General features: G+C 43.3%; 2 protein-coding genes, 1 long non-coding RNA gene and 1 other non-coding gene across 4 annotated transcripts; 3 read left to right on the top strand and 1 right to left on the bottom strand.

Moving 5' to 3' along the window:
* The first annotated feature begins 55,103 nt into the window (after positions 1 to 55,103).
* LOC126088481 (piggyBac transposable element-derived protein 2-like) lies at positions 55,104 to 58,500 on the top strand. Its single transcript, XM_049906623.1, has 2 exons — positions 55,104 to 56,819; positions 58,267 to 58,500. Exons 1-2 carry the CDS (start codon positions 55,104 to 55,106, stop codon positions 58,498 to 58,500), a joined length of 1,950 nt encoding a protein of 649 aa, XP_049762580.1.
* Positions 58,501 to 101,814: 43,314 nt separating this feature from the next.
* On the top strand, positions 101,815 to 101,889 carry Trnat-cgu (transfer RNA threonine (anticodon CGU)). The gene has a single exon. It is a non-coding gene; the product is annotated as a tRNA-Thr (tRNA).
* A 30,575-nt stretch (positions 101,890 to 132,464) lies between these two features.
* On the bottom strand, positions 132,465 to 386,118 carry LOC126191564 (neuronal acetylcholine receptor subunit alpha-10-like). The gene is made up of 9 exons (XM_049932480.1): positions 386,039 to 386,118; positions 302,347 to 302,516; positions 274,303 to 274,350; positions 254,400 to 254,509; positions 244,042 to 244,252; positions 209,539 to 209,719; positions 169,877 to 170,032; positions 154,350 to 154,516; positions 132,465 to 132,748 (listed from the first exon to the last, which is right to left on the bottom strand). Exons 1-9 carry the CDS (start codon positions 386,115 to 386,117, stop codon positions 132,614 to 132,616), a joined length of 1,257 nt encoding a protein of 418 aa, XP_049788437.1. The 5' UTR covers position 386,118; the 3' UTR covers positions 132,465 to 132,613.
* LOC126191565 (uncharacterized) lies at positions 289,968 to 290,352 on the top strand. The gene is made up of 2 exons (XR_007538370.1): positions 289,968 to 290,104; positions 290,312 to 290,352. It is a non-coding gene; the product is annotated as an uncharacterized LOC126191565 (long non-coding RNA).
* Positions 386,119 to 576,716: the final 190,598 nt, after the last annotated feature.

Raw genomic sequence — 576,716 nt, 5'->3', positions numbered from 1 at the left:
GGGTGGAAATATTTTAGTAGGATATTCCAGAATGAGATTTTCACTCTGCAGCGTTGTGTGCGCTGATATGAAACTTCCTGGCAGATTAAAACTGTGTGCCCGACCGAGACTCGAACTCGGAACCTTTGCCTTTCGCGGGCAAGTGCTCTACCATCTGAGCTACCGAAGCACGACTCACGCCCGGTACTCACAGCTTTACTTCTGCCAGTATCTCGTCTCCTACCTTCCAAACTTTACAGAAGCTCTCCTGCGAACCTTGCAGAACTAGCACTCCTGAAAGAAAGGATATTGCGGAGACGTGGCTTAGCCACAGCCTGGGGAATGTTTCCAGAATGAGATTTTCACTCTGCAGCGGAGTGTGCGCTGATATGAAACTTCCTAGCAGATTAAAACTGTGTGCCCGACCGAGACTCGAACTCGGGACCTTTGCCTTTCACGGGCAAGTGCTCTACCATCTGAGCTATCGAAGCACGACTCACGCCCGGTACTCACAGCTTTACTTCTGCCAGTATCTCGTCTCCTACCTTCCAAACTTTACAGAATCTCTCCTGCGAACCTTGCAGAACTAGCACTCCTGAAAGAAAGGATATTGCGGAGACGTGGCTTAGCCACAGCCTGGGGGATGTTTCCAGAATGAGATTTTCACTCTGCAGCGGAGTGTGCGCTGATATGAAAGTTTGTAAAGTTTGGAAGGTAGGAGACGAGATTCTGGCAGATCGGAGCCGCGCATATTGTTGGATAGAATCAGTAGAACCCTAAAGACAGCGAACTGTTATGCAGTACGCCAAGGAAAAAGCGAAACACAATGAATCAACTATCACTTGAAGTGTCTCAAAGAGTAATACGCTTTTAACAAAGCTTTGTCACAGTTAAACAGATTAAAGAGAGAATTCTTCCCTTAACTCGTCAATCTTTGCAGGGCAGACGCATCCGAGCAAGAAACAACAACGAAGTTCATTCGGAAATTACCTCTGTATTCCACGTAACACGAGAAGGAAAACGAGCGAAACAGAAGATAATTTAACGTCTAAATGATGAACGTAGTATACTTTATGGTAATATTCAGGCGACCGTAATGCAGCATGTAGCACGCCATTTTATGAAACTTGTAAGCTCCCCCTCACTTATCGACCTTAACGACAGTGAAAAATTAAACCGCGTGTACCTAATGGAAATTTGGGAAAAGCAATCGTCACCGAAGTTAATCTCTCGGTAAAGAGGGAGGAAAGGGTTACATCTAAATGAAAGGAAAAATGCAAATGAAACAGGTGGAAATTAATTTCGAAAAGGGGTAAAGTTAGTAAAGAAAGTAAATGTGCGGTCGTTACGTTAACAATTAACTGGCGTTAATTAGATATTTGAGATTTGGGGAAAATTACGGTAGCCAGTCCTATGGACAACTACTATAACAACTGATAAAGAAAGGTTATTGCACATATAATTAGCACTAAAAGCGTGGCAATTGATGGTTGACGCGTGTTGTGTGAAAACTGAATGTTTGTCAGAAGTAATGAATTTCGCTACACTCTGACTTAATTTAGCAAAAGAATTAATAAAACCGGAAAATTGAAAGTTAATTTAGTGACAAACTAATAGTGAACATTGCTTCTGAAGCACTACGAAATTAAATAAAATATGGTTAGCCTAGGGCTACCTCAACAGTCATCTCAAAAGCTACTTGAATCTACACAATTTAGAAATAAGAGATTTAAATTTGAACTTGAATTAAATAATTTTGAACAACTGACAATAGTAAAATTTAGTATGTACCAAGCTGAGCTGCAGTCACAGGTAATCAAAAATATGGTAACAAAACTCGCACTCTTAATTTGTGCTTGTAAAATCTAAATGTAACTCTATTTGGTTTAGGTACCGAGCTATGAATACTTTAACTGAATTTTGAAATTAAAGCAGTGAAAAGGAATGATATTACTTTAATGCTGGTGTTTGAATTTCAACGACACTCGGGTTCATTCCGGGAAAGGAATGCAAGTGGGACAATGAGCATCTACATCTACATCTACATCTACATCCATACTCCGCAAGCCACCTGACGGTGTGTGGCGGAGGGTAGCTTGAGTACCTTATCGGTTCTCCCTTCTATTCCAGTCTCGTATTGTTCGTGGAAAGAAGGATTGTCGGTATGCTTCTGTGTGGGCTCTAATCTCTCTGATTTTATCCTCATGGTCCCTTCGCGAGATATACGTAGGAGGGAGAAATATACTGCTGGACTCTTCGGTGAAGGTATGTTCTCGAAACGTCTCTCCTGTAGAGTCTTCCACTGGAGTTTATCTATCATCTCCGTAACGCTTTCGCGATTACTAAATGATCCTGTAACGAAGCGCGCTGCTCTCCGTTGGATCTTCTCTATCTCTTCTATCAACCCTATCTGGTACGGATCCCACAACGCTGAGCAGTATTCAAACAAAGGGCGAACGAGTGTACTGTAACCCACTTCCTTTGTTTTCGGATTGCATTTCCTTAGGATTCTTGCAATGAATTTCAGTCTGGCATCTGCTTTACCGACGATCAACTTTATATGATCATTCCATTTTAAATCACTCCTAATGCGTACTCCCAGATAATTTATGGAATTAACTGCTTCCAGTTGCTGATCTGCTATTTTGTAGATAAATGATAAGGGATCTATTTTTCTATGTATTCGCAGCACATTACACTTGTCTACATTGAGATTCAATTGCCATTCCCTGCAACATGCGTCAATTCGCTGCAGATCCTCCTGCATTTCAGTACAATTTTCCATTGTTACAACCTCTCGATACGCCACGGCATCATCTGCAAAAAGCCTCACTGAACTTCCGATGTTATCCACAAGGTCATTTATGTATATTGTGAATACCAACGGTCCTACAACACTCCCCTGCGGCACACCTGAAATCACTCTTACTTCGGAAGACTTCTCTCCATTGAGAATGGCATGCTGTGTTCTGTCATCTAGGAACTCCTCAGTCCAATCACACAATTTGTCTGATTGTCCATGTGCTCTTACTTTGTTCATTAAACGACTGTGGGGAACTGTATCGAACGCCTTGCGGAAGTCAAGAAACACGGCATCTACCTGGGAACCCGTGTCTATGGCCCTCTGAGTCTCGTGGACGAATAGCGCTAGCTGGGTTTCACACGACCGTCTTTTTCGAAACCCATGCTGATTCCTACAGAGTAGATTTCTAGTCTCCAGAAAAGTCATTATACTCGAACATAATACGTGTTCCAAAATTCTACAACTGATCGACGTTAGAGATATAGTTCTATAGTTCTGCACATCTGTTCGACGTCCCTTCTTGAAAACGGGAATGACCTCCGCCCTTTTCCAATCCTTTGGAACGCTACGCTCTTCTAGAGACCTACGGTACACTGCTGCAAGAAGGGGGGCAAGTTCCTTCGCGTACTCTGTGTAAAATAGAACTGGTATCCGATCAGGTCCAGCGGCCTTCCCTCTTTTGAGCGATTTTAATTGTTTCTCTATCCCTCTGTCGTCTATTTCGATATCTACCATTTTGTCATCTGTGCGACAATCTAGAGAAGGAACTACAGTGCAGTCTTCCTCTGTGAAACAGCTTTGGAAAAAGACATTTAGTATTTCGGCCTTTAGTCTGTCATCCTCTGTTTCTGTACCATTTTGGTCACAGAGTGTCTGGACATTTTGTTTTGATCCACCTACCGCTTTGACATAAGACCAGAATTTCTTATGATTTTCTGCCAAGTCAGTACATAGAACTTTACTTTCGAATTCATTGAACGCCTCTCGCATAGCCCTCCTCACACTACATTTCGCTTCGCGTAATTTTTGTTCGTCTGCAAGGCTTTGGCTATGTTTGTGTTTGCTGTGAAGTTCCCTTTGCTTCCGCAGCAGTTTTCTAACTCGGTTGTTGTACCACGGTGGCTCTTTTCCATCTCTTACGATCTTGCTTGGCACATACTCATCTAACGCATATTGTACGATGGTTTTGAACTTTGTCCACTGATCCTCAACACTATCTGTACTTGAGACAAAACTTTTGTGTTGAGTTGTCAGGTACTCTGTAATCTGCTTTTTGTCACTTTTGCTAAACAGAAAAATCTTCCTACCTTTTTTAATATTTCTATTTACGGCTGAAATCATCGATGCCGTAACCGCTTTATGATCGCTGATTCCCTGTTCTGCGTTAACTGTTTCAAATAGCTCGGGTCTGTTTGTCACCAGAAGGTCTAATATGTTATCGCCGCGAGTCGGTTCTCTGTTTAACTGCTCAAGGTAGTTTTCAGATAAAGCAATTAAAAAAATTTCACTTGATTCTTTGTCCCTATATCCGGCAAATTAAAATCTCCACCCAGAACTATAACATGGTGGGGAAATCTACTCGAAATATTTTCCAAATTATCCTTCAGGTGCTCAGCCACAACTTCTGCAGAGCCAGGGGGGCTATAAAGACATCCAATTACCATGTCTGAGCCTGCTTTAACCGTGACCTTCACCCAAATCATTTCACATTTCGGATTTCCGTCAATTTCCTTCGATACTATTGCACTTCTTATCGCTATAAACACGCCTCTCCCTTCACTGTACAGCCTGTTTCTGCGGTATACATTCCAATCTGAGTTTAGGATTTCATTACTGTTTACGTCTGGTTTCAGCCAACTTTCTGTCCCTAGTACTATATGGGCGTTATGACCGTTTATTAATGAAAGCAGTTCTGGGACCTTTCTATAGACGCTCCTGCAGTTTACTATGCATGCTAAGTTGCTGTATTTTTGTGAGGCGAATGGAACAGTTTGAAAAGCTGAGGTCTGCCATACAGTTCTAAAACTTTACGTGCTACCAGTCTTCCTTGTTGGTTGATTGAACTCGTCGATACAGAAGGTGGCGACAGTCACTCATGGTCGGCCGTCGCTGTTGCAGAAGCTGGATGTTGGCGCGCCTTCTTCTCGACACGGTCACCAGGCGAAACGGGCTCTTGATGTCCTCCGGCTAATGCTTCCCGTCCGCGACACCATGTCAGAAACTATGATAGCAAGTCTAGCGCAATTACATGCTGCCAAACCACGAAAGCGCGGCAACTCGCGGGAGCGTCACACAAACACACCTACTCCAGCCAGACCCTGCTCTGCCCGCGTTCCACGCGGCAGAGTTAACACTACCAAAGATCCTAAACACTTTGGTTCTCCACACGACCTATTGATGTAATCGTTCGATAGCATAGTTTTCCCTAGGCAAGACCCAGCGTAAAAATACAAATAGTATTTACAAAACAAACCAATTATACATCGACATAAATGCATATACACTCCTGGAAATTGAAATAAGAACACCGTGAATTCATTGTCCCAGGAAGGGGAAACTTTATTGACACATTCCTGGGGTCAGATACATCACATGATCACACTGACAGAACCACAGGCACATAGACACAGGCAACAGAGCATGCACAATGTCGGCACTAGTACAGTGTATATCCACCCTTCGCAGCAATGCAGGCTGCTATTCTCCCATGGAGACGATCGTAGAGATGCTGGATGTAGTCCTGTGGAACGGCTTGCCATGCCATTTCCACCTGGCGCCTCAGTTGGACCAGCGTTCGTGCTGGACGTGCAGACCGCGTGAGACGACGCTTCATCCAGTCCCAAACATGCTCAATGGGGGACAGATCCGGAGATCTTGCTGGCCAGGGTAGTTGACTTACACCTTCTAGAGCACGTTGGGTGGCACGGGATACATGCGGACGTGCATTGTCCTGTTGGAACAGCAAGTTCCCTTGCCGGTCTAGGAATGGTAGAACGATGGGTTCGATGACGGTTTGGATGTACCGTGCACTATTCAGTGTCCCCTCGACGATCACCAGTGGTGTACGGCCAGTGTAGGAGATCGCTCCCCACACCATGATGCTGGGTGTTGGCCCTGTGTGCCTCGGTCGTATGCAGTCCTGATTGTGGCGCTCACCTGCACGGCGCCAAACACGCATACGACCATCATTGGCACCAAGGCAGAAGCGACTGTCATCGCTGAAGACGACACGTCTCCATTCGTCCCTCCATTCACGCCTGTCGCGACACCACTGGAGGCGGGCTGCACGATGTTGGGGCGTGAGCGGAAGACGGCCTAACGGTGTGCGGGACCGTAGCCCAGCTTCATGGAGACGGTTGCGAATGGTCCTCGCCGATACCCCAGGAGCAACAGTGTCCCTAATTTGCTGGGAAGTGGCGGTGCGTTCCCCTACGGCACTGCGTAGGACCCTACGGTGTTGGCGTGCATCCTTGCGTCGCTGCGGTCCGGTCCCAGGTCGACGGGCACGTGCACCTTCCGCCGACCACTGGCGACAACATCGATGTACTGCGGAGACCTCACGCCCCACGTGTTGAGCGATTCGGCGGTACGTCCACCCGGTCTCCCACATGCCCACTATACGCCCTCGCTCAAAGTCCATCAACTGCACATACTGTTCATGTCCACGCTGTCGCGGCATGCTACCAGTGTTAAAGACTGCGATGGAGCTCCGTATGCCACGGCAAACTGGCTGACACTGACGGCGGCGGTGCACAAATGCTGCGCAGCTAGCGCCATTCGACGGCCAACACCGCGGTTCCTGGTGTGTCCGCTGTGCCGTGCGTGTGATCACTGCTTGTACAGCCCTCTCGCAGTGTCCGGAGCAAGTATGGTGGGTCTGACACACCGGTGTCAATGTGTTCTTTTTTCCATTTCCAGGAGTGTATATGAAACAATTACAATATATAAAGACACAGAAATGTCATATCTTCAGGTAACAAAATAAGGAAAAAAATTTATAGTTCAATAGATGGAAATAGGAGGATATGCATTTCCGGCGTTACAAACTTTGTGGAACCGACAACATGCTCTGATCAGAGCAACTTTAGTGTACAGTGAGGTCACCGCAGCTGGCAATAAAGGCCTGTTAGAGCATTTTACCTTCCAAGAAATTCTTTTAACGATCAACACAGCACCTAAAAACAAGATACCTAAAAACAAGGCCATTTCCCTTAAAATTTTATGCTCTGACGTGGGACATTGTTAGCGATGAAGTCACATAAATGTGCAGTGAAATGTTTACGGATGTTTGCTTCTCTGACAGCTTTACTGTAGGTCTTGTGGTCCTGAAACCCAAGGTGAGAGACACTAAACAAGTAAAAGATTACAGGCCGACAACTTTATTAACGCCGACTTTAATATTTTGACGCGTCGAAGAAACGACATACTGAAACCGGCATTTGCTAAAAAAACTCTTGGGTTCATATCAAGGCAGCGTTGCAACTGGTCGCTCTATGGTGGAATACAGTGTCCACCTCACTTCAGTACGCTAGACCAAATTAGCCCTGCTTTCATCGGTCTTGATGAGGGTTATGACATGATTAATCACTCATTTACACTAAATATTTTGAAGAAAATGAGATTTAATGAACAATTTACGAAAATTATTCATAAAATTTTAACGGATACCTTTTCAATGGTCAAAATCAACTGACAACTTACGGGACCAATTCCCATTAAAAGCTCAATCCGCCAGGGCTGTCCCCTGTTAACATTAAACGCAGTATGTGTAAAGCCGACACTGTGGCCGCTACATCTACGATTAAAAGGGCTCCAAATTTTTGACACCAAGACAGTATGTCAAGTATATACAGATAGTGTTAGTTTCATCGCCGAATATAATGAGGAAATGCAGACAGCCAAACGCCTTATCAACGACTGTTGTGATGCAAACTAATTTTCAGAAATCTCTACTGAGACATGGTCGAGGCGCTGACACATTCACGCAGAAATAGTTGGCTACAAAGGCAAACAGAACTGAGCTGGAACTGAAAATATCGGCCTAGCCCAAGGGCATGAACACCGATAACCGGTCGCATAAGCTGGACGTACCGGTACTTTGAGCTACAATTAACGAAGATAAAGCAGGGACGTTAGATTTCAAAGGATCAATTTTGTCGACCTATACGTCATTAGCAATATAGATTACTTAGCAGCTGTTTTACCCATACCACCTGCAATTGCTCAGAATTCCACAGTCTATTGTGTTTGTACGTTTGGCAAGGTAAGATTTTTAATGCTTCATCCAACACGACTAGCTTAAACCGGATTGCCGGAGGCAAAGGGATCAAGTGCCTTATGGCACAAGCAACAGATCTTTTTCTCGAGAAAATACATAAAACGCTTCATAACTACAATGCTGTAACAAAATGCATGTTTATGCAGTTAGAACCCGCTCCCAAACTATATACGTACAATCAATGTGAGCCAGGTAAATGAGGAATCTGTTCATGTGCGGCGATATTTCTGGGAACTGATTTATAAGAAGTGCCAAATCGACATACCATAAAACTCTTGTACGCCAAATTAACTGAACAACTACCACGGAACCCAACAGAACAAAAATACCATACCGTTAATGGCTGAAGATAAGGAAGAACATCAAAAATCCGGCACTGCAGTCCCACGTCAAGGCCGCTTGGTATGATGTCATTAACGACGCCATTTCTTTCTCTGCCTCGTGATGACTGGGTGTTGTGTGCTGTCCTTAGGTTAGTTAGGTTTAAGTAGTTCTAAGTTCTAGGGGACTGATGACCATAGATGTTACATCCCATAGTGCTCAGAGCCATTTGAACCATTTGACGCCATTTCTGCTAGGAAAAAATTACATAAAATCAGTTTAATGCCAAGTCCCTTACGCCCGCAATACTAACTCGTTTGCTCCCCTCCACTCATGTTTGTGTACACAGATCACAGCGAGATTTAGAAATGGATAACAAAGAAAGTGGCAACTATCGCTAGAAGCACCGAATCGAAGGTAGATCTAAATTATATTCTGGAACCTGACATATTGATGTCCCAACGCAAAAACTAACAGCGTCACATGGCTGTCGGGATAATGTGTTTACTACACGATATCAAATGAAGATGTTACTCTGATAGATTCCTGTTCTTCTCTGCCTAGCACTTTCGTTTGTCATCAAAACCTAATTAAAAAGAGAGGATGCAAAGCTATCTGACAGATTCATTACATATTTAGTAAATATCAAGCTCCACGAGAGTCATAATTCCATTTCAAGATCGGATTAATTATATGTGAGTCATACTTGTTTGTTATGTCCATGTAGTTATGTTAGCTTTACAAGATAAATTTTACTTATTTGAGAACTTTTATTATCTCTCTATGCAATTTGAATCTATGTAACTGTAACTTATTCAGGTGAAGTTACGCTTCGTTGAAATTGAAAGCAGGTCATTGCAAGAAAATTTGTGAATCGGCTGGCTTCATTAAAACTTGAGCACGGTTGCTGAACGTCAACCAGGTTGAAGATTGTAAAAAAAAGTATAAAATACAGACCCTTCTGTTTCATCCCGCAAGGGCAAAATTTGAGGACAGTATCATGGGTACCCGTGGTCTAGGGGTAGCGTCTTTGATTCATAATCAAAACGTCTTCGGTCCCGTCTTCGATCCCCGCCACTGCCTAAATTTTGATAAATAATCAGCATTGGCGGCCGAAGACTTCCGGCATAAGAAGTCAGCCTCATTCTGCTAACGGCCTTGTCAAAGAGGGCGGAGGAGCGGATAGAGGTTCAGGGCACTCTCTTGTCCTAGGGGTGGGAAATTGCCCCTAAAGGCGGAAGAATCAGCAATGATCAACGACATGAGGATGCAGAAGGCAATGGAAACCACTGCATTAAAGACACGTAACGTATATCCGCAGGATATGTGGCCTGTAACTGAAGAAGTGTCATGATGATCTCTCCATTGGCAAAAGATTCCAGAATAGTCCCCCATTCGGATCTCCGGTAGGGGACTGGCAAGGGGGAGGTTACCATGAGAAAAAGATTGAATAATCAACGAAAGGATAACGTTCTACGAGTCGGGGCATGGAATGTCAGAAGCTTGAACGTGGTAAGGAAACTAGAAAATCTGAAAACGGAAATGCAAAGGCTCAATCTAGATATAGTAGGGGTCAGTGAAGTGAAGTGGAAGGAAGACAAGGATTTCTGGCCAGATGAGTATCGGGTAATGCCAACAGCAGCAGAAAATGGTATAACAGGTGTAGGATTCGTTATGAATAGGAAGGTAGGGCAGAGGGTGTGTTACTGTGAACAGTTCAGTGACCAGGTTGTTCTAATCAGAATCGACAGCAGACCAACACCGACAGCGATAGTTCAGGTATACATGGCGACGTCGCAATCTGAAGATGAACACATAGAGAAAGTGTATGAGGATATTGAAAGGGTAATGCAGTATGTAAAGGGTGACGAAAATCTAATAGTCATGGGCGACTGGAATGCAGTTGTAGGGGAAGGAGTAGAAGAAAAGGTTACAGGAGAATATGGGCTTGGGACAAGGAATGAAAGAGGAGAAAGACTAATTGAGTTCTGTAACAAGTTTCAGCTAGTAATAGCGAATACCCTGTTCAAGAATCACAAGAGGAGGAGGTATACTTGGAAAAGGCCGGGAGATACGGGAAGATTTCAATTAGATTACATCATGGTCAGACAGAGATTCCGAAATCAGATACTGGATTGTAAGGCGTACCCAGGAGCAGATATAGACTCAGATCACAATATAGTAGTGATGAAGAGTAGGCTGAAGTTCAAGACATTAGTCAGGAAGAATCAATACGCAAAGAAGTGGGATACGGAAGTACTAAGGAATGACGAGATACGTTTGAAGTTCTCTAACGCTATAGATACAGCAATAAGGAATAGCGCAGTAGGCAGTACAGTTGAAGAGGAATGGACATCTCTAAAAAGGGCCATCACAGAAGTTGGGAAGGAAAACATAGGTACCAAGAAGGTAGCTGCGAAGAACCATGGGTAACAGAAGTAATACTTCAGTTGATTGATGAAAGGAGGAAGTACAAACATGTTCCGGGAAAATCAGGAATACAGAAATACAAGTCGCTGAGGAATGAAATAAATAGGAAGTGCAGGGAAGCTAAGACGAAATGGCTGCAGGAAAAATGTGAAGACATCGAAAAAGATATGATTGTCGGAAGGACAGACTCAGCATACAGGAAAGTCAAAACAACCTTTGGTGACATTAAAAGCAACGATGGTAACATTAAGAGTGCAACTGGAATTCCACTGTTAAATGCAGTGGACAGAGCAGATAGGTGGAAAGAATACATTGAAAGCATCTATGAGGGTGAAGATTTGTCTGATGTGATAGAAGAAGAAACAGGAGTCGATTTAGAAGAGAGAGGGGATCCAGTATTAGAATCGGAATTTAAAAGAGCTTTGGAGGACTTACGGTCAAATAAGGCAGAAGGGATAGATAACATTCCATCAGAATTTCTAAAATCATTGGGGGAAGTGGCAACAAAACGACTATTCACGTTGGTGTGTAGAATATATGAGTTTGGCGATATACCATCTGACTTTCGGAAAAGCATCATCCACACAATTCCGAAGACGGCAAGAGCTGATAAGGGCGAGAATTATCGCACAATTAGCTTAACAGCTCATGCATCGAAGCTGCTTACAAGAATAAAATACAGAAGAATGAAAAATAAAATTGAGAATGCGCTAGGTGACGATCAGTTTGGCTTTAGGAAAAGTAAAGGGACGAGAGAGGAAATTCTGACGTTACGGCTAACAATGGAAGCAAGGCTAAAGAAAAATCAAGACACTTTCATAGGATTTGTCAACCTGGAAAAAGCGTTCGACAATATAAAATGGTGCAAGCTGTTCGAGATGCTGAAAAAAGTAGGGGTAAGCTATAGGGAGAGACGGGTCACGTACAATATGTACAACAACCAAGAGGGAATAATAAGAGTGGACGATCAAGAACCAAGTGCTCGTATTAAGAAGGGTGTAAGACAAGGCTGTAGCCTTTCGCCCCTACTCTTCAATCTGTACATCGAGGAAGCAATGATGGAAATAAAAGAAAGGTTCAGGAGTGGAATTAAAATACAAGGTGAAAGGATATCAATGATACGATTCGCTGATGACATTGCTATCCTGAGTGAAAGTGAAGAAGAATTAAATGATCTGCTGAACGGAATGAACAGTCCAATGAGTACACAGTATGGTTTGAGAGTAAATCGGTGAAAGACGAAGGTAATGAGAAGTAGTAGAAATGAGAACAGCGAGAAACTTAACATCAGGATTGATGGTCACGAAGTCAGTGAAGTTAAGGAATTCTGCTACCTAGGCAGTAAAATAACCAATGACGGACGGAGCAAGGAGGACATCAAAAGCAGACTTGCTATGGCAAAAAAGGCATTTCTGGCCAAGAGAAGTCTACTAATATCAAACACCGGCCTTAATTTGAGGAAGAAATTTCTGAGGATGTACGTCTGGAGTACAGCATTGTATGGCAGTGAAACATGGACTGTGGGAAAACCGAAACAGAAGAGAATCGAAGCATTTGAGATGTGGTGCTATAGGCGAATGTTGAAAATTAGGTGGACTGATAAGGTAAGGAATGAGGAGGTTCTACGCAGAATCGGAGAGGAAAGGAATATGTGGAAAACACTGATAAGGAGGACAGGATGATAGGACATCTGCTAAGACATGAGGGAATGACTTCCATGGTACTAGAGGGAGCTGTAAAGGGGAAAAACTGTATAGGAAGACAGAGATTGGAATACGTCAAGCAAATAATTGAGGACGTAGGTTGCAATATCACCTTTCAGTTCCATATTCACTTTAGGAAAGTAGAATGATTTAGACTTTTATTTCTTCCGTTGATTTGGTTTTAGCTAAAGGTTTCACGTTGGCTCAGAACTTACAATAAAGTTGACACTTCCGTCTTTCAACATCCGAAATGCATTTACAAGGCATGTCCCATAATAAAATGAACGCTACCTTCAGAAAGGAAAAAAATTTCCTTTTCTATGGTGTGCAATATATGACCCTCTTTAATATCATTCCTACAAGGAAACTATGAACGAACGTTATCCAAGATGACTTATATTGTCACACCAGTTCTTGTCCCCTCTTTACCTCATTAACTACCAGCAGAAGATAAGGACAAGATCCTTAGAAAACAGTTTCTCTTTTGTTTCAAACTGCTAAATTGAAAGCTAAGAAACTCACCAAAATAGTTAAATTGGAGAGTACGAAAAAGAAATTGGTCTGTTGGAATGATTGAGATCTGGGTTCGATTCACACTTCAAGCAACCATGTTTAACAAGCAAGCCTGAAGACCTCTGGCAGCGCCAATGGAACCACGTAGATCTGCACCTTGGCTCCAAACCCAGATTAAACATGTCGTCCCTTCGCTACCGATTGGAGGAGTGTCGGTGTAGGTTGGATCAGATCTTCCCTTTCGCCGGTTTGACCCTGTTGGTACGGTATAGTTGCATCATTTAGCTGTTTCTAAATAGTCAAAAGGCTTCAAGGTCTCCACGAGAGGCGCATATCTGAGTTCGAATCCTACTGCAGCACAACAATTTTCATCACGTTATTTGAAGCTGTAACATGTGCGCATGAAATTGTAAAGGAAAAATAATTATGATTTTTTTGTCCCCGTGTGTTGTCAACATTAACGAATGTTGCTGGTATCGAGTACCATTCATACACAGAATTTTCCATCACACGATTCCAGGTTCAAACATGCCAGTCCTAGATAACGGGGAAGAAACGATAGTTGACCTCTCTTTGTGTGTAGTCAACAACGATGATATATGTGGGTCGGACTGCCAGTCAGCACGGAACTATTTGTCACTTTTTTTCCAATTCCAACATAAGCACATCTCGCTACTGATGAAACACACCGGTATTTAACTTCTGTTCGTGATTAGGAAACAACGGCGATAGATACTAAGCTTGAATCCCGGTAAGGCAAATCTTTTTCGTATTATCGTTACAGTTTCACTCATCTTGCTAAAGATGAAAAGTTTCCATTTTATGGTGCTTGGTTAAAAATCGATTAGATGTTGGGTTAGAATCAACGTCCAACACGAAGCTTTACACCACATCATTTCAACTGTAAAATGTGGACAATTCGTTATTTTTTTGACTGAAAATGTATTTCAGATCTTACGCGGTTAGTGATCAGGGAGAATGGTTGCTGGGTATGAGTGCTAATTACCGGTCCAGCAGAAAAATTTTCGTCACGTAATTTATAATCTAGCATTTGTAGACTTAGAGAAAGCTTTTGACAATGTTGACTGGAATACTCGCTTTCAAATTCTGAAGGTGGCAGGGGTAAAATACAGGTAGCGAAAGGCTATTTACAATTTGTACAGAAAGCAGATGGCAGTTATAAGAGTCGAGGGACATGAAAGGGAAGCAGTGGTTGGGAAGGGAGTAAGACAGGGTTGTAGCCTCTCCCCGATGTTATTCAATATGTATATTGAGCAAGCAGTGAAGGAAACAAAAGAAAAATTCGGGGTAGGTATTAAAATCCATTGAGAAGAAATAAAAACTTTGAGGTTTGCCGGTGACATTGTAATTCTGTCAGAGACAGCAAAGGACTTGGAAGAGCAGTTGAACGGAATGGATGGTGTCTTGAAGGGAGGATATAAGATGAACATCAACAAAAGCAAAACGAGCATAATGGAATGTAGTCGAATTAAGTCGGGTGATGTTGAGGGTATTAGATTAGGAAATGAGACACAAGTCGTAAAGGAGTTTTGCTATTTGGGGAGCAAAATAACTGATGATGGTCGAAGTAGAGAGGATCTAAAATCTAGACTGGCAATGGCAAGAAAAGCGTCTCTGAAGAAGAGAAATTTGTTAACATCGAGTATAGATTTAAGTGTCAGGAAGTCATTTCTGAAAGTATTCCTATGGAGTGTAGCCATGTATGGAAGTGAAACATGGACGGTAAATAGTTTGGACAAGAAGAGAATAGAAGCTTTCGAAATGTGGTGCTACAGAAGAATGCTGAATATTAGATGGGTAGATCACATAACTAATGAGTAAGTATTGAATAGGATTGGGGAGAAGAGGAGTTTGTGGCACAACTTGACCAGAAGAAGGGATCGGTTGGTAGGACATGTTCTGAGGCATCAAGGGATCACCAATTTAGTATTTGAGGGCAGCGTGGAGGATAAAAATCGTAGGGGGAGACCGAGAGATGAATACACTAAGCAGATTCAGAAGGATGTAGGTTGCAGTAGGTACTGGGAGATGAAGAAGCTTGCACAGGATAGAGTAACATGGAGAGCTGCATCAAACCAGTCTCAGGACTGAAGACCACAACAACAACCTTTTAAAATTTACACTTCCTTTTCTAAATATCATTTATTGTACTTAATTCGAGTCTACAAGCGTTAACGGCCGCTTTATCTCTAATAACGTGCTTACTGCTGTTTTCCATTTCGTGATATTACATGGTCCAGTCACAATAAAGAGACCACCATCTACGTTCCATGTCAACGTGTGATAACCAGTGACAGACGGTAAGTGACAGCACAGGCAGTGAAGGGTGTACAAAACGCGTCTAGGACGCGGGATCAGTGTAGTCGTGGTCATGATGGGAAAACGGAACGATTTATCTGACCATATCGGCATGATCATTGGCTTTCGGGCGAAGGGTGGAAGCATTTCCGAAACTCGTAAACTGTTCCTGTGCCGTCGTCGTTAAAGTATGGCAAAATCGAACTATCCAAAACCAGCGCCGAGGCAACTGTTGCGCACCAGAGTGTAACCTACCAACAGAAACATAGTTATAATATTCACATTTAGTATAACCCCCCAACAGAAAAATCTCGTTTAAGTTCCCAATAGAAAACTTCTTTCCGATAATAAAATTTCAAGTTTTAGTGTGACCTTCCATTAAAGACTGACTGCATATCGAGATTAATAAGTTTTGACGTCAGCTGCGCTGCGTCGTGGCCCTGTGAAATCATCCTGATTAAACTGAAAAATTCTTACCTCACAATGATGTCGCCGGATAACGCTATCTATATATCTGCTCCTATAAGAAATTTTTCGCACAGCCCAGTGCAATGCTGGGCACTAGATTTTCTTTTGCTTAATCAACATGAGTATGCACAGGACAAATTCGTAAAAATCTGTAGACTGAGATAAATGACTGGCAACAGTTTTCTTCAGAACAAAAGTTATTATTGAAACATTTCTGCAAGGAATTACATGGGACTTAAACATTACAATTGTGGTTAAATCAGTTGTGGAAATTAACGCATGCGCGCGGCAACAAAGAACACTAATTATTTTTTTCTTTTACCTTATACCAATGTCAGCACTGCCAATGAGGCACCAATGTTAGCACTGAATAGGGGATCATGGAGGAACTGTATAAGGGGGCTATGCTCCAGACTGAACGCTGAAAGGCATAATCAGTCTTAAATGATGATGATGATGATGACCTTATACCACATCGCTCAGGCACCGCCATCGTTCTGCACTACCGGCCCAACACAGGTCAACCGCTGCACTGCCCTGTCCGAACTCCATAACTCAAGTGTTCTGTGCAAGCTACTAAACTTGACTTACTGCCAACACTGCTCTGACCTGCGATTCTATTGTAGCACAGATATTCCATATCGCAGGCAGCGCGTGAGCAATCCATCGAAATTACATCTGCTCAAGTGCGCTAGCGAATAGTAATGAAACCCTTACAACATGTCATTGAAGACATCTACATTTATACTTCGCAAGCCACCCAACGGTGTGTGGCGGAGGGCACTTTACGTGCCACTGTCATTACCTCCCTTTTCTGTTCCACTCGCGTATGGTTCGCGGGAAGAACGACCGTCTGAAAGTCTCCGTGCGCGCTCGAATCTCTCTAATTTTACATTCGTGATCTCCTCGGCAGGTATAAGTAGGTGGAAGCAATATATTCGATACCTCATCCAGAAACGCACCCTCTCGAAACATGGCGAGCAAGCTACACCGCGATGCAGAGCGCCTCTCTTGCAGAGTCTACCACTTTGAGTTTGCTAAACATCTCCGTAACGCTATCACGCTTACCAAATAACCCTGTGACGAAACGCGCCGCTCTTCTTTGGAGCTTCTCTATCTCCTCCGTCAACACGATCTGGTACTGATCCCACACTGATGAGCAATACTCAAGTATAGGTCGAATGAGTGTTTTGTAAGCCACCTCCTTTGTTGATGGACTACATTTTCTAAGGACTCTCCCAATGAATCTCAACCTGGTACCCGCCTTACCAACAATTAATTTTATATGATCATTCCACTTCAAATCGTTCCGCACGCATACTCCCAGATATTTCACAGATGTAACTGCTACCAGTGTTTGTTCCGCTATCATATAATCATACAATAAAGGATCCTTCTTTCTATGTATTCGCAATACATTACATTTGTCTATGTTGAGGGTCGGTTGCCACTCCCTGCACCAAGTGCCTATCCGCTGCAGATCTTCCTGCATTTCGCTAAAATTTTCTAATGCTGCAACTTCTCTGTGTACTACAGTTTCATCCGCGAAAAGCCGCATGGCACTTCCGACACTATCTACCTGGTCATTTATATACATTGTGAAAAGCAATGGTCCCATAACACTCCTCTGTGGCACGTCAGAGGTTACTTTAACGTCTGTAGACGTCTCTCCATTCATAACAACATGCTGTGTTCTGTTTGCTAAAAACTCTTCAATCCAGCCACACAGCTGGTCTGATATTCCGTAGGCTCTTACTTTGTTTATCAGGCGGCAGTGCGGAACTGTATCAAACGTCTTCCGGAAGTCAAGGAAAATAGCATCTACCTGGGAGCCTGTATCTAATACACTCCTGGAAATTGAAATAAGAACACCGTGAATTCATTGTCCCAGGAAGGGGAAACTTTATTGACACATTCCTGGGGTCAGATACATCACATGATCACACTGACAGAACCACAGGCACATAGACACAGGCAACAGAGCATGCACAATGTCGGCACTAGTACAGTGTATATCCACCTTTCGCAGCAATGCAGGCTGCTATTCTCCCATGGAGACGATCGTAGAGATGCTGGATGTAGTCCTGTGGAACGGCTTGCCATGCCATTTCCACCTGGCGCCTCAGTTGGACCAGAGTTCGTGCTGGACGTGCAGACCGCGTGAGACGACGCTTCATCCAGTCCCAAACATGCTCAATGGGGGACAGATCCGGAGATCTTGCTGGCCAGGGTAGTTGACTTACACCTTCTAGAGCACGTTGGGTGGCACGGGAGACATGCGGACGTGCATTGTTCTGTTGGAACAGCAAGTTCCCTTGCCGGTCTAGGAATGGTAGAACGATGGGTTCGATGACGGTTTGGATGTACCGTGCACTATTCAGTGTCCCCTCGACGATCACCAGTGGTGTACGGCCAGTGTAGGAGATCGCTCCCCACACCATGATGCCAGGTGTTGGCCGTGTGTGCCTCGGTCGTATGCAGTCCTGATTGTGGCGCTCACCTGCACGGCGCCAAACACGCATACGACCATCATTGGCACCAAGGCAGAAGCGACTCTCATCGCTGAAGACGATACGTCTCCATTCGTCCCTCCATTCACGCCTGTCGCGACACCACTGGAGGCGGGCTGCACGATGTTGGGGCGTGAGCGGAAGACGGCCTACCGGTGTGCGGGACCGTAGCCCAGCTTCATGGAGACGGTTGCGAATGGTCCTCGCCGATACCCCAGGAGCAACAGTGTCCCTAATTTGCTGGGAAGTGGCGGTGCTGTCCCCTACGGCACTGCGTAGGATCCTACGGTCTTGGCGTGCATCCGTGCGTCGCTGCGGTCCGGTCCCAGGTCGACGGGCACGTGCACCTTCCGCCGACCACTGGCGACAACATCGATGTACTGTGGAGACCTCACGCCCCACGTGTTGAGCAATTCGGCGGTACGTCCACCCGGCCTCCCGCATGCCCACTATACGCCCTCGCTCAAAGTCCGTCAACTGCACATACGATTCACGTCCACGCTGTCGCGGCATGCTACCAGTGTTAAAGACTGCGATGGAGCTCCGTATGCCACGGCAAACTGGCTGACACTGACGGCGGCGGTGCACAAATGCTGCGCAGCTAGCGCCATTCGACGGCCAACACCGCGGTTCCTGGTGTGTCCGCTGTGCCGTGCGTGTGATCATTGCTTGTACAGCCCTCTCGCAGTGTCCGGAGCAAGTATGGTGGGTCTGACACACCGGTGTCAATGTGTTCTTTTTTCCATTTCCAGGAGTGTATTTTCTGGGTCTCATGAACAAATAAAGCGAGTTGGGTCTCACACGATCGCTGTTTCCGGAATCCATGCTGATTCCTACAGAGTAGATTCTGGGTTTCCAAAAACGACATGATACGTGAGCAAAAAACGTGTTCTAAAATTCTACAACAGATCGACGTCAGAGATATAGGTCTATAGTTTTGCGCATCTGCTTGACGACCCTTCTCGAAGACTGGGACTACCTGTGCTCTTTTCCAATCATTTGGAACCTTCCGTTCTTCTAGAGACTTGCGGTACACGGCTGTTAGAAAGGGGGCAAGTTCTTTCGCGTACTCTGTGTAGAATCGAATTGGTATCCCGTCAGGTCCAGTGGACTTTCCTCTGTTGAGTGATTCCAGTTGCTTTTCTATTCCTTGGATACTTATTTCGATGTCAGCCATTTTTTCGTTTGTGCGAGGATTTAGAGAAGGAACTGCAGTGCTGTCTTCCTCTGTGAAACAGCTTTGGAGAAAGGTGTTTAGTATTTCAGCTTTACGTGTGTCATCCTCTGTTTCAATGCCTTCATCATCCCGGAGTGTCTGGATATGCTGTTTCGAGCCACTTACTGATTTAACGTAAGACCAGAACTTCCTAAGATTTTCTGTCAAGTCGGTACAAGTCGGTACATAGAATTTTACTTTCGAATTCACTGAACGCTTCACGCATAGCCCTCCTTACGCTAACTTTGACATCGTTTAGCTTCTGTTTGTCTGAGAGGTTTTGGCTCCGTTTAAACTTTAAGTGAAGCTCTCTTTGCTTTCGCAGTAGTTTCCTAACTTTGTTGTTGTACCACGGTGGGTTTTTCCCGTCCCTCACAGTTTTACTCGGCACGTACATGTCTAAAACGCATTTTACGATTGCCCTGAACTTTTTCCATAAACACTCAACATTGTCAGTGTCGGAACAGAAATTTTCGTTTTGATCTGTTAGGTAGTCTGAAATCTGCCTTCTATTACTGTTGCTAAACAGATAAACCTTCCTCCCTTTTTTTATATTCCTATTAACTTCCATATTCAGGGATGCTGCAACGGCCTTATGATCACTGATTCCCTGTTCTGCACTTACAGAGTCGAAAAGTGCGGGTCTGTTTGTTATCAGTAGGTCCAAGATGTTATCTCCACGAGTCGGTTCTCTGTTTAATTGCTCGACGTAATTTTCGGACACTGGTGATCGACGACTGCGGAGACGTGTGGGGGCGAACTGATGTGCAACTGTTGAGCAACTGACCGCCCAGATGAACCGAGGGCAACCAACAGTGCCTCCTCAACGGCTGGCAACGAACGTTGCTGCGTATGGGCTTCCGTAACTGGAGCCTGGTTAATGGACCCTAGCTGAATGCTGTCCATCGGCGACGAACGCTGGAATTTGCACGCCAGTACGGCAACTCGACGTCCACTGAGCGGCGACAGATGGACTTTTGACATGAATCACGTTTTACGCTCCATCGGACAGACGGCCGTTGGCGTTTAAGGAGTGAAATGTCCGAAAGCAAACACCCTGGGACAGTGATCGCAATGGTCCAGGCCGGAGGTGGAAGCGATGTAGTCTGGAGAATGTTTCCCTAGCATTTCCTGGGTAATCATGTCATTCTGGAGGGCACAGTGGATCACCACAACTAGACATATCTCTTCGGGGACCATGTCCAACCCAAATGTAGTTTAAAACTTTGAACATGGCTGCTAAGGTTCGGTGACCATGTCAGAATTATATTGGAACAAATAAGCCCTCGGTCACAAATATTAAGTCAAAATACGCCTAACATAGTGGACGATACCCTAAAAAAGAAAACTGCAAGAACCACCACGCTCAACACCTCATGCACAGAAATTAACCCAAAAAAAAACGTTTTTCTATTCCTTTCATAGGACCCATTTCCTATCAGATTCAGCGCATGCTTCGCAAAAAATACAACTACAATGTTGCCTTCTCTACCAATAATAATCTGAAGAGAAAGTTAATTCATAATTTGAAATCCATTCGCTCCCCTACAGAAAGTACTGGCGTTTATACGATCACCTGTGATACCTGCTCCTCCTGTTATACAGGGTGAGTCACCTAACGTTACCGCTGGATATATTTCGTAAACCACATCAAATACTGACGATTCGATTCCACAGACCGAACGTGAGGAGAGGGGCTAGTGTAATTGGTTAATACAAACCATAAAAAAATGCACGGAAGTATGTTTTTTAACACAAACCTACTTTTTTTTAAATGGAACCCCGTTAGCTTTGTTAGCACACCTGAACATATAAACAAATACGTAAGCAGTGCCGTTTGTTGCATTGTAAAATGTTAATTACATCCGGAGATATTGTAACCTAAAGTTGACGCTTGAGTACCACTCCTCCGCTGTTCGATCGTGTGTATCGGAGAGCACCGAATTTCGTAGGGATCCAAAGGGAACGGTGATGGACCTTAGGTACAGAAGAGACTGGAACAGCACATTACATCCACATACTAACACCTTTTTATTGGTCTTTTTGAATGACGCACATGTACGTACATTACCATGAGGTGTGAGGTACACGTACACACGTGGTTTCCGTTTTCAATTACGGAGTGGAATAGAGTGTGTCCCGACATGTCAGGCCAATAGATGTTCAATGTGTGATAAAGGAGAATGTGTACCGTGATGTGCCTACAACCCAAGAGGATACGAAACAACGTATTGTGGCAGCCTGCGGCACATTACATCAGATGTACTGCGGCGTGTACGACATTCATTACGCCAAAGATTGCAATTGTGTGCAGCAAATGATGGCCACCACATTGAACATCTATTGGCCTGACATGTCGGGACACACTCTATTCCACTCCGTAATTGAAAACGGAAACCACGTGTGTACGTGTACCTCACCCCTCATGATAATGTACATGTGCGTCAGTGAAAAAGACCAATAAAAAGGTGTTAGCATGTGGACGTAATGTGCTATTCCAGTCTCTTCTGTACCTAAGGTCCACCACCGTTCCCTTTGGATACCTATGTAATTCGGTGCTCTCCGATACACACGATCGAACAGCGGAGGAGTGGTACTCAAGCGTCAACTTTAGGTTACAATATCTCCGGATGTAATTAACATTTTACAATGCAACAAACGGCACTGATTACGTATTTGTTTATATGTTCAGGGGTGCTAACAAAACTAACGGGGTTCCATTTAAAAAAACGTAGGTTTGTTTTAAAAAACATACTTCCATGCATTTTTTTATGGTTTGTATTAACCAATTACACTAGCCCCTCCCCTCACGTTCGGTCTGTGGAATCGATTCGCCAGTATTTGATGTGGTTTACGAAATGCATCCAGCGGTAACGTTAGGTGACTCACACAATGTAGGACAAACTGGACGTGCTTTCTCCATCACATATGAAGGACATCTTTAGAGAAAGAACGTCACCAGTCCCTTAAATTCATTCTTTGCTGATCATCTATTAATTACTGGACACGTATCTAAAGCCATAGGCGATAGCAATATTCTGCATACCGAAAAGAAGGGGCGTAGGTTAGATGTTTTAGAGGAATTCGATATTTTCAAACATCTCTCTTGTCATGATGGCCTCATTCTAAACGAACAGCTGCAGCTGCGAACTAAAAACTTTTTCGACTGTATGAAGCCATTGCTTGATCTTTGATTCAGATTTCCTCATGCAGTTTACCAAAATGTTGTTTTCCTGTTACATCTTTGCTGTTTTTCTGTATCTCATAACTGACGTTTTTTTACCTTAAAATGTATCTCTGTTTAAAGCAGATAAATATGTAACTTCATCCTATTATTATTAGTGCTTACGTTATGCCTGAATCACCTGCATCACAAATTCCATGTGTCTAATTTTGAACGTACAATAGCTTAATTGTTTCTGCGGCTACTAGATGGCGCTCGTAGCACCACCATGTTTACTTGCCCACACTTTCTAACGTGGCCCCCCAGTCTTGTTGCAACCCTTGTCCATTCAAGTACGAGCAGCCCTTAGCGGCTCGCCACCTTATTTACAACTATTTATGACGTCGCCTTTCCGGCTTAGATTTTTTTTTTTTTTTTTTTTTTTTGCAATGTGACTTGTGAGTACTGCTTCTCTTTCCAGTCAGTACAAACTTTAATTTTATTAATGTATTATATACCTAATATGTTTTAGAACAGTTAGTTTAATTCTGAAGACGACGCTCATATTAGCGTCGAAACCTGGTCAATTTCGACTTAATATTTGTGACCGAGGGCTTATTTGTTCTAATATAAATGTAGTTTGTTTTTCCCTGGCACGATGTCATCCACTGTCAACTTGCACACAGCTCGCAGTATAGATGGATGGTTCTAAGAGCACCAGCATGAGTTTTCTGTACTCCCCTGGCCACCAAACCTCTGGATTTAAACCCAATCAAGAATGTGTGGAGCCACTTCAATTCTCAACCGGGAAACCTATAGCAGCTGGCCACGGCAGTGGTCAGCATGGCCCCACATCCCTTTCCGTACCTTCCAGAACCTCACTGGCTCTCTTCTTGCAGGTAGCGCAGCTGTCCTCTCTGCAAAAGTTGGATATTCGGGATTTTGACAGATGGTCACATCAATATGGTTGGACACTGTAATTTGCATCTGGACTGATTGTCATACACAGCAAAGTTACACTACTGGCCATTAAAATTGCTACACCAAGAAGAAATGCAGATGATAAACGGGTATTCATTGGACAAATATATTATACTAGAACTGAAATATGATTACATTTTCACGCAATTTGGGTGCATAGGTCCTGAGAAATCTGTACCCAGAACAACCACATCTGGCCGCAATAACAGCTTTGATACGCCTGGGCATTGAGTCAAACAGAGCTTGGATGGCGTGTACAGGTACAGCTGGCCATGCAGCTTCAACACGATACCACAGTTCATCAAGAGTAGTGACTGGTGTATTGTTACGAACCAGTTGCTCGGCCACCGTTGACCAGACGTTTTCAATTGGTGAGAGATCTGGAGAATGTGCTAGCCAGGGCAGCAGTCGAACATTTTCTGTATCCAGAAGGCCCGTACAGGACCTGCAACATGCGGTCGTGCATTATGCTGCTGAAATCTAGGGTTTCGCTGGGATCGAATGAAGGGTAGAGCCACGGGTCGTAACACATCTGAAATGTAACGCCCGCTATTCAAAGTGCCGTCAATGCGAACAAGAGGTGACAGAGACGTGTAACCAATGGCCCCCCCGTACCATCACGCCGGGTGATACGCCAGTATGACAAATACGTGCTTCCAAGGTGCGTTCACCGCGATGTCGCCAAACACGGATGCGACCATCACGATGCTGTAAACAGAACCTGGATTCATCCGAAAAAATGAAGTTTTGCCATTCGCGCACCCAGGTTCGTCGTTGAGTACACCATCACAAGCGCTCCTGTCTGTGATGCAGCGTCAAGGGTAGCCGCAGCCACGGTCTCCGAGCTGATAGTCCATGCTGCTGCAAACGTCGTCGAACTGTTCGTGCAGATGGTTGTTGTCTTGCAAACGTCCCCATCTGTTGACTCAGGGATCGAGACGTGGCTGCACGATCCGTTACATCCATGGGATAAGACGCCTGTCATCTCGACTGCCAGTGATACGAGACCGTTGGGATCCAGCACGGCGTTCCGTATTACCCTCCTGAACCCACCGATTCCATATTCTGCCAACAGTCATTGGATCTCGAGCAACGCGAGCAGCAATGTCGCGATACGATAAACTGCAATCGCGATATGCTACAATACGACCTTTACCAAAGTCGGAAACGTGATGGTACGCATTTCTCCTCCTTACACGAGGGATTACAACAACGTTTCATCAGGCAACGCCGGTCAGCTGCTGTTTGTGTATGAGAAATCGGTTGGAAACTTTCCTCATGTCAGCACGTTGTAAGTGTCGCCACCGCCGCCAACCTTGTGTGAATGCTCTGAAAAGCTAATCGTTTGCATATCACAGCATCTTCTTCCTGTCGGTTAAATTTCGCGTCTGTAGCACGTCATCTTCGTGGTGTAGCAATTTTAATGGCCAGTAGTGTATTTAGTCTAGCGACTGCTCCGAAAAGAGATTAGAGGACATGCAAGGCAGTTACGTTATGTGGGTTGCATACAACTCAAGCGAAATGCAGTTTAGGTCGTTCGGATTGTAAGTAGGCTGTTTAGGTTTTTATGTTGGTAACGCCACGTAGTGCTCTGTATGAAAATCGCTGACTGCGCTGTGTGCAGTCTGTGGCTGGTTGGACTCGTTGTTGGAATATTCCCTTGTGTAGTGTTGGGCAGTTGGATGTGAACAGCGAGTAGCGTTGGCCAGTTGGAGGTTCTCTGCCAGCAGTGGTGGATGTGGGGACAGAGATGCCAGAGTTTTGAGCGGACGATCTCGACGTATGTCCATGAGAGAAAGGAAATTTGTTTAATTGTATGTCCCAAAATTATATATATATATATATATATATATATATATATTATGTCTTTTGTACGCTATTAAGGTAAATACATTGATTATTCTCTAGCAAAATCTTTCATTTGCTAACTATGCCTTTTAGCAGCTAGTGCCTTCAGTAGTTAGAATCTTTCATTTAGCTGGCAGTATTGGCGCTCGCTGTATTGCGGTACTTCGAGTAACGAAAATTTTGGTGTGGTAAGTGATTCATGAAAACGTTATTGTTAGTTAGGGCCATTCTTTTTTAGGGATTATTGAAAGTCAGATTGCGTTGCGCTAAAAAATATTGTGTGTCAGTTTAGTGATGATCAGAACAAGTAAAGAGAAAACTGAGTACGATGAGTTTTGCTCAGCTGTCTGAAAATCAAATAACGTAACAGTTTTTCCAGCACTGTCATTCATAATTTTTCAAAGGGGGTGTTTCATATTTCTTAATTTTTCAAATGGGACGTTTCAGGATACTTTGGGGCATAGTACATTTGAAGCACAGCATTGCCATGTAGTGAATCGTAAACTGTGGTAAAACCGGAAAAAGAAGAGAAATGAAACGTTCGAGACGTGGTGCTATAGAACGATGTTGAAAATTAGATGAACTACCAAGATGAGGAACGAGGAGGCTGCCGAAGAAAGGAACAAACGGAAAACAATGACAAGAAGAAGAGAGAGAATGATAGCTTACGTGTTAAGACATTAGGGAATTACCTCCATAGTACTAGAGGGAGCTGCAGACGGTAAAAACTGTAGGGGCAGACAGAGACTGGACACAATCCAAAAATAAATAAGATCGCAGGCCTGAAGTCCTACTCTGACTGATTAGAAGTTTTTCCGTAGATCACGAATACAAAACTTCGTACTGATGTGGAACGAGACAATTTAAATAAAGGTTGCTTTTCATGAGATAATATTGTTTTAATAACTGTAAAATTTCTAATGCATAACAAAAAATTCATCTGTTCAGTAGAAGGAGTTGTCATTGAGATATTCTTTTAATTTGCTTTTGATGCTATTTGGAAAGTGATCAAAGCATAATTCAAATTCCGAGCCAAAGTTAGATTTAAACCAGAATAGTGAATATCAGTTTTTCTCCTTTTCTTCTAGCTATATACATTGTTATTTCTTTTGAACTGGGATGGGTTATTAATAACAAGTTTCGTACGTGAATATATATATATATATATATATATATATATATATATATATATATATATATATATATATATATATATATATATATATATAGTGAACTCCTCACACACAAAGAAAGAAAATATGTTATGTGGACATGTGCACGGAAACGCTTACTTTCCATGTTAGAACTCATTTTATTACTTCTCTTCAAATCACATTAATCATGGAATGGAAACGCACAGCAACAGAACGTACCAGCGTGAATTCAAACACTTTGTTACAGGAAATGTTCAACACGTCCTCCGTTAGCGAGGATACATGCATCCACCCTCCGTCGCATGGAATCCCTGATGCGCTGATGCAGCCCTGGAGAATGGCGTATTGTATCACAGCCGTCCACAATACGAGCACGAAGAGTCTCTACATTTGGTACCGGGGTTGCGTAGACAAGAGCTTTCAAATCCCCCATAAATGAAAGTCAAGAGGGTTGAGGTCAGGTGAGCGTGGAGGCCATGGAATTGGTCCGCCTCTACCAATCCATCGGTCACCGAATCTGTTGTTGAGAAGCGTACGAACACTGTGATGTGCAGGAGCTCCATCGTGCACGAAACACATGTTGTGTCGTACTTGTAAAGGCACATGTTCTAGCAGCACAGGTAGAGTACCCCATATGAAATCATGATAACGTGCTCCATTGAGCGTAGGTGGAAGAACATGGGGCCCAATCAAGACATCACCAACAATGCCTGCCCAAACGTTCACAGAAAATCTGTGTTGATGACGTTATTGCACAATTGCGTGCGGATTCTCGTCAGCCCACACATGTTGATTGTGAAAATTTACAATTTGATCACGTTGGAGTGAAGCCTCATCCGTAAAGAGAACATTTGCACTGAAATTAGGATTGACACATTGTTGGATGAACCATTCGCAGAAGTGTACCCGTGGAGGACAATCAGCTGCTGATAGTGCCTGCACACGCTGTACATGGTACGGAAACAACTGGTTCTCCCGTAGCACTCTCCATACAGTGACGTGGTCAACGTTACCTTGTACAGCAGCAACTTCTCTGACGCTGACATTAGGGTTATCGTCAACTGCACGAAGAATTGCCTCGTCCATTGCAGGTGTCCTCGTCGTTCTAGGTCTTCCCCAGTCGCGAGTCATAGACTGGAATGTTCCGTGCTCCCTAAGACGCGATCAATTGCTTCGAACGTCTTGCTGTCGGGGCACCTTCGTTCTGGAAATCTGCCTCGATACAAACGTACCGCTCCACGGCTATTGCCCCGTGCTAATCCATACGTCAGATGGGCATCTGCCAACTCCGCATTTGTAAACATTGCACTGACTGCAGAACCACGTTCGTGATGAACACTAACCTGTTGATGCTACGTACTGATGTTCTTGATGCTAATACTGTAGAGCAATGAGTCGGATGTCAACACAAGCACCGAAGTCAACATATATATATATATAGTGAAGCTTGAAGCTACTGTGAATATCCGTAGTTCCTTAAATAAATGTCTGCTCAATGATCTAGAGGGAAGACGATCTTGAGTGAAGAGGTGCGCACAAGTCAGCAATTCGCTGCGTGTCGCAAAAGAGTATATAATAAATAAACTGGCGAACTAGAATGACATCAATACGATACGCTCAAGCCCGCTTTTTCCATACTCTCCCCCCTTCCGTTAATACACCCTAAACAAGTCGCCCACAACAAAATGGGCGCCTTTGTGGCTTAATACACATCAGAATTGTCTACCCACCAACGTTTGGGAGAAACTGTATGACGATGTCAGTGACAAAGTGGTGGCACGAGCGAAGCTGTTTCGGCGCGGAAAGGCACCGGACACACATTGCGTGAAGTGTACTCTAAATGACATCCTACAGCACCGTATCGTGTCCGCTGAAAAAAGTAAGCCAAGTTGATGGGTCCGTAAAAAGCAAGCCCACGTCACCTGCACGTCAGCTTCAGAAACACCACTAGAAAAAATATCACTGCCGGACTGGCACTTCTAACACACTCCAAAACAGAACAGCTGTGCGTTGTATGTGGCTCAGTTCGTCCCTTACACCCTGACGGCTTCAACATCAGACACAGAGGGCTATAAGACTATTTAGTTCAGTTTCATTGGTTACTAAAAATTAAGTTACAACAGGAATATGAAGCTTTTTTCACATGTTTCTAGAAAACTATCTCAAAAAATTCAATTTCTCGTGAAGATAATTTTGTCGATCCTTGAGAAGAGTAAAATGGTTGTTTCAACTTAAGATTTGTCTTTTTTCATGAGGAGTCGTTGATATTTTTTCCAGGTATTTTAAAGTTTTTCTGAGGAATGGTAGCATTTGCTTTGTTATCCTATAAGTGTTTTTAATTCGTTTCTTCTACAAGAGTACTGCACACATTCTTCCTCCACGAGAAGATATTCGTTAGTATTCCAAGAATAATTTTACTTATTGTTTCCAAGAAGTACTTATTTGAGTCGTTTCCGTTAAGATGTTCTTTTTTCTTCATACAGAAGTTCATTTTTTCCAAAGTAGATCTTCTAATTTTCAGAAGGCTTGTTTAAGCCGTATGGGAGAGGCTGCAGTACAATTTTGGTGTGAAAAAATCCATTGACTAAGACAAGCTTTTCACAGCAAGTGTAAGATTGGGCTGAAGGAGTGGAAAGAGGCCAAAAGAAGATATATTCATGCGCGTATCCCAGATACACTGTATATTATTAAAATCAGGTATAATCAGTACGAATTCACTGTGATACGTTTATGAATGTATCCATAAATAAATGTTCATTTCATATAGATTCCTCATTATACCTCTACACTTACATCTAAATCAACATAACAGCACTGCAGTTCACACTTTAGTGCCTGGCAGACTTCACTGAACAAATTTCACGCCATTTCTCTACCGTTCCACTATCTAACAGCCCGCGGGAAAAATGAACACTTAAGTCTTTCCGTGAGAGCTCCAACCTCTCTTATTTTATTACAATATTCATTTCTCTCTATGTAGGTGGGCGTCAACAAAATAACTTCGCATTCTGAGAAAAAGATGGTGTTCGAAATTTCGCGAAAAAATCTTGCACCAACGAATAACACCATCTTCCCCATTGCATCGGGTTCGGTACTGCCTTGCCCGATGCCGCTCAACCACCTTCCTGCTTTTGGCGCGGTTCTGCTACCCCCTTCATTTTAAAAATATTCTGTCACTTTTACCGCTCTATACGTTTACAATATGACGTGAATGATTGGAAGTGGCTCTAAGGCACTTACCTTTCGGCTATGACTTGTTAAAAATAATCTTTATCAGCTGAGGCTGCATCTACAATTGAGGCGAAACCGGTCGCGACCCTTAATAAAAAGTATTTTTCAACGAGTGCAGGTAATTTCTTTCAAAATAACGAATTTGTTTCAATGATTGCCGCCCCAACTCGCATATCATATCCATGACACTCTCTCCTCTATTTCGTGATAATGTGAAACGAGCTACCCTTCTTTGAATTTTTACGATGTCCTCCACCAGCACTATCTGGCAAAGATCCCATACTCTAAAGCAGTATTACAGAAGAGGACGAACAAGTGTAGCGTAGGCGGTCTCTGTGTAGACCTGTATTATGTATGAAGTATTTTGCCATCGCCACATTCTCTGTGTGATCGTTCTAATTTACATTGTTGGTAACTGTAATCCCTAGGTATTTAGCTCAATAGAAAGCCTTTAGAGTTACGTGATATTCGTATAACCGCAGTTTAACGCATTTCTTTTAGTACTAATGTGGATGACCTCACTCTTTTTATTATTTATGGCCAATTGCCACTTTTAGCGTCATGCCTATATATTGCCTAAATCATTTTGCAGTTGGCTTTGATCTCCTAATGACTTTACTACATGATAAATGACAGCAGCATCTACAAACAATTAAGAGGGCTGGTCAGATCATCTCCTAAATCGTTTATGTAGATTAGGAACAGCATAGGGCTTTTAACACTTCCTTGGGCAGCGCCAGATATCACTTCTGGTACACAATTTGTTTAGAAACTGCTTGAGAGGATATTAAAAGCCTTCTTTAAATGTAGAAATATGGAACCAGTTTGACATCCTCTGTCAATAGCAGTCATTACTTTATGAGAGTAGGGAGCTAGTTGTATTGCAGAAGAACAGTATTTTATGAATCTCCACCGGTTATGTGTCAATAAATCATTTTCTGCCAGGTAATCCATAACGTTTGAACACAATGTTGTTGTTGTTGTTGTTGTTGTGGTCTTCAGTCCTGAGACTGGTTTGATGCAGCTCTCCATGCTACTCTATCCTGTGCAAGTTTCTTCATCTCCCAGTACTTACTGCAGCCTACATCTTTCTGAATCTGCTTAGTGTATTCATCTCTTTGCCTCCCTCTACAATTTTTACCCTCCACGCTGCCCTCCAGTACTAAATTGGTGATCCCTTGATGCCTCAGAACATGTCCTACCAACCGATCCCTTCTTCTAGTCAAGTTGTGCCACAAGCTCCTCTTCTCCCCAGTTCTATTCAATACCTCCTCATTAGTTATGTGATCTACCCATCTAATCTTCAGCATTCTTCTATAGCACCACATTTCGAAAGCTTCTATTCTCTTCTTGTCTAAACTATTTATCGTCCATGCCTCACTTCCATACATGGCTACACTCCGTACAAATACTTTCAGAAACGACTTCCTGACACTTAAATCAATACTCGATGTTAACAAATTTCTCTTCTTCAGAAACGCTTTCCTTGCCATTTCCAGTCTACATTTTATATCCTCTCTACTTCGACCATCATCAGTTATTTTGCTCCTCAAATAGCAAAACTCCTTTACTACTTTAAGTGTCTCATTTCGTAATCTAATTCCCTCAGCATCACCCGATTTAATTCGACTACATTCCATTATCCTCGTTTTGCTTTTGTTGATGTTCATCTTATACCCACCTTTCAAGATACTGTCCATTCCTTTCAACTGCTCTTCCAAGTCCTTTGCTATCTCTGACAGAATTACAATGTCATCGGCGAACCTCAAAGTTTTTATTTCTTCTCCATGGATTTTAATACCTACTCCGAACTTTTCTTTTGTTTCCTTTACTGCTTCCTCAATTTACAGATTGTGTAGCATCGGGGAGAGGCTACAACCCTGTCTCACTCCCTTCCCTTGAACACAATATATGTTCCAAAACCCTCGTGCATATCAACAGTGATAAGATCTGTAATTCAGGTGATTATTTTTATATCCGTTACTGGGCACTGGTGTGACCTGTGCAAGTTTCTAATCTTTCGATGAACGAACGCTTGTATACTATTGCTAGCTATGAAGCCGTTCAGTTTGTTCGTTGATCCGTTCGCTCAGTTTTTTTTTTATTATAAAGGGTAACTAACGCTCTGACCGAACACGCTGAGCTACCGTGCCGGCACCACTCGGTTGCAGCCGCTTAATGGTTAAAATGGCCACGCACAGATATAATACAGGGTGATTAAAAAAGAATACCACAACTTTAGGAATTTAAAACTCTGCAACGACAAAAGGTAGAGCTAAGCACTATCTGTCGGCGAATTAAGGGAGCTATAAAGTTTCATTTAGTTGTACATTTGTTCGCTTGAGGCGCTGTTGACTAGGCGTCAGCGTCAGTTGATGCTAAGATGGCGACCGCTCAACAGAAAGCTTTTTGTGTTATTGAGTACGGCAGAAGTGAATCGACGACAGTTGTTCAGCGTGCATTTCGAACGAAGTATGGTGTTAAACCTCCTGATAGGTGGTGTATTAAACGTTGGTACAAACAGTTTACAGAGAATGGGTCTTTGTGCAAAGGGAAAAGTTCTGGACGGCCGAGAACGAGTGATCAAAATGTAGCACGCATCCAGCAAGCATTTGTTCGCAGCCCAGGAAAATCGACTCGCAGAGCTAGCAGAGAGCTGCAAATTCCACAATTAACTGTATGGAGAGTCCTACGAAAAAGGTTAGTTATGAAACCTTATCGTCTGAAATTGGTACAAGCACTGTCTGCAGCTGATAAGATTAAAAGAATCGATTTCTGTGATTTTATCCTTGCTCAAATGGAAACAGATGAATCTTTCGTTTCAAAGATTGTGTTTAGTGATGAAGCAACTTTCCACACTAACGGGAAAGTCAACCGTCACAATGTCTGTATATGGGGCACTGAGAATCCGCGGGAAACAACTCAGTATGAACGTGACTCGCCTAAGGTGAACGTTTTCTGTGCCATTTCAGCCAATAAAGTTTTTGGTCCCTTTTTCTTCGAAGGTGCTACTGTAACTGGACTACAGTATCTGGAGATGTTAGAGAATTGGCTGTTCCCTCAGCTCGAACAAGAAGCACAACAATTCATATTTCAGCAGGATGGAGCGCCACCACATTGGCACTTATCTGTCCATAACTACCTGAACGTCAACTACCCGAGGCGATGGATCGGCCGCCAGGCAGCCCGTGACAGAGCACTTCATCACTGGCCTCCAAGAAGCCCTGATCTTACCCCATGCGATTTTTTCTTATGGGGGTATGTTAAGGATATGGTGTTTCGGCCACCTCTCCCAGCCACCATTGATGATTTGAAACGAGAAATAACAGCAGCTATCCAAACTGTTACGCCTGATATGCTACAGAGAGTGTGGAACGAGTTGGAGTATCGGGTTGATATTGCTCGAGTGTCTGGAGGGGGCCATATTGAACATCTCTGAACTTGTTTTTGAGGAAAAAAAAACCTTTTTAAATACTCTTTGTAATGATGTATAACAGAAGGTTATATTATGTTTCTTTCATTAAATACACATTTTTAAAGTTGTGGTATTCTTTTTGAATCACCCTGTATATTCGACGACCGGAATTATCTTGCGATTTTCTCAGTAACGCTTGAGAAGTACGCGCTACTGCTTACACATTTTGTTGTCCTCGTGGAGTACTACGAGTGTACGAAGTTTACAGTAAATCCGCGTTCCAAACGTCGTGGCCTTCTCCCCTTGTTAGTTTGTCTCCAAATGTAATATCAGGTATATCCTCAGCCTCACTGACATCGTCGTTATTTATGTTGCAGTATAATTTTTCCCTCGTCTTACAGATATTCATTTCTTTTCTCGGTTCAAAATTGACGCAATTTCCAGTACATGTTGGCCCTTTTACGCTCTCTGCAGCAAGAAGTGTCCCGTTCACACTTTCCACAGTTAGCCGGTTTCTTATGTCTGTTTTTATCAAATTAACCTTACTGAAAACTCGCTTGAAGTCAGCATTGATAAGAGGTAGGGACAGTGCAGTTAGAGCAAACCAACTCGAAAGAATCTTCAGTTTTCGGTAAAAGATCCCAAAAGTTACTACCTCTCTACTTTCATTCAGTCCTTCAGGATATCGAGCTTGTGCGTTTGGCAGCCGTCTTCTTTGATCGTCCATTATTTGTTTCTTTGCGTGATCATCTGGTGCAATTATAAGCGGAAATACTTCAATAAGAGGCAATAGTGTCGGCAAACGGTACCTGAAATTACGAGTGAGCGCTGATTCTGGTTTGAAAACTTGCAACTTTGAAGAGACATGGTTCTCCATGCTGTATCGTATTTTTTATTTCTATGACAGCAACTTCGTAGAAATTTTTGCAACATGAGAAACATTGTTCAATATTTGCAGGATGTCTGACCCCATCTGGATGTTTTAAGAGCTCGTACACTTTGACGCCAAGATACAGTTCAGTGTTATGGAGTTGATGTCGTTGACCTTCAGGGTCTGTTTCACCTAGGTTTGGTCTCATGACATGTTTCCGTTTAAATAACGTAATAGGTTTTCTTGGTAGAGTTCACGTATTTTTTCAAGTAGATTGTGAATAACTACTTTTTCGCTTTGAAATTCCAGACTGAATTTATTAAATGAAGGGAGCGACCATTCAAGGAAACAAAAATAAAGTATGTAGAATGGGTTGCTGAGATTTTCAGAAATAAATACTGCCCGATTTCGCACATCGGCCTTGGCTGTATGTGCACTATTTGTAAGGAAATCGATAAAAAAATAGAGGTAGCTTCCCACTGCTCTGATATTCTTTCAGCCACTGCTGACAATAAAATTCATCTTGTCTGAGACGGCTTAAGAATTGCGTGGGGCTCCACTTCAACAAATGACCGGAAGTTACGAAAATCAAACTGGCGTTTATCACCGTGTTTAAGGAAATTAGCCTGCCGCTGTGGTCGAGCAGTTCTAGGCGCTTCAGTCCGGAACCGCGCTGCTGCTACGGTCGCAGGTTCGAATTCTGCCTCGGGCATGGTTGTGTGTGAAGTCCTTTGGTTAGTTAGGTTTAAGTAGTTCTAAGTTCTAGGGGACCGATGGCCTCAGGTGTTAAGTCCCATAGTGCCATTTGAACCATTTTTTAAAAAAACGTTATAAATATCACGAGATAGTTGCTCTACACTTTCAGGTAACTGTTCACATGCTTCGCTGGCATACAGATGGGCTGAGTGAAACACATTTCACTATTTGATTCCTTTAAAATCACGTTGTAATCTAGTTTTTACGGAGTTCGTTTTCACCCATCATGACGTTACATCTATTTGAGCCAAAGTCTGTAACATTTTTCAGTGGGGCATTATAGCTGATGAAGAGACCTGTATAAAATCACGGCTCTGGCTATGGGAATATCATCAGCATTGGTTTTTTCCTTAAAAACTTTGTGCAACCCCCAAAATGTGCTACATATTGTTTGAGCTTTTTGATCAAAATAGCGTACACAACGCAAGCAGTTTTGACCGTTGAAATGTATTTTGTCTCGTTCGTCATGACCGAAAAACGTTTTTGTAGTTATTGGGCTAATTCTGCTTTATGACCTCCTCCGAGAACGTTCCTTACCACTACTGTCACTTCATTTCGTTGAAGCTCTATTTCCTTAATTAAGAATCCGTCAGAACTTCTTTTAATAAAGGTATTAAATGGTCAGCAACTGAAAATGCAATTTCATGCTCTGCGATAAAAAAAGCAGAAAGTTTAATTTGTGCACATGCTTTTTCTTTATTTTGTGGAGTTACACTCTTTTGGAATCCAAGCGATGTTAATGTTTACGTTTTTACACTCGAAACGGGTTTGTTATTTATATATTCGTTGGTAGTGGTGTGAGTTTTCAAATTAGATATTTCAGCTACCGTCGATGTTCCCGGGCAAAATGTACACTTAGCTTTAGTTGAATCCTTGGTGGCTGGCAAAAGCCAGTCCTTAAAAGCCGGATCTTTTAACCACTGATTTTGTGAGCGATGCTGCGATACCTTCCTTTATTCTTGTGCAACCCGAGATTTTTGGGTAGTTTTCTTCGTGGAATTAGACGCTATACTACATCTATGGAACAGAGCAAAGTAGGGTAACAAGGCGGGCTGTAGTCAGTGCCGGAAACACACCTTCGCTGAACTATTGATGCACTGTAAGCTCAGAGCGCCGTAAAGATCGCCTGATTTCGTTAAAGAGCGTTGCATATGTGTTCATGTTCAAATGTGTGGCTACTTCATTATGAAACAGCTACTGAAATAATACCGCACCAAGCATTGTTAGATTGCACATGTTGGCAGCAGCGCTACGATTTCAGTTCGGTAATTGTCGGTAAGCATTGGAGGAAGGGACCATCTATTCTTGGCTGAGTGAGTAGTACTTCCGCGTTTTTGACAGAGACGACAAATACGAAGAACGGAATTCGTGCCTCGCGGATTCCCGGCTAACTAACCATAGAGTAGACTGCTTTGTTTTTTAAATTATGATATGTTTATTTAAGGATAGCTTAGACTAGACTCTCAGTATACGATTGCAAGTGTTACGTCAATTTTTGTGTGATTGAAGGCCACTGAAACGAGAATTAATATCAATGAGAAAAAAATTATTTTATTTTAATTGCACTTTCTCGTGCTCATTTTTCGAAACTTGGTTAAAATGATTTCCAGAGATAGGCTTTGTCAACTAATTACTTTTTTCTGAATTGCAAATAAATAAAGATTGATTAATGTCATTATTACACTAAAACATTTAATTTCTTTAGTAATAGGAAAGTCACAGGCATTTTGAGTTTAAGTAAAAATTTTGGATGTTTAAATTGTAACTACAAAAATCAACCAAGAGAAGCGCTAAATTTAGAGAACGTTGCGCCGTATTTAGGAAATGAAAGAGTGTAATTATTACCATGGAGAATAGATCTATTCCAGAATGAGATTTTCACTCTGCAGCGGAGTGTGCGCTGATATGAAACTTCCTGGCAGATGAAAACGGTGTGCCCGACCGAGACTCGAACTCGGGACCTTTGCCTTTCGCGGGCAAGTGCTCTTTCATCTGAGCTACCGAAGCACGAAGCACGACTCGAACTCGGGACCTTTGCCTTTCGCGGGCAAGTGCTCTACCATCTGAGCTACCGAAGCACGACTTGCTCGCGAAAGGCAAAGGTCCCGAGTTCGAGTCTCGGTCGGGCACACAGTTTTAATCTGCCAGGAAGTTTCATATCAGCACACACTCCGCTGCAGAGTGAAAATCTCATTCTGAAAACATCCTCAAGGCTGTGGCTAAGCCATGTCTCCGCAGTGTCCTTTCTTTCAGGAGTGCTAGTTCTGCAAGGTTCGCAGGAGAGCTTCTGTAAAGTTTGGAAGGTAGGAGACGAGATACTGGCAGAAGTAAAGCTGTGAGTACCGGGCGTGAGTCGTGCTTCGGTAGCTCAGATGGTAGAGCACTTGCCCGCGAAAGGCAAAGGTCCCGAGTTCGAGTCTCGGACGGGCACACAGTTTTAATCTGCCAGGAAGTTTCAATAGATCTGTTGTTCTTGCGTATTACATTTAACAATTTTTGAATTGCTGAGTAACAATCTGTTGCGCATGTGTTATTTCCATGCAGACTATAAGTATAAATTATGATACGCATGGGCGTGGGTCACTATTCCTTGTAACGATTTTCTAGGTGCCTGGGATGAGGGGGAAGCGCGGCAAGGACAGCGGAATGGCTTGTTTGCAGTATTGACAACGGGCACGCAGTCTTCGCTTTTTGTGGTGCAAACAGCACGAAAGTCAACATATTTGCTGAAAGAGCGTATTTGTGCAAATTTATACTAAGTTACGGTACTTTATATCAATGAATATGAAATATAGAAAAAAAGTAAATCATGATGTGGCACAGTTATTCAGTGAGACGTGAATTACATTAAAAACCAAGTAAAAATTTATTTTAATACCCAGAACGGATATAATCATTAACAAGTCAGTCGCAGTCACTGCATTCTTCTAGACTCTAGATTTCAGTGTCACCATCATCATCATCATCATTATCATCATCAATACTATCATCATATTAACACTATCGCGTCCACTGCACACTGAACATCTGTTCAGTGTAGTGCCGCACATTGCAAATCGCATTCGTTGGCAGCAGTGCGTAAAACTACAGAACGTTCCAGACTCTACCGATAAGTCAGGAAAACTGAGGGAGCTAAGGGAACTACGAAAACTTTAAAAGGTACATTAAAATGAAAAAAAAAAAATCCGTGAACATACCCAATGTGTCTACTTTTCATGTATCACACCCAATGTAGCGAAAGTATAAAGACCCATTTACGCTATAAATTGTTGTCCACAATAAAAAACCATGCTATAAACTTTCCTACTTCGGAATCTCGTACGAGCCTGACCATCTCCTCGTACCTCGTACAGCAAACCACAAATCTCGTATTTGTATGAGGAATCTCGTACGTTTGGCAACCCTGACGCTCCTGATGCTGGAATGGGGTACTGATGCATTACGTGAATCGAACTTGAAGTTGTTTGCTGCAAAAGACACATCCACCGATTCTGTAAGTTCTCAATCAATTTCTATACCATTACAAACTTTGTAACGCCGGAAATGCATATCCTCCTATTTCCATCTATTGCACTATAATTTCTTTTCCTTTATTTTGTTACCTGAAGATATGACGTTTCTGTGTCTTTATATATTGTAATTGTTTTACTATTTGTATATATATGCATTTATGTCAATATATAATTGGTTTGTTGTGTAAAGATTATTTGTATTTTTACGCTGGGTCTGGCCTAGGGAAACTATGCTATCAAACCATTACATCGATAGGTCGTGTGGAGAACCAAAGTGTTTAGGATCTTTGGTAGTGTTAACTCTGCCGCGTGGAGCGCGGGCAGAGGGGCAGTCCGGCTGGAGTAGCGAGTGGAGCAGGTGTGTTGTGTGACGCTCCCGCGAGTTGCCACGCTTTCGGGGTTGGGCAGCATGTAATTGCGCTCGACGTGCTCTGTCTGAAAGTTTCTGACACGGTGTCGCGGACGGGAAGCATTACCTGGCGCACATCAAGAGCCCGTTTCGCCTGGTTACCGTGTCAAGAAGAAGGCGCGCCAACATCCAGCTTCTGTAACAGCGACGGCCGACAATGAGTGACTGTCGCCACCTCCTCTATCGACGGCTTCAAACATTCAATCAACCAACAAGGAAGACTGGAAGCACGTAAAGTTTTAGAACTGTATGGGAGACCTCAGCTTTTCAAACTTTAAAAATTGTTGCATCACAAAATTACACCAACTTAGCATGAACATTTTTTGCTCATTGTCCCAATTACATTACCAAGCAGGGTCCCTTCCTTTTCCGGAATGAACCCGAGTCTCGTTGAAATTCAAACGCCAGCGTTAAAGTAATATAATTCGATTTCAATGCTTTAATTTCAAAGTTCAGTTACAGTATTCATAGCTGGCTACAATAGTTAGATTACACAAGCTCAAATTAAGAGTACAAGTTTTGTTACCGTATTTTAGCTTACCTGTGACTGCAGCTCAGCTTGGTATGTACTAAATTTTACTATTGTTCATTGTTCAGAATCATTTAATTCAAGATCAAAGTTAAATCTCTTATTTATAAATTGTGTAGATTCAAGTAGCTTTTGAAATGATTGTTGAGGCAGTCCAAGACTAACCGTGTTTTACTGAATTTCGATGTGCTTCAGAAAGAAAGCTCACTATTAACTTCAGTCACTAAATTAACTTTCGATTTTCCAGTTTTATTAATTCTTTTGCTAAATTAAGTCAGAGTGTAGCGAAATTTATTACTTCTGACAAACTTTCAATTTTCACACTACACATGTCAACCTTCAGTTGCCACGCTTCTAGTGCTAATTATATGTGTAATAACCTTTCTTTTTCAGTTACTATAGTAATTGTCCTTAGGACTGGCGACCGTAATTTCCCCAAATCTCAAATATCTAATTACCGCTAGTTAATTGTTAACGTAACGGCTGCACATTTACTTTCTTTATTAACTTTACCCCTTTTCAAAATTAATTTCCACCAGTTCCATTTGCATTTTTCCTTTCATTTAGATGTAACCCTTTCCTCCCTCTTTACCGACAAATTAACTTCGGTGACGATTGCTTTTCCCAAATTTCCATTAGGTGCATGCGGTTTCATTTTTCACTGTCATTGAGGTCGATAAGTGAGGGGGAGGTTACAACTTCTAAAGTCGTTTTTTACTCACCGTGTATTTAGCAATCACAAAGCATTGCCGGGTTCGCAAGTTCCTTTGTAACAGCTGTTGTTGTGGTGTTCAGTCCAAAGACTGGTTTGATGCAGCTCTTTATGCTGCTGTGTTCTGTGCAAGCATCTTCATCTCTGAATAGCTACTGCAACCCACATCCATTTGAGTCTGCCTACTGTTCTCGTCTCTTGGCCTTCCTCTATAATTTTTATCCCTTCACACTTCCCTCGAATACTAAACTGACGATTCCTTTATGTCTACTATCAACCAATCCTATTTTTAGTCATGTTATACCACAATTTCTTTTCTTCTCAATTCTGTCCAGTACCTCATCTTTAGTTATGCGACGTACTCACCTAATCTTCAGCACTCTTCTATATCACCACAGTCAAAAGATCCTGTGCTCTTCCTGTCTGAATCACTTATACGTTTCACTTTCATAGAAGCCTACTCTCCAGACAAATGTCTTCAGAAAAGAATTTCTAACACTAAATTTATACTCGATTTTAACAAATCTCTCTCTTTCAGAAATGCTTTTCGTGGCATTGCCATACTACATTTTATATCTTCTCTATTTAGGCCATCACCAGTTACTGTATTGCCCAATAAGCAAAACTCATTAAACTTTTGGTGTCTCAGAATCGTCTGTTTCAGTTGGATTACATTCGATTACTCTTGTTGTCTCGTGCTCATCTCATATCTCCATTTCATTCCGTTCAACTACACTCCGAAATCCTTTGATACTTTTCACACAATTACGTTTCATCAGCAAACCACAAGCTTTATTCTCCCCACTGAGCTCCACTTCCCTTTCCTTGCTTTTCTTTACAGCTTGCTGAATGTGCAAATTGAATAATCCTGTCTCATTACCTTCTCATCCTCTGCTTCCATTTTCATGCCCTTCAACTCCTTTAACTGTCTTTCAGTTCCTATACAAGGTCTTAACAACGTTTTGCTCACTGTATTTTACCCCTGTTACCTTCAGAAATTTAAAGAGTGTATTCTAGGCAACCTTTCTAAAGCTTCTCCAAAACTACAAATGCTGTAAACATAGGTATGTCTTTCTTGAGCTAGTGTCTAAGATAAGTAGTAAGAATCAGTATTGTCACTCCTGTTCCCGCGTTTCTCCGAAATCCAAACTGATCATTCCGAGGTCGGCTTCTACCAGTTTTTCTGTTCGCCTGTAAAGAGTTCGTGTTAATACTTTGCAACCATTACTTATGAAAGTGATAGTTGGTAATATTCAAGGCTATCAGCACTGCTTTCTTTGTAATTGGAATTATCACAGTCTTCTTCAAGTATTGCACTTGTCTCATACATCCAAAACACACAACTAAGTATTTGATACTCTGGAAGCAGTAGTGGCAGCAGTCGACTGTGGGAATCTTTGAATTAAAATTCAACTATACTCCGATTAAAAATTTTTTGTGATTGACAGATTGCAGTGGCACGGGGGAGGTGAGGTAGTTTTAATATTTCAAAGGGGTTTTAATTTATTTAAAATTGGTTATTAATGCTTTATTATTTTGAAGAGTTGCTCAATGTAATTGAAAATACGATCAGTAATGTTTCAGATTTCGATGTACAATGATGATGGAATTAGGATCACATTTGAGGAAGTGGAGAAAATGTTCAATAGACTGCAGTGCAATAAAGCGGCTGGGGTGGATGAAATTAAGGCGGAACTCATCAAATACAGTGGAATGTCAGGTCTTAAATGGCAACACAGGATAGTTGAAATGGCGTGGGAGACGGGGCAGGTTCCATCAGACTGGACGAAAGCAGTAATCACACGAATCTTTAAACATGGAAACAGAAAAGATTGTAACAACTACAGCGGTATCTCTTTTATCAGCGTTGTGGGTAAAATCTTCTCAGGTATTGTTGAAAGGAAAGTGCGAGTATTAGTTGAGGACAAATTGGATGAAAATCATTGTGGGTTTAGGCCTCTTAGAAGTTGTCACGACCAGATCTTTAGTTGATGGCAAATAATGGAGAAGTGTTACGAGTGGAACAGGGAATTGAATCTATGTTTTATCGATCTAGAAAAGGCATATGACCGAGTTCCTAGGAGGATGTTATTGTCTGTTCTACGTGATTATGGAATAGGAGGCAAACTTTTGCAAGCAATTAAAGGTCTTTACATAGATAGGAGGCAGCAATTAGAGTTGACAGTAAATTGAGTTCATGGTTCAGAGTAGTTTCAGGGGTAAGACAAGGCTGCAACCTGTCTCCACTGTTGTTCATATTATTTATGGATCATATGTTGAAAACAATAGCCTGGCTGGGTGAGATTAAGATAGGTGAACACAAAATAAGCAGTCTCGCATATGCGGATGACTTAGTTGTGATGGCAGATTCTATTGAAAGTTTGCAAAGTAATATTTCAGAGCTAGATCAGAAATGTAAGGACTACGGTATGAAGATTAGCATCTCCAAAACAAAAGTAATGTCAGTGGGAAAGAGATATAAACGGATTGAGTACCAAATAGGACGAACAAAGTTAGAACAGGTGGGCGGTTTCAAGTACTTAGGATGCATATTCTCACATGATGGCAACATAGTGAAAGAACCGGAAGCGAGGTGTAGCAAAGCTAATGCAGTGAGCACTCAGCTACGATCTACTCTCTTCTGCAAGAAGGAAGTCAGTACCAAGACTAAGTTATCTGTGCACCGTTCAATCTGAAACGTCCCCTTTGAACAATTATACATGACTGCCCTTACACTGACACACAATATTTTTTGCGCAAAGCAATCTGACTTTCAATAATCCCTACAAAAGAATGGCCCTGACTAACATTAACCTATACCTTTCACAAATCACTTACCTCACAAAAATCTTCGTTACTCGAACTACTGCAATACAGCGAGCGCCACTACTGCCAGCTAAATAAAAGATTCAAACTACGGAAGGAACTAACTACTGATAGGCATAGTTAGCAAATGAAAGATTTTAATAGGGAACAAACAATGTATTTACCTAAATAGTGTTGAAAAATCATAATATACATAGCAGTTCATGACATCCAGTCTTACAAATTTCAAAACTCCGCCATTTCTCTCCTCACATCTACCACTGCTGGCGGCTCACCTCCAACTGCGGAACGCTACGCGCTGTTCACATCCAGCTGCCCAACACTACAATGGCAGACAACAATGCAAACTAGCCACAGACTGCACACAGCACAGCCAGTGATTTTCATACAGAGTGCTATGTAACGTTTCCAATAAGAAAACACAAACAACCTACTTACATAGCCCCCATGCTCCCCACAAAAAATTTTACAAATTGTTTTGGGCAGTGGCCAATAATGATTTGATAAAATTTTTCATAATTACAATAACAAAGATTTCAAATGCACACACTTACTGATACAATGTTGGTCAAAAGCTAAAATTTTCTCACAGTCCATAAAGACAGTCCCGATTATTCATCACAGTAAAATTGCAGTGTTTTTCTCAAAGTCTGAGCAGTAAAAGAAAATGCACATGGAAGTAACAGATTTCCATGCAGTCTTGAAAAGTAGTGTTGTCCTTCCAACGGAAAGACAGTGCTGACTCTCGACATGCAGACAGGTAATGGGCCACAACAGAGGAAACCCACAGCAGAGTCATTCAACGTTTTGAAGAATATTGGTAGGTAGGTCATCACAGAGCAGACCCACTATAGTCTTGGTAGAGAGTATGGTATTGGTGGGCCACCAAAAGTGCAGACCCACTGCAGTCCTTGTAGAAATAATGGTATTGATGGATCATCAAAGGTGTAGACCCACTGTAGTCCTTGTAGAGATGGCCAACAGCCATCTTTTGCGACTGTGCAGGTGCACAATCACCATCGAAGAGTCTTGTGGAGAATATGGCAAGTCCATAAACCACTACTTGTGCACTCACAAAGTTTTTGAATTGTCCTGAGAACCAGCAATGCTGTTAACCAGTCCCTTGCTGAATTATCAACACACGTCCAGACACTAAAAGTCCTCTTTTTTCACACATTGTGCATATACTATGACCAACAGAAATGTGTGCAGTGAAATGAATGCTTACAAGTTACTTAATTTAATGAACTGGTGTCAATTACAATATTATAACATGAGAATACAATAACAAAGGTACAAAATACATCATTAAAGAACATAACAATACAGATAACATTTGTAGTATTACAGGCTTCACAGAAGAATATAAATATACATATACATCAATGTTACAGGAATTATGACATAATTATGTACATAAAAGATCAGAATAACTTTTGAAACATCAACTTCACATATGAGCATTAAAACAGAACAGAATAAATAATGTCTAAACATCTTTACAAAGAAAATAACATAGTATTTGAAAAATTCTACAACATAAATCTTATTAGCTAAACACATAAAGACAGGAAAAAGACAAATACACAAGGGTACATAAACACATAGCAGAATAACACAGGACAAAAGGACAGGGTTTGTTTTCAGTGTAACATTTGATACTGCAGTCCACCGCAAAACTTCTTTCCATATATCTTTTCTCTTATTTCATCATTTGTTTCCACCAAAAAAATTCTATCTAAACATGCTTTCTGTATTTATATGTTCACACAATTCTTACCTCATTATTTATTTTCCATTATCTTACCTCATCATTTATTTCCAAGAAAATCCTACCTAAACCTGTTGTCCCTAAACCCTACTTTTTTGGTTCATATCCTCTTTCAAAATACTTTTTTGGCCAAACCATTTTCTTATAGCTTCTCAATGCATTTCTTCCAATTCATCACAACTTGTTCTCTTATATGGCCTACCCCATCTTAAGCTAACTTGAATCTACTGAGCTCAGATGCTAAACTAAGGGATGAGGCAATGCAGCAGCACAAAACAATTAACACAAACAGCAATGACAAAAAAATGCTAATTGGAAAAGCAAGCAGCAATATTACAACTAATATAAGGCAATGAGCAGCAAACAAGAAAAGTAAATCAGTAGTAAAACTGGCTTAACAGAGTAATGTAAAGTGAAATTTAGTAGCACTATGCCTGGCAAACAGCAGCAGCAAATGCAATAACTTATATCTAAACATGACATAGCTCAAGCAGAAAAAATATTACAGTAAAAATGGCCATGTTTAATACCTATGTCACAGCTTAACACTAGAGTGATGCATCACAAAAACTTACTCTGCAAGGAAGTTACCAAGTCATTAAAAAATTATTTATGCAATTCCTGTGAAGGGAAATGTCTATTTGTGCTCTCTTTTCTAAGAAAGTATATCATAAACGTATTCTTTACTGGGTCTGTAGACAGAAAATACTGATATTAGTACATATATTAAATTTTATAATAACCAATGCAGCAGTGCAGCTAGAAACTAGATATTAAAGAAAGTGAGCAAATATGTACAAAGGAAGGCATGAAACATCATTCATTAGCCATATGGCATTTCATAAGGTAGTAAAAAAAAAATCTCTCAACTAGAAAGACAGTAGTCATAATCAGGTGTATAGACATAAAAATATTTCTCGTCATTTCATTAGGCATTTCAGTAAATATCATAAATTAAGAGCTCCATAGTGTTATCATATGTTTTCAAGTTTGAGCATGTCATATTTGCGATGCTTTCTACAATGGAATGTCAATACAAAGATAATGGCCCCCTTTTTTTTTCCGCCTGTGCCTCTGAAAGGGACACACTAATGGCTTTTTTCCAGGCGACTGTCGCGCAGCTGGGTGCCCACGACTCATTACGTGAAGGTGGTCACTTAACTTTCTTACTGAAATATTTACGACACCAGTTTGCATTACAGTGACAGTCTCATATAAAAAATTTCACAGGCCGAGAATTTGCGATGCAAATGTGTAGAAACAAAATCCTATGAATATAACAGTGTGCAAAAAATTTTCACCTGCATTGTAATACATTCACACATTTACACACATTTCATAACTCTTAAAGTACGATTCTTGGTTTCCAACATCCTTTTTCACAAGTCAGAGTCCCTAACCACTACTCATTATTCCTTACCTTATTACACATATACATATTCGTCGACACTTCTTCAATATTTCATCTTAATAAATACGTAGCATAATCAAATTCCTCATATAACATCGGCCTATTGATAATAAACATACCTCAACAACATAATACACATCATCGTCGTAAAAATAACATCATAACACCTCATCCAAATCTCAAAAACGTCGTAGCTTTCTGTAATAATGTCAAAACCTAAAAAAAATTCTCTGCTCATTTCAATAGTGTCATCTACCTCAAACGTACTTTAAAAACATGCTCCCTTACCAAATACATGATTCAAAGCTCTCATAGTATCACAATGGTTCCGAAAAAATCTGAACAGTTCACAAAGTACAGACAAAATACAATTTCATTAGTGTGAAGTTACCCAACTGTGTAATTGCGTAAACATATGTCACCTAATGTAGTAAAAAAAATGTTTGTCTCTCTCAGTTAAATGATCCGATAGCTGTGTAATTTGTGTGTTAGAGAAATATGGTACTGATGTGTGGTTCGAATCCTGGTGGGGTCGCCATATGAAATGTCCCCTTTGAACAATTATACATGACTGTCCTTAAACTGACACACAATATTTTTTGCGCAATGCAATCTGACTTTCAATAATCCCTACAAAAGAATGGCCCTGATTTACATTAACCTATACCTTTCACAAATCACTTACCTCACAAAAATCTTCGTTACTCGAACTACTGCAATACAGCAAGCGCCACTACTGCCAGCTAAATAAAAGATTCAAACTACAGAAGGCACTAACTACTGATAGGCATAGTTAGCAAATGAAAGATTTTAATAGAGAACAAACAATGTATTTACCTTAATAGTGTTGAAAAATCATAATATACATAGCAGTTCACAAATTTCAAAACTCCGCCATTTCTTTCCCCACATCCACCACTGGTGGCGGCTCACCTCCTACTCCGCAACGCTACACGCTGTTCACATCCAGCTGCCCAACACTACAATGGCAGACAACAATGCAAACTAGCCACAGACTGCACACAGCACAGCCAGTGATTTTCATACAGAGCGCTACGTAACGTTGCCAATAAGATAACATAAACAGCCTACTTACATAGAGACTAAGTTAACTGTGCACCGTTCAATCTTTCGACCAACTTTGTTGTATGGGAGCGAAAGCTGAGTGGATTCAGGTTACCTTATCATCAAGGTTGAGGTTACGGATATGAAAGTAGCCAGGATGATTGCAGGTACTAGTAGATGGGAACAATGGCAGGAGGGTGTCCACAATGAGGAAATCAAAGAAAAACTGGGAATGAACTCTATAGATGTAGCAGTCAGGGCGAGCAGGCTTAGATGGTGGGGTCATGTTACACGCATGGGAGAAGCAAGGTTACCCAAGAGACTCATGGGTTCAGCAGTAGAGGGTAGGAGTCGGGGCAGACCAAGGAGAAGGTACCTGGATTCGATTAAGAATGATTTTCAAGTAATAGGTTTAACATCAGAAGAGGCACCAATGTTAGCACTGAATAGGGGATCATGGAGGAATTTTATAAGGGGGACTATGCTCCAGTCTGAACGCTGAAAGGCATAATCAGCCTTAAATGATGATGGTGATGGTGATGGTGATTAATGCTTAGGTTGTAAACTGGTTGAGGGCTATTTAGTAGAAGGTAGGTTCGGGCTTCTCGTGCTGAGGTATTTTTTATGAAATCAACTACAGTTATCTGAGCTTCCGTATTTCACAAATAATCCAGCTAGCTCTTTCAAGATAATCTCACGGCCTGGAAAAACTCAGACTCAAACATTATTATTGTCGATAAACTTTCTTAATATGCCTCAAGCACTGTTGTAATTTAAGTTGTTTGCATGTTGCGTAAGCAAATGGGGTAGTCAGTCCAACTAAGAATAATTTTCTGTTATGCACCTACTTGAGATACACTGCTTTCTGCAAGCGGTGTACTTTTGCTGAAATGAAATAAATTAATGCAGCGGCGCTCCTCTATGACGTGACGTGTGAAAGAAAGCTGTAAATTGAAATGCGCGTATTGCCGCTGTTAGCCACGGAATAGCGTCGAGACAGTTTTTCTTCTCAGCCAAAGGCTGAAATCTTAAAGGATTTGACACAGGGAGCTCTAATCTTACAAATGATGACATGTAGTGTCATTTAACAATAATGATATTAACAATACTAATATATATTGTTAACAATGAACCTGAATACAGACCTGTTCATCGAATGGCGGTCACAAAGGAAGGGCGAGAGAATACTATGTCTCTTATCTTTATACCAAAAAGGACACGTTTTATAGTCTAGGTTAGGACATCATGTATATTCTTTGTTTATACATTATCCCTTTTTTAACACAAATTTTTTATTTATTAGTTTATTTTATGGCCTTCATTGGACCACTCTAGTCAAAAATACAAAGTTGTAAACAAGATGTTACACAGGGATACGATTTGGCTCAACAATAACTTAATATGATATTTAGGTAATATAATTATTAGAGTCTATTCTTATATGAAAGGTGTTTTGCTATTCTGTCTGCCCAGTATTTCTTCATTCTATCAGATATTTTCTTTCTTTCTTCGTCTGAGACCACTCTTCCTGTACTCCTTTTATTGATTTTCATTTGTAGTCTGGTTTGCGGGTCTTGCAGTATTCTGGTTTTCTCTGTCTTGTTTTTTCGTTCATCTACTGTAATTTGGAGTTTTTTTAATCTTCCTTAATTTCTATGATCCATTTAATGTCGCTCTTGCTATTCCACAATTTTTGTATTATTTTTTTACTAATTCTGTTTTCTGGAGTTCTCATCACATGTCCAAAGAATGAGATGCGTTTCTTCCTCATCGTGCTCATGACTGGTTCTATTTTCTTATATACTGTTTCATTTGATGCTATTCTCCACTGTCCATTTATTTTATACTGTTTATTTATACATGTCCTGATTATTCTTCTTACTATTTTTAGTATTCTGACAATTTCTGCTGTATTAGTTGTTTTGAAGATAGTTTCAGCTGCATACGCTATTTCTGGTTGTGTAACTGTTTTATAGTGTTTTAATTTTGCATCTATAGGTAGGCTTTTTTTGTTGTATGTAATTTTGGTAGTGTAATTTGCGTAGTTCAGTTTTTTTTCTGCTGTGATGGCTTCTCATTTAGATTTTATGTTATTATTTCGCCTAAATATTTAAATTTATCAACAATTTTGATTTCCTGTTTTCCTATTGTAATATTGTTTGCAAGTGGTGGATCAGTTAGCATAATCTCCGTTTTTTCAAATGATTTTCTAAGGCCTACTTTCTCTGCTATTTTGCGTAGCGATTTCACTTGTTGCCTGGCTTCTTGAACGGTGTTGGCTACGAGAGCAAGATCATCAGCGAATCCCAAGCAACTTCAGCTAATATCATCTTTTGCACTTCCAATTCTTCTCATCTTTGGATTGTCCTTGTACCATTCTCTTATTATGTATTCCAGTGCACAGTGGTGATAGGCACAAATAATCAATTAAATAAATAATTTTCTAATTGACTTATGGGAAAACATCACATAGTGATGTTTAAAGCTTTCCCGGCGTACTGATTGTTCCATAAAAACACGGGAGAAGTGCCGGATATCAGTAACGTGCTGCCACGATATGTCGGCGCAGAGTCTTCTGGCCATCTTCAGGTGAGTAGTACTGGGGAGTACGAGCTGAGCTCTGCTATTTAAAGCCGTACTGAGGTGAACATTGCGCATGCGCTGCTCAGCGTGCGCGTTCATAACAACTCCGTGCGCTGCGCCTCGCGCCCTCCACGGTGAAAGCTTGGTGTATCGATACCAGGTCGATTTTCATCTTTATGCAGATAGCTACGTCGACTACTGAGATTCTCTATAACAGGATTCCAAGCAGAGTTCAGCTGATAACCGCTATCTCGATTAATGAGAGTCTCGTTGTCAGACAATTTTATTTCCACAGATTCATTAATAATCGAGCTCCAAAAGTTTGATGTATGGGCCAAAATTTTTGTATCGTTGTGATTCATGGAATGGTCTGTGGAAATACAACGTTCGGCGATTGCGGACTTGGTGGGTTGGAGAGGGCGATTATGCCGTCGGTGTTCCACAATGCGTTCCTGCACACTTCGTGTTGTTCGCCCTATATATGATTGGCCGCATTCACACGGAATTTTGTAAACACTTGGTTTACGCAGGCGCAGTTCGTCTTTAACGGATCCCACCAGTGATGAAATTTTGGAAGGAGGGCGAAAGATGTCTCTCACTTGATACTTTCTCAATAATCTGCCTGTCTGTGAAGAAATATTCCCAATAAATGGTAGATAAACAGTCGACCTGAAGGCCTCTTCCTCTTTCTTGTTCCGTCGTTTGTAGGTCTTCATCACTCTGCTCACTTGCCCAGGTGAAAAGCCATTCTTCAGAAATACTTGTTGCAGGTGTTCCAGTTCCGCTTGAAGACTGTCGGCGTCAGAGATAGTATGGGCACCGTGGACCCAGGTTTTGAGGACACCCATTGTTTGTGCTGGATGGTGGCAACTAGTAGCTTGTAGATACAGGTCTGTATGAGTGGACTTTCTGTACACCGAGTGACCAAGTGTGCCATCACTCTTCCGTCGCACCAAGACGTCTAAAAATGGCAGACAACCATCTTTCTCTATCTCCATGTAAACTTTGTGTTTTCATGTATGGTGTTCATGTGACGTAAAAATTCTTGGAGTGGCCCAGGCAAGTGTGCACATCACATAAAGAATTCTGGTGATTTTATCAGTCGAGTTCAGTCACTACAACTGCAAAGTAATGAGTTATTGGTCAGTCTTGATGTGGTTTCACTGTTCACAAAGGTGCCTCTGGTGGACTCACTACACCTCATTGGCAATATGTTTGGTGCAGACATTACAGCGTTGTTTGAGCACACTCTCTCCTCTACATATTTTATATTTAACAACGAATTTTACGAGCAATCTGACGGTGTCGCCATAGGGAGTCTTTTGTCTCCCCTAGTGGCCAATCTTTCTATGGAGGATTTTGAGGAGAGAGGACTCGACTCTGCCACTTTTAAACCGACAGTATTTTGGCGGTACGTGGACGACACTTTTATAGTGTGGCCTCATGGTCTGGACCGGCTCCAAGAATTTTTAAGTCGCATGAACTCCATACATGAAGACATAAAGTTTACCATGGAGATAGAGAAAGATGGTTGTCTGCCATTTTTAGACGTCTTGGTGCGATGGAAGAGTGACGGCACACTTGGTCACTCGGTGTACAGAAAGCCCACTCATACAGACCTGTATCTACAAGCTACTAGTTGCCACCATCCAGCACAAACAATGGGCGTCCTCAAAACCTTGGTCCACCGTGCCCATACTATCTCTGACGCCGACAGTCTTCAAGCGGAACTGGACCACCTGCAAAAAGTATTTTTGAAGAATGGCTTTTCACCTGGGCAAGTGAACAGAGTGATGAAGACCTACAAACGACGGAACAAGGAAGAGGAAGAGGCCTTCAGGTCGACTGTTTGTCTACCATCTATTGGGAATATTTCTTCACAGATAGGCAGAATATTGAGAAAGTATCAAGTGAGAGTCATCTTCCACCCTCCTTCCAAAATTTCATCACTGGTGGGATCCGTTAAAGATGACCTGCGCCTGCGTAAACCAGGTGTTTACAAAATTCCGTGTGAATGCGGCAAATCATATACAGGACGAACAACACGAACTGTGCAGGAACGCATTGTGGAACACCAATGGCATACTCGCCCTCTCCAACCCACCAAGTCCGCAATCGCCGAACATTGTACTTCCACAGACCATTCCATGAATTACAACGACACAAAAATTTTGGCCCATACATCAAACTTTTGGAGCTCGATTATCAATGAATCTGTGGAAATAAGGTTGTCTGACAACGAGACTCTCATCAATCGAGATAGCGGTTATCAGCTAAACTCTGCTTGGAATCCTGTTATAGAGAAACTTCGTAGTCGACGTAGCTATCTGCATAAAGATGAAAATCGACCTGATATTGATACACCAAGCTTTCACCGTGGAGGGCGCGATGCGGAGCGCACGGAGTTGTTATGAACGCGCACGGTGAGCAGCGCATGCGCAATGTTCACCTCAGTATGGCTTTAAATAGCGGAGCTCGGCGCGTACTCGCCAGTACTACTACAGTGGCACTCACCTGAAGATAGCCAGAAGACTCTGCGCCGAAATATCGTGGGAGGACGTTACTGATATCCGGCAGTTCTCCCGTATTTTTATGGAACAATCAGTACGGCGGGAAAGCTTTAAACATCACTATGTGATGTTTTTCCATAAGTCAATTAGAAAATTATTTATTTAATTGATTATTTGTGCCTATCACCACTGTGCACTGGAATACATAATAAGAGAATGGTACAAGGACAATCCAAAGATGAGAAGAATTGGAAGTGCAAAAGATGATATTAGCTTAAACTGCTTGGGATTCGCTGATGATCTTGCTCTCCTAGCCAACACCGTTCAAGAAGCCAGGCAACAAGTGAAATCACTACACGAAATAGCAGAGAAAGTAGGCCTTAGAAAATCATTTGAAAAAACGGAGATTATGGTAAGTGATCCACCACTTGCAAACAAAATTACGATAGGACAGGCCGGCCGGTGTGGCCGTGCGGTTCTAGGCGCTTCAGTCTGGAATCGCGTAACCGCTACGGTCGCAGGTTCGAATCTTGCCTCGGGCATGGATGTGTGTGATGTCCTTAGGTTAGTTAGGTTTAAGTAGTTCTAAGTTCTAGCGGACTGATGACCTCAGATGTTAAGTTCCATAGTGCTCAGAGCCATTTGAACCATTTGCCATTTTGAACGACAGGACAACAGGAAATCAAAATTGTTGATAGATTTAAATATTTAGGCGAAATAATAACATAAAATCTAAATGAGAAGCCATCATGGCAGAATAGAATAAAAAACTGAACTACGCAAATGACACTACCAAAACTACATACAACAGTGGCATTCACCTGAAGATGGCCAGAAGACTCTGCGCCGAAATATCGTGGCAGGACGTTACTGATATGCGGCAGTTCTCCCGTGTTTTTATGGAACAACACCGCACAGTGTTGCCGGCTTGCGGGCAGCCGTGCTGCACAGGGAGGAACACGTGCCTACAGAGCAGGCAGCACAGCGAGTGCGAGGTGCTCCGGAGCAGTCTGTCTGCCTTCGGCCGTTGTCGCGTGCGGGACGGTTCCGTGCGCCGGACAGCGCACCGCAGTTGTTTACTTCTGCGTCGCGGTATTGGCGTGTTGTGTAGCGTCCTTTACTACTGCACCTCGTGGCGCACTGTTCCCGCCGAGCGACACTTAAAGTAACATTCCAAGCCGAACGTGCACGACCACGCGCTTATGAAACTGAACAGTTCATTCGCGAAGAGCTACTACGTCCTGACCCCCAGGAAGTTACAGTTATTCACTTCTCTATCACTGGCAGTATTGTCTATATTAAAATGACGACGGAAGAAGCATGTGCCGAGGTAGTTCGACAACACGCAACACAGACTCCTTTTTAAGCATTCTGAAAAGCATATTGGGAGGTAACGGTGGATCACGCTGGTTTCGGCCTTCGAACAATTCGGGTCTCTGAGCTCCCTTTCGAACTGCCACAAGCTTTCCGACCTTACGGCAATGTTGTGGGTCACATCGCGGAAAAATAGCAGACGGTTCACGACATACCACGTGTTGAAAGGTGGCCGCCACATCATGATCGAACTCTCCAAAGATGTACCGTCCTATCTGCTGATAGGTGGCGCGCGAGCCATCGATTGGTACGATGGCCAGCCGCGGACGTGTGCCCGTCGCGGACCAGAGGACCATGTTCAGTCAGACTAACTCCCTCGACGTTTGCTCGAGGTCGCAACCAGTGACACAACTCCCAAAGCTGACAGATCAGACAGCTACGCCACAGCCGTACGCAGCCCCGATGCGTCATGAAAAGGAACTAAAAAATGTTGTGATTTAACCTCAAAGATACAAGAAGAAAATTTGTTCGACTGTCATACCAGAGGAATACTCTAAAAAACTTTTTTATCATTGAGATACAAAGGACTAATTTCGAGATTCTTTTGTTACTTCTAGTATTAACTACCTTTTTGTTCTGATGTGCTGGCGTAAAGACGTACTGTATAGGCTCATGTCTATGTGTGTGTTAAATGAAGGTGTTAAATGATGAAAAATGTGTTTTATAATTCCTGTCAAGATCAAGCCTAAATCCCATACCAATGGAGTACAAATTATTCTGTTAATTCGAGAGGCGAATTTTAGATGGAGACGACGATCTTTACGACGATTGTGCTCACTACTTTCCTTTGGTGGCCGCTAAGATTAATTTCGATGTGTTTTTGCCGAGACATTCAGAACCTGCAATCTTCCTTTTCGTATAAAAATAGGAGTCCGATTCAAAAAGAAATATTCTTAAATTTAAATAATTGCAATTCTTTTACCCAGGCCACGGGGAATGATAGAAAGTACGTGCCTCTACCCTGACTGTACGTTCGCAATCTCCGAGTGTGTTACGAAGTAATTATTTTACACAAAAAAATTTAACCCTTTAATGCATACTGTAGCTGATAAGCTACAGACCTCATTTCTTCGATTTATTCCATATGGAGAAACATTTTCGATCAAATTCGTTATGTAGCTAAGTGTATACACTCCGCTGCAGTTTCTAGTAGTTCTTCATAGCGATCATAGATGGCAGGACGAGCTGAAGCAGTTCGACAGTGAGCTGTGTGGACATACTGCCAAATGTGTGTTTTGGCGGAAAGTTGAGGTGTGTTTTTGGTGTTTGTGCACTGATTTCTGGGTTTGAAAATTACTTTTCCATTTTGAAAACGTAAGTAGATATGGTGTAAACAGTTAATTCGAGTGTCTTTGCGATAGATTTGAAATGAGGCCTGTTTTTGTGTATGTAGCTTATCAGCTACATTTTTCATTTACTGCATTTCAGGCGCTGACGTAAAAATGTCTCGAAAGAGTCAAGAAGAAATGCTTATGGAATGGTTAGAGATTCCACTAAGCAGTGGTGACGATCTTGAGTGTTTCTCTGACGATTCCATTCAAGATGAGACATATGTTGCTCCAGAATCTGTTGATTGTGATAGTGACAGTAGTGACGAAGAAAGTCAAGTACCAGTAATTAGGACTGAAGATGTTTCTGGAACAAGACAATCTGATGTTATAATGAAGGAATCGACGTCACAGTTGTCTGGTAATGCTCTGAAACTGCCATGCAGCAGCAAAAATGTTACCAAAAACAGCAGGAGTGTGGTTTGGAAAGATAAACAGTTGATTATTCCCGAACTGCAGTCAAAATTTCATGGCAATACTTCGTTACCAGAAGAAGTAATAAACTTAAATACTCCATACCAATTCTTCAAACATATATTTCCATCTAAATTGTTTGATCTAATTGTCGAAGAGTCTCATAGATACAGTGTGCAGTGTAATCCTGATAGACCAATAGATTTATCCTGTGATGACATAAAAAAATTTATAGGCATCTGTCTCGTAATGTCAATAGTTCATGTACCTAATACGAGGGATTACTGGGGAGAAGTTACTGGTACTCATCTGATCAAGACAACAATGACAGTGAATCAGTATGAGCAAATACGTAAGTTTCTTCACTTCAATGACAACAGTGCAATGATACCCAGGGGTGAAAAAGGTCATGATAGACTCTTCAAGATAAGACCCATAATAGAATTGATGAGATCTCGGTTTCAAACAATACCTGTTGAGGAGTGTGTTTCTGTTGATGAACAGATATGTTCAACAAAGGCTAGAAGTTATTTGAAACAATACATGCCAAACAAGCCTCATAAATATGGATACAAATTATTTGTTATTAGTGGCATATCTGGTTATGCCTACGATTTTGAGATTTTCACTGGAGATGAAAATGAACCAGAAAAAAGAGTGACTGGGGAGGAAGACTTGGGAGCAAGTGCAAATGTTGTAGTTCGACTCGGTAGGATACTACCAAGAAATATGAACCACAAACTGTACTGTGACAATTATTACACAAGTCTGCCACTGCTTGTATGGTTACATAAACAAGGAATTTACTCACTTGGGACAGTCAGAAGAAACAGAGTGCCAGACTGCAAGCTCCCTTCAGAAGCTGAGCTGAAGAAAATGGCACGAGGTGCATCAGTAGAGCGCGTCGCAACAGTGGATGGTGTCGACATATCAAATGTAGTGTGGAAAGATAACAAGAGTGTGATGTTGCTTTCTACACTTGCTGGACAGCAGCCTATTCATGAAGCAGGGAGGTATGACAAAAAAACAAAGTCAAGAATAACAATACCTTGTCCACAAATAATTAAGCTCTACAATAAACATATGGGAGGTGTTGACCTTCTTGACAGCATAATGGGTCGACATAAAATTCTTGTGAAAAGTCGAAAATGGTATATAAGATTGTTTTACCATCTCCTGGACATGGGAGTAGTCAATTCCTGGCTGTTGTATAGGAGAGTAGCAGAAACCAAAGGGATTAGGAGAACTATGAAACTCTCCGAATTTCGAATGGAAATTGCTCACTGTTTGTGTCGCTCAGGTCAAACTTCAGCAAAATGTGGAAGGCCAAGTAATGAACTCGAAAACCAAATACAAGCTAAGAAGACAAAGGGGCCCACAGCACATGTACCTCCACAAGATATAAGGCTGGATCAAGTAGGTCACCTGCCTTCGTACTTGCAAGTGAGACAGAGGTGCAAAATGCCAGGATGCAAGGGATTTTCCTGGGTTCAGTGTAATAAATGTGCAGTTGCATTGTGTTTGCACAAACAAAAGAACTGTTTTCAAACTTTTCATGTAAAGTGATTATCACATGCTTGGGTACAAACCTGTTGGAACTAGATACCTTATTGTTCATATATAAAAGTGTATAAAATATACAATAAATGCTCAATATTTACAACATTAATGTCCTATTTATTATTTTAGGATTTTTCCCTTCCTATACAAAGTATTTAATCATAATCAACAATTAAATTACGAGAGATTTGGTCAAAATTGAGGGAGCAAAATAAGCACATTTATTGTGGCTCGTAAGGTGTTAACTCAAAATGTAGCTGATCAGCTACAAAGCGATTTTCAACAATAGTGCTTTGTTAATTTAATTTAAAAAATTTTTCAATATTTTTTTCGAAATGTAGGCACTATAAACTAAACATGGTAATTTTTACAGCTTGAAATAAAAAATCATGCATTTAAGGGTTAAGATAGATCTTTCTCATCAGATCGCAACCACTCGTACGTGAATGTACGTACCCTCTGAATGTGTCTAGTCAGTCGTGCGCTTTGTTCTAAAGCTTTTCTATTAACATTCTTTGGATTGCATCTCCGCAAATCGCACTTCACGCGAAGTATTTATTACGCAAGTTTCAGGCTCCATTTAATGCCAAAAAATTCCGAAGTACGGCTGACTAAGCAAACCGCTACAATAATTTCATATCTCTACAACTTCAATAACAAAGAACAATAACAAAAAAACAAAAACACGAGAGGGTACGTTACAGTCACTTCAGGAAGCGCCTGTCCCCCCCTCCCCCTGCCTCCCTCACCCTCCATCGAACCCTCTCCCCCCCCGGCACTCCCCGCCGGCACCATCTCCTCCGACGGCTACGGGACCACCGATTCTCCAGAGCTGCGATGGACATCTATGCTGGTGCGGTGCCTACCTCTGCTTTTCTTCAGAAGGGCGCGACCTCAGACATTGAACGTCCAGAATGAGATTTTCACTCTGCAGTGGAGTGTGCGCTGATATGAAACTTCCTGGCAGATTAAAACTGTGCACCCGACCGAGACTCGAACTCAGGACCTTTGCCTTTCGCGGGCAAGTGCTCTACCACTTACCCGCAAAAGGCAAAGGTCCCGAGTTCGAGTCTCGGTCGGGCGCACAGTTTTAATCTGCCAGGAAGTTTCATTGAACGTCCACATTCTGACACAGAACAGCACCTCCGAAAGCAGCGGTCGCCCCGTAAACGGAAGAAGTCGAACGCAATCCGACGACACACTTCTTCATGTGGCATCACAGTCAGTGGAGCGGATACAAGACGGTGATCTCCCTTCGAGCGCCCTGACGACATGAGTGACCACTCCTGATGTTCCATCTCAGGAACGATCTCACCTGACTACGATGGATCCAACGGACGGAGATTCCCTGGATCCCACTACAGCAACATCATCAAACCTCACCCTTGATGAGTGCGACAGTTGCTTGCCACCTGTTTCAGTCTCCTGGGCTGATGAGGCCGTCGATGGAGCAGATCGTGATGGTGACTCTCCCTTTAGGCAGTGTGCTTTGGAGGTGCCTGACCCACCTTCCACCCAGCGATTGCAGCTACAGTGACTGCGCCGGATGTTACATGCCATCCGGGCATCTGTTCCAATGGTGGGAGCACGCCCACAACACTACGGCATCGCGACGATGAATCTGGCCACCATTCCGGCTTCACACAAACTGGCAATGTTCCGAGAGACCATTTATGCTGCTGATGTTGACATTACCCTCTTCCAAGAAGTGATCGTCGCTGATTTCTATGCCCCCACTGGCTACACGGCACACATCTCCCATGCTTCTGACAATGGTAGTGGAGTCGCCATCCTCTTCTGCTCTGGACTCCCTGCTGAAGATGTGGTGCACCTTCCTAATGCTGGATGTCTGGCTCTCACGCTGTTTGGCGTGCGCATCCTCAGTGTATATGGGCCGTCCGGCTCCAGTCGACGTCGTGACCAAAACACCTTCTTTGCCGACAAGGTAACGCCGCTTTTTGAGGCTCCCCTGGATGAAATGATCCTCGGTGGCGATATCACTGCGCACAAAAAGGCCTGATGACCAATTACCACGGCATTCCCCATGTGCGGCCCTCTCCATCATCATCGACACACTTCAGCTTTTTGACACATGGGCAAAGGTTCATGGCACCTGCGTAGGTTTCACATACTATATAGCGCAGTCGTCTACATCTACAGGGTTATTACAAATGATTGAAGCGATTTCACAGCTCTACAATAACTTTATTATTTGAGATATTTTCAAAATGCTTTGCACACATGTACAAAAACTCAAAAAGTTTTTTTAGGAATTCACAAATGTTCGATATGTGCCCCTTTAGTGATTCGGCAGACATCAAGCCGATAATCAAGTTCCTCCCACACTCGGCGCAGCATGTCCCCATCAATGAGTTCGAAAGCATCGTTGATGCGAGCTCGCAGTTCTGGCACGTTTATTGGTAGAGGAGGTTTAAACACTGAATCTTTCACATAACCCGACAGAAAGAAATCGCATGGGGTTACGTCGGGAGAGCGTGGAGGCCATGACATGAATTGCTGATCGTGATCTCCACCACGACCGATCCATCGGTTTTCCAATCTCCTGTTTAAGAAATGCCGAATATCATGATGTAAGTGCGGTGGAGCACCATCCTGTTGAAAGAGGAAGTCGGCGCAGTCGGTCTCCAGTTGTGGCATGAGCCAATTTTCCGCGGGCTACGCGTGAAACTTGCCCGCACGCGTTCAACCGTTTCTTCGCTCACTGCAGGCCGACCCGTTGATTTCCCCTTACAGAGGCATCCAGAAGCCTTAAACTGCGCATACCATCGCCGAATGGAGTTAGCAGTTGGTGGATCTTTGTTGAACTTCGTCCTGAAGTGTCGTTGCACTGTTATGACTGACTGATGTGAGTGCATTTCAAGCACGACATACGCTTTCTCGGCTCCTGTCACCATTTTGTCTCACTGCGCTCTCGAGCGCTCTGACGGCAGAAACCTGAAGTGCGGCTTCAGCCGAACAAAACTTTATGAGTTTTTCTACGTATCTGTAGTGTGTCGGTACCATATGTCAATGAATGGAGCTACAGTGGATTTATGAAATCGCTTCAATCATTTGTAATAGCCCTGTACATGACCACTCTACAATTCACATTTAAGTGCTTGGCAGAGGGTTCATCGTACCACAATCACACTATCTCTCTACCATTCCACTCCCGAACAGCGCGCTGGAAAAACGAGCACCTAAACCTTTCTGTTCGAGCTCTGATTTCTCTTATTTTATTTTCATGATCATTCCTACCTATGTAGGTTGGGCTCAACAAAATATTTTCGCATTCGGAAGAGAAAGGTGGTGACTGAAATTTCGTAAATAGATCTCGCCGCGACCAAACGCGTCTTTGCTTTAATGACCTCCATCCCAATTCGCGTATCATATCTGCCACACTCTCTCCCGTATTACGCGATAATACAAAACGAGCTGCCCTTTTTTGCACCCTTTCGATGTCCTCCGTCATTCCCACCTGGTAAGGATCCCACACCGAGCAGCAATATTCTAACAGAGGGCGAACGAGTGTAGTGTAAGCCGTCTCTTTAGTGGACTTGTTGCATCTTCTAAGTGTCCTGCCAATGAAACGCAACCTTTGGCTCGCCTTCGCCACAATATTATCTATGTGGTCTTTCCAACTGAAGTTGTACGTAATTTTAACACCCTGGTACTTAGTTGAATTGACAGCCTTGAGAATTGTACTATTTATCGAGAAATCGAATTCCTACAGATTTCTTTTGGAACTCATGTGAATCACCTCACACTTTTCGTTATTTAACGTCAACTGCCACCTGCCACACCATACAGTAATCTTTTCTAAATCGCTTTACAACTGATACTGGTCTTCGGATGACCTTACTATACAGTAAATTACAGTATCATCTGCGAACAACCTAAGAGAACTGCTCAGATTGTCACCCAGGTCATTTACACAGATCAGGAACAGCAGAGGGCCCATGACGCTTCCCTGGGGAACACCTGATATCACTTCAGTTTTACTCAATGATTTGCCGTCTATTATTACGAACTGCGACCTTCCTGACAGGAAATCACGAATCCAGTCGCACAACTGAGACGATACCCCATAGGCCCGCAGCTTGATTAGAAGTCGCTTGTGAGGAACGGTGTCAAAAGCTTTCCGGAAATCTAGAAATACGGAATCAACTTGAGATCCCCTGTCGATAGCGGCCATTACTTCGTGCGGATAAAGAGCTAGCTGCGTTGCACAAGAACGATGTTTTCTGAAACTATGCTGATTATGTATCAATAGATCGTTCCCTTCGAGGTGATTCATAATGTTTGTCGCCTCGACCGTATATACCTCACATGTTCCCTTGCTGCCAACTCTCGACATCCCGAAGTATGGCCTCTGGCTTTCTCTGACCACGACACCTGCATCTGCAACGTTTTCCTCGCCTGTCAGCAGGTGTGGCACAGTCGCGGTCTGTGGAAATTAAACGTTTCCCACCTGACTGTTCCTAATTGCCGACGTATTGTTGAGGATGCGTGGCCCCTCTGTCGTCGACGTCGCCCCGCACAGGATAAGGTGGATACCTTATCCTGGTGGCTATCGCGCGCAGAACGAGCTCTACGCTGGATATGGCAAAGATTTCAAAGCTTGGAAAGCGAGCACCATGGACTTTTATTATGCGGTGCTTCATGACTTCACTTCAATGACATTCTCTCCTGTCCATTAGGCGATAGTGCATCATTCTAAAGTGTAGATCACCTCACTCATGTGAGGACACTTGGAAGGAACCCTTGTCAGATGCTGCACCCGTGACCATATGCCTCACGAAAAGCTATCGATGTACCACCTCCTCACAGAACGCCGACGTCGTCGTCGAGCTCTCATCCACGACCTCACCGATGCAGAAGGACTAGAAACACTACGCAATGCGCCATTGGTCACGCTTTCTATTCTCATTTCCGCCGGCTGTACGCTGCCATCCCACATCCCCCAACCTTAATTGAGGAGGTAGCAGCACTGACTGTCAGCACTGTGCCAGAGCATGTGGCTCAAGAACAGTGACATCCGATGAAGTCTTAGATGATATCAAGGTGGGCGCTGCGAACAAGTCCCCTGGACCTGACGGCCTCCCCCTCGAATTTTACAAGTGTTTTAGCCATCTTTTGGTACCTATATGGACGTCCATCTGTCGTGAACTGGTGTCACCCACAACGACGATCCCAGCCACCTTCATTGGTGGGGGTCATCATCCCTGTTCCTAAGCCACAAGGGCGATCATGGATCTGCACTTACCGTCCCATCACTCTCCTCAATAGTGACATGAAAATTTTCATCCGTTTGTTGGCCTCAAGACTCAAGAAGGCAGCCAGATACGTCACCTCCCTTGATCGGACTTCGGTGGGCAGTGACAACAACATCCATACGGCCCTTTGCCGTTACAGGGAGATGATCGTGCTCGCGCGGTCGCAACATTTACTTGGCGCATTAGCATCGCTTGTCTTCAGTCAAGCATTCGTCTGTATCGACCATACCTTTCTGAAACCTGTCCTCTAACACATGGGTTTTCCGGCTCGTATAGTAACAGTGGTAATACGGCTACTGAGCGGTTCGACTTCAAGAATACTTTGTAATGGTCGCCTCTAGCGATCGAGCGCTCTGTCCAACAGAGTTGCCCTCTTTCCATGGTACTGTATGCTTTGCCATTAGAGCCCCTATTCCTGGGGAAATCGCCAACGGTTGGTGGGCCTGACGTTGCATGGGCACCGCTTCTGTTGTACAACCTGTGCTGACGATATAGTCCTCTACCTCCACAATGAAGACGATGTTCGCACGGGTGGCGACATATGGGGAGGCATCGGGCAGTTCTCTTAACATTTCCAGATCGAAGGTTCTGCTCATTGGTGAGGGTCTGCCTGAGAGATGCGGCACTCCTCCAAGTGTGGCCACCAGCGTCCGCTGTTGGGCATTGATTTTATGAGTGACCTCCGTCGTTCAGCGGCAACCAACAGTAGACGTCTTCTCCAAACGATCAGGGAAGGGATGTTGTCCTCAGCTAGAGGTGGAGTTAAGTATGCAGTAGCACTGTATGATATCTTCTCAAACTATGTTAAACCACATACTACTAAAAATTCTACTGCAGCAAGTACAATTATTAAAAGTATAGTAAACGATTATATACTGCAGTAAGTACAATCATTAAAAGGATAGTAAACGATTATATACCAATAGTTGTCAAGCCTACTATCTTGGTGTCAGTCAACGCATCAAATTTCATTTGTCAAGCATGAAAAACATTTCTACCTTGAATATGAAATTAAACAGAAAGTAATGTCACGGTTTCGCCCAGACAGAATCCCACAGTGTGTATTTTTCATGAATTTAACTGGTTCATCTTAACATATATACACAATCGTCATGTCTCTGTTGTTATTCGAACAGATCATAAACAGTTTGAGACTGTACACCACACAATTCACTCCAAATGAACTAATTTCGAAACAAACGTGAAGAATGAATGGACAGATCTGTTTCAACATCTTCAGATACAAGAAAGTTCCTGAAAAGAGAAAGTAAGACAAGCCCTAGTCGCACTCACCGAGCAGGCAAATCTACTATGATAAAAGTTTACTACAGATGCAAAGATATCAGGTAGGAGAAAGTATTCTGTTGAAAACTCACCTGAAATCTTCTCTTCTTTGCAGATGAAGGTACGTTAACTCATGAACTGAGCAAGTAGTTTCACTTCTTTTGGTCGCGTCATGAAGGTGAAATGACTATATTCCAATGAAGATTAGCAAATCTGCATTTGGTGAAGAAAGGAAAATATGTATGTATCTGTACGAGTTGACTCTTTCCCGTGCGAACAGTCGGTTATGATGTTTCTAGTACTAATTATTTAGTTGTAAGGATGTTTACATTGCATCAAGAATCAAGATTGCAGCACGTATGGGGTTTATCTGAAGTCATTAAAAGAGAATGTTTTGCTCCAGAGACGAGTAGCTCCACTTAATACACTCCTGGAAATTGAAATAAGAACACCGTGAATTCATTGTCCCAGGAAGGGGACACTTTATTGACACATTCCTGGGGTCAGATACATCACATGATCACACTGACAGAACCACAGGCACATAGACACAGGCAACAGAGCATGCACAATGTCGGCACTAGTACAGTGTATATCCACCTTTCGCAGCAATGCAGGCTGCTATTCTCCCATGGAGACGATCGTAGAGATGCTGGATGTAGTCCTGTGGAACGGCTTGCCATGCCATTTCCACCTGGCGCCTCAGTTGGACCAGCGTTCGTGCTGGACGTGCAGACCGCGTGAGACGACGCTTCATCCAGTCCCAAACATGCTCAATGGGGGACAGATCCGGAGATCTTGCTGGCCAGGGTAGTTGACTTACACCTTCTAGAGCACGTTGGGTAGCACGGGATACATGCGGACGTGCATTGTCCTGTTGGAACAGCAAGTTCCCTTGCCGGTCTAGGAATGGTAGAACGATGGGTTCGATGACGGTTTGGATGTACCGTGCACTATTCAGTGTCCCCTCGACGATCACCAGTGGTGTACGGCCAGTGTAGGAGATCGCTCCCCACACCATGATGCCGGGTGTTGGCCCTGTGTGCCTCGGTCGTATGCAGTCCTGATTGTGGCGCTCACCTGCACGGCGCCAAACACGCATACGACCATCATTGGCACCAAGGCAGAAGCGACTCTCATCGCTGAAGACGACACGTCTCCATTCGTCCCTCCATTCACGCCTGTCGCGACACCACTGGAGGCGGGCTGCACGATGTTGGGGCGTGAGCGGAAGACGGCCTAACGGTGTGCGGGACCGTAGCCCAGCTTCATGGAGACGGTTGCGAATGGTCCTCGCCGATACCCCAGGAGCAACAGTGTCCCTAATTTGCTGGGAAGTGGCGGTGCGGTCCCCTACGGCACTGCGTAGGATCCTACGGTCTTGGCGTGCATCCGTGCGTCGCTGCGGTCCGGTCCCAGGTCGACGGGCACGTGCACCTTCCGCCGACCACTGGCGACAACATCGATGTACTGTGGAGACCTCACGCCCCACGTGTTGAGCAATTCGGCGGTACGTCCACCCGGCCTCCCGCATGCCCACTATACGCCCTCGCTCAAAGTCCGTCAACTGCACATACGGTTCACGTCCACGCTGTCGCGGCATGCTACCAGTGTTAAAGACTGCGATGGAGCTCCGTATGCCACGGCAAACTGGCTGACACTGACGGCGGCGGTGCACAAATGCTGCGCAGCTAGCGCCATTCGACGGCCAACACCGCGGTTCCTGGTGTGTCCGCTGTGCCGTGCGTGTGATCATTGCTTGTACAGCCCTCTCGCAGTGTCCGGAGCAAGTATGGTGGGTCTGACACACCGGTGTCAATGTGTTCTTTTTTCAATTTCCAGGAGTGTAGCTTGTTGTGAATGGATTTTGTACTTTATGCGTACGCAACAAACGAGGTGGCGCTATGGTTAGCACACGGGATTCATACTCTCGACGAAAACAGCTGTAACTTCCGTCCGGCGATCAAGAATTAGGACTCTTACGGTAGTTCTAAATCGGGATAGGGAAACGAGAGTTTAGTTACTTTGGAAAGTACGCGGTAGATTTCCTTTCCCATCCTTGCCCCGCCTTCGAGGTTGTACTACAAGCGTAATCTGCTTTCCATTTATAATTCCATAACATACGAAGGTTTCATGTCAGAAGTGATTAGGTCTATAAATGCTCAGCTTCAGCAGAACTGGTCGGTATCTGAGTATTTTTAAGAGAAAAAGGCTGATATACTAACAGCGAAGGCAAAACATTTCCTTGACCTTTCTTCGGATCAACTGACACCAGATATCTTTCTACGCAGTTCGTCCCTGTGATAGTAAACAACCCAGCTATAACTGGTAAATACCAGAACGCGTGTAGGCTTATCTCTCAAGTTCTGGCAACAGAAATGCAACAATTCGCCTATCTCCCTGCAGTAATCCGTGTTACTTTTCAGGCATATCTGTGAAAGAAACAAACCACTTGATGGCTACTATATTCGTACTGAAATTTAAGTTTAACTCTTGGACGATAAAGTAGCACCCTACCTTATAGTTCTGGCTTAGTAAGCACACTAAGGTTGTGTTTGCTGTTCTCCTCTGCCATAGATGCATCTTTTTCCCTATATGCTTCATCGTTACTTTTCTGTAACTGCTATGTTTCTTCGGAACAGGTTATTATAAATATAATTTGCGATAGTTTACAAGAAAAAGGCTTTTTCCGTGCTGCATATTAGCTTTTTTTTAATTTTATTTACGCACCAAGACGAACTTTGCCTTTTTAATAAGGCATCATCGGCGAGTGTCAGATCAGCGTCTAATTCAATATTTATAAACCAAACAACTTTCTGTCGGCCGGGGTGGCCGAGCGGTTCTAGGCGCTACAGTTTGGATCCGCGCGACCACTACGGTCGCAGGTTCGAATCAAGCCCCGGGGTTGAATGTGTGTGATGTCCTTAGGTTAGTTAGGTTTAAGTAGTTCTAAGTTCTAGGGGACTGATGACCTCAGAAGTAAAGTCCCATAGTGCTCAGAGCCATTTGAACCATTTGAAACAACTTTCTATCATTTGGAATACTGGTTGAAAGCCCTGAATGTTTCATGCAGTCACTTCGTTTCCGTATCATAGTACTTTAACTACCATTGTCTGTGTCTGATACACTGCATAATAGAATTAAAGGATCACTTTCTTGAAACCCAGTAATTATTTCCCATTACGACATACAAGATTGAAATTTGTCTCAAAAATGCATGGCGCCCTGCAACGCTTCGAATAGCAAGATGTAGACAAAAGGTGGGTTAGTGACGTCATATTGACCGCGTTACTGCCCCATGCCCCATGAACGTGTCACACCATGAGAACGTCGTCCAACCCCCTCTTATCCACAATAGACCCCTTCTTTGACGTATCCGCGATGGAGTTAGAATCTTAGGACCACGGCACCCGGCACTGAAATCACACAGTTTCCGTATATGTAGCCGAGGTGAACCTTTCAGACACACCGCCGCTCAGAGGTTGATACACTACTGGCCATTAAAATTGCTACACCACGAAAATGACTTGCTACAGACGCGAAATTTAACCGACAGGAAGAAGATGCTGTGATATGCAAATGATTAGCTTTTCAGAGCATTGACACAAGGTTGGCGCCGGTGGCGACACCTAAAACTTACTGGCATGAGGAAAGTTTCCAGTCCACCGCTCGTGGTCTCGCGGTAGCGTTCTCGCTTCCCGAGCACGGGGTCCCGGGTTCGATTCCCGGCGGGGTCAGGGATTTTCACCTGCCTCGAGATGACTGGGTGTTTGTGTTGTCCTCATCATTTCATCATCATCCAGGAAAGTGGCGAAATTGGACTGAGCAAAGATTGGGTAATTGTACGGGCGCTGATAACCACGCAGTTGAGCGCCCCACAAACCAAACATCATCATCATCATCATCGAAAGTTTCCATCCGATTTCTCATACACAAACAGCAGTTGACCGGCGTTGCCTGGTGAAACGTTGTTGTGATGTTGCGTGTAGGGAGGAGAAATGCGTACCATCACGTCTCCGACTTTGATAAAGGTCGGATTGTAGCCTATCGCGATTGCGGTTTATCGTATCGCGACATTGCTGCTCGCGTTGGCCTAGATCCAATTACTGCTAGCAGAATACTGCTAGCAGATATGGAATCGGTGGGTTCAGGAGGGTAAGACGGAACGCCGTGCTGGATCCCAACGGCCTCGTATCGCTAGCAGTCGAGATGACAGGCATCTTATCCGCATGGATGTAACGGATCGTGCAGCCACGTCTCGATCCCTGAGTCAACGGATGGGGACGTTTGCAAGACAACAACCATCTGCACGAACAGTTCGACGACGTTTGCAGCAGCATGGACTCGGCTCGGAGACCATGGCTGCGGTTACCCTTGACGCTCCATCACAGACAGGAGCGCCTGCGATGGTGTATTCAAAGACGAACGTGGGTGCACGAATGGCAAAACGTCATTTTTTCGGATGAATCCAGGTTCTGTTTACAGCATCATGATGGACGCATCCGTGTTTGGCGACATCGCGGTGAACGCACATTGGAAGCATGTATTAGTCATCGCCATACTGGCGTATCAGCCGGCGTGATGGTATGGGGTCCCATTGGTTACACGTCTCGGTCACCTCTTGATGGCATTCACGGCACTTTGAACAGTGGACGTTACATTTCATATGTGTTACGACCCGTGGCTCTACCCTTTATTAGATTCCTGCGAAACCCTACATTTCAGCAGGATAATGCACGACCGCATGTTGCAGGTCCTTTACGGGCCTTTCTGGATACACAAAATGTTCGACTGCTGCCCTGGCCAGCACATTCTCCAGATGTCTCACCAACCGAACACGTCTGGTCAGGGGTGGCCGAGTAACTGGCTCGTCACAATGCGCCAGTCACTACTCTTGATGAACTGTGGTATCGTGTTGAAGTTGCATGGGCAGCTGTACCTGTACACGCCATCCAAGCTCTGTTTGACGCAATGCCCAGGCGTATCAAAGTCTTTATTACGGCCAGAGGTGGTTGTTCTGGGTACTGATTTCTCAGGATCTATGCACCCAAATTGCCTGAAAATGTAATCACATGTCAGTTCTAGTGTAACATATTTGTCCAATGAATACCCGTTTATCATCTGAATTTCTTGTTGGTGTAGCAGTTTCAATGGCCAGTAGTGTATGAAGAGAGTCAATGCGGAACAGTCCGTACAGGTCCATTTTCAAAGAGCTCAACAAACTTGGATGGTAATACTGACAGTGTTACCGACCAGGGGTCTTAGAGGGGGCCTTTGTTGTTTTGGTCACGCATGTGTTAATGTCGCACCCCTTTGTGATCACGTTGCAGGAGGACGTAAAACCGGAGGCCAGAAGAAGCATACCACACTTCGCTGCTTCGGATCACGTTCAAATTTCGTAGAATGCTTTAACGGGTGCTAATGGTTTCAGCCAGTACACCAGAGCAATAATTGCGAAAGCACTGCCCTCGAAAGAGATATCAGCACTTTCTATGTGGCGGCTGGCCTACGATATCCTTAAGCTGTCGGCACACGGACCGTGCATCCGAAAGTTGAACGTTGAACGTGCCGAGTTTCTGACGTCATAGCGTGGAATAGCACGTTGTGAGGCGCCATATTGGCATCCATTTCAAGCCTATATGTGTATGTGCCGTTTCTGAGCACCAGAAAATCGAGAATCACTTGAAAACCCGTTGTTAGTTGTGTGATCCATTCCAATAAAAAAATGAGAAACATCATATTCGTGGCAAAAGAATTATTATAACTTGCGTATTGTGAGGGTAGGCTAATTGAAGGCAGCGACACATTGAAGATCCACCCAATACGCATTGTTCTTGGTACAATTAGTTATAATTAAATTTCAATTAGTAACATAATTATCTATGATTCACATTTTTAGTGATTAAGCACAAGGAACACGTTGTTGGTTTAGCCCTGCCGGCCGGTAGCTCAGCCTGTCAGAGGGATAGCTGACCTCTGTAATAAAAAAACTGAGTTAATGGATCAACAAGGAACTGAAACGGGTGTCTTTCGACGTCTGCACAGAACAGATACAACGAACGAAAACGAACAAAATGAGATTTAAAAAAAAAAAAGCTTAATGGGTAGTGTCCTTGACTGATAATGAGATTTTGTTGAGGCAGTGGTTCGCGTCTTAACACTTGCAATTTTTTTTCCTAATATTCGCGTTTTTATTAGGTTCTGATATTTTATTATTAGTTTAATACAAGTATATACTATAATATTTGATATTATGTAAATATAAGTTCACCTTTTTTGGAGGGGTGACTTTGTTCGATTGCCTTAATCTACAGGACAGCTTGCGCTACTTGTATAAAGATATTTTGCTCCGTTTTGTTTTACGCTTCGTAATTACACATGTTGCAAAGATTCTGTTACTGGGTAGGAACACTGATCAAGTAAGACTGACCTTAGGGTTATACTAAAATGTGGGAATGATGAAATAATGTTTATCTTATCTGGAGAAGTATTCCAAATTTGTACCGCACTGTTTGTAATGAAACTTTTATAAGCCTGTGTCATTACTGATTGGACATGGTACTTTCGTTTTCGTGGACCATGGAGGAAATGTGCGTTTTAATAGAGCTAACGTGGTAATTTTCGCGCGCCCATTGAGTAAACAGTGTTTGTAATGAAACTTTTATAAACCTGTGTCATTATTGATTGGACATGGTGCATGGGGGCTTAATTAAATATAATGCAAATAATTTTTAATTTTAGTAGCTGTCTGTCCGGTTGCGCTGTCTCGTAACCGGTTGGCCCTGACTAGTATTAGTACGCAATCTGACTGTATAGAATAACAACAAAGAATGAAAGAAAACTTCCGTTAACACAATTAATTAATTAAGTCCCCAGCAACTATAAAAGCTACGAAACAACAAAGCACAAGTGTAACTGTTCTGTGTGTGTAAGTGTGATTCAACGTACACATCTGGCATGGTTCTTCCTCAATAAGACAAGGTATTTTAAGCACCATTTACACTGAAGTATTTAAAAAAAAAACAGAAATACTATAATTGCATATAGAAACCAGAATTACACTCTAATACATGAACACAAGCCAGACTGAACCTGTGACCAAGAGGCATTGTTATTTAGGACATTTGACATGAAAAATAAAAAATTTCTTTACCTTCATATATATTGACGAAAAATACACTCTGATCATTACAACATCCGCAATCGAACAGCATCGGCTGTGTAGCCCATCAGAACAACTGCACACGACATGCTCACAACTAGTACGGCTACATCAGAACTCCTACTGCCCACAGCAACTTCTCAACAAGCACTCTACGGCAACTTCTCAACAAGCACTGCCAGTGGAGGCGGCTGAATAATACTCTTTGGCGCAATCTCTGGCGCTGTGACTCAGTGTAGCCACCATTCATATGCCCCTCCTCCACGGGCCAGAATTTGATGGTAGTTTTGCCAGCATTGGTGGTGAAAATACCACCAAATTCGTCCAAAAAATACAGACAATAATTAAAAAGTAATATTAATAAGTAAATATCACATAACTAAATAAATTTTGGCTTTGTACTGACCCTTCAATAACCTAATATATAAAATACAGTAAGGAATACAAATGCTTGCATACATATGATTTTACATAATAGTTTACACAAATATCATGTGGTTAAACAATTCAATCAATAGCGTCAGCAATGACGAATAGGTGCAGGTAAGAGTCTCATAACATTTCATAAACAGTAAACACACAAAAAATCAGTTTATACAAATATTCACATAAAATCCTTTCAATAAACAGGTAGCACTCCTCAGAGTAGTTGACAGTTCCAACAGTAGCACCCAGCAATGATCAACAGGTGCAAATAGCAGTCTCATAACATTTCATCAGCAGTATTTAAACGGCTTCAACAGTGGCACCCAAAAATGGCGAGCAGGCGCAGACACCAACAAGTGACATTATCTCAGTAGAAGCAGTCCATTAGTGGCACCCAGTAATGTTGAACAGGTGCAGACACAAACAAGTGACATCATTTCAGTAGAAGCAGTCCCTCAGTGGCACCCAGTAATGTTGAGCAGGTGCAGGTAACAGTCCATAATATTCACTATCACTAATCAGACAGTTCATCAGAGTTCATTAACAGAAATTAAACATTTCCAAGTGGCACCCACCAATGTTAATACGTGTAAGCACGAACAACAGTTTAAATGCACACACAATTGCTTTTACAAAATTATTATCAATGCTCTAACACTAAACATACAAACTACAATAAACACACAAATGATATCAGATAACTGTCATATTAACTATTAAAAATACACAAATGCCAGTAAACCTATAATATTTATAGGTGTCAGTGCAGGCCACACAAACAAGTAAAATAATATTTAGGAGATAGATCGGTACCAATTATTTGGGATTAGGAAAGGAAAACACACAAAACACACTCACTCATCTCTCATCCACATATTAAGTACTACTGCGTAATTGAATAGTGTTAACTGTGTAAATGCAATTCTGTCAAAATTTGATGTTCAATATGTGTATCAAGTAGTAATGGTACACTGCAATTACTTCCTCTCTCCAAAAAAAAAAAAAAAAAAAAAAAAAAAAAAAAAAAAAAAAAAAAAAAAAAAAAAAAAAATACTGCTTATTGATTGAACAAAGTGTGTGTGTAGACAATCTTCCATCCACTTGAGTGTTCTAGTCTGCCATCTTCATCCTCCTTGTTCCATATAAACCAACAAAAAATATGCTCCTCACTTGCTTTACCTCTTATCCACCAAAACTCCAATAATCATCAGCATCACATAATCTTAGTACTTCAATAATACCTCTTATGTCGATACATATAAACCTTATCATCAATACCACTTACCTTACCTCTTGTCCACCAAAACTCCAATAATCATCAATTTCACACAATCTCAATACGTCAATAATACCTCTTCAATACGTCGATACATATAAACCTTATCACCAATATCATTTTACTTCCATAACAACTCTTTCCTCTAGTCAGTCTCCTCGAACAAGTATAGATAAAATCCTAGTGCAAACTTCAATTCATCATCCTATACAATCCGAAGACACAATGTCCACACACAACCTCTGTGTAATCCATCTGACCCAAATCTTCTACTCATTATGAATCATAAAATACATTTTGGTTACCTTGTCCATCGTTAAATAAAAGAAATGCATACATGACCTCTAACAGCCTTTAGTTCGAATAACTTTCAGTAAGAAACTACGAGTACGGAGTGTGAATGATCGTAATACACTCCTGGAAATTGAAATAAGAACACCGTGAATTCATTGTCCCAGGAAGGGGACACTTCATTGACACATTCCTGGGGTCAGATACATCACATGATCACACTGACAGAACCACAGGCACATAGACACAGGCAACAGAGCATGCACAATGTCGGCACTAGTACAGTGTATATCCACCTTTCGCAGCAATGCAGGCTGCTATTCTCCCATGGAGACGATCGTAGAGATGCTAGATGTAGTCCTGTGGAACGGCTTGCCATGCCATTTCCACCTGGCGCCTCAGTTGGACCAGCGTTTGTGCTGAACGTGCAGACCGCGTGAGACGACGCTTCATCCAGTCCCAAACATGCTCAATGGGGGACAGATCCGGAGATCTTGCTGGCCAGGGTAGTTGACTTACACCTTCTAGAGCACGTTGGGTGGCACGGGATACATGCGGACGTGCATTGTCCTGTTGGAACAGCAAGTTCCCTTGCCGGTCTAGGAATGGTAGAACGATGGGTTCGATGACGGTTTGGATGTACCGTGCACTTTTCAGTGTCCCCTCGACGATCACCAGTGGTGTACGGCCAGTGTAGGAGATCGCTCCCCACACCATGATGCCGGGTGTTGGCCCTGTGTGCCTCGGTCGTATGCAGTCCTGATTGTGGCGCTCACCTGTACGGCGCCAAACACGCATACGACCATCATTGGCACCAAGGCAGAAGCGACTCTCATCACTGAAGACGACACGTCTCCATTCGTCCCTCCATTCACGCCTGTCGCGACACCACTGGAGACGGGCTGCACGATGTTGGGGCGTGAGCGGAAGACGGCCTAACGGTGTGCGGGACCGTAGCCCAGCTTCATGGAGACGGTTGCGAATGGTCCTCGTCGATACCCCAGGAGCAACAGTGTCCCTAATTTGCTGGGAAGTGGCGGTGCGGTCCCCTACGGCACTGCGTAGGAACCTACGGTCTTGGCGTGCATCCGTGCGTCGCTGCGGTCCGGTCCCAGGTCGACGGGCACGTGCACCTTCCGCCGACCACTGGCGACAACATCGATGTACTGTGGAGACCTCACGCCCCACGTGTTGAGCAATTCGGCGGTACGTCCACCCGGCCTCCCGCATGCCCACTATACGCCCTCGCTCAAAGTCCGTCAACTGCACATACGGTTCACGTCCACGCTGTCGCGGCATGCTACCAGTGTTAAAGACTGCGATGGAGCTCCGTATGCCACGGCAAACTGGCTGACACTGACGGCGGCGGTGCACAAATGCTGCGCAGCTAGCGCCATTCGACGGCCAACACCGCGGTTCCTGGTGTGTCCGCTGTGCCGTGCGTGTGATCATTGCTTGTACAGCCCTCTCGCAGTGTCCGGAGCAAGTATGGTGGGTCTGACACACCGGTGTTAATGTGTTCTTTTTTCCATTTCCAGGAGTGTATTTCACAGTGTGTACACCACTTCAAGAATCATGGCAAAACAGAAGCAAACATGTGGAGTATTTCTTGTGTCAAATGTCACTTGCTATTTCAATTGCTCACGAAGAATGCAGTGTAATAACTGTCAATAGTCTAAACCTAGTGTTGATATGTCATGTCGTTAGCTTCCTTCATATTAGCATAAATTTATACAGCTTCCATAAAACCTCCAGCTCATGTGACTTCAATGAAGTTTCTTGTACCAACGTCGTTCGTAGAATTACAGCAGTTCATTTTCTTATCTTAAAAATATAAGGCACTGAGCGTAATCAAAACATGCAATAGCGAGTAAATATACCAGTAGAGAACAGAATGTCAACAAGTGGATGCAGCACAATCCCTACAACGAGGCTCTGCCACGCGAACAATAATTAATACCATAGTGTAACCTAAAGTCTATGTTCGTACACTGCGTATCATCATTTATATATACCAAATTAAAGAGCAGTTATGACAACAAAACAGAAATGTGTAAATATGCAATCTACAAGCAAAGCAGCAAATATATATCTTACATAATAAACAGGTCATTAGCAATATCTCAGCATAAGCAAATAAATGTTCATATGTAATCTTAATAAGTAAACATGAAGACGCAAGCAGATAAATCACAAAGTATAATCTACACATAACCATATCAGCACAATTAATCATGTGACAATTATAATTTAAATAAATAAGCACAGCAGGCACATAATAAAAAAAGTGACATCAGTGAAAAAGCATAGCAGCCAAGCGATGCATAATATACACAAGTAATAACCCTGTTCATTAATAAAACATTGTCAAAATCAGCAAATGTATGCAAGCACATCGCTTCACAAGTAAATTCATAGAACATAAAATTTAGCACAAAGTATAAATCACGTAATTGCGAGCAGCAAATTACGTCTAAAGTACGTACCTAAGTGGAAATATGTTTCCTGAAAAATAAACTCAATTAATAGTTACCTTTTTAGTTTATTACTTTCTTCTTCGAAATTACATTCTTCCTGAAATTTGCTCGATAGCAAGTCCTCTTAACGTCGGACATACACAGAATTTACCTGAGGTTCTTAAATATTTTATACAACTGTATCCTGAAAAATACTGAACGTTAATAACATAATTTATCAAGTCACTATAGCTTTATACTGAATTTAATCAGAAAAATTAGACCGTGTATTTGTTTACGGCTGTTAGTGCATTCGCACTGAGCGCTCGATCAGCTGTAGGTACGCGTGACGTAGGAAGTAATTGTTGGCGGTCAACGACTGCCTTGTGCGGCGCGCAGACTTGACTGTTGCTTTGAGTATGTACCGCCGCCGGAACATGGCGCAGTATCCTTGTTTTCTCTGCATGTTTACATGTAACTGTTAGTCTCTCAAAAGTATGTCATTCCACAAAAATTTTAACGTTCGATATATGATGTATTCCCTTAGAGCGCCGAGATTTAAGAGTTTCTACTTCTACAGTGTTATCATGAATAATTTTGCGAACCCTATATGGACCGTTATAAAGCAGAAAAAATTTGCGACACAAGCCTTTTCCTTTGTGAGACAAACGGTGAGACTTAATTAACACCTTTTGACCAACTGACAAGGTTTTTAAACGACCAGGACGTTTAGCTGATGTCTCTCTTCTAGCAGCCGCAGATGCAATACTTCGTAGAGCCACGTTGACAACTTCAGAATGCCGCAGTTTTCGTGAAGGCGGTAAAGGAACGATTTCAGAAATGCGATTTGGCGGTGCTTTATTTTTTAATATCAATAGAGGCGGTAAAGAAGTTGAATCATTAGGGAGTTCATTCAGAATGTTTTGAAAAATATAAAGATACTGATCCCAAGTTCTGTGATTCTGATGACAATAAAGACGACAGTATTTATTGATTTCCTTGATCCATCTCTCTGAAGCGTTAGATTGAGGGTGAAAAAGTGAAAGAAAATTGGTTTAATCTTACACCGCCGTAGAGTATGAAGCCAAATTTTAGAGCGAAACTGTGATCCATTATCTGATACAACTTTATCAACATGACCCACTCCTTTAAGAAAATGTTTGATGAAAGCATTAGATACTGAACGAGCTGTTGCTTTGCGTAAAGGTGTAAAACACACATATTTTGATGTCAATTACACTGATACCAAAATGTACGCAAAACCATTAGTAGAACGAACCACTGGACCGAACAAATCGACTGCAGCCATCTCCTTTAATTTCGCTGGAATGATAGGAAACAACGGTGCTCTGTGAGAAATAGTTGGCGGCTTAGCCTTTAGACATAATTTTGCATTTGGCAAGAACAGATCGGCTATAGTTTTCTGTACTAAAACGCCGTTATCTTCTATCTCTTGAAATAAATGTGGACCTAGGCCTTTGTATGATGAGTCCGTCGCCAAACAAAAATCTTTAGATAAATCCGGATGTGAAAGAAGTGGAGCAGCAACTAAAGCATCAAGAAGTTGTTCAAATTGTGATTGAGCTTCCTCATCCCAACACCAATTAGAATTCTTTCCAGATAGTTCACACAAACGAGGTGTGGCCAAATTATCCAATCTAACAAAGCGTCTAAGAAAATTACAGACACCAAGGAGACTATGAACATTACGTTTTGTAGTAGGAACAGCGTAATTACGAATAGCGTCTAGTTTCTCTGGATCAGGAAGAATACCTTCTGTAGAAATAATATGACCAAGAAATTTCACCTGAGAACGACCAAATTCAGATTTTTCCAAGTTCACTGTAATGCCAACTCATGCAAAAATACGTAATAATGAATCCAAAATTTTGTTATGCTCACTCCAAGAACGTTTAGCAATAAGAATATCGTCAACATATGAAGTAATATTGTCACGAAGATAAACAGTTAAAATTTCGTTTAAACCACGAATGAATGCTGCTGAAGGTACAGTAAGTCCAAACGGTAATTTCCGAAATCACTTTTGGGTAAAATAGTCATATCCGGTTATTCTTTACCGACTCTCTAGATAGATTGATAGTTGAAGAGTTGTTTTTATAGATACAAAGAATAGCAAAAGAGTAGGCAGCAGTGCAGAAAACTAAAAGGGAAATAGCACTACTACAGCTCGGGGCCCTGTGCACGCTACGGCACATATTCACTTAGTGAAGTGAATCCCCTGACAACTTAAATAGCTGCACATAAATTCCAGTTTGTGACGTAGTAGCCAATTTGGTGGAAGTGCGTACATAAATTGATCTAACCATGAACATGGATGTATGTCATTCTTAGAATTGCGAAAGACCTTAAATTTCCGAACCGTTAAGAAGTGTTTATAGTCAAAGTTTTCTCCTCGTGGCGACAAAAACTTACCGCGTCTGTCCCACTCCGAATGTCGATTATTGTCAAGTTCGTGCGCCTGGCGCTCTCTTGTTGCATCTCGTAAATGAAACCAATTATTTTCTTCAAACCCCTCTGCTATCTGTAATTCTAAGTTTCTTCTACTGTCTTTTCCTACGATTTCGCCTTCAGTTTGTTTGACTTGCTTTCGTAACGCCTCAAATTCCCTTTTAACGCGTTCATTAAGTTTTCCCTGATTTTCAACATGCTTATTTATGTTCTGGTACTCTTCGGTTTTTGCAAATGGCAATGGAGCTGTATCATCCGAATCTCTGTCCCCATTTAAACTAAGACTTGTCAATTTATCTGAAATCTCCTCAACTCTTTCTGTTTATTTATGTCTTCCGTAAGTGTCGCGACTCGGGTTTCAGTATTGACACATTTAGTAGTTAACTGTTCATACTGTTGTGCTAGGTTCTTTATTCTGTCATTTGGTACGGATTCCTCGATTCTTTCAAATATTTCTTCCTTATCGTGTGCACGTTGTAAATTTAACTCTGAAAATTTTTGTACTATCACGCGATCTCTTTCTTCCTGTTCTCTATCCTGTTCCTTTTGTCTGATTTCTTTTGAAATTCCTCTATTATTCAAAATCGGTTGTACTTCTTCTCTAATTTCTTTCTTTAATTCATCTTTCATATTTTTGAAACATGTCCCTATTCGTGAGTCTAACCGTGTTTCCATTGTTTCCATCTCCGTTTTAATTGTTCTTATTTGTGAGTCTAACCGTGATCCCAAATTTAATATTGCACTCATCAACTGCTCCACATTAACTGGTTCGAAACTCTTTTCACCCCTAACATTTCCCGCAAAACCAACTTCTTTCGTCATAGCTGTCAAGCTATCTGTGTTCGATACTATTCCAGAATCTTCTGTCGTTAATCTCGTATTCTGAAAATTTTTTGATTGTGAAAAATTTTGAACTGGTTCCGGACTATTTTCCCGGCTTATTAAATTGTTGTCTACTTCATTATTCATCATACTGTTCTCCTGTGTTGGCGAGTTCGACATGTTAACAATTTCGTCATTCTAACTATCCATCATTTTTGCATTTTTCATTGATCGCGTAATCATTTACAAAACATACAAAACTCGTCACTATACGAAAATTACACACAATATAACACTTTATCACCATCAATACCATTCACACGAAATGCTTTCAGACAAACACGCCTAACGAACAATTAAAATCTTCATAATTGCACAAAATTGTCAAACCCGTATACGACTCATCAAAAATTAAATTCTTCAAAAATATCATTAGAAGAAAGACAATTACCAAATCTAGACATGCAATATAGACTACAATTACTAAACTACAAATTACTACAACAATACTACTGTCTGCTATTTTTACTATCAGAAGATTCCAAGGGACGATCCGCAGCAGCGGTCGCCACGTGCATGGGGGCTTAATTAAATAAAAATTCAAATATTTTTAATTTTAGTAGCTGTATGTGGGGGTACGAAGTCTCGTAACCGGTTGGCCCTGACTAGTATTAGTACGCAATCTGACTGCATAGAATAACAACAAAGAATGAAAGAAAACTTCCGTTAACACAATTAATTAATTAAGTCCCCAGCAACTGTAAATGCTACGAAACAACAAAGCACAAGTGTAACTGTTCTGTGTGTGGTAGTGTGATTCAACGTACACATCTAGCACGGTTCTTCCTCAATAAGACAAAGTATTTTAAGCACCATTTACACTGAAGTATTTAAAAAAAAACACAGAGTTTCGAAAAGTGATACTTTAATTGTGTTGTGCAGTGTAGATACTTTATCAACAAGTATTAATGAGTGATTTTGCGTGTACCAAAACGTGTGACACAAATGGCCGTATCTTTTGACTGCATTGTCTTATAAGCTTAAAGTTTGTACACCGCCGAGGAAGCATAGACCTTAGGACTTGACATACATTTCAGCTTGATATCTCTACCCGTTCCTGAGAAAAAGGAGTCTTAACAGACGGCCGTATCTTTTGATTGCATTGACTTAGAAGCTAAAATGTTTTACGGCGCCAAGGGACCGTTGACCTTAGTATTTGACGTAAATTTCATCTTCATATTTATTTTTAATTTGATGTAATTACAGATTAAAGATTTTCGGATTTTTCTTTATTTGTACTATTTTTCTTTGTTCGTACTGTGGAACCTTGATTCTTGCCGAATTTCATGATTCTAGGTCAAGAGGAAGTACCTTGGTGTTGTTGTGGTGGTCTTCAGTCCAAAGACTGGTTTGATGCAGCTCTCCATGCTACTCTGTCCTGGGCAAGTCTCTTCATCTCCTAGTAACTACTGCAGCCTACATCCTTCTGAATCTGCTTAGTGTATTCATCTCTTGGTCCCACTCCACGACTTTTACCGTCCACGCTTTCGTCCAGTGATCCCTTGATGCCTCAGAACGTGTCCTACCAACCGAACCCTTCTTCTAGTCAAGCTGTTCCGCAAGTTCCTCTTCTCCCCAGCTGTGTTCGGTACCTCTTCATTAGTTGCGTGACCTACCCATCTAATCTTCAACATTCTTCTGTAGCACCACATTTCAAAAGCTTCTATTCTCTTCTTGTCTAAACTGTTCATCGTCCATGTTTCACATCCATGCATGAGTCCTCTCCATAAATACTTTCAGAAAAGGCTTCCTGACACGTTAATGTATACTCGATGTTAACAAATTTCTCTTCTTCAGAAACGCTTTCCTTGCCAGAGCCAGTCTACATTTTATATCCTCTCTACTTCGAACGCCTCAGTTTTTTTGCTGCCCAAATAGCTCATCTCTTTTCCTAATCTAATTCCCTCAGCATCACCTGATTTAATTCGACTATATTCCATTAACCTCGGGTTTTTTTTTCTGGTGTTCATCTTATAGATCCTCCTTTCAAGACACTTGACACTGTCCATTCCGTTCAACTGTTCTTCCAAGTCCTTTGCTGTCTCTGACAGAGTTAAATGTCGTCGGCAAACCTCAAGGTTTTTATTTCTTCTCCTTCGATTTTAATTACTACTCCAAAACTTTCTTTGGTTTACTTTATTGCTTGTTCGATGTACATACTGAATAACGTCGTTTATAGGGTACAACCCTGTCTCACTCCTTTCTCAACCATTGCTTCCCTATTAACCGCTGTCTGTTTTTTGTACAAATTGTAAATAGCCTTCCGCTCCCTGTATTTCACCCCTGCCATCTTCAGAATTTGAATAGAGTATTCCAGTCAACATTGTCAAAAGCTTTCTCTAAGTCTCCAAATGCTAGAAATTTGTCTTTCCTTAACCTAGCTTCTAAGATGAGTCGTAGTGTCAGTACTGCCTCGCGTGTTCCTACATTTCTCCGGAATCCAAAGTGATATTCCCTAAGGTCGGCTTCTGCCAATTTTTCCATTCGTCTATAAAGAATTCGGGTTTGTATTTTGCAACCGTGACTTATTAAACTGATAGTTCGGTAATTTTCACATGTGTCAGCACCTGCTTCCTTTGGAATTGGTATTATTATATTATTAAATTCTTCTTGAAGTCTGAGGGTATTTTGCCTGTCTTTTACTTCTTGCACAACAGATGGAAGCGTTTTGACCTGGCTCCTTCTCCCAAGGCTATCAGTAGTTCTAACGGAATGTTGTCTACGCCCGGGGCCTTGTTTCTACTTAGATCGTTCAGTTCTCTGTCTAATTATTCACGCAGTATCGTATCTCGCACCTCATCTTCATCTACATACTCTCCCATTCCCATAATATTGCCCTCAAGTATCTCGGCCTAGTATAGATCCTCTATAAACTCCTTCCATCATTCGGCTTTCGCTACTTTGCTTAGGACTGGTTTACCATCTGAGGTTTTGATATTCATACAGGAAGTACCTTATAGCTTTCGATGAGTGAGTGTATGTATATAAATGGCGGTATCTTTTCATTCCAAAGACTTCGAGGGTTAAATCTTTTACAGCGTCAACGGTCTCTAGACCTCAGCATTTGACATAAATTTCTACTTGATGTCTCTGAACGTTCCTGAGAAAACGGAGTTTCAGCTGATGGACGGACAGACAGACAGACGGACGACAAAGTTATCCTATAATGGTTCCGTTTTTAATCGACTCTGGTACGGGAGCCTGTAAGCGAAACCTTGAAAGGGTCCTGTAGCCACCTTTCATTAGTCTGGTAGCCCAATTTCACTAGCATTTCTCTTTCCTTGTTTATCTTTTCTCATAACTCTCATAGTGGTGTGATTGAATGAATGTGGTTGTGTGTCACGCTGCTAGACGGTGGCGTAGTCTCCTGCAGAATGTCTGCGATAGTGATACAGATTCAGCAGCAGTTGTACAGAATAGCCGACTCTCGTAGTGGTCAAGTCGGCAAAGAGGTTTGCGCTACTTGTGAGAAATCCACCTGCGTTAGGTTGGTGGCGGAAATGGTATCCTTGGGTTTTCCGGGCCACGCGGAGCGTGGAGGAGGCTGGAGAGGAAAAAGGGAGGCAGTCTGCCGCCGGTACGGGAAGCGTCCACAGCTGTGCTCCAGTCGAAGAAGGGTGAGTTAGACTGACCGCGTGGCGCGCTGTCACTTGGCGAGGGGAGAGCTGTTAGCTTTTGGTCTCGTTTTTCACCTCTGAAAGATTGCTTTGCCTTGTCGCAGCAAGGAATGCAAAACTTTGGCACATTTTTCTTTTAGTAAATTTCTATAGCAGACTTGGAACCACCGGGAGACCGCCACACAAAGGTGTCGATAAGAAGTGAGCACTCGCTTCTGTATGAATGTCTGTTTGCCTTCAGCTGTGCCTGTGTAACCTTTCATTTTTCTAAATATTAATAGCTTTGCCTTCTCGTGAATTTCCTTGCTTTATGTGTCTTTCGTCCGTGGGGAGCCGACCACGTGGTTGAACATTAGAGTTGTTGCGCTACCGTCATCACTAACTGTCCGGTCTCTTGTTTGTTTTAAGGGGCTCCGGAAAGGCTCAAAATCATGAAAAGTTCAATTTTTACTTTCTTGCGTTTTCTGAATCTGCAGACTATTACCTTTTAATAGATATATAATTTATTCAATTCCTAAGACTACAATTATTTTTTTTTTTTTTTGAAATGTGTTCTACATGGGCGTGACCCACTGTGGCGCTGTTAAACTGCTGTCAAATGGTGTTATTATTAACGTCCGTGTTCATCAGGTACATTTTAGTGATGTGAGATAAAGTATGTGTTGTGTCTAAACCTATTTTCAGAGACTTAGCAGCACCTGAACTGTTGAAAAAGTGTATTCACGGAAAAACTCAAAACCCCAATGAAAGTGTAAATAGTGTTATATGGTCGAGAATCCCCAAGACTGTATTTGTTGGAATAGAAACACTTCACTTTGGTGTGTATGATGCTGTTGCGACTTTCAATGATGGCAACATTGTAAGGTGCAAGGTATTTAGAAATATGGGAATGAAGATAGGTTCTAACATGGTACGAGCGATGCTTGCTTTAGACAAGGAACGCCTTCGGGCTGCACACAGGGCTGTAAAGAGTCTAGAAATACAAGCAAGAGTAAACAGGAGGAGGAACAAGAGGAAGCTGGAGGACGAGTTTGCAGAGGATGGAGATAATCCATCCTATGGACCTGGAATGCACTAAAAAGTTAATCCAATCTTTGTCGCTCGATTCCCAAAACTTTTATTTTCTCATACTAATTACATATTTTCTAAGGATCTTCCAAACATATTTGTTTCTAACTTTCAGTAAATGTTACACAGTACCTCCTGCATAATTTAACACAGCCTTTTTCCAAAAAACTGTATATTTTTGAATATATAAATAAAAAATTGCAAAAAAATGTTGTGAATTTTCATTACAATTGAAAAAAAATCATCTTTAATAACTGAACTAAAATTTTGTAAAATCCCTGTGTTAAGTTGTAGCCCATATTCCAATAAATAATCTGTAAAAAGTTCAACTTCCTACCTCAAATACTTTGTGAGGAAAGATGTAATTTATAAGCGTTATTTTAACATTGCAAGTATAGGGCGTTCCGGAGCCCCTTAAAGAATGTTAACTGTTCATGATTGTGTGGTGTGATATTGTTGCAACTTGGCCACGATACCTAGAAATTGCGTCTCCACAAACCACGTGGGCACGCGGGTGTACTGCGAAACGTGTACCGTTTCACGAGTTATTGTGATCAGTTATCAGGCAACAGCAGTTGTATGAATGATTCACACCAATGATTTTAGGTGTAGATTATAACGGTGTATGTATCGATGCTTTTCTTTAATGTTTTAGGAATTTATGTTATTGTGTACAAGCCTCACATCCATATCTTAGGAATAAATGATTTTATTTACAATTTTCTCTTGTATTCCGAGGTTACGTTTTTGCACCTAAGCCACTCACCTCGTAGCTTTCCTGTTAGCACATCCAACGCGTTTCCTTACGCACAGGTCCAGTGATTAGTTTCCCTTTTATTTTAAAACAAATGCCTTAGATTTTCTTTTCAGTTGTGTTGCTAGGAGGTGATCTTCTGCACAGTGTTCATGCATGTGTTATTTTATTTTAAATGGTTGATTCTCGTGAACATTGCACGGGAAATACTATTAATTACGTCGCATCCCCTATGAGCGATATCACGATGTATGCATTTCCATGAGTTTTTGGTCTGTGATCAAATTAATTTATTTTTCTGACTCGACCAAACCTTTGATTAGTTGTATGGTTAGAGCCGGTGGCGACCCTAATCTTTTCACGTTAATTTCACAATCAATAAGCATTTTCATTCCCAATAATAACGTAATAACCCGTAGAAACAGGTTAGTTACAACCTATCCCGAGTCACATATTATTATCTGAGTTACGTCTGAGAAACTAGCTTTTTCAATAGTGTGCGAAAATTTTGGGCTATGAAATCCTCGCATTTTATTAAGACATCCAAGCGCTCAATGGACTTCGGTGAAGACGTCCGATTCTCATCACAACTGGATATCGACAAAGGGATACGGATTTCATGAATAACACGAAACAACCAATACTCTTAGAAAAATTTGTATCGATTTAACTTTTGTAATAAATGGTCAAACAATATGTACCTGAAACTGCACAGAGAATAAAATTTCATGCAGTGCACAATGGTGCTGTTTACAGTGCGGAACTGAGACAAGGACAAGATACCTGACCTCTGCTGCAGTTACTTGTTCGGTGAAATTGTCTTATTGTAATCGTCACGGTGTAAATACAAATTCAGTAAACGGCGGAGGCAAGTGGTCACTGGTAGCCGTGCACCTTGTGGATCGGCTGTCGCCTGTACAGGAGCAAGACGAACCCTGTGAGCCGGCCCCACCGCAGAGGACTTCCGGCAGCGCCGCACGAGCGGCGTCAATGGCTGCGTGTTCGGCGCCTTGCTGCTGACGCGTGACATCCTGCTGGCGAGGTGCCCTGAGAAAGGGGCACAGTTGCCGCCCTGATCGTGGACACAACACAACCCTCCGCCAAAGCAGTACTGCAACGTGTTAAGAGTGCCAAATTTCAGCACTCCTCACGCTTCTCTGCTTATCTGCATAGTTTCTCGTTATGAAACGTCCCCTTTGAACAATTATACAGGACTGAGCTTAAACTAACACACAATATTTTTAGCGCAACGCAATCTGACTTTCAAAAATCCCTACAAAAGAATGGCCCTGACTAACATTAACCTATACCTTTCACAAATCACTTACCTCACAAAAAATCTTCGTTTCTCGAACTACTGCAACACAGCGAGCGCCACTACTGCCAGCTAAATAAAAGATTCAAACTACTGAAGACACTAACTACTGATAGGCATAGTTAGCAAATGAAAGATTTTAATAGAGAACAAACAATGTATTTACCTTAATAATCATAATACATATAGCAGTTCATGCCATCCAGTATTACAAATTTCAAAACTCCGCCATCTCTCTCCCCACATCCACCACTGCTGGCGGCTCACCTCCAACTGCGCAACGCTACGCGCTGTTCACATCCAGCTGCCCAACACTACAATGGCAGACAACAATGCTAACTAGCCACAGACTGCACACAGCACAGCCAGTGATTTTCATACAGAGCGCTACGTAACGTTGCCAATAAGAAAATATAAACAGCCTACTTACAGTTAGTCGTTTAGTACATTTACTAATGAACCACATGTTTTATGATGCAGTGGTAATTTGCAGTCTTGTGGTGTCACAACTAATGCGCGATCGCCCATTTGTCTATTAAAAGCTTTACTTCAGAATGTATGTGGGCTGCAATGTAAGCCGGTAGAGTAATATACGGTCAGTAACGGACGAGTTGTGTCCTGCAGACTGACGTCACGACCATCTGTTGCAGCTGCGCGTGTGAAAGCAGTGGAGCAGCGCTGGCAGGCCACTTACATTACACGAAACTAAAAATATGAATAACTAATAAAGGAATACCCTGAGGAACCTCATATTTGGAAGTTAGTAAAATTCCATAAAAAGAAACGTAATTTTCCGACAATCAAGAATTCTAAGTAAATATGTGTATTGTGTGTTAGGGTGCGTGTGAATGAGAATGCGTGCGTGAGAGTATGTGGGACGTTCGGCATTATTAAAAATCGTTCATGTAATTCTCTACAGGAACTGGCAAGTGTTCCAACTCTGTAACGTGGGAACGAATCCACTAGTGGTTCCCCTACTAGTGAATGTCTGATGTCCAATATGTATGCTTATGTATAAGACAGACAGAACATTCGCGACTACATAATAAATTTCCAGATGTAGAGTAAAGCTTATAGTTCATTTTGTTTTGTTTATTTAGTTAGAGAGTTTTGTGTTACTTAATTTGATCACGTCAATGAGCCTAGAGAAGTGGTTGGTGCTTGCTAGATTTTGGCGCTAGCCGCGCCCTAGAAGTGAGTTCTCATTGGTCGTAAGTGCTGCCAGCCAATTAGAAGCGAGACGGTTGGCCGCGTAGCGAGGAGATATAGTTTTGAGTGTGGGAGAGTGAAAGGAGGGTCGCGAGCTAGCTTTGACTGGAGGCGGTTATGCTGGATGTGACTTTTCGCATTATGTGTAAGATGAAATCTTGGGATGACTTCCGCGTTATGGTTCAGTGTTAATGGTATCTGGTTTTGACCAGAAACTATTTATGAAAACTTTAGCGTGTTGTGATAATTCGTTCCGACGAAAATCGCGAGTGAACTTTGAATTATATAGCGTGGCAGTACTGAGCATATTCTTACTTAGTATTTTATGAAGAGCATAAACTTTTACTAAAGACAACCACTGAATATCGTGTGCAGAAGTAATTGGCCGATCATTGACTGTGTTACAAGTAATTGGTTTCAGAATTTGGAAAGGTAAAAGTTACGGCTATTTTACGTATGGTGATAACTGTGAGCAGAAACTTTAGTAATTTTCGTAAATGTGGGCTGATGATCTTGCTTAACGGCAATAAAGATCTATTGAAGGTTTCAATTAAAACTTCATGTTTAATGTACGAGTGACATCCCCTTTCCGAATCATTTCTTTAAAGTACACAGACAATTTTCTGCGAATTTTAATTATAGCGACCTCCGGCGTGTAGCTATGAGGTTACAGTTTCCTCAACACTGCTTTTCTGTGATCTCGTAAGTAGCTGCAGTCAGGAGTTTTTACATGCAAAGATCTACCGCTGTAAAGAGGTAGGTGAACAAAAAATTATAAAGAAATTGCATTGCAGCAGCAGCAACGTATAATCCGTCGCAATTGGTGCATCGCACGCACGCACGTAAAAAAAATAAAAATAAAAAAATTAAAAAAAATCCGTCGCAGTCTTGGACCAAAATTATGATAAAACAAGTGTACGGATACTGGGCTTTGAAGTTATGATTGAGTACCAACTCACAAATGTACCATGCGCACTGCACCGTTCGATATATAAATTATTTTTATACTACTTCTACGTCTACATCTACATCTACATGACTACTCTGCAATTCACATTTAAGTGCTTGGCAGAGGGTTCATCGAACCACAATCATACTATCTCTCTACCATTCCACTCCCGAACAGCGCGCGGGAAAAACCAACACCTAAACCTTACTGTTCGAGCTCTGATTTCTCTTATTTTATTTTGATGATCATTCCTACCTATGTAGGTTGGGCTCAACAAAATATTTTCGCATTCGGAAGAGAAAGTTGGTGACTGAAATTTCGTAAATAGATCTCGCCGCGACGAAAAATGTCTTTGCTTTAATGACTTCCATCCCAACTCGCGTATCATATCTGTCACACTCTCTGCCCTATTACGTGATAATACAAAACGAGCTGCCCTTTTTTGCACCTTTTGATGTCCTCCGTCAATACCACCTGGTAAGGATCCCACAGCGCGCAGCAATATTCTAACAGAGGACGTACGAGTGTAGTGTATGCTGTCTCTTTACTGGACTTGTCGCATCTTCCAAGTGTCCTGCCAATGAAACGCAACCTTTGTCTCACCTTCCCCACAATATTATCTATGTGGTCTTTCCAACTGAAGTTGTTCGTAATTTTTACACCCAGGTACTCAGTTGAATTGACAGCCTTGAGAATTGTACTATTTATCGAGAAATCGAATTCCAACGGATTTCTTTTGGAACTCGTGTGAATCACCTCACACTTTTCGTTATTTAGCGTCAACTGCAACCTGCCACTCCATACAGCAATCTTTTCTAAATCGCTTTGCAAATGATACTGGTCTTCGGATGACCTTACTAGACGGTACATTACAGCATCATCTGCGAACAACCTAAGAGAATTGCTCAGATTGTCACCCAGGTCATTTATATAGATCACGAACAGCAGAGGTCCCAGGACGCTTCCCTGGGGAACACCTGATATCACTTCAATTTTACTCGATGATTTGCCGTCTGTTACTACGAACTGCGACCTTCCTGACAGTAAATCACGAATCCAGTAACACAACTGAGACGATACCCCATAGGCCCGCAGCTTGATTAGAAGTCGCTTGTGAGGAACGGTGTCAAAAGCTTTCCGGAAATCTAGAAATGCGGAATCAACTTGACATCCCCTGTCGATAGCGGCCATTACTTCGTGCGAATAAAGAGCTAGCTGCGTTGCACAAGAACGATGTTTTCTGAAACCATGCTGATTACGTATCAATAGATGGTTCCCATCGAGGTGATTCATAATGTTTGAATACAATATATGCTCTAAAACCCTACTGCAAACCGATGTCAATGATATAGGTCTGTAGTTCGATGGATTACTCCTACTACCGTTCTTAAACACTGGTGCGACCTGCGCAATTTTCCAGTCTGTAGGTACAGATCTATCGGTGAGCGAGCGGTTGTACATGATTGCTAAGTAGGGAGCTATTGTATCAGCGTAATCTGAAAGGAACCTAATCCGTATACAATCTGGACCTGAAGACTTGCCCGTATCAAGCGATTTGAGTTGCTTCGCAACCCTTAAGGTATCTACTTCTAAGAAACTCACGCTAGCAGCTGTTCGTGTTTCAAATTTCGGAATATACCATTCGTCTTCACTGGTGAAGAATTTCGGAAAACTGCGTTCAATAACTCTGCTTTAGCGGCACAGTCGTCGATAACAGTACCATCGGCACTGCGCAGAGAAGGTATTGACTGCGTCTTGCCGCTTGTGTACTTTACATACGACCAGAATTTCTTCGGATTTTCTACCAAATATCTCAAATAGTCTGACGAAGCAGTTATGATGTTAAGAGTTTTATTTGATGACCTATTTGAGACTTCACGTCTCATCCTCAGAAGCACCTCTGCACGTAGTAAAATAATTTCTTAAGATTGTAATACCTGAGGGTACTTTTTCAATTAATATTTACTCATGGTCAGCGTATAGATTGATGCAATGCCATAAATGTTTTTATAATAGACTGGTTATACATTCCCAATACATCTAGTTTCATTTCACTTGAAAACAGAGTAGTAAGAATGCACAACGACATAATTATACTAAGACAGAAAATATTAACCTAGTGTTGGTATTTGCTATGACTAATGACAATTCTTGTTATCTATTCCACAATATCGTATGACATAAACACAGGTGAACATAAACATGATTTTACGTATAGAATTGCGGGGTTTCAGACAATATGATATGAGGTGGCCCTCAACTACGTACCTTCCGACACAGACTTGAAATATTAAAAGTTTCGGCTGGTTTCGTTGTCTCGGGGCTGGGATACGTACTTACCGCATTACAGGCCAAATACTGCTGAGTCTACAGTATACAATTACAATCCACCCACGAATCGAATGGTCGAAGGTTTCTATCACTCGGAAATTGCGAATTATGAATGTAACATATAAATTTATGAATGAAAAAGAATGCAAATTAAATAAAATCTGCAGGTACTATCTTGACGACTTTAAATGATGAGTACGATAGTAGAAGTACTTTTGAGAATGCAGTATATTTCCGCAAAGCACTTATCCATGTCGATGGTCCAGCAATTAAATAAAATATAAGCTGAATAACAGGGAAAGAATAGATTCCCACTTCACGTAATTAGTTATGAACAACAACATAGCTCGCGAGATATTCACTTCTGAACGCATACTCCGACTTCACTGCAGAAGCTGCGGAAATCACACAAGAGCACAGGTCGGCACTCCGAAATATTTCTATCCTCCGCGACCACACGCAAACTGCTCCACTGTCCAAGTCTTTCCGCCGATTCCGCGTCCAGCACTTCCCGTGTTCCCTGCCGTACTATCCAGAACTGCTGCACTGCCAGAACTACCCCCGTGTCCTCTCTCGAAACGATCCTCCTCCCCCACTTCCATGCACCATTAACGAGCGCTGTGATTGGCCAGAGCACTCCCTTCATGTGTCTAAGCCAACGTACAATCACAAACGTACTTAAGCACGTACGAAATACTGGATTTACATTTAAATACTTGAAATTAAATAAATATTTCTACGGCTGGACCATAAATACGCTCTAACCCACATTATTAAATACATTAACCAATTAAATAAACATATATCTAAGGAATAGCAACAAAAAGTAGACCAGTAGCCTAATGTCTCTGTGCTTTCTAAAACCCAGTGAATATTTAACCAATTTCTTCATGAACAGTATATATCGGATATAAACAAAGACATATATGAATAAATATATTTATAAGCATGCTGCTACCGTTTTTTCGTGTAACTGTGGAGTACCAGGTGATAAAAAAATTTGAAAACTTAATAAACCACGGAATAATGTAGATAGAGAGGTAAAAATTGACACACATGCTTGGAATGACATGGGGTTTTATTAGAACCAACCCATATTGCTAGACACTTGAAAGATCTCTTGCGCGCGTCGTTTGGTGATGATCGTGTGTTCAGCCGCCACTTTCGTCCTGCTTGGCATCCCAGGTCCCCAGACCTCAGTTGGTGCGATTATTGCCTTTGGGGTTATCTGAAGTCCCAAGTGTATCGTGATCCACCGACATCTTGCATGGGGGCTTTATTATAAATATTAATGAAAATATTTTTTTTTTGTAGCTGTATGTCCGATTACGCAAGTCTCGTAAACGGCTGGCCCTGACTAGTATTATTACGCAATCTGACTGCTTAGAATGACAACAAAGAATGTAAGAAAATTTTCGTTAACACAGTTAATTAATTAAGTCCCCAGCAACTATAAAACCTACGAAACCAACAAAGCACAAGTGTAGCTGTTCTGTATGTGGTAGTATGACTCAACGCACATCTGGCACGGTTCTTCTTCAACAAGACAAGAATTTTTAAATACCAATTATACTGACGTGATAAAAGAAAATTAGAAATACTATAATTGTGCAAGAAAACCAAAATTACACTCTAATACAAGAACACAAGCCAGATGCTTTGTTGACTGAACCTGTAATGATGCATTATTTAGGTCACTGAAATAATGAGAGAGAAAAATAAAAGTAGTTTGTTACCTTAATTTATATTGACGAAATGCACTCTGATCATTACAATGTCTCCATTAGAATAACATCTGCTATCTCTCCCATCAAATAGCTGCATAAAACATGGAACAAACACTCACTACTACCCCATCTCACTCCAACTTCAGCGACAAGCAGTATCCACCACAACTTCTCGGTAAGAACTGCCTGCCGCTACGTCTCAATAAGCACTGCCAGTAGAGGCGGCGGAACAATACTCTCTGGCGCGATCTTTGGCGCTGTGGCTCAGTGTAGCCACCTTTCATATGCCCTTCCTCCACGGGCTAGAATTTGATGGTATTTTTGCCAGCATTGGTGGTGAAAATACCACCAAATTCGTCAAAAAAATACAGACAAAAATAAAAGATAATATGAATACGTAAATATCATGTAACTAGATAAAATTTTGGCTTTGCACTGACCTTTCAATAGCCTAATATATAAAATACACTAAGCAATACAAATTCTTTCATACATATGAGTTTACATAATAGTTTACACAAATATCATGTGGTTAAACAATTCAATCGATAGCGTCAGCAATGACGAATATGTACAGGTAAGAGTCTCATAACTTTTCACAAACAGTAATACACAAAAAATCAGTTTATACAAATATTCACATAAATCCTTTCCACCGTTGAAGAAACAAGTAGTTGACAGTTCCAGCAGTAGCACCCAGCAATGTTGAATAGGTGCTACAGCAACAAGTGACATCATCTCAGTAGAAGCAGTCCATCAGTGGCACCCAGCATTGTTGAGTAGGTGCAGACTCCAACAGGTGACATCATTTCAGTAGAAGCAGTCCATCAGTCGCACCCAGCAATGTTGAGTAGGTGCAGACACCATCAGGTGACATCATTTCAGTAGAAGCAGTCCATCAGTGGCACCCAGCAATGTGGAATAGGTGCAGACTCCAACAGGTGACATCATTTCAGTAGAAGCAGTCCATCAGTGGCACTCAGCAATGTTGAGTAGGTGCAGACACCATCAGGTGACATCATTTCAGTAGAAGCAGTTCATCAGTGGCACCCAGCATTGTGGAACAGGTGCAGACTCCATCAGGTGACATCATTTCAGTAGAAGCAGTCCATCAGTGGCACCCAGCAATGTGGAATAGGTGCAGACTCCAACAGGTGACATCATTTCAGTAGAAGCAGTCCATCAGTGGCACCCAGCAATGTTGAGTAGGTGCAGGCACCATCAGGTGACATCATTTCAGTAGAAGCAGTTCATCAGTGGCACCCAGCATTGTGGAACAGGTGCAGACTCCATCAGGTGACATCATTTCAGTAGAAGCAGTCCATCAGTGGCACCCAGCAATGTTGAGTAGGTGCAGACTCCAACAGGTGACATCATTTCAGTAGAAGCAGTCCATCAGTGGCACCCAGCAATGTTGAGTAGGTGCAGACACCATCAGGTTACATCATTTCAGTAGAAGCAGTCCATCAGTGGCACCCAGCAATATTGAGTAGGTGCAAACAGCAACAGGTGACATCATCTCAGTAGAATCAGTTCCATCAGTTGCACCCAGCATTGTGGAATAGGTGCAGACACCATCAAGTGACATCATTTCAGTAGAAGCAGTCCATCAGTGGCACCCAGCAATGTTGAGTAGGTGCAGACAGCAGTCCATAATATGCACTATCACTAATCACACTGTTCATCAGTTTATAAGCAGAAAGTAAACATGTACTATTGGCACCAATCATGTAGAAAAAGTACAAGTAACAGTCTATAATATTTACAATCACTGCTCACACTGTTCTTCAGCAGAAATTAAACATGTCCTAGTGGCACAAATCATGTAGAAAAAGTACAAGTAACAGTCCATAATATTTACTATCACTAATCAGACAGTTCAAGCATGAACAATAGTTTGAATTCACATACAAATGCTTTTACAATGCTCTTACACTAAACATACAAATCATAACAAACACACAAATGATGTCAGATAATTGTCATATTAACTATTACAAGTACACAAACATCAGTAAACCTATAATATTTATGGGTGTCAGTGCAAGCCACTACAAACAATTAAAATAATATTTAGGAGATAGGTGGGTAGGATTAGGAAAGGAAAACACACAAAACACACTCACTCATCTTTCATCCACATTAAGTACTACTGTGTAATTGAATAGTGTTAACTGTGTGAATCCACTTCTGTCAAAATTTCATGTGTATCAAGTAGTAGTGACAGCAATGTATAACAGTCAGTAATAGTTAAGTCAACGTCATAGTCATCATGTCAAGACCAATGTTTGCCAAGCCAGATCAAAATGTACGGTTGCTGAACAACTGTCAGTGTGCCAAGATATGCAACTTCCTCTCTCCAAAAAAAAAAAAAGTACATACTGCTTAGTGATTTAACAAAGTGTGTGTAGACAATCTTCCTTCCATTTTAGTGTTCTAGTCTGCTATCTTCATCCTCCTTGTTCCATACAGACCAAAAAAAAAAATATGGACCTCACTTATTTTACCTCTTATACACCATAACTCCAATCAACTTCATATAATCTCAATACCTCCATAATACCTCTTCAATACGTCGATACATTAAAACCTTATTGCCAGTATCATTTCACTTCCATAACAACTCTTTCCTCTAGTCAGTCTCCTCGATCGAGTACAGATAAAATCCTAATGCAAACCTCCTCATCCCATATAATCCGAAGACACACTGTCAACACACAACCTCTGTGTAATCCATCTGACCAAAATCTTCTACTCATTATGAATTATAAACAAAGAATGCATACATGACCTCTAACAGACTTAGTTCGAATAACTCTCAGTAATTAAGTACGATTACGGAGTGTGAATGATCCTAATATTTCACAGTGTGTACACCACTTCAAGAATTATGGCAAACAGAAGCAAACATGTGGAGTATTTCTTGTGTCAAGTGTCACTTCCTATTTCAATTGCTCACGAAAAATGCAGTGTAATAACTGTGTTGGTATGTCGTGTCGTTAGCTTCCTTTCTATTAGCACAAATTTATACAGATTCCATAAAACCTCAGCTCATGTGACTTCTATGAAGTTTCTTGTACTAATGTCGTTCGTCGAATTATAGCAGTTCATTATCTCATCTTAAAAATATAAGGCACTGAGCGTAAGCAAAACAAGCAATAGCGAGTAAATATACAAGTAGTGAACAGAATGTCAACAAGTGGATGCAGCACAATTCTTACAACGAGGCTCTGCCAAGCGAACAATCTGTAACTAATACCATAGTGTAACCTAAACTCTATGTTCATACACAGTACAACAGCATTTCTATATACCAAATTAAAGAGTAGTTGTGACAACAAACAGAATCCATATGCATAGCAGCAAACATATCTTACGTAACGTAAGCAAATAAATGTTCATATGTAATTATAATAAGTAAACATGAAGGCGCAAGCAGATAAATCACAAAGTATAACTTACATACCTAACCACAGTCAGCACAATTAATCAGGTGACAATTATAATTTAAATAAATAGGCACAGCAGGCACATAATTAAAAAATATGACATCAGTGAAAAAGCAGTGCAGCCAAGTGATGCATAATATACACAAGTAACAATCCAGTTCATTAATAATCATTGTCAAAATCAGTTAACGTACGCAAGCACGTCGCTTCACAAGTAATTTCATAGAACATGTAATTAGCACAAAGTATGAATCACGTAATCGCGAGCAGCAAATTACGTCTAAAGTACGTACCTAAGTGGAAATATGTTACCTGAAAAATAAACTCAATTAATAATTACCTTTTTAGTTTATTACTTTCTTCTTCGAAATGACATTTTTCCTGAAATTTTCTCGATAGCAAGTCGTCTTAACGTCGGACACGCACAGAATTTACCTGAAGTTCTTAAATATTTTATAGAACCGTATCCTGAAAAAATACTGAATGTTAATAACAGAATTCATCAAGTCACTATAGCTTTATACTGAATTTAGTCGGAGAAATTAGACTGTGTATTTATTTACGGCTGTCAGTGCATTCGCACTGAGCGCTCGATCAGCTGTAGGCGCGTGACGTAGGAAGTGATTGTTTGCGGTCAACGACTGCCTTGTGCGGCGCGCAGACTTAACTGTTGCTTTGAGTATATGCCGCCGCCAAAACACAGCGCGGTATCCTTGTACTCTCCGTGTGTTTACATACAACTGTTAGTTTCTCAAAAGTATGTCATTCTACAAAAATTTTTCAAAAGTATATCATTCCACAAAAATTTTAACGTTAGATATATGATGTATTCCCTTAGAGCGTCGTGATTTAAGAGTTTCTACTTCGACAGTGTTATCATGAATAATTTTGCGAATTCTATATGGACCGTTATAAAGCAGAAAAAATTTCCGACACAAGCCTTTTCCTTTGTGAGACAAACGGTGAGACTTAATTAACACTTTTTGACCAACTGACAAGATTTTTAAACTACCAGGACGCTTAGCTGATTTCTCTCTTCTAGCAGCCGCAGATGCAATATTTTGTAGAGCCAGATTCACAACTTCAGAATGCCGCAGTTTCCGTGAAGGTGGGAAAGGAACGATTTCAGAAATGCGATTTGTCGGTGCTTTATTTTTTAATATCAGTATAGGCGGTAAAGAAGTTGAATCATTAGGGAGTTCATTCAGAATGTTTTGAAAAATATGAAGATACTGATCCCACGTTCTGTGATTCTGATGACAATAAAGACGACACAATTTATTGATTTCCTTCATCCATCTCTCTGAAGCGTTAGATTGAGGGTGAAAAAGTGAAATGAAGATTGGTTTAATTTTACGACGCCGTAGAGTACGAGCCCAAATTTTAGAACGAAACTGTGATCCATTGTCTGATATAACCTTATCAACATGACCAACTTCTTTAAGAAAATGGTTAATGAAAGCATTAGATACTGAACGAGCTGTTGCTTTGCGTAACGGTGTAAAACACACATATTTTGATGTCAAATCCACTGCTACGGAAATGTACGCAAAACCATTAGTAGATCGAACCACTGGACCGAACAAATCAACTGCAGCCATGTCCTTTAATTTTGCTGGAATGATAGGAAACAACGGTGCTCTGTGAGAAACTGTCGGCGGCTTAGCCTTTTGACATAATTTGCATTTGGCAAGAACAAATCGAATACGTTTTTCCATATTATTGAAGTAGCAGTTTTCTCGTAATTTATGAAAGCATTTTCTGGGACCAAAGTGTGCATAACTGAAATGCGTATACCAAATCAGCTTATTAACCCACTCATCAGGAATACAAACTAATCAAACAGAGTTGTCGACCGATTTTCGTTTAAAAAGAATTTTCCAGATAGATCACATAAACGAGGTGTGGCCAAATCGTCCAATTTAACAAAGCGTCTAAGAAAATTACAGACACCAAGGAAACTACAAACATCACGTTTTGTGGTAGGAACAGCATAATTACGAATAGCGTCTAATTTTTCTGGATCAGGAAGAATATCTTCTGTAGAAATAATGTGACCGAGAAATTTCACCTGAGAACGACAAAATTCAGATTTTTTTAAGTTCACCGTAATGCCAACTCGTGCAAAAATACGTAATAATGAATCCAAAATTTTGTTGTGCTCACTCCAAGAATTTTTAGCAATAAGAATGTCGTCAACATATGAAGTAATATTGTCACGAAGATAAACAGGTAAAATTTCATTTAAGCTACGAATGAATGCTGCTGAAGATACAGTAAGTCCAAACGGTAATTTCCGAAGTCACTTTTGGGTAAAATAGTCATATCAGGTTATCGTTTACTTACTCACTAGATAGATTGATAGTCGAAGAGTTGTTTTGATAGATGCAAAGAATAGTAAAAGAGTAGGCAGCGGTACAGAAAACTAAAAGAGAAATAGCACCACTACAGCTCGAGGCCCTGTGCTCGCTACGGCACATATTCATTAAAGCGTAATGAATCCCCTGAGGTCTTTAATATCTGCACATTAATTTTAGTTTGTGACTTTGTGGCACATTTGGCGGAAGTGCGTACAGAAATTGAGCTAACCATGAACATGGATGTATGTCATTCTTAGAATTGCGAAAGATCTTAAATTTCCGAACAGTTAAGAAGTGTTTATAGTCAAAGTTTTCGCCTCGTGGCGACAAAGACCTACCGCGTCTGTCCCAGTCCCAATGTCTATTATTGTCAAGTTCGCGCGCCTGGCGCTCTCTTGTTGCATCCCGTAAATGAAATAAATTACTTTCTTCAAAACCCGCTGCTATCGGTGATTCCAAATTTCTTCTACCGTCGTTTCCTACGATTTTGCTTTCAATTTGTTTGACTAGCTTTTCTAATGCCTCCACTTCCCTTTTAACGCGTTCATTAAATTTTCCCTGATTTTCAACATGCTTATTTATGTTCTGGTACTCTTCGGTTTCTGCAAATGGCAATGGTGCTGTATCATCTGAATCTCTGTCCCCATTTAAACTAAGATTTGTCAATTTATCTGAAATCTCCTCAACTCTTTCCGATAAATCACCTATTTGTTCTTTCTGTTTATTTGCGTCTTCCGTAAGTGTCGCGACTCGGGTTTCAGTATTGACACATTTGGTAGTTAACTGTTCATATTGTTATGTTAGATTATTTATTCTGTCATTTGGTACGGATTCCTCGATTCTCTCAAATATTTCTTCCTTATCTTTTGCACGTTGTAAATTTAACTCTGAAAATTTCTGTACTATCACACGATCTCTTTCTTCCTGTTCTCTATCCTATTCCCTTTGTCTAATCTCTACTGCAATTACTCTATTATTGTGAGAATTCAAAATCGGTTGTACTTCTTCTCTAATTTCTTTCCTTAATTCATCTTTCATGTTTTTGAAACATGTCCCTATTCGTGAGTCTAACCGTGTTTCCATTGTTCCCATCTCAGTTTTAATTGTTCCTATTTGTGATCCCAGTGAGTCTAGCCGTGTTTCCATTGTTCCCATATCAGTTTCTAATCGTGTTGCCAAAGTTCCCATCTCAGTTTTAATTGTTCCTATATCAGTTTTAATTTCAGATCGAAAATTTAATATTACACTCATCAACTGCTCCATATTAACTTGTTCGAAATTCTTTTCGCCCCTAACATTTCCCGTAAAACTAACTTCTTTCGTCATAGCTGTAAAGCTGTCTGTGTTCGATACTATTTCAGAATCTTCTATCGTTAATCTCGTATTCTGTGAATTTTCTGATTGAGAAAAATTTTGAAATGGTTCCGGACTATTTTCCCGACTTATTACATTGTTTTCCACTTCATTATTCATCACACTGTTTTCCTCTGTTGGCGAGTTCGCCATGTTAACGATTTCGTCATTCTCACTATTCATCATTTTTGCCTTTTTCATAGATCGCGTAATCATTTACAAAACATAAAAAAATTCGTCACTGTACGAAAATTACACACAATGACTCTTTATCTCCAACAATACCATTTACATGAAATGTTTCCCTCAAATACGATTAATCGAACAATTGAAATAATTGCACTAAATTGTCAAACGCGTATACAAGGCAATAAAAATTAAATTTTGAAAAATACCATTAGAAGAATGCCAATTACCAAATCTACACATGTAAAATAGACTACAAATACTAAACTACAAATTACTACAACAATACTACTGTCTACTATTTTTACAATCAGAAGATTCCAAGGGACGATCCGAAGCAGCGGTCGCCACGTGCATAGGGGCCTTATTATAAATATTAATGAAAATATTTTTTTTTGTAGCTGTATGTCCGATTACGCAAGTCTCGTAAACGGCTGGCCCTGACTAGTATTATTACGCAATCTGACTGCTTAGAATGACAACAAAGAATGTAAGAAAATTTTCGTTAACACAGTTAATTAATTATGTCCCCAGCAACTATAAAACCTACGAAACCAACAAAGCACAAGTGTAGCTGTTCTGTATGTGGTAGTATGACTCAACGCACATCTGGCACGGTTCTTCTTCAACAAGACAAGAATTTTTAAATAGCAATTATACTGACGTGATAAAAGAAAATTAGAAATACTATAATTGTGCAAGAAAACCAAAATTACACTCTAATACAAGAACACAAGCCAGATGCTTTGTTGACTGAACCTGTAATGATGCATTATTTAGGTCACTGAAATAATGAGAGAGAAAAATAAAAGTAGTTTGTTACCTTAATTTATATTGACGAAATGCACTCTGATCATTACAATGTCTCCATTAGAATAACATCTGCTATCTCTCCCATCAAATAGCTGCATAAATCATGGAACAAACACTCACTACTACCCCATCTCACTCCAACTTCAGCGACAAGCAGTATCCACCACAACTTCTCGGTAAGAACTGCCTGCCACTACGTCTCAATAAGCACTGCCAGTGGAGGCGGCGGAACAATACTCTCTGGCGCGATCTTTGGCGCTGTGGCTCAGTGTAGCCACCTTTCAATCTCTAGGGATGCTGAAAGACAACATCCGACGCCAATGCCTCACCATAACTCCGGACATGCTTTACGGTGCTGTTCACAACATTATTCCTCGACTACAGCTATTGTTGAGGAATGATGGTGGACATATTGAGCATTTCCTGTAAAGAACATCATCTTTGCTTTGTCTTACTTTGTTATGCTAATTATTGCTGTTCTGATCAGATGAAGCGCCATCTGTCGGACATTTTTTGAACTTTTGTATTTTTTTGCTTCTGATAAAACCTCATGTCATTTTAAGCATGTGTGTCAATTTGTATCTCTCTATCTACATTATTCCATGATTTATTCAGTTTTCAAATTTATACTGACTTTTTGATCACCCAGTACTTACGGCCTGATGCGATCGACAGTAATCGGCCACTTTGATCTCCAATAACTCATGTACTATTCAAGTTACATGCCTGTAATTTATACCAATTTAGCTTTCTAAAGACACGGCGATCGACAAAATCGGATGAAGCGTTTATACTTTGGAAATTCGTTGCTGGGTGTTACTTGTATAATTTACCATCAGATACTAAACTTTAAACTAATAAAGATACTGAAAGTCTGATTACACCATCAGAATCGTCGTGCAAATAATAGTAATATACATGCTTCTTTATGAGGTATCATGATTCATGTGGCTACTGTTAATTTCTACAGGAACTGTAAAATGTCTGTCATTAAGGTTTCGCAAAGTCCGCAATCGTTGGCCTCCCCAGCGCACAGCATCACCAAGGAATTCCCAGCCTCATGCTCGATGGACCACGTGCTCTAGCTGTTGTGCGGCACCACACAGATGCTAACGATCTCGGCCCTCGTGGTCCGAGCGGTGGCCGCCAACTGTGAACTTAGAATATTTCCAGGGCGCCGCAACTGGCCATTACGTCACAGAACCTATAAACCTATGGTACGTAAATAGTTACCACTATACATCAGTGTACCTGGTTAGTTTAAAGGCTCTTGCCGTCGCTGCAAAGTTATTTATACGAGATGCTGGGTACGTACTCCCAACACACTTGGTTCACTTCATTTGGAAATTGAGCAATATCAGTCTGTTATGACATAAACACTTGTTTCTGTTGTTGTCTTCAGTCCAGAGACTGGTTTGATGCAGCTCTCCATGCTACTCTATCCTATTCAAGCTTCTTCATCTCCCATTACAACTGCAACCTAAATCCTTCTGAATCTGCTTATTGTATTTATCTCTTGGTCTCCCTCTACGATTTTTACCCTGCACGATGCCTTCCGATACTAAATTGGTGATCCCTTGATGCCTCAGAATATGTCCTACCAAGCGATCCCTTCTTCTAGTCAAGCTGTGCCACTAATTTCTCTTCTCCCCAATTCTATTAAATCCCTCCTTATTACTTCATTAAATATTACCCTCCTCTTGTATAATAAGTATTACTTTAAATGGACACCCTAGCTGCAAACAGGCGTTGATATACTTCATTGGGGACGTGTTGAAAATGTGTGCTCCGACCAAGACTCGAACCTGGGACCTCTTGCTTACATGGCAGTCCCAGTCGGGGCACACATTTTCAACATGTCCCCAGTGAAGTATATCAACGTCTCCTTTGAAGCTAGGGTTTCCATTTAATTATCATTTCATTCTAGTAAAGCTTCGTGGTCATCAATGGTTACTGTTCTTTCGGGAACAGATACTACCATCATATATAGTTAAAATATGCCTTTCCGGCCATTGACCATCTTGTGCGAACGCACACGCTAGGCCCGAACTTGGTAGATTAATCTGCCACGAGTAATGAGTGTGATGGGCAAACATCTATTAGGCGCACTACAAATGCAGTGGTGTGGACATTTTGGGACTGTGGGTCTCACAGGGAGCGGGCAAGGGATAAGTCCCTGCAGGCGCACTATTCCCTGTGCCCTCGGTGGCTCAGATGGATAGAGCGTCTGCCACGTAAGCAGGAGGTCCTGGGTTCGAGTCCCAGTCAGGGCACACACTTCCAACATGTCCCCAATGAAGTATATCAACGCCCGTTTGCAGCTAGGGTGTCCATTTAAAGTAATATTTATTATAAAAGAGGAGGATAATATTTAATGGAGGTTTCCTCAACTTCAGTACATATCCATCATCATTTAACATAAATTAGCTAAACAAGATACATCAGTCTCCACAAAAAAGAAGGAATTTTTTAAGATGATACAAATTTACAAATATATACTAACATTGTTTGAATTACAACAAAATTTTAAAATGTGGTCAACTATATTTAAAAGAAAAAAATTTCTTAGATTATTTCAATAGAATGGTACAAAAGATCAGAAAATCGAGTGCAATGTAAAAAAAAGAGTCTGAACCGAACCACTGCTTGAATTATACAAAATATTAAAATAGGAAAATGGTCAGTAAATATGTCAATTGCTACAGTCAGCAGTTGCAAGCAATTTTGCACTGACTTTAATGAATTTCTCAACCACTGATTGACTCATTACAAAATTGAAGGTGGAAGGAGGAGGACATGTAAGGTGGCAGAATAAATGAAGGTCAGATTCACACCTTACATGAGAGCTAGATACATTGCAACGAGAAGATGAATATGAAACCTAATGTAATTCAGTGGTTATGAGAAAATTTGTCTACCAGTATGTAATGCAAAAGGGATGACAGTCACTCGACGGTAACTAACACACAGTTCCTATATAACGCATGTCTTTGAGTGGAAGGTGGAACAAGTAGCGCGAATCGTTTTAGTTTGAAAGCTAGAGGGACAAGGGCAGAAGAGAAGGCGCGCCGCGGGGGTTACCATGGAAACCACTTAAAGGGGTGGCAGGTGGAAAGTCAACGGCCCGACCAGGTGATTCAGGTGGGAGAAACGCGTGTAGCAGCACATCTGCAGAGGGACAGAGAAAAAGCTTTAGAAAGCTGCGTTTCGGAATTCCAAAGGGGTACGAACAAAACCAGTGACGCATTTCGATCACGTGTCCAGCGACTGCAACACATGTGAAGGTCAATGAACTTTAGACATCTAGACTGGGCACAAAACGTCCAATTGGCGGCACCGCACTAGGAAGGACAAAAATACTAAAGTTTCGATGCAGTTTAAAGAAGGGACATTGCGATTGGTAGAGAGAGTTTCCAGAAAATAAGAGGAATACTCCTATTGGTCGAAAAAGGCCGTGATGGGAAGAATGAATGAACCCTGGTGGGGGAGGCAGTTCGGCCATGAGTAAGACATCATCATCATCATCATCATCATCATCATTTAAGACTGATTATGCCTTTCAGCGTTCAGTCTGGAGCATAGCCCCCCTTATACAGTTCCTCCATGATCCCCTATTCAGTGCTAACTTTGGTGCCTCTTCTGATGTTAAGCCTATTACTTCAAAATCATTCTTAACCGAATCCAGGTACCTTCTCCTCGGTCTGCCCCGACTCCTCCTACCCTCTACTGCTGAATCCATGAGTCTCTTGGATAACCTTGCTTCTCCCATGCGTGTAACATGACCCCACCATCTAAGCCTGTTCGCCCGGACTGCTGCATCTATAGAGTTCATTCCCAGTTTTTCTTTGATTTCCTCATTGTGGACACCCTTCTGCCATTGTTCCCATCTACTAGTACCTACAATCATCCTAGCTACTTTCATATCCGTAACCTCAACGTTGTCGATAAGGTAACCTGAATCCACCCAGCTTTCGCTCCCATACAACAAAGTTGGTCAAAAGATTGAACGGTGCACAAATAACTTAGTCTTGGTACTGACTTCCTTCTTGCAGAAGACAGTAGATCGTAGCTGAGCGCTCACTGCATTAGCTTTGCTACACCTCGCTTCCAGTTCTTTCACTATGTTGCCATCCTGTGAGAATATGCATCCTAAGTACTTGAAACCGTCCACCTGTTCTAACTTAATGAGTAAGACAAGAGAAAAATTTTTGGGGTCTCTTCTCTGAACTGGCGTCAAGTGCAGAACGGAGCGCTTAATATTCTGTAAGATGCAGAGAAGAAATTTTTGTGAACACTGCGTTCACAGAGGCTGAAATCCAGCTAGACAATAGCTGTAGCAACGCTTAGCTCCAACTGTGGAGAAACGAAGCAATCAATTAGTTAATTGTTCTTGCGCGAACTGAGAGGGCACTATAACATGCACTCTGCTCCAACTATTCGCGTGTATATCTCCACCTACAAAGACTAGGGCTGAGTACATGTTTTCTCGCGTAACGACGAACATAGGGAAAGTTTCTGCTGGAAAGTTCAGCAAAGGTTTGATTAGTATTACAGGAATTTCAGTGGAAGAGAGCAGCCTAGAAGACAGCAGCTTGTCGGAGCTTAAGGTAAATACCGAGCACAGAGGCATAAACTTTGTTGGTTCACCAGCTTGCGTTCACTGTAAGCTCGAGCGGCCTTGGGTAATCTTTCGCTCAATTTGTCACAAAACTAACCATCCACCGTAGACTTGATTGCCATCCTGAATAGTACCGAACTTTGAACCGGAATCGGACGATTTTCGTAGTACTCACCAACATCATAATGTATGTGTCTATATCTACATCTACATGGATACTCTGCAAATCACATTTAAGCGCCTGGCAGAGGGTTCATTGAACCACCTTCACAATTTTCTATTACTCCAATCTCATATACAGGGCTATTACAAATGATTGAAGCAATTTCATAAATTCACTGTAGCTCCATTCATTGACATATGGTCACGACACACTACAGATACGTAAAAAAAACTCATAAAGCTTTGTTCCGCTGAAGCCACACTTCAGGTTTCTGCCGCCAGAGCGCTCGAGAGCGCAGTGAGACAAAATGGCGACAGGAGCCGAGAAACCATATGTCGTGCTTGAAATGCACTCACATCAGTCAGTCATAACAGTGCAACGACACTTCAGGACGAAGTGCAACAAAGATCCACCAACTGCTAACTCCATTCGGCGATGGTATGCGCAGTTTAAAGCTTCTGGATGCCTCTGTAAGGCGAAATCAACGGGTCGGCCTGCAATGAGCGAAGAAACGGTTGAACGCGTGCGGGCAAGTTTCACTCGTAGCCCGCGGAAGTCGACGAATAAAGCAAGCAGGGAGCTAAATGACCACAGCCGACGGTTTGGAAAATCTTACGGAAAAGGCTAAAGCAGAAGCCTTACCGTTTACAATTGCTACAAGCCCTAAAACCCGATGACAAAGTCAAACGCTTTGAATTTTCGGCGCGGTTGCAACAGCTCACGGAAGAGGATGCGTTCAGTGCGAAACTTGTTTTCAGTGATGAAGCAACATTTTTTCTTAATGGTGAAGTGAACAGACACGATGTGCGAATCTGGGCGGTAGAGAATCCTCACGCATTCGTGTAGCAAATTCGCAATTCACCAAAAGTTAACGTGTTTTGTGCAATCTCACGGTTTAAAGTTTACGGCCCCTTTTTCTTCTGCGAAAAAAACGTTACAGGACACGTGTATCTAGACATGTTGGAAAATTGGCTCATGTCACAACTGGAGACCGACAGCGCCAACTTCATCTTTCAACAGGATGGTGCTTCACCGCACTTCCATCATGATATTCGGCATTTCTTAAACAGGAGATTGGAAAACCAATAGATCGGTCGTGGTGGAGATCATGATCAGCAATTCATGTCATGGCCTCCACGCTCTCTCGACTTAACCCCATGCGATTTCTTTCTGTGGGGTTATGTGAAAGATTCAGTTTTTAAACCTCCTCTACCAAGAAACGTGCCAGAACTGCGAGCTCTCATCAACGATGCTTTCAACTCATTGATGGGGACATGCTGCGCCGAGTGTGGGAGGAACTTGATTCTCGGCTTGATGTCTGCCGAATCACTAAAGGGGCACATATCGAACATTTGTGAATGCCTAAAAAAACTTTTTGAGTTTTTGTATGTGTGTGCAAAGCATTGTGAAAATATCTCAAATAATAAAGTTATTGTAGAGCTGTGAAATCGCTTCAATCATTTGTAATACCCCTGTAGTGTGCGGAATTAATGAACACCCATATCTTTCCATACGAGCTCTTATTTCCCTTATTTTATCGTGGTGATCGTTCCTCCCTATGTAGGTCAGTGTCAACAAAATATTATCGCATTCGGAGGAGAAAGTTGGTGATTGGAATTTCGTGAGAAGATTCCGTCGCAACGAAAAACGCCTTTCTTTTAATGATGTCCAGCTCAAATCCTGTATCATTTCTGTGACAGTCTCTCCCATATTTTGCTATAATACAAAACGTGCTGCCTTTCTCGGAATTTTTTCGATGTACTCCGTCAATCCTATCTGGTAAGGATCTCACATCACGCAACAGTAATCTAAAAGAGGACAGACAAGCGTACTGTAGGCAATGTCCTTAGTAGGTCTGTTACGTTTTCTAACTGTTCTGCCAATAAAACGCAGTCTTTGGTTAGCTTTCCCCACAACATTTCCTATGTGTTCCTTCCAATTTAAGTTGTTCGTAATTGTAATACCTAGGTATTTAGTTGAATTTACAGCTTTTAGATTAGACTGATTTATCGTGTAACTGAAGTTTAACGAGTTCCTTTTAGCACTCATGTGGATGACCTCACACTTTTCGTTATTTAGGATCCACGACCACTTTTCGCACAATTCAGATATCTTTCCTAAATCGTTTTGCAATTTCTTTTGATCTTTTGATGACTCGATAAACGACAGCGTCATCTGCAAGCAACCGAAGATGGCTGCTCAGATTGTCTCCCAAATCGTTTATATAGATAAGGAACAGCAAAGGGCCTGTAATACTACCTTTGGGAACGCCAGAAATCACTTCTGTTTTACTCGATGACTTTCCGTCAATTACTATGAACTGTAGGAACAATTTTGTACAGAAACTTCAAATTAAACTTTAATATTGTTGTGTTTAGGATTAATATTCTTTCTGGGAGTTAATATTTAATATTGTCGCGTATAGGATTATTTCTCATTGTGATGTTGGCGAGATGCGTTATCCTGACAACTGTTATTAGGTTGTCAAATTGAAAACTGTTTAGAAGCGTGTATTTTTGTGCTTAAAATTGCGACATTAAAAATGTCATTTCACCTTACACAGTCAATTACTATGAACTGTAGGAACAATTTTGTACAGAAACTTCAAATTAAACTATAATATTGTTGTGTTTAGAATTAATATTGTTTCTGAGAGTTAATATTTAATATTGTTGTGTGTAGGATTATTTCACATTTTGATGTTGTTGCGATGCGTTATCCTGACAACTGTTATTAGGGTGTCAAATTGAAAACTGTTTAAAAGCGTGTAATTTTGTGCTTAAAATTGCGACATTAAACATGTCATTTCACCTTACACAGTTGTTCTCAATCCTAGAATAAGTAATGACGTTAAAACAGGATGGCATCAGGTAGTGTTTTCGGACGAATCCAGGTTCTGTTTGTTCGAAAATTATGGCCGCACTTTGTTTCTTTGCAGACAGAGAGAGCGACATCACAGTGACTGCATTGGCAGAAGACATACGAGGTGCATACAAGTTCAAAGGCCTCCGATTTTTTTTCTAATTAACTACTCACCCGAAATCGATGAAACTGGCGTTACTTCTCGACGTAATCGCCCTGCAGACGTACATATTTTTCACAACGCTGACGCGATGATTCCATGGCAGCGGCGAAGGCTTCTTTAGGAGTCTGTTTTGACCACTGGAAAATCGCTGAGGCAATAGCAGCACGGTTGATGAATGTGCGGCCACGGAGAGTGTCTTTCATTGTTGGAAAAAGCCAAAAGTCACTAGGAGCCAGGTCAGGTGAGTAGGGAGCATGAGGAATCACTTCAAAGTTGTTATCACGAAGAAACTGTTGCGTAACGTTAGCTCCATGTGCGGGTGCGTTGTCTTGGTGAAACAGCACACGCACAGCCCTTCCCGGACGTTTTTGTTGCAGTACAGGAAGGAATTTGTTCTTCAAAACATTTTCGTAGGATGCACCTTTTACCGTAGTGCCCTTTAGAACGCAATGGGGAAGGATTACGCCCTCGCTGTCCCAGAACATGGACACCATCTTTTTTTCAGCACTGGCGGTTACCCGAAATTTTTTTGGTGGCGGTGAATCTGTGTGCTTCCATTGAGCTGACTGGCGCTTTGTTTCTGGATTGAAAAATGGCATCCACGTCTCATCCATTGTCACAACCGACGAAAATAAAGTCCCATTCGTGCTGTCGTTGCGCGTCAACATTGCTTGGCAACATGCCACACGGGCAGCCATGTGGTCATCCGTCAGCATTCGTGGCACCCACCTGGATGACACTTTTCGCATTTTCAGGTCATCATGCAGGATTGTGTGCACAGAACCCACAGAAATGCCAACTCTGGAGGCGATCTGTTCAACAGTCATTCGGCGATCCCCCAAAACAATTCTCTCCACTTTCTCGATCATGTCGTCAGACCGGCTTGTGCGAGCCCGAGGTTGTTTCGGTTTGTTGTCACACAATGTTCTGCCTTCATTAAACTGTCGCACCCACGAACGCACTTTCGACGCATCCATAACTCCATCACCACATGTCTCCTTCAACTGTCGATGAATTTCAATTGGTTTCACACCACGCAAATTCAGAAAACGGATGATCGCACGCTGTTCAAGTAAGGAAAACGTCACCATTTTAAGTATTTAAAACAGTTCTCATTCTCGCCACTGGCGGTAAAATTCCATCTGCGGTACGGTGCTGCCATCTCTGGGACGTATTGACAATGAACGTAGCCTCATTTTAAAACAATGCGCATGTTTCTATCTGTTTGCAGTCTGGAGAAAATAAATCGGAGGCCTTAGAACTTAAATGCACCTCGTACAGCGCCAACTCAACGCCTTATGGCGTGGGGTGATGTTTGGTGCTTGTCCAGGGCACTGTGGCCAGTGTCTCTTACGTGAGTGACATCCTTTGACCAGTCGCCATGCCCGTTATGCGCAACACCCCAGACGCCAATTTTCAGCAAAACAATGCACGACCACATGTTACTGCATGAACGCGTGTCTTCTTGGTGTCGCAGGATGTCAGCCTTTTGCCCTGGCCAGCCAGATCACCAGACTTTTCGTCAGCCGAAAGTGTGTGGGATATGGTGAAGCGACGGGTGCAGCGCTGAACCAATGCCAACCACCACAGATGCACTTTGGAGCCAGGTGAGTGCAGCATGGATGGCTATATCACAGAACGCCATCCACCTCTTATACGCGTCGGTGTCAACACGCGTGGAACAAGTTACCGGGACCCATGGTGGAACCTCGTACAAACACAGAGAACTGTTGGATCATAATGATCACAATATTAATATTTTGCAATATTTACTTCTATATATGTGCAATATTAGACATACCGGTAATGTCTTTTAGGGTAAATACCTCAGGAGTTTGTATCTTCCTTTCATAATTTTTGTATGTGGGATTTCCACTGGAATTCATTTTACTGAATAAAGAATATGTTGTAGACCTGAATAGAAGTAAGACAGTCACAGTTTTATTTACGAATGTGGCTTTAGACTGTGTGTGATAGCACGTTTATGATCGGTATGAAAGAGTATGCACTCAAAACAGCAAGAAACATCACTGTAAAAGTGTTTTGAAATGGTGTGCGAAGAAATCAGCAAGTTTATAGATTCCACCGAATTTATTACTAAATTAGAGTGTGGTAGTATGTTTATGCTCAGTTTGCACAATGGATAACTGGAATACGGGCCAGTGCTCAAAGCATCTATTTCTTGTACTAATGGTTATGCGAATATTATGAAGTGAGTGATCGAAGTGTGTGAAAACTTGGATGAAATGGAAATATCTGCTCTTGACTTTAAAAAGTTTTTTGACCAGTGCTTCGACTGCCATGTCTTGTAATTGCAATTATGTCAAACTCGTATGAAGCACAGTTGTCTTCTTTATAAGCGCAATTTCTCACGACTATCTTTCCCTCAAATATGACATAAGTGAGAAGTAGTTTAGGTGTTTCACTAAATTCTTGTATAATTTTTCTTTCACACAGTCTAGTAGAATTGTTTCAGCTTTGCCACTGTATATTAACTAAAGATTCTAAATCAAAAGCTTCAGTTTCTTGATCATCTTCTGATCCACATTTGATTTAGATTAACATTGATAAGAATCACCACAGCTGTATTGAAGGTACAGGGGTTGGACAAAGAGATGGGGAAACACAGAGAGCTATGTAAGGTCGAACACAAATGCAGACGCTAGAAAAGGCTGCAGGTTCAGCTGTTGTATTTTAGCGTTATATTTCCTGTGACAGAAGTATATTCCTGTCCCAAATCTCTTCGTGTATTCCGTTTACTTGCTTTTCGCGGCTTAATACTTTTTTTGTGTGAAAATTTCTTTTCTGGTCTTATTGTAGGAGACATTTCTTAATTAGTACTGAAACATTTTAAATTGTCATACCCTGTGTTTCGTTATCAGCCGTCTTTGGCAGGAAATTGTGACTAGAAGAAATAGGCTATTTTCCTATTTTAAAACTATGGTTCGGATTGTTGTTATTCCGAGAGATTATAACACTCAAGTTGCATTTACGGTCAATAATCTTACAAAATATCTCTTGTTTTTGCTCTGTTATGTGCTGAAGCTCTGGTGACGTAACAGGCTAGGAATAGGACGAAGCTATACATATGTTACGGGGGTGTTTGCCGAAGCTACTAAATTTTTACACACTTTTTCTGCAAATAGTTTGGCTATTTCAAGATGCAGAACACAGTTAGAGCTTTCAAGTAACTACAGAAAGTAATTTCGTGAACGCTGATAGTGGAAACCTTACGAAAATGGATGCGTTTATGCTCCACCTATTTAGAACGGCGATATGTGCAAGAACGGAAAGTCTTTTCCCAGCTCCCTTCTGCATCATTAAACCCGCTCAAACCTAAGGAATTGTGTAATTTTTGCAAATGGATCCCTACCTTGTTTCTAGGTTGTCGACGATCAGCGATGAAATACGATCAAAACTCAATAAATTTAATTCTGCCAAATCTTAGTGCTGTTTTACGCTGTACAAGATAGACAGAAGAGAGCGCTCTGTTGTGAAACGGATAGCGCATGTGACTGCGGGTGAAATAACCACCGGCTTGAATCCTGGGAGCTTGGTAAATCTTTAAAGCTTTACACGAAATATGGAAATAGCGTGAGAAAGATTTTATTGTAGCGGTGAATATATAACCACACTCCCAAAGTACAATGAGGTATAGGACGGCGAGGTTTTCACTGGGGAGAGGTATAAGGCACGTGCAACATGCAGGTAACACAAACGTAAGGGCTGCGCTGTTTGTGAGTGTCAACTAACAACAGTGTCTGAAGCAGACTTTACTTCATCTTACGAACAGGGTGTTTCAAAAATGACCGGTATATTTGAAACGGCAATAAAACCTAAACGAGCAGCGATAGAAATACAGCGTTTTTGCAATATGCTTGGGACAACAGTACATTTTCAGGCGGACAAACTTTCGAAATTACAGTAGTTACAATTTTCAACAACAGATGGCGCTGCAAGTGATGTGAAAGATATAGAAGACAACGCAATCTGTGGGTGCGCCATTCTGTACGTCGTCTTTCTGCTGTAAGCGTGTGCTGTTCACAACGTGCAAGTGTGCTGTAGACAACATGGTTTATTCCTTAGAACAGAGGATTTTTCTGGTGTTGGAATTCCACCGCCTAGAACACAGTGTTGTTGCAACAAGACGAAGTTTTCAACGGAGGTTTAATGTAACCAATGGACCGAAAAGCGATACAATAAAGGATCTGTTTGAAAAATTTCAACGGACTGGGAACGTGACGGATGAACGTGCTGGAAAGGTAGGGCGACCGCATACGGCAACCACGGAGGGCAATGCGCAGCTAGTGCAGCAGGTGATCCGACAGCGGCCTCGGGTTTCCGTTCGCCGTGTTGCAGCTGTGGTCCAAATGACGCCAACGTCCACGTATCGTCTCATGCGCCAGAGTTTACACCTCTATCCATACAAAATTCAAACACGGCAACCCCTCAGCGCCGCTACCATTGCTGCACGAGAGACATTCGCTAACGATATAGTGCACAGGATTGATGACGGCGATATGCATGTGGGCAGCATTTGGTTTACTGACGAAGCTTATTTTTACCTGGACGGCTTCGTCAATAAACAGAACTGGCGCATATGGGGAACCGAAAAGCCCCATGTTGCAGTCCCATCGTCCCTGCATCCTCAAAAAGTACTGGTCTGGGCCGCCATTTCTTCCAAAGGAATCATTGGCCCATTTTTCAGATCCGAAACGATTACTGCATCACGCTATCTGGACATTCTTCGTGAATTTGTGGCGGTGCAAACTGCCTTAGACGACACTGCGAACACCTCGTGGTTTATGCAAGATAGTGCCCGGCTACATCGCACGGCCGACGTCTTTAATTTCCTGAATGAATATTCCGATGATCGTGTGATTGCTTTGGGCTATCCGAAACATACAGGAGGCGGCGTGGATTGGCCTCCCTAATCGCCAGACATGAACCCCTGTGACTTCTTTCTGTGGGGACACGTGAAAGACCAGGTGTACCGCCAGAATCCAGAAACAATTGAACAGCTGAAGCAGTACATCTCATCTGCATGTGAAGCCATTCCGCCAGACACGTTTTCAAAGGTTTCGGGTAATTTCATTCGGAGACTACGCCATATTATTGCTACGCATGGTGGATATGTGGAAAATATCGTACTATAGTGTTTCCCAGACCGCAGCGCCATCTGTTGTTGACAATTGTAACTACTGTAATTTCGAAAGTTTGTCTGCCTGAAAATGTACTGTTGTCCCAAGCATATTGCAACAAACGGTGTATTTCTATCGCTGCTCGTTTAGTTTGTATTGCCGTTTCAAATATACCGGTCATTTTTGAAACACCCTGTAAGATAATGAAATTTTAAAAGCTGAAACAATAAAGATCCTAGCTCGACAGTACGAAAATACAAAAAGGATTGGTCCTAATAAGGTAAAAAGTCTGTGGTCACATTAACTAAACAATAGCTGTTTGAATGTGACGTGTGTGAACAGCTGTTGCAAATGTAAGCGCATGTAAACGCTAAGGAAAACACGATAATACTCTGTTTTTATCTGTGCGGTGAAGTTTTGTAATTGTGATTTGATTTTAACATGAAAGGACTGTCGACTGGTTTTATAAATGAGTTAAAATACCGTTGCAGACTATATTCGAACCATCGACCTATGTATATTATCTTGTCATATTCGGCATTTCCCCGCTCCACCAATCGAGCTCCAATGGTGTGCAAGGGAGCGAGTGTAACGATAACTTGTGCTAAGACTTTAATTCCGACAACTGACGCCGTCCTGGGAAAGCGTATCACGGGGGTAAATTTACATTAACTTCCGAGTGCAAGACACTTTTAATTAAGTAAGGGAATTTGGGCATCGACTTGGTGGCATTTTGCCAGTACAATGTAACCAATTAATTGTGTATCTCTCTTAAGCTTTATTCAATTTTTCCTGCGTTCCTTTCGTATACTATTGCAACTCGGTTCTTATTCTGTGCATAGTTTTCTTTATGTTGAACATCCCCTGTTCCATATTTGTAATTTATGTTGTATGGCAACTAACTTTAGTTTCTGTGTTCGTCTCCATTTCTTGTACTATCCCTATCGTAGTATTTAAATTTAGGATGTCATCGTTATCTGCTGTCCCTAATACCGTTTTAATGACTTCCCAGTATCATCTAACCACCCTCTTTTCTTTCGTACTAGCATTTCTGGAATTATTCCTGTCATCTGCTGCAACTTTGACTGAAGTTTCCCGTAAGAAAACTGCAATTCTTGGTATTTGTTAGCATTTCCCCTTTTTCTGCTTCCAGCAGATACATTTATAAATGTACTCTGTAAACGTCGGATTTCATTTCTTACCTCCCAGTTGTCAAATGCGACCTTTAACGACTAGTTTTGGTTCGTGAGAAGCCTGTCTGGTTCTTGTGAGGACACGAGTCCATTCTTTTCTGTAGTAGACTAAATTTGCTCAGCCTTATTTAGCTGTCGAGACACATGAGCTACCAGATGTTCTTGTCCATCTGCAGTTAGACTTAATGTGACATACAAAGCTGAACTGCTTGCATCACAAGATAATATCAATTCCTTAGCAAAATCAGGAAAACGAAGGTGAAGTAGATGCTGCTATAGTAGAAGAGATGGAGCAGGAAGTAAACAGAGAAGAGGAATACCAGGAAACTGCCAAGGAACCTATATTTGAAGAAGTTAAAGCTAGTATGAAGACTCTTAAAAATAATAAAGCTGCAGGAGAAGATGACATTACAGCAAAAACGATAAAATATGGTGGAGAAAAGCAAATAAGGGTTTTGCATGAGATCATAGTGGAAATATGGCGGAAAGAAAATATGCCGGAACAGCGCAGTACAGCTATACTCTGTCCTATAAACAATAAACATGACAAAGCTGACTCTGCGAATTACAGAAGAATTGCACTGCTCTGTATAGTATTTAAAGTATTAGGAAAAATCATGGCGGGCCGACTCAGTATATATGCAGAAGAGTGTCAGTGTGGTTTCAGAACTAATAGATCCACTGCAGATCGGATTTTTACTATCAGACAGATCATTGAAAAATGTTATTACATCGATGTCCACTATCTGTTCATTGATTTCAAATAAGCTTATGATAGTATCAAAAGGGATCAATTCTGGAAAGTAATACAAGATGCGGGAGTAGCTAACAAACTAATAAGACTGGCTTAAAGAACTTTGAGAAGAACAGTAAGTAAAGTAAATGTTGAGGGCACTTTATCAAAGGCATTTGAAGTCAACCAAGGATTGCGACAGGGTGATGTGCTCCCCACTATTCTGTTTACTGTTGCCTTGGAGAGAGTAATGCGAAAGACACAAAGCGGCAACCCTAGGGGAATACTGTTTAATAGAGTGACGCAGGATCTTGCATATGCAGAGGATACTGATTTGTTATCCAGGAAGAAACAGGAACTGGAAAAAAAGCTTGGAAAATTTGAAAGATATGGAGCGGAGATTGGGCTGACAATCATCAGTCAAAGACCAAGTATATCTTAACATCTAGGGAAAGGTATAGTGAAGGAGAAAGAAGCATGTTCTCGAATGGGAAAGAATTTGAACTCTGTGAGAGCTTTAAATATCTTAGGTCACTAGTAACTGAGAATAATGATATGAAAGAAGAAATACATGGAAGGATTACAGATGGTCATAAGAATTTCTTTGCACTGATTAAAGTATTTAAAGCAAGAAGCCTTAGTAAGAATCTAAAACTGACAGTGTATCATACAGTAGTGAGACCTGTGATGATGTATGATTCAGAGACTTGGACAATGACAAAAACTGATAAGGACTTGTTGCAGAGCTGGGAAAGAAAGATACTTATAAAAATCTTTGAGCCAGTGAATGATATAGAGGGTGTCACAAAAAGGTACGGCCAAACTTTCAGGAAACATTCCTCACACACAAAGAAAGAAACTATGTTATGTGGACATGTGTCCGGAAACCCTTACTTTCCATGTTAGAGCTCATTTTATTACTTCTCTTCAAATCACACTAATCATGGAATGGAAACACACAGCAACAGAACGTACCAGCGTGACTTCAAACACTTAGTTACAGGAAATGTTCAAAATGTCCTCCGTTAGCGAGGATACATGCATCCACTCTCCATCGCATGGACTCCCTGATGCGCTGATGCAGCCCTGGAGAATGGCGTATTGTATCACAGCTGTCCACAATACGAGCACGAAGAGTCTCTACGTTTGGTACCGGGGTTGCGTAGACAAGAGCTTATAAATGCCCCCATAAATGAAAGTCAAGAGGGTTGAGGTCAGGAGAGCGTGGAGGCCATGAAATTGGTCCGCCTCTACCAATCCATCGGTCACCGAATCTGTTGTTGAGAAGCGTACGAACACTTCGACTGAAATGTGCAGGAGCTCCATCGTGCATGAACCACATGTTGTGTCGTACTTGTACAGGCACATGTTCTAGCAGCACAGGTAGAGTATCCCGTATGAAATCATGATAACGTGCTCCATTGAGCGTAGGTGGAAGAACATGGGCCCCAATCAAGACATCACCAACAATGCCTGCCGAAACGTTCACAGAAAATCTGTGTTGATGACGTGATTGCACAATTGCGTGCGGATTCTCGTCAGCCCTCACATGTTGATTGTGAAAATTTACAATTTGATCACGTTGGAATGAAGCCTCATCCGTAAAGAGAACATTTGCACAGAAATCAGGATTGACACATTGTTGGATGAACCATTCGCAGAAGTGTACCCGTGGAGGCCAATCAGCTGCTGATATTGCCTGCACACGCTGTACATGGTACGGAAACAACTGGTTCTCCCGCAGCACCCTCCATACAGTGACGTGGTCAACGTTACCTTGTACAGCAGCAACTTCTCTGACGCTGACATTAGGGTTATTGTCAACTGCACGAAGAATTGCCTCGTCCATTGCAGGTGTCCTCGTCGTTCTAGGTCTTCCCCAGTCGCGAGTCATAGACTGGACTGTTCCGTGCTCCCTAAGACGCCGATCAATTGCTTCGAACGTCTTCCTGTTGGGGCACCTTCTTTCTGGAAATCTGTCTCGATACAAACGTACCGCCCCACGGCTATTGCCCCGTGCTAATCCATACATCAAAAGGGGATCTACCAACTCCGCATTTGTAAACATTGCACTGACTGCAAAACCACGTTCGTGATGAGCACTAACCTGTTGATGCCACGTACTGATGTGCTTGATGCTAGTACTGTAGAGCAATGAGTCGCGTGTCAACACAAGCACCGAAGTCAACATTACCTTCCTTCAATTGAGCCAACTGGCGGTGAATCGAGGAAGTACAGTACATACTGACGAAACTAAAATGAGCTCTAACATGGAAATTAAGCGCTTCCGGACACATGTCCACATAACATCTTTTCTTTATTTGTGTGTGAGGAATGTTTCCTGAAAGTTTGGCCGTACCTTTTTGTAACACCCTGTAGCGGGTTTTGGCGAATCAGAAACAATGAGATCACATAACTGCACAACAAACCAGATACCGTCACAGAAATAAAGAGTAATAGACTACATTGGTTGGGACATGTAGAAAGAATGGTGGAGAGCAGCACAATCAGGAAAGTTTTCAAAGGAAAACCACCTAGACGGCGTAGGGGGGCAGACCAAGGACCAGATCTCTTGACAACGTAGAGGAGGACTTGAGAAGAAGAGGAGTTAGAAGATGGAGAGCCAAGGCAGCCAGCAGAGAAGAGTGGACGGAGACTGTCCAGAAGGACAAGGTCCCAAACGGGCTGCAGTGCCAAGGAGTAAGCAAGTAAGTAAGTAGTAAGATCAGGAAAAATTAATAGAGGATCTGAAGTCAATACTTTTTCAAATTTTGAAATGCTGCTTGACATTGTGATGTACACTGAAACATGGCCCATTTCTTCAATAATCTAATAAACTGTTGTGCAAATTCTGCAAAGCATATGATAAATTTTCGGTAATAATTTGCGAATCCAAGAAATGATTATTGTAATTATTTAAGTGTGTGTGGAACTGAAAAATCACATACAGTTGAAGTAAGGTTTGGATCTGTCCTGAATCCATCTCTGCTGATAATATTCTGAAGGTAAGAACTTGCGATTGGGCAAAATGACATTTGTCAGTGCTTAATGTGAGACTAGCGTCTAGCAAATGCTTCACTTAGGCACTATGAGCGTTCATCTAGGTCTTTTGAAAAAAATTATGATATCTTCGAAATAAATCATGCTGTTATTGGTTTTAACACTCGAAGGACTCATCCAGGAAGCGCTGAAATGTTTCAGATGAATTTTATAACCCAAAAGGCATTTTGCGATACTGTTAGTGACTAGATGATATTGTAAAAGCTGGGTTCGCCCTACTTCTGGACTCACTTAAATCTGGTGACACCCACTCCTGAAATCTATCGCAGAAAAAAGTTTTACACTCTCAGTTTATTCATAGTTTCAGTTTTATTTGCAATTGGATATGCAACACTTACTGCACATACCTTTAAAATTCTATAACAACAACAGAATCTATATTTTCATGTTCTGTCTTTGGCAAACTATCTTTGGCAAATTACTGTACTTGCTGACCAAAAATTGTCACTGTGCTGTATTACGCCTTATTTAACCTGTTGATGTATGAACTGTTCTATTATGGCTAGAAATCTTTTAGTAACCTATAGCGCTTAAATGCGCTAGTACTTGACTACCTGTTGGAATACAATGGTGTGTTATGGGAGTGACTGGTAAAGGACCTTCCGAATCAAACAAATTCTTGTACCATACTGACAGTGACTCCATGACCGATGAGTCATTACCCTTATAAGTGATTAATATTATTATGTAACGTAGATGAGCTGACGGTTTCCTTGACATTGTGCCGGCCAGTGTGGCCGTGCGGTTCTAGGCGCTTCGGTCTGGAACCGCGTGACCGCTACGGTCGCAGGTTCGAATCCTGCCTCGGGCATGGATGTGTGTGTGATGTCCTTAGGTTAATTAGGTTTAGTTAGTTCTAAGTTCTAGGCCACTGATGACCTTAGAAGTTTAGTCGCATAGTGCTCAGAGCCATTTGAACCATTTGAACCTTGACATTGTGCTCTATCTTTGACCACCGTTGTTTCTTCACCTTTAATGTAGCTATCAATCCCTTTCGAAGACTTACGTCCTTCATTTCGAAATTATCCAAGCTTACCAGGACCATCACCTGTCTCTTTGTTTCCCTAGCGTGTGCTATACTTCTTCATATAGAACAATGCTGTTCACTCAACGTCATTATTTGATAGAGTGTCTATTAAACATAAAGCTTTTTGTGGAACGTCAACTTCTGTCATAACCCAAATTAACTTTCCTGTACCTGCTGGTACTCTGTCATACAAAACAGCTTTTAATATACTTGTACACAGTTTAGTTCCTACTACATTAGCAATGTGTGTACCTTGTTACACAAAATCATTTGCACCTGTTGAAAGTGATTCTACATCTACATCTACATCTACATCCATACTCCGCAAGCCACCTGACGGTGTGTGGCGGAGGGTACCTTGAGTACCTCCTGTTGAAAATGATTCTACATCTACATCTACATCTACATCTACATTCATACTCCACACGCCACCTGACGGTGTGTGGCGGAGGGTACCATGAGTACCTCTATCGGTTCTCCCTTCTATTCCAGTCTCGTATTGTTCGTGGAAAGAAGGATTGTCGGTATGCTTCCGTGTGGGCTCTAATCTCTCTGATTTTATCCTCATGGTCTCTTCGCGAGATATACGTAGGAGGGAGCAATATACTGTTTGACTCTTCGGTGAAGATATGTTCTCGAAACTTTAACAAAAGCCCGTACCGAGCTACTGAGCGTCTCTCCTGCAGAGTCTTCCACTGGAGTTTATCTATCATCTCCGTAACGCTTTCGCGAGTACTAAATGATCCTGTAACGAAGCGCTCTTCTCTCCGTTGGATCTTCTCTATCTCTTCTATCAACCCTATCTGGTACGGATCCCACACTCCTGAGCAGTATTCAAGCAGTGGGCGAACAAGCGAACTGTAACCTACTTCCTTTGTTTTCGGATTTCCTTAGGATTCTTCCAATGAATCTCAGTCTGGCATCTGCTTTACCGACGATCAACTTTATATGATCATTCCATTTTAAATCACTCCTAATGCGTACTCCCAGATAATTTATGGAATTAACTGCATCCAGTTGCTGACCTCCTATATTGTAGCTAAATGATAAGGGATCTGTCTTTCTACGTATTCGCAGCACATTACACTTGTCTACATTGGGATTCAATTGCCATTCCCTGCAACATGCGTCAATTCGCTGCAGATCCTCCTGCATTTCAGTACAATTTTCCATCGTTACAACATATCCATACACTACAGCATCATCTGCAAAAAGCCTCAGTGAACTTCCTATGTCATCCAGAAGGTCATTTATGTATATTGTGAATAGCGACGGTCCTATGACACTCCCCTGCGGCACACCTGAAATCACTCTTACCTCGGAAGACTTCTCCCCATTGAGAATGACATGCTGCGTTCTGTTATCTAGGAACTCTTCAATCCAATCACACAATTGGTCTGATAGTCCATATGCTCTTACTTTGTTCATTAAACGACTGTGGGGAATTGTATCGAACGCCTTGCGGGCCAAGAAACACGGCATCTACCTGGGAACCCGTGTCTATGGCCCTCTGAGTCTCGTGGACGAATAGCTTCAAATGGTTCAAATGGCTCTGAGCACTATGCGACTTAACTTCTTAGGTCATCAGTCGCCTAGAACTTAGAACTAATTAAACCTAACTAACCTAAGGACATCACACACATCCATGCCCGAGGCAGGATTCGAACCTCCGACCGTAGCAGTCCCGCGGTTCCGGACTGAGCGCCTAGAACCGGTAGACCACCGCGGCCGGCGGACGAATAGCGCGAGCTGTGTTTCACACGACCGTCTTTCTCGGAACCCATGCTGATTCCTACAGAGTTCAACTGTTTTGTTTGCATAGATCGATTTTAGCATGATGCCTCACCAAAAAGTCTAACCCGAGTATAGCTAAATATTCCTAGCTGCCGGCCGGAGTGGCTGTGCGGTTCTAGGCGCTACAGTCTGGAGCCGAGCGACCGCTACGGTCGCAGGTTCGAATCCTGCCTCGGGCATGGATGTGTGTGATGTCCTTAGGTTAGTTAGGTTTAAATAGTTCTAAGTTCTAGGCGACTGATGACCTCAGAAGTTAAGTCCCATAGTGCTCAGAGCCATTTGATGCTCACAGTTGGTAACACATCCGTTTGCTCCTGAAACCATGTATTTCCTACCCTAAACTTGATCTGTGTTGTCCCCACTGAGTCTATTCCGTTATTCTCTGTTGTACGAAATCTGTATCACAGCATTTTCAGTCTCATCTTGTCCAAGAGGTCCAGACTTACAACCGATTAATGTGCCCCAGTATCTGCTAGAACTTATGGTTCCTTTCATTTATCCTAGCACTCAAGCAATTGTCCATCTCTCCTCACGTTTCTGCAGTACTGAAGTGTTCTGGGAATGCTTCTCGACTGAAGGAGCATTCCTGCTTGCGTTTAACTGTTTCGTTTGTACTTCGCCTGTTTCATAAATTCACAGTCCCAACTCTTACGCCTGAGCTGTTGGCATTTATAGTATTGCGGACGGCGATACTGCGGCTTTAAATGTCCATGTTGACTACTAAGGTAACGTTCTTTGCCAGATCTGAATATCTTCCATTCGGTACGCATCCTGGTTGCACTATCCACTTTTTGTGTAAATGCATACCAACGTGAAGTGCTGTGGCTACATTCTCAGCATTTTAAATACATACCTGTTGTCAAAACTCTCTGTGGCTCCCTCAATAGAACACGTCCAACGCTCTATTTTCCACTTCTCTGAGCCGGACTCTGTCCGCACCTGGCTTGTACATCAGTTCATAGGTCTGCGCATTTAATTTGCTTATTCTCTGGAAAATGATTACGCTGTTTTATTCGCCTTCTGTGTGAACCTATTGAGTTTCTCCCTAAAAAGCCTTGTTATGTTCTGTTTTATACATATCTGATGCAGATCTCTCCAAACTCACTGGATCTGGATACATTATTAAGCACTTCATGAGACGAGATATAGTCTCCCATGATACGTAACTTGTCCATCCGCAAATATGTGCAACTGACCAGCTAGGTGGCGAATGCATAGTCTACAAACATAGGAACGTCCTGTGTTGTTTCCCCGAAGAAGAGGGTTATCAGATCCGCCATAAACCTAATTGTGTCTGCTGTTCCGCCAGTAAAACTTTTAACTGCTGTCTTAGCTGTCCATTAAGAGCTTTCTGTTGCTCATTTTTCTCTGACAATTTGGACACTTGCTGCGTGAGAGCTTCCCTATCGCTGTGTTTATATCCACTAACCATGTCTGTACCATTTTTGAGCAATTTACCTTTTTCTATTTTACACGAATGAAACTAGTATACTTCTGACAACAACTCAATAGTCACAGTTGCAAAAATACAACAATTACATATAATTCCTAAGCCTAATAATGACCCAGCGACACCATGAACAATCATCTGCCATGTGACCATACTTTCTATACATAGTACATGTTGCCAGTACAAATTAACACATGGTGCACTAAGCCCCATTGAAATAGAAATTTTAAAAGGACAACTATTACCCTTGAAATGCGATACCCACTAAGTGACCAAAACTATCCGGAAACCCCCAAAACATACGTCTTTCATATTAGGTGCATTGTGCTGCCACCTACTGCCAGGTACTCCACATCAGCGACGTCGTTAGACATCGTGAGAGAGCAGAATGGGACGCTCCGCGGAACTCAGGACTTCGCAAATGGTCAGGTTATTGGGCGTCATACGTCTGTACGCGAGATTTCCAAACTCCAAAACATCCCTAAGTCCACTGTTTCCGATGTGGTACTGAAATGGAAACGTGAAGGGACACGTACTGCACAAAAGCACACAGGCCGACCTCGTCTGTTGTTGACGGACAGAGGCCGCCGACAGTTGAAGAGGGTCGTAATGTGTGATAGGCAGGCATCTATCCAAACCATCACACAGGAATTCTAGACTCCATCAGGATCCACTGCAAGTACTATGACAGACAGACGCGAGGTGATAAAACTTGGATTTTATGGTGGAGCGGTAAATGCCAATCGACGCCCCGTTTGGTATAAGGAGCCTAAACATTGGGTGATTGAACAGTGGAAAAACGTGTGGAGTGACGAACCACGGTACGCAATGTGGTGACGTGATGGCAGGGTGTGGGTACGGCGAATGCCCCGTGAACGTCATCTGCCAGCGTGTCCAGTAAAATTCGGAGGCGGTGGTATTATGCTGTGGCCGTGTTTTCTATTAAAGGGGTTTGCATCCCCTGTTGTTTTGCGTGGCACTATCACAGCACGGGCCTACACTGATGCTTGAAGCACCTTCCTGTTCCCCACTGTTGAAGAGCAATTCAGGGATGGCGACTGCATCTTTCAACACGATCGAGCACCTGTTCATAATGCACGGACTGTGGCGGAGTGGTTACATGACAGTAAAATCCCTGTAATGGACTGGCCTGCACAGAGTCCTGACTTGAATCCTATAGAATACCTCTGGGATGTTTTGGAACGGCGACTTCTTGCCAGGCCTCGTCGACCGACATCGATACCTCTCCTCAGTGCAGCACTCTGTGAAGAATGGGCTGCCATTGCACAAGAAACCTTCCAGCACCTGATTGAATGTATGCCTGCGAGAGTGGAAGCTTTGATCAAGGTTAAGGGTGGGCCAGCACCATATTGAATTCCAACATTACCGATGGAGGGCGCCACGAACTTGTAAGTCATTTTCAACCATGTGTCCGGATACTTTTGAACACATAGTGTATCTGCCAGTTCTCTCGGTGTATAGAAGGTAACTTAAAGGTCTTTAAGTCTTAATCTCGACATACAACGAATAAAATTTTTCTTTTGAGAACAAATAAGAATGTCTTCTGCTCGACTCACTCTCTGAGACCGTTGCTGATGGTGCTGTGGCGGATCATTGTCCTTCAACTATTATTGGCGTTGGGCTGAAACTTTTCTGACCATCAGTTTCTAGGGGTCGCCCACTGGCGAGCTGCAAACCCCTACTGTTTTGTCAGGCATGATGCAGACTAAGGACCTGTGTGATATTATTTTCAATAAAAAAGTAATCAATATTTTTTTCCATTTAGAGAAAGCTTTTGATAATGTTGACTGGAATACTCTCTTTCAAATTCTGAAGGTGTCAGGGGTAAAATACAGGGAGCGAAAACCTATTTACAATTTGTACAGAAACCAGATAGCAGTTATAAGAGTCGAAGAACACGAAAGGGAAGCAGTGGTTGGGAAGGGAGTGAGACAGGGTTGTAGCGTCTCCCGGATGTTATTCAATCTGTATATTGAGCAAACAGTGAAGGAAACAAAAGAAAAATTCAGAGTAGGTACTAAAATCCATGGAGAAGAAATAAAAACTTTGAGGTTCGCCGATGACATTGTAATTCTGTCAGAGACAGCAAAGGACTTGGAAGAGCAGTTGAATGGAATGGACAGTGTCTTGAAAGGAGGATATAAGGTGAACATCAACAAAAGCAAAACGAGGGTAATGGAATGTAGTAGAATTAAGTCGGATGATGCTGAGGGAATTAGATTAGTAAATGAGACACTTAAAGTAGTAAAGGAATTTTGCTATTTGGGGAGCAAAATAACTGATGATGGTCGAAGTAGAGAGGATATAAAACGTAGATTGGTAATGACAAGGAAAGCGTTTCTGAAGAAGAGAAATTTGTTAACATCAAGTATAGATTTAAGTGTCAGAAAGTCATTTCTGAAAGTATTTGTATGAAGTGTACCCAGGTATGGAACTGAAACATGGACGATAAATAGTTTAGACATGAAGAGAATAGAAGCTTTCGAAATGTGGTGCTACAGAAGAATGCTGAAGATTAGAAGTGTAGATCACATAACTAATGAGGCAGTATTGAATAGGATTGGGGAGAAGTTTGTGGCACAACTTGACTAGAGGAAGGGATCGGTTGGTAGGACATGTGTTGAGGCATCAAGGGATCACCAATTTAGTATTGGAGGGCAGCGTAGAGGGTAAAAATTGTTTAGGGAGACCAAGAGATGAATACACTCATCAGATTCAGAAGGATGTAGGTTGCAGTAGGTACTGGGAGATGAAGAAGCTTGCACAGGATAGAGTAGCATGGAGAGCTGCATCAAACCAGTCTCAGGACTGAAGACCACAACAACAACATTTTTCCATTTATTGCTCAGAATATATGTCGTTGCCACGTCTGCTGCGACTGGAGGTGGCCACGCATTCTGGATAGGAATTCGCTGAATCCAACAGCGGACTCAAGGCTGTCGAGGTCTCTGCATCAGCTCGGAGTGGAAGTCGGTGACAACCTGGTGCGGCTGTTTTGCCGGCCACTGACATGGTAGGCACAGTCCATCCTTAGACCTGTTTGGACCTTGGTGACCACAGTGTGTGTGTTTGGTTCACACACTGTTTCAGGGAGTACTCCGTCTGTTCCACATCATGCCCAAGTTGCCCCGTCAGGTGGACCACGATGTAGGATGCCCTGATGTCGAACTAAGTGCAGAACCTGACCCACCTGTACGGTAGACCGTCAGACTTGTGCGACGCTGGGGGTCTTAGGACAGCTTCTGCCGTGGACTGGAGCGTTATTGGTAGATCCCTGGGCTGTCTATCGGTGCTGGCTGCTGTGCTGATCTCGCTACTGGGTGTTGAACTTCATTACCTGTGTTTAAGGTTCGCTGATCTTTTCGTAAGGCAGCAAGTGTAAGACCAACACTAGAACAATGTCAGACACAAGATGTTACCATACCATAACCAGAGAATCGAGTGCGAGTGGCATGAACGCCGTCGATCCCACTGACAGAGTGCTCTAGGCTGGTGGAGATGGCCAGGCTGCGACACTTCTTCTTTCCGATACCGATACGTCTGCTGGTCTCGAGGTCGTATAGAATTGCATGCACATAAATGAATGGTCTTGAAAACCAGGACGCAAGCAGGTAATGAGAGACATGCATAGCCACGAAACAGTACAGACAATTGTGCAAGGTATTGCTGGAAAAGCTTGCTGGAGGCTAACCAGAGGATCACGGCCTATATTTTGGCGGGAATATCCTTAGCTATTGTCAAGAGATGAAGTGTGGCAATACCCATACGTAAACTTCATCACAAAATTATTTCCTTCTGAAAGTTTACTGTGATGACTGCTAACTAAGTAATATCACTTAAGTTATTAAAAGGGCAATCGTCCAGAAACACTTGACTGTTTAACATCCTGAGGAAGTCGGACAACCTTTTATAAAGCCGGCAAGAATGCCGTCCATTAAATTTTGTGTCTTCAGTGCGGCATCTGTCGTCAACATGACTGAACGCTATACTTCAAGCAAGGAGTGGTACACGATCTGCTGAATCAGTGGGTATTAGAAAGTGGAGGTGGCTGCCACTGAAACAAGTTGTGAGAACTTTAATACTGTTTTTGTTTTCTGAACACCATCGCCAAACCTTTGTATAAGAAGAACCTTAGAAGTCGTCGATTTAAGGCATTCACCGTCGAATGGTCCAGCACTGATGCCAACGTGACTATCATTCATGTCATCATCGTCATCATTCTGGATTAAACCACTGCTGTTTTGCTCTGCCCTCAAACGTCTTGTTCGCTCACGTGGAAACTTTTTTCTTGAGACTGTGAACCATCACATCTAATTTGGCATCACAGCAGAGTGAACTGTAAATAACCAAATTTGGGATCTGCGTGCTTCGACAAAAAGGAAAATTTGGGCAGTTTTGGTTACTGAAGGTGGCCATATTCCCCATATTCCATAGTACGAGGTGCATTCAAGTTCTAAGGCCTCCGATTTTTTTTTTCTAATTAACTACTCACCCGAAATCGATGAAACCTGCGTTACTTCTCGACGTAATCGCCCTGCAGACGCACACATTTTTCACAACACTGACGCCTTGATTCCATGGCAGCGGCGAAGGCTTCTTTAGGAGTCTGTTTTCACCACTGGAAAATCGATGAGGCAATAGCAGCACGGCTGGTGAATGCGCGGCCACGGAGAGTGTCTTTCATTGTTGGAAAAAGCACTTTCGACACATCCATAACTCCATCACCACATGTCTCCTTCAACTGTCGATGAATTTCAATTGGTTTCACACCACGCAAATTCAGAAAACGAATGATTGCACGCTGTTCAAGTAAGGAAAACGTCGCCATTTTAAGTATTTAAAACAGTTCTCATTCTCGCCGCTGGCGGTAAAATTCCATCTGCCGTACAGTGCTGCCACATCTGGGACGTCTTGACAATGAACGCGGCCTCATTTTAAAGCAATGCGCATGTTTCTATCTCTTTCCAGTCCGGAGAAAAAAAATCGGAGGCCTTAGAACTTGAATGCACCTCGTGTACTGTGAGTCACATCTGAAGCTGGTGGAGTTTTGAACAGTTCGTCTCCTCCGCCTCCAATAATTGCTGGTAACCAAAGAGATCTAATCGGGCTGTGATAACTGTTTTCCTCCAGTCTGGAGTGTGGCCGTCCTGCATTGGTGGCTGTAGTGCTTACAGTTTGTAAGTATTGTCAGCTTGGAAGGGGTCTCCTTCCTCTGCAACACTTCTCCCTGTCCGCCTCTCTCTCTCTCTCTCTCTCTCTCTCTCTCTCTCTCCTTGCTCATTTTTTGCGACGTGATCATATTACACTGCCTGATAAAAAATGAAGTGGCCAGAATGGGAGGTGGGAACTAAATAAAACTTTTTTGGTTGAGAGGGTATGTGATGTTACTATTGTGATTACAGATTCAAATCAATTTATCAGTTACTCAAGATCTTGGAATTATGAGCCCAGCACACTTATCAGTATAACATTGCACCTCCCCCCCCCCCCCCGCTCCCCCGTCCCCGACAGGTATGCAAGCGCTGATTCTGTTGGGGCGGGTGATATGAAGCCGTTGATCCTCTCCAGAGGTTAACTGGAACACAACGTTTGTAAATCGTTCTTGATATTCTGGATACTGGAAGATGGACGGAGTTGACATCCGAACTGGTGTCATACATGTTCTGTCGAAGACATTTCTGGGGATCTCGCTGGCCACGAGGGTACCACAAAATCGTGCTGAGAGTTCATAGAGACACGTTACATCTGAGGACGAGCTTTGTCCAGCTGAAAAATTGGTACCTTGATACTGTCACATGAGAGGTAACACATGAAAACGCAGGCGACGGTGACCTACCGTTCTCTCGTCAGAGTTCCCTCAATCGCTACCAGCCATAACATCAAGTCATGACTTCCAACACCATGATGCCATGAGTAACACGGCTCTGTCTCTCCAAAACATTGAAAATGTGACCTCTTCCAAGTGTAATATCTCTTTATATTCGATGAATTATTCTGATATAATTCTACCCTTGAATGACGTTTACTAATTTTCTATCTTCATATTCGCAGAATCCATGCGCAAAGTAGTTTCGTAGAATAGCTATGCCATGAGCGCATAATTATTCTTTGTAGCACTCTCTCTGGTGGGTGTTAGAAAAAAAGCTTCCGAGATTGTCTTCGTGCCGATTAGCCTGAGCATTGTTTGAAGGACTGTAATCTGATTATTGAGATTTATGACAAAAGATAACTGATACGAAATTGTACGATTAAAAGAGAAATATATACAGGGTGAGTCACCTAACGTTACCGCTGGATATATTTCGTAAACCACATCAAATACCGACGAACCGATTCCACAACCGAACGTGAGGAGAGGGGCTAGTGTAATTGTTTAATACAAACCATACAAAAATGCACGGAAGTATGTTTTTTAACACACACCTACGTTTTTTTTAAATGGAACCACGTTACTTTTCTTAGCACATCTGAACATATAAACAAATACGTGATCAGTGCCGTTTGTTGCATTGTAAAATGTTAATTACATCCGGAGATATTGTAACCTAAAGTTGACGCTTGAAACCTCCGACGTTCAGTTGCGTGTTGTAACAAACACGGGCAACGGTCGGCGAGCAGCATCTGCAGGGACATGTTTACGATGACGACCGTGTTTACGAGTGTGGCTGTAATGCACTGTTGTGGTTTGGTCTAGCTGTCGCAGTGTCCGCATGCTGCTATTGTTATTCTGCATTCGTCTCCGCACGCAGACCAACTGTAGTACACCGTGTTACCAGACGTCTGTGATAGTGTAGTGTTGTAGGAACTGTGACCATGGTGTATTCGAACTCTGAAAAGCCGGATATGATACTCATCTATGGCGAGTGTCGACGAAATGCAGCTGAAGCCTGCAGGGTGTATGCAGAACGGTACCCGGACAGAGAGCATCCAACGTGCCGCACATTGCAAAACATCTACCACCAACTGTATGCAACAGGTAAGGTCGTAGCACGCAAACGGGTCCGTAACAGGCCCGTCACAGGAGAAGCGGGTGCAGCTGGTGTGTTAGCTGTTGTTGCCATAAACCCACACATGAGTACACGGGACATTGCGAGAGCCGGTGGACTGAGTCAAAGTAGTGTCATGCGCATACTGCATCGTCACCGCTTTCACCCGTTTCATGTGTCGCTACATCAGCAATTACATGGTGATGACTTTAATCATCGAGTGCAATTCTGTCAATGGGCATTAACAGAGAATGCGTTGCAGTTCTACCTGTTTACCGATGAAGCGGGTTTCACAAACCACGGGGCAGTGAATGTACGGAACATGCATTACTGGTCCGTGAACAATCCTCGCTGGCTCAGACAGGTAGAGCGACAGCGACCGTGGACTGTAAATGTATGGTGCGGAATCATTGGCGACCACCTCACTGGTCCTCACTTCATTGCAGGGGCCCAAACAGCTGCAACATACATCGCGTTTCTACAGAATGATCTGCCAACGTTGCTCGAAAATGTCCCACTGGAAACGCGTCGACGTATGTGGTATCAGCATGATGGTGCACCTGCACATTCCGCAATGAACACTAGGCTGATCCTTGACAGGATGTTCGACGGACGTTTCATAGGACGTGGAGGACGCATAAATTGGCCAGCCCGTTCTCCTGATCTTACACCTCTGGACTTCTTTCTGTGGGGTACGTTAAAGGAGAATGTGTACCGTGATGTGCCTACAACCCCAGAGGATATGAAGCAACGTATTGCGGCAGCCTGCGGCGACATTACACCAGATGTACTGCGGCGTGTACGACATTCATTACGCCATAGATTGCAATTGTGGGCAGCAAATGATGGCCACCACATTGAGCATCTATTGGCCTGACATGTCGGGACACACTCTATTCCACTCCGTAATTGAAAACGGAAACCACGTGTGTACGTGTACCTCACCCCTCATGGTAATGTACATGTGCGTCAGTGAAAAAGACCAATAAAAAGGTGGTAGCATGTGGACGTAATGTGCTGTTCCAGTCTCTTCACCGAGCGAGGTGGCGCAGTGGTTAGACACTGGACTCGCACAACCAACCAACCAACCAGTCTCTTCTGTACCTAAGGTCCATCACCGTTCCCTTTGGATCCCTACGTAATTCGGTGCTCTCCGATACACACGATCGAGCAGCGGAGGAGTGGTACCCCGTCAAATTTAGGTTACAATATCTCCGGATGTAATTAACATTATACAATGCAACAAACGGCACTGATTACGTATTTATTTATATGTTCAGATGTGCTAACAAAACTAACGGGGTTCCATTTAAAAAAACGTAGGTTTGTGTTAAAAAACATACTTCCGTGCACTTTTTTATGGTTTGTATTAACCAATTACAGTAGCTCCTCTCCTCACGTTCGGTCTGTGGAATCGATTCGTCAGTATATCCAGCGGTAATGTCAGGTAACTCACCCTGTATATATTGTTCCTTCACACAAAAGGTGTGTAACAATTTACATTATTTGACATTTGAGAATTAATGATATTCATCGATATATTGCGTAGTCGTTAATTAGAAAGGAACTTCCGAAAGACTGGATACGAACCTGCATTTAATAATCCAAGAGCTCCATTACTTCTTCGGAAGGTTAAACTTCGTCAACGCCAAATATCCACTTGATCTGAGGTTTCCCGACTGCTTACACAACGCTCCCAAAAATACGAGGCATTTTATTTGTACAGATTAGCAGACTGCCGCAAAGCACGAGCCTGCAGAGAAGAAGAATCATCGCCTGATTTCATTCTAACAAGTAAAATTTCTGAATCATTTTGAGTGACTGAGTTATGACTGTGTTTCCTATTATGAATGATTGATTGCTCGAACGAACTGAGAACTACATAATTACATAGATAGGAGGAAAAATTTCACAACCTTCCATCGCAGGCGCAGATGTGAAGGGATTACGATGTTCTTCGACAGTGCGATGGGGTTCCGTTGTAGTGGTTAAACATAGTTGATGGGAACGGTGATGACGAGCATCCCTGCCATCAGGTTCCCATGCAGTGCAACATCTGGTCACTGTCGCATGAGGGTGCCCCACAAGTCTAGATACTACATAATTCGATGAGCCGACCAAACGGAGACCCACAGTGCAGCAGCTTTCAGATTCGGTTAGATGCTGATAACGCTGTCTCACACGTGTGTCTTTCACAGTGATGACTACATCTCTGTTCACACCCATCGTTTATCCTATCTGACCTGGTAACGACACTATTCGTCCACGAGACTCAGAGGGCCATAGACACGGGTTCCCATGTAGATGCAGTGTTTCTTGACTTCTGCAAGGCGTTCAATACAGTTCCCCACAGTCGATTAATGAACAAAGTAAGACCATATGGACTATAAGACCAATTGTGTGATTGGATTGAAGAGTTCCTAGATAACAGAACGCAACATGTCATTCTCAATGGAGAGAAGTCTTCCGAAGTAGGAGTGATTTCAGGTGTGCCGCAGGGGAGTGTCGTAGGACCGTTGCTATTCACAATATACATAAATGACCTTGTGGATGACACCGGAAGTTCACTGAGGCTTTTTGCGGATGATGCTGTGGTATATCGAGAGGTTGTAACGATGGAAAATTGTGCTGAAATGCAGGAGGATCTGCAGCGAATTGACGCATGGTGGAGGGAATGGCAATTCAATCTCAATGTAGACAAGTGTAACGTGCTGCTAATACATAGAAAGAAAGATCCCTTATCATTTAGCTACAATATAGCAGGTCAGCAACTGGAAGCAGTTAATTCCATAAATTACCTGGGAGTACGCACTAGGAGTGATTTAAAATGGAATGATGATATAATGTTGATCGTCGGTAAAGCAGATGCCAGACTAAGATTCATTGGAAGAATCCTAAGGAAATGCAATCCGAAAACGAAGGAAGTAGGTTACAGTACACTTGTTCGCCCACTGCTTGAATACTGCTCAGCAGTGTGGGATCCATACCAGATAGGGTTGATAGAAGATATACAGAAGATCCAACGGAGAGCAGCGCGCTTCGTTACAGGATCATTTAGTAATCGTGAAAGCGTTACGGAGTTGATAGATAAACTCCAGTGGAAGACTCTGCAGGAGAGACGCTCAGTAGCTCGGTACGGGCTTTTGTTGACGTTTCGAGAACATACCTTCACCGAAGAGTCAAGCAGTATATTGCTCCCTCCTACGTATATCTCGCGAAGAGACCATGAGGATAAGATCAGAGAGATTAGAGCCCACGATGAGGCATACCAACAATCTTTCTTTCCACGAACAATACGAGACTGGAATAGAAGGGAGAACCGATAGAGGTACTCAGGGTACCCTCCGCCACACACCGTCAGGTGGCTTGTGGAGTATGGATGTAGATGTAGATGTAGATGTAGACACTAAACAGGAACAACACCAACGCACTCTGGTGACCACTCTACCTGTCACAGAGGATTACGACTAATCATTTGCATATCCGTTGGTGATGTGTACATTTACGATGTAACATTGGCGCCCGACTGTGACTTCTGAATGCTTCACCTTTTTTTAAAAGGTAGTGTTTTCGTCCAGTTCTTGTTCCATGGTGGGCCAGATAAAATAAAACCCTTGTGTTTAGTTTTGTACTGAAATTTTACTTGAGGTAGAAGTATACAGTGAGGCAGTGTTAGGTCTTGCTGCTGAGCGGCCGGGCCGCGGGCTGAGGAACAGGTGGCCGCTGGCGCCGCGCTGAAGCCGTCCCGCCTCGGGGCGGCAGGGGAGGCGCCTGGCTGGCCGCTCGTCAGGGCAGGAACCTGGCCAGCACGATGACGTAGGCCACCGCCGAGACGGCGAGCACGCAGACGTCGACGGCACCCGTCCAGCGCAGCCAGAAGTCCGCCGCGGGTGTGCCGGGCGGCGACGGCGACTCCGAAACCTGCGGCGGCAGTGGCGGTCGTTACGTTCCGAACAATTCTAAAGGTAGCCACAATGAGATTTTCACTCTGCAGCGGAGTGTGCGCTGATATGAAACTTCCTGGCAGATTAAAACTGTGTGCCGGACCGAGACTCGAACACGGGACCTTTGCCTTTCGCGGGCAAGTGCTCTACCATCTGAGCTACCAAAGCACTACTCACGCCCGGTACTCACAGCTTTACTTCTGCCAGTAAAGTTTGGAAGGTAGGAGACGAGATACTGGCAGAAGTAAAGCTGTGACTACCGGGCGTGAGTCGTGCTTCGGTAGCTCAGATGGTAGAGCACTTGCCCGCGAAAGGCAAAGGTCCCGAGTTCGAGTCTCGGTCCGGCACACAGTTTTAATCTGCCAGGAAGTTTCATATCAGCGCACACTCCGCTGGAGAGTGAAAATCGCATTCTGGAATTCTAAAGGTAATCCAGCTGGACAGTCTCCCAGGTGTGGGAGTCACACTCACACTCGTGAGCAACCAGCACAGTGTCAACAATGTTTATTTTATTTATTTACACATCAAGTTCCGTAGCACCAAATTGAGGAGCAAACCTCCAAGGCCACGGAACGTGCCAGTACGTGATATTACGACATAAAAGTAATAACAGATAAAAATAAATATTTATGAACCCGTAAAAAGTCAGTCCATAAGTTTAAGCAATCAACAATACAACACGAATCAGCTTAATTTTTCAAGGAACTCCTCGACTGAATAGAAGGAGTGACCCACGAGGAAACTCTTCAGTTTGGATTGGAAAGCGCGTGGATTACTGCTAAGGTTTTTGAATTTCAGTGGTAGCTTATTGAAAATGGATGCAGCAGTATACTACACACTTTTCTGCACGAGAGTTAAGGAAGTCCGATCCAAATGCAGGTTTTTATTAACCGAGTGAAAGCCGCTAATTCTTCGGAATAAGCTAATATTGTTCACAAGAAACGACAGTATTGCTCAAACCGCCTGTTTCTGAGCCAAAAATATCCTTTTAGAATGGGAAGAGTTACCCCAAAATATAATACCATACGACATATAATGGTATGACAGAGATTTAGGAACCAGGTTTTAAATTGTAAGACATTTCCAGGAGCAGATGTGGACTCTGACCACAATCTAAAGGTTATGAACTGTAGATTAAAATTGAAGAAACTGCAAAAAGGTGGGAATTTAAGGAGATGGGATCTGGATAAACTGATACAACCAGAGGTTATACAGAGTTTGAAGGAGAGCATAAGGGAACATTTGACAGGAATGGAGGAAAGAAATACAGTAGAAGAAGAATGGGTAGCTTTGAGGGATGAAGTAGTAAAGGCAGCAGAGGATAAAGTAGATAAAAAGATGAGAGCTGCTAAAAATCCTTGGGTAACAAAAGAAATATTGAACTAAATTGATGAAAGGAGAAAATATAAAAATACAGTAAATGAAGCAGGCAAAAAGGAATACAAATGTCTCAAAAATGAGATCGATAGGAAGTGCAAAATGGCTAAGCAGGGATGGCTAGAGGACAAATGTAAGGATGTAAGAGGCTTGTCTCACCAGGGGTAAGATAAATACTGCATACTTAAAAATTAAAAAGACCTTTGGAGAAAAGAGAACCACTTGTATGAATATCAAGAGCTCAGGTGGAAACCCAGTTCTAAGCAAAGAAGGGAAAGCAGAAAGGTGGAAGGAGTATATAGAAGGTCTATTCAACGGCGACGTAGTTGAGGACAATATTATAGAAATGGAAGAGGATGTAGATGAAGATGAAATGGGAGATACGATACTGCGTGAAGAATTTGACAGAGCACTGAAAGACCTGAGTCCAAACAAGGCCCCGGGAGTAGACAACATTCCATTAGAACTACTGACAGCCTTGGTAGAGCCAGTCCTGACTAAACTCTACCGTCTGGTGAGCAAGATGTATGAGACAGGCGAAATACCCTCAGACTTCAAGAAGAATATAATAATTCCAATCCCAAAGAAAGCAGGTGTTGACAGATGCGAAAATTACCGAACTATCAGTTTAATAATTCACGGCTGCAAAATAATAACGCGAATTCTTTACAGACGAATGGGAAAACTAGTAGAAGCCGACCTCGGAGAAGATCAGTTTGGATTCCGTAGAAATATTGGAACATGTGAGGCAATACTGACCCTACGACTTATCTTAGAAGAAAGAAAGCGTTTGACAATGTTGACTGCAACACTCTCTTCCAAATTCTGAAGGTGGCAGGGGTAAAATACAGGGTGCAAAAGGCTATTTACAATTTGTACAGAAACCAGATGGCAGTTATAAGAGTCGAGGGCCACGAAAGGGAAGCAGTGGTTGGGAAGGGAGTGAGACAGGGTTGTAGCCTCTCCCCGATGTTGCTCAATCTGTATACTGAGCAAGCAGTAAAGGAAACAAAAGAAAAATTCGGAGTAGGTATTAAAATCCATGGAGAAGATATAAAAACTTTAAGGTTTGCCGATGACATTGTAATTCTGTCAGAGACAGCAAAGGACTTGGAAGAGCAGTTGAACGGAATAGACAGTGTCTTAAAAGAAGGATATAAGATGAACATCAACAAAAGCAAAACGAGGATAATGGAATGTAGTCGAATTAAGTCGGGTGATGCTGAGGGAATTAAATTAGGAAATGAGACACTTAAAGCAGTAAAGGAGTTTTGCTATTTGGGTAGCAAAATAACTATTGATGGTCGAAGTAGAGAGGATATAAAATGTAGACTGGCAATGGCAAGGAAAGCGTTTCTGAAGAAGAGAAATTTGTTAACATCTATTATAGATTTAAGTGTGAGGAAGTCGGTTCTGAAAGTATTTATATGGAGTGTAGCCATGTATGGAAGTGAAACATGGACGATAAATAGTTTGGACATGAAGAGAATAGAAGCTTTAGAAATGTGGTGCTACAGAAGGATGCTTAAGTTAGATGGGTTCATCACGTAAGTAATGAGGAGGTATTGAGTAGGATTGGGGAGAAGACAAATTTGTGGCACAACTTGACTAGAAGAAGGGATCGGTTGGTAGGACATGTTCTGAGGCATCAAGAGATCACCAATTTCGTACTGGAGGGCAGCTTGGACGGTTAAAATCGTAGAGGGAGACCAACAGATGAATACACTAAGCAGATTCAGAAGGATGTAGGCTGCAGTAGGTACTGGGAGATGAAGAAGCTTGCACAGGATAGAGTAGCATGGAGAGCTGCATCAAACCAGTCTCAGGACTGAAGACCACAACAACAACGACATAAGCGAATGAAAATAAGCAAATTAGACTAATTCACTCACTTCAGATACCGTTCGAATAGTAAAAACGGCAGTATTAATTATTTGAATAAGGTCCTGAACATTGACTTTTCACGACAGCTTACTATCTATCTGAACAACAAGAAATTTGAACTGTTCAGTTTCACTAATCATATGCCCGTTCGGTGAAATTAAAACGTTAGGTAGTAACAACGGTAGCGCTCTCGGTAGCTCCAGACTTAACACTGTGTTTTGACGCATTGTGATGTCAATAGCTTCCGTCACCTGCCTGCAGGCTATATGGTGAGGTGACAAAAGTCGTGGGATGGCGATACAGATGACGATAACATCGCATAGGCAAGATACAAAAGGGCAGTGCATTGGCGCAGCTATCATTTGTACTCATGTGGTCCATGTGGAAAGGTGTCCTACGTGATTATGGCTGGACGACCGAAATTAACAGTCTTTGAACGTGGAATGGTAGTTGGAGCTAGACGGCCTTCACGTAACGACTAGGAGCAACAGTGTTTGCATAGAGTGGTCGGTGCTAACAGACAAGCAACACTGCCTAAAATAGCTCCAGAAATTAGTGTGGGACGTACTGCGAACATATCCGTTAGTACAGTGGGGCGAAGTTTGGCGTTGACGGGGTATGGCAGCAGACGACAGCTGACCGAGTGCCTTTGGTAAACACACGACATCGCCTGCAGCGCCTCTCCTGGTCACGTGACCATATAGCTTTGACCCTAGACACTAGGGCCTTGTCGGATGAGTCCCAGTTCATTTGGTAAGATCTGATGGTAGGTTTCGAGCATCGCGCAGACCCCACGAAGCCACGGCGGAAGTTGTGAACAAGGCACTGTGCAAATTGGTGGGGATCCATAATGATGAGGGCTGTGTTTATATGGATCACTGATTTCGAAGTGGTTCTCTTTGGCTACCTGGAGACCATTTGCAGTCATTTATGGACAACAATAAAGATGGAATTTTTATGGATGGCAATGTGCCGTGTCACCAGGCCACAGTTGTTCGCGATGGAATTGAAGAATATTCTGGCAGACTGCTCGACATGAATCCCATTGAAAATTTATGGGACATAATCGAGACGTCAGTTCGCGCACAAACCCTTCACCGGCAACATTTTCGCATACAGGATGTTACGAAATGGTACGGCCAAACTTCCAGGAAACATTCCTCTCACACAAAGAAAGAAAATATGTTATGTGGACATGTGTCCGGAAACGCTTACTTTCCATGTTAGAGCTCATTTTATTACTTCTCTTCAACTCACATTAATCATGGCATGGAAACACACAGCAACAGAACGTACCAGCGTGACTTCAAACACTTTGTTACAGGAAATGTTCAAAAAGTCCTCCGTTAGCGAGGATACATGCATACACCCTCCGTCGCATGGAATCAAATGGTTCAAATGGCTCTGAGCACTATGGGACTCAACTGCTGTGGTCATCAGTCCCCTACAACTTAGAACTACTTAAACCTAGCTAACCTAAGGACATCACACACACCCATGCCCGAGGCAGGATTCGAACCTGCGACCGTAGCAGCAGCGCGGCTCCGGACTGGAGCGCCTAGAACCGCATGGCCACCGCGGCCGGCCGCATGGAATCCCTGATACGCTGATGCAGCCCTGGAGAATGACGTATTGTGCCTGCACACGCTGTACATGGTACGGAAACAACTGGTTCTCCCGTAGCACTCTCCATACAGTGACGTAGTCAACGTTACCTTGTACAGCAGCAACTTCTCTGACGCTGACATTAGGGTTATCGTCAACTGCACGAAGAATTGCCTTGTCCATTGCAGGTGTTCTCGTCGTTCTAGGTCTTCCCCAGTCGCTAGTCATAGGCTGGAATGTTCCGTGCTCCCTAAGACGCCGATCAATTGCTTCGAACGTCTTCGTGTCGGGACACCTTCGTTCTGGAAATCTGTCTCGATACAAACGTACCGCGCCACGGCTATTGCCCCGTGCTAATCCATACATCAAATGGGCATCTGCCAACTCCGCATTTGTAAACATTGCACTGACTGCAAAACCACGTTCGTGATGAACACTAACCTGTTGATGCTACGTACTGATGTGCCTGATGCTAGTACTGTAGAGCAATGAGTCGCATGTCAACACAAGCACCGAAGTCAACATTACCTTCCTTCAATTGGGCCAACTGGCGGTGAATCGAGGAAGTACAGTACATACTGACGAAACTAAAATGAGCTCTAACATGGAAATTAAGCGTTTCCGGACACATGTCCACATAACATCTTTTCTTTATTTGTGTGTGAGGAATGTTTGCTGAAAGTTTGGCCGTACCTTTTTGTAACAGCCTGTAGAGGCAGCATGCCTCAATATTTCCAATGACTTGTTGAGTACATGGCATGTCGAGCTGCCGGGCTATGTCGGACGGAAGGATGTCCGACTCAATACGATGAGGTATCACATGAATTTTGTTACCTCAGTGTATACACAACAAGGTGGCTCATGTTTCGGTTTGACAGTGTGCTGTCATTGAATTCATCGTTAAAGAGGACAACTGTGCTGCCAAAACAGTTTACAGACTTCATCGAGTATGTGTGTGTGATGGTATGTGTGTGGGTTCCAGAAATTGCAGCAGATGGGTGGAAACACTTTTGTGAGGACGAGTATCCTGGATGGCAGGTCACTCTGGAAGCAGCTCCATGGTACTCGCGCCGAGCAATGAACTGACGAGGTTCAAAAGTGGTTCAAATGGCTCTGAGCACTATGGGACTCAACTGCTGAGGTCATTAGTCCCCTAGAACTTAGAACTAGTTAAACCTAATTAAAGTAAGGACACCACAAACATCCATGCCCGAGGCAGGATTCGAACCTGCGACCGTAGCGGTCTTGCGGTTCCAGACTGCAGCGCCTTTAACCGCACGGCCACTTCGGATGGCAACTGACGAGGTGGAAGACGGACGTGTCACTGAGAATGAAGTTGGACGAATGTTGCATTAGGACACAGTGCGGCGCAGGGGACGGTCGAAGCACAGATAACGAAGAAATTGTACCTGTTAGGTCCGACATTAATAGCTCTAAAACCGTAAGTGTAGCTCTCCGCTGCCCGAGAAGAGGCCCCATGGGTGCCCACGCTACGTGTCTCTCCGGTTATTTTATTCACGACAGTTGTATACTTTGTAAGCCAATTTAGTGTTGGAGATAGGGTACTTTAATTATTCACCCTTATGGAGTTTTAAGGACATTATGTATTGAAAGGTCAACAGTCATTTATCTGAACGTTTGACTATAATATCACGAAACTAGTCTTGAAAAGTAAATAATTTTAACGCGGATGTTGAGGTTTCCATTAATCGAAATGTATGATCACGGCTGTTGTTGCCTCACATACCAAATGGTTTGGAATACCAAGAAGTTCAGGAAGAACCGTGATCGAAAGCCATCTCCAGAAATTTTGACATGAAGATCACGATATTTTCAGAAAATATACAATTTTTTCAGCCTTCAGTTGCAAGGTAATTTTTACTCGTTTACCAAGGTTTCGATTCCAGTAATGGAATCTTCTTCAGAACCTATAAATTAAAGCACATACGGACATATATTACTCACTGAAATGCATCATCAGTCTAATGATTGAATAATAAAGAAATCGTGATACTTACAAAAAATAAAAATTAAATTATTTTGAGAGCCAAACACCGGCCATATCACAGATTAAAAATTAAAACAATAAAGACGCATAATCATAAGATTATGTCTGTCAAGATTAAAACCATTAAGGCGAACGTAGACGGAGCTACGCCGGCCAGAAATAAGGACCACACGTGAGCGTCTCGGAAACTAGGCGTCGCGAGCAGTTTCGCGGCGAGGCTCGGCCGCGGCCATGCGCATGCGCGAGCGCAAGCGCAAGCGCAGGCGCAGGAGACAAACTGACTTAAAATTACTTAAAGCAAGTATACATATAAACAAAATGTGACTGAAAGCCGTCCAACAAATGGACAAACCTATCTATTGGTATAGCAACATTAAACAATTTACCTGAGAACAAACTACAAAGCCAAGGTATAAAAAATTTTTTACATTTACATATTACTAAAATTTAAATATTACATTTAAATATTACTAAAAAATTAGTGTCGAAACCATGCGTACTAAGCATAAAATGTCTTTAACATAAAAACGCCTTAGCAACTATGTGTCATTACCAAGCATATTACGAAATACAAAGACACACACGTACAATCGCACTATAATAAAGGGACAAAGCAGATAGGGAAACAGCATCGGCCATTCGAAGCGGACTGTGGGTCCACTCCACTGGAGTAAAGGTTGAAATCCTTCGAAATAACTTCTATTTTTTAGTTGCAGCTGATCATTAAGTAAGTTGTCTCTATCAATAATAAGATGTTTAAAAATTTCCAATTCTTCGAGGGTGTATAGCCTACATCCCTTGACTTCATTACGCAAAAGCTCTGCGTCTTTTAAAGGCTTGGGAGCATGCGCCTTTTGGACCAGATGCTCTTTAAACCTAACAGACAGGGTCCTTCCTGTCTGGCCAATGTAATAAGAAGGACATGCAGCACACGTAATCTTATACACATCTGACAGCGATAATTTATCAGTACCTTTATACAGAGAATGAACTAAATTCTTTTTGAGGCTGTTGGTGGTAGAGTATGTTAAAGATTTGTAAATCACGATATTTTCCTAACTATCTTAACAGGCGAAGAATGTCGATTTCGTAATTCTGAGCCTGAATCAAACGCCAGAGTACGGATCGCATCTGGCACAAAAAAAAGGAAACAAGAACAGTGAGATCTGCTGCGATAGTTACAGGCAGAATTTTCTGAGAAGTAGAACGCTGCATTCTGGCTGATTTCCTTGAACCTGCCTAGACTCCTTCGGAGCTCCAGATTATCCTGCAGCAGGATAACGTGAGACCTCAGGCTGAGAGCTGGGACATTTGGGTGGACAAGTCTTCGGCACGCTTCTTTCACTTCCTAGATGGCACTCTTTGGCTACCATTCTTCAGCTTCTGTGAAAGAAAAGTGGTGAGGCCAGGGTCATGCTGGTGCTGTCCTCTGTTTACGTTCAACACGAGAATGAAAAGTCATATCTCGAAATAGCGCAATACTGGCCTAATTTGGCTTCCAGATAAAACACTGGTATACGTACTTAAAAATTATAATAAAATTCTAAATAGAAATAGAACATGAGCACCCGTCTAATCTTACATAAAAAATATTGGCAGGAAAAGGCGTGTAGCTCTCACAATCCGGTTACAGCCATTGTTAGAATTAAACAGGGGTGCTGACATGGTCTTTATGAATTTAGAAAGTTATTTGACATCATTATCTGGCAGAAATTCTTTACGAGCCTGGAAAATAGACATACAGATTTGAAAGATAGAAAAACAATATCCAAAAATACAAAATTTGAAGGGTGAGAACAACGATTAACGGAGGACAACGTAAATCTAAAATGAGAAATGTAGCAGTACTACTTTGCTCATTGTCGTTATGTCTGCTTAAAAATTTCGTGAAAAAGATATGATGATCACAAAGTCAAAACACCTATAGTTAAGGTGAACTGAATTCTCACTCACCGCATTATGTTTGCAGACAATGTTGCTATAGTCGGTGAAGGTGAAAACTGCATGCAGAATATGGTTTCTATATTTGCAACTTCTGTATTTTGAAAATGTTTGAACTTCAGATAATAGTAAAAATCCAAAATTATGGCAGTCTGAATAGAACACATACTATTAAAATACAAAGCAACAGGAAAGATCATAAGCTGTATTATTTAGACACCTTAATAACAGAAACAGCAACTGTTATTTCAAAGTCAGAAAAGAAAATACAACACGAACTACACTATCAGAAACTGAAGAAATTATTAATGAAGAAATGATTTCGTGTAGAACAGAAAGAAACTCAGTTTGTTAAGAAATCCACCGGGTGTGTACTCCCGTGTGACTGAGAAGTCTGGAAACGTGGCTTTGGAGGAGGCTAAAAAAGGTGTGTCAGGACAGAAAGCAAATCCAATAAAAATGTTTTGAAAGTTACAAATGAGGAATAAACCTCGTAAAAATATTTAAAAAATGAAAGAGAAACATCTGTAAATTTATTTAGATACGACAAGTTGGGAAACAAAAACAAGATGTCAACAAAGAAAATAGTTGAAGATGTACTTGACGGAACGAAATGTAAAAAGTATAAAGAAATTAAGACAGCACAAAATAAAGAAGGATGGTATCATTCGCCCAGACACTATACATGATTGAATGATGTATCCTAGTCCATTGCGGAAATAGACATGTTAACTATGGTGATTTGGTATGTTAGTTTATGTGTCCTTTTTAAGTGAACATGGTACTCCGACATTTTTCGCTTTAATTTCATTTTCCGCAAAGTTGCGCTACTGAATAATTCTCCTGAGGTACCATTGTCCAATCATGGCCACGGAATTAAATTCCTGACTGGAAAGGAAATTGCTTTATTATCAGTATGCAGCTTAATTTCTACGCCTTGGTGTTTAGGAACGTCGTTCATTTATTTTATCTGTTGCCTTGGCATGTCGTAGAGGTGTACTTTTTACAATCTATCACTGTAATACGGAGAGTAGAGGATCCTACACCGAATATTTTGAGATCAGGAACCAATGGTATGATTTTCATCGGATATGATGTTTTGAACGAGCAGTGCGTCCGAGACATATGCTTGCAGACTACATGTGTATCACGACAAGCAACTGCCTGCCACATGAAAACAATAGTATGCGTGTCCATGGTAAGGACAACCACGATAATTCATAACTGGCGGTCCAAGCTGGAGCATTGTTCTTTGCAGAAATTTGCAGACGTGGATTTAATGCATGCTGCAGCAGGATGTAGTACCGAACGGATGCCCAGTAATTAGTTTTGCAAACGTGTCATCCTCTTGAGAACAAATTTATTGCCACTGGATTTTACAAGGTACGTCGAGGTTTTCACTGAATAATTGTTGGCGCAGTAGAATTTAAGGGTTTCATTTGGGTTGTGTAGGAGATGATTCTTTAATAGTTGTTCAAGAGTGGCAGTAGTAGTTAGAGTAGCAGCTACACTCCTATCATACGCGATATTGGCCAAATGATGTCACAGAGATCCCTTATACAAACAATTACGTTTTTAAGTACATTTCAAGACTGACAGTCGCCAGTTTGAAGAATTGCGATGAGTTTTTATATCAATAAACAAGTATATATTCATTTTTGAACATTAGTTCCTTATCGGAAAAAATCAGTTTGACATTCTCTACGATGTGCATGGTTCCGAGCCTAAAATTTAGGGGCACTCTGTACACTACCTGATCGAAAGCATCCGGACACCCTTACGTAATGCGGTGTTAACCACTAGATGTCGCGAGAAGCGGATATGTCAGTACAAAGGAACCGTTAGTTGCCATTACAGAAGCAGTAACAGCGGGGTGGGTCGAATAGATTCATAATCCTTTGGTGCTCTAAAATATTGTCATCGGCACCCTTTCTCAACGTCGCGGAGGTGGTGCATGAGTAGTTACTCTTGTCGAAATGAAAAGCATAAACTTACATAACTACGGCCACAGTAATAAAAAATTTCGTATAGTCTCCGCATCTACTCATACAGTTGACATACGTTCATGGTGTTAATAAAACAATGGAAGGAATTCGGATGGCTCGTTGATTGCGAAACTAATAAGATGAGCCATCCACCCCAAAACACATTAAAATCTCCACCCAATTACACTATTGGCCATTAAAATTGCTACACCACGAAGATGACGTGCTACAGACGTGAAAGTTAACCGACAGGAAGAAGATGCTGTGATATGCGAATGATTAGCTTTTCAGAGCATTCACACAAGGCTGGCGCCGGTGGCGACACCTACAACGTGCTGACATGAGGAAAGTTTCCAACCGATTTCTCATACACAAACACCAGTTGACCGGCGTTGCTTGGTGAAACTTTGTTGTGATGCCTCGTGTAAGGAGGAGAAACGCGTACCATCACGTTTCCGACTTTGATAAAGGTCGGATTGTAGCCTATCGTGATTGCGGTTCATCGTATAGCGACATTGCCGCTCGCGTTGGTCGAGATCCAATGACTGTTAGCAGAATGTGGAATCGGTGGGTTCAGGAGGGTAATACGGAACGCCGTGCTGGATCCCAACGGCCTCTTATCACTAGCAGTCGAGATGACAGGCATCTTATCCGCACGGCTGTGACGGATCGTACAACCACGTCTCGATCCCTGAGTCAACAGATGGGGTCGTTTGAGAGACAACAACCATCTGCACGAACAGTTCGACGACGTTTCCAGCAGCATGGACTATCAGCTCGGAGACCGTGGCTGCGGTTACCCTTGACGCTGCATCACAGACAGGAGCGCCTGCGATGGTGTACTCAACGACGAACCTGGGTGCACGAATGGCAAAACGTCTTTTTTTCGGATGAATCCAGGTTCTGTTTACAGCATCATGATGGTCGCATCCGTGTTTGGCGACATCGCAGTGAACGCACATTGGAAGCGTGTATTCGTCATCGCCATAGTGGCGTATCAACCCTCGTGATGGTATAGGGTGCCATTGGTTACACGCCCGGTCACCTCTTGTTCGCATTGACGGCACTTTGAACAGTGGGCGTTGCATTTCAGATGTGTTACGACCCGTGGCTCTAACTTCATTCGATCCCTGCGAAACCCTACATTTCAGCAGGATAACGCATGACCGCATGTTGCAGGTACTGTACGGGCCTTTCTGGATACAAAAATGTTCGGCTGTTGCCCTGCCCAGCACCTTCTCCAGATCTCTCACCAATTGAAAACGGCTGGTCAATGGTGGCCGAGCAACTGGCTCGCCACAATACGCCAGTCACTACTCTTGATGAACTGTGGTATCGTGTTGAAGCTGTACCTGTACACGTCATCCAAGCTCTGTTTGACTCAATGCCCAGGCGCATCAAGGCCGCTATTACGGCCAGAGGTGGTTGTTCTGGGTGCTGATTTCTTAGGATCTATGCACCCAAATTGCGTGAAAATGTAATCACATGTCAGTTCTAGTACAATATATTTGTCCAATGAATATCCGTTTATCATCTGTATTTCTTCTTGGTGTAGCAATTTTAATGGCCAGTAGTGTAAGTTAGGCAAGATTATTGACTACCATATAAAATGTCAGCAAATTACTTGCTATTGTTTCGCATAAGATTGAGGCCTCCCTCTAACCTGCATACAAAACAGACGGTGTTAAAACGTGATGCACCATGGCTGGTCCTTGTAAGCACTGCATGCCGGTGGAGTCCACGCTACATTAGCAAGCATCATTGGGCAGCGTCCAATACGAAGGCGACTGAGGACCTTTTCGTTCCTTCTCGCAGATCGAAAGGAAGTGCGCCTCAAAAGTTAATTTGATCGACTGCAGCCTGTTGTTGTCACTTTCAGCCATTATCTTTTCCACTCAGCCAATACTCTGTCACCCACACGCCTATATTGTCCCCTTGCTTCGAATCATCAGTAAAAATCATCACGTGCCCGCGATACTCCGATAAAACGCCTTTAAAAATCCTTTTTTAAAACTGTCGGTAGAGCCGTGATCTTGTTATACTTCAGCATGCACAGGTTAAGAGTGGTCCTGTGAATCATCCAGGGAGAATATTTGCTTTAAGCCTACTTAATTATTGGTGGGTTTACTACATCAAGTTGCTCGAGATAGTCTTTTGCACGGACAGAGAATGGCTTAGTTGCCCGGTGGCTGATGAAACTTCAGTGTACGGGTTGTTCAGCCCCAGTACCGACAAAAATATGTCCATATATGGTCCTCATTTTGCATACATGTCGCTACAAGAGGAGTTCCCTCCGGATGGTAAGAGGCAGCTCGCCAGCCTCTGTACAGTGGCTAGGAAAGGTTCGGTAAGCTCCTGTAGCCAGTCTAATGCCTGTGTGGTGGACAGCATCGAACATCTTTAAATAGGAAGGTCTAGATGAGGCATACACTATTCTCCAATACTCAAGACATGTGCAGACAAAGGTTCTGTAGAATGTGAAAAAACGACCTACAGCTAAGGCATTTTAATATATTTAGTGCCTTCGGACATCGACATTTTCCACCATGCAGGTGAGTCAGCCATGTTAACCACTTGTCAAAAGGATGAGGCCAAAGAATCACAGTGAGGTTTTAAAATCCAAGATGGTCCCTCTCACCCACATAAACTATTAAATACACACACAAACAGTTCATCCTGTACAGAAATTAAAGTAAGTTGCTTCAGCCCAATCTCCCAACCTCTTTAGGGTCGGCTCTAGTTCATGTCTTTTATTGATAAGATTGAAGGGAGAGCACTCTACAGCAAAATTTTCCAGAAATAATGAACGTCTGACGGGATACCTTACTGTTAAAGAGATACAGCTGACTCTCAGAAAGCTACCCTGAGGAACATAATTCTGTTGAGGGAATTGGTCGGAGTATACAGCATAGAACTGATACCAGAAATATCGTCCAGCAAGGAAGGACAGCAGCAAGACGGGAGATGCCCACAAAATCCCCATTCATGCAGTTGACGGACGTTGTGCCCCCATGTGGTATCCCATGCTTTCTCGAGATGCCAATACGAGTACATTGCTGCATAGGAATGAGTCGAGCCACACCCTCTGATTGGAGGAAATTGTCAAGTGTGGAGGTACTTCCGAAACTCATACTGGAAACAGCTGAGCAATCTCGAGGTTTCGAGAGACCACACCACGCGTCTGTTCACCATCAGCTAAAGAATCGCTTCTACCCAGCTAGGGAGCGCAGCGCTCCTGTTTGGAGACAACTTGTCCTTCCCTGTGGTATCAGAATACCCTTCCACCATGGATCCGGATACTAGCCTTCAGCTCATATTTTGTTGAAGAGCCGTAGGAGGAACTTCTTCTGTCTCCATGTGTACTTGCACGCCATATCGACTCCTATCATGTCCTGGCGTAGTGTCACGTGCAGTGGTTAGCGCAGACTGGAGTTTACACATGAAGAGTTGTTCGACGTAAAGTCTACGCTCTGTTTCTCCATGTGTCCCATATGCTAGTGGAATCGATGATTAACGTAATAGGCGGAGGTCAAACCACAAAAGTGTTTCACCATCGTCTGCACTAATTCTGTAGGTGCTACTTGGAGGAGAAGATTGTTAAACATCACCGGTTTCGAGCCTGGAGTTTTAGTCATGATATCTTCCGAATGGACTCCGACAGTTTCGTTACTGGTGTGAAATGGTTAAGCGATGTTAACACTTCTCTCCTAGCATTCCTTTTTCGTTCCCTGATAATACTTACCGTTTTAGTCCTCGCTTGCCGAAAGATTAGAGGTTGTCTTCACTTGGCGTACTCCTGAACCAATGTAAAGCAGTGTAAAGCAGTCGCCTGTCCTGAATTGCCGATCGACGTTCCTCGTTCACCAATTGACGGATTTTCGTCTGGGCTCGCTGGAAGATGTAGGAAAGGGGGAATCAGCAGCATGGTGCATCACATCTGCGATGTGATCCACCAACTCTGAGTACTGTCAAATTGTTGGAATACAGACAGTGCCCAATTCGATTTGCTCAACATCCACTTAGGATGCTCCCGTTCAGGCGTTGTAGCGGCGGCTAGGTGAAGGTGGATGGGAAAGTAGTCACTTGAGTGTCAGTCGATTACCGCTTTCCACACAATGGCATCGGCGATGACAGGAGAGGATAGGGACAGATGTAGGGCAGACAACAGTCCAGTGGCCATGTAGAATTGTGTCATTGCCCCGGTATTAAGGCTGCAGATATCTTCTGACAACTACCAGCCAATTACCCAACACCTGGGCAGACAGTAGAAGAGCACCAGAGCTCATGATATGTATTGATGTCTCCATGCAACAGGAATGGGCGGGGGAGTTGTCGCACGAGATCAGTAAGTGCTGTGCCAGCAAGGGCGATATGGCTACTGCTACCACTGCTACTGCAGCTGCTCATAGGTCAGTGGTGAGGGTAAATAAAAAGTAAATAAAAGTCACCAAAATGTCACTCAACTGAAAGACTTGCACCAGGCCATGCTGTCGCAAGACATTCATTTTATTTAATGTTGAGAATGATGGGCGGGTAGTGGTGTGCTTCGTTGATGAACATGGCTGCACTACATCTACATCTACATCTACATCTTGATCTACATCCATACTACGCAAGCCACCTGACGGTGTGTGGCGGAGGGTACCTTGAGTACCTCTATCGGTTCTCCCTTATATTCCAGTCTCGTATCGTTCGTGGAAAGAAGGATTGTCGGTATGCCTCTGTGTGGGCTCTAATCTCTCTGATTTTATCCTCATGGTCTCTTCGCGAGATATACGTAGGAGGGAGCAATATACTGCTTGACTCCTCGGTGACGGTATGTTCTCGAAACTTCAACAAAAGCCCGTACCGAGCTACTGAGCGTCTCTACTGCAGAGTCTTCCACTGGAGTTTATCAATCATCTCCGTAGCTCTTTCCCGATTACTAAATGATCCTGTAACGAAGCGCGCTGCTCTCCGTTGGATCTTCTCTATCTCTTCTATCAACCCTATCTGGTACGGGTCCCACACTGCTGAGCAGTATTCAAGCAGTGGGCGAACAAGCGTACTGTAACCTACTTCCTTTGTTTACGGATAGCATTTCTTTAGGATTCTTCCAATGCATCTCAGTCTGGCATCTGCTTTACCGACGATCAACTTTATATGATCATTCCATTTTAAATCACTCCTAATGCGTACTCCCAGATAATTTATGGCATTAACTGCACCCAGTTACTGACCTGCTATATTGTAGCTAAATGATAAGGGATCTTTCCTTCTATGTATTCGCAGCACATTACACTTGTCTACATTGAGATTCAATTGCCATTCCCTGCACCATGCGTCAATTCGCTGCAGATCCTCCTGCATTTCAGTACAGTTTTCCATTGCTACAACCTCTGGATACACCACAGCATCATCCGCAAAAAGTCTCAGTGAACTGCCGGTGTTATCCACAAGGTCATTTATGTATATTGTGAATAGCAACGGTCCTACGACACTCCCCTGCGGCACACCTGAAATCACTCTTACTTCGGAAGACTTCTCTCTATTGAGAATGACATGCTGCGTTCTGTTATCTAGGAACTCTTCAATCCAATCACACAATTGGTCTGATAGTCCATATGGTCTTACTTTGTTCATTAAACGACTGTGGGGAACTGTATCGAACGCCTTGCGGAAGTCAAGAAACACGGCATCTACCTGGGAAGCCATGTCTATGGCCCTCTGAGTCTCGTGGACGAATAGCGCGAGCTGGGTTTCACACGACCGTCTTTTTCGAAACCCGTGCTGATTCCTACAGAGTAGATTTCTAGTCTCCAGAAAAGTCATTATACTCGAGCATAATACGTGTTCCAAAATTCTACAACTGATCGACGTTAGAGATATAGGTCTATAGTTCTGCGCATCTGTTCGACGTTCCTTTTTGAAAACGGGGATGACCTGTGCCTTTTGCCAATCCTTTGAAACGCTACGCTCTTCTAGAGACCTACGGTACACCGCTGCAAGAAGGGAGGGGGGGGGGGGGGGGCAAGTTCCTTCGCGTTCTCTGTGTAAAATCGAACTGGTATCCCATCAGGTCCAGCGGCCTTTCCTCTTTTGAGCGATTTTAATTGTTTCTCTATCCCTTGGCTCACTCACCATTTAGGTCACTGTTTCTGTGAAGATTAAATCCTGGCATCACAGGAGAATCTGTGGCCTTTAAGTGTATCTCCTGAAGACATATTGAATAGGCTTCTCTTGTACAAGCAGTTTTGATGTGTTCTATAACCATTCACATTCTATTGAAGGATGGGAGGCATTTTAACCACTGATTTTAACTATTGGTTAGTCCTGTAGTCTAGGAAGGAATTTAAAAAGGTTTAGAGGAGGAGTAGATGGGCTTGATGATCGCCCAAACATAATTCTATTTCCACTTCACAGTCTTCCCCATTAATCGTTTCTGAAGCAGTACGGTTAGAGATTCTGACGTCGTGCTTCTTAGATCTGATTTTCTGCCTATTGGTTCACCTTTCTTTGGGACTGAGAGCAATACGCTGGATTAGGGACATATGGATAGGCTCTAAGATATAAGAAACCAAAGTTGACGTATTCAGATAACGTGGGTAAACTAAAGGTGAGTAGAAAGGTGGGTGTTTATTCTAACTGACCATCCACCTGGTTCAACAAGTTTTTCACCTCTTATACCTTCGTTTTGGCATTCCACTAAAAGTTCATTGGGGTCCAGATGCATGAGGGCACTACTTGATACGAGAACTCTGCTGTAATTGACAGCGGTGTGCATGGCAACAACTATAGAATATTCCCCAAGATGTTTGCTTTGCATTATCTTAGGCGCTTGACTGGACACCATTGTCTCTGTTAGCAGAATGCCATTTGCAACCTTTTTATTGACTTAGGAACTTCAACAACTCCTGCCGCTCCCTTCTGTACGTGGAATGGGGATGTTCTCTCGAATTTACGCCCTTCTTAACATGGAATATATGATTGCGCATTGGTATTGTTATGTTACTGTTATTCATCATTGAAATACATGTGTCAGGTGGGCTGTCCACCCGACTTCTGTTTGTGGAATGGGCAGCTAAATACTCCAGTGGTGCAAGCGTTTCATTGGGAGTTTGGATTTTGCGAGCCATTTTGGCCCGAAGACACAATAGGAAATCGATCGTCCAACCAGACAGAGCTCCGAATGCCTAGGTAAGACATTTACAACTTGAGGTGTAATTTCGCTAATTACTGTTCTTCCTCCACAGCCATGCATCTTATTGGATCGCAGTACACCTTAAGACTTTCTTTTATAGGGGTTTGTTCTGTGGTCGCGAACCAGGCATTTTAGCCAAGATCCCTGTTCCTTGGACGTACAACGTTCCACCACTAAGCCATGCAGTGATTGCTGACACATGCCAAGACCTCACAGCTACAGATGACAGGTGGCGCTTAACGACCCCCAGTTAAGGAAATCTGGGATCGCCAAGCCCATAACCAGTTACAAAGACTGAACTTCCTGAGGTGCGTGACATTTGAAACGAATTGCCATGCACGTGCGGCGTATCGAATGCCATGGAAACAGCGAGCGTTACCCGCCAGTAAGGAAACCTCGGTGACTTCGAACGTGGACTAGTCATTGTATGTGAACTGAGTACATCAGGGACATGTGAACCCTTCTAAAGCTCCACAAGTAGACTGTTGGTTATGTGACTGTGAAATGGAAACGTGAAGGAACAACTACAGCTAAAGCAAGACCAGACAGACCTCATGTAGTGACTGACAGAGAGTGGCTGTACAACATCGCATGAAATCAGCAGGAGCTCCAAAGAGCTACAAGAAATCCAGCTAGTACAATGACCGTGCATAGGGAGGTCAAAAGAATGGAGGTACCAGTTATTCGTAAGCCACACATTTCTGTACAAGGTACTGAGTGATGCTTGAGGTGGTGTAAAGAGCGATGCTACTGGCAGTGGATGACTGGAAACGAGTGATTCTGAGTGATGAATCACATTATAACCTGTGGCAATTGGATAGATGGATTCTGGTTTGGCGAACGCCTGGAGCACGATACATGCCATCAGATGTAATGCTAACAGTCAAGTACAGAGAAGGTGGTGTTGTGGTGTGGGGTGTTTTCCGAGCTTAGGATGTGATCCTCCTATTTCCCTTAAGAGAACGCTGAATATGGAAAGATATAAACACATTTCATAGCATTGCACACTGTGCATGGTAGAGGACAGTGCAACCTATTATAATGCAGCATTTGTGGGGCAGTGGTTTATGAACAACAACATCGCTGAAATGGGCTAGCGTGGACAGAGTCCCGACCTGAACACCGTGGAACACCTTCGAGATGGATTAGAATATCAACCTCACTGTGAAACCTAGCGTCCAACATCACTTTCTTCCCCAGTTTCGGCTTTTGAGAAAGAATGGGTCACCATGGCTCCACAGACGGTCAGACATCTCAGTTAAATTGTCTCCAGCAGCGTGCAATCGCTCATAAAGGAGAAGGGTAGATGCATCTCATATTAATGTTCACTAAGGTGGGAGGAGTAAAATAGAGGGAGCGAAAGGCTATTTACAATTTGTACAGAAACCAGATGGCAGTTATAAGAGTCGAGGGACATCAAAGGGAAGCAGTGGTTGGGAAGGGAGTGAGACACGGTTGTAGCCTCTCCCCGATGTTATTCAGTCTGTATATTGAACAAGCAGTAAAGGAAACAAAAGGAAAATTCGAAGGAGGTATTAAAATCCATGGAGAAGAAATAAAGACTTTCAGGTTCCCCGATGACATTGTAATTCTGTCAGAGACAGCAAAGGACTTGGAAGAGCAGTTGAACGGAATGGATAGTGTCTTAAAAGAAGGATACAAGATGTACATCAACAAAAGCAAAGCGAAGATAAAGGAATGTTGTCGATTTAAGTCTGGTGATGCTGAGGGAATTAGATTAGGAAATGAGACACTTAAAGTAGTAAAGGACTTTTGCTATCTGGGGAGCAAAATAACTGATGATGGTCGAAGTAGAGAGGTAATAAAATGTAGATTGGCAATGGCAAGGAAAGAGTTTCTGAAGAAGAGAAATTTGTTAACATCGAGTATAGATTTAAGTGTCAGGAAGTCGTTTCTGAAAGTATTTGTAAGGCGTGTATCCATGTATGGAAGTGAAACATGGACGATAACTAGTTTGGACAAGAAGAGAATAGAGGCTTTCGAAATGTGGTGCTACAGAAGAATGCTGAAGATTAGATGGGTAGATCACGCTGATACAATAGCTCCCTACTCAGCAATCATATACAACCGCTCGCTCACCGATAGATCCGTACCTACAGATTGGAAAATTGCGCAGGTCGCACCAGTGTTTAAGAAGGGTAGTAGGAGTAATCCATCGAACTACAGAGCTATATCATTGACATCGGTTTGCAGTAGGGTTTTAGAGCATATATTGTATTCAAATATTATGAATCACCTCGAAGGGAACCATCTATTGATACGTAATCAGCATGGTTTCAGAAAACATCGTTCTTGTGCAACGCAGCTAGCTCTTTATTCGCACGAAGTAATGGCCGCTATCGACAGGGGATCTCAAGTTGGTCCCGCATTTCTATATTTCCGGAAAGCTTTTGACACCGTTCCTCACAAGCGACTTCTAATCAAGCTGCGGGCCTATGGGGTATCGTCTCAGTTGTGCGACTGGATTCGTGATTTGCTGTCAGGAAGGTCGCAGTTCGTAGTAATAGACGGCAAATCATCGAGTAAAATTGAAGTGATATCGCGTGTTCCCCAGGGAAGCGTCCTGGGACCTCTGCTGTTCGTGATCTATATAAATGACCTGGGTGACAATCTGAGCAGTTCTCTTAGGTTGTTCGCAGATTATGCTGTAATTTACCGTCTAGTAAGGTCATCCGAAGACCAGTATCAGTTGCAAAGCGATTTAGAAAAGATTGCTGTATGGTGTGTCAGGTGGCAGATGGCGCTAAATAACGAAAAGTGTGAGGTGATCCACATGAGTTCCAAAAGAAATCCGTTGGAATTCGATTACCCGATAAATAGTAGAATTTTCAAGGCTGTCAATTCAACTAAGAACCTGGGTGTTAAAATTACGAACAACTTCAGTTGGAAAGACCACATAGATAATATTGGGGGGAAGGCGAGCCAAAGGTTGCGTTTCATTGGCAGGACACTTAGAAGAAGCAACAAGTCCACTAAAGAGACAGCTTACACTACACTCGCTCGTCCTCTGTTAGAATATTGCTGCACGGTGTGGAATCCTTACCAGGTGGGATTGACGGAGGACATCGAAAGGGTGCAAAAAAGGGCAGCTCGTTTTGTATTATCACGTAATAGGGGAGAGAGTGTGGCAGATATGATACGCGAGTTGGGATGGAAGTCATTAAACCAAAGACGTTTTTCGTCGCGGCGAGATCTATTTACGAAATTTCAGTCACCAACTTTCTCTTCCGAATGTGAAAATATTTTGTTGAGCCCAACCTACATAGGTAGGAATGATCATCAAAATAAAATAAGAGAAATCAGAGCTCGAACAGAAATGTTTAGGTGTTCGTTTTTCCCGCGCGCTGTTCGGCAGTTGAATGGTAGAGAGATAGTTTGATTGTGGTTCGATGAACCCTCTGCCAAGCACTTAAATGTGAATTGCAGAGTAATCATGTAGTTGTAGATGTACTGTTTATAAACCTGTTAGGGGATATATGCTCGAGTGGTTTTCCTTCTATATCAGCAATGCGGTCCCTAGCCATCCCCTTGCAAATTCAGCTGTAGCCCAGGATCGGGTAGCCAGTCTGACAGGTACCTGCAAGCGGACGAAGGAGAGGCTGGCGGCCCAGAGGTCGAGCAGCCTGGCGGAGGACGCCCTGAGGATGGCCGGCGGCTCCGGGCAGGCGGTGACCAGCCGGCGGTGCGCCACTGACGTCACCAGCGACAGCGTGCACAGGACCAGGGAGTCGCGGACCAGCAGCACTGCAAGAGACGTGGCGCCCACAGCGTGCAGTGCCCCTCTGGACAAGGAAACTGTGTCTACGAGTAGTTAGGGTCGCAGAAGCATCACGCCGATGCCTCTCTCCGTGAACAGCATCTAGCCCTTTAACTGCTCTGGACGTGTTAACCCGCGCGCCATTGTACCTGTCCCTGTGTGCTCTGAACGTCTTTATTAGATTAGATTAGATTAGATTTACTTTCATTCCAGTTGATCCGTAGTGAGGAGGTCCTCCAGGATGTGGAACATGTCAGAAAAACAACAATACATGACAAATATTTACAACTAAAACAAATAAGCTAATGTACCATTCCACAGGTCCCAAGTGGAATGATCGTCATTTTTTAATGAACACTAAGAGTCATTTTACAAATACTAATGCACTGAATTTAAAATAAAAAAGTTTTTTATTTATTTATAAGGTAATAAACATGTAATACAACTACTGTAATACTTATTTACAATGAACACATTACTGCACTGAAATGGTGCAGAAGTTAGATTATACTTACACACACACACACACACACACACACACACACACACACACAAATTTTCAGTGAACACATTACTGCACTGAAATTGTACAGACGTTATGTTGTACTTATATACAAATCAGTTGGTTTTACTAAGAAATTCATCAATGGAGTAGAAGGAGTTGGCCACCAATAAATCCTTTAGGCTTCTCTTAAACTGAATTTCATTGGTTGTTAAGCTTTTTATGGCTGCTGGCATGTTATTGAAAATGTGTGTTCCTGAATAATGCACACCTTTTTGTACAAGACTAAATGACTTTAAATCCTTGTGAAGATTATTCTCATTTCTAGTATTGATTCCATCAATTGAGCTGTTGGTTTGAAAAAGTGATATATTTTTAATGACAAATTTCATTAACGAATAAATATATTGGGAAGCTGTAGTTAGTATCCCTAGTTCCCTAAACAGGCTTCTGCAGGATGTTCTTGAATTCACACCACATATAATTCTTACTGCACGTTTTTGTGCCCGGAAAACTTTAGCTTGGCTTGATGAATTACCCCAAAAAATAATCCCATATGACATTATGGAATGAAAGTAAGCATAGTATGCCAGCTTTTTCATTTTTATATCCCCTATGTCTGACAAAATTCGCATTGCAAACAGAGATTTGTTAAGACCCTTAAGCAGTTCTGTGGTGTGCTCCTCCCAGTTGAATTTATTATCAAGCTGTAATCCCAAGAATTTAACACTGTCCACTTCTTCTATCTTCTTGTCATCGTATGTTAGACATATACTCTTGGGACACCCTTTACAAGTTCTGAACTGCAGTAGTGTGTTTTTTCAAAGTTTAGTGACAAAGAATTGGCTAGGGACCAGTGATTAATGTCCACAAATATTTTATTGGCTGATCTTTCTAAGACTACACTTGATTTGCTATTTATTGCAATGTTTGTATCATCGGCAAACAAAACAAACTTGGCATCTGGTAATGTTACTGATGAAAGGTCATTGATATACACAAGAAAAAGTAAGGGCCCCAAAATGGAACCTTGTGGGACCCCACATGTAATTAGTTCCCAGTTGGATGATGCCTGATAGCTTGATACATGTCTCTTTCCTAATAACACCCTTTGTTTCCTGCCAGAGATATAAGTTTTAAACCATTTTGCAGCATTTCCTGTTACACTATAATATTCTAGTTTACTTAAAAGGATATTGTGATTTACACAGTCAGATGCCTTTGACAGATCACAAAATATACCAGTTGCCTGCAATTTTTTGTCTAATGAATTAAGCACATTTTCTCTGTAAGTGAAGATAGCCTTCTCAATATCAGAACCTTTTAGAAATCCAAACTGTGACTTTGACAGTATGTTATTTGAGATATGCGCGCCACCAGCCCTTCTACCTGGTACTCTGAACGTCTCTACAGGGACAGGTACAAAGGCGCGCGGGTTAACACGTCCAGAGCAGTTGTTGTTGTAGTTTTCAGTCCTGAGACTGGTCTGATGCAGCTCTCCATGCTACTCTATTCTGGGCAAGCTTCTTCATCTCCCAGTACCTACTGCAACCTACATCCTTCTGAATCTGCTTAGTGTATTCATCTCTTGGTCTCCCTCTACGATTTTTATCCTCCACGCTGCCCTCCAATACTAAATTTGTGATCCCTTGATGCCTCAACACATGTCTTACCAACCGATCCCTTGTTCTAGTCAAGTTGTGCCACAAACTTCTCTTCTCCCCAATCCTATTCAATACTTCCTCATTAGTTATATGATCTACACATCTAATCTTCAGCATCCTTCTGTAGCACCACATTTCGAAAGCTTCTATTCTCTTCTTGTCCAAACTAGTTATCGTCCATGTTTCACTTCCATACATGTCTACACTCCATACAAATACTTCCAGAAACGACTTCCTGACACTTAGATCTATACTTGATGTTAACAAATTTCTCTTCTTCACAAACGCTTTCCTTGCCATTGCCAGTCTACATTTTATATCCTCCCTACTTCGACCATCATCAGTTATTTTGCTCCCCAAATAGCAAAACTCTTTTACTACTTTAAGTGTCTCATCTCCTAATCTAATTCCCTCAGCATCACCCGACTTAATTTGACTACATTCCATTATCCTCGTTTTGCTTTTGTTGATGATCATCTTATATCCTCCTTTCAAGACACTATCCATTCTGTTCAACTGCTCTTCCAACTCCTTTGCTGTCTCTGACAGAATTACAATGTCATCGGCGAACCTCAAAGTTTTTATTTCGTCTCCATGGATTTTAATACCTACTCCGAATATTTCTTTTGTTTCCTTCGTTATAGGGCTAGATATGGAATGGAATAAACAATACCACGAGGTTTTAAAAGTATAATCACTTTTTTTTTTTTTTTTTTGCATAATCTACAGTTCTGAAGACTGTTTTGAGTAATATCCCCACGATATATCATCCTGTGCCAGTATTTTTCTGTAGTCAATCCTTGGCTTCCCTTTACAATTTCGTAACCCTTATACCTCCTCCTCCCCAAACTGGCGTCCACTACCCGATCACCTTCTCCTTCCATACTTCCATGTCCCATCACCCTTCGCCTCGTCAAGTCCTCTAATGTAACTCTTTTCTTCCATTCTTCTGTAGCAACGTGGACTCGGTTCTCTTCTCGTCCATTCTGATTACCGTCCAATTTAACTCCTATGTAATGCTGCATTCTGACAAATCTTAATGTTACGGAACTTAAGGGAAAAACAGATAAAGAAACATACCATATTAAAAACCTGGAGGAAATGAAAGGAAGTGCAGGAGCATGTTGCCACCAAGTCGTCGACAGGAAGGTGGACGTCAAATGGCGTGAGTTCGCATTGACTACTATAGTGTCAAAAGGAACTGGCCAAGCAACACGAGGCAGTTCAACGAACAGGAAAAGACAGTGAGTGTCAGTGAGCAAGCTGTTACAGTGCGCTGTGGTTGTGTTCTTCATCACAGCATGGCCCAGGGACAAAATCTGTATGACTTTTCCTGCGGAATGATCATTGGGAAACTGGAAGAAGGACGAAGTGTCATGAGCGTAGCCCAGAATTTTAATATTGCTCGCGCGTTCTTTCGTGTGAATGGGGAGTGATGTGAACCACAGGCCCTGCTGTCCAAAGGAGAGCTGGTCGACGACAGTCAGCTACATTGTACAATAGGCAATAATGGACCCACATCAAATATTGGGTACAATTACAACCACATTTAACAGGACTGCAAGGCACCCAATCTCATGCCCCATACTGGCACGAGTTTGATCTCTTCGCCAGTAGCAGCAGCCATATCGCCCTATGGTATGCCCTGTATACATGAAACCCTTGCTGGCACAGCACTTACTGATCTCGTGTGACAACTCAGTAGTTCTAATGGAATGTTGTCAACTTCCAGTGGTAGGCTGTGACCTAAACCATACGCCTCAGCAGTCCAGCTTGCTGGTTTGGTGATGGCTGTTCGCCAGTGGTTCAACGACCAGTACGGTATACTCCAGTGAGACCTGTAGATTGGTGGGACCATTTCGGTTGGTGTCAAGACCATAGGAACAGAACCAATAAGGAGTAGGGTCGTACGCTCTTCTCAGGTGACAGCAGAGTCTGTGTGAGAAGACATTACGGACGTGTCCTCACATTGCGAGAGATGCGAACACGTAATACAGCCAGGAATATTGTCGGATATGACCGTATTGATGGTTCAGGTGTTATGGTGAGTGGAAGCATAATGCTGCATGGGCTTACTGACATCCTAAAGATCTTCAAACAGGGTACACTCACCAGCCAACATTATTGTGACGTCTTTTTTAATGTCCAGGGGACCATCACAGATCGCTGGGACTTCAGTGTAATTGTGGTTCTGACAGCCAGAGTCGGTCAAATACCACTTCCTTGAAACTGAGAAAAATTGACCTAAAGTTTAGTATGTCACATAATTTATTGATGCACAATATCTGAAACTTTCAACATTATTGTGCAAAGCAGACGCTGATGAAACTATACTTGCAACATGAAATAAAAAGAACAAATATGTTATCCTAAAAATAATGGTGCTAGTAGTACACATTTCAGAATCTTGAACATGTCCCACTATAGCTGTGAGTTTTTATATCCAACTCTTTCTTGCTACTTAGCTTTCCACATCTAAGTTCTAGAAAAATTGATGTGAGACTGGTGGAATATAAGGCAACAAAGATATTACGTCTTCATATTTAGTTTTATTTAATTTGACTGCTTCTTTATGAACTGGATACGTCTGAAAAATGAGAGAGACAGGAAGTGCAAAATGGCTAAGTAGGGATGGCTAGAGGACAAATGTAAGGATGTAGACGCATATATCACTAGGGGTAAGATAGATACTGCCTACAGAAAAATTAAAGAGACCTTTGTAGAAAAGAGAACCACTTGTATGACTATCAAGAGCTCAGATGGAAACCCAGTTCCAAGCAAGGAAGGGGAAGCAGAAAGGTGGAAGGAGTATACTGATAGTCTACACAGGGCGATGTACTTGAGGAAAATATTATGGAATGGAAGAGGATGTAGATGAAGATGAAATGGGAGATACGATACTGCGTGAAGAATTTGACAGAACACTGAAAGCCCTGAGCTGAAACAAGGCCCCGGGAGTAGACAACATTCCATTAGAACTACTGACAGCCTTGGCAGAGCCAGTCCTGACAAAACTCTACCATCTGGTGAGCAAGATGTACGAGAGAGGCGAAATACCCTCAGACTTCAAGAAGAATATAATAATTCCAATCCCAAAGAAAGCATGTGTTGACAGATGTGAAAATTACCAAACTATCAGTTTAATAAGTCACGGATGCAAAATACTAACGCGAATTCCTTACAGACGAATGGGGAATCTGGTAGAAGCCGATCTTGGGGAAGATCAGTTTGGATTCCGTAGAAATGTTGAAACACGTGAGGCAGTACTGACCCTACGACCTATCTTAGAAAATAGATTAAGGAAAGGCAAACCTACGTTTCTAGCATTTATAGACTTAGAGAAAGCTTTTGACAATGTTGACCGCATCACTCTCTTTCAAATTCTGAAGGTGGCAGGGGTAAAATACAGGGAGCGAAAGGCTATTTACAATTTGTACAGAAACTAGATGGCAGTTATAAGAGTCGAGGGGCATGAAAGGGAAGCAGTGGTTGGGAAGGGGTTAAGACAGGGTTGTAGCCTCTCCCCGATGTTATTCAATCTGTATATTGAGCAAGCAGCAAAGGCAACAAAAGAAAAATTCGGAGTAGGTAGTAAAATCCATGGAGAAGAAATAAAAACTTTGAGGTTCGCCGATGAATTGTAATTCTGTCAGAGACAGCAAAGGACCTGGAAGAGCAGTTGAACGGGATGGACGGTGTCTTGAAAGGAGGATAGAAGATGAACATCAACAAAAGCAAAACGAGGATAATGGAATATAGTCAAATTAACTCGAGTGATGCTGAGGGAATTAGATTAGGAAATGAGACACTTAAAGTAGTAAAGGAGTTTTGCTGTTTGGGGAGCAAAATAACTAATGATGGTCGAAGTAGGGAGAATATAAAATGTAGACTGGCAATTGCAAGGAAAGCGTTTCTGAAGAAGAGAAATTTCTTAATATCGAGTATACATTTGGGTGCCAGGAAATCATTTCTGAGAGTATTTGTGTGAAGTGTAGCCATGTATCCAAGTGAAACATGGACGATAAATAGTTTGGACAAGAAGAGAACAGAAGCTTTCGAAATGTGGTGCTGCAGAAGGATGGTGAAGATTAGATGGGTAGATCACATAACTAATGAGGAGGTATTGAACAGAATTGGGGAGAAGACAAATTTGTGGCACAACTTGACTAGAAGAACGGATCGGTTGGTAGGACATGTTCTGAGGAATCAAGGGATCACCAATTTAGTATTGGACGGCAGCGTGGAGGGTAAAAATCGTAGAGGAAAAACAAGAGATGAATACACTAAGCAGATTCAGAAGGATGCAGGTTGCAGTATGTACTGGGAGATGAAGAAGCTTGCACAGGATAGAGTAGCATGGAGAGCTGCATCAGACGAGTCTCAGGACTGAAGACCACAATAACAACTAAATGAACTGTTAGCAAAGACCATGGGGAAGGAACAGCAGACGTAATCCTCACATTGTTGCTGCCCCTTTTCACTGGTTAAATCTCAATAATTTTCCAGCTTTCTATTCCATTTAATGAATAACATCATTATTTTTCATGGGTTCAGTTGCTTCAGACCCCATCAATTTAATGTTCAACCATTGCACCTTTTCAACACCTACAGTTTCCTTGGCCATTGAAATATACATTTTGTACTATGTTTGATTTCAAAAAATTCTGACTGATCCGGTTTAAACTTCAAACGGGTTCTTTCTCCTTCAGTGTTTTATGAGATCCCATAATCATCTACTGGGAATAGAAATTCGGCTTTGCGTTTAGCAGATACATTGCTACTGCAGTCCCTTTCATTACGGAGGAAACAATGATCTGATTCTAGAAATTTTTGATTTGTTTTCTCAAACGTAGTGTGGTGGACAACACAGCCCCACAGCAAAGCTATATTCTTGTTTCTCTTTTGTCTCTCACACGTGTCAGAACGTGTCAGCTTTCGTATTTACTGATCTGAGGTAAGATAATGGACATGATCCCACTTCATTAGCATCATTCTGAGCAGTGTGTTCCCTCCGCAAATACTTGCATCCTGAATCATGTTCGCAACCACGCACGTCTACATTGCACACTCCCAACTTTCTTTTATAAAAAATAAACATTTGTAGTAAGAAGAGGCAGAGATAATGTTTGCTCCATGTCATGCACAGACTATTGTTTTTAGACTTTTTAATATCTGCTGTCAACTCCCTTCTTGCTTTCTCCGCACGCTGCTTATAAACTCCAACATTTTGGGAAGTTATCCCTCCTGTCTTACTGTGACTCTCATTCCATCACAAACAGAACCTGTATAACTTTTAGGTTTCTTTAAAAATAAACTGAACTTAGTACTAAATAAATTTCTGTAATACTATTCTATAACAGGATTAACTTTTTCCTTGCATAGCTTATTATGAAGTTCATCCATTTTCCTCATTGATAGGTCTTGTGATAAATGCTGGCTCTTATCATTATCTACAGTATTGTAATGACTTGTCTCGATCGGAAAACTTTAAATACGTTCCACATTAAATTCGATGGCGCTATCAGATACTCATGTTTCCCGCATTCATCCTGCAGAACAACTGGCGAAACAGAACTCAGTTGCTTCAATAGCATTCGTGATAACCTCTCATTACCAACGCCATGAAATTTGAGGAATTTGGTGTTGCATAGTTTAACGTTACTATTGTCCTATAAGGAAAAAATGCCACCACAACTAAATAATATACAGCTAATACCATTTAATATAATTACAAATGAATTATGACTGTAAACCAGTGCCCAGCTTGTTAAATTCAATGAGATGGTATACACCTTAAATCTGATGAAATAAATATGTAATTGTTTTTATGACTGTATTGTGAATTAGTATTTCCACGACGTTTCTTGATATTCATTACATGAACCATACCTGAAATATGTACATTTTGCTGGTCGAAATCACTAATGGTCCAAGACGTGTCATGATCATATGCTCCATCATTTGTATCGCCCAAACGTTCGAAACATCACATGCCACATTTACAATATTTGTATCATAAACCACATTTACAGTATTTGTATCACAAGCCACATTTACAATATTTTTATCTCTTCGCAGATACACATTTCCCACTTGAATTAACATACACTTGACACACATTTCTTTTCCTTTTTCCGGTGTTTTTCATTCACTGATCACAATTTTGCACACGTTTCATTGTTTTTTAATTATTTCACTATTTCCTTGCATTATGTCACCCATCTTGAATGTTTACATCACATGGTACGAGCTATTTGTTCCGACTGGCTCCTTGGATATGGCCCTCTATGGCTCTTAAGGGAACTGTGATTTCATAGAGAGCGTTTTTCTCTCTCTCTCTATTATTATATCGCAGTATGAGGGATTTGGACCAAACGATCCATTTACTGAAGCTCTTCAATCAGCATACAATCCACAGATGACATCAGCTACAAAAACATGAAAACTGGTTTGACCCACTATTGCCTCTGAAATAAGGTGTCATTTATGTTCGCCTCACTGCGTATTTGTTTCAGTTACCTTCTTTACTATACTGCAGCAGTTCTCTCTACGTACAGTTCACGTTTCGTTGAGCTATGACAGCCACATATGCGAAAGTCACTTTCGTCCTTAAGTTTTGTTCACCAATGTACTTTCAGAATATACTTTTATGAAAGGTGATAACTATTAGTGAACAGTAATCGTTAGTGAACAAACCATTTAATACAGGAAACAGACAGTATATACATGGTGAGTCAGGATCAAAGGTTGTTATTTATTTTCTGTACTATGAAACAGTGTCGTGTTTACAATGTACCATAGTAGTGTAGAACCAGTTGAGACGAACAGACTGATGCGATACCCTTGTGGTCTATCAAGTCGGGAAACTACCTCAATTTGGCCTACAAAAACTACGTGAACTACAGCGCACGCGCGTCCGAGTAAGTTTCTCAACATTCTCGCGCTCTCTTCGCACACATCATTAGTTCTAGAGAAAAGAATGAATAGGACCTTTTTGTAGGAAATTAAACATAGTTTAATTTTTTACTGCGACCTGTTTTAGCTGGAGGCTGTGGTTTTCAAGTTATTCAAGAAAAGTGATATTAAATGTGTTGTATCTCGGAAACCATTCGGAATATGGCATATGTCCATATGAAGTTTTTTGCTCAGAATCACTAAAACTATCACCCCTCAAAGCATGTACCTTTCCTCCTGACTCACCCTTTATATATATATACTCCTGGAAATGGAAAAAAGAACACATTGACACCGGTGTGTCAGACCCACCATACTTGCTCCGGACACTGCGAGAGGGCTGTACAAGCAATGATCACACACACGGCACAGCGGACACACCAGGAACCGCGGTGTTGGCCGTCGAATGGCGCTAGCTGCGCAGCATTTGTGCACCGCCGCCGTCAGTGTCAGCCAGTTTGCCGTGGCGTACGGAGCTCCATCGCAGTCTTTAATACTGGTAGCATGCCGCGACAGCGTGGACGTGAACCGTATGTGCAGTTGACGGACTTTGAGCGAGGGCGTATAGTGGGCATGCGGGAGGCCGGGTGGACGTACCGCCGAATTGCTCAACACGTGGGGCGTGAGGTCTCCACAGTACATCGATGTTGTCGCCAGTGGTCGGCGGAAGGTGCACGTGCCCGTCGACCTGGGACCGGACCGCAGCGACGCACGGATGCACGCCAAGACCGTAGGATCCTACGCAGTGCCGTAGGGGACCGCACCGCCACTTCCCAGCAAATTAGGGACACTGTTGCTCCTGGGGTATCGGCGAGGACCACTCGCAACCGTCTCCATGAAGCTGGGCTACGGTCCCGCACACCGTTAGGCCGTCTTCCGCTCACGCCCCAACATCGTGCAGCCCGCCTCCAGTGGTGTCGCGACAGGCGTGAATGGAGGGACGAATGGAGACGTATCGTCTTCAGCGATGAGAGTCGCTTCTGCCTTGGTGCCAATGATGGTCGTATGCGTGTTTGGCGCCGTGCAGGTGAGCGCCACAATCAGGACTGCATACGACCGAGGCACACAGGGCCAACACCCGGCATCATGGTGTGGGGAGCGATCTCCTACACTGGCCGTACACCACTGGTGATCGTCGAGGGGACACCGAATAGTGCACGGTACATCCAAACCGTCATCGAACCCATCGTTCTACCATTCCTAGACCGGCAAGAGAACTTGCTGTTCCAACAGGACAATGCACGTCCGCATGTATCCCGTGCCACCCAACGTGCTCTAGAAGGTGTAAGTCAACTACCCTGGCCAGCAAGATTTCCGGATCTGTCCCCCATTGAGCATGTTTGGGACTGGATGAAGCGTCGTCTCACGCGGTCTGCACGTCCAGCACGAACGCTGGTCCAACTGAGGCGCCAGGTGGAAATGGCATGGCAAGCCGTTCCACAGGACTACATCCAGCATCTCTACGATCGTCTCCATGGGAGAATAGCAGCCTGCATTGCTGCGAAAGGTGGATATACACTGTACTAGTGCCGACATTGTGCATGCTCTGTTGCCTGTGTCTATGTGCCTGTGGTTCTGTCAGTGTGTTCATGTGATGTATCTGACCCCAGGAATGTGTCAATAAAGTTTCCCCTTCCTGGGAAGGGGAAACTTTATATATATGCCGGGATGTTATAATTCAATATTCCCTGTTTAACACGTTGTAACACGGAAATTAATTACAGTATGAGGAGCAAACTTGGTAGCATTAATGTCAAGGACAGGGGGAAGAGAAATAATGCAGAATGTATTTAATTGGAACATTTTTAATGTCCTGCTACGGTAAATCATACCATTACATACCGGTACCATTACTGGTTCAGAAGGGGCTTAATATGGCGTCCATCAGTGTTCAGAAGAGTCTGAAAGCGCAGGATTGCATTCTGCACGGTAGGACGAAGCATGTCTGTGGGTATGCTGACAACCTCTCTTGATATGCTGCTCTTCAGATCAGCCGATCAACAAGTTCCCCTGGTAAACCCTGTCCTTTAGGTAGCCGCACAGCCACAAACCACAGGGAGCGATATCAGGTTATCGTGCCAACGAAACCATTGGAAACGACCGGCTGATAATTCGATCGTTTCCAAATGTGTTTCGGAGAAGCAGGTGAACTTCACGAACGATGTGCGGTGGGACCCCATCTTGCGTGAAAACTGTTTAATTCAATGCGACTCTCTCCTGTACGGTGGGTATGACATGCTAGAGAAGCGTATCGCAATAACGCTGGCCAGTCACGCTGCATGTCTTCAAAATGGTTCAAATGGCTCTGAGCGCTATGGGACTCAACTGCTGAGGTCATTAGTCCCCTAGAACTTAGAACTAGTGAAACCTAACTAACCTAAGGACATCCCACACATCCATGCCCGAGGCAGGATTCGAACCTGCGACCGTAGCGGTCTCGCGGTTCCAGACCGCAGCGCCCAGAACCGCACGGCCACTTCGGCCGGCTCACTGCATGTCCTTGGTCCCTAAGTGACAAACCTGCTCAAACCTCAAAAAAGAATGGGCCAATGACCTACATCTACATCTACATGATTACTCCGCAATTCACATTCAAGTGCTTGGCAGAAGGTTCACCGAACCACAATCATACCATCTCTCTACCATTCCACTCCCGAACAGCGCGCGGGAAAAACACCTACACCTCTCCGTTCGAGCTCTGATTTCTCTTATTTTTCTTTGATTATCATTCCTACCTATGTAAGTTGGGCTCAACAAAATATTTTCGCATTTGGAAGAGAACGTTGGTGACTGAAATTTTGTAAAGAGATCTCGTCGCGACGAAAAACGTCTTTGCTTTAATGACTTCCATCCCAACTCGCGTATCATATCTGCCACACTCTGTCCCCTATTACGTGATAATACAAAACGAGCTGCCCTTTTTTGCACCCTTTCGATGTCCTCCATCAATCTCACCTGGTAAGGATCCCACACCGAGCAGCAATATTCTAACAGAGGACGAACGAGTGTAGTGTAAGCTGCCTCTTTAGTGGACTTGTTGCATCTTCTAAGTGTCATGCCAATGAAACGCAACCTTTGGCTCGCCTTCCCCACAATATTATCTATGTGGTCTTTCCAACTGAAGTTGTTCGAAATTTTAAAACCCAGGTACTTAGTTGAATTGACAGCCTTGAGAATTGTACTATTTACCGACTAATCGAATTCGAACGGATTTCTTTTGGAACTCGTGTGGATCACCACACACTTTTCGTTATTTAGCGTCAACTGCCAACTGCCACACCATACAGCAATCTTTTCTAAATCGCTTTGCAACTGGTACTGGCCTTCGGATGACCTTACTAGACGGTAAATTACAGCATCATCTGCGAACAACCTAAGAGAACTGCTGAGATTGCCACCCTGGTCATTTATATAGATCAGGAACAGCAAAGGTCCCAGGACGCTTCCCTGGGGAACACCTGATATCATTCAGTTTTACACGATGATTTGCCGTCTATTACTACGAACTGCGACCCTCCTGACAGGATATCACGAATCCAGTCGCACAACTGAGATGATACCCCATAGGCCTGCAGCTTGATCAGAAGTCACCTGTGAGGAACGGTGTCAAATGCTTTCCGGAAATCTAGAAATACGGAATCAACTTGAGATCCCCTGTCGATAGCGGCCATTACTTCTTGCGAATAAAGAGCTAGCTGCGTTGCACAAGAACGATGTTTTCTGAAATCATGCTGATTGCGTATCAATAGATCGTTCCCTTCGAGGTGATTCATAATGTTTGAATATAGTATATGCGCCAAAACCCTACTGCAAACCGGCGTCAATGATATAGGTCTGTAGTTCGATGGATTACTCCTACTACCCTTCTTAAACACTGGTGCGACCTGCGCAATTTTCCAATCTGTAGGTACAGATCTATCTATGAGCGAGCGGTTGTATATGATTGTTAAGTAGGGAGCTATTGCATCAGCGTAATCAGAAAGGAACCTAATCGGTATACAATCTGGACCAGAAGACTTGGCCGTATCAAGCGATTTGAGTTGCTTCGCAACCCCTAAGGTATCTACTTCTAAGAAACTCATACTAGCAGCTGTGCGTGTTTCAAATTCTGGAATATTCCATTCGTCTTTCCTGGTGAAGGAATTTCGGAAAACTGCTTTAGCGGCACAGTCGTCGGTAACAGTACCATCGGCACTGCGCAGTGAAGGTATTGACTGCGTCTTGCCGCTTGTGTACTTTACATACGATGAACTTAACCGTCAAGCCACACCACACGGGAAACTACATGCACAGTGACTGAATTTGCAGATCCCCACACTCGTCAATTCTGAGTGTTCACCTCACGCATCAGAGAAAAATGAGCTTCGTCTGTCCATAGGACGGCTCAGGGCCAGGCCTCGTCAACTTCAGTCCTTGCGAGAAGTGGAGAGCGAAGTCAACACGCCGTTGGGCGTCCCGTGGTGCAAGCCTTTCAGCTGGCGATATTCGCGAAGTGCAGCTGCAGCATTACTGTTGATTTGATAATAGAGCTTCAACAGTAATGCCCTGCTCCTTTTGTCCAAGCTCATGTTGACAGGTCAACAAGTGCACTGTGAATGGTCAGGGTGTGAGACTATGAATCACTATGACTGATCACGGCACTTGGTGGCCATAGATGGAACTGGACGGTGGCGCTGTGATGCACGGAAATTATGCACCCCATAATCTAGACATTAATGCTACCAAGTTTGGTACTCGTTTGGTAATAAGTTTCCGTGTTATAACGTGTAAATAGGGAAGTTTAATTATAATCACCCCGTATATACGCTACTGGCCATTAAAATTGCTACACCACGAAGATGACGTGCTACAGGGGCGAAATTTAACCGACAGTAAGAAGATGCTATGATGTGCAAATGATTAGCTTTTCAGAGCATTCACACAAGGTCGGTGCCGGTGGCGACACCTACAACGTGCTGACATGAGGAAAGTTTCCAACCGATTTCCCATACACAAACAGAGTTGACCGGCGTTGTCTGGTGAAACGTTGTCGTAATGCCTCCTGTAAGGAGGAGAAATGCGTACCATCACGATTCCGACTTTGATAAAGGTCGGATTGTAGCCGACATTGCTGCTCGCGTTGGTCGAGATCCAATGACTATTAGCAGAATATGGAATCGGTGGGTTCACGAGGGTAATGCGGAACGCCGTGCTGGATCCCAACGGCCTCGTATCGCTAGCATCTTATCCGCATGGCTGTAACGGATCGTGCAGCCACGTCTCGATCCCTGAGTAAACAGATGGGGACGTTTGCAAGACGACAACCATCTGCACGAACAGTTCGACGACGTTTGCAGCCGCATGGACTATCAGCTCGGAGACCCTGGTTGCGGTTACCCTTGACGCTGCATCACAGACAGGAAGCCTGCGATGGTGTACTCAACGACGAACCTGGGTGCACGAATGGCAAAACGTCACTTTTTCCACGTTCTGTTTACAGCATCATGATGGTCGCATCCTTGTTTGGCGACATCGCGGTGAACGCTGATTGGAAGCGTGTATTCGTCATCGCCGTACTGGCGTATCACCTTGTGTGCTGGTATGGGGTGCCATTGGTTACACGTCTCGGTCACCTCTTGTTCGCATTCACGGCACTTTGAACAGTGAACGTTACATTTCACATGTGTTACGACCCGTGGCTCTGCCCTTCATTCGATCCCTGGGAAACCCTACATTTCAACAGGGTAACGCACGACCGCATGTTGCAGGTCCTGTGCAGGCTTTTCTGGATACGGAAAATGTTCGACTGCTGCCCTGGCCAGCACATTCTCCAAATCTCTCACCAACTGAAAACGTCTGGTCAATGGTGGACGAGCACCTAGCTCGTCACAATACGCCAGTCGCTACTCTTGATGAACTGTGGTATCGTGTTGAAGCTGAATGGGCAGCTGTACCTATACACGCCATCCAAGCTCTGTTTGACTCAATGCCCAGGCGTATCAAGGCTGTTATTACGGCCAGAAGTGGTTGTTCTGGGTACTGATTTCTCATGATCTTTGCACCCAAAATGCGTGAAAGGTAATCACATTTCAGTTCTAGTATAATATATTTCTCCAACGAATACCCATTTATCATCTGCATTTCTTCTTGGTGTAGCAATTTTAATGGCCAGTAGTGAATAAAGCGTGTGGATCTGTGGGTCGGGGGACGTTTTGATGTCAGCAATTGCGAAGCACTGAAACACTCACCGATAGGCGGCACAGAGATGCCGGCTGGACCGTAGATGGCGCTGGCGATGACTTGCAGGATGAACAGGTGTGCCAACACTCCGGCGGCCGCCAGCAAGGGACGCTGCGGCGTGGATGGCGGCAGCAAGTATGGCAGCAGTGTCAGCAGTGCCAGACCTACAGAACAGCACACTCACCACCTACTGCGCCAAGACTAAGGAAGCACAGCATAGTAAATGAAATGGTACGTAAGCCAGGTCTCCGCATGCACATGAAGCTGGTACTGTTCGCCTGATATCACACGTCTTACACGAGGAAGCTGTGACGGCAATCATACAACTCGATGATACCTCCACAGCAGAATTTGATGTACTGGTAACTGCAGTGATGAAGAGAGATAATGATAGTGCTTAAACAATTAGGCCAGGAAATGTGTAGCTTTGTTTTGAAAACTGAATCAATCTTAAGAATGCATTAGCAACAGGCTAACTGATATGTTTACACCTGAAAAAAATAGGACGATGGAGATAACAACAGCGTAGAAGGGTAACTCGTAGACAATCCGATATTTGATTTCAGTACCACGGTGTTTTCCTAGGCATTGTCCTACCTGAGGCAGCTTACTCTGAGCTCCTCCGATTTTTAAACTTACTTAACCAATTATTTTTAGGGGATTTACAGTTTAGCCTGGGTTCTGAGTAATGATGAAACTTGGCACTGCTGCTCAAAAAAAAACATTTTTAACCAGTTGTATATTTGAAAACGAGTCCGGAATTACATTCAAAGGGAGCAGGGAATGAAAGAATAAGCCTTATGAAACTTAAGTATTTACTGTGAAATAAAAACAAAAAAGAATGAAAATAAAGGAAGTCTGCTCGAAAGTGTACCTCTATACACGTCTGCAAAATCAAAATCTGCTTCTGGGTAATGTTCAGTACCATTTGTTCCACTCCATGTATTATGAAGCACTTCGATTCTCCTTGGCCATCCAGATGATGGTCGAAACATTGCTGCTGATGCCTGTTCGAAACTGGCCCTCCTGAAGTCATCTTGTGTGTGAGGTGGGTTCCTGCGATGGTACGACGACGTACTATAAGTCTTGACTGGTATTAGTCGTGCTAGATTGGGTTCATGTCATCATATACTGCAGATCACTGGATTTGGTTGAATATTGCCTTCTGGAGGAATATGTTCACCAGGTGGGCGCAATGTGTGCATACATTTTCGTCTTGAACGACTACTCATAGTTGGTGTATTGACTGTAGGGATGGACAATAGCAGTCTGGAAGCGCGCGACCGCTACGGCCGCAGGTTCGAATCCTGCCTCAGGCATGGATGTGTGTGATGTCCTTAGGATAGTTAGGTTTAAGTAGTTCTAAGTTCTAGGGGACTGTTGACCTCAGAAGTTAATTCCCATAGTGCTCAGAGCCATTTGAACCATTTGATGGACAATAGTTTGGAAGATCCTCTTACAGTATTGCACAGCCGTCTATAGTGAGAGGCGTCTGACATAAGTCCTTGGTAGTTGCCCAAAACATGATTGATATTTCTCCCTTCTGAACTCATAGGATTGTATGTCTGAGCTGTGCACTGGCATCTGACGTAAATACCTGATACTAGCCCAAACCATGGTTGAGATTCCTCCCTTCTGAAAGCATAGAACTACGTGTCTGAGTTGCTTGTTTCCACCCTAGATAAATATTTTATACTAGCCCAAAATATTGTTAGTTTCCCCCATTCTCAACCAAAAGGATTGCATGATTGTGCTGTGCCTTGACGTCCGACATAGATACCTGACACTAGCCCAAAAGATAGTTGAGATTCCTTACTTCTGAACCCATAGAATTGCGTGTCTGAGCTACGCATTTTCGTCTGACATAAGTACTTGATACTAGCCCAAAACATGATTGAGATTTCTCCCTTCTGAACCCAAAGGATTGTGTGTCTGGGCTGTGCATTGGTACCTCTTTGCCTGTTAATCGGACCTCAGATAAATCTCACATTGATTGGTGTTGTTGTGGCATCAGCTGCCGGCAGGCTAACATGAACAGCCATGGTGTATGTGGGCCAGCAATCCCGTAGTCCTGCAGCTGGGCATTGCGATAAGCTACCATAGTGCTCTGTAGTATGGCTTTCTAACACTACCAGTGGATCAGACTGCTACACGCTGCGCCAACAAGCAGCAGCTCCACTGCCGACGACACGAAAGGAACCAAGCTCCTCTTACAATACTATAACACCCTCGGCCACAGCGAATGTTTATGCTTCCAGCTCAGCTACACCAGTATTCCATGAAGTCTGTGCATACAAGTCTCCTCTCCAGTCGTTGGTTGGATGTGCAGCCGAGCAGCTACATCCTCATCGAGTAGCATCAACTATGCGAAACCGCTGCTCTACAAGCCGTCAGCGAGCTCTGATGGTTCCGAGTCTCGAATTGGATCCGCCGAGGCGACGCCGCCCAGTTGGTGCCATCGCCTGACACCCCAGCTACTCCCTGAGGCTCCTCAGTTGAACTCTAATACGTTCGATCCAGCCGCCGTTATGCTACCACAGTATTCCACTGTCTCAGATTTCTCATTTGCTGCTCGCCTGCTGCGATCGACTCCTAGGCTGCATCCATTGATGTCCTGTGTGGAAGCATCGAGTAGTAAAGAATGTTGGCGTTGCGCAGGAATTCTTGACTCTGCGGCCGCCGCTGGAAATCCCATCCCCCAGCTTCCAACGAATGCCACTTTGGAGTCTGAAGTCGCCATCCCGCAACTCTGTCGGTCTGTGCAGTGCGACAGTTTCGAGAACCCGACGCCATTGATCCAGTTTCTGTTCCAGGTACTCCCTTGCCCACTCTCTTTGCACACAATGGTACTGGATGATTTGGATTATTGTTCATTAGGGAAGACTGGAATGCAGATTGATCATGTGGAGACCATTCTGTACTGTGTGTGTCAACATAACACTCCCAATCGCCTCCAACAGTTCAGTTCTCAGTTGTGTTGGTCATTCTCGGATTACCTGTAGACCATAACTTGCAAAGATCAATCATCATCTTGTGCCGTTGACTGCAGCCAACCATTGCAGGGAAGACGTACAGTTTTCGGCTTGTGAAAATGAATTAGCGTCAAATGGCGCACATGTGATGTAAGCCACTGTTGGGCAGCTTACCACGATGACGAGTGTTCTTGGTATAAAGAGATAACGTGGGAACAGTTATCTGCGTCACATTGCGACCGTAAGCCAGATTGTCGTGTTCACGACTGGAGACACAGGGCGCTCTCCTGAAGTGCAGTGGCAATGCAGATTTATTTTTACCTTTGTTACACAGGTGCCTTGAGCGGCTTTTGAGGTCACAAGAGTCTTGACGAAGGGAGCCGTAACCGGTAAATAAAGAAATATTATTGCGATCTCTACTGTTGCTTTTACCTTTTCATGAGTGAGTTTTTGAGTATCTGAATAGGTAACATAAATTGCCGTATCTTTTGATTGAAATGATTCAGAAGCTTCAAATGGTTCTACCTCGAACACACCATGGATCTTAATGTTGTTGTTGTGGTCTTCAGTCCTGAGACTGGTTTGATGCAGCTCTCCATGCTACTCTATCCTGTGCAAGCTTCTTCATATCCCAGTACCTACTGCAACCTACATACTCCTGAATCTGCTTAGTGTATTCATCTCTTGGTCTCCCTCTACGATTTTTACCCTCCACGCTGCCCTCCAATACTAAATTGGTGATCCCTTGATGCCTCAGAACATGTCCTACCAACCGATCCCTTCTTCTGGTCAAGTTGTGCCACAAACTTCTCTTCTCCCCAATCCTATTCTATACTTCCTCGTTAGTTATGTGATCTACCCATCTAATCTTCAGCATTCTTCTGTAGCACCACATTTCGAAAGCTTCTATTCTCTTCTTGTCCAAACTATTTACCGTCCATGTTTCACTTCCATACATGGCTACACTCCATACAAATACTTTCAGAAATGACTTCCTGACACTTAAATCTATACTCGATGTTAACAAATTTCTCTTCTTCAGAAACGCTTTCCTTGCCATTGCCAGTCTACATTTTATATCCTCTCTACTTCGACCATCATCAGTTATTTTGCTCCCCAAATAGCAAAACTCCTTTACTACTTTAAGTGTCTCATTTCCTAATCTAATACCCTCAACATCACCCGACTTAATTCGACTACATTCCATTATTCTCGTTTTGTTTTTGTTGATGTTCATCTTATATCCTCCCTTCAAGACACCATCCATTCCGTTCAACTGCTCTACCAAGTCCTTTGCTGTCTCTGACAGAATTACAATGTCATCGGTGAACCTCAAAGTTTTTATTTCTTCTCCATGGATTTTAATACCTACCCCGAATTTTTCTTTCGTTTCCTTTACTGCTTGCTCAATATACAGATTGAATAACATCGGGGAGAGGCTACAACCCTGTCTTACTCCCTTCCCAACCACTGCTTCCCTTTCATGTCCCTCGACTCTTACAACTGCCATCTGGTTTCTGTACAAATTGTAAATAGCCTTTCGCTCCCTGTATTTTACCCCTGCCACCTTTAGAATTTGAAAGAGAGTATTCCAGTCAACATTGTCAAAAGCCTTCTCTAAGTCTAATGGATCTTAATATGTGACAGAAATTGAGCTCGGTGCGTCTACCAGTTCCTGAGAAAAAGGGTTCTTAATAGTCGGACGGACATACAGACAACAAAGCGACGCCATAAGGGTTCCGTTTTTTGCAGATTGAGGCACAGTACCGTAAAAACATCACTTTTACCATTCATCATGGTGATGCTTTTGTGGTGAAATGCCTGTGACTCAGCGCATTTGAACGCGAAGAAGCTTATTAACGAATTAGTACCAGAGATGGAAGAAGCGTTTACTGAGAGAAAAAAAAAACGATTTAAGACCAGGAATTAAAATCCAGGCCACTGAATCAGGCACATACCTACTGGACCATGAAGCAGCAACACTGCACAGCTTCGTATAATAATAGCATGAGCCTATGCAAGAGGGCTCGACACCTGTTGGGTTTGGGGGTTGGGTTGTTTCTGGGAGGAGACCAAACAGCAAGGTCATCGGTCTCATCGGATTAGGGAAGGAACGATGCCTGCATTTGCCTGGAGCGATTTAGGGAAATCACGGAAAACCTAAATCAGGATGGCCAGACGCGGGACTGAACCGTCGTCCTCCCCAATGCGAGTTGCGAGTCCAGTGTTCTAACCACTGCGCCACCGCGCTCGGTCGACACCTGTAGAGAGGATCCAATGCAGCAGCGTGCTGGCACACCACTGTGCCATCCCACCAGCTGGGCGGCACTGCATCCTACTGGTCAGAGCCTGGCTAGTTACTGAAATCAGGGACACTTCTCTACACGGCTTTACTAACCCCTCCAGTAGACATCGAGATGGATGCGGCGGAGCTGGCAGACGTACTGCTGCAGAATAGTGCAGTGCCACTGGGCCAAATGTTTACCTACTGGTAGCGATGGGCGTGGTCGGGACGTTCCAGTTCTGATTTCAACAGCTGCTTACCAAGCCTTAGCCTCATGCAGCGTCGTCCTGATCGTGTCTTGTGTTTACCTTGCATGGGGGCTTAATTAAATATTTTTTGCAAATAATTTTTACTGTCTGTGCGGTTACGCAGTCTCGTAAACGGTTGGCCCTGACTGGTTTTAGTACGCAATCTGACTGCTTAGAATAACAACAAAGAATGAAAGAAAATTTCCGTTGACACAATTAATTAATTAAGTCCCCGGCAACTATAAAACCTACGAAACAACAAACACAAGTGTAGCTGTTCTGTGTGTGAAGTGTGACTCAACGTACATATCTGGCACGGTTCTTCTTCAATCAGACAAGAAATTTTAAGTACCACTTATATTGAAGTAATTAAAAAAATGGAAATACTATAATTACGCAAGAAAACCAGAATTAAACTCTAACACAAGAACACAAGCCAGATGCCTTGTTGACTGAACCTGTAATGACACATTATTTAAAACATTGAAATAATAAAAGGAAGAGTGAATTTTTTACCTCATTTATATTGACGAAAACCACTCTGATCGTTACAATGTCTCCATTTCGAACAACATCTGCTATCTAGCCCATAAAAACTGCATAAAACATGGAACAAGCACTCCTTACTACAACATCTCAACAACTACTCTCCACTCCACTTCACGACAAGCACTCTCCACTACATCTCAGCAAGCACTGCCCACCACGACTTCTCAATAATCACTGCCAGTGGAGGCGGCGGAACAAAACTCTCTGGCGCGATCTCTGGCGCTGTGCCTCAGTGTAGCCACCTTTCAACCTTCGTGCTCGTCCTCTACGCCACTGTAGATTAATTCACTGGTTGAGATTCGTTACCTGTTCTAGTGTTCAGCTCTCCATGTTGTACTCCAGACACTGTAAGCTAGCATGGTTACGCTCCTGCCGGCAGTGACGATTCTATGGTGTTGTCACACCCGGGGCGATACTAAAGCGGCATGTGTGACATTTTCATCAGCAGCAACACTGCACATGTAAATACTGACTGCCCAGAAAGGCAGGTCATCGAACTGGTAAGTCACCAGTCCGGCATGTTCCACAGAGAAGCATCCACCATGAAGCCTCTCCACTCCATCGTCATTTTGACACAGGGTCCAATAGCCGCCTGATGAGCCAGGGGTCGAACTGAGGCCCTCGTAGCCTCCGAGCCACTGGGGCGCCTGCCTGTGTCATCCAGCTGTCTCGTACTCGACGAGTCAAGTCAGACTGTCACATCAGCCCTAACGTAGCTAGGCCATTAGTGCAACACCACGACTAAACGAGCAACGAAATTTAATGTTTATTGATACGAGGACAAATCAGAAAATCTTTGACCCTACTCTTTCAGCCAAATTACTGCCGTAAACGCGAAGTCAACATATCCATTCCCAGCGTTGGACCTTTCTTGATTCGTGCAAATTCACGCCACACCTGGGAACTCTGATCATGGCAGTTGCCAGTGCCCTACTATAGCACTTTGATGCTGGGCCCTTGGGTCAAGGCCCACCTTCCAACCCCCCATACGCCGACCTGATTCTGTAACACGAAATATTGGCGTAACAATAGGATTGTACTGCCTTCAAACGGCCACTGACTCACCCCAACCCATCCTACAACAGAGCACACCCACAACCGCTACAAAACAGTAACAACTAGTTCAGCACCACGACTAAATGAGTAACAAAAGTTAATGTTTATTGATACGAGGGCAAATCAGAAAATCTTTCCCCCTACTCTTTTAGCCAAATTTCGGCTGTAAATGCGAAGTCAACTTATTTATTACCAGCGTTGGACATTTCTTGGTTCGTGCCGACCTTATCTCCCAGTCGCTCCGCCGCACAGCTCTGCTGTCAGTTGTTATACAGGGTGTTACAAAAAGGTACGGCCAAACTTTCAAGAAACATTCCTCACACACAAATAAAGAAAATATGTTATGTGGACATGTGTCCGGAAACGCTTACTTTCCATGTTAGAGCTCATTTTATTACTTCTCTTCAAATCACATTAATCATGGAATGGAACCACATAGCAACAGAACGTACCAGCGTGACTTCAAACACTTTGTTACAGGAAATGTTCAAAATGTCCTCCGTTAGCGAGGATACATTGCATCCACCCTCCGTCGCATGGAATCCCTGATGCGCTGATGCACCCCTGGAGAATGGCGTATTGTATCACAGCCGTCCACAATATGAGCACGAAGACACTCTACATTTGGTACCGGGGCTGCGTAGACAAGAGCTTTCAAATGCCCCCATAAATGAAAGTCAAGAGGGTTGAGGTCAGGAGAGCGTGGAGGCTATGGAATTGGTCCGCCTCTACCAATCCATCGGTCACCGAATCTGTTGCTGAGAAGGGTACGAACACTTCGACTGAAATGTGCAGGAGCTCCATCGTGCATGAACCACATGTTGTGTCATACTTGTAAAGGCACATGTTCTAGCAGCACTGGTAGAGTATCCCGTATGAATCATGATAACGTGCTCCATTGAGCGTAGGTGGAAGAACATGGGGCTCAATCAAGACATCACCAACAATGCTTGCCCAAACGTTCACAGAAAATCTGTGTTGATGACGTAATTGCACAATTGCGTGCGGATTCTCGTCAGCCCATACATGTTGATTGTGAAAATTTACAATTTGATCACGGTGGAATGAAGCCTCATCCGTAAAGAGAACATTTGCACTGAAATGAGGATTGACACATTGTTGGATGAACCATTCACAGAAGTGTACCCGTGGAGGCCAATCAGCTGCTGATAGTGCTTGCAAACGCTGTACATGGCACGGAAACAACTGGTTCTCCCGTAGCACTCTCCATACAGTGACGTGGTCAACGTTACCTTGTACAACAGCAACTTATCTCACGCTGACATTAGGGTTATCGTGAACTGCGCGAAGAATTGCCTCGTCCATTGCAGGTGTCCTCGTCGTTCTAGGTCTTCCCCAGTCGCGAGTCATAGGCTGGAATGTTCCGTGCTCCATAAGACGCCGATCAATTGCTTCGAACGTGTTCCTGTCGGGACACCTTCGTTCTGGAAATCTGTCTCGATACAAACGTACCGCGCCACGGCTATTGCCCCGTGCTAATCCATACATCAAATGGGCATCTGCCAACTCCGCATTTGTAAACATTGTACTGACTGCAAAACCACGTTCGTGATGAACACTAACCTGTTGATGCTACGTACTGATGTGCTTGATGCTAGTACTGTAGAGCAATGAGTCGCATGTCAACACAAGCACCGAAGTCAATATCACCTTCCTTCAATTGGGCCAACTGGCGGTGAATCGAGGAAGTACAGTACATACTGACGAAACTAAAATGAGCTCTAACATGGAAATTAAGCGTTTCCGGACACATGTCCACATAACATCTTTTCTTTATTTGTGTGTGAGGAATGTTTCCTGAAAGTTTGGCCGTACCTTTTTGTAACACCCTGTATGAAGTTGGTGATTTTGCTTCAAACCTTAGAACAACGAAGTTTGATTCGTTTTCTATGGAGCAAGGGACGAAAACCCATCGGGATCTATAGGGAAATGCAGCTCACATATAGGGAAAACTGTTTCGCTTTGAGAACAATGAGATGGTGGTAGTGGTGATTTGAGTTCGACAAAGGCCGTGAAGTCTTGCACGACAAAGAGCGGTCGGGGAGGCCGCCTTCGTCGTTGACTGACGACAACATTTCCTAAGTGGATGCAAAGGTGAAAACAGGTTGGTCTGTGCACATCACGGCCATTTCCCGGGAGCTCGACATATCGTGTGGGAGTGCAGCGATTCATAAATAACAATGAAGTCGAGACAGTAGTTCAACTATGGTTCCATAATCAGCTGGACGAATTCTACTGCAGGGCCATTTGAAATATAGTGCTGCCATGGGACAAATGTGTGAACTGGTGTGAGTACTAAGTGGAAAAATAGTGTAAGGTATGTAGAATAGAATGTATATTTGTCATTACCTGTATGTACCTTATTTTGCGCCGGCCGCGGTGGTCTAGCGGTTCTAGGCGCTCAGTCAGAAACCGCGCGACTGCTACGGTCGCAGGTTCGAATCCTGCCTCGGGCATGGATGTGTGTGATGTCCTTAGGTTAGTTAGGTTTAAGTAGTTCTAAGTTCTAGGGGACTTATGACCACAGATGTTGAGTCCCATAGTGCTCAGAGCCATTTGAACCATTTTGAACCTTATTTTGCGTAATAAAAATTAGAGGCAAATACTTTCTGATTGCCCTCGTGCATTATGCTCAACATAACTATTCACGGTTTTATTTGTGAAAAACTGTTTCATCGACGTAAACCAATGGCTGTTTGAAAAGTGATGCTTCAATTTTTCTTAAAAATCTCCTAGGGTGAGCAAATTCGAGTCGTCGTTCACGCAAGGCCGTTCGTTTAACATGACACTCTTTTTAATCAAAGACGTACATAGAAATATTTTCCTGCGATGTTCTGTGTTCACATTTAACTACAGTTTTGAACAACATAAGAAATCACTTTTAACATAGCATTTCTTTGTGTTCTCCTTACCGTCAGAAGGATTTTCGGCCTACAGTAAAATACATGTATATCAGTTTTCTTTGTGTTTTCCTTAGCGTCAGAAGGATTTTCGACCTACAGTAAAATACATGTATATTAGTCAATCTGGTGCTTGATTTAAGTAACTCATTGCTTCTTCTTTCAGTAGAATCCCTGTACTTGGAATCGTATTCCTTCCTCCTTTATGTACACACTATCAGCTCCTCACCTTTCCCTCGTGAAAGCAAGTTACGACGCTTTCTCCATTAAGTGTCTCTTCTTTCCTTTTTCACATGAAAATGTTAAATGAAGTAACCTCCTTACTATTTAATTGCTTGAAAAACAGCCGACATTTGCAGAGACGTTTAGTTCTCATTTCGGATGGATGTGCTGGTCAGATAAAAATCTAGTCTTGCTGTACTTTTATACATACGTATACTGGACCACAAACTGAAAATAACTTATGCCTTCCACATGAGAGGTCTTTATTTTTTGCACAGCGATCATAATTTTGCTTTTTTGTGAAAATGGCATCAAATCATTGAATTTTTTGGTGGCAGGGACATCATTACTTCTTCTCAACAGCTTCCTGCATCTTTCAGCGTCTGTAAGACGTACCAGACATTGGTATTCAACATGGAAGAAGATAGTGATCGCTACTTCAAATCAACTGCAAAGAAACTTGTTAAACTGAAAGCACCAGGAGTGTATAAACTAGAGCCATCCAAGAGCTAAGTTCTTGTGGGGGACAGTTATTCCAGGCCTTGACATATAATTGCACTTACCAATTCATCATCGTCCGGCCCAAACCACTATGTATACAAACTTGAAATTTGCAGAGGGTTTTTATCTTATACTGTAGGCGTCGTTGAAGAAGTGATTTTTTGAAATTACGTCTCTAAGAGGGCGAAATAGGGGATTAAAGGTTTTTTGAAAATATATCGCTATTGTAAAAATTTTGAAGCTATACCTACGAAAACTGGTATCTGGTTCCTCGGTCAGGAATAGTCCGCAGCTCGTGGTCGTGCGGTAGCATTCTCGCTTACCGCGCCCGGATTCCCGGGTTCGATTCCCGGCGGGGTCAAGGATTTTCTCTGCCTCGTGATGACTGGGTGTTGTGTGTTGTCTTTAGGTTAGTTAGGTTTAAGTAGTTCTAAGATCTAGGGGACTGATGACCATAGATGTTAAGTCCCATGGTGCTCAGAGCCATTATAAATATGTGTTTCATTATTTTTGGAAATGTGACCCGTGTGAGGCTGAATTAGTGGATGAAAATGTTTTTGAAAATACATTATTATTAAAGAACTGCTAAAGTATTTTTAAAGCTAAACCTTTGAAAATTGATATTTGAAAAATGAAAAACACTTGCTACAACTTTTTTTTAAATTAAACCCCTAAGGGGGTGAAATAAGGGATTAAATGTTTTACGATAATAGTTGATTATGAAAGCATTTTTGAAGCTAAATCTATTAATATTTGAATTTGGCTTCTCGATTAGAAGTAAAAATTACGTGTTTCACTGTTTTTGGAAATGCAACACCTATGGGGGGTGAAGTAGGGGATCACTGTTTTTATAGAAATATTTCATTATGCAAACATTTTTGAAGCTAAAGATATAAAAATTTATGTCTGGAAACTGTATTAGAAATAAAAGCATACATGATTCATTGTTTTTGGAAATTCAACCCCTAAGGGGGTGGAATAGGCGAGACTGATTCACTGACTCACCATTGCCTAGCCCAGACCGCTAAGGACAGAAGCTTGAAATTTGGAGAGGATGTTGATGTCATACTGCAGGCATCGTTTAAGATGGGTCAGTGCTAAAATCCACTCCCAAAGGGGTGAAAAAGGGGACGAAAGTATTTTTGAAAATATATTGCTAGTAAGGTGATAACGAAAATAATAACGAATATTGATCTTTGGATTCTCAGTCAGAAATTAAAATTTCTAGTTTCAACATTTTTAGTAATTCAACCACTAAGAGGGTGAAATAGTAGATGAAAGATTTTTGACAATAAATCCTCGTTAAAGAACTAGTAAGGAATTTTTGAAGCTTCCGGTATGGAAATTGGTATTTGAATTCTCAGTGAGAAATAAAAAGAAAGGTCTTTCAGTGTTTTCGGAAATTCTGCACCCTAAGGAAGTGAAACAGGGGATACAAATTTCATAAAATTTCATTGTGAAAGCCTTTTCAAATCTAAATCCATGAAAACTGATGTTTGGTATGTCTATTAGAAATTCGAAAATTCAGCCCCCAAGGAGGTGAAATAGGGGATGAAAACCTTTAAGAAAATATTTCGTTATATTTAAAAAAAAGTCTAAATCCACTAAAACTGGCATTTCACTTCTTGGTTGGATATAAGGAAATGTTTTAGGGGATGAAAGTTTCTGTGGAAATATCACCACAATAACGCAAAGAGCGTGCTTAACATAAACCTCCGACTCCAGCTACCAGAGTTGCTGCTTTTTGGTCAGAAGTGCACCCGAAAATACCATGGTTTAGAAGACTTGATTAGCGTGAAAAGTTTAAAAAGTGCTGCAGTTTTTGAACTAAATCAAATAAAACTTTTTAACAGTCACCACGACAAACTGACTTTGTCAGAATTGCGTAGAAATAAAAACTACTTTTTAATACATTAATTTTTCAGTAGGCCTAATATATGCTCATCAGATTATTTTTGATGTAATTACTACGCAAACGTGAGCGGAGGAGCGGGCGCTAAGTTAGTTCTAAATGATGTAAAGATAAGTTAAAAGCTCCAGACGTCAAGACTCTGTTTCAGTTTGACGAGTCAAAACTTTTTGAACACACTGATTGACGGAGGAAAAGAAGATGACAGACTGAACTTGATGAAATCTGACAACAGTAGCACTGAGGACCATGGATGGTTAGATTTGTTCAGTACCACACATTTTTAATGTAAATCACTCTTTTTACCTTTGATATATTAATATACCATGCGGTTAATAAATATAAGCAGTGCAGCTATTGTGTCATTCCTTCCCGCTCCGAGCAAAAAGTTTTGGCAAAACAGCTTATGTCAGTTATGTCAGTGAGAACCATAACCTGAAAAAAAAAATTCACTATAGCTAGGTTGATTAGTAAGTTAGCACATTGTCACAGGAATGTTTAACGTATCACTGGGAAACCATATAAAAAAGAAAATTGACCACAAGACTATATCCAACTTTTGCGATGTCTTATCGCTCTCCTGAAAAATTTAAGTTATTGATAACTGCCGATTTTGTTGCCGCCGCGCGGGGTAGCCGCGCTGTGTAGGGAGTTTTGCAACGGTCCGGGTGGCTGCCCAGTCTGAGGTTCGAGTCCTCCCTCGAGCGTGGGTGTGTGTGTGTGTGTTGTCCTTAGCATAAGTCAGTTATGTTAAGTAGTGTGTAGGCTTAGGTACCGATGACCTAAGCAGTTTGGTCCCTTAAGAATTCTCACACATTTGAACATTTTGTAGCCAGCTCTTCTTGTTAGTGATGGACGCTAATCAAGCCAAGCAGATGTGCTGCGTACTTGCTGTGTAACCTTGTTTCAGCAGAAGTACAAATACACACTGTCTGAAGAAAAAGTGAAGCACCAGAAGGGGGTGGAGGGAATGAAATGAAATTTCACAGGTTGAAAAAGTATTTAATTTTATTTAAGTGAATACAAAGCCGAGTAAAATTCACGTAGAACTTCATACGATGAAGGCTTTCACTACTGGATGTCAAAGCTGCTGATGAGTCTTCCGGGTTGTATGGCCGTGGCCGAAGAGTCGGCAATACTCAGCGTCGCCAGGAGAACTTCCGAAGACGTCCAGCGCAGCTCTGGCCGAAACGTCAGGAATCGAAAAGCTTCTTCGATCACAGGCATACGACCGGAAGACTCATGAGCAACTTAGAACTATGAGCATACCGTTGCTCTCCTCTGGCTTGGAGGCACGCACGAATTTGATTGAGAAGGGCGTCTTAAATCAGTTTTATCCTCTCCCGAGGCAATCGAGCGCACAATTTTTGCAGCTGGTCAGTGATAATGGCACTGGAATGGACTTTCGATCCTATCTGGTCCAAAACAAATGCTTTCAGCACAGACCTAGCTGACTGAGGGAGTACCTCAATAACAAGCAGAAGTTCATAGAGACATGTCCCAAGCGTGGATGAGCATTGTAGTGTTGAAAACTGTGGCACCAAGATAATGTAGCATGAAGGATAAAACATGAGAAAGCAGTATTTCTATGAAGTATCACTGTGCTATAAGAGTTCCCTCAACCACTACCAGCTGTGACCTGAAATCATACCCGATCATGTCCCACACCATAACGCCTGGCGTAACACAACTCTCCATATCACTGGAAGTATTGCCACGGCTATCAGATTTTAGTAATGCAAGAGGATGTACGAAACATGTAACATGCGGTTGCCGGAAAACAGTGCGGGCCGCAACAACGTCAACGCACAGAGGCGGAAGTTTTTTTTTTTATTTTTTTATTTGGCCTTTGAGTGTGTACTCAACTTAACCATCGGCAACACATAGTGACAATGTACACATAATTGAATAAACAAATACAGAAATGCATATTTACAAGAATAAAAAGCTTAACTGTTACAGGTTTGTACATAATGTTTTAAAAATTGAATTGAATTGGAAAATAATTAAAAGTGCCTTGGCTTACAATTCACACCAATTCTGAAATATCTTCATCAGCAAGACATATTTATAATTTACGTACACCATTAAAACCTACAGATTGTGACCAGTACTCTTGATGAAGTTAACTATCACTTTATATAGACGAATGTCTTTAGTACACAAAAGAGAAGAAGCTGATTGAGAAAGATGGTAGCCCATACTCAGCAATGTCTTCAGAAAGACCAACCGTTCACGGTCAAATTTGGGGCCCATAAATAAGATGTGGTTGACATCAGCTTCCGACTCAGGATCGCACTCACATACTGGTGAACTGTAAACGTTGATCCGATGTAGATGTTGTGGGAAAAAGGCATGATTGAAGCGGAGTATTATGATGGTAGAAATCGTGGATCGGTCCAGATGTGTCCTCATGAACCACGGCTGTGAAGGAATCCGAGGTAGTAGCACTGCGTAATAACCGCCTTTTGTCTGTTGAGAAACGTTCCACATTTCCTGCCATTGTCGTCTTGCGTGATCCTTGACTCCACGTAAGTAGTCTGTATTAGGAAGGTGCAGATCCAGGACGGTGCCTAAGGTTGCCGCTTGTTTGGCTAACGCATCAACTTCATCATTATAGAGGACACCAGAGTGGGAAGGTACCCACAACAAATGGATCGTCCGGCCCGTGCGTGTGCTGCGAATGTATTCAGACATCACATCCAAGATATAACTGTTGGTCGTTTTGTTCCATCGACTGTAGTGAATGTTTTTAAGAACGCATTGCGAGTCAGATACTATCAATATCTTGGGGAAGTAAGTGCTAGAGACAAACTTAAGTGCTTCCAAAACTGCCACTGTCTCCGCCGTAAAAATAGAAGTGCTCATACAGGATGTTTCAAAAATGACCGGTATATTTGAAACGGCAATAAAAACTAAACGAGCAGCGATAGAAATACACCGTTTGTTGCAATATGCTTGGGACAACAGTACATTTTCAGGCTGACAAACTTTCGAAATTACAGTAGTTACAATTTTCAACAACAGATGGCGCTGCGGTCTGGGAAACTCTATAGTACGATATTTTCCACATATCCACCATGCGTAGCAATAATATGGCGTAGTCTCTGAATGAAATTTCCCGAAACCTTTGACAACGTGTCTGGCGGAATGGCTTCACATGCAGATGAGATGTACTGCTTCAGCTGTTCAATTGTTTCTGGATTCTGGCGGTACACCTGGTCTTTCAAGTGTCCCCACAGAAAGAAGTCACAGGGGTTCATGTCTGACGAGTAAGGAGGCCAATCCACGCCGCCTCCTGTATGTTTCGGATAGCCCAAAGCAATCACACGATCATCGAAATATTCATTCAGGAAATTAAAGACGTCGGCCATGCGATGTGGCCGGGCACCATCTTGCATAAACCACAAGGTGTTCGCAGTGTCGTCTAAGGCAGTTTGTACCGCCACAAATTCACGAAGAATGTCCAGATAGCGTGATGCAGTAATCGTTTCGGATCTGAAAAATGGGCCAATGATTCCTTTGGAAGAAATGGCGGCCCAGACCAGTACTTTTTGAGGATGCAGGGACGATGGGACTGCAACATGGGGCTTTTCGGTTCCCCATATGCGCCAGTTCTGTTTATTGACGAAGCCGTCCAGGTAAAAATAAGCTTCGTCAGTAAACCAAATGCTGCCCACATGCATATCGCTTTATTGTATCGCTTTTCGGTCCTTTGGTTACATTAAACCTCCGTTGAAAACTTCGTCTTGTTGCAACAACACTGTGTTCTAGGCGGTGGAATTCCAACACCAGAAAAATCCTCTGTTCTAAGGAATAAACCATGTTGTCTACAGCACACTTGCACGTTGTGAACAGCACACGCTTACAGCAGAAAGACGACGTACAGAATGGCACACCCACAGACTGCGTTGTCTTCTATATCGTTCACATCATTTGCAGCGCCATCTGTTGTTGAAAATTGTAACTATTGTAATTTCGAAAGTTTGTCCGCCTGAAAATGTACTTTTGTCCCAAGCATATTGCAACAAACGGTGTATTTCTATCGCTGCTCGTTTAGTTTTTATTGCCGTTTCAAATATACCGGTCATTTTTGAAACACCCTGTAGGAAGTTTGAAGGTTTTGCGGATCTGGATCTGAGGGCAGAAAATGCGCATCCTGTACACTCTTCTTGCGGAATTTTGGAGCCATCGGTATATACACAGAAAAAACCCGGCCATTGTGCATGAACGAGACGACTGAATCCGTTGCGCGCTCACACAGCGGCGGTCACTACCAGACAATAGCAGTTTTAAATGAACACACCGCCATTCGGCTGCATTGTTGTTTATTTAATTGCGACTGAGGTTTCGGCCTTTTATGCCATTTTTTAGGTGACTGAGGTTACGCCATTGACATATACTGCAGGGCATCAAACTCAAAATTGGCACCGAGCGAGGTGGCGCAGTGGTTAGCACACTGGACTCGCATTCGGGAGGACGACGGTTCAATCCCGTCTCCGGCCATCCTGATTTAGGTTCTCCGTGATTTCCCTAAATCGCTTCAGGCAAATGCCAGGATGGTTCCTTTGAAAGGGCACGGCCAATTTCCTTCCCCATCCTTCCCTCACCCGAGCTTGCGCTCCGTCTCTAATGACCTCGTTGTCGACGGGACGTTAAACACTAATCTCCTCCTCAAAATTGGCCTTAAATTAAGAAACATATTCGCTCCACACGAAATCCCAGATGTAAAACCATCTTTTAAAAATATCAGTAAATAATAGTAGGGGCACGTCATATTTAATAAAAGTAGGTTTCCTATGCTATGTGAAAGGTGAACAACCAAAGTACACCTGCCGAATCTCTCCGCCATTGAGAATGTTTAAAGCATTACGGGCAGCTCGACGTTTTGGCGATATAACTCGCTGAGCGGTGCCGGCTCGTATCGATTGATCGATCGGGTCGGCTTGGTGTGATCTTTGGGCTCGGCCGTTTGACGTGGCTTTTGGTCGCGACGGGCGTGTGGCGCTGCAGAGGGACAGCCGGAGAGCCGCGCGTGAAGTGAGAAAAGGAAGCGAGCGTGGTTGAGCAGGCCGGGGCACGACGCAGAGGCTATGGTGTGTCTGACACGTCTGCAAGACCGAACCTGGCTTGTAGTGTGGCAACTGGACTCGGCCACATTACCCGAATCCAGTCGTGCGGCCCTGATTTGGATCTGTAAAGGATTTTATAAAAGATTTGGTGAGAATTACTTGTTATGTTTTTGGTGCGCATATTATACTGATCCTTGCTACCCAAGTATCGGCACCATGACCGGAAACTGTTGCCTTGCCAACCAAAAGGTCCCCTCTATTTAGTGCTGTTAAAGTAAACACGTGTTATTGTGTTTGGTTAAAGGTTGATGTGGATTTTGTGATGTGATACAGTCCGAACAAGCGAGGTGTATTAATTGGTACTATTGCTGTTCGGAGTGACGGACGGCATAAGCCAGTATGGTGAAACTGTAATTTTTTTCCTGGTACAGTCAGCTGTGTGGAAGTTGTTATACGAGGTGCATTCAAGTTCTAAGGCCTCCGATTTTTTTTCTCCGGACTGAAAAGAGATAGAAACATGCGCATTGTTTTAAAATGAGGCCGCGTTCATTGTCAATAGGTCCCAGAGATGGCAGCACCGTACGGCAGATGGAATTTTACCGCCAGCGGCGAGAATGAGAACTGCTTTAAATACTTAAAATGGCGACGTTTTCCTTACTTGAACAGCGTGCAATCATTCATTTTCTGAATTTACGTGGTGTGAAACCAATTGAAATGCATCGGCAGTTGAAGGAGACATGTGGTGATGAAGTTATGGATGTGTCGAAAGTGCGTTCGTGGCTGCGACAGTTTAATGAAGGCAGAACATCGTGTGACAACAAACCGAAACAACCTCGGGCTCGCACAAGCTGGTCTGACGACATGATCGAGCAAGTGGAGAGAATTGTTTTGGGGGATCGCCGAATGACTGTTGAACAGATCGCCTCCAGAGTTAGCATTTCTGTGGTTTATGTGCACACAATCCTCCATGACGACCTGAAAATGCGAAAAGTGCCATCCAGGTGGGTGCCACGAATGTTGACGGACGACCACATGGCTGCCCGTGTGGCACGTTGCCAAGCAATGACAGCATGAGTGGGACTTTCTTTTCGTCAGTTGTGACAATGGATGAGACGTGGATGCCATTTTTCAATCCAGAAACAAAGCGCCAGTCAGCTCAATGGAAGTACACAGATTCACCGCCACCAAAAAAATTTCGGGTAACCGCCAGTGCTGAAAAAATGATGGTGTCCATGTTCTGGGACAGCGAGGGCGTAATCCTTACCCATTGCGTTCCAAAGGGCACTACGGTAACAGGTGCATCGTACGAAAATGTTTTGAAGAACAAATTCCTTCCTGCACTGCAACAAAAGCGTCCGGGAAGGGCTGCGCGTGTGCTGTTTCACCAAGACAACGCACCCGCACATCGAGCTAACGTTACGCAACAGTTTCTTCGTGATAACTTTGAAGTGATTCCTCATGCTCCCTACTCACCTGACCTGGCCCCTAGTGACTTTTGGCTTTTTCCAACAATGAAAGACACTCTCCGTGGCCGCACATTCACCAGCCGTGCTGCTATTGCCTCAGCGATTTTCCAGTGGTCAAACAGACTCCTAAAGAAGCCTTCGCCGCTGCCATGGAATCATGGCGTCAGCGTTGTGAAAAATGTGTACGTCTGCAGGGCGATTACGTCGAGAAGTAACGCCAGTTTCATAAATTTCGGGTGAGTAGTTAATTAGAAAAAAAATCGGAGGCGTTAGAACTTGAATGCATCTCGTAGTTGGTTCAAAGCATAGGCTTAACACTGAATCTGTACGTTCTGTGTTATCTAATTGCTGCACTTGTTCACTCGTAAGCTGTGAACTGGTAGCCTTACTTGAATGTTTATCAGTATCCTGTTAAAGGGGTAATTTAAATGAGCTCCCCAGTTTCAGTGAGCATATGTTAACCTACTGTTGTTGTTGTGGTCTTCAGTCCTGAGACTGGTTTGATGCAGCTCTCCATGCTACTCTATCCTGTGCAAGCTTCTTCATCTCCCAGTATCTACTGCAACCTACATCCTTCTGAATCTGCTTAGTGTATTCATCTCTTGGTCTCCCTCTACGATTTTTACCCTCCACACTGCCTTCCAATGCTAAATTTGTGATCCCTTGATGCCTCAAAACATGTCCTACCAACCGATCCCTTCTTCTAGTCAAGTTGTGCCACAAACTTCTCTTCTCCCCAATCCTATTCAATACCTCCTCATTAGTTACGTGATCTACCCACCTTATCTTCAGCATTCTTCTGTAGCACCACATTTCGAAAGCTTCTATTCTCTTCTTGTCCAAACTAGTTATCGTCCATGTTTCACTTCCATACAGGGCTACACTCCACACAAATACTTTCAGAAACGACTTCCTGACACTTAAATCTATACTCGATGTTAACAAATTCCTCCTCTTGAGAAACGCTTTCCTTGCCATTGCCAGTCTACATTTTATATCCTCTCTACTTCGACCATCATCGGTTATTTTACTCCCTAAATAGCAAAACTCCTTTACTACTTTAAGTGTCTCATTTCCTAATCTAATTCCCTCAGCATCACCCGACTTAATTTGACTACATTCCATTATCCTCGTTTTGCTTTTGTTGATGTTCATCTTATATCCTCCTTTCAAGACACTGTCCATTCCGTTCAACTGCTCTTCCAAGTCCTTTGCTGTCTCTGACAGAATTACAATGTCATCGGCGAACCTCAAAGTTTTTACTTCTTCTCCATGAATTTTAATACCTACTCCGAAATTTTCTTTTGTTTCCTTTACTGCTTGCTCAATATACAGATTGAATAACATTGGGGAGAGGCTACAACCCTGTCTTACTCCTTTCCCAACCACTGCTTCCCTTTCATGCCCCTCGACTCTTACAACTGCCATCTGGTTTCTGTACAAACTGTAAATAGCCTTTCGCTCCCTGTATTTTACCCCTGCCACCTTTAGAATTTGAAAGAGAGTATTCCAGTCAACTTTGTCAAAAGCTTTCTCTAAGTCTACAAATGCTAGAAACGTAGGTTTGCCTTTTCTTAATCTTTCTTCTAAGATAAGTCGTAAGGTCAGTATTGCCTCACGTGTTCCAACATTTCTACGGAATCCAAACTGATCTTCCCCGAGGTCGGCTTCTACCAGTTTTTCCATTCGTCTGTAAAGAATTCGCGTTAGTATTTTGCAGCTGTGACTTATTAAACTGATAGTTCGGTAATTTTCACATCTGTCAACACCTGCTTTCTTTGGGATTGGAATTATTATATTCTTCTTGAAGTCTGAGGGTATTTCGCCTGTCTCATACATCGTGCTCACCAGATGGTAGAGTTTTGTCATGACTGGCTCTCCCGAGGCCATCAGTAGTTCAAATGGAATGTTGTCTACTCCCGGGGCCTTGTTTCGACTCAGGTCTTTCAGTGCTCTGTCAAACTCTTCCCGCAGTATCTTATCTCCCATTTCGTCTTCATCTACATCCTCTTCCATTTCCATAATATTGTCCTCAAGTACATCGCCCTTGTATAAACCCTCTATATACTCCTTCCACCTTTCTGCCTTCCCTTCTTTGCTTAGAACTGGGTTGCCATCTGAGCTCTTGATATTCATACAAGTGGTTCTCTTCTCTCCAAAGGTCTCTTTAATTTTCCTGTAGGCATTATCTATCTTACCCCTAGTGAGACAAGCCTCTACATCCTTACATTTGTCCTCTAGCCATCCCTGCTTAGCCATTTTGCACTTCCTGTCGATATCATTTTTGAGACGTTTGTATTCCTTTTTGCCTGCTTCATTTACTGCATTTTTGTATTTTCTCCTTTCATCAATTAAATTCAATATTTCTTCTGTTACCCAAGGATTTCTATTAGCCCTCGTCTTTTTACCTACTTGATCCTCTGCTGCCTTCACTACTTCATCCCTCAGAGCTACCCATTCTTCTTCTACTGTATTTCTTTCCCCCATTCCTGTCAATTGTTCCCTTATGCTCTCCCTGAAACTCTCTGCAACCTCTGGTTCTTTCAGTTTATCCAGGTCCCATCTCCTTAAATTCCCACCTTTTTGCAGTTTCTTCAGTTTCAATCTGCAGTTCATAACCAATAGATTGTGGTCAGAATCCACATCTGCCCCAGGGAATGTCTTACAATTTAAAACCTGGTTCCTAAATCTCTGTCTTACCATTATATAATCTATCTGATACCTACTAGTATCTCCAGGATTCTTCCAGGTATACAACCTTCTTTCATGATTCTTGAACCAAGTGTTGGCTATGATTAAGTTATGCTCTGTGCAAAATTCTACAAGGCGGCTTCCTCTTTCATTCCTTCCCCCCAATCCATATTCACCTACTATGTTTCCTTCTCTCCCTTTTCCTACTGACGAATTCCAGTCACCCATGACTATTAAATTTTCGTCTCCTTTCACTACCTGAATAATTTCTTTTATCTCGTCATACATTTCATCTATTTCTTCATCATCTGCAGAGGTAGTTGGCATATAAACTTGTACTACTGTAGTAGGCATGGGCTTTGTGTCTATCTTGGCCACAATAATGCGTTCACTATGCTGTTTGTAGTAGCTAACCCGCACTCCTATTTTTTTATTCATTACTAAACCTACTCCTGCATTACCCCTATTTGATTTTGTATTTATAACCCTGTAATCACCTGACCAAAAGTCTTGTTCCTCCTGCCACCGAACTTCACTAATTCCCACTATATCTAACTTTAACCTATCCATTTCCCTTTTTAAATTTTCTAACCTACCTGCCCGATTAAGGGATCTGACATTCCACGCTCCGATCCGTAGAACGCCAGTTTTCTTTCTCCTGATAACGACGTCCTCCTGAGTAGTCCCCGCCCGGAGATCCGAATGGGGGACTATTTTACCTCCGGAATATTTTACCCAAGAGGACGCCATCATCATTTAATCATACAGTAGAGCTGCATTTCCTCGGGAAAAATTACGGCTGTAGTTTCCCCTTGCTTTCAGCCGTTCGCAGTACCAGCACAGCAAGGCCGTTTTGGTTAATGTTACAAGGCCAGGTCAGTCAATCATCCAGACTGTTGCCCCTGTAACTACTGAAAAGGCTGCTGCCCCTCTTCAGGAACCACATGTTTGTCTGGCCTCTCAACAGATACCCCTCCATTGTGGTTGCACCTACGGTACGGCCATCTGTATCGCTGAGGCACGCAAGCCTCCCCACCAGCGGCAAGGTCCATGGTTCATGGAGGGGGTTAACCTACTAGTGTAGTTTAAATTTCTAAGCTGACTTGGTATTATGCTATTCTCCCTCGTCCTTTAAGGTTACGTCAAGGCCATTAGTTATTGGTTCACCCTTGACTATTATGTTTCTATGTTCGTGAAATAGGCTGTTATTTCATACATCGTAGTTATTTTACGTTTGAGGAATTAATGTTTGCCGTTTTCTCTCCCCCCCCCCCCTTTTCTCTGAAATTGTGTAGTAGCACGGCCTCCAAGACCTTTTATTCCAGTGTGTTATAGTGTACTGAGTGCGGCACCCTGTCCAGCTCGCCCGCTTGCTGTGGGTTCTGGGTCTAGACCCGCCTCTGGTCTGGCTACAGTGGGTCCCCCTTCTGCTACTTGAATTTGCCCGTGCCTATGTGACGTCACCAGTTTTGAAAATGTCACGAAGGGGTGTATCTGTTGGTATTTCCTTTTGTGTTAAAAAATATTTTTGTGATATCCATTATTGGTTAAACGTTATCTCATTATTGTAGTCTCCTTTTGGGATCTTTACTGTGTATAGAATTTAATTAACTTGCAAGTCACTTAATGCTTGGTTAAAGATCAATGTTGTTTGAATAGGGCGGTTGCCCGTGCTTGTAAGGATTTTGAATTTTAAAGATAAAATTTTATTTGGCCAAAGAACAGTTTAATAAAAGTGTTGTTTTTATAAATTGTGAATGTTGCGTTGTGGCCCGGACCTCCCGCTCAACAGCAATTGCCTGATTAGGGTGGACTGACCGCCACACTTGCCAACTGGGCAGAAAGTGGAACGCTATTCCTCAGGACTATCAGTCAATGCCAAGCCGAATAACCGCTTGTATAACGGCCAGACGTGGACCAACGCTTTATTAATTTGCTCAGTTTGTAAAGTCCTTTGTCTTGAATAATTTTTTTTTTAAATTGAAATAGTTTATTTGCTTGTACATGTACATCGCATCTACCCATTTCCATCCCATTGGGATAATTCTTCGTGGTATGTCGTTCTTTTTTCTCTAAGAGTGAACTCAACGCCTCTTTTAATACCCTTTATAAATGATTTGCATCGCATGTCCAAGAAGCCGAAATAGCTCTTTTATGTCGAATTAAGTATTATAATCAAACCTAATGGGAAAATATCAACACCTGAAAATATAAAAAAAAATCTTTCATATTATTGTATGGTACTATAGACACACACTGTGTCACTGAACTTGGACAGAATACAATAGATGCTTGCTATTCTCTACCGTAGAACACCTGACCGTAATGTTAATGATAATGTGTAGGAGAAATATGTACAAAGGAAACAGAATATTCTAAAATATTTGGCGTTTATATTGATAAGGGCCCGTACAGGCAATCACATTATATATTAATTTACGAAGTAATTAACTGTGGGTTGCACGAAAATCTGGAGATGAAAATTGCAAAAAGTTGATTTATTGTTCCTTTTATCGGTCATGTTACTCATCACATTCGGGTGCAAATTTAAGGAAGATAATCTTCGCTGTTTGGAAACGTGTGAATCAAGATGTGCTGAAAGAGGTAGGTTAATTTGAGAGCATCTGTCGTTAGAGTGTATCCTATTAATCAGTTATGGTATTTTATCATTTTTGTATGTCATCTTTATCATATTATACTCGGACCAGTGCGTATAGAAAGTGATCCGTGGAGTATGTGTTTTATTCAATCCGAAGTCTCCCTTTGTGATCAGTAGCCTCTGTTTCGTGAATACTTCCTCTCTTGCATGAAATCCACTCTGTTAGTTTGGCTGTGGGCTAAGGCGAATTTTCTGACCTCTTTGAGCTTAAGAACGGAGGGCTGAACCATTGGAATGCACACGACAATAACAGGTGGGATAGTCGGAGAAAATAGTGACAGAGATCCCAAGCATTCTCTACATCTACATCTACATCCATACTCCGCAAGCCACCTGACGGTGTGTGGCGGAGGGTACCTTGAGTACCTCTATCAGTTCTCCCTTCTATTCCAGTCTCGTATGGTTCGTGGAAAGAAGGATTGTCGGTATGCCTCTGTGTGGGCTCTAATGTCTCTGATTTTATCCTCTTGGTCTCTCCGCGAGATTTACGTAAGAGGGAGCAATATACGGCTTGACTCCTCGGTGAGGTATGTTCTCGGAACTTCAACAAAAGCCCGTACCGAGCAGCTGAGCGTCTCTCCTGCAAAGTCTTCCACTGGAGTTTATCTATCATCTCCGTAACGCTTTCGCGATTACTAAATGATCCTGTAACGAAGCGCGCTGCTCTCCGTTGGATCTTCTCTATTTCTTCTATCAACCCTATCTGGTACGGATCCCACACTGCTGAGCAGTATTCAAGCAGTGGGCGAACAAGTGTACTGTAACCTACTTCCTTTGTTTTCGGATTGCATTTCCTTAGGATTCTTCCAATGAATCTCAGTCTGGCATCTGCTTTACCAACGAACAACTTTATATTATCATTCCATTCTAAATCCCTCCTAAAGCGTACTCCCAGATAATTCATGGAATCAACTGCTTCCAGCTGCTGACCTGCTATTTTGTAGCCAAATGATAAGGGATCTATCTTTCTATGTATTCGCAGCACATTACACTTTTCTACATTGAGATTCAATTGCCATTCCCTGCACCATGTGTCAGTTCGCTGCAGATCGATATACCACAGCATCATCCGCAAAAAGCCTCAATGAACTTCCGATGTCATCCACAAGGTCATTTATGTATAACGTGAATAGCAACGGTCCTACGACACTCCCCTGCGGCACACCTGAAATCACTCTTACTTCGGAAGACTTCTCTCCATTGAGAATGACATGCTGCGTTCTGTTATCTAGGAACTCTTCAATCCAATCACACAATTGGTCTGATAGTCCATATGGTCTTACTTTGAGGTACGTGACTTTGAGCGCGCAGTAGAACGGTCTTTCCCACCGAACTCGTGGGTGAGTGTTTCCGTTGGTTGTTGGAAGTTCGCGGTAGAAGCTGCGAGATGTTTCGAGAAAATCTGTCAGTTGAAACGAGCGAACAGGGTATCCGCAGGACGCATTTTTGACGCGAGTATAGAGGGCCGTCGTGTTGCGCTAAGAGACGCAGGCAGTTGGGTGGCGGTTGAAGACGGAACGAGCTACAGTTTGGACGTGTTGGAGGTGCTGTCGGCCGGCTGGAGCACGCTGCGTTCATCAGAGACAGAGACAGGGACAAGGGTAACGTCAGGAGTGCCACAGGGAAGAGTGACAAGACCGCTGTTATTATTTGTATACATAAATCATTTGGCAGACAGGGTGGACAGCAAGTCTGTTTCCTGGTGAGGCCGTGGTGCACGATAAGGTATCGAAGTTGAGTGACTGTAGGAAGAAGTGGGCTGCTTCTGTGTTGGGAGCGCCGTCTAGCGCTTTGCATTGGATCTCTGACTGCGCATTCTTTGTAAGAGCCTCTGTGGCTGGTTGGACTCGTCGTTGGAAGTTAATCGCCAGTAGTGTTGGGCAGGTGGATGTTAGTCGCCATCAGTGATGGAAGTACTGTTGGGCAGTTGGAGGTGAATGGCCAGCAGTGATGGTTGTTAGGTGTGAGAAGTTAGCATTGATGGAGCGTAGAGGTCTGAAGTGTTAGTGTGGACTAACGATCTATACATGTTCGACTTGGAGACTGAATATTATTCATGGTTATATACCTTTGTACTAGATGTCAATGACGATTTATGTTTGTGTCTGAACTGGATGTCAGATTTTTAAGGTAAAAAAAGTACATTATTTGGTTTGGAACAAAATCTTTCCTTTGCTAACCACATGCCTATTAGTAGTTAGTGGCTTTAGTAGTTATAATCTTTTATTTAGCTGGCAGTATTGACACTCGCTGTATTGCAGTAGTTTGTGTAATGAAGATACTTGTGAAGTAAGTGATTAATGAAATGTATAGGTTATTGTTAAGATTTCTTTTTATTCAGGGTCATTCTTTTGAATAAATTATTTGAGGTCAGGTTGTAATTTTTTTGAACAGTCATATTGCGTTGCTCTAGAATACTGTGGGTCAATGTTGACATGATTAGAACAAGTAAAGAGAAAATAGGCTTAGTAAATTCAGTTTTACTCAGGTGTTTCAGAATCAAATAACGTAGAAGCTTCACCGTCTCAGTCATTCTGCAATTTAAGTACAGACTAACTCATTTTAAATAAAGAAGTTTCACAATATATCCAGATAGCCCTAAATGTGGAAAATGTAAGTTAATGTGGATGACTAGGAAGGACAAACCTGTAATGTTCGGATACAGTATTACTAGTCTCCTGCTTGACACAGTCAAGTCGTTTAAACATCTGGGCGTCACGTCGCAAAGCGATATTAGGTGGAATGAGCGTGTGAGAAGTGTGGTAGCGGAGGCGAATGGTCGACTTCGGTTTATTGGGAGAATTTTAGGAAAGCGTGATTCACCAGGTAATGGAGACCGCATATAGGACGCTGGTGCGACCTATACTGGAGTGCCGCTTCTAACAAGCCTACCACAACAAAGGTCAAAATTTAATAATGATTGTGGTGTTGCTCACGCTGCTAAATACTGCATTTTCGGGCCACAACATAGTTATAATGTGGCAGGTGTCATTAGAGCACAGTTAATAAAGTCATTTCAAATAAACTAGGCACTCATCTTTTCGTGTTTCCCACGCTGGTCTTGTTGTAAAATCATGGCTCAATCGTCGAAAATCTAGGTGGTGATGATTCCAAGCTCGGATGCAAAGAGGCCTAGGTTTTATTCTGCTATATTCAAAAGTTTTGTAGATCCGCTTCACAAACCATTCTTGAAGATTAAACCTTTCAAAGTTAGCACAATGGTGATGTAAAAAAAAGTAATCAGCACTCCGAATTTAAGTTACACTTCTTTTTTATTGCACCGACACACTGCCATCTGGAAGTGTGGGAATTTTTAAAGCAACGGATTACTGAACGATAGATCGGTCTCACTGGACCAAATGATTCAGCCTTACATTACTGGGCTTCAGGGTTACCGGACCTGACTGTATGTGATTATTTCTTGTGGGTGTTTATAAAAGACTATGTGTCTCCGTTACCAAGAACAATGAATGAACTAAGACATAGCATAACAGCAGCTGTGGAAACTGTAACTCAAGACATGCTCGCTGCAATGTGGGAACAATATGAATACCGCAATGACATATGCTGTACCTCTCAAGCGGCCATATTGAACATCTATGAAAAGGTAGGAAAAAAGAATTTTTGGTTTCCCGTTCATCGGAAAACAAAATTCGTTGTACATGTTTATTAGTTTCAGAAATATAGACTGCCAATTGGGATAATTCTTTTTGCTACATCTTGTATTATCACGAGTGTGTGTTTGTGGTAATTGTTACTGTTATTGTTTTTAGACCAACCACTGATTTGATACAGCTTTTCACGCTAATCCATCGTGCAATGGCCTTTTGATCTCTTTGTAACTACAATATTTACCAGCCCCCGCACATTCCCCCCCCCCCACCCCCGCAGGCTTCCCTCCATTGCCAACTTCGTGATTCCTTGATGCCTTAGGATATGCCCTATGAACCTCGCTCTTCTTTCGGTCAACTTGTGTCATAAATCTCTTTTCTCCGCAAGTCTACTCGGTACCTGTTCATTAGTTGTCAGATCTGTTCACCTAATCTTCAGCACTCCTCTGTAGTACAATATTTCAAAAGCTGCTACTTTCTTGTTACCTGAACTGATTATCGTCCATGTTTCTCTTCTGCGCAAGGCTATACAGTAAGCACCTGTAGGAAAGACAAACTAACCCTTTTTATTTGTATTCGATGCGAATAAATTTCTCTTTCTGGCAAGCACTTTTCTTGCTATTGCGAGTCTGAATTTTATATCATCTCTACTTTGAACATTGTCAGTTATTTTTCTGCTCAAATAGTAAAATTCATTTAACAATTTTAGTGTCTCATTTCCTAATCTTGTTCCCTCTGCGTAGCCTGACTTCATTCTACTACATTCCGTCATCCTTGTTTCACCTCCGTTGATATTCATCTAAAACGAGTATGTCACCATATAAGAATTAGTAAATTAAGCATAAACTGAGGGTAACTTATCATGAATGTAAAACATAATCATATGCACTCGAAGAAAGAAAGAAAAAAGACGCACTACGAAGAATTATCCGAATGGACGGATATTGTAAGTAGGCTGTTTAGGTTTTTATATTGGTAACGCCACGTAGCGGTCTGTATGAAAATCATTGGCTGTGCTGTGTGCAGTCTGTGGCTGGTTTGCATTGTTGTTTGCTATTGTAGTGTTGGGCAGTTGGCTGTTAACAGCGCGTAGCTTTGCGCAGTTGGAGGTGAGCCTCCAGCAGTGGTGGATGTAGGGAGAGAGACGGCGGAATTTTGAGAGCGGATGATCTGGACGTGTGTCCATCAGAGACACTAAATTTGTAACACTGGATGTCATGAACTGCTATATATATTATGACTTTTGAACACTATTAAGGTAAATACATTGTTTGTTCTCTATCAAAATCTTCCATTTGCTAACTATGCCTATCAGTAGTTAGTCCTTCAGTAGTTAGAATCTTTTATTTACTGGCAGTAGTGGCGCTCGCTGTATTGCAGTAGTTCGAGTAACGAAGATTTTTGTGAGGTAAGTGATTTGTGAAAGGTATAGGTTAATGTTAGTCATGGCCATTCTTTTGTAGGGATTTTTTAACGTCAGATTGCGTTGCGTTAAAAATATTGTGTGTCAGTTTAGTGTTGATCAGAATAGGCAAAGAGGAAATGTCTAAGTACGTTCAGTTCTGCTCAGCTGTTTGAAAATCAAATAATGTAAGAGGTTTATCAGCACAGTAATTCATTAGTTTTTCTATGGGGACGTTACTTAATATAGTTATGTGTGAAGTACATGAATAGACAAACAAAATAATTACAGTTTCAGATCAATTGGATGATTTACGCAAGAGAAAGAGCTTCACAAATTGAGCAAGTCAATAACGAATAGGTCCAACTTCGGTCCTTACTCAAGTAATTATTCAAATTAGCATTAAATGAAAGAGTTCTTCAGTGTCATCCTGAGGGATATCGTGCCAGATTATGTCCATGCATCATATCATCAAAATACCGAGCTGATTGGAGGGCCCTGCCCATACATAATGCTCCAAATTTTCTCAGCTGGGGAGAAATCGGGCGACCCTCTACATCTACATCTACATTTATACTCCGCAAGCCACCCAACGGTGTGTGGCGGAGGGCACTTTACGTGCCACTGTCATTACCACCCTTTCCGGTTCCAGTCGCGTATGGTTCGCGGGAAGAACGACTGCCTGAAAGCCTCCGTGCGCGCTCTAATCTCTATAATTTTACATTCGTGATCTCCTCGGGAGGTATAAGTAGGGGGAAGCAATATATTCGATACCTCATCCAGAAACGCACCCTCTCGAAACCTGGCGAGCAAGCTACACCGCGATGCAGAGCGCCTCTCTTGCAGAGCCTGCCACTTGAGTTTGCTAAACATCTCCGTAACGCTATCATGGTTACCAAATAACCCTGTGACGAAACGCGCCGCTCTTCTTTTGATCTTCTCTATCTCCTCCGTCAACCCGACCTGGTACGCATCTCACACTGATGAGCAATACTCAAGTATAAGTCGAACGAGTGTTTTGTAAGCCACCTCCTTTGTTGATGGACTACATTTTCTAAGGACTCTCCCAACGAATCTCAACCTGGTTCCCGCCTTACCAACAATTAATTTTATACGATCATTCCACTTCAAATCGTTCCGCACGCATACTCCCAGATATTTTACAGAAGTAACTGCTAGCAGTGTTTGTTCCGCTATCAGATAATCATACAATAAAGGATCCTTCTTTCTATGTATTCGCAATACATTACATTTGTCTATGTTAAGGGTCAGTTGCCACTCCCTGCACCAAGTGCCTATCCGCTGCAGATCTTCCTGCATTTCGCTACAATTTTCTAATGCTGCAACTTCTCTGTATACTACTGCATCATCCGCGAAAAGCCGCATGGAACTTCCGACACTATCTACTAGGTCATTTATATATATTGTGAAAAGCAATGGTCCTATAAAACTCCCCTGTGGCACGCCAGACGTTACTTCAACGTCTGTAGACGTCTCTCCATTGAGAACAACATGCTGTGTTCTGTTTGCTAAAAACTCTTCAATCCAGCCACACAGCTGGTCTGATATTACGTAGGCTCTTAATTTGTTTATCAGGCGACAGTGTGGAACTGTATCGAACGCCTTCAGGGAGTCAAGGAAAATAGAATCTACCTGGGAGCCTGTACCTAATATTTTCTGGGTCTCATGAACAAATAAAGCGAGTTGGGTTTCACACGATCGCTGTTTCCGGAATCCATGTTGATTCCTACAGATTAGATTCTGGGTTTCCAGAAACGACATGACACGTGAGCAAAAAACATGTTCTAAAATTCTACAACAGATCGACGTCAGAGATATAGGTCTATAGTTTTGCGCATCTGCTCGACGACCCTTCTTGAAGACTGGGACTACCTGTGCCCTTTTCCAATCATTTGGAACCTTCCGTTCCTCTACAGACTTGCGGTACACGGCTGTTAGAAGAGGGGGCAAGTTCTTTCGCGTACTCTGCTGGAAAAGGTGGAGTCTGGCAATCACGAAGACAAGTAGTAGAAACTCTCGCCGCGAAAAGGCGGCAATACTCTTGCTGAAATGTGAGCCCCGCATGGCTTGCCACGAAGGGCACAAAAGTGGGGGCAAAATATCGTCGTCGTACCATAGTGCTATAGGGGTTCTACGGATGACAACCAAAGGGGGTCCTGCTATGAAAAGAAACGGCACGCAAGATTATCGTTGCTTGTTGGTGGGCCATACAGCGGGCGAAAACGAGGTTCCTCTCCCATCGCTATCTGGGACGTCTGCTGACACGTATTCATCTACATCTACATCTACATCTACATGACTACTCTGCAATTCACATTTAAGTGCTTGGCAGAGGGTTCATCGAACCACAATCATACTATCTCTGTACCATTCCACTCCCGGACAGCGCGCGGGAAAAACGAACACTTTAACCTTTCTGTTCGAGCTCTGATTTCTCTTATTTTATTTTGATGACAATTCCTACCTACGTAGGTTGGGCTCAACAAAATATTTTCGCATTCGGAAGAGAAAGTTGGTGACTGAAATTTCGTTAATAGATCTCGCCGCGACGAAAAACGTCTTTGCTGTAATGACTTCCATCCCAACTCGCGTATCATATCTGCCACACTCTCTCCCCTATTACGTGATAATACAAAACGAGCTGCCCTTTTTTGCACCCTTTCGATGTCCTCCGTCAATCCCACCTGGTAAGGATCCCACACCGCGCAGCAATATTCTAACAGAGGACGAACGAGTGTAGCGTAAGCTGTCTCTTTAGTGGACTTGTTGCATCTTCTAAGTGTCCTGCCAATGAAACGCAACCTTTGGCTCGCCTTCCCCACAATATTAACTATGTGGTCTTTCCAATTGAAGTTGTTCATAATTTTTACACCCAGGTACTTAGTTGAATTGACAGCCTTGAGAATTGTGCTATTTATCGGGTAATCGAATTCCAACGGATTTCATTTGGAACTCATGTGAATCACCTCACACTTTTCGTTATTTATCGTCAATTGCCACCTGACACATCATACAGCAATCTTTTCTAAATCGCTTTGCAACTGATGCTGGTCTTCGGATCACCTTACTAGACGGTAAATTACAGCATCATCTGCGAACAACCTAAGAGAACTGCTCAGATTGTCACCCAGGTCACTTATATAGATCACGAACAGCAGAGGTCCCAGGACGCTTCCCTGTGGAACATCTGATATCACTTTAGTTTTAATCGATGATTTGCCATCTATTACTAGGAACTGCGACCTTCCTCACAGGAAATCACGAATCCAGTCGCACAACTGAGACGATACCCCATAGGCCCGCAGCTTGATTAGAAGTCGCTTGTGAGGAATGGTGTCAAAAGCTTTCCGGAAATCTAGAAATACGGAATCAACTTGAGATCCCCTGTCGATAGCGGCCATTACTTCGTGCGAATAAAGAGCTAGCTGCGTTGCACAAGAACGATGTTTTCTGAAACCATGCTGATTACGTATCAACAGATCGTTCCCTTCGAGGTGATTCATAATGTTTGAATACAGTATATGCTCCAAGACCCTACTGCAAACCGACGTCAATGATATAGGTCTGCAGTTCGATGGATTACTCCTACTACCCTTCTTAAACACTGGTACGATCTGCGCAATTTTCCAATCTGTAGGTACAGATCTATCGGTGAGCGAGCGGTTGTATATGATTGCTAAGTAGGGAGCTATTGTATAAGCGTTATCTGAAAGGAACCTAATCGGTATACAATCTGGACCTGAATACTTGCCCATATCAAGCGATTTGAGTTGCTTCGCAACCCCTAAGGTATCTACTTCTAAGAAACTCATGCTAGCAGCTGTTCGTATTTCACTGGTCATCGGGACAGAATCTCATTGTCCGCAGTGGAATTACCTTCAGTAATGAGTTCCGCTTTGGCAAAATGGCTCTGAGCACTATGGGAATTAATATATGAGGTCATCAGTCCCCTAGAACTTAGAACTACTTAAACCTAACTAAACTAAGGACGTCACACACATCCATGCCCGAGGCAGGATTCGAACCTGCGACCGTAACGGTCGCGCGGTTCCAGACTGAAGCGCCTAAAACCGCTCGGCTACACCGGCCGGCAGTTCCGCTTTGGACTGAGGCCCATTGACCAGCGTCGTCGTGTCTGGGGACGCTCCGACAGCAGAGGGATATCAACCTGACTGCAGCCCCCCCTCCTTACAGCCTGACAACCAGAAGTCATGGTTTATGTTGCCTCCTATTTCCATCTATTGTACTATAAATTTTTTTCCTTAATTTTTTACCTGAAGATATGACATTTCTGTGTCTTTATATATTGTAACTGTTCTACTATATATATATATTTCAAATACGTTCGGCCAAACTTTCAGGAAACATTCCTCACACACAAATAAAGAAAAGATGTTATGTGGACATGTCTCCGGAAACGCTTAATTTCCATGTTAGAGCTCATTTTAGTTTCGTCACTATGTACTGTACTTCCTCGATTCACCGCCAGTTGGCCCAATTGAAGGAAGGTAACGTTGACTTCGGTGCTTGTGTTGACATGCGACTCATTGCTCTACAGTTCTAGCATCAAGCACATCAGTACGTAGCATCAACAGGTTAGTGTTCATCACGAACGTGGTTTTGCAGTCAGTGCAATGTTTACAGATGCGGAGTTGGCAGATGCCCATTTGATGTATGGATTAGCACGGGGCAATAGCCGTGGCGCGGTACGTTTGTATCGAGACAGATTTCCAGAACGAAGATGTCCCGACAGGAAGACGTTCGAAGCAACTGATCGGCGTCTTAGCGAGCACGGAACATTCCAGACTATGACTCGCGACTGGGGAAGACCTAGAATGACGAGGACACCTGCAATGGACGAGGCAATTCTTCGTGCAGTTGACGATAACCCTAATGTCAGCGTCAGAGAAGTTGCTGGTGTACAAGGTAACGTTGTCCACGTCACTGTATGGAGAGTGCTACGGGAGAACCAGTTGTTTCCGTACCGTGTACAGCGTGTGCAAGCACTATCAGCAGCTGATTGGCCTCCGCGGGTACACTTCTGCGAATGGTTCATCCAACACTGTGTCAATCCTCATTTCAGTGCGAATGTTCTCTTCATTCCAACGTGATCAAATTGTAAATTTTCACAATCAACATGTGTGGGCTGACGAGAATCCGCACGCAACTGTGCAATCACGTCATCAACACAGATTTTCTGCGAACGTTTGGGCAGGCATTGTCTCGATTGGGCCCCATGTTCTTCCACCTACGCTCAATGGAGCACGTTATCACGATTTCATACGGGATACTCTACCTGTGCTGCTAGAACATGTGTCTTTACAAGTACGACACAACATGTGGTTCGTGCACGATGGAGCTCCTGCATATTTCAGTCGAAGTGTTCGTACGCTTCTCAGCAACAGATTCGGTGACCGATGGATTGGTAGAGGCGGACCAATTCCATGGCCTCCACGCTCTCCTGACCTCAATCCTCTTGACTTTCATTTATGGGGGCATTTGAAAGCTCTCGTCTACGCAACCCCGGTACCAAATGTAGAGACTCTTCGTGCTCGTATTGTGGACGGCTGTGACACAATATGCCATTCTCCAGGGGTGCATCAGCGCATCAGGGATTCCATGCGACGGAGGGTGGATGCATGTATCCTCCCTAACGGAGGACATTTTGAACATTTCCTGTACGAAAGTGTTTGAAGTCACGCTGGTACGTTCTGTTGCTGTGTGTTTCCACTCCATGATTAATGTGATTTCAAGAGAAGTAATAAAATGAGCTCTAACATGGAAAGTAGGCGTTTCCGAACACATGTCCACATAACATATTTTCTTTCTTTGTGTGTGAGGAAGGTTTCCTGAATGTTTGGCCGTACCTTTTTGTAACACCATATATATCGATCTATAATTGGTAGATTTGTAAATATTATTTGTATTTTTACGCTGAGTCTGGCCTATGGAAAACTATGCTATCGAACGATTACATCGATAGGTCGTGTGGAGAACCAAAGTGTTTAGGATCTTTGGTAGTGTTAACTCTGTCGCGTGGAGCGCGGGCAGAGCAGAGGCTGGCTGGAGTAGTGCGGTGGAGCAGGTGTGTTGTGTGACGCTCCCGCGAGTTGCCTCGCTTTCGGGGTTGGGCAGCATGTAATTGCGCTCGACTTGCTACGATAGTTTCTGACACGGTGTTGCGGACGGGAAGCATTAGCTGGCGCACATCAAGAGCCCGTTTTGCCTGGTGACCGCGTCGAGAAGAAGGCGCGCCAACATCCAGCTTCTGCAACAGCGACGGCCGACAATGAGTGACTGTTGCCACCTCCTCGATCGACGGCTTCAAACCTTCAATCAAACAACAAGGAAGACTAAAAGCACGTAAAGTTTTAGAACTGTATGGCAGACCTCAGCTTTTCAAACTGTTGCAGCACAAAAATACAGCAACTTAGCATGAACTTTTGTTGCTCATTGTCCGAATTGCATCACCAAGCAGGGTCCCTTCCTTTTCCAGAATGAACCCGAGTCTCGTTGAAATTCATACGCCAGCATTAAAGTAATATCATGCCATTTCACTCCTTTAATTTCAAAGTTCAGTTAAAGTATTCATAGTTGGCTACAATATTGATATTAGTTTTGTTACCATATTTTAGCGTACCTGTGACTGCAGCTCAGCTTGGTACGTACTAAATTTTACTATTGTTAATTGTTTAGAATCATTTCATTCAAGTTCAAAGTTAAATCTCTTATTTGTAAATTTCGTAGATTCAAGTAGGTTTTTAAATGATTGTTGAGGTAGCCCAAGACTAACCTTATTTTATTGAATTTCGTAGTGCTTCAGAAACAAAGTTCACTATTAATTTCAGTCACTAAATTAACTTTCAATTTTCTGGTTTTATGAATTCTTTTGCTAAATTAAGTCAGAGTGTAGCGAAATTTATTACTTCTGACAAACATTCAGTTTTCACACAACACGTGTCAACCTTCAGTTGCCACGCTTTTAGTGCTAATTATATGTGCATTAATCTTTCATTTTTCAGTTACTATAGTATTTATCCATAGGACTGGCGACCATAATTTTCCCCAAATCTCAAATACCTAATTAACGCCAATTACTTGTTAATGCAACGACCGCACATTTACTTTCTTTAGTAATTTTACCCTTTCCTCAAAATTAATTTTCACCAATTTAATTTGCATTTTTCCTTTCATTAAGATGTAACCCTTTCCTCCCTCTTTACCGGCAAATTAACTTCGGTGACGATTGCTTTTCCCAAATTTCCATTCGGTGCACGCGGTTTAATTTTTCACTGTCATTGAGGTCGACAAGTGAGGGGGAGGTTACAATACGTGGAACCCTCACAGCACAGCGGTACGTCTACGATATTCTCCTCCCCGTTTTGTTGGCTTCAAGGCAAGCCGTGGCGGGCTTTCATTTCAGCAAGATATCTCCCACCTCCATACATCGAGAGATTCTACTGCTTCTCTTCATGCTTGCCAAACGTTACCTTCGCCAGCAAGGTCGCCGGGTCTCTGCCCAGTTGAAAACGTTCGGAGAATTATGGGTAGGGCCCCTTGTTCATCTCTGGATTTTGACGAACTAACGCGCCAATTGTACAGAATTTGGCCTCGATGGTGAGTGTTCATCGGAGATGAGTGTATCATCTGGAGTGCCCCAGGGAAGTGTAGTAGGTCCGCTGTTGTTTTCTGTCTACATAAATGATCTTTTGGATAGGGTGGATAGCAATGTGCGGCTGTTTGCTGATGATGCTGTGGTGTACGGGAAGGTGTCGTCATTGAGTGACTGTAGGAGGATGCCAGATGACTTGGACAGGATTTGTGATCGGTGTAAGGAATGGCAGCTAACTCTAAATATAGATAAATGTAAATTAATTCAGATGAATAGGAAGAAGAATCCTGTAATGTTTGAAAACTCCGTTAGTAGTGTAGAGCTTGACATAGTCACGTCGATTAAATATTTGGGCGTAACATTGCAGAGCGATATGAAGTGGGACAAGCATGTAATGGCAGTTGTCGGGAAGGCGGATAGTCGTCTTCGGTTCATTGGTAGAATTTTGGGAAGATGTGGTTCATCTGTGAAGGAGACCGCTTATAAAACACTAATACGACCTATTATTGAGTACTGCTCGAGCGTTTGGGATCCCTTTCAGGTCGGATTGAGGGAGGACATACACTCCTGGAAATGGAAAAAAGAACACCTTGACACCGGTGTGTCAGACCCACCATACTTGCTCTGGACACTGCGAGAGGGCTGTACAAGCAATGATCACACGCACGGCACAGCGGACACACCAGGAACCGCGGTGTTGGCCGTCGAATGGCGCTAGCTGCGCAGCATTTGTGCACCGCCGCCGTCAGTGTCAGCCAGTTTGCCGTGGCATACGGAGCTCCATCGCAGTCTTTAACACTGGTAGCATGCCGCGACAGCGTGGACGTGAACCGTATGTGCAGTTGACGGACTTTGAGCGAGGGCGTATAGTGGGCATGCGGGAGGCCGGGTGGACGTACCGCCGAATTGCTCAACACGTGGGGCGTGAGGTCTCCACAGTACATCGATGTTGTCGCCAGTGGTCGGCGGAAGGTGCACGTGCCCGTCGACCTGGGACCAGACCGCAGCGACGCACGGATGCACGCCAAGACCGTAGGATCCTACGCAGTGCCGTAGGGGACCGCACCGCCACTTCCCAGCAAATTAGGGACACTGTTGCTCCTGGGGTATCGGCGAGGACCATTCGCAACCGTCTCCATGAAGCTGGGCTACGGTCCCGCACACCGTTAGGCCGTCTTCCGCTCACGCCCCAACATCGTGCAGCCCGCCTCCAGTGGTGTCGCGACAGGCGTGAATGGAGGGACGAATGGAGACGTGTCGTCTTCAGCGATGAGAGTCGCTTCTGCCTTGGTGTCAATGATGGTCTTATGCGTGTTTGGCGCCGTGCAGGTGAGCGCCACAATCAGGACTGCATACGACCGAGGCACACAGGGCCAACACCCAGCATCATGGTGTGGGGAGCGATCTCCTACACTGGCCGTACACCACTGGTGATCGTCAAGGGGACACTGAATAGTGCACGGTACATCCAAACCGTCATCGAACCCATCGTTCTACCATTCCTAGACCGGCAAGGGAACTTGCTGTTCCAACAGGACAATGCACGTCCGCATGTATCCCGTGCCACCCAACGTGCTCTAGGAGGTGTAAGTCAACTACCCTGGCCAGCAAGATCTCCGGATCTGTCCCCCATTGAGTATGTTTGGGACTGGATGAAGCGTCGTCTCACGCGGTCTGCACGTCCAGCACGAACGCTGGTCCAACTGAGGCGCCAGGTGGAAATGGCATGGCAAGCCGTTCCACAGGACTACATCCAGCATCTCTACGATCGTCTCCATGGGAGAATAGCAGCCTGCATTGCTGCGAAAGGTGGATATACACTGTACTGGTGCCGACATTGTGCATGCTCTGTTGCCTGTGTCTATGTGCCTGTGGTTCTGTCAGTGTGATCATATGATGTATCTGACCTCAGGAATGTGTCAATAAAGTTTCCCCTTCCTGGGACAATGAATTCACGGTGTTCTTACTTCAATTTCCAGGAGTGTAGAAGCAATTCTGAGGCGGGCTGCTAGATTTGTTACTGGTAGGTTTGATCATCACGCGAGTGTTACGGAAATGCTTCAGGAACTCGGGTGGGAGTCGCTAGAGGAAAGGAGGCGTTCTTTTCGTGAATCGCTAGTGAGGAAATTTAGAGAACCAGAATTTGAGGCTGAGTGCAGTACAGTTTTACTGCAGCCAACTTACATTCCGCGGAAAGACCACAAAGATAAGATGAGAGAGATTAGGGCTCGTACAGAGGCATATGGGCAGCCATTTTTCCCTCGTTGTGTTTGGTATTGGAACAGGGAGAGAAGATGCTAGTTGTGGTACGAGGTACCCTCCGCTACGCACCGAATGGTGGATTGCGGAGTATGTATTTAGATGCAGAGGTGAGGCCGCGCCTGCCAATTGTGAACTAACTGATACGCTGCGCCTCCGTGCGAGAGAGAACACAGCGGACGCAGACACTGGGATGAGCAGTGCGGGTGACTCACCGAAAGCTGGTACGGTGATGGCGGCCAGGTAGAGGGCGGCGCGCCTGCGCAGAGCCACCTGGAAGTGGATCACCGGCGTGGTCTGCCCCGGCCCGCACAGTGGACACGGTATACGCCGCGCCTCCACCCGGGACCACTCCACTGCCCACTCAGAGTTCTCCAGCATCCACATCGTCAGCGTCTGCGGCAGAACGGTACACCTCACTCTTACTGTGAAAGGCGGCTGGAATGGTTGGTGCCAGTGTTAGCTCTAATACAGTAAAGGTAGCCCAAGAAGAGGACCAGCTGACGAGTGGGTTATTGTTTTCGATCAAGTTTTGCAAGAACATTCTACAGGGTGGTCCACTGATCGTGACCGGGCCAAATACCTCACGAAATAAGCGTCAAACGAAAAAACTACAAAGAACGAAACTCTTCTAGCTTGAAAAGGGAAACCAGATGGCGCTATGTTTAGCCCGCTAGATGGCGCTATCATAGGTCAAAAGGATATCAACTGCGTTTTTTTTAAAATAGGAACCCCCATTTTTTATTACATGTTCATGTAGTACGTAAAGAAATATGAATGTTTTAGTTGGACCAGCCGGCCAGAGTGGCCGAGCGGTTCTAGGCGCTACAGTCTGGAACCGCGCGACTGCTACGGTTGCAGGTTCGACTCCTGCGTCGGGCATGGATGTGTGTGATGTGCTTAGGTTAGTTGGGTTTAAGTAGTTCTAAGTTCTAGGGGACTGATGACCAAAGAAGTTAAGTGCCATAGTGCTCAGAGCCAATTGAACCAATGTTAGTTGGACCACTTTTTTTCGCTTTGTGATAGATGGCGCTGTAATAGTCACAAACATATGGCTCACAATTTTAGACGACCAGTTTAACAGGTAGGTCTTTTAAATTAAAATACAGAACGTAGGTACGTTGTTCCAATATGATACATGTACCTTTGTGAACTTATCATTTCTGAGAACGGATGCTGTTACAGGGTGATTACCTGTAAATACCACATTAATGTAATAAATGCTCAAAATGATGTCCGTCAAGCTCAATGCATTTGTCAATACGTGTAACAGCATTCCTCTCAACAGCGAGTAGTTCGCCTTCCGTAATGTTCGCACATGCATTGACAATGCGCTGATGCATGTTGTCAGGCGTTGTCGGTGGATCACGATAGGAAATATCCTTCAACTTTCCTCCACAGAAAGAAATCCGGGGACGTCAGATCCGTTGAACGTGCGGGCCATGGTATGGACCAATGCACCTGTCACGAAATATGCTTTTCAATACCGCTTCAACCGCACGCGAGCTATGAGCCGGACATCCATCGTGTTGGAAGTACATGGCCATTCTGTCATGAAGTGAAACATCTTATAGTAACATCGGTAGAACATTACGTAGGAAATCAGCATACAGTGCACCATTTAGATAGCCATCGATTAAATGGAAGCCTATTATCCTTTCTCTCATAATGCCGCACCATACATTAACCCGCCAAGGTCCCTGATGTTCCACTTGTCGCAGCCATCGTGGATTTTCCGTTGCCAAATAGTGCATATTAGGCCGGTTTACATTGGTGAATGAAGCTTCGTCGCTAAATAGAACGCGTGCAAAAAATCTGTCATCGTCCCGTAATTTCTCTTGTGCCCAGTGGCAGAACTGTACGCGACGTTCAAAGTCGTCGCCATGCAATTCCTGGTGCATACAAATATGGTACGGGTGCAATCGATGTTGATGTAGCATTCTCAACACCGACGTTTTTGAGATTCCCGATTATCGCGCAGTTTGTCTGCTACTGATTTGCGGATTAGCCGCGACAGCAGCTGAAACACCTACTTGGGCATCATCATTTGTTGCAGGTCGTGGTTGACGTTTCACATGTGGCTGAACACTTCCTGTTTCCTCAAATAACGTAACTATCAGGCGAACGGTCCGGACACTTGGATGATATCGTCCTGGATATCGAGCAGCATACGTAGCACACGCCCGTTGGGCATTTTGATCACAATAGCCATACATCAACACGATATCGACCTTTTCCGCAATTGGTAAAGGGTCCATTTTAACACGGGTAATGTATCACGAAGCAAATACCGTCCGCACTGGCGGAATGTTATGTGATACCATGTACTTACACGTTTGTGACTGTTACAGCGCCATCTATCACAAAGCGAAAAAATGGCCCAACTAAAACATTCATATTTCTTTACGTACTACACAAATATGTAATAAAAAATGGCGGTTCCTATTTTAAAAAAACGCAGTTCATATCCGTTTGACCTGTGGCAGCGCCATCCAGAGGGCCAAGCATAGCGCCATCTGGTTTCCCCATTCAAGCTAGACCCGAGTTTCGTTCTTTGTAGTTTCTTCGTTTGATGCTTATTTCGTGAGATATTTGGCCCGGTGAGTATGGATGGACCACCCTGTATATTAAAAATAAATAGATACGTGTTTCGGCCATTTTGCTAGACACGCCCTAGTTTTGCAATCAGTAAAGGTCAAAGATGATCAACGGAAATTGTATTTTCAATGCTGTACGTAGAAAGATCGTCCAAAAAATACAGGGTTATTACAAATGATGGAAGCGATTTCACAGCTCTACAATAACTTTATTATTTGAGATATTTTCACAATGCTTTGCACACACATACAAAAACTCAAAGTTTTTTTTAGGCATTCACAAATGTTCGATATGTGCCCCTTTAGTGATTCGGCAGACATCAAGCTGATAATCAAGTTCCTCCCACATTCGGCGCAGCATGTCCCCATCAATGAGTTCGAAACCATCGTTGATGCGAGCTCGCAGTTCTGGCACGTTTCTTGGTAGAGGAGGTTTAAACACTGAATCTTTCACATAACCCCACAGAAAGAAATCGCATGGGGTTAAGTCGGGAGAGCGTGGAGGCCATGACATGAATTGTTGATCATGATCTCCACCACGACCGATCCATCGGTTTTCCAATCTCCTGTTTAAGAAATGCCAAACATCATGATGGAAGTGCGGTAGAGCACCATCCTGTTGAAAGATGAAGTCGGCGCTGTCGGTCTCCAGTTGTGGCATGAGCCAATTTTCCGCGGTCTACGCGTGAAACTTGCCCGCACGCGTTCAACCGTTTCTTCGCTCACTGCAGGCCGACCCGTTGATTTCCCCTTACAGAGGCATCCAGAAGCTTTAAACTGCGCATACCATCACCGAATGGAGTTAGCAGTTGGTGGATCTTTGTTGATCTTCGTCCTGAAGTGTCGTTGCACTGTTATGACTGACTGATGTGAGTGCATTTCAAGCACGACATACGCTTTCTCGGCTCCTGTCGCCATTTTGTCTCACTGCGCTCTCGAGCGCTCTGACGGCAGAAACCTGAAGTGCGGCTTCAGCCAAACAAAACTTTATGAGTTTTCCTACGTATCTGTAGTGTGTCGTGACCATATGTCAATGAATGGAGCTACAGTGAATTTATGAAATCGCTTCAATCATTTGTGATAGCCCTGTATTTTCATTAACATACATGGAGGTGACAAAGGTCTCGGGTTACCTCCTGACACAGTGCCGGTGCTTCTGTTGCCTGGTGTAATGCAGCAGCTCGGCTCGGCATCGACTCAACAAGTCGTCGGTAGTCCTGTGTAGAAATATTGAGCCGTGCTGTCTCTATAGCCGTCCGTAATTGAGAAAATATTCCCAGAGCAGGATGTTTTGCACGAACAGACCTCTCGATTACATCCCATAAATGTTCCATGGGATTCATGTCGGGCGATTTAGGTGGCCAAATCATTCTCTCGAATTGTCCAGAATGACATGGTGCATTGTCATCCAAAAAAAATCCCACCGTTGCTTCGGAACATAAAATCCACGAATGGTTAGAAATGGTGTCCAAACAGCCGAACATAACCATTTCCAGTCACTGATCGGATCAATTGGACCAGATGACCCATTCCATTCAATGTAAATACAGCCCACGCCATTATGGAACCACCACCAGCTTGCAGGATGCCTTGTTGACAGCTTGGGTTCATGGCTTCGTGGGGTCTGCTCCCAACTCGAACGCTACCACCAGCTCTTACCAATGCAAACGGGAGTCATCTGACCAACCCACAGTCTCCCAGTTGTCTTGGTTAGTTAGTTAGTTAGTTGCATTTTCCATGGAACATTTTGCACGACAGATCGTAACGATGTGGAACGAATCATTTTACATTAAAAACGCAAATTAATTTTTACATGCGGTTACATTCTGAATATACTTTTTTTTCTTTTTCTTTTTTTTTTTTTTTTTTTTTTAACAAAGAGATAAGAGATATACAGATCTGAGTCAGTATTTCTTACCCACAGCCTCTTACACATTGGAGTAGGACAAATTCTTCTACATCTACGTGGTTACTCTGCAATTCACACTTACGTACGTGGCAGAGGGAATAGAAGGGGTTGTCTTGGGGACACTATCTCAGTTCGTGATTATATGTTACTTTGCTGTCTGTCATAAATTTTGTGTAACTGGTTAAGTGATCAAAGATATTTGTTGCAGCATTATACGCCCCTTTTTTGTGCTAAAGGCAACCTTAATGTCCTTGTTCCTTCTGGTACCGTACGTCATTGTTCTTTTTGTAGTGTAATCGATTATTTACAACAAACTCCATGAGGGAATAAATATACTGTGAAGCAGTAGTCAGAATGCCCAGTTACTTAAACAGTTGATCGTGGGTGAGTGCCATATATTGTTCTCAAAGCACGTTTTTGCGCAATGAAGACTTTCTTTCCTAAAAATTAGTTATCCCATAACATTATTCCATATGACATTATTGAATGAAAATATGTAAAATATGTGTCAACTTACTGATTAGTCCCTCCATAAGATTTACAATGTTTCTAACCCCAAATGTAACTGAACTAAGTTGTTTTAGGAATTCCAAAATGTATTTCTCCCAATTTAAATTCTCGTAAATACGGACCCTTAAGAATTTTGAAGTTTCCACCCTATTTATAATTTCCTCGGCATGTGTCACACTTATCATTGGTGTAGCACATCTAGATATGCATAACTGACTATGTTGTGTCTTTTTAAAATCGAGAATGAGACCATTCGCAGGAAACCAATCAAAGATAGTTATAAGAACTCTGCTTACTGTTTCTTCTGTTTCTGTACGTATGCTTGGATTTATTACAATACTAAAAAGGAATAAATTCTGATTTTTGTATACAATTCGGAAAATCGTTTACATGTAGAAGGAACAGTACCGGTCCTAAGGTTGAACCCATACATGATTTCTCTCTAGTAAGAATTACTTCCAAGGTATAACGAAGTACAACGTTTTGCATTCCTTTGGTTAGGTACGACATTATCCATTGGTTGACCATATCATCAACCCCTTAAAACCTCAATTTATCTGGGAGAATACTGTGGTTCAGAATCAAAGCGGCCAATATTTTACTTAGATAAAACATGGATTCACTGTTTGCAAATGTGCAGCAGAGCGCGCACAATTTGACAGTTACCAGGTTGCTACTTGTCTTTCAAACTGTTTATTATTTCAGTTATTATTGGTTTCTCCCTGTTTATTATTTGGATGAAATGATTTTTTCTGGAGTGAAGGGAAAAAGGTATTGTGCTGACCATGACGTCTTTTTCCACGTATCTGAGGAGAATCACATTCTACCTTTCTTTGACAAAGGAAGATATACCAATGCTGAACTACTTGATGAATTAAAAAACTAAACTAATCGGTAAAAACCGTAGGAGACTAATTTGTGATTATTATATCCACTCTCGCTTACTGAAGAACGTTCTCGTCCATCATCTTGTGCGGGTGACAGATCATTCGAACAGTTAATAGGATGATTAAAATGGTGTTAAAAATGATTAGAAATAAAATAAATACAGTTAATAGCTTATAAATAATGGTCAAAGTCATTTTGATAAAGATTTAAAAATAATAACTTCTAAGGAGCGCTTTGCCGCCAGTGTCTACAATACTACTAATTTTAAGGGTCAAGGCATGAAACAAAATTCTTTTTCAGCTATTACTCACAGTGTCTTTATCCATTCGGAATATTTACAGCCATTTTTAAGTGTTCAAAATGTTTGATCACAATAATGTTCGACCAGTGACCAATTCGCAAAATTTTCAGTAATGTGTGTGTTCTGGTGGAAGTAATAAAGTCTCCCAGGCTTAGAATTTTAAAAATCTCTTCTTGAACAATCTCCTCCCTTTATTAAAAAAAAAAGGAAAAAAAACATTCGCCTCCGCAGATTGTGTCGCGTGTAAACGTGGTTACAGAAGGGCAGCATGTGACAGTGCTCCATTTGTAAGGTTACTGGTGTGTACGCCAGTATTGCGTCCCCCTCCCTGTTTTCCGGGCGTAAACATGCCAACGCTGCCCCCATGTTGAAGTTACTACTTCGCCGTGCCGAGTAATATGTAAATGTAGCGGCCTGGATAACACGCCTGCAGCAGCAGGTGAATTTTCCCGTCACTTCGAAAAAAACTCGTTCGTGAGTGGCCAAACGAGGAATCTGCCAGAGTACGTCCCAAGGCTGGTGTCATAAAAGGTTTGCAGAGAAGAGGGAGACGTACGCCAGTCCTAGAAACAGTTATTAACAGTTACGAGACAACCAGTCAGTTGTTCCACGCGCCACCTCATCCATACTTCACGGCTTGATACTGATACTTATACAGTAGAATAACTCAGAGAAGATGTCATAAAACCACGAAACGCTGATATGAAAATAATTACTATGATTTTAGACTAATTTCAGTTTTAAATCAAAATTCAAAGCCATTTATCCGCTGTACAGTAGGCACTCCTATCATGTTAACCAGAAATCAACAAACTGAACTATACTGATAAAGTCATGACGGTTGATACATTCACTTTGTAAGTAGGCTATTTATATTTTCTTATTGGCAACGTTACGTAGCGCTCTGTATGACAATCACTGGCTGTGCTGTGTGCAGTCTGTGGCTAGTTTGCATTGTTGTCTGCCATTGTAGTGTTGGGCAGAGGCAGCTGGATGTGAACAGCGCGTAGCGTTCAGTGTTGCCAATTTAGCGACTTTGTCGCTAGAAATGGCGACTTTTGCCTTGGTCTTAGCGACAACAAAAACTTTTTAGCGACAAAAATTATTTAGCGACTTATCTGGCGACTTTTGGAGTACTGACGACTTTTGAAGTACAAATCAGAACTATTTTGGGCGAGTATTTTCATTAAAAAAACTAAGATTTTAACTATAGAATGGGTACTACACTGACTTTTTTCTAGATTTACTAAGTTAAATTAAGTTCTTTAGCAGCATTTAGTAAACCTGAATGTGGGAATTTACTACAGAGTAAGAAAACCTTAACTATAGAACAATTCATTATTTATTACCCAATAGCGTATCGATCTATGATTCTTCAGCTTCTGAACTTCCTTTATTTTTCGAACTGACAAAAAACATAAGTAATATTAAGTATAATAAAATACATTTCCGTCCAGCAACCTCTAATCTTTCGAAATGTTAACTCGCAGTCAAATTATTACCACATGCACAGTGGTACCGCAAGAACAATTCGGTGGGGGTATCTCAGACATTATTACCTTTTATACAATGAACAATAGGACTGATATCGAGTTACCGAGTGAGTAGATTGTTTCATGACCTCTAGTTTGCCTGAGTTTTAATGTATTTTCAGTGATTATAAATTGGTGAAACTTATGTTGAGGTGGCTTACATAATGGATTTACCGCAGAAGAAAAAGCAGTACGCTCAAAAATATCGGGATGCGTGAGAAGCAGAACCTGAATTCAATGGGTGGCTGAAACCAGTCGTTGGAGACTTATCCAAGGCAAGATGTCAAGTATGTGCAACAGAGTTTTATGATAAATTATGTGATATTAGAAACCATTCGAAAACTATTAAGCATAAACAAAAAATTGATTTAAAAAAAAAAACCGCCTTACCTGTAGATCATTTAGGAATACTGTACAAGAAGGTGTTTTCCGGTAATGAGGGCCCTAAAAACATGCAATTGCATCGTACAAAGTGCACTAACATTATAACTGAAGTTTTGGCTCCATATTTTACACAATCATTGGTTGAAGATGCAGGTAATCAAAAATACAGTGTACTAATAGATGAATCCACAGGTGTATCAAAATCTAAAATGCTAGGTATCCTTATGCTGTGCTATAGTGTAAACAACCAAACCATTAGATCAGCATTTCTCAAACTCGCTGTAGTAGAAACTGCAGATGCAAGAAATCTGGCTGCTGTTCTTGTGAATTCTTTGAAAGAGCTCAAACTTCCAATCGCTAATATGGTAGGAATTGGCACAGATAATGCTTCTGCAATGGTTGGAATAAACAATGGACCTTTCGAACAACTCAAGAGAGAATATGGTTTGAAGCATTTGATATTGATCCGTTGCATTTGTCACTCTCTTCAGCTTGCAGTTTTGCACGCCTCAGTGAATACCATACCTAGAAACATAGAGTTTCTTGTACGGGAAACCTACAATTGGTTCTCCATTTCACCCAAAAGACAAGAGGAATATAAAAAGGTTTATGAGACAATAAATTGTGGAAAACAGCCACTAAGAATTTTGAAGGTCTGTGCAACACATTGGCTTTCAATTGAACCAGCAATACGAAGAATTCTGGAGCAGTGGGAAGAACTAAAGCTACATTTTTCACTTGCCATGGTTCAACACAATTGTTACACTGCCGATCTTTTGTACAAGATGTATTGTGACGACTCAGATCATCTTTACATGTTTTACCTTAAACATGCTTTAAAAGACGTACAAATAGCAATAAAAGCATTTGAAGGAGAAGATAATGACCCCACTAAATTACTAGATACACTTGTATTTCTCATGCAGTCACTCAGACAAAACATAGTTTTTCCAAGTGTTGATTTGTTGACAACACCAGTTCCAAGCGAATGAATGTACGCAAATCCGAACCTTGGCTTTATGTTTGAACAGAAATTGTCTGAGTCAAGTTTGTCTGAAGAAAATAAAGTTTATCTGGAGAAGAGATGCATTCAGTTTAGTCTGAAAGTCATAAAAGAAATCCAACAAAGACTGCCAAGTAACGTTACGATCCTGAAAAAAATGTCAGTGCTGAATGTTGAAGAAACACTAGAAGTGAATAAAAATAATGCTGTAGCGGATGTAGCCAAAGAATTGGGTTTTAGTGGCGATTTCATAGACAGTATGCTGCAAGAATGGCACAATATCAACTTCATTAGGTGGAATAACACTACTAACACCTCGATTTTGCAGTGAGGTTTTGCAGTATAAAAATGCGGCAATGGAAAATCCTTTTTCTTTGATTTCACAGCTAGCAATGACTGTTCTATGCCTACCGCATTCAAATGCAGAAGTGGAAAGAATATTCAGTTCTATGAACATTACAAAAACTAAACAACGTAACAGATTATCGTTAAAGACAATTAATGCTTTGATCATATTGAGAGGCCAGCTGAAGAAACAAAATAAAGATTGTGCATCTTTTGACATACCGTCAGACGTATTGGAGCTTATTGGAACGAGAAAAAGTAACTCTTTTGCAACAAAACCAGTCGAACAGCAACATCATCTTTTGAGCGACATTCAACCCTCTACATCAACTACAGTTCTGTCAGAGCATGAAACAGAAGAGTTATTCGATCTTCTGAGTGACGACGATGAATAGCTCACATACCGGTATGTATATATTTTGTAACCTAACTTGAGTTCTTGCTTTCTTTTGTTACAAATATAGTTGTATATTTCTAGTATATTTGACTACTGTGATTGAAACATCAATTTATGTGTTGCTTCAATTATGATGACCTGTTTAATTCAACGTTAGCGTATTTTATATGTATGTTGTTGCAAGCGATGCGTCATTTAATTAACACAATGTAGCAATTACTTATGAGACAATTTTATTTTATTTTATTAATATTAATATTAATTTATTTTATTTTATTAATATTTTATAACCCCCCCACCCACCCAACACTGGCTTATTGCACCATTCACAGCACGAAATTTTCAGTACACCCCTAGTAAAATCAGTTTTAGCGACTTTCTAGCGACTTTTGATATTGAATCTAGCAACTTGGGTTTTTTAGAGTTGGCAACACTGGTAGCGTTGCGCAGTAGGAGGTGAGCCGCCAGCAGTGGTGGATGTGGGGAGAGAGATGGCGGAGTTTTGAAATTTGTAAAACTGGATGTTATGAACTACTATATATATTATGATGTTATGGTAAATACATTGTTTGTTCTCTATTAACATCTTTCAATTGCTAACTATGCCTATCAGTAGTTAGTGCCTTCTGTAGTTTGAATCTTTTATTTAGCTGGCAGTAGTGGCGCTCGCTGTATTGGCGTAGCTTGAGTAACGAAGATTTTTGTGAGGTAAGTGATTTGTGAAAGGTACAGGTTAATGTTAGTCACGGCCATTCCTTTGTAGGGATATCTGAAAGTCAGATTGCATTGCGCTAAAAAAAAAAAAAAAAAAAAAAAAAAAATTGTGTGTCAGTTTAAGCACAGTCATGAATAATTGTTCTAAGGGGACGTTTCAACTTCTTGTATTCGACCTGTTCTTTTGATATCTGCGGACTTTACCCACTTGCTATGGTGGCAACGTTTGTCAGCCTGAAACTGGCAGATTAAAACTGTGTGCCCGACCGAGACTCGAACTCGGGACCTTTGCCTTTCGCGGGCAAGTGCTCTACCATCTGAGGTACCCAAGCACGACTCACGCCCGGTACTCACAGCTTTACTTCTGCCAGTATCTCGTCTCCTACCTTCCAAACTTTACAGAAGCTCTCCTGTAGATGTAGATATAAATTGGTCAATACAGAGACGGTTAATGGTGGTTGTAGACGACGCTGGAGTTGTCTTCCGACGATGTCCTGTATGTACTCGATTGGAGACAACTTTGATGATCGAGCAGGTCAAGGCAACATGTCGACACTCTGCAGAGCACTTCAGGTTACAACAGCGGCATGTGGGCGCACGTTATCCTGTCGGAAAACACCCCACGGGGTGCTGCTCATGAATGATAGCACGACAGGTCGATCACCAGACTTACGTACAAATGTGCACAAGAACGATATTTTCTGAATCCGTGTTGGCTATGTATCAATAAGTCATTTTCTTCAAGGTGATTCATAATGTCCCAGTACAGTATAAGCTCCAAAATCCTACTGCAAATTGAGTTCAGTGATATGGGTATGTAATTCAGTGGGTTACTCCTATTTCCCTTCTTGAATATTGGTGTGACCTGTGCTACTTTCCCCTCTTTAGGAACAGACTTTTCGTCAAAGGAGCGGTTGTATATGATTGCTAAGAAAGGCGCTATTATGTCTGCATAGTCTGAGAGGAACCTGATTGGTATACCATCTGGACCGGAAGACTTGCCTTTCTTAAGTGATTTTAGTTGTTTTCGCAACACCTAAGATATCTACTTTTATGTCACTAATGCTGACAGCTGTTCTGGTTTCGAATTTTGGAATATTTAATTCATCTTCTTTCGTGAAGGAATTACGGAAAGCTGTATTTAATAGTTCCGCTTTAGTGGCAGCATCATCAGTAACATTTTCATCGCTACCGCGCAGTGACGGTATTGGCTGTTTTTGCCACTGGTGTACTTTACATACGACCAGAATCTCTTTGGGTTTCCTCCTGCACCAGACATGGAATTCCATCTCACAAACAGACATCTGGTACCTGTACAAAACGATGCACGCACGCCTGCATGCTTGGATTCGACATTCCGGCAGTTGCACCGGTTATTAATGTATCGGCATTTCACATTTGCAATGGCTTATACTGCGCTTACATTAACCTCTGATCTTACAATATTAATCACTTAAATATGTTGCCTACACAAATGTATTCCCGAAATTTCATTACCGAGCGAGGTGGCGCAGTGGTAGCACACTGGACTCGCATTCGGGAGGACGACGGTTCAATCCCGTCTCCGGCCATCCTGATTTAGGTTTTCCGTGATTTCCCTAAATCGCTTCAGGCAAATGCCGGGATGGTTCCTTTGAAAGGGCACGGCCGATTTCCTTCCCCATCCTTTCCTCACCCGAGCTTGCGCTCCGTCTCTAATGACCTCGTTGTCGACGGGACGTTAAAAACTAATATCCTCCTCCTCCTCCGAAATTTCATTACTCTAATTATTTTTTGGTGTTGCGATTTGTTTTCGGTGGTGTATTTTGGTCTACATTCTTTACGATAAGTTATGTCTGACATGTCCGCCCCGATAACTGAGTGGTCAGCGCGGTGCTCTGTCACGACAAGAACCCTTGAAGTTCATCTAGAAGGAAAGAAGAGTCGAACCATTGTTTCAAACAACGGCTTACCGCAAGGTTCTGTATTGGCACCGTTACTTTTCAATGTGTACACAAGCGACATACTAGCAACAAATGCGCGGAAGTTCTGTTACGCAGATGACATGGTCCTGGCTGTGCAACATGAAAGTTTTGAACAGTGTGAAAACTCCCTTAACCAAGACCTCGGAGTAATGGGTAAATATTTCAGATCTTGGAGATTAATTCCTAACCCAATAAAGTCAGAAGTTACAGTGTTTCTTTTAAACAACCAACAGGCAACTCGATCCCTTGACGTTACCATTGCTGGTAGAAAGTTAAAGCATAACCCAAACCCAAAATATCTTGGTATTAAATTGGATAGATCGCTTACATTCAAACCACACCTAATAGATACTGCTGCTAAGACACGTACAAGAAATAATATTATTCAAAAGCTCGCCAATACTAGCTGGGGAACTGATGTACATACTCAAGAAGATTTCTTCTGTAGCGCTGGTATACTCTGTTGCGGAATATTGCAGCCCTGTTTGCCTTAACAGCAGTCACACGTCTAAAGTGGATACTCAACCAAACAATACCATGAGAACCATAACTGGGACCATTAAATCCACCCCACTACCTTGGATTCCTGTCCTCTGCAGTATAGCTCCACCACATCGTAGTCGGCAAACCGCCTTAGTTAATGAATGGCGTAAAATCTCCTCCAATACCAACCTTACAATCCATCAGGACATTGCCCCAAATCTTTCCCGACTAAGATCTAGAAGACCACCGTGGAGAACAGCTCAAAACCTTATGGCTACGTCTTACGATGCCATGGATTCATGGAAAAATGAATGGTCTCAGACTGGACTATCCAAGAGCTGCAATGAAATATCACCTGGTGGAAACCTACCTGGTACAGACCTGCCAAGAAGAACTTGTGTTATACTCAGTAGACTCAGAACTGGTCATGGCAGAAGTGGCGAGATGCTCTGTAGACGGGGCATACGAGATTCACCACAGTGCGATTGTGGACATCCAGAACAAACGATCCAGCACATCATTCAGGAATGCCCTAAACGTGCGTTTAAAGGATCCATTCGAGAACTGTATGCAGCCTCCCTTGCATCCTCGAGTGGATGGAAAACCTAGACATAGAACTTTAAAAACCTAAACAGCCTACTTACATAGCCCTATGTAAGTAGGCTGTTTGGGTTTTCTTATTGGTAACGCCACGTAGCGCTCTGTATGAAAAATGACTGGCTGTGCTGTGTGCAGTCTGTGTCTAGTTTGCATTGTTGTCTGCCATTGTAATGCTGGGCAGCTGGATGTGAACAGCGCGTAGCGTTGCGCAGTTGGAGGTGAGCCGCCAGCAGTGGTGGATGTGGGGAGAGAAATGGCGGAGATTTGAAATTTGTAAGACTGGATGGCATGAACTGCTATATATATTATGACTTTTGAACAATATTAAGGTAAATACATTGTTTTTTCTCTATCAAAATCTTTCATTTGCTAACTATGCCTATCAGTAGTGCCTTCAGTAGTTTGAATCTTTTATTTAGCTGGCAGTAGTGGCGCTCGCTGTATTTCAGTAGTTCGAGTAACGAAGACTTTTGGTGAGGTAAGTGATTTGTGAAAGGTATAGGTTAATGTTAGTCAGGGCCATTCTTTTGTAGGGATTTTTGAAAGTCAGATTGTGTTGCGCTAAAAATATTGTGTGTCAGTTTAAGCATAGTCTTGTATAATTTTTCTAAGGGGACGTTTCATAATGTATGTTGATTTTATCTTTATCTGTCTGTATGTATTTAAACATGAAACGATTTGTACTTGAAAACCATATAAGCTAAATAAATAAGGGGCCCAGGTTCGATTCCCGGGTGGGTCGGAGATTTTCTCCGCTCAGGGACTGGGTGTTGTGTTGTCCTTATTATCATTTCATCATCACCAATGGAAGGCAACGGGAAACCACCACTGGAATCACTTCCCTAGACGCTCATGCGGTGGACTTCTCTGACGAGGCTTCCTCCATGACAAGACCTGCCGTAAGGCAGAACACAAAGTTTATGTCTGACATGGAAAGAGAAATAACGCGGTCTACTTTCGTTCATGAGTACAAAAACAGAGACCATTTAGAGGGAAGTAGTTGTAGCAATGGACATAAAAGAAGAGAAAAAGAGGAACATGTTAAAACAGTTTATTAACATAGAAAAAACAAACAAACGGAAGGACTGATTGAGAAATAAAAAGAGCAAGAAACGTGAAAGGGAGGGTGAGAGCTAAGCCATCCATGGCTAGCTTCTAGCAAATCGTTTTTTGCGATGGTTTGACTACGCCTTGTGATATTAGCTATTTTTGACTTCATTAAAGCAGCAAATAGTTAATACTTTCAGCCAGAAGGCAAATACTTGTTTATAAAGAATGATTAATGTATAATAAGGCGTCGCATAGTGACGGTGGAATTTCCTAAATAATATAATTCGTCGTCTTTGGGCGGCAACATAAACAGAAGAATTAGGATAGATATGCGATCCTTCACTATTTTGTTCGCTGGAGAAAGAATGAAGCCTTGAGCGCTTAAGACTTGTACTGTTTTTCTTAAGTAAGACGGACGCAGATTTGTGGCAGTCTGATCTCACTTTTACTAAATGTATAAAAACGTGTTACGTCTAAGTGTGAGTGAAGTGTAAAGAAAGAATAACTGTTATAAATTACCGTGACTACCCACGGGTGACTCAAGAGGACAATGGCTATATAAAAGAGCGCTCAATGGAAATGAAACGGACATAAAAATCTACTGTAATTGTAGTACTAAGCTTGAGGTACGATATATGTTTTAGGTATAATAAATATTTGTTCTGGGAATACCGAATCATTTAGCAGTGCTCATTCCTCTCATTTCCTCAGTATTATTTTCATTTTCATTATGCATTTTGCTAAGATTACAGACACCAAGATCATCAGCCCAATGTGCGTGTTACATTGACAAAAAGAAAACTGTTTTATCGTCTTCTTGCATCAGCTTTAATATTGAATTTCCCTTTTGTGTGATGTTACAGTTGTTTTTGCGCCCTTGAGAACTTTCTGGTCCCTTAGGAAATTATTTTGTCATAACAATAACTTCAAAACCGGGTATTAGTAATTAGTAATTAGTAATTAGAAAGACGATAATGCAATTTCTTAATCAATAGCACGCTAGCTGTGACTGCTTCAAGCCACGCGAAACTGCAAGTATAAACTATTCACATTTCATAATGGAATATTTTATGACAATGGTCAATCCGTGATTCTTACGCCAATTGTGATTGATAAAACAGTAAGCGAAATCTCAAATTCCAACTTTTCAATGGAATAACAACATCACTTTTATTTTGTTACATCACAGATTCTACCTCCTTTGTTGATCCGATTGTTCTCTCGAAACTTCCCGCCAGAGGGTTTCTTGTGCAGAGAACGGGAGGTGTGCTTTTGCCGTTGGAGAGGCTTGGTTTGCAGCGCATGGTTTGTCTGGCGGCTCTGAACGGGGTGCGTCGAGTAACGCAGAGGGCGGCAACAGGGGCTGGATAGGAGCGTTCCATTGCTGCGTGCCCAACGTCAATTGGCTGTCACTTGGGTAATAGCGTCGGCAGCTTTCACGACTGCTAGATGCAGGTGCGTCTCGAAGGGCTGTGTCAGCATCCTGAAGAACAAGTTAAGGTGCTGCATGGTAATCCAGATTTCTGTGGCTTGGAGTCTTGTGGAACGCGCAGTCCGTTGGTAACAATGTGGCGTACCATTACGGGAGACTTGTCAGTTCGTCTTCGCTTGGTAGCCTGTGGCCATGCTATCTCTAGTTGGTCTTGAGAGCTAAGCTGTGGTGTGGGGGCTCTCTTTTCCCGGGTTTTCCAAAAGCTGGTGAGAATTATTGTGCTTATTGTACCGTTCCCGCGCTCTGGTTACGCCTGAAGTTAGAGTAACGTGTTTACTTTCTTGTTAAGTTTTTAACAGTATCGTGACCTCAAGTTGGTCGCGTTTTGTTACTTTTTAGATCGGTAGCCATTGTGTGCAACAGATACCACCAAATCGACCCTTGTTTAGCGTACAAGTGTCTTCCCTTAAATGGTTCAAATGGCTGTGAGCACTATGCGAATTAACTTCTGAGGTCACCAGTCACCTAGAACTTAGAACTAATTAAACCTAACTAACCTAAGGACATCACACACATCCATGCCCGAGGTAGCATTCGAACCAGCGAGCGTAGCGGTCGCCCGGCTCCAGATTGTAGCGCCTGGAACAGCACGGCCACTCCGGCCGGCCCTTCCCTTATGTTTTATGTGTATTGGTTACGTGTGGCAACAAATTTATCTTTCAGATACTTCTATGCAAATGTTCTGTTCTGCTTAATGCACTGTAAAAGCATTGATGACTTATGCTCTAAAAAAACGCACGGAGTAGCCATTTGACTGTGAGGCTTGTACATGTATGTTAAACTACTGGCGATTAAAACTGCTACACCACGCAGATGTACTACAGACGCGAAATTTAACCGACAGGGAGAAGATGCTGTGATATGCAAATGATTAGCTTTTCAGAGCATTTACACAAGGTTGGCGCCGTTGGCGACACCTACAACGTGCTGGCATGAGGAAAGTTTCCAACCGATTTCTCATACACAAGCAGCAGTTGACCGGCGTTGCCTGGTGAAACGTTGTTGTGAAGCCTCGTGTAAGGAGGAGAAATGCGTACCATCACGTTTGCGACTTTGATAAAGGTCGGATTGTAGCCTATCGCGATTGCGGTTTATCGTATCGCGACATTGCTGCTCGCGTTGGTCGAGATCCAATGACTGTTAGCACAATATGGAATCGGTGGGTTCAGGAGGGTAATACGGAACGCCGTGCTGGATCCCAAAGGCCTCGTATCACTAGCAGTCGAGATGACAGGCAACTTATCCGCATGGCTGTAACGGATCGTGCAGCCACGTCTCCATCCCTGAGTCAAGACAACAACCATCTGCACGAACAGTTCGACGACGTTTGCAGCAGCATGGACTATCATCTCGGAGACCATGGCTGCGGTTTACCTTGACGCTGCATCACAGACAGGAGCACCTGCGATGGTGTACTCAACGACGAACCTGGGTGCACGAATGCCAAAACGTCATTTTTTCGGATGAATGCAGGTTCTGTTTACAGCATCATGATGGTCGCATCTGTGTTTGGCGACATCGCGGTGAACACACATTGGAAGCGTGTATTTGTTATCGCCATACTGGCGTATCCTCCGGCGTAATGGTATGGGGTGCCATTGGTTACACGTCTCGGTCACCTCTTGTTCGCATTGACGGCACTTTGAACAGTGGACGTTACATTTCAGATGTGTAACGACCAGTGTCTCTACCTTCATTCGATCCCTGCGAAACCCTACATTTCAGCAGGATAATGCACGACCGCATCTTGCAGATCCTGTACGGACCTTTCTGGATACAGAAAACATTGGACTCCTGCCCTGGCCAGTACCAATGGTGGCCGAGCAACTGGCTGTCACAATAAGCCAGTCACTACTCTTGATAAACTGTGGTATCGTGTTGAAGCTGCATGGGCAGCTGTACCTGTACACGCCATCCAAGCTCTGTTTGACTCAATGCCCATGTGTATCAAGGCCATTATTACGGCCAGAGGTGGTTCTTCTGGGTTTTGATTTCTCATGATCTGTGAACCCAAAATGCGTGAAAAGGTAATCACATTTCAGTTCTAGTATAATATATTTGTCCAACGAATACCCGTTTATCATCTGCATTTCTTCTTGGTGTAGCAATTTTAATGGCCAGTGTTGTGTCTAGACAAGACAGCCTAGACACATTGCGAGGAAGCCGAAAGGCACGCGCTTAAACTCACGCAGGCTGGCGTGAGGTCTGAAACAGGATACGTAATGAATGCTATAAAGAAAAGTACGTAGCTTCTGGAATACTTAACTTTAATCCACATTTGTAGAACATCGCTCTTGATGATACATTAATAGAATCTCAATATTAATTGAATACGGCGCCTTGCTAGGTCGTAGCAAATGTAGCTGAAGGCTATGCTACTATCGTCTCGGCAAATGAGAGCGTAATTCTCAGTGAACCATGGCTAGCAACGTCGGCTGTACAACTGGGGCGAGTGCTAGTACGTCTCTCTAGACCTGCCGTGTGGCGGCGCTCTGTCTGCAATTACTGACAGTGGCGACACGCGGGTCCGACGTATACTACCGGACCGCGGCCGATTTAAAAGCTACCACCTAGCAAGTGTGGTGTCTGGCGGTGACACCACAGCCAGTAGTGTATTATTTAGAGCTAGGCTCTTAAGTAATCTGTTTCATTCTGCTTTTAAAAAAATTGTCATCCTACTGTGAGTTAGTGAATTGCAATTATTACTTCACTATTCACGTTCTGTGTACTGTGGGAACTGTTCGTTACAAAAATTTGCTATTTAGTTGCGAGCTACCGTTACTGGTTTTTGAACTGCCTGATCTAAGTGCCTTGTTGTCTCCTGGAGGTAGACACCATTTTGAAGAGGCTGTACGTCTGTTCTAGGCGCTTCAGTCTGGAACCGCGCGACCGCCACGGTCGGAGGTTCGAATCCTGCCTCGGGCATGGATATGTGTGATGTTCTTAGGTTAGTTAGGTTTAAGTAGTTCCAAGTTGTAGGGGACTGATGACCTCAGACGTTAAGTCCCATAGTGCTCAGAGCCATTTGAACCATTTTTTGTACGTCTATTATTAATGTTATTTCGTATTTGTGTACTGACGATTTCAATTTTAAGAGTTGTTCACTAACTGACGTTATGTAATTACTACTTTTCTATAGTATATGTACCCTGCACTGAACTTTGACGTAACACCATTCACAAAGTTCAACTATTTTATTAATTTTAATAATTTATATTATATTGTACAAATTATTATTAGCTTGATCGAGCAGATGTATTATAACTGGATTACTTCATAATTTCGCTAGCACAGCTACGTTGCTCAACTAAGTGTTTATCTAAAGTCTTTCAAACTCATTTGAGTTTTGACGCCTTCTCTTTTCGTGAGATATAGTCAGCGCTATTTATCAAGCAATAAAGGAAACAAAAGAAAAATTTGGAGTAGGAATTAAAATCCATGGAGAAGAAATAAAAACTTTGAGGTTTGCCGATGACATTGTAATTCTGTCAGAGACAGCAAAGGACCTGGAAGAGCAGTTGAACGGAATGGACAGTGTCTTGAAAGGAGGGTATAAGATGAACGCCCACAAAAGCAAAACGAGGATAATGGAATGTAGTCGAATTAAGTCGGGTGATGCTGAGGGAATTAGATTAGGAAATGAGACACTTAAAGTAGTAAAGGAGTTTTGCTATTTGGGGAGCAAAATAACTGATGATGGTCGAAGTAGAGAGGATATCAAATGTATACTGGCAATGGCAAGGAAAGCGTTACTGAAGAAGAGAAATTTGTTAACATCGAGTATAGATTTAAGTGTCAGGAAGTCGTTTCTGAAAGTACTTGTATGGAGTGTAGCCATATATGGAAGTGAAACATGGACGATAACTAGTTTGGACAAGAAGAGAATAGAAGCTTTCGAAATGTGGTGCTACAGAAGAATGCTGAAGATCAGATGGGTAGATCATATAACTAATGAGGAGGTACTGAGTAGAATCGAGGAGAAGAGGAATTTGTGGCACAACTTGACTAGAAGAAGTGATCGGTTAGTAGGACAAGTTCTGCGGCATGAAGGGATCACCAGTTTAGTGATGGAGGGAATCAAGGAGGGTAAAAATCGTAGGGGGAGACCAAGGGATGAATACGCTAAGCAGATTCAGAAGGATGTAGGTTGTAGTAGCTACGTGGAGATGAAGAAGCTTGCACAGAGTAGCATGGAGAGCTGCATCAAATCAGTCTCTGGACTGAAGACCACCACAACAACAGTCATTGTGTAAAACTTGATTTCACGTGTATCACCATCAGATTGTTAAACTGTTCTTCCTTGTAATACGACGTACAGAGCATGTATTATCCGTTTGGTGAAAGTTAAACAATGTTTTAAGGTTTTATTATTGAAGTTACAATTTCTGTGTAATGAAATATTTTAAGCTAAATGCGTAATGTACTTTCGGCCCGGCACCTCACCACCTCTTCTTTTCTTTCCTGCCTGACAGGAAGACAACTGGCCACACGTGTTAATTATTGAGGAAAGTTTATGAAGGGAACAGGAGTGTCTGAGTTTTTCCTAAAAGCGACAGAGCGTTTAATTTTGCGCGGTGTGCAGGGTAGCTTGTTCCACAGGTGGACGTCAGCAAAAAATGACATTTTGGGAATGTTTTTGTTGTACGAATGGGCACAGCTAGGTCACTAGATAAGTGAGACCTTGGGTTTCGAGTGTGGTGCGATGACAGGTACTGCGATGTGACGGACAGAGGAGCAAGGAAAACGACAACCTGTGCTCTCATGCACTGAGGTGAGAAAAGTGAGGGTACCCCCAAATATCGCGTCGGACCTCCTTTTTCCCGGGATAGTGCAGCAAATCGACGTGACATGAACTCAATAAGACATTCCAAGTTCCCTGCAGAAATATTGAGCCATGCATCGACTACAGCCGTCCATAATTGCGAAAGTGTTACCGCTGCAGGATGGAAAATTGTACTGAAATACAGGAGGATCTGCAACGAATTGACGCATGGTGCAGGGAATGGCTATTGAATCTCAATGTAGAAAAGTGTAATGTGCTGCGAATACATTGAAAGAAAGATCCTTTATCATTTAGGTACAATGTGGCAGGTCAGCAACTGGAAGCAGTTAATTCCATAAATTATCTGGGAGTAGGCATTAGGAGTGATTTAAAATGGAATGACCATATAAAATTAATTGTCGGTAAAGCAGATGTCAGACTGAGATTCATTGGAAGAATCCTAAGGAAATGCAATCCGAAAACAAAGGAAGTAGGTTACTGTTGTCGGTTGGCAGGAGAGCCAACACCGGGTACTAGAAGAAGCCGAAAGGCACGCGTTTTAGCTCACGCAGGCTGGCGTGAGGTCTGGAACAGGACAAGGAATTTAGACTTTAGAAAAACGGACGTAGCTGGTGGAATACTTAACTTTAATCCATAAATGATGAGCGTCGCTCTTGACGGTACATGTTTTACGGTATCAATAGTAACTGGTAATGGCGCCTTGCTAGGTCGTAGCAATTGACGTAGCTGAAGGCTATGCTAACTATCGTCTCGGCAAATGAGAGCGTATTTTGTCAGTGGACCATCGCTAGCAAAGTCGGTTGTACAGAAACTGGGGCGAGTGCTAGGAAGTCTCTCTAGACCTGCCGTGTGGCGGCGCTCGGTCTGCAATCACTGGTAGTGGCGACACGCGGGTCCGACGTATACTAACGGACCGCGGCCGATTTAAAGGCTACCACCTAGCAAGTGTGGTGTCTGGCGGTGACACCACAGTTACAGCACACTTGTTCGCCCACTGCTTGAATACTGCTCACCTGTGTGGGATCCGTACCAGATAGGGTTGATAGAAGAGATAGAGACGATCCAACGGAGAGCAGCGCGCTTCGTTACAGGGTCATTTAGTAATCGCGAAAGCGTTCCGGTGATTATAGATAAACTCCAGTGGAAGACTCTGCGAGAGAGACGCTCAGTAGCTCGGTACGGGCTTTTGTTGAAGTTCCGACAATATACCTTCACCGAAGAGTCAAGCAGCTCCCTCCTACGTATATCTCGCGAAGAGACCATAAGGATAAAATCAGAGAGATTAGAGCCCACACAGAGACATACCGACAATCTTTCCTTCCACGAACAATACGAGACTGGAATATAAGGGAGAACCGATAGAGGTACTCAAGGCACCCTCCGCCACACACCGTCAGGTGGCTTGCAGAGTATGGATGTAGATGTAGATGCTGTGTATCAGTTGACCTCTCGATTATGTCCCACAGTTGTTGACAGGATTCATGTCGGGTGATCCTGGTGGTCAAATAATTCGCTCGATTTATTACGAACGTTCTTCAAACCAGTGGTGAATAACTGTGGACCAGTGAAAAGCCGAATTTCCATCCACAAGAAATCCATAGTTCTTTGGGAACGTGTCCATAAATGGCTGTAAATGGTCTTCAAATAGCCGAACAGAACCATTTCCAGTCCACGGTCGGTTCAGTTGACTAGAAGACCCAATCGATTCATGTAAACACAGCCATCATGGAACCACCACCAGCTTGCACAGTGTCTTGTTGACAGTTTGGAACCATGTCTTCGAGCGGTCTGCGCCACACTTGAACCCTGCCCTCAGCTCTTACCAACTCAAATCGGGATTCATCTGACGAAGCCACGGATTTAACGTCGTCTAGAGCCCAACTCTTATGGTCACCAGCATGTGCTGTTGACAAAGGCACTCGCGTCGTTCGTCTGCTGCCATAGCCCATTAACGCCAAATTTCGCTGCAGTATTCTTACGGATGCGTTCGTCGTTCGTCCCACATTCATTAACGTTATTTCACGCATTGTTACTTGACTGTTAGCGCTGACAACTCTACTCAAATTCCGATGCTCTCGGTCGTTAAGTGAAGGCTGTTGGCCACGGTGTCCGTGGTGAGAGGTTGTTGTTGTTGTCTTCAGTCCTGAGACTGTTTTGATGCAGCTCTCCATGCTACTCTATCCTGTGCAAGGTTCTTCATCTCCCAGTACTTACTGCAACCTACATCCTTCTGAATCTGCTTAGCGTATTCATCTGTTGGTCTCTCTCTACGATTTTTACCCTTCACGCTGCCCTCCAATGCTAATTTTGTGATCCCTTGATGCCTCAACACATGTCCTACCAACCGATCCGTTCTTCTAGTCAAGTAGTGCCACAAACTCTTCTTCTCCCCAATCCTATTCAGTACCACCTCATTAGTTATGTGATCTACCCATCTAATCTTCAGCATTCTTCTGTAGCACCACATTTCGAAAGCTTCTATTCTCTTCTTGTCCAAACTATTTATCGTCCATGTTTCACTTCCATACATGGCTACACTCCATACAAATACTTTCAGAAACGACTTCCTGACACTTAAATCTATACTCGATGTTAACAAATTTCTCTTCTTCAGAAACGCTTTCCTTGCCATTGCCAGGCTACATTTCATATCCTCTCTACTTCGACCATCATCAGTTATTTTGCTCCCCAAATAGCAACACTCCTTTACTACTTTAAGTGTCTCATTTCCTAATCTGATTCCTTCAGCACCACCCGGCTTTATTCGACTACATTCCATTATCCTCGTTTTGCTTTTGTTGATGTTCATCTTATATCCTCCTTTCAAGACACTGTCCATTCCGTTCAACTGATCTTCCAAGTTCTTTGCTGTCTCTGACAGAATTACAATGTCATCTTCTCCATGGACTTCAATACCTACTCCGAATTTTTCTTTCGTTTCCTTTACTGCTTGCTCAATATACAGATTCAATAACATCGGGGAGAGCCTACAACCCTGTCTCACTCCCTTCCCAACCACTGCTTTCCTTTCATGCCCCTCGACTCTTATAACTGCCATCTGGTTTCTGTACAAATTGTACAATTGACTTTCGCTCCCTGTATTTTACCCCTGCCACCTTTAGAATTTGAAAGAGAGCATTCCAGTCAACATTGTCAAAAGCTTTCTCTAAGTCTACAAATGCTAGAAATGTTGGTTTGCCTTTCCGTAATCTATTTTCTAAGACAAGTCGTAAGGTCAGTATTGCCTCACGTGTTCCAACATTTATGTGGAATCCAAACTGATCTTCTCCAAGGTCGGCTTCTACCAGTTTTTCCATTAGTGTGTAAAGAATGCGCGTTAGTATTTTGCAGCTGTGACTTATTAAACTGATAGTTCGGTAATTTTCACATGTGTCAACACCTGCTTTCTTTGGGATTGGAATTACTGGAAGAGGTAACGCCTGAAATTTGGCATTCTTGGCGCACTGTTGACAGTGTGGCTCGGGCATGTTGAATTCCCTAAAGATTTCCGAAATGGAATGTCTCGTGGCTCTAGCCCTAACTACCATTCTGTGTGCAAATTCTGTGTGCACTGCCCTTTTATAACATGTCTACACGATGCTACCGCCATCTGTACATGTGCGTGCTGCTGTCCAGTGACTTTCGTCATCATAGTTGTGTTTTTTAATACTGGACACGCATTCCAGAGATGTCGACATTTTGTTAGAAATTGAAACATAAGAAGGAACAGGAAATAACTCGGATGATTCCACTAATTATGGCTCAAGCAATGGTTGTGGCGCTAATTAAAGTCCAGAACGAAAACGACGTACCTTCCAAACCCAAAGAAAACAGGCGTAATGATAGCTTTCACGTTTGGTTAAACGAAGAAAGGAGGAAACGGTTAAACTTAAGCACTCCTCAAAGCCGCTTTCGCTTCACAAAATCTGAACATGAAATGTTTAAATAGAAGAATAATTTACAACAAGTACGAAATGTACGCCAAAACGAAACCCACAAAAGTGTGAAAGGAAAACTATTCGAAAGATTTAGAGCTGCTCGTGAGAGTCAAAGCACTGTTATCGAGGGCGATCTCGAAGACTGGGCGCTCTGCATTGCAAGTGAGATGAACACTTGAAAGCAGTTCGATGAACCCTTCGCCAGGCACTTAATTGTGAATTGCAGAATAATCAAACAGATGTAGATGAACGTTCCAAATGATTTAATGTTTACACTTTGCTGACATACAATATGTGAAAAATGAAATGAAATGATCATGTAGCATTGTTGGCCGGGGAAGTTAGGCCGCCGTGTTGCGAGTCTTATTTCAGGTGATGCCACACTGGGAGACTTGCGCGCCGGTGATGATGAGATGAGGATGAGGACAACGCAACACCCAGTCCACTAGCGGAGCAAATCTCCAACCGGGCCGGGAATCGAATCCGGGTCCGCTGCATGGTAGCCAAATACGTTACCACTCAGCTAAACAGGCGGACACAATATGTGCAATAATACCAAATACTTGACAGCACGACGGTACTTCACATACATGTATTGAAACGGTACAGTAGTTTCCGCTCTATAAGCAGCAGGTTTCGCTGCTCGCTCGCACCGGGAAATAGAAAGAGAGGCGGCTTCGCAGCCAATTTTATTACACGACGCGGCCGGCCGCGGTAGCAACAGAACCCATGTGGACGGGTGGAAAGAAATGTGTCACGCTTCATAATACGCATTTATATGTGTCGTGTATTATGCATTTCTTGTACGTGAATGTGAATCTACACATGAACTTTCCTAATCCTCCTCACACCTTTCCGTAAAGCGTGGCCAAATCTTTGTTGGGAAGTAGTTCTGTGGTATAGTGGTGCCAACCTTACTCCTGGTTAGGGGATCAGAGAGACAGCACAGGCAGGTAAAAGTCAAAGACTTTCCAGTGTCACAAGATTTGGCGTGGAGAGGTTGGTCACGGCCAAGTGGTTCGACCACCCCCTCCACCGGGGCCCAGGAAGACCTCCGGGTGCCCGCCATATTCTAGGAGGTTACAGAAGACGGGTAAGTGAGCAGACGTGCCCTCAGTGCGTCTGTCTCAATGTTCACGCACGGAAGAGATGTATTTGAATATTTGTACTAATTCTTTTATTTCCAGCTTCGGATTGTGTAAGGAAATGAATGTGCTCGTTTAATTCCGGAAATTTGACCCCCTGCGTTAAAGTATCTGGTCCCCAGTTTGCCCGTTATCCTTCTCACATAATGAATGTCCTATGTAAAATATTGGGATACTTTGGTGGTATACATTTGGCCAACGCAATTTCGTCTTACTCGTAGAAATGTGCGTGCAGATTAGTATATAATATACCCGAGCTATAAGTTGTAAAATTGTAATATCTGTAAACTGAAACAATTGCTGCAATCGCTGTAAAGTCGAGTGATAATGTTTAAAATAAATAGGTAATCAACTGTCATCAATCTTTAACATACCTTAAAAATCACAAAGAAGTCAAGTTAAAGGAATTTATTTAAAACAAAAGATATAGAATGCAGGGACCCACACATCAGCGTGTGAGCCCTCCAGCCCCTTGCCTAGCATCGTACAGAAAGGGCACGCTCTCTAGGGAGCGCTCTCAAGCTCCCCGCCCCAGTTACCCGTTGCGCAATTTTGATTCAGGGGCTTGACGACATCAACTTTCATCTGGCGTCCCTAGGCAAGGAGGTATGACGGTAAAACTTTCAGTATTACCTCTTATATGACAGTATCGAGGTGCCATTTTTTAACATCACATTACATTACGCATTTAGCTTAAAATATTTCATTACACAGAAATTGAAACTTCAATAATAAAACCTAAAAACATTGTTTAACTTTCACCAGACGGATAATACATGCTCTGTACGTCGTATTACAAGGAAAAACAGTTAAAAATCTGATGGTGATACACGTGAAATCAAGTTTTACACAATGACTGTTGTTGTTGTGGTCTTCAGTCCAGAGACTGATTTGATGCAGCTCTCCATGCTACTCTGTGCAGGCTTCTTCATCTCCAAGTAGCTACTACGACCTACATCCTTCTGAATCTGCTTAGTGTATTCATCCCTTGGTCTCGCTCTACGATTTTTACCGTCCTTGCTTCCCTCCATCACTAAACTGGTGATCCCTTGATGCCCCAGAACATTTCCTACTAACCGATTCCTTCTTCTAGCCAAGTGTCAATGAAATGTCTGCTTGATGTTGAAGAACGCCCCTGGTCAACAAGATCGCCAGATCTGTCCCCAATAGAACGTGTGTGCGACCAGCTCGGACATAAGTTGTGTCCCAGTGCCAGAGTTTAGGATATCAAGGACGTGTTACAATAGCTGTGGTGTGGCTTGCTGGAGGAGATGAAACAACGGCTTTATGACACCCTCAGCAATCGGATGTCCGTATGCATCCAGGCTAGAGGGGGCATAACGTCGTACTGATGAAAGGGTTCATACAGCCAAGTTCTTTGTAACTTTGATTGGACTTTGGAATCACGAAAATTACATAACATACTCTTGATCCGTGAAGTTTCGTTTCGTTTTGTCCTCCCCTTCTGAGTGACTCACTTTTTTTTCTTTTTTTCTTTTTTTTGTCAAGACGTAAAGGAACACAGAGTCGTTTGTTCAAAGATCACCATGTCACGTCCCAGCGTGACGGCGCCTCGCAATGTGGAAGTAGTACTCACACGGCCACTTTTGAATGTTTTGATCACCTCAGTACATAACTACAACGAGAAGCTGTGTACCGCTGCAAGCTGAGCCGTGGTAAAAATTGCTGTTTTGAAGGGCGCGCCGCAATGTGTAGTGGGAAGCAGTCGCCCTCCGTTCCTGGCGGTGGCGCCGCTGTGGCAATCGCAGCTTTGGTGTCTCCCTCTCGTGGGAAACGGGAAAGGTTGCCTGTTCAGGTGCGTTTAAGGGGCGCTATGAGCTCGCCAGAGCGCCCCCCCCCCCTTTTCATTTTTTTCCTTCCTCCCTCCTTGTTCTTCCCTCTCCTCCAGGTCCCCCCCCCCCCCCAATCTGCCTTTGGCTCGGGAGTGTCATCTTTGTGCCGCCATTTTCGTGCAGTGTTTTACAGTGAGTGTTTTACAGTGAGTGTTCCGTGTTGTGTTTTTTTGGGAAGTGTTGCGAACCGCCATCACACTGTCGCTGGGTGTGCTTTTTATCTCTTGCAAACAGAAACCAGACTGTCGCCATGTTTTTTTAAATTGTGTGTGCACTATGTTACTTGTCTGATTCCTGTGTCTTTTATTAACATTGCCAACCCCTTTTGCTTTCTGTTTTAACTTTCCGCATTTTTCCACCATTTTACACTTTAAGTCGCCGTTTTTCTTGTTTCTTTTCTTCTTCCGTTTTTAAAAAACAAAGTCTGTAGGCTGTAGAGCAGCGTACTAAGCTGCTGCGAGCCCATCCCCTTCGGCGGGAATTGAAAATCAATAAAGAAAAAAAAAACTCGCCGGAGGGTCAGTCTGGGTCAGTCTCTCGTCCCCAGCTTGCTAGTCTGTCTCTCGTCCGCATTTGTCAGGCAGTTAGTGTCTGTCTGTCGTTCGGAGTGCTAGTATGTCTGTCGTTCGGATCAACCTTTAAAGCTGGCAAAATGAGAGTCCTTCCACTCCGCCAGTAAGAGAACTCAGCCAGTGGTCACCCAGTCGGGGCTTAGTCCCTGCATCTGAGTCTGCACGTTAGGTCGCCAGTCTGCTCGAGTTTGCTCAGGCAATGGTCATTGGCGGTTGGTTCGATCGGTTGGCTGGTCGCGCACTGAGAGACAAGATGACTTGTCTGTCTTGAGCGTCGGCTCATGTGAGATCGCCACATGAGTCCAGTGGTCCGCGGCATATAGCGAGGGGTAGTGACTTCGCGATCGACACGAGAGCAACAGGAGTAAACCCACGACATCAGTCTGGCCGGGGGGAGCTGCGACGCCGTGATATGGGAGATCGGCGCGCCTTCCTGCGTCCGTTGAAGCGGCTGGCAATGGACGGTTTGGGAGAGCGATTTGGGGGTGCTGCGCCAAGTCTTCTCGAGAAATTGCAGTTTATTAGAAAAGTGATGGGTGATATGTTGTTCGATTTACTCTTGTTAAATTCTACATTTTTTCTTGGTGACGTCACCAGCCGTCTTGCTTTGGGGTCGTCCCAGCATTCTTCTCCATTTGCGCACCCATGGGAAGGTGGTTGTTTATAAATTGGGTGGTACGTTTTTCCCTTGTGGAGTAGGGGCGGGTTAGAGCAACCTGCGGTTCGGGTTGTTCAGTAATCACCCTATCAATCTACCATATGTTATTAGTAGCTGTCTCTGTCATGTTAGTCGGATTTGGTGTGTTAACGAATTTATTGCTTGGAGTCTAACGGCCTAATACCTGAAATATGTTTTGGTCTTTTGAAATTTTGATATTATTGCCTATTATCTGGAGAGGCGGTATCTGTGTACTGTAGAGCATCTTAACTATTGTTTGGCCAACCTTCAAGAATTTTATATAAGATTGCATTTCATGGGCTTTTATTTAAGTGATCATTTTAGTATATAAAGTTGCCACCCTTTCACCGTAAGACTTTTCTTAGAATTTAAAAATAAGTTGCACCTTCGGTGGCAAGGTTAATATTTTAATTGTTAGTGTTTTGTACCATTTCCATCCCTCCTACGGGGGGTGCATAGTTTGTGTGCTTGTGTAAATTGTTAAAACTCTTAGTTTAAAGTAAACTGGTGCGTTGCAGATTTGCACAAGTTTAGTCTTTCAGAGGCTGTTGTGAGCAGTCATAACTATGGCCGTGTCAAAAGGGAGCAGCAAGGTTCTCTGCCCGAAAGCTCATACAGTCGAACTTGTTTCTTACTGCCTCTGAATAAGTTGTAACTTCGATATTTAGAGGGCGCTTTCTGATGATAATTTAAATCTGTTTCTTTTAAAAAATGCTTTTAGGCACTATTAAGGTGAATAAAATTCCAATTTGTTAAAAGGAATTTGGTTATGATTTCATCAGTTACTCCCTGGCAACTACTTCCATGCTTACATAGTATGATTAAATGTGTTAATATTCTTGATGAATCGCTAGTAAATAAAATAAATTATTAAGAATATGGAATGGACAGACGAATGGAAAAACTGGTAGAAGCCGACCTCGGGGAAGATCAGTTTGGATTCCGTAAAAATGTTGGAACACGTGAGGCAATACTGACCCTACGACTTATCTTACAAGCTAGATTAAGGAAAGGCAAACCTACGTTTCTAGCATTTGTAGACTTAGAGAAAGCTTTTGACAATGTTAACTGGAATACTCTCTTTCAAATTCTGAAGGTGGTAGGGGTAAAATACAGGGAGCAAAAGGCTATTTACAATTTGTACAGAAACCTGATGGCAGTTATAAGAGCCGAGGGACATGAATGGGAAGCAGTGGTTGGGAAGGGAGTGAGACAGGGTTATAGCCTCTCTCTGATGTTATTCAATCTGTATATTGAGCAAGCAGTAAAGGAAACAAAAGAAAATTCGGAGTAGGAATCAAAATCCATGGAGAAGAAATAAAAACGGTGAGGTTCGCCGATGACATTGTAATTCTGTCAGAGACAGCAAAGGACTTGGAAGAGCAGTTGAAGGGAATGTGTAACACCACAGCTCTTATGCTGTATGGATTTATTTTGCTTTATTTATTGTTACATTGTTGATCGTCTGTGAATGTGTTTGAATCGATAACATAAAATTGTGTACTCTTTTCTTTGTCAAACCTTTGGTGTCTTGATTTGATTCTATGCAAAGTAGTGTATCTGTAATTTAAAATCTATGTCCCATTTGGAGGGAACAAAACTTACTGTATATAATTGTAATTTTGTGTGAATAATTTTTTGTAGAAGTGTCAATATGTGAAAATGTTCTGTTTTATTTAATACATTTGTTTGCTGTTATGTAAATTGCTGATCCTCACTTAGGGCTTTTAGTTATTTTGTATGTAAATGGTGTAGTGGTTCCCCTCAGGAACGGAACTGTGTGGCGCGCGCAAATTGTGGTTGGCATAGGTGGAAAAGGTGGAACTGATAGTCAGTCGGAGACGAGCCACCAGTCGGAAAGGAGCTACGAGTCTGTGCACTGTCATTATAAAGGTGCATATTGTGATGATTCAGAGAGAGGCTTTTCCTGCTTCTTTCCAAGGCCTCGGATGGATGGATAAATAGCTGGACCTATTCTGGAATTTGTATGAACCATCGCCACGAAGAAATGACAGAGTCCAGCAATTCTGTCTGCGAATCCACCTACCAACATGCAGTTGCCACCACATTGCGCAATCACTGTAACGTAATACACTCCTGGAAATTGAAATAAGAACACCGTGAATTCATTGTCCCAGGAAGGGGAAACTTAATTGACACATTCCTGGGGTCAGATACATCACATGATCACACTGACAGAACCACAGGCACATAGACACAGGCAACAGAGCATGCATAATGTCGGCACTACTACAGTGTATATCCACCTTTCGCAGCAATGCAGGCTGCTATTCTCCCATGGAGACGATCGTAGAGATGCTGGATGTAGTCCTGTGGAACGGCTTGCCATGCCATTTCCACCTGGCGCCTCAGTTGGACCAGCGTTCGTGCTGGACGTGCAGACCGCGTGAGACGACGCTTCATCCAGTCCCAAACATGCTCAATGGGGGACAGATCCGGAGATCTTGCTGGCCAGGGTAGTTGACTTACACCTTCTAGAGCACGTTGGGTGGCACGGGATACATGCGGACGTGCATTGTCCTGTTGGAACAGCAAGTTCCCTTGCCGGTCTAGGAATGGTAGAACGATGGGTTCGAGGACGGTTTGGATGTACCGTGCACTATTCAGTGTCCCCTCGACGATCACCAGTGGTGTACGGCCAGTGTAGGAGATCGCTCCCCACACCATGATGCCGGGTGTTGGCCCTGTGTGCCTCGGTCGTCTGCAGTCCTGATTGTGGCGCTCACCTGCACGGCGCCAAACAAGCATACGACCATCATTGGCACCAAGGCAGAAGCGACCCTCATCGCTGAAGACGACACGTCTCCATTCGTCCCTCCATTCACGCCTGTCGCGACACCACTGGAGGCGGGCTGCACGATGTTGGTGCGTGAGCGAAAGACGGCCTAACGGTGTGCGGGACCGTAGCCCAGCTTCATGGAGACGGTTGCGAATGGTCCTCGCCGATACCCCAGGAGCAACAGTGTCCCTAATTTGCTGGGAAGTGGCGGTGCGGTCCCCTACGGCACTGCGTAGGATCCTACGGTCTTGGCAAGCATCCGTGCGTCGCTGCGGTCCGGTCCCAGGTCGACGGGCACGTGCACCTTCCGCCGACCACTGGCGACAACATCGATGTACTGTGGAGACCTCACGCCCCACGTGTTGAGCAATTCGGCGGTACGTCCACCCGGCCTCCCGCATGCCCACTATACGCCCTCGCTCAAAGTCCGTCAACTGCACATACGGTTCACGTCCACGCTGTCGCGGCATGCTACCAGTGTTAAAGACTGCGATGGAGCTCCGTATGCCACGGCAAACTGGCTGACACTGACGGCGGCGGTGCACAAATGCTGCGCAGCTAGCGCCATTCGACGGCCAACACCGCGGTTCCTGGTGTGTCCGCTGTGCCGTGCGTGTGATCATTGCTTGTACAGCCCTCTCGCAGTGTCCGGAGCAAGTATGGTGGGTCTGACACACCGGTGTCAATGTGTTCTTTTTTCCATTTCCAGGAGTGTACTATATTGATGTACAGTGAAGGATCAGCCTAATGGATGTGTCAGTGTGCTGAAATATAAGGTAATTCATATCGGAATTTATTTACCTACCTTGATTTTACTCCTCATCATAACACCTCTCAGGATCCTCTCCGTTTGAAGTAAAGTGATTACCGAGTGTCCTTACTGAAAGTACATTTTTGACCAGAGTTTTACCAATTAATGCCTCTTGAACTTAGTAAAGAGAAAGTTAAAATCAATGATGCTTGTTGAAATAATTGTCCTAGTAAAACTGCTTACTAAAGTGCTGTTACCAACTTCAAACTTTAGGCTGAGTCTTATAAAGTAAATGATCACGTTGTTGTCTGTGGTAAATTCTAAAAGGTGAGTCAGTTTCTTGCAATTTTGTCAACATTGTGTTTCGTTGTAGTAAAAGTGAGAAAGCTGCAGTTGTGAAACGTTACATTCTCATGTATGTCAAGTGTTTGTCTCTCTTGTGTGTATCTTAACAGTATAAAGACCACTCAGTTTGTGTAAACCCTGAAAGTGATAGTGTTTTTCTGTACCTGTTATAATTTTGAAAATAGTTCCTGCTGCTCTAACTGTTAGCTTCAATCTTAAAACATATGTGCGTCAGAGTTCATTGCACTCGCGTGTTACTAAGTCTAGGTTGTGTCTTTTGTGTTGTCCATTATAGTTACTTATACCTACTTTCATAAACGAGAATGTTAATCTTTCTCTTGCCTAATTAGGCTGGCGACCATTTCCCTTATTCTAGGAATAGTATAGCTAGGCAAAATTTTGTTTGTCACTATTCCAATATTTACGTAATTCTTACTTTCATTTCCGATAAGCCACCTCCGTTAGGAACAACACGGTCAATTTAACAAAATTCCTCTCAGAGGGTAACACTGTTCTGTTGCTTTGTGCCATAGTTGCTTTCACAAAATTGTTTTATGTCACAATCTGCTTCTAGCATTGAGGTTATGGTACAGTGGTAGCAGAAGGGAGTGTTATAAATGGACAGTGTCTTGAAAGGAGGATATAAGATGAACGTCCACAAAAGCAAAACGAGGATAATGGAATGTAGTCGAATTAAGTCGGGTGATGCTGAGGGAATTAGATTAGGAAATGAGACACTTAAAGTAGTAAAGGAGTTTTGCTATTTGGGGAGCAAAATAACTAATCCAGAATGAGATTTTCACTCTGCAGCGGAGTGTGCGCTGATATGAAACTTCCTGGCAGATTAAAACTGTGTGCCCGACCGAGACTCGAACTCGGGACCTTTGCCTTTCGCGGGCAAGTGCTCTACCAACTGAGCTACCGAAGCACGACTCACGCCCGGTACTCACAGCTTTACTTCTGCCAGTTGGTAGAGCACTTGCCCGCGAAAGGCAAAGGTCCCGAGTTCGAGTCTCGGTCGGGCACACAGTTTTAATCTGCCAGGAAGTTTCAAAATAACTAATGATGATCGAAGTAGAGAGGATATAAAATGTATACTGTCAATGGCAAAGAAAGCGTTTCTGAAGAAGAGAAATTTGTTAACATCCAGTATAGATTTAAGTGTCAGGGAGTCGTTTCTGGAAGTATTTGTATGGAGTGTACCCATGTATGGAAGCGAAACGTGGACAATAAATAGTTTACACAAGAAGAGAATAGAAGATTTCGAAATGTGGTGCTACAGAAGAATGCTGAAGATTAGATGGGTAGATCACGTAACTAAAGAGGAGGTATTGAATAGAGTTGGGGAGAAGAGGAGTTTGTGGCACAACTTGACGAGAAGAAGGGACCGGTTGGTAGGACATGTGTTGAGGCATCAAGGGATCACAAATTTAGTATTGGAGGGCAGCGTGGTGGTTAAAAATCGTAGAGGGAGACGAAGAGATGAGTATACTAAGCAGATTCGGAAGGATGTAGGTTGCAGTAGGTACTGGGAGATGAAGATGCTAGCACAGGATAGAGTAGCGTGGAGAGCTGCATCAAACCAGTCTCAGGACTGAAGACCACAACAACAACAATTAAGAATATTCTTTGAAAATAAATCACAGTTGACAAGCAAGAGGCAAATCGAGGTCAGAGACTCGCCTGATTGTTGACGTGCAGCGTCATCCTGCTGGAGTTGTCGCTGATGGAGATGAGCGAGAACTCGCAGACCTGCGAGTCGAAGGGCCAGAGGGCGTACTCGAGCTGGCAGGCGAGGCTGAACGAGGCCGGCCACATGCACTCCACCTCGCCCGCGTGGGTGGCGACGCACCCCTCCGTCGGCCGCTGCGCCTGCAGCGAGGGCCCCTGCCACCTGCGCACCACACAGCACAACTCTGCGGCCTCTCCGTCCGTCTGGCGTACACACAGGAATCTCGTTTCACTGACTCTGAAACATTATCTCACAACGTGACATTCTAGGGTAAGATTTTGGCCCGTTGCAGCCTATGGTACATTGTTACATGTAATCCGTCTTCTAATCGAGCTGCGGGCCTATGGGGTATCGACTCAGTTGTGCGACTGGATTCGTTATTTCCTGTCAGGAAGGTCGCAGGTTCGTAGTAATAGACGGCAAATCATCGAGTAAAACTGAAGTGATATCAAGTGTTCCTCAGGGAAGCGTCCTGGGACCTCTGCTGTTCCTGAACTATATAAATGACCTGGTGGACAATCTGAGCAGTTCTCTTAGGTTGTTCGCAGATGATGCTGTGATTTACCGTCTAGTAAGGTCATCCGAAGACCAGTATCAGTTGCAAAGCGATTTAGAAAATACAGGGTTATTACAAATGATTGAAGCGATTTCACAGCTCTACAATAACTTTATTATTTGAGATATTTTCACAATGCTTTGCACACACATACAAAAACTCAAAAAAATTTTTAGGCGTTCACAAACGTTCGATATGTGCCCCTTTACTGATTCGGCAGACATCAAGCCGATAATCAAGTTCCTCCCACACTCGGCGCAGCATGTCCCCATCAATGAGTTCGAAAGCATCGCTGATGCGAGCTCGCAGTTCTGGCACGTTTCTTGGTAGAGGAGGTTTAAACACTGAATCTTTCACATAACCCCACAGAAAGAAATCGCTTGGGGTTAAGTCGGGAGAGCGTGGAGGCCATGACATGAATTGCTGATCATGATCTCCACCACGACCGATCCATCGGTTTTCCAATCTCCTGTTTAAGAAATGCCGAACATCATGATGGAAGTGCGGTGGAGCACCATCCTGTTGAAAGATCAAGTCAGCGCTGTCGGTCTCCAGTTCTGGCATGAGCCAATTTTCCGCGTGAAACTTGCCCGCACGCGTTCAACCGTTTCTTCGCTCACTGCAGGCCGACCCGTTGATTTCCCCTTACAGAGGCATCCAGAAGCTTTAAACTGCGCATACCATCGCCGAATGGAGTTAGCAGTTGGTGGATCTTTGTTGAACTTCGTCCTGAAGTGTCGTTGCACTGTTATGACTGACTGATGTGAGTGCATTTCAAGCACGACATACGCTTTCTCGGCTCCTGTTGCCATTTTGTCTCACTGCGCTCTATAGCGCTCTAACAGCAGAAACCTGAAGTGCGGCTTCAGCCGAACAAAACTTTATGAGTTTTCCTACGTATCTGTAGTGTGTCGTGACCATATGTCAATGAATGGAGCTACAGTGAATTTATGAAATCGCTTCAATTATTTGTAATAGCCCTGTATTGCTGTATGGTGTGGCAGGTGATAGTTGACGCTAAATAACGAAAAGTGTGAGGTGATCCACATGAGTTCCAAAAGAAATCCGTTGGAATTCGATTACTCGATAAATAGTACAATTTTCAAGGCTGTCAATTCAACTAAGTACCTGGGTGTTAAAATTACGAACAACTTTAGTTGGAAAGACCACATAGATAATATTGTGGGGAAGGCGAGCCAAAGGTTGCGTTTCATTGGCAGGACACTTAGAAGATGCAACAAGTCCACTAAAGAGACAGCTTACACTACGCTCGTTCGTCCTCTGTTAGAATATTGGTGCGCGGTGTGGGATCCTTACCAGGTGGGATTGACGGGCAAAACAGGGCAGCTCGTTGTGTATTATCACGTAATAGGGGAGAGAGTGTGGCAGATATGATACGCGAGTTGGGATGGAAGTCATTAAAGCAAAGGCGTTTTTCGTCGCGGCGAGATCTATTTACGAAATTTCAGTCAGCAACTTTCTCTTCCGAATGCGAAAATATTTTGTTGAGCCCAACCTACATAGGTAGGAATGATCATCAAAATAAAATAAGAGAAATCAAAGCTCGAACAGAAAGGTTTAGGTGTTCGTTTTTCCCGCGCGCTGTTCGGGAGTGGAATGGTAGAGAGATAGTATGACTGTCGTTCGATGAACCCTCTGCCAAGCAGTTAAATGTGAATTGCAGAGTAATCATGTAGATGTAGATGCAGATGTATATTGCAAATTTTTTATTCATGTGACCGCTTTCGATTCACCTAGAACCATCTTCAGATCTGCAACGATAATGGTACTAATTTACTATTTCACGAATGCAAAGCTTTTTCATCCTATCTAATCAAAATCAAATGTACCAGAACGTACCTGATATTTCGGTTACGGGAGTAACCCGTCCAAATCAGCAACTTTCACATGCTGCGCCACATAAAATTGGTTGGCCAAATGCACGTCATTTATATTAATTATAATACTATTACCGACAGGTGGCGTCTGGTACATTTGTTACACTACACATGCACATACTGTATTCAGTAGATTTTTGTGATTAACTTTTATCTCCAAAAATACTTAATTAAAATCTGTAGACGGCAAGGCTAAAATCTGTACTTAACAAAATTAAAAAACACCGTAAAATTATAATTTTTATACGATCTAAAAATTTCTCTTAACAATAGAAATAACCAAAACTGGCAAATTCCCTTGGTATTTACGTGGTACAATATATATTTGTTAAATCAGTCAGCTATGTGGTTAAGGCTAGAGCATGAAAGTGTTGTGGTCAGGGCGCTTCGAATTGACAGGTAACCCTCCCCCCCCTCCCCCAATCTTCAATGAGGCTATGAATAAGACATAAGACTGGGTGAGTATAGAGTGAATAATTTGTAGTCAGTTTTAAGAAAAGACCTATCTCTTGAACTGTGTGTTGTACAACAATATAATTTTGATTGTATATTTGGTGACAAACACTGAAGAGCCAAAGAAACTGGTACAACTACATCTACATCTACATCTACATTTATACTCCGCAAGCCACCCAACGGTGTGTGGCGGAGGGCACTTAACGTGCCACTGTCATTACCTCCCTTTCCTGTTCCAGTCGCGTATGGTTCGCGGGAAGAACGACTGTCTGAAAGCCTCTGTGCGCGCTCTAATCTCTCTAATTTTACATTCGTGATCTCCTCGGGAGGTATAAGTAGGGGGAAGCAATATATTCGATACCTCATCCAGAAACGCACCCTCTCGAAACCTGGCGAGCAAGCTGCACCGCGATGCAAAGCGCCTCTCTTGCAGAGTCTGCCACTTGAGTTTGTTAAACATCTCCGTAACGCTATCACGGTTACCAAATAACCCTGTGACGAAACGCGCCGCTCTTCTTTGGATCTTCTCTATCTCCTCCGTCAACCCGATCTGGTACGGATCCCAACTGCCTAATGTCGTGTAGGGCGCCCGCGAGCACGCAGAAGTGCCGCAGCACGACGTGCCATGGACTCGACTAATGTCTGAAGTAGTGCTGGAGGGAACTGACACCATGAATCCTGCAGAACTACCATTAAATCCGTAAGAGTACGAGGGAGTGGAGATCTTTTCGGAACAGCACGTTCCAATGCAACCAAGATAGACTTGACAATGTTCATGTCTGGGGAGTTTGGTGGCCAGCGGAAGTGTTTAAACTCAGAAGAGTGTTCCTGGAACCACTCTGCAGCAATTCTGGACGGGTGGTATGTCGCATTGTCCTGCTGGATTTGCCCAAGTATGTCGGAAAGGACAGTGGACTTGATCGGATGCAGGTGATCAGACAGGATGCTTGAGTACGTGTCACATGTCAGAGGCTTATCTAGACGTATCATGGGTCCCATATCGCTCCAATTGCACACGCCCCACACCATTACAGAGCTTCCACCAGCTTGGACAGTCTCCTGCTGACATGCGGGTTCCGTGGACTCATGAGGTTGTCTCCACACCCGCACACGTCCATCCGCTCGATACAATTTGAAACGAGATTCGTCCGACCAGGCAACATGTTTCTAGTCATCAACAGGCCAATGTCGGTGTTGACGGGCGCAGGCGAGGCGTAAGGCTTCGTGTCGTACGGTCACCAAGGCCACACGAGCATGCCTTCGGTTCCGAGAGCCGATATCGATGACGTTTCGTTGAAAGGTTCGCACGCTGACACTTGTTGATGGCCCAGCATTGGAATCTGCGCCAATTTGCGTAAGGGTTGCACGTCTGTCACGTTGAACGATTCACTACAGTCGTCGCTGGTCTCGTTCTTGCAGGATCTTTTTCCGGCGGCAGCGATGTCGGATGTTCGATGTTTTACCGGACTCCTGATATACACGGTACACTCGTGGAATGGTCGTACGGGAAAATCCGAACTTCATCACTATATCGGAGACGATGTGTCCCATCGCTCGTTCGCCGACTATAATAGCGCGTTCAAACTCAATTAAGTCTTGATAACCTGCCATTGTAGCAGCAGTAATCGATCTAACAACTCCGCCAGACACTTGTTGCTTACATAGGCGTTGTCGACCCCGAATCGCAATTTTTTTTTGGCCATCAGTCTACTGACTGGTTTGATGCGGCCCGCCACGAATTACTTTCCTGTGCTAACCTCTTCATCTCAGAGTAGCACTTGCAACCTACGTCCTCAATTATTTGCTGGATGTATTCCAATCTCTCTCTTCCTCTACAGTTTTTTTTTCCTCTACGGCTCCCACTAGTACCGTGGAATTCGTTTCCTTATGTCTAAACAAATATCCTAACATCCTATCCCATCTCCTTATCAGTGCTTTACACATGTTCCTTTCCTCTCCGATTCTGCGCAGAACTTCCTCATTCCTTACCTTATTAGTCCACCTAATTTTCAACATTCGTCTATAGCACCACATCCCAAATGATTCGATTCTCTTCTGTTCCGGTTTTCCCACAGTCCATGTTTCACTACCGTACAAAGCTGTACTCCAGACGTACATTGTCAGAAATTTCTTCCTCAAATTAAAGCAGATATTTGATATTAGTAGACCTCTTGGTCAGGAATGCCTTTTTAGCCATTGCTACTCTGCTTTTGATGTTGCCTTGCTCCGTTCGTCATTGGTTATTTTACTGCCTATGTAGCATTATTCCTTAACTTCATCTGCTTCGCGACCATCAATCCCGATGTTAAGTTTCTCGCTGTTCCCGTTTCTACTTCTTCTCATTACCTTCGTCTTTCTTCAATTTACTCTCAGTCCATATTCTGTACTCATTAGATTGTTCATTCCGTTCAGCATATCATGTAATTCTTCTTCACTCTCACTCACGATAGCAATGTCATCAGCGAATCGTATCATTGATATCCTTTCACCTTGAATCTTACACTACTGGCCATTAAAATTGCTACATCACGAAGCTGACGTGCTATAGACGCTAAATTTAGCCAACAGGAAGAAGATGCTGTGATATGCAAATGATTAGCTTTTCAGCGCATTCACACAAAGTTGGCGCCAGTGGCGACACCTACAACGTGCTGACATGAGGAAAGTAGTCAACCGATTTCTCATAAACAAACAATAGTTGACCGGTGTTGTCTGGCGAAACGTTGTTGTGATGCCTCGTATAAGGAGGAGAAACGCGTACCATCACGTTTGCGACTTTGATAAAGGTCGGATTGTAGCCTATCGTGATTGCGGTTTATCGTATCGCAACATTGCTGCTCGCGTTGCTCGAGATCCAATGACTGTTAGCAGAATATGGAATCGGTGGGTTCAGGAGGGTAACACGGAACGCCGTGCTGGATCCAACAGCCTCGTATCACTAGCAGTCGATATGACAGGCAGGCATCTTATCCGCATGGCTGTAACGGATCGTCCGCCGCTCGTGGTCTCGCGGTAGCGTTCTCGCTTCCCGAGCACGGGGTCCCGGGTTCGATTCCCGGCGGGGTCAGGGATTTTCCCCTGCCTCGAGATGACTGGGTGTTTGTGTTGTCCTCATCATTTCATCATTATCCAGGAAAGTGGCGAAATTGGACTGAGCAAAGATTGGGTAATTGTACGGGCGCTGATAACCACGCAGTTGAGCGCCCCACAAACCAAACATCATCATCATCATCATCATGTAACGGATCGTGCAGCCACGTCTCGATCCCTGAGTCAACGGATGGGGACGTTTGCAAGACAACAACCATCTGCACGAACAGTTCGATGACGTTTGCAGCAGCATGGACTATCAGCTCGGATAAACATGGCTGCAGTTACCCTTGACGCTGAATCACAGATAGGAGCGCCTGCGATGGTGTACTCAACGACGAACCTGGGTGCACGAATGGCAAAACGTCATTTTTTCGGATGAATCCAGGTTCCGTTTACAGCATCATGATGGTCGCATCCGTGTTTGGCAACATCGCGGTGATCCCACATTGGAAGCGGGTATTCGTCATCGTCATACTGCCGTACACTCGGCGTGGTGGTATGGGGTGCCATTGGTTACACGTCTCGGTCACCTCTTCTTCGCATTGACGTCACTTTAAACAGTGGACGTTACATTTCAGATGTGTGACGACCCGTGGCTCTTCCCTTCATTCGATCCCTGCGAAACTCTACATTTCAGCAGGATAATGCACGACCGCATGTTGCAGGTCCTGTACGGGCCTTTCTGGATACAGAAAATGTTCGACTGCTGCCCTGGCCAGCACATTCTCCAGATGTCTCACCAACTGAAAACGTCTGGTCAATGGTGGCCGAGCAACTGGCTCTTCACAATGCGCCAGTCACTACTCTAGATGAATTGTGGTATCGTGCTGAAGCTGCATGGGCAGCTGTACCTGTACACGCCATCCAAGCTCTGTTTGACTCAATGCCCAGGCGTATCAAGGCCGTTATTACGGCCAGAGGTGGTTGCTCTGGGTACTGATTTCTCAGGATCTATGCACCCAAATGGCGTGAAAATGTAATCACATGTCAGTTCTAGTATAATATACACTCCTGGAAATTGAAATAAGAACACCGTGAATTCATTGTCCCAGGAAGGGGAAACTTTATTGACACATTCCTTGGGTCAGATACATCACATGATCACACTGACAGAACCACAGGCACATAGACACAGGCAACAGAGCATGCACAATGTCGGCACTAGTACAGTGTATATCCACCTTTCGCAGCAATGCAGGCTGCTATTCTCCCATGGAGACGATCGTAGAGATGCTGGATGTAGTCCTGTTGAACGGCTTGCCATGCCATTTCCACCTGGCGCCTCAGTTGGACCAGCGTTCGTGCTGGACGTGCAGACCGCGTGAGACGACGCTTTATCCAGTCCCAAACATGCTCAATGGGGGACAGATCCGGAGATCTTGCTGGCCAGGGTAGTTGACTTACACCTTCTAGAGCACGTTGGGTGGTACGGGATACATGCGGACGTGCATTGTCCTGTTGGAACAGCAAGTTCCCTTGCCGGTCTAGGAATGGTAGAACGATGGGTTCGATGACGGTTTGGATGTACCTTGCACTATTCAGTGTCCCCTCGACGATCACCAGTGCTGTACGGCCAGTGTAGGAGATCGCTCCCCACACCATGATGCCGGGTGTTGGCCCTGTGTTCCTCGGTCGTATGCAGTCCTGATTGTGGCGCTCACCTGCACGGCGCCAAACACGCATACGACCATCATTGGCACCAAGGCAGAAGCGACTCTCATCGCTGAAGACAACACGTCTCCATTCGTCCCTCCATTCACGCCAGTCGCGACACCACTGGAGGCGGGCTGCACGATGTTGGGGCGTGAGCGGAAGACGGCCTAACGGTGTGCGGGACCGTAGCCCAGCTTCATGGAGACGGTTGCGAATGGTCCTCGCCGATACCCCAGGAGCAACAGTGTCCCTAATTTGCTGGGAAGTGGCGGTGCGGTCCCCTACGGCACTACGTAGGATCCTACGGTCTTGGCGTGCATCCGTGCGTCGCTGCGGTCCGATCCCAGGTCGACGGGCACGTGCACCTTCCGCCGACCACTGGCGTCAACATCGATGTACTGTGGAGACCTCACGCCCCACGTGTTGAGCAATTCGGCGGTACGTCCATCTGGCCTCCCGCATGCCCACTATACGCCCTCGCTCAAAGTCCGTCAACTGCACATACGGTTCACGTCCACGCTGTCGCGGCATGCTACCAGTGTTAAAGACTGCGATGGAGCTCCGTATGCCACGGCAAACTGACTGACACTGACGGCGGCGGTGCACAAATGCTGCGCAGCTAGCGCCATTCGACGGCCAACACCGCGGTTCCTGGTGTGTCCGCTGTGCCGTGCATGTGATCATTGCTTGTACAGCCTCTCGCAGTGTCCGGAGCAAGTATGGTGGGTCTGACACACCGGTGTCAATGTGTTCTTTTTTCCATTTCCAGGAGTGTATTTGTCCAATGAATACCCGTTTATCATCTGCATTTCTTCTTGGTGTAGCAATTTTAAAGGCCAGTAGTGTAATTCCTCTACTAAACCTTTATTCCTCGACGTACAGATTGAACACTAGGGGCGAAAGGCTACATCCTTGTCTTACACCCTTTTTAATACGAGCGCTTTGTTCTTGATCGTCCACTCTTATTATGCCCTCTTGGCTGTTGTACGCCGCGCGGGATTAGAGGCGCTGCAGTCATGGACTGTGCGGCTGGTCCCGGCGGAGGTTCGAGTCCTCCCTCAGGCATGGGTGTGTGTGTTTGTCCTTAGGATAATTTAGGTTGAGTAGTGTGTAAGCTTAGGGACTGATGACCTTATCAGTTAAGTCGCATAAGATTTCACACACATTTGAACATTTTTTGGCTGTTGTAGATACTGTATATGACCCGTCTTTCCCTATAGCTTACCCCTACTTTTTTCAGAATTTCGAACATCTTGCACCATTTTACTTTGTCGAACGCTTTCTACAGGTCGACAAATCTTATGAACGTGTCTTGATTTTTCTTTAGTCTTGCTTTATCAACCGCAACGTTAGAATTACCTCCCTGGTGCCTTTACCTTTCCTAAAGGCTAACTGATCGTCTTCTAGCGCATCCTCAATTTTCTTTTCCATTCTTCTGTATATTATTCTTGTACGCAACTTGGATGCATGGGCTGTTAAGCTGATTGTGCGCGTAATTCTCGCACTTGTCAGCTCTTGAAGTCTTCGGAATTTTGTGGTGTGGATGATGCTTTTCCGAAACTCAGATGGTATGTCGCCAGACTCATACATTCTACACACCAACGTGAACAGCCGTTTTGTTGCCACTTCCACCAATGATAGTAGAAATTCTGATGGAATGTTATCTATCCCTTCTGCCTTATTTGATCATAAGTCCTCCAAAGCTCTTTCAAATTCTGATTCTAATACTGGTTCCCAATCTCCTCTAAATCGACTCCTGTTCTTCTTATATCCCCCTTATCGAGGCTTTCAGTGTGGACTCTTTAATGTTAGCACCCTTGCTTTTAAAGTAGTTAAATTAAAACATCATGCCTGATGCTAAAGTTTTACTGCATGAACGGTGAAAATGTAGCAATCGATGAATTTTTGTCCTGTCGTTATTTTGTAAGCTTTGTCAGCAATAAAGGGTTACCAGAATGTTTGAAATTATTTGTAGAGTCTGTTGGAAGTCGCTAAGTGCTCTCTTTTCAAATACTGGATGAATATATTCCGGATGATTTGCGCATCTTAAGCTTCACTGTCTGAAGACATATAAACAGCCTCTAACTTTAATACTGATTATTTTAAAAGTTTAACATAAGGATGTGGCTCTTAATGAATATATTACGACAACATTTTAAATATTTGAATTTGATGAATAAAATGTGCAACTGGGACTGGGTGAACGCGTAATCATATTAATCGTTGGCTAATAATGTATCAGTGGATACAGAAATGATCAGCCGCAGTGGCGGCGTATTTTTTACTTGCAGATCTCACAACTGGCAGAAGCGATAACGCGTTGATGTTGATGTTACTAGGTAGTCGAATGTCAGCAAAACTATTCTGAAAGTGTATTAGACGACAAATGTGTGAATAAATTAACGTGAAATTAAAACTGAATGAAACATTTTATTAACTCAACCAGCAACCTGAAGAGTATGCAGTTGCATAAGCTATGCTGCTGGGGTGTGTTCAACATAAATGACACTATCAATATCATTTCTGAAAACAGGAAGAAGAATCCTGTAATTCAGATCATCCATATTAAAACCAACAGAAGATAATTTTGTAGACGTTATTGTTTTAGTTACATTGATAGCAGTCAGTAGAACTGTGTAATGATGTAACTCACTGCTCAAGCAGAATGAAGGACGGTGTCCATATCTCGTCGGGCGTTGGCCTCACATCCTGGATGCCATCATACACGTTAGGATCCCACGGAAGGTAATCATCGTTCCAGTCCTGTAAAAGACGACGCATTGTCACAGATTCTGTTTCACTGTCGTAATATGTCAGTAAATCATAATGTATGCATATTATACCTTCTTTCCACGAAATAATTTTATATGGTGGACGCCAGCAACTTTAAAGGGAAAGACCTCAGATGTAGCCTACATATTCGACTTATATGTTGGGGGATCGCTTGCGTATAACCTAAAGTGAAAGAGTAAGATATTTTGGGTCAATCTCCCCATTTTTTTGGGAAAACCAACCCAAAAATTGCGGGGTTTCATTGGTAATTGAAAACTGAGCATTCTTCCTCGTGATATATGGGGTCCACAAACGCATATTGTCGTGGAAATTGAGGAAAGAAATTTTTACGATTTCTGCTTATATGTAAGCTTGTAGAGGCTTATCTCACTAGGGATAAGATAGATACTGCCTACAGGAAAAGTAAAGAGACATTTGGAGAAAAGAGAACCACTTGTATGAATATCAAGAGCTCAGATGGAAACCCAGTTCTAAGCAAAGAAGGGAAAGCAGATAGGTGGAAGGAGTATATAGAGGGTCTATAAAAGGGCGATGTACTTGAGGACAATATTATGGAAATGGAAGATGATGTAGATGAACATGAAATGGGAGATATGATACTGCGTGAAGAGTTTGACAGAGCACTGAAAGATCTGAGTCGAAACAAGGCCCCGGGAGTAGACAACATTCCATTAGAACTACTGACGGCCTTGGGAGAGCCAGTCCTGAAAAAACTCTACCATCTGGTGAGCAAGATGTATGAGACAGGCGAAATACCCTCAGACTTCAAGAAGAATATAATAATTCCAATCCCAAAGGAGGCAGGTGTTGACAGATGTGAAAAATACCGAACTATCAGTTTAATAAGCCACAGCTGCCAAATACTAACGCGAATTCTTTACAGACGAATGGAAAAATTGGTAGAAGCCGACCTCGGGGAAGATCAGTTTGGATTCCTTAGAAATATTGGAATACGTGAGGCAATACTGACCCTACGACTTATCTTAGAAGCTAAATTAAGAAAAGGCAAACCTACGTTTCTAGCATTTGTAGACTTAGATAAAGCTTTTGACAATGTTGACTGGAATACTCTCTTTCAAATTCTGAAGGTGGCAGGGGTAAAATACAGGGAGCGACAGGCGATTTACAATTTGTACAGAAACCAGATGCCAGTTATAACAGTTGAGGGGCACGAAAGGGAAGCAGTGGTTGGGAAGGGAGTGAGACAGGGTTGTAGGCTCTCCCCGATGTTATTCAATCTGTATATTGAGCAAGCAGTGAAGGAAACAAAAGAAAAATTCGGAGTAGGTATTAAAATCCATGGAGAAGTAATAAAAACTTTGAGGTTTGCCGATGACATTGTAATTCTGTCAGAGACTGCAAAGGACTTGGATGAGCATTTGAACGAAATGGACAGTATCCTGAAAGGAGGATATAAGATGAACATCAACAGAAGCAAAACGAGGATAATGAAATGTAGTCGAATTAAGTCGGGTGATGCTGAGGGAATTAGATTAGGATATGAGACACTTAAAGTAGTAAAGGAGTTTTGCTATTTGGGGAGCAAAATAACTGATGATGGTCGAAGTAGAGAGGATATAAAATGTAGACTGGCAATGGCAAGTAAAGCGTTTCTGAAGAAGAGAAATTTGTTAACATCGAATATAGATTTTAGTGTCAGGAAGTCATTTCTGAAAGTATTTGTATGGAGTGTGACCATGTATGGAAGTGAAACATGGACGATAAATAGTTTGGACAAGAAGAGAATAGAAGCTTTCGAAATGTGGTGCTACAGAAGAATGCTGAAGATTAGATGGGTAGATCACATAACTAATGAGGTGGTACTGAATATGATAGGGGAGAAGAGGAGCTTGTGGCACAACTTGACTAGAAGAAGGGATCGGTTGGTAGGGCGTATTCTGAGGCATCAAGGGATCACCAATTTCGTATTGGAGTGCAGCGTGGAAGGTAAAAATCGTATAGGGAGACCAAGAGATGAATACACTAAGCAGATTCAAAAGAATGTAGGCTGCAATAGGTACTGGGAGATGAAGAAGCTTGCACAGGATAGAGTAGCATGGACAACTGCATCAAACCAGTCTCAGGACTGAAGACCACAACAACAACTGCTTATATAACTGTAAAGCAGCCGCTGTTTGATGAAAGTGGTCGTGTGGCGGCTAAAGTATCTGGTTGTAGCGCAGAGAAACGTGTTCGATTCCAGAATACGTTCTGCAGATTTCTTCATTTGTATTTTTTCCGTTTCGGAATTGTGCGGAAATAGGAGGCTTGATAAGGTTAGGAGGCTTAATAAGGTAAGTAAATCAATGAAGGATAATAATAAAGTGTGCAAATAAATTTAATCCTCCAGAATGAAATTTTCACTCTGCTGCGGAGCGTGCACTGATATGAATCTTCGTGGCAGATTAAACCGGTGTGCTGAACAGAGACTCGAACTCGGGACCTTTGCCTTTGGTAGGCAAGTGTTCTATCGACTGAGCTACCCAAGCACATCTGACCAGGCGTCCTCACAGCTGTACTTCCAACAGTACCTCGTCTCCTACCTTCCAAACTTCACAGAATCTCTCCACGTAGTCATAAGGGCCAAGTGGGAAAAATAAAGGTGTTGTTGCTCTCCTTTCTATGGCCGTAGAAAATGACGGTGGCTCAAAACTATTAGTAGTGCATTGTATTATTCACCAACAGTCTTTGTGTGGAAATCATTTAGATATGTCAGAAGTTTAAAAGCCAGTTATTTCAATTGTTAATTATATCAGCTCCCATGCACTCGCCATGTCATCGCCAGTTCCGCGAGTTTCTTGAAGATATTGAGGAAAGCGACTTGCCATATTATACTGCAGTGCGCTGGCTTAGCTGCGGTAAAGTTCTGATCCGTTTTTTTTTACTCCGAACAGTAATTGAAATTTTTTTGAATGAAAGGAATCGCCTTCTGGCTGAGTTACGGAACGGTGAGTGGTTATGTTTTATACAGACTTAACCAAACATATGAATGACCTTAATTTAAAATTGCAAAGTGAAAACCAGCTTCTGCCTGATTTACACACGCATGTTAAGTCCTTTCGACAAAAGATTGATTTGTTTCAATCTCAGGTGAACAAAGTATGCTTCACGCATTTTAATACATGCCAACCATTCAGTCAGCAAACTGAGATTCTGTTTCCTGTAACTTTCCTAATTGAAGCTTTGGACGCTTTAAAAATTAATTTTGAATCACGTTTTTCAGATATAGATGCAAATTCAAACGATATCAAAATATTTCAAAATCCCTTTGACGTCGATATAGAAGTGTTACCCGCAGAACTTCAGTTTGAAATTATTGATTTGCAATGTAGCGATTGTTTTAAAGAAAAACATGCAAAATCAATATTACTGGAATTTTATAGGTGTCTTCCATCCACAGTTTCCAAATTTCCCCGTGGCTTTTTTTCCGCTTTTGGCACTACTTATTTGTGTGAAAAAACTTTCTCCAAAATGAAACATGCAAAAGGTATTTACAGATCAAAATTAAGTGATGAGCATTTTAAGTCGTTATTGATTATCTCTACCAGTGAACTTGAACTACAACTGGAGGTAATTATGAAAGGAAAGTTACAGCTACATAAAAGTCACTAATTATCACTAAGATATTAAATTTCTTTACATGAATACTCTAACACTGTGAGTTTTCAACATATAAATTAATTACAGTTACTTTTATACATCAATTACAACTAAAATATCCAATATCATTATGTACACCAGGTATTGTATTTTCTTTAAATTGCCTTTAAATAAAAATATTTTATACGATTTACTTGGTATATATATTTTACAACGTAATCAAAAGAAAGTGAAACCTCGCTTAAGAAGCTTCTTCCATAATGATTGATTACTAAGGCTAGTCGCCAAAGTGGCGTCAATTTGAAAAACATGCACCAGACTCGTAAGTACAATAGAATGCTAAGGATTCTTTTACTTAAAATGTTTTCACCAAACTAGTCTGTTAACCGTTCTTCTTTTTCCACTATCGCACGGAGAATCGTCTGTCTGTTTATTGTGGATAGCGGCACGTTTAACCATGACCTTCCGCTTTGTTAAAATAGGGCTCCGACAATGTCGCGGTGTATTGGTCGCGATAAGCCTCGAAACTCAATTGTTGGCAGTTTAGCTAGCACCTCAAATATTTGGCGGGCCGGATACCGGAGATGTCCGGCCAGCTAAAACTGGCAGGTTTGCCGGACCTCGCGGGCCGGTTTCGGCCCGCGGGCCGTAGTTTGGAGACCCCTGTTCTATTTGGCTGATCTGTTCAGAGAAGGCATATCGGCCCATCAGCTTTGTTACGCTTTATGCGGACTAATCTTACGGTGATTATGAAAATGGGTGAACGAAGCCTCCAATATAACCACAACAGAAGCCAGATGTATAATCCTAGATGTTTGCCCAGCTAATAATACCATAATTTGATAACAGAATCTTACTGGTTAACGGTAGACAATATCGAGAGAATATGTGGAGTTAACATCTACATCTACTCCATACCCCGCAAGCCACCTGACGGTGTGTGGCGGAGGGTACTTTGAGTCCCTCTATCGGTTCTCCCTTCTATTTCAGTCTCGTGTTGTTCCTGGAAAGAAAGATTGTCGGTATGCCTCTGTGTGGGCTCTAATCTCTCTGATTTTATCCTCATGGTCTCTTCGCGAGATATACGTGGGAGGGAGCAATATACTGCTTGACTCCTCGGTGAAGGTATGTTCTCGAAACTTCAACAAAAGCCCGTACCGAGCAGCTGAGCGTCTCTCCTGCAGAGTCTTCCACTGGAGTTTATCTGTCATCTCCGTAACGCTTTCGCAATTACTAAATGGTCCTGTAACGAAGCGCGCTGCTCTCCGTTGGATCTTCTCTATCTCTTCTATCAACCCTATCTGGTACAGATCCCACACTGGTGGGCAAAATTCAAGCAGTGGGCGAACAAGTGTACTGTAACTTACTTCCTTTGTTTTCGGATTGCATTTCCTTAGGATTCTTCCAATGAATCTCAGTCTGGCATCTGCTTTACCTACGATCAACTTATACGATCATTCCATTTTAAATCCCTCCTAATGCGTACTCCCAGATAATTTATGGAATTAACTGCTTCCAGTTGTTGACCTGTTATATTGTAGCTAAATTATAAAGGATCTTTCTTTCTATGTATTCGCAGCACATTAAATATGAGTTTCAATTGCCATTCCCTGCACCATGCGTCAATTCGTTGCAGATCCTCCTGCATTTCAGTACAATTTTCCGTTGTTACAACCTCTCGATATACCACAGCATCATCCGCAAAAAGCATCAGTGAACTTCCGATGTTATCGACAAGGTCATTTATGTATATTGTGAATAGCAACGGTCCTACAACACTCCCCTGCGGCACACCTGAAATCACTCTTACTTCGGAAGACTTCTCTCCATTGAGAATGACTTGCTGCGTTCTGATATCTAGGAACTCTTCAATTCAATCATACAATTGGTCTGATAGTCCATATTCTCTTACTTTGTTCATTAAACGACTGTGGGGAACTGTATCGAACGCCTTGCGGAAGTTAAGAAACACGGCATCTACCTGGGAACCCGTGTCTATGGGCCTCTGAGTCTCGTGGACGAATAGCGCGAGCTGGGTTTCACACGATCGTTTTTTTGAAACCCATGCTGATTCCTACAAAGTAGATTTCTAGTGCCCAAAAAAGTGATTATACCCGAACATAATACGTGTTCCAAAATTCTACAACTGATCGACGTTAGAGATATAGGTCTATAGTTCTGCACATCTGTTCGACGTCCCTCCTTGAAAACGGGGATGACCTGTGCCCTTTTCCAATCCTTTGGAACACTACGGTCTCCTACCGCTGCAAGAAGGGGGGCAAGTTCCTTCGCGTACTCTGTGTAAAATCGAACTCGTATCCCATCAGGTCCAGCGACCTTTCCTCTTTTGAGCCATTTTAATTATTTCTCTATCCCTCTGTCGTCTATTTCGGTATCTACCATTTTGCCATCTGTGCGACAATCTAGAGATGGAACTACAGTGCAGTCTTCCTCTGTGAAACAGCTTTGGAAGAAGACATGTAGTATTACGGCCTTTATTCTGTCATCCTCTGTTTCAGTACCATTTTGGTCACAGAGTGTGTGGACATTTTGTTTTGATCCACCTACTGCTTTGACATGATTACAAGAAACAATGATATTATAATACACTCCTGGAAATGGAAAAAAGAACACATTGACACCGGTGTGTCAGACCCACCATACTTGCTCCGGACACTGCGAGAGGGCTGTACAAGCAATGATCACACGCACGGCACAGCGGACACACCAGGAACCGCGGTGTTGGCCGTCGAATGGCGCTAGCTGCGCAGCATTTGTGCACCGCCGCCGTCAGTGTCAGCCAATTTGCCGTGGCATACGGAGCTCCATCGCAGTCTTTAACACTGGTAGCATGCCGTGACAGCGTGGACGTGAACCGTATGTGCAGTTGACGGACTTTGAGCGAGGGCGTATAGTGGGCATGCGGGAGGCCGGGTGGACGTACCGCCGAATTGCTCAACACGTGGGGCGTGAGGTCTCCACAGTACATCGATGTTGTCGCCAGTGGTCGGCGGAAGGTGCACGTGCCCGTCGACCTGGGACCGGACCGCAGCGACGAACGGATGCACGCCAAGACCGTAGGATCCTACGCAGTGCCGTAGGGGACCGCACCGCCACTTCCCAGCAAATTAGGGACACTGTTGCTCCTGGGGTATCGGCGAGGACCATTCGCAACCGTCTCCATGAAGCTGGGCTATGGTCCCGCACACCGTTAGGCCGTCTTCCGCTCACGCCCCAACATCGTGCAGCCCGCCTCCAGTGGTGTCGCGACAGGCGTGAATGGAGGGACGAATGGAGACGTGTCGTCTTCAGCGATGAGAGTCGCTTCTGCCTTGGTGCCAATGATGGTCGTATGCGTGTTTGGCGCCGTGCAGGTGAGCGCCACAATCAGGACTGCATACGACCGAGGCACACAGGGCCAACACCCGGCATCATGGTGTGGGGAGCGATCTCCTACACTGGCCGCACACCACTGGTTATCGTCGAGGGGACACTGAATAGTGCACGGTACATCCAAACCGTCATCGAACCCATCATTCTACCATTCCTAGACCGGCAAGGGAACTTGCTGTTCCAACAGGACAATGCACGTCCGCATGTATCCCGTGCCACCCAACGTGCTCTAGAAGGTGTAAGTCAACTACCCTTGCCAGCAAGATCTCCGGATCTGTCCCCCATTGAGCATGTTTGGGACTGGATGAAGCGTCGTCTCACGCAGTCTGCACGTCCAGCACGAACGCTGGTCCAACTGAGGCGCCAGGTGGAAATGGCATGGCAAGCCGTTCCACAGGACTACATCCAGCATCTCTACGATCGTCTCCATGGGAGAATAGCAGCCTGCATTGCTGCGAAAGGTGGATATACACTGTACTAGTGCCGACATTGTGCATGCTCTGTTGCCTGTGTCTATGTGCCTGTGGTTCTGTCAGTGTGATCATGTGATGTATCTGACCCCAGGAATGTGCCAATAATGTTTCCCCTTCCTGAGACAATGAATTCACGGTATTCTTATTTCAGTTTCCAGGAGTATATATATATATATATATATATATATATATATATATATATTTGCTGTCGAAACCAAAAAGCAGATATTTTTTAATTGTAGCCTTGTGGTTTCTTCAGTATACACTGGTTGACAAAACAGGTGAAGTAACCAGAAGTGAAAGAGGAAACAAAACGAAAATACACACTTTGAGAGGGTAAATAATACCACAGGGTGGCGCACGAAATGTGTTACCAATTGTTTCTTTCACAATTTACGAAACACATTACATATCTCGCTGGGATCTCTACAGCAGTACCAGCAGAGCTTGTAAAAACAAATGAGTTACGAAATGACGTGTAATTCGCGATACTGACGCTAGGAGACTAGTAAGCAGCAATGGCTGACAATGGAAGACTGACGACACAGCAACGATCGGCAATTGTGTTACTTTTTCATGAAACGAAAAACCTTGTGACTCAGAGGCGTTTCCGACAACAGTTTAACACACGATTGGTCCCTTGCAAGAAGACCATCCACAGGTTGTACGATAAATTTGTACACGAAGGAGCAGTATTGGAAGCGAAGCGACCTCGGTCTTAGCCTGTTTGTTCGCCGGAGAATATTGAAGCCGTACTAGGTGCTGTACAGAGAAGTCCCGGGAAATCGTGTAGAAAGGCAGCAGTGCAACTGGGAATATCTAGACGCTCCGTTCAACGCATTCTTAAAAGTGAACTCCATATGTACCCATACAAGATGACCTGTGCACAGAAGCTCACTGAAGAACACAAGCAGCAGAGACTACTGTTGCTCAGTGGGCGGAGGATAGGGAAGAAACTCCCAACAACGTTTGGTTTTCAGACGAGGCGCATTTTCATTTAGACGGTGTGGTTAACAAACAAAATGTACGCTATTGGGCCACTGAAAACCCACAAGTGCTTTATGAACGACAACATTATGCTTCGAGGATTACAGCGTGGGCAGCAATTCCCAGTCACGAACTTATTGGACCCTTTTTCTTTGAAGAAACTGTGAACAGCGAGCGTTATTTGAGCATGCTTCGCAATAGCTTCATTCCACAGCTTCTTGCTACTGCCTTATCCTTCAACACGCAGTGGTTCATGCAAGATGGAGCAACGCCACACACATACTGCAAACATTGTGTTGGAGTTTTTACACGAGCATTTCGACATGCGGATCATTTCACTCAGGTTTCCAGGTCGCTTCAATGACGGAAAAAATTGGCCCCCCAATAGTCCAGACCTCAATCCATGTGACTTTTTTCTTTGGGGGTACCTAAAGGAAAAAATTTTCCTGACATGTCCACGTGATTTAATGGAGCTCAGAAGACTTATTCTTCAAGCTTGCAGTTAAATTACGGAAGACATCTACCGTAGAGTAATCACTAACTTCAGTGTTCGTTTGAAGGAAGTTAGGAAATGGTGGACATATTGAGCATGTGCTGAGTTAGAACAAATCTCCATGGACGGCTCTTCATTGTAGTATATGTTCCTTTCAGATTGTATTGACAATAAAGTTTGTATTCAAAAACAAAATGGTAACACATTTCGTGCGCCACCCTGTATTTTAGTGATTAAAAACTCGAGTCCAATTTAGAAAGAAGTTGGCAGTAAGAGATCACTGAACAGTAGGACGCTGGAACTCCTCTGGCCATGTTTCCTCTCCAGAGGCAAGCTGGCTTTCAGCTGTCTTAACCATTCCTCAATGTCCTGGATACTGGTGCTGTGAGGGAGTTGTCGTCCGTCGCCGGCCGCTGTGGCCGAGCGGTTCTAGGCGCTTCAGTCTGGAACCGCGTGACCGCTACGGTCGCAGGTTCGAATCCTACCTCGGGCATGGGTGTGTGTGATGTCCTTAGCTTAGTTAGGTTTAAGTAGTTCTAAGTTCTAGGGGACTGATGACCACAGATGTTAAGTCCCATAGTGCTCAGAGCCATTTGACGTCCGTCTTCCGCCCCACACAGGTACGATCGGGAACAGATCTGGGGATCGCGCTAGCCACGGGAGTTGCTTAGCATCGGGCAGACGGTTCGTGGAGACACGTGCTATGTGTGAACGAGTATTGTCCTCATGAAAAAAGGCACCAAGACACTATCGCATGACAGGTAACACAAGGGGATGCAGGATGTCAGGATGTCCGTGACAGACGATTGCGCCGTCAGTTCCGTCAGTCGTTGTCAGCAGTGATCTGAAGACATACTCGATGGCTCCCCACATCATGATGTGCTGTGTCAAAACGCACGGGGTACGTTCGCCCTTAGTGCTACTGAGCGTCCTGCGTGATAAATCAATGACAACACCTGGTGGTCACGATAATATACGTGTATGATGTTGTAAAACCAAAATCAAATTGTGTTCTAGATGATATGAGAGCGTCTATCACATGCAAGCATGCGCGACTGCAGCGATATACCATACCGCCCTCGCTGCGTCCAGAGATGCTGCTTGAGCGACACGCAGCAGCCGGCCGCTATTGCGAAGAATCGACAGCATCGATAATTATTACATTAACTGTTAAAAGTTGGCGTGGCGTTGCGTGTTTGTTCGTTTTAAATGGTTCCTATTGTACAACGGAAAGGGTTAGTTAGTTCACGGATAGACCTCTCACCGACCATGTGGTGGTAGTGGTGTATGTCAGACCTGACCTTATAGCGTTTCACTGCGTGGTGTAGTGAGGCTACTCAGTTGACACCTAAGTCTTGGGAGAGTGCACGGAATTTTGTCGATTATAGTTGTGGGAACAGTTTCGTTCGTAAAATTTGCTGGGGCGAGTCCCGCGTGAGCCTGATTTAATTGAGAGATTGATTTGTTAGGTGCTGAGTTTTGTGGAATCGGTGTGACCGATATCCCGTCTGCATTGTATGTTGAGTGGTCGCGACGCGCCCAGAGGTAACTGGGTTGCTTGTCGTTTCTATGGAAGTGGTTTGGGTATTGTGCGTGTGTGTATCGAGGAGGGAAGCCTCGAACACGTGTTGGTAGTTGTATTTTCAAGACCACTAACTTGCAGCAGACAGCGAATTGGCTCATAGAACGACGAACTGTTTCACTATACGGTGATAGTGTGCACGTATCACTGAATAGACAAGCGATAGTAAATTGAAGAAACCATTTAACGGGCTACACGTAGTTAAACCAAAACTTGATTCATCAAGGTGACGAGTGGCCGATTTAAATGTTAGGGAACTTAGCGGGTCGCGTGTGGTCAACTACTGAAGAGGTCAAGATTTGCTTTTAAATTGTAACTTAAGGTTAGTTGAAAAGTGGCGGTGACATTTAGGATTTTTGTTTGATTTTTTTTATTACTTATTTCCGTATTGTGGGGACTGATAATATATTTGCTAGCACTCGTTCACTGGTGATAACCAACGTGTATTGAGATACGTAGAAGGAAAATAAATCCAGTTTTATTGGGGTTAAAGGAAACTTCCCAGTATATTCAATTGGTATCTAGTGTGAATATATCCATATCATTTTCGGAAGTATAAAAGAGTGTAATTTAGAGATATTGATACAGTGGAGTCGATATCACGTGTAATGCGATGTTTTTGAATGTGATTGGTAAAAGGTTCTTGAATGAATGAAATTATAAATAAGCTACTGAAAGTAGATCTTCTCAATATTAAAGAAACGATTTCAATTAAGGGAAAAAGTTTTCTAAATGATGAATAAGTTTAACTGAAGTAACTGAATTATTTACGGAAAGGCCAAAGGTTTTGCTACTAACAAAGATTCGTCATTCTGTGACGCATGCGAAGTCTCATCACTTACATATTATCGCTGCGTCGAGTTGGAAAAATATTTAAGGGAGAATTGAAAATGTTTTAATTCCTAAAGTAATGATGGAAGTGTCCATAAACAGAATAATCATTTCAAGACGGTAGACGGATTGGTATTTTAGTACAAGTAATAAAATAGTTCCGAGTTTATGTCAGAGAGTACTTACTGCGTTGTGAAAAGCTCGTTGCGAAAGATAACAATTACTAGTTCGATGTCGTATTTATCATCACGCAAGATAATCAGGTACTGAAATGAAAGTAATTTGTTGCTCTGACGAGATCGGTATCGTAGACAACGAGAGTGGTTCATTAAATAGGCCCATTTATTCACTACTGCTTAACTTCAGTAATTATTGGCGTGTGAATATTGTTAAGTGATTATTCGCAGTTCTGTCGTTGCTTGGCACGATTTCGGCGTCGTGTCTAGGCAGGGTGTTGTTCCCATCATTGGGCAGACAGGCTGTTTGCATGGTCAGCGGTTGAGGTGGCTGCAATATTAATTGTACTAAGGCTGATTTCGTGTCCGATTGGTTCATGGCCAGTGAGATTGCGGCGCGGGCTAGATTCTTGTCGTCATCAGAGGCTCCTCTCCAAATGGAATCTTATGGACTTAGATAACGTTCTGCAGTCTTAACGTCTAGTTAAAAATAAGAAACTGTACCTAATTAAAGGTGTGGTGGTCGACTGGTGGCTTAAGTCCTTTGCGCAACAGGATACTCTGCAGTAACGGCATAGAGGCGTTGGTACAGTACGATCCCTTGTCGTTGTCAATCGATCTTGGGTACTGCCAGTCACGGACCAGTACAATGACACCAAGTTTAGCACCGCTGTGCCTCTCCAAGTTACTGGAAGAATGCAACCTCTCCCCAAGTCGACGATGGTCATCCGGGGTTCATCCAGAACATAGTGTGATGCCATTCATCAGCAGCTTCCCCTCACCAGTCCGTCTGCTGCTAGTCTCCGAGTAATGTCATTTGGATGGCGCAGAATGTTGCAGGGTGTCCATGACTTGGTCTCGGATGGCAGGAGTATATGTGAGGGATTACGATGTGCTTGGTGCCGAATAGTCTGATCCTTCCTTGTTGTCTGACATGACAAGTACGCCTGCCCTCACACTCCCATGCTGTAGAATTCCGTAGAATGCCCCATAAATCTGCACGACTGGAACAACTGGCTAAATGGAGACCTATCATGAAGCCTCTTTCAAACTGCGTCTGATGCTCATAACACTCTCTCACACAAATACACGGCATCTCCGTGTCCATCACAGTGATATCTCAACATGTGACTCCCGTTATATCCCATATCAATCCTGGCAACATTTAAAAATACCAACAACTCTTACGCACTCATATAAGTGTTCTATCTGTCACAAAGTACTGTAACGTGCGTATGTGTACGAAGTTACATTGACCTCCGACAATGTCTTCTGGTAAGTTTCCTTTAATTTACGTCTATGGTCACAAATGTTTTGTTAACAGATTACCGGTTTCGGTCTATAATGACCATCATCAGATCTGCAGCAAGAAATGGGAAACACATAAATGCAGTCGCAGATTGTCTAAAGTTAAAAACAATAAATAGACCACAAATGCATATGTATGTCAGCAGTATTTTTCATTATGGTCTATGTATTGTTTTTAAGCTGTAGACAATCTGCGAATGCATTTATCTTTTTCCCATTTTTTGCTGCAGATCTGATGATGGTCATGATAGACCGAAACCGGTAATCTGTTAACAAAACGTTTGTGACCATAGACGTAAATTAAAGGAAACTTATTGTATGTACGGGTCACTGTTTTATTCGCGACGATGTCGCAGCTTGTGAATGTCGTATGAGTACTTCACTTGTTTTACGAGGCCGTGTAACTTACAGGTAAAATGTTGTTGCCGCTAATAATTTTATTACATAAAACTGTTGCCAAATTGTCATTGGCGACTATGTAATGTAGGGCTCAGTGGTATTTTAGCTTACCGGCAGAAAGAAACGGTTTTTCCTATGACAACAGGTTCCAAGAATGTATATCGCCTTTTCTTAAGTCTTGCTACCGTTATCAAGCGTAACGTCAAAAATCCCTCTTCGGTGTTTCCCAGGCACAGGCAAAGTGAATGGAAGCCTCGCTGAAGCATATACGCACAGCAGTATTTGGCGACGAATTACTACCTCCACCACAGTTAGATGACTTTTGTGTGTTATTAATCATTATAGCTGTCATACTGAAAGACAGAACGCTTTGCCCGCATCTCGTGGTCGTGCGGTAGCGTTCTCGCTTCCCACGCCCGGGTTCCCGGGTTCGATTCCCGGCGGGGTCAGGGATTTTCTCTGCCTCGTGATGGCTGGGTGTTGTGTGCTGTCCTTAGGTTAGTTAGGTTTAAGTAGTTCTAAGTTCTAGGGGACTTATGACCACAGCAGTTGAGTCCCATAGTGCTCAGAACCATTTGAACAGAACGCTTGAAAAGTTTAGTATTGGGTTCAATCGCTTTATCAAAATTTTCATCCGTCCACATCAATTCAGTTTATGAGATTATGATTGTAGACAAAAGGTGTCATAGACGTTCTTTCACTTGAGACGTCGCCTGCATCGACGTAAAGCGTTTTGGTAATTCGTAATAACGTACTTTAGCGTCAAGCTGTGCTGCTGAGTGTCTACTGCCTTACCTTAACCCACATAACACATTCACGATCTTCGGTACACTACTTTCTAGACGGCTGGTGTCGTCAAATACCAGAGAGACGCCTGTATTATGTTTGGGCAGCTCAGTGAAGTCTCGGGGCTAACTTAGTGGAAAAACAGAACTCCACTGTGAGACTGACCTCCTATTCTGTGATAGCGAACGACAGTATCAGAAGTAACCAGCGTTACCACAATGCAAAATGTCGCGTTCTGGTATGTAATTGCAAAGCATTACTTTCTTAATCGTCTGTAAATAATATAGAAAGTTTCATTAAATTTTCGTGAAGATGTACGAGGGGACTTCAAAATTAAGTTACACATTATTATAATAGACCAAGTAACTTTAACTGAATGCTGCACTACACTCCAAAGGGACACGGATACATGACCTGCAGAATGTAGATGCCAAATATAGACCCAGTAAATACACTCCTGGAAATGGAAAAAAGAACACATTGACACCGGTGTGTCAGACCCACCATACTTGCTCCGGACACTGCGAGAGGGCTGTACAAGCAATGATCACACGCACGGCACAGCGGACACACCAGGAACCGCGGTGTTGGCCGTCGAATGGCACTAGATGCGCAGCATTTGTGCACCGCCGCCGTCAGTGTCAGCCAGTTTGCCGTGGCATACGGAGCTCCATCGCAATCTTTAACACTGGTAGCATGCCGCGACAGCGTGGACGTGAACCGTATGTGCAGTTGACGGACTTTGAGCGAGGGCGTATAGTGGGCATGCGGGAGGCCGGGTGGACGTACCGCCGAATTGCTCAACACGTGGGGCGTGAGGTCTCCACAGTACATCGATGTTGTCGCCAGTGGTCGGCGGAAGGTGCACGTCCCCGTCGACCTGGGACCGGACCGCAGCGACGCACGGATGCACGCCAAGACCGTAGCATCCTACGCAGTGCCGTAGGGGACCGCACCGCCACTTCCCAGCAAATTAGGGACACTGTTGCTCCTGGGGTATCGGCGAGGACCATTCGCAACCGTCTCCATGAAGCTGGGCTACGGTCCCGCACACCGTTAGGCCGTCTTCCGCTCACGCCCCAACATCGTGCAGCCCGCCTCCAGTTGTGTCGCGACAGGCGTGAATGGAGGGACGAATGGAGACGTGTCGTCTTCAGCGATGAGAGTCGCTTCTGCCTTGGTGCCAATGATGGGCGTATGCGTGTTTGGCGCCGTGCAGGTGAGCGCCACAATCAGGACTGCATACGACCGAGGCACACAGGGCCAACACCCGGCATCATGGTGTGGGGAGCGATCTCCTACACTGGCCGTACACCACTGGTGATCGTCGAGGGGACACTGAATAGTGCACGGTACATCCAAACCGTCATCGAACCCATCGTTCTACCATTCCTAGACCGGCAAGGGAACTTGCTGTTCCAACAGGACAATGCACGTCCGCATGTATCCCGTGCCACCCAACGTGCTCTAGAAGGTGTAAGTCAACTACCCTGGCCAGCAAGATCTCCGGATCTGTCCCCCATTAAGCATGTTTGGGACTGGATGAAGCGTCGTCTCACGCGGTATGCACGTCCAGCACGAACGCTGGTCCAACTGAGGCGCCAGGTGGAAATGGCATGGCAAGCCGTTCCACAGGACTACATCCAGCATCTCTACGATCGTCTCCATGGGAGAATAGCAGCCTGCATTGCTGCGAAAGGTGGATATACACTGTACTAGTGCCGACATTGTGCATGCTCTGTTGCCTGTGTCTATGTGCCTGTGGTTCTGTCAGTGTGATCATGTGATGTATCTGACCCCAGGAATGTGTCAATAAAGTTTCCCCTTCCTGGGACAATGAATTCACGGTGTTCTTATTTCAATTTCCAGGAGTGTACATGTAATAAAGTTCATAAGACAGTCCTCTCGTAATACTTTCAACAAGAAAGCGAATTAAGACACAGAGCTTTATTGGCCAATTTTGACTATTCTGAATTTTTAAGTAGGGAGTCTCAACATAGTTGGATAGCTTATTACACATGTCTACTTTACAAGTTTTATTCTTGCAGAGAAGAGAACAGCAACCAGCCACCAGTGACTTCTCTGTATTTTACACACAGCCACTGGCTCAGAATGTCATTTTCGACAAAACAGCATTTTCATTTTATGTTAATATACAGGTTTATTCCAACTGCCGATCCGCACGTAGGTCATTCTGAGTCATTTAGTGTGTACTGTGTTCTAATGTTACAGAAATGTTTAGTATGATTTAAATTTTTTCACCTTAGTAACCTTATTATATTTTTTTCACCCACGTTCTGTTCTTAAGTGACACAGGGAGCAGAGTCTACAGTGCGCGTGCAACCGGAGTTCCTCATCTTCCGTGTTGCCTGCGTTCAATTTGCTTAGCCATCTTAGTGCCCGGACAGCAGTCACTGCACACGCCCCGGCAACATCATGTGAACCCCTCGTAGCTTATTTTGTCAGCCGTTACGACTGCTATTGTGCTGGTGACACACACACATAACCCTGTCGTCTTCAGGTAAATCTGACCCTCAGCATAATCTTCTTCCTTTGCTTCATTGATGGCCCCCAAAAGGTTTTAATAATAATACACTACTGGCCATCAAAATTGCTACACCAAGAAGAAATTCAGATGATAAACGGGTATTCATTGGACAAATATGTTATACTAGAACTGACATGTGATTACCTTTTCACGCAATTTGGGTGCATAGATCCTGAGAAATCAGTACCCTGAACAACCACCCCTGGCCGTAATAAAGGCCCTGATACGCCTGGGCATTGCGTCAAACAGAGCTTGGATGGCGTGTAGAGGTACAGCTGCCCATGCAGCTTCAACACGACACCACAGTTCATCAAGAGTAGTGACTGGCGTATTGTGACGAGCCAGGTGCTCGGCCACAAATGATCAGATGTTTTCAATTGGTGAGAGATCTGGAGAATGTGCTGGCCAGGACAGCAGTCGAACATTTCCTGTATCCAGGGAGGCCCGCACTAGACCTGCAACATGCAGTCGTGCATTATCCTGCTGAAATGTAGGGTTTCGCAGGGATCGAATAAAGGGTAGAGCCACGGGTCGTTACACATCTGAAATGTAACGTCCACTGTTCGAAGTGCCGTCAATGCGAACAAGAGGTGACCGAGACGTGTAACCAATGCCACCCCATACCATCAGCCGGCTAATACGGCAGTATGGCGATGACGAATACACGCTTCCAATGTGCGTTCACAGCGATGTCGCCAAACACAGATGCGACCATCATGATGCTGTAAACCGAACCTGGATTCATCCGAAAAAATGACGTTTTGCCATTCGTGCACCCAGGTTCGTCGTTGAGTACACCATCGCAGGAGCTCCTGTCTGTGATGCAACGTCAAGGGTAACCGCAGCCATGGTCTCCGAGCCGAGTCCATGCTGCTGCAAACGTCGTCGAAATTTTCGTGCAGATGGTTGTTGTCTTGCAAACGTCCCCATCTGTTGACTCAGGGATCGAGACGTGGCTGCACGATCCATTACAGCCATGCGGATAAGATGCCTGCCTGTCATATCGACTGCTAGTGATACGAGGCTGTTGGGGTCCAGCGCTGCGTTCCGTATTACCCCCCTGAACCCACCGATTCCATATTCTGCTAACAGTCATTGGGTCTCGACCAACGGCGAACAGCAATGTCGCGATACGATAAACCACAATCGCGATAGGCTACAATCCGACCTTTATCAAAGTCGGAAACGTGATGGTACGCATTTCTCCTCCTTACACGAGGCATCACAACAACGTTTCACCAGGCAACGCCGGTCAACTGCTGTTTGTATATGAGAAATCGGTTGGAAACTTTCGTCATGTCAGCACGTTGTAGGTGTCGCCACCGGCGCCAACCTTGTGCGAATGCTCTGAAAAGCTAATCATTTGCATATCACAGCATCTTCTTCCTGTCGGATAAATTTCGCGTCTGTAGCAAGTCATTTTCGTGGTGTAGCAATTTTAATGGCCAGTAGTGTAATTTGAAAAGTGTATTTTCATACATTAATTTGGTTAGTTTCCATCATGAACTTTACCTATTTTTTATTCTTCAACCACTCCAGACCCAACATTTTCCCGGATAACATTTACGAGACACACCATCCGTTGCCTGACATAAGCCCTCAGCATGGTGTTGTAATCGGTCAAGCGATGACAGTTCATCGTAATTTTAACACAGGTCAGTTCCGTTTTCGTCAGTTATTTGACGTTGCAGTGGAATGTCCCCATCTCCTTTTTGTTTTAGTTACTACACAGTTTTTAGCCACCATCAGCTTCTCTTTAGCAATTCCATTCCTGCGTTTTTATAGACTGTACATTTATCATTGATGACGAAGAAGGATGAGAACTTTTCCTAGCTACACCAACAGTTATTCCGTAATAGCCCGCTATAGCAAACGACATAGCATTGTAAGTAACCATCTGCCGGCATGAAATCACAGATCTTATTTTATACGAAGAGGCACCTTCCTTATTGGGGGCATGTGATCGACAGCTAGTTTCCTAACCAGATGCATAATACTTTCTTCCTTATTTAAATCTATTCACTCAGCAGTTTGAAAATATCTCAGGTAACTTCATTTCCCCATTGTCACAGCATTAATTTATAAAAACATTTGCACAGATGTACAGCAGAAGATGCAACCTAAAAGTTGCGAAACCGGTTATGTGTGTCTCTAATTGACTTCAGTAAATGCAGCTATTGCGACCTGTTGTGCTTTTAATTCAGTTTTGTGTTTTAAAAGTTATGACACCTGTCTGTAAAATTCTGTGTTATACTATATGAATGATCAGTCAGTTATGTATAATTACGGTAGTTGTGGCTGCCCTGGTTTTAAAATTATTTGATACCTGTTTAGTCAAATAAGTTGCAATCAAATACCTTGCCTTTTGATGATATCTGACTAACTGTAAGCTGCAAACTGCCTATTCTCGCGAACTCATCACATTATCACGACCCAGTTCTGTTCATAAGTGTGCTACAGTCCTAGGCTGCTTCAGTAGAGTCTAATTAACTGCCAATACTTCTCATAGTTGAGAGAAAAAAATGCTGCGGAAGATCTTCGGCCCAGTGTTCGACACAAAGAGTATGAATGGAGAATCAGACACAACTGTGAACTAGAGTAACTGTAGCGAGATGCCAGTATACAGAAGTCATAAGATGCAAGCGACTAGAGTGGCCTGGACATGTGGCTCGGATGGAAAGACACAAGTGGCCACGGAAGCTCCTGGATTTCATCCCCACACGCAGGAGAATCCCAGGAAGACCAAGGAAAAGGTCGCGGGATGGCCTCCATGAATACCTGCCACTGATGTGGACGGTTGACGGGTGGTAGCGATGTGTAGAAGACAATGCAGAAAGAAACTTATAGCAGCGACCAGTGTGTTGGGCTTGATCACGTAAAAATAAAACTAAACTAAATACTGCCAGAATTTTAAGGTTAATCCATGTGCAATTTAGACGTTTATCCCAAAAGAATCGTGCTACCCCACATACTTCAACTTTGACGTACGTTTCCAGTTGCTGCACCATTTCATTCCAAAACAGTGGTGTATCTGTTACTCGTATCACAGCAGAATTGTGACAGCGTGAAACACAGAACATGTACTCGTTTCTGACACTCTCGTCATGCAGTGGTCTTCTTGAAGTCCCTTCGGAATACTAAATTTCGTGAACTGAAACTTATAGGCATAACACTATGGTACACTTACCATCAGTATCCAAGTATTCACTTGCAACGATTCGTGGTAATACTCGTTCTGTAAAAAAAAAATAAAAGTATTGATTAAAATATGGCATTTAAGTACATACATGACAATATTTAATTTCACGTCTTAGGCATGCAGTCACAGGTGGATGAGTAATTTTTTAGGTTAGGTTGGCAACACATACAAATGTGTGGAGCGTGTCATCGCTGTCGAGGGTAATTTGAGGGCTGCGCAGAACAGTTACAGGGTCCACCAACCTACTGCCCAAACCTACAGTCGTCATTTCGGCGATGTGTTCGCCTTCCCAGACGATAACGCTCATACTCATCGTGCCCAGTTCGTGGAACCGGGAATAAACTAAGAGGAACTTCAATAAGTAACGCAACACATTTTTTTTTTCTCGGCCAGTTTCTGTGGAATTTATGGTGGGACATCGTGGGATATTCCCGCTTCAGCCTCTGTAGTTCCGGCAGGAGACGGTGCTACATGCCTCCGTGGAAATGGGCTCTGTGACGGAGGTGCGTTCGAAGCAGAGAGCTGTCACTGAGTTCCTGTTGGCGGAACACCAGAGCATCGCAGATATTCACAGGCGCTTGCAGAATGTCTACGGAGATCTGCCGGCGAACAAAAGCACGGTGAGTCGCTGGACGAGGCGTTTGTTCATCATCATCATAACGTCGCGCAAACGTGCCCGATCCCCCGCGAGTCGGCCGGCCGCACACAAAGTTGTGACTCCAGCAATGTTGGAACATGTGATAAGATTAGATTAGATTAGATTGGTTTTTCGTTCCATAGATCCGTGCTGAGGAGATCCTTGTGCATGTGAAACATGTCAATTTTTTTTAAACTGAAATAACAATACTAATAGTATGAATATATACAATACATCATTTGTTTCTATTAAAAAATTCGTCAGTGGAGTAGAAGGAGTTGGCCACTAGTAAGTCTTTCAGGCTCCTTTTAAACTGATCTTTATTTGTAACTAAATTTTTATGTGTGCTGGCAAATTATCGAAGATGAGTGTTCCTGAGTAGTGGATCCCTTTTTGAACTAAAGTAAGTGCTTTTAAGTCCTTGTGCAGATCATTTTTGTTCCTGGTATTGTATGTATGAACTCATCTGTTTGTTGGAAAAAGAGATGTATTATTTAGGACAAATTTCATTAAGGAGTAAATATACTGAGAGGCAGTAGTTAGTATACCCAGTTCTTTGAAGAGGTTTCTACAGGACGTCCGTGAATTTACTCCACAAATAATACGTATTACACGCTTTTGGACTCTGAAAACTTTTGTTCGACTTGAAGAGTTACCCCAAAATACACTCCTGGAAATGGAAAAAAGAACACATTGACACCGGTGTGTCAGACCCACCATACTTGCTCCGGACACTGCGAGAGGGCTGTACAAGCAATGATCACACGCACGGCACAGCGGACACACCAGGAACTGCGGTGTTGGCCGTCGAATGGCGCTAGCTGCGCAGCATTTGTGCACCGCCGCCGTCAGTGTCAGCCAGTTTGCCGTGGCATACGGAGCTCCATCGCAGTCTTTAACACTGGTAGCATGCCGCGACAGCGTGGACGTCAACCGTATGTGCACTTGACGGACTTTGAGCGAGGGCGTATAGTGGGCATGCGGGAGGCCGGGTGGACGTACTGCCGAATTGCTCAACACGTGGGGCGTGAGGTCTCCACAGTACATCGATGTTGTCGCCAGTGGTCGGCGGAAGGTGCACGTCCCCGTCGACCTGGGACCGGACCGCAGCGACGCACGGATGCACGCCAAGACCGTAGCATCCTACGCAGTGCCGTAGGGGACCGCACCGCCACTTCCCAGCAAATTAGGGACACTGTTGCTCCTGGGGTATCGGCGAGGACCATTCGCAACCGTCTCCATGAAGCTGGGCTACGGTCCCGCACACCGTTAGGCCGTCTTCCGCTCACGCCCCAACATCGTGCAGCCCGCCTCCAGTGGTGTCCGCGACAGGCGTGAATGGAGGGACGAATGGAGACGTGTCGTCTTCAGCGATGAGAGTCGCTTCTGCCTTGGTGCCAATGATGGTCGTATGCGTGTTTGGCGCCGTGCAGGTGAGCGCCACAATCAGGACTGCATACGACCGAGGCACACAGGGCCAACACCCGGCATCATGGTGTGGGGAGCGATCTCCTACACTGGCCGTACACCACTGGTGATCGTCGAGGGGACACTGAATAGTGCACGGTACATCCAAACCGTCATCGAACCCATCGCTCTACCATTCCTAGACCGACAAGGGAACTTGCTGTTCCAACAGGACAATGCACGTCCGCATGTATCCCGTGCCACCCAACGTGCTCTAGAAGGTGTAAGTCAACTACCCTGGCCAGCAAGATCTCCGGATCTGTTCCCCATTGAGCATGTTTGGGACCGGATGAAGCGTCGTCTCACGCGGTCTGCACGTCCAGCACGAATGCTGGTCCAACTGAGGCGCCAGGTGGAAATGGCATGGCAAGCCGTTCCACAGGACTACATCCAGCATTTCTACGATCGTCTCCATGGGAGAATAGCAGCCTGCATTGCTGCGAAAGGTGGATATACACTGTACTAGTGCCGACATTGTGCATGCTCTGTTGCCTGTGTCTATGTGCCTGTGGTTCTGTCAGTGTGATCATGTGATGTATCTGACCCCAGGAATGTGTCAATAAAGTTTCCCCTTCCTGAGACAATGAATTCACGGTGTTCTTATTTCAATTTCCAGGAGTGTATTATACCATATGACATTATGGAATGAAAGTAGGCAAAGTATGCAAGCTTTTTCACTTTTATGTCGCCTATGCTAACACTCGAATTGCAAATACAGATTTGTTAAGGCGTTTCTGCAGAACTGTGAACACACTCAGTCGAGGTGATCGACGGATCACAATCAACCATCTTGCTGCACAACTGGACGTCTCTGTTGGTAGTGCTGACACACTTTCGTCCACCAGCTGGGGGTACTCAATAGTGTGGACCTGCTGGGTTACACACCGCCTTACAGAAGACAACAATGAAGGGCCATCTGTGTGGAGTTGCTTGCGCGTTACGAGACTAATTGTGGCAATTTTTTGTCGAACACTGTCACGGGCCATAAAACATGGGTTCATCACTTCGAACCGGAAACAAAGCAGCAGTCCATGGAGTGTCGCCACACCACCTCTACTCCGAAGACAAAGTTCAGAGCCGCACCCTCAGTCTCTAAAGCCGTCGGCACACGGACCGTGCTGTCGAACGTTAACGTTGAGCGAGCCAAGTTCAACATGCTGCTGAATGACGCGACTTGTGCCTACGGTACGTAGGCCCAAACGTGGTATGTGCGATCGCAACGCACTCCTGCGGCAGTTGAGCGATGTTTCTACTTCGTAAATCACACTGTTTACTCAAGGGGCGCGCGTAAAATTCCCACGTTAGCTCTATTAAAACGCGTATTTCCTCCATCGTCCACGAAAGGGAAAGTACCACGTCCAATCAGTAATGACAGAGACATATAATAGTTCCATTACAAACAGTGCGGTACAAATTTGAATACTTCTCCGCATAAGATAAACATTACTTCATCATTCCCACATTTTAGTAAAACCCCAAGGTCAGTCTTACTTGATCACTGTTCCTACCCAGTAGCAGAATCTTTGCAACGCGTGAATTACGAAGCGTAAAAGAAAAAGGAGCAAAATAGCTTTACACAAGTAGCGCAATGTGTCCTGTAGATCAAGCCAATTGAACAAAGTCACCGCTCAAAAAATGGTGAACCTGTATTTACATAACATCAAATATTATAGTCTATATTTATATTAAACTAATAATAAAGTATCAGAACCTAATAAAAACGCGAATGTTAGGAAAAAAAATTTAATTATGACTGGACGCGAACCACCGCCCCAACAGAAAAACTCTATACCAGACAGTAACTCTACCTTTTTTTAAATCTCATTTTGTTCGTTATAGTTCGTTGCAATTGTTCGTGGCGGACGTCTCCTGACGCCCATTGAAGTTCGTTATTGATCCATTCACTCAATTTTTATTATTACAGAGGGCAGCTAACCCTCTGACCGAACACGCTATTTTTTCTTTTTTTCTTTTTCATTTTGTTCGTTGTTGATAGTTGTGTTTGTTCGTTGCGGACGTCACATGACATCCGGTTCGTTCGTTTGTTGATCCTTCCACTCAGTTTTTTTATTACAGAAGCCAACCAGCTCTCTGGCCGAACACGCTGAGCTACCGTGCCGGCAAACTCATTACGCTAAACCAACTTGACACACTTTCGTTGCAAATCATAGTATTTTACCACTTGCTAAAAACCGTAATCGTAGATATGTTACTAACTGCAATTTAGTTATAACAAATTGTACCAAGAACAATGCGTTTAGGGTGCATCTTCACTGTGTTGCTGCCTTCAAATAGCCTACTCTCATTATACGCAAGTTACAATAATTCTTTTGACACGAATAAGATGTTTCTCATTATTTTATTGTAACGAATCACACAGTTAACAACGGGTTTTGCAGTGATTCTCAATTTGCTGGTGCTCGGAACGGTATATATACACTCCTGGAAATGGAAAAAAGAACACATTGACACCGGTGTGTCAGACCCACCATACTTGCTCCAGACACTGCGAGAGGGCTGTACAAGCAATGATCACACGCACGGCACAGCGGACACACCAGGAACTGCGGTGTTGGCCGTCGAATGGCGCTAGCTGCGCAGCATTTGTGCACCGCCGCCGTCAGTGTCAGCCAGTTTGCCGTGGCATACGGAGCTCCATCGCAGTCTTTAACACTGGTAGCATGCCGCGACAGCGTGGACGTGAACCGTATGTGCAGTTGACGGACTTTGAGCGAGGGCGTATAGTGGGCATGCGGGAGGCCGGGTGGACGTACCGCCGAATTGCTCAACACGTGGGGCGTCAGGTCTCCACAGTACATCGATGTTGTCGCCAGTGGTCGGCGGAAGGTGCACGTGCCCGTCGACCTGGGACCGGACCGCAGCGACGCACGGATGCACGCCAAGACCGTAGGATCCTACGCAGTGCCGTAGGGGACCGCACCGCCACTTCCCAGCAAATTAGGGACACTGTTGCTCCTGGGGTATCGGCGAGGACCATTCGCAACCGTCTCCATGAAGCTGGGCTACGGTCCCGCACACCGTTAGGCCGTCTTCCGCTCACGCCCCAACATCGTGCAGCCCGCCTCCAGTGGTGTCACGACAGGCGTGAATGGAGGGACGAATGGAGATGTGTCGTCTTCAGCGATGAGAGTCGCTTCTGCCTTGGTGCCAATGATGGTCGTATGCGTGTTTGGCGTCGTGCAGGTGAGCGCCACAATCAGGACTGCATACGACTGAGGCACACAGGGCCAACACCCAGCATCATGGTGTGGGGAGCGATCTCCTACACTGGCCGTACAGCACTGGTGATCGTCGAGGGGACACTGAATAGTGCACGGTACATCCAAACCGTCATCGAACCCATCGTTCTACCATTCCTAGACCGGCAAGGGAACTTGCTGTTCCAACAGGACAATGCACGTCCGCATGTATCCCGTGCCACCCAACGTGCTCTAGAAGGTGTAAGTCAACTACCCTGGCCAGCAAGATCTCCGGATATGTCCCCCATTGAGCATGTTTGGGACTGGATGAAGCGTCATCTCACGCGGTCTGCACGTCCAGCACGAACGCTGGTCCAACTGAGGCGCCAGGTGGAAATGGTATGGCAAGCCGTTCCACAGGACTACATCCAGCATCTCTAAGATCGTCTCCATGGGAGAATAGCAGCCTGAATTGCTGCGAAAGGTGGATATACACTGTACTAGTGCCGACATTGTGCATGCTCTGTTGCCTGTGTCTATGTGCCTGTGGTTCTGTCAGTGTGATCATGTGATGTATCTGACCCCAGGAATGTGTCAATAAAGTTTCCCCTTCCTGGGACAATGAATTCACGGTGTTCTTATTTCAATTTCCAGGAGTGTACATCTAGGCTTGAAATGAATGCCAATATGGCGCCTCACAACTCTGTACTGAAGGGAGACGGCGTGGCGTTGCGCCATCTACTGGTCAACGCTCAGACGCACGCTCAGAATATCTGACATGCCAGATATTGCTCTGCACGTTCGGAAAGACTTCCGACCGTGCTATTCCACGCCATGACGTCAGAAACTCGGCACGCTCAACGCTCAACGTTCGGATGCACGGTTCGTGTACCGACGGCTTAAGGCCATGCGACAGTGTTTTGGACTCAATTTGATGTCCGCTCTCATGGTCCGACGATCAACTCTGAAGTGTGTTGTGCTACTACCCTTTGGAAATGCAAGAAGCGACTTCAGGCTGTTCGTCGCCAGAAGAATGCAAACGAACTTTTCTGTGACAAAGCAATACCTCACACAAGCCTGCGCATCCGATATCTCACAAAACTTCACTGGACTAATATAATTCATCCACCCTGCAGGCCGGATCTGGCACCTTCCTACAGCCAACTAGTGAAATATGCGCTCCGCTGAAGGCAGTACATGCATGATGGGAAGGTTATCGTTGTAGCAAGACGTTAGCTCTGACGTTGGCCAGTGGAGTGGTACCACGCGGGCATGCACGTTCGTCCAGTAAGGTGGCGTAAGAAGAGCGTTACATTGAACTTCAGTTATTGAATCGTCGTTCGAACCGCAATTCACGGAATCGACAGAGTTATTTCCCGTTTCTTATAACGTTTCCACAATTTCTAACGATGTATTGATATGATTGGAATGAATGTCCAAGAAAATAACTAATAAGATCGAGTCGTGTGGATCAGCGATATTCCCGCCGCTGGTATGGGTCACCTTTCCGCTGGTGTGAGCACAGCGCGCGTAGCGCCACCTACCGGGCCGATTGGGGAGCGAGGGGTAGGCTCTAGCAAGTAGCGCGGATTTTGGCTTTGGGACGCCTAAAGTGCGTGTCATTTACGACGGCGGCCGAGTTTAGGTTCGTTCTGCGCATCTGACGTCACAAAACACAGTCAGCCAATGGACACAGAACGACGTTGCCAGAGCTCGACTGCAGTGCAGAGCACGAATGCGTGTCTTCAGTTTTAGAAACGTTCAGTCATAAATAAAGTAATTGAACAAAAGCAATGTCTTGATAGCAGACTTTGTTTTATAGAACGTTTGAAAAAAGCATTCTTTATACCAATTGCTTCATATTCTATTAATTAATTAAACCAAACAAGCAATAAGCCTCCTAATTCAGGCGATAGCAAGGAAAGGTGTTTGTATCATTCTCGCTAACTGCTTTTTCGCAATAAAGAACAACGGAAATCGTTTATTTCCTATTGTACTTCGACGAAACGTGAGTAATTCATAGTCATACCAACAGTGTTTGTTGGTATTTTGCGTGACATCTTAAAGTCCTCTGGGAGTTCTACTGAATGAGGAGCTACGTTAGTGTAATGGTTAAAGTATATGGCTGCTAACAAGGGAACCTCCCCATCGCATCCCCCTCAGATTTAGTTATAAGTTGACACAGTGGATAGGCCTTGAAAAACTGTACACAGATCAATCAAGAAAACAGGAAGAAGTTGTGTGGAACTATGAAAAAAATAAGCAAAATATACAGACTGAGTAGTCCATGTGCAAGATATGCAACATCACAGATGTTCACTCATATCTCACTAACAGTCACTGCATACACTATACACACATTGTTTCACAACACTTCACTCACTACACACACACACACACACACACACAAACACACACACACACACACACACACACACACACACACACTGGTGATCTCTGGGCCATTTTATGTACCGCAGCTTCCCATTTGCTATCCTGAAAAACTGAGTCAGCATCCCTCTATAATGAGTGAGATGTTGATCTCAGAAAGAGGAAGAGGGGCAAAGTTTTTCTAGAAAAGGAAAAAATAAGGGAAAAACATAGTGTGAAGGTGTTATGTGGAATGCTGGATGTCTTATAATCATTATTATGATTTATTTGTATAACTTTTTTTAACCAGACCCCTACTCTGTTTTGTCTAAATAATCCTTCAATATATAAAATGTATTGTATAACAGGTACTTTTTAGCTGCCTTTTTAAATAAGTGTATTTTTGCAATTTCTTTAATGACTTTTGATAATTTATTGTACAGTTTTATTCCTCAATAGAAAATGCTGTTTTGAGTTTTATGTTTATTTTTTCTTGGTAAATGTAAGTTGAGTCTTGCTCTTGTTCCATTGTCATGGACAGAGCTGTTTGTGTAGTAATTACCGATGTTATTTTTGATGTGTACAAGTGACTGGTAAATCTATTCACATGAAGCAGTTAAAATCACCAGCGTTTTTAACAGATCTTTACAATGAACTCGGATACTATTTCTGGTTATTATTCTTATGGCTCTTTTCTGGAGTTTGAAAATTGTGTTCATATTCTGTGCATTTGTTTCCCAAAAAACAATGCTATAGCTAAGAATTGAGTGTACATATGAACAGTATGTAACTAAAAGACACTGCATGTTACACACTAATGATAGGATTCTAAGGGCATAACATGCTGATAACATTATGTTTGCAACTACCTTTGTGTGTTCACACCACTTCAACTGGGAATCAATATTCATTCCTAGAAATGTTGCATTTGTTACACAGATTACAGAGGTACCATCTACATTTAATTTAACATTGTCATTTTCCCTCTTCAAAGTGAAATTCATTGCATTAGTTTTCTTTATGTTCAGTGTCATTTTATTGCTTATTGACCAATCGTAAACTTCCTTGAGAGTTTCATTTGCTTTCTCTGCAAGGAGTTCTCTTGTTTTCTCAGTGACCATAATATTGCTGTCATCAGCGAAGAGAATTTTTTCACCATGAGTAACATTACTGGGAAAGTCAATGATGTGTAATAGGAATAGTATTGGGCCTAATGTGCTACCTTGTGGAACCCCTTATACTGATGTATTTTGGTTCTGATAAGTGTTTTACTAAATGATTAGATCTACTTGAAGTATGTGTTATCTCTACTTTTGTACGCTATCTGCTAAGTATGTTCGAAACCAGTCATTAGCTACATCTCTTTTTCCTAATGCTTCTAATTTATTTAAAGAATTTCTTGTCGACTGTATCAAAGGCCTTAGAAAGATCCATAAATATGCCTGTGACACACTCATCTTTATCAAGATCATCAAATACAACTTTTGTGAATTCTACTGTGGCTGACTCCGTATTTTTGCCACTTCAGAAACCAAACTGTGATTCGCTTAAGAGATTGTATTTATTCAGGTAATTCATTAATCTGTCTTTCATAATTGCTTCCATTTTTTTGAGAATGGTGACAGCAGAGAAACAGGCTGGAAACTTTCTATGTCTTCTGCATTACCTTTCTTAACCACAGGTACAACTCTTGCCTGTTTTAGCTGCTCTGGAAATGTCCCTGATGTGAAGGATTCGTTTATTATATTTGTTAAAGGGCTTTGTATAATGTCTATGCATTGTTTCAGTACACACATTGGGACTTCATTTAAGCCTACTGACTTTTCTCGTTTTAGTTTTTGAACAGTTTTACGGACTTCATTCTCTGTGGCTGGAAGTAGCATCATTGTATTTAGTGCAAGATTGTTTACAGGTGTTATATTTGCTTTGTGCAATTTTTGCTGTAACTTCTCTGCAGTACTTGAAAAATGCTCATTTACATAGTCTGCTAAGTGTTTGTGGGTCATTTATTGTTTTATCCCCTTCTCTTAGCAGTATGTTATGCTGTGTTTGTTTGCCTCGCCCCATTTCCTTTTTTATAACATCCTACACTGTTTTGCTTTTATTCTCTGCATTGTATATTATTTTGTCATTAAATGACTTTTTTGCAGCAGTCAGCACCTTCCTATAGATCTTTTTGTATCTGTGATAGAAATTTAAGGATGCTGGATCATAGCGACTCTTTTTCATGGAACTGAGGTATTTTAAGTGTTTGGGAGGACTTCTTAATGCCTGCTGTTATCCATCTGTTTTTGTGAGATGTTGATACAGACATGCATACTTTTGGAAATGCCTTTTCAAGGTTCAATTTAAGCAATGTGGAGAATTTAGAGAATTTCATATTCACATTGGTTTCCTTATACGCTTCATCCCAGCTTTGTTTTGCTAGTTCTTTTGAAAAATGTTTTATTTTCATTTCTGATAGATGTTGTTTGTAGGCTTGTAGTTTAGGGAATGATTCGATGCCTGATTTTACTGTTATTTGACAGAGATGGTCTGATAGTCCAAGATTTTTCAGCTACATCACATTTTTCCCTGTCAATATTTGTGGCCAAATGGTCAATTACTGATGCAGTGATTGTAGTAATCCTTGTTGCACTATTGACCAATAGGGACATTCCAAAGCTTTGAATGATATTTATGAGGGTGCTCCTGGATTCATTTATGATATTAGTCTTGATGTTAATGGCCCCATATAGAATGATGTTGACCTTTGTACTTGAGACTTTAGCTAGAACTTCTGTTAATTTATTGAAAAAAGTGTCCACAATACCACTGGGAAGTCTATACACACACAAAATGATTAATTTTTTGGTGATATTAAGCCCCATTAATAAAATAGCCGATATTTCAATGTATTTGTCTTCACTTAATGTACAGAGGTCATGTCTTGATTTGAACTGTGTTCCTTTTCTGATATAAATGCATGATTCTCCACCACTTGAAGCAGTCCTGCAGTAAGAGTTTGCCCTTTCATACAATGATAATTCTACATGTTGAATTTCTGTGTCTCTACACCAGTGCTCAGTAACTATTGTGCAGTTCAAAGATTTGGTCTCAAATTTCAATAGTTGTTTTATTTTTTATTCATTGCATGCTTTGATGGAGGACTGTTAAGTCTGGGAAATGCCCCATGTTACCCTTTCCAATTTGTTTTTCTTTGTGATGTCTGGTATGTGTGATATTTAGAGTGTTAAAATCTGTCTTGTGAATGATTGTTTTAGTATTTTTTAAACTACTGGAGACACTTTTTAAGCAGGGGAATTTGCTGTCTGGATTTATCCTAAAAAAGACCTACTTTTCCTACCAATGACAACAGGTATTTGAACATGTGTGGCCCAAGACCCACCCCCTATACTTTCATGAATCAGCTGTACCAATCTTCCCTTCTCAGTCCTGTTTAGGTGTAGGCCATGCCTAGTGAAACCCCAGGCACCAGAGAAATATGATCAAAGTTGGCTGTCCTCAGAGCCATCCCTAACCCCACATTAATTCACCTCACAGCTCCATCAAGGTGTGGTCTATCCTGGAACAGTTCAACAAAGTGTACGTTGGTGCCATGAGTCAGGGAAGCTATCTTGTCCAGGTCACCACCTATGTCATAAGCCCCATCCCTGTCCAAATTGTTTCCTGCCCCACTCACTATCACTATATGGTCCTCTTTTGTAAAGTCCTTACATAAAGACCCTAGATCCTCTATCACATGACTTAGTCCTGCATTTGGCTTGAAGATACTGGTCACCTGTTACGCTGCCCCTAAATTTCCTGTAACTGAGGGCCTACACCTCGCCTATGGCTACTACCTAGCAGCAGCACTTTCTTCTTCATAACACTTTGTACATTCCTAGGCTTCTTGGCCTCAGTTGAAGTGTGCTGCACATTTCCTCCTCGTTCCACCTGAGGCTCTTCTCCACTTAACTCTGGCAGTTGCAGATACCTGTTTTTGGTGTTGATGATAAAACTGTCAGATCGCGTTCTCTTTCTTCCTATCCTCCTACCAGCTGCCAGTTCCCAACCACCCTACCCCCCCCCCCCCCCTATTTTCCTTGTTCGTTATGAGTTCCTTCCTTGATTCCTCCAATTGAGTTTGAAGGGCATAGATTTTCCTTTCCTGTTCCCCAATCAAAATGTTCCTACTGCATATTCTGCAGTTCCAGGAGAGAGCCTCTTCTCCCAATATTCTCCCCGCTGCATCTTCCACAGTGAAAATATTTCCAAGACTGGCAACCAATCCCTCTACTCACTACCCTATAACAGCTCCCACATTTCTCACTCATGGTCAGTTTCTAAAGAATAATTAAGTTTAAATGATGTTTTAAATTTGTCAAGGACGCGATATTGGCTGTATGTAAACAAAAAAAACGACACAAGGGTCATATGTGTGGTTGTTGTTGGTTTTGTACTGATTCAGAGACACAATGACAGAAGAATGAAGTAGTAATTACTTTGCTTTTAGAAAATTTACGTTATGAAGCGTGTTTGTTCAGTTTTTAAACGTTTATAGCTCGAAAAATTTAGGCCTAGATCGCATCTATCTAACTAGTAAACAGTACGGAATGTGTTAGTTAAATACGATTTAGAAACGTTTAATTAGGCTTTTATTGCGACAATAGACACTGATGAAACTAGTAGCTGTCTTTTTTAACGAATTTCACGCTATCAAGAAAACTTTAATATAATTTTTTGTGTTTGTCACGCAAAATTTCGGGTTATGTCGCGATTATCGGAACTTCAGATAACACGAAGTTTATTCAAGAACAAGCTCTGCTGGGACGCTAATATTTAGTTGTATGACAAGAACAGACACTACAGCAAGTATACGAAACAAGGAAAATTTAAATTTGACACTATTTCCTCTTAAATAAGTTCTTTTGGCGGACAAAGAAAATACCTGCGATTTCACTCGGCGGCCATCTTGTATGCAAACACCAAGTATCAGATATTTCTATTTTCGGTCGAAGTTCCAACAAGCTATGTTACGTGGTAGTGTCACATCATGCGAAAGTTACTTTGTCCTTAAAGGGAAGTACCGGTGAAATTTCAAGCCGATCATAAAAAAATCACAGGGGGCTGAAAATTTGTTTAGTAATATATCTTGGCATTCTGAATTAAGTGAGTAAATCCAATTTGCTAAACAAATTTTTTTTCACACTTTTGGATGTTTGAGTTATGAAACAAAATTATTTTTTCACACTCTTATGTAGAGTTGTTGGTTATCACGGCATGTATTCCCAAGAAAGTTTGAGCCAAAAATGTTTAAAAGTGACGGAGGAGTAGTATTTTTTCGTTTCGGCCATTTTGATTTTTTCTAAGATATTGTATAAAAATTTGGTTTTTATAATACCTGAGAGAAATTTAGCTACAATAGAACTACTACGAAGTTATACAATGCCTGGCCCAGTATGAAGGAAAAATAAGTAAAAGACGATTTGATACGTTTGGTGGCAAGTGTCATGGGCAACTGAAGGACACTATGAAAAGAAAATGCCTGAGTATTTTTTAAAAGAAGTAATATATAGATATAAAGGTGATATAAAGGTACATACGAACATACTTTTCGATATGATTGGCATTCTACAGGTGCAATAGCGTCAGATAATTATAATTTATTATTTACAGAATACGAAAGATGCAATATATCATTGCGCTTCTGATGACAAAAATCCTCAGCATTCACACTGCACGAAAGGACAGTCAACATAGTGTTTTTATCAGTCAGTATTGGCAAAAGAAATTGAGTATGGATCTCTTGCTTCTAATATAAAAACACCAATAAATCAACTTTGCTTGAACAAAATACTACCGCTTTATACCTGTTTAACTGACGATTCACTATTAACACGAAATGCTGGATGTCTAACTCAAAATGTTAATGAGAGTTTACACGGTATTATATGGAATAGGCATCTCAAGGAGACCTATGTTTTTGCAGTGAGAGTAAAAGTAGCGGCTTCTATCAGTTTTGTGAATATAATGTTGGATCTCACAGAGTTCTTTCAGAAATAGTGACAAAATTTGGACTTAAATACGCTTATGAAGCAGCACAAGCATCAGAAAGAAGGCACAAAGTAGCATCGCAGCAAGATGAAGTGAAATATTCGAAAAAATACAAAAAAAATTCGTCGAAAAATTAATTTTGCCAAACATCAAAGAGAAGAAGCTGTATCCGAATGTGATGCTGTAACCTACGGGGCCGCATTGTTTTGATGTAATGGCGTATTATTCACTAATATACGGTGCAAATGCCATGTGATATATAAATTGAAAATAAAGAAAACAATTCTCAAACGTATCGAGTCGCCTTTTTTTAATTTTTCCTTCATACTGGGACAAACATTGTATAATGTCGTAGTAATTATATTTTACGCTAAATTCTAATCATGTATCATAAAAAGAAAGTTTTGTAATTTATCTACTCCTTTCGTATGTATATAGTGTTAAAAAGGTCACAATACTTCATTTTCTTAGAAAAAAATCAAAATGCCGAAACAAAACATTTTACTGCACCGTCACTTCTACACAATTTTGGTTCAAATCCTTTTTGTGAATACAGTCAGTGATAACCAACAGCTTCACGTACGGGACTGAAAAAAATAATGACTTTTTCAACACCCAAAAATCCAAAAATATGAAAAAAGTTTTGTTTAGCAAATTAGATTTATTCAGCATGCCAAGATATGTTTTGAAACAAATTTCCAGCCCCTTGTGATTTTTTTACTATCGGGTCGAAATTTCACCGGTACCTCCCACGTGCAGGTAGTTAACGTTACAGGATTAACTTTGCTTGGCTGTAGCAGCTGCAGGGGAACAAGCGTCGGGGGAAACAAAGTACGGGCGATTTAGGCTCACGGTCATAAAGTATCCGATCGGCGTGCCCCTGTGTTACGTGACATTGTGTGCAGCAGCAGTGAATTTTTATCTGTTTGAAGCCCCCCGGGCAGCTTACACGCTTTCCGACAGTCTGCCTATATTTCGATTATTGTTTTCTGTTTTATTTCACAGTAAAGCTAATTTTTCAGTAGGCTTATTGTTTCATTCCCTGAAACGCTGTGCCTATGCATGCATGTGTTCGCAGATGTGCCGGCGATACAAAACTCTTTTTTTTTAGCAGTTTGTTGGCCATGGAGAATATATTACCGGAATTAATTTAGCAATTAAGTATCATCCGTTTACCTTTCTCGATCCTTACTCAATCAGTACTGCGCTCAAATGCTACATCGGCGACTCAGAAACCATCTTCTTGGTATGATGAGGTATCAGGTGGCAGTAGAACTCAAATTTTGTTGAGGGTGCGCCGGGCAGATAGCAGGAGGTTCTACGACATTTGTGTAACGGAAAAGTGGGTCGAAAGTGGGTATGAGTTTGATCTGGAAGAAATGGATGATAGATACAGAAAACATAAATATGGAAGACAATTTTATTTTCAGTCACAATCGTTGGCAATTTGCTATTGCGATTGAAAACAAAATTGTTTTACAATAACTAACAAACACTAATTCGCTACCTTAAATAACTAATATAAACACAAAGGTGCACAGTTAGATAGAGCAGTGAATAACGTCAGCAGGAATCGATAACTGGAGCTACAAAAATCACTAGGAGGTGTCTATGATGTGGGTAACTGACTACGACATTTAGTGAAATGTGTGTCACGCTGGTAACGAAGGCAAGATTGAAAAAATGTTAAAAAATGAACAATTAATCTAACATCTCACACCGATTAGAAAAGTGTTGGAGAGGATGAAAGGAAATTTCAAGCGGTACTTAAGGAGAGCCAGATTGCGTTTTAAAATAAGGTGAAGCTCCCAGAGACACTGTTATACTATACCCATCCCTCGATGAATTTTTCGATATGTGTGTCTGAAGCTTTGCTACGCGGCCGAGCGCGGCCAGCGATGATACAGAAGTGACTGCAGTGCTTCGACCATAAATATAATAGACTGGCCCTGACGTCATTTTCGTGGCTCCAACATCTCTGGGCTGAAGTCACGTGAATGTTGGCAAAACATGGTTGTTTCGTGTTGCGCTTATGGCTGTACTCAGCGTTTTGTCGGGGAAATGGCATTACATTTCACGTGTAAGTGTGTCTAAGATAGTGCAGATGCGTTTATTGAAATCTGCTGAAGTGACTTTTATATGTTTTTTACACTTGAAACAGAGTATCACGTAAATTAAAGTGTTGAAAGTGATGCCTGTAAACTCAGACTCATATTACATTTTGGAAAGTATCTGTGATGATTCGGTTACAGAAGTAAGTATAACTGTTTCTCGTTCCTACTCATAGGTTCTGTAAGGATGAAAACCGAAGGCAGCTTTGGATACAGGCCTTGAAACGGAAAAACTTTAAGCCGTTTGCACATACGCGCCTTTGCTCGAAGCACTTCGAGGAGAAGTGTTTTGATAGGTTAGTTATTATTTACAATGTATATCTATAATTTGTATTTACAGTGTCTGTCATTTTTAAACCTAGGCTCCAAAATTATTTTCTGAAACTGCAAAGTCTCACCTTTCATATAAAATATCATTTTTTTTAAACTAATAGTTTAAACTTTTGTAAAAATAGTGGGAACTGAACCTTTGAAGTCCACCTAAAATTGATACTCTAAAATGGACCTGCTCCTGAAGTAAACAATTTTGACACCTATAATTGACATAATTCCCATAGCCCATTTTCTTTTATAAGTGACTAAAGCTCGAAACGTGGCGAATACAATGTTTAAAGTTTTGACACGAGCCCACTCTTACTGTTTAAAAGAATTTTAACGACATTTTACTATAATTGATAGTTTATAGTAATTTTGTCCCACTGCCCACCAGAGTGGTGTTCGATGTACTTGTTAGATTTTATAAATGGTACTTTGAACAAATCCAGGTCAAATGTAGTTCTGGCATAATTTTCCACAAATAAGAAAGTAGTTTTTGTTGGAAGCGTTTGGCAGTCGATTGAGAAATGTGGGGAAAATCCGATACAAACATAAGATGGCAGACCGCTGATTTGAAATCCCGCCACGTTTTGCCAACAGTCACGTGGTTTATGTTGGAGCCACACCAGCCGTATAGCTTCTGCACAGCAAGGCCAGTCTACTAGTATCTATGGTCGAAGCTGCAGTGTGTGTTAGCTATGTACTCTCTGGTAGTTAGGGACGCTTATTCCATGGAATATCAATAGGGGTAACGCTCGTTTCAGATTAATTCCCGCAAACGTGACGTCATTTTGATTCACACGCAATATGGACGACCGCATGATCGGATATCGACTTCGTGACAAAGAATATGAATGTTATTGCTCCGTGAATCACATGCAGCAGTTTAAGCTTTCCCCTTTGGTTCCTGCCTAACCTAGGGTGTCCATTCGTCCCGTTTTTCCCGGGACAGTCCCGTTTTTTACCAAAATGTCCCGCTGTCCCGAAAGTTTTTTTGGGGACGCTCAAATGTCCCGTTTTTTATGATTCCGCTTGGATAGACTATTTTACGCTACTGGTTGTTTGACTTGGTATTAACTGCACAATTATTTACGCTAGGAAGCGTGTGATGACTTTCAGCATACCCCAAAAATATACCGAACTGTCAAAAATTGCAGCTAATTTTAAACTCACTACAGGTTACGAATAACAACGAAGATTCATCTCTTCTTTAGAAGATCCACTGAATCCGTCCTTTCGGTCCAGAGATACTCTACACCACTGATACTTGCTCTCTGGCTTTCGTCACCACACTGTTAATGTTTTGCACTGTGCAATCACTGTTTCATTATGCCAAAACGAAAGTGTAATTTTAACAGCGATGTAAAAAACGAGTTTCCTTTTATCACTGGTAGTGGAGAAACTATAGAATGTATGTTTTGCAGATCAAAATTTGCTATTGGTCATGGTGGAACGTATGTTTTCGTTAGTGAACTCTCTGTGGTCAGACGAAAAAAAAAAAAACAGAATGAAAGCTGAAACAGTGAGGGCCTTGCTCAATGTCAAAACACACTTTAATGGTGTATCGTGTACTGACTTTTATGATACAATTTCAAACGAAAATGCACTTCTAGAGAAAGTACATAAAAGTGAAAAGTACGGTGATAGTGTGGCAGAATAATTGAAAAAAGTGATTTGGGATCATCTGAGCGCACGTTGTAAAAGTAAACTTGTATGTGTATTAAATTTAGTCAATACAATATTTATGTCCCGTTTTTTTTCTTCATTGTTCCAGGTTTTTCTCAAATTTATTTTAAATGTCCCCTTTTTCAATGAAAATGAAATGGACACCCTAGCCTAACCACACATTCGGAAATCACTAAATATTAATTTCAACCTTCATTCTCAAATCAGACGGATCGTAAATAACACTGAATATTCCAAAACAAACACAATGCGATCAAAAGTATCCGGACATCCCCGAAAAAATACGTTTTTATATTAGGTGCATTGTGCTGCCACCTACTGCCAGGTACTCCATATCGTTCCACTGATTTTGGATGAGCTTTTTACTCTTGGCTTTGTCTGCGTACTCACATATGTTTAACATGTTTCGCATGTCATGTTTAAAACCGCTGGTAACAGGCCGAGGTCGATATATAAAACTTTCTCGTAACGTTTCCTCTACGAGTGCAGGAGACATTTTCAGAGCTAAAGCGGCGAACAGCAACCACAATTCGCGAGATCGCAAATATATGGACAAAGTAGAGGGCCCTACTCTCCATCACGTGATGTCGGCTACGAATTTAGCTTCAGTAATGCCAACATTCTCGACTGAAAGTAATCGATCGTCACTCTTATGTTGCAACGCTAACTTCCAAATTTTATCTAACTTAACTCTTTCCTCTTTTCTTTTCAAATTGTTAGGTATTTATAAGTTTCAATAGCCTCTATATACATGCGCGCATGATAATGCGATGTTTGCGATATGACGCTCGTCTCACTGAATTGTATTTCATGATCACCCTCTTGGTAAACATGTTCCGCTACGACAGATTTATCTCTACGTCCCAGGCGGCAATTGTTCCTGTGTTCAACCAGACTGGTGTTCACACTCTTTTCCTGGTACCAATATAAACCAGTCCACAACTAAAAGGAATTTTATATACATCCGTGTAGCCAAAAGATGTAGTATTATTTCGCCAATCTTAAACATTCTTTTATCTTCCTTGTAAGTCTGGAGGTAGTTTCCACACTTACTTGTTCAACAATTTCCCAAAGCGATCTGTAGTCTTACTGATGAAAGGAAGGAAAGCTTTCCCCTTAGGCAGACTTTGTTACTCGTCGATCCTGATGCGCTTCCCAGAGAGAAGTGCTCCACCTATCTTCTTGTAGAACAACCATTCTTCTTGAACGTGCACCTTAGATGTTCAGCCTCATCTTTTAAATAAGCTCACAAATTTTGTACGCTCTGTCTACCAAGGTTTTAATGACACCCCTTTTTTGTTGGTAGTCGTGATTAGACTCTTTACGAAGGTAACGGTCAGTAAGAGTGACTTTTCTATATATGGCGCAAAGTTCCGACTCCTCGCTTGATAACAGACACATTCAAAAAAATTCAGTTGGCCGTTATTCTCCCTCTCCATCGTAAACTGTGCTTTCGGATTGATACTATTCATATGTCTCAGGAGGGTATTCAACTCCGCTGCATCATGTGTCCATACTACGAAGGTATCATAGACATAGCGGTTCCACCTGGCTGGGGGTCTGCAATGTCCGTGTCCTCAAAAATGTGTGTGAATTCCTAAGGGACCAAACTGCTGAGGTCATCGGTCCCTATCAAAGACCTCCATAAGCAAATTGGCCACAGTCGGAATGTGAGGACTGCCCCTATTCACCCTGTCAGTCTGTTCATAACAATCATTAATGTCCTGAAAATAGATTGTGGCGAGGTAGTGTCCGAATAACTCCACAATATCTGCTGGAAAAATATCCGCTATACATGAGCAGTTTCATTCATCGGAATCATGGTAAATAATAACACAACATCAAAACTAACAAGGATATCACCTGGACCCACGTGTATTTCTTTTAATTTTTCGACGAAATGATATGAAATGATAGTTCGATCAACATAAAAGGTTGCAGCAACGAGGCAACGTGCCTAGCTAACTCGTGAGTGAGAGATCGTATAGCACTCACAATAGATACAGGCTCCCAGGTAGATGCTATTTTTCTTGACTTCCGGAAGGCGTTCGATACAGTTCCGCACTGTCGCCTGATAAACAAGGTAAGAGCCTACGGAATATCAGACCAGCTGTGTGGCTGGATTGAAGAGTTTTTAGCAAACAGAACACAGCATGTTGTTATCAATGGAGAGACGTCTGCAGACGTTAAAGTAACCTCTGGCGTGCCACAGGGGAGTGTTATGGGACCATTGCTTTTCACAATATATATAAATGACCTAGTAGATAGTGTCGGAAGTTCCATGCGGCTTTTCGCGGATGATGCTGTAGTACACAGAGAAGTTGCAGCATTAGAAAATTGTAGCGAAATGCAGGAAGATCTGCAGCAGAAAGGCACTTGGTGCAGGGAGTGGCAACTGACCCTTAACATAGACAAATGTAATGTATTGCGAATACATAGAAAGAAGGATCCTTTATTGTATGATTATATGATAGCGGAACAAACACTGGTAGCAGTTACTTCTGTAAAATATCTGGGAGTATGCGTGCGGAACGATTTGAAGTGGAATGTTCATATAAAATTAATTGTTGGTAAGGCGGGTACCAGGTTGAGATTCGTTGGGAGAGTCGTCAGAAAATGTAGTCCATCAACAAAGGAGGTGGCTTACAAAACACTCGTTCGACCTGTACTTGAGAATTCTACATCTACATCTACATCTACATTTATACTCCGCAAGCCACCCAACGGTGTGTGGCGGAGGGCACTTTACGTGCCACTGTCATTATCTCCCTTTCCTGTTCCAGTCGCGTATGGTTCGCGGGAAGAACGACTGTCTGAAAGCCTCTGTGCGCGCTCTAATCTCTCTAATTTTACATTCGTGATCTCCTCGGGAGGTATAAGTAGGGGGAAGCAATATATTCGATACCTCATCCAGAAACGCACCCTCTCGAAACCTGGCGAGCAAGCTACACCGCGATGCAGAGCGCCTCTCTTGCAGAGTCTGCCACTTGAGTTTGTTAAACATCTCCGTAACGCTATCACGGTTACCAAATAACCCTGTGACGAAACGCGCCGCTCTTCTTTGGATCTTCTCTATCTTCTCCGTCAACCCGATCTGGTACGGATCCCACACTGATGAGCAATACTCAAGTATAGGTCGAACGAGTGTTTTGTAAGCCACCTCCTTTGTTGATGGACTACATTTTCTAAGGACTCTCCCAATGAATCTCAACCTGGTACCCGCCTTACCAACAATTAATTTTATATGATCATTCCACTTCAAATCGTTCCGCACGCATACTCCCAGATATTTTACAGAAGTAACTGCTACCAGTGTTTGTTCCGCTATCATATAATCATACAATAAAGGATCCTTCTTTCTATGTATTCGCAATACATTACATTTGTCTATGTTAAGGGTCAGTTGCCACTCCCTGCACCAAGTGCCTATCCGCTGCAGATCTTCCTGCATTTCGCTACAATCAGTGTGGGATCCGTACCAGATCGGGTTGACGGAGGAGATAGAGAAGATCTAAAGAAGAGCGGCGCGTTTCGTCACAGGGTTATTTGGTAACCGTGATAGCGTTGCGGAGATGTTTAACAAACTCAAGTGGCAGACTCTGCAAGAGAGGCGCTCTGCATCGCGGTGTAGCTTGCTCGCCAGGTTTCGAGAGGGTGCGTTTCTGGATGAGGTATCGAATATATTGCTTCCCCCTACTTATACCTCCCGAGGAGATCACGAATGTAAAATTAGAGAGATTAGAGCGCGCACGGAGGCTTTCAGACAGTCGTTCTTCCCGCGAACCATACGCGACTGGAACAGGAAAGGGAGGTAATGACAGTGGCACGTAAAGTGCCCTCCGCCACACACCGTTGGGTGGCTTGCGGAGTATAAATGTAGATGTAGATGTAGCCCGGAAGCTTTAAGTGGTGTCAATAGCGGCCGTGAAAACTTAGATTGTACGATTTTTCACAATTGTTTGTACTCATATTTCACCTGTATCTCAAGCGAATTTCGCCCTGCAGTTACATTTTCACACGGCTCAAAGCTTATGACGACGCTTCTCCTGAACTATGTGCTGTAAAATAATATAATTTTGCAGATACATCCAGTGATATACAAGGTTACTGTCAGCGAAATGTGTTATAAATAGAGGTGTTAGTAACGAAAAAATAAATTAAAACGTCTTGTTTCGTGCCGCAGTTTTACAGCATGAACACCGAAAATGTAGTAATTTCTCCTTTCATAATTATGTGAGGACCTTCAAAGGGGAACAGTTTCGTAAAGGCTTTGAAATTATGTGTAAAGTTTGTTGTAAGTTTCTAAGCGCTCTCATTCTTTAACAGTGGATGACTAAAGCATGGATATTCGCGCGTCTGCAATGCTTTTCACCCTCACCCATTTCTAGATAGGTGGTTCTTACCCCCACAGCGATGATTTCTAGACAGTAAGTGATATGTGTACCAAGCCTGAATCTATTCGACCCAGTGATTTAAGAGAAAATGTGGAATATATACACATACATACTTATACAGTGTGGTCCATTAAAACGTTTCAGCGCACACAATGAAATTTAATGAAAGGGTTCACTCGTTCGTGCTTTACTGATCTTTACTACAATACAAACTGGACACTACGGTAACGAAAAACCCGATACTACCGACCAGGTAAACATAATTCGTGACTGACCAAGCATCTAACAGAAGGTTAAATGGTAGTTGTATGCAGTTGAGTGACTGGATATCTCTATTGTTTCCAGTTCACGTAATAACAGTGTAAACAGCAATAAGTATAGCGTTCGTTGCACTATAGTACGTCAGTCACACCGCGACTACGGTCAACGTGCGGTTCATGCTTGTATCTCCGGAAGTGCAATAGCAGCGCGTTTCTCTTATTTCAAGCGTCAACTCGCTTTGCAATTTCTCGTGATATAACTGACGTACTGCGATGCAACCAACGCGATTCGTATTGTGATTTTATTGATTTTGTAACGAATAATACGGGCTGTTCATAAAAATACATAAGTTTGCATTGAAAATGCTTACGTTTTAGAATGTTTCACAGTATTTACTTTCATGATCCCCTGCCTTATTTTCATACCTGTGAAAGTCGGTTTTCGCTGTCTATTGTTGTTCCAGAGATAATGGCACTGAAACGTTTAAGTGGGCCATCCTGTATACGTACATCCATATTTAGAATACTTATGGATATCATTCTTACCTTCAGCGCCGGCCGGGGTGGCCAAGCGGTTCTAGGCGCTACAGTCTGGAACCGCGCGACCGCTATGGACGCAGGTTCGAATCCTGCCTCGGGCATGGGTGCGTGTGATGTCCTTAGGTTAGTTAGGTTTAAGTAGTTCTAAGTTCTAGGGGACTGATGACCTCAGAAGTTAAGCTCCATAGTGATCAGAGCCATTTGAACCATCTTACCTTCAGCGAACAGGGGCCCAGCGGTGATTGAAATGGCTGCTAGGTAAGAAGGTCACTACACAATCTGGGGCTCAGCGTCATCTTCACAAACTGTGTAAGTAGGCTGTTTAGGTTTTTATATTGGTAACGCCACGTAGCGCTCTGTATGAAAATCACTGGCTAGCGCTATGTGCAGTCTGTGGCTGGTGGGCATTGTTGAAATAGTCGCTATTGTAGTGTTGGGCAGCTGGACGTGAACAGCGCGTACCGTTGCGCAGTTGGAGGTGAGCCGCCAGCAGTGGAGGATGTGGGGAGAGAGATGGCGGAGTTTTGAGAGCGGATGATCTGGACGTGTGTCCATCAGAGACAGTAAATTTATAAGACTGGATGTCATGAACTAATATATATATTATGACTTTTGAACACTATTAAGGTAAATATATTGTTTGTCTTTTATCAAAATCTTTCATTTGCTAACTATGCCTATCAGTAGTTAGTGACTTCAGTAGTTAGAATCTTTCATTTAGCTGGCAGTATTGGCGCTCGCTGTATTGCAGTAGTTCGAGTAATGAAGGTTTTGTGTGTGGTAAGTGATTCATGAAAGGTATAGGTTATTATTAGTCAGGGCCATTCTTTTGTAGGGATTATTAAAAGTCAGACTGCGTTGCGCTAAAAATATTGTGTGTCAGTTTAAACACAGTCATTTATAATTTTTCTAAGGGGACGTTTCATATGTCGACCCTGCCACAAGACCCTTCGATGGTGATTGTGCATCTGCACAGTCGCCACTATGGCTGCTGGCCGTCTCTACAAGGACTGCAGTGGATCTGCGCCTCTGGTGGCCCACCAATATCATAATCTCTACCAGGACTACAGTGGGTCTGCTCTGTGATGACCTACCTACCAATATTCTTCAACTTTGACTGACTCTGCTGTGGGTTTGCTCTGTTGTGGCCCATTACCTGTCTGCATGTCAAGAGTCAGCACTGTCTTTCCATTGGAAGGACAACACTACTTCTTCAAAACTGCATGGAAATTCACTACTTCCGTGTGCATTTTCTTTTACTGCTCAGACTTTGTGCATAAAATTGTAATTAATACTGTGATGAATGATCAGGACTGTCTTTATGGACTGTGAGAAAATCTTTGCTTTTGACCAATAGTGTATCAATAAGTGTGTGCATTGGATATCTTTGTTATTGTAATTATGAAAAATTTTAACAAATATGTATTGTCCAGTGTTCAAAATATTTTTGTAAAATTTTTTGTGGGTAGCATGGTGGCTATGTAAGTAGGCTGTTTAGGTTTTTATATTGGTAACTCCACGTAGCGCTCTGTATGAAAATCACTGGCTGTGCTGTCTGCAGTCTGTGGCTGGTGGGCATTGTTGAAATAGTCGTTACTGTAGTGTTGGGCAGTTGGCTGTTAACAGCACGTAGCGTTGCGCAGTTGGAGGTGAGCTCCAGCAGTGGTGGATGTGGGGAGAGAGATGGCGGAGTTTTGAGAGCGGATGATGTGGACATGTGTCCATCAGAGACAGTAAATTTATAAGACTGGATGTCATGAATTGATATATATATATTATGACTTTGGAACACTATTAAGGTAAATACATTGTTTGTTCTTTATTAAAATTTTTCATTTGCTAACTATGCCTATCAGTAGTTAGTGACTTCAGTAGTTAGAATCTTTCATTTAGCTGGCAGTATTGGCGCTCGCTGTATTGCAGTAATTCGAGTAATGAAGATTTTTGTGAGGTAAGTGATTCATGAAAGGTATAGGTTACTGTTAGTCAGGGCCATTCTTTTGTAGGGATTATTAAAAGTCAGATTGCGTTGCGCTAAAAATATTGTGTGTCAGTTTAAGCACAGTCATTTATAATTTTTCTAAGGGGACGTTTCAACCGCTATACAGTTTTCTGTGAGGTGAAAAAGTCAAGGGACAGCAATATGCACACATAAAGATGGTGATAGTAACGCGTACACAAGGTATAAAAGGGCAGTGTACTAGCGGAGCTGCCATTTGTACTCAGATAACTAATGTAAAAGGGCGTCCAACATGAATATGATGGCCGCACGACGTCAATTAACAGAATTTGAATGTGGAATGGTAGTTGGAGCTAGATACATGAGGCATTCAGTTCCGGGAATCGTTGCGAAATTCGGTATTCCGAGAACGGTGTTAAGAGTGTGCCGAGCCTTGAGTCATTACCTCTCACCACAGACCAAGCAGTGGCCGACGGGCTTCACTTAACGGCCGAGATCAGCGTCGTTTACGTAGGGTTGTCAGTGATAACAGACAAGCAAGACCGCGTGAAATAAACGCGGACATCAATGTGGGTCTTACGATGAACGTATTCTTTAGGACAGTGCGCCAAAAGTAGGCGTTACTGGGCTACGGTAGCAGACGACTGACACGAGTGCCTTTGTCAACAGCATATCATCACCTACAGCGCCTCTTCTGGGCTCGTGACTATATCGGTTGGGCGCTAGGCGACTTGAAAATTGTGGGTCGGTCAAGGGAGTTCCGCTTACAATTGGTAAGAGCTGATGGTAGGGTTCGAGGGTGGCGCAGACCCCACGAAGCCATGGACACAAATTGTCAACAAGGCTGCTGGTGGATCGTTAACACTATGGGTTGTGTTTAGATCGTATGGATTGTGTCCTCTGGTCCAGCTGAGCAGGTCATTGACTGGAAATGGTTGTATCCGGCTACCTGGAGACCACTGACTTCGTGTTCCCAAACAACGTGTTCCCAAACATCTACGAAATTGTCACCAGGACACAATTGTTCACGACTGGGTTGATGGACATTCTCGACAGTTAGAGTGAATGATTTGGCTGATCAGATTGCCCGACATCGGGCATTTATGGGAGGTAATCTAGAGATCAGTTCGTGCACAAAATCCTGCACTGGTAACGCCTTCGCAATTATGGACACTTTTTTTTCACTAGCTAAATATTTTTTATGACCTACCGTCTAATATCTTATGGTGGGTCGTATGTTGCCACTTAGCCGCTGTGACTGGGTCCGAGGTCCAGTGTGACTGAAAGTAACACCACTCCGGCTCCCGTCCCCAGTCACACCGTTGCCCGTGTCCCGCCACGTGGAGACGGGCTCTATTTGTTTGGATCCATTTGATATCTTTTTTTTGTGCAACATTATAAAAACTTATAACTAATACAAAATCAAGTGAGATATTAATAAACAAAACGAAATTAAATATTTAGAATGAAGGAAGGAAGAGAATTGAATAGAAAAGGGATAGGTATAATATTGCACGTCACTTGGTTGTGGGCGGCGGCCCGGGTCTTGGAATGACCCTCAAGACGCTGGCCATCGCTCACCATGCTTTTAACATCTACCATCCTAAAAACTAACTTAACTAGAAGAGATTAGGGTACGTTAAAGCTAGAAACTAAGACTAAAACCTCCATGTCCAGCGTGCTAAACTATTTACGATGTACAATAGAGAGGTATCTGATTTCGTGCTTGCTAATGAAAGGGTTCTTGTGGTAATAGTAATAAAGGTAATGACGCTAACGGTTTGTGTTGAGCCTACAAGGCTCCTAGTAGCGTACATTAGGCGCAAGCACCTCTCGGTTCCGCCGACAACACGACCTGAACGGTGGTTTTCCCCGATCTACCATAGGTATCCGTCGGATTGGGCTCAAAAGAGAGGAACCACAATTAAGATACTTCCATCCAGGCCGTGGGCCGCCTCTTACCAGAAGGCGTAGGTCCCTTGAAGAGGTGCCTAACTTTAAGCTTCAGATCAGAAGTTATTAGTGTAGTGGAGGTAGAGGTATAGGCTGTGTAGGTTGGTTGTACAAACAATTCACGCTGAGCCAATGAGACTTATAGTGATACGTGGTGTGGCAGTTAGCACTTTCCGGTCCCGCCAGCAACACAGCCTGAACGGTGGTTTTCCCCTATCTACCATAGGTATCCGTCGGGTTGGGCTCAAAAGAGAGGAACCACAATTAAGGTCCTTCCATCCAGGCCGTGCGCTGCCTCTTACCAGGAGGCGTAGGTCCCTTGAAAAGGTGCCTAACTTTAAGCTTCAGATCAGAAGTTATTAGCGTAGTGGAGGTAGAGGTATAGACTGTGTAGGTTGGTTGTACAAACAGTTCACACTGAGCCAGTGAGACTTACAATGATACGTGGTGTGGCAGTTAGCACCTTCCGGTCCCGCCAGCAACACAGCCTAAACGGTGGTTTTCCCCGATCTACCGTAGGTATCCGTCGGGTTGGGCTCAAAAGAGAGGGACCACAATTAAGATACTTCCATCCAGACTGCGCGCTTCCTCTTAACGGAAAGCTTAGGTCCCTTGAAGAGGTACCTAGCTTTAAGCTCTTATTAGACATGGAGGTGCTGTTAACTATCTGTTTTTAGGATTGTGTGTGACTTGTGCACCTCTTGTCAGTTGTTACAGACTGTTCTTTGAAGTGGACGCATTATGGACAGGTGTAGAGGCGGTGTGGCTCAGTATTTCTGCAACGACTTGTCGGGTCCACGCCACATAGAGTTACTGCACTACGCCAGGAAAAAGGAAGTCCGACACGATATTAGGAGGTACCCATGACTTTTGCCACCTCAGTGCATACGCGACAGTCCGTGTTTACAATATGTTTGGATATGCCTGTTAGTTTACCTTCTGCGAACTGGAGCCCAGCAGTCACTGAAATGGCTGGTGAGGTAAAAGGGTCAATACATTATTCGGGCCTCAGCGTCATGTCCTCAAAGCGCTGTATAATCCCTTTCCCGACAAAGTACGAAATGCAAGAGTGGTGAGTTGTTATATGTGGGGAGTGTACGTACGATATCGATGCTGTGCAGCCAGACGTTGATGGAGACCTCTATGTTCTTGTTGACGTCGGCGATGGGCAGCACGGCCGTCTCGTAGCCGCAGAAGAGGTCATGGTGCAGGCGCTGCGCCGCGTTCCGCCCACCAGGTCCGGGAGCTGCCGGGCACGAGGGCTGTTGGCCGCCTGCAGAGGGAAGGAAGGTCAGGGGTCGTAGGTCAGCCACCAGGTGGGAGACAGTCGATGTAGGTGGAAGAAAGTCCCAGAGCCCAGGGCCTCCTTCCCGATACTTCTCTATAAACTCTGGAGTCAAAATAGAAAAGGATCAAACTCTTTTTCTTTTTTTATAGTTTTTCGACGCATTATTCGGCTACCTCATTTGCATATTTTTTTGCTTCCCGTAGATTATAAAAGGCCAGAATGAAGAAGCAATTTAGTTCAAATACAATGCTTGTCCAGAAAGTAAGTTCCGATCAGTAGCGAAATGGAAACTACACTACTGGCCATTAAAATTGCTACACCACGAAGATGACGTGCTACAGACGCGAAATTTAGCCGACAGGAAGAAGATGCTGCGATATGCAAATGATTAGCTTTCCAGAGCATTCGCACAAGGTTGGCGCCGGTGCCGACACCTACAACGTGCTGACATGAGGAAAGTTTCCGACCGATTTCTGATACACAAACAGCAGTTGACCGGCGTTGCCTGGTGAAAGTTTGTTGTGATGCCTCGTGTAAGGAGGAGAAATGCGTACCATCACGTTTCCGACTTTGATAAAGGTCGGATTCTAGCTTATCGCGATTGCGGTTTATCATATCGCGACATTGCTGCTCGCGTTGGTCGAGATCCAATGATTGTTAGCAGAATATGGAATCGGTGGGTTCAGGAGGGTAATACGGAACGCCGTGATGGATCCCAACGGCCTCGTATCACTAGCAGTCGAGATGACAGGCATCTTATCCGCATTGCTGTAACGGATCGTGCAGCCACGTCTCGATCCTTGATTCAACAGATGGCGACGTTTGCAAGACAACAACCATCTGCACGAACAGTTCGACGACGTTTGCAACAGCATGGACTATCAGCTCGGAGACCATGGCTGCGGTTACCCTTGATGCTGCATCATAGAAATGAGCGCCTGCGATGGTGTACTCAACGATGAACCTGGGTGCACGAATGGCAAAACGTCATGTCTTCGGATGAATCCAGGTTCTGTTTACAGCATGATGATGGTCACATCCGTGTTTGGCAACATCGCTGTGAACGCACATTGGAAGCGTGTATTCGTCATCGACATACTAGCGTTATCACCTGGCGTGATGATATGCGGTGCCATTGGTTACACGTCTCGGTCACCTCTTGTTCGCATTGACAGCACTTTGAACAGTGGACGTTACATTTCGAATGTCTTGCGACCCGTGGCTCTACCCTTCATTCGATCCCTGTGAAACCCTACATTTCAGCAGGATAATGCACGACCGCATGTTGCAGGTCCTGTACGGGCCTTTCTGGATACAGAAAATGTTCGACTGCTGCCCTGGCCAGCACATTCTCCAGATCTCTCACCAATTGAAAATGTGTGGTCAATGGTGGCCAAGCAACTGGCTCGTCACAATACGCCAGTTACTACTCTTGATGAACTGTGGTATCGTGTTGAAGCTGCATGAGCAGCTGTACCTGTACACGCCATCCAAGCTTTGTTTGACTCAATGCCCAGGCGTATCAAGGCCGTTATTACGGCCAGAGGTGGTTGTTCTGGGTACTGAATTCTCAGGATATATGCACCCAAATTGCGTGAAAATGTTATCACATGTCAGTTCTAGTATAATATATTTGTGCAATGAATACCCGGTTACCATCTGCATTTCTTCTTGGTGTAGCAATTTTAATAGCCAGTAGTGTACATCGAAAATCAGGAATGTTTTATTTGCGACAATTGGCTCCACCTTCCAGCTACTTCTCTACATAGTCGCCGCTCCAGCTAAGACATCTGTCGCACAGTTATACCAACTTTCCAATAAACTCGTCATAAAAGGTAGCCGCCTGTGCTTCCCGCCAATTCTTTACGGTCGTCTGTAGCTCGTTAACTGTGCGAAAATGTTGTCTTGACAGCCAGTAGTTAATGTGAGCAGAGATGAAACACAGAGGGAGCCAACTACCGGCTGTAGTGCAGGTGATCAAACACTGAGGCGTAGCGGCTTCGCATCTCTCTTGTCACTTGTTAGGACGATATCGTTATAGGCATGAGTCATCGACAGATGTCACCAGCTGACATGGACCTGAGTTACAGAGCTGCACGTAGTTCTACTAGTAGGCGGCAGAGGTCAGCAGTTGACGGACAGTGCTAGCAGTCGTAGTCAAAACAATGTTGTAAAGTTATCTTTGACTAATATTTAATGTATTTGCATAATTATTATTGTTTTATACGTGTAGTAATTGGCAGTGTGAGTGTTGTATGAGTAAAGAAGAAGTAAATGAAAATTGTTTTGTTTATTCACGAAGTACCAGTTAAACTATACAGGGGATTTACTATAATTAAATGAGCAGTCAGTTTATGGTACTAATAAATCGTGAGTAGAACACAAATTAATCGGTAATTTCAGAAGGAGTAACTTTATATTTGATACTTTTCTAAATTTATTTATTTAGCAATTGCCATAGAAAGGAATGTTTTACTATGATTGGTCATTGAAGTAAAGCTCGGGTTGGCGCGGGATTATACTGCAACCCGATTTGCTGTTTGTGATATCAGCCAATCAGAAAAATGCAGGCTCGCGCCAATCTATGCTGGGAAAAAAGCCTTTGGTGGTCGGGGCTGAGGGTTCGAACTAGTAACATCTCATTGAAAGCAGCTCCGACGAAAGTACTGTAAAATCGCGGAAAAATGCTAATTACGAGTTCGCGAAGTAGTACAAAGTGTATTTAGGTGAACGGTATAGTGGAAGTCGTGTGGGATTTCGGACGGAATATCAAAATTATTGCTTTTGACTGTTAGTTAAAACCGCGTGGCGTGTTGTGCGATCTAAGACTGGAACAGGTATTACGTGTAGAGCAGAGTGCACAACATTTGAGCGAGCATTAAACGATCCGGTGAACTCAATTAACTTCGGTAACGGGTGTAAATACCATAAACTGGCTACGTGTGTGATGGTGGTGTGCGTGTGAACTTTACATTGTGTTGCCACTTAGTACGGACTTGGCAGTATTAACTGTGATCTTTATCGTAAAAATACACCTGAAAATTTACATTGCCAAGTTAAAACTTTTATTTCAGTAGCTAGCCACATCCCGTTTACCAGACAATTCTATGTACGTTGCGACCCGCAATAGACAGTAGTGGTCTAGTATTTTCTGCTACAGCTTTTAGCTAGACAAGTGAACATTGCTGGACACTAACAGGACGGTAAAAAGTAACGTGCCGCGCCGCAACACTTCCCATCGAAAACTCTGCAGGAGCATTTTCATTGCCCCTGCAGATTGCGACCGAAAATTGTCACGAAGTAGGAACCGTATGACAGTTCAGTAATGTGAGCTGCATAACATCAGGCGAAATCTCTCACCAGGACCTCATACTTGGCGGCAGACACTATTTTCTCCGCATCTTTATGTGATCACCATGCACTCAGAACTGAAAAGAGGGAAATGATGCAACCGACAGGGATGCTAGAGAGACTGTCGAACACGTATGTGCGAAGTTTCATTACATTTCCACAGAAGCATGTCGTCATCCTTCTCATCCACGTTGGTAGACTGGTCTTCACGGTCACTGTACTTGCTCGAAGCCAACTGAGCATTCTTCACGTCTTTAATGGAAGTTTAAAAGGACAGGACCCTCACTCCTTCCAAATAGGTACCAGCTTGGAGGTTTTATGGTGAACTGTTGCATGAGAGCCCTCCTTAAATTTAGTTATGCCCTTCTTAGCTCCAAACGAGACACGCTTTTAATCAAAGGTCTGCTTGAATTTCTCATTGTTTTCTCGAACTCATCGTCGCCCGCTGTACAAGGTAGGACCTGCATGCAGCAATTATTATGCGACATGTTTTGTTAAAGACGACATCAAGTTTCCTTGCGAGCAAATCTGTTCACGTTTGCCAGACATATTTTGATACAGAGAAACACAAGCCAGTGAATGCTCGTTTGAGAAAAAGATTGCTTGGGTCCCATTTGCTAAACAACAGTACTCTATAGGCACTGTTGCTTGTTGCCACTTTCTTAATAGTATACTCACAAAGTTACTTTCGTGGTAGAGATCGTTTAAGATAACGCCATTATCTGGAAAAGTACGTTTTAGCAACTCTTTACGTCATCGTCGTGCCGATATCGAACGCTCACACACACTTCACTACTTAAAGGATTTAGTCTCACTGTCAGTGTATAATTTTTGGAATGTGTAAATATTCAACCTATTGAAATGTACAATGTCGTAAACAGAGTGAAAAATAATCTGCATGAAGAAAATGTCTGGCACTGTGGGCAATTTGCTGATTATTTGAATACATCTTGAACATTCTTTGCTGTTACTGGTATTTTATCTTGTCGCATACAGTTCTTCTGATTTCTGCATTGGCTTTTCTGTCATCAAATCAAATATTGTATCGTCTGTTAGCAAGCACCGTATGAAAAAGGTGAATCGAATGGTAAACTATGAAAGTTCTGTACAGCTTTCCAAGTATTGTTTTGTGGTTTATAGTGTAGCACTAACAATTACATTATTCTGGAAACCTATGTCGAGTGTTGCCTAAGCTCAAGACTTTGTCGTATAGAACTGGAACTCGGGAATAAATACTTTGTATTTAGTTTGTACACTCCTGGAAATGGAAAAAAGAACACATTGACACCGGTGTGTCAGACCCACCATACTTGCTCCGGACACTGCGAGAGGGCTGTACAAGCAATGATCACACGCACGGCACAGCGGACACACCAGGAACCGCGGTGTTGGCCGTCGAATGGCGCTAGCTGCGCAGCATTTGTGCACCGCCGCCGTCAGTGTCAGCCAGTTTGCCGTGGCATACGGAGCTCCATCGCAGTCTTTAACACTGGTAGCATGCCGCGACAGCGTGGACGTGAACCGTATGTGCAGTTGACGGACTTTGAGCGAGGGCGTATAGTGGGCATGCGGGAGGCCGGGTGGACGTATCGCCGAATTGCTCAACACGTGGGGCGTGAGGTCTCCACAGTACATCGATGTTGTCGCCAGTGGTCGGCGGAAGGTGCACGTGCCCGTCGACCTGGGACCGGACCGCAGCGACGCACGGATGCACGCCAAGACCGTAGGATCCTACGCAGTGCCGTAGGGGACCGCACCGCCACTTCCCAGCAAATTAGGGACACTGTTGCTCCTGGGGTATCGGCGAGGACCATTCGCAACCGTCTCCATGAAGCTGGGCTACGGTCCCGCACACCGTTAGGCCGTCTTCCGCTCACGCCCCAACATCGTGCAGCCCGCCTCCAGTGGTGTCGCGACAGGCGTGAATGGAGGGACGAATGGAGACGTGTCGTCTTCAGCGATGAGAGTCGCTTCTGCCTTGGTGCCAATGATGGTCGTATGCGTGTTTGGCGCCGTGCAGGTGAGCGCCACAATCAGGACTGCATACGACCGAGGCACACAGGGCCAACACCCGGCATCATGGTGTGGGGAGTGATCTCCTACACTGGCCGTACACCACTGGTGATCGTCGAGGGGACACTGAATAGTGCACGGTACATCCAAACCGTCATCGAACCCATCGTTCTACCATTCCTAGACCGGCAAGGGAACTTGCTGTTCCAACAGGACAATGCACGTCCGCATGTATCCCGTGCCACACAACGTGCTCTAGAAGGTGTAAGTCAACTACCCTGGCCAGCAAGATCTCCGGATCTGTCCCCCATTGAGCATGTTTGGGACTGGATGAAGCGTCGTCTCACGCGGTCTGCACGTCCAGCACGAACGCTGGTCCAACTGAGGCGCCAGGTGGAAATGGCATGGCAAGCCGTTCCACAGGACTACATCCAGCATCTCTACGATCGTCTCCATGGGAGAATAGCGGCCTGCATTGCTGCGAAAGGTGGATATACACTGTACTAGTGCCGACATTGTGCATGCTCTGTTGCCTGTGTCTATGTGCCTGTGGTTCTGTCAGTGTGATCATGTGATGTATCTGACCCCAGGAATGTGTCAATATAGTTTCCCCTTCCTGGGACAATGAATTCACGGCGTTCTTATTTCAATTTCCAGGAGTGTATAATCAACTCAAACCACATAGCAGCAACTTAAGTCCACGGCAGCTGTGCAAAATGACGACAGTCATTCCTGGTTTATTTATTTAATCTTATGGCTGGGGCCCCCCATCGGACAAGCCGTTCGCCAGGTGCCGGTCTTTCAATTTCACGCCACTTCGGCGACCTGCAGTCGATGAGGATGATATGATGATGATGATGATGATGATGATGATGATGATGACAGCACAACACCCAGTCCCTGGGCGGAGAAAATTCCCCGACTCCGCCGGGAATCAAACCCGGGCTCAGAGGATTGACAATCCGTCACACTGACCATTCAGCTACCAGAGGCTGACAGATGTTGCTGATGTACAGTGAGACAGACAGCTGCGATCCAGCCACTCAGCACCTCACCACTACGTGATATTTCTGGTCACGTCACACGTACTTCAGTTTCTTTACAGAAGGAAAAAATTAAGCCGGAAACTTTTTCTTGTGGGATAAGAGGCAGACGTGTTTCAGTAAAGGAGCACCCCACCAGAAATTTTTCTTGTAAACAGTTACAGAAAGACTATGATGATGAATTAAGAGGGCAAAAGGAAGGTTATCACTTGTCAGTACTTACAGGGTGTTTCAAAATTGACCGGTATATTTGAAACGGCAATAAAAACTAAACGAGCAGCGATAGAAATACACCGTTTGTTGCAATATGCTTGGGACAACAGTACATTTTCAGGCAGACAAACTTTCGAAATTGCAGTAGTTACAATTTTCAACAACAGATGGCGCTGCGGTCTGGGAAACTCTATAGTACGATATTTTCCACATATCCACCATGCGTAGCAATAATATGGCGTAGTCTCTGAATGAAATTACCCGAAACCTTTGACAACGTGTCTGGCGGAATGGCTTCACATGCAGATGAGATGTACTGCTTCAGCTGTTCAATTGTTTCTGGGTTCTGGCGGTACACCTGGTCTTTCAAGTGTCCCCACAGAAAGAAGTCACAGGGGTTCATGTCTGGCGAATAGGGAGGCCAATCCACGCCGCCTCCTGTATGTTTCGGATAGCCCAAAGCAATCACACGATCATCGAAATATTCATTCAGGAAATTAAAGACGTCGGCCGTGCGATGTGGCCAGGCACCGTCTTGCATACACCACGAGGTGTTCGCAGTGTCGTCTAAGGCAGTTTGTACCGCCACAAATTCACGAAGAATGTCCAGATAGCGTGATGCAGTAATCGTTTCGGATCTGAAAAATGGGCCAATGATTCCTTTGGAAGAAATGGCGGCCCAAACAGTACTTTTTGAGGATGCAGGGACGATGGGACTGCAACATGGGGCTTTTCGGTTCCCCATATGCGCCAGTTCTGTTTATTGACGAAGCCCTCCAGGTAAAAATAAGCTTCGTCAATAAACCAAATGCTGCCCACATGCATATCGCCGTCATCAATCCTGTGCACTATATCGTTAGCGAATGTCTCTCGTGCTGCAATGGTAGCGGCGCTGAGGGTTTGCCGCGTTTGAATTTTGTATGGATAGAGGTGTAAACTCTGGCGCATGAGACGACACGTGGACGTTGGCGTCATTTGGACCGCAGCTGCAACACGGCGAACGGAAACCCGAGGCCGCTGTCGGATCACCTGCTGCACTAGCTGCGCGTTGCCCTCTGTGGTTGCCGTACGCGGTCGCCCTACCTTTCCAGAACGTTCATCCGTCACGTTCCCAGTCCGTTGAAATTTTTCAAACAGATCCTTTACTGTATCGCTTTTCGGTCCTTTGGTTACATTAAACCTCCGTTGAAAACTTCGTCTTGTTGCAACAACACTGTGTTCTAGGCGGTGGAATTCTAACACCAGAAAAATCCTCTGTTCTAAGGAATAAACCATGTTGTCTACAGCACACTTGCACGTTGTGAACAGCACACGCTTACAGCGGAAAGATGACGTATAGAATGGCGCACCCACAGACTGCGTTGTCTTCTATATCTTTCACATCACTTGCAGCGCCATCTGTTGTTGAAAATTGTAACTACTGTAATTTCGAAAGTTTGTCCGCCTGAAAATATACTGTTGTCCCAAGCATATTGCAACAAACGGTGTATTTCTATCGCTGCTCGTTTAGTTTTTATTGCCGTTTCAAATATACCGGTCAGTTTTGAAACACCCTGTATGTACCCGCATTGGAATGGCACTGGGTTGCATATAATCTGTAGCAACGCTGTCAAATGAAAAGTTTTTGATGACTCATTATATGTAAAACAATGAGGTAAACATTTAAATTTTCGAAACGACTGGCATTGCTACCAGGAATCCGCCGAACATTTCCGATCATTTACGAGGGAGAAACCTTGCCCTTTTTGAAGCTAACCTGTGCACATTTCAGTCAGAGTTGAGTCGGCGCCCGGGTGTGTTATCGTCGCGCTAGGTTAGAATTGCGTCTCCAAGCTCCGGTTCATGTGCTTTCCCTATGAACTGATTCATCGATAATGCGTGTAGCGGCACGGACTGCACACAATGTGCACTGTTTGTAGTCGTATCCGCAAAGAGTCGCACGTTATTGAGGTTAGTGAGACCTGAAATGGCATCTCTGATCTTTAATTTCGTTAATAAGTTAGATCCGCTGTAGAGCTACTAGCCATACATTCCTGCGTCGTTTTCCAGTCGTGATTCCAGCTGTACGGACGAGAAGAAAGAATATCGTATATTTCTATTTGGATTTCTTACATTTGTAGAAATGAGATGCGGAGACAATGCTGATTATAGGACTGTACCTCCACTTCAAATGGAACGATAATTATATCTGATGTGCAGGTGCGCAATGACGTTAATGTCGAAGTGGCGTAGTGCACTCACTTGGTTTAAATGGCTCTGAGCACTATGGGACTTAACATCTGAGGTCATCAGTCCCCTAGAACTTAGAACTACTTAAAGCTAACTAACCTAAAGACATCACACACATACATGCCCGAGGCAGGATTCGAACCTGCGACCGTAGCGGTCGCGCGGTTCCAAACTGTAACGCCTAGAACCGCTCGCCCACTCCGGCCGGCGCACGGACGTGTTGGAACCACATACTCCCGCAGACGACAAGATGTACAGTCCCCAACCAATCGTGACTAAGACTTATTAACATGTGCTGTACGAACGGTTTTGCAGCAAGTTACATCATACTAGCTGATGTGGTACAATTTTAACTAACAGTTTGAAAATCGTTGCTGCTGATGGGAGAAGAGCGTGATATAAGAAATCTAAACACTCCATACGCGACTACTGCGGCAATTAAAAACACCTCTATTGTTGAGGGAGACACCATAAGTGAAAAATATAAACGGTAGGAAGTTCAGTACTGCGCCGGAACTGATTTATGGGTTAAAAACCATTTACCCCATTTCTTTCATTCGTCGATTAGTATAGGAGTGTCTTGGCTGTCCTCTACGTCGTCTCCATACCGTGTTCTTCGAAGTGTGCGATTCAAGGGCTCGTGAATGTGTACTTATTGATGAATATTCTCCAAGACAGTCCAACACCGCCTCCTCATATTACACTGCATGTACAGCTTTTTTTATTGAGAACCTTAACAACCTCAACGTTGGTTTCTTGTATGTTGTGTCCCCGGCAGTAAACTGCTTTCAATTACGATGAAGCCTGTCGTGAAACTTAGATCCGTTCAGCTCTGGGCACTACGGTACACCCTGTAACAGTGGAGGTTAGACTCCTGTCTGCAATTTCATGTAACGAAAACTGCTCCACCTGTGGCCGCTATCGGTAACTCCACCGTGGCCACACCCCAGTAGATTGCGTATTGGTTTTCAAAGCAGTGCCACCGATATGGCGTTATTTGTAATGAAATATAAGCCGTTTGGAAACAAGTGTGTGACACACTCAGTTCATTCAAGATAAAGTTCTTACATATACAACTCTGATCATTTTTCTCTCGTCTCAAAATACTCAGATTAGTACCCTGTAGTGGACAGTGGTGTACCATCGAACACATTTTAGGCTTTCCCTTCTAGCCAATTCTGTAGCAGAAGTTTAATCATTTTCTAATCCATTCTTAAATTGGAATATTCACTTTCTGTGTGTTTTAGTCTTTTTCTGGAGTTACAAAAGTTACTCTGGAAAGTTTTCCATATGTGAAAAAATGGTCATATACGGCAGAAAACGTTTTCTATTGTAACTGAAAAGTGTTGCAGTCGAGAAAATACTGTCAACACTGTATTTAGCAGACTATTTGTTGCATTATTACTCTACAATAGGATAATATTCAGTAAGTGAAGCCATATTAAGTAGAAACATTAGCTAAAAAACAGATTTAAAAACATTTTGAAACAGCAGCTACTGGGGACCAACAAAAATTTCCATTTTCAAGAAAGGTTAAATCGTGGAAACATTACAGAAACTCAGTTCATTTGCAAATATCACGTGTTCCATGTGAGAATACTTTTCTTCTGTTTCAAGATACAAGATGGCGCACAAGCGACGAAGTAGGGCTTAACCGTCAACAAGTTTTACAGCTAGTTTTAAAAATTAACAGTGTCTGCCAAATAGCTTCAGTGTATTGTATAACACTTGTATGGGCTGAATTCAAAATATTTCCAAATATTGCGCTAAACATATCATGAAGACACAAAAAAAGAAACGAAATTAAGGGTAGCGTCTTTTTAAGCAAGCCATTGCTTAAGTTTTGAGTAAAAGTCTTCAGCAAGTCGGCTATGGCGCCCGAACACTTCCGGCATAGAAAGTCACCTTTGTTCTGCCAGTGCCCTTGTTGGGCAGGAAAGAGGAAAGGACCGAGGTTCAGGACATTCGCTTGGCCTTGGTGTGGCAAACCACCTGTTAAAGGCCGAAGAATCAGCAGTGACCATCGGCATGAAGATGCAGAAGGCAATGGAAAACACTGCACTAAAGACACACAATGTGTGTCCGCAGCACATGTAATTGAAAAAGTATCATGATGATCTCCCCTTTGCCAACAGATTACAGACTAGTCACCCACTCGGATCTTCGGCACGAGACCGCCAAGAGGGAGGTGAGAAAAAGATCGAAAAATCAACGATGGTGTAACTCGGAGCTCTGAATGTCAGAAGTTTGAACGTAGGAGGATAGTATGAAAATCCTAAAAAGGAATGCAACGGCTCAATGTAGATATAGTGGTGGTCGGTGAAGTGAAATGGAAAGACGAGTAAATGGTGATATTAACAGCTACAGAAAACAATATAACGGATCTAACATTCGATATGAATATGAATTGGGATGGAGGTGATCTCCCGTGAACAGTTCAGTGATAGGGTTGTCTCATCACATTCGACAGCAATCCAAACGGTAGATCAAGAATATATGCCACCGTCATATGCAGAGGATGAGGCGACAGGGAAAATATATGATGATATTGATCTAGTGGTTCAGTATGTTAAGAGAGGTGACAACCTAATAATCATGGGGATTCGTACACAGTTGTAAGGGAAGGAATAGCAGAAAGGGTGACGGGCGAATATGGTCTTGGCAGTAGGAACAATGGAGAAGAAAGACTGATTGAGTTCTGCAATCAATTTCAGATGGTAATGAATAATCTGTTCAAGAAACAAAAGAGGAGGAAATTTACTTGGAAAAGACACGGAGACGCTGGAAGATTCCAGCTGGACTACGTCATGGTCAGACAGATTCGAAAATCAGATATTTGATTGTGAGGCATACCCAGGAGCACGTATAGACTCAGTTCATAATTTAATAGTGATAAAGAGTAGTCTGAAATTTAAGAGAACCGTCCAGTCAAATAGTGTCGAAGGAAGTGAAATACTGAGGAACGATGAGACACGCTTGAAGTTCGCTAAGTATGTGAATGTTGCGATAAGGAATACCAGACTAGGTAATTCAGTTAAAGTGGAGTGGACATCCCTAAAAGAGCAATCACAGATGTTGGATAGTCAAACGTAAGAGCAAGAAAGGTAACTGCAAACTTTCGGTAACAGAAGAAATACTTCAGTTGCTCGAGGAAAGAAGGAAATGTAAAAAATGTTCAGTGTAAGACAGGAATATAGCAATATAGTTCCCTTGTTGTTGTTGTGGTCTTCAGTCCTGAGACTGGTTTGATGCAGCTCTCCATGCTACTCTATCCTGTGAAAGCTTCTTCATCTCCCAGTACCTGCTGCAACCTACATCCTTCTGAATCTGCTTAGTGTATTCATCTCTTGGTCTCCCTCTACGATTTTTGCCCTCCACGCTGCCCTCCAATACTAAACTGGTGATCCCTTGATGCCTCAGAACATATCCTACCAACCGATCCCTTCTTCTGGTCAAGTTGTGCCACAAACTTCTCTTCTCCCCAATCCTATTCAATACTTCCTCATTAGTTTTGTGATCTACCCATCTAATCTTCAGCATTCTTCTGTAGCACCACATATCAAAAGCTTCTATTCTCTTCTTGACCAAACTATTTACCGTCCACGTTCCACTTCCATACAAGGCTGCACTCCATACAAATACTTTCAGAAATGGCTTCCTGACACTTAAATCTATACTCGATGTTAACAAATTTTTCTTCTTCAGAAACGCTTTCCTTGCCATTGCCGGTCTACATTCTATATCCTCTCTACTTCGACCATCATCAGTAATATTGCTCCCCAAATAGCGAAACTCCTTTACTACTTTAAGTGTCTCATTTCCTAATCGAATTCCCTCATCATCACCCGACTTAATTCGACTACATTCCATTATCCTCGTTTTGCTTTTGTTGATGTTCATATTATATCTTCCCTTCAAGACACCATCCATTCCATTCAACTGCTCTTCCAAGTCCTTTGCTGTCTCTGACAGAATTACAATGTCATCGGCGAACCTCAAAGTTTTTATTTCTTCTCCATGGATTTTAATACCTACTCCGAATTTTTCTTTTGTTTCCTTTACTGCTTGCTCAATACACAGATTGAATAACATCGGGGAGAGGCTACCACCCTGTCTTACTCCCTTCCCAACCACTGCTTCCCTTTCATGTCCCTCGACTCTTATAACTGCCACCTGGTTTCTGTACAAATTCTAAATAGTCTTTCGCTCCCTGTATTTTACCCCTGCCACCTTTAGAATTTGAAAGAGATTATTCCAGTCAACATTGTCAAAAGCTTTCTCTAAGTCTACAAATGCTAGAAACGTAGGTTTGCCTTTCCTTAATCTTTCTTCTAAGATAAGTCGTAAGGTCAGTATTGCCTCACGTGTTCCAGTATTTCTACGGAATCCAAACTGATCTTCCCCGAGGTCGGCTTCTACTAGTTTTATCATGCGTCTGTAAAGAATTCGTGTTAGTATTTTGCAGCTGTGGCTTATTAAACTGATAGTTCGGTAATTTTCACATCTGTCAACACCTGCTTTCTTTGGGATTGGAATTATTATATTCTTCTTGAAGTCTGAGGGTATTTCGCCTGTCTCATACATCTTGCTCACCAGATGGTAGAGTTTTGTCAGGACTGGCTCTCCCAAGGCCGTCAGTAGCTCCAATGGAATGTTGTCTACTCCGAGGGCCTTGTTTCGACTCAGGTCTTTCGGTGCTCTGTCAAACTCTTCACACAGTATCGTATCTCCTATTTCATCTTCATCTACATCCTCTTCCATTTCCATAATATTGTCCTCAAGTACATCGCCCTTGTATAGACCCTCTATATACTCCTTCAACCTTTCTGCTTTCCCTTCTTTGCTTAGAACTGGGTTTCCATCTGTGCTCTTGATGTTCATACAAGTGGTTCCCTTATCTCCAAAGGTCTCTTTAATTATCCTATAGGCAGTATCGATCTTACCCCTAGTGAGATAAGCCTCTACATCCTTACATTTGTCCTCTAGCCATCCCTGATTAGCCATTTTGCACTTCCTGTCGATCTCATTTTTGAGACGTTTGTATTCCTTTTTGCCTGCTTCACTTACTGCATTTTTGAATTTTCTCCTTTCATCAAGTAAATTCTGTATCTCTTCTGTTACCCGAGGATTTCTACTAGCCCTTGTCTTTCTACCCACTTGATCCTCTGCTGCCTTCACTACTTCATCCCTCAAAGCTACCCATTCTTCTTCTACTGTATTTCTTTCCGCCATTCCTGTCAATTGTTCCCTTATGCTCTCCCTGAAACTCTGTACAACCTCTGGTTCTTTCAGTTTATCCAGGTCCCATCTCCTTAAATTCCCACCTTTTTGCAGTTTCTTAAGTTTTAATCTACATGTCATAACCGATAGATTGTGGTCAGAGTCCACATCTGCCCCTGGAAATGTCTTACAATTTAAAACCTGGTTCCTAAATCTCTGTCTTACCATTATATAATCTATCTGATACCTTTTAGTATCTCCAGGGTTCTTCCATGTATACAACATTCTATCATGATTCTTAAACCAAGTGTTAGCTATGATTAAGTTGTGCTCTGTGCAAAATTCTATCAGGCGGCTTCCTCTTTCATTTCTTAGCCCCAATCCATATTCACCTCTACGTTTCCTTCTCTCCCTTTTCCTACACTCGAATTCCAGTCACCCATGACTATTAAATTTTCGTCACCCTTCACTATCTGAATAATTTCTTTTATCTCATCATACATTTCTTCAATTTCTTCGTCATCTGCAGAGCTAGTTGGCATATAAACTTGTACTACTGTAGTAGGTGTGGGCTTCGTATCTATCTTGGCCACAATAATGCGTTCACTATGCTGTTTGTAGTAGCTTACCCGCATTCCTATTTTCCTATTCATTATTAAACCTACTCCTGCATTACCCCTATTTGACTTTGTGTTTATGACCCTGTAGTCGCCTGACCAGAAGTCTTGTTCCTCCTGCCACCGAACTTCACTAATTCCCACTATATCTAACCTTAACCTATCCATTTCCCTTTTTAAATTTTCTAACCTACCTGCCCGATTAAGGGATCTGACATTCCAAGCTCCGATCCGTAGAACGCCAGTTTTCTTTCTGCTGATAATGACATCCTCTTGAGTAGTCCCCGCCCGGAGATCCGAATGGGGGACTATTTTACCTCCGGAATATTTTACCCAAGAGGACGCCATCATCATTTAATCATACAGTAAAGCTGCATGCCCTCGGGAAAAATTACGGCCGTAGTTTCCCCTTGCTTTCAGCCGTTCGCAGTACCAGCACAGCAGGGCCGTTTTAGTTATTGTTACAAGGCCAGATCAGTCAATCATCCAGACTGTTGCCCTTGCAACTACTGAAAAGGCTGCTACCCCTCTTCAGGAGTGAAATAAACAGGAAGTGCAGCTCAGTCAAGGCGAAAAAGCTGCAGGAAAAATGTGAAGGAATCGGAAAGAAATGACCGTCGGGAGGACTGATTCAGAATGTAATAAGTCAAGACAAACGTAAGAGTGATAACATTAAGAGCGCAATAAGAATTCCATTGTTAAGCGCAGAGTAGAGCGCGGATGGGCGGAAAGAGTCTACGATGGGGAGGACTTGTCCATTGACGTCATAGAGGAAGAAATTGGAGTCGATATACAGGGTGTTACAAAAAGGTACGGCCAAACTTTCAGGAAACATTCCTCACACACAAAGAAAGAAAATATGTTATGTGGACATGTGTCCGGAAACGCTTACTTACCATGATAAAGCTCATTTTATTACTTCTCTTCAAATCACATTAATCAGGGAATGCAAACACACAGCAACAGAACGTACCGGTGTGACTTCAAACACTTTGTTACAGGAAATGTTCAAAATGTCCTCCGTTAGCGAGGATAATTGCATCCACCCTCCGTCGCATGGAATCCCTGATGCGCTGATGCAGCCCTGGAGAATGGCGAATTGTATCACGGCCGTCCACGATACAAGTACGAAGAGTCTCTACATTTGGTACCGGGGTTGCGTAGACAAGAGGTTTCAAATGCCCCCATAAATTAAAGTCAAGAGGGTTGAGGTCAGGAGAGCGTGGAGGCCGTGGAATTGGTCCGCCTCTACCAATCCATCGGTCACCGAATATGTTGTTGAGAAGCGTACGAATACTTCGACTGAAATATGCAGGAGCTCCATCGTACATGAACCACATGTTGTGTCGCACTTGTTAAGGCACATGTTCTAGCAGCACAGGTAGCGTATCCCGTATGAAATCATGATAACGTGCTCCATTGAGCGTAGGTGGAAGAACATGGGGCCCAATGAAGACATCACCAACAATGCCTGCCCAAACGTTCACAGAAAATCTGTGTTGATGACGTGATTGCACAATTGCGTGCGGATTCTCGTCAGCCCACACATGTTGATTGTGAAAATTTATAATTTGATCACGCTGGAATGAAGCCTCATCCGTAAAGAGAACATTTGCACTGAAATGTAGATTGACACATTGTTGGATGAACCATTCGCAGAAGTGTACCCGTGGAGGACAATCAGCTGTTGATAGTGCCTGTACACGGTGTACATGGTGCGGAAACAACTGGTTCTCCCGTAGCACTCTCCATACAGTGACGTGGTCAACGTTACCTTGTACAGTAGCAACTTCTCCTGACGCTGACATTAGGGTTATCGTCAACTGCACTAAGAATTGCCTCGTCCATTGCAGGTGTCCTCGTCGTTCTAGGTCTTCCCCAGTCGCGAGTCATAGCCTGGAATGTTCCGTGCTCCCCAAGACGCCGATGAATTGATTCGAACGTCTTCCTGTCGGGACACCTTCGTTCTGGAAATCTGTCTCGATACAAACGTACCGCACCACGGCTATTGCTCCGTGCTAATCCATACATCAAATGGGCATCGGCCAACTCCGCATTTGTAAACATTGCACTGACTGAAAAACCACGTTCGTGATGAACACTAACCTGTTGATGCTACGTACTGATCTGCTTGATGCTAGTACTGTACAGCAATGAGTCGCATGTCAACACAAGCATCGAAGTCAACATTACCTTCCTTCAATTGGACCAACTGGCGGTGAATCGAGGAAGTACAGTACATACTGACGAAACTAAAATGAGCTCTAACATGGAAATTAAGCGTTTCCGGACATATGTCCACCTAACATCTTTTCTTTATTTGTGTGTGAGGAATGTTTCCTGAAAGTTTGGCCGTACCTTTTTGTAACACCCTGTATAATAAATAGGGGATCCAGTATTAGAGTCAGTATTTATAAGTGCTCTGGAAGATCTGGGACCGAATAATGCAGAAAGGATAGACAACCCTGCATTAGAATTTCCATAACCAAATGACTATTCAAGCTGGCGTGTAGAGTCTATGAGACTGGTGTCGTACCGTCAGACTTCCAGAAAAACTTCATCCACACAATTTTGAAGATAGCAAAGGCAGATAAGGACGAGGACTATCGTGCAATCAGCTCCACCTAAGTTTTTTTTTGTTTGTCAAAAAAAAAAAAAAAAAGATTCCAATGGCTCTAGCACTATGGGACTTAACATCTGAGGTCATCAGTCCCCTAGAACTTAGATCTACTTCAACATAACTAACCTAAAGACATCACACACATCCATGCCCGAGATAGGATTCGAACCTGCGACCGTAGCAGCAGGGCGGTTCCGGACTGAAGCGCCTAGAACCGCTCGGCCACAGGGGCCGCCTTTTGTTCGTCCTTTTTGTTGATGAATGTTTTCATTCACTGGTGACTTGTATTTCTTGCTGACAATCGTTCACTTACATCAAATTGGCGGCGCTGAAATCTAAAATAAAAGAGACAAAACAAAGCAAAGTAACTAAAAAGAAATTTGGTTGAAAATAAATTACCCTTTGTAGTGCTACAACGATGAAAATTAATATTACGACGATATCAAACCTTATTTTCATGATTTAAAGAAGTATTCATGATATTAAAAATGTAATTATAATTTTATTATTTTCATTTTTGTGCTCAGTGTATCAAAGACTTTCTAGTGCACGGAATAAATTAGCATTGTTTGTACTATGAAACGATGTATGATTGTTAAGGGTTAAGCATGTAATAATTCGATGTAAGACATTTTGTTAAGTCTGAATTTTGTTCTTCTACTGGTCGGTAGAGAAGGAAAAGTTCCTTAATCGATGTGAAGGTATAAAGGATGTAAAAAGGAGAGAGAGAGAGAAGGTAAATACAAGTTATTCAAAACAAATATCTCTAAAGTGTAACGTCTTGTGATTTCCTATAACTAAAAATTGCAAGGTCTAATCTGAGCCTGTCCTGGATAACAGCGAAGAACATTTATGTTATCATATATTTTCTTCGTTTGATCACGGTTGTGATTCGCATGTTTCTTTTTGTTACGCGACGTGTTATGAATATTTTCATTATGCGCGCAAATGTGCACACAGCTTTAATCGAACCTGCGTCTTTCGGAAACATAACTTTTAATCAGTTCGGAAACGATAACTTTTAATCAGTACAATTACACGAATACCGTCTAAATCGCAACCGTGATCGCAAAAGTGTTTCCTGGACCAAATAATTATAAAATGTGTATTCTCCAAAGCGAGCAGCATTGCACTATCGCTGACCCGCAACAATCGGAAGAGTAAAAACAGTGCTTAAATAAAATTGCCACCTTTTAATAATTATTATTATCCCATTAAATAAATAAATAGCAATTCAGTGGCTATCCAATCAATAAACAGAGAGGGCAATTCACCTTCAACGACCTATTTCATGAAACCAAGATAAAAAACTGCTTACAAATTATAACTTGAGTAAGTCCTAACAAATAAAACAAAGATATTCAATATTCTCTGGTTGGCCGAAATTGCGATAAAATTGACCGAAGAGTTTAATTATATTACGTCTAACTATTACTAAAGGAGATTAACTAAGAAGCACTGATTCATATATTCTTTTTAAATCATTAATACTACAAAATAACCGCCTACAGCAAAGACAGAAAAAGCAGAGCAAATCAGATTTACTTTCATAAAAACAAATATTTAAAAAAATCAAATGGCTCTGAGCACTATGGGACATAACATCAGAAGTCATCAGTCCCATAGACGTAGAACTACTTAAACCTAACTAACCTAAAGACATCACACACATCCATGCCCGAGGCAGGATTCGAACCTGCGACCGTAGCAGCAGCGCTGTTCCGGACTGAAGCGCCTAGAACCACTCGGCCACAAAGGGCCGGAAAATATTAAAAGAAAAACGGTATAGGTAGCAAGTTATATCGCTGACTTGGCCTGTAGCTTAATCTCTGAAAAGGTCAAAAGGTTACAGGAGTTCGTTTTTCGTACTACGGCATTTAATGGTGGCCATCAAAATTTTCATCGACTTCTGCTAAAATGTACTGTTTGTAGTACCTGTTAATATCGTATGGAAACATTTACCTGATTACTGACACATTTTTAGCATTTGCAAGGAAGAATGCACTAATCACCAAGAATACAAAGCATACTCATTTACGTCTACATTCATATTCAGTAAAACACCGAGAAATGCATGACACTCTGTGGCAAGAAGTAACACATTCAAAGCGCAGTTACATAGTCATTTCTTGCAAAATGTAATAAACTTGAATACCATTACTTTCAAAACCTGCTAACATGGAGTTCTCCATTAAATGCGAGAAAGTATGGAAAACAGATGCGAACAAAAAAAGCAGAATAAAAGCTATACACTTTGCATGCACTTAAATCGGGCAGTTGACACAGAGATTCGAAGGCAATAACAAATACACAAAAGGCCACAGAATATCATATGATGAAACCAGCTTCTGTTTTGTGTGAAACAAAACCGAAGATTAAATCAATTAACCTACCCAATATTAACAGATGCGAGTAGAATCAATCAGAATACGAGTAACATATTTACAACGCAATTCAAAGAGTGCAGTACACATAAGAAGTCGTAATCAGAAGCCCAATACGGTGAAACGAGCTTCCGTTAACTACGAATCGAAAACATACATGGGAGACTAATATTCAGCCAACAAGAAAGTGAGAAGGTGGACTGATAACTTGCAGCACTCCAAGTGGTCTGGCAGCTGCGGAAGTCGCTGTATGAGTTTCACCCCCGTGTTGCCTGGACTCCTGCCACACTGTGAGCTATTGTTGGTCTCACACCGCAGTTTGTAGCTGAGTTCGACTACCGACTTCCACGGCTCCCATTGATGCTCTTTTGTTTTGCAGAGCACGCACTGATTCCTACATAAACATGGAATTCAGTATATTTCTGTCCCTTCAGCTAAGATAAAAAGTTTTCTTTGTGTCCTAAAGACGGTCTAGATCTCCCAAAGCCAAGGCATATTTTACGTTGAGCAGATTATCAGAACAGGCGAGGGGAGATGCAAGAAACATCAGCAACATACCAGACTAAAACCACCAAGCAAATCAGCTGCCGCTGAGCTTATAATCACGAAATGAAATAAGATGAGACCAGCATTGCGGTGCAAACGCCAAGTTTCTGTGACAGTATAATGAAGGAGGCTATCGACATGAAAATGTCAACAAGCCTAATAAATAGGAATGGAAGTTTCAATTTCAATAACGCTTGGAGTCCAGCACTCAATTTATTAAAATCTCGCCGACCATGACATCCATCAGAGTTGGAAAATGCTGAGAGAATTTGCGTTTCACAGAGTACCACTGCGTGCTCTGTAAAACAGAAGAGCATCAAAGGACGCAGTGTACGTCGGAAATTGAACTCGGCTATAAGCAGTGGTGTGAGACCAACGATAGCTCACAGTCCATGCAGTGAGTACACATAATAGCAAAACTCACAACTGCTGAAGAAGTTGGCTGGGTTGTTGTCGAAATATTGTGCCGGAAATGGAAACAATTCGGCTGAACACTTGAGAACTCACTGTTAATTAACCACGCCGAGAAAACCTGGAAACAGTTTTGTTATACAGATAATTCAGTTTGAACGCCGTTTCTAAACCTAATAAATTGTGATAACTTTCGACTACTAGTACTCCTTTAAGAACTAGGTAATCTTTATGATAGCACAGAAAGTCAAATGCGTTAACAATAAACAATGCTTACAAGTATAACAACTCCTCTGTGCTGTAGAATCTATAATCATTTACATAGAACGTCCACCATGCAGTGACAATCAAACTGAACGTACTTAGCTGTGCAGGGTTATCAAATAAGTTATAAATCGTACTTTATTATTAAAGTGACACAGTACATAAGCATTCCTCGCGAAAAGATATCTATTCGCGTAAAATACAGTTAATTTGACAATAAAATTTGTGACGATGTACTTTTGGAAAAAAAAACATTGAATACAATTGAGCTATAGCCTAATGGAAAACAGTAAAAGGAAAGACTCAAAGCGTTTGAGTTGTGATGTTACAATAGGAGCTGAAAATTAAGTAACCTGATAACATATGAAATTAGGAGGTGCTCCACAAAATCACCAAGGAAGTGATTACGTGGAAACACTGAAAAGAAGAAGGTGTAAGTAGGCTGTTTAGGTTTTTATTTTGGTAACGCCACGTAGCGCTCTGACGAAAATGACTGGCTGTGCTGTGTGCAGTCTGTGGCTGGTTTCCATTGTTGTTTGGAGACCTAGAAAACTGCGGACTTGTTACGTATTTTTGCAGAAACTGGAATTACAGTTAACTTGGAAAAGTCTGAATTCGGTAGATCAAAGGTGAGGTTTTTGGGACATATTATTTCTTCTGAAGGCATTCAGCCGGATCCTGAAAAGTTAGAAGCACTCAGAGCCATTACAGTTCTATCCACAAAAAAACAAGTCCGCAGTTTTCTATGTCTAGTAAATTTTTACCATCTCTGATGGACACACGTCCAGATCATCCGCTCTCAAAACTCCGCCATCTCTTTCCCCACATCCACCATTGCTAGCGGCTCACCTGCAACTGCGCAACGCTACGCGCTGTTAACAGCCAACTGCCCAACACTACAATAGCAAACAACAATGAAAACCAGTCACAGACCGCACACAGAACAGCCCGTGATTTTCGTACAGAGCGCTACATGGCGTTACCAGCATAAAAGCCTAAACAGCCTACTTACAAAGGGATAGGATGAAAGGGACTGAGTTCGAAGAATAGCTTCCACGGTACTAGAGGGAACCGTCGAGGGAAAACGCTGTAAGGGGATACAGACATCTCGTATACATAAGAGGGCTATTGTAAAGTAGTCTCTATTAGGCTACAAAGAAATTACACACAAAATTATTTTCGTGGCCGTGAAGACGTGAAAATCACTTGAAGCCAATCCTGGGCTGTAGAAAAGATGTTCAAAAACGACTGATCTGAACTGCCGAAACAAGTTTAGTGTTCATCAGGCAGGGTATGGACGAGCATTGTCGTGCAAAAACACGACGCCCGCAATCAAGAAACTACGTCGCTTCTTTAGAATGGCTCTCCACAGTTTTATTTATGTCTCACAGTAGACTTCACAACTGATTCCACGTTCCATAAAACTTTCCGACTGACGGAGTTTAGCGGGCTTTTGCGTGTTTTTTTTTTCGCGAGACAGTTCCCTTTCATCCTATCCCTTGTTCTTGTCAGTGTTTCCACGTACTTACTCCACTGACTGCGCTTTTGTCTCCACGTTAAACCCACGTCTCGTCAGCAGTTATTATTCTGTCTACGTTTAGATCCACATTAACACTGAGATGACAGAAGTCATCGGATAGCGATGTGCACATATAAAGATGGCAGTAGTGTTGCACGCACGAAGTATAAAAGGGCTGTGCACTGGCGGAGCTGTCTGATAATCAAGAAAATTTGAATGCGGAATCGTAGTTGGAGCTACACGCATTGGACATTCCATGTCGGAAATCGTTAGAGAATTGCATATTCTGAGATCTACATTTGGCCGAGAATACAAAATTTCAGGTATTCCCTCTCACCAGGGATAAAGCAGTGGCCGACGGCCTCCAAGTAACTATCAAGAACAGTGGCGTTTGCGTAGCGTTGTCAGTGCTAACAGACAAGCAACACTGTGTGAAATAGCCGCAGAAATCAATATGGGACGTACAACCTGTAGCGTTGGAACTAGTGCGCGATCGCCCATTTGTCTATTAAAAGCTTTACTTCAGAATGTATGTGGGCTGCAATGTAAGCCGGTAGAGTATTATACGGTCAGTAACGGACGAGTTGTGTCCTGCAGACTGACGTCACGACCATCTGCTGCAGCTGCGCGTGTGAAAGTAGTGGAGTAGCGCTGGCAGGCCACTTACATTATACGAAACTAAAAATATTAATAACTAATAAAGGAATAACCTGAGGAATGTCATATTTGATGTACAACCTTCTGTTGTGAAAACAAACAATATGTCAAAGTCTGAGATCAAAAATAGTTGTATTTTGAAAGTTGGTAAAATTCCATAAAAAACGTAATTTTCCGACAGTCAAGAATTTAAATAAATACAGTGATGTACAGTGATGTACGATGATCTGATAACACTTTCAGTGTTCATATATAAATTTCGAAAGTCTTTAGTTTCAGAAAACCTCTGTGACTTTTCTATAATAATAATTTCAAGAATTCTAAGTAAATATGTGAATTGTGTGTTAGGGTGCGTGTGAATGAGAATGCGTGCGTGATAGTGTGTGGAACGTTCGGCATTATTAAAAATCATTTATGTAATTCTCTACAGGAACTGGCAAGTGTTCCAACTCCGTAACGTGGGAACGAATCCACTTGTGGTTCCCCTACTAGTGAATGTCGGATGTCCAAGTATGTATGCTTATGTATAAGACAGACAGAACATTCGCGACTACATAATAAATTTCCAGATGCAGAGTAAAGCTTATAGTTCATTTTGTTTTGTTTATTTAATTAGAGAGTTTTGTGTTACTTAATTTGATGGCGTCAATGAGCCTAGAGAAGTGGTTGGTGCTTGCTAGATTTTGGCGCGAGCCGCGCCCTAGAAGGGAGTTCTCATTGGTCGTAAGTGCTGACAGCCAATGAGAAGCGAGACGGTTGGCTGCCTAGCGAGGAGATATAGTTTTGAGTGTGGGAGAGTGAGAAGGGAGTCGCGAGCTAGCTTTGATGGGAGGCGGTTATGTTGGATGTGACTTTTCGCATTATGTGTAAGATGAAGTCTTGGGATGACTTCCGCGTTATGGTCCAGTGTTAATGGTATCTGGTAGTGACCAGAAACTGTTTATGAAAATTTTAGAGTGTTGTGATAATTCGTTTCGACGAAAATCGCGAGTGAACTTTGAATTATATAGCGTGGCGGTACTGAGTATATTCTTACTTAGTATTTTATGGCGAGCATAAACTTTTACTAAAGACAACCACTGAATATCGTGTACAGAAGTAATTGGCCGATCATTGACTGTGTTACAAGTAATTGGTTTCGGAATTTGGAAAGGTAAAAGTTATGGCTGTTTTAGGTATGGTGATAACTGTGTGCAGAAACTCTAGTAATTTTCGTAAATGTGGGCTGATGATCTCGCTTAACGGCAATAAGGATGTATTGAAGGTTTAAATTTGAACTTCATGTTTAAAGTACGAGTGACATCCCCTTTCCGAATCATTTCTTTAAAGTACACAGACAATTTTCAGCAAATTTTACTTATAGCGGCCTCCGTCGTGTAGCTATGAGGTTATAGTTTCCTCAACACTGCTTTTCTGTGATCTCGTAAGTAGCTGCAGTCAGGAGTTTACGTGCGAAGATCTACCGCTGTAAAGAGGTAGGTGAACGAAAATTATAAAAGAAATTGCATTGCAGCAGCAACGTACACTCCTGGAAATTGAAATAAGAACACCGTGAATTCATTGTCCCAGGAAGGGGAAACTTTATTGACACATTCCTGGGGTCAGATACATCACATGATCACACTGACAGAACCACAGGCACATAGACACAGGCAAAAGAGCATGCACAATGTCGGCACTAGTACAGTGTATATCCACCTTTCGCAGCAATGTAGGCTGCTATTCTCCCATGGAGACGATCGTAGAGATGCTGGATGTAGTCCTGTGGAACGGCTTGCCATGCCATTTCCACCTGGCGCCTCAGTTGGACCAGCGTTCGTGCTGGACGTGCAGACCGCATGAGACGACGCTTCATCCAGTCCCAAACATGCTCAATGGGGGACAGATCCGGAGATCTTGCTGGCCAGGGTAGTTGACTTACACCTTCTAGAGCACGTTGGGTGGCACGGGATACATGCGGACGTGCATTGTCCTGTTGGAACAGCAAGTTCCCTTGCCGGTCTAGGAATGGTAGAACGATGGGTTCGATGACGGTTTGGATGTACCGTGCACTATTCAGTGTCCCATCGACGATCACCAGTGGTGTACGGCCAGTGTAGGAGATCGCTCCCCACACCATGATGCCGGGTGTTGGCCCTGTGTGCCTCGGTCGTATGCAGTCCTGATTGTGGCGCTCACCTGCACGGCGCCAAACACGCATACGACCATCATTGGCACCAAGGCAGAAGCGACTCTCATCGCTGAAGACGACACGTCTCCATTCGTCCCTCCATTCACGCCTGTCGCGACACCACTGGAGGCGGGCTGCACGATGTTGGGGCGTGAGCGGAAGACGGCCTAACGGTGTGCGGGACCGTAGCCCAGCTTCATGGAGACGGTTGCGAATGGTCCTCGCCGATACCCCAGGAGCAACAGTGTCCCTAATTTGCTGGGAAGTGGCGGTGCGGTCCCCTACGGCACTGCGTAGGATCCTACGGTCTTGGCGTGCATCCGTGCGTCGCTGCGGTCCGGTCCCAGGTCGACGGGCACGTGCACCTTCCGCCGACCACTGGCGACAACATCGATGTACTGTGGAGACCTCACGCCCCACGTGTTGAGCAATTCGGCGGTACGTCCACCCGGCCTCCCGCATGCCCACTATACGCCCTCGCTCAAAGTCCGTCAACTGCACATACGGTTCACGTCCACACTGTCGCGGCATGCTACCAGTGTTAAAGACTGCGATGGAGCTCCGTATGCCACGGCAAACTGGCTGACACTGGCGGCGGCGGTGCACAAATGCTGCGCAGCTAGCGCCATTCGACGGCCAACACCGCGGTTCCTGGTGTGTCCGCTGTGCCGTGCGTGTGATCATTGCTTGTACAGCCCTCTCGCAGTGTCCGGAGCAAGTATGGTGGGTCTGACACACCGGTGTCAATGTGTTCTTTTTTCCATTTCCAGGAGTGTATAATACGTCACAATTGGTACATCGCAAGCACGCACGTAAAAAAGCGGAATCCGTCGCAAACCAACGTATCCGTGAGGTCAGTGCAGGGAAATTTGGCGCTAATGGGCTGTGTCAGCAGACGAAAGAAGCGAGTGCCTTTGCTAACAGCACGACATCGCCTGCAGCGCCTCTCCTGGACGGGTGACCATGTCGGTTGAACCCTAGACGATTGGAAAACAGTGGCTTGGTCAGATGAGCACCGATTTCAGTTGGTAAGAGCTGATCGCAGGGTTCGAGTGTTACCCAGACCCGCGAAGCCATGGATCCACGCTATCAACAAGGCACTGTGCTTGCTGGTGGTGGCTTCATAATGGTGTGGGCTGTGTTACCATGGAATGGACTGGGTTGTCTGGTCCAACTGAACCGATCAGCGACTGGAAATGGATATGCTCGCCTTCTGTATCTGTCGACCAAGAACAGCTCCAATGCTGATGATTTAGCTAAATACAAGGAATACTGTAAAATATTAGAAAAGTACTACTAGAAGAAGATAGCAACGTCAGGGAACAAAATAATAACAGTATGGGATATAGTGAAAGAGGAGACTGGTAGAACCAGAAAGGAACAAGAGCAAATAGCACTAAGGGTAGACTACACATTAGTAACCGATGGGCATAGTGTGGCAAATCTATTTAACAAGTACTTTATATCCGTTGCTGATAGAATGGGATTGTCAGGATCAGTAAATAAGCCTTCACAAATAGCTTCAGGTACATGAATATGTCACTCACTTCACCAAAAGAAACCTTTAAAAACAAAGCATTCTAGTGGTTACAATGAAATATCAACAAAGTTAATTAAGGCATGGTCTTGTGAGTTTAGTACAATTCTAAGTTACTTGGGTAACCAGTCAATTATAACTGGGACATTTCCTGACTGGCTAAAATATGCAGATGTTAAGCCTCTATTCAAGAAAGGGGATAAAGAGATACCATCAAAGTATAGACCGATTACACTTTTGCCGGCATTCTCAAAAATTTTAGAAAAAGTAATGTACAGGCAGCTTCTCAACCATCTGACCACAAATAACATATTATCAAGAACACAGTTTGGATTTCTGAAGGGTTCTGATATTGAGGCTATTTACACCTACAGTGAAAATGTACTTAATTCATTAAATAACAAATTACAAGCAGCAGGTATTTTCTGTGATTTGTCAAAGGCATTTAATCGTGTGAACCACAACATCCTTTTAAATAAATTAGAATTCTATGGTGTCACGGGCAGTGCTGCAAAATGGTTCAAGTCATACCTCACTAACAGGAAACAAAGGGTGTCAGTGCAAGGGAATAGTGAATTAAGTCATCAATCATCATCAGAATGGGAAGAAATTACATATGGTGTCCCACAAGGATCCATCTTAGGGCCACTGCCTTTTCTTGTGTACATGAATGATCTTTCATCAGTTACACTGCCAGAAGCAGAGTTCATTTTATTTGCAGATGACACAAGTATTGCAATAAATAGTATGTCGAGTGTAGTTCTAGAAAGATCTGCTAATGATATTTTCATGGATATTAATAAATGGTTTAAAGCCAACTCACTGACATTAAACTTCGAAAAGACTGACTATATGCAATTCAGAACCTGTAATAGGTTTCAACCCAGCATATGCATAAAGTATGAAGAAGGGCAGTTAGAAGACGCTGACAGTCTTAAATTCCTGGGATTACAACTTGATAATAAATTCAGTTGGGAGGAACACACCACAGAACTGCAGAAACACCTTAACAAATCTGTATTTGCAATTCTAGTGTTAGCTGACATAGGCGACATAAAAATGGAAAAGCTTGCATACTTTGCCTACTTTCATTCCATAATGTGATATGGTATAATATTTTGGGGTAACTCTTCAAGTCAAATAAAAGTTTTCAGAGTCCAAAAGCTTGTAATACGTATTATTTGTGGAGTAAATTCACGCACGTCCTGTAGAAACCTCTTCAAAGAACTGGGTATACTAACTACTGCCTCTCACTATATTTACTCCTTGTGGTGTCACCGCCAGACACCACACTTGCTAGGTGGTAGCTTAAATCGGCCGCGGTCCATTAGTACATGTCGGACCCGCGTGTCGCCGCCATCAGTACTTGCAGACCTAGCGCCACCACATGGCAGGTCTAGAAAGACGGACTAGCACTCGCCCCAGTTGTACGGACGACATTGCTAGCGACTAGACGTACGAGGCCTTCCTCTCATTTGCCGAGAGACAGTTAGAATAGCCTTCAGCTAAGCACATGACTACGACCTAGCAAGGCGCCATTAGCCTTACCTACTTTGAGAGTTATAGTATAAATGTCTCATGAAGATTGCTGTATTCATCAGAGAATTAAAGTTAAGTATATATTATAAGCTACGTACTTTTCTTGCTACCATTCAATAGTTATCCTGTTCCAGAATTCACGCCCGTCTGCATTACATCGCGTGCCTTTCGGCTACCTCCGAGTGGCGTGGCTCTTGCTACGCCACAACAGTTTGGCGACGAGTCAACGTGTTCTTCCTCCTTGTTTTGCTCTAATTTGATTTGCTTGTGTCATGGCTTCGCCACAATCTCCAGATGTACTGTCCGAATTTTATCGCTTGCAGAATCAGCAGACGCAGGCGTTATTGGACGCCCTGGGACAGCTCGTCCAGGGTCAACGTGCGCTGCAAAACGATGCGGCCGCCGCCGCTTCCTCACAGCTGACGCAGCCACACCATGCAGTTGCACCGCAATTCAGACCCTTCGATTCCACTCAAGAATCTTGGGCGGAGTATTCCCGACAGCTGGATTTTCATCTGGCAGCCTACAGAATTCAAGGTAACGAGCGGCAGCCTCACTTATTGTCTTGTGTCGGCGTGCAAACGTACCGTGTGATAGTGAAATTGTTTCCCCGACGCGACGTAGCTACACTGTCCTACGAAGAAATTGTGTCGGCTTTAGATGCCTATTTCAAAGAAACAGTTAATGTGGTTGCAAAAAGGTATACGTTCTTTCGTACAAAACGTACGGCCGGTCAAACTAATAGGGAGTGGGTTGCAACTTTGCAAGGCCTTACTAGGGATTGTGAATTTCAGTGTGACTGTGGCCTTCCTTATGCAGATACAATGGTGCGTGATGCAATAGCACAGAACGTTTCTGATGTTCGCATAAGAGAACAGATTTTGAAACTAGTTAATCCCTCCCTTCAACAAGTGATAGACATATTGGATAGGCAAGACACACTTGACTGTGCTCAGGAATCTTTTGAAGCTTCGCCAGCAGTGTGTAACATTAACCGGCCCGCTGGACGCGCTGCGCGGCCCGGTACCCGGCCCTCGCGCACTTCGACGCAGCTGACGCCGCGCTCTAAACCAGGTGTGCCTCGCCAGCCCGCAAATGCAGTGAAATCATGCCCGCGGTGTGCTACTAGACATTCGCGTGAAAATTGCCCGTCACGCCAAGCTATTTGCTTTTACTGTCACAAGAAAGGACATGTTCAAAGTGTTTGCCAGAAAAAGCTCAGATCAGACACTCACAACCGTTCCAGGCCCTTTGCTTCGCGCCAGAATCGAACCACGGACACTCAGGCTCGGGAACCTTCGCCCATGGACATTCACGTAGTTAATGCCACTCCGCCCAGTGTTACTCTTTCTAACAGTGACTGTGTTCGTCCCACAAAAAGTGTGCGTCGACGTCGACGGCAATCCCGTCACGTCGCAAGTGATTCTGTACCAGTGTCTGTTCACGTTGCACAAAACAGTCGCTCTTGTCGTCAGCAGGACAATAAACTTTTTGTAGATTTGGACTTTGCCGGACAAGTGATACCATTCCAGCTCGATACCGGAGCTGCAGTTTCATTGCTCAATCACGCCACGTACAAACAACTGGGCGCACCGCCGTTGCGTGCCGCAAAAGTTCAGCTCACTAGTTCTTCAGGACAGCATATCCCTGTGTTAGGACAGTGCAGCCTTCTTGCAACATATAAGGGACAAACAAAACTTGTGTCATTTTACGTTCTTCGTTCTTCTGCTGCAGTGAACTTGTTTGGTTTAGATTTATTTCAATTGTTTAACTTGTCTATTGTGAATCAGGTTCTCTCAGTGAACCAGACTGTGCCTTCAGCCAGTGTTTCTAGTCTATGTGAGGAATTTGCAGACATTTTTGCACCGGGCCTTGGTTGCGCTAAGAACTATGAAGCACATTTGGAACTAAAAGTCAACGCGCAACCGAAATTTTTCAGAGCGCGCAATGTTCCCCACGCATTGCGTGATGAGGTCGCAAGAACATTAAACGATTTAGAATCGCAAGGTGTCATTGAACGTGTGCAGGCTTCTCTCTGGGCCTCACCCTTAGTAATTTTGCAAACACCTTCCGGCAAATTGAGACTTTGCGTGGACTTCAAAGCAACAGTGAATCCACAACTAGTGACTGCTACTTTTCCTTTGCCCCGCCCGGAAGATCTTTTTGACAAACTGTGCCCGGGAAAATATTTTTCAAAGTTGGACCTAGCAGATGCGTACTTGCAAATACCGGTGGACGAAGAATCCCAGCGCGTATTGGTGGTTAACACGCATCTTGGACTATACAGATTCAAACGACTGCCATTCGGGTGTGCATCCGCCCCTGCATTGTTTCAGCAATATTTACAAACTATTTGTGCTTCGGTCCCTACTGCAGCTAACTATCTGGACGATATAGTGATCTCAGGAAAGACAGAAGCAGAACATTTACAACATCTCCGAACATTATTTCAGGTCTTGCGACGGAATGGTCTTCGCTTGAGGAAGGACAAATGTGTGTTTTTTGCTCGTGACTTGCCATATTTGGGACATGTCATAAATGCCCAAGGCATACATCCGAGTCCAGAGCACCTCCGTGCCATACAGGACTTGCCTTCGCCGCAGAATTTGAAGCAGCTACAGAGTGTGTTGGGTAAAATAAATTACTATCATCGCTTTCTGCGCAATGCCTCTTCCATTTCAGCTCCGCTTCATCGCTTACGCCGTAAAGGTGTTCCGTTCGTCTGGTCGACGGAATGCGAACGCGCCTTTCGCCAATTGAAATCGGCGTTGCTTTCAAATACTTGCCTTACGCCATTCGATCCCCAGAAACCCCTTTTGTTGATGGTAGATGCATCGGATTTCGGGATCGGTGCTGTGCTTGCGCACAAAGTTGGTTCGCATGATCGCCCTATTGCCTTTGCGTCCAAATTGCTCTCGTCAGCGCAAAGAAATTATTCCCAGATAGAGAAAGAAGCTTTGGCTCTCGTGTTTGGTGTTACGAAGTTTCACGATTTCTTGTATGGTCGTCACTTTACCATCATTACAGACCACAAACCTTTGACATCGCTTTTTCATCCGAACAAGCCTGTACCTCCACGTACAGCGCAGAAATTCATTCGCTGGTCTCTTTTCCTCTCGCAGTACCGCTACGATATCCTGTACCGGTCCACTGCTAAGCACGGAAACGCAGATGCGTTGTCCCGTTTGCCTGTTGCCGAGGATAAAGCATTCGATTCTTCCGAACTTGCTTGCATGTTCATTGATGCGGACACTGATGACGTGGTCGAATCGTTTCCGATTGATTTTCGTCGTGTAGCTACAGCCACAGCTGCGGACCCTGTCCTTGCTACCGTTTTGCGTTTTGTTACTACGCAATGGCCCTTGTCGAAGTCACGGATCGAGGATCCGATGGTTCGCCGATTTTTTGCTCACAAGGAGAGACTTTTTGTACGACGTGGTGTTTTGTTGTTGCGTTCTGATAATGATCAGTCTAGGGTCGTGGTCCCACGTTCGTTACAGTCCTCTGTCTTAAAGCTTCTCCACCAAGGACATTGGGGTATAGTGCGTACGAAACAGCTTGCTCGTCAGCACTGTACTTGGTTCGGAATCGATGCTGCGATTAAGAATATGTGCTCTTCTTGCATGGCGTGTGCCGAACAACAATCCGCACCGCCGCGGAAATTCTTTGCTTGGCCGAAAGCCACTTCCCCATGGCAACGCTTACACATAGATTTTGCTGGTCCATTCTGGAATGCTCGATGGCTGGTTGTTGTCGATTCCTTCAGTAATTTTCCTTTTGTTGTCCGGATGTCTTCCACGACGTCATCTGCCACCATCCAAGCGTTGTCTGCTATCTTTTGCATTGAAGGTCTTCCGCAGACTATTGTTTCTGACAATGGTCCACAATTCATGTCCGCAGAATTTCAGTCATTCTGCCAGGCCAATGGTATTCAACATCTGACATCCGCGCCGTTTTCGCCTCAGTCAAACGGTGCCGCTGAACGTTTGGTCCGGACTTTTAAGTCGCAGATGTTGAAATTGAAAGAGTCGCATTCTCGGGAGGACGCCTTGTTGCTCTTTTTGTCTTCCTATCGCTCTCAGCCCCGCGATGGTCGCTCGCCGGCTGAGTTGCTTCACGGTCGTCCTCATCGAACCTTGATGTCTTTGCTGCATCCGCCGCATCAGGTTCCTGTGCAGCGGCAGACTCCTGCTTTTGCTCCTGGCGACGTCGTATTCTATCGTAACTATCGCGGTTCACGGCGTTGGCTCGCAGGGCGCATTCTTCGCTGCCTCGGCCGCGCGATGTATTTGGTTATGGGGGCCTCTGGTGAGGTGCGTCGGCATCTCAATCAGCTGCGCCTCTGTCGTCGCCTGGGTTCTGCCGCTCCCCGTCTGCTTTCAGCGACGGAGCCGTCCGGTCAGCGCCCTGGGGACCCATCTACTGGCTCGCCTCATCCCCAGGTGTTACCGACGATGCCTTCCATTCTGCCCCATGGCGTCGCGCCGCCGCAGCCGCCGCTGCAGCCGCCGCCGCTGCCGCCCGCAGAGGACGCTTCGCTGCAGCCGCCAACCGCCTCCCTGGGTCACGCGCCGCCGATCGCTTCCCGTGACCAGCTGTCGTCCGCCCTGGACCTCTGGCCCGCTCCGGACCACATGGCGTCATCGCGTGTCGGATACCCCGACGCCATGGAGGTCGACCCTGTCTCATTACGGGCGCATACGCCGCATGTTGACGTGCACCCTGGAGTAGGTTTCCAGGCGTTTCCTAGCTCCCCTCGGACCGAATGGCCGGGTGCGGGTGGCACAGCCTCGCCTGTTGTTATGCTCCCCACCTCATCGCATACGTCAACATGGGGCCCTCCCCACGGCGGGCGGAAGCCTTATAACACGACCGTTCGCCGATTTGCGGGGGAGGAATGTGGTGTCACCGCCAGACACCACACTTGCTAGGTGGTAGCTTAAATCGGCCGCGGTCCATTAGTACATGTCGGACCCGCGTGTCGCCGCCATCAGTACTTGCAGACCTAGCGCCACCACATGGCAGGTCTAGAAAGACGGACTAGCACTCGCCCCAGTTGTACGGACGACATTGCTAGCGACTAGACGTACGAGGCCTTCCTCTCATTTGCCGAGAGACAGTTAGAATAGCCTTCAGCTAAGCACATGACTACGACCTAGCAAGGCGCCATTAGCCTTACCTACTTTGAGAGTTATAGTATAAATGTCTCATGAAGATTGCTGTATTCATCAGAGAATTAAAGTTAAGTATATATTATAAGCTACGTACTTTTCTTGCTACCATTCAATAGTTATCCTGTTCCAGAATTCACGCCCGTCTGCATTACATCGCGTGCCTTTCGGCTACCTCCGAGTGGCGTGGCTCTTGCTACGCCACAACACTCCTTAATGAAATTTGTCCTAAATAATACATCTCTTTTTCCAACAAACAGCTCAGTTCATACATACAATACCAGGAACGAAAATGATCTGCACAAGGACTTAAAAGCACTTACTTTAGTTCAAAAAGGGATCCACTACTCAGGAACACTCATCTTCTATAATTTGCCAGCAAACATAAAAAATTTAGTTACAAATAAAGATCAGTTTAAAAGGAGTCTGAAAGACTTACTAGTGGCCAACTCCTTCCACTCCATTGACGAATTTTTTAATAGAAACAAATGATGTATTGTATATATTCATACTATTAGTATTGTTATTTCAGCTTTAAAAAAAATGACATGTTCCACATCCACGAGGATCTCCTCAGCACGGATCTATGGAACGAGAAACTAATCTAATCTAATCTAATCTTGGAGACCATTTGCAGCCATTCATGGACTTCATGTTTCCAAACAACGATGGAATGTTTATAGATGACAACTGCACATTTTTCAACTTGTTTGGAAGACAACTCCAGCACCGTCAAGTTGCTGCACTACGCCTGGAAAAAGGAAGGCCTATGCGATATTAAGAAGTATCCTGTGGTTTTTGTCACCTCAGTGTATACTCTGCGAATCACTGCGAAATGTGTGACAGAGGGTCCGTCCCGCTGTACAGGTTATTAGAGCTTTCCCGCATTCCATTCAAGCATGGATCAAATGGTTCAAATGGCTCTGAGCACTATGGGACTCAACTGTTGTGGTCATAAGTCCCCTAGAACTTAGAACTACTTAAACCTAACTAACCTAAGGACATCACACACATCCATGCCCGAGGCAGGATTCGAACCTGCGACCGTAGCGGTCGTGCGGTTCCAGACTGTAGCGCCTTTAACCGCTCGGCCACTGCGGCCGGCAAGCATGGATCGCGGGAAGAGTGATTGTTTAAATGCCTCTGTGCGTTCTGCAATTAATCTAATCTTATCTTCGCGCTACCTGTGGTAGCGATACGTAGGGGTGTGTAGTACATTCCTAGATTCATTTAGGAATTTTCTGAGGCGGTATTCACAGGACAGTTTGCGTCTATCTCCAAACGTCTGCCATTTCAGTTCTTTCAGGATTTTCATGACACTCTTCCATAGGTCGAACGAACCTGTGACCATTCGTGTTTCCCTTCTTTGTATCCGGGTCCCACGAACTTGAGCAGTAGTCTAGGTTGGATCGAATGAGTGTTCTGTATGCAGCCTCCTTCGTAGACTGACCAATGAAACGCAATATGTCACCTCCTTTACCTACGGCGACCCTATGTGATCGTTCCAATATTATTGCTGTCAAATTGTTACACCCACGTATTAGCATGAGTTGACCGATTACAGCTGAGACTCATTGTGTTATGTTGGGCTGAAGAGCCAACACCGTGTTACTATTGGAGGCCGAAATGCAGGCGTTTAGCTCACGCAGGCTGGCAAGGGGAGGGAAGGACTATACTGACGTCTGGAATATGACAGGGAATTAGAATTCAGAAAGCGGACGTAATTAGTTTTATACTTAACTTTAATCCATTAATGATGAACGTCGCTCTTGACGGTACATGATTCACATTATTGTCTGTTCAGAATTCATTCTAATTACTGAATATGGCGCCTTGCTAGGTCGTAGCAAATGACGTAGCTGAAGGTTATGCTAAACTATCGTCTCTGCAAATGAGAGCGTATGTAGGCAGTGAACCATCGCTAGCAAAGTCGGCTGTACAACTGGGGCGAGTGCTAGGGAGTCTCTCGACTAGACCTGCCGTGTAGCGGCAATCACTGATAGTAGCGACACGCGGGTCCGACGTATACTAATGGACCGCAGCCGATTTAAAGGCTACCTTCTAGCAAGTGTGGTGTCTGGCGGTGACACCACACATTGATTTGTAGTCATAGGATACTATGCTTTTTCGTTTGGTGACGCGCATAACTTTTACATTTCTGCCCAGTAGCCCTTTTCCTTCCGTAAAAGGAAGACCAATGAAGCAGCCATCCGTCGACAATTATTGACCTCGGTACGAGCTATGGAATCGAATGAGTATAAAACTTATGGCGCCATTATTTTTCAGTCACCCCCACCAGTCCACCTTCTCCAGTATGCTGATAACACTGCCTTCCTGGCTCTCTATCCAACCCTTCAACGGTCTCAACGTATCCTCCAAACCCACCTTAACCAGTTCACCACTTGGTGTAACCAGTGGTTCCTCCTTCTCAACCCCTCGAAAACCCAGGCAATCATCATAGGCCACACCACTCGCTCCTTTCTGCTCCATGATTTCTACCTCACCCTTTATGGTCGTCCTATCCAGCTCACCCCCACCCTGAAATACCTTGGCCTCACCCTCGACCGACACCTCACCTGGACCCCTCATCTCCAGACCATCCAGCAGAAAGCCCATTCCCGCCTCCGCCTTCTGAAACTCCTGTCTGGCCGGACATGGGGATTGCATCCTTCTACCAGCCTCCACACCTACAAATCCCTCATCTGTCCTATCCTCTGTTATGCCAGCGTTGCCTGGATCTCCGCCCCCACCCGCTTTTACAAGACCCTCCAAATCCTTGAACGCCATGCGCTCCGCCTTGCCTTCCGTATCCGCCTTCCTTCGCCCACACGGCTCCTGTATGAACTGATCCCCTTCCCCCACCTCCTCCTGTTCCTCCAACATCTCCGCATCCTTTACATTGTCTGCAGGCTTGATCCCCCCCACCCTCTGGTTTCCTCCTTCCTCTCCACCCCACGCCCGTTGCCACGCCTCTATCGCTGTATCCCTCCCTCTCTCCACCGCCACACCCTCCATCTCCTTCATCAGGGCAATTTCCAACGCCTCCCCCTCCCAGATGACGAACTTCGCCGTGACATCTACCCTTCCATCCAACTATAACCTGGCCTTGTTCCCCCCCCTCTCCAGGGCTCCCTTTTTTCCTCTTCCCTCCTTCTCCCAGAGCGGATTTTCCTCCTCCCCCCCCCTCCCCCTGAGACCCATGAACCCCATACTTGCCTCTTTCCTTCCCACGTCTCTCCCTACCTGGTCGTCTTCAGAGCACCCCCCGCTCATCTCCCCCATCTCTTCCCCTCCCTCCCTTCTTCCAGTCTCCCTCATCTCCTTGCGCCTGGCAGATCCTCTGTCTTGATCATCGTCAGCGTGCCACATCAGTGTTGTGTTTAGTGCTGTTTCTCCTGTGCGTCAAGAGGTGTGATTTTAATTGTGTACTGCCTTGAGGTTCGCCATCTGTGTTTGTTAAGTGCTACACCATCCGTCGATACCTTTCATGCTCCAGTCATACTGTGCCTTGTGTTCTTTTAATTGTCGCAGTGTGTGGCTTTTTGTGTGTGCTACTTTTAAACAGTTTTAACAGTTTTTTATCCCCATTTTACGGTCACCCCGTTTTTTGTCTATTGCCTTCCATGATGATCCCCCTTTCTTATATCTATGTTCACCATATTCTCTCCTTTGTTCTTTTTAAATGTCTTCTATTGTTTGTTCTATGTCTTTCGGCTGAAGAGCAGCGCATATGCTGCTGTCAGCCCGCCCCGATGAGGAATTGAAATACCATAAAGAAAAAAAAAATATTTTTCAGTCATTGTCTTATGCGCAACGACCCTAGAAATATACGGAATTTTGTGCGACAGCTGAGATACTGTAAAAGTCTGTTTTCACAATCCGTTTTGTCAGTTTTAAATTTTGCTCTTAACGCTATTAGCTTTAAGATTTTTGTCATCAAAAATAGATTTAATACTTGGCGGTAGTTTTATTTGCAACGCGAATTTTGGTCGGTTACTGTAGGCGAACGAATAGCAAATTGCCTCTAGTTACACTGACTTAACCGCAAAAGTCAGCGTCGCGACTGTTTCCGTTCCCACCGAATTACTACAGCAAAGTACACCAACCCATCACTGTCCTAGCTGCGTGACTATGTAGTCACGCCCTCGAGATAAGCAGTCCAGACAGTGAAATAATACTCTAGAATCGGTTTCATTTGCGATCTGTACTCGATTTCCTTTACAGATGGACTGTACTGTACTGTACTGTACTGTACTGTACTTCCCCAGAAATCTAAGTCTTCCATTAGGCTGCCTTGATTCTGTCGTAATTTTGATATCGAGTTTCGGTATAAAACTGAAATGCACTCTAGGAAAATAAACAAATAAATTAATAATAACAAAATTACTCGCTTATCTAAGAAGAATACCAGGGCTTAAATTCTCTGTGAGCTTAACTCCGTGTACTCAGTCGGACAGTAACGATGCCTCGCAGACTGGCAAGTGATCAATAAACGCAGATGTCATATACTTTGAGAAAGGACGTGTATATGGGGCTCAAAGAAGCTGGTTGGAGGAATCGGCGAATCGCTCGACATTTGAACTGGTGGGATACCATTATTCGACGATGTTGGCAGGAATGGGACACAAATTCAAGAAGGAAGCGGTTGACCTAGGGAGAGACGAAGAACGAGAGGATCGAGAAATCACCAGAGAGGCACTCGGAGTCTCGGATTCTTCATTATGATATATCCGACGCCTTAACTGGTGATCACAAGGACCGTTAACAGGCGGCTCAAGGTAGCAAGGAGCTCACGGTTTTCATTGCGCCGAGCCGCGCGGCTCCCCCCCCCCCCCCCCCCACCGCCCCCACCACCGTCGGAGGAGGTCTCCGAGTCCTCCCTCGGGCATGGCTGTGTGTGTCGTCCTTAGCGTAAGTTAGATTAAGAGATTAAACAGTGCGTAAGCTTGGGGACCGATGACCCCTGACCTCAGCAGTTTGATCCCATAAGACCTTACCACAAATTTCATTTTTTTTTCATTGCCCCGATTGCCATTGACTTTGAAACGGTACAGTAGTTTCCGCTCTATAAGCAGCAGGTTTCGCTGCTCGCTCGCACCGGGAAATAGAAACAGAGGCGGCTCCGCAGCCAATTTTATTACACGACGCGGCCGGCCGCGGTAGCAACAGAACCCGTGTGGACGGGTGGAAAGAAATGTGTCAGGCTTCATAATACGTATTTATATATGTCGTGTATTATCCATTTCTTGTACGTGAATGTGAATCTGCACATGAACTTTCCTAATCCTCTTCACAACTTTCCGTAAAGCGTGGTCAAATCTTTGTTGGGAACCTTACTCCTGGCTAGGGGATCAGAGAGACAGTACAGGCAGGTAAAACTCAAAGACTTTCCAGTGTCACAAGATTTGGGGTGGAGAGGTTGGTCACGGCCAAGTGGTTCGACCACCACCTCCACCGGGGCCCAGGAAGACCTCCGGGTGTCCGACATATTCTTGGGGTGTTACAGAAGACGGGTAAGTGAGCAGACGTGCCCTCAGTGCGTCTGTCTCAATGTTCACTCGTGGAAGAGAGGTATTTGAATATTTGTACTAATTCTTTTATTTCCAGTTTCGGATTGTGTAAGGAAATGAATGTGCTCGTTTAATTCCGGAAATTTGACACCCTGCGTTAAAGTATCTGGTCCCCAGTTTGCCCGTTATCCTTCTCACATAATGAATGTCCTATGTAAAATATTGGGAGACTCTGGTGGTATACATTTGGCCAACGCAATTTCGTCTTACTCGTAGAAATGTGCGTGCAGATTAATATTATAATATACCCGAGCTATAAGTTGTAAAATTGTAATATCTGTAAACTGAAACAATTGCTGCAATCGCTGTAAAATCGAGTGATAATGTTTAAAATAAATAGGAAATCAACTGTCATCAATCTTTAACATACCTTAAAAATCACAAAGAAGTGAAGTTAAAGGAATTTATTTAAAATAAAAGACAGAATGGGCACATTATAAGCGAGACGGAACAGTTCAAGTTCGTAGGCATTCGGATAGATAGTAAGCTGTTGTGGAAAGCCCATGTCCAGGATCTTGTTCAGAAACTACATGCTGCTTTATTTACCATTAGAACAGTATCTGAAATAAGTGACACTTCAACACGAAAAGTAGTCTACTTCGCATATTTTCATACGCTTATGTAGTATGGCATTATTTTTTGGGGTAATTCTTCTTATTCAAAAAGGGTATGTTTGGCTCAAAAACGGGCTGTTCGAGCTATATGTGGTGTAAGTTCGAGAACCTCTTGTCGACCCCTATTCAATAGTCTGGGAATTCTGATATTGCCCTCACAGTATATATTTTCTTTAATGTCGTTTGTTGTTTGCAATATTAGCCTATTCCCAAGAGTTAGCAGCTTTCACTCAGTTAATACTAGGCAGAAATCAAATTTGCATGTGGAATGCACTTCCTTGACTCTTGTGCAGAAAGGAGTGCAGTATTCTGCTGCATCCATTTTCAATAAGCTACCACAAGAACTCAAAAATCTTAGCAGTAGCCCAAACTCTTTTAAGTCTAAACTGAAGAGTTTCCTCATGGCTCACTCCTTCTAATCTGTCGAGGAGCTCCTGGAAGATCTAAAAAATTAAGCAAATTCCAGTGTTACATTGTTGATTTTCTTTATTTAAACTTACTTGTCACCTGAATATGTTTTTTATATTTCATTTTATCTGTTTCTAATATCGTGTAATAATTTCATGTATTGTCTTGTTCCATGACCATTGATACTTCTCCTTAATTTGGTCCCACGGAACAATAAATAAATTTAGAATGCAGGGACCCACACATCAGCGTGTGAGCCCTCCAGCCCCTTGCCTGGTATCATACAGAAAGGGCACGCTCTCTAGGTAGCGCTCTCAAGCTCCCCGCCCCAGTTATCCGTTGCGCAATTTTCATTCAGGGCTTGACGACATCGACTTTCATCTGGCGTCCCTAGGCAAGGAGGTTGGACGGTAAACTTTCAACTTCTACACAAAAAGCCCTTTGCAGTGGTGTCGAGCACATTCGCCCTGGAATCTCATTGACTGGAGTACGTTTTGATGGTCTTCAGCGATGAACCCCGCTTGGAACTGAGCCCCGATTAACAGCAACGACTTGTCTAGAGATGACCCAGACATCTGGAAGGTACCAACCAGACAGTCGCACGCCATCCGGCCCGACAACGATGAGTAATGGTCTGGGATGTCATTTGATTTCATCTCAGGACCCCTTTGGTTGTCATCCACAGCAGCCTTACGGCAATACTCTACATTCCGTTTTGTTGCCCATCATGGCAAACCATGCTGGGCTTACATTGCAAGAAGATAATGCCCACTCACACACTGTGAGAGTTTCTACAGCTCGTCTCCGTGCTTGACAAACTCTACCTCGGACAGCAAGGTCGCCGGATCTCTCCCCTTAACTGAGAACTTTTGGAGCGTTATGGGCAAGACCCGTCTACCATCTACGGTTTTTTATGATCTGACGCGTCAATTGGACTCAATTTGGCACGTTATCCCTCAGGAAGACATCTTACAACTCTGTTAACCAACGATAAACAGAATAACTGCTTGCACTAGGACAGAGGTGGACCAACGTGATCTGGACAAGCTCTATTTAGTAAGGCTCGTTCTCTTTTCTGAAATTGTAATCATTTGTTTGTCTGTACGTGTACATCACTTCTACTGATTTCCGTCCCATTCGGATAATTCGTTCGCAGTGCATTGGTTTTTCTTTTGTTTGTGTGTGTGTGTATGCGTGTGCGTGTGTGTGTGTGTGTGTGTGTGTGTGTGTGTGTGTGTGTGTGCGCGCGTAAGTGTGTGTGCGTGTGTGCTCGCGCGTGTGTGTGTGTGTGTGTGTGTGTGTGTGTGTGTGTGTGTGTGTGTGTGTGTGTGTGTGTGTGTGTTGTAATCTTCTACAGTCAGGTTCTTTGTATTTATTGGAGACATTAACCAACTTTCATTATACATAGTGATAACGTTTTCGTCCTTGTCTGTCGTTCAACAACGACAGTTTCTTGTAGGCAACACTGTACATAGTGCTGCTTATCCTACCCCATCAATATTTTATTTATTTTGACAACATTAGGGGTTACATAACGATTCCATGGGGCAAATACTTTCGTTTCTACCGGTCATTTGTCATCCAGTATAACGAACTGGGCAGATATTCACCGAGCCAATACAGTAATTGTCAAGATGGATCTTCATTGGTAGCCTATGACGGGACACAATGGTGAACGTCTAACTGAAATCCAGGAAGACGCGATCTACCTATCCAACTGTATCTTGTAAGATGTTTTTGTTGTCATGGTCTTCAGTCCTGAGACTGGTTTGATGCAGCTCTCCATGCTACTCTATCCTGTGCAAGTTTCTTCATCTCCCAGTACCTACTGTAGCCTACATCCTTCTGAATCTGCTTAGTGTATTCATCTCTTGGTCTCCCTCTACGATTTTCACCCTCCACGCTGCCCTCCAATACTAAATTGGTGATCCCTTGTTGTCTCAGAACATGTCCTACCAACCGATCCCTTCTTCTGGTCAAGTTGTGCCACAAACTTCTCTTCTCCCCAATCCTATTCAATACCTGCTCATTAGTTATGTGATCTACCCATCTAATCTTCAGCATCCTTCTGTAGCACCACATTTCGAAAGCTTCTATTCTCTTATTGTCTGAACTATTTATCGTCCACGTTTCACTTCCATACATGGCTACACTCCATACAAATACTTTCAGAAATGACTTCCTGACATTTCATCTTCATTCGATGTTAACAATATTTTCTCCTTCAGAAACGCTATCCTTGCCATTGCCAGTCTACATTTTATATCCTCTCTACTTCGACGATCATCATTTATTTTGCTCCCCAAATAGCAAAACTCCTTTACTACTTTAAGTGTCTCATTTCCTAATCTAATTCCCTCAGAATCACCCGACTTAATTCGACTACATTCCATTATCCTCGTTTTGCTTTTGTTGATGTTCATCTTATATCCTCCTTTCAACACACTGTCCATTCCGTTCAACTGCTCTTCCAAGTCCTTTGCTGTCTATGACAGAATTACAATGTCATCGGCGAACCTCAAAGTTTTTATTTCTTCTCCATGGATTTTAATACCTGCTTCGAACTTTTCTTTTGTTTCCTATATTGCTTGCTCAATATACAGATTGAATAACATCGGGGAGAGGCTACAACCCTGTCTCACTCCCTTCCCAACCACTGCTTCCCTTTCAAACCCTTCGACTCTTATAACTGACATCTGCTTTCTATACAAATTGTAAATAGCCTTTCGCTCCCTGTATTTTATCCCTGCCACCTTCAAAATTTGAAAGAGAGTAATCCAATCTACATTGTCAAAAGCTTTCTCTAAGTCTACAAATGCTAGAAATGTAGGTTTGCCTTTCCTTAATCTTTCTTCTTAGATAAGTCGTAGTGGCAGTATTGCCTCACGTGTTCCAACATTTCTACGGAATCCAAACTGATCTTCCCCCAAGGTCGGCTTCTACCAGTTTTTCCATTCGTCTGTAAAGAATTCGCGTTAGTATTTTGCAGCTGTGACTTATTAAACTGATGGTTCGGTAATTTTCACATCTGATAACACCTGCTTTCTTTGCGATTGGAATTATTATATTCTTCTTGAAGTCTGAGGGTATTTCGCCTGTCTCATACATCTTGCTCACCAGATGGTAGAGTTTTTGTCAGGACTGGCTCTCCCAAGGCTGTCAGTAGTTCTAATGGAATGTTCAGGGGCCTTGTTTCGACTCAGGTCTTCCAGTGCTCTGTCAAACTCTTCACGCAGTATTATATCTCCCATTTCATCTACATCCTCTTCCATTTCCATAATATTGTCCTCAAGTACATCGCCCTTGTATAGACCCTCTATATACTCCTTCCACCTTTCTGCTTTCCCTTCTTTGCTTAGAACTGGGTTTCCATCAAAGCTCTTGATATTCAAACAAGTGGTTCTCCTTTCCCCAAAGGTCTCTTTAATTTTCCTGTAGGCAGTATCTATTTTACCCCTAGTGAGATAAGCCTCTACATCCTTACATTTGTCTTCTAGGCATCCCTGCTTAGCCATTTTGCACTTCCTGTCGATATCATTTTTGAGACATTTGTATTCCTTTTTGCCTCCTTCTTTTACTGCATTTTTATATTTTCTCCTTTCATCAATTAAATTCAATATTTCTTCTGTTACCCAAGGATTTCTACTAGCCCTCGTCTTTTTACCTACTTCATCCTCTGCTGCCTTCACTATTTCATCCCTCAAAGCTACCTATTCTTCTTATACTGTATTTCTTTCCCCCATTCCTGTCAATTGCTCCCTTATGCTCTCCCTGAAACTCTGTACAACCTCTGGTTTAGTCAGTTTATCCAGATCCCACCTCCTTAAATTCGCACCTTTTTGCAGTTTCTTAAGTTTCAATCTACAGTTTATAACCAATCTGCCCCTGGAAATGTCTTATAATTTAAAACCTGGTTCCTAAATCTCTGTCTTACCATTATATAATCTATCTGATACCCTTTAGTATCTCCAAGGTTCTTCCATGTATACAACCTTCTTTCATGATTCTTGAACCAATTGGTAGCTATGATTAAGTTATGCTCTGCGCAAAATTCTACCAGGCGGCTTCCTCTTTCATTTCTTAGCCCCGATCCATATTCACCTACTACGTTTCCTTCTCTCCCTTTTCCTGCTACCGAATTCCAGTCACCCATTTTCGTCTCCCTTCACTATGTGAATAATTTCTTTTATTTCATCATACATTTCTTAAATTACTTCGTGATGTGCAGAGCTAGTTGGCATATTAACTTGTACTACTGTAGTAGGCGTGGGCTTCGTGTCTATCTTGGTCACAATATTGCGTTCACTATGCTGTTTGTAGTAGCTTACCCACACTCCTACTTTTTTATTCATTATTAAAGCTACTCCTGCATTACCCCTGTTTGATTTTGTATTTATAACCCTGTATTCACCTGACCAGGAGTCTTGTTCCTCCTGCCACCGAACTTCACTAATTCCCACTATATCTAACTTTAACCTATCCATTTCCTTTTTTAAATTTTCTAACCTACCTGCCCGATTAAGGGATCTGACATTCCACGATTCGATCCGTAGAACGCCAGTTTTCTTTCTGCTGATAACGACATCCTCTTGAGTAGTTCCCGCCCGGAGATCCGAATGGGGGACTGTTTTACCTCCGGAATATTTTACCCAAGAGGACACCATCATTATTTATTCATACAGTAAAGCTGCATGCCCGCGGGAAAAATTACGGCTGTAGTTTCCCCTTGCTTTCAGCCGTTCGCAGTACCAGCACAGCAAGGCCATTTTGGTTAGTGTTACAAGGCCAGATCAGTCAATCATCCAGACTGTTGCCCCTGCAACTACTGAAGAGGCTGCTGCCCCTCTTTAGGAAACACACGTTTGTCTGGCTTCTCAACAGATACCCCTCCGTTGTGGTTGTACCTACGGTACGGCTATCTGCTGTATCGTTGAGGCACGCAAGCCTCCACACCAACGACACGGTCCATGGTTCATGGGTGGGGGGGGGGGGGGGCGGTCTTGTAAGATACCGTGACCGAATAAAGCAGGCTGTGTGTCTCACCCAGGCGGATTTGGAAATTTGTGGTTAGGAGTTATGGGACCAAACTGCTAACGTCATCGGTCCGTAACTTAAACTAACTTACGCTAAGGACAAGACACACACCCATGCCCGAGGGAGGACTCAAACCTCCCAAGGAGGGAGCCGCGCGGACCTTTACGTGACGCCTGAGACCGCGCGGCAAGGCGGATTTCCCTGAATCTATGCTGATTGTTTGAGAGTAGCTTGTTGACCTGCAAGAACGTGTGAATGTTTGATCATGCAACAGACGCACTTCAGCGATACTGTTACGTTATTCTGAGCATCCGATCTTTTATCGTTTTCGTAATAAGAATTAACTTGTGTTCTTTCCCAGTCACGTCGGAATATTCGCTGCGCAAGAGATTTTCGTTAAATATTTGCTGGGGGAGAAGCTAATCTGCAGCCTCTTCTTTCAGTAACGTCATATCTGTAATGTGTCACTAACTCAGAACAGCTAATAATGCAAGCCCAATCTCTGCAGAATGATAACTGGATAACCTAATAGAGTGGTGGCTCAAATCTCGCCATGGTCATATTTTTGTTTTATTATTTTTCGTTCAGTTCGAACACTTAAACATATCCAATCCTAATTTTTAATGAAATCTGGAGCTTCTTGATTGTAATTGCGTATCAGATGCAAAATTCTAGTTTTCATTGCAAACATAAATTCCTAACTCGGTACTCTACAGTAGATTGTTTGTAAATTGTAACCTTTTAAATTTAAACCGTCTTTGTTAACAATCTCTTAGAAAATATCAATGATTAAGAATTTATATTTACAATGCTTGGATATGTAATTATAAACGAGATGCACATTTTTCATAAAAATAATGATTATATTTGTGTTAATTAACATACATTTCACGAATTTTATATTTAAATGATGCAAGTACTCGAACTGAACGAAAAATACCAAAACAAGAAAGAAAGACGATAGTAAAATTCGAACGCGCGAGCCACTGATTACCAAATTACAACTCTCCGACACTACCGAGAAAGCTACGCAGTTTGTCGTGAAATACCACCTTAGCTTCAAGTTCCTCGAGAATCTTCAAAGTCGATTTTCTCGCGAAGTTTTGAGAGTTGTATAGAACTGCTGTGGGATAGTGTTTTTTGAGTTTTGAACGTCACGTACCCTAAATGAAAGAAATTACAAAAATCCGATGACTGAGTGGTCTACTTGTAAGTCTTTACAGTTAAAATGTTTTTAAAAACTCAATGACGTCATAGAAAGCTACGCTCATAACGAAAAAAATTGTCCTAATGGCGCTAAAGTATTTCATTACGTAGAATAATTAGAAACAACTTTAACAGAGACAAGTTTTTTACACACGTAGTACGGCATGGGCGCGGGATGTGGACATTGAGCGCCAGCACGGACGTAGTTTTCACGATTGTAGCGACGCGGTAATGGCATCTTCAAAGATGGCGGCGGCCCTCTCCCTATGAGACGTTACTCGGTCCCGAGGCGTAACAGAACTACTAGCAGCTGCCCAATTTCCCTTCCGCACATGCGTCATTCCTGCCCTCTCTGGAAGATTTCAGATACTGCCATTGCATCTATATAGGATGTTACAAAAAGGTACGGCCAAACTTTCAGGAAACATTCCTCACACACAAATAAAGAAAAGATGATATGTGCACATGTTTCCGGAAACGCTTAATTTCCATGTTAGAGCTCGGTTTAGTTTCCTCAGTATGTACTGTACTTCCTCGATTCACCGCCAGTTGGCCCAATTGAAGGAAGGTAATGTTGACTTCGGTGCTTGTGTTGACATGCGACTCATTGCTCTATTGTACTAGCATCAAGCACATCAGTACGTAGCATCAACAGGTTAGTGTTCATCACGAACGTGGTTTTGCAGTCAGTGCAATGCTTACAAATGCGGAGTTGGCAGATGCCCATTTGATGTATGGATTAGCACGGGGCAATAGCCGTGGCGCGGTACGTTTGTATCGAGGCAGATTTCCAGAACGAAGGTGTCCCGACAGGAAGACGTTCGAAGCAATTGATCGGCGTCTTAGGGAGCACGGAACATTCCAGCCTATGACTCGCGACTGGGGAAGACCTAGAACGACGAGGACACCTGCAATGGACGAGTCAATTCTTCGTGCAGTTGACGATAACCCTAATGTTAGCGTCAGAGAAGTTGCTACTGTACAAGGTAACGTTGACCACGTCACTGTATGGAGAGTGCTACGGGAGAACCAGTTGTTTCCGTACCACGTACAGCGTGTGCAGGCACTATCAGCAGCTGATTGGCCTCCACGGGTACACTTCTGCGAATGGTTCATCCAACAATGTGTCAATCCTCATTTCAGTGCAAATGTTCTCTTTACGGATGAGGCTTCATTCCAACGTGATCAAATTGTAAATTTTCACAATCAACATGTGTGGGCTGACGAGAATCCGCACGCAATTGTGCAATCACGCCATCAACACAGATTTTCTGTGAACGTTTGGGCAGGCATTGTTGGTGATGGCTCGATTGGGCCCCATGTTCTTCCACCCACGCTCAATGGAGCACGTTATCATGATTTGATACAGGATACTCAACCTGTGCTGCTAGAACATGTGCCTTTACAAGTACGACACAACATGTGGTTCATGCACGATGGAGCTCCTGCACATTTCAGTCGAAGTGTTCGTACGCTTCTCAGCAACAGATTCGGTGACCGATGGATTGGTAGAGGCGGGACCAATTCCATGGCCTCCACGCTCTCCTGACCTCAACCCTCTTGACTTTCATTGATGGGGGCATTTCAAAGCACTTGTCTACGCAACCCCGGTACCAAATGTAGAGACTATTCGTGCTCGTATTGTGGACGGCTGTGATACAATACGCCATTCTCCAGGGCTGCATCAGCGCATCAGGGATTCCATGCGACGGAGGGTGGATGCATGTATCCTCGCTAACGGAGGACATTTTGAACATTTCCTGTAACAAAGTGTTTGAAGTCACGCTGGTACGTTCTGTTGCTGTGTGTTTCCATTCCATGATTACTGTGATTTGAAGAGAAGTAATAAAATGAGCTCTAACACGGAAAGTAAGCGTTTCCGGATACATGTCCACATAACATATTTTCTTTCTTTGTGTGCGAGGAATGTTTCCTGAAAGTTTGGCCGTACCTTTTTGTAACACTCTGTATAAGCAGACACCCTGCCAGCCTCAGAAGTCAGTGATTTTAACTCCTGATGACGATGCTGGAGACAGCGAACGAAACTTCGAGTGTTTTACTCAAAGTGACTCTGCTGAGAAGATGTTGTTGAAACATGAGGACATAGCTCAATTGTAAATGCGAAAATACCAGTTAGCTGTTCATGATAAAGACCACCTTTCGTAGGAGAAGCTCCCAATATTTTTCAGGTTGTTATTGAAGTTCACTCAATAAATTTAAGACAATAGTAGTCAGATGTGTAATTTTCAGGCTGTGTGGATTTAGATACCTTTTTAATTTTGTTACGAGCAGAAAAGTAAGGTCAGAGTGGATGGCTGGGATAGAACTGCAGAAACAAGAGCACCGCGATTTAGAAGATTTTATCGTGAGCTCACTGTTATCAGCATCTACATCTACGTCCGTACTCCGCAAGCCACCTGACGGTGTGTGGCGGAGGGTACCTTGAGTACCTCTATCGGTTCTCCCTTCTATTCCAGTCTCGTATTGTTCGAGGAAAGAAGGATTGTCGGTATACCTCTGTGTGGGCTTTAATCTCTCTGATTTTATCCTCATGGTCTCTTCGCGAGATATACGTAGGAGGGAGCAATATACTGCTTGACTCCTCGGTGAAGGTATGTTCTCGAAACCTCAACAAAATCCCGTGCCGAGCTACTGAGCGTCTCTCCTGCAGAGTCTTCCACTGGAGTTTATCTATCATCACCGTAACGCTTTCGCGATTACTAAATGATCCTGTAACGAAGCGCGCTGCTCTCCGTTGGATCTTCTCTATCTCTTCTATCAACCCTATCTGGTTCGGATCCCACACTGCTGAGCAGTATTCAAGCAGTGGGCGAACAAGCGTACTGTAACCTACTTCCTTTGTTTTCGGATTGCATTTCCTTAGGATTCTTCCAATGAATCTCATTCTGGCATCTGCTTTACCGACAATCAACTTTATATGATCATTCCATTTTAAATCACTCCTAATGCGTACTCCCAGATAATTTATGGAATTAACTGCTTCCAGTTGCTGACCTGCTATATTGTAGCTGCTGTAATGTAGCAGACGCAATATTATCATTGGCGCATGTAATATAATTGCACTCTCAAATTAAACGTACACCGCCGAGCAAAGAAAGAATCAAACAATTAAAACTTGACCATTAATTAGCCCTCTTGAGATATTTCTCTGATGTATACGTGAAATAACACAGCGGCAATACTCGCTTGCTATATCAAGCAGGTATTTACCAACGGGATTCATGAAGCTTAGCCCGTGTGGTGTGTTGGGTTTACGTTGAGCTAAATTAAAATTTTAAGACAACTTATAAAAGAGTACTCGGTAGCAAAATGTACTAAATTAGAGACTGGTACATTTCACCGACCGCATCCCCCGCCCTCCCCTGTTCCCCCGCCACCGACGCAGATGGTGTATTTGCCGTGAGGTTCAATGAAAATTTGAGTCTTATTTTGAATAGGTTTGTTTTATAACAAATATATTGACTAGAGACGGAGTAGATCGCCAATGGTACACGAAACCAGCCCAGAACACAGTTTCAGAAGCAACGAAAAATGCAGGCCAGATTTTAACCCTTTCGTGAGCCGTGGGAAACATGCTTCCCACTACAATGAACTCGCTCCTACTTCTGTGGGATTCACAGTTCCCACCTCTGTACGGTGCTACCACCTAGTGAACAGTATAGGGTACTGCTTCCAATCGGAAATTCCCGCCGTTTTTGCTGTACCTTCGCGCAGAGGCACTGTATAGCTGAGTGTTGTGTTGCTCTGTAGAGGACCCTATCAGTGCTGTTTGCGTGACATTTTGTGGTTTTTTCCTCAAAGCTATGGTATAAGGTAAATACTTTTCATTTACACAAATTTATGAAGGAAAACGTAAAATTGGAACGAGGAGAATTCCAGTTTGAAACAAAAGGAGCCATTTCTGCAGTAAAATGGATGGATAACCGTCCAGTCACTTTCCTGTCCTCAATTCATGATCCATGAGAAACAGCAACAGTGAAAAGGAAAAACAAGGATGGTACTAGTATAGAGATATCTTGTCCTGAATTTGTGGCAGAATACAACAAAATAATGGGTGGTGTCGATAAGTTTGATCAATTACGAGAAAGGTATGCTATTGGCAGACGTTCTGTTAAATGGTGGCACAGAATATTTTATTTCCTGGTGGACGTTGTGTAAGTAGGCTGTTTATGTTTTCTTATTGGCAACATTACGTAGCGCTCTGTACGAAAATCACTGGCTGTGCTGTGTGCAGTCTGTGGCTAGTTTGCATTGTCTGCCATTGTAGTGTTTGGCAGCGCCCAATACTACAGTGGCAGACAACAATGCAAATTGGCCACAGACTGCACACAGCACAGCCAGTAATTTTCATACAGAGCGCTACGTAATGTTGCCAGTAAGAAAACCTAAACAGCCTACTTATAAGGACAGCAGTGGGTCTGCACCTCTGGTGGCCCACCAATACCATACTCTCTACCAGGACTACAGTGGGTCTGCTCTGTGATGACCTACCTACCAATATTCTTCAAAACGTCGAACGACTCTGCTGTGGGTTTGCTCTGTTGTGGCCCATTACCTGTCTGCATGCCAAGAGTCAGCACTGTCTTTCCGTTGGAAGGACAACACTACTTCTTCAAGACTGCATGGAAATCCATTACTTCTGTGTGCAATTTCATTTACTAATGAGACTTTGTCAAAAAAAACTGTAATTATTATTATGATGAATGATCAGGACTATCTTTATGGACTGTGAGAAAATTTTAGCTTTTGACCAACATTGTATCAATAAGTGTGTGCATTTGATATCTTTGTTATTGTATTATGAAAAATTTTTTCAAATCATTATTGGCCACTGCCCAAAACAATTTGTAAAATTTTTTGTGGGGAGCATGGGGGCTATGTAAGTAGGCTGTTTATGTTTTCTTATTGGCAACGTTACGTAGCGCTCTGTACGAAAATCACTGGCTGTGCTGTGTGCAGTCTGTGGCTAGTTTGCATTGTTGTCTGCCATTGTAGTGTTTGGCAGCGGCAGCTGGATGTGAACAGCGCGTAGCGTTGCGCAGTTGGAGGTGAGCCGCCAGCAGTGGTGGATGTGGGGAGAGAGATGGCGGAGTTTTGAAATTTGTTATACTGGATATTATGAACTGCTATATATATTATGACTATTAAGGTAAATACATTGTTTTCTGTTAAAATCTTTCATTTGCTAACTATCCCTATCAGTAGTTAGTGCCTTCCGTAGTTTGAATCTTTTATTTAGCTGGCAGTAGTGGCGCTCGCTGTATTGCAGTAGTTCGAGTAACGAAGATTTTTGGTGAGGTAAGTGATTTGTGAAAGGTACTGGTTAACCTTAGTCAGGGCCATTCCTTTGTAGGGATTTCTGAAAGTCAGATTGCGTTGCGCTAAAAAAAAAAAAAAATATTGTGTGTCAGGTTAAGCACAGTCATGTATAATTTTTCTAAGGGGACGTTTCAGCTGGTGCAGTGAACAGTTTTATCCTGTGGAAAATAAGTAAAACAGAAAGTGGACAGCATGATCAGCTCACATACCGGATCCATCTAGCCAGACAATTGATCGCTAGCTTCTCATCCCAAAAAGGGCGTGGACAAAAACCTGTCTTTCTGGCAAAAGGGGGTAAAGTACCTGAAAATTTTTGTCATGTGGCTGTAGGGGAGCATCAACACATTTTAGGAGAAACCTACTGGACGTGCCGCCATTGTAGTACCAATGCTGCGGAAAAGAGCACTCGCTGTGTTTGTACATATTGTCAAATACCACTTTGCATAGACCCGTGTTTCAGAAAATTTCATGGCAAGTAATTGTGAACAATCATTGTAACAAGAGAAGTAAATTTATCAAATAAATATGACATGTATTGAAAAAGTTGCTTTTGTCATTTAACTCCAAGGAAGGGCAGTGGGAAGAATACTTCCCACCTTGTTGTGTGACCTCACTTTCACAGTAGGAGCAAATCTGATATTCTGTATGATAAATATACCTATCTGTTAACTACTATCTGCTCTCCATTCATTAAAAAAAAAAAACTACTCAATAATTTTGCCCACGAAAGGGTTAAAGAACACAAAATATCTAGTATTGGCGATTTTTACAGAAGCTCGAACGTTAGCGCGGACTTCAGAGAGACACTTTTCATAGTTCACACAACAAAACTCTGTCTCGAAATCTGTCCGAAAATTCAGAGAGACTCTGGAAATGGAAAAAAGAACACATTGACACCGGTGTGTCAGACCCACCATACTTGCTCCGGACACTGCGAGAGGGCTGTACAAGCAATGATCACACGCACGGCACAACGGACACACCAGGAACCGTGGTGTTGGCCGTCGAATGGCGCTAGCTGCGCAGCATTTGTGCACCGCCGCCGTCAGTGTCAGCCAGTTTGCCGTGGCATACGGAGCTCCATCGCAGTCTTTAACACTGGTAGCATGCCGCGACAGCGTGGACGTGAACCGTATGTGCAGTTGACGGACTTTGAGCGAGGGCGTATAGTGGGCATGCGGGAGGCCGGGTGAACGTACCGCCGAATTGCTCAACACGTGGGGCGTGAGGTCTCCACAGTACATCGATGTTGTCGCCAGTGGTCGGCGGAAGGTGCATGTGCCCGTCGACCTGGGACCGGACTGCAGCGACGCACGGATGCACGCCAAGACCGTAGGATCCTACGCAGTGCCGTAAGGGGACCGCACCGCCACTTCCCAGCAAATTAGGGACACTGTTGCTCCTGGGGTATCGGCGAGGACCATTCGCTACCGTCTCCATGAAGCTGGGCTACGGTCCCGCACACCGTCAGGCCGTCTTCCGCTCACGCCCCAACATCGTGCAGCCCGCCTCCAGTGGTGTCGCGACAGGCGTGAATGGAGGGACGAATGGAGACGTGTCGTCTTCAGCGATGAGAGTCGCTTCTGCCTTGGTGCCAATGATGGTCGTATGCGTGTTTGGCGCCGTGCAGGTGAGCGCCACAATCAGGACTGCATACGACCGAGGCACACAAGGCCAACACCCGGCATCATGGTGTGGGGAGCGATCTCCTACACTGGCCGTACACCACTGGTGATCGTCGATGGGACACTGAATAGTGCACGGTACATCCAAACCGTCATCGAACCCATCGTTCTACCATTCCTAGACCGGCAAGGGAACTTGCTGTTCCAACAGGACAATGCACGTCCGCATGTATCCCGTGCCACCCAACGTGCTCTAGAAGGTGTAAGTCAACTACCCTGGCCAGCAAGATCTCCGGATCTGTCCCCCATTGAGCATGTTTGGGACTGGATGAAGCGTCGTCTCACGCGGTCTGCACGTCCAGCACGAACGCTGGTCCAACTGAGGCGCCAGGTGGAAATGGCATGGCAAGCCGTTCCACAGGACTACATCCAGCATCTCTACGATCGTCTCCATGGGAGAATAGCAGCCTGCATTGCTGCGAAAGGTGGATATACACTGTACTAGTGCCGACGTTGTGCATGCTCTGTTGCCGTGTCTATGAGCCTGTGGTTCTGTCAGTGTGATCATGTGATGTATCTGACCCCAGGAATGTGTCAATAAAGTTTCCCCTTCCTGGGACAATGAATTCACGGTGTTCTTATTTCAATTTCCAGGAGTGTATAAAGCATACCAGCAATAAGAACCAATCAGTACCTTAACTGTACGATAGCAGTGATAATGTTAACGATAACATCGCTGCTGCAGTGGCGTTACTAAACACAGTTATTTGTAACACATTCACCGAGGAGGATGTAGTACGTATTCCTGAATTCTAATGAAGAACAGTTGACAACACGAGTAATTTAGAGGCAGATACCCGCAGTGTAGCAAAGCAACGTAAGTCACATACAAAGGAAGATCTTTCAATCCAGGTTATAAACGATTTCGATTCCTTTCTGAGTATGCTGATGAAACGGCTCAACTTTTAACAAGCTCACGACAAGAGAAACCCATACCTAGAGAGTGGAAGGTTGTACAGATCACACTAATGCAGAGGAAACGAAATGGAAGTCATCCCACGAATTATAACTCGTATGATCGATATCAATTTGACGATTTTGTAACACACAGACACTCCTTTGGAGCATTATGAACTAGACCGAAGAAGACGATTTATTGACACAATTGTGAACAAAAGTATCCGGACACCTGGCTGAAAATGACTTACAAGTTCGTAGTGTCCTCCATCGGTAATGCTGGATTTCAATATGGTGTTGGCCCACCCTTAGAGTTGATGTCAACTTCCACTCTCACAGGCATACGTTCAATCAGGTTCTGGAAGGTTTCCTAGGGAATGGCAGCCCATTCTTGAAGGAGTGCTGCCCTGAGGAGAGGTATTGATGTCGGTCGGTGAGGCTTGGCACGAAGTCGGATTCCAAAACATCCCAAAGGTGTTCTATAGGGTTCAGGTCAGGACTCTGTGCAGGCATATGTCCAGTCAGGTTCTGGAAGGTTTCCTGGGGAATGGCAGCCCATTCTTCACGGAGTGCTGCCCTGAGGAGCATTATTGATGTCGGTCGGTGAGGCTTGGCACGAAGTCGGATTCCAATAATATCCGAAACTTGTTCTATAGGATTCAGGTCAGGACTCTGCAGGCCAGTCCATTACCGGCATATTATTGTCGTGTAACCAGTCCGCCACAGGCCGTGAATTATGAACAGGTGATCGATCGTGTTGAAAGATGCAATCGCCATCCCTGAATTGTTCTTCAACAGTGGGAAGCAAGAAGGTGCTTAAAACATCAGTGTAGGACTGTGATGTGATGGTGCCACGCAAAACACGCCCTCTCCATGAAAAACACGACCACACCATAACACCATCGCCTCGAAATTTTATTGTTGGCACTACGCACTCTGGCAGATGACGTTCACCGGGCATTCGCCATACTCACACCCTGCCATCGGACTGCCACATTGTGTACCGTGATTCGTCACTCCACACGTTTCTCCACTGTTCAATAGTCCAATGTTTACGCTCGTTACACGAAGCGAGGCGTCATTTGGCATTTACCATCATGATCTGTGGTTTATGAGCAGCCGCTCGACCGTGAAATCCAAGTTTTCTCAACTCCCGCCTAACTGTCATAGTACTTGCAGTGGATCCTGATGCAGTTTGGAATCCCTGTGTGATGGTCTGGATACATGTCGGCCTATTACACATTACGACCCTCTTCAACCGCCGGCGGTCTCTGTCAGTCAACAGACGAGGTCGGCCTGTATGCTTTTGTGCTGTACGTGGCCCTTCACGTTTCCACTTCACTATCACATCGGAAACAGTTGACCAAGGGATGTTTAGGAGAGTGGAAATCTCTCATAAATCTCTTATTTAGGGCTCACCACTCAGTTTCCTATCTGACATGTGACACCCAATCACCTGACCACGTTCGAAGTCCGGGAGTTCCGCGGAGCGCCCTATCCTGCTGTCTCACGATGTCTAATGACTACTGAGGTCGCTGATATGGAGTATCTGGCAGTAGGTGACAGCACACGGCACCTAATATAAAAAAACGTATGTTTTAGGGGTGTCCGGATACTTTTGATCACACAGTGGAGCACGGGCTCGGAAAATCTCGTGGTTGTGAAACACAACTGGATTTCTGGATTTATACATTGTAGGAAATACTGCAACCAGCTACAGGTTTTCTTGAAACGATTTTATTATGCTATTACTAGTTTCGGACTATGACTTCTTCTACATTTGTATCAAACTGCAAAGCCCTCCTTCACATATTATAGGTCAGATAGGAAACAGAGTGGTGAGCTCTAAACAAAAAATCTAAGTAATGAGGCAGAGGGAAAAATTTGTTTGACCATTATTAAAATATTAACTTGTGTAGTTTCTCTGCCGGCCGGAGTAGCCGAGCGATTATAGGCGCTACAGTGTGGAACCGCGCGACCGCTACGGTCGTAGGTTCGAATCCTGCCTCGGGCATGGCTGTGTGTGATATCCTTAGTTTAGCTAGGTTTAAGTTGTTCTAAGTTCTAGGGGACTGATGACCTCCGAAGTTAAGTCCCATAGTGCTCAGAGCCATTTGAACCATTTTTTGTAATTGCTCTTACGTATTTAGGGGTAATATGTATATCTATGCCGTTTTAGGGCATTTGAATGTGAAATCTATTTTGTTTCGTTGAATGTGAAATATGTTTTGTTATATTAATAAAGACGGTGCTGAAATTTTTTTAATTTCTTACTGATATATCACGTGACCAGAAGCTTGCACTGTTGGTTGATGTTTTGTAAGAGAAGAGGAGAGATGCAGAACAGCAACAGTGATGAACGTAAAATGAGTTTTGATTCAATTTTTACTACAAATTGAGTACTGATGATAGATATTATTTTATTAATAATTTCAAGTGCTTCTACAGGTAAAGAAGGTTTCAAGGCGTCCAATGAAGAAGAATAAGAGGGTTCTAGTTGATGCTGGAATTCGGAAGAAGTGGTCATTTTAGTATTTTTGTGGTACTGAAGTAACTGTGACTTTGTAGGGAGACATGAGTAGTTGCTTAAAGGGTAGATCATCAGATCATAGCTCCAGGAAATAAAATTTGTGATTTGAATCTTATTTACTGTTCAATGTGTCATTATACTGTGGTACGATACAGGAATCTTGTTTACTTCTGTTTTGTTTGTGTCATGGTTATCAAAAATGGTTCAAATGGCTCTGAGCACTATGGGACTCAACTGCTGAGGTCATTAGTCCCCTAGAACTTAGAACTAGTTAAACCTAACTAACCTAAGGACATCACAAACATCCATTCCCGAGGCAGGATTCGAACCTGCGACCGTAGCGGTCTTGCGGTTCCAGACTGCAGCGCCTTTAACCGCACGGCCACGTCGGCCGGCTGTGTCATGGTTATCTCATAATGTTGTTTACTTCCGTTAACTGTGACAGCCACATAGCGAACCTTGTGTATGTTATTGTGAATTGCAAAGAATTTATCTAGTTATAACCAATTTTGTATAACATAGAGAGTCCATCTTGAAAGATGATGGGTGTAAATAATGTATATATATGTTGATGTGCCATATGAGGCCGTAAGACTAACTTTCATGACTCGACCTACGTAGTCGATGGCAGAACACAGCCACAGACATTACCGCATACAGTTTGTCTGAGAGGTGTTGACTTAGGTCATAGGTGCCTCAACTTTTTGAGAAGTACAGGAAACAATCGATCTGCCAAGCAGTATAGAATTCGGCACGTAACAGGCGCCTGGGTTCCCTGATGAGTTGCTAGCTGCATTATTGACGTGAAACTATGGATGATGTTGTCCAGGGGCCCTTCACAAGAAAACCGCAGCAAATCTGCTAATCCTGGAGCACGTCAGGGACTGTTTCACATACAGGGGTTGGACAAAAATATGGAAACTCAGTGAGAAATGTATGTCATGAACATACAGGGTGTTTCAAAAATGACCGGTATATTTGAAACGGCAATAAAAACTAAACGAGCAGCGATAGAAATGCACCGTTTGTTGCAATATGCTTGGGACAACAGTACATTTTCAGGCGGACAAACTTTCGAAATTACAGTAGTTACAATTTTCAACAACAGATGGCGCTGCAAGTGATGTGATAGATATAGAAGACAACGCAGTCTGTGGGTGCGCCATTCTGTACGTCGTCTTTCTGCTGTAAGCGTGCGCTGTTCACAACCTGCAAGTGTGCTGTAGACAACATGGTTTATTCCTTAGAACAGAGGATTTTTCTGGTGTTGGAATTCCACCGCCTAGAACACAGTGTTGTTGCAACAAAACGAAGTTTTCAACGGAGGTTTAATGTAACCAAAGGACCGAAAAGCGATACAATAAAGGATCTGTTTGAAAAATTTCAACGGACTGGGAACGTGACGGATGAACGTGCCGGAAAGGTAGGGCGACCGCGTATGGCAACCACAGAGAGCAACGCGCAGCTAGTGCAGCAGCTGATCCGACAGCGGCCTCGGGTTTCCGTTCGCCGTGTTGCAGCTGCGGTCCAAATGACGCTAACGTCCACGTATCGTCTCATGCGCCAGAGTTTACACCTCTATCCATAGAAAATTCAAACGCAGCAACCCCTCAGCGCCGCTACCATTGCTGCACGAGAGACATTCGCTAACGATATAGTGCACAGGATTGATGACGGCGATATGCATGTGGGCAGCATTTGGTTTACTGACGAAGCTTATTTTTACCTGGACGGCTTCGTCAATAAACAGAACTGGCACATATGGGGAACCGAAAAGCCCCATGTTGCAGTCCCATCGTCCCTGCATCCTCAAAAAGTACTGGTCTGGGCCGCCATTTCTTCCAAAGGAATCATTGGCCCATTTTTCAGATCCGAAACGATTACTGCATCACGCTATCTGGACATTCTTCGTGAATTTGTAGCGGTACAAACTGCCTTAGACGACACTGCGAACACCTCGTGGTTTATGCAAGATGGTGGCCGGCCACATCGCACGGCCGACGTCTTTGATTTCCTGAATGAATATTTCGATGATCGTGTGATTGCTTTGGGCTATCCGAAACATACAGGAGGCGGCGTGGATTGGCCTCCCTATTCGCCAGACATGAACCCCTGTGACTTCTTTCTGTGGGGACACTTGAAAGACCAGGTGTACCGCCAGAATCCAGAAACAATTGAACAGCTGAAGCAGTACATCTGATCTGCATGTGAAGCCATTCCGCCAGACACGTTGTCAAAGGTTTCGGGCAATTTCATTCAGAGACTACGCCATATTATTGCTACGCATGGTGGATATGTGGAAAATATCGTACTATAGAGTTTCCCAGACCGCAGCGCCATCTGTTGTTGAAAATTGTAACTACTGTAATTTCGAAAGTTTGTCTGCCTGAAAATGTACTGTTGTCCCAAGCATATTGCAACAAACGGTGTATTTCTATCGCTGCTCGTTTAGTTTTTATTGCCGTTTCAAATATACCGGTCATTTTTGAAACACCCTGTAAATGCCAAGGCTAACGAAGCCTGCAGGTAGCGCTGTTGTATTTGACCACGAACGCCCCCTGTGCAGTGTCCCCAATATGTACCGGATGGTTTCCCTATTTAACACGTTATAACACCGAAACTAATTACCGTACGAGGAGCAAATTTGGTAGCATTAATGTCAGTGTCATGGGGAAGAGAAATAATGCAGAATCAATTCAGTTGTAACCCTTTTAATGTGCTGCTACGGTACATCATATCAGTACATACCGGTACCATTACTGATACAAAAGGGCTGAATATGGCGCCCATCAGTGTCCAGATGAGTCTGAAAGGACGCAGGACTGCATTCCGCACAGCAGAACGAAGCCTGTTCGTGGTATGCTGGCCACCTCTCGTAATACGTTACGCTTCAGATCAGCGCATGTGTGAATGTTCCCGGGGTTAACCCTTTCTTCGTGTAGCCCCACAACCAGAAATCTCAGGAAGTGAGATCAGATGATCGTGGCGACCAAGCATTTGGAAAACGATTGAGTGATAATTGGATCGTTTCCATATGTGTTTTGGAGAAGCAGGTAAGCTTCACGAGCGATGTGCGGTGTGGCCCCGTCTTGCTTGAAAACTGTTGGTTTCAGCGCGTCTCCCTCCTGTAGGGCGGGTATGACATGCTGGCGAAGCATATCGCAGCAACGCTGACCTCTTTGGTGCTTGAGCGCCAACATGTTGAAAAACAAATGGACGAATGTTGAACGTAGCCGTGAAGCCACACCATATGGTGACACGTTCACCATACAGTGGAACTTTGTAAGTAGGCTGTTTATGTTTTCTTTATGTAAGTAGGCTGTTTATGTTTTCTTATTGGCAACGTATACCTTTCACAAATCACTTACCTCACAAAAATCTTCGTTACTCGATCTACTGCAATACGGCGAGGGCCACTACTGCCAGCTAAATAAAAGATTTAAACTACTGAAGGCACTAACTACTGATAGGCATAGTTAGCAAATGAAAGATTTTAATAGAGAACAAACAATGTATTTACCTTAATAGTGTTGAAAAATCATAATATACATAGCAGTTCATAATATCCATTCTGTACTCAAAAATCCGCCGTCTCATTTCCCACATCCACCACTGCTGGCGGCTCACCTCCAACTGCGCAACGCTACGCGCTGTTCACATCCAGCTGCCACTGCCCAACACTACAATGGCAGACAACAATGCAAACTAGCCACAGACTGCACACAGCACAGCCAGTGAATTTTCATACAGAGCGCTACGTGGCGTTACCAATAAGAAAACATAAACAGCCTAATTACATAAAGAAAACATAAACAGCCAATATTCTTCATAACTTCGACTGACCCTGCTGTGGGTTTGCTCTGTTGTGGCCCATTACCTGTCTGCATGTCAAGAGTCAGCACTGTCTTTCCGTTGGAAGGACAACACTACTTTTTCAAGACTGCATGGAAATCCACTACTTCTGTGTGCAATTTCTTTTACTAATGAGACTTTGTGAAAAAAAACTGTAATTACTATTATGATGAATGATCAGGACTATCTTTATGGACTGTGAGAAAATTTTAGCTAACATTGTATTAATAAGTGTGTGCATTTGATTTGTTTGTTATTGTAATTATGAAAAATTTTTTCTAATCATTATTGGCCACTGCCCAAAACAATTTGTAAAATTTTTTGTGGGGAGCATGGGGGCTACGTAAGTAGGCTGTTTATGTTTTCTTTATGTAAGTAGGCTGTTTATGTTTTCTTATTGGCAACGTTACGTAGCGCTCTGTATGAAAATCACTGGCTGTGCTGTGTGCAGTCTGCGGCTAGTTTGCATTGTTGTCTGTCATTGTAGTGTTGGGCAGCTGGATGTGAACAGCGCATAGCGTTGCGCAGTTGGAGGTGAACCGCCAGCAGTGGTGGATGTGGGGAGAGAGATGGCGGAGTTTTGAAATTTGTTAGACTGGATGTCATGAACTGATATATATATTATGACTATTAAGGTAAATACATTGTTTGTTCTCTGTCAAAATCTTTCATTTGCTAACTATGCCTATCAGTAGTTAGTGCCTTCCGTAGTTTGAATCTTTCATTTAGCTGGCAGTAGTGGCCCTCGCCGTATTGCAGTAGTTCGAGTAACGGAGATTTTTGGTGAGGTAAGTGATTTGTGAAAGGTATAGATTAATGTTAGTCAGGGCCATTCTTTTGTAGGGATTTTTGAAAGTCAGATTGCGTTGCGCTAAAAATATTGTGTGTCAGTTTAAGCATAGTCTTGTACAATTTTTCTAAGGGGATGTTTCAACTTCATGCATAGTCACTGGAGGTGAAGGTCCCCACACTCGGCAATTAAGTGTGTTCACCTCACCCGTCACAGAAAAATGTGTTTTGGCCGTGCATATGATGACCCTGAGCCAGCCCTCGTCATCGTTCAGCATTACGAGAAAGTGGAGAGCGAAGTCAACAGCTCGTCGTGCATCCTGTGGTGCAAGCTGCCGCACGATGTGGACCTTGTACGGATACCATTTGACAATGGTTGGAAGCACGTTCCGTACAGTGGACCACGGGGTGTTCAACTGTCGTGACACAGCACGCGCACTGCCTGACGATCGGGAATTGCTCGCAGCGTTGTCTGCCATAGCAACAGCGATTTCGTCAACCACCTGCGGTGCAACCGGTCGTCGGCCTCTTCCCGGAGCGACGCCCAGTTCTCCAGTTGATTCGAACTTGCCCATCATGCTCCGCCCAGCAGGTGGAGGAACAGGACCTGTAACGCCGGAAATGCATATCCTCCTATTTCCATCTATTGTACTATAATTTTTTTCCTTCTTTTGTTACCTCAAGATATGACATTTCTGTCTATTTATATATTGTAATTGTTTTACTGTTTGTATATATATATATATATATATATATATATATTTATGCATTTATGTCGATGTATAATTGGTTGTTTTGTAAATATTATTTGTATTTTTACGCTGGGTCTTGCCTAGGGGAAACTATGCTATCGAACAAATACGTCGATAGGTCGTGTGGAGAACCAGAGTGTTTAGGATCTTTGGTAGTGTTAACTATGTCGCGTGGAGCGCGGGCAGAGGGGGAGTCTGGCTGGAGTAGCGAGTGGAGCAGGTGTGTTGTGTGACGCTCCCGCGAGTTGCCGCGCTTTCGGGGTTTGGCAGCATGTAATTGCGCTCGAATTGCTATGGTAGTTTCTGACACAGTATCGCGGAAGGGAAGCGTTAGCTGGCGCACATCAAGAGCCCGTTTCGCCTGGTGACCGTGTCGAGAAGAAGCCGCGCCAACATCCAGTTTCTGCAACAGCGACGGCCGACAGTGAGTGACTGTCGCCACCTCCTCGATCGACGGCTTCAAAACTTCAATCAACCAACAAGGAAGACTGGAAGCACGTAAAGATTTAGAACTGTATGGCAGACCTCAGCTTTTCAAACTGTTCAAATCACAAAATTACAGCAACTTAGCATGAACGTTTGTTCCTCATTGTCCCAATTGTATTACCAACCAGGATCCCTTCCTTTTCCGAAATGAACCCGAGTGTCGTTGAAATTCAAACGCCAGCATTAAAATAATATAATCCGATTTAACTGCTTTAATTTCAAAGTTCATTTAACATATTCATAGCTGCCTACAATATTCAGATTACACAAGCACAAATTAAGAGTGCGAGTTTTGTTGCCGTATTTTAGCTTACCTGTGACTGCAGCTCAGCTTGGTACGTACTAAATTTTACTATTGTTAATTGTTCAGAATCATTTAATTCAAGTTCAAAGTTAAATCTCTTATTTCTAAATTGTGTAGATTCAAGTAGCTTTTGAAATGATTGTTGAGGTAGTCCAAGACTAACCGTATTTTACTGAATTTCGATGTGCTTCAGAAAGAAAGCTCACTATTAACTTCAGTCACTAAATTAACTTTCGGTTTTCCGGTCTTATTAATTCTTTTGCTAAATTAAGTCAGAGTGTAGCGAAATTTATTACTTCTGACAAACTTTCAATTTTCACACTACACGTGTCAACCTTCAGTAGCCACGCTTCTGATGTGTAATAACCTTTCTTTCTCAGTTACTATAGTAATTGTCCTTAGGACCAGCGACCATAATTTCCCCCAAATCTCAAATATCTAATTACCGCTAGTTGATTGTTAACGTAACGGCCGCACATTTACTTTCTTTATTAACTTTACCCCTTTTCAAAATTAATTTCCACCTGTTTCATTAGCGTTTTTCCTTTCATTTAGATGTAACCATTTCCTTCCTCTTTACCGACAAATTAACTTCGGTGACGATTGCTTTTCCCAAATTTCCAGAGGTACACGCGGTTTAATTTTTCACTGTCATTAAGGTCGAAAAGTGGGGGGGGGGTTACAGATAGTATATTATATACTATTTTACCTATACAGTATATAGTATATTATATACTATTTTACCTATACAGTTCTAAATATTTTTAAAAAACCTTTATATATAATTTAGCAATAACAGTTAAAAAAATTAAAAAAAATTAAAAAAATTCAATCTCTCTGTACTAACGTAAAAGACATTACAGTTTAGTAAAGAATATATGATCCTTTCCAAACATAGGACATCATCGTCAAATGTTGCGGTATATCATAGCATCTGTGACACCCATATGTTTGTAAGCTCTTTGTATGTACCAAAACAAGTGGTGCGTGGTTGGAATGATCTCAACGACAAATCTAAAGTGTACAGTGAGAACTATTACATGTGCAACAACGAGGATGCAGTGGGAATGCATTTACATCGATTGGATGAACGTTATGGAAATAATCACTCGAAACCGACGTTTCACGTAAGTCACATTTAACGAAAATCTGCAACGCAACCATCTGTGTGTGGCGTGTTTGTAATTATGTTTTATTTATATTTTAGAACAATTAATCTATAAAAACACACCAAATGTCAGAAAGAAAGCATGTAAACCGTCTGATGATGAGTCGCAACGATTCGAAACCGGTAACGGTTTCCTTTGAATAAAGGAACTCAAAGTAAATTTGTGGCTGGTTGCTGTCCCAACACCATCAACAATTAGTTTCCATGTTATAATGCGTAATATAACCAAAGTTTAATCATGAGCGCCCTGTACAAGTGTTAGTCGAGGCCAGAGCAGAATTCTGCGTAGTTGTGAGAGCATTGTATCACAACTAAATCAATTGGTGCTTATATGGCCGGTGATTCCTCAATCAAGGGAACCGAAGTATTTGATGTTCCAAGAAACACCATATGGAAGATTTAAACGGCTTGTAGCGAAAGTGCGCGAACATCATTGTTTCAAAACCACTCCTCACAAGGGAACATCCCCATCGCACCCCCCTCAGATTTAGTTATAAGTTGGCACAGTGGATAGGCCTTGAAAAACTGAACACAGATCGATCGAGAAAACAGGAAGAAGTTGTGTGGAACTATGAAAAAAATAAGCAAAATATACAAACTGTGTCGTCCACGCGTAAGATAGGCAATATTAAGGGCAGTGTGAGGTGAGGAGTTTCGTGGTCCCGTGGTTAGCGTGAACAGCTGCGGAACGAGAGGACCTTCGTTCAAATCTTCCCTCGACCGAAATTTTTAACTTTTTATTTTCAGTTTATGTGAAAAACTCTTATGTTTTCATCACTTTTTTTGGGAGTGATTATCACATCTACAAGAAAACCTAAATCGGGCAAGGTAGAAGAATCTTTTTACCCATTCGCCAAGTGTACAAGTTAGGTGGGGCGACAACATATGCCTGTCATGTGACGCATATGCCGTCACCAGTGTCGTATACAAAATATCAGACGTGTTTTCCTGTGGAGGAATCGGTTGACCTATGACCTTGCGATCAAATGTTTTCGGTTCCCATTGGAGAGGCACGTCCTTTCGTCAACTAATCACACAGTTTTGCGGTGCGGTCACAAAACACAGACACTAAACTTATTACAGTGAACAGAGACGTCAATGAACGAACGGACAGATCATAACTTTGCGAAAATAAAGAAAGCGAAATTTTCAGTGGAGGGCAGATTTGAACCAAGGACCTCTCGTTCCGCAGCTGTTCACGCTAACCACGGGACCATGGCGCTCCTCGCCTCACATTGCCCTTAATATTGCCTATCTTACGCGTGGACGACCCAGTTTGTATATTTTGCTTATTTTTTCATAGTTCCACACATTTCTTCCTGTTTTCTCGATCGATCTGTGTTCAGTTTTTCAAGGCCTAACCATTGTGCCAACTTATAACTAAATCTGAGGGGGGTGCGATGGGGATGTTCCCTTGTCAGCCGAAGCCATAAAACCTGGTCTATGGAGCAATGGTGGGATATCATTTGGTTGGATGGGTCTTGTTTCACATTGTTTCCAACTTCTGGGCAAATTTACGTCTCAAGAGTGGAACATGGCGGGGGTTCACTAATGATTTGGACAGCCACATGGTGGGATTCCCTGGACCTCACGATTACTCTGCATGGTGCCATTACTACAAACGATAAAGTGACCATTTTGGCTGATCACCCATGGTACAGTGTTTGTTCTCCAGTGGTGGTGCTGTGTAGCAAGACGACAGGGCCCCTATTCATACAGCTCGCGCAGTCCAAGACTGGTTTTGTAAGCACAAGGAAGAAATTTCGAGTCTCACCTGGCCACAGCAGATCTCAATTTCATTAAGCATTTCTAGTCTAGATTGGAGAGAAGGGTTCTTGATCACTATCCAACTAGAGCATCGTTGCCTGAGCTTGCCGTTATTCTGCGAGAAGAATGGTATAAGATTTTCTTTAAACGGCACAGGGCCTCATTTATCCATTCCGAGACGACTGGGAGCTGTTTCAATGCCAATGCGTTTCCTACACCTTATTAGGAATGATTATGTATTGCACTTTTGGTGTTTCCATATTTTTGACAACGCCCTGTACAGTAACGCGTACAGCCAAAGGCTTTAATATTTACATTTACGTTGATCTTTATTGGTGGCACATCACGTAGTTAGCCACATGTATCTGGTGTGGTATACTCATTTCTAATCATAGTGAGTTATTGACTGCAGAGAAGTATCTCCGAATGAATGTAGAGTCGCTGTGTTAAGTCTGTCTTCTATGGTATTTTATGCTAATTAGTATTCTATTACAATTCAATCTAAGTCTTTGAATCGATCTGTGTGTATGGTTAGTGTACTTAATTTATATACGATAATGCAGATAATGCAGAAGAGACAGAACATTAATCATTTCAAGTCTGAGATGCATTATCAGTCAAGAACTTTATTGGTGAACACGATATTGCAACAGCTTTTTTTTACAATTGTTGTGTCATAATCGATTTAAAAGTTATTTGACTATCCTTGGCCAATGTTACCCTGTATGAGTAGAATTGATACTTGTAGCAGTTTAAAAGAAACTATTAAACTCATAAAATTATTTGGTCTTTGTGTTCTCTTTTCAATACCTTTGATGTATGCATACACTTACATAAATCATCTACACACCATAATGTCTAGTCTCATTGATATATGACTAGAATAATGACTTTTTTACTTAAAAATCTGTATTTATGATATTGTACATATGTACGTTTTACCACTTATCCTGTTCATAAACATGATTAATTTCTATATTTATTGTTATATTTTAAAATCAAATTTTCCTCAGCACATGTAGCTGACAGAGAACTTTGAGAGTTATTTCTTTTAATGTTAATCAATTTAATTTGAGCCATTTTATTTCTTAGTTGTTCAATTTAACCCATATTTACTTATTATTTTACTTAATGTCAGGTTACTCAATTTTAAATTCAAGTTTCAAATATGAGATGCAAACGGCCTAATTTTTGTATTAACAGACTTGAAAGTCTTGCCATAATGTATGAACGCCATTTAGCCTATATTTTAGGAAATACATGTCACAGCATTGGATAATATCAAGCCAGAAGGCACTGCCTTGAGGTTACCCTGGTTTATTTTTCATTTAATACTCATTTTAATTAATGTTGTTATTAAAGAACTTCCTTTTTTGAAAATTTGTTAGGATGTGATGTGCCAGTTTACAATGTCCTCTAGTGGTCTCCTCCACAGTACATTGCCAATCTGTTTAATTTACAAAGGAAGGTGTGATAATAGTTGCCTGTTCATTTGACACTTTAATTTCTACTCATTATATTTTGCTGTTAGTAGATCACGATATTTATCTACGCAATACTTTTTGCATAACTGCTGTAATCAGTTTCGGTTAATCGGTAGAACATTATGAGGAATATCTTTCCATGGGCACTTTGTGTAGTGTTGCATCTTTGAGGAGTAAGTTTTTTTCTACCATTGGGGAGCCTTCATGTACGGGAAGCCGCAGGCTGTTTCTGAATTTTTATTCGCCATTTTGTTAGTTTCTAGTGCCCTGTTTGGAGGAGACCTGTGTTCCATCTTGGGAGGAAGACTGCCTCTGTCTGGCGGCTATCTGGGCTGATGTGGAGATTCTATAATGACAAAACAATTGAGTGAGACCAGTTCAGTTATTTACCATAGTGAAATTCAGGCAGGCAGAAACGTACCTGTGGGTGGTAAAATGGATACTCATACGCTGATCATACTTGAATGAATTGAATCTAATTATAGCAATAAAAAAAAAATGTTGTGTGGCTAGGGCCTCCCATCGGGTCGACCGTTCGCCGGGTGCAGGTCTTTCAAGTTGACGCCACTTCGGCGACCTGCCCGTCGAATTATAGCAATTCATATTATCTTTTCAACTGATCATACTACAAATTCAAAGTTTTCACCATTTCCTAAATTATGAAATAGTTAAAGCTTTGTTCAAAATCGTGGAGTGGGAACGTGATGTTCCAGTCACTTGTCGTGAATTTTGAGTTTTGTATTTTTTGCTATAGGATCCATGTAGGCTCGGATGTCATTTACCTATTTTTAATAACAATATATACATTCATGAATCTATTTCTTCCGGAATTATTTCGATCTAAATCACATGATAGTGCACGTCTGCATGGCGGCCTTCTTGTTGTGTACTGTGGTTTTGCCTCATAGTCCATAAGTATTCTGGGGTACACAAAACCACATATTTAGTGACAGTCACAAACTATAGGTAATAAGTAAGTTTTCTCTGGTTTCAGTGCAGACAAGGTAGATCGACATGTGCTGTTTCGATTAATGTTGCTTGCTAAATACTGTGTGGAGTGAGCTCGCATACACTCCTGGAAATTGAAATAAGAACACCGTGAATTCATTGTCCCAGGAAGGGGAAACTTTATTGACACATTCCTGCGGTCAGATACATCACATGATCACACTGACAGAACCACAGGCACATAGACACAGGCAACAGAGCATGCACAATGTCGGCACTAGTACAGTGTATATCCACCTTTCGCAGCAATGCAGGCTGCTATTCTCCCATGGAGACGACCGTAGAGATGCTGGATGTAGTCCTGTGGAACGGCTTGCCATGCCATTTCCACCTGGCGCCTCAGTTGGACCAGCGTTCGTGCTGGACGTGCAGACCGCGTGAGACGACGCTTCATCCAGTCCCAAACATGCTCAATGGGGGACAGATCCGGAGATCTTGCTGGCCAGGGTAGTTGACTTACACCTTCTAGAGCACGTTGGGTGGCACGGGATACATGCGGACGTGCATTGTCCTGCTGGAACAGCAAGTTCCCTTGCCGGTCTAGGAATGGTAGAACGATGGGTTCGATGACGGTTTGGATGTACCGTGCACTATTCAGTGTCCCCTCGACGATCACCAGTGGTGTACGGCCAGTGTAGGAGATCGCTCCCCACACCATGATGCCGGGTGTTGACCCTGTGTGCCTCGGTCGTATGCAGTCCTGATTGTGGCGCTCACCTGCACGGCGCCAAACACGCATACGACCATCATTGGCACCAAGGCAGAAGCGACTCTCATCGCTGAAGACGACACGTCTCCATTCGTCCCTCCATTCACGCCTGTCGCGACACCACTGGAGGCGGGCTGCACGATGTTGGGGCGTGAGCGGAAGACGGCCTAACGGTGTGCGGGACCGTAGCCCAGCTTCATGGAGACGGTTGCGAATGGTCCTCGCCGATACCCCAGGAGCACCAGTGTCCCTAATTTGCTGGGAAGTGGCGGTGCGGTCCCCTACGGCACTGCGTAGGATCCTACGGTCTTGGCGTGCATCCGTGCGTCGCTGCGGTCCGGTCCCAGGTCGACGGGCACGTGCACCTTCCGCCGACCACTGGCGACAACATCGATGTACTGTGGAGACCTCACGCCCCACGTGTTGAGCAATTCGGCGGTACGTCCACCCGGCCTCCCTCATGCCCACTACACGCCCTCGCTCAAAGTCCGTCAACTGCACATACGGTTTACGTCCACGCTGTCGCGGCATGCTACCAGTGTTAAAGACTGCGATGGAGCTCCGTATGCCACGGCAAACTGGCTGTCACTGACAGCGGCGGTGCACAAATGCTGCGCAGCTAGCGCCATTCGACGGCCAACACCGCGGTTCCTGGTGTGTCCGGCTTGCCGTGCGTGTGATCATTGCTTGTACAGCCCTCTAGCAGTGTCCGGAGCAAGTATGGTGGGTCTGACACAACGGTGTCAATGTGTTCTTTTTTCCATTTCCAGGGGTGTATTTCAGTGAGGTTGATAGAAGAAGATATTCACGAACTGTCCTCTGAGGTTTTAATTATTCTTTGTATTGTGTCAGTGGTTACCATAGAGGGAAAACGTTCTCATTGTACAGATGAACGATATGCACAGAAAGCTAACACTTGCTCTCTTTTGGATCACCGTCTGCATCAATCGTTACTCACTGTGTAGTATTCAAATAGTTTCCAAGCTAGGCCATTATTTCGGTTTGCTGAATCATGAAAGTGTACATGTATGTAACAAACTTTACGAGTCAGACTGCATTTACAAATTGTTACTTGGGGCACAGAATTAGCATCATTATTTTTTTTCTTTTTGCATAGCCTGAAGCCACTCCGTAGAAATGTTGAACACGTGAGGCAATACTGACCTTATGACTTATCTTAGAAAATAGATTAAGGAAAGGCAAACCTACGTTTCTAGCATTTGTAGACTTAGAGAAAGCTTTTGACAATGTTGACTGTAATACTCTCTTTCAAATTCTGAAGGTGGCAGGGGTAAAATACAGGGAGCGGAAGGCTATTTACAATTTGTACAGAAACCAGATGGCAGTTATAAGAGTTGAGGGGCATGAAAGGGAAGCAGTGGTTGGGAAGGGAGTGAGACGGGGTTGTAGCCTCTCCCCGATGTTATTCAATCTGTATATTGAGAAAGCAATAAAACAAACAAAAGAAAAATTTGGAGTACGTATTAAAATCCAGGGAGAAGAAATAAAAACTTTGAGGTTCGCCGATGAAATTGTAATTCTGTCAGAGACAGCAAAGGACTTGGAAGAGCAGTTGAAGGAAATGGACAGTGTCTTGAAAGGAGGGTATAAGATGAACATCAACAAAAGCAAAACGAGGATAACGGAATGCAGTCGAATTAAGACGGGTGATGCTGAGAGAATTAGATTAGGAAAGAAGACACTTAAAGTAGTAAAGGAGTTTTGCTATTTGGGTAGCAAAATAACTGATGATGGTCGAAGTAGAGAGGATATAAAATGTAGACTTGCCATGGCAAGGAAAGCGTTTCTGAAGAAGAGAAATTTGTTAACATCGAGTATAGATTTAAGTGTCAGGAAGTCGTTTCTGAAAGTATTTGTATGGAGTGTAGCCATGTATGGAAGTGAAACATGGACGATAAATAGTTTGGACAAGAAGAGAATAGAAGCTTTCGAAATGTGGTGCTACAGAAGAATGCTGAAGATTAGATGGGTAGATCACATAACTAATGAGGAGGTATTGAATAGGATTGGGGAAAAGAGAAGTGTGTGGCATAACTTGACTAGAAGAAGGGATCGGTTGGTAGGACATGTCCTGAGGCATCAAGGGATCACAAATTTAGCATTGGAGGGCAGCGTGGAGGGTAAAAATCGTAGAGGAAGACCAAGAGATGAATACACTAAGCAGATTCAGAAGAATGTAGGTTGCAGTAGGTACTGGGAGATGAAGGAGCTTGCACAGGATAGATTAGCATGGAGAGCTGCATCAAACCAGCCTCAGGACTGAAGACAACAACAACAACAACAACAACAACAGCCTGAAAGTTTCAGGCTTAACTATGACGAGTTATAGGAGCAGTCATTGCTTCTTTAGCACAATACGTCTTTCACAGTTCAGACCACAAAACTCTCGTAACTCTTGCTGAAGCGTTCGCGGACGACTGTTAATGCGTTTCCGGCTTCATCTTCGAAGAAGTACGGATCAGTTGGGCTCTCAGACCAAATTCCACCCCATACTGTCACTGATTGTGGATGTAATAGCTTTCTCATACTTAATCGAGGGTATTATGTCTCAGAACCTGCCATTTTGTTTGTTCACGAAGCCATTCAACAGAAAGAGTGCTTCGCCAATGAACTTTATTTTCTTGATGAAATTTTTGTCTACACTTTTTTTTACAGGTGCTCAAAGGGCACGAGCTCGGCGCTTATCGTGATCGTTTGGTTTCAGTTTTTGTGTCATTTGAGTTTTACTGACCGAAATGTGCACATCTTCTTTTAAAATTCGATGTGTGATGGTTCTGGGAATATCACTTTTTTGTGAACGTCAGCGATTAGATTTCTTCGGACCTACAGCAGCATTAACACTAACTGTAGCGATGTTTTCCGCAGAACGAGTAACACGAGGAAGACTGAAGGGTTTAATGCCCACAACTGCAACTGGTATCTCCAATATAGCAATTACTCTCATCATAACCGACTTATTCGGTGCAGTACGTTGATGAACTAACATTTCACGGAGTTCGCCGACAGGCTCTGCGCGACGTCCAACGCATTTACAAATAGTTTTCACTAAGACAACAGGCTGTTTCTTCGTGAAGCGCTCCATTACTAACCACAATGAAAACAGACGAAATTCGTGAAACGTTCAGTGCTGCTAACTTACCAGAATAGAAATGTCGCGCATTTCAAAAGCTGCGTCCTTCTTGGACAGCCTTAATATTCAAAGTGTTAGTTATTGTTTCTCAAGGTTTTCAGAGTTCCAGAAGGTAATTTATCCCCAGTTCTTGTAGTTGATACTGGTTTGGTCAAAGTGCCACCAACTATTACTACCGTATGTTCAGGCTATATCCGTGTTATCGAGTTTAGGTTGCCTTTGGGTGACTACAATCGATGTGTCTGCATTCGGTCGCCGTTAGAAACAACGATTATTGTCCGCCGCTCGTGGTCTCGCGGTAGCGTTCTCGCTTCCCGAGCACGGGGTCCCGGGTTCGATTCCCGGCGGGGTCAGGGATTTTCACCTGCCTCGAGATGACTGGGTGTTTGTGTTGTCCTCATCATTTCATCATCATCCAGGAAAGTGGCGAAATTGGACTGAGCAAAGATTGGGTAATTGTACGGGCGCTGATAACCACGCAGTTGAGCGCCCCCCAAACCAAATATCATCATCATCATCTCACAACGATTATTAATCTAAGACCTAAGACTGGTGACGCTGTTGGTTCGTAGTCGGATTTATTGTGAACTTCGCCAGATCTAAAATTTCTCTGCTTTTAAATCCGTCTTTTTGATAAACTTTCCATGTATCGCCAAAAAAAGTCAAATTTTATCAGACAAAGACGAGCATTGCACCACGGTACCACACACAAATAAAATACTTAAGCACACGTTTCGAAACATTTACAAAGGTCCATTTTGTACCTCAGTGTAAAATTCGTATGTTAAGATGTGTCCACAGAGACGTTCCTTGACAAAGTATTCTAAGATTGTCTACTCCAGTGAGTGAAGCAGCACGACATAGAAAAACTAGCACAAATTCATATTTCAGAAATTTCTAAGAGTAGCCCTCTCAGCGGATGGGTGGACTGTTTATCAATATAAAGCACTCGAATTTTTCAAGCAAGGCAAATTTACACATATGCCTAAGTGGAACGGACCTATTAACACAATCATTTTGAGTTGTGTAATTACATGTATGCCGGCCACTAACACAGGGGTAGTACATAAAAACGTAAGGTAATTTAGGTAATATACGGCTAGGTTTCAAGAGAATTTTGGTTTTCATAGGGATTTTTATTTTCCAAGAAATTTTATATCTTCTAAGAAGATACTTTCTAAGAGATTCTTCGATTCTAAGATGATTTTTGCTTTCCAAGACAAATGTTAGTCTCCAAGATTTTTAATTTTCAACAGTATTTTAAATTACTAGGTGCATTTTTAGTTTCTGAGAGGAGTTCTGGTTTCTGAGAGGATTTTCGATTTACGAAGAGGATTTTTTGTAAATTTTCCAGAAGATTTTTATTTACTGAACAGGATCTTATAGTTTCTCAAAGGGATTTTTAATTTCTCAAGAAGATTTTTCAATATCACAGGAATATCATTTGCAGACCGATTCAAATGTACCATGTTATTATAATCCGCTAAAGTATCCTCAACTGAATGAGCTGTTAATTCTGACTTCTTTACATCTTCTTAACATTATATTCGGTACTGACTGTATTCCAGTGTTCATTGAGTGAGTTACCAATTTGAAGTCCACGCTAAATAGGAAGAGGTAGCTGAAACTCGCCGCCAACGTAATTCCAGTTTTTTTGCGGATCAGTACCGTGAGCGGTTTTGTAAACTACACCGCCCAATTAAAAAAAAACTGTAGCACCCAGAAAAGGATGAAAAGGCTGAATAAACGGTTGACAGAGAAGGTGATATCATTTGGGTGATTACAAAATCGGATCAAATTCACAAAGAACTGGACGGTATGAGCCCAGTTAATGTTGCACCCGATCTGGCCTGCATGCTTGCACTGATTCGCTTGTGAGAGATGCTACAAAGCCGCTGTACCCTCTTCGGAGGCTAGATGGCTAACAACTGTTGTAAGTGGGTCCTCAATCCTGGACAATGGCACTGGGACGCAATTTCCGTCGGGGCTGGTCCCAAATATGGGATCTTTCTGCACACACGGGGATCTTGTTGCACACAGAAATACCTCAATAGCACGCAGACAGTCCATAACGACAGGTACCAGGTACGGAAGACCATTGTTCTATTGCAAAATGCCACCATGATACTGTCGCAAGAGAGGTCATGTATGAGGACAGACAATGTCCAAGACGTACCGTTGTGGCCTCGCAGGTCCCTCAGTCACTACCGGCCGTGATCTGAAGTCATACCCGATGGTTCCCCGCACCAAGACACAAGGAGTATCACCTCTATGTCTCTGGAAGAATAGGCATTCTCTCCAGGTCATCACCAAGCTCGTCGACGATGGTCACTCGTGAAAGTGGACAGCCGTGGTTCGTGACTGAAGGCAATACGATGCTGTTGATCACCAGTGGATGTTTCTTGGTCACGGCACCACTCCGAACGCAGCCGTTTGCGTTGTGGTGCTACTGGAAGCCTGTGCCTAATGCAGGTGCTACTTGTCTCCGACCAATGGCGCGGGCTTACACAGACTGTCGGAGAGAGTCCATTACTTGCTCTCGGATGACAGGCGCATATACAGGGTGTTACAAAAAGGTACGGCCAAACTTTCAGGAAACATTCCTCACACACAAATAAAGAAAAGATGTTATGTGGACACGTGTCCGGAAACGCTAAATTTCCATGTTAGAGCTCATTTTAGTTTCGACAGTATGTACTGTACTTCCTCGATTCACCGCCAGTTGGCCCAATTGAAGGAAGGTAATGTTGACTTCGGTGCTTGTGTTGACATGCAACTCATTGCTCTACAGTACTAGCATCAAGCACATCAGTACGTAGTTGCCGGCCGCGGTGGACTAGCGGTTCTGACGCTGCAGTCCGGAACCGCGGGACTGCTACGGTCGCAGGTTCGAATCCTGCCTCGGGCATGGGTGTGTGTGATGTCCTTAGGTTAGTTAGGTTTAAGTAGTTCCAAGTTCTAGGGGACTTATGACCTAAGATGTTGAGTCCCATAGTGCTCAGAGTCATTTGAAGTACGTAGTATCAACAGGTTACTGTTCATCACGAACGTGGGTTTTCAGTCAGTGCAATGTTTACAAATGCGGAGTTGGCAGATGCCCATTTGATGTATGGATTAGCACGGGGCAATAGCCGTGGCGCGGTACGTTTGTATCGAGACAGATTTCCAGAACGAAGGTGTCCCGACAGGAAGACGTTCGAAGCAATTGATCGGCGTCTTAGGGAGCACGGAACATTCCAGCCTATGACTCGCGACTGGGGAAGACCTAGAACGACGAGGACGCCTGCAATGGACGAGTCAATTCTTGGTGCAGTTGACGATAACCTTAATGTCAGCGTCAGAGAAGTTGCTGCTGTACAAGGTAACGTTGACCACGTCACTGTATGGAGAGTGCTACGGGAGAACCAGTTGTTTCCGTACAATGTACAGCGTGTGCAGACACTATCAGCAGCTGATTGGCCTCCACGGGTACACTTCTGCGAATGGTTCATCCAACAATGTGTCAATCCTCATTTCAGTGCAAATGTTCTCTTTACGGATGAGGCTTCATTCCAACGTGATCAAATTGTAAATTGTCACAATCAACATGTGTGGGCTGACGAGAATTCGCACGCAATTGTGCAATCACGTCATCAACACAGATTTTCTGTGAACGTTTGGGCAGGCATTGTTGGTGATGTTTTGATTGCGCCCCATGTTCTTCCACCTACGCTCAATGGAGCACGTTATCATGATTGCATACGGGATACTCTACCTGTGCTGCTAGAACATGTGCCTTTACAAGTACGACACAACATGTGGTTCATGCACGATGGAGCTCCTGCACATTTCAGTCGAAGTGTTCGTACGCTTGTCAACAACAGATTAGGTGACCGATGGATTGGTAGAGGCGGACCAATTCCACGGCCCCCACGCTCTCCTGACCTCAACCCTCTTGACTTTCATTTATGGGAGCATTTGAAAGCTCTTATCTACGCAACCCCGGTAACAAATGTAGAGACTCTTCGTGCTCGTATTGTGGACGGCTGTGATACAATACGCCATTCTCCAGGGCTGCATCAGCGCATCAGGAATTCCGTGCGACGGAGGTTGGATGCATGTATCCTCGCTAACGGAAAACATTTTGAACATTTCTTGTAACAAAGTGTTTGAAGTCACGCTGGTACGTTCTGTTACTGTGTGTTTCCATTCCATGATTATTGTGATTTGAAGAGAAGTAATAAAATGAGCTCTAACATGGAAAGTAAGCGTTTCCGGACACATGTCCATATAACATATTTTCTTTCTTTGTGTATGAGGAATGTTTCCTGAAAGTTTGGCCGTACCTTTTTGTAACACCCTGTGTGAGGCACCTGAGATCGTTAAGAAGCGACATGAAATGGGAAGACACAGCAATGCATCTGTAAATAAAATCGTAACGACGTGCTAATGCAACAAATGCTAGAGCACTGTTCCAGGGTCCTTATTGAGTGGGCATACCAAGTACTGTACGAATTCATAGACACACCCCTAGGATAGTAAGAGATTGGCATAGTCCATACCTGAGGTATTCGAGGAACTTAAAGGGGAAGATGGGGGTGTTCTCGTGGAACTCCGCTGGGTAAATTTAGGAAACACGTATTCGAGAAACACTGTGCAGCTCCGGCTGCGGTGGCCGAGCGGTTCTAGCCGCTTCAGTCCGGAACCGCGCTACTGCTACGGTCACAGGTTCGAATCCTGCCTCGGGCATGGTTGTGTGTGATGTCGTTAGGTTAGTTAGGTTTAAGTAGTTCTAAGTTTTAGGGGACTGATGACCTCAGATGTTAAGTCCCATAGTGCTCAGAGCCATTTGAACCATTTGAACACTGTGCAGCAATGTAGCTACCACCACTGCATTGATCGCATACGGACCGTGAGCAGAAGATACATGAGACTAGCGCGTGGGCACAAACATATAGACGGCAACTTTTCCCTCACACAATACGAAAGGGATAGAAAATCGTTAACATTTGCAGTAAACTTCTGCCGCGGGGTGTGCAGTGCCTTGTGTAGTATAATGAGCGACATTGAAATCCGCCAGTAGTAGTCCGGAGGCTTTTCAGGGATGGTTTCTGAATGTCTTCGTATAAGAGGCACTTGGTCTCTATTTGCTAACTATAGAGTAATAAGGGAAAGAAAAGCGTTTCTGAAGAAGAGAAATTTGTTAACATCGAGTATACTCGTAGATCTAAGTTTCAGGAAGTCATTTCTGAAAGTATTTGTATGGAATGTAGCGATATGTGGAAATGAAACATGGACTATAACTGGTTTAGACAAGGAAAGAATAGAAGCTTTCGAAATGTGGTGCTACAGCAGAATGCTGAAGATTAGATGGGTAGATCACGTAACTAATGAGGAGGTCCTGAATAGAATTAGGGAGAAGAGGAATTTGTGGCGCAACTTGAGTAGAAGAAGGGATAGGTTGGTAGGACATGTTCTGAGGCATCAGTATATCACCAATTAAGTATTGGAGGGCAGCGTGGAGGGTAAAAACCATAGAGGGAGACCAAGAGATGAATACACTAAGCAGATTCAGAAGGATGTAGGTTGCAGTAGGTACTGGAAGATGAAGAACCTTGCACAGGACAGAGTAGCATGGAGGACTGCATACAACCAGTCTCTAGACTGAAGACCACAACAACAACAACAACAACAACAATGTACAGTCCCTGATCAAAAGTATCAGAACACTTATTAGTGGACATCGGTGTAGGTATGTCCAGCCTTCGCCTGTATGACTGATTGAACTCTGTTGGGGACACTTTCAGAGAGGTGTCTGAATGTCTATGGAGGAACGGCAAACCATTGTTCCTGAAGCACTGAGACCTCAGACGGTAGTGGTGCAGGACGCTGGGGTCTAGAGCGAAGTCGACGTTCTAATTCATCCCAAGGTGTTCCATTGGATTCATGTTAGGGCTCTGGAAAGGCCAGCTCATTTCAGGGAATGTTACTGGCCACAAACCATTGCCTCTCTCTGCTTCATTATAGAATGGACTGTCATGCTGATACAAACATCGTCTACGAACAAGTCCTCTACTGTACAGGGAAGACACAGTCCACAATGCTGTAAAATGTTTTCGTATCTTTCCACATTTAGCACTTCCTTAAGCGCAATAAGGGGACCACAATCTCACCACGGAAAAAACATCCACACCGTAACACTGCCTTCTCCCTACTTCACTGTTGGCACTACACACGATGTCAAGTTACGTCCTTCAGGCATTCGCCAAACCTAAACCCTTCCATCGGACTGACACAGGATAGAGCGAGATTCTTCAACCCAAACCACTTGATTCCAGTCATCCACTATCGAATGGTGTCACAGTTTACACCACCACAACGTCCTTTAACTTGTCAAGAGCTGCTCGAGCCTTGTATTCCATTATTTTTAAGTCCCTACCCACAGTCACTGTGCCAGATGGAATGGTAGTAACACTTTGGAAGTGAGTAGTGACACCTTGTACCTTCGCGTTTCCATTTCACGTCATCAACAGTCAATTTAGATAGCGTTAGAAGTGTTGAAGTGTCGTTAACGGATTTGTTACTCTGGTGACATCCAGTGACTAATCCACATTCGAAGCCACTGAGATTTCCTGATCGACCCATTGTGCTGCTCCTGTTTCTCTACTGACAATAGAATGGTACCCGACACCTTTAATGCTGGCGGGTCCGCCTTTTGTGTCATCTAGTGATCAATTCCGCACTGCGCAGGGGTGTCCGTATAGTTTTGATCATGTAGTGTATTTATGATTTACTATATTCTGTTTGGTATCCCATTTACGTTCTTCTCTGAAAATATGTTAGCAACAGAATAACTGACTGAATTGTCTTCCGCGATCCGACATTTTACTAAAGTAGCAGTGCAAGAAGAAGCGACATCGGTAAATGTCCCAGGTTTTATTTGCATCCTCAAAAAGAGATAAACGCTACAAGCCTGCAATATACAGCACACAACACTGAATAATGCAACAACAATCAGACGGGTACAGTTACTCTGTCAGGAATCCTATCAATACTGTGTAGATCACTGTTAAGGTACAACTAACACTGCTGGAAAAACTAACTCGAGATAGAACCGAGCAGTACCGAATGCGAGCTAGAGGGAGAAGAGCACGGTGGGATTACTGCTTTCATAAAGCATTGCGAAGGAGTGGAAGACGTCTCCTATCAATAAACGACACACGGTGCATACCGTTGATGCTTGAGTCGTTGTGCCGATATTTTCACCGGAGTACTGGCACAGATAATGATTCCAATTCCAAAGACCCTAAGAGCTGACAGGTGTGAATATTACCGAGCTATCATTTTAGTAACTCATGATTGCGAAATAATAATAATAAGAAGAAGAAGAAGAAGAGGAATTTCTTGCAGAAGAAACTTCCTTGGGGAAGACTGGTTTGTGTTCCGGAGAAATGTAGGAACAAGCAAGGCAATACTGACCCTACAACATCTTTAGAAAATGGGTTAAGGAAACGCAAACCTACGTTTATATCACTTGTAGACTCACAGAAAGCTTTTGGCAATCTTGATTGGAGTACTCTCTTTGGCATTCTGAAAGTAGCAGGGATAAAATACAAGGAGCGAAAGGCTATTTACAATTTGTGCAGAAACAAGAAGGCAGTTGTAAGAGTCGAGTACCATCAAAGGGAAGCAGTGGTTGAGAACGGAGTGAGACAGGGTTATAGCCCATCCGCGACATTATTCAAGCTGTACATACAGTGCGTTGTGAAGGAAAGTAAAGAAAAATTTGGAGTAGGAATTAAAATCCAAGGGGAAATAATTAAAACTTGTAGATTTGTCAATGAGATTCAGCAAAATAGTTCCAAGAGCAGTTGAATGGAATGGGGAGTGTCTTGAAAGGAGGATGTAAGATGATAAGATAAACATCAACAAAAGCAAAAGAGGATAATGGAATGTGGAATGGAATGTGAGTCATGCATAGGGAGGTTGATTAGGAAAAGAGATGATAAAAGTAGTAGATAAGTTTTTCTGTTTGGGCAGCAAAATAACTGATGATGGACCACGTAGAGAGGATATAAAATGAACAGTGGCAATGAAAAGAAAAGTGTTTCTGGTGAAGAGAAGTTTGTTAACATCGAATATACATTTACGTGTAAGAGAACTGTGGTGTGCGTACTGTAAGACCTTCAGTACACACACCATCAGATTATTTGACTTGTCGCTCTAACGAAGTAGGCAAGTGTCAGCAATATGTCTAGTGGGCTTATCGTGGCGTGTTTATCTTCTGCCATTAGGTCAGACGATAGAAATGCCACTTGCACGCTTAGAGTAGCAGCTTGACGGTGACCAACTTTAAACACAACTTGATTAATTTTCACACACATTTATTAAAATAATAACAATCATAAACCTTACTTAACTTGATTATGGATGCTATTTACAATTATCAATCTGAAGTTCCTTTGGTCTTGGTACGTTAATCTTATTCTCACATATCTCTGATACTTGACAAAGTGTCTATACATTTATCTTCATGGCTATGTACAGGATATGGTAATCTTATTAGGTGCAGACTGAAACTTGACTATAGACTGGTGCAGACAAATGCAGACTGGTACAGACTGGTGCAGACAATTGCAGACTGGTTCAGACTGGTGCAGACAAATGAAGACTGGTTCAGACTGGTGCAGACTAATGCAGACTAATGCAGACTAACTAATCGGAGGTCTGTACACTCGTTATAATACCTCGCGCGTTCATGTATCACTGCGCGAGTGTGATCTGCGAGGAGAAAACGTTCTACGTTAGCAGAAATCTCATTGGGTACGTTACACATTGATACGTGGATCGGTGGAAGCAGAATTTGGTCCGTCTCTAAGGCAGCGCCATCTCATAGTGCAGAGATGGACGAGTGCTGCGCCTGCGCTGTTGTGCTTAGCGGGGCGCGCTCTAGTGGGAAAATTGTGTACTCGCTGACTACGCGGAACTATGTACACAACAAGAACCTTTTCTATAGATATTGGTCTAGAGTGTAGCAATGTGTGGAAGTGAAACATGGACAACTAACAGGAGAGAATACATGCTTTTTAAACACGGTGCTGGAGATTAGATGGGTAGATCACATTATCAATGGGGATGTACTGAATAGAATTAGTGAGAATAATTTTGTGGCAGAACTTAACTAGGAGGGATCGGTTGATATGATACATTCTGAGACGTCCACCGCTCGTGGTCTCGCGGTAGCGTTCTCGCTTCCCGAGCACGGGGTCCCGGGTTCGCTTCCCAGTGGGGTCAGGGATTTTCACCTGCCTCGAGATGACTGGGTGTTTGTGTTGTCCTCATCATTTCATCATCATCCAGGAAAGTGGCGAAATTGGACTGGGCAAAGATTGGGTGATTGTACGGGCGCTGATAACCACGCAGTTGAGCGCCCCACAAACCAAACATCATCATCATCATTCTGAGACACCAAGGTATCATGAGGTTAGTATTAGTGGGAAGTGGTAGTGGGGCAGCGGGAGTGAAAACTGTAGTGGGGAAAAAAGGGATAAACCAGAAAGCAGTTTCAGAAGGATGTAGTTGCAGTAGTAATTGGAAGATGAAAATGCTTGCATTGGATAGATGTTGTGTACATAGTTCCGCGTAGTCAGCGCGTACACAACTTTCCCACTAGAGCGCGCCCCGCTAAGCACAACAGCGCAGGCGCAGCGCTCGTCCGTCTCCGCACTACGAGATGGCGCTGTCATAGAGACGGACCAAATTCTGCTTCCACCGATCCACGTATTAATATGTAATGCAGCCAATGAGATTGCTGCTAGCGTAGAATGTTTTCTCCTCGCGGATCACACTCGCGGAGTGATACATGAACGCCCGAGGTATTATAACGAGTGTACAGACCTCCGATTAATCAGTCTACATTAGTCTGCATTAGTCTATAGTCAAGTTTCAGTCTGCGCCTAATAAGATTATCATATTCCTGTACCTAGCCATGTGGATAAATGTATAGACACTTTGTCAAGTATCAGAGATGTGTGAGAATAAGATTAACGCACCAAGACCAAAGGAACTTCAGATTGTCCATTGTAAATAGCATCCAGAATCAAGTTAAAATGTGTGTGAAAATTAAACAAGTTCTGTTTAAAGTTGGTCACCGTCAATGTGCTACTCTAAGTGTGCAAGTGGCATTTCTATCGTCTGACCTAACGGCAGAAGATAAACACGCGACGATAAGACCACGAGACCTATTGCTGACACTCGCCTACTTTTTTAGAGCGACAAGTCAAATAATCTGATGGTGTGTGTACCGAAGGTCTTACAGTACGCATACCACAATAGAGTAGCATAGAGAGCTGCATCAAACCACTGAAGATCACAACAACACAACTGGTACAAACAGAAATGAAGATAAAAATCAGGCGATTTGCAATTCGTTTTTGATGTTACTAGAGACCACTGTCTCTCATACTAAAATGAATTTGAGATTTTGCGGGTGAAGCTTGGGTTAATGCTGTAGACCAGGGGTCTCCAAACTTTATAGTCCGCGGGCCACATTGACTCCTCCACGAAGTCATAAGGGCCAAGATGTACCTAGAGGAATTAAAGCACCCTAGCACTCCACGATCACCGTAATGTAAGGCTAAAGGAAAGATGAAATCGCAAAAATCTAAGGCTGTGGGAATAGCTAGCACTGAAACGAACTACGATTTTTATTTAATTACATAATTTTGATTGGTGGACGTACCAGACCGAAATTCTGGCGTATTTTGTTCTGGCGAATTTCAACGAAAAAAAAAGTATGTCACTGCACATTCTTCACGAAAGCGTCCTGCAAAGTTACCGAAATCTCAAAATCATTGTTAGCAACGCTATTACTGCAAGACGTAACAGAGGTAGAGTATGTCAACGCATTGTTATTTCAAGCGGCGCAACAATAAGTTTAGTTATGTAGTCTGGTAGCGAATAGCAGAGCCAATGTCGCGGTGTATTGGTCGCGATAGGCCTCGAAACTGAATTGTTGGCGGGCCGGATACCGGGGATGTCCGGACAGCCTTATGCGGGCCGGTTTGCCGGACCTCGCGGGCCGGTTTCTGCCCGCGGGCCGTAGTTTGGAGACCCCTGCTGTAGGCAGTCATTATTCCCTCGTTTAGTACACGAGTGGAGTGAACAGAATATCGATATTAATAGCACGAAGTACCCTACGCCACGCCCTGCACATAGGCGGTGTTGTGTACTGGTATACAAAGATGCAGATGCGGAGCAGGGCTACAGACCTGGCTTGATGTCCGCTCTAGCAGAAGTCAGCAGCAGCAACGGCAGCAGCAGCAGCAGGAGGGCGTCCGCCGAAGCCATGGCCGCCGTCAGACTGGCTGCGGGGGCGGAGGCGGAGGCGGGCCGCGTGATATGGCGCAGCGCGGCGCGGCGACGCCCCCAGAGATCGCGATGCCGATTACCGCCGACCGCGCGCTTCCAGCCAGGGCTACCGTGTCCGGCAGCACGGGAATTCTCAGCGTGCAGATACGTCGCACCTGCAGCCTCCACTATCTGACCAAAAACATCCGGTCACCCTAATGTAGTGCGGAATGGACCATTAGTCCAACTTTTGATTCCGTAAGGAACTGTCATGCACAGCGATCCTAGACTATAAGGAAGGAGAGGCACATAACAGTCTGTCGCAATCAGGTTAGCTTTTATTACATCTACATCTACATCCATACTCCGCAAGCCACCTGACGGTGTGTGGCGGAGGGTACCTTGACTACCTCTATCGGTTCTCCCTTCTATTCCAGTCTCGTATCGTTCGTGGAAAGAAGGATTGTCGGTATGCCCCTGTGTGGGCTCTAATCTCTCTGATTTTATCCTCCTCGACTCTTCGCGAGATATACGTAGGAGGGAGCAATATACTGCTTGACTCCTCGGTGAAGGTATGTTCTCGAAACTTCAACAAAAGCCCGTACCGAGCTACTGAGCGTCTCTCTTGCAGAGTCTTCCACTGGAGTTTATCTATCATATCCGTAACGCTTTCGCGATTACTAAATGATACTGTAACGAAGCACGCTGCTCTCCGTTGGATCTTCTCTATCTCTTCTATCAACCCTATCTGGTACGGTCCCACACTGCTGAGCAGTATTCAAGTAGTAGGAGAACAAGCGTACTGTATCCTACTTCCTTTGTTTTCGGATTCCATTTCCTTAGGATTCTTCCAATGAATCTCAGTCTGGCATCTGCTCCACCGACGATCAACCCTGTATGATCATTCTATTTTAAATCACTCCTAACGCGTACTCCCAAATAATTTATGGAATTAACTGCTTCTAGTTGCTGACCTGTTATATTTTAGCTAAATGATATGGGATCTTTCTTTCTATGTATTCGCAGCACATTACACTTGTCTACATTGAGATTCAATTGCCATTCGCTGCAGATCCTCCTGCATTTCAGTGCAATTTTCCATTGTTACAACCTCTCGATATACTACAGAATCATCCGCAAAAAGCCTCTGTGAACTTCCGATGTTATCCACAAGATCATTTATGTATATTGTGAATAGCAACGGTCCTACGACACTCCCCTGCGGCACACCTGAAATCACTTTCACTTCGGAAGATTTTTCTCCATTGAGAATGACGTGCTGCGTTCTGTTATGTAGGAACTCTTCAATCCAATCACACAATTGGCCTGATAGTCCATATGCTCTTACTTTGTTCATTAAACGACTGTGGGGAACTGTATCGAACGCCTTGCGGAAGTCAAGAAACACGGCATCTACCTGGGAACCCGTGTCTATAGCCCTCTGAGTCTCGTGGACGAATAGCGCGAGCTGGGTTTCACACGACCGTCTTTTTTGAAACCCATGCTGAATCCTACAGAGTAGATTTCTAGTCTCCAGAAAAGTCATTATACTCGAACATAATACGTGTTGCAGAATTCTACAACTAATTGACTTTAGAGATATAGGTCTATAGTTCTGCACATCTGTTCGACGTCCCTTCTTGAAAACGGGGATGACCTGTGCCCTTTCCCAATCCTTTGGAACCCTACGCTGTTCTAGAGACCTACGGTACACCGCTGCAAGAAGAGGGGCAAGTTCCTTCGCGTACTCTGTGTAAAATCGAACTCGTATCCCATCAGGTCCAGCGGCCTTTCCTCTTTTGAGCGATTTTAATTGTATCTCTATCCCTCTGTCGTCTATTTCGATATCTACCATTTTGTCATCTGTGCGACAATCTAGAGAAGGAACTACAGTGCAATCTTCCTCTGTGAAACAGCTTTGGAAAAAGACATTTAGTATTTCGGCCTTTAGTCTGTCATCCTCCGTTTCAGTACCATTTTGGTCGCAGAGTGTCTGGACATTTTGTTTTGATCCACCTACCGCTTTGACTTAAGACCAAAATTTCTTAGGATTTTCTGCCAAGTCAGTACATAGAACTTTCGAATTCATTGAACGCCTCTCGCATGGCCCTCCTCACATTACATTTCGCTTCGCGTAATTTTCGTTTGTCTGCAAGGTGTTGGCTATGTTTATCTTTGCTGTGAAGTTCCCTTTGCTTCGGCAGCAGTTTTCTAACTCGGTTGTTGTACCACGGTGGCTCTTTTCCATCTCTTACGATCTTGCTTGGCACATACTCATCTAACGCATATTGTACGATGGTTTTGAACTTTGTCCACTGATCCTCAACACTATCAGTACTTTAAACAAAACTTTTGTGTTGAACCGTCAAGTACTCTGAAATCTGCTTTTTGTAACTTTTGCTAAACAGAAAAATCTTCCTACCTTTTTTTAGTATTTCTATTTACTCTTGCGTATCTAGATTTCGGCTATAAATAGCCATCTTCACTGCTGATACACAAGGAAATTACAGAATCAGAATTAATTTATTTTATAGAACGATAAGTAAAACACGATATTAGCCAACAGCAACTACCCATTCTGGTCAACAAACCATGAGGCAGAGTATGCCTGTCCTGTTTGGTATAATTCAGCTCGTGTCAGACTGGTGGATGTAGCTCTCAACGAAGCCTGCAGAATTGCAACAGGTTGCCTGAAATCCACTTCAGTCGAATGGCTTTACCACCTCGCAGGAATAGTTTTGTATCCCGCCTGGAAGACGGCGCGTGGGTCTGCTCCTGAAAACTGAAAGGTTGGCCGAATGAAGGAAGCGAGAAGGAGCAGGTGAAGTAAAAGTGGTTCACTGGTGCATGAATATATACAGAGGCATACATAACTTTGTACAGACGAGCACGTAGGTGCGAAGCGGCAAGACGCAGTCAATACCTTCGCTGCGCAGTGCCGATGGTACTGTTACCGACGACTGTGTCGCTAAAGCGGAGTTATTGAACGCAGTTTTCCGAAATTCCCTCACCAGGGAAGACGAATGGAATATTCCAGATTTTGAAACACGAACAGCTGCTAGCATGAGTTCCTTAGAAGTAGATACCTTAGGGGTTGCGAAGCAACTCAGATCGCTTGATACGGGCAAGTCTTCAGGTACAGATTGTATACCGATTAGGTTCCTTTCAGATTACGCTGATACAATAGCTCCCTACTTAGCAATCATATACAACCGCTCGCTCACCGATAGATTTGTACCTACAGATTGGAAAATTGCGCAGGTCCCACCAGTGTTTAAGAAGGGTAGTAGGAGTAATCCATCGAACTACAGACCTATATCATTGACGTAGGTTTGCAGTAGGTTTTGGAGTATATACTGTATTCAAACATTATGAATCACCTCGAAGGGAACGATCTATTAATACGTAATCAGCATGGTTTCAGAAAACATCGTTCTTGTGCAACGCAGTTAGCTCTTTATTCGCACGAAATAATGGCCGCTATCGACAGGGGATCTCAAGTTGATTCCGTATTTCTAGATTTCTGGAAAGCTTTTGACACCGTTCCTCACAAGTGACTTCTAATCAAGCTGCGGGCCTATGGGGTATCGTCTCAGTTGTGCGACTGGATTCGTGATTTCCTCTCAGGAACGTCGCAGTTCGTAGTAATAGATGGCAAATCGTCGAGTAAAACTTAAGTGATATCAGGTGTTCCCCAGGGAAGCGTCCTGGGACCTCTGCTGTTACTGATCTATATAAATGACCTGGGTGACAATCTGAGCAGTTCTCTTAGGTTGTTCGCAGATGATGCTGTAATTTACCGTCTAGTAAGGTCATCCGAAGACCAGTATCAGTTGCAAAGCGATTTAGAAAAGATTGCTGTATGGTGTGGCAGGTGGCAGTTGACGCTAAATAACGAAAAGTCTGAAGTGATCCACATGAGTTCCAACAGAAATCCGTTGGAATTCGATTGCTCGATAAATAGTACAATTCTCAAGCCTGTCAATTCAAGTAAGTACCTGGGTGATAAAATTGGAAAGACCACATAGATAATGCTGTGGGGAAGGCGAGTCAAAGGTTGCGTTTCATTGGCAGGACACTTAGAAGTCTAAGAGACAGCTTACACTACGCTCGTTCGTCCTCTGTTAGAGTACTGCTGCGCGGTGTGGGATCCTTATCAGGTGGGACTGACGGAGGACATCGAAAGGGTGCAAAAAAGGGAAGCTCGTTTTGTATTATCACGTAATAGGGGAGAGAGTGTGGCAGATATTGTTGTGGATTGGCAAGACAGCCAACCCACTATGAGGAAGCCGAAAGGCACGCGTTTTAGCTCACGCAGGCTGGCGTGAGGTCTGGAACAGGACAAGGTAATTATACTAGCAAAAAACGTACGTAGCTGCTGGAATACTTAACTTTAATCCATAATTGGTGAACATCGCGCTTGAAGGTACATGTTTTGCAGCATCAATAGTAACTGGTAATGGCGCCTTGCTAGGTCGTAGCAAATGGCGTAGCTGAAGGCTACGCTAACTATCGTCTCGGCAAATGAGAGCGTATTTTGTCAGTGAACCATCTCTAGCAAAGTCGTCTGTACAACTGGGGCAAGTGATAGGAAGTCTCTCTAGACCTGCCGTGTGGCGGCGCTCGGTCTGCAATCACTGATAGTAGCGACACGCGGGTCCGACGTATACTAACGGACCGCGGCCGATTTAAAGGCTACCACCTAGCAAGTGTGGTGTCTGGTGGTGACACCACATTCCTCCCCCGCAAATCGGCGGACGGTTGTGGCATAAGGCTTCCGCCCGCCGTGGAGAGGACCCCATGCTGGCGTATGCGACGAGGTGGGGAGCCTAACAACAGGCGAGGCTGTGCCAATCGCACCCTGCCATTCGGACCGAGGGGAGCTAGGAAACGCCTGAAAACCTGCTTCAGGGTGCACGCCAACATGCGGTGTATGCGCTCGTAGAGAGACAGGAGGGGCCGAAGGGTCGACCTCCATCGGGCCGGGGCACCCGACGGGCGAAGACGACATATGGTCCAGAGCGGGCAAGACTTCCATGGCGGAGGACAACTGGTCACAGGAAGCGACCGGCGGCGCGTGACCCAGGGAGGCGCCCAGCGGATGCAGCGACGCGTCCACTGCGGGCGTCGCCGGCGGGAGAACAGGCGGCGGCGGCGCGTCGCCATGGGGCAAAATGGAAAGCAGCGTCGGTAACACCTGGGGCTGAGGCAAGCCAGTAGATGGGTCCCCAGGGCGCTGACCGGACGGCACCGTCGCTGAAAGCAGACGGGGAGCGGCAGATCCCGTGCGACGACAGAGGCGCAGCTGATTGAGATGCCGACGCAACTCACCAGTGACCCCCAAAACCAGATACATAGCGCGGCCGAGGCAGCGAAGAATGCGCCCTTCGAGCCAACGCCGTGAACCTCGATAGTTGCGATAATAGGCAACGTCGCCTGGAACAAAAGCAGGTGGCTGCCGCTGCACAGGAACCTGATGCGGCGGATGTAGCAAAGACATCAAGGTTCAATGAGGGCGACCGTGAAGCAACTCAGCCGGCGAGCGACCATCTCGGGGCTGAGAGCGATACGAGGACAAAAAGAGCAATAACGCATCCTCCCGAGAATGCGACTCTTTCAGCTTCAATCTCTGTGACTTGAAAGTCCTGACCAAACATTCAGCGGCACGGTTTGACTGTGGCGAAAACGGCGCGGACGTCAGATGTTGAATACCATTGGCCGTGCAGAATGACTGAAATTCTGCAGACACGAATTGTGGGCCATTGTCGGAAACAATTGTCTGTGGAAGACCTTCAATGCAAAAGATAGCAGATAACGCTTGGATGGTGGCAGATGACGTCGTGGAAGACATCCGGACAACAAAAGGAAAATTACTGAATGAATCTACCACAACCAACCATCGAGCATTCCAGAATGGACCAGCAAAATCGATGTGTACTCGTTGCCAAGGGGAAGTGGCTTTTGGTCATGCAAAGAACTTCCTCGGTGGTGCTGATTGTTGTTCGGCACACACCATGCAAGAAGAGCACATATTCGTAATCGCGGCATCGATTCCGAACCAAGTACAATGCTGACGAGCAAGTTGTTTCGTTCTCACTATACCCCAATGTCCTTGGTGGAGAAGCCGTAAGACAGAGGACTGTAACGAACGTGGCACCACGACCCTGGACTGATCATTATCAGAACGCAACAGCAAAACACCATGTCGTACAGAAAGTCTCTCCTTGTGAGCAAAAAATCGGCGAACCAACGGATCCCCGATCCGTGACATGGACAAGGGCCATTGTGTAGCAACAAAACGCAGAACGGTAGCAAGGACAGGGTCGGCAGCTGTGGCTGTAGCTACACGACGAAAATCAATCGGAAACGATTCGACCACGTCATCGGTTTCCGAATCAATGAACATTCAAGCAAGTTCGGAGGAATCGAATGCACTATCCTCAGCAACCGGCAAACGGGACAACGCATCGGCGTTTCTGCGCTTAGCAGTGGACCAATACAAGATATCGTAGCGGTACTGCGAAAGGAAAATAGACCAGCGAATGAATTTCTGCGCTGTACGTCGAGGTACAAGCGTGGTCGGATGAAAAGGCGATGTCAAAGCTTTGTGGTCGGTGATGATGGTAAAGTGACGACCATACAAGAAATCATGAAACTTTGTAACACCAAATACGAGAGCCAATGCTTCTTTCTCGATCTGTGAATAATTTCGTTGCGCAGGCGAGAGCAATTTGAACGCAAAGGCAATAGGGCGATCGTGCGAACCATCTTTGTGCGCAAGCACAGCACCGATCCCGAAATCCGCTGCATCCACCATCAACAAAAGGGGCTTCCGGGGATCGAATGGCGTAAGGCAAGTATTGGAAAGCAACGCCGATTTCAACTGGCGAAAGGCGCGTTCGCATTCCGTCGTCCAGACGAATGGAACACCTTTACAGCGTAAGCGATGAAGCGGAGCTGAAATGGAAGAGGCGTCGCGCACATATTTATGGTAATAGTTGATTTTTCCCAGCACACTCTGTAGCTGCTTCAAATTATGGGGCGAAGGCAAGTCTTGTATGGCACGGAGGTGCTCTGGACTGGGATGTATGCCTTGGGCATTGAGTACATGTCCCAGATAGGGTAAGTCACGAGCAAAAAACACACATTTGTCCTTCCGCAAGCGAAGACCATTTTGTCGCAAGACCTGAAATAATGTTCTGAGATTGGCTAAATGTTCTTCTTCCGTCTTTCCGGAGATCACAATATCGTCCAGATAGTTTGCTGCAGTAGGGACAGACGCACAAACAGTTTGTAGATATTGCTGAAACAATGCAGGGGCGGATGCACACCCGAATGGCAGTCGTTTGAATCGATACAAACCAAGATGCGTGTTAACCACCAAAACGCGCTGGGAGTCTTCGTCCACCGGTATTTGCAAGTACGCATCTGCTAGGTCCAACTTCGAAAAATATTTACCCGGGCACAGTTTGTCAAAAAGATATTCCGGGTGGGGTAAAGGAAAAGTTGCAGTCACTAGTTGTGGATTCACTGTTGCCTTGAAGTCCATGCAAAGTCTCAATTTTCCAGAAGGTTTGTGCAAAATTACTAAGGGTGATGCCCAGAGAGAAGCCTGCACACGTTCAATTACACCTTGTGATTCCAAATCGTGTAATGTTTTTGCGACCTCATCACGCAATGCGTGGGGAACATTGCGCGCTATGAAAAATTTCGGTTGCGCGTTTACTTTCAGTTCCAAATTTGCTTTATAGTTCTTAGCGCAACCGACGCCCAGTGCAAAAAAGTCTGCAAATTCTTCACATAGACGAGAAACACTGGCTGAAGGCACAGTCTGGTTCACTGATAGGACCTGATTTACAATAGACAAGTTAAACAACTGAAATAAATCGAAACCAAACAAGTTCACTGCAGCAGGAGAACGAAGGACGTAAAATGACACAAGTTTTCTGAGTCCCTTGTATGTTGCAAGAAGGCTGCACTGTCCTAACACAGGGATCACTTGTCCTGAATAACTACTTAACTTAACATTCGCGGCATGCAACGGAGGTGTGCCCAGCTGTTTGTACGTGTCTGGATTGATCAGAGAAACTGCAGCTCCGGTATCGAGCTGGAACGGTATCACTTTGCCGTTAATGTCCAAGTCTACAAAAAGTTTATTGTCCTGCTGACAACAAGAGCGGCTGTCTTGTGCAACGTGAACTGACACTGGTACAGAATCACTTGCGACTTGACGGCATTTCCGGCGATGTCGACGCACTCTCTTTGTGGGACGAACACAGTCACTGTTAGAGAGAGTGGCACTGGGCAGAGTGGCATGAACGATATGAATTTCCATGGGCGAAGTGTCGCGAGCCTGAGTATCCTTGGTTCGATTTCGATTCCAGCGTGAAGCAAAGGGCCTGGAATGGTTTTGAGCTTCCGATGAGAGCTTTTTCTAGCAAACACTTTGAACATGTCCTTTTTTATTACAGAAAAAGCAAATAGCCTGGTGGGATGGGCAATTCTCACGCGAATGTCTAGTAGCACACCGCGGGCATGATTTCACTGCATTGGCTTGCTGGCGCGGTACACGTGGCTGAGAGCCAGGCGGCTTTGGCGCAGCCGGGCGTGAGGACTGTTAACTGTTCCATGCAGCTCGCCCGGCGGGCCGGTTTACCTGACACACGGGTGGCGAAGTTTCAAATGATTCCTGAGCAAATTCAAGTGTGTCCTGCCGATCCAATATGTCCATCACTTGTTGAAGGAGGGATTGACTAGTTTTAAAATCTGTTCCATTATACGAACATCAGAAACGTTCTGTGCAATTGCATCACGCACCATAGTATCTGAATAAGGGAGTCCACATTGACACTCAAAAGCACAATCCCTAGTAAGGCCTTGCAAGGTTGCAACCCACTCTCGCTTAGTCTGACCTGCCGTACATTTTGTACGAAAGAACGTATACCGTTTGGCGACTACATTGACTGAGTCTTTGAAATACGCATCTAATGCAGACAAAATTTCATTGTAGGACAGAGTTGCTATGTCGCGTCGGGGAAATAATTTGACTATCACGCGGTACGTTTGGACGCTGACGGACGAAAGGAGATAAGGCTGCTGCTCATTACCTTGAGTTCTGTAGGCGGCGAGATGGAATCCAAATTGGTGTGACCACTCCATCCAGCTTTCCATTGCCGCATCAAAAGGACGAAAAGTTGGTGCAACTGCGTGTTGTGGCTGCGGTAGCGGTGGAGCGGCGGCTGCCGCATCATTTTGCGTTGCACGTTGACCCTGGAAGAGCTATCCAAGGGCATCCAGTAAGGCCTGCGGCTGCTGATTCTGTAAGCGATAAAATTCGGACAGTACATCTGGAGATTGTGGCGAATCCAAGTAAATCAGGGCAGTATAGTTACAAACGCGGTTACGCCTCGTCGCCAAATGTTGTGGATTGGCAAGACAGCCAACCCACTATGAGGAAGCCGAAAGGCACGCGTTTTAGCTCACGCAGGCTGGCGTGAGGTCTGGAACAGGACAAGGTAATTAGACTAGCAAAAAACGTACGTAGCTGCTGGAATACTTAACTTTAATCCATAATTGGTGAACATCGCTCTTCACGGTACATGTTTTACAGTATCAATAGTAACTGGTAATGGCGCCTTTCTAGGTCGTAGGAAATGACGGAGCTGAAGGCTATGCTAACTATCGTCTCGGCAAATGAGAGCGTATTTTGTCAGTGAACCATCGCTAGCAAAGTCGGCTGTACAACTGGGGCGAGTGATAGGAAGTCTCTCTAGACCTGCCGTGTGGCGGCGCTCGGTCTGCAATCACTGATAGTGGCGACACGCGGGTCCGACGTATACTAACGGACCGCGGCCGATTTAAAGGCTACCACCTAGAAAGTGTGGTGTCTGGCGGTGACACCACAGATATGATACGCGAGTTGGGATGGAAGTCATTAAAGCAAAGACGTTTTTCGTCGCAGGAAGTTCTATTTACGAAATTTCAGTCACCAAATTTCTCTTCCGAATGCGAAAATATTTTGTTGAGCCCAACCTACATAGGTAGGAATGATCATGAAAATAAAATAAGAGAAATCAGAGCTCGAACGGAAAGGTTTAGGTGTTCGTCCACGCGCTGTTCGGGAGTGGAATGGTAGAGAGATAGTATGATTGTGGTTCGATGAACCCTCTGCCAAGCACTTAAATGTGAATTGCAGAGTAATCACGTAGATGTAGATGTAGATAACAGTCCACCTAATTCTCGACATTCTTCTGTAACACGGCACCTCAAATGACGATAATAGAGTGACTGTGTTGTTGGAAAGAACAATGCAATGTTCCTTCCGACATGCATGCAACTCCGAAGGGGCTCTGCGGCGACTACAGCCGTTATGAAACACATGAAATGAATACGAACAACCATCAGCTGTGTAAGGTAATGACGTAAACGAAAATTTGTGCCGGAATGCGACACGAACCCGGATTTTCCCTTCATACCCGGATTTTCCCTTCATACCGCTTTCGAGTCCAGGTCCGGCACAAATTTGCAACACTATCATTTCCTTGTACATCTTACGGCCCTTTGTATTCGCAACTGCAAATGCGTTTCGTGTGTTTCATAACAGCTCTAGTCGCTGCAGTGCATGTCCCGCAGGAACAACACAGGCGTTGCAGTAACGTATTTATCCGCCGATACCAGGCAACCACTTTAAATTAAAATGTCCTTCCCTATACCTGAATTTCACAATGTGTGTACGAGTACAGGTTGTGACGTACGAACGACTACGTATAAAAATGAGTCTGGTCTTGAGCCGTACACGGATAGCCAAAGTGGTTAAAGCGACCGCTCGCATAATGCGGCAAATACAGGTTCGTGCCACGGTCCGGCACATCGTCATTCCCTTATACAGCTGATCGTGTTCGCAACTAAGAATGCATATCATTCACTATCGTGCCCAAAAGTATCCGGACGACCTGAATTGCGTTTGCCTAATTTGCATGCTGTCCACATATCGTAACTATCTTAGAGGTTATCTAATCTCTTTCTAGTACAGCCTTTGGACTATATAAAATGGATACCATGATGGATCACAAGAGAATACTGTTCTTTCGGGTAATCAGTCCAGATATAAATCAACACCACGAGCCGCAAGTGGTAGGAAACGCATCGTTAGAGATGAGACAGTCCGTAACACTTATATACACAATTTTATTGCAGCTAGTGACATTTCAAAATCACTACCGCACCCATTAGAATTTGAGTTAATTAACTCTGTCACGTAAGTCATTCCAGCGATCTTTATGCAAAATTAAATATTTTTATGAAGAAGAGATTTAGAGACAATATCTGTATTCCTAAAGTACTATGAAAATTGGAAGTAGTTTTGCTCTTTAAGGGCAGCCGGAGGTGCCTATGCCGCTCATGTTAAAATCACTAAGCTTGAGAAACTTTTATGAATAAACTACCAAATAGAAAAATTTGAATTTTTTTTACATATAGAGTGGTTTAGTATTGCAGTTATGACAGAGGGATTTTGGAGTATCTTTTCTAGTTTCCTTCCAATTATTTTTTTTTATTAATGACCCAAATTTTTTTACAAATAATTGCTTTATAATTAAACTGAAATGAAACTACTGAACATATTGCCAAATGGCTGTGTTACAATGTACGTTTGACCACTAGGAGTGCTGTATAAAATTTCGTCTCTCTAGCTTGAGTGGATTTTGAGAAAATGTTCCATACATTCGAAAAATTCTAATTTACGGGAAATGGCTATCAAAGTTTCTCAATACATTCCTGCACTATAGGATGGATTATCAGGGTCTTCTTCTTCATCCTCCAAAAGCTTCCTCTTCTGTCTTCTTTTCTGGACTGTTGTTCCATCATACTTCATATGCCTTTCTCTTCTTTCTGCTCCTCTTATCCTTTCTCTGTCAATATTTCTTAGTGCTCGTACAGTGTTCACCCCAGCTGTAAATCCTAATGCCTTCAGGACTTCACACTTCACACTGTTCCCTTGGTTGTAGGTTGCTATTGCAACATAAATGCCAAAGTGCAGTGTTTTTATGCTTACAAACACCCTTTTAGGAATCACTTTCCAAATCAAATTGTTTACACTCTCATTGGGATTCTGCGATTGTGTAGACATTTGTGTAACAATTCTGGCTGTGCTAAGTCATGAAAAATTGGTTTTATTGCATTTATCACAGCTGCTGGCAAACCATGTTTGTGATCATAGTCCTTTTTTGCATTATATTTGCACCAGGAATCTTTTGGGCACAGGCTGTGTTGAGGGTATTCATTGGAAGAGGCAGTATGAAGGAACAATGCCCACTCTGCTTTTCGCATGTCACTAACATTACTAGTATTTTGCCTTATAGCATACCCATAGTATCTCTGTCGACGTTCAATCACCTCATCAGTAAGCCTGCCTCTCCCTCCTATTGTCTTTCCATCACTGAGCTTACTTGAACCCAAAGTTTGTTTGATCTTCTTAGCGCTTCATTTGTCACAGAAAACAATGTAGCCAACCCTTGCACACTCGCTGTATGCGTAACACAAGGCGCTGTATGCGTAACAGGCCGAGAAAATCCCAAGCAGTTCGCCAGGAAGTCACGAGAGGGTGTTAGATGCATTCAGCGGCCACCCATTTCCTCTGCAGGCGTGGGGGAAAATGGTAATAACTCCACTTCAAGGGCGAGTAGAACAATAATTCAAAGTTTACATAAAAGAGGAATGTTCCAATTAATTTTCGGTAGCAAAAAAAAATCGTAATTTTTTGGATTTGACCACCTCCGGCTCCCCTTAAAACATTTCCCCACACCTGCGAAACTTCGTGCCTGATATGAGTGGTTTGTCATGCACTGGATGTTGAATTAATCAGTTAAAAGCAACTCGATTAACAACCGCAAGCGCTCTGTGGAAACCTCAAAATTAACATTGTATCACCAGTAATTTCTCCTGATTCATGACCGAACAGTTATTGTGCTCATGTTTCAACTTTCAACGAGATAATGAACTTTTTTTGTTTTGTAGCTTGATTGCAACCATCCAGCTATAACCATTGTAACTCAGCTTTCGTGTGTGACCGAGGCTCGATCACAGCAACTTTCGTCACTGGTGACTGGACATTAAGAATCGTGAAATACCGAGATTTTCACCAGTATCAGTTAGCAGACCTGAACTTCAAAATCGTAGTACTTTGCCTGAAATCCTGTCAAGTTCCTTATCTCCCTATTAACTAACCACGAAAAAGTTCAATATAATTTCAAGTAACAAAGTATGCACATGTTTATAACGAGGTGGCATGACGTTAAGTTTTGTGTCGGGGGCTGGAAACCAGCACGTAGTAAGACCGATAACAAAGTGAAATCAGATGGCACTTGTAGATAAATGCCTAGGCAATATACCGTTAAAATCTGAGCCATTTGCAGCAGTTATTTATTATTTAGATTTCGCATCATACTTGATTTTACGTGTAGAAGTACGGTAACTTTTAACCTCATTTCTTAGAAACGGATAAAGATGTCAAGAGAACAAATGCAGAAAGAGCCAACCGATATGCTTCATTTGACAAAGCAGGCGAAAGTGTGTATTGTAGGACAGTGTCGGGTATACAAATGGTCCTTAGCCAGAAGGCTATCCAAAACACGTGACAAAACCCTATCACCAATAATGGGTTCAAATGGCTCTGAGCACTATGGGACTCAACTTCTGAGGTCATTAGTCCCCTAGAACTTAGAACTAGTTAAACCTACCTAACCTAAGGACATCACACACATGCATGCCCGAGGGAGGATTCGAACCTGCTACCGTAGCGGTCTCGCGGTTCCAGACTGCAGCGCCTAGAACCGCACGGCCGCTTCGGCCGGCAAAATCAGCAGCGAGGTCTTAGAAACCAAAATCAGGATATAATTTTTTTGCTGACCGGGAAATTGTTTACATCACATGAAAATACATTAGAAATAAAAATTATTTACCACTACTAATTCAGGGTGCATATGCTAGGGCTTGAAATGAAACCACGAATATTTTTGTGCTGGACCAGGATTCGAAACCACTTACGTGACTTTCGTGGAGACCTAGAGGAGTATGCGGTGTTCGGGAAAACATCGACGTGATCGAACTACAGTAAAACTTCGTAAACACGAATCCGAAGGGACCGAAAAATCAGGAGTTCGTGTTAAAAAAATTTGTGTTAAGTCAAAAACACAGATTTTAATAAGTATACATGTACAGCAGTACACTAATGTGTAATACACTACACTATCAATCACGTTATTGTAGACTTATAACACTATAAAGTGATTCTAAAATCCAAGTACTCACAAATTATGTACGTTACGTTTTTGGAAAAAATTCGGTCATGGTTCGCTGACGTTCATGCGAACGATAATATTTTGTAATTTCACAACCAACTGTAATGACAGCGTCCGTAAACCCAGCAATGAATTCGGATGTTGAAGCGAACCGTTCTAAAGAGTCCAAGGCTGTAAACATCTCCTGGTGGGTAGGTGGAATGGTATCTGTATTCTCTTCCTCTTCACTTTCTTCTGATGACCCTTCTTGCACCTCGTTCACAGCTTTTAGCACATCCGTTTCCACAGAAGCACATACGGCAACATCGTCGTCCACACTAATGAATTGTTCGAAACTAATCCCAGGGTTCGCAACGTCCTGCAGAACTGTCCATTCATCAGGTGAAGTGGCATCTTCTAACTCGTGGACATCTTCAGTGTTGCTATGTCTACAAGCTCTGTTAAAGCACTTCCCTATATGATGTGGCGATACTGAGTTCCAGGCTGCTGCGATGGCTTTTATTGCGTTAAGCAGATGCCAATTTGGGGTTTCACTACTGTTTTCAGCAGCACGAATGGCAGCTCTTACAAGTCGCTTACGATAAGCTCTCTATATGAGAGAGATTATGGTTCATAAGGCTCTGAGCACTATGGGACTTAACTTCTGAGGTCATTAGTCCCCTAGAACTTAGAACTACTTAAAACTAACTAACATAAGGACATCGCACACATCCATGCCCGAGGCAGGATTCGAACCTGCGACCGTAGAGGTCGCGCGTTCCAGACTGTAGTGCCGAGAACCGCTCGACCACTCCGGCCGGCAGAGAGATTATGCCTTTGTCCAAAGGCTGAAGGCAGCGTGTGGCGTTGGGTGGAAAAAACTGAACATTTGTGTTGGATAGGTTAAGATCATGAGCGTTATGGGCAGTACATCTGTCCAATGTAAGAAGAACACGTCGACTGGTGGAACGCAGACGGCACTTGCGAAATGATATGCCATCGATCCAAGCTTTCTTGTGGTGAGAGTAGATACAAGGTAAAGTGTCCATATTTAAATCTATACTCGATGTTAACAAATTTCTCTTCTTCAGAAACGCTTTCCTTGCCATGGCAAGTCTACATTTTATATCCTCTCTACTTCGACCATCATCAGTTATTTTGCTCCCCAAATAGCACAACTCCTTTACTGCTTTAAGTGTCTCATTTCCTAATCTAATTCCCTCAGCATCACCCGACTTAATTCAACTACATTCCATTATCCTCGTTTTGCTTTTGTTGATGTTCATCTTATATCCTCCTTTCAACACACTGTCCATTCCGTTCAACTGCTCTTCCAAGTCCTTTGCTGTCTCTGACGGAATTACAATGTCATTGGCGAACCTCAACGTTTTTACTTCTTCTCCATGGACTTTAATACCTACTCCGAATTTTTCTTTTGTTTCCTTTCCTGCTTGCTCAATATGCAGATTGAATAACATCGGGGACAGGCTACAACCCTGTCTCACTCCCTTCCCAACCGCTGCTTCCCTTTCATGCCCCTCGACTCTTATAACTGCCATCTGGTTTCTGTACAAATTGTAAATAGCCTTTCGCTCCCTGTATTTTACCCCCGCCACCTTTAGAATTTGAAAGAGAGTATTCCAGTCAACATTGGCAAAAGCTTTCTCTAAGTCCACAAATCCTAGAAACGTAGGTTTGCCTTTCCTTAATCTTTTTTCTAAGATAAGTCGTAAGGTCAGTATTGCCTCACATGTTCCAACATTTCTACGGAATCCAAACTGATCTTCCCCGATGTCGGCTTCTATCAGTTTTTCCATTCGTCTGTAAAGAATTCGCGTTAGTATTTTGCAGCTGTGACTTATTAAACTGATAGTTCGGTAATTTTCACATCTGTCAACACCTGCTTTCTCTAGGATTGGAAATATTATATTCTTCTTGAAGTCAGATGGTATTTCGCCTGTCTCATACATCTTGCTCACCAGATGGTAGAGTTTTGTCAGGACTGGCTCTCCCAAGGCCATCAGTAGTTCCAATGGAATGTTGTCTACTCCTGGGGCCATGTTTCGACTCAGGCCTTCCAGTGCTCTGTCAAACTCTTCACGCAGTATCGTATCTCCCATTTCGTCTTCATCTACATCCTCTTCCATTTCCATAATATTGTCCTCAAGTACATTGCCCTTGTATAGACCCTCCATATACTCCTTCCACCTTTCTGCTTTCCCTTCTTTGCTTAGAACTGGATTTCCATCTGAGCTCTTGATATTCATACAAGTGGCTCTCTTTTCTCCAAAGGTCTCTTTAATTTTTCTGTAGGCAGTATCTACCTTACCCCTAGTGAGATAAGCCTCTACATCCTTACATTTGTCCTTTAGCCATCCCTGTTCAGCCATTTTGCACTTCCTGTCACTCTCATTTTTGAGACGTTTGTATTCCCTTTTGCCTGCTTCATTTACTGTGTTTTTATATTTTCTCCTTTCATCAATTAAATTCAATATTTCTTCTGTTACCCAAGGGTTTCTACTAGCCTTCGTCTTTTTACCTACTTCATCCTCTGCTGCCTTCAGTACTTCATCCCTCAGAGCTACCCATTTTTCTTCTACTGTATTTCTTTCCCCCATTCCTGTCAATTGCCCCCTTATGCTCTCCCTGAAACTCTCTACAACCTCTGGTTCTTTCAGTTTATCCAGGTCCCATCTCCTTAAATTCCCACCTTTTTGCAGTTTCTTCAGTTTTAATCTACAGTTCATAACCAATAGATTGTGGTCAGAGTCCACATCTGCCCCTGGAAATGTCTTACTATTTTAAACCTGGTTCCTAAATCTCTGTCTTACCATTATATAATCTATCTGATACCTTCTAGTATCTCCAGGATTCTTCCATGTATACATCCTTCTTTTATGATTCTTGAACCAAGTATTAGCTATGATTAAGTTATGCTCTGTGCAAAATTCTACCAGACGGCTTCCTCTTTCATTTCTCTCCCCCAATCCATATTCACCCACTGTGTTTTCTTCTCTCCCTTTTCCTACTCTCGAATTCCAGTCACCCATGTCTATTAAATTTTCGTCCCCCTTCACTACCTGAATAATTTCTTTTATTTCATCATACATTTCATCAATTTCTTCATCATCTGCAGAGCTAGTTGGCATATGAACGTGTACTACTGCAGCAGGCATGGTCTTCATGTCTATCTTGGCCACAATAATGCGTTCACTATGCTGTTGGTAGTAGCTTACCCGCACTCCTATTTTGTTATTCATTATTAAAGCTACTCCTGCATTACCCCTATTTGATTTTATATTTATAACCCTGTATTCACCTGACCAAAAGTTTGTTCCTCCTGCCACCGAACTTCACTAATTCCCACTATATCTAACTTCAACCTATCCATTTCCCTTTTCAAATTTTCTAACCTACCTGCCCGTTTAAGGGATCTGACATTCCACGCTCCGATCCATAGAACGCCAGTTTTCTTTCTCCTGATAACGACGTCATGTTGAGTAGTCCCCGCCCGGAGATCCAAATGGGGGACTATTTTACCTCCGGAATATTTTACCCAAGAGGACGCCATCATCATTTAACCATACAGTAAAGCTGCATGCCCTCGGGAGAAATTACGGCTGTAGTTTTCCCTTGCTTTCAGCCGTTCGCAGAACCAGCACAGCAAGGCCGTTTCGGTTAGTGTTGCAAGGCCAGATCAGTCAATCATTCAGACTGTTGCCCCTGCAACTACTGAAAAGGCTGCCGCCCCTCTTCAGGAACCACACGTTTGTGCAGCCTCTCAACAGATACCCCTCCGTTGTGGTTGCACCTATGGTACGGCCATCTGTACCGCTGAGGCACGCAAGCCTCCCCACCAACGGCAAGGTCCATGGCTCATGGGGGTAGGAATAATCGTAGATAAAGTAGATTTAGGTATTCCAAACTGCTCTGCAGTTGCTGTGTTCTTGGTACCACGGTCCACTTCATCTAGAATCTTAAGCTTTAACTGTACATGTAGAGCTGTCTGTTTCGTCTTTGCCACTTTCGCGTGCTACGGTACTGGTTGAACTGTAGTTTTTATTCACTATTCCAACTCGACACGGCTACGACTAACAGAACACCTGTCAAATGTCGCACTGAGTACATTCTTAAGGCTGGCCGGAGTGGCCGTGCGATTCTAGGCGCTACAGTCTGGAACCGAGCGACCGCTACGGTCGCAGGTTCGAATCCTGCCTCGGGCATGGATGTGTGTGATGTCCTTAGGTTAGTTAGGTGTAAGTAGTTCTAAGTTCTAGGCGACTGATGACCTCAGAAGTTAAGTCGCATAGTGCTCAGAGCCATTTGAAACATTTACATTCTTAAATGCTGCTGCACAAGAATGCCTTACAATGTACAGCATATGCTGATTGTTGAGGTGATAATCGCGGATACCGACCTACAATACGTTAAAAACGAGTTAACAATAAGTATAATTAGCTTTGTAGCTACATTTCCTACATTCATTTCGGAAAAAAAATACGCTTTAGAATACTCTGAGGTCGGAAGTTTGTGTTACAGTGAAATTTAATTACGCTAGGAACTGAAACAGAGTTCGTAATTCGCCTTAACGAAAATTCGTGTTAACCGATAAAACACACTATAAGAACTAACGTATTACTGGAGGGACCAATATTTTTTTTTTCGCCTTAACCGCGAGTTCGTCTTATGCGAGTTCGCGCTAACGAGGTTATACTGTACATCATTCCGCGTGGATCAGTTACCACGAAAGATGAGTTCCGAATTTGGATCCCAGTCCAGCATCAAATTTTTTAACGTCTCTATTTCAAATAAAATAAGGGCCCACTGACATTAAATGACCATTGGCTCATTAAATAAAATAAAGTTTCTACTGTAAGGAAGCTCACTTTCGATAGAATTTATACAGGGCTATTACAAATGATTGAAGCGATTTCATAAATTCACTGTAGCTCCATTCATTGACATATGGTCACGACACACTACAGATACGTAGAAAAACTCATAAAGTTTTGTTCGGCTGAAACCGCACTTCAGGCTTCTGCCGCCAGAGCGCTCGAGAGCACAGTGAGACAAAATGGCGACAGGAGCCGAGAAAGCGTATGTCGTGCTTGAAATGAACTCACATCAGTCAGTCATAACAGTGCAACGACACTTCAGGACGAAGTTCAACAAAGATCCACCAACTGCTAACTCCATTCGGCGATGGTATGCGCAGTTTAAAGCTTCTGGATGCCTCTGTAAGGGGAAATCAACGGGTCGGCCTGCAGTGAGCGAAGAAACGGTTGAACGCGTGCGGGCAAGTTTCACGCGTAGCCCGCGGAAGTCGACGAATAAAGCAAGCAGGGAGCTAAGCGTACCACAGCCGACGGTTTGGAAAATCTTACGGAAAAGGCTAAAGCAGAAGCCTTACCGTTTACAATTGCTACAAGCCCTGGCACGCAATGACAAAGTCAAACGCTTTGAATTTTCGGCGCGGTTGCAACAGCTCATGGAAGAGGATGCGTTCAGTGCGAAACTTGTTCTCAGTGATGAAGCAACATTTTTTCTTAATGGTGAAGTGAACAGACACAATGTGCGAATCTGGGCAGTAGAGAATCCTCACGCATTCGTGCAGCAAATTCGCAGTTCACCAAAAGTTAACGTGTTTTGTGCAATCTCACGGTTTAAAGTTTACGGCCCCTTTTTCTTCTGCGAAAAAAAAACGTTACAGGACACGTGTATCTGGACATGCTGGAAAATTGGCTCATGCCACAACTGGAGACCGACAGCGCCGACTTCATCTTTCAACAGGATGGTGCTCCACCACACTTCCATCATGATGTTCGGCATTTCTTAAACAGGAGATTGGAAAACCGATGGATCGGTCGTGATGGAGATCATGATCAGCAATTCATGTCACGGCCTCCACGCTCTCCCGACTTAACCCCATGCGATTTCTTTCTGTGGGGTTATGTGAAAGATTCAGTGTTTAAACCTCCTCTACAAAGAAACGTGCCAGAACTGCGAGCTCGCATTATCGATGCTTTCGAACTCATTGATGAGGACATGCTGCGCCGAGTGTGGGAGGAACTTGATTATCGGCTTGATGTCTGCCGAATCACTAAAGGGGCACATATCGAACATTTGTGAATGCCTAAAAAAACTTTTTGAGTTTTTGTGTGTGTGTGCAAAGCATTGTGAAAGTATCTCAATTAATAAAGTTATTGTAGAGCTGTGAAATCGCTTCAGTCATTTGTAATAACCCTGTATTTGCCGCGACTTCTGACTCTGCTATGGCCCTACCTAAACTGGCTTTGTCCCAGTTGGTAGCTAAGGGGTGTGATTTTTTTTAATGCCGATTCTGCACTACGGGGCTACCTGACGTTCTTCACTTTGCATTACTAAAAGTGAAGAAGACTGTGATGGTGTCGTAAGGCACGATGCGCTTAGCTTACAAATTAGACACGGCGTAAAATAATGCCAGCACGCTTCTGATGCGGAAATTACGCTAGTCTCATGTCAGCGGGATGTAAAGACCCCTTTAGCCACCATATCCTGAATTTGAAGCCATTTACAAATGTTCACTGCTTCAAAAAATTTCTTTGCTCGAGAAATACCATTGCAGAGTATAAAGTTAACAATTACGTCGATTATTACTGCCATTATTGCTATTAACTTCATTCTGCTGCTCCTGCATGCATGCCTCAAGGAAGCATTTAATTCCAGAATGAGATTTTCACTCTGCAGCGGAGTGTGCGCTGATATGAAACTTCCTGGCAGATTAAAACTGGGTGCCCGACCGAGACTCGTACTCGGGACCTTTGCCTTTCGCGGGCAAGTGCTCTACCATCTGAGCTACCGAAGCACGACTCACGCCCGGTATTCACAGCTTTACTTCTGCCAGTGTCTCGTCTCCTACCTTCCAAACGTTACAGAAGCTCTCCTGCGAACCTTGCAGAACTAGCACTCCTGAAAGAAAGGATATAGCAGAGACATGGCTTAGCCACAGCCTGGGGGATGTTTCCAGAATGAGATTTTCACTCTGCAGCGGAGTGTGCGCTGATATGAAACTTCCTGGCAGATTAAAACTGTGTGGCCGACCGAGACTCGAACTCGGGACCTTTGCCTTTCGCGGGCAAGTGCTCTACCATCTGAGCTACCGAAGCACGACTCACGCCCGGTATTCACAGCTTTACTTCTGCCAGTGTCTCGTCTCCTACCTTCCAAAACTTTACAGAAGCTCTCCTGCGAACCTTGCAGAACTAGCACTCCTGAAAGAAAGGATATAGCAGAGACATGGCTTAGCCACAGCCTGGGGGATGTTTCCAGAATGAGTTTTTCACTCTGCAGTGGAGTGTGCGCTGATATGAAACTTCCTAGCAGATTAAAACTGTGTGCTCGACCGAGACTCGAACTCGGGACCTTTGCCTTTCGCGGGCAAGTGCTCTACCATCTGAGCTACCGAAGCACGACTTTTGGAGTTTGGAAGGTAGGAGACGAGATACTGGCAGAAGTTAAGCTGTGAGTACCGTGCGTGAAACGTGCTTCGGTAGCTCAGATGGTAGAGCACTTGCCCGCGAAAGGCAAAAAGGTCCCGAGTTCGAGTCTCGGTCGGGCACACAGTTTTAATCTGCCAGGAAGTTTCAAGCATTTAATTCTTCTTGGTAAATTTTAGAAGCAATTGTCCAAAGTTCGCGGCAAATGGTTGCGGCGTTTTGCAGCAGTTGAAACGTAACAGTTGTTATTCCATGTCTGGGGAACACTTTTCAAGTTAATATCGGACATTTCCAATTATTCGTAGATTACATTGAAACTAAATAACTGATAAAGACGTTAGTTTATAACAGACATTATGTTGCACTACTTCATTTACTTGCGTTTAGCAAACGACGGTTGTAAAATGCTAGAACTGGTGGTGAATGCCACTTTGAAAACCAGAGGACGTCACGATCGTTCTCTCCAGATGACATGGTCGGCTTCACTATTTTAAGTGGTATGAGGAAGAAGATACCGCAGAAAATCAACTGTTTCCCGTCGCAATAAACTCATTCTACATGGCCCAAGTTCATATTTTCGGGAATTACTGTAACTGTAGTTTCCACTTCAGTAGTGTAGAAAAATATTTGTGTTGCTAAATTCACGTCCGCCTGAGTCCGACTTAGTCGCCTTGGTCGCCAACCAGGAATTCCAACTCTGTGGAAATCAGCTTCAGTAAACTGATGTAGTGCAGACTATTTGTCACTGCTCCTTCTCACCGGGAAATATGCAGTTCACTTATTGGGCTCTGTAGCTACACTGCGACACCAACTTCATGTACATGCAATGCATACGAATTGCAGAATTTTATAGTGCCTTGGCTTCCAGGTCTGTGTATTCTGACCTAAACTGGCTCTGCGTCATTTTAGGCCCCAGGTACTGCAACGTCATACTGACGCCAACAATGTGCTCGTAATGCAAACTTCGTTGTTCGTTCTACATGATTGTGTAATCACTAAGTAAAAGTCATGTGACCTCCGAAGATGAGAGGTTTCGTGTCGCCTTCCGGGAGATTCCTGGTAAGTAAAATTTTTCCCTTCTAACCATCGAAATGTGGCAAAATATGGCGAGTAGTAGATTCACAAACAGCTATTTAGTGCTGTTACTATTTCTTTTAACGTTGTGACGGGCGAAGGAATTTAGTTTAATCTGAAGACGTCTGAGGCAGCAGCGTTCACAAAATTGCCGAACAAGCAAAGCTTGTTGTCCATGTAGAAGAAGGTTTAAAAACAAACTCTCCACAGTTTGGGCCAGGTTGATCTTTTCGCCTGATAGCACTGAATTACAGTTTGCCTAGGAGGTATCACACGTTGTGTTCCTGCAGCTGTGAAAATCGTTAGTGGAAACATAGCTTAACATCTAAGGGTATGGTATTTCTAAAAATACAAAACGGTTAAAGGGGAGTAAAAACCAGCTGACAAACAAAAGCTGAGCGAAGCGAAAATGAGCGTAAGGACAGCAATGAGGGAAGCGTTCATTGACTTTGAAAGTAAAACTTTGTTAACCGATCTGAGTAAAAACCGTAAGAGGTTTTGGTCGTATGTAAAACCCGTAAATGGGTCAGCACCGAAACGGAAGTTAACAGAGAGAAGGCCGAAATACTGAATTCTGTCTGCCCTTCTTTCAGTTGTCGTACGAACTTCAAAATGGCAGATAGTGAGGTAACCGATCACGGAACAGAAAACCACTACAATCGCTTAGTAGTGGAAAGGCGTGAGAACGAGATGAGACGAGATACCTGAAACGCCCGCTAAATCACGCAGGGCTAACAGGTAATTAGGACTGTGGAAAGGGCCAAGGGGGTTGCGGTCGGATTCATTTCACAATTTTAATTTATTATCATTTAGTTTACAAATACAAGTTTGAAAAAAATTAAATTTGCTTTGCCGCTGAAGACCTCCAAACGGATGTTTTAGAATAAGTTCAATTTTGAAAAACATGACACACAGTTAAATTTACGAATAAGATAAATCGTATACATACATGAGATCAGCATGCGGAGCGGCTGAAGGCTGCCGGATTAAATCTTCAAAATTCCAAATATACAATGATGATTACTGAAGGCAGAAGTCCACAATGTTTGAAGATGCCAACAGGGCTGATGGCAACAAGGTGCACAAAAAGAGATAAACAAAAGCAATAAGATGGCTGAAATCCGCAAAGTTAAATTCTGCACATTAAGGAAATATACAGGGTGATTCAAAAAGAATACCACAACTTTAGGAATTTAAAACTCTGCAACGACAAAAGGCAGAGCTAAGCACCATCTGTCGGCGAATTAAGGGAGCTATAAAGTTTCATTTAGTTGTACATTTGTTCGCTTGAGGCGCTGTTGAGTAGGCGTCAGCGTCAGTTGATGCTAAGATGGCGACCGCTCAACAGAAAGCTTTTTGTGTTATTGAGTACGGCAGTATGGGGCACTGAGAATCCGCGGGAAACAACTCAGTATGAACGTGACTCGCCTAAGGTGAACGTTTTCTGTGCCATTTCAGCCAATAAAATTTTTGGTCCCTTTTTCTTCGAAGGTGCTACTGTAACTGGACTACAGTATCTGGAGATGTTAGAGAATTGGCTGTTCCCTGAGCTCGAACAAGAAGCACAACAATTCATATTTCAGCAGGATGGAGCGCCACCACATTGGCACTTATCTGTCTGTAACTACCTGAACGTCAACTACCCGAGGCGATGGATCGGCCGCCAGGCAGCCCGTGACAGAGCACTTCATCACTGGCCTCCAAGAAGCCCTGATCTTACCCCCTGCGATTTTTTCTTATGGGGGTATGTTAAGGATATGGTGTTTCGGCCACCTCTCCCAGCCACCGTTGATGATTTGAAACGAGAAATAACAGCAGCTATCCAAACTGTTACATCTGATATGCTACAGAGAGTGTGGAACGAGTTGGAGTATCGGGTTGATATTGCTCGAGTGTCTGGAGGGGGCCATATTGAACATTTCTGAACTTGTTTTTGAGTGAAAAAAAACCTTTTTCAATACTCTTTCTAATGATGTATAACAGAAGGTTATATTATGTTTCTTTCATTAAATACACATTTTTAAAGTTGTGGTATTCTTTTTGAATCACCCTGTATATTGCAACAATCGGTAAAACAATACATTAAGTTTAAAAATTTCCTTTTTGCAACACCAACGGCGGAAGGCCCACAATAATCTGTAAAATCTTTCAGAGGAAATTACAATAATCTGTCAAAAGCAGAAGGCGATAATGTTTGGACTTGAAGGAAAGTCTGAGAACATGTTTCCTGGGCTGAAGGCCCACAACTAACCTTGCCGAATTAAAAATATAAAATACAGTTAAATTATAACAACATTAACACTGCCAAAAGGATAATTAATCGAACGGCACTAAGGAGTCTCCAGTGGATCCATCTGCCTTCGTTCACTTAGGCGAGGCAGGTGGTGAGTCCAGCTACACTTAATTCGTGTGAACCCAACCAAGGGACAGTCACGGCCCGACCGACCAACCGCTTGCTTGCCACGACGGAGTACCCGAGAATTCAAGCGCCCCCCCCCCCCCCCAAAAAAACATTACAAGTATCACTATCCCCAAACAAACGCGTATGTGAACTGAGCTGCCAAAACTACACACCATGTTGGGCAGCAATAACAGGCGAGGAAAAGACACTGCCTAAAAACTACGTTAGCGGCCAGGGCAGGTAACCAGAACACTAACGGCCACAAGGCAGAAAATTCCGCTGGTGCACTTTGTAACCTCCCCCCTCACTTATCGACCTTAATGACAGTGAAAAATTAAACCGCGTGTACCTAACGGAAATTTGGGTAAAGCAATCGTCGCCGAGGTTAATTAGTCGGTAAAGAGGGAGGAAAGGGTTACATCTAAATGAAAGGAAAAATGCTAATGAAACTGGTGGAAATTAATTTTGAAATAGGGGTAAAGTTAATAAAGAAAGTAAATGTGCGGCCGTTACGTTAACAATCAACTAGCGGTAATTAGATATTTGAGATTTGGGGGAAATTACGGTCGCCAGTCCTAAGGACAATTACTATAATAACTGAAAAAGAAAGATTATTACACATATAATTAGCACTAGAAGTGTGGCAACTGAAGGTTGACAAGTGTAGTGTGAAAACTGAAAGTTTGTCAGAAGTAATAAATGTCGCTACACTCTGACTTAATTTAGCAAAAGAATTAATAAAACTGGAAAATCGAAAGTTAATTTAGTGACTGAAGTTAATAGTGAGCTTTCTTTCTGAAGCACATCGAAATTCAGTAAAATACGGTTAGTCTTGGACTTCATCAACAATCATTTCAAAAGCTACTTGAATCTACGCAATTTAGAAATAAGAGATTTAACTTTGAACTTGAATTAAATGATTCTGAACAATTAACAATAGTAAAATTTAGTACGTACCAAGCTGAGCTGCAGTCACAGGTAAGCTAAAATACGATAACAAAACTCGCACTCTTAATTTGTGCTTGTGTAATCTGAATATTGTAGCCAGCTATGAACACCTCAACTGGACTTTGAAATTAAAGCAGTGAAATCGAATTATTTTACTATAATGCTGGCGTTTGAATTTCAACGACACTCTGCTTCATTCCTGAAAAGGAAGGGACCCTGCTTGGTAATGCAATTGGGACAATAAGCAACAAAGGTTCATGCTACGTTGCTGTAATTTTGTGATTTGAACAGTTTGAAAAGCTGAGGTCTGCCATACAGTTCTACAACTTTACGTGCTTCCAGTCTTCCTTGTTGGTTGATTGAAGGTTTGATGCCGTCGATCGAGGAGGTGGCGACAGTCACTCATTGTCGGCCGTCGCTGTTGCAGAAGCTGGATGTTGGCGCGCCTTCTTCTCGACACGGTCACCAGACGAAACGGGCTCTTGATGTGCGCCAGCTCATGCTTCCCGTCCGCGACACCGTGTCGGAGACTGTTGTTGTGGTCTTCAGTCCTGAGACTGGTTTGATGCAGCTCTCCATGCTACTCTATCCTGTGCAAGCTTCTTCATCTCCCAGTACCTACTGCAACCTACATCCTTCTGAATCTGCTTAGTGTATTGATCTCTTGGTCTCCCTCTACGATTTTTACCCTCCACGCTGCCCTCCAATGCTAAATTTGTGATCCCTCGATGCCTCAGAACATGTCCTACCAACCGATCCCTTCTTCTAGTCAAGTTGTGCCACAAACTTCTCTTCTCCCCAATCCTATTCAATACCTCCTCATTAGTTACGTGATCTACCCACCTTATCTTCAGCATTCTTCTGTAGCACCACATTTCGAAAGCTTCTATTCTCTTCTTGTCCAAACTAGTTATCGTCCATGTCTCACTTCCATACATGGCTACACTCCATACAAATACTTTCAAAAACGACTTCCTGACACCTAAATCTATATTCGATGTTAACAAATTTCTCTTCTTGAGAAACGCTTTCCTTGCCATTGCCAGTCTACATTTTATATCCTCTCTACTTCGACCATCATCGGTTATTTTACTCCCTAAATAGCAAAACTCCTTTACTACTTGAAGTGTCTCATTTCCTAATCTAATTCCCTCAGCATCACCCGACTTAATTTGACTACATTCCATTATCCTCGTTTTGCTTTTGTTGATGTTCATCTTATATCCTCCTTTCAAGATACTGTCCATTCCGTTCAACTGCTCTTCCAAGTCCTTTGCTGTCTCTGACAGAATTACAATGTCATCGGCGAACCTCAAAGTTTTTACTTCTTCTCCATGAATTTTAATACCTACTCCGAATTTTTCTTTTGTTTCCTTTACTGCTTGCTCAATATACAGATTGAATAACATCGGGGAGAGGCTACAACCCTGTCTCACTCCTTTCCCAACCACTGCTTCCCTTTCATACCCCTCGACTCTTATAACTGCCATCTGGTTTCTGTACAAATTGTAAATAGCCTTTCGCTCCCTGTATTTTACCCCTGCCACCTTCAGAATTTGAAAGAGAGTATTCCAGTCAACATTGTCAAAAGCTTTCTCTAAGTCTACAAATGCTAGAAACGTAGGTTTGCCTTTTCTTAATCTTTCTTCCAAGATAAGTCGTAAGGTCAGTATTGCCTCACGTGTTCCAACATTTCTACGGAATCCAAACTGATCTTCCCCGAGGTCGGCTTCTACCAGTTTTTCCATTCGTCGGTAAAGAATTCGCGTTAGTATTTTGCAGCTGTGACTTATTAAACTGATAGTTCGGTAATTTTCACATCTGTCAACACCTGCTTTCTTTGGGATTGGAATTATTATATTCTTCTTAAAGTCTGAGGGTATTTCGCCTGTCTCATACATCGTGCTCACCAGATGGTAGAGTTTTGTCATGACTGGCTCTCCTGAGGCCATCAGTAGTTCTAATGGAATGTTGTCTACTCCCGGGGCCTTGTTTCGACTCAGGTCTTTCAGTGCTCTGTCAAACTCTTCACGCAGTATCGTATCTCCCATTTCATCTTCATCTACATCCTCTTCCATTTCCATAATATTGTCCTCAAGTACATCGCCCTTGTATAAACCCTCTATATACTCCTTCCACCTTTCCGCTTTCCCTTCTTTGCTTAGAATTGGATTGCCATCTGAGCTCATGATATTCATACAAGTGGTTCTCTTCTCTCCAAAGGTCTCTTTAATTTTCCTGTAGGCAGTATCTATCTTACCCCTAGTGAGACAAGCCTCTACATCCTTACATTTGTCCTCTGGCCATCCCTGCTTAGCCATTTTGCACTTTCTGTCGATTTCATTTTTGAGACGTTTGTATTCCTTTTTGCCTGCTTCATTTACTGCATTTTTATATTTTCTCCTTTCATCAATTAAATTCAATATTTCTTCTGTTACCCAAGGATTTCTATTAGCCCGCGTCTTTTTACCTACTTGATCGTCTGCTGCCTTCACCACTTCATCCCTCAGAGCTACCCATTCTTCTTCTACTGTATTTTTTTCCCCCATTCCTGTCAATTGTTCCCTAATGCTCTGCCTGAAACTCTCTACAACCTCTGGTTCTTTCAGTTTATCCAGGTCCCATCTCCTTAAATTCCCACCTTTTTGCAGTTTCTTCAGTTTCAGTCTGCAGTTCATAACCAATAGATTGTGGTCAGAATCTACATCTGCCCCAGGAAATGTCTTACAATTTAAAACCTGGTTCCTAAATCTCTGTCTTACCATTATATAATCTATCTGAAACCTGTCAGTATCTCCAGGCTTCTTCCATGTATACAGCCTCCTTTCATGATTCTTGAACCAAGTGTTAGCTATGAATAAGTTATGCTCTGTGCAAAATTCTACAAGGCGGCTTCCTCTTTCATTCCTTCCCCCCAATCCATATTCACCGACTATGTTTCCTTCTCTCCCTTTTCCTACTGACGAATTCCAGTCACCCATCACTATTAAATTTTCGTCTCCCTTCACTACCTGAATAATTTCTTTTATCTCGTCATACATTTCATCTATTTCTTCATCATCTGCAGAGCTAGTTGGCATATAAACTTGTACTACTGTAGTAGGCATGGGCTTTGTGTCTATCTTGGCCACAATAATGCGTTCACTATGCTGTTTGTAGTAGCTAACCCGCACTCCTATTTTTTTATTCATTATTAAACCTACTCCTGCATTACCCCTATTTGATTTTGTATTTATAACCCTGTAATCACCTGACCAAAAGTCTTGTTCCTCCTGCCACCGAACTTCACTAATTCCCACTATATCTAACTTTAACCTATCCATCTCCCTTTTTAAATTTTCTAACCTACCTGCCCGATTAAGGGATCTGACATTCCACGCTCCGATCCGTAGAACGCCAGTTTTCTTTCTCCTGATAACGACGTCATGTTGAGTAGTCCCCGCCCGGAGATCCGAATGGGGGACTATTTTACCTCCGGAATATTTTACCCAAGAGGACGCCATCATCATTTAATCATACAGTAGAGCTGCATGTCCTCGGGAAAAATTACGGCTGTAGTTTCCCCTTGCTTTCAGCCGTTCGCAGTACCAGCACAGCAAGGCCATTTTGGTTAATGTTACAAGGCCAGATCAGTCAATCATCCAGACTGTTGCCCCTGCAACTACTGAAAAGGCTGTTGCCCCTCTTCAGGAACCACATGTTTGTCTGGCCTCTCAACAGATACCCCTCCGTTGTGGTTGCACCTACGGTACGGCCATCTGTATCGCCGAGGCACGCAAGCCTCCCCACCAAATGCAAGGTCCATGGTTCATGGGGGGGTGTCGGAGACTATCATCGCAAATCGAGCGGCTATCATCGCAAATCGAGCGCAATTACATGCTGCCCAACCCCGAAAGCGCGGCAACTCGCGGGAGCATCACACAACACACCTGCTCCACTCGCTACTCCAGCCAGACTCTCTCTGCTCAGCCCACGCTCCACGCGGCAGAGTTAACACTACCAAAGATCCTACACACTTTGATTCTTCACACGACCTATCGATGCAATCGTTCGATAGCAGTTTTCCCTAGGCAAGACCCAGCGTAAAAATACAAATAATATTTACGAAACAAACCAATTATACATCGACATAAATGCATATATATATTACAATATACGAAGACACAGAAATGTTATATATTCAGGTAACAAAAATAAGGAAAACAAATTTATAGTACAATAGATGGAAATAGGAGGGTACGCATTTCCAGCATTACAACTTGACTATGGATAAATTAATTTGATCAATTCCACCTGACAGCGGATATCTCGAACACTTCACTCGTCGTTGTTCACAGGAAAACCTCCACAGCAGCAACGCCGGAACCAACAACGTAATGTTCAAAACCACTCAACCTTCACGTCCTGGGTCGGCGAGCGACGATGCTCGTACCGATCGGACAGCTCCAGACAGACTCCGACACTGCGCAGAGAGCGCCAGCGGCCCAGTCGACCACGCCGCACGGAGATGACCTCGGACCAACCGACCGACCAACAATCCACCAAAAGCCAGGCCCGGCTGAACCCTAGGACGCCCAAGCCTTTTTTTCTAACTTGGATGCCTAAGGGGGGGGGGGGGGGGGGGTCGGCGCGCCCACAGGTATTAATTAAGTTTACTGACGAAAAATTACAACTCTCTAAATTGTTTATGTATTTTAACTAAGGCATTGGTTTATAAATGTTGTTAATTGTTATAAACGTTGGACTGAGTGAATAAAAAAGTGACATATTACAATACAAAATACAGATGTGTTAATATTCAATAGACTACTCTGAGTCCTCAACTTCAAGGCAAGAGACACACTTCACAATTTTTTCTGAATGTGTGTTACACACATGTTTATGCCACTGTCCACAATACTGTTTTGGTTTACTTAGATTGTTGTACTTCTACTTCTTTGTTTTAGCTTTTCTTACACAAATATGGCACCGACCTTTCCCTGCAGGAGGCTGACGTGCTTCTGTTGTCACTTATTTGATTTTTTTTTTGTAGAATAGTCTCCATTAGAATCGGAATTTAAAAGAGCTTTGGAGGACTTACGGTCAAATAAGGCAGAAGGGATAGATAACATTCCATCAGAATTTCTAAAATCATTGGGGGAAGTAGCATCAAAACGATTATTCACGTTTGTGTGTAGAATATATCAGTCTGGCGATATACCATCTGACTTTCGGGAAAGCATCATCCACACAATTCTGAAGACGGCAAGAGCTGACAAGTGCGATAATTATCGCACAATCAGCTTAACAGCTCATGCATCGAAGCTGCTTACAAGAATAATATACAGAAGAATGGAAAAGAAAATTGAGAATGCGCTAGGTGACGATCAGTTTGGCTTTAGGAAAAGTAAAGGGACGAGAGAGGCAATTCTGACGTTACGGCTAATAATGGAAGCAAGGCTAAAGAGAAATCAAGACACTTTCATAGGATTTGTCGACCTGGAAAAAGCGTTCGACAATATAAAATGGTGCAAGCTGTTCGAGATTCTGAAAACAGTAGGGGTAAGCTATAGGGAGAGACGGGTCATATACAATATGTACAACAACCAAGAGGGAATAATAAGAGTGGACGATCAAGAACGAAGTGCTCGTATTAAAAGGGTGTAAGACAAGGCTGTAGCCTTTCGCCCCTACTCTTCAATCTGTACATCGAGGAAGCAATGATGGAAATAAAAGATAGGTTCAGGAGTGGAATTAAAATACAAGGTGAAAGGATATCAATGATACGATTCGCTGATGACATTGCTATCCTGAGTGAAAGTGAAGAAGAATTAAATGATCTGCTGAACGGAATGGACACACTAATGAGTACACAGTATGGTTTGAGAGTAAATGGGAGAAAGACGAAGGTAATGAGAAGTAGTAGAAATGAGAACAGCGAGAAACGTAACATCAGGATTGATGGTCAGCGAAGTCAAAGAAGATAAGGAATTCTGCTACCTAGGCAGCAAAATAACCAATGACGGACGGAGCAAGGAGGACATCAAAAGCAGACTCGCTATGGCAAAAAAGGCATTTCAGGCCAAGAGAAGTCTACTAATATCAAATACCGGCCTTAATTTGAGGAAGAAATTTCTGAGGATGTACGTCTGGAGCACAGCATTGTATGGTAGTGAAACATGGACTGTGGGAAAACCGGAACAGAAGAGAATCGAAGCATTTGAGATGTGGTGCTATAGACGAATGTTGAAAATTAGGTGGACTGATAAGGTAAGGAATGAGGAGGTTCTACACAGAATCGGAGAGGAAAGGAATATGTGGAAAACACTGATAAGGGGAAGGGACAGGATGATAGGACATCTGCTAAGACATGAGGGAATGACTTCCATGGTACTAGAGGGAGCTGTAGAGGGCAAAAACTGTAGAGGAAGACCGAGATTGGAATACGTCAAGCAAATAATTGAGGACGTAGGTTGCAAGTGCTACTCTGAGATGAAGAGGTTAGCACAGGAAAGGAATTCGTGGCGGGTCGCATCAAACCAGTCAGTAGACTGATGACCAAAAAAAAAGTCTCCATTGATTGAATAATTTGGTTAGATAACCCTCTTGCATTGGCACTTCTTTCTTCTACCTGAAATTTCACTGGTTCCATCCCAGGTTGCAGAAGGTAAAGTTTCCGTTTGTTGTGTTCCTTTTCATTCCATCTTGGATGTTCTTGGATGAATATGGTGTTTGCATTGATAGCACAAATGTCGATGAGGGAGTAAAATACAGATAGAGGCCATCTCTTTGTTCCCCTCTTGCAGGTGTACATATGCGCCATTTGATCGATGGTATCAATTCCACCTTTAGTGGACTTATAATATGCATTTATCTCGGTTTTATTCTTCTCTCCTCCAACAGTGCCTTTAGCTTGGAGCATTGTTGACAACACCAGTAAGTTTTTACTTGGTTTCGTTTTTGCTGTGTAGGACACCAAAGTTACTGGAGGCCTACGTGTTGGGAACTACACTAACTCACTGCAAGTTTACAAGATAAATAATAGCTGACTGCAGTGTTGCCAACTCTAAAAAACCCGAGTCGCTAGATTCAATATGAAAAGTCGCTAGAAAGTCGCTAAAACTGATTTTACTAGGGGTGTACTGAAAATTTCGTGCTGTGAATGGTGCAGCAAGCCGGGGGGGGGGGGGGGAATAAAATATTAATAAAATTGTCTCATACGTAATTGTAATATTGTCTCAATTAAATGACGCATTGCTTGTAGCAACATACATATAAAATACGCTAACGTTTAATTAAACATGTTATCATAATTGACGCAACACAAATTGTTGTTTCAATCACAGTAGTCAAATATACTAGAAATATACAACTATATTTGGAACAAAAGAAAGCAAGAAAACAAATTAGGTTACAAAATATATACATACCGTTATGTGAGCTATTCATCGCCGTCACTCAGAAGATCGAAAAACTTCTGTTTCATGCTCTGACAGAACTGTAGTTGATGCAGAGGGTTGAACGTCGTTCAAAAGATGATGTTGCAGTTCGACTGGTTTTTTCGCAAATGGGTAACTTTTGTTCGTTCCAACAAGCTCCAATACGTCTGACGGTATGTCAAAACACGCACAATCTTTATTTTGTTTCTTCAGCTGGTCTCAATATGATCAAAGCATTAATTGTCTTTAACGATAATCCGTTACGTTGTTTGGGTTTTATAATGTTCATGGAACTGAATATTCTTTCCATTTCTGCATTTTTAATGCGGTAGGCATAGAACAGTCATTGCTAGCTGTGAAATAAAAGAAAAGGGATTCTCCCCTGTGGCATTTTCATACTGCAAAACCCCACTCCAAAACAAAACAGTGTTAGTAGTGTTATTCCACCTAATGAAGTTGATATTATGCCATTCTTGCAACATACAGTCTATGAAATCGCCACTAAAACCCAGTTCTTTGGCTACATCCACTACAGCATTATTTTTATTCACTTCTAGTGTTTCTTCAACATTCAGCATTGAAATTTTTTTCAGGATCGTAGCTTTACTTGGCAGTCTTTGTTGAATTTCTTTTATGAGTTTCAGGCTAAACTGAATGCATCTCTTCTTCACATAAACTTTATTTGCTTCAGACAAAAATGACTCAGACAATGTCTATAGTTAAAAATCTTAGTTTCGTTAATGAAAATACTAGCCCAAAATAGTTTTGAGTCGTCAGTACTCCAAAAGTCGCCAGATAAGTCGCTAAATAATTTTTGTCGCTAAAAAGTTTTTTTTGTCGCTAAGACGAAGGCAAAAGTCGCCATTTCTAGCGACAAAGTCGCTAAATTGGCAACCCTGGCTGACTGATATCAACAATCACTTCCTCTGAAAGGAAACCGATTGTTGTGAATATAAGGAATACCAACCAACAAGAAACTAACTTGCATTGTTGTAGAGATGAGAAATACAAAATCCTACTAAGGGCAATTTTCTATAGCATGGAAGCCTAAGGTGGGGTTTGATGGACCCATAATAAGTTTAATTATTTTTTTCTTTCACGGCAGGAACTTTCTATAAAATATATTGACGCTAACGTTTCATAAAATAGCCAACAAACAATAACTCAAAGGGAATATGTAGTATGAAAGTTACTTGGACAAAAGCAGGGGACATTAAAAAAACTGTGGGTTCAACGAACCCCCTCCTTAGGCGTCCTAGGGTTAAGTGATGCGTGGCGGCAACTGTCGGGCGGGCGATGTCCACGCAGGGCCCACTGCTGCTGCAACTGGCCGGCCCGGGCTGCGCTCCAGACGCGTTGCAACTGACTGCCAGGGCACACACAACTCACGACCCGAACTGCCGCCGTGAACTGTCCTCCTCGCAAGTTCCGACTGACTGGCCGCCCCAAGTCGCGGCTCTAATTCGCCTACCGAACTCAACTACGACAGACAACGACCGGCAGGTATTAGCAGTCGATCAAAGATACTATGAGAGGGGATATATCGATACGCGCTGCTACCGCCGCTCACGGTCAGGCAAAGCAACAACTCAGTGACAGTAGTAATTTAAATTAATTTAAACCGTTAAAAACCGAGTGTAAAATACGTGTTGGGGGGAACAGGAGCCACGCACAGGTCAGTACCTGTAAGAACCCACTAAGGTTATTCGAAAGAACTTGCTCCCCTTCTAGCAGTAATTTATCATAGATCACTTGAATAACGAAGGGTGAAACGTCCCCTTAGAAAAATTAATGAATTACTGTGCTGGTAAATCCCTTACGTTATTTGATTTTCAAACAGCTGAGCAGAACTGAACGTACTCAGACATTTCGCTCTTTACCTATTCTGATCAACACTAAACCGAGACACACAATATTTTTAGCGCAACGCAATCTGACTTTCAAAAATCCCTACAAAAGAATGGCCCTGACTAACATTAGCCTATACGTTTCACAAATCACTTACCTCACAAAAATCTTCATTGCTCGAACTACTGCAATACAGTGAGCGCCACTACTGCCAGCTAAATAAAAGATTCAAACTACTGAAGGCACTAACTACTGATAGGCATAGTTAGCAAATGAAAGATTTTGATAGAGAACAAACAATGTATTTACCTTAATAGTGTTCAAAAGTCATAATATATATAGCAGTTCATGACATCCATTCTTAGAAATGTACTGTTTATGATGGACATACATCCAGAGCAACCGCTCTCAAAAATCCGCCATCTCACTTCCCCACATCCACCATTGCTGGCGGCTCACCTCCAACTGCGCAACGCTACGCCCTGTTAACAGCCCACAGCCCAACACTACAATATCGAATATTACAACAATGCCACCCAGCCACAGACTGCACACAGCACAGCCAGTGATTTTCATACAGAGTGCTACATGGCGTTACCAATATAAAAACCTAAACAGCCTACTTACATAGCCCCCATGCTCCCCACAAAAAATTTTACAAATTGTTTTGGGCAGTGGACAATACAGATTTGAAAAAAATTTTCACAATAACAATAACAAAGAAATCAGATGCACACATGTTGGTCAAAATCTAAAATTTTCTCACAGTCCATAAAGACAGTCCTGGTCGTTCATCACAGTAAAATTGCTGTGTTTTTCTCAAAGTCTGAGCAGTAAAAGAAAATGCACACGTAAGTAGTGGATTTCCATGCAGTCTTGAAGAAGTAGTGTTGTCCTTCATAGTTAGCAAATGAAAGATTTCGATAGAGAAGAAACAATGTATTTACCTTAATAGTGTTCAAAAGTCATAATATATATAGCAGTTCATGACATCCGTTCTTACAAATGGATGATGGACACACGTCCAGATCATCCGCTCTCAAAAATCCGCCATCTCACTTCCCCACATCCACCACTGCTGGCGGCTCACATCCAACTGCGCAACGCTACGCGCTGTTAACAGCCAAGAGTCCAACACTACAATAGCGAATATTACAACACTTCCACCCAGCCACAGACTGCACACAGCACAGCCAGTGATTTTCATACAGAGCGCTACGTGGCGTTACCAATATAAAAACCTAAACAGCCTACTTACAAGGGTACCAAGCGACTGGAAGAAAGTGAGGGTCATTCCCGTTTTTAAGAAGGGTCCTAGGACAGATGCACACAATTGTAGACCTGTATCGTTGATCAACCTGTTGTAGAATTATGGAGTATGTTTTATGCTCAAGAATCATGACGTTCTTGGAGAAGGAAAATCTCCTCTATAAAAATCAACAAGGATTCCACAAACAGAGATCCAGCGAAACTCAGCTCGCTTTGTTCCTCTGTGAGATCCACAGCGCAATAGAAAATGGCGCTCAAGTTGATTCTGTGTTCCTTGACTTCAGGAAGGCGTTTGACACGGAGCAGATTGGCGACTGGTTTCAAGACTTCCTTGCAGACAGAACTCAATGCGTCGATCTTAACCTGTCCAAATCGACAGATGTAAAGGCAGTTTCCGGAGTACCCCAAGGAAGTGTTTAAGTAGGCTGTTTAGGTTCTTATATTGGTAACGCCACCGCCACGTAGCGCTCTGTATGAAAATCACTGGCTGTGCTGTGTGCAGTCTGTGGCTGGGTGGAAGTGTTGTAATATTCGCTATTGTAGTGTTGGACTCTTGGCTGTTAACAGCGCTTAGCGTTGCGCAGTTGGAGGTAAGCCGCCAGCAGTGGTGGATGTAGGGAGAGAGACGGCGGAGTTTTGAGAGCGGATGATCTGGACGTGTGTCCATCAGAGACAGTAAATTTGTAAGACTGGATGTCATGAACTGCTATATATATGTTATGACTTTTGAACACTATTAAGGTAAATACATTGCTTGTTCTTTATCAAAATCTTTCATTTGCTTACTATGCCTATCAGTAGTTAGTGCCTTCAATAGTTTGAATCTTTTATTTAGCTGGCAGTATTGGCACTCGCTGTATGCAGTAGTTCGAGTAACGAAGATTTTTGTGAGGTAAGAATTCATGAAAGGTATAGGTTATTGTTAGTCAGGGCCATTCTTTTGTAGGGATTATTAAAAGTCAGATTGCGTTGCTCTAAAAATATTGTGTGTCACTTTAGTGAATGTCTGAGTACGTTCAGTTTTGCTCAGCTGTTTGAAAATCAAATAACGTAGGGGATTATCAGCACAGTAATTCATAAATTTTTTATAAGGGGACGTTTCATAATGTGATAGACCAATACTGTTTACGATGTATATAAATGCTCTTGTAGAAAGCTCTCTTACGCAGATCATGCTGTTGTCTATAACAAAGTAGCAACGCGAGATGATAGTAACGATTTGCAGATTGACCTCCAAAGAATTCATGAATGGTGCAGGCTCTGGCAGTTGACCCTGAAGGTAAATAAATGTAACATATTCCACATACATATAAAAAGAAATCCACTGCTGTATAACTACACTACTGGTGACAATTCGCTGGAAACAGTATCTGCTGTAAAATATCTAGGAGTAACTGTCCAGAGTGACCTTAAATGGAATGAGCACATATAACAAATAGTGGGAAAAGAAGATGCGAGACTCAGGTTCACAGGAAGAATCTTAAGGAAATGGAAGTCATCCACGAAGAAAGGCGCTTGTCCGACTGATTCTTGAGTACTGTTCATTCCTACCAGATAGGACTGATAGAAGATGTAGAAGCATCCAATGAAGAGCTGCACGTTTCGTCACGCAAGATGTGAATCATTTAGTCGGCACGAGAGCGTTACAGAGATGCTCAACAAACCCCATTGGCAGACGTTACAAGAGAGGCGTTGTGCATCACGGAGAGATTTACTGTTGAAATTTCGAGAGAGAGCCCTTTCCGGGAAGAGTCGGACATGACCATGACGAGAAAATTCAAGAAATTAGAGCCAATACAGAGCTTATGGACAATCATTCTTCCCACGCGCTCTTCGCGAGTGGAATAGGATCGGTGGGCTCAGGCAGTGGTGCAAAAAGTACCTCCTGCCACACACCATTAGGTGGCTTGCGGAGTATGATGTAGATACACCTCAAACTGAGGTGTATTTATAATAGGGAAACCAGGGGAGACTGTCATTGCCTTCCTCCAACGGGCATTGGAAGCCAAATACACGAATGTTTACAATACTACGAGCACTTTGCTAGCTATAATTGACGTTGTCCTCCTAACATAACAATTCTTTGTTTACACCGAAGCGGCAGGATTCGAACCCGATAACAAGGGTGTTGTGTACATAGTTCCGCGTAGTCAGCGCGTACACAACTTTCCCACTAGAGCGCGCCCCGCTAAGCACAACAGCGCAGGCGCAGCGCTCGTCCGTCACCGCACTACGAGATGGCGCTGTCTTGGACCAAATTCTGCTTTCGCCGATCCGTGTATTAATATGTAATTCAACCAACGAGATTGCTGCTAACGTAGAACCTTTTCTCCTCGTGGACCACACTCGCGCAGTGATACCTGAACGCGCGAGGTATTATAACGTGTGTACACACCTCCGATTAATCAGTCTACATTAGTCTGCATTAGTCTATAGTCAAGTTTCAGTCTGCGCCTAATAAGATTATCATATTCCTGTACCTAGCCATGTGGATAAATTTATAGACACTTTGTCAAGTATCAGAGATATGTGAGAATAAGATTAACGTACCAAGACCAAAGGACCTTCAGATTGTCAATTGTAAATAGCATCCTTAATCAAGTTAAGTATGGTTTATGATTGTTATTATTTTAATAAATGTGTGTGAAAATTAATCAAGTTCTGTTTAAAGTTGGTCACCATCAATCTGCTACTCTAAGCGTGCAAGTGGCATTTCTATCGTCTGACCTAACGGCAGAAGATAAACACGCCACGATAAGACCACGAGACATATTGCTGACACTCGCCTACTTTGTTAGAGCGACAAGTCAAATAATCTGATGGTGTGTGTACCGAAAGTCTTACAGTACGCACACCACAAAGTGATTACAAACTCAATGCTTTATCAACTGCAATATACTACCATTTCTATTATGCGATGTTGCAGACTAGTGTGGCGTAATACGTGAGATAACACAGTTGTGTAAAAAACGATAGCCGGAGCAACATGACGTGCATCACAAAGTGCCTCTAAAATTTACCTTTAATCTCTGAAAACGGTGCGATTATCATTATTGCATATGATGGTTACAGACAAATTACATTTACACGCTACTCTAACAAGGGAACCTCCCCATCGCACCCCACTCAGATTTAGTTATAAGTTAGCACAGTGGATAGGCCTTGAAAAACTGAACACAGATCAATTGAGAAAACAGGAAGAAGCTGTGTGGAACTATGAAAAAAAAAGCAAAATATACAAACTGAGTAGTCCATGCGAAAGATATGCAACATTAAGAAAAGAGTGAGTTCAGGAGCGTCGTGGTCCCGTGGTTAGCGTGAGCAGCTGCGGAAAGAGAGGTGCTTGGTTCAAGTCTTCCCTCGACTGAAGATTTTAATTTTTTTTATTTTCAGACAATTATCAAAGTAGAGGCACTCACACATAATCAACTTCGCTCTCCAAAATTCCAGGACATGTTCAGATTTGCTTGGACATATGCAGGATTTGACGATCTACACACGGAAAAATTTGAAAACGTTAAAAACATATGTTTTGACAGAGCACAGGGAAAACTGTGCGACTGTGAAACTGTTGCATTCATTTGTTGCAGTTTATGTGACAAACTCTTATGTTTTCATCACTTTTTTGGGAGTGATTATCACATCCACAAGAAAACCTAAATCGGGCAAGGTAGAAGAATCTTTTTACCCATTCGCCAAGTGTACAAGTTAGGTGGGTCGACAACATATTCCTGTCATGTGACGCACATGCCGTCACCAGTGTCGTATAGAATATATCAGACGTGTTTTCCTGTGGAGGAATCGGTTGACCTATGACCTTGCGATGAAATGTTTTCGGTTCCCATTGGAGTGGCACGTCCTTTCGTCTACTAATCGCACGGTTTTGCCGTGCAGTCGAAAAACGCAGACACTAAACTTATTAAGTGAACAGAGACGTCAATGAATGAACGGACAGATCATAACTTTGCGAAAACAAAGAAATCAAAACTTTTTAGGCCAGGGTAAACTCGAACCAAGGACCTCTCGTTCCGTAGCTGCTTACGCTAACCGCGGGACCACGACGTTCCTGAGTGCATGTTGTCCTGGATATTGCCTATGTTGCACATGGACTCCTCAGTTTGTATATTTTGCTTACTTTTTTCATAGTTCCACTTAACTTCTTCCATTTTTCTCGATTGATCTGTGTTCAGTTTTTCAAGGCCTATCCACTGTGCCAACTTATAACTAAATCTGAAGGGGGTGCGATTGGGAGGTTCCCTTGTAAGCAGAACTCACAAGAAACTAACTTATCCAATCTTTTTTCAAAACATGTAATCGGTAATGAATTTGACGGAAGTGCTCTCCACCTTGTATAACACTTCCTTTCCTCCTGCCTTGTCAGTGGTTCTTATTTGCGAAATGTCACAGCTCAAGGAACTTGATAAAGGTCGCATTATTGCGCTGTAGGAAGGTGGGTAGTATATCAGCGCCATTTCCCGTGCCCTAGGATATACAGCAAATTTAAAATACAGTTCTGGATGAAGAGGATGGCGGAGAATGGCCATGTCAAACGTCGTCATCGCCCTGGACGTTCACGGATTAACACAGAACATCAACACAACTGTATGATCCACTACAGAGATGATGACCCTTTCAGGACTAGCACAGAAATTACGAACATCCTCCAGCTAAGTGAAAGCAGGTCGACCATTCGTTGTCGTGTCAACGAGAAAGAAAGGTAAAGCGGAAACTAGGGGTTAAGAAAATGTAGAAGAAGCAACATAAGGTTACCAGATTAAACTTCGCAATGGCGTTCAGAAGGAAACCGCTTACTTGCTGGGAGAAAGTTATGTTTACGGACTAGAAGGAGTTTTATACTACACCAAATACTTCAGTCCTTGTATATCGAGCAACTGGAGCATGATTCGGCAGCAAATGCGTCCATCAGAGGCGAAAAACTGCTGTCACAGTTCGAACTGCTCTCACAGTTTGCAGATGGATGTGAGGAAGTGGTTGCTGCGTTCTATGGCAACTGGACCGTCATTACTACTGCGAAATACTGGAGAACGCATTGGTTCCTTCTGTTCGTCAGAGGTGTCCGGGAGGCAGAATAATCTTCCAGCATGACCTTCTCATGTGTAAAACACTGGTTTAAAATGAACGGAGAGCTGAGCTGGTGGACTGGCCTCTCAAAGATGCTGAACTAAGTCCCATAGAGCGTGTATGGGCAGAGGTGGAGAAAATTATTAGGTATAAAAGACCAGCACCGACAACCAACCCAGCACTGTCGAAGCAGTTCATGACGCTTGGGAAGAGTTGTCACAGAATAACAGATTCTTCCGGAAACTTTTTGCCTATATTCACCGGTGGCAAAATGCAGTTGTAGAGGAGGACGGAAACAGGACACGGTACTGAATTATTGCGTCATTAGGAAGAAAATTTTGTTTGTGATATTTGTTCGTGACAAATGAACGTTTTGTTTTCCCTCAAAGAAGAGGATAATTCATTTCTTTCTTCCCGCTCTTCTTTTTAAAAAAAGAAGAGAGGAGAAACAGATTACACATAAAAGCGGAGGCTGGATATCTGTTAAACCAGGGGGGTCTCCAAACGTTTTAGTCCGCGGGCCACATTGACTCCTCCACGGAATCATAAGGGCCAAGATCTACCTAGTGGGATTAAAGCACCCTAGCACTCCACGATCACCGTAATGTAAGGCTAAAGGAAAGATGAAATCGCAAAAATCTAAGGTTGTGGGAATAGCTAGCACTGAATCGAACTACGATTTTTATTTAATTACATAATTTTGATTGGTGGACTTACCTGACCGAAATTCTGGCGAATTTTGTTCTGGCGAATTTCACCGACAAAAAAGTATGTCACTGCACATTCTTCACGAAAGCGTCCTGCAAAGTTAACGAAATCTCAAAATCATTGTTAGCAACACTATTACTGCAAGACGTAAGAGAGGTAGAGTATGTCAACGCATTGTTATTTCAAGCGGCGCAACAGTAAGTTTAGTTGTGTAGTCTGTCAATCTGTATATGTGGGCCAAACATGCAGGACCTTCAGAACCAGATATAATGAACACCTCAGAGCACTGAAAAGCAATAGCACACACTCAACATTTGCATACCACCTGGTAGCACACAACCACCACCCAACAAATATTGAAACTGACCTTCACATCCTAAAAACTAGCAGCAGCCTATACCAAAAATCAACTATAGAAGAAAACTACCACATCCAAAAATCAATAGCCCAAGGAAAGAAAGTACTCAATGAATACACATCACTGTGCAACAAAACTCTCTTCGCCACAATAGAAGAACTATACAAGTAAAACAGACACACACACACACACACACATAAATCCTCTCTCTTTTCTTTCTTTCTTTCTTTCAGTCTCTCTCTCTCTCTCACACACACACACACACACACACACACACACACACACACACACTCCCTCTCTGCCCCAGTACTCATCACACACAGACAAACCCACATAAACCACACACAACACCAAATACAATTCAAACTCGCGCGCCTCAGCCAACAGAACACGCTACGAAACAAATGAACGCCACGCAACCACAACAACACGTAATGGCAGCGAAAACTCCGCCTATGTTTTGAATAATCGATAAACTGCATTGCCACACGAACACAGGCAAAGAAGTAAGCCCATTTACTTCGCCAACAAAACAGGAAAACGTACCACAACTTCAAAACTGTAAGTTACAGGAAGAAAACGTGATACAGTCTTATTTCCGTTCGTAAATACATAACAAATAGAAAATAAATTACGTTTTGCTGTTTGCAGATGACATGTTGTATATTGTGTAGCATAACAGCTACCAAAACAAGAGGACAATAATATAATGTAAGGTATGTTACTTTTCGCCAATTAAGTTATAAATGCAACTTTTACATAATGTTGTAAACGACGAAAATGTTAATATGTTAACAACAAATTTACAGTTAAAAATATAAATAGAACCCACTGATGATAGCACAAAAGTGCTGAAACACGTATGGGTGAAACAAAAGAAAAAAGGTGTCTTGCATAAGGCGGAACTTCTCATCCCATTTTCTTAGCAAGCACGGAGACAACAAGAAGAACTGCACCACAAGATGATTGTATAGTCTTGTAACGAGTAGCAGAGCCAATGTCGCGATGTATTGGTCGCCATAGGCCTCGAAACTCAGTTGTTTCCAGTATAGGTACCACCTCAGATATTTGGCGGGCCGGATACCGGGGATGTCCGGCCAGCGAACGCGGGCCGCGGGCCGTAGCTTGGAGACCCCTGTATTAAACGACCATTGATCAAAAAGATTGAGATTATTTGTCACATAGCGCATGACGTCAGTGGCGATGAAGGTGTCAAAGCGAAAGCATTTAGTTATTTTACATTGAGAAAAATCATCATATTAATTTGTGTTCTCTTTATTTACAGCTACAATCTAAGCTTATGTTTTCTCAATCTTGAGAACTTTATATTCTAGAGAAGTATACTAAACTTATGTTAACAACTCGCAAGCAGAACGCCGACGAAAGCAGGAAGGAGATACCATTTATTTAAATGCGAAACAGAAATAAAGACACGTAAAGAGAAAAAGTGTTGCATGATTAGCGGTGCAGACGTAAAGTCAGATCTTTGGGTCCACTACATCCTCAGTTATGTACTGCAGAATACTTTAAAATTAAAAATACTCTACTTAATAATTTTCGTTGTTCTCCTACGCAAATAATACTTAGTACGAATCAAAATTCATGAAAGTGCAGGCTTCAAACCCCTTACCTGCAGATTAGAAAGTGGCCGCTTAAACTATTATGCCATTCTACCAATCGCATACGCAACACATACAGAATGGTATTATATTCTGTGATGCTACAATTTTTCCATGAAAAAGAAATGATGCACCGAGTGAAAGCGATACAGTGCGGCTTCGACGGAAATGCAGACAGTCCTTCTGACTTTGAATTCCATGAACGGAGCTATGAAGAACGTAGGATAATTGAAAGTGACACATTAGGTATACCGCGAGTTTTTTCAGAGCTGCTTGTTTTGGAGATGCCGTGTGCGAGAGAGTGCGGGAACTTAATAGCTGCTAACGCAAGTGTCATAACATTTCGGTACAGTACGGCAAAGTTACTCATGTGGTAATTGCTCATGCAGAAAATGGCTTCAGAATCTTTGAAGCATATGTTCTATCACTATGATATAAATGTACGAGAAAATGCAGTTGAATTATACGCTTATCTTACGACGAAAATTTGATGTGATGAAAAAAACTTGTTTCAGTGACAGTTGTGAAATGATTCAAGTATATCACACAGTAATCAAAATTTGTATTTATATGGAAAATGTGTCTGTTCTGATGCAAACGCTGTTCAGATATCAAGAAGCGTACATTTCTGTTATTCCATGAGTTTTTCACCTCCAGATTTACTCCAGTATGATCACTGCTTCCCTAACGTTTGGCTCTAGTGATGATTCCCCAAATGTCTAACAACACACAAATTACTGCCATCAATGCCCCTTGGAAACTTTTCTGAGCCTTTCTTGTGAAGTAACTCACTATTTCCAAAACAGATACTTCCGCTCACTTCTACAATGTACTGAAAGGAATTTGCGAAGTGTCTTATGATGCACCGCATTGTGCTTCGTGCGGGTCTCATGGTTTCTCTCCAGCACAGGTGATTCGCGAACTTTATTCCGGAGTTTTCATTGTTTCCCCACATGCCTGCAGGTGCACAGTCTATATAACCCTTTTTTGGCCGTTTTGGTGTTCGAATGATCGCCTTTCTGTACGTGTATTCGTGTGTGGCACGCCTCCAAGCCTGGAGCGTTGTAAGTATTGTAATGGGGATTTGAGACGTCGGGCCGTTATTACTTTATATACACTCCTGGCAATTGAAATAAGAACACCGTGAATTCATTGTCCCAGGAAGGGGAAACTTTATTGACACATTCCTGGGGTCAGATACATCACATGATCACACTGACAGAACCACAGGCACATAGACACAGGCAACAGAGCATGCACAATGTCGGCACTATTACAGTGTATATCCACCTTTCGCAGCAATGCAGGCTGCTATTCTCCCATGGAGACGATCGTAGAGATGCTGGATGTAGTCCTGTGGAACGGCTTGCCATGCCATTTCCACCTGGCGCCTCAGTTGGACCAGCGTTCGTGCTGGACGTGCAGACCGCGTGAGACGACGCTTCATCCAGTCCCAAACATGCTCAATGGGGGACAGATCCGGAGATCTTGCTGGCCAGGGTAGTTGACTTACACCTTCTAGAGCACGTTGGGTGGCACGGGATACATGCGGACGTGCATTGTCCTGTTGGAACAGCAAGTTCCCTTGCCGGTCTAGGAATGGTAGAACGATGGGTTCGATGACGGTTTGGATGTACCGTGCACTATTCAGTGTCCCCTCGACGATCACCAGTGGTGTACGGCCAGTGTAGGAGATCGCTCCCCACACCGTGATGCCGGGTGTTGGCCCTGTGTGCCTCGGTCGTATGCAGTCCTGATTGTGGCGCTCACCTGCACGGCTCCAAACACGCATACGACCATCATTGGCACCGAGGCAGAAGCGACTCTCATCGCTGAAGACGACACGTCTCCATTCGTTCCTCCATTCACGCCTGTCGCGACACCACTGGCGGCGGGCTGCACGATGTTGGGGTGTGAGCGGAAGACGGCCTAACGGTGTGCGGGACCATAGCCCAGCTTCATGGAGACGGTTGCGAATGGTCCTCGCCGATACCCCAGGAGCAACAGTGTCCCTAATTTGCTGGGAAGTGGCGGTGCGGCCCTCGCTCAAAGTCCGTCAACTGCACATACGGTTCACGTCCACGCTGTCGCGGCATGCTACCAGTGTTAAAGACTGCGATGGAGCTCCGTATGCCACGGCAAACTGGCTGACACTGACGGCGGCGGTGCACAAATGCTGCGCAGCTAGCGCCATTCGACGGCCAACACCGCGGTTCCTGGTGTGTCCGCTGTGCCGTGCGTGTGATCATTGCTTGTACAGGCCTCTCGCAGTGTCCGGAGCAAGTATGGTGGGTCTGACACACCGGTGTCAATGTGTTCTTTTTTCCATTTCCAGGAGTGTAGTTCATTCCATTTAACGGTGGTTGCCGCTCTTTTAATTGGGTACCTTTGTTCTTTTATCAAGGTCCTTCTCTGCGAGGGTCTTTCTGGCAGGCAGAGGATGGAAGAGAATATTCCGTGCATGCCATGTACCAGCGATGCACTGTTTTAACATATTGTAATATAAATTTTAACCTTAGTTATGCATCCTTTGTGAACTCACATTTTAATGTACGTACAGGGTTCTTTTTTTCTAAGTATTTCTGTCGGTTCTGTTTAGATTTGATTATCTTAAATGTGTGAACAGATGTCATTATTGCTTTATAATTTTTCAGATGCACCTAGAGGTTGGATACACGTCTTGAAACCGGTTGTGCTCTCTTTTTAGATGTATGTGATTTTTACAACTATAGGCGATTCTTAGAAACAAATAATTTTTAAAACTGCATCCGACTTCATCATTGATGAGTAAATAAAGGGGCTGACGAAATATTGGAAAGAGATGGAAATTTAACAGTTGTAGAATGTTATTGTAGGAGAGAGAACGGAAAATAGCTGAGCTGGGATATGTGGGTTGTTGGATGGGGAGGGGGGAGGGAGTAGGAGGAATGGGAATGAAGAGAGGCTTCTAAGATTCTGCTGTAAGTTACAGCCTGCTGTAAGTTACAACCTGCTGTAAGTTACAACCTCTTCCAAAATCATAAGAGAAGAAGGCATTGCTGGAAAAAATACAGGTTACAACCGAACTATTCCATTTCACGTGTCCTCAACTAGCCGTTTCTTGATGTAACAAATCACGTGTTACGTTACGAGGACACACATCAACTGAACTACATCGTAGTTAGAGTGTGGCTTAGAAAACAAATTCTGGAGTGCAAATCATATAAAGCAGCCTACATAGATCTAGTAGTAATGAACTGTTTGTTGAAATTCCAGAAGATAAAGAAAAGGTGGTATACAATGACAAAGAATACTGAGAACTTTGAACTGAATGAGGCGATATGGAAAGCCTCTGCTCCAGTAAAAACCAAAAGATGCAAATAGTTAAGGTAACACAGGTCGATCTACATACAGCTAAAGCAGAGGTGAAGAAGCCATGTGTGAGACAAGAAGTACACGTGTTTGTGGCTGAAAGGAAAAAAATATAAGAAACTTAAGACTGAGGTAGAAAGGCAGCACCATAGACTGCTTTGGATTGAAATTAACAGAAAATATCAACGGGATAAATCATAATGTATGAAACAAACAAATAAGGATACTGAGAACATACGATTGTAAGAAAAATCGATATGGCACAGCGAAATATTAAACGATGTCTAATGACTAATAAGGTCGCTGATATGGAGTACCTGGCAGTAGGTGGCAGCACAAAGCACCTAATATGAAAAATGTGTTTTATCACGCTTGAACAATGATCATAAATTTCAGGCATACAAAATCCAAATAGTAGCTGCGAGATATATAGGAGGACTTCAAATGAGAAAATGGTTCAAATGGCTCTGAGCGCTATGGGACTTAACATCTGTGGTCATCAGTCCCCTAGAACTTAGAACTACTTAAACCTAACCAACCTAAGGACATCACACACATCCATGCCCAAGGCAGGATTCAAACCTGCGACTGTAGCAGTCGCGCGGTTCCGGACTGAGCGCCTAGAAATGTGAAAATGACTGTTGATAAAAACATTCACAGCTCCACATCATATGCACCTGGTTGAACGTGTCTGACAATGGTGCTGTGGGGAGAGAAAACTTCTCAAGGGTAAACAGTTCTAATGGCGCAGTCGCAAGCTGTTTGGCGGAAATATTTCTGGAACTTTTTGCTATTACAGGTGGATTAGAAAATGAAACTCATTATGCTTGAGCTTCCATCAGACTAATAACCTTGAGATGTATCCCAAGCGCTATTTAAAGAAACTGGGAAATACAGTGGACACTACACGTGACTTTATGTCTCCAGACATGAACTTGTTTACCTCTATTCCACGAGCAGATAACAGCTCAAGTAGAATGACAGTATTCCTCCATACACTTCCGCATTCTACAATGTTACAGATCAAGTATGTGGCTGGACGTAAAATTCTGGCGGCAGCCAGGAATATTGGCCACCTTGAGTGGCAGTCTCGGATTTCGTCCCTGCAGCAGCTAGCTGGCGGCCAGGTTTTATGTCTACTACTGTAGCGTACTCTCTTGTCAAATGGTTCAAATGGCTCTGAGCACTATGGGACTTAACATCTGTGGTCATCAGTCAGCTAGAACTTAGAACTACTTAAACCTAACTAACCTAAGGACATCACACACATCCATGCCCGAGGCAGGATTCGAACCTGCGACCGTAGCAGTCGCGCGGTTCCAGACTGTAGCGCGTAGAACCGCTCGGCCACCGCGGACGGCCACTCTCTTGTCATCTCGGTGAAACATTTTGAATGACTATCGTTTAAGTAGTGACACTGAGTAAGTAAAACTAAATGTTGAACCTAGATTGGATGTTTAGCACCTAAAATACGACTGCTCTCTGTCACACAACGAGTAATTTACTACATTAGGAAACACGGACGTAATGGAAAAAATGTTATACTGCAAAAGCGTCATGTCGGCTAAGGGGTAACACGCTCTATTTCCAATGCGCTGGTTGATATACGAAGTCGGTTCCGATCTCGCTGGAGAATGGGCCTTTTTTCGTTTTCTTTAGTAAATCTACAAACGATGAGGACGAAATTCAGTGGCTAAATCACCCGTAACGTAAGCGAGCGGACTGCTCACACCATCTGACGGTCAAACAGGTCTAACAAGGGAACCTCCCCATCGAACCCCCTGAGATTTAATTCTAAGTTGGTTCAAATGGTTCAAATGGCTCTGAGCACTATGGGACTCAACATCTTAGGTCATCAGTCCCCTAGAACTTAGAACTACTTAAATCTAACTAACCTAAGGACATCACACACACCCATGCCCGAGGCAGGATTCGAACCTGCGACCGTAGCAGTCCCGCGGTTCCGGACTGCAGCGCCAGAACCGCTAGACCACCGGCCGATTCTAAGTTGGCACAGTGGTTAGACCTTGAAAAACTGAACATAGATCAATCGAGAAAACAGGAAGAAGTTGTGTGGAACTATGAAAAAATAAGCAAAGTATACAAACTGAGTAGTCCATGCGCTACATAAGCATCATCAAGGACAAGTTGCGCTCAGGAGCGCCGTGGTTTTGTGGCTAGCGTGAGCAGAGGCGGAACGAGAGGACCTTGGTTCAAGTCTTCCCTCGTGTGGAAATTTTAATTTTTGTTTTCAGTTTATGTCACAAACTCTTATGTTTTCATCACTTTTTTGGGAGTGATTATCACATCCACAAGAAAACCTAAATCGGGAAAGGTAGAAGAATCTTTTTACCCATTCGCCAAGTTTACAAGTTAGGTGGGTCGACAACATATTCCTGTCATGTGACGCACATGCCGTCACCAGTGTCGTATAGAATATATCAGACGTGTTTTCCTGTGGAGGAATCGGTTGACCTATGACCTTGCGATCAAATGTTTTCGGTTCCCATTGAAGAGGCACGTCCTCTCGTCGACTAATCGCACGGTTTTGCGGTGCGGTCGCAAAACACAGACACAAAACTTATTACAGTGAACAGAGACGTCAATGAACGAACGGACAGATCATAACTTTACTAAAATGAAGAAAGTAAACTTATCACTCGAGGGAAGACTTGAACCAATAACCTCTCGTTCCGCAGCTGCTCACGCTAACCACGAGACCACGGCGCACCTATGCTCAGATTATCCTTGTTTTTGCCTATCTTGCCCATGGACTACTCAGTTTGTATATTTTGCTTATTTTTTCATAGTTCCACCCAACTTCTTCCTGTTTTCTCGATTGGTCTTCGTTCAGTTTTTCAAGGCCTATCCACTGTGCCAACTTATAACTAAATCTGAGAGGGGTGCGATGGGGAGGTTCCCTTGTAAGCAACCAGTTGCAGTGGATGATAGTTTGTGGTTTCTTAGAGTGAAATTGTGCTTGCTTAGAATGAAAGCTAACGTCTCTCATGCACCAGCAAGGTACTAGTTACAGATTACCGCGTCTGCAATTGAATTCAATGCAAACCAACCGACACGGTCAAACCAAAGCAAACTGATGCAAGTCCTGTAGCATTACTCAGGAATTCATACACCACGCTTAGAAAGCATTGTCCCAGTCACTGATTTGTACACGTACCAAGCTGTGGAATAACTAACGCAAATGGGAGCAAACAAATCAAACAGTAATAGCTTACGAGCAACTGCAGCAGAAGCAGCTACGTTAGAGCACTACTGATCCCATTAAAAACAGTAGTTACAATAAAAACTACAATGAAAGATATTTAGGGAACATTTCTAACAGCAGCACTGACCCATCAACAAAATCGAAAATAAAACCAAAATAATAAAAATCACAGATAACAATAAAATCTATAAAAGACGTAGTAGCTTCCAATAAAGAAGCCCGTAAACGTACTGCGATGCAGTGCCCGGACAGCCTGTCCCACTTTCCCGTAAGAACTACTAATTTCAAACTGTAGAACATAAAGTAACCGTAACGTTAGCATTAGGCTATAGCAAATCATTGTGGCACCAACAGAGAGCCACGCCGTGAAGAATCACGACAAAAGCTTCAGGGATGGAGAAGCTTGGCATAAACAAACAGAAAGAAATACTGGATGGAACTGTAAACGTAAAATGTAAAGACCCCTATATCTGGAACATGCAGATCAATTTTGTAGCGGGCTGTAACCCCCAAAAGTATTTGGTGTACTTATTAGGTACGCCCCTGTGCTTTAATTCAGTTTGCTCATTAAGTGCCTCCTCAGGGTAATTAGTTTTACATTTCATAATCCCAATTTATTCTCTACTTACTCATCATCAGTCTGTGATATGGTGAACAGTGAGTAGTGCTTGTAGGTGGCGGCATAGTTTCAACCCTCAGAAGGGTTATTTAGTAACTGGAAACTCACCCTGTTAGTTATCTTTCACGTTGTTAGTTACAAAAGTTGTAACTGGGCTTATACCTAGATCAGCCAGAACATTATGACCACCCAGCTACTATCCATATATACCGGTCCAGGGGATCGCAGCGTCACCTTGTAACCTCCCCCTCACTTATCGACCTTAATGACAGTGAAAAATTAAACCACGTGTACCTAATGGAAATTTGGGAAAAGCAATCGTCACCGAAGTTAAACTGTCGGTAAAGAGGGAGGAAAGGGTTACATCTAAGTGAAAGGAAAAATGCTAATGAAACAGGTGGAAATTAATTTTGAAATGGGGTAAAGTTAATAAATAAAGCAAATGTGCGGCCGTTACGTTAACAATTGACTAGCGGTAATTAGATCTTTGAGATTTCGGGGAAATTACGGTCGCCAGTCCTAAGGACAATTACTATAGTAACTGAAAAAGAAAGATTATTAAACATATAATTAGGACTAGAAGCGTGGCAACTGAAGGTTGACACGTGTAGTGTGAAAACTGAAAGTTTGTCAGAAGTAATAAATTTCGCTACACTCTGACTTAATTTAGCAAAAGAATTAATAAAACCGGATAATCGAAAGTTAATTTAGTGACTGAAGTTAATAGTGAGCTTTCTTTCTGAAACACATCGAAATTCAGTAAAATACAGTTAGTCTTGGACTACCTCAACAATCATTTCAAAAGCTACTTGAATCTACGTAATTTAGAAATAAGAGATTTAACTTTGAACTTCAATTAAATGATTCTGAACAATTAACAATAGTAAAATTTAGTACATACCAAGCTGAGCTGCAGTCACAGGTAAGCTAAAATACGGTAACAAAACTCGCACTCTTAATTTGTGCTTGTGTAATCTAAATATTGTAGCCAGCTATGAATACCTTAACTGAACTTTGAAATTAAAGCAATGAAATCGAATGATGCTGCTTTAATGCTGGCGTTTGATTTTCAGCGACACTCGGGTTCATTCCGGAAAAGGAAGGGACCCTGCTTGGTAATGCAATTGGGACAATGAGCAACAAAGGTTCATGCTACGTTGCTGTAATTTTGTGATTTGAACAGTTTTAAAAGCTGAGGTCTGCCATACAGTTCTAAAACTTTACGTGCTTCCAGTCTTCCTTGTTGGTTGATTGAAGGTTTGAAGCCGTCGATCGAGGAGGTGGCGACAGTCACTCATTGTCGGCCGTCACTGTTGCAGAAGCTCGATGTTGGCGCGCCTTCTTCTCGACACGGTCACCAGGCGAAACGGGCTCTTGACATGCGCCAGCTAATGCTTCCCGTCCGCGACACCATGTCAGAAACTATCATCGCAAGTCGAGCGCAATTACATTCTGCCAAACCCCGTAAGCGCGGCAACTCGCGGGAGCGTCACACAACACACCTGCTCCACTCGCTACTCCAGCCAGACTCTCTCTGCTTTGCCCGCGCTCCACGAGGCAGAGTTAACACTACCAAAGATCCTACACACTTTGATTCTTCACACGACCTATCGATGTAATCGTTCGATAGCAGTTTTCCCTAGGCAAGACCCAGCGTAAAAATACAAATAATATTTACGAAACAAACCAATTATACATCGACATAAATGCATATATATATATATATATATACAAATAGTAAAACAATTACAATATACGAAGACACAGAAATGTTATATATTCAGGTAACATAAATAAGGAAAACAAATTTATAGTACAATAAATGGAAATAGGAGGATATGCATTTCCGGCGTTACAACCTAGCGAGGAGTGACTGCTAGTTAGACACATGCACGATGCATTAGAGATGGGTAGTTCGCGAACGAACGGGTGCAAAGCAACGGTTCACCAAGATGAACGAAAGGACCGAGGAACGAATTCCAAGGAACGATCGGTTCATAGTTCACTTCGGTCGCTGCTGTCTACTCGTAGTTCCCGGGAACGAGGACCGAGTCGGTTCATAGTTCACTAGTTCACTTCGGTCGCGGCGGTCACTTCGGCAGTCCTCGTTCCAGCCTCGGTCGCGTGCTCGTCTCAGTCTCGGTCCCCCTCGGCCGCACTCGTCGTTCTTCGCATGACCACCTGTCTCAGTTCCACTGCCGACTGCTCCTAGTTAGTTCAGTATCCAGTTGTCCGTTTCGTTCACTGCGCTCGCCTATTTTACATGTGTTCCGAACTGTTCTTGCACTTGGTTCTGGCTATTCAGCGTCCACGACCGGTAATCAAAATGTATTTTATAGTTACGTAAATTACATAAAAATTACGTTGTATGTAATAGGTATGTCTTTTCAGGTAACAAAAGAGCATATCAGCTCACTTCATTATATCGATGAACACCAGAAGACATACTTATAATAAGGCAAGTTTTTTTTTTTTTGTTATTCATATATTTTTTGGTTTCATCGACTTGATTTAGCAGCTAACTTTGAATAATTTGCTTAATGTTTAGTGTAAGAAAATTCATATAAATCGATTTTCGTTTATTTTTCATATACAAAACATCACATTTACGAAGGCTGTAATTATTTTTAAGTTGGGTTGGCTCTGAGCACTATGGGACTCAACATCTTAGGTCATAAGTCCCCTAGAACTTAGAACTACTTAAACCTAACTAACCTAAGGACATCACACACACCCATGCTCGAGGCAGGATTCGAACCTGCGACCGTAGCAGTCCCGAGATTCCGGGCTGCAGCGCCAGAAACGCTAGACCACCGCAGCCGGCTAGGCAGAGTACAAGTGCGTCTGAACACGCAATGAACCGAACATTCCTAGCGATGGACCTCCGCCGCCGCTACATCTACATCCATACTCCGCAAGCCACCTGACAGTGTGTGGCGGAGGGTACCTTGAGTACCTCTATCGGTTCTCCCTTCTATTCCAGTCTCGTATTGTTCGTGGAAAGAAAGATTGCCGGTATGCCTCTGTGTGGGCTCTAATCTCTCTGATTTTATCCTCATGGTCTCTTCGCAAGATATACGTAGGAGGGAGCAATATTCTGCTTGACTCCTCGGTGAAGGTATGTTCTCGAAACTTCAACAAAAGCCCGTACCGAGCTACTGAGCGTCTCTCCTGCAGAGTCTTCCACTGGAGTTTATCTATCATCTCCGTAACGCTTTCGCGATTACTAAATGATCCTGTAACGAAGCGCGCTGCTCTCCGTTGGATCTTCTCTATCTCTTCAATCAACCCTATCTGGTACGGATCTCACACCGGTGAGCAGTATTCAAGCAGTGGGTGAACAAGTGTACTGTAGCCTAATTCCTTTGTTTTCGGACTACATGTCCTTAGGATTCTTCTAGTGAGTCTGTCTGGCGTCTGCTTTACCGACGATTAATTTTATATGGTTATTCCATTTTAAATCACTCGTAATGCCTACTCCCAGATAATTTATGGAATTAACTGCTTCCAGTTGCTGACCTGCTATATTGTACCTAAATGACAAAGGATCTTTCTTTCTATGTATTCGCAGCACATTACACTTGTCTACATTGAGATTCAATTGCGATTCCCTGCACCATGCAGATACTCCAGCATTTCAGTACAATTTTCCATTGTTACAACCTCTCGATATACTACAGCATCATCCGTAAAAAGTGTCAGTGAACTTCCGATGTTATACACAAGGTCATTTATATATACTGTAAATAGCAACGGTCGTACGACACTCCCCTGCGGCACAGCTGAAATCACTCTTACTTCGGAAGACTTCTCTCCATTGAGAATGACATGCTGCGTTCTGCCGGCCGCGGTGGTCTCGCGGTTCTAGGCGCACAGTCCGGAACTGCGCGACTGCTACGGTCGCAAGTTCGAATCCTGCCTCGGGCATGGATGTGTGTGATGTCCTTAGGTTAGTTAGGTTTAAGTAGTTCTAAGTTCTAGGGGACTGATGACCTCAGAAGTTAAGTCCCATACTGCTCAGAGCCATTTGAACCATTTGCTGCGTTCTATTAGCTAGGAACTCTTCAATCCAATCACACAATTGGTCTGGTAGTCCATATGCTCTTACTTTGTTCATTAAACGACTGTGGGGAACTGTATCGAACGCCTTGCGGAAGTCAAGAAACACGGCATCTACCTGTGAACCCGTGTCTATGGCCCTCTGAGTCTCGTGGACGAATAGCGCGAGCTGGGTTTCACACGATCGTCTTTTTCGAAACCCATGCTGATTCCTACAGAGTAGATTTCTAGTCTCCAGAAAAGTCATTATACTCGAACACAATACGTGTTCCAAAATTCTACAACTGATCGACGTTAGAGATATAGGTCTATAGTTCTGCACATCTGTTCGACGTCCCTACTTGAAAACGGGGATGACCTGTGCCCTTTTCCAATCTTTTGGAACGCTACGCTTTTCTAGAGACCTACGGTACACCGCTGCAAGAAGGGGGGCAAGTTCCTTCGCGTACCCATGCATGTGCCAATGTTAACAGCAGCACCAACTACGACTGATATGAGCACGTGGCCATCAGCACTGGACGTTGGCACAGTGGCAGAGCGTTTCACGGTCTCGCGATACCTTCTCCGTCATGCTGACGGAAGGGCGCGAATCCATTGTCTTCCAGGGGAACAGTTCGCTGACACATGTACTCCGGTCGGAGACAAGTCGGCTGCGGTTCCATTATGCTCTTGGGAACGTTTACGTGGGCATCCATGGGTCCAGTAGAGCTCGTGAAAGGCACTATGACGGGCAAGGAGTAGTATGCCACAAGGCCAGGAGTGTGACGGAGTGGTTCGAAGAACACAGTAGCGAGCTACGTTTGACGTGCTGGTCCTCCAGGTCGCCAGATCGAACACATCTGCTATGTGATTGAACGTGGCGTCAGAGCTCATCGCCTGCCTCCCCAGAATTTACAGGTATTAGATGCCAAGTCCCTCTAGAGACCTACCAAGGCGTCACTGTTTCCATGTCACGACGCGTCACCGCTGTTACCCGTGCCAAAAGTAGATATACTGTCTACTAGGTAGGTTCTGAAGGTGGCACGGGTAAAATACAGGGAGCGAAATGCTATTTACAATTTGTACAGACATCAGATGGCAGTTATAAGAGTCGAGGGGTATGAAAGGGAACCAGTCGTTGGGAAGGAAGTGGGACAGGGTTGTAGCCTCTCCCCGATGCTATTCAATCGGTATATTGAGCAAGCAGTAAAGGAAACAAAAGAAAAAATCGGAGTAGGTATTAAAATCCATGGAGAAGAAATAAAAATTTTGAGGTTCGCCGATGACATTGTAATTCTGTCAGACACAGCAAAGGACTTGGAAGAGCAGTTGAACGGAATGGATAGTGTCTTAAAAGGAGGATATAAGATGAACATCAACAAAAGCAAAACGAGGGTAATGGAATGTAGTCGAATTAAGTCGGGTGATGCTGAGGGAATTAGATTAGGAAATGAGACACTGAAAGTAGTAAAGGAGTTTTGCTATTTGTGGCGCAAAATATCTGACGATGGTCGAAGAAGGGAGGATATAAAATGTAGACTAACAATGGCAAGGAAAGCGTTTATGAAGAAGAAAAATTTGTTAACATCGGGTATAGATTTAAATGTCAGGAAGTCGTTTCTGAAAGTATTTGTATGGAGTGTAGCCATGTATGGAAGTGAAACGTGGACAATAAATAGTTTGGACAAGAAGAGAATAGCAGCTTTCGAAATGTGGTGCTAAGGAAGAATACTGAAGATTAGATGGGTAGATCACATAACTAATGAGGAGGTATTGAATAGAATTGGGGAGAAGAGGAGCTTGTGGCACAACTTGACTAGAAGAAGGGATCGGTTGGTAGGACATGTTCTGAGACATCGAGGGATCACCAATTTTGTATTGGAGGGCAGCGTGGAGGGTAAAAATCGTAGAGGGAGACCAAGAGGTGAATACACTAAGCAGATTCAGAAGGATGTATGCTGCAGTAGGTACTGGGAGATGAAGTAGCTTGCACAGGATAGAGTAGCATGGAGAGCTGCATCAAACCAGTCTCAGGACTGAAGACAACAACAACAACAACAGGTAGGTGGTCATAATGTTGTGGCTCATAAGTACATATTTCACTGTTATCGTCCTGTCAACTTAAGGCAAGTGACGAGTCTCTAATTTACTTCGTCTAATAGAAAAATCAGTGTTTCTTGAAGGTAAATCTATTATTCTCACTCTCTTACGACGTGCATCGTCTTTCCGAACATACGTTCAACATGCATCGCTTAAAGTGTTCTGGAGAGTTAAGTAACACTCCTGCTTGAACGACCCAACGAATTTACTAACGGCAGTATTTGAAAATAATACCCTCCTTTCGTACTCAATCTTTAGTTAACAAACAAGGGTAGGCCACGACGTTTGGAACGCGGATTTACTGTAAACTTCGTACACTCGTAGTACTCCATGAGGACAACAAAATGTGTAAGCAGTAGCGCGTACTTCTCAAGCGTTACTGAGAAAATCGCAAGATAATTTCGGTCGTCGAATATGTATCTGTGCATGACCATTTAACCGGCACGGTAGCTCGGCGTGTTCGGTCAGAGTGTTAGTTACCCTTCATAATAAAAAAAAACTGAGCGAACGGATCATCGAAAAAACTGAACGGGTGTCATCGGACGTCCTCCCTGAACAAATTCAACGAACAATATAGAACAATTTTTTTTTTAAGTGTTTGGCGGTCAAGCAGCTGGGTCGCTGGATCGAGTTCCGTTCGCCATTTTTGTTTTCTATTTTCAACACCGTCATTTTCTTTACTGTTAATATTACAATTGATATAATGTGAAAAATACGTGTAATCGGATGAACTTTTATTAAATTTAGAATGTTATCTGGCAGTCTACTAATTTTTATTATCACAAATAATATAAAATTCATAGCTATCGACTAGTTAACGACCAAACGCTTAAAGTGATACTGAAAATGTATGCTTGTCCGTGTCTTCAAAACTGTTCGTATTTAATCGAAAGAGAACGAGAAGCTGCTTCTCGGAAGACGCAAGTAAAATACACTCGATACTGCATGACCAATTATCAGCGCCGATATTTAAGGAAATACTGCGTTATGCACGGTTTGCTTCCAAACTATCGTCTGAAAGAGAGGTTTTTGAAAATGTTAACGAGGTTTGTTTTTCGGCGGAAAACCTGATAAGACCTTGCGTATGCGGAAACATAGCATTTATTCAACGTAGCTGGTCCCGTTTAACTTTGTTTCCCATGTTTCTACGAAAAATACCCTCCTGCAACTTGTACTCGTAATGTCGAAAGCGACGATTAATTGTACATCTTTCGAAAGCCGTCTGTTCCGATCAAGACTTGCAGGTAACAAGTCCTTTCAGGCTCCTTCCAGGTATAAGGGATTTCTCAAATCACGGGCAAGCATACATTTTTAGTATCACTTTATGCGTTTGGTCGTTTACTAGTCGATAGTTATGAATATTATATTATTTGTGATAATAAAAATTAGTAGACTGCCAAATAACATTGTAAATTTAATAAAAGTTCATCCGTTTACACGTATTTTTCCCATTATATCAATTGTAATATTAACAGTAAAGAAAATGACTCTGTTGAAAGTAGAAAAAAAAAAGGCGAACGGAACTCGATCCAGCGGCTTGACCGCCAAACACTTGAAAAAAAAAATTTTTTGTTCGTTGAGTTTGTTCAGGGCGGACGTCCGATTACACCCGTTCAGTTTTTTCGATGATCCGTTCGCTCAGTTTTTTTTATTATAAAGGGTATCTAACGCCTTTTTTTTAAATCTCATTTTTGTTCGCTATTGTTCGTTGCATCTGCTCGGGGCGGACGTCGTAAGACATCCATTTATGTTCGTTGTTGATCGATTGACGCAGATTTTTTTTTTTATTACAGAGGGTAGCTAACCCTCTGACCGAACACGCTGAGCTGCCGTGCCGGCACCACTCGGCTGTAGCCGCTCCATGGTTAAACTGCCCACGCACAAATACATATTCGACGACCGAAATTATCTTGCGATTTTCTCGGTAACGCTTGAGAAGTACGCGCTACTGCTTACACATTTTGTAGTCCTCATGGAGTACTGCGAGTGTACGAAGTTTGCAGTAAACCCGCGTTCCGAACGTCGTGGCCTCCCCTTGTAAGACTTCAAAATGCCACCAAAAATTTCGTAGTAGTTTGCAAATGTGGGTCAGATGGCGCCACAGTTGAGTGATCTGTGGCAGTGTCGTGGCCCAAGTCGCACCTCTAGGCTGGGCGCAAATTGAGACGCGTATAGCGCGTGTGATGTGACACGACACTACAGCGCGACACACACGTGCCGCACGAGTCGCGCGGGTGCAGCGCATATTGCGACGCGTACACCGTACTTCGCACGCGCCGTCTGGCGACGCTCTGCGCTGACAGAACCGATGCACGTGCAACCTATTATCTTTCTCAAACGATTTTACAGAAACTATTCACTGAAAATGTATGATTTTTGCCATACTTGTAGCGTTATATGTCAGCTTCGTGGCGAAGTGCCCATCACCTCGCTAATGACCATTCTTATTGTTATGTACACATTTTAGTAAGACATTACGCAAAACTCAAAAAGTTTGCAACGAAAATTAGGGGTCACTATGATTTTGCGTTTGGTGCGTATTACACCATATGTTGCTGCTTATGAAATTTAGCTAACATGCTGAATTTATGTTTAGACTTGGGAGGAGGTCTCTATCTGCCTCCGATCTCGAGAAAATGGATCCCATGTAGCGCGCTCACTTCCGATTTCACGCCCGCGAGAATGAAACACTCGCAACATCTCTCATATCTCCTGAACCGCTCGAGACATCGAAACGAAAGTTCGGCGAATGATACCGCACAAGGAGGAGAGTGTTTTGCCAATTCTCAATTCTTAAACACACGGAACTTTCGTATCTATGGCGATATTTCAGTACTTCCCTTTTTATTTATTTCACTGCACTGACTGTAATTTTTTAAGAGTTATCGACAGCTAGCGAAACAAGATCTTCCTAGTATGAAAATAAACATGAAATTTCTTCTTTTATGTTACTGCAGACCGACACTGAGGTTTTTCGTAAGGTATTGGGCTCTGTGATTGCCAGTTACTTGTTTAATGAGGCACTCCGTTTCGGAATTCTGTCTCAATAGCTGAGATGAGTTTCGCAAGTTACGCTGTGACAGTACAATTAAACCAGTCACCAAGAGAAATGTGGCCGTTGCTCACAAACGGTGATGCTTCTTCGAATGAGAAAAGGTTAACAACTCACACAAAAATAGATTGCCAATTCGGTTGGAATTTTGGTGGAATCCCCGTAACCCATCGTATTTTTAGCACTGAGTGACTGGAATGGAAACTTACGAAAGGATTTTATTCCTTCTCATGATCTGAGTGACGAGCGTTCCTTCAGGCCGAATGATAGGCACATGCCAGATACTGGTTACTCATACTATGGCTTGCCAAACTGACAGTGTGTGATCGCGAATAAAATAGTTGTTATTGAGAAAAATAAACAAGAGATCGGTCGCACAACACAATGGCCAGTGTATTGGCAGCAGCGGAGGATAATGCGCGCGACAGGAATGCACAAGCTAGCCATGTGTGCCTTGTGAGTTGCCGTTCGAAACATGAAAGTAGATATGCCTTTGTCAGCAGTACATTTCAACAAACAGTACATTTCAACAAATTAAATATGTCTAACCATAACACTCTTTTAGGATATTCCTACTTTCGTAATAACACCGACCATTTTCTTCATTCATGTAGCCTGTTCTATAATTAGTTTATTAATGCTGATAATGTGCATACAACAATTGAAATGCTTTTTCTCATCACGGCGAACCAATTAAAACATTATTTGTGACTGCTTTTCGACTGTTTCTAGCTTTCAGTGGAAATGTGATGTCGATATGCATGCAGTACAGTGTGTCGTATTACATTGTTACATCCATATCAGAGTAATCACAGTGAGACTTCTATACTTCAAATCTTGGACGCTTTTTACCAGGAGCACAAAGGGACCACACCTGTGGAGATTATCCCTTTCTACATTTTTGTAACAGATCGTACAGATACGCCAGCACACTAGGCAGCAAGAAGATAACCTTGTTTTACTTTCCTGCCTTGATTCTTAATCACATGATTTTATAATATTCCTTGCTTCCTTATTCACTACCCTCTGTCCCTTCTTGCGATCTGAAAACATCACGGAGGCATATGATACAATCCCAGCGGCCAATGGCTCATCACTTACTGAAGTATGCATTTTTCTTGACAGAAAAAAAAAACAAAACAAGACAAAACTATACAGATATAAATAACAGAAAAGTATAATGTACTAACGAAGAAAGCTGGAGCGTTTAAATGGCGAAAAACGAAACACTACCCAAAGGTAATAAAATTTAGTACACAGTAAGCCAAAATTTATCGTATAGGCAATACTACCACTGCTGATATGCGCCGTTCCGATGTGAGCATATGGCCGGGCTACTTTTCCGCTCCCCGCCCCAAATTTCCCACGGTGCTAGCGAGGCAAGCGCGACGGGCGGCGCGAGAAACTGTGCCGCAACCACAACGCCGCGCGACCTGGCGCAGGCGCGTGTCGCGTCCCAGTCGCGTCGCGTCGCAATTTGCGCGGCCCCATTTGAACCTGTCATGTTACAAAAACGCGTGCTGCGCTGCGTCGCGCCACACGCGCTATACGCGTCTCAATTTGCGCCTAGTCTAATGGCAGACCAGGAACGAAAAGCGCTTCAACGTCACCACACATTTGCCACAGCAACGAAGAGGTTTTTCCCGCCAATGAGAGGGGAATACATTCCAGTCAGCTAACAAAGTTAACTAAAGTGTCTTAAAGATGTCTAAATAATAATAATATATCATGGACCTGTATAATTTTATAATGTAATAAATTATCATCTAATTGTTATATCTCGTGGTGAAATTATTTATTCCTGTGCATTCTCATTCAACCTCAATGTATAATGCGCTTCCGAGAGTGAAATAAAATTATATAATAGTTGTTAATCGATATTAAGCATTCACGCATTCCAGTACGTCTCCCGCCTCTCCCTACCCCCGGTCCAAACAGCCGATACGAGTAAACTGTCCAGAAATTGCTTCGACCATAAATATAATAGACTGGCCCTGACGTCATTTTCGTGGCTCCAACATCTCTGGGCTGAAGTCACGTGAATGTTGGCAAAACATGGTTGTTTCGTGTTGCGCTTATGGCTGTACTCAGTGTTTTGTCGGGGAAATGGCATTACATTTCACGTGTAAGTGTGTCTAAGATGGTGCAGATGCGTTTATTGAAATCTGCTGAAGTGACTTTTATACGTTTTTTACACTTGAAATAGAGTATCACGTAAATTAAAGTGTTGAAAGTGATGCCTGTAAAGTCAGACTGATATTACATTTTGGAAAGTATCTGTGATAATTCGGTTACAGAAGTAAGTATAATCGTTTCTCGTTGCTACTCATAGGTTCCGTAAGGATGAAAACCGAAGGCAGCTTTGGATACAGGCCCTGAAACGGAAAAACTTTAAGCCGTTTGCACATACGCGCCTTTGCTCGAAGCACTTCGCGGAGAAGTGTTTTGATAGGTTAGTTATTATTTACAATGTATATCTATAATTTGTATTTACAGTGTCTGTCATTTTTAAACCTAGGCTCCAAAATTATTTTCTGAAACTGCAAAGTCTCACCTTTCATCTAAAATGTCATTTTTTTTAAACTAATAGTTTAAACTTTTGTAAAAATAGTGGGAACTGAACCTTTGCAGTGCACCTAAAATTGATACTATAAAATGGACCTGCTCCTAAAGTAAACAATTTTGACACCTATAGTTGACATAATTCCCATAGCCCATTTTCTTTTATAAGTGACTAAAGCTCGAAACGTGGCGAATACAATGTTTAAAGTTTTGACACGAGCCCACTCTTACTGTTTAAAAGAATTTTAACGACTTTTTACTATAATTGATAGTTTATAGTAATTTCGTCCCGCTGCCCACCAGAGTGGCGTTCGATGTATTTGTTAGATTTTATAAATGGTACTTTGAACAAATCCAGGTCAAATGTAGTTCTGACATAATTTTTCACAAATAAAAAAGTAGTTTTTGTTGGAAGCGTTTGGCAGTCAATTGAGAAATGTGGAGAAAATCCGATACAAACATAGGATGGCAGACCGCTGATTTGAAATCCCGCCACGTTTTGCCAACAGTCACGTGGTTTATGTTGGAGCCACACAAGCCCCATAGCTTCTGCACAGCAAGGCCAGTCTACTAGTATCTATGGTCGAAGAGAAATTGGGTCTAAAACATATGGCCACCCTAACATCTCATTTGTTTAATTCAAAGGTTTTAAATTAACAAATGCCTGCTAAATTCACACTCATTTAATATGTCTTATTTTTTGTTTTATAACATTTTAAATACTTGATAAATGTACGAGGTTTGAAAGCCAAAGTACGAACTTTTTAGTTGTTTTTGTACGAGGTGGTTGGCAACCCTGGCCAGAGTAATACGCAGATAAAATGGCCACTTCCACTGGGGCAGAGCGTGCTCGCTGCGTGTCTTGGGTTTCATGAAACGAAGTCTAGAACAACTTTCTAATTCCACATATCTATGAAGATGACCGAGATGGGACGGTTTACCACCAACAAGACAGTGCACCAACACATTTCCTCATGAAAGTTCGAGGTTCACTCGACAAATCACTTTCGAGGTCGGTGGACTGGCCGTGAAGAACCAACCGCGTGGGCCACCCCGCTCCCCAGACTTGACGCGATTGGTTTTTTTTCTCTGAGGTATGATTATAGACCGCGTGTATGTTCATCCCCTACCAAATAACACAGTCGACCTGAAAAATCGAATCAACGCTGCCGTTGCACAAGCTATGCTCAATTCGCTGCAACGAGTGTGGGAAGAAATTGATTACCGATGGGATGTTTGCCGTATCACAAATGGTAATCACATTGAACCAAAATGACACTTCTTTATGAAACTTGAGGTGCCGGCCGAGGTGACCGAGCGGATCTAGGCGCTACAGTCTGGAACCGCGCGACTGCTACGGTCGCAGGTTCGAATCCTGCCGCGGGCGTGTATGTGTGTGATGTCCTTAGGTTAGTTAGGTGTAAGTAGTTCTCAGTTCTAGAGGACTGATGACCTCATCAGTTAAGTCCCATAGTGGTCAGAGCCATTTTTTGAAACTTGAGGTTAATTGCTACGAAATGACAAGTCTACCGATTTTGTATCTCAGTAAATCTCTGTATCATTAAGTGGATGTACGTCCTAATCTCCTTCCCCGCCCCTTTTTGGCTATCTCCTCCTCCCGCTTCTCTTTGTAAATCTCCTCCTACTCTCCCCCTGTCTGACTTCATCACCCCATCCCCCCTCACTCTGGCCATCTGCTCCTCCCCTCCCCCCTCTCTCTGTTTCCTCCTCCCTCCTTTCCGTGCATCAGCTCTTTCCCCCTCTTTGTGTCCATTTCCACCCCCATCCCCTCTGACCATCTCCTCTTCGGAGCAAGACTGAGAGCCTTGTTTATTGCCATTGCAAGCAAAACATTGACTTCGAACTAAATTCGCTTAAAATGAGTGGGTAAATCGACTGGGATCATTGGTATACAGGGTATGAGAAGACTCCCCTGCTACTGGACCTGTAGCTTGAATGACAGTATTTCGCATAGTTTTAATCTGCGGATGAATAGAAGTGCAAGATTTCGGTAAATTCAGGCGCCGATAAGTCATACATACAACTTTCCTGCTTTGTGTTAAATACGACTGCGGGGAAGAAAATAAAACAGCACCTTATTGGGTATACAATTTTTGTTTATAATTATATACAGAGAGGAAAAATATGTATCGAAGAAATAATTTGTTTAATGGTCTAAATTTCTTGGTATTGCAATTAAAAGTGACAGCGAGAAAGAAAACTAAATCGGAAATATTCACGACACAGCGCAGCACTTTCTTTCTCGCAGTCGGTTTTAACAAAAGCATTATACATTATGGTTTTCAAGTAATTACATAAGCTGATCTTAGGTTGAAGATCAGGAACTTCTACAGGTGGCGAGTAGTCATTAACAACGTGTTCCTCATAAATATTTAGTTCTTATTTATGCATTTACATAAGCTGATCTTAGTCTGAATGCTTTTTATAGAGCATAGCTTACGAGATAGAAATAGGTTGAAGATCAGGAACTTCTACAGGATATTTGCTATCAATTTTTCTGTCTTTTCACTACGAAGAAGTTAATGCAGGTTGTTGTAAACTGATATTCACATAGTTATCGACGGAAAATGCAAAATTGTAAACTTTGGCGGTCGATGGATGAATGTGAAATGCTGCAGCGCAGTTTCAACGCGCAGATAGCATCTCGATATCAGGACATAAAAGTCTTCGCGAATTTCAAATGGCTCTGAGCACTATGGGACTTAACATCTGTGGTCATCAGTCCCCTAGAACTTAGAACTACTTAAACCTAACTATCCTAAGGACAGAACACAACACCCAGTCATCACGAGGCAGAGAAAATCGCTGACCCCGCCGGGAATCGAACCCGGGCGTGGGAAGCGAGAACGCTACCGCACGACCACGAGCTGCGGACTCGCGAATTTCATTCCGTGTTCTCAGTTGGAATGTAATTATGCCTTGCAGACAATTTACGCAGATTTCAGTGTTTCAGAGAGCACAAGTAGTTGGACCCAAAGAAGGCGGTTGGAGTAATCGGCGAATTGCTCGACATTTGAATAGGAGCGCTGCCACTAATTCGACGATGCCGACAGGAACGGGTGAATCACGGCCGAATACAGTGTCAAGATGGAAGAGATGACAGAACGGGAGGACCGACCAATCGTTAAAGACGCAATCAGAGCCCCGGATTCATCATTACCAGTATCCGACGTGCAACTGGTACTATGATGACCGCAAGGACCATTAATAGGCGACTCACAGCAAGGGGGCTAAAACTCACTGCGTGCCTTGCACCTGTGTTCACCAATAAGACCGTTCTGCTGTGCTGTCGGTCACATTCAGCTAGGAATCTCACTGTCTGGAGTAAAATTCTCATAAGTGAGAGTCCCACTTCCAAATGAGCGTCAAAGTCCAGCGAAGACGTGTCTGGAGGCGCCATGGACAGCGGTCGTATACCAACTGTGATATTCGCTATTTTTGGCTTAATTAAAACAGCAAATTCAGCCAGAAGGCAAATACTTGTTTATAAAGAATGATTAATATATAATAAGGCGTCGCATGGCGACGGTGGAATTTTCTAAATAATGTAATTCGTCGTCTTTGGGCGGCAATATAAACAGAAAAATACGGATGGATATGCGATCCTTCACTATTTTGTTCGCTGGAGAACAAATAAAGCCTTGAGCGCTAAAAAGACTTGTACTGTTTTTCTCGAGTAAGACGGACGCAGATTTGTGGTAGTCTGATCTAATTTTTACTAAATGTATGTAAATGTGTTATGTCTAAGTCTGAGTGAAGTGTAAAGAACTTACCGTGACGACGCACGAGCGACTCAAAGAAGACAATGGCTATATAAAAGAGCGCTCAATGGACATGATATGGACATAAAAATCTACCGTCATTGTAGTATTAAGCTTAAGGTACGATATATGTTTTAGTTATAATAAATATTTGTTCTGGGAATACTGAATCATTTAGCAGTGCTCATTTCTATTATCTCCTCAGTATATTTTCATTTTAATTATGCATTTTGCTAATATTACAGACTCCAAGATCAGCAGTCCAATGTGCGTGTTACATTGATAAAAAGAAAACTGTTTTATCGTCTTCTTGCATCAGCTTTAATATTGAATTTCCCTTTTGTGTGATGTTACAGTTGTTTTTGCGCCCTTAAGAACTTTCTGGTCCCTTAGGAAATTGTTTTGTCATAACAATAACTTCACAACCGGGTATGATCGTATCTACGATCATGAAGTAATTAGAAAGATGATAACGCAACTTCTTAATCAATAGCACGCTAGTTGTGACTGCCTCAAGCCACGTGAAACTGCAAGTAAAAACTATTCACATCTCATAATGCAATATTTTATGACAATGGTCAATCCATGATTCTTACGCCAATTGTGATTGATAAAACAGTTAGTTAAATCTCAATTTCCAACTTTCCATTGAATAACAACATCACTTTTATTTTGTAACATCACACAACCTGGCAGTCGCCTGCTGTACGACCCGACAACTGGGAGTGATGGTCTGGAGTGCCAGCAGGACCCTCTGGTTGTCATCTGCAGCATACTTTCAGGTCAGCAGTGCGTCGACCACATTCTATGCCCCGTTTTGTTGCCCTTCGTAGCAAGTCATCGTGGGCTTAAATTTCAGCATGATAACGCCCGCCCACATGCGCCAAGAGTTTCTACTGTTTGTCTTCATGCCTGCCAAACTCTACCTTGCCCAGAAAGGTCGCCGGATCGCTCCCCAACGAGGACGTTTGAAGCGTTATCAGCAGCGCCGACCAGCTAGCTCAGGATTTTGACAATCTAACACGCCAGATTGTTAGAATTTGGTACGATATTCCTCAGGAGTACATCCAACAACTCCTGTCAATCCATGCCAGGTCAAATAACTGCTTGCATTTGGATAATTTCTGCGTGGTGCGTCGTTTTCTTCTGTATTAGAGTGTACATATATTAACAGGAGAAAATTAAAAGATCAAAAAATAATTAACACAAACAGAGAAGAGAACATCACGAAAGAAGAAAGCAACAAACTTGTGTTTTTCCACTTCTGTGGTGCAGTGTCGGGAAAGATTAGGCGGCTCCTGAAGAGATATAACATTTCATAGGTGTTCAGGCCTCCAGCAAAAATTCGACTGCTCATGAGGCCTCTGAAGGACGATCTAGGGCTTGGAACGCCTGGAGTGTACAAGATACCATGTCAGTGTTGCTGCTACTACGTCGGCCAAACAGTACGCACTGTGGAGCAACGCCGAACGGAACACGAGAGGTGCTTACGCCTACGCTATCCAGAAAAATCAGCCGTGGCAGAAAATGGACACCGAATTCTATTCAAAAAATGGTTCAAATGGCTCTGAGCACTATGGGACTTAACATCTATGGTCATCAGTCCCCTAGAACTTAGAACTACTTAAACCTACAGGGTGTTTCAAAAATGACCGGTATATTTGAAACGGAAATACAAACAAAACGAGCAGCGATAGAAATACACCGTTTATTGCAATATGCTTGGGACAACAGTACATTTTCAGGCAGACAAACTTTCGAAATTACAGTAGTTACAATTGTCAACAACAGATGGCGCTGCGGTCTGGGAAACTCTATAGTACGATATTTTCCACATATCCACCATGCGTAGCAATAATATGGCGTAGTCTCTGAATGAAATTACCCGAAACCTTTGACAACGTGTCTGGCGGAATGGCTTCACATGCAGATGAGAAGTATTGCTTCAGCTGTTCAATTGTCTCTGGATTCTGGCGGTACACCTGGTCTTTCAAGTGTCCCCACAGAAAGAAGTCACAGGGGTTCATGTCTGGCGAATAGGGAGGCCAATCCACGCCGCCTCCTGTATGTTTCGGATAGCCCAAAGCAATCACACGATCATCGAAATATTCATTCAGGAAATTAAAGACGTCGGCCGTGCGATGTGGCCGGGCACCATCTTGCGTAAACCACGAGGTGTTCGCAGTGTCGTCTAAGGCAGTTTGTACCGCCACAAATTCACGAAGAATGTCCAGACAGCGTGATGCAGTAATCGTTTCGGATCTGAAAAATGGGCTAATGATTCCTTTGGAAGAAATGGCGGCCCAGACCAGTACTTTTTGAGGATGCAGGGACGATGGGACTGCAACATGGGGCTTTTCGGTTCCCCATATGCGCCAGTTCTGTTTATTGACGAAGCCGTCCAGGTAAAAATAAGCCTCGTCAGTAAACCAAATGCTGCCCACATGCATATCGCCGTCATCAATCCCCTGCACTATATCGTTAGCGAATGTCTCTCGTGCAGCAATGGTTGCGGCGCTGAGGGGTTGCCGCGTTTGAATTTTGTACGGATAGAGGTGTAAACTCTGGCGCATGAGGCGAGACGTGGACGTTGGCGTCATTTGGACCGCAGCTGCAACACGGCGAACGGAAACCCGAGACCGCTGTCGGATCACCTGCTGCACTAGGTGCGCGTTGCTCTCTGTGGATGCCGTACGCGGTCGCCCTACCTTTCCAGCACGTTCATCCGTCACGTTCCCAGTCCGTTGAAATTTTTCAAACAGATCCTTTATTGTATCGCTTTTCGGTCCTTTGGTTACATTAAACCTCCGTTGAAAACTTCGTCTTGTTGCAACAACACTGTGTTCTAGGCGGTGGAATTCCAACACCAGAAAAATCCTCTGTTCTAAGGAATAAACCATGTTGTCCACAGCACACTTGCACGTTGTCCACAGCACACGCTTACAGCAGAAAGACGACGTACAGAATGGCGCACCCACAGACTGCGTTGTCTTCAATGTCTTTCACATCACTTGCAGCGCCATCTGTTGTTGAAAATTGTAACTACTGTAATTTCGAAAGTTTGTCCGCCTGAAAATGTACTGTTGTCCCAAGCATATTGCAACAAACGGTGTATTTCTATCGCTGCTCGTTTAGTTTTTATTGCCGTTTCAAATATACCGGTCATTTTTGAAACACCCTGTAACTAACCTAAGGACAGCACACAACACCCAGGAATTCTATTCGACGAAACGTCTGTCGTTATGAGGACGAAGGGATTTTGGGATAGCATCATAAAAGAAGCTATTGAAATAAAAACCTCTGAAAACACCATCAACATGGACGGCGGTTTGCAGCTCAGCACAGCCTGGGACACGACCATCGCGAGGTTAAAACGGCCGCGACGGACGCGGGATGAAAACATTACCGTATATGGCGAGGAAGAGAGCACCAGTGACGTCACAGCCAGCAGTGCGGCTATATAAAGACGCGACCACGGCGACACAGCAGTCATTCTTACCACTTGACAATGACTGAGGAGAGCTCGGTCGAAAGCTCGTGGGATTTTAGCCGCCTGGCGCGGCTGGAAGCCCGAGAACATTATATTAATTAACGCAGAGTAATGAAATTTCGAGAATACATCTGTCTAGGTAACATACAGGGCTATTACAAATGATTGAAGCGATTTCATAAATTCACTGTAGCCCCATTCATTGACATGTGGTCACGACACACTACAGATACGTAGAAAAACTCATAAAGTTTTGTTCGGCTGAAGCCGCACTTCAGATTTCTGCCGCCAGAGCGCTCGAGAGCGCAGTGAAACAAAATGGCGACAGGAGCCGAGAAAGCGTATGTCGTGCTTGAAATGCACTCACATCAGTCAGTCATAACAGTGCAACGACACTTCAGGACGAAGTTCAATAAAGATCTACCAACTGCTAACTCCATTCGGCGATGGTACGCGGAGTTTAAAGCTTCTGGATGCCTCTGTAAGGGGAAATCAACGGGTCGGCCTGCAGTGAGCGAAGAAACGGTTGAACGCGTGCGGGCAAGTTCCACGTGTAGCCCGCGGAAGTCGACGAATAAAGCAAGCAGGGAGCTAAACGTACCACAGCCGACGGTTTGGAAGATCTTACGGAAAAGGCTAAAGCTGAATGCCAATTCGGCATTTCTTAAACAGGAGATTGGAAAACCGATGGATCGGTCGTGGTGGAGATCACGATCAGCAATTCATGTCATGACCTCCACGCTCTCCCAACTTAACCCCATGCGATTTCTTTCTGTCGGGTTATGTGAAAGATTCAGTGTTTAAACCTCCTCTACCAAGAAACGTGCCAGAACTGCGAGCTCGCATCAACAATGCTTTCGAACTCATTGATGGGGACATGCCGCGCCGAATGTGGAAGGAACTTGATTATCGTCTTGATGTCTGCCGAATCACTAAAGGGGCACATATCGAACATTTGTGAATGCCTAAAAAAACTTTTTGAGTTTTTGTATGTGTGTGCAAAGCATTGAGAAAATATCTCAAATAATAAAGTTATTGTAGAGCTGTGAAATCGCTTCAATCATTTGTAATAACCCTGTATTTAGGAGTTAAATTGCAAGATCACTTGTTAATGTAAGCACGAGATAAGCCATTGAAAATGTGAGATGCTGGTACATTATTAACCGGTGTAACCATCAGCAAGCATGCAAACATGGATGCATTGTTGACGAACTGCCTATTGGCTTCTGTCTCGGGTTCTTCGGCCGACGTTCATCTAATGATTTTTCTGACGTTTCGCCAGCACGAGTGGCTGGCATTGTCAAAGCTTCACCCTCCATTGCCGGTGGTGAACTGGGAAGGGTGAAGCTTTGACAATGCCAGCCACTCGTGCTGGCGAAACGTCAGAAAAATCATTGGATGAACGTCGGCCGAAGAACCCGAGACAGAAGCCAATAGGCAGTTTGTCAACAAGTGGCCGCGAAAGCCTCAACAATTTTGTACGGATGCATTGTGTTGTACACGTGCTGGACATTGGTTTTTGGGATATAGTTTCGTGCCTGTTGCTCTTCGTCGGTCAATACAGGGGCGGTTAATGCTGTTTGTGGATAGCGCTGCAGTTGTCGTCCTATGACGTCTCGTATGTGCTCGATTCGAGCCCGATCGGCTGTTCGAGCAGGCCAAGGCGACATGTCGGCACTCCGTAGAGCATGGTGGGCTACAACAGCGGTATGTGGGCGAGCGTTATGCAGTTGCGAAACGCCCCGTGTTATGCTGTTCACGAATGGCAACAGGACGGGTCGAATCAACAGACTGACACAAACGGGCAGTCAGGGTGCGTGAGATAATCACGAGAGTGGACACGAAATCGCACCTCTGACCATTACTGCAGATGTACGTCCAGTGTGGTTAGCACCACATACGTTCGTCCTTCTAACCAACACATGGCCATAACTCAACCAAAGCACATCCAGTTTCCATCAGAAAACAACAGACTTCCGCCTTGTCATCCATAGAGCTCTCGCTTCATACTACTGAAGTCAATGATTTGGGATCAGTGGAATGCACGCTGTAGGGCGTCTGGTTCGGAGCTGCCCTTTAAGCGTCTGATTTGTAACTGTTCGTTGAGTTGTAACGCCGGAAATGCATATCCTCCTATTTCCATTTATTGTACTATAAATTTGTTTTCCTTATTTTTGTTACCTGAATATATAACATTTCTGTGTCTTCGTATATTGTAATTGTTTTACTATTTGTATGTATATATTTATGCATTTATGTCGATGTACAATTGGTTTGTTTCGTAAATATTATTTGTATTTTTACGCTGGGTCTTGCCTAGGGAAAACTGCTATCGAACGAATACATCGATAGGTCGTGTGGAGAACGAAAGTGTTTAGGATCTTTGGTAGTGTGAACTCTGCCGCGTGGAGCGCGGGCTGAGCAGAGACGGAGTCTGGCTGGAGTAGTGCGGTTGAGCAGGTGTGTTGTGTGACGCTCCCGCGAGTTGCCGCGCTTTCGGGGTTTGGCAGCATGTAATTGCGCTCGACTTGCGATGATAGTTTCTGACATGGTGTCGCGGACGGGAAGCATTATCCGGAGGACATCAAGAGCCCGTTTCGTCTGGTGACCGTGTCGAGAAGAAGGCGCGCCAACATCCAGCTTCTGCAACAGCGACGGCCGACAATGAGTGACTGTCGCCACCTCCCCGATCGACGACTGCAAACCTTCAATCAACCAACAAGGAAGACTGGGAGCACGTAAAGTTTTAGAACTGTATGGCAGACCTCAGCTTTTCAAACTGTACCATTTTCGTAACTATAATTACAGCAACTTAGCATGAACATTTGTTGCTCATTGTCCCAATTGCATTACCAAGCAGGGTCCCTTTCCTTTTCCGGAATGAACCCGAGTGTCGTTGAAATTCAAACGCCAGCATTAAAATAATAATATAGCATTTCACTACTTTAATTTCAAAGTTCAGTTAAAGTATTTATAGCTGGCTGGCTACAATACTTAGATTACACAAGCACAAATTAAGAGTGCGAGTTTTGTTACCATATTTTAGCTTACCTGTGACTGCAGCTCAGCTTGGTACACACTAAATTTTACTACTGTTAATTGTTCAGAATCATTTAATTCAAGTTCAAAGTTAAATCCCTGATTTCTAAATTGCGTAGATTAAAGTAGCTTTTGAAATGATTGTTGAGGTAGTCCAAGACTAACCGTATTTTACTGAATTTCGATGTGCTTCAGAAAGAAAGCTCACTATTAACTCCAGTCACTAAATTAACTTTCCATTTTCCGGTTTTATTAATTCTTTTACTAAATTAAGTCAGAGTGTAGCGAAATTTACTACTTCTGACAAACTTTCAGTTTTCACACTGCACGTGTCAACCTTCAGTTGCCACGCTTGTAGTGCTAATTGTATGTGTAATAACCTTTCTTTTTCAGTTACTATAGTAATTGTCCTTAGGACTGGCGACTTTAATTTCCTCCAAATCTCAAATATCTAATTGCCACTAGTTAATTGTTAACGTAATGGCCGCACATTTACTTTCTTTATTAACTTTACCGCTTTTCAAAATTAATTTCCACCAGTTTCATTTGCATTTTTCCTTTCATTTAGATGTAACCCTTTCCTCCCTCTTTACCGAGAGTTTAACTTCGGTGACGATTGCTTTTCCCAAATTTCCATTAGGTACACGCGGTTTAATTTTTCACTGTCATTAAGGTCAATAAGTGAGGGGGAGGTTACAGAGTCACCATGATCTTGGTGCCCACTGCTGTTCTCATAGCTGCAATAAGATGCGACAGAGCCTTACGACGAATACGATGGTCTTCCCTCTCGATTGCGTCACGCAGCCGTCCCGAGTCTGGTCTTGTTGCGACCGTAAGTCCTCGCGACCACCGCTGCCAGTAGTCATGTACAGTTGCTACATTCCTGTAAAGTGTTCCTAAAATATGCACAAAGAACATCCAGCATCTCACAGCCGTGTTACACGATCTTGTTCAATCTCTGTGAGGGTTTGATAATGGCGTCTTTATCGCCTTAATGGCATTCTAGACTAACATAAAAGTTTAGTCCCAAAGATAACTAGCGCGTACGACTTTTTTTTTCCTTTAATGTATTTCAATTCCCCATTGGGGCGGGCTGGCAGCAGCATAGGCGCTGCTCTTCAGCCGAAAGACATAGAACAAAACAATAGAAGACAGTTAAAAACAGCAAAGGAGAGAATAAGGTGAACATAGATATAAAAAAGGGGGAGCAGCATGGAAGGCAGTAGACGAAAAACGGGGTGACAGTAAAATGGAGATAAAAAACTGTTTAAAAGTAGCACACACAAAAAGCCACACACTGCGACAGTTAAAAGAACACAAGGCACAGTATGACTGGAGCATAAAGGTAGCGACGGACGGCATAGCACATAACGTAACACTGACGGCGAACCACAAGGCAGGGCACAAATAAAATCACACCTCTTGACGCACACGAGAAACGGCACTAAACACAACACTGATGTGGCACACTGATGATGATCAATACAGAGGATCTGCCAGGCGCTAGGAGATGAGGGAGACCTGAAGAAGGGAGGGAGGGGAAGAGATGGGGGAGGTGAGCGGGTGGCGCGCGGAAGAGGGCCAGGTAGGGAGGGATGTGGGAAGGAGAGAGGCAAGTGTGGGGTGCAGGGTCTCAGGGAAGGGGGGACGGAGGAAAATCCGCTCTGGGAGAAGGAGGAAAGAGGCAAAGGGGGCCCTGGGGAGGGGGGGGGGGAACAAGGCCAGGTTATAGTTGGAAGGAAGGGTAGATGTCACGGCGAAGTTCGTCATCCGGGAGGGGGAGGCGTTGGAAATTGCCCTGATGAAAGAGATGGAGGGTGTGGAGGTGGAGAGAGGGAGGGATACAGCGATAGAGGCGCGGCAACGGGCGGGGGGTGGAGAGGAAGGAGGAAACCAGAGCGTGGGGGGGATCAAGCCTGCGAACAGTGTAAAGGATGCGGAGATGTTGGAGGAACAGGAGGAGGTGGGGGAAGGGGATCAGTTCATACAGGAGCCGTGTGGGGGAAGGGAGGCGGATACGGAAGGCAAGGCGGAGCGCATGGCGTTCAAGGATTTGGAGGGCCTTGTAAAAGCAGGTGAAGGTGGAGATCCAGGCAACGCTGGCATAACAGAGGATAGGACGGATGAGGGATTTGTAGGTGTGGAGGATGGTAGAAGGATGCAATCCCCATGTCCGGCCAGACAGGAGTTTCAGAAGGCGGAGGCGGGAATGGGCTTTCTGCTGGATGGTCAGGAGATGAGGGGTCCAGGTGAGGTGTCGGTCAAGGGTGAGGCCAAGGTGTTTCAGGATGGGGGTGAGTTGGATAGGACGACCATAAAGGGTGAGGTAGAAATCATGGAGGCGAAAGGAGCGAGTGGTGCGGCCTACGATGATTGCCTGCGCGTACGACCGTTACAGCCTGTATTTACAGCAAACCTGATTTGCATCCTCACAGTAGCGTTACTATCGCCCTCTTATGTGGCTGAGAAGTATCGTCTTTCAGATGTAGAAACATGCCTCTTAACTCCTTAATGTTGCGATTTCTTCCGTCAGTGTATGCATATTTGTACACTACGAAAGTATACAGTGTGCTCCATTGATCGTGACTCGGCCAAATGTCTCACGAAATAAGCGTCAAACGAAAAACTACAAAGAATGAAACTCGTCTAGCTTCAATGCGGAAACCAGAAGGCGCTATGGTTGGCCCCGCTAGACGGTGCTGCCATAGGTCAAACGGATATCAACTGCGTTTTTTTTTAATAGGAACCCCCATTTTTTATTACATATTCGTGTAGTACGTAAAGAACTGTGTATGTATCAGTTGGACCACTTTTTTCGCTTTGTGATAGATGGCGCCGTAATAGTCACAAACAAATGGCTCATGATTTTAGATGAGCAGTTGGTCACAGGAAGGTTTTATAAATCAGAATACAGAACGTAGGTACGTTTGAACATTTTATTTCGGTTGTTCCAATGTGATACATGTACCTTTGAGAAGTTATCATTTCTGAGAACGCATGCTATTACAGCGTGATTACCTGTAAATACCACAATATGTAAGGTGTCAGGCAAATCCAACACCTTCCGTGAAAACCCTGACATGATAAGCAAATCCAGCAGTACGTCACATAGCTCCAAATAAATCGTGACATTAAATTAACCAAAGTAATACGATCAACGAGTGAGCAAATGGAATCCCATAGGCTAACACAAGAATGCCTAAATGCATGTCATACCTTCCCACCGTGAAACAGACGCAGTTCCGAGGGGAGAAACGAGAACAGAAGCCGAGAGCAGAACCGTGTTAAGCTAGAAGGCCCTACGATAAAGGACGGACACCCACGTCGCCAGCCAACCGCCAGGACCACCCCCCAACCCATGTTAAAAGATAGAGCCCTCCAGAAGAACAGTATAGATCTTACGATAACACTAAAAGGGCCACACGAGCTGCAAGTTTTAGCGTGAGACTTTTTCGCGTCTCCGTTACGTTGCAAACGTTAAAAACATTGCCCCACCACGAAAAGTATAACGTTTCTCATGGGATAGACAGAACTTTTGTAGGCAGAGCTTAAGGTTAACATTGAGACCCTGATTGGTCAGATGAAAACACAGCCAGATAGTTTTTTTTTAAACCAACTTTGGTAAATTGTAGTAAGGAGAAGTTAGGAGAGAGTTGCTTCCGAGACGGCGAGCTGTATGGAGCTGCGCCACCCGCCACCTCCTGATGCTGCCTAACAAACGACAGGGTAATGAACGCACGCGATGCCGCATAACAGCGCATAAAGCTTCACTCAGAACTGCAGAAGTCTCATCTGTTACACCCCCTTTTTACGTAATACTAGTGTCGATCGTCAATTAAATCTCATGGTATTCACATTTGCTACTCGAAGTAAAAATCTGAAATGCGATGTTTTTTCTGTTATATAATTATTGAGAAGCCACATCAGCCACTGTAATTTACGACAAGTTAGATAAGTAATTAAAGATAATTGAGGGTCACTGTATATCATTTTGATAGTTTTCTCTTTTGTGAAACTTAATTTAAACCTAGACTATAGATGTGATATGGCATAGGTCATCCTTCGGTCCATTGTAGAACTTGGAAACCCATTCAGGGAATATTCGTTCACATTTTTGTTGAACGCAGTTGGTTTTTATCATCCTGTATTAAAATATTTCCTTTTATCAACAGTGCAATTTATAAAGAATGTTTTGTGAGTAGAATAAAATTACCAATGGTAAACTTAACTGCTTTTTCGACGTTATTTTACCAGCTAACTAAAAATAGGAAAGCCTTGAACCCCTTCCACGAAATTTAGTTAGTATTAAGATTCTTTTACAGGGAGTGCAGTGGAGCTGACACTGAAATCATTAAGTATTCGATTATATCATCGCTAGTCTCACTGAACTCTTCATGTCATGTGTGGTCTGGCGTCTCCTTACTAGCAACAGGTCCCAGGCTCAAATTAGTCAATTCTCTAAAAAAAAAAACACGCTCAGAGCGTCGTTGCGCGAAAGTTGTAGGGAGACACGACTTAGAACAAACAGACACCACACAGAATGTTAGAGAATGGCGACCCAACCAGGTCAGAAAAATAGCCTGTTAAAAAATTTTCTTAATAAATTTTTTTAAAGGCATAAATAGTTGAAAACAGTAGCTGCAGCGGTAGATAGTAAGAAAGTATTGAATAGAAAGTGAGACATTCTAGCAGAGACAATAGCATAATTAAGTTATGAACTTTAATATTGTTAGAATTAAGTTTTCTCTCCAATGCAAGCGCACAGGTGGCGGATACATCGTTGACAAGTTGGTTCTGACCCAACAAGTAAGTGAATGGATTATCACTCTTGGGTATAATAAGTGTCAAGTCGTGTGAACATAAAGTTTATGAAACGCGTGAGATCGTATGAGCGCATGTTGACGCGAAGTAGGGCGCGTGAATTGCTTTTAAAACAGAAAATAAGGGACTCAGAAAGATTAGCAGTTGCAGATCGAGACATTGACCGAATTGAGGTAGAGACCGAGCCTGAAGATGGACGGAGAATAGATGACAGTACAACAGACGATGCAATATCGCAAGAAATAGGACAGATAACGCACCATAACGAGGATAATGTACGCCAAGGCATAGAAAACATAGGTCAGCATACGACAGAGGAGCAGGAAAGTAGAGAGACAGTCGATGAGGATTCCAACTTGCGTCTTGAATACGTAGGACCCTAGTACAAGTAATCAGAGCTCCCTCACCACATAGTACAAGGAATGCGAGCAGAAACGTGTCACCACACAGTTCAATGCAATCGGTTGTGAACCAACACTTGGGCGAAAACACAGAGCGTAGGACGTCGGAAGAAAACGCAATAGGACCCACCAATCTGGCAGAATTATTACAACAAATTACGGAAACCATGACAAGGAAAAATAAAGAAATAGCGAACCAAATTCAAATTCAGAATGCAGAAACCACGAGACAAATGCGTGAGATTAAAGAACAAAACAAAAAAATTCAGTTACGCCTAAGTCATATTGAAGACGAGGCAAAAGAATCTCGAGAAGTGATAGGAAACTTAGTAACAGGTCACAATCAGTTGAGAATAGACATTTACAAGGTACAAGCGGACGTACAAACATTGCGTAATGACACTCAGGACGAGATCAAAACATTACGTAACAACACCCAGGGAAAAGTCAAGAAACTAGAGAAACAGATAAACGTAATTACTAGACAAGCAGCAGGTACAGCGCGTGAAATTGTTGAAAACAGTTTATTACACAAACTTATCACATAAGCAGCGCTGAAATGATATGATAATCGCATAGTCAAAATAGAAGCGCAAACGAAGCAACAATTTCAGAAATTGCGAACAGAGTTGTTGCGTAGTGAACAAGATCGAACAAGCACTGAGTCTGCAACCACATCCATATCTGTAACAGCACCGGAAAAACAAGCAATTAACGAAGATATTACGCATTCCAATCACAGGCGGAAAGTAACATACGCGAAATCAGACAGCCTGCACCGCAACAAACACGTTTCGAAATTCTTGATGAACAAACGGCACCACAAACACATGCAGAACCACAAATGTATGTTTCAAGACAGTCTGGATCGCGCAATGAAGCGGCAAGTTTAGCCAGACAAGATACCGAACCAGTACGTGACAATGGAAAGCCAGGTCGCGAAGAGTACAGTGCAATGCATTCAGATACACGTTCACAACCGATGGAAGAAAATTATTGCGTACCACTTCAACGATATTACGCAAGGGTACGCGAAAGTTACAGTGGACAATAGCCAGTGGATCTACCACAACCGGAAAGAACGACGGGAGAAATGATCAGAAACAACAGTGGCGAAGAATCGCGAATTTCATATGGAACTATGATGAAGTACGACAACGATCATTTCCTCACAGTCAGAAAATTTCAACACTTTCGAGAAGGAAACTCATTACATCCACGAACTTTTATTGATCAATTACGAGTAGGATTACCAGAACACTGGACGCTAGCACACAAATTAGACTTTATATGTGCACACATGTCAGGAACAGTCGCAGAAACCATGCAGAATGTTGCAGCGACATGCCGATCGTACGAAGATTTCAGAGAGATGTTTCTCTCACGATACTGGTCCAGCGAAGCACAGAACAGAGTGAGGTACGAATTATTTATTACAGAACCCATATTTTGAAAATTCAGTAGAGAAGAGTCCCGTGAAATTTTTCGAAGTAATGGCAAAGAAAAATCAATGCTTAGATGTACCATACAGTGACGGAGAGTTGATTAAATTATGCACGCTGAAGTTACCATTGAAATACCAGCAATCATTAGTAGGTCGCGGAGGCAATGACGTCGAAGCATTTAAAGGTATTCTAAGGGAACTAGAGTTCATATTTTCGGAAGATGACGCAAGAAAAAGACAAAGCGCACGTGCAAACGAAAGCAAAAAGCAGTGGAATCCACAAGACACAGTACGAAGAAACAATAATTACGAACCACGTGATAACTTCGCACCAAGAAACGACAACAGATTTCAACAAAAAAAAACGGTTATGGATTTAGAAGAGAATACGGCAATAACTATAATTCACCCAGGAACGGCAACAACTATTACAGAGGGAATAACGAGAACCAATAGACCGACAAATTATCAACAAAGAAACCAATATCACCAAGTGGAGCAAGAAAAGAGAATACAGATAGAAGAGGTGGAGGTAGGACCACCAAACCCTGATAAACGTTCGAATTGACAGCTAAGCGCCCATGCCAAAAAGAATGACGCACCGACCCAGGACAATTGCAACACCTTGAACAGAGAAGTAAATACCTCATCATGAGAACAGAAGAAGGAAGAAACAAATCCGCAGGGTCCAGATGAAAACGAAGACAGGAAAATAACAATATCGTGTTGGGACGAAATTAATTGGGAGAATACTGACGAGGCAGATGAATTACCAGAGGCATGCACAACGAGTGTAGGAGGAAAGGACGAAGTAATGAGTATTGCAGAGCTATTTGAGATGGAAACCAGGGAAGGCGAATTCAATGAGGATAATGCGCAGTCGACAGAAGTTGAAAATAAGTTACTAGTGGGCACACAACCCAACGTATATAATGAAGGAAGTTACGAAGCGATAATTAGAGCATTTAAATGCGATTATGTGGAAGTAGCAACGAAGAAGGAGAGGATAGACGAGAATGAGGAAAAAGTAGAGGATGTCGAAGAAAGTGTAAATGAAGGAAGAATAGAGAAAAGGAAATAAAAGAGAGAGAAGTAGCAGTCGAAGCCTATCCTACAGAAAGTTCGAATTCACAAGGGAAATTCCTGAAAAGACTCATGTATGATTCAGCGGAGGATTCGTTGATGCAAGAAGAAGAAGAACAGAACCAACCCTTTCAAATTCAACCAATTGTGAAGGCCATGGTAAAGCATATCCCACTCAATATTGTAATTGATAGCGGAAGTGAATTGATCGCGATCTCAGAAAATTTATTCATGCAGTGTAATGCCAATGAGGAACTGCCACTTCTGAAAACACGTAAAATTAAAGTAAGAGTTCCTATTAGAAACAATGCTGCGCAAGTTACGAGACAAACAAGGTTAACTCTTTCGTGTCAAGGTCAAAAGATCGAAGCCAACTTCGTGATTATACCTAAACTAACTGTACATTTGATTATAGGTGCAGATTTTTTAAATGAGAGACGAGCGATAATAGATATGGGGAAAGGTAGCGTAACATTCGGGAGTGTCACACTTGTCTTTGGGCAAAAGCTAAAATTAGAAGAAAAACCAGTTATAAACAAACAATTAAGAATGATGCGAGATAAAGAGGATGAAGAATTAGAATGGTATGCACAAAAGGGGGAATCGCCTCAACTCATGTCCATAAAGAAATCGACGAAAAATTGCAAAAAGTTCAAGGTATTTCGGAACACAGTAAAAGAGAATTAGAGGGTATTTTACGAGATAAAACAGAGGTATTTTTACCTAAGACTGGCAGTATTAAACACTTTCAGTACAAGTTTGAAGTAAAACAGCACAAACCATTTAGAGTGCCACCCTATACAATCCCATTAAGCTACAGGAATAAAGTATTCCAGGAGATATCTAAAATGTTAATGATGATATTATTGAACCAGCTACCTCCACATATAACAGCCCGCTCCATATTGTTAAAAAACGAGATGGGAGCATCAGGTTAGTGCTTGATTCCAGACAGATCAACACAATCATAATCGCTGAGACAGATCGCCCAGAAAAATTAGAGAAATTGATACAAAACTTCCATGGTGCTAAGATATTTTCATCAACTGATTTATGGAGTAGTTTCTGGCAAATAGAATTGGCCCCAGAATGTAGAAAATTTACAGCATTTATCGTATGCGGTAGATGTTACCAATTTAAACGATTGCCATTTCGTTTAAACATATCATCAGCAGCGTTTATTAGGGGATTTAATACTATGCTCAGTCCTGAAATTTTACAAAAAATTACTTGTTATGTTGATGATGTAATTATAGCAGAACCCTCTTGGGAACATCACAACGACACATTAAATCAGTTTTTACAGATCATGGAAGAGCATGGGGTCACAGTAAATATAACAAAATCCAAATTTGGAAGGGGAGAGGTCAAATTTCTAGGACACATACTTTCAGAGAAAGGGATAATGCCCGACCCAGAAAAACTAACGGCAATCAAAGAATTCTGTACTCCATATAATAAGAAAACTCTCAGAGGATTTCTAGGTCTCACCGGATTCTATAAAAAATTTATTTGGATCGACTCTCTCGCAACACCACACCTATGTGCAGCATTGACTGGAAAAAACACACCATGGGTATGGGATCAACAAGCCAATGAAGAATTTTTAAAAGTGAAAAACGCACTAACAACAGCACCGATTTTAGCACATCCTGATCTAACACAAAATTTTTGTATGGCCACTGATAGCGCGAAAGCAGGTTTGGGAGTTGTTTTATTCCAAGAATATGAACAGGCAGGGCTAAGATCATATAGAACAATTGCATTTGCCAGTCATGTACTCACAAAAAGCGAGAAAAACTATTCAGTCATGGAGCTGGAAGCATTGGCCATTGTATGGGGCTTCCAACGTTTTCGATACTTCCTATGCGGAAGAAAAACAAAAGTATACACTGACCACAAAGCATTAGAATTTCTGTTATCCGCCAAACTAACTCATGGGAGGTTAGCCAGATGGATGTTAATACTACAAGAATTTGGCTTCACTATTACACACATACCAGGACCAGCGAATGTATTATCAGATGCTTTATCACGATGTCCACAGGGTGCATCCAATAACATAGGTTTGCAAGCAGCAGAAGACCAGTTTACAATGTACTATATGAAACAAGTGCCTTTCGAAAACTGCATTACGACAGCATTGAAAAACATAGGCAAAGAACAGGACAAGGATCCTGAAATACTAGGAATCAAACACAAGTGGAGAAGTAAGGATTTTCCAGACATTCGGCAGCACTATCTCGTAAAAAAAACAATGTTTTATTTTTTAGACGAAATATTGCAACGAATGAATGGTTAATTTATATCCCAGATGAACTAATTAATAAGTACATATGGTATACACATTTAAGTAATGGCCAATTTGGACCAAAGAGATGCTTTTTAAAAATAAAACAAACAAGCCATTTTCCTAATATGGAAAGACGAATTAGAATAGTATTAGTCAAATGCAAAAAATGTATGAGGGCTAAACATGTCACTTTCCAAACCAAACCACCTATGTTTCCAATAATCCCTAAAAAATTAAAACAAATAGCTACAACAGATTTGATGGGGCCCCTCCCACGCACAAAAAATGGATATATTTTCATATTTGTCGTTTTGGAACTTACTTCTAAATATGTTACCTTGAAACCATTAAAACGGGCAACAGGTCTTACTATAAGTAAAGCATTTAGACAAGATTTTCTCAGACAATGGCAGAACACATTAAAACAACACAAAATAAAACCCATCTACATATCTAAGTACAAACCTAGCGTAAATCCAGCAGAACGATCTATGAAGGACATTGGCACTTTATGCCGATTATATGCAGGCAAAAGACACAACGCTTGGGATATATACCTTAAAGATTTTCAAAAAGTAATAAATGAAATGCCACATAGCACTACACTACTACCTCAAGTTACTGTACTTAAAAATATTGAACCCTCAAACATAACCAGAGAAAATGTTAGATTTCCTATTGTACCACACAGACAGCACAAACAAGTCATAGCAACAGCACTCTCCAACATCAGAAAGGCAGCCATTAAAAGAAAAGAATGAGGAGATAGAACAGCAATTAAAAGAAGATTCTCAGTGGGCCAGAAAGTATTTGTAAAAACACACCATATCTCCAGCAAACAGAAACACAAAATACATAAGTTTTACGCTGCATACAAGGGACCTGTCATAATTAGCCAAATTGCTCATGATAATGCTGTGGAACTAATGATCCCAAAAACAGGCAGAACCTTAGGACTTCACCATGTGAGCCATATTAAAAAGTTTGAAGATTAATTTTATTACTGGTAAATAATCAGCACAATATTTCAAGTTTATGTTGCAGATATGATCGTCAGGAGAAAGAAGAATGAAGAGAGGGGAAGGTGGGAAAAAGAAAGTAGTTTCAATAAAAACAAAAATACCACCAATAGTACCATAGATTAAGGTGAAGGGATGAAGCGTAGATAGTCTAACAGCATGAAATACTAAAATGCTATACACCATGACACTACACAAAAATAAAAAGCGAATTTGAGGATTCTTGTAGAAGTTAAGACTCAAAATATCTTGGAAATGTAACATGGAAAGGGCGCCGAAATTTGCAAAGCTTTTTAAGAAAGCGTAAAACAATGTAGGTACTAGACATATGTTAGATGATTATAAGTAAAACTTTTTGTAAGAACCATTGTAAAAACTCCAGCAAGGACCAGATGCAAGGACCCACAAGTTGCAACACGAGAAGTATCAAGAAAGAAAAGGACGTAATTAGCAAGACATGATTCCTACAAGACAGAAGTGTCGAGAGAAGGGAAAGGACAGCGAGACCAACAGAGGGCCCTTGTAGCCAAAGTGGGCAGTAAGTCTGCTGCTAAGCAGAACCACAGAGTGGCGGAACCCTGCTGGGACAGAACACGGGAGGACAAGAGGGCCCTGGGGCCCCAGAACGCCCCGGCTCAGCAGAGCGAGCAAAAAACGGCCCGATGAGAAGACTGCTTGGGCAAGCCACCACTGGCAAAAAATATGTGTAAAAGTCACACTACTGCTATTAAACAGCATGCTGATGCACGAAACTGAAGAAAACGTCCACAAAGTAGAAATGACACGTCCAAACAATTTATCAAACTGTTACTAAGAGGAGAACTTCAAATCGTGTAGTTATCAATAAATATTCCCATATCCTGCCCAGAGAAGAACCAAGAATCAAGTAAGAAGCAGAGAAAAAGCAGGAAGAACAGAAGTTGAAGATTCGTAAGATTGAGACCAAGATAGAAGATAGGTGAAGAACAGACGACATACCTTCCCAAATCCCTATCCTATTGTAAACTAGTCGTCTGCAAAGTATTACAACGAAAAACGACCGCTTTCAGCGACACATAACGATGACTTTCACGCATACAAAGCCAGTAAACCACGAAATTCTGCACTCACAGCTCCATTCCATTGTGGGACCACCACAACAGCAACACACAGTTGCAAAACCAACAAGGAATGACTAACGAAGCTGTACATCAAATACTTGCCCACATCCATCTCGCTCAAGTCCATCACCTTCGTGCAAAAACATTCGCCAACCTCATGCTTAAACATTCATAGGATTGCATGAAATCAAATTATGTGATGTAGGAATTGTGCAAAAGAAATGTGTGAAAAACTAAATAAGTTAAGCACAGCAGACAGCTAATAAACTACAAAATAACAGTGATTGACTATGGACTTAAGTAAAAAATAGACTATCGATAAAAATAAGTCATTAGTTCTGAAATGGACAGTATATAAAGAACAAAAGTAAGGAATAATAAACACTAAAACTATATGCCAATTATTTTCTCCTCATAAAAATAAAAGAATAACTATATTTTACTTATTTTCTCCTTATAAAAACAAAGAATAAAATTATCTTATTGGATGTTTTCCCCTTTTTTTAACATTTGTACCATTTGTTAGGATAATATCTCAATACTTGTGTATGTACATTTCTTTGTCAAAGCAAATCTTGGAAATAATTCTTATTTGTTAGTGTAACAATGTTGAAATGAGTGCCTAGAAACAAAAACATTTTACTTGTACATGATATTTAGAAAACGTGTTAGGAACACATTTTACTTAATTACTACATTTATAAAAAAAAATATTTCTAAGAAAATCGATGTGAAAGACTCCTCACTTTCGATAACAAACTTCTTAAAAAACAAATTTCATACTTAAATAAAGAAGGAAAATAATCAAAAATTTATAATGATAATAGCATAAAAATATTCTTCTCTTGTCAATATAAACATATTTTTGAGAATAATTTGGAAGAATATAAAAATATAAATTAGTAATATAAATTAGCATAGAACTAGAATAATGGAGCTGAACACTAGGAAACAAAATTTAGATAAAGGAATAATTTTTGACTGACTTAGACAACGATTCAATCATTGCCTAACTTCAGTGCAAAAATTAAGTTCGAAGGGTGGTGATATGTAAGGTGTCAGGCAAATCCAACACCTTCCATGAAAACCCTGACATGATAAGCAAATCCAGCAATGTGTCACATAGCTGCAAATAAATCGTGACATTAAATTAACCAAAGTAATACGATTAATGAGTGAGCAAATGGAATACCACAGGCTAACACAAGAATTCCTAAATGCATGTCATACCTTCCCACCGTGAAACAGACGCAGTTCCGAGGGGAGAAATGAGAACAGAAGCCGAGAGCAGAACCGTGTTAAGCTAGGAGGCCCTACGATAAAGGACGGACACCCACGTCGCCAGCCAACCGCCAGGACCACCCCCCCCCAACCCATGTTAGATGCTAGAGCCCTCCAGAAGAACAGTATAGATCTTACGATAACACTAAAAGGGCCACACCAGCTGCATGTTTTAGCGTGAGACTTTTTCGCGTTTCTGTTACGTTGCAAACGTTAAAAACATTGCCCCACCACGAAAAGTATAGCGTTTCTCATTGGATAGACAGAACTTTTGTAGGCAGAGCTTAAGGTTAACATTGAGACCCTGATTGGTCAGATGAAAACACAGCCAGGTAGTTTTTTTTTAAACCAACTTCGGTAAATTGTAGTAAGGAGAAGTTAGGAGAGAGTTGCTTCCGAGACGGCGAGCTGTATGGAGCTGTTCCGCCCACCGCCCCCTGAAGCTGCCTAACCAACGACAGGGTAATGAATGCACGCGATTCCGCATAACAGTGCATAAAGCTTCACTCAGAACTGCAGAAGTCTCATCCGTTACACCCCCTTTTTACATAATACTAGTGTCGATCGTCAATTAAATCTCATGGTGTTCACATTTGCTACTTGAAGTAAAAATCTGAAATGCGATGATTTTTCTGCTATATAATTATTGGGAAGCCACAACAGCCACTGTAATTTACGACAAGTTAGATAAGTAATTAAAGATAATTGAGGGTCACTGTATATCATTTTGATAGTTTTCTCTTTTGTGAAACTTAATTTAAACCTAGATTATAGATGTGATATGGCATAGGTCATCCTTCGGTCCATTGTAGAACTTGGAAACCCATTCAGGGAATATTCGTTCACATTTTTGTTGAACGCAGTTGGTTTTTATCATCCTGTATTAAAATATTTCCTTTTATCAATAGTGCAATTTATAAAGAATGTTTTGTGAGTAGAATAAAATTTCCAGTGGTAAACTTAACTGCTTTAACGACGTTATTTTACCAGCTAACTAAAAATAGGAAAGCCTTGAACCCCTTCCACAAAATTGAGTTAGTATTAAGATTCTTTTACAGGGAGTGCAGTAGAGCTGACGCTGAAATCATTAGGTATTTGATTATATCATCGCTAGTCTCACTGAACTCTTCATGTCATGTGTGGTCTGGCGTCTCCTTACCAGCAACAGGTCCCAGGTTCAAACTAGTCAATTCCCCCCCCCCCCCCCCCAAAAAAAAAAAAAAACACGCTCAGAGCGTCGTTGCGCGAAAGTGGTAGGGAGACACGACTTATAACAAACAGACACCATGCAGAATGTTAGAATTAATACAATAAATGCTCAAAATTATGCCTGTCAACCTCAATGCACTTGGCAATAGGTGTAACGACATTCCTCTCAACAGCGAGTATTTTTTCGCCTTCCCTAATGGTGGCACATGCATTGACAATGCGCTGACGCATGTTGTCAGGCGTTGTCGGTGGATCACGATGGCAAATATCCTTCAACTTTCCCCACAGAAAGAAATCCGGGGACATCAGATCCAGTGGACGTGCGGGCCATGGTATGTTGCTTCGACGGCCAATCCACCTGTCATGAAATATGCTGTTCAATACCGCTTCAACCGCACTCGAGCTATGTGCCGGACATCCATCATGTTGGAAGTACATCGCCATTCTATCATGCAGTGAAACATCTTGTCGTAACCAGAATGAGATTTTCACTCTACAGCGGAATGTGCTCTGATATGAAACTTCCTGGCAGATTAAAACTGTGTGCCCGACCGAGACTCGAACTCGGGACATTTGCCTTTCGCGGGCAAGTGGTAGAGCACTTGCCCGCGAAAGGCAAAGATCCCGAGTTCTAGTCTCGGTCGGGAACACAGTTTCAATCTGCCAGGAAGTTTCATCTTGTAGTAACATCGGTAGAACATTACATAGGAAATCAGCATACATTGCACCATTTAGATTGCCATCGATAAAATGGGGGCCAATTATCCTTCCTCCCATAATACCGCACCATACATTAACCTGCCAAGGTCGCTGATGTTCCACTTGTCGCAGCCATCGTGGATTTTCCTTTGCCCAATAGTGCATATTATGCCGGTTTACGTTACCGCTGTTGGTGAGTGACGCTTCGTCGCTAAATAGAACGCGTGCAGAAAATCTGTCATCGTCCCGTAATTTCTCTTATGCCCAGTGGCAGAACTGTACACGACGTTGAAAGTCGTCGCCATGCAATCCCTGGTGCATAGAAATATGGTACGGGTGCAATCGACGTTGATGCAGCATTCTCAACACCGACGTTTTTGAGATTCCCGATTCTCGCGCAATTTGTCTGCTACTGATACCTTGAAAGTTACTATCACTTCATCATTGGAAGAGTTGCGTTTCAAAATAGCAAAGGTTGAAGAAGTGCTCATGGCTCTTAGGAATGCATTTTAGAGCACATGCCTACTGGACTTTTTTTCTTGTTTTGGTCCATACTATCACTTCCCAAAATATAGAAAGCAAAGAACTTGCAGTAGAAGAGATTTGTTTCGCAGTATCGAAGCTGAAAAATTGCTCGTAGTTCTTAAGGTATGCATTTTAGACCCTTTGTTTACTGAGACTTTTTTGTAGTAAAGGTGTACTTTCAACTGTATGTGTTAACGCCATTAATTATGTTACACACTTTATTTATATTCCACACACGTTAAAAAATATGTTTCCTGTGTGCATTAGCATATTTGCGAGAGTGTACTGTCAAAAGTTGATGCAAATCGGTCAAGAACTATGCAAAACTTTTGGTAACAATGTTTCCCCTTCAAATACAGTATACATATATTTATATCAAAAAATGTAGCGAGTGTCCGTTATTAAATCAGCGCGTAAAAATTTGAGGCAAGTCGTTCAAAACTTATCGAGATAACGTTAAGCAACGTGTTCCTTTTATGTAATCGTATTGATTCGAAAATTAAAAAAAAAAAATGGTTCAAATGGCTCTGAGCACTATGGGACTAACTGCTGAAGTCATCATTCCACTATAACTTAGAACTACTTAAACCTAACTTACCTAAGGACGTCACACACATCCATGCCCGAGGCAGGATTCGAACCTGCGATCGTAGCGGTCGCGCGGTTCCAGACTGTAGCGCCTGGAACCGCTCGGCCAACCCCGGCCGGCTCAAAAATTAAAGAAAAAAAAAAAGCAAAAGATACTGTCCGCATTAATTAGGGCTGTATATACGTGGTTCCACTGCACTGTTCCGATTAATTGCTCGCTTGGAATGCTTAGCTCATTTGTTGAAACGCCACAGTCGTTCAGTCACCTCTATTGAGTCCTTGCGCCACAAGCCCGTACTCTCCAAACCCACCTCAAACACCAGCTCGCCAGCTGACCGGTGAATTGTCCTTCCAGCACATGAAAGATATCAGGCTTTATCAGTGGTTGTTAAAAGCCACTACGGCCCGGTCGTGCTGCCGTGCCACGGTCAGGAAAACGGTCGCGTTTCGCGTCGTACAGTTCAGTTACTGCCTGTTCTGCCGCAGCGCGACACGTCACACCAAGTCTTAGCCAACACTGCAAACAACTTCGGCGAGTACGTCATTCGGTAGCAGCATCTGTATGTTTACAACGATTTCTTATCCACCTCAGGCGAGGCGAAATCGGAGCGTCTTCCAGGACATTATTTATTTAACTTCCTGGCAGATTAAAACTGTGTGCCCGACCGAGACTCGAACTCCGGACCTTTGCCTTTCGCGGGCAAGTGCTCTACCATTGAGCTACCGAAGCACGACTCACGCCCGGTACTCACAGCTTTACTTCTGCCAGTACCTCGTCTCCTACCTTCCAAACTTTACAGAAGCTCTCCTGCGAACCTTGCAGAACTAGGACTCCTGAAAGAAACGATATTGGTGAGACATGGCTTAGCCACAGCCTGGGGGATGTTTCCAGAATGAGATTTTCACTCTGCAGCGGAGTGTGCGCTGATATGAAACTTCTTGGCAGATTAAAACTGTGTGCCCGACCGAGACTCAAACTCGGGACCTTTGGCTTTCGCGGGCAAGTGCTCTACCATCTGAGCTACCCAAGCACGACTCACGCCCGGTACTCACAGCTTTACTTCTGCCAGTACCTCGTCTCCTACCTTCCAAACTTTACAGAAGCCCTCCTGCGAACCTTGCAGAACTAGCACTCCTGAAAGAAAGGATATTGCGGAGACATGGCTTAGCCACAGCCTGGCCGCGAAAGGCAAAGGTCCCGAGTTCGAGTCTCGGTCGGGCACACAGTTTTAATCTGCCAAGAAGTTTCATATCAGCGCACACTCCGCTGCAGAGTGAAAATTTCATTCTGGAAACATCCCCCAGGCTGTGGCTAAGCCATGTCTCCGCAATATCGTTTCTTTCAGGAGTGCTAGTTCTGCAAGGTTCGCAGGAGAGCTTCTGTAAAGTTTGGAAGGTAGGAGACGAGGTACTGGCAGAAGTAAAGCTGTGAGTACCGGGCGTGAGTCGTGCTTCGGTAGCTCAGATGGAAGAGCACTTGCCCGCGAAAGGCAAAGGTCTCGAGTTCGAGTCTCGGTCGGGCACACAGTTTTAATCTGCCAGGAAGTTTCATATCAGCGCACACTCCGCTGCAGAGTGAAAATCTCATTCTGGCATTATTTATTTGTTTTCAAGTGCTCCTATATTTACATTTCTAACTCTGCAATTGGCAGACGCTGAAAAGAAAAAAAAACTGTAAGTGCTGTATTATATTCTTCTTACTTTTCATATTTACTCTGTACGTTGTCGGCTTTCGACTAAAATATTATTGCATAAACTGAGGGTGGAGGCGGTGAAAGGAAAGAAAAGTGCAGGAATTATTGATGACAGCTGCATCTTGACTTCATGCGGTGTCATCGTCGAGGAGTGAAAAACGTGTGCTGCCCCGGCGCTCGACCCCAGGATCCCCTGTTTACTAGACATTTGCGTTAACTACTGTGCTATCCGATGAAAGTAGTGACAGCACTTGGGCGCCGTGTCTCGGTGCGCCTTCTGGTCGACCCACATTCCCACCTAGCGCGACATTTCCACTGTTCTAGTCCATGTCCCACGTGCTCGCTGCTTTTACATTCCCGCATGAGGTCGAACGAGGTTTTGCCACGGCACTGAATCAATCGTATCAATGAAAAAAGAAAAGAGTTAAAATGACCTTTTAAGATGTCTAGATTAAGAAGAACACTCCCGAAAGGTCATAGTAGAGGAACCATTTTTTTTAAAGTCAAGCACTATCCTACACTATGTGGGCACCTTATCTCAGGGACCCGACTTCATAATTCCTGGTCGTCACCGAAGGTTTTGGGCCGGTAGTGTTTATTGTTGGGCCGACGCCAATCTTGGCCACGAACTAATGTGTACAACAACCTTGGGGTAGCGGCTGACGGTGAAACGTCCCCTTTGAAGAATTATGAATGACTGTGCTGGTAAGCTTCTACGTTATTTGATTTTCAAACAGCTGAGAAAAACTCAACGTACTCAGTTTTCTCTTTACTTATTCTGATCTTCACTAAACTGACGCACAGCATTTTTAGTGCAACGTAATCTGACTTTCAATAATTCCTACAAAAGAATGGCCCTGACTAACAATAACCTATACCTTTCATGAATCACTGATTCTAACTACTGAAGGCACTAAGATTCTAACTACTGAAAGCACTAACTAACTACTGATAGGCATAGTTAGCAAATGAAAGGTTTTGATAGAGAATAAACAACGTATTTACCTTAAGAGTGTTCAAAAGTCATCATATGTATATCTATCAATTCATGACATCAATCTTCACAAATGTCCTTTCTCTGGAGGACACACGTCCTGATCGTTTGCTTATAGCAACTTCTCAAAACTCTGGCATCTCTCTCCCCACATCCACCACTGCTGGCGGCTCACCTCCAACTGCGCAACGCTTATTAAGGTACATACATTGTTTGTTCTCTATCAAAATCTTTCATCTGCTAACTGTACCTATCAGTAATTAGTGCCTTCAGTAGCTAGAATCTTTTATTTAGCTGGCACTATTGGCGCTCGCTGTACTGCAGTAGTTCGAGTAACGAAGATTTTTGTGAGGTAAGTGTTTCATGAAAGGTATAGGTTATTGTTAGTCAGGGCGTGTCAGTGTAGTGATGATCAGAATATGGCTTGGTTCAAATGGCTCTGAGCACTATGGGACTCAACATCTATGGTCATCAGTCCTCTAGAACTTAGAACTACTTAAACCTAACTAACCTAAGGACAGCACACAACACCCAGCCATCACGAGGCAGAGAAAATCTCTGACCCCGCCAGGAATCGAACCCGGGAACCCGGGCGTGGGAAGCGACAACGCTACCGCACGACCACGAGATGCGGGCGTGATCAGAATAAGTAAAGAGAAAACTATCTGAGTACGTTGAGTTTTACTCAGCGGTCTCTGTATCAAAAAATGTAAGAGTTTTTCAACACTGTCATTCTTTAATTTTTCAAAGGCGCCGTTTCATAAAGATTCTAACTACTGAAGGCACTAACTACTGACAGGCATAGTTATCAAATGAAAGATTTTGATAGAGATACATCCAGTTTAACAAATTTCTTTTTTCTGGCGGACACACGTCCAGATCGTTCGCTCATATTAACATCTCAGAATTCCGCCATTTCTCTTCCCACATCCAGCACTGCCGGCGACTCACCACCAATTGCGCAACAGTTCGCGCTGTTCCCATCCAACTGCCCAACACTACAATAGCGTATATTCCAACAAAGCCAACCAGCTACAGACTGCACACAGCACAGTCAGTGATTTTCATACGGACCCCTAAGTGGCGTTACCAACATAAAAACCTAAATAGTTGACTTACAACGGCTTACTTTAGTTCACCGTTAACTAACTTGTAGGAACTAGTATTAGTGACCAAGTCACAATTAAACGTTACTTTTATCTATGAAAAAATGTGTCCGGCAAATACAGTAATAATATCTAGTTACATTTCGAACAAACACTTCCCTAGTTCGAAGACTGGCAACAACAAGGGTTGGACAAAAATGTGCAAACACCGCGAAAAATGTACGCTCGAACATGAATGCAGGTACTAGCCAAGGGTACAGGTTGCGCTGTTGTATCTGACCACATGCACATGCACATGCGGAATGTCCTCAAAAAAAAAAAAAAAAAAAAAATTGGTTCAAATGGCTCTGAGCACTATGCGACTTAACTTCTGAGGTCATCAGTCGCCCAGAACTTATAACTAATTAAACCTAACTAACCTAAGGACATCACACACATCCATGCCCGAGGCAGGATACGAACCTGCGACCGTAGCGGTCGCTCGGCTCCAGACTGTAGCGCCCAGAACCGCACGGCCACTCCGGCCGGCGAATGTCCTCAGTACATTGCAAATATCAGCTGTAGCCAGAAGAATATTATGTCTAGTTCTGATTGCATTATGTCGGAGCTGAGGGAATTCGAAAGTGTGGAAATTGTTGGTGCTTGTATGACGAACGTTCCCTTAACCACGGTAGCCTAAGCATTCGTTCGTTCAAGAGGCACCGTATCGAAGATTTATATCATACTGGTATAGTGGGAAAATACACACATCAAAAAAATGTTTATATCACCACATCACCTCGGTTCCGAGAATTCCGGAACCTGTACAGAAAAGTGGAACAGAGATTTTTATTGCTCATGTAAACCACACAGTGCATGTTGTACAAGGTGCATTCAAGTTCTAAGGCCTCCGATTTTTTTCTCCAGACTGGAAAGAGATAGAAACATGCGCATTATTTTAAAATGAGGCCGTGTTCATTGTCAATGCGTCCCAGAGATGGCAGCACCATACGGCAGATGGAATTTTACCGCCAGCGGCGAGAATGAGAACTGTTTTAAATACCTAAAATGGCGACGTTTTCCTTACTTGAACAGCGTGCAATCATTCGTTTTCTGAATTTGCGTGGTGTGAAACCAATTGAAATTCATCGACAGTTGAAGGAGACATGTGGTGATGGAGTTATGGATGTGTCGAAAGTGCATTCGTGGGTGCGACAGTTTAATGAAGGCAGAACATCGTGTGACAACAAACCGAAACAACCTCGAGCTCACACAAGCCGGTCTGACGACATGATCGAGGAAGTGGAGAGAATTGTTTTGGGGGATCGCCGAATGATTGTTGAACAGATCGCCTCCAGAGTTGGCATTTCTGCGGGTTCTGTGCACACAATCCTGCATGACGACCTGAAAATGCGAAAAGTGTCATCCAGGTGGGTGCCACGAATGCTGACGGACGACCAAATGGCTGCCCGTGTGGCATGTTGCCAAGCAATGTTGACGCGCAACGACAGCACGAATGGGACTTTCTTTTCGTCGGTTGTGACAATGGATGAGATGTGGATGCCATTTTTCAATCCAGAAACAAAGCGCCAGTCAGCTCAATGGAAGCACACAGATTCACCGCCACCAAAAAAATTTCAGGTAACCGCCAGTGTGAAAAAATGATGGTGTCCATGTTCTGGGACAGCGAGGCCATAATCCTTTCCCATTGCGTACCAAAGGGCACTACGGTAACAGGTGCATCCTACGAAAATGTTTTGAAGAACAAATTCCTTCCTGCACTGCAACAAAAACGTCCGGGAAGGGCTGCGCGTGTGCTGTTTCACCAAGACAACGCACCCGCACATCGAGCTAACGTTACGCAACAGTTTCTTCGTGATAACAACTTTGAAGTGATTCCTCATGCTCCCTACTCACCTGACCTGGCTCCTAGTGACTTTTGGCTTTTTCCAACAATGAAAGACACTCTCCGTGGCCGCACATTCACCAGCCGTGCTGCTATTGCCTCAGCGATTTTCCAGTGGTCAAAACAGACTCCTAAAGAAGCCTTCGCCGCTGCCATGGAATCATGGTGTCAGCGTTGTGAAAAATGTGTATGTCTGCAGGGAGATAACGTCTAGAAGTAACGCCAGTTTCATCGATTTCGGGTGAGTAGTTAATTAGAAAAAAAATCGGAGGCCTTAGATCACCTCGTACCAACATACAGCGAGACCTTCAGAGGTGATGGTCCAGATTGCTACACACCGGTACCTCTAATACACAGTAGCACGACCTCTTGCACTGATGCCTGCCTGTATTAATCGTGGCATACTATCCACAAGTTCATCATGGCACTGATCGTCCAGATTGTCCCTCTCCTCAACGTCGATTCGGCATATCCCTCAGAGAGTTTGGTGGGTCACGTCGTCTATAAACAGCGCTTTTCAATCTATACCAGATATGTTCGATAGCGTCCATGTCTGAAGAACATGCTGGCGACTATAGCCGAACGATGTCGTTATCCGGAAGGAAGTCATTCACAAGATGTCCACGATGGGGGCGCGAATTGTCGGCCATGAAGACGAATGCCTCGCTAATATGCTGCCGTTGTGGTAGCACTATCGTTCGGAGGATGGCATTCACGTTTCGTACAGCCGTTATGGCGCCTTCCATGACCACCAGCGGCGTACGTCGGCCCCACATAATGCCACCGCAAAACAGCAGGGAACCTCCACCTTGCTGCACCCGCTGGACAGTGTGTCTAAGGCGTTCAGCCTGACCGGGTTGCCTCCAAACACGTCTCCGACGATTGTCTGGTGACGAGAACGTGATGGCAATCCTGAGCTGTCCATTCGGCATGTTCTTGGGCCCATCTGTACCGTGCCGCATGGTGTCGTTGTTGCATAGCTGGACCTCGTCATGGACGTCGGGAGTGAAATTGCGCATCATGCAGGCTATTGCGCACAGTTTGACTCGTAACACGACGTCCTGTGGCTGCACAAAAAGCATTATTCAACATGGTTGCGTTGCTGCCAAGGTTCCTCCGAGCCATAATCAGTAGGTAGCGGTCATCCACTGCAGTAGCAGCCCTTGGGCGGCCTGAGCGACGCATGTCATCGACGTTTCCTGTCTCTCTGTATCTCCTCCATGCCCGAACAACATCGCTTTGGTTCAGTCCGAGACGCCTGGACATTTTCCTTGTTGAGGGCCCTTTGTGGCACAAAGTAACAATGCAGACGCGATCGAACAACGGTTTGGACCGTTTAGGCGTGGTTTAACTCCAGACAACACGAGCCGTGTAACTACTTCCTGCTGGAATGACTGGAAATGATCGGCTGCCGTACCCCCTCCGTCTAAAAGGCACTGATCATGCATGGTTGTTTATATCTTTGGGCGGGTTTAGTGACATCTCTGAACAGTCAGAGGGACTGTGTCTGTGATACAGTGTCTACAGTCAACGTCGATCTTCAGGAGTTCTGGGAACCGGGGCGATGCAAAACTTTTTTTGATGTGTGTATCATTCGCTAAGTCACAACACGGACGAAATTGATAGTGATCGTGACAGTCGGTCATTGGAGAGAATAGTGACGAAAAATAATAATACGACAGCTGCAAAATTCACTACAGAACCGAATGTCGCAGTCGCGACCCATGTCGGCACCAAAACAAAGCGAAGGGAGCGCTATAAGCGAGGAACTGCAGGGCGAGCTGGCGTCCAAAACGACTCATCAGTGATGGAAATGCCCGCAACTGGAGAACTTGGAGCCAAAGCCATAAAACCTGGACTATGGCGCAATGGAAGAAAGTCATTTGGATGGATGAACCTTGTTTCACACTTTCTGTCCGGGCTTACATCCCAAGAGTGAAACATGGTGGAGGTTCGGTGATGACTGGACGGCAATATTGTGGTATTCCGTGAGCTCCATGGTTACTCGCAAGATCATATTACTGCCAAGGTTTATGAGACCATTTTGGCCTTGTCAGATCCATTCCTTTTGAAACGCGTACGTTCCATATGTATTCATTACCAGCGATGGCGAGGCATGACAGAATTTCTGACCAGAGAGTTGTTATAAAAAGAAAAGAACAGTGTAAGCTCCCCGTGAAAATTTTATAATATGAACTGACTAACAAATGAGCCAGTATGTTAACTCCCCACAAAATTATCGTTAAGAAATGAAGATTGCTCATAAACCCACACAATAATGTTAATTAAATAATTAAGCATGAACTGGATGTAACATCTCAACAGCAATAATTAAACCTGACAAATTTTATAGGCACAGCAGCGCTGACCTATGGTCCTGTGAAATAATCAAACCTGATAAATTCTTACCTCAGTAAAAGTGTATGTCTATCTGCTCTTATTTTTGGCACAGCTTCGTGCAATGCTGGCGTATATTTAATTTTGATTCTTGGAGGAAATGCATAGGAAATATTCTTTGAATTGAAACGAATCTTTTTCTTCAAAAAGGGTGGAAAAATTCTTTAAATTGAAATGATTACTTTTCTTTAAAAGATTTACTTTATGAAAAATTATTATTGGGGCAATTCTTGAACAAATTAATTACAATTAACATATGTTATTAGCTGAGCGCAATGCTGCTTCATTACCTTCGATAATAAAATACCTCGTCCTGAATCGTGACCAAAGATGGAGGGAGAGCACGCCACCGACACATGTCGACGCCCGCTTAGTACAACCGTCCATTCGCTACAACTACTGCCGACAGAGTGCAACACGCAACTGCTCTTGCCGACTCACAACACGCTACAACTACCGTCTCCCGCGCGCTACTACTCTCGAACTGAACTCTCGCGCGGTCAAGCGCAGACTAGCAACGATAAATAACTCTCTGGTCAGAGATTCTGTCATGCCTCGCCATCCCTGGTAATGAATACATATGAAACGTATGCGTTTCACTTTATGCAATGTTTGTTCCCCTACGGTTATACTATGTTCCAAGACGACAGCGTCCCTCCCCACGCAGCTCGCATCGTTTTGTGAGCACGAGGATTATTTCACGTCTTCCCTGCCATCATGATCTCCAGATCTCAGTCTTATTAAGCCTTTGTGGACGACATTGGAGAGAAGAGTGAATGATCGGTATTCACCTCTATCATCGTACCTGATCTTGGCACAATTTTCCATGAATAATGGTACAATAACCTTTTGAAAATCACTCACTACCTGTATTCTCAGACGATTGGAAGCTGATTTGGGTGTAAGCTGCTTTTCTACGCTGTATCAGGCATGGTAACGTGGTGGTGTTTCTGGTGCTTCCATATTAATGTCCACCCCTGCATATGTAGTTAAGGGGTGTATCATTGTAATATCGATTACATAAAACATTTCAGTATCTTTAAGCTCTACGCATCACTTGTACCCGTCGCACAACACAAAGCATGGATACGTTGTGAGCGCAGTTGACACCACTGATCTCGTATGTGTGACCTTGGGCTTTGTATGTGTGACCTTGGGCTTTGTAGGGGCGCACCATCTGGCAGCGCTCTGAGGGTGCAAAGTTGACGTCTCACAAGATCACTAAACAGTTGAAACAGTCACTCAGCTCCAGTTGCAGGTTGCCTATCTAACAAATTCCGGGGGCAACAAAAATTTATTTTCTGTACTTCGTATAATTTGTGACCGAATTTAAATATTTAAATTGCCGGGATAATCTGCACATTAGAGGTTGGAGACAGTAAGTCAGGTATTAAAGTTAGAAACTGTGTATTTGTACTGAAGCAGATTAACTCATGGCTCAAAAAATTAACCGGGCTATGTGAAACGTCCCCTTAGAACAATTAATTAATTACTGTGCTGATGAACCTCTTACATTATTTGCTTTTCAAACAGCTGAGCAAAACTGAACGTACTCAAACATTCACTAAAGTGACACACAATACTTTTAGCACAACGCAATCTGACTTTCAAAAATCCCTACAAAAGAATGGCCCTGATTAACATTAACCTATACCTTTCACAAATCACTTACCTCACAAAAATCTTCGTTACTCAAGCTACAGCAATACAGCGAGCGCCACTACTGCCAGCTAAATAAAAGATTCAAACTACGGAAGGCGCTAACTACTAATAGGTATAGTTAGCAAATGAAAGATTTTAATAGAGAACAAACAATGTATTTACCTTAATAGTCATCAAAAGTCATAATATATATAGCAGTTCATGAACATCCAGTCTTACAAATTTCAAAACTCCGCCATTTCTCTCCCCACATCCACCACTGCTGGCGGCTCACCTCCAACTGCTCAACGCTAAGCGCTGTTCACATCCATCTGCCCAACACTACAATGGCAGACAACAATGCAAACTAGCCACAGACTGCACACAGCACAGCCAGTGATTTTCATACAGAGCACTACGTAACGTTGCCAATAAGAAAACATAAACAGCCTACTTACATATGTTTGTCCAGTACTTAACACCTACAAAATAATGACAGTAAAAATGTTTATCGCTTATTAATTCATGTTTGTTTTTCACTTTTCCATTTGCCTGTGGGTGAAAAATCAGAAACTACAGAAAACAAAAGGATTTTCTGTCTTCAACCATAGAACTTTTACAAGCTTAACGTCAAATGTATATACACAGACTGAAGCAACGAACCATTAATTAAAGCACTTATGCCTTGGTTTCAGGCAGGATTCTCACTTTCATTCGACGCTTAGGTACTATTCCATACAGATGGAGAGCCTCTGCAGTACTGTTCGAGTTTAGGGGGAAGACGTAGTGGGCCGAGGCGTGAATGGGAATTTGGATTGGGGAGCAAGCCTTGCTGGGGTAGTCCTTTCATTTGAACAAAGCCACTGTGCCAGGATGGCGTAGTGGTTAGCGCATCTGCCTAGTGAGCAGGAGTCTTGGGTTCAAATCCTGGCCTCGGTACAAATTTTCATTCGCTACTACAGTCTGCATACATACACAATAGATGTTTGAGACTTGAAAATATCTCTGGTACCATATACTTTCAGTTCATAAACATTAAACATTTAACACAATAACTCATATGTAAAGTAATCAGACGTCTGAAACTGTTTTATAGTTGGGATTTCGATTATTTACTGGCTGCTTGTGGGGAGGCGGATGCAATTAATTGTTTTAAAAATGTTTCTATTATTTATGCTGTCTTTTGACGTTCTCAACACAGGCTCTCTAACTACAATATTGGCAACCAGAAAGTGATTAGCAAAACGTGAAGCCTGTAATTAGAATTCCTAGTGCCCACTTCATCTGAGAAATACACTTACAGCTACAGCTTATAGCTCTGAGGAATTAGGAGATTGTCTGGGATTCATAACCAAAAACGATCGTGAAAAAACTTTCTCTGTATTCTGAAAGTCACAGATGAAAAAAAAAGAATCCACACAATCTGACTAACAGAGCAGTTCAGAGTCTAATGCGCTGATGCAACTATAACTGTCCAAATTAAAGGTTTAAATGAATGCTCGCCCTAATTTGATGATAATGTTCATCAAACGCCACGCTAAATAATGGTAGAATGTCTGTCCCGCGACGGCACGTCAAAATACGACTTACGCAAACTGAAGACAGATCATTAAAGTCATCCCCGAATTAACACTTCACTCGAAAATGATTTCATGGTTACGCATATCTCGAGTAACTTAATACAGCACCCGAGGCTGTTTATAGCAATGATACCAACGCGACGCGACTCCCGACACAGCTGGTGTGCTATTCAGCGTCTGGAGAGAACTGGGGCCTTACTTCCTCGCGCAGCGTTCTTATATATAAAGCCGTGGTGCGGACGGCTAAGGGAACGCCTGATCAAATCGGCTCTCCCGAATAGCAGCTGGGCTAGTAATGCATCACATTAAGTTATTGAATAAATCATAGCTTCTTTTGCCGAAGGCCAATGAAGCTCTCAATTTAAATGTGCATCCAGCACACAGGTAAGTAATCATAATAAAAGTTTGACGTAGCTAAGTTAAATATTTTGGGCGAGAAAATTAATTTAATTACACTACACGCAGTAGATGAGCTCTGAACTTGCCCTTTGGAAATACGCTATCACTATAGTTTTATAGTTATTCAAATGAAACTTCTCACATCTTTATGGTATTAGCGCATCTCCCTTCTACTTAAATATAAACATCCTAGCCTTAATTCATTAGCCTACTTAATCTATCTTGCTGCCTTAAGTTTTAAGACAAAAACCAGAAAATCATGAATTTCAACTAAAATCTTAATTTGTGAGATCCAGAAGACTGTTTCTGTCAAATAATTATGAAAAAGGAATCTAAATATAAATTTTTAAGTCTCTAGCTCTTTTCTGTTGCGCCAATGATTTTCACAGAAAAACGTTCAAATTTTGAAAATGGTTAAAGTTATTGAACTGATACTCAACACGTATTGATTTAGTATTACTCCTGACATGGTAGAACCGTTTCAGGTTATTTACTTGATTTTTAAAGTATTGCGCAACATTCATGACGTCAGAGCTAGTTACAGCGGACTAGGCTGGCACACAATGGAAAGACTGATGTGAATTTTATACGGCGTGAGTAGGCTGCTTCCCTACAAGCTGACTAAAGTGTCAGCCAAATTTTGAATGTACCAGAGCAATATTCATTCAAATAAATCAGTGGTCTTGGGTGCGAGGCGTCACAACAAAAGCAAAACAATAGGTAAATGTTAAATTGTACCCGTAAAACCAATAGTACATTCTTTCATCAGCAAGGCATAGGACAATAACACATCCACAAATCACGAAGACCAAGAAAAGGTGGATAATAGGACAGGTTCAGACGACCATTTCCAGAGCCGTTCAGAGATCAAAATTGGAGATGAACGTGATAACGCGATCAGAGAAGTGCTATGACAAATGAAAGGAATCGATGGAATACGACTGAGATGCAAGACGAAAGGAAGACGATTACCTGTTATTCCCAGTCGATAATGTGATACTGGCGAAATCAGTAGAAGTGGCTAACCAAAGCCAGCTCCAGGGACAAGGGTCTAAAGCAAGTTGTTGGGCAGGGGGTAAATAATCTAGCTGTCGCTACTTTTGTTTCGTCGTTATGGAAAGGACTCTTACATCGTCTCTGCGTGCTTTACAGCTACCTTCGCCGTTTACAAGAGTTTGAAAACTATTTTTGCGGTGAGTCAGAAAGCGATGGAGAAGATACTGCCCATAATTTCCAATCTGCAAGCCCACATTATTCATTGTGCTGACTGAAAGAATTATTACCTTCTTTACTCAGCAGGATCAGGTATAACGACTACATTCACGAGCTGCGACATAGTCGTGAATACAAACAGTGATCCAGATACTGTCAAATGTTTTTTATTCCAGTTTTTGATCACAATATAAAGTCGAACGACTTTATTCCAGTCTTTGATTGCAATATAAAGTCGACTGGAATAAAAAAACATTTGACAATGACTATAAATAAAAGTTTTTAGTTTTAACTGATTGATACATGCAGAAAAACTTCACATGCACAAAATATATTAATGTTCCTAATAGTAATAATAATGTCCCTATCGGAAAAAGTACTGTTAACAGGTCACAGCCGACCTCTACAGGAAGTTCCGGGTAAAATGGTCTATCGCCCTAACGCCCAATCACCAGAAGTTAATTGCTCACCTTAGAAGTGGAAAATACACTCCTGGAAATTGAAATAAGAACACCGTGAATTCATTGTCCCAGGAAGGGGAAACTTTATTGACACACTCCTGGGGTCAGATACATCACATGATCACACTGACAGAACCACAGGCACATAGACACAGGCAACAGAGCATGCACAATGTCGGCACTAGTACAGTGTATATCCACCTTTCGCAGCAATGCAGGCTGCTATTCTCCCATGGAGACGATCGTAGAGATGCTGGATGTAGTCCTGTGGAACGGCTTGCCATGCCATTTCCACCTGGCGCCTCAGTTGGACCAGCGTTCGTGCTGGACGTGCAGACCGCGTGAGACGACGCTTCATCCAGTCCCAAACATGCTCAATGGGGGATAGATCCGGAGATCTTGCTGGCCAGGGTAGTTGACTTACATCTTCTAGAGCACGTTGGGTGGCACGGGATACATGCGGACGTGCATTGTCCTGTTGGAACAGCAAGTTCCCTTGCCGGTCTATGAATGGTAGAACGATGGGTTCGATGACGGTTTGGATGTACCGTGCACTATTCAGTGTCCCCTCGACGATCACCAGTGGTGTACGGCCAGTGTAGGAGATCGTTCCCCACACCATGATGCCGGGTGTTGGCCCTGTGTGCCTCGGTCGTATGCAGTCCTGATTGTGGCGCTCACCTGCACGGCGCCAAACACGCATACGACCATCATTTGCACCAAGGCAGAAGCGACTCTCATCGCTGAAGACGACACGTCTCCATTCGTCCCTCCATTCACGCCTGTCGCGACACCACTGGAGGCGGGCTGCACGATGTTGGGGCGTGAGCGGAAGACGGCCTAACGGTGTGCGGGACCGTAGCCCAGCTTCATGGAGACGGTTGCGAATGGTCCTCGCCGATACCCCAGGAGCAACAGTGTCCCTAATTTGCTGGGAAGTGGCGGTGCGGTCCCCTACGGCACTGCGTAGGATCCTACGGTCTTGGCGTGCATCCGTGCGTCGCTGCGGTCCGGTCCCAGGTCGACGGGCACGTGCACCTTCCGCCGACCACTGGCGACAACATCGATGTACTGTGGAGACCTCACGCCCCACGTGTTGAGCAATTCGGCGGTACGTCCACCCGGCCTCCCACATGCCCACTATACGCCCTCGCTCAAAGTCCGTCAACTGCGCATACGGTTCACGTCCGCGCTGTCGCGGCATGCTACCAGTGTTAAAGACTGCGATGGAGCTCCGTATGCCACGGCAAACTGGCTGACACTGACGGCGGCGGTGCACAAATGCTACGCAGCTAGCGCCATTCGACGGCCAACACCGCGGTTCCTGGTGTGTCCGCTGTGCCGTGCGTGTGATCATTGCTTGTACAGCCCTCTCGCAGTGTCCGGAGCAAGTATGGTGGGTCTGACACACCGGTGTCAATGTGTTCTTTTTTCCATTTCCAGGAGTGTAATATCGCCACTTGCCATGCGGTTTCGTCAACATTACAGGCGACACACAAACAGTTACTTCCGTGAAATCTAAGCGGTCCAGGACAATGTACAGTGTTTGAGAGTTCACTTCCTATTTGTACCGAAAACTCTTTTGGTACGTGCCTAGCTCTGATGTCATCTGAGAGACAGCGCAAGCAGGCGTTTGACTGACGTGGACAGATTGATTTTGTGGAGCGAAGCATCTGTTCTGAGTCTCTCTCGGACACGTATTAATTAATGTCTCTGTCATTTAATAATTTACAATCGTCTTCATTTTTATATGAATGGAGTTAAGTTTGCTTCAGTCACTGAATAAGTCTTAGCTTGACTGCATTTGAACGTTGCTGGCTATAATTTTTAGAATGGAACCAATAGTCGAACATGGCCTCTAAACTGCCTCTTCAAGATTCCTTATAATGATCGTTACTTCAGCAAAGTCTTGAAACTTGATACAGCTGCATTACTTAATGTAATCAAGTGCTGTAGTTAGAAAGTTCTACTACGAATTCAAGTGATACGTAATCTGCCACGAATAAGGATATTTTCATTCCAAATTTGGTTTTTAGTAACTCGAAAACTAATAGAGATAGCTTATTGGTGTCACAGATATAAGGTTTGCAGATGAAATAGAGGCTACATGAGTATATTTAGCGCCTTCGATTTTTCGTAAAAACGCCGGTTTTGACCAAAATATTGCTCTGATCAGGTTTAGCCTTATACCTTTTGATTGTGACATACATTAGCACATTCTGAACACTTTTTAGCTTCCTACTTCATTATTTAGCGCAACATACTTTTTCTTAAAATTATGTATTTATCGGAACATATTCATGTGATCATTCTGAGACTTCACAGTGTTAACATTAATATACTAAAGCATACACTGAGAAAGTTTGGAAAAGTTATTTTAATTTTTGATTTCACTCTTAGGTTGTGGTCGGGCTGGCTCTGAGCACTATGGGACTCAACTGCTGTGGTCATAAGTCCCCTAGAACTTAGAACTACTTAAACCTAACTAACCTAAGGACATCACACACATCCATGCCCGAGGCAGGATTCGAACCTGCGACCGTAGCGGTCGTGCGGTTCCAGACTGTAGCGCCTTTAACCGCTCGGCCACTTCGGCCGGCTAGGTTATGGTCGAATCCTTTGTATGTTGTACAGGCGCGTTATGTTTCGCCTTAAAGTTTATATATTGATGAACCAAAACATTATTGCCACCTACATAAAAATATGTTGGTCCACCTCTGGAACACAATTCAGCAGTGATTCCGCATGCCATTGTTTCGACACGTACTTGGAAGGTTTCCAAACATTTGCGGCTCCAGATGACTACGCACAGGTCACTCACTTCCGGTAATTTACGGGCGGTTGGTTTGCGGGTGCGGAGCTGGCGCCCGGTAGAGTCCCAGCAGGGTTTCATTGGACACAGATAAGCCAAATTTGATGGTTAAGACATCAACGTGAGTTCACTATCATGCTATTCAAACCGTTGCTGCACGATTCTGGCCTTTTGACAGGGACAGTTATCCAGTTGGAATATGCCACCACTGTTGGGGAAGCCGTCAAGTATAAGGGGTTACAGGTGGTCCCTAATAATGGTCACGTAGTCCACAGCCGCCATGATGCCTTCAAGCCGCGCAGGATTAGCCGAGCGGTCTATGGCTCTGCGGACTGATCAACTTAGCAGTTAAGTCCGATAAGATTTCACACACATTTGAACTTTTTTTTATGCTTCAACTACTACCGCAGGCCCCATGGAAACCCAGGCAAATGTCACTCATAACGTGATACTGCTCCCACAGTCCTGCGTGCATGGTGCGCTGCACGTTACGAGCAGGCGATCGCCTTGATCATGGCATACCTGGACACGACCCTGGACCTGGATTAACAACAAACGGGCTTCAACTGAGCATGCGGCACGATTCCACTGGTCAGCGGTTCAATCTCGACGGTCCCGTGCCCTCTATAATCATGGTCGATCATGTTGTTGGATCAGCACGGGAACACGTAGGGGTCCTCTGCTGCGGAACACCATCTCCAGCCCCGTGCGCTGACCTTTCTGCTTCAAAACACTTGTACCTGCGCCTGCACTGTACTCTGTTGCCAGATGTGCCACATATGGCCGCCTGTTCTGCTTTAGAGAGCTGGCAAGCCTCCAATCCATGTTCTGTCATAATACACTCCTGGAAATTGAAATAAGAACACCGTGAATTCATTGTCCCAGGAAGGGGAAACTTTATTGACACATTCCTGGGGTCAGATACATAACATGATCACACTGACAGAACCACAGGCACATAGACACAGGCAACAGAGCATGCACAATGTCGGCACTAGTACAGTGTATATCCACCTTTCGCAGCAATGCAGGCTGCTATTCTCCCATGGAGACGATCGTAGAGATGCTGGATGTAGTCCTGTGGAACGGCTTGCCATGCCATTTCCACCTGGCGCCTCAGTTGGACCAGCGTTCGTGCTGGACGTGCAGACCGCGTGAGACGACGCTTCATCCAGTCCCAAACATGCTCAATGGGGGACAGATCCGGAGATCTTGCTGGCCAGGGTAGTTGACTTACACCTTCTAGAGCACGTTGGGTGGCACGGCATACATGCGGACGTGCATTGTCCTGTTGGAACAGCAAGTTCCCTTGCCGGTCTAGGAATGGTAGAACGATGGGTTCGATGACGGTTTGGATGTACCGTGCACTATTCAGTGTCCCCTCGACGATCACCAGTGGTGTACGGCCAGTGTAGGAGATCGCTCCCCACACCATGATGCCGGGTGTTGGCCCTATGTGCCTCGGTCGTATGCAGTCCTGATTGTGGCGCTCACCTGCACGGCGCCAAACACGCATACGACCATCATTGGCACCAAGGCAGAAGCGACTCTCATCGCTGAAGACGACACGTCTCCATTCGTCCCTCCATTCACTCCTGTCGCGACACCACTGGAGGCGGGCTGCACGATGTTGGGGCGTGAGCGGAAGACGGCCTAACGGTGTGCCGATACCCCAGGAGCAACAGTGTCCCTAATTTGCTGGGAAGTGGCGGTGCGGTCCCCTACGGCACTGCGTAGGATCCTACGGTCTTGGCGTGCATCCGTGCGTCGCTGCGGTCCGGTCCCAGGTCGACGGGCACGTGCACCTTTTGCCGACCACTGGCGACAACATCGATGTACTGTGGAGACCTCACGCCCCACGTGTTGAGCAATTCGGCGGTACGTCCACCCGGCCTCCCGCATGCCCACTATACGCCCTCGCTCAAAGTCCGTCAACTGCACATACGGTTCACGTCCACGCTGTCGCGGCATGCTACCAGTGTTAAAGACTGCGATGGAGCTCCGTATGCCACGGCAAACTGGCTGACACTGACGGCGGCGGTGCACAAATGCTGCGCAGCTAGCGCCATTCGACGGCCAACACCGCGGTTCCTGGTGTGTCCGCTGTGCCGTGCGTGTGATCATTGCTTGTACAGCCCTCTCGCAGTGTCTGGAGTAAGTATGGGGGGTCTGACACACCGGTGTCAATGTGTTCTTTTTTCCATTTCTAGGAGTATATATATATATATATATATATATATATATATATATATATATATATATATATATATCAGTTCATGATATCCAATACTGCAAAATTACTCTTCCTGGCGGACACACGTCCAGATCGTCCGCTCTTAAAATTCTGCCATCTCTCTCGCCACATCCACCACTGCTGGCGGCTCAGCTCCAACTGCGCAACGCTACGCGCTGTTCACATCCGACTGCCCAACACTAGAATAGCAAATTTCAACAATGCAAACCAGCCACAGACTGCACACAGCACAGTCAGTGATTTTCATACAGAGCGCTACGTGGCGTTACCAACATAAGAACCTAAACAGCCTACTTCCACAGCACACAAACAGTCGACCACCTTCGCCGTTTCCTAGATGCTCGCTCCTAGCCACTGGTCCATACCAATCTGTCTTTTGTCAAAGTCGCTTAAGACGGCTAATTTCCGCATTTGCGCCACTTACGTTGCTAGAATGATTCCCCATTCGTCGTTGCTCCGCTCATATACCTATTTTACCGCGTCACGTGCCCTCAACGCCAGCCGGCCGGGGTGGCCGAGCGGTTCTAGGCGCTACAGTTTGGTACCGCGCGACTGCTACGGTCGCAGGTCCGAATCTTGCGTTGAGCATGGATGTGTGTGATGTCCTTACGTTAGTTAGGTTTAAGTAGTTCTAAGTTCTAGGGGACTAATGACCTTAGAAGTTAAGTCCCATAGTGCTCAGAGCCATTTGATTTGAACCTCAACGCCACCAGGCAGCACACAACCTCTTGGAGGGCAGTAGTCATAATCTTTTTGGCTCATCAATGTAGATCTCGGTTGAGAACAGAGAGCATCCGAAGAAAATCAAGTCAGCTCAAAGACGGATGGCATCAGAAGGACGGAAATTTCAAATGCTAGAATGATTTGAGTTCTACGGGAATGGGTAGAAATTGGTCTGATAGAAACAGAAATTATGAGAGCACGAATAAACAAAATGAATTTTTCGTACAAACACACTATTGGCTTCCGAAAAATAATAAGAGTTTTCTCGGCAATGTGAAAATAAAAACATTACCAGACTTTGATATGCTCTGAAGCTTTGTACGCAGCAAGAAATTTTCAATATTAATAAAACCCGGATGATGGCTTAAGAGGGTGGTACTTCTGGAACGAGAGACTTTCAGGAGATTATAGGGACCCCGAAGAACAGTTCAGAAGATGAGCAAATGAAGAATTTCAAACCCAGATAAATATTGTCTCGAACCGTCAGGGAAAGAACAATCATGTTCTTCGGACACATCTTTAGAATGGGCTAGAGGATGCTGACAAGACAGATAATGGAGTCCCTTGTGAATAAGAGAACAAAAATACACAGGAGCTGAGAAGGACGAACGTATTTGGAGAAAAGGGGAAAAGGGAAAAGAGGAACGTACAACAGGGTGATTTTCAAACTAAACAGTGAGGCTGGCGTAGTTAATCAGCGCTTTATTAGACCCAGGACAAAAATATCATGGTGAGAGAGTGAAGAAAGTTGACAACATGATAACGAAAGGGAATTAGACGAGGATAAACATGAGAAGAGACGTAGCTGGCCCGAATCAACGTGGTCCTAAGGTGATTGACACAATCTAAAAGAAGCTAGAAGAAAACGAATAAATGTAGAACACTTCCTGGCGCTGGTTCTACAATGGATTGAACGTATGCTTATGGTCAATCCCAGGGATACTGCAGACTACTCGGTAAGTTCTTCAGATTGCCCCAAACACACATGTCCTGGGGGCAAGTTCTCTGTTGCCTGGTCAAACAATTCCGACTCGAACAAAGGTCGTTGTGTACTCCACTAGTCAGGTTCAAGAGGTGAAGGTGACCTGAATTTCATCGAGTTATTTTCCTCCTTTCTGGTTAGCCTTAAGTGAAATAACTGCGTGAGGTAGCTGAACCATCTGTTATTTTCCCTGCATTGGTCAAGAATGCAACAAAAGCAAGTCAGTTTCCACTAGAACATATTTTCGTGTATTCCACATTATTTTCTTTAACCACTCCTTCTACTTAAAATAAAAATACCTCTGTGTGTGTGTCTCTCTCTCTCCCTTCCTCTCTCACTCTCTCTCTCCCTCCCTCCACATACCATAATATATCGGCAATATGATCAGCGGAACTTGAAAATAACTCCAAAAGCTGCGACATGGTCACGAATAGAACAATTTTTCAGAAAGCGTAGAAAAAATTTCTTTATTTCTGTCTATGTTCACAAACTTCTCAGGTCCTAAGAGTGTCAGTTGCGGACAGCAATGACCATCTTCAGATCTGTTTTAAAAACATATCCTAATATAATGGAGCCATAGCGCTATCGTCAAAAGATTTTATGTTTGTCTTTTGACGATGCCATTATGACTCCATTTTATTAAGATATGTTCTTAAAACAGATCTGAAAATGGTCGTTGCTGACCGGAATCGGCTGTCTGAGGACCTAAGAAATTTGTTATCATGGATGCAAATAAAGAAATATATTCTATGAAAATAACTTAATAACTACCACAGGAGTTAAGAATAAGAAGACAGAACTGAAACACCTACTTCTGTAAAATGTAAGAGTATAACGCTGATTTACTACAAAAGGAGCCTGTAATTTCCAATTTGTGTGTCACTTTCGTAACTATAAAATGATTCGTAATATAGTAACTACATTGAAAAGTAGTAAAAATGTGTAGTAACAGCGTTCAGGACTAAATTCCATTCCTGCCATCGATCATGTTAAGGGCATGAGTAAAAGTAATGTCACATGTGTCGCTGTCTTTGAGAAATTCCCACTGGACCAGTTGCTCTTCGTATTACTAGGAGTCTTGTCACGTGTAACATGTTTTCTTATTCATTTATTTCGGTGCTACACTCAAATTTGGATTTGTTCCCGAAACAAAGATGGAGACGGGTTATGGGCGGTAGCATTACGAGGGTTTCCTAAATTGTAGCTGCTGCTGTTATCAGTGAAATATGAGGACATGAGCTCAACACTGCTATATAACGCCTGCATAAGATGCGATCTTTGTTTCCTTGCTGCACGGTTAATCTGTAATCATCGTCCTCGCGAATTCATTGTAATCCCGGCTCTTTGTTCTGATAACAAAGATTTACGGTAGCTTCTCGCTCATTCAACTCCCAGTGTTGCGCGTTTACGACCGTTACAGTGTAGAAACAGCGAATACAATGCTGCTTGCTGCTGAACGTACAATCATTTCAACTGTGATTTGTCTATCCGGTCTGTAAGTGCGAAAGGACATTTTCAGCATTTTTCTCAGCATGTTTAACTACGATAGCGGATTTGTTATTCTACGAATTGTGCCTCGAATATACACTGACGAGAAAAAAATCACAACACCCAAAAATAATTAATGTAGAGTAATGAAATTTCAGGAATACATTTGTCTACCTGGTGGCTAAGCAGGGATGGCTAGAGGACAAATGTAAGGATGTAGAGGCTTATCTCACTAAGGGTAAGATAGATACTGCCTACAGGAAAATTAAAGAGACCTTTGGAGAAAAGAGAACCACTTGCAAGAATATCAAGAGCTCAGATGGAAACCCAGTTCTAAGCAAAGAAGGGAAAGCAGAAAGGTGGAAGGAGTATTGAAACACGTATGTGTTCAGTGTATTCAATACAGCGATGGCGAGGCATGAGAGAATCTCTGACCAGAGAGTTATTTATCGTTGCTAGTCTGCGCTTGACCGCGCGAGAGTTCAGTTCAGTTGCGTGTAGCGAGCCGGCAGGAACAGTTGTACGTAGCGAGTCGGGAGAGCAAGTAGTCAGACTGTACTGTAGTGTGTGAGGAGTCGGCGGGGGTCGACATGGGTCTCTGGTCACGATTCAGGACGAGGTATATTGTTAAATAAGGTAATGAAGCAGCATTGCGCTCAGCTAATAATGTATTGTAATCGTAATTAATTTGTTGAAGAATTGCCCCAATAATAATTTTTTTTTATAAAGTAAATCTTCTAAAGAAAGGCAATCATTCCCATTTAAAGAATTTTTCCCATGCATTTCCTCCAAGAATCAGAATTAAATATACGCCAGCATTGTACGGAGTTGTGCCGCAAAACAAGAGCAGATATTGAGGGAGTTTACTGATGTAAGAAATTCGTTTTTTTTTTTTTTTCACATTTTATAATCGCACAGGGCCGAGGGACAGCGCAGCTGCCCTTATAAAATTTATCAGGTTCATTTTAGCGTTAATCTTGTGGGGAAATAACCTTTGGCACGTTTTCATTATCATAGACTTTTCTTTTTATTCTTTGCTGGGAAATCACACTTGGCTCTATTCACATTAACATTTGTATTGTCTTGTAAGAATTTGCTGGGAGGTTACGTTTAACACTATTTCCATTTATATTTAATTATTTTCTTTCAAAAATATTGTGGGGAGGTTACAGTATATAGAGGGTCTATACAAGGGCGATGTTCTTAAGGACATCATAGAAATGGAAGACAATGTATATGAAGATGAAATGAGAGATACGACACTGAGCACTGAAAGGCCTAACTCGAAACAAGGCCGCGGGGGTAGACAACATTCCATTAGAGCTACTGACAGCCTTGGGAGAGCCAGTTCTGACATAACTCTACCATCTGGTGAGCAAGATATATGAGACAGGCGAAACACCCTCAGACTTCAAGAGGAATATAATAATTCCAATCCCAAAGAAACCAGGTACTGACAGATGTGAAAATTACCGAACTATCAACTTAATAAGCCACTGCTGTAAAATACTAACACGAATTCTTTACAGACGAATGGAAAAACTGGTAGAAGCCGACCTCGGGGAAGATCAGTTTAGATTCCGTAGAAATGTTGGAACACGTGAGGCAGTACTGACCCTATGACTTATCTTAGGGAATAGATTAACGAAAGGCAAACCTACGTTTCTAGCATGTGTAGACTTGGAGAAAGCTTTTGACAATGTTGACTAGAATACTCTCCTTCAAATTCTAAAGGTGGCAGGGTAAAATACAGGGTGCGAAAGGCTATTTACAATTTGTACAGAAACCAGATGGCAGTTATAAGCGTCAAGGGACTTGTAAGGGAAGCAGTGGTTGGGAAGGAAGTGAGACAATGTTGTAGCCTATCTCCGATGTTATTCAATCTGTATATTCAGCAAGAGAAGAAATAAAAACTTTGAGGTTCGCCGATGACATTGTAATTGTGTCAGAGACCGCAAAGGACTTGGAAGAGCAGTTGAACGGAATGGACAGTGTCTTGAAAGGAGGATATAAGATGAACATCAACAAAAGCAAAACGAGGATAATGGAATGTAGTCGAATTAAGTCGGGTGATGCTGAGGGAATCAGATTAGGAAATGAGACACTTAAAGTAGTAAAGGAGTTTTGCTATTTGGGGAGCAAAATAGCTGATGATGGTCGAAGTAGAGAGGATATAAAATGTAGTCTGGCAATGGCAAGGAAAGCGTTTCTGAAGAAGAGAATTTTGTTAACATCAAGTGTAGATTTAAGTGTCAGGAAGTCGTTTCTGAAAGTATTTGTATGGAGTGTAGCCATGTATGGAAGTGAAACATGGACGATAACTTGTTTGGACAAGAATAGAATAGAAGCTTTCGAACTGTGGTGCTACAGAAGAATGCTGAAGATTAGATGGGTAGATCATATAACTAATGAGGAGGTATTGAATAGGATTGGGGAGAAGAGAAATTTGTGGCACAACTTGACCAGAAGAAGGGATCGATTGGTAGGACGTGTTCTGAGGCATCAAGGGATCACCAGTTTAGTATTGGAGGGCAGCTTGGACGGTAAAAATCGTAGAGGGAGACCAAGAGATGAATACACTAAACAGGTACAGAAGGATGTAGGTTGCAGTACGTAGTGGGAGATGAAGAAGCTTGCACAGGATACAGTAGCATGGAGAGCTGCATCAAACCAGTCTCGGGACTGAAGACCACAACAACAACAACAACTCGTCATCTTTCAGATGTAGAAACACACCTACCAAATTTCGTTTATATCGCACAACTCCTCTTGGTGTTGCAATTTTTTCCGTCAATGCATTTACACTGTACTGAATGGCGGCCATCAACATGGCTACGCTAGGGCTGTGTACGCTAATTAAGTGAATATAGTAATAATGTAATCTAGAAGTAAACATCAGTGTGAGTAATTATCAATATGAATATATCAGCACTAGTCGCTCTTGAGTGTTAACATCAAGTACTTTGCAGTAGAAGCTTACAGTGACTGCTTCTGTCAAACAATGCACAATTTTACTCTCTCCTCGTCAATGAGGACACTCCTTCATGTTTAGAGAATACAAAGTGTGAATGAAAGAACGATGGTAGTGAAAGAACTTTCATGGACCGATGCGAGGAATTTTGAAGGGAACTTGTCCCCGCCTGGTGCTTTGCTGAAGTCAGACGTAACGTTACTGGAAACATTCGAAATGCTGAGCGCTGTACACATATCCAGGAACTTTAATTTCCACGCTCATGAATTTGATACTGCAAATAAAAGCTCCCACAAAGTGGAACAGCTATTACTGAAAAGCCAAACAGAAACAAATAACGCTTAATGGAGTGCTTCTGGGTGTTTAGCCGAGTTGTTTCTATTTTAGACACAATATTTCGACCGCGGATCGCGTCATCTTCTTCAGGTGCTGCGAACTGGAGCTAGGTGATCAGTGTCACATGCAATTTGGTTGTTACTATTCGTGGAAAGCGGTGAAAAGGAATGGTGGCTTCTACAAATGAGAGAACATAGATGTTGGGCGAGGGGGGGAGGGGAAGAAGGGAGAGAGAACTGCTTCTTATATGATGGCCATCTTCATATTATATACAATAACCAGAAATCTCCTGCTATCATGGCTTTATACAGTAACACAGACACCACAGTACATACAAATATTTACCACACCACATATTTACCTGAAATGTAGGGTTTCGCGGGGATCGAATTAAGGGCAGAGCCTCGGGTCGTAACACATCTGAAATGTAACGTCCACTGTTCAAAGCGCCGTCAATGCGAACAATACACTACTGGTCATTAAAATTACTACACCAAGAAGAAATGCAGATGATAAACGGGTATTCATTTGACAAATATATTATACTAGAACTGACATGTGATTACATTTTCACGCAATTTGGGTGCATAGATTCCGAGAAATCAGTACCCAGAACAACCACCTCTGGCCGTGATAACGGCCTTGATACGCCTGGGCATTGTGTCAAACAGAGCTTCGATGGCGTATATAGGTACAGCTGCCCATGCAGCTTCAACACGATACCACAGTTCGTCAAGAGTAGTGCCTGGCGTATTGTGACGAGCCAGTTGCTCCGCCACCATTGACCAGACGTTTTCAATAGGTGAGAGATCTGGAGAATGTGCTGGTCAGGACAACAGTCGAACATGGTCTGTATCCAGAAAGGCCCGTACAGGACCTGCAACATGCGGTCGTGCATTATCCTGCTGAAATGTAGGGTTTCGCAGGGATCGATTGAAGGGTAGAGCCACGAGTCGTAACACATCTGAAATGTAACGTCCACTGTTCAAGGCGCCGTCAATGCGAACAAGAGGTGACCGAGACGTGTAACCAACAGCACCCCATACCATCACGCCGGGTGATACGCCAGTATGGCGTTGACGAATACACGCTTCAAATGTGCGTTCACCGCGATGTCGCCAAACACGGATACGACCATCATGATGCTATAAACAGAACCTGGATTCACCCGAAAGAATGACGTTTTGCCATTCGTGCACCCAGGTTCGTCGTTTAGTACACCATCACAGGCGCTCCTGTCTGTGATACAGCGCCAAGGGTAACCGCAGCCACGGTCTCCGAGCTGATAGTACATGCTGCTGCAAACGTCATCGAACTGTTCGTGCAGATGGTTGTGGTCTTGCAAACGTCCCCATCTGTTGACTCAGGGATCTAGACGTGGCTGCACGATCCGTTACAGCCATGCCGATAAGATGCCTGTCATCTCGAGTGCTAGTGATACGAGGCCGTTTGGATCCAGCACGGCGTTCCGTATTAGCCTCCTGAACCCACCGATTACATATTCTGCTACAGTCATTGGATTTCGACCAACGCGAGCAGCAATGTAGCGATACGATAAACCGCAATCGCGATAGGCTACAATCCGACCTTCATCAAAGCCGGAAACGTGGTGGTACGCATTTCTCCTTCTTACACGAGGCATCACAACAACGTTTCACCAGGCAACGGCGGTCAACTGCTGTTTGTGTATGAGAAATCGTTTGGAAACTTTCCTCATGTCAGCACGTTGTAGGTGTCGCCACCGGTTCCAATCTTGTGTGAATGCTCTGAAAAGCTAATCATTTGCGTATCACAGGATCTTCTTCCTGTCGGTTAAATTTCGCGTCTGTAGCACGTCATCTTCGTGGTGTAGCAATTTTAATGGCCAGTAGTGTACATTGCCTAGTCAAAAGTATCCGGGCACTACTAAGTAATACGCAACTTGCCACAAGCTGTCACAAGAGGTAGACCTACCACTTTAAAATAAGACGATTATTGTGGTGGCAGTAATGAAGCAGTGACGGCAGAGTAGGTAGGTCAGGGATGCTCACTGACTTCTAACATGGACCAGCCATTGGATGTCACCTGAGTGACAGATCCATCAGGGACATTTTGGCCCTTCTAAAGCTGCCCAAGTCAACACCTGTTGAGGTTCCTGTGGGGTGCAAACTAGAAGGAACACCCACAGCTAAACCAAGACCAAACTAAGCTCAAGTACTGACGAACAAGGACTGTCGGACACTGTGGAGGTTGATTGTAAAAAATCGATGAGTTCCATTGTGCTAACAGCAGTCGATCTATCACAATGACTGTGAGCAGGGAGTTAAAAAGAATAGGATATAACGTTCGAGCAGCTCCCCCTGAGTCACAAATTTCTGTAGTCAACGTTAAGCGACGTTTGATTTGGTGCAAACAACATCGGTCGACCGTGGAAGACGAGACTAGTGATTTGGAGCCATGAATCACGCTATACTCTGTGGCGACCCCCAATGGACGGCTAGGGTTTGGCGAACACTTGGGAAACATTATCTGCCATCACGTGTAGTGCCAACAGTGAAGTACGGAGGTTATGGTGTCATGGCATAGGGGTTGTTTTCGCTGTTACAGTGTGGTCCCTTTAAGAAACCGATAAATGAAGAAGGATATGAACACACAGCACTGTGTACTGCTTACAGTAGAGGACCATTTCGGTGACAATGGTTACTTGTATCTGCATGACAATTGAGTCTGTCATTAATCAGCAAGCGTGTGGCAATGGTTTGTAGACTATTACATTCCCGAAATGGATTGGCCTCTCAAGAGTTCCGACATGAGTCCAATCGAAAATCTGTGGGATGAGGTAGAATGTCGACTTTGCTCCAGTATGCACTTGCCTCACGACTCCCACATCAAAAATCTTTATCTCTAAGACGTTTAACTTTCAAATACGTTTTAAAATATACTATGTGATCAAAAGTATCCGGACACCTGGATGTAAATGACTTACAAGTTCGTGGCGCCTTCCATCGCTAATGCTGGAATTCAGTATCGTGTTGGCTCACCCTTAGCCTTGATGACAGCTTCCACTCTCGCAGGCATACGATGAATCAGGTGCTGGTAGGTTTCTTGGTGAATGGCAGCCCATTCTTCACGGAGTGCTGCACTGAGGAGAGGTTTCGACGTCGGTTGGTGAGGCCTGGCACTAAATCGGCGTTCCGAAACACCCCAAAGGTGTTATAAAGGATTCAGGTCAGGACACTGTGCAGGCCAGACCATTACAAGGATATTATTGTCGTATAACTACTCCGCCAAAGGCCGTGCATTATGAACAGGTGCTCGATTGTGTTGAAACATGCAGTCGTCATCCCCGACGACTGTGATAGTGCCACGCATAATAACAAAGAGTGCAAGCCCCATCCATGAAAAGCACGACCACACCATAACACCACCGCCTCCAAATTTTACTGTTGGCACTGCACACGCTGGCAGATGACGTTCACCAGGCATTCGCCATACCCAAACCCTGCCATAGGATCGCCGCATTGTGTACCGTGATTCGTCACGCCACATAACGTTTTTTCACTGTTCAATCGTCCAAAGTTTATGCTACTTACGACAAGCGAGGCGTCATTTGACATTTAACGGCGTGATGTGTGGCTTTCGAGCAGCCGCTCGACCATGAAATCCAAGTTTTCTCACCTCCCGCCTGACTGTCATAGTACTTGCAGTGGATCCTGATGCAGTTTGGACTTCCTGTGTGATGGTCTGGATAGATGTCTGCCTATTACACATTACGACCCTCTTCAACTGGCGGCGGTCTCTGTCAGTCTACAGACTACGTCGGCCTGTACGCTTTTGTACTGTACGTGTCCCTTCTCGTTTCCACTTCACTATCACATCGGAAACAGTTGACCTAGGGACGTTTAGGAGTGTGGAAATCTCGCGTACAGACGTATGACACAAGTGACCCCGAATCATACAAGTGACGCCCAATCACGTGACCACGTTCGAAGTCCGTGAGTTCCACGGAGCGCCCCTTTCTGCTCTTCACGATATCTAATGACTACTGAGTTCGCTGATGTGCAGTATCTGGCACTAGGTGGCAGCAAAACGCACCTAATATGAAAAACGTATGTTTTTGGGGGTGTCCGGATACTTTCGATCACATGAAGCTATTGCTTCAGTGAAAATAACTAAGATTGTTTAAACGTGTTTGACTAACCTGCTTTCGTCGTCGAGTGTGACAGGGAAAGCCTTTAACATTTTTTAAATGTTAAGGATAATAAGTTGCCGTCTCTTCATCTAAGAATAGATGATGAATGCAGCTAGCCGCTATCTCTGTGTAATGTCTTGTCTCTATAGACGTGTATCTGTTGCCTTTAAGATCCCTTCACCTTCACACAAATCTATACAGTAAAGTAAGAGCCTCCCATTTCTTGGCTGATCCGTGATAAGACAGGCGAAAAGTTAGACTAATGGAGGATTATTAGTATTATCTCTATTTTCATTCGCTCTCTCTCTTTCTTTCCTTTATCTATCTTGGTAATCAGCGGCTGGCTTGCTGTAAGAGATCTTTACATTTATTATTACTGTTAAACACTGCATTCAGTCGGGAGAATCAATCGTGTGGACAATTTGTTCCTTTTACGAAAGATTGCGAATTCCAGATGTGTACGAAGCCTTTTTGGACGATTTAACACAGACTCAGTGATTGCAGGCTCTCTTCGACACAGCTGAAACTTCCCCACTAATTACAGGGCCAACGTGATCATCAAATGATTCAGAAAAAACTCATTCGTTCATTCACTCCCGAACAAAAAAAAATCACAAACCTTATTTATGAAGGAAATCGTGTATTAAAACCATCTCCATTACATGTCCAGATCTCCGGTGATTCCACGTCTTAATTATTTTCCGTTTTCAGTCTCCTTCTCTTCAAACAAACCGGTAGCGGCACAAATGTTAATTGGCTCGCTTTAGCGAGAAGAAAAGCAGAATATGTATCTGTCAGAAACACGTCAATCCCTCAACAGATACTACAGAAGCTGTCCTAGTTACCACTCTAACAACCATGGAGAATGCATATATGCATCTCTGTTATTTCAAAGAATAAACGCACTAGAAAATACTTTGGCGTCGTCGAGCTGTCGCCGTATATGTTACGAGAAAATCAGATCAGATACTTTTCCAAAGTGAATGAATGTGGATGGTTTGATTGACAATGATTAATTGGTGCGTGGTAGAGGGTATTTTCTGTGGGGACATTACAAGCCGAGAGTAAAAATGGCCATCTCTGCGATTTGAAGGCGACTTTTATCCTGGCACACGAATACGAGCGGGGGTGGAAGACAGAAGACATCGCATAGTTTCTCTTCAAGGACGACCAACTTTCCTCTCCCCCCCCCCCCCCCAATCCCTCGCTCTCCGCTCACCCAAACAGCTAGGGAAATTTATCTTTATTGTGGCATGTTGGTCTTGAGAAAATATGTATTGCTAGGGCTGTAATAGATCACCTCCACTCGTGACACATTTTGAACACGCATTTAATGCAGGGTGAAACTTAAATTAAAAATTTAAAACAACCCTGACAAAAAGACTTCTAAACAGTAAAAACAGCATGTGTTATCCCTTTAAGTTTAATATACGTAGTAATATTTTGACCAAAGGGACTTCACGTCGGGGGACCACTAAGTAAATAAAAAAGAATAAGTTAACAGCATCTGCCGGGCAGTCGCGTGAGGGCAGACATCGTTGACTATTGCCTCTATATTGCCAATTTTTGAGAGCAAATTACTTAAGACTTAGAATGGTTCAAACGGCTCTGAGCACTATGCGACTTAACTTCTGAGGTCATCAGTCGCCTAGAACTTAGAACTAATTAAACCTAACTAACCTAAGGACATCACACACATCCATGCCCGAGGCAGGATTCGAACCTGCGACCGTAGCGGTCACGCGGTTCCAGACTGAAGCGCCTTTAACAGCACGGCCATACCGGCCGGCACTTAAGACTTAGACTCGACGATTATATATTGTTGTTCTAATGTATATATATCGGTGGTTGCTTTAAACTTTTAATTTAAGTTTTAATTCATGCTTTTTAAACTTTATATTTACTAGTAGACTCAATATGATCGACACTATCCCCACACTCACACAAATACTTTCTGGGACGTAACACAGTTTTTTTTTTGTTCTGATCTGTATCGTACTACAGCATCCATAATGTACTTCATTCAGTATTTAAAAATATTTTTATATTTACAATACTTAGCAATTCTCACTTGTAGCTACTCTTAGCAATTCAAATGCATTAAACACTCTCATCGTATTTTACCCTTGTCACTTATGCGATTTACGTGTTTCTTTTTTTTTAATTCACACATGTGTTCACCGATTATGTTCAGCACATATTTTTAGCTACTTCAGGTAACATAAGCACTAGCAGTGGCGATAATTCTAAATCAAGTGAAAGAACGTGGACTGCCATTGTGTTCTCCTGCAATAGGCTGCCTAAATCACTGGAGGAAAATCGTTTGATGTAGTACTGATTTGTAGACCCAAAAGGAACTGCAAAATAGTCTGCGAGGGCATATGTTTATCTTTTACAATTGAGTCACAAGCGCCCTTTTTCTGTTTTGCAGATACTGAAACACGTGACTTCAAAACACGAAGATCATCATTCCAGAATGATATTTTCACTCCTCAGCAAAGTGTGCGCTGATATGAATCTTCCTAGCAGATTAAAACTGTGTGCCGTACCTAGACTCGAACTCGGGAACTTTGCTTTGAGGGGGCAAGTGTTCTACCACCTGAGGTACCCAAGAACGACTCACGACCGGTCCTTACAGCTTTACTTCTGCCAGTACCTCATGTCCTACCTTCCAAACTTCACAGAAGCTCTTCGTGAGTCGTGGTTGGGTAGCTCAGGTGGTCGCCGGCACGGTCAGAGGGCTGCGTGCTCTCTGTAAAAAAAAAAAAAAAAAAAAAAAAAAAAAAAAAAAAAAAAAAAAAAAAACCTGAGTCAAATAGTCAAATAATCATGTCTTGTGACGTCCGCCTAGACCAAACGCAATGAACTAGATCGAACATTTAAAAAAAGATGGTAAAGCAGTAGCCCGCAGAAAGCGAAGGTCCCGAGTTCGAGTCTCGGTCTGGCATACAGATATAATCTGCCAGGAAGTTTCAAAATCATTGTTGATCAACCGCAAAAGACAGACATATGTTCTCCCGGATTTTTATTTAGATCTTTTTGAACTCTACAAGCTTCTGACACTTAACTTGATGTGGCTCTTATATATTATGTAGTTTCCTAAAGCCAAGCTGATTGTCATCTAGCACATCCTCGAAATTCTTTTCCGTTCTTCTGTATACATTCTTGTCAGCAACTTGGATGCATGAGCTGTTAAACCGATTGTGAGATAATTCTCGCACTTGTCAGTTCTTGTAGTCTTCGAAATTGTGTGGACCATATTTTTCCGAAAGTCAGATTGTACGTCATCAGACTCATACATTCTACACACCACCGTGAAGAGTCGTTTTGTTGCCATTTCCCCCATGATTTTAGAAATTCCGACGGAGGGTTACCTATCCCTTCTGTCGTACTTGTCATGAGTCTTCCAAAGCTCTCTTATATTCTGATTCTAATACTGGATCCCCTATCGCTTCTAAATTGACTCCTGTTTCTTCTTCTATCACATCAGACATATCATCCCTCTCATAGAGGTGAAACTCCTTAATTTAATTCTGAAACTGCAGAGTGAAACTGAATGCAAGTGAACCTGCTTAAACTGCTGTGTGAATCTGACCGTACTGCCACTTTGCTTGTCTTTATCATTTCATATCTGACCTAGAGAATTAATCCTGACAAATACAATTCAAACGCAATCTGACTGCTCAAATAATTAACACAAAAGAATGGCCCTGAATTAGAAGAAATCCTAACAGTAACCTATAGGCCTACATTTCATAAGACACTTACCTCGCAAAAAATCTTCATTACACGAACTACAGCCATACAGCAAGCACCAATACAGACAGCTAAATAAAAGATTCTAGCTGCTGTAGGTTCTAACTACGAACAGGCATGTGGTTAGCAAAGTGAAGATTTTGTTACAGAGCAAACAATGTATTTAGGAAATTTTACCTTAATAATGTGACATCCAATTCAAAAAATTATATAATGGTCCGTGACATCCAGTTCCAAAAAAAAAAAAAATTCTAATCATCAACAGTCTTACATTTCCATGACGGATACATGTCCAGACCGTCAGCTCGTGCTAACACTTCAAACCTTTAACCTCCATCACTGCTAACTATCAAATTCCAACCTCCCTGACTGCTGACTATACACTCCCAACTGCGAGTCCGACCAGCCACACAGAGTTTCTTACAGAGGGCGCACAGCTCTGTCAGAGTTATTAACGCAGTCTATCGCGCTGCCAACATACAGACACATAAACAGACTACTTACAGAGGCCTTCAATGTACTCTTTCCACCTATCCGCTTCCTCCTCTGCATTTAACAGTGGAATGCCCGTTGCACTCGAAATGTTATCACCTTTGCTTTTAATCTCCCAGAAGCTTATTTTGACTTTCTTATACGCTGGGTCCTTCCGACAATCAGTTCTTTTTCGATTTCGTAGCCTATTTGAACCAGCCATTTCGGATTAACAGCCCAGCATTTCCTATTTATTTCATTTCTCAATGCCTTTATTTCTGTATTCCTGAACTTCCCTGAACATTATTGTATTTGCTTTTACTATCGATCAACTGAATTATTTCCAGCTTCTGTGATAGCCCTTTTTAGAGATGTCCATTCCTCTTCAACTGTACTGCCTACTGGACTGTTTTTATTGCTGTATCTACAGCCTTAGAAAACTTCAAGCGTACCTCGTCATTCCTTAGTACTTCTGTATCCCACTTCTTAGCCTATTGATTGTCCCTGACTTATCTCTTCATCAGTACTGCATTGTGATCTGAGTCTATATCTGTTCCTGGGTACGTCTTACAATCCAGAATCTCGTTTCGGAATCTGTATCTGACCATGATGTAATCTAACTGAAATTTTCCCGTACCACTCGGCCTTTTCCATCTCCTCCTCTTGTGATTCTCGATCTTATTGCTATTTCAAGCTGAAATTTATTACATAACTCAATTAGACTTTCTCCTCTCTCATTCATTCTCCCAAGCTCATATTCTCCTGTAACCTTTCCTTCTACTCCTTCCCCCAGATCTGCATTCCAGTTCCCCATGACTATTAGATTTTCGTCTCAGTTTATGCACTCTTTCAATTTCCTTATTTACTATGTCTGTCTCTTCATCTTCAGCTTGCGATGTCGGTATGTATAACTGAACTATCGCTGTCGGTGTTGGATTGCTATCGATTCTGACAAGAATAACCCTATCACTGAACTGCTCACAGCAACACACTCTCTTATCCACCTTCCTATTCATAAGAAATCTACTACCGTTATATCATTTTTTGCTGCTGTTGATATTACCTTATACTTAGCTGATCAGAAATCCTTCTCTTCTTTCCATTTCATTCACTGACCTCCACTATATCTAGCATGAGACTTTGCATATCCCTTTTGTAGCTTCCTTATCAGTTCAATCTTCTGACGTTCCTCGCTCATACTCGTAGAACGTTATCCTTTCGTTGATTATTCAATCTTTTTCTCGTGGTCACCTCCCCTTTGGCAGTCACCTCCTGGAGATCCGAATGGGGAACTATTACGGAATCTTTTGCCAACAGAGAGATCATCATGACACTTTATCAATTAAAAGCCACATGCCCTGTGAACACACGTTATGTGTCTTTAATGAAGTGGTTTCCATTACCTTCTGCATCCTCATGCCGTTGACCAGTGCTGATTCTTCCGCCTTTACGTGCAGTTTGCCGGCTCAAAGGGAATAGAGTGCCCTGAATCTCTTTCCGGGCCTCCGCCCTCTTTGTCAAGGCTGTTGGCAGAATGAGGGTGACTTTTGATGCCGGAAGTCTTTGGCGGCCAATTGTGATTATTAATCAATATCTAAGCGGTGTCGAGTTTCAAACCCGGGACTGAGGGTGTTTTGATTAATAATCAAAGACGCTATTTTTTTTTTTTTTTTTGGTGATCGTTGTGTTTGGTCGTTGCGTTTGTTCGCTGGCGATCGTTGTGTTTGGTCGTTTGGTCGTTGCGTTTGTTCGTTGGTGATCGTTGTGTTTCGTCGTTGCGGACGTCACATGACATCCGTTTAAGTTCGTTTTGTTGATCCTTTCACTCAGTTTTTTTTATTACAGAGGCCAACCAGCTCTCTGACCCAACACGCTGAGCAACCGTGCCGCCATTCCTAGATCACCGGTGCACCCTAGCTGCTTAGCATTTTGAACATCACCACAGTTTTGTGGCAGCACAATACATATAGGCTGACCGAAGATAGTACTTAACATTATAAAATCCACATGAAAGTTTTAAATATTTTTTAAAATCCTGTAGAAACTCTGCATTGAAAAGTTAAGGCTGTTTGGAATCTTAATGATGTCTTTTCGAATGAAATCTGGGGATTCATAAACACTTCCCTTAGCACCAGTATAAATTTGAAATTTTTTAACCATTTGTTCTAGAAATGATCCCTTATACTTCAATGAATTTCTGAAAGATGCATGGCTGAAAGCCCTTAACGCTTTACTCAGGGCATAAGACAGATAGAAGATAGAAACTTTAGCAATGCAGACTAACGTCATGGCTGTCAAGCAGCATCTGTAATTTTGCACTTGTTAATAACTATAATGAAACGAAAGCATAATTACGTTAGCTCACACAAAGTACAATATAGGCGATAACTTAGATAACGAAGTATTTTGAAGTCAGTTAAACAAGTTGTACTTGTTACCTGATATTTGCCAAATTTTGGAAAAACACTAATCGTCACCCTATTACAAAAATAAATTTAAATAAATAATAACTGTTCCCTTTCGCGATCGATAATTGTAGGATTTAACGCTTAGTTCGGTGATGGTTAGACACGTTGCGTCTTATTCTACATTTCACCTACCGTTTGCATGTTCTTCATTCTTGCATACATCCGTAGTTAGTATTCCGGCAGCTGTGCTAGTGACAGACCATACATCCAAGGTTAATAATCATTATCTTGAGCATTATGTAGCCACATTTTGTCTGATGTAAGATTTCTTCTTGCCTCGCGCACAGCTTAAAGCAGCTAAGTCTTTCCAAGGACACACACCACTACCGTTACGTACGGTGCTTTTTGCGCGACAATCTGAAGTACGCCTCTACCTCACAGGAGTTTCCCCAACTTACTGCATATGTCCAAAGATCTACAAGTTATCTGACTGATCAGTGTGAGATTATGCACTCTTTTTGACAAATACGACTGCGTATTTCTTCTTATATAATTTTTGTAGAAAAACAGTGAAATAGTAAGTTTACAATAGCCATATACAGTCGATAAACACGGTACATGTTTTTATTCAAATAAAGACACCTGACAAAAGAAATATGAAGCTGTGTGCAAGTTGGCAGCGTAGTGGCGTCGACACGCAGTAAAAGTAACGTTGCACTACCTGTAGCTTCTCAGTGATGCAGAATCAGTAGTAGAGGCCTGAAGCTTACCAGAGCTTTGTAAAACGGTGAGTATATTGTAATTTGATGAAAAATTTCATCGTGTTGTAAACTCCATGGTGTTGTGCCAACAACGACGACGTCAACAACAACAACAACCTCAACGTGTCTAGAAGAGTTCCTTCAATCCGTATGTGTTTACACAACTGCAGATTTGAGAGAAGGACGATAGTCGGTAGGTGGTACAAAGAGACAGAATTCACCTGGTGTTGACAAGTGAATTGCTGGAGGCATCACTTGACAGGTTAATCATTGGTCGTTATAGTTATTTATCGTGCAACGCACGAATATAAGGAATGTTATCCACAGCTGTATGGTAAATAACTATAACGATTAGCTTCACAATCCCTACTTCCAATCCCTCAGATAGATAGTATACAAATGATTGGTACTTATTTATTTATTTATTTATTTAGCGTATGGCAAGTACAAATCACGTATGAAAAATCTAAAAGTACATAACACACAAAACAGTTACAATATCACAAACGAACATCTAGGTTAGAAACATAATCGATTGCACTGTTAGTCGCATCCATGAAGTCCCTTGTTGGCCCAGGGTAGGCCCTCAGAGGGCATTCTACCACGATATGGTGAATTGTCTGCCTGTCGGCGCCGCAGTCGCACTGTGGTGATGGCACTATGCTCCATTTGTAGAAGGAGTCGGCACAGCGGCCGTGGCTCGTCCTGATCCTGTTAAGGGTAGACCAGATTTTGCGGGGCAAGCCAAAGCCCCGAGGCCTGTTAGATGTTCCCAATAAGGTGTTAACCTGAGGCGGTGTCTTTTCCTCCCATTCTTCTCTCCAGCGGTCCTCAAGAATAAAAGCGTTCTTTACCAGATCTTTGGCACTTGCGAGAGGGGGGTGTCTGGATTTCAATCTATTTTGCTCAATTCCATTACTCAGGGTGTGGATAGGAAGATCTGGGCTATTTTGGATTTTTCGACACTCCCTGACAAGTGCGTGTTCTCTGCGCAAATGTGGCGGCGGGATATGGCTCAATACAGGCAGCCATTGGACAGGAGTTGACCTGATCGTTCCAGAGATAATCCTCATCGTTTGGTTCAAGACTGCATCTACCTTCTTGATGTGAGCACTATTTAACCATATTGGGCAACAGTACTCTGCTGCAGAATAGACAAGTCCTAGCGCAGAGCTACGCAGAACGGAGGCAGTGGACCCCCAAGTAGTGCCACAAAGCTTTTGGACAATGTTGTTTCTAGTTCTGACTTTTTCAGCAGTGTTTACAAGGTGTTGTTTATAGCTCAATGTTCTATCGAGTGTCACGCCCAGATACTTTGGTGTTCTATTATATGGAAGAATGCCGCCATCAAAGCGGAACTTGAGCTCTTTGTTTGCTAATTTGTTATTCAGGTGGAAACAAGTGACCTCTGTTTTGGATGGGCTGGGTTGGTACTTAGAAGGACTATATGCCTGATCTAAGGGCTAAAACCGAATGAAAATTATTTTGATATGCGAGAATGTGCATTTATTACTAACCAACAGGCTACTTTATCTGCCTAAATCTGCATTTGTGTCAAATCAATGTTCGTAAGTTAACGAGACTTAAGACTACAGACACACATGTTGCCTAAATAGCTAATACTACTGCGTAACAGACAATTATCGTCAGCAGATTCGCAAGAGTCATGAATGTGGTATTATTTATAAAAGGCTAAATATTTGCTTGAAATACTATATGATAACACATACAGTACTTACAAAGCCATATTTCCCTTAGTTGAGGGTTCTCTGTTATCGTTTGTCCTTCTCTCAATCGTTATCAAAATATACAATTTGGTTTGAATTAAGTGATTAAAACACAGAATAACAGCTCAATAGGCATATTTTCCAAGGACAACACGTGCACATGCTACATAATTTTCAGTGTGTCTGCACCGCACTGGTGTGCTATCAAAAGCCACAGTGATAATATTACCCATGAACTGCTACATTCCGCTATTTTTTAATCACTTCATTCAAATCAATAAGAATCTGCTAATGATGAAACAGATTTGCCTAATACGCATTTGATCAATAATAGCGACATAAGAAGAATTGGTGTCTTGTGAAAACAGGTGGAAGACGTATAATATTTAAATTGCAAATATATACAAAATCTTTGCATCAAACGTCTGGGGGCGATAGATTACGTTTCGAGGAACAACTTTCGTTAATAGACAAATTTTTCACTGACACTTCTGGGTGACACGGGCGTCCGTTAGTGTTGGTTATTCCCCTGCAAGGTGACAAGGCGTAGGCACTCTGCGGCCCGCATATGCGTTGTGTGTTGCCTATAATATAATCATCTGCGCCATATGGAAGGGGGTAGACCCAGCAAAATTAAAGTTACTGATTCGCTTCCACAATATCTTTCTTCGCTTAGAGACAACCATTCTTTAGGCTTCCTACTTGAAAACCACTCTGTCAGTTTACTGTGGTAGGCAGTATGCAGCACACCTAGTGAACATATCCTGCTAGTTCGGTGGGATCTCATCGTCCCAGGAACGCCAAGTACAACAGGACGCGTAGCGTCGCTGAGATACGTCAGCGGGCATTCTGTCTTCAACAAAAGTTTATTCTAAGTGCGTGGTCCGTCATTCCTACGCGTTTGATACAAAGACTTTGAAACGGCCTGTGTTGCGTTTCGGCAGCATCGCAGTGACTTTCCTGCAGGCGTATAACGTTCACGCTTTGTGTATGTAGACGTTCCTATACATTGCGTGTCTAAATACTGGTGAATTATTCGAATGGCCAGCTAACAAACGTCTCGATCTCAGCAAGAATTGTGGATGGCTCTTAATGCCTTATACTCAAAGGTTTCAAAAAGCTTCCGCGATAACGGGGCAGCTATGTCAGTATCCTAACTGCATGCACAAGACAATGAATTTTGCACAGCAAAAGGAAAGTAACGCTGTGGTAGCATCTAGACTTGCAGGTCTTTAGATCTCACATTGTCACACAAATTCACGTAAGCATTTTTGCCCGCCTAATTTTTAACGATATTTTGCAGGACCACATCTCAAACATGTCGAATCTCTTCTGTTTCGGTTTTCTCGCCCTCCAAGACTCACTACCATACAATCCTCTGTTGCAAACGTACATTCTTAGAAGTTTCATCCTCACATTAGGGCCTATGTTTGATATCAGTAGACTTTTCTTGGCCAGGAATTCCATATATGCTTGTGCTAGTCCGCTTTTTATATCTCCCTTCCTTCGTCCGTCGTGGCTTATTTTGTTTTCAAGGTAGTAGAACGCCCTAACTTCGTCTACTTCGTGATCAGAAATTTTTACATTAAGTTTCTCGCTTTCTTGGTTCCAGCTACTTCGCATTACTTTTGTCTTTTTCCTGTTTTCTCTCTATCTAAGTTCTGTACTCATTACACCGTTCATTCTATTCAAGACATCCAGCAAATCTCCTTCACTTTCACTGAGGTCAGCAATATCGAGTTATTTCACTTTTTCCCTATGCTCTAGTGGGCTATTACGTTGTTTGTCACAGAGTTATTTCTCATTCGCCCCAGAGGCTTGTGAGTCAGCAACCCAAGAGAATAGTCCTTCTCCTTCGACGCTCCTAAAGCAGACGTGTTTAAGATAACATTATGCAGGACTAAGATTCACGTGTTTTTTCGAAATATGTGTTTCTTCTTACATTAGTTTTCTTGCCAAAACATTTTAGGCATATGTACGCCATCATTGGTGGGTTCCTATTTCGCTAAAAATCTAAAAATTCAGCATATTTAGCGGTAACAGTTGCGGCTGAAAAGTAGGCATAAAAATTTTATCGCGTCTACTGTGATATTTCTTATCTTCTTTACTAGTCGTCCGTAGAGTCTCCATTAAATGGTTTATAGCTGCTCATCTGCAGCAATCTGGTGTTTTTTTTTTTAGGAAGGTAACCGTAAAACAAACGATGCAGTACTTTTCCGCAGCAATTTGTTTCACGAAAATATTCGCGGTTTTTTACAATCTGTTCCGATGATCTCATCACAGTGTACAAGTGGCTTCCAGGAGCACAGAGACGCTAGCTGCGGAACCTATTATTTTTTTGATGACATCATTCCAAGTTTTGTTAAAAACAAAACTTTAATCACATTTTTATACTCGTACTTTTTCTGGTGATGTGTGGGACATTGCTTTTTAAGGCTCTTGAGAGTTCACAATATTTCGTTTTAAGTTATCTACATGTTTGCAGAAGTAAACCGTTTGACAAGAATAACACGTCATATGATAAATGACTGGTTCGCCGCATTTATCAGCTGGTGTGTCGTGTGATCTGAGATTTTTCCTGTGTCGGGTTTTGTACCTAAAGTCCCTATTTCTTTAATATGTAGCCTACTTTGTGCGCTCTTTTTCTGTTGTAACTGAAAATATACTACTGTATTTTGTACACGGGAGAAGCTTAGTACGACTTCACGTGTTCTCAGTATACATAAGCGAGTCATCTGATAATCAAACCACTGTTAGACTTCTCGCTGACCATAAACACTACTGGCCATTAAAATTGCTACACCAAGAAGAAATACAGATGATATATGGGTATTCATTGGACAAATATATTATACTAGAACTGACATGTGATTACATTTTCACGTAATTTGGGTGCATGGATCCTGAGAAATCAGTACCCAGAACCAACACCTCTGGCCGTAATAACGGCCTTGATACGCCTGTGCATTGAGTCAAACAGAGCTTGGATGGCGTGTACAGGTATAGCTGCCCATGCAGCTTCAAAACGATACCACAGTTTATCAAGAGTAGTGACTGGCGTATTCTGACGAGGAAGTTGCTCGGCCGCCATTGACCAGACGTTTTCAGTTGGTGAGAGATCTGGAGAATGTGCTGGCCAGGGCAGCAATTGAACATTTCCTGTATCCTGAAAGGCCCGTACAGGACCTGCAACATGCGGTCGTGCATTATCCTGCTGAAATGTAGGGTTTCGCAGGGATCGAATGAAGGGTAGAGCCACGGGTCGTAACACATCTGAAATGTAACGTCCACTGTTCAAAGAGCCGTCAGTGCGAACACCGGGTGATACGCCAGTATGGCAATGACGAATACACGCTTCCAGTGTGCGTTCACCGTGAGTCGCCAAGCACGGATGCGACCATCTTGATGCTGTAAACAGAACCTGGATTCATCCGAAAAAGTGACGTTTAGCCATTCGTGCACCCAGGTTCGTCGTTGAGTACACCATCGCAGGCGCTCCTGTCTGTGATGCAGCGACAACGGTAACCGCAGCCACGGTCTCCGAGCTGATAGTCCATGGTGCTGCAAACGTCGTCGAACTGTTCGTGCAGATGGTTGTTGTCCTGCAAACGTCGCCATCTGTTGACTCGGGGATCGAGACGTGGCTGCACGATCCGTTACAGCCATGCGGATAAGATGCCTATCATCTCGACTGCTAGTGATACGAGGCCGTTGGGATCCCGCACGGCATTCCGTATTATCCTCCTGAACCCACCGATTCCACATTCTGCTAACAGTCATTGGATCTCGACCAACGCAAGCAGCAATGTCGCGATACGACAAACCGCAATCGCGATAGGCTACAATCCGACCTTTACCAAAGTCGGAAGCGTGATAGTACGCATTTCTCTTCCTTACACGAGGCAGCACAACAACGTTTTACCAGGCAACGCCGATCAACTTCTGTTGATGTATGAGAAATCGGTTGGAACCGTTCCTCATGTCAGCACGTTGTAGGCGTCGGCACCGGCGCCAACCTTGTGTGAATGCTCTGAAAAGCTAATCACTGGCATATCACAGCAACGTCGTCCTGTCGGTTAAATTTCGCGTCTGTAGCACGTTATCTTCGTGGTGTAGCAATTTTAATGGCCAGTAGTGTAGTTAACATCAAATAAATGGGCTTTCTGACAAAAAAGAAATGAAGCGCCCAAAAGAGGACGAGGAAACTAAATGAAACTTCGCGGGGTTGAGGGGTACGTGATGTTATATCAGTGATTTCAAAACCGAGTCAAATTCATAAAGAACTTCTCGCTATGAGCCCACTTAATCAGTATGGCGGTCTTGTTTCTTGCACTCATGTAGTTTGGAAGGGAGTCATAAAGCCCTCGTGAGGCAAGCTGGCCCACAACTGACATAATTGGTCCGTGATGTCTTGGCTGTTGGCCCCTGGGACGGAGTTGATGTTGGGACTAGTCCCTGTCATATTCTGTCAGGAACGTTTTGAGATATATTGCTGGCAATCGGAATCAGTAACATCACGCAGACAGTTCATGGAGACCCGTGCCACGTGTCGATGAGCATTGTTCTGTTGAAAGATGTCACTACTGTACTGTCGCATGAGAGATAACACATTGTCACGTTGTTCTTGGGGGGCGAAAATAAAAAGGATTGTTATTTTTTATTTAAATGTCGAAAAAGTGAATATTTTGGTGGGTCACTTGGCAACAGAATCAGGGATTGATTACACTATTATAATAACATACGTTGAGCATTAAATACCTGAACTAGAGCAGCATATTGATATATCGTTCAGAGATCGTTCAGAAGAAAATTTTCATTTCTGTGCATTTTTATAGTCGCGATGTAGTCATACCCGGATCAACACTAAGGGACCAGAAGATTTATAGACTTTAAAAGAAATGCAACACTACACAATTGAAAAAAGACTTTGTTCAGAAATAATAGGAAAGCGATAATGTTCCTTTTGCCTCATGCTGCGTTCGGCCCATCAGCGTGATCGTAATTTCTGGTGATGAAGTAACACAAAATAATTATCATTCAGGTAAATAAGAAGATGGAAATCATCAAGGTTAATTTACTAAAATAAGCACACTTATCTTTAACACACGTTTTTTTAATGCTACGTACTTCTTCATATTAAATTACAATAGATGACCATTGTGGTTAAATACTTTATACATAACAGTCGAAATCTCCTCTTGATGCTGTCTGTTCGTAATCAGTTACAAGAAACTACATGTTTTCTGATTGAAAAAAATAACAATTAGCATATTCACTCAATACTTTCACATAAAATATAAAATACAGTCGCGGAACGCAGCAAGTCCGCGTCCGCCTTTCATAGAAAACAAACAGTAAAAGGTGAGGCGCCAAATGCCTCATTTGTCTTGAAACAACAGAATTCTTTTTTATACCATTAATCGATATATGCACATAGAGATTTACAGGGACCGTGCAAGAACGGCAAAGATAAAGAATAATAGACTCTGTCGCTGCTATGCGATGGTTCACTTCTTTTAGTTTACAATTGTTCGATATCTTTAGGCCCTCAGGCGTTTACTATTGAGCGTATATTAATGTTTGTGAGGCGAAAATTACTAATATGACACTATGTACTCGCTGGATGTCCGTGAAGTAACGTGCTGTGAGAGTTCCCTAAATCAACGCCAGCCGTGACCTTGTAAGTAGGCTGTTTATGTTTTCTTATTGGCAACGTTACGTAGCGCTCTGTACGAAAATCACTGGCTGTGCTGTGTGCAGTCTGTGGCTAGTTTGCATTGTTGTCTGCCATTGTCGTGTTGGGCAGCGGCAGCTGGATGTGAACAGCGCGTAGCGTTGCGCAGTTGGAGGTGAGCCGCCAGCAGTGGTGGATGTGGGGAGAGAGATGGCGGAGTTTTGAAATTTGTTATACTGGATGTCATAAACTGCTATATATATATTATGACTATTAAGGTAAATACGTTGTTTGTTCTCTATTAATATCTTTCATTTGCTAACTATCCCTATCAGTAGTTAGTGCCTTCCGTAGTTCGAATCTTTTATTTAGCTGGGAGTAGTGGTGCTCGCTGTATTGCAGTAGTTCGAGTAATGAAGATTTTTGTGAGGTAAGTGATTTCTGAAAGGTATAGTTTAATGTTACTCAGGGCCATTCTTTTGCAGGGATATCTGAAAGTCAGATTGCGTTGCGCTAAAAATATTGTGTGTCACTTTAGTGAATGTTTGAGTACGTTCAGTTTTGCTCAGCTGTTTGAAAAGCAAATAGTGTAAGAGGTTTATCAGCACAGTCGTGTATAATTGTTCCAAGGGGACGTTTCAACCTTAGGTCATACCTGATGGTTCGTCACACCATGACACCAAGAATAACACCGCTGTGCCTCTCAGAACACTGGGAGCGGGATACAGAACGTCTAGCGACACCGCCGCCATACTGGCCTACTATTGTCTTCCTGGACAGAACAGAATCCCGATTCATCGCTGAGCACAGTGCGACGCCATTTATCAGCGGTCCTGGCTTCACGCCCACGACGCCACTCCAAATGCAGCCGTCTAAGATGTGGTGTTAATAGCAGCCTACGAATGGGGCGACGATTCCCTGGTTCGGCTGTCCAATGTTGTAGGATTACAGTGAATGTTGTAGGAAGTACAATACGAGGTGCATTCAAGTTCTAAGGCCTCCGATTTTTTTTTCTCCGGACTGGAAAGAGATAGAAACATGCGCATTGTTTTAAGATGAGGCGGCGTTCATTGTCAATACGTCCCAGAGATGGCAGCACCGTACGGCAGATGGAATTTTACCGCCAGCGCCGAGAATGAGAACTGTTTTAAATACTTAAAATGGCGACGTTTTACTTACTTGAACAGCGTGCAATCATTCGTTTTCTGAATTTGCGTGGTGTGAAACCAATTGAAATTCATCGACAGTTGAAGGAGACATGTGGTGATGGAGTTATGGATGTTCTAGGTGCACAGTTCGGAGCCGCGCGACTGCTACGGTCGCAGGTTCGAATCCTGCCTCAGGCATGGATGTGTGTGGTGTCCTTAGGTTAGTTAGGTTTAAGTAGTTCTAAGTTCTAGGGGACTGATGACCATAGATGTTAAGTCCCATAGTGCTCAGAGCCAGCCAGTTATGGACGTGTCGAAAGTACGTTCGTGGGTGCGACAGTTTAATGAAGGCAGAACATCATGTGACAACAAACCGAAACAACCTCGGGCTCGCACAAGCCGGTCTGACGACATGATCGAGAAAGTGGAGAGAATTGTTTTGGGGGATCGCCGAATGACTGTTGAACAGATCGCCTCCAGAGTTGGCATTTCTGTGGGTTCTGTGCACACAATTCTGCATGACGACCTGAAAATGCGAAAAGTGTCATCCAGGTGGGTGCCACGAATGCTGACAGACGACCACATGGCTGCCCGTGTGGCATGTTGCCAAACAATTTTGACACGCAACGACAGCACGAATCGGACTTTCTATTCGTCGGTTGTGACAATGGATGAGACGTGGATGCCATTTTTCAATCCAGAAACAAAGCGCCAGTCAGCTAAATGGTGGCGCACACATTCACCACCACCAAAAAAATTTCGGGTGACCGCCAGTGCTGAAAAAATGATGGTGTCCATGTTCTGGGACAGCGAGGGCGTAATCCTTACCCATTGCGTTCCAAAGGGCACTACGGTAACAGGTGCATCCTACGAAAATGTTTTGAAGAACAAATTCCTTCCTGCACTGCAACAAAAACGTCCGGGAAGGGCTGCGCGTGTGCTGTTTCACCAAGACAACACACCCGCACATCGAGCTAACGTTACGCAACAGTTTCTTCGTGATAACAACTTTGAAGTGATTCCTCATGCTCCCTACTCACCTGACCTGGCTCCTAGTGACTTTTGGCTTTTTCCAACAATGAAAGATACTCTCCGTGGCCGCACATTCACCAGTCGTGCTGCTATTGCCTCAGCGATTTTCCAGTGGTCAAAACAGACTCCTAAAGAAGCCTTTGCTGCTGCCAGGGAATCATGGCGTTAGTGTTGTGAAAAATGTGTACGTCTGCAGGGCGATTACGTTGAGAAGTAACGCCAGTTTCATCGATTTCGGTTGAGTAGTTAATTAGAAAAAAAAACGGAGGGCTTAGAACTTGAATGCACCTCGTACTCGTATTCGGATGGAAGACGTAGAGGTAAAGGGATTAAGATGTTCTTGGTACACCTTTTGGCGAACACCCTTAGGGGGTGGTGAGATGTGGACGACCGGAACAACCTAACCATCCAGCATCGAACCACAGTCACATCCGAATGCCCCACAAATCTGAACTTGTGGGATTCGAACAGCCCACCAAATGGAGGTCCACACTGAGCACCAACTCCGCCAGGTGCTGATAACGCAGACTCTGACGAGTACGTGACAACTCTTGAAACGTCCCCCTTAGAACAATTATACATGACTGTGTTTAAACTGACACACAATATTTTTAGCGCAACGCGATCTGACTTTCAAAAATCCCTTCTAAAGAATGTGTAACCTCCCCCTCACTTACCGACCTTAATGAGAGTGAAAAATTAAACCGCGTGTACCTAATGGAAATTTGGGAAAAGCAATCGTCACCGAAGTTAATCTGTCGGTAAAGAGGGAGGAAAGGGTTACATCTAAATGAAAGGAAAAATGCAAATGAAACTGCTGGAAATTAATTTTGAAAAGGGATAAAGTTAATAAAGAAAGTAAATGTGCGGCCGTTACGTTAACAATTAACTAGCGGTAATTAGATATTTGAGATTTGGGGAAATTACGGTCGCCCGTCCTAAGGACAATTACTATAGTAACTGAAAAAGAAAGGTTATTACACATGTAATTAGAACTAGAAGCGTGGCAACTGAAGGTTGACACGTGTAGTGTGAAAACTGAAAGTTTGTCAGAAGTAATAAATTTCGCTACACTCTGACTTAATTTAGCAAAAGAATTAATAAAAGCGGAAAATTGAAAGTTAATTTAGTGACTGAAGTCAATAGTGAGCTTGCTTTCTGAAGCACATCAAAATTCAGTAAAGTACGTTTAGTCTTGGACTACCTCAACAATCATTTCAAAAGCTACTTGAATCTATGCAATTTAGAAATAAGGGATTTAACTTTGAACTTGAATTAAATGATTCTGAACAATTAACAATAGTAAAATTTAGTACGTACCAATTTGAGCTGCAGTCACAGGTAAGCTAAAATACGGTAACAAAACTCGCACTCTTAATTTGTGCTTGTGTAATCTGAATATTGTAGCCAGCTATGAATAACTTAACTGAACTTTGAAATTAAAGCAGTGAAATAGGATAATGTTACTTTAATGCTGGCGTTTGAATTTCAACGACACTCGAGTTCATTCCGGAAAAGGAAGGGACCATGCTTGGTAATGCAATTGGGACAATGAGCAACAAAGGTTCATGCTACGTTGCTGTAATTTTGTGATTTGAACACTTTTAAAAGCTGAGGTCTGCCATACAGTTCTAAAACTTTACGTGCGTCCAGTCTTCCTTGTCGGTTGATTGAAGGTTTGAAGCCGTCGATCGAGGAGGTGGCGACAGTCACTCATTGTCGGCCGTTGCTGTTGCAGAAGCTGCATGTTGGCGCGCCTTCTTCTCGACACGGTCACCAGACGAAACGGGCTCTTGATGTGCGCTAGCTAATGTTTCCCGTCCGCGACACCATATCAGAAACTATCATCGCAAGTCGAGCGCAATTACATGCTGCCAAACCCCGAAAGCGCGGCAACTCGCGGCAGCTTCACACAACACACCTGCTCCACTCGCTACTCCAGCCAGACTCTCTCTTCCCGCGCTCCACGCGGCAGAGTTAACGCCACCAAAGATCCTCAACACTTTGGTTCTTCACACGACCTATCGATGTAATCGTTCGATAGCAGTTTTCCCTAGACAAGACCCAGCGTAAAAATACAAATAATATTTACGAATCAAACCAATTATACATCGACATAAATGAATAAATATATATATACAAACAGTAAAACAATTACAATACATAAAGAGACAGAAATGTCATATCTTGAGGTAACAAGACAAGGAAAAAATTACAGTACAATAGATGGAAATAGGAGGATATGCATTTCCGGCGTTACAAATGGCCCTGACTAACATTAACCTATACGTTTCACAAATCACTTACCTCACAAAAATCTTCGTTACTCGAACTATGCAATACAACGAGCGCCACTACTGCCACCTAAATAAAAGATTCAAACTACTGAAGGCACTAACTACTGATAGGCGTAGTTAGAAAATGAAAGATTTTGATAGAGAACAAACACTGTATTTACCTTGATAGTGTTCAAAAGTCATTATATATATATATATATATATATATATATATATATATATATATATATATATATATCAGTTCATGACATCCAGTCTTACATCTTACAAATTTACTCTTTCTGATGGACACACGTCCAGATTATCCGCCCTCAAAACTCCGCCATCTCTCTCCCCACATCCACCACTGCTGGGGGCTCACCTCCAACTGCGCAACGCTACGCGCTGTTCACATCCAACTGCCCAACACTACAATAGCAAATATTCCAACAATGCAAACCAGCCACAGACTTTACACAGCACATTCAGTGTTTTTCATATAGAGCGCTACGTGGCGTTACCACCATAAAAACCTAAACAGCCTACTTACAGTCGGTATTAAGGTTCTCGATAGCTGTCTTTAGATTTATTTGTTTTCACATAGAGACAACTGGTGATCATCAGCGTACATATGTATTTGCATTAGGACTGAACTTATGAAAAATGATTCACGTACAATGAAAGGAGTATGGGACCTACATCTGCATCTACACCCATACTCCGCAAGCCACCTGACGGTGTGTGGCGGAGGGTACCTTGAGTACCTCTATCGGTTCTCCCTTCTATTCCAGTCTCGTATTGTTCGTGGAAAGAAGCAGCGAACCCTGGGGAACGCCTGATAGTAACTTCCTCTACTGTGACTTTATGGTGCCGGACATGACGTATTGTTGACGAGACGCCTGTATGAGCGATATTGTTGCACTGTACTGAGAAATTTAGGCTATTAAGCTTGGCAAGTAAAATGTCGAAGTCGACTGTGTCAGAGGCTTTGCTGAAGTCTAACAAGCACATGATTCCTTTCTCTTGTGCATCCTTGGCAAGCTTCAGGTCACCTGTTATTTTTATTACGGCAGATGTGCTGCGATGTTTACGGAAGACTGATTAATATTTGTCTAGTAGCTTTTATGTGGTGAGGTAGTTTAACTGGTCGTGGATTGTATATTGTAAGGCCTTGGACAGTGCAAATAGATCGGTAATCAGAAAGTGCTGTGGCAACGTCCTTTTTAAGTAATGACTTCAGTAATGACAGGGAAAACACTTGTGGCTAAGGAGTGGTTGGAGATAATAGGTCAGTTTTATGTTAAAATTTCAGCTAATATAAAAATTATGGCACCAGAGTTATGTGTCAGTTATTCAACACAGGTGTTGCACAAAGATTATTTTTCGGTTCCTTTATTGTTTACGTTTGCAAATGGACTTGTTTTTATATAAAATTAATATCTTTCTTTTTCCTGGCAATGAAAGGTATTGTTCTTGATGAGCAGATATGGCAGAAAGTAAACTCTTAGCCGTAATACAGTTCACACGGGAAGAATGTTAGATTTATATCACTTCTGATGTTGAATCACCTGTCTCGTGGAGATGAATGGGGAAGTTTAAGCGATGGGCGCTCACGCTTATGGTGGCCGCTCGGTTGCTTCTGTCTAATGTCTTATCCGTAAACCAGTACCTTCAGTATCTTATCTGGTGTGGAGTTGTGCACATAGTAACAGCATCCCTATTGCTGTCGTGCTTCTTTCTGCTCTGATGTGCAGCCGCTTTCAATTCAGGGATTACGTCGGATGCAAATTATGTAATATATTTGTCTATAGGTAACATTTTGAGAACTGTTCGTGCAGAAACTATTAAATACACCGCCCAACCAAAGAATGATTTTATTCCCGCTGTATAAGCGACATCAGCGCATCAATTACGGTGGCAGCTTGAACAAACAACTGTAAACAACAATCGTGCTTTCGACCAGGAAGTTGTGAGGAGGCAGTGTTAAGCAGTGGGCGTGCGGGCGTAGCTTAGTGTGTTAACGTTGTTGCGTCACAGATCACGTTGGAGCGACGAACGGAGCATCTGTATATCACGTGATGAAGGCAACCTCAGGAATGTTTTGAAGGAGAGAAATGTGTGTGCGTTGCTCACGAATAATATACATCGGCGCGTGGACGTGTGTCACGACTTGATTTAAATAATAAACGTGGACAGTTCATTTTTGTGTTATTAATACGAATCTGTCGCAAGCGAAAAAGTGCAAAATGGGTCTCTGATGGTTCACCAGGACCGAAGACGGTGCAAACGTGACGCGTGAGATGTACAGCATCCACAAAAAGGACTTTTCTCACAGTTTCACATTTATTAACGTTGCGTGCGTTGTTCTCAAGTGATGGACGGGGTTGGTGGGTGGGAGGAGAAGGGAGATGCTGTGTAGAACACCTAAATCACTAAAAAATTCCTTCTTTACTTTTTTATTGATCAAGTTTCGATCGCAGGCCGGAGTGGCCGAGCGGTTCTAGGCGCTACAGTTTGGAACCGCGCGACCGCCACGGTCGCAGGTTCGAATCCTGCCTCGGGCATGGATGTGTGTGATGTCCTTAGGTTAGTTAGGTTTAAGTAGTTCTAAGTTCTGGGGGACTGATGACCTTAGAAGTTAAGTCCCATAGTGCTCAGAGCCATTTGAACCAACCAAGTTTCGATCATTTTGGACGGACGGGATAGCAACGCATAAATATCCACACTTTTACGTTCAGAAGAATGCGGAATTTTTAGGTTTATGGCAGTACTGCAGACATACCCGAGTGGAAGTAAGAAAAATTCTAGGTTTGCAGTTAGTCAAGCATTTCAACTGACAATCGTTTCCGGCAGACATTTCACGATCGGGAGTCAAAGCATGCTGTTTGACATAACGCTGCAACTAACTGCGGTGGCCTCAGCTCTTTTATCTTGGAGATAATAGAGAATTCGGCTGCCGGAGCTCAAGAGCGCCTTGCCGGGGAGCTCAAGGGCGCCTTGGCGACCCGGGGACGCGAACTTTGCGGTCTGGAGGGGAAGGGAGAAGGCGGAGGGGCGGAATATCTGCGAGGCGAGAGACCAGGCAGCCAGCAATGAGAGGCTCCAGACGACCGCGAAACCGTCCGCACTCCGGCAGGAGGGGCCACCAGAACCACCGCGCATTAAGGTACGGTCGAAGCTTTTTCTGCCCTCTTGCTGCCCGAATCCGTGGATCACTGAGCACAGTTCTCCTTCAGGGATATTCATAGCCGCCCTTCTTTCGTTATTGGGACACCTAACAATTCCATCGCGTTTGTTTACCACCCTAGTCAACCGTTAGGAGCATCGGATATACTCCGGCTTTGTGACCATACTAAATATTCGGTCCATCGACGATACGGTACTCCTACGCTTCCCCTTCCTTGGAGATGATATTGGGGCATTTTATGCGGCAACCAATTACCGGATATCTTGATAACACGCTGGTATAATTTAGAATCGTAAGACTACGAATCATGTGGCATTTCTTCTACATACCGTACCATTGTTTTGTTATACTTGTTTCCTTAAATTTTCAATTTTTTTATTGCCCTGACAAAATAATTTCGAACTAGAAAATTTTCTCATTTTTGCAACGCAATATATCTTACGACTCAGACATTAGCTTCCAAAGATCTGAAAGTAGCATATACGGGAGACAGCTAAACTTCCTTTCTTCTCTTAATTAATTGGTTACCTGTAAATATGGCCCTTACCTAAACGTCTCTTCCAAAATCCATAATGCTCTTCTCCATATCTCCGTTCCACTATTTTTTGTAATTTTTCATTTCAACCTATGCTCTTTACTTCCCCCAATTCGTTTGGTGACGTCATCTTTCACATGTTTATATATGTCTGAAATCTCATTTAAGAGTGTTTTTATTGCCTAACATTTGGGTACGATCAAAAATGTTCAAATGTGTGTGAAATCTTGTGGGACTTGACTGCTAAGGTCATCAGTCCCTAAGCTTACACGCTACTTAACCTAAATTATCCTAAGGACAAACACACACACCCATGCCCGAGGAGGGACTCGAACCTCCGCCGGGACCAGCCGCACAGTCCATGACTGCAGCGCCTCAGACCGCTCGGCTAATCCCGCGCGGCTTGGGTACAATCGAAGTAGAGCTTAAATGCAAGCAGTAATAGAAGAGGTTCTGGTTACATCGATCTGCCGACCGCGCGGAGTAGCCGCAAGGTGTAGGGCGCCTTGCTACGGTTCGCGCGGCTCCTCCCGTCGGAGGTTCGAGTTCTCCAGCGGGTAAGGGTGTTTGTGTTGTCCTTAGTGTAAGTGAGTTTAGGTTAGATCAAGTAGTGTGTAAGCGTAGGGACCAATGACCTCAGCAGTTTGCTCCCATAAGAACTCACCACAAATTTCTAAAAAAAAAAACTATCTGCTCTCGCCGGCACTGTTACCGTTCAATGATATTCAAATGGAAAGACAGTTGCAGACAGTTCAGGAAATAACTGTAGTGTTTAAGAATATCCTTTCGGTACAGAGAGTTTTACTATCCCTGCATCTGCCCAGACTTCTGCCTGCAGAATTACTGGCTGTAGGCAGCCGTACAGTGACATACCGGTAACGCGCCCTGGAAACGTTGTGTTTGTTAATCACTCAGTCAGTTTAACGCTCGGTGTCATCGGCTGTAACAACATGTACTACTAACTGTTATTGTTATTATTATTATTATTATTATTCTTATTATTATTATTATTATTATTATTATTATTATTATTATTATTCTTTCTTTTCTCAGACGTTATGTCTGGTCAAAAATAAAAGTGACGCGGACCTTCGTCAAGCGTGACTTCCTTTTAACTGTACGATATATGTTACATTGTATTTAGGAACTTTCGGGTTATTGAACACGTATCAATAATTACGGATTTCTGTAGTTGTATATATACGTTTGGATGTAGCTGTATTGCGTTGATGTACTGGTGGATATTGTGTGGTATGACTCCTGTAATTAATAGTATAATCGGTATAATGTCAACTTTATCCTGATGCCACATGTCCTTGACTTCCTCACCCAGTTGGATCTATTTTTCAATTTTTTCTCCTGTTTTCTTCCGTATATTTGTTGTATTGGGTATGGATATTTCGCTTAGTTGTGTTAATTTCTTCTTTTTATTGGTGAGTATGATGTCAGGTTTGTTATGTGGTGTTGTTTTATCTGTTATAATGTTTCTGTTCCAGTACAATTTGTATTCATCATTCTCCAGTACATTTTGTGGTGCATACTTGTATGTGGGAACGTGTTGTTTTATTAGTTTATGTTTTATGGCAAGTTGTTGGTGTATTATTTTTGCTACATTGTCATGTCTTCTGGGGTATTCCGTATTTGCTAGTATTGTACATCCACTTGTGATGTGATCTAATGTTTCTATTTGTTGTTTGCAAAGTCTGCATTTATCTGTTGTGGTATTGGGATCTTTAATAATATGCTTGCTGTAATATCTGGTGTTTATTGTTTGATCCTGTATTGCAATCATGAATTTTTCTGTCTCACTGTATGTATTGCCTTTTCTTAGCCATGTGTTGGATGTGTCTTGATCGATGTGTGGCTGTGTTAGATGATATGGGTGCTTGCCATGTAGTGTTTTCTTTTTCCAATTTACTTTCTCTGTATCTGTTGATGTTATGTGATCTAAAGGGTTGTAGAAGTGGTTATGAAATTGCAGTGGTGTAGCCGATGTATTCATATGAGTGATTGCTTTTTGTATTTTGCTAGTTTCTGCTCGTTCTAGAAAGAATTATCTTAAATTGTCTACCTGTCCATAATGTAGGTTTTTTATGTCGATGAATCCCCTTCCTCCTTCCTTTCTGCTTAATGTGAATCTTTCTGTTGCTGAATGTATGTGATGTATTCTATATTTGTGGCATTGTGAACGTGTAAGTGTATTGAGTGCTTCTAGGTCTGTGTTACTCCATTTCACTACTCCAAATGAGTAGGTCAGTATTGGTATAGCATAAGTATTTGTAGCTTTTGTCTTGTTTCTTGCTGTCAATTCTGTTTTCAGTATTTTTGTTAGTCTTTGTCTATATTTTTCTTTTAGTTATTCTTTAATATTTGTATTATCTATTCCTATTTTTTGTCTGTATCCTAGATATTTATAGGCATCAGTTTTTTCCATCGCTTCTATGGAGTCACTGTGGTTATTCAATATGTAATCTTCTTGTTTAGTGTGTTTGCCCTTGACTATGCTATTTTTCTTACATTTGTCTGTTCCAAAAGCCATATTTATATCATTGCTGAATACTTCTGTTATCTTTAGTAATTGTTTGAGTTGTTGATTGGTTGCTGCCAGTAGTTTTAGATCATCCATGTATAGCATATGTGTGCTTTTGTGTGGGTATGTTCCAGTAATATTATATCCATAATTTGTATTATTTAGCATGTTGGATAGTGGGTTCAGAGCAAGACAGAACCAGAAAGGACTTAATGAGTCTCCTTGGTATATTCCACACTTAATCTGTATTGGCTGTGATGTGATATTATCTGAATTTGTTTGGATATTAAGTGTGGTTTTCCAGTTTTTCATTACTATGTTTAGGAACTGTATCTATTTAGGATCTACTTTGTATATTTCCAATATCTGTAGTAACCATGAGTGGGGTACACTATCAAAAGCTTTTTGGTAATCAATGTATGCATAGTGTAGCGACCTTTGTTTAGTTTTAGCTTGATATGTTACCTCTGTATCTATTATCAGTTGGTCTTTACATCCTCGTGCTCCTTTGCAGCAGCCTTTTGTTCTTCATTTATAATTTTGTTCTATGTTGTATCTGTCATTAATTTCTGTGTAATGACTGAAGTTAATATTTTGTATATTGTTGGTAGGCATGTTATGGGGCGATATTTAGCTGGGTTTGCTGTGTCTGCTTGATCTTTAGGTTTCAGATAGTTTATTCCATGTGTAAGTGTATCAGGGAATGTGTATGGGTCTGCAATGTAACTGTTAAATAATTTAGTTAGATGTGAATGTGTTGAGGTGAACTTCTTTAGCCAGAAATTTGCTATTTATCATTTCCAGGGGCTTTCCAATTGTGTGTAGAATTAATTGCTCGAGTGACTTCATGTTGCAAAATTATCACTTCAGGCATTTGTGGTATCATTTTGTATGAGTCTGTTTCTGCTTGTATCCACCGTGCATGCCTGTTATGTTGTACCGGGTTTGACCATACGTTGCTCCAAAAGTGTTCCATGTCTGTTATGTTTGGTGGATTGTCTATTTTAATGTATGTGTTCTCTATTGTCTGGTAAAATTTCTTTTGGTTTGTGGTGAATGTTTGGTTTTGTTTCCTTCTATTTTCACTTTTTTTGTATCTTCTAAGTCGTTTGGCCAATGCTTGTAATTTCTGCTTCTTTTCATCTAATTGCTCTATTGCTTCTTGTTGTGAGATTTTACCTAACTTTTTTAGTTTTTTTCTGACACTTCATTTCTTATAAATTATGTTAGCTGTCCAATGTCTTTTCTCAGTTTTTCTATTCTGATCTGTAGCCTGTGTTTCCATGATGGTTTTGTGGGTTTCTTCTGTGTGTTGGTTTGTTCTGATCTCTGCCTAGTGCGTATATTTAGTGTAGTGAGTGCTCCTACATAAACCAGTAGTTGTAACTCTTCCATTGTTTTATTTTCATTTATTTTGTTGTGTATGATTGTGTTGATAGTTGTAATTGTTGTTTCGACTTGTGGGTTATTTAGTGGTCTACGCAAGAATGGTCTAATGTCTGTATTTGTGTCTTTGTATTCTATATATGTCAACTGAAATTTTTCTTCTATATCTAACAAGTGTGTCACTTCATGTTCTATTTGTGCTTCTTCTGGTGGCTGTCTTAAGCTTTCGTTTTCCTCTGATTGTTTAATTGACGCGTTTTGTTCTTTGTTTGTTTTCTCTGGGATGTTTGAGTCCATTACTGTATTTTCTTCTTCTTCTAATTGCACATTATTTTGTTCCAGTATTTGTTGTACTTGTAGTTTGATGTTTTCTAATTCTGACTGGGGTATCCTGTTATTTTTTATTATTACATGGATCTGATCAGCTAGTCGTTGTTCTGTTAAAAATTTTAATTCCGGGTATCTGGTAATAAATGTTGTGTATACTTGTGATCTGTATCCAGTTGTGTTGGTTCCTAGGTTTGTTGCTTGGTAATAACGGAACATGAGGTGTCGATTAACTTCATCTGACCATCTCATCCTCTGTCTTTGTTTTCCTTCTAGGGTGGTTGCAGGAAGCATATCCTGCAAAACACCTCTATTTGGATTTAAATCATTTTCCAGTTGGCTAGCAGTGTCGTTACCATTGTGGGCGGGCATAGGGTTCAAGCGTCGTCCCCGACCATGACGGCGCTTGTCCGAGGCTTCTTTAGTTCTGTCCTGAACCAAGTAATCACACTAAAAGGGGGGTTAGCCCTATTAGTGGTTTGTTCTTTTCGTCGCCTTTTACGACTGGCAGAACATACCGGAGGCCTATTCTTTCCCCGCGCCTCCACGGGAATTATTATTATTATTATTATTATTACTACTATCATAGATAAACATAGTGAGGCCAACTGCGACGTCCAAGTTGATGTCCTGGCTTGCACACCTTGTCATAATGAGTACGCCATGATACGATCGTGGATATCGTATAATGTTCCAAGAAAAACGGAGGAAAAGACATAATATTTTCACGCGGCAAATGATACTCTTTGAAAAATGTTCTCTTCATTAGCAATGTATCTGTATGGTTTTTTTAATGTTCTAAATTAACAGGACACCAGCTTTAACTGTGAAGACGGTTTTAGCAACAGATCGTTTTTACAGCCGTATCCTGCCAATGTTGTTGCCTTGTCTGTCACTATCAGTAGCCAATTTAGCGCCAGAAAACACTAAATAACAATTGGTCCGTCTGTTGCACTGCAGCTAACTTTGAGAGCAGGTTAAAGAGTGCCTGCACTTTTTTTTTGTATTTGCACCGTAGATTCACTTTTTTAACTTCGTCTGCATCTGCATGTTTACTCTCCCGGTCACACATACCGGTAACTGTTTGGCAGAGGATTCTCGATGTCCTCAGTCTATCCTATTTGGTAAGAATACCATACCGTGCACCAATAATCCTCAAGCAGATGGACAAATGTGATGTTCAAATGGTTCAAATGGCTCTGAGCACTGTGGGACTTGACATCTATGGTCATCAGTCCCCTAGAACTTAGAACTACTTAAACGTAACTAACCTAAGGACATCACACAACACCCAGTCATCACGAGGCAGTGAAAATCCCTGACCCCGCCGGGAATCGAACCCGGGAACCCGGGCGCGGAAAGCGAGAACGCTACCGCACGACCACGAGCTGCGGACAAATGTGATGTAGGCAGTCTCTTTACTAGATTTCTTACGTCGTCTAAGTGTTCTGCCTATAAAACGTAGTCTTTGATCCGCCCCCTCCAATTAGGTGAATTACCTTTGAATCTATTCAGTTCAACCCATAATATGTTGAGAGTCCTTCAGAGAGAGACCAGCTAAACTAATGTATTGGGGCAGGTTTCATCAACTCATTCATGTTGGCCAACGTTGTTCACCGTTGTTCCATCCGAGCTTTTTCTGGCGATTGTGCAATCCCTTGAGCGTTGTGCAGAAAGCTCTTGCTTGATCCCAGGCGAGAGATGCACTAAGGAAATCCACGCAAGGGATGCTTGCTATCCTTCAGATACTCAGTAAATTCCACACTCCTCCTCTTTCCTTGTGGAACAGTGTCATTTCTGAAGTAAAATATTTGAGATAGGCTGGTATTTGGGGAAACCAGTGATAATTCTGCAAGCGTCGTTTAGTGCAGTGTACTCCTCTTCTCATGGGCTGAACGAGTCCAGACAGGGCAAGAGGAACTAGCTTCCCTCTCTGTAGCCTTCTGCAGTCAGAAGGAAGTTCAGACGCCTTACTTCTATGCGCTACTATTCTTGAAGAACCTGTCTTATTGGTACTTATTTTGCAATGTAAAGGTTCCATGGATGGTAATTGTAACGCGTCGCTATGACACAGAACGTGCCACTTACTTTAAGAATATAATACACTTACACAGTGAGAAATATGAAAGAAAAGGTGGCTGTCCACATGACTGACTATTACATATGATGATGGACAATATGTATGCTCTCTCTCTCTCTCTCTCTCTCTCTCTATATATATATATATATATATATATATATATATATAGCTGCAGATCTGAGGATGGAAGAGAAATGCCGAGACCAGAGATGTACGGAGGCAGGTTGCTGAGGTATCAAAGGCTCTAGTGTGCCAAAGAAGAAGAAGAAGAAAAGAAGAGTGACAGAGCATCACATTTTGAGCAACTCGTTTTTGAGAAAGACAGAGTTTTTTGTACAGGAGTAATTAGGATAAGTATGTTGTTTACTCAAGAACCTTTTGCGGAGAGCTCTTAAAACCGCTGGATGCACTGACAACAGATTCAAAGTACATTTTCAGCCTTCTGAATTTTGTTAGCAACAATCGCAGTTCGAAATCACCACAGGTGTCCATAAAGATAAAACAGGATGGAGAAATGACCTACACCATCTATCACTCAGATTTAGTGTGGAACAGAAAAGAGCGTGTTATTTAGAGTGAATTGTTCTGGTGTAAAAGCTTTGAACTTCTAAATGTTGTAATATATATATATATTCTTCCTCCTCTCCTCTTCCTCCCTACCTACCTCCTCCTCTTCCTTCACCCCCTCCCACTACCCCTCACACACACGTACACAAACACACAAATACACAAACACATCATAATATAACATTTAGAAGTTCAAAGCTTTTATATCAGAACAATTCACTCTAAATAACACGCTCTTTTCTGTTCCTTCACTAAAGCTGAGTGATAGATGGTGTAGGTCATTTCTCCATCCTGTTTTATCTTTATGGACGCCTGTGGTGATTTCGGACTGCGATTGTTGCTAATAAAATTCAGAAGGCTGAAAATGTAGTTTGAATCTGTTGACAGTGCATCCAGCGGTTTTAAGAGCTCTCCACAAAAGGTTCTTGAGTAAACAACATACGTATCCTAATTACTCCTGCACAAAAAACTCCGTCTTTCTCAAAAACGAATTGCTCAAAATGTGATGCTCTGTCACTCTTCTTTTCTTCTTCTTCTTCTTCTTCTTCTTTGGCACTAGAGCCTTTGATACCTCAGCAACGTGCCTCCGTAAATCTCTGGTTCGGCATTTCTCTTCCATCCTCAGACCTACAGCTTGGTATGGTCAATCAATACATTGGCCCTATAATCTTATTTTTCTATCCTCTTAGATACTTCATCGTCTGCCATCCTTTCCATATAACATAACTAGCATATCTTCTGAGATTTGACGAATTTTACTACATTCTAGGGAACTCTTACCTCTGGACTGAAATGACATGCAGATTGCTAATGAGCTCGCCCTACCCTGGTAGCCAGTAGCTGAGTAACTACTACGATCATACAGTGAAATCAAACAGTAAAACATGCTTAGATTAAGGGATTGATATGTGAATGGAATACTTTAATTAGAGAATCAAAACACGATATGTTTGCTTTTATTACTGTACCTTTTACACAAATTACAAATCTGGGGGCCAATTGGACTAGGTGTGGACCGAATCTGTTATTAAAGGGAAGGATGAGCGAGTCGTGGGGTGGTGTCGACTGCAGGCGCTTGCAGCACGAGTCATCAGCTCCCATTGGTGTCCCGTGGTTTTATGGCGAGGCCCTAGAACGGTCCCCACGTTGACTGCTCGCCTTGGGTTGCACGCTCGAAATTATGTTATTATTACAATGTCTGGAGCCAGATGTTAGACAAGGAAATTGTGGTCCTCAGTCGAATGCTTCATTACCAATCATTTGACCATAAATATTCGTCCATTTAATATGGAACAAGAAAAGAATGAGTCGTAAAGTGATGGTGAACAATAGAATGGGAGTAAGGGTCAGAATCGGAGTCACCAGACTGAGTAGGCGATGGATGGAAGAGCCTACATGTTCTCTTGGATATTGCACTGTCTCATAGACTGCCCCTTCACTTTTGACCACTCTTCTTAGCTTCTCCTTAGCTCAAAGGCTTCTTGAACTATTCCTCTTCTCGGTGTTGTCATTGGTGGACTCAAATTGCAATGCTACCCAATGACTGATCGACATTTCATGACCACGCCCCCCCACTGCAAGGCGGAGATTTCCTTCCTTGCGTGGACTGGTGTGCAATTCGATCCTCATGTGTTCAATATCGAGGCTGCTCCCAGCGTTGGTCGCTTGTTGTTCAATGTTGTTCCGAATTCCTCAGTTGCTGTGAAAGCAGCTCTTTCTGCATAAGGCCTGGACAGTCTTATGTTTGTGCGTCTAAGAATTTGCTGGCGTTTCAGATTTACCAACGACCTTCTTACTGTCCAGCAAACATTTTTTAAGAAGTTCCATAGTTCCACCCGCCTCCCTGTGTGCATTCTTGGCCCTTAGGTGTCTATGCTCCATCTCAGTGGCTCCAGGGGTCCATGAATTATGGCGGCAGGTGTCTCTTCTTTTAAGGCAGGCCTAAAATGCTGCAGTTAGCCCAGAATTTCATACGCCGCCAGGCGTGCATTCTTGACGCTTTTGTTTCTATGCCCCGTCTCAATACCTGCAGCAATCCATGATTTATCGGTTCTCATTGTCTATCAGGCCCTTCGCAAGGTGTCAGTTCTTAAGCAAGCCGAGGACAATCGCGAACCTACCGCCTTCGTGGGTACAGAATGCCCCTATATCTAGTAGTCGCCGTAAGAGTTCCAACTTTGCCTTCTTCCTAGGTCGCTGGCATTGGGGGGCGACGGAAGTTTCACTGGCGGAGGTACTTCGCAGCTCCTTGTAATGGCTATTAAGCTTTTGTTATGGTATCAATGGCAAAGTGGCCCACCTATGTCACTTAGCCCATCGTACACACACTTAAATAAAAAATCTGCGCTCCCTTATAGTGACACATTCACTTCATTCACTTGTGGGGTTTCGTGGGGATGTTACTTTTTCAGTTCTGCCCTAATGTGTCAAGCCCAGTCGACTATTTACACAAATGGTTCCCCTTGATAAATCGATACAAGAAATGCACAAATAACAAAAGGTCAAAACTAGTAAACAATTCATGAGGAACACAAATCACATTTAACATGGTGATAATATCACAGATGTACGTAAGACATAGACAAACTGAGCAAGTAACTAACTACTACTACTACGTGATCAGGCCCAGTGGACCGCACGCATCTACAAGTTTCCTCTCCACTGTATTCTGTCCATTGCTGCTATCCGCCATTCATTCACATCTATTGACACTTGGTTTAAATCTTCATGGAGTCCATCCCTCCAACGCTTCTTGGGTCTCCCTGGTGGTCTCTTTCCTGTAGGTGTGAAATCCAGGAGCTTCCGAGGCCATCTGTGATTCTCCAACCGGGTCACATGGCCGGCCCACTGCAAGTAACTAAGACGTGTGGAAATAAAAACAAACCATACGTAGAAATACTGTTCATCGCAGAAATATACGTCATAAATGAGAATACAAGACACATAGAATAAACCTTACCCAATGATGACGTTCATCAACTAGTTATATGCCACAAAAGTCAACACAAGAAACACACAAGACACAGAGTCAACAGGTGAAACAAAACTGAGCATTACGCAGTAATAATATTCATCAACGAGTTATACGTCACAAATGCTAACATGAGAAATACACAAGAAACTTAGAATTAAGGCACGTGACACAAAAATAGACTTTATACAGTAATAATGTTCATGAACGAACAGTACAATATTGATGACATTCATTCCTGCACTAGCATGGGCCAAACCACATTGGGTGGAGTGGGGAACACCTTAACGTTTTTACCAACAGTGCATCACGTTTGTCCTTAGTGCGTTTGGTTCCCACCGTACAACACTTACAAAATGAGATTGGTGCCTTCTTTTCTATCACACAATCTACAGAGATTATGAATGAATTTATCACTGATCTCTGGGAGGCTTCTTCTTATTCAGTAGTTCCACAGCGTCAGCTATGACAGCCACGCGAACGGACTCGAATGTCAACAATAAAAAAGTCGAGCTTGTACTTAACTTTGTATACTTATATCGTATATCAATACAATTAAACATGTACACATTATATTACACTTAAGTATGCACAATAAAAATAACACACAGGGTGACAATTATTGAACTACACTCCTGGAAATTGAAATAGGAACACCTTGAATTCATTGTCCCAGGAAGGGGAAACTTTATTGACACATTCCTGGGGTCAGATACATCACATGATCACACTGACAGAACCACAGGCACATAGACACAGGCAACAGAGCATGCACAATGTCGGCACTAGTACAGTGTATAACCACCTTTCGCAGCAATGCAGGCTGCTATTCTCCCATGGAGACGATCGTAGAGATGCTGGATGTAGTCCTGTGGAACGGCTTGCCATGCCATTTCCACCTGGCGCCTCAGTTGGACCAGCGTTCGTGCTGGACGTGCAGACCGCGTGAGACGACGCTTCATCCAGTCCCAAACATGCTCAATGGGGGACAGATCCGGAGATCTTGCTGGCCAGGGTAGTTGACTTACACCTTCTAGAGCACGTTGGGTGGCACGGGATACATGCGGACGTGCATTGTCCTGTTGGAACAGCAAGTTCCCTTGCCGGTCTAGGAATGGTAGAACGATGGGTTCGATGACGGTTTGGATGTACCGTGCACTATTCAGTGTCCCCTCGACGATCACCATTGGTGTACGGCCAGTGTAGGAGATCGCTCCCCACACCATGATGCCGGGTGTTGGCCCTGTGTGCCTCGGTCGTATGCAGTCCTGATTGTGGCGCTCACCTGCACGGCGCCAAACACGCATACGACCATCATTGGCACCAAGGCAGAAGCGACTCTCATCGCTGAAGACGACACGTCTCCATTCGTCCCTCCATTCACGCCTGTCGCGACACCACTGGAGGCGGGCTGCACGATGTTGGGGCGTGAGCGGAAGACGGCCTAACGGTGTGCGGGACCGTAGCCCAGCTTCATGGAGACGGTTGCGAATGGTCCTCGCCGATACCCCAGGAGTAACAGTGTCCCTAATTTGCTGGGAAGTGGCGGTGCGGTCCCCTACGGCACTGCGTAGGATCCTACGGTCTTGGCGTGCATCCGTGCGTCGCTGCGGTCCGGTCCCAGGTCGACGGGCACGTGCACCTTCCGCCGACCACTGGCGACAACATCGATGTACTGTGGAGACCTCACGCCCCACGTGTTGAGCAATTCGGCGGTACGTCCACCCGGCCTCCCGCATGCCCACTATACGCCCTCGCTCAAAGTCCGTCAACTGCACATACGGTTCACGTCCACGCTGTCGCGGCATGCTACCAGTGTTAAAGACTGCGATGGAGCTCCGTATGCCACGGCAAACTGGCTGACACTGACGGCGGCGGTGCACAAATGCTGCGCAGCTAGCGCCATTCGACGGCCAACACCGCGGTTCCTGGTGTGTCCGCTGTGCCGTGCGTGTGATCATTGCTTGTACAGCCCTCTCGCAGTGTCCGGAGCAAGTATGGTGGGTCTGACACACCGGTGTCAATGTGTTCTTTTTTCCATTTCCAGGAGTGTATCTTTAAACACACGTAGTGTACTCCGTTGTGGTTTCAGTGATGTTTAAATATGTTTCAAATGCAAATGAAAGTCAAAGTTACCATCGTTAATCCTTGCACTAAAACCGTGTTATTTCCAGAAAACCACGTTCATACATTATTTCCAGAAAACCACGTTCATACTCAAACAGAATTATGACGCCAACAACACGCTGACGCCATGTCAGTATTTTTAACTATTTGTGGGCAAAACCCCGAAAGGTTTCCGTAAACTACTTCAACACACATCAGAGCAATAAATTTCAGTATAGCATGAATGAATAAAGTTCTCAGGGTTATCGCTTGGAAATGGATTCGTTTGTATGTAAAGGTGCATCATACTGTTGCTAATATTCACTTTACTACCAGCCTGTATTTTTCATTAATATTTCATGATCGCTGTCATAGCGAGTACGATAAGCTGAACGTACTCGGCAGCATGCGTTCAGTACGACCACCGTTTAAAAAATTAGTATTAAACACATTTACCTTTATCCATAGATATACACTCCTGGAAATGGAAAAAAGAACACATTGACACCGGTGTGTCAGATCCACCATACTTGCTCCGGACACTGCGAGAGGGCTGTACAAGCAATGATCACACGCACGGCACAGCGGACACACCAGGAACCGCGGTGTTGGCCGTCGAATGGCGCTAGCTGCGCAGCATTTGTGCACCGCCGCCGTCAGTGTCAGCCAGTTTGCTGTGGCGTACGGAGCTCCATCGCAGTCTTTATCGCTGGTAGCATGCCGCGACAGCGTGGACGTGAACCGTATGTGCAGTTGACGGACTTTGAGCGAGGGCGTATAGTGGGCATGCGGGAGGCCGGGTGGACGTACTGCCGAATTGCTCAACACGTGGGGCGTGAGGTCTCCACAGTACATCGATGTTGTCGCCAGTGGTCGGCGGAAGGTGCACGTGCCCGTCGACCTGGGACCGGACCGCAGCGACGCACGGATGCACGCCAAGACCGTAGGATCCTACGCAGTGCCGTAGGGGACCGCACCGCCACTTCCCAGAAAATTAGGGACACTGTTGCTCCTGGGGTATCGGCGAGGACCATTCGCAACCGTCTCCATGAAGCTGGGCTACGGTCCCGCACACCGTTAGGCCGTCTTCCGCTCACGCCCCAACATCGTGCAGCCCGCCTCCAGTGGTGTCGCGACAGGCGTGAATGGAGGGACGAATGGAGACGTGTCGTCTTCAGCGATGAGAGTCGCTTATGCCTTGGTGCCAATGATGGTCGTATGCGTGTTTGGCGCCGTGCAGGTGAGCGCCATAATCAGGACTGCATACGACCGAGGCACACAGGGCCAACACCCGGCATCATGGTGTGGGGAGCGATCTCCTACACTGGCCGTACACCACTGGTGATCGTTGAGGGGACACTGAATAGTGCACGGTACATCCAAACCGTCATCGAACCCATCGTTCTACCATTCCTAGACCGGCAAGGGAACTTGCTGTTCCAACAGGACAATGAACGTCCGCATGTATCCCGTGCCACCCAAGGTGTAAGTCAACTACCCTGGCCAGCAAGATCTCCGGATCTGTCCCCCATTGAGCATGTTTGGGACTGGATGAAGCGTCGTCTCACGCGGTCTGCACGTCCAGCACGAACGCTGGTCCAACTGAGGTGCCAGGTGGAAATGGCATGGCAAGCCGTTCCACACGACTACATCCAGCATCTCTACGATCGTCTCCATGGGAGAATAGCAGCCTGCATTGCTGCGAAAGGTGGATATACACTGTACTAGTGCCGACATTGTGCATGCTCTGTTGCCTGTGTCTATGTGCCTGTGGTTCTGTCAGTGTGATCATGTGATGTATCTGACCCCAGGAATGTGTCAATAAAGTTTCCCCTTCCTGGGACAATGAATTCACGGTGTTCTTATTTCAATTTCCAGGAGTGTATGTATACAATTGAATGAACTTTTTCGTAAGTAAGTAGACTTGAAGAGCCTTAACTGACAAAATTAGTTAGGCTGATGATAGCAATGGCGGCCAACAATAGAGGACTGAAACTACGTAAAACTATCTGAAATTTTTCAGGTGAGGGCACTATATTACAAATAAAAGCTTTTTAACTGAAAATATACCACCGTATTCTAAAGCCACTTAAGTAAACAACTCATACCATTATTGTTAACAGACCTGCATATTAATACACTACTGGCCATTAAAATTGCTACAACCTTGTGTGAATGCTCTGAAAACCTAATCATTTGCATATCACAGCATCTTCTTCCTGTCGGTTAAATTTCGCGTCTTTAGCACGTTATCTTCGTGGTGTAGCAATTTTGATGGCCAGTAGTGTAAGAGCTATTGCAATCACGTCCGTCAAAGCCAGCGGTAATCTTAAGAGAGCTAGTCAGTCAGTCTTTGTTCGCTGGACGAAAGAAGGAAAGAATAGTAATCAGTAATGCCTTTTGTAGTCAGAATCGGAGATATCACATTCATATGTAATAGTTTATCAGAGTCGCTTCACTCGCTTCACACGATTTTTTTCGTTTTCTACAGTACTTTCAGTTTATCAAACAGATCAAAAAATATCATCTTGTGGTGCAGTTCTTCTTGTTAAGTCCGTGCTTGCTACGAAAATGGGATGAGAAATTCCGCCTTATGCAAGACACCTTTCTTTGTGTTTTGTTTCACCCATATATGTTTCAGCACTTTTGTGCTGTCTTCAGTGGGTTTAATTTTTATTTTTAACTGTAAAATTGTTGTTACATACAGGGTGTTTCAAAAATGTCTGGTATATTGGAAACGGCAATAAAAACTAAACGAGCAGCGATAGAAATACACCGTTTGTTGCAATATGCTTGGGACAACAGTACATTTTCAGGCGGACAAAACTTTCAAAATTACAGTAGTTACAATTTTCACCAACAGATGGCGCTGCAAGTGATGTGAAAGATATAGAAGACAACGCAGTCTGTGCATGCTCCATTCTGTACGTCGTCTTTCTGCTGTAAGCGTGTGCTGTTCACAACGTGCAAGTGTGCTGTGGACAACATGGTTTATTCCTTAGAACAGAGGATTTTTCTGGTGTTGGAATTCCACCGCCTAGAACACAGTGTTGTTGCAACAAGACGAAGTTTTCAATGGAGGTTTAATGTAACCAAAGGACCGAAAAGCGATACAATAAAGGATCTGTTTGAAAAATTTCAACGGACTGGGAACGTGACGGATGAATGTGCTGGAAAGGTAGGGCGACCGCGTACGGCAACCACAGAGGGCAACGCGCAGCTAGTGCAGCAGGTGATCCAACAGCGGCCTCGGGTTTCCGTTCGCCGTGTTGCAGCTGCGGTCCAAATGACGCCAACGTCCACGTATCATCTCATGCGCCAGAGTTTACACCTCTATCCATACAAAATTCAAACGCGGCAACCCCTCAGCGCCGCTACCATAGCTGCACGAGAGACATTCGCTAACGATATAGTGCACAGAACTGGCTTATATGGGGAACCCAAAAGCCCCATGTTGCAGTCCCATCGTCCCTGCATCCTCAAAAAGTACTGGTCTGAGCCGCCATTTCTTCCAAAGGAATCATTGGCCCATTTTTCAGATCCGAAACAATTACTGCATCACGCTATCTGGACATTCTTCGTGAATTTGTGGCGGTACAAACTGCCTTAGACGACACTGCGAACACCTCGTGGTTTATGCAAGATGGTGCCCGGCCACATCGCACGGCCGACGTCTTTAATTTCCTGAATGAATATTTCGATGATCGTGTGATTGCTTTGGGCTATCCGAAACATACAGGAGGCGGCGTGGATTGGCCTCCCTATTCGCCAGACATGAACCCCTGTGACTTCTTTCTGTGGGGGCACTTGAAAGACCAGGTGTACCGCCAGAATCCAGAAACAATTGAACAGCTGAAGCAGTACATCTCATCTGCATGTGAAGCCATTCCGCCAGACACGTTGTCAAAGGTTTCGGGTAATTTCATTCAGAGACTACGCCATATTATTGCTACGCATGGTGGATATGTGGAAAATATCGTACTATAGAGTTTCCCAGACCGCAGCGCCATCTGTTGTTGACAATTGTAACTACTGTAATTTCGAAAGTTTGGCTGCCTGAAAATGTACTGTTGTCCCAAGCATATTGCAACAAACGGTGTATTTCTACCGCTGCTCGTTTAGTTTGTATTGCCGTTTCAAATATACCGGTCATTTTTGAAACACCCTGTATTAACATTTGTGTTGTCTATAATATCACGTCAAAGTTCCATTTATAGCTTAATTGGCGAAAGGTGGATGTATGCATTAGTTAACATGCCTTACATGATGCTGTTGTCCATTTATTTTGGTAGCTATTCTGCTACACAATATACAACTAGTCATCTGCAAACAGCAAAACGTAATTTATTTTTCTGTTTGTTATGCATTTACGAACGGAAATGAGTCTGTATCAGGTTTTTTGTGTGTAACTTACAGTTTGGAAATTGTGGTGCGTTCTCTTGTTTTGTTGGCGAAGTAAATAGACTTACTTCGTGACCTATGATCGCTTGGCACTGCACTTTCTCCATTTCTCAAAACATAGCCAGAGTTTTCTCTGCCATTACGTGTTGTTGTGGCTGTGTGGTATTAATTTGTTTCGTACCGTGTTTGGCCGGGTGAGGTGCGCGAGTTTGAATTGTATTTGGCATCAGTGGTGTATGGTTTGTGTGGGTGTGCGTGTGTGTGTTGAGGACTGGGGCAGAGAGAATGAGAGAGAGAGAGAGAGAGAGAGAGAGAGAGAGAGAGAGGGAGGGAGGGAGGGAGAATTTTTGTTCTGTTGGGTTTTCAATGCATCCTAACCAGGAGACAAACAGTATGACCTCGTACAATCGCGTTCGGACGTTTTACACGCTGCCACGTATCGTAGTCGCTATCTCCGCAACCTTCCGTCTGAGCACGGCGTGTTCCAACTCCTTGGCGATTTCGCAAACAACTTCGTCCTTCCGTAGTGGCTAACGTGCTGATGATAGCGCTCGGTTAAAGCCACCAATAGGGCGTCAGGGAGCCAAATTTTCCACTTTCGTTCTTTCACATGCCAACGGAAATATACCCTCAACTCACCCCTCTGCACAATAGAGCAGTATTTCTCGTTAGCGCAGCCTCTTTACTCTCTGGATTTCTGGCTGTTGTATTGTGCTGCGGATAACTGGGGCAAACTACCTTCTATATTGTTTTTGCCATTAGTAGCACGTTGCTTTCTCGCTCAACACGTCTGCAAATTTGTTATGTTTACCGCGTCAATAAGCAATTTTGAGATCGAATTCATGAATGACCAGGGCCCAAAGCATTACTCTATTACTCGTATATCTGTTCTTTGGCACATCAGGGCTTGGTGGTCTGTGTGTTAATGCGTTTTCTGCCGAGCAAGTAACTTTGTCCAGTTACAGTAGTTTCCGGCTACATCTGATCACAATGTGCACGTTCCCATCCTTTGCTTACCTTTCCTCGCCCATTATCCGGAGAACCTCGTCATTCCGTATCTTATCTGTCGACCTAATTTTCAACATTCTTCTGTAGCACCACATCTCAAATGCTTCTATCCTCTTCTTTTCCGGTTTTCCCATAGTCCATGTTCCATGCAATACTGTGTTCCAAATCAATATTCTCAGAAATTAAGGCCTGTGTTTGGTATTAGTAGGCTTCTCTTGGCCGGTAATGCCCCTTTTGTCAGTGCTAGCCTGCTTTTTATGTCCTCCTTGCTCCATCCATCACAGATCATTTTGCTGCCTAGGTAGCAGAATCCCTTCACTTTATCTACTTCGTGATCGCCAATCCTGATGTTAAATTTCTCAGTGTTTTTATTTCTGTTACTTCTCATTACTTTCGTCTTTCTTCGATTAACTGTCAGACCACATTCCGTACTCATTAGTGTTCTTTCAATTCAGCAGATCCTGCAATCGTTCTTCGCTTTTATTGAGGATAGCAATGTCGTCAAAATGGTTCAAATGGCTCTGAGCACTGTGGGACGTAACAGCTGAGGTCATCAGTCCCCTAGAACTTAGAACTACTTAAACCTAACTAACCTAAGGACATCACACACATCCATGTCCGAGGTAGGATTCGAACCTGCGACCGTAGCGGTCGCGCGGTTCCAGACTGAAGCGCCTGGAACCGTTCGGCCACTCAGGCCGGCAGTAATGTCTGGTAACGGTGATATTTGTGTAGATAAACAGCATTAATGGCAGCTGCCGGGCGCTGTTTTCTTCTGTACCATTGTCTCAACAATGTTTTGGCTTCAAACAGCCCTGAACACTATGGGACTTAACATCTATGGTCATCAGTCCCCTAGAACTTAGAACTACTTAAACCTAACTAACCTAAGGACGTCACACACATCCAAGCCCGAGGCAGGATTCGAACCTGCGACCGTAGCGGTCGCGCGGTTCCAGACTGAAGCTCAAGAATGTTTTTTCGGCAAAATAGCAGGAGGAAATTTTGTGTTCCGAGTGCCACTAATACTGAGAGACTACGTTTCATCTGTGATAATTCAAGCATGCAGCATTAGCTTTTTAACTAGCATAGCTATAGTATCTTGTCAGTTTTGGAACCCCGGACGGAAGCCCTTCTTCGCATATAGATCGCGCCTTCTGCTAACTCACATTGAAACATTTTATGTCTGGTTTGGCATCTGGATCAAGTCTAGGAACATGCAGCTGGGTAAACACAAAGGCACTTAAAACGCGTGTTGCGAAAAATGGTCCTTAATTCGTTTCATATGTCCGCTCTTGATTTGTTAGAGGCCTTTCGCCACATGGTGTTCTTCTGGCCTTAGAAGTGAACATTATCATACGCTTTGTTTTATTTTCATTTATAGTGAGTCCACTGTCGCTCCATCTGCCACTATTATTTCATGTATTTCTTCAAGGGTGTTTACATCCCTTGCCACAATTGCAGTATCATCTGCGTATGCACCTATCTCATCAGATTTCGTCATTATTATACTTCTTCTGTTTTTTGCGTCAGACTACTCAACTCAGTGATAAGTTCAAAAGAACTCGAAACAGACGATCATCCTGATTTACTTCAGCTGTCCTGCTGATAGCTACGCTATTGCGGGCCACCGACAGTCCTTCCTGAAGCACGCAAACCTTCCCACCACATAACGAGCCGTCTTTGATATTGCGGAGTCCCATGAGGAGGGTCTTATGACATCTGTGAGTGGAAATGGGAAAAATTAGGAGAAAAGTAAGTCAAATACAGGACATTTTCATCTCCAAATTTTGTGACTAGCCGTAATACGAAATGAAGCTTCCTGGCAGATTAAAACTATGTGCCGGAACGAGACTCGAACTCGGGACTTCTGCCTTTCACGGGCAAGTGCTCCACCAACTTTTCTTTAAGTTAATCATTTTGTTCGTTATCGTTCGTTGCATTTGATGGGTGTGGACGTCACAAGATAGCCGTTCAAGTTCGTCGTTTATTCCACTCAGTTCTTTTTTATTAAAGAGGGCAGCCAGCCCTTAACGAATGAGCTACCCAAGCACGACTCACGACCCGGCCTCACAGGTTTACTTCCGCCTCTTCCTCGTCTACCACATTCAAAATGTGCGACGGGTCCTCAGTCGTACTTGGGTACCTCAATTGGTAGAGCACTTGCCCGTGAAAGGCAAAGGTCTCGAGTTTGAGCCTCGGTCCGGCACACAGTTTTAATCCACCACGAAGTTTCATATCATCGCACACTCCGCTGCAGAGTGAAAATCTCATTCCGTAATGCGACAGTTCCACAGCTTTTAGGTTGAAAGAGCCATGAACACGTGACGCAGTTTAGGCTCTTACCATTGTAAATTCCGAGTAATTTAGAATATTCTGTTTCAATTATCAATTATTTTCTGAAGTATTATTTGTAATTGTGTAGTCAGAGACCTTGAGCAGCACAGAATCGCATGTATTGCGTTTTGTCTACGTGACAATCGATTTGTAGAGAACCAGTTAATAAATTTCAAGAAAATTTTATCTGTGTTTTCAATTGTCGAAGTTTCTGCATTAATCTTGACTATAAAACTTATATTGAAAGCAAATGGAACTATCTCATCTTCCTGCATGTAGTATGGCAGATCACCTACATATAACAAGCAGAAGAACGGATCAAATACCGGTGGGATAGTGCAACCTCAGTAATCATTTCCCATTCTAAAGATACTGTTTTGTTGCGTACACATCCTAGTTTTCCAAATATGAGAGTCTACATTCTTTAAATACAGGGCACGGATCGAAAAACAATGTTCTCAATTACCATGAGCGTATCTGCAACTATTTCTATAGTTGTAACTCTCTTGATAAAGGAAAACACGAAAAATCTGAGTTCTTCAAGATGGCGACCTTTCCCAGACACTTCGGACCGGAAAATTATGCGACAAAGATCGTCATCTCGGTTGCTTTCTCCCCATAGCTCTGCGAGCAAGGAAGTTTTACCGCGTGCGAAGAAAATTACGGAGTGAAATACTGTCGTAAGGTAGCCTTGCGTTCTTACTGTCGCGTGTGGACATATCGCAGTATATCGCCACGAGAGGTCTGTAAAGAAGTAAAACCCGTTAAGTCGAGTACGTAACCACCTTATTAGCTGACACGTGCGTAATTTTTCTGCAGTTTCACACAGAACGACTCGTCTCAAGAGGACACAGACCTGTTGGCACAGGATGTGAGTGCCACTGGTATCAACAGTGAGTGGTTAATGTCTGGATACTCTTCAGCTGTTCACACTTGTTTGGAACACGTACTTGCCATCCAATGCTATATTTCAGTTGCGCACGGTCGTAAGTAAGAATTTAATATACCATGACTCGTTTGTGTATAGATAGTACTGCTTACGTAGGGTCTGCACCGAAAAAAGCGTGCAGGCAATAAAAGTCAGTTCTGAAAGTGAAGATTTTTGTCACGGTTGGCATTCATACGAGGGTTGCAACTTTAATAGTGGCAACTACTTATTTACAGCGCGTAAAAATTGGTGTCTGTTTTAAAGTTTTAGTGACCTTCCAAGTAGTCACCATTGCCTTAACGTGGTACAAAGAACGGTCAGCTGTAACTGGACGGTCTTAAAATTCCTACGCACATTTCCTCCCTTGCCCATGTACTTGTCATATTGTTCTGGCTGTAGTATACATAAACAAAAATTTCCATATCCATCAAAGTGGCATAAGGCAAAAAGGAAAGCATCATGTCCAGTGGATTAGGACATTAACTTACAAAAGTTCCATTACAAATAGTGCGACACAAATTTGCAATATCGGTAGTTCTCCACATAGGATTACAATTATTTCGTTGTTCTCACTTTTCAGTGAAACCCTAACGTCTGTCTTACTTGATCACTGCTCCTATTCAGTAGCAGAATCTTACGACATGTGAAATCCAGAACTTGAAATACGAAAATAAAAAATACTTTACCGCAAGTAGTGCATGTTGTCTTATAGATAAAGCCAACCAAACAAACTGACTCCTCAAGCCGCGCGGGATTAGCCGAGCGGTCTCAGGCGCTGCAGTCATGGACTGTGCGGCTGGTCCCGGCGGAGGTTTGAGTCCTCCCTCGGGCATGGGTGTGTGTGTTTATCCTTAGGATACTTTAGGCTAAGTAGTGTGTAAGCTTAGGGACTGATGACCTTAGCAGTTAAGTCGCATAAGGTTTCACACACATTTGAACATTTTCACTCCTCAAAAAGAACACGTATATTTACATAACATTGAATATTGTAGGATATTGATTTGTTAAACTATTAAGAAAGTATCAGAACCTATCAGAAAACAGGGAAGTTAGTTAAAAAAAGTTTGGACCTAGTGGGACGCGTACCAGCAAAACAATATTTGTTACGTTACTAACATACATTCATCCTCGTAGCGCTACACCGACCATTGACGATTTACGATCATACTTTGCACCTTACCATCTCCTGGAACCATTACTCGTAGTTATGTTATTAACTGACATCTAATTATAATAAGTTGTTGTAATACCAATGCGTTTTTGATGGATCCTCATTATTCCGTTACCTTGTAAGGACGTGCTTTCATATTACGCATGCTACAATAACTCTTTATCCACCAATGTGACCTTTCCCGTCATTTTATTACAACAAAGAGTACATGTCTGTGTAATAAAATTCTGTAAAACGGCGTCTTGCAACAGGCGGAATACCTCTCCAAGCACTTTATAGATAAAGTACAAAATGAACTAGTACTAAGAAGCATTCTGAATCACGTGAAAGTCATTACGAGTAGAAGGGACAGGTTAACGGGACAAAGGCGACACAGTCAAGTAAATGGTTAATATGGCGCTAGAAGGAGCAGTAGTGGGGAAAACACAAAGGCTAGAATACGCAAACCAGAGTATAGGGAAAGTTGACTGAATTACGTAGGAATGAAAATATTGGTACAAAATAGGAAAATGTGAATTGTAGTGATAGATCAGTCTAAAGAATGATGTAAACAATATCATGACAGCTAGCTCTTAAAGCCAGTCGGCCATGAAGCTTCCTCCCTTTTCACGTAAGATGGACAAAAATTAAAAATAATGGGACAAGTGACTGGTAAAATCATGTAGCTAAAAGCGTTTCCGGAAGAAGGTTTTAGCTTTGAGACCGAAGCTATGGGGTCAAGAAACACCCCGAAAACAAAAAAATAAGAAAAAAGGTTGACTCTTGGTTATTGATCAGTTCTTTGTTCGAGGGTTGGAACTTTAATAGAGTCAACTATTTATTTACAGTTCGTACAAAATAGATACGTGTTTCAATGTTTGCCGGCCGGAGTGGCCGAGCGGTTCTATGCGCTACAGTCTGGAACCGCGCGACCGCTACGGTCGCAGGTTCGTATCCTGCCTCGGACATGGATGTGTGTGATGTCCTTAGGTTAGTTAGGTTTAAGTAGTTCTAAGTTCTAGGGGACTGATGACCTCAGCAGTTAAGTCCCACAGTGCTCAGAACCATTTTTACCATTTGTTTCAAAGTTTTACTGACATTCGAAGTAGTCACCAGCATTGTGTACAACCGTTGCCAGCGATGTGGAAGTCGTAGGATACTCTTTGCAGTGGCAGTTGTGTTGACAGTTCGGGCGACGCGGTCTATTGCGCGACGAATTTGTAGCAGTTCTGAAGCGAATGGCGTGAAGTGTCGCATCGTTCTGAGCGTTTAGCAGCACGTTGAACTCGGCACGCTCATCGCTGTCGTTCGAAAGCACGTTCGGTCTCCGACGGCTACAGACAAACACAGCAGCCAGCACTGCGCGGCGCCACGCCGATGTCGACCCCTGTCTGAAAGTAGTGACCCGTCGGAACACCAGTCAGGCCGTCACGTAAACATCCTACAAAGTGCTGGGCGACCCCGGCGGTCGGGTTATCTGACACGCGCCACACACGCGACTCCGTGTCGGCATTCGCATGTGTGCCACAAGTCCGGGTCAAAGCGCCCGTCCGCACAAACTGGAAACCGCCGGCAGCAGATAGTGCGCGAGCCAATGTCAACACGCGCTCCGTAAGCGGGAGGCTGACAGAAAAAGGAACCCTCATTGTCTAGTACGTCGTAAGACGCAGCATTAGGTGAGTCACAGTCTATCTTTATCTCTGAAAGCGTATTGCACTCTCTAGTAACTTATTCAAGGTCAGCGCGGTATGAACTGTACGGTCGCGTGTATTATTTAAATATCGCGGTATAAAAGGACAGTGCGTTGGCGAATCTGTCATTTGTACTTACAGGGTGTTTCAAAAATGACCGGTATATTTGAAACGGCAATAAAAACTAAACGAGCAGCGATAGAAATACACTGTTTGTTGCAATATGCTTGGGACAACAGTACATTTTCAGGCGGACAAACTTTCGAAATTACAGTAGTTGCAATTTTCAACAATAGATGGCGCTGCAAGTGATGTGAAAGATATAGAAGACAACGCAGTCTGTGGGTGCGCCATTCTGTACGTCGTCTTTCTGCTGTAAGCGTGTGCTGTTCACAACGTGCTAGTGTGCTGTAGACAACATGGTTTATTCCTTAGAACAGAGCATTTTTCTTGTGTTGGAATTCCACCGCCTAGAACACAGTGTTGTTGCAACAAGACGAAGTTTTCAACGGAGGTTTAATGTAACCAAAGGACCGAAAAGCGATACAATAAAGGATCTGTTTGAAAAATTTCAACGGACTGGGAACGTGATGGATGAACGTGCTGGAAAGGTAGGGCGACCGCGTACGGCAACCACAGAGGGCAACGCGCAGCTAGTGCAGCAGGTGATCCAACAGCGGCCTCGGGTTTCCGTTCGCTGTGTTGCAGCGGTCCAAATGACGCCAACGTCCACGTATCGTCTCATGCGCCAGAGTTTACACCTCTATCCATACAAAATTCAAATGCGGCAACCCCTCAGCGCCGCTACCATTGCTGCAAGAGAGACATTCGCTAACGATATAGTGCACAGGACTGATGACGGCGATATGCATGTGGGCAGCATTTGGTTTACTGACGAAGCTTATTTTTACCTGGACGGCTTCGTCAATAAACAGAACTGGCGCATATGGGGAACCGAAAAGCCCCATGTTGCAGTCCCATCGTCCCTGCATCCTCAAAAAGTACTGGTCTGGGCCACCATTTCTTCCAAAGGAATCATTGGCCCATCTTTCAGATCCGAAACGATTACTGCATCACGGTATCTGGACATTCTTCGTGAATTTGTGGCGGTACAAACTGCCTTAGACGACACTGCGAACACCTCGTGGTTTATGCAAGATGGTGCCCGGCCACATCGCACGGCCGACGTCTTTAATTTCCTGAATGAATATTTCGATGATCGTGTGATTGCTTTGGGCTATCCGAAACATACAGGAGGCGGCGTGGATTGGCCTCCCTATTCGCCAGACATGAACCCCTGTGACTTCTTTCTGTCGGGACACTTGAAAGACCAGGTGTACCGCCAGAATCCAGAAACAATTGAACAGCTGAAGCAGTACATCTCATCTGCATGTGAAGCCATTCCGCCAGACACGTTGTCAAAGGTTTCGGGTAATTTCATTCAGAGACTATGCCATATTATTGCTACGCATGGTGGATATGTGGAAAATATCGTACTATAGAGTTTCCCAGACCGCAGCGCCATCTGTTGTTGAAAATTGTAACTACTGTAATTTCGAAAGTTTGTCTGCCTGAAAATGTACTGTTGTCCGAAGCATATTGCAACAAACGGTGTATTTCTATCGCTGCTCGTTTAGTTTTTATTGCCGTTTCAAATATACCGGTCATTTTTGAAACACCCTGTAGGTGCTTCGTCTTACGTCATTATGACCGCACGGGGAGAATTAGCAACCTTTGAACGCGAAATGGTAGTTGGAGCTAGATTCACAGGATATTCCAATACGGAAATCGTTAGGGAATTCAATATTCCGAGATCCACAGTGTCAAGAGCGTGGCGAGAATATGAAATTTCAGGCATTACCTCTCACCATGGACAATGCAAAGGCTCCCGGCCTTCAGTTAACGAAAGAGAGCAGCGGGGTTTGTGTGAAGTTTTTAGCGCTAACAGACAAGCAACTCTGCGTCAAATGACCACAGAAATCAATCTGGACGTACGATGAACGAATCCGTTAAAACGGTGCGGCGAAATTTGGCGTTAATGGACTATGGCAGCAGAAGACCGACGCGAATTCCTTTGCTAACAGCGCGACATTGCGTGCAGCGCCTCTTCTAGGCTCGTGACCATGTCGGTTGGACCCTGGACGACTGGAAAACCGTGGCCTGGTCAGGTGAGTCCCGATTTCAGCTGGTAAGAGCTGATGGTAGGGTGCGAATGTGGTGCAGACATTATGAAGCCATGGACACTGGCTGCTGGTGGCACCACAATGGTTTTGGCTGCGTTTGCATGGAATGGACAGGGTCCTCTGGACGTTCGCCAACTTGGAGACCATTTTCAAACATTCATGGACGTCATGACACGGCGAGCTGCTGCGGAACGCCGGGCAAGAGGAGATGGACGCGATATTAGCATGCATCCCACGACGTTTGTCATGTGCGCTTACAGAGGGTGATTCAGACAACTTGCAACGCTATGAAATACCACGCACAAGCTTTTCATAGTGCACTACTGGCCATTAAAATTGCACAATCAGGAAGAAATGCAGATGATAAACGAGTATGCATTGGACGAATATACACTCCTGGAAATTGAAATAAGAACACCGTGAATTCATTGTCCCAGGAAGGGGAAACTTTATTGACACATTCCTGGGGTCAGATACATCACATGATCACACTGACAGAACCACAGGCACATAGACACAGGCAACAGAGCATGCACAATGTCGGCACTAGTACAGTGTATATCCACCTTTCGCAGCAATGCAAGCTGCTATTCTCCCATGGAGACGATCGTAGAGATGCTGGATGTAGTCCTGTGGAACGGCTTGCCATGCCATTTCCACCTGGCGCCTCAGTTGGACCAGCGTTCGTGCTGGACGTGCAGACCGCGTGAGACGACGCTTCATCCAGTCCCAAACATGCTCAATGGGGGACAGATCCGGAGATCTTGCTGGCCAGGGTAGTTGACTTACACCTTCTAGAGCACGTTGGGTGGCACGGGATACATGCGGACGTGCATTGTCCTGTTGGAACAGCAAGTTCCCTTGCCGGTCTAGGAATGGTAGAACGATGGGTTCGATGACGGTTTGGATGTACCGTGCACTAGTCAGTGTCCCCTCGACGATCACCAGTGGTGTACGGCCAGTGTAGGAGATCGCTCCCCACACCATGATGCCGGGTGTTGGCCCTGTGTGCCTCGGTCGTATGCAGTCCTGATTGTGGCGCTCACCTGCACGGCGCCAAACACGCATACGACCATCATTGGCACCAAGGCAGAAGCGACTCTCATCGCTCAAGACGACACGTCTCCATTCGTCCCTCCATTCACGCCTGTCGCGACACCACTGGAGGCGGGCTGCACGATGTTGGGGCGTGAGCGGAAGACGGCCTAACGGTGTGCGGGACCGTAGCCCAGCTTCATGGAGACGGTTGCGAATGGTCCTCGCCGATACCCCAGGAGCAACAGTGTCCCTAATTTGCTGGGAAGTGGCGGTGCGGTCCCCTACGGCACTGCGTAGGATCCTACGGTCTTGGCGTGCATCCGTGCGTCGCTGCGGTCCGGTCCCAGGTCGACGGGCACGTGCACCTTCCGCCGACCACTGGCGACAACATCGATGTACTGTGGAGACCTCACGCCCCACGTGTTGAGCAATTCGGCGGTACGTCCACCCGGCCTCCCGCATGCCCACTATACGCCCTCGCTCAAAGTCCGTCAACTGCACATACGGTTCACGTCCACGCTGTCGCGGCATGCTACCAGTGTTAAAGACTGCGATGGAGCTCCGTATGCCACGGCAAACTGGCTGACACTGACGGCGGCGGTGCACAAATGCTGCGCAGCTAGCGCCATTCGACGACCAACACCGCGGTTCCTGGTGTGTCCGCTGTGCCATGCGTGTGATCATTGCTTGTACAGCCCTCTCGCAGTGTCCGGAGCAAGTATGGTGGGTCTGACACACCGGTGTCAATGTGTTCTTTTTTCCATTTCCAGGAGTGTAGTTTCGGCTGCGTTTGCATGGAATGGACTGGGTGCTCCGGACGTTCGCCATCTTGGAGACAATTTTCAAACATTCATGGAGGTCATGACACGTCGAGCTGCTGCGGAACGCCGGGCAAGAGGAGATCGACGCGATATTAGCATGCATCCCACGACGTGTGTCATGTGCGCTTACAGAGGGTGATTCAGACAACTTGCAACGCTATGAAATACCACGCACAAGCTTCTCATAGTGCAAATACACTACTGGCCATTAAAATTGCACAACCAAGAAGAAATGCAGCTGATAAGCGAGTATGCATTGGACGAATATATTATACTAGAACTGACATGTGATTACATTTTCACGCAATTTGGGTACATAGATCCTGAGAAATCAGTACCCAGAACAACCACCTCTGGCCGTAATAACGGCCTTGATACGCCTGGGTAATCAGTCAAACAGAACTTGGATGGCGTGTACAGGTACAGATGCCCATGCAGCTTCAACACGATACCACAGTTCATCAAGAGAGTCGTATTGTGACGAGCCAGTGACCAGCCGTTCTCAATTGGTGAGAGATCTGGAGAATGTGCTGTCCAGGGCAGCAGTCGAACATTTTCTGTATCCAGAAAGGCCCGTACAGCACCTGCAAAATGCAGTCGTGCATTATCCTGCTGAAACGTAGGGTTTCGCAGGGATCGAATGAAGGGTAGAGCCACGGGTCGTAACACATCTGAAATGTAACGACCACTGTTCAAAGTGCGGTCAATGCTAACAAGAGGTGACCGAGACGTGTAACCAATGGCACCTCATACCATCAGGCCGGGTGATACGCCAGTATGGCGATGACGAATTCACGCTTCCAATGTGCGTTCACCGCGATGTCGCCAAACACGGATGCGACCATCATGATGCTGTAAACAGAACCTGGAATCATCCGAAAAATTGACGTTTTGCCATTCGTGCACCCAGGATTGTTGTTGAGTACACTATAGCAGGCGTTCCTGTCTGTGATGCAGCGTCAAGGGTAACCGCAGCCATGGTCTCCGAGCTTATAGTCCATGTTGCTGCAAACGTCGTCGAACTATTCGTTCAGATGTTTGTTGTCTTGCAAACGTCCCCATCTGTTGACTCAATGATCGAGACGTGGCTGCACGATCCGTTACAGCCATGCGGATAAGATGCCTGTCATCTCGACTGCTAGTCGTAAGAGGCCGTTGGGATCCAGCACGGCGTTCCGTATTACCCTCCTGAACTCACCGATTCTATATTCTGCTGCCAGTCATTGGATCTCGACCGACGCGAGCAGCAATGTCGCGATACGATAAACCGCAATCGTGATAGGCTACAATCCGACTTTATCAAAGCCGGAAACGTGATGGTACGCAGTTCTGCTCCTTACATGAGGTATCACAACAACGTTTTACCAGGTAACGCCGGTGAACTGCTGTTAGTGTACGAGAAATCGATTGGAAACTTTCCTCATGTCAGCACGTTGTAGGCAGCGCCACTGGTGCCAACCTTGTGTGAATGGTCTGAAAAGCTAATCATTTGCATATCACAGCATCTTCTTCCTGTCGGTTAAATTTCGCGTCTGTAGCACGTCATCTTCGTGGTGTAGCAATTTTAATGGCCAGTAGTGTATTAGTCTCACAGAAGAAATGAACAGGACCTTTTGTAGGAAGTGTTCAAATGGTTCAAATGGCTCTGAGCACTATGCGACTTAACTTCTGAGGTCATCACTCGCCTAGAACTTAGACCTAATTAACCTAACTAACCTAAGGACATCACACACATCCATGCCCGAGGCAAGATTCGAACCTGCGACCGTAGCAATCGCTCGATTCCAGACTGTAGCGCCCAGAACTGCACGTCCACTCCAGCCGGCGTAGGAGGTGTAATATAGTTAAATTTTGTACTGGTATAGGCTTCCGCTAGAGGTCGTAGTTTTAGAACTATTCAAGGAAATTTACAAAAGTTACCTTCACATCTGTTTTCCGCGATTAATGCGAATACCGTGGCTTCCAGCACAAATTTATCCCAGCACACAATTTAACTAAATTGAACTTCCTACAATAAGGTCCTGTTCATTTTTTCTAAAAGACTAACTATTTATGCACAGTGGTCAAGAGACTACGAAAACTTGTACCTGGTTTTTTAATGCACTGCCGGTTGAATGAAACACAGTGATAGGGACATCTGAATCACCCTGTATATATAAAATAAAATTTCTTGGCCACCCCATCAACACCAGCGCCACCTGTAGGTTAAAATTTACATCTCTGTAAATCGTTTCAACTTAGTTGCAAATACACTCCTGGAAATGGAAAAAAGAACACATTGACACCAGTGTGTCAGACCCACCATACTTGCTCCGGACACTGCGAGAGGGCTGTACAAGCAATGATCACACGCACGGCACAGCGGACACACCAGGAACCGCGGTGTTGGCCGTCGAATGGCGCTAGCTGCGCAGCATTTGTGCACCGCCGCCGTCAGTGTCAGCCAGTTTGCCGTGGCATACGGAGCTCCATCGCAGTCTTTAACACTGGTAGCATGCCGCGACAGCGTGGACGTGAAACGTATGTGCAGTTGACGGACTTTGAGCGAGGGCGTATAGTGGGCATGCGGGAGGCCGGGTGGACGTACCGCCGAATTGCTCAACACGTGGGGCGTGAGGTCTCCACAGTACATCGATGTTGTCGCCAGTGGTCGGCGGAAGGTGCACGTGCCCGTCGACCTGGGACCGGACCGCAGCGACGCACGGATGCACGCCAAGACCGTAGGATCCTACGCAGTGCCGTAGGGAACCGCACCGCCACTTCCCAGCAAATTAGGGACACTGTTGCTCCTGGGGTATCGGCGAGGACCATTCGCAACCGTCTCCATGAAGCTGGGCTACGGTCCCGCACCCCGTTAGGCCGTCTTCCGCTCACGCCCCAACATCGTGCAGCCCGCCTCCAGTGGTGTCGCGACAGGCGTGAATGGAGGCGTGAATGGAGACGTGTCGTCTTCAGCGATGAGAGTCGCTTCTGCCTTGGTGCCAATGATGGTCGTATGCGTGTTTGGCGCCGTGCAGGTGAGCGCCACAATCAGGACTGCATACGACCGAGGCACACAGGGCCAACACCCGGCATCATGGTGTGGGGAGCGATCTCCTACACTGGTCGTACACCACTGGTGATCGTCGAGGGGACACTGAATAGTGCACGGTACATCCAAACCGTCATCGAACCCATCGTTCCACCATTCCTAGATCGGCAAGGGAGCTTGCTGTTCCAACAGGACAATGCACGTCCGCATGTATCCCGTGCCACCCAACGTGCTCTAGAAGGTGTAAGTCAACTACCCTGGCCAGCAAGATCTCCGGATCTGTCCCCCATTGAGCATGTTTGGGACTGGATGAAGCGTCGCCTCACGCGGTCTGCACGTCCAGCACGAAAGCTGGTTCAACTGAGGCGCCAGGTGGAAATGGCATGGCAAGCCGTTCCACAGGACTACATCCAGCATCTCTACGACCGTCTCCATGGGAGAATAGCAGCCTGCATTGCTCCGAAAAGTGGATATACACTGTACTAGTGCCGACATTGTGCATGCTCTGTTGCCTGTGTCTATGTGCCTGTGGTTCTGTCAGTGTGATCATGTGATGTACCTGACCCCAGGAATGTGTCAATAAAGTTTCCCCTTCCTGGGACAATGAATTCACGGTGTTCTTATTTCAATTTCCAGGAGTGTATCTTACGATTGCAGTAGCTGAAATGCTGTAATAAATAAAGAAATTTTTATATGCAATCTAGACGGTTTTTATTCACAACGTATCCACAATGATCGCGGACTCATACAAGGAATTAATTTCTTATGTTATCATTTCGGCCTAGCTTCCATACACTTCCTATTTATTTCATTTGTATGTGACTTATACTGCCATATTCCTGTCTTTTTCTGAGCATATTTGTACTTTCTTCTACGGTCGATCAGTTCAAGCATTTCTTCTCTTATCTATGATTTCTTCACAGTTATCTTTCTTGTATGTACATTTGTCTGCCCAAGTTTCTTGACTGCTCTTTTTTAGAGCTGCACATTCCCCTTCAATTTATCTGCCTCCTGTGGTATTCATTATCGCAGTACCACAGTCTCAGATTACTTCAAAGGCACATCGTCCTTCCTCAGGACTTCAGTATCGCATTTCTTTCCATGTTGGTTCTTCCTGAAGATTCTATTCGACCTACTCTTCGTCGTTATTAACTTGTGGTCTCATTTTATATCTTCGTCTGGGTACTCCTTACAATCCAGTATCTGATTTCTGACTCTCTGTATCACCATGACATAATGTCGTGTCTGCAAACCTTTTCTAAATGTATCTCCTCCTCTTGTAACTTTTGAACAGTGTATTTGGCATTAGTAGCTGAAATTTATTGCACAACTTTTTCCTCTTGAAACGGCGCGGCTTTATGTTGTTCGTCCTACAGCAAACTCACCTTGCGGTGATCTTCTTCTGCAGCTCTAATGCACGCCTATCCGGTTAAAAAGAACGAGTAATGTTTCCCTGCTCGAAAAGCTGTAGTGTAACCTGTAACATTCTACGAGTCCAACAGATGCAACAAATGTTTTTGTATCAGACCATCTATCCTTTAATATCTCGGCTATTAAAGGATAGATAGTTTGCGAGGGAAAACTTCAATATATTGTGCCTTGCTTGACACATAAACGATGCCAGTTAAAAAAAAAAAATGGTTCAAATGGCTCTGAGCACTATGGGACTTAACTGCTGTGATCATCAGTCCCCTAGAACTTAGAACTACTTAAACCTAACTAACCTAAGGACATCACACACATCCATGCCCGAGGGAGGATTCGAACCTGCGACCGTAACGGGCACGCGGTTCCAGACTGTAGCGCCTAGAACCGCTCGGCCACTCCGGCCGGCGCCGCCAGTTTCTTGTCAATCTTAAGTTACAATTTCGGCACCCACCTGTAATCACAGTTGCTCATAATTTCTAGCTTATGGTATCTAAACAAACCAGTTACCAAAACGGATTGTCTGTGACAGAATGCTCTATCTGATATTATCCAAACCGAGCTCTTTGAACGTTCAGCTATCGCTTCCGATTTGCACAATACGCCATGTGGATTTCAGGTAAGTCAAAAGTCACAGTTTACACATATAATCCGGAAATCCGCGTGTTCGTCTTTCTCACACATTTACGTTCTTCTTGTGACACTCCATGGTCGAGGTTTCCTCATTGTTCTGTAAAATTATTACATATACTCAGAGCTCCTTGTACAACCTTCCGTACATGGTGATGGCTGAGATCCGAACTGTCCTTAAGACTTTCAAAACCAAATCTCTTAGTCCACAAAATACGCGCGAACGTACTGCTCGATAATCGGCTGATACAAATCATAGCCAATCCGATATCAGTATCAAACCGCACAATTGCCCGTCTTATACATTTGACCATCCACAGTCTAACAGCTCTTACGAACAATTTATTAAATGAAAAAAAATTGTAAAAATCCACCAATATCAAAATACCCCCTCTTTAAATAACTGAATTATTGTAAAATATTTCTTGTTTCCCTAGTCTCATAAACTGGCTAGTTACACTTTACGGATTTCCCCTGAATATGATTCATTCTCTCTGTACAGCCGCAATTCTCACGCTAACGTACACTCAGTTAATAGACATAACGATAATCATTTATTAAATACTTCGCATTCACACCATCATTTGCATTAATAATTAAACCTATAAACTTAATAATATTTAACAGAGTGGCAAAATTGGTTGTGCAACAAAAATCAAAAGACCCTGGAAGATCTCAAAGATACCAGGAAAACAGTGACAGACAAAAGCAATACGAACATTCCGTAAACAACACGAAGACAAAAAATTGCAAGACATAGAAAATGATTTCAAGAGAAACAATTCCCGAAATTTCTACAGAGTATTCAAACAAAAATTAACAAAGTACTTTCCTCCATCACTACAATTCAAAAATGAACATGGGGAAATTGGCCACACCAACACCGAAAACTGTGAAATTCTAGCAAAATACTTTTCTAAATTACTGAATTGTGAAAAGCCTGCAGAAAAATTTGAGTTCCATCACACACAACAAAACCCAGACTCAAAGCCACCAAGTTTACAGGAGATTAAAGAGATAATTCAGTCACTGAAAAATAACAAAGCATCAGGAGAAGACCAAATCATCGCATAATTATGGAAAAATGCAGGAGAAAATCTTATTGCAAAACTCAAAGAAATTATACATGAAACCTGGAAAACTGAAAAAATCCTCACAGATTGGAAGACAGCAATCATACATCCTCTGTACAAAAAAGGAAGTAAAACAGACCCCAACAACTATCGTGGAATCTCTTTATTGTCAATAACATACAAAATTCTGTCTAAAGCCCTACTAAACCAAGCAGAACCTCAGCTGGATTCAAAACTAGGCGAATACCAAGGTGGATTCAGAAAATGTCGATCATGTGTAGAACAAATCCTTAACTTGAAAAACTCAATGAAATATTTTCATAGTACTTCAAACAAAAGTTATGTCATAACGTTTGTCGACTTTAAAGAAGCATATGACAGTATAGACCGAGAATCCCTTTCTGAAGTATTAGCAGAATTTGGACTAGATCAAAAGACAACAAACATCATAAAAGAAACACTCACGGAGACCAAATCCAAAGTAAAATTTATGGGAGAATTGAGCACAGAATTTGAAGTAGACACAGGAGTACTGTCCCCAGTGCTCTTCAACTGTGCTCTTGAAAAAGTTGTTAGAGAATGGAGGAAAGCAGGTGCACCAGCACACAGACTGGGACCAAGACGTAAGGGCATAGAATTAGACTGTTTAGCATTTGCTGGTGACATGGCACTGATCGCCCAAGACATTACCGATGCACAGAAACAGCTAGAATTATTACAAGAGCAGGCAGCAAAAATAGGATTACAAATTTCATTTGAGAAAACAAAATTTATGACTGACATCAAAGATGCACCTTCTGATCTCAAAACGTGTAATAACTACATCTCTCGAGTAAAAGAATTTAAATATTTAGGTGAATGGGTTACAGAAAATTGTAATGAAAAGAAATCTGTCAGATCAAGAGTCCAGAAAATGGAAACGGCGTTTCAATTAACAAAAAACATTTACAACAAAAAAAATGGCTCTGAGCGCTATGGGACTCAACATCTTAGGTCATAAGTCCCCTAGAACTTAGAACTACTTAAACCTAACTAACCTAAGGACATCACACACACCCATGCCCGAGGCAGGATTCGAACCTGCGACCGTAGCAGTCCCGCGGTTCCGGACTGCAGCGCCAGAACCGCTAGACCACCGCGGCCGGCACATTTACAACAAAAAGAGTCTCTCGTGGAGCTGCAAAATACGACACTACACAACAGTAATTAAATCCGAAGCTCTCTAGGCATCTGAGACACTAAACCTTCAACACAGAACACTAAAAGAGAAATTAGAAGTGGAAGAACGTAAAATAATGAGGAAAATCCTAAGACCAAGAACTAAAGATGGTGTGCATTATCCAAAGCCCAATGCAGAAATATATAAAAATATCTCCAAACTAACAGACACACTGCGCATGAGAAGAAACCAATTCATGGGGCATTTAGAAAGAATGGACTCAAACAGGTTAACGCACAAAATCCATACATTTTTAAAGAACAAAACTACAAGACCGAACTGGTACAAACAGACAGAAAAAGACCTGAGAGAATTAGGGTCTCCAAATCTACACGATAGAAATGAAATCAGACAAATCACAAACACACGGGGTTTTGAGGAAGAAGAGGGAAAAACTAACCGACATATGTGGTCTACGCAACGAAAGCTAGCCCATTCGTTGTTTATGAAGGAATTCTGGGCGAAAAGAAAGGCCAACAAATGTTGATTACGCGTGGTCCTAAGTGATTCATCCGCGAAGAAGAAGAAGAATTAACAGAAGACGTAATACTCACTAAAGATACAGTTTTATTTCCAAAATATTTGTTTTAAGTTCGTCTGATTTCATTGCACGTAAGATGCTGACACCTGTCGGCCACAGTCGCAACTACTTGTAGCTGTTGCAGGATCAGAGCGCATATCTGTCATGCAGCGGCCTTGACTCATTGTCGCCATCTGCCTGCTCGCTACCGTCTGACTTAACGCAGATGGCGCTACGTCTCGCTCTCACATTCCCACCAACGAGCTAAAATTCTCCCGATCCATTGTCCTAATTCCTCCCCTTCTCACAGCGCCCCAAGCCCCCACATTCCTTTGCCTATTGAGTTGCCCGTTTGATGCCCTCACATACACTATCTCTTCATCTTCTGCTTGTGACGTCGGCAAGTATGAGTTATTGCTGTCGGCATTAGTTACTATCGATTCTGATGGGAACAATCTTACCACTGAATTATACAAAGTAATTCTCAATTCACTCTCTGATCTACCTTCCTGTTCATGACGAATCCTATTCCCGTTATACGATTTTCTGCTAGTGTCGATATTGCCCTATTTTCGTCTGACCAGAAATCCTTTAGTTCTTTCCCTAGCATTCCATTGATTCCCGCTATATCAAACTGGCCCTTTGCATTATCCTTTACAGATTTTATAGCTTCCATACCACGTTCATGTTTCAGACATTCCGACTTGGGAAATGTTGCTCTTTCGTTGATTAATCAATCTTTCTCTCGTGTTTACCCCCCTCTTGTCAGTACCCTCCCGAATAGGGGACTATCCCAGAATCTTTTGCAAACGAAAAGGTCTGTCCTGTTTGTTCTTCGCTCTCGTGTTTTAGGCGAATTTGGCCAGTTACCTTTAAAAAAATAGCGGCGGTCCAAATCCTAACCAACAACGTACCACATGTAAACTACATGTATCGAGATGCGGCAGTCAAATAGCAGTGCGTGTATCTAATGACCTTCCCTTTCGGTTCTTCATCTTCGAATTTCAACCGCACTTGCCCCACGTGTAAAACTTACCTGATCTTACCTCAGGACAGTTACCTGCATGTTGCGCTCCAGCATATGAATTCTGAGAACGATTATGCTACGAAAATAACATTATGGAGAAGTTGTTACATCTGTAAATCAATCGCAGACAAATCTGGTAATATCTTAATATATAGTGCAGGCCCAGTGCCCTCCAATTTTGTTCTGGTACATTCGTTACAGCAGTTGCACAAAGCTACAAATGTGTGGATCTGAATTCATAGTGCTACCGCGAACGTAACGTTTGACTCTCGCTCCAACACTACCGATATGCAAGAGAAAGTTCCTTGCACCAGAATGCATCATACTAACCTGCCACACTTCTAGTATGCTTTGAAACCTATACCTGCTATGCGGGTGTTGCTACCACACCGCCAGGATAATTTAGGAAATGGTCACCCTTTCTCAACAAACGCAAGGTAAGAGATTCCTCTCCCTGTCGCAACCAAATGGTCATCAGCGACTATACAGTCACAACACCGAGGCATTAAACATGGCAGAGACTCCCGACTTCCCTACGTGAATTGTAGTAATGTTGTCGCGACTGAAATAAGCTTTGCGCATTGTCTGACGTCGTCTAAGTGTGCGAATGTATGACAGATCAAAAATACTCATAATCACTAAGCACATTCACTTCCTACGCGACTAGATGTGCAAATACATTACTTTGTAATACGCGTAAAGACAAAATGTATTTGCCGGCCGGATTGGGCGAGCGGTTCTAGGCGCTAAAGTCCTCTGCACTACTGATCGACCGGGAAGACCATGGTGCCACACCATCATCTTCAAGAAATGTTAATATTTTTGATATTAGAAAACTAACGTCGATAGCTCCAAGATATACCCTTGCAGAATGATATCTGCCTAAGTTTTACCTGTCTCCTAACTACACTACTGGCCATTAAAATTGCTACACCAAGAAGAAATGCAGATGATAAACGGGTATTCATTGGACAAATATAGATATTTTACTAGACAAATACTAGAATTGACATATGATTACATTTACATGCAATTTGGGTACATAGATCCTGAGAAATCAGTACCCAGAACAACCACCTCTGGCCGTAATAATGGCCTTGATACGCCTGCGCATTGAGTCAAACAGAGCTTGGATGGCGTGTACAGGTACAGCTGCCCATGCAGCTTCAGCACGATACCACAATTCATCTAGAGTAGTGACTGGCGCATTGTGAAGAGCCAGTTGCTCGGCCACCATTGACCAGACGTTTTCAGTTGGTGAGACATCTGGAGAATGTGCTGGCCAGGGCAGCAGTCGAACATTTTCTGTATCCAGAAAGGCCCTTACATGACCTGCAACATGCGGTCGTGCATTATCCTGCTGAAATGTAGGGTTTCGCAGGGATCGGATGAAGGGTAGAGCCACGGGTCGTCACACATCTGAAATGTAACGTCCACTGTTCAAAGTGACGTCAATGCGAAGAAGAGGTGACCGAGACGTGTAACCAATGGCACCCTATACCACCACGCCGGGTAATACGCCAGTATGGCGACGACGAATACACGCTTCCAATGTGCGTTCATCGCGATGTCGCCAAACACGGATGCGACCATCATGATGCTGTAAACAGAACCTGGATTCATCCGAAAGAATGAAGTTTTGCCATTCGTGCACCCAGGTTCGTCGTTGAGTACACCATCGCAGGCGCTGCTGTCTGTGATGCAGCGTCAAGGGTAACAGCAGCCATGGTCTCCGAGCTGATAGTCCATGCTGCTGCAAACGTCATCGTACTGTTCCTGCAGATGGTTGTTGTCTTGCAAACGTCCCCATCTGTTGACTCAGGGATCGAGACGTGGCTTCACGATCCGTTACAGCCATGCGGATAAGATGCCTGTCATCTCGACTGCTAGTGATACGAGGCCGTTGGGATCCAGCACGGCGTTCCGCATTACCCTCCTGAACCCACCGACTCCATATTCTGCTAACAGTCATTGGATCTCGACCAACACAAGCAGCAATGTCGCGATACGATAAACCGCAATCGTGATAGGCTACAATCCGACCTTTATCAAAGTCGGAAACGTGGTGGTACGCATTTCTCCTCCTTACACGAGGCATCACAACAACGTTTCACCAGGCAAAGCCGGTCAACTGCTGTTTGCGTATGTGAAATCGGTTGTAGGTGTAGCCACTGGTGCCAACCTTGTGTGAATGGTCTGAAAAGCTTATCATTTGCATATCACATCATCTTCTTCCTGTCGGTTAAATTTCGCGTCTGTAGCACGTCATCTTTGTGTTGTAGCAATTTTAATGGCCAGTAGTGTATTACAATTCGTAACTCTATGATGCTCCACTTTTCCTCTGTCCTTTTATTGTATTTTGTACCTTTTCGGAAAGAAGTGGTGTCCGCTCCTGCAAATTATGCAGTATATTTGCTTAGAACACATCTCGTATCCGTCGGTCAGCCTTCGAAACTTTCCTGATGCTATGGCATCCCTTGTATCCCAATGGCTTGCGTTTCCTCGGCCAGCAACGACCCCTCTGCGACGTGGTGGATCCCGCTCGCTTACGGCACTTGTGAATTTAGAACAACCAACTAAATTCAGACTTGAATACCTTGCGATTCGCTATTCGGACCACGTGGCAGGTTCCATAATAATTATTCTAATAAAACTCTCTATACAGCTAGATATGCTTACAACTGCTCAGCTCTTTATTTCGTTATTTTAATTTATCTAATTATAGATGAGGAGTACAATGTGTGTGGACAGAAGGCAGACATACTAATGTCATGTGTCAGATCGTAACGAAACTTTTTCACTCGGGCCGTATGTCCTGCAGATACATGTTACGTGTCTGTAATGCACTGTTTCCATTCATTTCTGCAGCCTCATGGTGATCTTGGCTGATTTCTTCGTTTTTATGAACGGTTCCCACTTCAAGGGCAAGACAGTGCTCTGAAACTGTGCACCATCTTTTGACAAAACCATTGCAGAACGAGGATGATCTTTTATGCCGGACCTCTTTGGCAGCTAATGCTGATGATTTTTTATTCAGAATGTAAGCAGTAGCTGGGATCTAACTCGGGATCCAAGGCGATTTGGTGGCTAGTCAAAAACGGTACCCTAGACCATCGTGACCATTAGTAATCGCTTGAAATAAAATTTTCTCTGTTTACACTTGGAACATTAGACATCGTGTGGTTACTAACCTGCTGTGTTTTCTTCTGCAAGTTGTGTTCCCCTGGTGTTCTAAACTCTTCCACTGCCATTGGTTACATTCCGCTGATTAATGCTGCCTCCACGAAAGAGCTTCTTCTACTTTTAATTTCCAGTTAAAAGTTGCTGTGGACATCTCGGAAAACTCACTGACGTTGAGGCAGCTTTCTGTGGGCAATGAAACTCTTCCGAAACTCACTTACATTTGGGTTGAGTGTCTCATCTCCCACCTTTCCCCTCCCCCTCCCTCCCTGAGTTACTGATGAATAGCTAAGGTTTTTACCGCTAAAGCAGCCCAAAAGCATTCTTGGTACCGAGACACCACAACAGCAGTGGTATCGGACTGCCGGGAGAGCGAAGTACGCTTCCCCCACCTCCCGACTCCGGAACACACACATTGGGTATCTGAACAGAAGCAGTACTGTGTCAACTTCCTTGACAATCACGTCTCCATTAACAGTGTCACTCGCTTTCCCTCCGTGAGACAATCTAGTGACGTTTAAAATTTAACTGAGGAGATGGGCGCACGTTGGTTCGATCATATATTGTGCCACGGCAATTTTTCTCTCATTGCCGGCCTATTACTGGTGACTACAATATCATACACCATCAGGACTTGAGCCCGCTACCTCCAAGTCGTAATGGCTCCACCTTTGTGACCATTGCTATGCATTACCATCAAGTTGCCACTGTAGAAGAAATTAACAAGTAACCATAAACCATGAAGCGTTGAAAAGGTGAACTGGCAAGCGTAATACAAAAAAGTTGGTTTCATTATCAGCAGCATCGCTGTGATCCGGATTTCTATCTCTATAACCCTTTCTGAACTGTTCGTTGAGTATTACACTGACTGCATTTCATCAACGTTTTCCCTCAAAAAGTTCCCCTCTTAAATATTACACCCTCTCCCGTTTAATTCCTGCTGCCGTTTTCGTATCAGTCTTGTAACTTTTATTACCTAGTTTCGTCTTTGCATTTCATTCCGGTTGCAGAAATAATTTCAAAAATTTATTATCTTATGTTTTATTTCTATGTTTTCGCCATTTTAAAATTTCGTACTTCATATTCCCACGGAGTGAAGCTTCTCCCATATAGATTCGCCAGGCAATCAACAAGGGCTTAGATGTATTTATTGGTGTTATACGAACAATAGGCTACAAGAGCAACAATGGATGAGTAACATTGTCGACAACTACTAATCTGTAATGATCGACAGCAAACTTTGGAGTGAAATGAAGGTCGTAAACTGAAAATGCAACATATGACTGGAGATGCTGTCGACAGCGTTGCTCATCAGTCAATACGATTTTTTTAGCTACTTATGAAACTGTCATTAATAATCCGAACAGCCTGTTCGTCTGATGGATGTCGTATTTCGTCAGAAAACAGTCAAAAGATATCAGCAGATGATTAATGGGATTGAAATATAATTCTGTGTAATTTACATTCAAGAGATAAACTACGTTTCATTGGAAGAGTTGCTACCGTATGTTACAAAGAGAAATTTTCGTTTCAGTCACAAAAATTGTTTAATGTGGAGTAAGATATACACCATTATTATTATTATTATTATGTGCGATTGGACCCATACGGATCACGCAAAACTTTTCCGATTCAATTTTTTAATTCTCCAAACTTCTCTCATTCTTTCCCCATGAATTCTCTTTCTTTCCTCTGTCCATTTTGTCCCCTGTCTCTTGCAAACTTCATTCTCGGGTTGTACTTTCCAACTATTGATTTTTTGCCTGTATACATTTCTGTTTATAACTTCTGAAGAATTTATTTGTGCATTTGCTAGATCTGTTTTGGTTTCTTTTATCCAGGGTATGGTTTTCAATTTTTCAATGTATATTAAAATTTTGTGGGAGAGTCTGGGTGTTGGGAGTCTGTGGATATGACCGTAAAATTTTAGTCTTCTTTTCCGGATGTCTGCGGCGAGGTTAGATAATTTTTCTGTAGTTTTCCGAGACTGTAACCTGTATCCATCTTCAGTTCTTTTTGGGCCAAGAATCTTTCTGATAATTTTGCGTTCCTCTTTCAGGATGCCTTCCAGGTCGCCTTTCCTATGGAGTGTGAGTGTTTCGCTGGCATATAGTGCTTCGGGCTTGATTACTGTATTGTAGTGTCGTATTTTTGAGTGAATGGAGAGACACTTTTTATTGTAGATGTTGTGGGTTTTCCAGTATGCTCTTTTCAGTTTTTGCAGTCGAACTTTTTGTGCAGTTTTCTCTCCCCCTGTGGGTTCTAGGACCTCGCCTAAGTATTTAAAGAATGGAACTCTCTCAATTTGTCCATATTTTGTAGTCAGTTTTTGAGTTTCAAATTTTGAGCAGATGAATTTGGTTTTGTGAAAGGAAATTTGTAGCCCAACTTTTTCGGCGCATTCTTTGAGAATGTCTATCTGTTTAATTGCTGTGGCCTCGTTTTCTGCTAGAATGGCCACGTCATCTGCAAATGCCAAGCATGAAATTTTAATACCATTATTAATAGCGTGATGGAAATACACTCCTGGAAATTGAAATAAGAACACCGTGAATTCATTGTCCCAGGAAGGGGAAACTTTATTGACACATTCCTGGGTCAGATACATCACATGATCACACTGACAGAACCACAGGCACATAGACACAGGCAACAGAGCATGCACAATGTCGGCACTAGTACAGTGTATATCCACCTTTCGCAGCAATGCAGGCTGCTATTCTCCCATGGAGACGATCGTAGAGATGTTGGATGTAGTCCTGTGGAACGGCTTGCCATGCCATTTCCACCTGGCGCCTCAGTTGGACCAGCGTTCGTGCTGGACATGCAGACCGCGTGAGACGACGCTTCATCCAGTCCCAAACATGCTCAATGGGGGACAGATCCGGAGATCTTGCTGGCCAGGGTAGTTGACTTACACCTTCTAGAGCACGTTGGGTGGCACGGGATACATGCGGATGTGCATTGTCCTGTTGGAACAGCAAGTTTCCTTGCCGGTCTAGGAATGGTAGAACGATGGGTTCGATGACGGTTTGGATGTACCGTGCACTATTCAGTGTCCCCTCGACGATCACCAGTGGTGTACGGCCAGTGTAGGAGATCGCTCCCCACACCATGATGCCGGGTGTTGGCCCTGTGTGCCTCGGTCGTATGCAGTCCTGATTGTGGCGCTCACCTGCACGGCGCCAAACACGCATACGACCATCATTGGCACCAAGGCAGAAGCGACTCTCATCGCTGAAGACGACACGTCTCCATTCGTCCCTCCATTCACGCCTGTCGCGACACCACTGGAGGCGGGCTGCACGAAGTTGGGGCGTGAGCGGAAGATGGCCTAACGGTGTGCGGGACCGTAGCCCAGCTTCATGGAGACGGTTGCGAATGGTCCTCGCCGATACCCCAGGAGCAACAGTGTCCCTAATTTGCTGGGAAGTGGCGGTGCGGTCCCCTACGGCACTGCATAGGATCCTACGGTCTTCACGTGTTGAGCAATTCGGCGGTACGTCCACCCGGCCTCCCGCATGCCCACTATACGCCCTCGCTCAAAGTCCGTCAACTGCACATACGGTTCACGTCCACGCTGTCGCGGCATGCTACCAGTGTTAAAGACTGCGATGGAGCTCCGTATGCCACGGCAAACTGGCTGACACTGACGGCGGCGGTGCACAAATGCTGCGCAGCTAGCGCCATTCGACGGCCAACACCGCGGTTCCTGGTGTGTCCGCTGTGCCGTGCGTGTGATCATTGCTTGTACAGCCCTCTCACAGTGTCCGGAGCAAGTATGGTGGGTCTGACACACCGGTGTCAATGAGTTCTTTTTTCCATTTCCAGGAGTGTATTTCGTTTCTCATTTTCGATGTACATAGCATACGTGACGTGTCTGCATTTTAAAAAAGGTTAATAATTAGTTGTAATATAGGCAACAGCTTTTATACTGCCTATATTACAACTACACTGGTGTCCGAAATTAAAGCAGCAAACCACTGTTTCCCCATCCTGCGTCTAATTCACGATATAATCATACAAACTGTCAACAGATGCACGTACGATGGTGTTCTGCACGGAAGATGGCGTGGTCCACGGACAATGACGCCATCGCTGACGTCAGGGCACCTATCAAACGGGGTGGTGTTTGCCGGCTAGTCTCTCATGCACAGTCGCTGTAAACACGATCACAGACGGTGCAGTATGGTACAGAGAAGACGCCTACCAGACTGTCTGCGGTGGAGGGCCGTAGGAAGAATGGAAGCAGAACTGCGGTGGAGGGCCATAGGAAGAATGGAAGCAGAACTGTGGCGACAGTTTATAGAGGCCGAAACGGTATCCCGGAAACAGGGGCAGGGCCGACCACGTGTGACGTCAGAAGAGACGACCTTTAATTTGCTGTAAGGGCACGACGGGAGGGCCGTAGCACTTCATGGCAACTGGCAGCTGACCTCGCAGTGTCGACGCAAACGGTGTACAGAAGGCTTCGGCAGAGTGGCCCTTATTGTCGAAGACCTGCTGTACGTATATCTCCGACACGTCTTCACAGAAGGGAGCGTCTAAAGAGGGGTCGCCAACGTGCCACCTGGACGGTCGATCAGTGGACCGATGTTCTTTTTACAAATGAGTCATGATTTGATCTGGAGAGTGGTTCTCCAGGATTCGGATCTGGAGGGAGCGTGGAATGCGATTTCGGGACCCAAACTTTGTGGAAAGAGACCGGAATCGAGGAGGACCCCTAGCGTATGAGCAGGAATTATGTTGACCACTCAAACACGTCTTCATGAAACTGAACGGATGAATCGGCAAGGTTTAACTGCTGTCAGGTATCGGTACGATACCTTGGGACCTCATGTGCAGTTGTTGTGAGGTGCTGTGGACCCAGACTTCGTATTGATGGACGATAATGCTCGACCTCTTAGAGCGTCGGTGGACAATGTTTTCTTGGGAACGGAAGATGTTGCACACATGACGATTGGAATTCCGTAGTGCATGTCTGGGTTGCACCAAGGAGACGAGTTACATCAGCATCCACCAACCACACTCCAAGACTTTCGAGCAGCTCTGCAGGAAGAAGGGGCGTTATTGCCTCAACAAGAGATTGATGACATCAGTCACAGCATGCCCCGTTATTATCAGGCCTGTTTGATGCCAGAGATTGTCATACTCCATACTGAGCACATTAACCAGTTGTCGGAATGCGTGTGCAAATCCGTTAAGTTGGAAAAAACGAAGAACATTTTTGTCTAACGTTATGTATGTTGCAGTTGTTTACGTTCTGTATTCTTTACATTGTTTCTACTTTACTATCATCCTTTTATACTGTTGTGGAAAAATAAATGCAAGCATGCAAAATTTCCGTATATTGCTTTTATTTTGGACACAATTGTAATATAGGCAATGGACAAGTCCTCCAGCGGACCAAGGCCCATGCCTCAGTGGCATTGTTTGTGCTCCTCAGTGATACAGATATGCATACCGTAGGTGCAACCACATCGGAGGGGTATCTGTTGAGAAGCCAGGAAAAATTGTGCTCCCTGAAAAATGTGCAAGAAGCCTTTTCAACAGCTCCATGGGCAACAGTCTGTTTGATTGACTGATGTTGTTTTGTAACATCAACCAACATGGCTCTACTGTGCTTATACTGCGAAAGGCTAAAAGCAATCAGAAACTACATCCGTTATTTTTCCCGAGGACATGCAGCCTTACTGTATGATTAAATGATGATGGCATCCTCTTGGGTAAATATTCCGGAGATAAAATAGTCCCCTTTCCAGATCTCTGGGTGGGGAGAATTCAGGAGAATCTCGTCTTCAGGAAAAATAAAATTGGTGTTCTGTGGCTTGGAGCATGGAATGTTAGATTCCTTAATCGGGCAGGCAGGTTGGAAAATTTAGGAAGGGAAATGGGCAGGTTGATGTTAAAAGTAGTGGCTACTACAGAAGTCTGGTGGAAGGATAAACAGGACTTCACGTCAGCTGATTGTAAATACAAAAATAAGAGGGGTAATGCAGGAGTCGGTCTAATAATGAATAAGAAATAGGAATTCAGGTAAGCTGCTACGAAGAGCATAGTGAACGTATTATCGTAGCTAAGATAGACACGAAGCCAACACCCACCATAGTAATAGAAATTTATATGCCAGCTAGCACTGTAGATGATGAAGAGATTGAAAGAATGTGGGATGAGATAATTGGTTATGAACTGGAGATTAAAAGTGAAGAAATTGCAAAACAATAGGAAATTAAGGAGATGGGACCTGGATAAGTTGAAAGACACAGAGATAATTGAAAATTTTAGAAGGAGCATTAGGCCACGATCGACTGAAATAGGGGGAATAAATGCAGTAGAGGTCAAATAGACAGCTTAGATACATGAAATGATGAAGGCAGCACAGGATCAAATAAGTAAAAAGACAGGCCAGGCAGAAATCCTTGGACATCACAGGAGAAATTAAATTTAAGTGATGTAAGCAGAAAATATAAAAATGTAACAAAGGAAGCAGGCGTCAGGGTATACATACGTTCAAATATTGAGGCTGACAGGAAGTGCAAAACAGTTAGGCAGGAAAGACCAAATGGCAAATATAAGGAAAATATAGCATCTATAACTAGGGGAAACGTAGCCACCTCCAATAGCAACACTAAAGAGCCGTTTAGAGGAACGAACAGCAGCTGTAAGAATACCGAGTGCTCAGATGGAAAACCAGTACTAAGCAAAGAAGGGAAAGATAATAGGTGGAAGGAATTTATAGAAGGTGTATATACGGAAAACAACCTTGAGAACAATACTATTATAAAGAGAGAAGAGGGAGTAAGGGAAGATGAGGTAGGAGATATAATATTGCATGAAGAATGTGACAGCGCCCTTGAAAGTTGAAACAAGGCCCCTGCAGTAGACGACATTCCCTCAGAACTACTGATACGCTTGAATGAGACAGCCAGTATGAATCCATTCCACCTGACGTACAAGATGTATAAGAAAGGCGAAATACCCTCAGACTTCAAGAAGAACGTAATAATTCCAAAGAAAGCAGGTGCTGACAGGTGTAAATATTACTAAACGATCCGTTTAGTATGTCATGATTGCAAGGTACTAACGTGAGTTATTCACGGAAGAATGGGAAACTGGTAGAAGTCGACCTATGGGAAGATCAATTTGGATTCCGAAGAAATGAAGGATCATGTGAGGCTACTACGTAGCTTAGAAGATAGTTTAAGGAAAGGTAAACCTACGTTTATAGCTTTCATAGATTTGTGGAAAGCTTTTGACAATGTTAACTGGAATACCCTTTTTGAAAGTGTCGTAGGTGAGGTAAAACACAGAAAGCGAAAGGTCATGTACAAGTTGAACAGAAACCAGGTTGCACTTACAAAAGTCGAGTGGCACGAAAAGAAAACAGTGGTTGAGAAGGGAGCGAGACAGGGTTGTAGCCTATTCCGGATGTTATTCAATCTGTACACTGAGCAAACAGTAAAGGAAACCAAAGAAAAATTGGAGGAGGAGTTAAAGTTCATGGAGAAAAATTAAAACTTTCAGGTTTGTCGTTAACATTGTAGTTCTGTCAAAGAGAGCAAAGGACTTGGAAGAGTAGCTGTATGGAATGGACAGTATCTTGAAGGGAGAACACAAGATGGATATCAACAAAAGCAGAACAAGAGTAGTGGAATGTAGTTGAATTAAATCAGGTGATCCTGTGAGAATTAGATTAGAAAACAGATACTAAAAGTAGTATAACTGAAGATGGATGAAGTAGAGAGGTATTAAACTGTAGACTAACAACGGGAAGAGGAATTTATTAACGTCGAATATAGTTTTAAGTTTAGGAAATATTTTCTGGAGGTATCTATCAGAAGTGAAGCCAAGTATTGAAGTGAAACGTGGACGGAAAACAGTTCAGGCAAGAGGAGACTGGAAGTTTTTGAAAAATAATGGTTCAAATGGCTCTGAACACTATGGGACTTAACATCTGTGGTCATCAGTCCCCTAGAACTTAGAACTACTTAAACCTAAGGACATCACACACATCCATGCCCGAGGCAGGATTCGAACCTGCGGCCGTAGCGTGCACGCGGTTCCAGACTGAAGCGCCTAGAACCGCACGGCCATACCGGCCGGTGAAAGTTTTTGAAATGTGGTGCTCAGAAGTACGCTGGAGATTAGATTGGTAGATCATGTAACCAATGAAGAGGTACCGAATAGAACTGGGAAGGGAAGAAATTAGTTGCATAACTTGACTAAAAGAAATGATCAGTTCATAGGACGCATTCTAAGATATCAGGGGATGCCCAGTTTACTACTGGAGGGATGTGTGAGGGTTAAATATTCCAGAAAAGGGGGGGGGGGGGGGGAGCGGCCAAGAGATGAATACAGTAAGCAGGTTCAGAAGGCTATACGTTGCAGTAGTTACCCGGAGTTGAATAGGCTTGTAAAGAATAAAGTAGCTGAGGACCACAACAACAACATAGCACCAGTAACATTAAAATCTTTTTTCACGCTACTTCCAAATACATTTCTTCATTTTCTACACCGAGCGAGATGGTACAGTGGATAACACACTGGATCCGCTTTTGGGAGGACGGCGTTTAATGCCCTAGTCCGTTCGTCCAAGGCCTGGTGTTTCCCTGTGTCACTAAAGGCAAATGTCGCGATGATCCTACGATAAAAGACACGACTGATTGCCCTCCCTGAATCCGAGCTCCTGCT

The sequence above is a fragment of the Schistocerca cancellata genome, chromosome 6, assembly GCF_023864275.1.
Source record: "Schistocerca cancellata isolate TAMUIC-IGC-003103 chromosome 6, iqSchCanc2.1, whole genome shotgun sequence".
Lineage (NCBI taxonomy): Eukaryota > Metazoa > Arthropoda > Insecta > Orthoptera > Acrididae > Schistocerca > Schistocerca cancellata.
This window is presented reverse-complemented; position numbering and strand designations above follow the sequence as displayed.

What these genes read in the sequence shown, in the direction of transcription:
- LOC126088481 (XM_049906623.1), top strand. Translation starts at nt 55,104, where the DNA reads ATGTCTCGAAAGAGTCAAGAAGAAATGCTTATGGAATGGTTAGAGATT. An exon ending in AAGATATAAGGCTGGATCAA is followed by an intron (nt 56,820 to 58,266) that starts GTAGGTCACCTG and finishes GTTCCATCTCAG; the next exon opens with GAACGATCTCACCTGACTAC.
- LOC126191564 (XM_049932480.1), bottom strand. Translation starts at nt 386,117, where the DNA reads ATGGCTTCGGCGGACGCCCTCCTGCTGCTGCTGCTGCCGTTGCTGCTG. An exon ending in TGAATACTTGGATACTGATG is followed by an intron (nt 254,510 to 274,302) that starts GTAAGTGTACCA and finishes CGTCTTTTACAG; the next exon opens with GACTGGAACGATGATTACCT. An exon ending in CGCTGCACGTCAACAATCAG is followed by an intron (nt 209,720 to 244,041) that starts GCGAGTCTCTGA and finishes GTTCTGCCGCAG; the next exon opens with ACGCTGACGATGTGGATGCT.